Source organism: Wyeomyia smithii, chromosome 3 (genome assembly GCF_029784165.1).
Source record: "Wyeomyia smithii strain HCP4-BCI-WySm-NY-G18 chromosome 3, ASM2978416v1, whole genome shotgun sequence".
Classification (NCBI taxonomy): Eukaryota; Metazoa; Arthropoda; class Insecta; order Diptera; family Culicidae; genus Wyeomyia; species Wyeomyia smithii.
In genome coordinates this window covers 22,291,551-22,822,919 of record NC_073696.1, presented here as the reverse complement: position 1 = coordinate 22,822,919, position 531,369 = coordinate 22,291,551, and the positions used below count along the sequence as shown (strand labels likewise).

Sequence of the window (531,369 nt, the reverse complement as noted above, 5' to 3'; positions counted from 1 at the left end):
GCAATGTCTGCTAAATTTAGAGTTTTCAACTAAAGTAATAAAACTATGAATGTTGGCCAAACACTTACTAGTACAGGCTGATGAGTTGCCTGCGTCTCTGCAAATGGTACAGTATGGCAAGAAATTAAAGGGTGTTACTGTCAAGAATTGGTTAACATTAATTTGTGGGTATAATATCCTGCCTTATGTTGAATTTCGATATTTGCGCTTCAGTTGTGAAAATGGCATCGAAGCAAGAGAAGTAATGCATCAAAATTTTGCTCGTGCATCGTGAAAATTGGAACTACTCGCAGGCCAAGTTAACATAATAGTTGAATGTGGCAAAATCAACCGTCACCAACGTAATAAAAAATTTTCGAGGACGTTTATCGACCAGGAATAAAGAATCGGGGGGAAATCGAACGACGAAAATAATGGCCATCAGTTTTATTCGGAATCCCAAACTTTTCGTCTGAGATGTCGCAAGTGAGCTGGGAGCTTCGTCTACAACTGTTAGTTAAAAAACGAGCCGGACTTCATTCAACTTACAAACAGGTGAGGACTCCAAATCGTGACGATAAGCAAATTGGCCAACTTAACTTAACGATCGCGTAAGCAGTAAGTGAAGATGCTGACGAAGTTTGATTGTGTGGTACCGGAAGATGAAACTTACGTCAAGGCAGACTTTAAACAGCTTCTTGCTATTAAGTTGGTTCCGGCCAGACTTCGGAAAAAGACTGTGCTACGACACTTTACTGACGACACTTTTCTCTTTTTACCCTAACAGCCTAAAACCCTATTCATGGGGAATGAGCTATTCACGAGGGCTCACATACAGTGCTGCACACGACAGCTCATTCTTGCGTATTTTGTTTGTTCGGACATGACAGACTAGTTTATTCATTTTGAGGATGTCCTTTTGAGGCTTGACTTGCGTTGTTGATCTGCAGTGGCTGTCATCGACTCACACTCCTTATTTTCTCCTTTTTTTTAGGCTGGTGCCATAGTGAATATGAAGCAAACCGTTTCATATGTGTTTCCATTGTTGATGTTATTCCCCACGTAAAAAAAAACGTGTTTCGCACCATTTCGCTTTCATTCTAGCATCAGCCTTACTTTCGAGAATCATAATCACCTGACATCCCGCTTGGATTCGTGCCGAAGGAGGTCGGGAATTAAAGGCTGTCATAAGCGACAGTTTGGAAGAACCAACAGACATAAGATGAAATAATAGCCCGTATGGCATTGCATGTGTGTGCTGTCGTCAGTAGCTATCGGGTTATGTACTGAGCGTCCGGGAGTAGGGATAGCTGTGCAATACATTGAGAGCAGAATGTTTTTAAAATTTGCTTTCACTGCCTTACAGTCATTTTCAGAAGCCAAAAATACAATAAAATTCTTTGCTGGGTAGGTCATCGGGATCTGAGGTTGATTTCCAGTCTCTGGATATCTTCACAGTTCAGTGAATACCCATATTGGATAGTAGTTGGCCCCTTTGGATTTTTCCAAGAACCAGAAATTGCCAGCGTGATTTTCAAAATTTCGTTTGGGGTTAATTTTTGGTCTGTGAGCATTATCCTGCTCAGCTGGTCTCGAGGTACGATGCTGGCCTAACAAGCTAGGATCGTAGTAGGATCGAAACGAATGACACCAGAAGTTTGATGTTATTTTCAACTATGCAGAAGTATTGTTGCAATTGAGAGATTTTATTACAACAATGGATTTTGGGGTTGAGTTAACAATGAGAAAGTTATAAATTTCAACTATAAAAATGTTTGTTTCAATCACTATCTTTTTCTATCCGTGTAGCCCCGAAATTGTCCTGTACACTTAACGGTTGGCTGCGAAGTCTGTGTATAGTAAACAGAAGGTCAAGTTCCGAATCGGAATGTAGCACCAAGGCTTTGCTTTGCTTTGCTTTGAGCATTATCCTGCTTACGGAAATATTAATATTGATTGTTTTCCAGAAACCGGGAGTCATCTTGCATTTGCGAATATCGTTTTGTGCATATTTACAGTCCTAAGGTGAAACTGGACGGTGGCTTTTTTCCATACATTTTTATGGTTAGGTTTCTCTCCACTTACAGGGTTGTTACAGAAACCTTAATTTTGAATCCGCAAAATCCGCGCCACGGGTTTTTGGATCCGCGCCGTGAAAACTAAATCCGCGCCGAAAAAAAAACTAATAAAAACTTATGATTCAACATGGTAAAATTAATACCATCTTTAAAATGTCACGCTGATATGTATAACTTGTTTGTATTTAGCTTCAAACGCAGGACAGTTGACTTACTGCGGCCATGTTTAGAAATGATGCTGACCAAAAATGTCGTTTGGAAATTCGTATATACAAAAGTAAAATGCCCGTAGCACTGATTTTTTCTCGCGATTTTCTCTCGTTGAAAAGAGTATGATTATGACGAGTGAAATTCCTGTGAGACATAAGTTAGACATAAAAAGTGAGAATTGAATGACGAAATTTAGAAAGTGATGGATACCATTTAAACCCGTATATTGTCGGAACATTCAACAAGTAATTAATAATCTTCGTGAGCTGCAAACGATAGCAAGTTTTACTAAAATTTGCAAAAAATCTTGTCGAAAATAATTCAAAAGGACGAGATAGGTTTCAGCTAGAAAAAAGGTTATTAATACATCGATCGTTTAAATTATAGCTTAGAAGTTTTGTCTTCTCATGCAAAATTTGTTCTCAAGCGAACATCGATCGGGAAGAAAAGCGTCAAAGTGACCAATGAAAAAATTCACATGGAACTGTTGAAATTATTTTTATGGTAAATGTGTTGGAAATTCATAAAACGTTGAGATCTGTCATCTCGAAACATTTTTTTTAAAGTTTCGATCTTCGGACCAATTAAATGTTTGAGAAATTCTCTAAAATCCGTAAAATAAATTCAACCGACACTCTGAATAAGCAATTTGAAAAGAATATTATTTGAAACAATCGGTGTAAAACGCGACTTTTCCTGGAAATCCGCATTATAAACCACGGAAATTCCGAAATTCGCATTAAAAAAAACGTGAAGAACCAAACCAAAAACTGTGTAAAAAGTAATTTTTTACATTTCTAAACGAAAGCTTGACAGTTTTTCAGGAATTCGAAAAATTTAAGCTCCTTTTTTAAAACAGTATATAACACATCCTAACGAAATCGTCTTAAAAATTCTAAGATATATCAAAAAATTGTATTGCCAAAATAGTTTTTCAATGACATTGAATTTAGATCGTTATAATTTGGAAAAAAAAGAATGATAATTAAAAAATAAATCATTTTCTTTTTTAATCCAATGTACCTATATGTTTTCCAGATCTAGGAGTTAGTTTGCTACAACTCGTTCATTGGCAACATTAGTAGAAGACATGCAGGAGGGTCATTTTCCTGATGTGAAGCCTAATTTCCCGCTTTTCCCGTCTTTTTCCGGTGATTTGAAATTCCCGTCTTTTTCCCGGTAGAGTGGCCACCCTGATTATTAATGTGCGTAAACATTTTTGTCGTATGAAGTCTGTGTATAATAAACAGAAGGTCAAGTTCCGAATCGGATTGTAGCACCAAGGCTTTGCTTTGCTTTGCGTTGGTAGCTTTGTTTACTTTTGTACCTAAACAGTTTGAAATTAAGAAAAAATAAAACATCAACAATATTGGATATTTGCATTTTGAACAAATTTGAGATTTTCAAATGGAGAAGTTTTTGTTAGAAAAACTTTTTTTTTCTTAAGAGTGACCATTAGGGGGGACAAAAAAAAATGTTAGCTCTCATGCACTTTTCGTGTTCTTTATGGGTCCCATAACAGCTGTGTAACTTTTCAGATCGATCGGCCCGATTTGCGCCCGATTTTTAAAGTTTCCATACGATTTTATATGGGAAAATCCACTTTTTCAATACTTATTCTCTCGAGATGTCAAGTTGGCTCTTAGAAAAATATCAATACATGATATTAGTAGGAAATTTTTCTGGGAAAAACTCTTCTGAAGACCGTAGGGCGCTACGATGCTTGTAGAAACAGCTATTCACCCCAAACTGATTGAATGTCTGACGGACGGCTCACCATTGAAATTTTCCAGCAACACTGCTACAGCATGCTGCTATTCCAAACTTGCCTAAGTATGAGAAATAATTTCGCGTGGAATTAATTTTTAAAGTGTGATTTTTGCTCATAGTATCTTCGGGGAAGCCTCCAAAATAAATTTAAGCGATATCATTTCTCATCACATGGTTGAATTTGGAACAGCAGCATGCTGCAGCAGTATTGCTAGTAAAATTGAATGGTGAGCCCTTCGTCAGATATTCAATCTGGGGTGAATATCTTTTTTCACAAGCAAGGTAGCGCCTTGCGGTCTTCAGAAGAGTTTTTCCCAGGAAAATTTCCTATTAATGTCATGTATTGATATATTTTTAAAAGCCAACTGGACATCTCTATAGAAAAAGTTTTGAAAAAGTGGTTTTTCCCATATAAAATCGTATGGAAGCTTTAAAAATCGGGCGTTTCACCGATCGATCTGAAAAGTTACACAGTTGTTATAGGACCCATAAGGAACACGAAAAGTGCATGGGAGCGAGAAAAAAACACCATTTCTTTTTTCCCATATAACCGTGTCCCAGTCTAGTGACCATGTTGAAATGTTCAGAAGAGTTACAATGAATAATCAATAAATTTCAGAGGGTTCTCTATACGCCAGCCCTTGACAACTTTTCTCTAATTCTAGTCATTACTGCTGACGATGAGACGCATGTGATTTCAGAACTTGTTAACAAGTAATATATACGGTTATGGGTATTTCCGAAATCAGGATGACCTGAAATCGACCCTAGACGTCGTTTTGAAATCCAAGGTGGCAACTTCCGGTTCATGAAAATCAGCCAAAAATGGCCAAATACCACACAATATGAATATTTTCGGAGCCGGGATGACATTCATAGGCCGCAAATCGACCACAGTTGCCATTTTGAATCTCTTTTTTTTTTTCTATTACTTTATTAGGGTGGCTTTCAGCCACAGGCTGGTTCGCCACCACCAATCTATTCAGAACTACCACATAACATCCAAAGAGTTTTGTTATTAGTGAAGCCCCAGTAAAATCTTTTCGTGAAGGATCATTTTAGGGGCACGTAAGGGTGTTTTATTGTCGAGCACATAACGGTTACGATAAAATTTTGTTATGGTAGTATCTCAGTTATTTATTTTTCTCAATATTTTTAAATGGAAATTCAGACATCGTTCTCAAAGTCATTCTTTGACGACTTTTTTCTCTTGTCATTATTCAGATATATCGATTTACAAAAAAAACTTCAGTCCTCTTTGAATGTAAGTCTAGATAATTTAAAAAAAATAGTATTAAAAAATAGGATGCCAACCAAAATGGTAATTTTAAGAAACCATATACAAAATTTTCATCTGCCCGAAAAAACACCTAGTGAAAAATCGGAACCCAAGAGGGGTTGGCTGCATGAAATTTCGGTTTTCGAAAAATTTTTGGTGTCAGATAGCTTATAAATGCATGAAACGTCGAGATCTGGTATTATCTGAAAATAATCATGTTTTTTATGATTTTTCGGATTTCTCAAGGTCTAACTTCGTTTTGCGCCACCCCATTTTGAATCCAACTGACCTGAAATTTCGCACAGGGTGTTTTTCGGGCAGGTAAACATTTTGTATAGGGTTTTTTGCCTAAATTTTTTGATTTTTTTTTTCTCCTACAAGTGATTGGCACCCTACTACACACCCACCATATTTCATAGAACTTTGAAAGGGTGCTGCCAGCCCATCAGTCGATATCCTGATTTTTAGGTAATTGAAAGCAAGGTTGCAAGGCTTTCCGCAAAATCCGCGCCATGAAGTAGTAAAAACGCGCCAAATCCGCAAATAACGCAAAAAACGCGAAATCCGCGCCGACTGTAACAACCCTGCACTTAACATAAAAATCTAAGCTTCCACCTAATAAACAGCGCTCAAACTGCTACTCAATGCATACGCTAGCGGTGCAAACAATCGATCAATGTTTCACACACGTAATTTAAATGGTTTTCGAAAAAAATATCTCGTAAAATTCAGGCTAACTTCAAGCATGGAGTTTCACCTTAAAGAAATAACTCACAAATCTCACTAAACAAGTAAAGAGTGTTAAAAGGCCAACATGTTAATGTAAAAAATCAATAAAACAACCCGTTTTTTGTATACTTACTGCGACCAGAAACATTGATCTTTATCTATCTTTTGCTTGGATGTCTGCTGTATTCCGCACTTCAATCATTAGCATTACCACTACCACATGATGGATAACAATAACCGATATGTTCTTGGGTAGATAAAATGTTGAACAATCTTGTAATACGCTAGTTATAATTATATTTCCAATGGAAAGCGGTAAAAATCGATAAAAAGTATCAAGTACAAATTTACGCGAACAATAAACCAATCACATGCGAGCATTCCTAGTACAGACGACATGAATAGATATCAACCATTCCCTGTGATATTCTCTGTATCAATATCCAGAAAAAAATTGACAGAGTCTCCCCGTCCCAATAGGTCAATTTAGGTTTGCTTTCATGAACCTAGACTAATTTAATGTCTCGAAGTTGAAGGTTTATCGAAAAGTTTGAAACAACCCCTTTTCTTGGACAATTTCTTAACCTGCTGTTAGAGCGTAATAGAAACTGATGTCTTGAAAAAAAAAACATGCTGGTAAAAGCAACTGTATCTTAGAGTATATGTGTAGCAGAGCGCCGATAGTTTCTCGTCGTCTATCATTGCAGCGGGTACGACTTCTACTCGCGTGCAATCAAAACTGCTGCTACTGATGGTGGTTTATCTGATGAATATGATTACGATAAAACCAAAAATTATTCAACAAAAATTGAACATATTTGTAACGGTAATAAGTTATTTTTATTTATTTTTTATCTTCGATATTCACTAATCGTAACCGACATAATATCAAAAGAGTAAATTCCTAAAAATAATAATTTATAGAAGAGTAAGTGCCGGCGAGTGCTTGTAAATTTTTTGTCAATTTACTAAGATCTATTCAGAATCTTTTTTTACATTTCAACATAGTTCGACATTTTTTATTTTTAACTTTACAAATAAAATATCATGCTTATATAGGCTGTCTTCGTAATACAGTGAATGTAATTGATTGTTGGCAAATGAAACAAACTTTTGAAGCAAAAAACAAAAATGAATGTTTTTAAACTTTAACTACGTTGTAATTGTTAAAAATGGTTTGCACAAAAAAAAAAAACACTGTAGGCACAACATCACCAATTGTAAATGAAGTTCTTTCGAGCGTAAATAAATATATTTCTGAAAAAAGGAATGGGATGCTGAGAATTAAAATACGCAATCACTGAACAAACGAATTTATTGTGTCTGTAATTACAGTGTTTAGTCCCACGTCACCATTCCATTCACCCCTAGGGTTGTATAATTGCAGTATTTTTTTCCTGTGTGGACTCATCACTGCGACCTGAGATTAGATTTATTGTGATATTGCCCAGGTGTTTTCTGTACTCCGCACTTTTTATTATTGGCAGTATCACTATTGCAGTAAGCGATACGCTTATCACTATTCCGTTTCAAAGCTTACTACTCTACTATACCGAGCCTCTGTTCATCCTAAATATATCGCCTAATTACAATTCTCTGGAGAGAACTTTCATACGTAACTCACATCAATTTTATTATAATAGGGACTTATTTTTGTTAGAAGGAGAGTCAACAGAGGTACTGTAGAATTCAAGGGTTGAGGGAAGGGTACGTGGTGGGAAGCTTGAGAATAAACCCATGCTAAAAGTCGTTTGGTCTGATTCTTCTAAGATTCGAACCCACGATTTGTAATTCCCTCGGGAAGTTTTAACTGAACGCAGTTTTATTGTAAGAGCTACTGTTTTTTCAAGAACTAGAGATAGAATTCAGCGTAAAGAAAGGACTAGTGGAAATCCCAAAGATAAAACCATGCTTAAGTACGTTGATATTGAATAGCCTAATTCTGTTAAAATTCGCTCGGTTCAGTAATTTTGCAACTGCGAAGCTCGCACCCAAAAATCAAATCCAGTTTTATTGTATGAATAATAACTTTCAAAAATATTTTTCAAACAAAAAAATTTTAAGTGTAAAAGAAAGTCAATCATCCTGTTGAAAAAAACGAAAAGTCTTGATTTGTTTACGCTTAGCACCTTTTGTTTTTTATCATGTTTAAATAGAAATAGATAACTGTCAAATTCTGCGAGGCGTGGAAAAAGTGAGAGCATCAGTTACAAATGACTTTACTAGGAAGTAATAGTTGAGTTTTATTCAAAGCCTTGAGATAACGTGCATGAAGGACTACGTGCGTGTTAGCATGACTTCCAATCTCAAATTTCGCTAGAGGATCTAAATTGATCTTCAAATTATTGTCAAAATTTATCGAAGTCTATCTTTAACTGACCGAGATTGGAGTTAGGCGACCGTAAGAAAACGCTCAAGTTTTGATAGTAACTGGTAATTTTTATTAGCAACAATCGCGCCTTTTCTATGTATAATATATTTTCGTAATAGGGCCTTAAATTTACAAGTACAGTGACTGCTTTATCTAGTGGTATTTTTTTTCTGTTCCTCCAAGTTTTTTAAAGTTTGATATAGAGTCGGTTCTAAAAATATAATAATAAGACGCTGACGCCGTTTCCATTTTCCAGTTCGTTCCGGAAAAATCAACAGGGAAAACGTAATCAAGTCTAAGCAAAAAGGCAAAGTATTGCAATCTGTCTCCGCTGAGACAGAGAATGGGTGAGTGAAAACAGAATGCTTCAACTAAACGTAACGAAGAGGTAAAAGCTTTGACTGGTTGATTCAAATTGTATTCTGTATCGCGAAAAAATTGAGTCTTAGACGAACTGACCCAGCGTGTGAATATCCAGGCCCATGTTCTTCGTCACGTTGACCTGAGCAATAGCGGCATCCTTCAGCGAGTACAGATGAACGAGCTCCATCTCAGTTTTGGCTAGATTGATCGCACACTCGAAAAGCCGGATCGCTTCCGTTAGATGTCCCCGTTGAACCTGGATTGTACCCAGCGTTTCATAGGCGAATTCACATTTATCGTCGATTTTAATTGCCTCCTCGATCAACTTGACAGCCGCCGTAAGATCCGCCTTCCACTGAAGCTGTAATAGAGCTTTATGAACCAGGATCTGTGCATTTTCTGGTTCGATTTTGGTAGCCTTTTCGAAAAAGTTATCCGCTTCCTGGAACTCTTGCTGATCGCAGAGTACCTGTGCCATCAAGCTGTAACACTCCACGCAATCGGGAAAACGATCGATTGCATCGCGGAAGCCTTCCATCACCTTACGCAGCGCATATTCATCCTTGTTGATCATTGCTTGCCGGTAGTTGGCGTAACATTTGTGAATTGCGATCATTCCCGAGTTCGGACAAAGGGAGCAGGCTTTCTCAAAGTCACTGATTGCCTCGGACAGTCGCTCGATCAGGATGTACACCTGGCCACGGTGATGATAGATGTCACTGTTGGATGGATCAAGTTCTTCGGCTTTACTGAAATATTTGAAACATTCCTCCGGTAGGTTGGGTTGTGTTTGCATGGCAAGCGAGGCGCGTTTGATTAGGGCATTAGCGCGTAGTTTTTTATCGGCCAGTTCTGTGCCGATAACAGTGTCCAAATCGACAGTTGCTTCGGCATAACGTGCCGTCAGCAAATAGAATGTGGCTCTCAACAGAATAGCTTCTACTTTGTGCTCCGATTCCGCTTCACTGGATTCGATTTCTTCCGTACAGGCTGCCACAATTCCTTCGTACTCTCCTTGATCTAGCAGTTGCTTGGCTTTGACGAATCCTTTCGGTTCACTGCTAACGATGACCATTTTTCTGACCGGATCATCCGCGAAAGAGGCGAAATAATTTTTTACGAAGAATTTGGATGGTTGAACATCGTGTTTATCTTTCAGAGCTTCCTTGGCATGCTGTTGGCCTAGTTCCTTCAGCACACGATCTGCCAATACGAGTGTATGTTTGTTCTGGAAACCTTCCAGAATACATGCTGCCGTAATGTCCTCCAGGGATTTTGCCAGCTCTTTCAGCTGTTCGTAGGCCTTCGCTCTTCGCTTCAACGCTTTCAGGTACTTGGGATTACACTCGAGCGCTTTAATGCAATCGTCTATTACAGAGTTCCACTTCTGTAGGTGTTCATAGGCCGCGGCTCTGTTCTGGTAGAACGTTGAAAGGTCGTTTATTTCTGACGCCGGACATTTCTCGATAGCTAAGTCATACTCTTTTATAGCTTGATCGTATTTTGCCTCCCTGAAAGATATGATTTGCTTATTCTATGAAACCTAAAAGATAAGTAAATGTAGGTACCTGAAATGCACATTTCCTTCGTTTTTATGTTTTTGTGCTTCTTCCAGTGGGGTCAATGTCTTCCGCTTTGCCACAGTATCATGCGAGCTTTCCCCATCTAGGGAAATAGTTTTCTCCTTAATCTCGCCCAGCTTCTTCTTCGTCAGCTTATCGTCCGGTTCTTCTGCTTCCGTGGACTTTTTCCAGTACAGATAGCCAATACCGAGGGCAACCGGAGCGCCGATCAGTATCGCCAATTGCCACTTGGGAAAGGTAGATCCAGTGCTTCCTGTAGTCATCCTTGCTATTATCTAAAAGCTGCTACTTGCAGCCTTTACTTTATTATCTACAAAGTGACGAAAGCGGAAGATTAGCATAGAGCGAAAATGTCACGTTAGTGATAAAAAAAATCAGATTACGAAACACCGGCGGCGGTCATGTTTGCTTAGATCAAATTACATACGGAAATGTTCTTCCGCTGCTTTTCTACATTTCCACTGTTTTGTATGAACACTGTCAACACAATCAACACCAAAAACAAACACGAAACTAAACGTGGCCAGCTTACCAGAGATAGTAGAACAGAACAGAAATCTGAACAAATTAATTAACTCAAAAAAATCTCGTCTCCACGGCACAACATAAGCACACACAAGCGCACAGAATTATATAATCCGGTGGTCCAACTATAATCAGTTTCGGCAACCTTCCCCCTGTGGATTCTCCAATCGACCCCGGCACTATTCACCTCGTCTCCGTCGTGGTACTGGCCGATTCTTGCCAAACTCGCAATCAATGCGAGAGAGACGATGACAGATCAATGGGTTTTTGCTTTTTCTGCCTGTACCTCCTGTCCGGTTCTGATAGGAAAACGTGCGTGTGGTTCGAAACTGTACCTACTGGCGTGAACCATCGAGAGGGTAAACAATGCATTCCTGAAGGGGTCTCGCGGTGCTTGATCGAGAGTTGAGTTTGAGCTTGGGCACGCATAAATTAAGGATTTTTTGAGTTTCTGTAGCATTAGACACTAGATCTTTATAAATATGAACATTCAGAGATAATCATATTGAAAATCGGTGACAATTATCACATTTCGTATACAATAAGTTATATCCTATTTGTAAAGAACTCGCCATGAAGATCATCAGCGACAAAAAAAATGCTACCCTTTCGAACGACATCAATGTGAGTATTTCTGGTATTTCTCGCTATTTCAAATAGATTGTTTTTTGTACCTAAAATATTGCTTGCAACTGACAAAAATTGGCTTCCGCAAGTTATCTAAATCAAGTTGAATTAGGTAATCTTTTTGCTACCTTCCATAAAAAATAAGCTAACAATGTCGACATATGTTTTTATAACGTATGCGCCAGCGAGTAGAATACGAAGCTTTTTCTAAAAACGTTTGTGTAATAAGCATTAGGACGAATTTTAACAATTAGATCTGTGTATAGAAGCCCTGTTTAGAGATTTAAGCGAAGTGAAAATCTTATACAAAATGTTCAGTTGTCCACCACTTTGGTGCTTACGTCAATCTGCGAGATTACGGTAGTGCTGCTGCTAGCATCTTGAAACCTGGGATTGAAACTTATTCAGTTAACCTTCATCGCATCATAAAAAAACTCACGTTGTTTACCCTGGTGTGTAACCAACGAACGCATCTAGCACCAAAAGGACTCAAATCAGTCAAACCGCTGAAAAACAAGTTAGTTTATTAGTTCCCATATAAACTGATCACATTTTGTTGCGTCATTTTTGAATGAACCTTCGGATCAAAACGATATTTACCATCAACTAACTAGACTTTAAGCTCTTTCAAACGCGACTAAGAACAATCGAATCGGTTCAGCCGATGCTGAGAAAATCGAGATATATTGGTCGTAAGAATGAAAATAAACACACATACACATACTTCCGCACACATACACACCTTATTCGATTTCCGAAACAGGATTAATAGAGCAACATGTCAAAAGGATCTATCTGCTTTGATCGATTTTTTGATCGATCGGTTTCTTTCAACCGCCACGCCTTATTAAACACGTTTCATGATATGTCCTTTACACCATTTGATAGCGGAGAATCTAATCTAGCTTTTTAAATAAAAACCACGTTGGGAATAGTTACTTTAGCTGAGCTATTAAACAAATGAAAAGTCAATCAAGAAAATCGATGAAAGTAGATAGACCCTTTTGACATGTTGCTCTACAATTGGTACCTATAGCTTCAGGTTTGAAAGAGCAATTCTCGCTGAAACCGTCCCACTGGTGACATGAGGTCTTTCAAAAAGGATATTTTTATGTCTAAGTGATTGAAAGTAACGAAAAAATGAGAAAACCACTTCATATTAAGTGACCCCTCGGGCACAAACCGGTTAAACGGTTTTTACAAAAATTGATTTTTGAGCAATTCTTGACCTTTTTATTGATTTATTTCTCTTGAATTTGTCATTGAACCCCCTGCAACCAACACATCGTTTTCAAGAGGAATGATAGAGCTTTCATTTGAAGTAGAAAAAAATTGGCCGCCATGTTGGATCTCGCCGCCATCTTGGATTTCATCAGAAAAACGTGTTTTTGAGCAAGTTCGTAACCACCGATTTTGAATATGACACCACCATTGGAAAGCTGAGAAAAAATGCTTTAAGATACATTCAAAATATTAGGTGAGCATTGAGGTTACCTTGTCATTCTGGTCACTTTTCAAAATCGAGCTTCAAACAGTTCAACGCATGACTCGCGTCCAATATCAAATCAACGCGATATACTGAGCCTGTGGTGTGCTCATGATGTGGACAGTCAGTATTCCTAATTCACAGGTAGTAAGTGCACCCACGCACCGTAATTTTTGAATAGCCTTTAATCAATTAGCTGAATTTCGTTACCCTTTCTTTCGTACCCTTTTCGTCGATAAGAATTTGCTACGGATCAAAAAAGTGATGATTCTACTCTTGCTTTATTTACGCTGGCACTTACAAATCTTTTCCAGATTACTCGGGATATACTTGATTCATACTGTACCTTGGTATACCATACCTAAGTTTGTTGATAGTAGTTTAATGCATGAAAACAACAGTACATAACAGTAGCGAAAACAACATCTAACATTAATTTGTTTAATTACTAAACACGCGTAAACTGTCCTTCGTACAGGGAACCAAACTTTGGTCTAGCAGAAAAACGTAGAGAAGCTTAATCACAAATTACGTTATACTCAAGGAGGAGCGAGGGAGTGAAGAAGTAAACAATGTGAATGCAGTGAAAAGGGATCAAAGATACGATTTTTTGCTTTACGTAACTTGTGAACAGACCCAAAGTCACACAGACATTGGGCCATCCACATTCCACGAGGACAACTTTGGGGAGGGGGTTCTGTGTGATGTCCACGGTCCATACAAAATTTTGAGAGTTTATATGAGAAGTTGTGGGGGAGGGGAAGGGGGGAGGTAACAAAATCCTTAAAAATCTGTCCACGTGGGACATGGATGGCCCTAATATACACTACAGACACACATCACAGGCTCAGCATGATTTGATATTGGCCGCACGTCATGCGTTGTACTGTTTGGAGGTCGACAAGATAAATTCAATGCTCACCTAATGTTTTGGATGTATCTTAAAGCATTTTTTCTCAGCTTTCCAATGCTGATTTCAAATTCAAAATCGGTGGTTGCAAACTTGCTCAAAAACACGTTTTTCTGATGAAATCCAAGATGGCGGCGAGATCCAAGATGGTGGCCGATTTTTTTCTACTTCAAATGAAAGCTCTATCATTCCTCTTGAAAACGATGTGTTGGTTGCAGGGGGTTCAATGACAAATTCAAGAGAAATAAATCAATAAAAAGGTCAAGAATTGCTCAAAAATCAATTTTTGTAAAAACCGTTTGACCGATTAGTGCCCGAGGGGTCACTCAATATGAACTAACCAAAGTGGTTTACTCATTTTTTCGCTACTTTCAATCATTTAGACATAAAAATATCTTTTTTGAAAGACCTCATGTCACTAGTGGGACGGTTTCAGCGAGAATTGCTCAAAGCACTTAATGAAAATAATATGTTTAGGGCAAAATTAAGTTATTTCTCGTTCAAAATAAATTCGAAAGTTGTATGTGTGGAAATCCACACACCAGGGTAAACAACGTAAGTTTTTAAATATCTCATCAACCAAAAATATTTTCCCTTGGAAAATATATATTTTGTGTAAGATTGATGGCTTAGGAATTGTCAAGAAATTTCGTCAAAATCGATCGAGAAGTTTTCGAAAAAAAATCGAAACAAAATTCATTTTTCTGGTTTCCCACACAAGGGTTGAAGGTTGAAGAGAAAAAAAAATCACAAGAAGGTTGTAATACAACCTTCTTGTGATTTTTTTAGTGTCGATGATCTTGTGATTTAGGGTTGTCGATATTAAAAATAGAATATCGATATTTGCTTTATCGATATTAAAAGCGGCATCGATATTGAAATCGATAATGCGCGCCGATATCGATACTTTATCGATATTTTCTCCTATGCACTAAGGTCGTTTTTTACGCGGCTTTTTACGCGTTTTTTTTACGCGGATTCCGGAATTTACGCGATATTTTTTTTGCGCGGATTTCGGTTTCCCTTCACTCGGAATGCAGGATTAACGCTGGTTTTTTTACGCGGATTCCGGAATTTACGCGGTTTTTACGCGGATCCCGGAGTTTACGCGGTTTTTCACGCGGCACGTAACCCCCGCGTAAAAAGCGACTTTAGTGTATATTTTTTGTTCGGTTTTCAGCAACCCGGTGGCATCGGCCTTGTTTCCTGAAGCTGCCGTGAAAGACAGTGGCGCTAGTCTCATTTATGTTTTTGAAGGTTTGTTCACACAGCAGTGTGAGCGCAACGAGCGGAGCATAATATATGTTGCACAGAGTTATGCGCTTGAATCAATTTAATTATTTAAAAAAAAAATTAACTTAGCTTTGTAAATGTTTAAAAGTGGCGCTGATATGCTATCTCATTTACACGTACGTTGAAATGTTATTCCTTAAATCATCGCGCGATGTCAGCTGCCTGCAAGAAACACCGCCGTTCGCAATCGGCAAGAATAAACGTTGTTTACAGTCTAAAATAATGCAATGCATTTTTTTTTTGTTTCATCCAGCAAAGCACTCGACGTTTCGTGCAATAAATACATCACCCGAAAACAATACAAAAGCACACTGCCACTGAACACCGATACTGTATGCACGTATGAACACTGCTTTTTTTCGTGTTTCGATGAATCAGCTGTCAAATTACATGTAAAACTGATCCAGTGATCCAGCTAATGCTGGCTTCACCAGAGGGCTCATTTTCCATCTACCACTCATTGATTCTGGTACCAGCATTTCTGGTACCCACTTTTCGGTTGGTTTGCCCTAAAACAAGTGTAATAGAGTAAACGTCCCATTTTGTCGGTAGACTTATTCTCGAGTAAATGTCGTTCTAGATGGACAAAAAACAAGAGCTCAACATTTGTTTTCAGTACAATGTGCACTCTTAATGAATAAGATAAGTTTTGTAAGCATTTGAAATGAAATATTACCGCCGTGATGAATTTATGATTGGTAGGCAAAATGTTGACGTTTATAGGCCCCTGGGCTTCACTCATGTTGAACGTAAACGTCTGTGATGCCACCGGGTTGGCTTTCTGTTAGGCCTGAAACAAGCTGAGCGCCAACGTGAGCGATCGGGCGAGATTCTTGCCGAAGGTTAATAAACAGCCGTGAGTAGAGTTGTTCATTAACCTACGGCAAGAATCTCACCCGATCGGTCGCGTTGGCGTTCAGCATGTTTCATGCCTTAGTATTGAATATTCCGGTGAAGTGTTTGCTATTTCATCTCGTCCGTTACGACAGCGGGCCGATTGCTGATCGCTTTACGCAAGGTGCATTTTCTAATCAGATTAAACCGACGTTTCGTGAGCCGCGTCTCCTAATCGTCACTGATCCATTGACTAATCACCAGTCAGTTACTGAAGCATCCTACCTGAACATTCATGTTATCGCTTTTGTAACACCGATTGTTTACTGAAATTCATCGATTCTGCCATCCCAATGCAACACCAAGGCATCGCATTTGATCGGTTTAATGTGGTGGTTATTGCCCCGAGAAGTTCCACACCCAAATTTCTGGAAATTCGCTCTAAGCATGCTGTCAATAAAAATAGAGATATGGCAACCATATTTCTGTCGAACTGCTTACATTTTCCATCTATCACTTAGGAACCATTCAAATATTACATAACGCGGAATTTGGCAATTTTCAATACCCACCCACCCCCATGTAACGCAATTTTACATGTTTGCCACATGCAATATAACGCTCCGCTAAATACCCCCTCACCCCCGAGAGCGTTATGTATTATTTGAATAATCCCTTATTGATTCTAGTACCAACAATTCTGGTACCTATACTTTTTAGTTGATTTGCCTTAAAATAGCTGAAATAGAGTAAACGTCCTTTAATTGCTTTTGAACTATTTTCGAATAAATATATTTATCAATGGAGAAACCAAGCCTTAACGTTTGTTTTCAGTATAATGTGCTCTTTCAATGAATATCTTATATTGCGTGTAAGCATTTTAAATTAATTCTGATGCCATGATGAATTTATGATTGGTAGGCAAAATTTCGACGGCAGCACTCCCCTGATGGCAACCGAGAATATCGGACAGCAATATCGAGTCGCAATATCGGAATATCGATAATATCAAATGCGCCAATATCGTTCGAAAATTTCGATATTGCGAGGAGCAAATATCGATGATATCAAATATCGATAAAATATCAGCAACCCTAGGTTGTATGCAAAGCCACGACCGCAAGGTTGAAGTAGAATACTTTTACAAGAAAGATAACCTGGCTGCTTGCGTGTCAGTCATTTTTTCTAGTAAATAAACGTTGACCGTTCATTGGCAGTATTGTAATTTCTTTTTGTCTGATATTTTGAATGAAGTTCATTGGATATTTTTAAATTTTGTGCAAATGAGAAGTTGAAGTGCTGCCGTATTGTAATATGCACATTTAATACGACATCATTAAACGGGAACGGAACAAAGGCTACGGTTATGCAGAACGCGAATGCCGGCGCGATGCGATTCGCCTTACCGTGGTGAAATGTACAGCTCTTTTTAAGGCGAAGTAGAGCTATACATTTCAACAGATTTCGTCTTGCCGAATCGCATCGCGCCGTTATTTGCGTTCTGCATGACCGTAGCCAAACACTAAGCGACGCAAACACGTAATAATAATCAGAGTATGCATGTAGATGAAGATAATTAACTTTGGATTATAGCGCAAAACGAGAAAATATTAACTCTTCAAATAATCATTTGTGTTCTTCAAATTTCAGTTGTTCAATTTAATATCCGATGAAATGTTTGTTTATTATCTGATGAGGCTCTTATATAGGCCAAATGATGCATTCCCAATTTACTAGGTCCATAACTCTGCCGACCGTGCTTGGGAAAGCGCGGTATAACGACCAATCAGAGGTCGAATTTTGTGTTTTGACAAGGCTTAAGAGTTTTCAATAGTACAATAGTTTGAATGATAAAATTGGAATTTCATGCATTTGGTAGGAATCTTAGAAGATTTTCTAATCGATTGCTGCAAAAACGAAGGGAATCCATCGAAAACTAACCGATTTATTAGCATTTGAAATTTTTCTCACTTTTTTCAGTTTTAGATTTTCATTTTACATCCCTATGTAGCCGAACTTCCTGAGAGAAGTATTCTAATTCAAAATTGAATCTTCATTAATTCATTTGTTGTCCTTATAAGGACAATTGTTCAATTTATCATTGATAGTGAGGACTAAGGCGCACGGTCAACACAATGAGAAAGGTGTTTTCACATTGAAAACTAGGCACGGCTTTACTGGAGGAAGTGTTGGCAAATGCATCTACCGCTAATACCACCGCTATAATACGAAAGCGCGTCGTTCCATGTGGGGAATATCAACAACGAAAAATGACGCGCGTCTAAGCATAACCCGAACTGTTTCGCCGTGCTGCTCCCATTTACCTTTACATCGGCCTCAGGGAAGTACCGGCTGCATCTGCATCTACCGCTGAGGCTGTCACTATACTGCTATTCGTACCAAAAGCTATTAACTCTTCAAATAAGTGTGTTATTTGTTCTCAAAAGAACAATTGTTCAATTCAAAATCGGATTTACGCAATCGCATCTCTGTAATATTACCGACAATAATATTCTTCTGAACAAACTGATACAACTTTCCCATTAGGCCTCTGCCATAATAGACGCGAAAAGCGACGCGAACCGATTCGCTCAGCTGTAGGTTAATGTACAGCCATCAGTAGAGCTGCCATTGGTATCCGCTGTACCTGCATCTGCTGGCCCTGCTGCTATCGATGGTGAGATCCGCTGAAACTGCTACGCTTATTCGCAGCCATGCCACAGTTGTGGCCGCTATCCGCTATCGATGGTACCCACTGCTCGCTCCCGCTGCTGCTAAGGGAGGACTGCTGTCGTCGCTGTTCAGAACTATTATGAGCGGCTTCGACTAAAACAGGCTCTTATATAGGGATGAAAATAGGAATGAATTATTTTTCGTACGTGGTGGAATGATATAACTTGAAAAATATGTGTGACTTCATTCTGGTTCAGAGCGATCATTTGATAAGCTCCACCTCTTTTTTCAGTTTCTAAAGTTTTTCCTCAGTTTCGTAGCACGGATGCACAAAAATGATTTCTTGTGAACATTCTGTCGAGCCGGACCGATAGCACTCTCATTGAAGCAACAAAATAACATGTTTTGTGTCGTGTTGTGCAGCTTGGTTGAAGAAAATGTTCCCGTCCCCATGTCGCATGTAAGCAGATTATTGCGTTCAGTAGACAGTAGATAGTGTATCCAGCGAATAAACACCGATGGTGCTCTCACACACGCAACGGTTTTAACCCGTATCTTAATGCGGTTTGTAACATCAAGCGATTTCGTTTGCTCGCTGTTGCGTGTTGCATCATGTTGCAACTTGGCAGCTGGGAGACGACGAAATTCTGTTTATGCTGATTGATTGAATCGACTTCATATTAGCTCTGCATAGTCGAACTAACTGCTTTTGTGAATGCGTACTAACAGGGCAGTTTATTATTCAATGTCGGTTATGCTGATCGCAGCCTTTGCGCTACCCCTACAGTGGGGGGTTTACTAAATAAAGTGAAAATTAGACAACTACAACAGAATTTGATTGCATCCCGCACAAAATGTCTGCTTGTGTTGATGCCAGAAAATTATTAACCTTCAATTATTTTTTTATTTGCCTTGAAAAAAGCATTTTGCGGTTCAAAACCGGTTGCTAATTACAACCTTTGAGCTGCCCTAACATTGGGGGAATTAAGATACACGGACAACATGCACTGTGGAAGCTATTTCACATTCAGTAAAATAGACGGGTGCGACAAATTTAAATTGCTAGGATGCAACACAGAATGCTTGCTTGCGTTGACAAAAATGATTAACTTTCAATGACTTGTTTATTTGCCTTCAAAAAGGCATTTTGATTTCCAAAATTGGATTTCCTGATGGCAATCTTCATGCTGCCCCTACACGGGGGGAATAATGGCTGTTTGGCGACACACGCTGAGAAAAACCGCGCTGCTCCTGAGACGTGGTGACCAACCACAGGGCTAGTGCTGCTGCTAAGGAAGGACGACTGCTGTTGTCGCTGTACACACGCTGAGAAAAACCGCGCTGCTCCTGAGACGTGGTGACCAACCACAGAGCTAGTGCTGTTGCTAAGGAAGGACGACTGCTGTTGTCGCTGTCTAGAACTATTATGAGCGGCTCCGGCTGAAACAGGCTCTTATATAGTCCAAATAGCATGTTTTCAATTGCAAGGTATATGATCCTGTCGACCGTGCTTGGGAAGCAAGCATATAACGACCAATCAGAGGTCGAATTTTTCGTTTTGACAAGGCTTGACTATTTTCAATAGTACAATAGTGTGAATAATAAAATTACAATTATCTTATTTTGGGAAGAATCTTAGAAGATTTTCCAATCTTTTGCTGCAAGAACGAAGGAAATCCATCAAATACTAACCGATTTATTAGCATTTGAAATTGGACATATTTTTCACTTTTTTCGGTTTTAGATTTTCATTTCACATCCCTATGTAGCCGAACTTCCTGAGAGAAGTATTCTACTTCAAAAGACGATTCACATCTGGATCAACAAACGTTTTATAGATTGTTTGCTAAATATTCCAGTGTTCTGGTTAATATAGCCCAAAATTCGAACGAAATAGTTAAAAAACGAGGGTGGCAATGATTGAGTAAATATGTATTGAAAAATTTCCTTCAATGCGCTGTTTTCAATAGAAATGGAACTTTTTTAAGAATTGTTACCCATAAACCATTCAATGTAGGTAAGGAACGGCTCAAGCAGATGCGCCTATTTTAACCAGTCGAAGAAAACGGTCCTCAAACTCTTGAATTTTTAATGACTAGAACGAACACTCTGATTACCTAGCTGTCTTATGAATACGTAAAAAACTCTTCAACACAGAAAAATCTTTGAATAAACATCAATCGAAAAAATCAACCAAAATTACAGCCATTCAGACGCCATTCGGGCTCTGGAATAAATCGTCAGCAAAACAGATGCAATCTGCTTAAAATAGGTTCGGGGTGATTGGAATAGTATCCCTCGATCGAAAAATTCAATTGATTATTGTTTACGTATGGTGGTCCCCGTGATTCTGTGGTTAGCGATGTCGGTCGGCTAGCTCTCCCACACGGTTGTGATATCGGGTTCGATTCCCGATCAGGTCGAAAAAATTTTCAAGTTGGAAATTTTCTCGACTCAGCACTGGGGCACGGTGTATCGTTGTACTTATCCTACAACATGCAAAATGTGCCGAAAACAATATCGATAACGAATTCTCTCAACTAATCTAGTTGATCGAGACCGGATTAGCCCCTAGGCTAGCGTGCGATATTGTTTTTATTGTTGACGTATGGTAAACCGCTTTTACAATCTGAAAATAAGTGCTGACAGTGAAAAAGGTAGTGAACAAATTAATATACTTATGTTTGTATTTCACCTTACATATTTCGAATATTTCGTTTCAATACACAGACGGCTTCTTAAGCTGCTTGAAATATGTTCCCTACCCTATCACCCATCGAGTTTGAGGTTATCCACGAATCAAGATATTTTTCAATGTCTGCATATGGAAGAATTGCTGACCAACCAGACAATGTGCCATCGAACGGAACAAATAATAATCGGACGACGCAATATCAGGGGAATATGGTGGGTGAGGTAAAATTTTCCATTTGAGCGCTTCAACGAAGTTTTAACGACTTTGACAGTTTAAGGCCGGGCGTTGTCCTGCATAAAAATCACTTTTATGCCTCGACGATGTACAAGCATGACCGCACAGCCATTATGACTTTTTGTCTAGCTTCTTGCTGTAATGAATCCATTTTTTATTCCCCGTCACGATGCGATGAAGAAAACCCTTCCTTTTTTGCTGCTGCAGCAGTTGTTCACAACTGAAGGAGCGACGCTCAACGTCCCTTAGTTTTCAATCATAAGGAACGCAAATTCCTTGTTTTTGGATCATTTCCGAAGCATGCAATCTACTTGGAAATAGCTTGGCGGGTAACTCCCATTACCGAAGCAAGCTGTTCCTACGTTTGGCATAGGTCCTCATCGAGCAATTCTTCAATTAGACGTCTTCAAAGGTTTCTGGTCATCATTACGGACAGTCGTCAACATCAAAATCGCCGTCTATAAAGCGACGAAATCGATTACGGCACGATGTTTCATTTTTTAACTCTCGATGCGCTTCAGCCACCGGGTTTTTTCTTTGAATGAAATGTGAAAAGAACACTTCCTGCAAATGACGATCATCTGGCACAAAATTAAATATTTTCAGAAAGCTACAAGCATATGACGCCACAATAAAATCCCAAACAAAGCGTTAGCCTTTATTCTAGAAGCTACAATTGAGAAAAAACATGATTGACAAAAAGCGGAGATTATTGTTTTAATCAATATATCATAAGTTCATTCATTCATTTAAATTCTATATTTTTTACTTGATCATATATTTTGTTTTCTTTCAATTTTGTCATAATATGGCTGTCAATCAAGGATTATGATATCTCAGTTTCTGAATTTTTTAATCACTTTGAAATTAATTTGGTTAGATCCAATAAATTAACAAATGATTATACCAATCAACCAAAATTCGTGACAATAATATAGGCATCAGAAGTTGAGCTCCTATCCACCGAGGGGGTTGCGTCATCTATGCGATTAACAGCGAATCGGCTAACTGCGCAGTTCATTCGATTCGTGTCATGCGATAATTTCACAACCAGCGCGCCGTGACGCGCACAAACCAGCTAGAAAGGGGCTTGGCCCACGCATACATCTATATGGGAGCGAATTCATCCGATAGAATAGAAAACCATATCTGGCATCAGACGGACGGATGTACGTCTACGTGAAGATAAGTACAGTTCGCGCTTGCGCGAATGATCATTCCTAATGCGCTCATTGTCCCACACGCAATCCAAGCAAACACATTTAAAAAAAATGTTACTTGTAATGATTGATGGTTTGTACTAAAAACAGTTTGCTATTCGGAAGAGCCTACTGTGTGGCACATTTTGCACGTTAACAAGCACGTTTTTCTGCGATAAGATAAAACCGTCATTTGATTAAAGCCAGCAAAATCAGTTACGTAGAATGGCCCCGATCGTTTCTTGGTAATCGAAAAAACAAAAAAAATGTGGATTCAGATAATTTGCGGGTTAGATTGTGCTTGCTTAGATAATTTAGTAGACTTCAGAACGCAAGCACAAACATCGAAAAATCACTTAGCCTAACTCGACTGTCTCTATGTGCCAAGATTCGCTTCTTCATCCATTTACACCAATTAGCTGCGAGACGTTCGATGGATTGTCTTAATTGATACGACAATCGTGCTTCGCTAGTCCCAACCATGCTTTCCTTCGCGACGAGATGTTGCTCAGCTGCACAATTTAGAACTTTATGATCCTATTGAGGCTACGCAAAACAATTACCAAGCCGTCTCTCGATTTGAAGTGTGGAGTAAGGAATCTTTATTTAGGCATTGTGATAGCGAGTACATACTAGAATTTTCCAGCCAGTAAAATTTATCGAAAGTACACTGAATGAATGAAAATTGGTTCGGTTCGAGCCAGTTCGAACTGCTGGATGATTGAATGATTTTTCGTTGTCAAATAAAGAAGAAGGAAGAAATGATTCAATGGTTTAACAATCTTCTATACCTATAAAAATGCAGTCCGGTCTGTCTGTCTGTCTGTCTGTCTGATCCATATAGGCTCGGAAACTACCGAACCGATCGACGTGAAAATTTGTATGTAGGTGTTTTAGGGGCCGAGAAAGGTTCCTATGATGGTTTGAGACCCCTCCCTCTTCTGGAAGGGAGAGGTCCCATACAAATGAAACACAAATTTCTGCACATCTCAAAAACTAACCAAGCAAATAGAACCAAATTTGGCATGTGGATGTTTTTAGGAGTAACAAATATGTCCATAGGGATTGTCCCCTTTTCTGGAAGTGAGGGGTTCCATACAAATGAAACACAAATTTCTGCACATCTGGAGAACTAACCAAGTAAATAGAACTAAATTTGGTAGGTAGATGTTTCTAGAGGTAACAAATATATCCATAATGATTTGACACCCCTCCCTCTTGTATAAGGGAGGGGTCCCATACAAATGAAACTCCAATTTCGCACAACTCGAGAACCAATCGAGCAAATATATACAAATTTGACAAGTGAATGTTTTTAGGTGTAACAAACATGTCCATAATGTTTCGACACCCTTCCTTCTTCTGGTATGTCTCCAAATACCATTTCGAAATCTAAGATGGCGACTTCCGGTTTCTGAAAAACAGCGGCAAATGACCAAATACCACCAAACATGGGTATTTCCGAATTTTTTATGATGCACTGAAGCCAGAAATCGACCTCAGATAACATTTTGAATTGTAAGATGGCGACTTCCGGTGTCTGTAAAACAGCCGAAAATGACCAAATAACACCCAATATGGGTGTTTCTTAAACCAGAATGACGCACAGGGGCCAGAAGTTGTCTCCAAATGCCATGTTGAAATCCAAGATGGCGACTTCCGGTTTCCGAATAACAGCGGCAAATGACCAGAAACCACCCAATATGCGTATTTCCGGAATTGTTATGATGAATGACCAAATATCACTCGGCACACGGAGACCAAAAATTGCTCCCAAATTCCATTTCTAAATCCAAGATGGCGACTTCCGGTTTCCGAAAAACAGCGGCAAATGACCAGATACCACCCAATATGCGTATTTCCGGAATTGTTATGATGCACTGAAGCCACAAATCGACCTATCAACCTCAGACAACATTTTGAATTGTAAGATGGCGACTTCCGGTGTCTGGAAAACAGCCGAGAAAGACCAAATAGGGGAAAGGGTGATAAAATGGACACCTTAAGCAATTTCCCAATTTCCTCCACAGGTTACCACTACAACTATGAGTCAATAGCGCACATTAACTGAGCCACTAATGGTTAATACAAAAAATAAGAAGAAGTACTCAAATATAGGATTTTTCGTAGTTTTCATGAACATTTTCGAAAGCAGTTTTTGGGGGGTTAAATGAACACGTGTGGGTAAAATGAACATATGGAGGTGGTAATATGAACACCTTGGGCGTGAACATTAATTATCCCTTCACAGATAGTAAAATGTTGTTCCATAGCACGTGATACACTTATGCATTCACCAACAGTTCAATTTTCACCGTTTGTCGTAGAATTAATAACAATACGTGACCATATCCGCAAGAAACTGAGAAATGGCGGAAGCTTTTTTCACGGACATTCCGCATTCAACGGTACGTTCAGCCGCGGTCATCTGTTCATCGGTCCGAGTTTACCTTTGCGTTTTTCCGATATAAACACGAAGCATCTAGATTTTTCAATGGAAATTAACACATTTTTTCCCATCACCATGGGCTGTCCATTTTACCCGCACATACATATTATTGAAAATACCGAAATATATCGAGAAAATCATTTAAACAATTACTAACCTTTGATGATTTCTGCTGGTTAGTAGTCTGAGTATAGATATTTGCAGAAAAATCGTTATAAAATACTGTTTTACACTAGAAATAACCTTATTTTTGTAGGCCAAAAATAACATCACCGCCACGAATGTACACGTGTTTTTTGCTTTTGTTTATTATTTTGACTGTTTGACTATATCATGTCGCATACTTTGTCTCAAATAACTTCTAGTGCCTCTGAGATAAGATGCCAAAGAAGTTTGTACTATTTTTCAACGTAATAGTCGAGATTTAAATGGGTGTCCATTTTACCACCCCTGTTCATTTTACCCACAATTCCCCTACCACGTAATTTGAGTGTTTCTTTAACCTGATTGACGCCCAGAGGCCAGAAATTGTTTCCAAATGCCATTTTGAAATCCAAGATGGCGACTTCCGGTTTCTGAAAAACAGCGGCAAATGAACTAATACCACCCAATATGGGTATTTTCGGGATTGTTATGATGCACTGAAGTATGGCTTCATCGACCTCAGACAACATTTTGAATTGTAAGATGGCGACTTCCGGTGTCTGGAAAACAGCAAAAAATGACAAAATACCACCTAATATAAGTGTTTCTTAAACCAGAATGACGCTCAGGGGCCAGAAATTGTCTCCAAATGCCATTTTAAAATCCAAGATGGCGACTTACGGTTTCTGAAAAATAGCCTGAAGTGACCAAATACCACCCAATATGAGTATCACCGGAACCAGAATGATGCAAGGAGCTAAAAATTGACCTCAGACACCAGTTTGAATTGTAAAATGGCAACTTCTGGGAAACAGCCGAAAATAACCGAATACCACTACATCTGGATATTTCCGTAATCGAAATGATGTATAGAAGCCAAGCATTGACTCTGGACACCTGGACAAATAACTGAAATGCACCCAATATATTTCCGGAATAGAGGTGATGTACAAAAGCCATGTTCTTGTCATTCCGATAAAACCAATCATTTCAAACGATATAAACAAATAGCAAGGAATCAATGAATTTTAAATGTTTAAAATTATTAAATTAAACACTAAAATAGGCGGGACGAAGTTTGCCGGGTCAGCTAGTATGTATATAATTCTGGTTAGTGACGATGAAATAATCTGACATTTTCTTGATTCTTTGCGAATGAATTTCAATATTTTTAAACTGTAAAAGCACAATTAATTTCTGTTGACTCTAATATTGACGTTGACTAACGTCTATATCGAAGTTAGGCCCCTGAATTTGAAAATCTAGTAATTCAACCAGGGAAAACCAGAGAAAAGTGGTCAGGTTTTGAGCGCTTATTTTGCAGTCATCTATAATCAGGTTTTCGAGGTTTTGGCATCAATCGATCAGAAATTCTTTTACGGTTAAATTTATGTAACAAAAACAAACTATTTTTTGAGATTCACTATTGAAAAATTGGTAACCAATGTCGATTGTCTAAATCATACCGCGCAGCCAATCACTACCTCTCTTCCCAAGCACAGTCGACCCAACGGATACAATCGATCTGACTTTGTTGTTATTGTTGTTGTCACTTTCTGTTTCCGATGTTTATGCTGCTGCTAGCGGAGAAAACCTTGCAAATATGCATCTCTTTGTTGGTGTTAATTTTAGGACAGCGGCCGGCGCCCCATCATTTTAATTCCAAAACCGCACCAGTGACATGCGGACGCTAGGTGATAGCAGCTGAAAGGAGGAAAGACAAACGAGTACCGGTCATCTCGTGCCGGTTTCACCGTAATGCTGGTGGCTTTTAGTAGTAAATGGCTACTGCAAAACACTTAAATGGCTGGAAATCTGGACGGACTAACCAGAAAACAACAATATAATCGGCAACTGGTACCTTTTGGTGCCTCGAAATTTTGTTACAGAAGCGGCTAATTGAATTTTGTGTTTTACCAAATGCTGCTGCTAGCGGAAAAATCCTTGCAAAAATGCATGTTTGTGTTGGTGTTAATATTACGACAGCGGCCGGCGCAGCTTTCAAGAAACATTTGTCTCTACCATTTCATCATCTATGTAGCCCCTCCTTCTTTCTAATTATCTGACGAAGCCTTGATATAAAACGAATCGTTCGAACATTTCACCCCATCAGTTTAATTACTAAACCGTACCGGTTACATACGGACGCTATCTTGAAAGAATTCTGGACGGACTAACCAGAAAACAAGGATATATTCGGCAACTGGCACCTTTTGGTGCCTCGAAATTGTGTAATAGAAGCGGCTTTTGAATTTTCTGTTTTACAAAATGCTGCTGCTGGCGGATAAAACCTTGCAAATATGCATCTTTTTGTTGGTGTTAATTTTACGACAGCGGCCGGCGCCCCATCATTTTGATTCCGAAACCGCACCAGTGACATGTGGACGCTAGATGTTAGCAGCTGAAAGGAGGAAAGACAAAAGAGTACCGGTCATCTCGTGCCGGTTTCACCCGCTGTTAGTAATAAATGGCACTGCAAAATACTAAAATGGCTGGAATTCTGGACGGACTACCAGTAAACGAGAATAATCGGCAACTGGTACCTTTTGGTGCCTCGAAATTTTGTTACAGAAGCGGCTAATTGAATTTTGTGTTTTACCAAATGCTGCTGCTAGCGGAAAAAAACCTTGCAAAAATGCATGTTTGTGTTGGTGTTAATATTACGACAGCGGCCGGCGCAGCTTTCAAGAAACATTTGTCTCTACCATTTCATCATCTATGTAGCCCCTCCTTCTTTCTAATTATCTGACGAAGCCTTGGTATGAAACGTATCGTTCAAACATTTCACCCCATCAGTTTCATTACTAAACCGTACCGGTTACATACGGACGCTATCTTGAAAGAATTCTGGACGGACTAACCAAAAACAAGGATATATTCGGCAACTGGCCCCTTTTGGTGCCTCAAAATTGTGTAATAGAAGCGGCTAATTGAATTTTCTGTCTTACAAAATGCTGCTGCTGGCGGATAAAACCTTGCAAAAATGCATGTTTGTGTTGGTGTTAATATTACTACAGCGGCCGGCGCAGCTTTCAAGAAACATTTGTCTCTACCATTTCATCATCTATGTAGCCCCTCCTTCTTTCTAATTATCTAACGAAGCCTTGGTATAAAAGGTATCGTTCGAACATTTCACCCCATCAGTTCCATTACTAAACCGTACCGGTTACATACGGACGCTAGGTGTTAGCAGCTGAAAGGAAGAAAAACAAAATTGTACCGGTCATCTCGTGCCGGTTTCACCCGTTATGCTGGTGGCTACTGCAAAATACTAAAATGGCTGGAATTCTGGACGGACTAACCAGTAAACGAGAATAATCGGCAACTGGCACCTTTTGGTGCCTCGAAGTTTTATAATAGAAGCGGTTAATTGAATTTTCTGTTTTACAAAATGCTGCTGCTAGCGGAAAAAAACCTTGCAAAAATGCATGTTTGTGTTGGTGTTAATTTTACGACAGCGCTAGGTGTTAGCAGCTGAAAGGGGGAAAAACAAAATAGTACCGGTCATCTCGTGCCAATTTCACCCGTAATGCTGGTGGCTGTTAGTAATACATGGCTACTGCAAACTATTAAAATGACTGGAATTCAGGACGGAATAACCAGTAAACAAGAATAATCGGCAACTGGCACCTTTTGGTGCCTTGAAGTTTTGTAAAAAAAGCGTTGCATTTCCCTCCACTATTTGTTTTAATGGAATATAAGAATACGGTAGTCAACGTCATGCGGTCGTGTCTTGAATACCACCCTCCTACTATTCTTTTTTGTTCGACTCTAGTAAATATTAAAAATGTTCCGAGGTTCCCGAATTGTAGATTTACGAAAAACTACTGTCCATTTCCATGCAATTTGTATTGTAACTGTTCTGATATGTGTTGTCATATTCAGATGTCTCCGATGATCCAAATTATACTTTCTGTGTGTTTCAACCAATCAAAAATTTTGATAAGAGTTATCTAATTAGGTTAATTTTTTTTATCAAGGCACTGTTAAGTAAAGCTAGATAATTTTTAGCGTCTTGATAATTTGATCAAATTTTCGATAGAACTAATGCTGTGTTAATTTAATTTCAATCTTTAAGCTTGGTCGTATTTTTTTTATATTCTGTATTTCTGCCAATCTTGCCACTTTCCTTCGATTTTTCATATTTCAAATAGTTTTTGAAGTAGAATACTTCTCTCAGGAAGTTCGGCTACATAAGGATGTGAAATGAAAATCTAAAACCGAAAAAAGTGAAAAATATGTCCAATTTCAAATGCTAATAAATCGGTTAGTATTCGATGGATTTCCTTCGTTCTTGCAGCAATAGATTGGAAAATCTTCTAAGATTCTTTCCAAATGAAGATAATTGTAATTTTATTATTCAAACTATTGTACTATTGAAAATAGCCGAGCCTTGTTAAAACGAAAAATTCGACCTCTGATTGGTCGTTGTATGATTGCTTCCCAAGCACGGTCGATAGAATCATATACCTTTGCAATTTAAAATATGCTATTTGGCCTATATAAGAGCCTGTTTCAGCCGAAGCCGCTCATAATAGTTCTAGACAGCGACAACAGCAGTCATCCCTTAGCAGCAGCAATAGCAGTGCAGTGGGTACCAGCGATAGCGGATAGCGGCCACAGTTGCAGCGGATCTCAGCATCGATAGCAGCTGGACCAGCTGATGCAGGAGCAGCGTTACCAATGGCAGCGTATAGCGGCCACAATTGTGGCATGGCTACGTAGCAGTTGCAGCGAGTATATCTGACCATGAAGCATTTATGCAATAATTGAATGAAAATTCTAATTGCAGCAATCGGCCTTTTTCGAGACTACTAAATGTTTTTGGAAGAGCATAATGAATGGTTATCAATAAACTGCAACTGAGGTTAGATGCTACTGCACATGCAGAGCAGTGTGATGTTTATTACGATTTGTTGATACTGTGCATAACAAGCGGTATAAACGAAACAAATCCGATTTTAAACAGAAAAGTTCGGCACGTTCTGCTCACTATGCTAAGTATGTTTTAGAAAACTCACAACACTTCATTAACAAGGATGTAACGCCTTGAAGAAGACGGTTTTGGTTAGACATCATAGCAGAATTTCGACCTTCATACTCATGTCTATCATCAGCAGTATCAAACACGCAACAGTCTGCTTCCATGCGACACGTACGTTTTTTTCGTACATTAGTATTACGACATACGGAATAAAAATTTTCGAACGTTGTAGAATGGTATAACTGGAAATAATTTAACAAACGGTATATCAGAAACAAATCCGATTTCAAAATGACTAAAACGCAAGCAGCCGGGTTATCTTTCTTGTAAAAGTATTCTACTTCAACCTTGCGGTCGTGGCTTTGCACACAACCCTCCTGTGATTTTTTTTAATCATCTATGTGTCGTTAGATGGATCAAATATAGAACAATTTTGCTTAATCCAATTTGACGTCCTGAAGTTTTGTTAGTAGAGATTAATCCAGTCTCATCGACATTTTCCAATCAGTTTGATGATTTACTGTAAGAATTTACTTAAAACTGATGACTTGAGATAAACTGATAACAAACGGCTACATGTCATCATGCTTACAGCGCCCCACTGAGTCGCGTGTTCATCCCCAGCAAAAGGTTAATTTCATCGGATGCCTCCGCACCGCATTGCAGTTTGAATGATTCTCGCCGTTGCTGTACATACAGGAAGGCGTCGTCGCGCGTTCACGTTCACGTCGAACGAATGTGAAATGAAAATTGTTCCACACCAATACTCACGCGCACGGATGAATTTAGCCGCGGCTGACACGTGAACCGAGCGGAACGGAATGAATGACGGCATACAGGGCCGCATACCGATTGATAATAACCTCAAAGAAGCTATACGAAACAAAGCGGCTTGCGGAGAAGAATGAAGAACAACCAAAACGAATACGACCACGCTCGACGTCGAACTCGCGCGAGACATAGCAACGGCGTTGTTGTATCAGTAGTAGCAGCAGCACCAGCGATCACCGCGCCCGACTCCGCGCTTGCTTCGCGGTAGCGTACATATTCTGGTTCGCATTGGGTTGGGTGGTTCATCAGCATCGCCTACTGAGTTGGCTGAGACTGGCGATTGATCGAAAACGACGGTTCAGTTTGCTACTCGCATTCGGCTCGAGAGGACGTGAATTTCGAGAAAACTGAAGTGTGCAGAGTTTCGAGTGAAAAAAAGGTGGTGAGCAAAAAAGTGAAAAGTGTTGCCCATCGTTCGAGGTCGTGTACAGTTTAGTATTATTAGTTGTACTCTTACCCCATCCACACGTAGTCCAGTGTTGTGTCTTAGTGAACCAGTGACTAAGCGGCCGAATTCCAGAGCCAGCGCAGAAGAGCAAAAAGTGGGTTTAATTCAATTTTTTGTCATCATTTCTGTCCAAACCGGTAGCAATTGCACGAGACTCATGCCGATCGTTGGATTCACCTTTTTTTCTGCAATAAGGTTCGCGAGTACGGGTGTTTGAATATTTATAGAAATGTTAATATACTGACGGTTTTCGAAGTATTTATTTGATGTAAACAATTCGCGTTGGCCGCGACGCTTACCACAGTCGCGAAGTCATTTTGATTCGGTGTGCCTTCAGACACTAAATGGGATTGTGTCGAAATTTATCAGCAATGAAGCGTGAAAAGGCGACCTCCGCGCGGTTATTTATAATGTTATATTTTGTGTACTCCGCATTCGCCTACCATAAAATTTTGAGCTTCACAAACACGTGCTTATTTTCAACGTATCTAATCTTCGCATGTGACTCCACAGCCGGCATGATACCCAAAAAACCGCCAAATTTCCCCGCTCGTTTCGATTTGCACACGCAGAGAAGGCAGCACTAGCGTAGAAGCAAATAGAACGGAACATGAATTGCATAATTTTAAATCCAACACAGACGACGATGAGTGTGTGTGCAGCAGTGCACTTCTGCCTGCAAAAATAATAATTGCCGGTCTCATATTGCACCGGTTTCTCGACCTTTCCTTTCGTGTGTATGATTCCGTGGTGCTACCAACTTAGTGCCGTTTCTTTCTCACTACTCTCATTCAGCAGTGTAGTGTTCCCTTCGTAGAAAGCCGGCTGGCTGGCCGGCCGGCTGTTTCAATGGCAGCGTTGTAGAGCCACAGACGAGCCTCCTTTTCGAGGTGCTGTTGTTGTTATTGTTGCTGCATGTTTGCTTCGTTCATAAAAAATATGTGCCGGGCGCACAACCCTGACCTTACCTACCGAAGATGAAACATGGCGGATTTGTTTTACGGGATGGATAAATTTTCGTTTAAAATTAAACATAAGCTTAAATTAACCTTTCTTACGACTAAGAAAATAGATTACAGAGGGATTCATAATACAAATAATCAATAAGAAAGCCGCTAGCTTTATCGTCTTGAAAAGTGTGAAGGGGGATATTATTGCACAAACGCACGCAGTAGGAATCAGTTAATGAAAGCTACAATTTTATAGACCATTGTTCATTGCCAAAATTGTAAGTTATTCGAGGAGCGTGTCATCATAGAGACAGTAATTTGTCTTCAAAATTAAAAGCAGTACTCGGCACTAGCGAACGCAGATTAACAATTAAAAAGTACCAAGTTAATTTTGAAGTTTTTTCCTGCACTTGAAAATAGCCAGAACAGGCTCCTGGATTAAATACATCAAGACTAAAACCTGCATCGTTTGCCATGAAATTGAAGTCCCGGAAGTAAGCGCTATGTTTCATTCTACAGCACTTGCTTTTGGAACTTTAGTTTTGTACTATATGGTATAAATTCAACTAAGAGAAAAAAACCTATGCAGAAGCGCCAAGACATTACAAAATCATTTCAATTGTAATCCCAAATATCAAAGCTTATTAAAAAAGATGATTGACATATGATATAAGATACTCTACGTCAGTTCCAGCATTTAATTTTCGTTGATTGTTCAATCAGCTTTAGTGAATCATTGTTCGACAAAACACCGCTAATGTCACATCTTTAGATAAGCTCGTATCAATCAAATGGTGTAAAAGTCAATTGTGAGTCATTGAAATGAAATTTTCTCGTCAGTTACTTTCAAGGAAACTTTTCTCGAGTTGGATTTTTAACTTTCTAGGCTAACTATCAGTATACATCTTCTGACTGACGATGTTACTTTGTTTTGAGAGAAAGTTTATAATGGAAATAAGCTAACCTATGTTACTAAAGTCGTTAAACATTCATTAGCTCTACGAATCAGCTTGAATGTTAGTCTGATTACTTTTTGATACATTATTTAACGCAATACAGACATGAAGTCTACATTGCGGTAGTCTTCTCATGTCTGATATTCACAGGTCCACAGACAGCTGATGAAAATGGTCATAATGCGGTCGCTTTGTGCAGTGTAGCGTACAGCATGTAATTGCAATTATGTAGCGAACATTTAACAGCTGAAAAACTTCACGTACTTGATGACAACGTGTGTCTCAAGTGGCATTGACCCATATCGTGTGACAGCATCACTGAATTATATGATAAAACATGGCTTATCTTTATGATTTGTTTTATCGCTTATGCGCTCTTCATATTCTTTTTAAAATTGTTTGAGATAAATTTTTTTTAACTAGGTTATGAACTCACGAGTTTAACTGCGCTTCATTTGATTAATAGTTACGATTAATTGATCAAACATGCGATCAAGCAATACGAATGAACGAGTACTTTCGACGGCGAGTCGGCGAGTCGGCGCCTAGTTCGAACTGCTGTCAGCAACTTGGATGTGCTTCGTTTTTTATTCTCAGCCTATTACTTTTCCAGAACAGACAGGAACCGAAACTATACGCACCTCGCGTTATTCGACGTTCCAAACTATCGATTGAGCTTTGAGATCCTTTGCATTTCGCCTATTTACCCGTGTTTAAAGAATAATAATAATTCAGCTAAGTCTCGAGAGGATTTTTAGTGCGAGTGCGCAAAATCGGCCGCATTACGCCATTTAACAAACAAATGTCAACCAAATTCAGTTCAGCTAAAAAGAAGAATCGTGTTCAATGTTTCATTACGGAGATGCATAGTAAGTTAATGCGCAGATGTATCATGCACTGCTCCGTAGCGAGAAGATAATACATCTACAATTAATCATCCAATCGTGTAACTGTTTTTTCATATCGCTTCCGGATGTATCTAAGGTCGGATAGCATCATTTATTTCGCCATTGGCAATGTGACCACCAGCGAAGCGGAAAGCTCCCCACACAGCACGCTGCAGGCTGAATATTGGCGCTTACTATGTATAACATATCACAATACCAACCTGATTCAGGTGGGCATTCCATTCGGTAAAAATTTTCAATAATTGCACAAAAAAACAAATTTCAATATCCAAATGACACACTTCAATTTAACGTCATCAAACACCCGATGACTTCGGCTCGTTGTTTACAGCAACACTAGCTTAGCAACGCACATGTGTATGACACTTTTCGGTTACCGGGTACCAAACGGAGCATGATGATTCACGCATCAAATTCCACCGCCTGCTATCCTATTCTCCGAGCCGGTCTGCTAGCGGGTATGAATAATTCATGATTTATTAGCACGTTTCTGACCCGCTTTTGGCTACATGCGCGTCAATAACCAAAACCGGGGGCGCCACGTCTCGTGACTCGAAGTTTATTGCGTAAATGCGAAATTTCTTCTCCTTTTTATTTTGGAATGAATGATCCGGCGGGGATTTTTTCCGCAAGTTTTATGACCTTTCGATCAGATCTTGTTCGCCTTTCCGGCTCCCGCCTCCTCTCGCTCGGTCACATGATGTACTGTCGGTTGATGGTGAGCACGCAGTGTACACAGCTCTTGGGTAACCTGGTCGAGCCCGCGGCCAATGGTAAGAAGCAGTGGAAAGAAGACTTGGAACTTCCAAGAGTCCGCGCATGATAAATGCAGCCAATTCGTACAGCTTTTAAATGTGAAGGTTATTATTTTGCGCGGAAACAAAGTTGTTTTGCACAGTGGAACTGAGTTTTAATGAGGAATTACCGCGAATCGATAAAAATTTAGGCTCACAGCCAGTGAAGAGTGATACCTTGTGTTGCCTTCCATCCAGAATGGCGCGTTTGGTCGACTTCGAAGGCGATCTTGCAGGGGATGCTATGTCATCCTGTAGCCCTGGTCGCTCGACCCGAAGACGGTAGATCCATTCGAGATTCACTTGGAAAGCGGATTCCTTCACGATCATACACGCGTTAACGACTTGTTAGCTACTCGGGCGAAGCTAAAAAAAACCCACGGAACGATAAATCAGGTTTAATCGTGCCGCACCGCAGGTTGGGCGTGCCGAGCGCTGCTTCGGTTGTTGTTACCTCGGGAACACGAAGAACTCGATGGTAGGAAGGTTTTTCCCCCTTCGACCCTGAGGGGGAAGGCAATCTGGTTGGGGTTAGGGGCGACAGACAGAAGCAACCTGTTGTTTGGAATGCGAGGCACGTGAGGTGAGACAGTGACTACGGGGTTTCGAACTAGACCTGTGCGCCGATCATATCACCGACTAACTGATTAACAGTATTAGAATACCACAAAATCTTTTCTTGCTACATTTTAATTTTATCAAATTTGCATTATTTTGGCCTTTTCTAACTTGTAGATTTTGAGATAAATTTGAAATCATTTTCTGTTTTGGTCCTTGAACGCACTTTTAAACTATTTTTAACCAAATTCAAGATTACTATAAACATTGACAGAGACGAGAAAAACCAGCCTTAACAATCGTCATCGCGGTTCAAAAACAGCGCACAAATCATAAAGAGTATTGAACTCCCGAAAAGGTTGAAAAATAGTATAATTTCGCTAGTGAACAAAATGTTGGTGAGACACAAATTGGATTAGTCTGCCAGCAAAAAAATTGCGTTCGCAATTTGCGTTGGACAAGATAAGCATGTCTCGAGTATACTTATAGTAGGTACTTGCCATCCCACTCGCAATCTCGGTTCTGGCACGTGTTTGTTTTGGGCAAATGATATGTTTGCGCCTCACGTTTTTAGTTTATTACGTTGTTATTGAAGGCTTCTCATCCAATAGTGCTGCCAGAGCTGCCAGGCTAGAGAAGCATTGTAGAAAAAAAAATTGTTTATTCATTCCGTTCCGTGTTTTTTCTCTCTCCTGAACCTAAAACCTGTTGGAAAAGATCAGCGAACTGTTTTTCCCCCGTGCAACAGCAATGCCATCGATGTTGATGGAGTAGAGGCTAAACAGACTCCAACTTTCAGGGGTGGGCATGCATTCGGATGTCCCGTATGAAGAGGGGGAGGGGGAATCTGCTTCGAAGCGGTTCATTATTAAGCGCTACATCTACGGGTAGCGACCGCGTGTCGTAAATCGTTGGCGCACGGCTCTTTTGTACTGCGTCACTGTGTGCCTATGGGGGAGGTTCCGATTTTTAACCTCAACTCAACTGTAGACAGTGAATTGCTACAAGGTGTTTAGCCCTAGAAGTGTCCAATATCATCCTAATCGATATTTTTGTCTATTTCTATCCGCTTCAGGTGTGTACCTCGGAGAAGAAGCTTCAGTACAACAGCAAGCTCAGCGTGTGGTGCAGCAGTAGACAGAAGACAGGGGGTGTATTTGTTGTTTAGAGAATGACTACAGGCGATAAAGGTGAGCAGACTATTTATTTTATTCACGACACTAATCACTCCGTACATTATTTCGAGCCTATTGGCCAGGAAGAAAAACTAATCAAGATTACCGAAAATAATCAAGATAGCACTGCTAGTTGTCTCATTTGGTGCGGCCACCTTTGATGGATTGCATTGCGCACGGATGACATTGACTGAGTGACTGGCGGTCGTCTGTGTTTATCGATTGGATTATCAACGTCAGTCGGGCCGGGACGGTACTGCTTGATGGCGGTACCGTGAGAGTAGAAGAACATGATGGTAATACTCGTTGGTGGTTAACTGACAGAAAATGCAATCTAACTGCCGGTAAACGAGACTTCACTTGTTACCCCCGTCATTACACGCTGAGTTTCATGAAGAAATTGCATTCTGTGCTTTGGGCTAGGGAATTCAAAGTTTTATTGCGGCTCTAAATAATGGCCTACTTATTGGTGGGTTTTATCGCTCTAGTTGATGTCACCACAACCGGTAATTATACGTACGCTTGTTGAAAATTGACACTACACAGATTTTATTGGTGACTTGAAAATCATATTAATTTAATTAAGGTATCAAAACACTGCTCAGTGGTTTATAGCACCATTGCGCTAATTCACTAATAAAGGACGCTAATTTTAAATTGGTGCATTATTCATCTTGTCACTTTTTGAGTTGGTTTGCGAAACTGCCATCGTCGCTGAAAATTGGACCTTGGAAATGCTAAAAGCTAATGCAATTCTATAGCGAAGCAAACATTTTGATATTAGATCAATTAGCATTAGACCAGACACTGATAGACGGCACACGATTATCCAAGTAAGTAGAAGCCTAGAGGCACACTACTGACGGCCTGATAGAGAATTATGACTGAAAAAAAAAACGCTTTCCGCGAATTCTTGAAAAGCATCAACGCCAGTGCTGCAAATTTTCGACACTGCTCAGTGGTTTATAGCACCATTGCGCTAATTCACTAATAAAGGACGCTAATTTTAAATTGGTGCATTATTCATCTTGTCACTTTTTGAGTTGGTTTGCGAAACTGCCATCGTCGCTGAAAATTGGACCTTGGAAATGCTAAAAGCTAATGCAATTCTATAGCGAAGCAAACATTTTGATATTAGATCAATTAGCATTAGACCAGACACTGATAGACGGCACACGATTATCCAAGTAAGTAGAAGCCTAGAGGCACACTACTGACGGCCTGATAGAGAATTATGACTGAAAAAAAAAAACGCTTTCCGCGAATTCTTGAAAAGCATCAACGCCAGTGCTGCAAATTTTCGACCTTGCAAAAGAAAGTGACAAAAACCGCATTTTCACTGTCTCAAGTTGAAACGACCTTCAGCGTCAGCGGCGTCAATTTTCAATGAAAGTCCGGTCATTGAAAGAAAAGAGATGTCTGATTTAATATCGAAATTATTTGATTTGAGCCAATTCATTGCATGAAGTTGATGAACTATAGAAGCATCTACATTCTCAACCGCAAAAACATCGCTAAAGCATCATTGGCACTCAGTGACGACTTCGAAAAGTTAAGTTGCTCGCTGTGAAAAAATTCGTTTGCATTAATCGTTGTGTCCCGGAACCGAAAATTTATTGTGCATATTATTGTTACCCTGCAGAATTGATCTCAAGAAAATCAGGACATTACAAATAATCAGGACGCCCTACTCGGATCAAGACATGCCCTGCTAATTCAGGACAGTATCCCTATCAACAGTGTCCCGAAAAATAAAGCGAAATATAGAGAAGAAACGAAATCAGAAAGGTTTCCAAAATTTGTAACAATTTCGGAAAAGTTTTAAGTCGTGATTAGCCTAGAGAATGAAAATCTAAAAAACACTCGAATTGTGGAAAGTCTCAAAAATGTCTTGAAAGGGTTTCGAAGTAGTTTATTGATGTTTTAAAATAAGGCTGATACAAATTTCGAATTCTTTTTAGGTCCAAGGTTATCAAACTTAGCGAAGGGGGTGGCAAAAAATAAATAACACCGAGACGAAAAAAAAAGAAATATCTTTGATAAAAGTTTGTGTGCAAGTTATGACGTTTGTAACTTGCACTCAAATAAATGTAGAAAAATAACACTTTATTATTATTATCTATTTCGCTTGCCTTTTGGCGACACTCTCTATGTCATTGGACTTGTTCATTGCTAAATTAAGCATTAATGCTGTCGGAAAACAAAAAAAATGAATAAAACGGTATGAGCTTTTTTCCTTCCCCCGCCAATATTCAAGATTTTTGAAGGGGGGGGGGGGAGGGGTGACATAAAATGAAAATTACATTTGTAACGACCTAATATAAAGATTCAAGGATGATCAAAAGAAAAACGTTCTCAAAAAATCTAGAAAACATTGAATAGAGAGTTCACACGCAAAAGTTGAATGGTGCGAAATTGGCACAACTGATGATTAAGATTGAAACTTGTACAATGAATGTGTGTTGGACATGACACATTTAATCTTAAGCATAGCCTTTGCATTATGAAAATATGAGTAATTATATTAGCTTAGGCGTCGTACACGAATTACGTAACGCCAAAAATCTAGATTTCAGACCCCCTCCCCCCTATGTAGCAATAAGTAAAGTTCAATATGACTTCCATCCCCCAATATTACGTAACGCTGAACAATCTGAACCCTTCTTCAAATTTTCAATTTTGAGCAAACATCACAGTTACGTAACTGTCTCAACTCTGCACCCCTCTCCTTATGTCAGAATAGGTAACGCAGACACAACCTACCTCCCCCCCCTTCATGCGTTACGCAATTTGTGAACGACGCTTTACTCGCAAAAATTTCTGCGCCCTTCCGGCAGTTAAACGGAACATTCGACATGGCGTACAGAAACATGCGTGTAAACATTTTTTTGAGTTCTTTCTTCATTTTATTTATCAATTCCTTCTCAGTTTTTGCAACACAATTGATGGAGTAGATCTTGCGCTTCAGGTTTGCCCATAAATTCTCGATGGATCGCAGCTGGGGGACTTTAAGCGAGTTCGCTGACTTGAATAACACATCGCTATTCAGCCCCTCCATCTCCCCCAACGATCGCTTCGAGTAGTGGGCCGACGCAATTTCCGGTAGGCACTTCGTACTATAAATTTCCCCATTCACGGCCAGGCCGGAGCGAAAGAAAAGCGGCTGATTGTCAACCACAGGAGCTTTTTATAGAACTTGGTGTGTGAAATGAACTTCGCCCCCGATCTCCTTCGTGGGAGAAGTAGAATACGATGTGCCCTACCAGTTGTTGCAATCCAGATTGAGATGGGTTTCGTCGTCCAAACCAGTACGTCGCGATTCGCCGGAAAAATCGACTGGACCATCTCATTCAGCCGCTACCACTGCGTCATTGCCTGCAGCTTCGAAACCAGTGGACGTGATTGCCGCTTCCTGACAGTTAACCAGTCCATGTTCGTCAGGTACTTTTTCACTATTTGGCCGGTTGCACCGATCTCCCGGCCTAGCGCACGCAGCCACTTTTCTCTCGGTCTTCCTTTTCAGCATCCTTTGGAGCTTCTTGTCGCTCAGGGTCGTCACATCGGCCGTCCGGAACCGGGCTTGATTTCGATGCTTTGATTGTTGTGCAATAGTGTCAAGGTGTTGTAGAACGGGCGTATCCGGCTTCCACAGAGTGCCGCAGGACGTCCATTTTCAACGCGGCGGGATATCGTTCCTTGAACGCGCACACTTTTGAACGGAGTAGCTTAATTGTTTTTGCTATTACGGTTAGAGTTTGACTGACATAGCTGTCAAGCTTTTTCTGCTGACTCATGGGCTACTATGATTGATGCTGTATGAGTAGTTCCGTCAGTGCGTGTGATAGTAAACCTATGGAAAATCGGCATTTTTTGTTCATTTTTTAATGCAAATATTACAGTCATCCCAGTATTATTGGCCAACCAGTATTATGGGTCAGTCTACACTTTGTATTGGTTTCTAACATATTTCAATAACTTTCAATAGTCAAATTTAAGTTGAGTGAACGTGAACAACGTTCACCAAACTTAAATTGTACTATTCGGGACCAATGCGGAGAGGAGGGGAGGGGTTATTCGAATGCTACGTTTTTTTCAAGGGGGGTTTAGGTTTTGTGACCAAATGCTACGAGGGGGGAGGGGGGGCTTAAAAATCATGAAAAAAATGCTACGTCATTTAAGTATGTTCCCTTACATGTTATTGACATACGTTAGAAACCAATACAAAATCCATTGGCCCATAATACTGGGATGGCTGTTGCTCCAAACTACTGCACTTATACAGTATCAACTGGTGTTCAGCAGCATCGTTGAAGCAGTGTAGCCAGCAATCACTGAATGAATAAAATATTAACTGATCGATGCAATGGATAATTGACACTTAAAAAGACATTAGATTTGTTCAAAACATTTTCCATTTAACTATGCCTCTGGTTTTATTCATACGCATTCGGTTCTACGTTACTGGCACCAAAATCAGTTAATTATGTGGAAAAAAATTATCACTAATTGCTGTATTGTCTGCAGACCGTATTTTTGGGGATGGCCCATCTTTCATAAGTAGCCGGCTTACTAAACTGATCGTTAGCCTGGAACCGAAGTTACCGAATCATCGCGACTTTTGTGTTTATGATACATATTCTGATTTCGATCTCTGTCAATGTATTCTTTGTACTACTCTTGCGTTATGCATTTCACACACTTTTGTGCACAGTTAGAGCAATTATTGTGCGTTAAGAGAGGACACATTTGTTGATTCCGACTTGAGCTTTTACGTGTAGATAGAGAGTTTTCAATAATCTAGTAAAAAGTTTTGAATGAATTTTAAAGTGTCCTATAACACAAAAATAGAATCAAAATTAACTAGAAGATGTCTACAATGTACTCCAAACTGATTTTGACAGAGCCTAGAAAGTGTTTAAATACTTTGATAGAGAAGAAAGAGTATAGAAAATAGATATTGTAGAAAGTTCGAAGTCTTGGATGAGTCAAAAAAAAGCTAGAAAAAGTCTTAATAATAGCAGTAATAAATTTCTTAAAAATATAAAAAAGGTTTGAGGAACCTACCAAAATAAAAAATGCATTTAAAAGAAAGTTTCAAAGAAATAAAAATGGCCCAGAAATGTCAGAAGGGTTGGTTTGGTTTGCACACAAGCCATGATCGCAGGGTTTTTTTTGTTCACACATTTATTTGACATGGCACAATACAAATTAATATTTTACGGAGCTAATTATATCTAATGCCTTATGGTCTAAAATATCTTATAAGTTAAAGGCAAAATTTTTATCCTCGCTACCGACTACGAGCTAAATGATCGCAGGGTTGACGTAGAACTACAAAGCTGTTTGTTAATTTACTTGAATCCTTGCATTCGATTGAAGCAGATAGTAGAAGATGTAACATTCTCAGCAACGCAACAGTTTATTATGCTGTTGCGTGTTGCATGTTGTACCTGTGCGGCTGGGGAACAAAATTATGTTCGTATCGGATGGAAAAAGATAGCAGAAGGTGCTACACTCTCAGCCACGCAAAGCTGTTGCATGTTGCATATTGATACTTGCGACGATATTTGTTTGAGCCAAAAGCAGACTCCTATATAGCCTAGAGAGTGCATTTCTGGATGATCTGGTATATTATTCTGTCGGCCGCGCTAGAGTGAGCAGTTCAGCTCTGATTAGAAATCTGCGTATCAACAAGGCTTGAAACTTTTTGATAGTAAAATAGTTCGTACAATCAAATAACAGTATAAGTATTTGGGCAAATGCGTAGCTAATTTTCCAATCGATTGCTGCATGAACGATGGAAGTCCGTTGAAAACTAACCGAGTGGTAAGCACTTGAAAACGAAAAAAAATCATTCGTTTTTAGATTTTTATTTTATACACCTGTAGCGATCTTCAGATCAGATTTGAAAGAGTGAAAGTGTATCTGTAGTTTGAATAGGGAAGCACAAGGGACCAAGCAGAATTTTGTGATAGATTTGTGCAAAAGTGAGCTGAGTTGCAAGTCTAGGAAGAATCTAGAAAGTTTTTCTAATAGTATTAAAACGATAAAGAAAAATTAATGAAAACCCCAGTTGAGTATTGGAGAACTCCGCTTCGAATAAGTCGTGCAGGGCACGGACAAGAATTTAGACTTAGATTACAGCTTTTGTTAATCCTGTTTCGTCATTTATCGTTGCCACCCAGTTGTACTACGAACGGTTAGCCAAGCAAAGGCTGATGCAATAACGTTGGTTATTTGTTCATCCGAGATCTTAGCACACACATTGTAGTCCAGAGCCCTATCTGGAATAGTGGTTCCTGTTTTTGTTTTGTTAACAAACGCAGTACAGGAATGTGCTGCATATATATGAATGCACGATTTTTTCCCGTGATTTCTTCCTCACCGTTTAATAATTCATTAGTTTAATGGCATAATCGGAGTCAGAACGCAAATTTTTAAATCTAACGGAGGAAAGGTAGCTTTTGAACTTTTTTTTATCTCTTTCTGTTTTGACTTAACGTCATTCTTGCTTGTTTGTAAACTACTTAATTTAGCAATAAGATTTCATTCAAAAGCGAAGTAAATTTAAGAAAATGAGTGCTGACTTTAATGTAAATCGAAGAAAATTTTTACAAATGTGTTTAAACATCGCTCGATTGTACTTCACTCTTTAGTGTGAATCACAAACTTTAGGGCGCTGAACAGTAAAGTCTACAACCACAATGTTTACCTTGTTTGACTTGTAATTATCAGTGAGAAGCGCAACAAGCGTAGTTCGGATGAGCTGTAAGCAAAATATGTCAAGTCACTTCGAACGCATTCCGGTAGCTATTCGACGTCAGACTTTGTGAAACGGATGAAACTGTCGAAAATAAACCTTCTTTGAGCTGGTTCCGTCGGTTGTTGTGAAAAAAACGTGTGTTTATTAATAAAACTCACTCAAATGTTTTTTTTCCATCATGCGTCAGCAGGACCAGCCCACTGCGTAGCAGCTGTTGCCGTTTAGTGTAGCGGATTTTCTTGAAAGAACGATAAATATGGCATCTTGAAAATGCAATTACATTCACAGCCAAAAGACGTCAGACCGTCGTCGGCTCGAAGTCGACTGATTACAGCGCGGAAGATAGTCCAACCTGCCGATTAGGAGGTTACAACTGTAAAATACAGATGTACTTAGCTCCGAAGTGGTGGTGTGGTGCGGGACCGGAATCAACAACACGTCAATCACGCTGAACTGAACGCTGCAGGCCAGGCCATGGTTCAAAAGCGTGCGCAGAATATGGCCCCGAGATCTTCAAGGCAGTGTACAATACACGATACTTGCTCATTCACTTATTCTGAAATCCATATTTCTACTACGCACATTGTGTGAGAGAGTAGTGGTAAATTGTAACAATAATTATCACTATGAACTCAGAGTTCAGAATGTTGCCAAAAAAACAATGTATGTTCACCAACATCACTGAAGGAAGTCGGGCCTAATTTTTACGAGTTTCTAAGGATGATAACGATGATTACACTCTTGGCAACAATAAATTATTTACTAGAATAACAGCAATAACAGTAACCACTTATTCGCAGGGTTCAGGTAAAGTGAATTCGAGCGAGGGCAAAGGGGTGTTCGAATCAAGCGATAAGAACGTGACACTAATGCGCATAAATCAGGACACTGGCTAATACACAACGAAAATAAATAAAAACCGAAATGATGTACTTTCATTATTCATAGAGTGAAAATTTTTCACCAAAAATCATTTGATTTTTACCATTTATTTGCGTCTGTAGTCATGTGAAGTTTATACTGAAGACAACAGCCAATAACAAAGATGCTCACACTCACGTGGAATGCCTCGTGCTGACAATCGAGACATTACTCACGAGACACGTGTCCAGTTTGCATTGTTATCGCTAGTGACAGATTCACAAATCGAAAGGTCAAACTCCGTTCGCGGAAACTGTTCAGCTTGCTGTTCGCAGATTATGCAGTGTGACAGCACACTAGGCCGCGTCTTGGGGGCCGGTCCGTACAGAGTAGTGACGTATTGGACGGATTGCCTCTCTATATATGATCGAGAATTATTACCGTATCTGTTTTTTTCCCGGCGTGCGCGATTCGAAGGAAGTCGTGCACTGGAGGGTGACAAACAGGGTGGAACAAAGTTCAATTCTTTCGAAGACGGATGTCGCGCCGATGGGCGAGATTAGCTTGCCACAGGTTGCTACGATCGACGCCAAATGCTATGTCTAATCTACTCCAGGTTGGAACCAAAGGGGGGGTGGGGGAGGGAGGTTGAAAGAGATTTCCCGTACATTGGAATATCAATCAAGTTTGTTTAAAAAAATGAACAAACTCTTCGTTGTTTACGAAAAACAAGCTCGGCAATGTAATCAACCCTCGGTTGGCTTGTTGATCGCTACGCTAACGAATTTAATTGTTGTTTATTTTTTCTCGTTTGATTCGTGTGTGTGATTGCCGCGAGCTAAGAAGACGGTTCAATTGAATCTAATTCGCAATAAATTACAAACGTTTCGCATTGTTAGTGTGGTGAGATGACGTATGTCAGCCTGCTGTCTCTCGCGATGCAATCTGTTTACCATTCTACAACGTTAATTGCAATTGTAACAGGTATTCAAATGCATCTATTGTATTGGATTTATTGAAAGTACGTAAGGTTTCGTGTTTGTTAGAACATTCGTTTTTCCTTCGAACTATGAAACGATTTTATAAAGGGGGCCCTTGTTATCTGTCATCGGTGTTTTATTTTAAATAATTCGCTTGGTCCTATAATCATTAAATCGTTTGGAAATTTCCTTTCACTTTGCTCGAGCAAAGTGCATTCACCCTCAAACGACACACATTCACACAGCGGCCTCGAAAAGATTTGTTGTCCAAATTGGCCTACTGCACTTGCTTCGTCTGATAACCTTGGACACACGAGGCTTGTTCAAACAAAATTATATTTCGACTGCTAGCCAGCCACTCCTTGACGACCGTTATTGTTGCACAGCTGCGCTTATCACACACCATTTTTACATTTCACATGAATCATCCGACACTCGTGCGATAGAAGGTAACAGCTGTCAAAGGTCGGCTGATTATTGTCTAGATAAAATTCGGAGGCGAGCCCCTGCATTTTTAGCTCTCGCCAGCTAAAAGAAGACCCCATAGTTACGCATAAATTATTTTCAACCAGAGTTCACAAAGTCACTCGCTACACTCCCTATTAAACTAACGAACGCCGACGTCAATTTTTGTGTCACTCCTCCATCAGAAAGCGGGTCAGTAGACAGTAGGCAGGCCATGTACAGTGGAAATGATTGACCCACATCTTCAGAACATTCTTCACTGCGTGCGTCTAGGCATCAGAGCAGAGAAATTCCATATGCCCATATGGTCACCATGGCGACGCAGGATTGTGCTGGCAGTCAACAACGCGGCGAAGGTCAGAGAACAGAGTTTAATTCAAGCTCATATTAATTGACTCCTGGTGACCAGCAGGAAATTTGTCTTCATTGGGAATGAAGTTCCGCAGAAGGAGGATTACGGACGGCCAAACAAAGGATTGAGCTCTTTTTTCAGGGTATAGTTGCGTATCGTCAAACTTTCTGACCTTGGAATAAGGATTTCCGTTGGTGACAGTTTGGTTACCATGGTTTATAGTTTTGATCTTCATTTTCTTCAAGCGTGAAGTGATCAAAGCGTCATTATCACCTGGAACGCATGGTATTAACACCGACGTTGTTATTGTTTTTATCACGACTTTTTTGTCGCTGGATTGGAAGAGGCCAATCGAAAGCGTTCCTGTTTCTAACATTATTTTTTGGTTGGTTTGTTGTTGTCAATAGCCGGCCAATAGAGTAGTAAACAGAAGAGTGTGAATTATAGAAAAATAATTGAATTTGAGAGCGAAAACTATTCTTCACTCGAGTTGTGATGATAATTGGATTTTGAGACTAAAGCTAACAGGTTTAACCAAACATTCCAATAGCTCGTGTCTTTTAAATTACATTTTATCGAAGCTTTCATTAAAAATTCAGACTGGCGCTAGCATGACGATGGAATGATAAGTTTTAAACGCAAGTAGCTTATAATACAGTTGTATTTCAAATTTAAACTGTGCGTACAAATTGATTCCTGGGCGCAAAAAGAGTCCTTAAGGCACACTATGTTTTGATGGACAGCCTCTATTATTAGTTTTTAAATTACTTGTTTGGTTGTTATAGAAACTATTTTGTTATTATACATGGGATAAATTTGGAAAAACAAGCGAAATTTTGTATTGTTTGTTGCTTTAAAATTTATCGGTCAAATTAACACTTAGAATTAGTTTTAGAAAAGCTATCTCAGAATAAAATCCAAAAAAACCGTCTTCTGATCCTCTCGGAGGTGCTTCATGCCCATTACGGTCTAGATGAGGTAAAATACATTAGAGATGATTTCCTCTTTGATAAAGCATCTTTTTCACGGCGAAACTCCGCGCTCGAGTTTAATTGTATGGAAAAAAGCCGCCGTTCAGTTTCACCTTAACCCTTTATAAGGCAGTGGCAACTATATTGTTACCAACAACTTTCGTTTTTTTCTGCTTGATAATTATGAGCTATGATCAGTGATCAGAACTATACAATAAAATTTAATGACATTTTTTTTGCCTCACATTCGACATTGAGATATGGGGAGTTGACTGTATCTAGAAATTAAGTTAATGTGAGCAATTTAACCCTCTAGTGCCCTTATACACACTTAGATTTTATCACCGAGTACGGTAAAAAAAATAACCGAAATTTCAACAGCTGAGATCTCGGTAAAAATCTCGGTAATACCTCAAAACACCGAGATTCTGTAAAAGCAATAATCAAAAACCTGACAACTTTAACGAGATTCTCGGTAATGTTCAACTGTCAAAGTATTACGAGAACTTCGGTAAAATTTCCAGAGGTACGTATTTTGCAATACTTGTTCGTCAGATAACCCAGACATTAATTACTAAATCAACTGATCAACTAAACATAGCTTTGGTAAAAATTGGAGTGTTCCCAACAAACAATTTTGTTGGATAACGGCTTGTTAAGCTATAGTTGAGCCGAAACCCATTGAATAATAGCTTATTAGGCTGTTAATGAACAAAATTGTCTGTTGGTTGTATTGATTCCAGGAAATGAACTTCCATCCTGCGAGCGAGTTGGTAATCTACAAAATTGATTGGAGAAAGAACTAATCGTTTTCTTCAAATATTCTTTGCAGCAAAAAAAACGAGGTCTGAGAAAAAATAGTGTATACTAGCTCAATATTTTAGTTAATCTGAACTTTGCAGATTTCTCCATAATAATAATCAGCCGCAAAACCTGTTGTTTTTCTTTCTACACCGAAACACAAAAAAAAACGCTAGTGAAGCACTCGTTATTTTGACAGTTAAGTTTTTCGAAATCTCGGTGAGAGTTTTTTTTGTTCGACGAAATCTCGGTAAAATGATGTCAGGTTTCCGAGATTCGGTATTTTAGTTTACTGAACTCGGAAATTTTTGGTTTTATGGATTTTTTTTGTAGAAAAAAATTTACGGTATTCCGGTAATCACTTACGGTTTCCTCAGTAAATTTCTTACTGAACAATGGTAAACTAAAATGTTTTCAGGTAGTTCGGTATTTTACTTTACTGAGCGAACATTACGCAGTTAAGTGTGTACATGTAAGAATATGAATTAAAAACCATTGAGTTTATAATAAAGAAAAACTGAATATCAGTTAACACAACGTAAATGTAAACACTTTAGATGAAGAAAAAAAAAGTAAATGTAAAATAAAAATGATAGCTTTTACTCACTTACTTACTTAAATGGCCGTGCGTCTTAAGACATGGCCTGCATAACGTAGTTGGTTCATGGCTGCGTGTCTCCAATTAGGTTGTTTAGCTATTTCAGTTTTTTATATCATCTGAAAGATCTGCATTTTTAAAGTAAAAAGTGATTTAAAAAAATTTCTATCGTTGTCCTTCGCTTTTTAAATCACGATTTAAAACTGCTGGAAATCTGCCCATATACCAACTGTCATTGTAGCGATTTAGAGCGAATTTTCATTCTTCATTTAAAAATCGAAGGATAATTTATTTATTTATTTATTTATTTATTTCACAATTATGGCTAGTTTGGCGTTTTGTTGCAAATTTGAGACTACGTTTTGGCAAGTACGTGTACCTGCAGTTTACAAATTATAAGGGCTTTGGATGCATCGAGCTTTGCCAATTTTTGTATTTGATAGATGACTCTTGCGTAGACAAACAAAAGAGAATCGACGTGAAACGCCGCGTCCCTACGCGTCCACATCGGTAGGAAGGAATAGAGCGGTCGTGCATGATGCTTCGGTTCTGCCTTAAAGTCAGGAAATCGCTTTTTTAGAACAGACGAATGTCGTTAGTCGACCTGTTAAGCAAAAAGCCAGATCTCCGGGTGACCGAATATCTAGAGACTTCGCGTCGATACCTTTCATGAGGTCGCATTTTCTACAGATTGGTTATAACCGTGTTATAATTTTCGGTATAAAGAGGGTCCTTCACGAAGAAACGATAGGAGTGGCGAGGCGTTAACGTGGACTCAACTCCAGTAGCTTTCGTGAAATCGTGTAGTCAGCTGAGATAAATCAATGGGAGATTCGTTTCGGTAGTTGCATAATGACTTCATAAACAGATGTCCGAATATCCCGTCGATACCTTTCATGAGTTCGTGTTTTTCTACAGATAGGTTATCAACGCGCGTTAACGTGGACAGAACTTCCGTAGCTCTCGTAACATTGCGTAATCAGCTGAGATACATCAATGGAAGACTCTCTTCGGTATTTTCGCGGCACGATATTTGTTATTATGAACCCGGTACTCGAACTCAGCGCATCGTTTACCAAAACGAAACCTGCTGCAAACCCTACCCATTTCTCCAACATCCCAGTGATTTCTCGTGGAAGTGCAGAGGTGTTCTCGGCTTCCAATGAAGCGAGTATCACGTCAACATATTCCTATACACACTCCTTCTTTGACCTGCATTCGGATGCGGCCGGCGCTGGTATTGCCTACCAAAAAAATAAGATCACCAATTTCTACACATTGAGGATGAATGTTAGTCCCAAGCATCATCCATTGGTTCTTTGTGTAATTACAGCTGATCTGGCAATAACGGAGTAGCAACCGCGGGCGGTCAATCATGCTCATGCTCATGCTCTTATTTATTTATTTATTTCACAATCTATATTCATCTGACAATGATGAGTCTTAATGAATTATCAAATTAAAAATATCGTCAGGTTGTTCGTAAAAAATCAATAATTCGAAAAGCGTTGATCGGCATATTGAAGTCAAATAACTCATAAAACTCATTAAAGCGGCGAGATATGGCGCGAATCGGATCGTGGGAACCATTAAGTCGACTGCGCGGCTCCAAATAAAGAAAATTTCTGTGACGCAGCGGTCTTTCAGGAGCGTATAAATTGGACTGGGTCAAAATACTTGGGCAGTCGATGTGGCCAGTCAATATTTTTGCGGCAAAGACGGCTTGTGCGATTTGTCGTCGATGTTCTGATGGTTGAATACCAAGAAGTTGGCAGCGGTTTTCGTGTGGTGGTAGATTCTGTGGATCCCACCAAGGGAGAAAGCGAAGAGCGTAACGGATGAGTTTTTTCTGCACCATTTCCATTCTATGTGACCAATGGAAAGGACTCCATACCACAGAACTGGTCTCAAGAATCGATCTCACGAGGGAACAGTACAATGATTTGAAGCATAATGGATCACGAAATTCATCAGCAATCTTGAATATAAACCCAAGTTGTCGGTTTGCCTTAGCGATAATGCTGTTATAATGGGTTTTAAATGTCAGTTCGTGGTCCAAAATTACTCCGAGATCTTTTACACACTCCACACGAAGAAGATGCTGATTTTCTATAGTATATGTAAATTCGATTTGCGTACGCTTCCTGTTAAAAGAGATTGTGTTGCATTTATCTATGCTTAGCGTTAAACAGTTCGTTCCACACCAACTCACAAACGTGTCCAGGTAGTTCAGTAGCTCCATGCAATCACGCAAACACTTAATTTTTTTAAACAGTTTTGTGTCGTCAGCATAAAACAGCCGGCAGCCTGGAGGCAACAGAAAAGCCGCATCGTTGATAAAGATAGAGAAGAGTAGCGGACCCAGGTTACACACTTAGTCCAAAAAAGTCGTTCGGTAATTTTTTTTACAATAATCCATCGGTAAAGTGTAATAATACCGGTGCAAAAAAGCATCAAATTAACGACTGTTCTGTAAGATCTGTAAGTTTTACCAAAATTCTGTTAACTGTTACCGAAATATTTGCTTAGTTTTACATTCACCGAAATTTGTATAACTTTTTACCGAACAACCTGTAAAAATGCCAAATTGCGAATGTGGTGGCCATTTTTCTCATACGTGCAACCGTGCAAGACGCGAATATTTTCTACTGGTGCTGCTGATTTGTTTTAATTGTTGTTGTGTGTAAACATAGGATATTTATAATTTGGAAAGTGTTAATGAATGTACGAGTCGCTAACATTTTTCGTAAGTGATCTGGTTGATTTAGTTTGATTTTAGGCGGTACCGGCAGGCTCATTTATAACCGACTTTTCTGCCACCGGTATTTTTTACAGGTGCGTTCGGTATTTTTGTTCATTTTTAAAGTTTATTTCGGTAAATTTTACTGGCTGCTCGGTTTGAAACATTACCAAAAAGCTGCGAAAATTTTCGACCACTCGGTTGGTGGTTTCACAAACTGTTCGGTAATTTTCGGAAACACCGAAGATTTTACCGAACGTTCAGCTGTTGAGATTCCGGTGAAATTTTACCGAATTCGGTGTTTTATTTTAAGTGTGTACTACCTTGAGGAACTCCTGACATATTGGAAAAGCGGTCAGAAGTGATAATGATATAAAGTTTTAAAAAATCACGTTTTGCTCAGAAAATTACACTCTTTCAGATGAAATATAAAAATCGGAAATCCGTGAATAGCTAAACAACCCAATCCCGTGGGCATTCGATGCTCTGCAGATCCTGCTCCATCTGGTCTACCCATCTCGCTCTTTGCGCCCCTCGTCTGCTTGTTCCTACCGGATTTGAAACGAAAACCAATTTTGCAGGGAAGCTATCCGGCATTCTAGCTACATGCCCTGCTAAGCGTATCTTTCCAGCTTTATCCACTTTCTGAATACTGGGTTCGCCGAAGAGTCCATCCTACACCTCCAGACTCCGTTCCTCTGCACATTACCAGAGATGGTTCTTAGCACTCGACGTTCAAAAACTCCAAGCGCTCACAAGTCCTCCTCAAGCATTGTCCACGTCTCATGCCCGTTTAAGAATTCAAAATCATTATATATTACGCGATTGTTGTCCATATCTTCAAGCGTCTGCTCCACCTAGTCAGCCTATACACCAGAGAGGCTCCAAGACACTCACCGTTAAGGCAACTGTCAACATCAAAACGGGCGATCTGTATAATTTTGCATTGCCGTTATCCGTTTTGATGTTGACAGTTGCCTTAACGGTGAGTGTCTTGTCATTTCTCATATCTATAGGTTCACTAGCTCCACCAGAGCAAAAAAAAGGCAAAGATTGAGCTAATATTGCATTTCGGAGGTTTCCTCGAATCGAAGTGCGATCTCTTATAAATGAGTCGTATGAACTGGACTGCTAGGGTTTTGTCGACTCAAACCTTCCAGCCAAAAAGCTCTTGAAAAACCGCAGAAGTTCTTGCTACAGGACACCTGAAAATCAGATTCGAAAGTAAATTGATTCTTGATTCGTAAATCCGAGTTACTTGTATTCCATCAGTTCACAGGTCGGACTAACAAGAGTAAGTACGCCCAGTGAATTTAATCAATCAAGCTTATTTCCCTTTTTTTTTAATTTTTTCTTTCCTTGTCTTCTGATTGTGACAAACTCTACAAAAACAAACCTACCATGCGAGCAGCTCCTGAACGTCATGTCAAAACTATCGGAGTGTAATAATATATCATTTCCATGACATACTTTCTGGAATGCAGTTTTTCTCGGTATCTTTCGAACCGCAGGTTCAGTTTTTTTCTGTAAGTTATCATCATCCATGCCGGGAATTATACATCTTTCTGTGAATGCACTACGGCAAATAAACAAATTTGCCTTACCGCTCACTTCACTGCCTTCGCCAAGGAAAAAGTGTGAAGTTGATGACCGTCCGCGCGCGTGCACATGTAATTTTCAGTTGGTACTTATGTCACGCTTTTCCACACTGCTGCAGCTACTAAGATTGTCCGTCGTGACCTTTAATCAGTGGCCAGTAAGGGATCATATTTTTGCCCCCCGTCTTCAACTCCTCCTCCGGTTGAGAGATGAACTAGGGAAGAGAAAGCTGCTTAAAATAGCAAAAAACTGTTTGTTTTTTCTCTTCTTGAGTGAGTGAGTGATAAGGCCACCGCAAAGATAGGTAATTTGCGTTTGTAACGTTTTTTACGTGATGCACAGTGAGTGTTACGTACTTGCTTTGTTTGGTACGCGTCAGCCGATTAGGGATGAGAAACCTATCGATAATTATCGATAGTATCGATAGTTGCCGGCTATCAATAGAATCGTTAAGCTTTCCGCGTTATCGATAGTTATTGATATTTTCCTCGCATTGGCATTTATACTCCACAATGATGCCAGAACTGAAGAAATATATTGGCCTAGACTTTGTTTAAAGAGATTTCGATGATTGTTTGCTTTCACATGAAATCCTCTTTAAAATTGTTAGAAAATTGAGGGATACTCATTTTCGCTCACTCTACCTTATACGGACAACGACAAGATTTCGCCTAAGTGCGAATAATTTTTTAAATATTGTTCCTGTCCACAACGGGAGCAACATTTTGTTGTTTTGACGTTGACTAACGTCTATATCGAAGTTAGGCCCCTGAATTTGAAAATCTAGTAATTCAACCAGGGAAAACCAGAGAAAAGTGGTCAGGTTTTGAGCGCTTATTTTGCAGTCATCTATAATCAGGTTTTCGAGGTTTTGGCATCAATCGATCAGAAATTCTTTTACGGTTAAATTTATGTAACAAAAACAAACTATTGTTTGAGATACACTATTGAAAAATTGGTAATTAATATCGATTGTCTAAATCATACCGCGCAGCAAATCACTACCTCTCTTCCCAAGCACAGTCGACACTAACGGATACAATCGATCTGACTTTGTTGTTATTGTTGTTGTCACTTTCTGTTTCCGATGTTTATGCTGCTGCTAGCGGAAAAAACCTTGCAAATATGCATCTTTTTGTTGGTGTTGATTTTACGACAGCGGCCGGCGCCCAATCATTCTGATTCCAAAACCGCACCAGTGACATGCGGACGCTAGGTGATAGCAGCTGAAAGGAGGAAATACAAAATAGTACCGGTCATCTCGTGCCGGTTTCACCCGTAATGCTGGTGGCTTTAGTAGTAAATGGCTACTGCAAAACACTTAAATGGCTGGAATTCTGGACGGACTAACCAGGAAACTATAATCGGCAACTGGCACCCTTTGGTGCCTCGAAATTTTGGTACAGAAACGGCTTATTGAATTTTCTGTTTTACCAAATGCTGCTGCTAGCGGAAAAAACCTTGCAAAAATGCATGTTTGTGTTGGTGTTAATATTACGACAGCGGCCGGCGCAGCTTTCAAGAAACATCTGTCTCTACCATTCCATCATCTATGTAGCCCCTCCTTCTTTCTAATTATCTGACGAAGCATTGGTATAAAACGTATCGTTCGAACATTTGACCCCATCAGTTTCATTATTAAACCGTACCGGATACATACGGACGCTCGGTGTTAGCAGCTAAAAGGAGGAAAAACAAAATAGTACCGGTCATCTCGTGCCGGTTTGACCCGTGATGCTGGTGGCTACTGCAAAATACTAAAATGGCTGGAATTCTGGACGAAAACCAGTAAACAAGAAATCGCCAACTGGCACCTTTTGGTGCCTCGCAGTTTTATAATAGAAGCGGTTAGTTGAATTTTATGTTTTACAATTGCTGTTGCTAGCGGAAAAAAAACCTTGCAAAAATGCATGTTTATGTTGATGTTAATTTCACGACAGCGCTAGGTGTTAGCAGCTGAAAGGAGGAAAGACAAAATAGTACCGGTCATCTCGTGCCGGTTTCACCCGTTATGCTGGTGGCTTTTAGTAGATTAACCAGAAAACAACAATGTAATCGGCAACTGGCACCTTTTGGTGCCTCGAAATTTTATTACAGAAGCGGCAAATTGTATTTTCTGTTTTACCAAATGCTGCTGCTAGCGGAAAAAACCAGGGGGAATCTATCTGTCAAATATCGTGTAACCGTGACCAGCATATTTGGCAACAAGGCGTCCGGTTGTTTTGGTTTTTGTCGTTTTGATTGGAGTAAAATTCAGTAGAATTGTAACGTTCTTTTTTACCAAAACTCTAGAAATCGCGGAAAACTTTTATTCATACTGCGTTGCGTAGTGAAATTTGGTGGCAGCAGCCTGCAATTAGCTGAAAATCATGAACTTTCCTCGCCACACAGGAAATCTTTTAAACGTCATGGACCAACAAACTTCATGGACCAGAGTTGTTCTGCGATAACGCACACATATATGAATTTTGACAGCAGTAATTCCCCCCTGGAAAAAACCTTGCAAAAATGCATGTTTGTGTTGGTGTTAATATTATGACAGCGGCCGGCGCAGCTTTCAAGAAACATCTGTCTCTACCATTCCATCATCTATGTAGCCCCTCCTTCTTTCTAATTATCTGACGAAGCCTTGGTATAAAAAATATCGTTCGAACATTTCACCCCATCAGTTTTATTATTAAACCGTACCGGATACATACGGACGCTCGGTGTTAGCAGCTAAAAGGAGGAAAAACAAAATAGTACCGGTCATCTCGTGCCGGTTTGACCCGTGATGCTGGTGGCTACTGCAAAATACTAAAATGGCTGGAATTCTGGACGGAAACCAGTAAACAAGAAATCGGCAACTGGCACCTTTTGGTGCCTCGCAGTTTTATAATAGAAGCGGTTAGTTAAATTTTATGTTTTACAATTGCTGTTGCTAGCGGAAAAAAACCTTGCAAAAATGCATGTTTATGTTGATGTTAATTTCACGACAGCGCTAGGTGTTAGCAGCTGAAAGGAGGAAAGACAAAATAGTACCGGTCATCTCGTGCCGGTTTCACCCGTTATGCTGGTGGCTGTTAGTAATAAATGGCTACTGCAAAATACTAAAATGGCTGGAATTCTGGACGAGAATAATCGGAAACTGGTACCTTTTGGAGCCTCGAAATTTTGTTACAGAAGTTTTGTAAAAGAAGCGTTACAATTCCCTCTACCATTTGCTTCAATGGAATATTTTTTTTTTTTTAAGAATACGGTAGTCAACGTCATGCGGTCGTGTCTTGAATACCACCCTCCTACTTTTTCTTCATCTGGTTCTAGCTGTCAAACTATCGATAATTATCGATAGTTATCGATGGTATTAGGGAATTTATCGATAATTATCGATAGCCATTTTAGTCGATATTTCCCATCCCTACAGCCGATTTGACTAGTGATGGGAAACTTATCGATACTTATCGATAATATCGATAAGTGCTTGACATCGATATTATCGTTAATTCTTTGACGTTAACGATAATTATAGATATTATAAGGGTGAGCACAAGTCAGTGCGGCTGGTTACTGGAGGAGACCCAAAAGAAGGAGACCTCACCTACCCTTCCCCAGGAGTTGCTTTTGCCGCTGGGTATTTGTTGCTATTCGACAAGATTTAGCATTGTTGGGGATGTGTAAAGGTTCCCCCCGGATGTCACTGAGTTTCTGAGAAATAATGGTAACTAAAAAGGTATTTATGGTTTTTAGTTTCCTATGAACAGATGAATTCGACAACTCAGTAATGGAGAACTTTAAAAAAATATCCAAACTGTTCGCACCATCTCATAAAAAGCAATGACACGAAATTGTAATAAAATGCATTTTCTTTGGCTTGCCAACTCTTATAATATGATGGACATGCATAGCGGCAGTCTATTGGTAATTCTCTGGTAATTGTTTAGTTTAACTTGGAACTGTTAAAGTTTAAAGCATCTGTTACCCAACAAACAATTTTTAGTTCAACTAAAAATCCAAATCAACGAAATTGTTGCGCCAAAAAAAGTATCCTGATTTATACAGGGGGTGGAAAAAATAATTGAGATAAAAAAAATTCTCTCGAATTTTAAATGGCCAGAACTTTACGAAAAATGAATCAATTTTGATAACCAGTTTCATTCCACTGGCAAACAGTATTATATTAGTATTACTTGGGAACTTGGTGTGACCATCCTACACCGAAAATGTTTCGGATTTCAAGAGTGTGTGTCGCAGTGTACATTTTTGCAACGCATAGAACGTTTTAGGCAACTAAATTGTCTATCTAAAATACTTCATTTAAAAAAAATCTGAGATCACCGATATTTTCTAAAATCAGTTTTTGTTTTTAAAATTATATTATTTTCAGAGTAGGATCTTAAACTCATTTTTTTATATTTTTGAAGTAGGCTGACCAGATTTTCTCGGGATAAAAACGGGACAAACGGATTCGAAAAACGGTACACATGTTAACATTTATTCTTGAAATTTTTTTCCAACCAAAGCATGCAAACAATTGGTACTGCTTCGATGAACTTACCCCATCCTGAAGAGTGCAATTTTCAGCAATGAGTTCCTGAAATTCGTCACATGATGATCTAAATTTTGACTAACAATTATCATGGTCTCAACTTTCAATCTGACTTTTTTAAATGTTAATTCAGATAAATTTTCAAACGCAAGTTTGCAAAGTTGCTTGGTTTAATAAGACCTACACACCCACAATGTTCGATTGAATTCTGCTAGAGTGCTGCAAGCTCAAAGAAAATTAGTACCCGACAGGGAAAAAACCGCCAAAATCAACATCCATACTTAATAAATTCATACCTCGATGATTCCTTGGCGAATTTTCAATCTTTGGCTACCAATGAACCTGAAATAAATTCTGATTTATTGACAACATATAAACCTATGTGAAACAGAATGTCAGAAAAAGTTCTACGCGTTGCAAAAAAGTACACTTTGGCACACACTCCGGAAATCTGAAACATTTCCAGTGACCCTTGGTCACGTCCAGTTCTCAAGTTATACTAGGAATCTAGGACAGTTTTCCAGTAAAATGAAACCTGTTTAGTCTGAATTGATTCATTTTTCGTGAAGTTTTGGCCATTTAAAAATTGACAGAATTTTGCCTGCTTCAATTATTTCCCTTATTACACAACCTTCAAAATGAACTTCGGCTTGAAACTACTCCGTAGAAAGCACTCCCGGCGTAAAACTCAAAGACTTTCCAAAACAAACTGTTTAACTCGTCCGGTAGTTTAAATTATCATTCGCAGTATCGTAAGATTTGTCATTCAAGGCCTTAACACAATGGATACGTTGCGGCTTCGTTTGCGGCAATTTGACAGTTAGCCCATACATTTACTGTCAAATTAACGTCAATGCAACGCAAACGTATCCATCCTGGTGGGCCATCATTGTCTCTGTTTTTAACAGATTTACATATCAAAATTGCATTTGTCGAATAACATTTGCGATGAAAAATGGACAAAAATTGCCGCTTTTTCATGAATTTACCATTAATCGCACTGACGAAACTACTCATGCATCATCAATCATAGTAACCCATGACTTACCAAAAAAAATTGACAGATCTATCAGTCAAACTCGTTTTTTGCCATGCTGTAAACCATCGTTGACACTTTATATAATAAGTGGTACGAAATAGCAAAATGACTAACGCAGCTAAAGGCCTGCGGGTTGTAAAAGATGTCGAAAGGGTGAATTCATTAGACAGCGTCGGTGCTGTTCAGCCGTGGGAGTGTAATTGGTGTTAATTGGTGAGGAATGGATATCATGCATACGACCGCTTCGGACGAACGCGGTGTGAAATATGGCACCAAAAAACAATTATTCAGTCAAGCGGTCATAAATCAAATGTGGGCTGAGTCTAACCTTGAGTAGTGGTTTTGAGGCAGCTTTTCGAGAGCTTCGAATCGTTGATATTCTTGGAAGAAAATTCATTTTGTGTTTTCGGTTTCTCTCTCTTACAGGCTGGTTAACATGTCGCCAAGTACTGAATATTATGGTCATCTTCGGGTTCATGCTGAACTACGCCCTGCGGGTGAACTTCACCATCGCCATCGTGGTGATGTGCAAAACGCTGAAGAACCTGGCAACGAACGGGACGGCGCTCGGTGACGATGGGTTGGCTTTCGGGAATGAAACATCGGCGGCGGCGGCACTGGCCAGTGTGAGCACAACGACGGAACAGAGCGTGATCACCGAGGAGGATAAATTTGAGTGGGATGCCTACCAGCAGAATATGATGCTTGGTAGTTTCTTCTGGGGCTACGTGCTAACGGAGCTGCCCGGTGGTCGTTTGGCCGAGGTTATTGGTGGACGTCGTGTCTTCGGATACAGCATGCTGTTTGCTAGTGTGTTGACCCTGTTTCTTCCCATCGCTGCTTATACCCATTACGTTGCGGTTGTTATACTGCGAGCTGTTTTGGGTTTCTTTCTGGGAGCTTCCTGGCCGGCAATCCATCCGCTTACGGCCGTTTGGATTCCACCAATGGACCGGTCCAAGTTCATATCTAACATGATGGCTTCCTCGCTGGGTGCGGCTATTACGATGCCAATTTGTGGTTTCCTGATCGCGACTCTCGGCTGGCAGTCCGTGTTCTACTTCACCGGTGGAATCAGTTTGCTGTGGTCCATCATTTGGTTCCTGGTGGTGTTTGAAACACCAGCTCAACATCCTCGCATCACGGCGGAAGAGCGAAATGAAATCGAGACTGCGATCGGTGCTTCGGGCAAAACGAAAAAGCCAACATACGTGCCGTGGAAATCCATTCTGACTTCCCCTCCTGTCTGGGCCATCATCTTGACTCACGGTGCTTCTGTGTTCGGATTCTTCACCGTCGTTAATCAGCTGCCAACGTACATGAAGTATATCCTGAACTTCAACATCAAAGAGGTACTGATTTGAAATGGGTCCATTTTGTAGTTGAAATTATTTGCTGGATTTGTTATTTCAGAATGGTCTCCTATCCTCGCTGCCATACTTCGGTAAATATGCGATGGCTGTCATGTCCTCTCATCTGGCTGATCACCTTCGGAAGACTGGTGCTCTATCTACGACTGCCGCTCGTAAGATATTCACTGCTTTCGGTGAGTATTCTACTAGCGAACATCACTTCAATTCACCACTAATAAAATCCATCTTAATTCCAGCCGTCATGACTCCGGGCTTCCTGATGATCGTCCAAGTGTACATGGGTGAAAGCCGCAGCTGGGCAGTGGCCATATTCACGCTTGCCCTCTTCCTGAACGGTGCTGTTACGGCCGGATACCTCGGCAATGGGCTCGATATTGCGCCCAACTTCTCCGGTACGATTTTCGGTATGGCGAACACGCTGTCTTCGTTCGGTGGATTTGTGTCCGCTTATATGGTTGGCGTTCTGACCAATGAAAACGTAAGTCCATTTCTAAGCAGGTTCAACTAAAGACTCTAATTCTAATAACTTTGTTTCAACAGCAAACCTACGGTCAGTGGCAGATTGTGTTCTGGATTCTCGCGGTCGTCTACATCGTGGGATCATCGGCCTATGTGATCATGGGCACGGGCGAGCTGCAAGCCTGGAACAATCCACCGGAGCGGGGCGTTGCCAACAATCACGAGGCCGAGGAAGGCGTACCGCTTAATCAGCAAAACCAAAACAACAAACCAATCTCATCGTAAAGTGTGTTATTAACGCTTGAACAATAGAAAAACAATCCACATCAATCGATCGGGGATCGTCTCGATTAAGTGAATCGTGCCTATATATTTTTACAAGTGTAGGGACCTAGGATACAATGGACGGTAGCTGTGTAGAATTAATTCTCTGACTTTACACTTAATCGTAGCCTACGGCGACACTTAGATACTTACTTTTGTTCCACAAGAATCACAATTATGCTGTGTCGGTTCGGGTGCCGAGTAGCTGAAAGTTTTATTCGTTTTTTTTTTCTTAGGTGAGATTTTATAGTAAGGCTTTTGACGAAACTGTAGCGAAATAGATTTCAGAGAAGGTAAGGTTTCTTAGAATTCGCAAAAAGCATTTATTCGGGTGTTGAAGCAAATCTAAGCTCTGGTGTCTCGAGCGCCATTTGTTGTCTACATTTCTAATAGTTCGAAGCAGAAACAAATCAGATGAATTCCATCAAGGTTTTGACTGCTTAGATTTTCATGTTTTAGTGGAAACGAGCAAAAAAGGTTAGCGGTAAACAATCGTATACTATTTTCCTAAGAAATTTTCAAACAAAATAAAATAGACTCTACCTGTACATCGACACTCAGGTTGGAAAAACTAAATGCTTCGTGTGTCCATTGGTAACATATTTCATATAGGTATGTTGAATTTTGACTTTCATCTGATGCATGATCCAGCTGCGCTGGTCATTGAAGAGCCACTATATAAAAATTAAAACGTAAATTTCAATTTTCTTTTTCATCTTTATAATAGTATTCAATATTCTGAAACGTAAAATTACTACAGATAACAAATGTCATAAACCAGCGAAGCGTAACAGTTTGCCAACAGTTGTTTGAAAGGATGTGTAACTTTTATTTACAATAAGTAAGTGCTCTTGCAAACCAAAATAAATCAACAAAATAGAGAAACATGTACAACACATTTTTGAACTCTACTCAATAACGAAATAAATAGTGAAATAAAACTAGCAGTGCACGCAAGAAATCGCTAGCAGTTCGTAGCAATATCACGAACCTCGAATTCTCGGCAGATTAACTAGACGGACAGTAGCGTCCCCGGGTAAACCTTTGGTGTTAAAAATAAGAACTGCAAGAATGTTGAATTTTTTTGACGTTTCACAAATGGTGAGTATTAAAACCCGCCTCCTAGCAGCACTGCAGAATATTATTCACTAATAAATTTATGGCAACATTGTCTTTTTTGACATTTACAATACTGTTAAAGTGGAGGAAAGTGATGTAAAAAAAGAAACTCGATAAGCTTCATGCGGGAGAAGAAAATTTTGATCTGCGTAAGACAGTAAGTATCGAACAACGTAAAGCTGGACAAACAATGTGGATCGAAGAACACGGCTCATTTTTAAAGTGTAAGATCACGTTCAATTCTCACCTTTATTTATTTTACTGAAAGGAATCCTCCACTCATGGGGTAAAATATACGTTTTCGAGTATTTAAAAAAAAATTTCATGGGAATTAGTTTTGAAAATAATAAAGAATAATAGACAACGTTTGGACGAATAATTTTTCTAACAAAAACTTCTATTGCTGTATCGCAATTTGAAGCAACTATTATCAATAAAAATGTTTAACTTTCACCGTCAAAATGTCTATATCACCAAGATCCGGAGATTTTTCATCGGCACAGCTTACATTGCTGAGTAATCTTAGTCTGAAATTATGCATTTATGCAGGTTTACGCTAAAAGTAAATTAATTCTTGTTCCTAATTTTCGATTAAAGTCTGCTCAACGTTCTGAGCGAAGTTCTTTGTTCAAAAAAAGTCACAGGAGGGTTGTGTACAAAGCTCCACGACCGCATGGTTGAAGTAGAAGTAGATACTTTTACAAGAAAGATAACCCGAAGAAAGATAATGAGCTTATCAGTCATTTTTTCTAGTAAATGAACGTTGACTTATCAGATCAATCGAATTTCGCACTTCAACAAGGATTGACCATTTTCAACAATATATTAAGTTGTTTATGGCTTGACAATTTTTAAATTTTGGTTATGCGAAATATTAATTTCATGCATATAATGAAAGTTTTCCGGAATTCAGTACGTTCTGAGACACGGAGAAAAAGTAAAATTTATAACATTTACAAATTTTAAAATGTTAATTAACTCAAGAGAAAATCATCAATCATCAGGTTTTTATTTCATCCTGTAAATGACAATTTGATGTTTAATTCAATATCGAATAAGATACCGCACGGTGTTCTCACAGACCGTTATTATAAAATAAAATGCACCAAAGAATCTGAGTACACCATTCGATTCAAAATCATCGTACGTTACATTTTTGAGTAATGCCCTTTTGAAGGTCGTAAAGTACAAAAAGTGATATAAAAACGACGAAATACTTATTGAAAAGCACGTTTTCAACCACTATTTCATGAAATAACTTGCAAAATAGTTTCTACACATTCCGAGGGTTATATTGCAAGACATTAACAATTGGTGAAAAGACTAACAGTTAGATAAAAAAAAAATGTGGATCGAAGAACACGGCTCATTTTCTTAAGTATGAGAGGACGTTCAATTCTCATATCTATTTTACTGGAAGAAATCCTCCACTTATGCGGTAAAATATACGTTTTCAAGTATTTAAAGGAAAAAATATTTCATGGGAATCAGTTTTAAAAATTAATAAAAAATAATAGACATCATTTTGACGAATAATTTTCTTACAAAAAACTTTTAGTGCTGTATCGCCAATGGAAGCAACTACAGTCGTCGTTCGATAACTGCAACATGTTTACATTGCAGTTATCGAATGCCGTTCGATAACTGCAACACTTGACACATGCCAAAATTTAGAGGGGGGTCCGTCACTTCCATCGTTGCTTTCAATGATGTCGAAATGTATTTTTCAATGGAATAGTTGCAAAGAACAGCAGAAAACTTAAAAAGACAAAGTTTTCGATTAATCAATCTGATATTCATATTTCCTCATCATAATTTATTGCGTTTTAGTAACTACTTTACATAACCAATATGTAGGCGAAGATAAAGTTCATCACTACAATAGACGTTCGGAATCGAAAAAAGAAATCGAGAGAAATGGAAGAGTCGTTTTGAAATGTTTCTAGAGATTCAACAATTTTTATTTTCGAATGCATTTAGGATCACCCGCGAGATCTGTCACTTTATTGTCAACTAATGACTTTCACATCAGATTTGACGGATTGCGGTCCGATAACTACAAAGTTGTTGTAGCTATCGCTCTTGCAGTTAAAAAGCGTTGCAGTTAAAAACCTGCAGTTATCGAATGGCGACTGTATTTTCAATAAAAATGTTTAACTTTTACCGTCAAAACCAAGGTCCGGAGATTTTTCAAAGCTTAGATTGCTTAGTAATCTTAGTCTAAAATTACGCAGTTATGCAGGTTCACACTAAAAGTAAATTAATTATTGTTCTTAATTTTCGATTAAAGTCTGCTCAACGTTCTGAGCGAATTCCTTTGTTAAAAAAAATTACCCTTAACTTTTGCCCTTCAGAAAAGTCTCCCGCCCAGCAGCATTCATTCATTTTCCACACCGTCCGTTCCCTAGTTGCGCGCTCGCAAACCCAACTGACAGCGCCTCGAAAATGCGAGACGCAACTGTCAAACGTCAAAGCGAAAAGAAAATACGCGAAAGAGGTAAAAGAGGAGTGCGCTTTCATCTTTTTTGTCCGCTCTCTGCTCCGCTGTCTAATGGTTGGTGTATTATAGTTGTCGCGCATCCGCTTATTATTGGCAGAATTTTTCGGCCTTCCCCGAGAAGAAAAAAGGCAAGGAAAACGGTGTTTGCGAGTGCGATCGAAAAGTGTGTGCCGTCCGGATAGTGGTTGTGCCGCCCATTGCATGAGGAGCACTGCCCAGCCCGACCGAGCCTGGGAGCAGCAGCAAGTGTCGCATCACCACCGCCGGTAGCTTTCGGAGTCACTTCCGATGGCGTAACCCAACTGGGAGTGATCACTGCATATTAAGTATCACCACCCGTCTAGGGAGCCTTCAGCCCGCGGTGTCCGCAGCTTTTCACGGAGTTTAAAGTCCGGAGTCAATTACGGTAAGTGAGTATAATTCCTCTGGGGGGTGAAGAAGTGAGGCTGAGGTCGGTTCGTTCAGGTTGGAATGTGGAACACATTATTTTTGCATATTGCATTTTGCCGTGTATGAATGACGACACCCAGTAGCACCGCCCGCAAGTAGGGTGGGAAGCTGGGAAGAAAACAAACAATAATTTAGAGGCGCTTTATGCGGCTGTCCATCCAATCCAGCAGCAGCACCATCAGCACGGCCAATAATGCGATGGTGGCTGTAGACTAGAGATTTTCATCAAAACAGCTTGTTGGCAGAGGGACAAGCTAAATAGTTTGTTTTTAACTTGGCATTACGGTTTGAATAAGGTGGAAAACGGTGTGGAATGGTTGGAAAAGTCGAAAATACCGTCTTGTGAATGGTGTTTAGACTGAACGGTTGTTTGCCATATTTGACTGTGATTTTCGACGGAGTTTTCGTGAATAACAGAACAACAGAAATGCTACAAATTGATTGAATTTTATCGATAACTTCCCCTAGAAGTTATTCAATTTTTTCTCAGTAATGGGAAAGTGACGTCGTTTGTCTAGCTAATGTCAAATTTGGTACAATGAGTAATTTGGGCGAGTTACTTTTTTGTACTGTAACTGGGGGTGGATTTGGGACTGTATGTGGAGAATTTACCAAAACCATTGATTGAATATATAAAGGTGAATTTGTTATGTTCCTATTATTTCAAGAAGTGTGTTATAAGAATATTTACGTAATTATTATAAGCGTTTTAACCGATATCTTCATGGAAATTTAAAGCAGATTTATGGTGTTCTTTGGATACTTTGTACCTAGAACAAGTATCTACGATTTATTAAATTGTAAAGCACATTTGAGTACTCTTAGTAGATTTCAATCGTCGTCAAAAAGCGAAACCTGAATCATTGAAACTCCCATTTTCCGCTAATTTAGTTTCATTTGCAAATATGTTTTCACAATAAGATGCTGAAATTATCCGATCCGACGATAATTAATTTGATCGTATGGTTTATTCGGTTTATTATTATTTTTATCATACAACTGATTTCATATTTTTAGCTGAAAGAAGCAAACGTTGAGAAGTCAACTTTGGCTTCCAAAGAGGGTTTCCATGCCCATCGTTGGAGTGACTCAGATTTCTTAGCAAACTGAGTATTTTCGGGGGTTAGGGTATTTATGTCTACTAAAAAATAATTTGCTAAAAGAGCCTGTGCTGTTGCGGTCTCTAACATAAGAAAGACCTTATTTCTAGCGTATTCTTCGAAGGTTAGAGCAATTCTATCTAAAGAAAACTGTGCTGTTGACCACCATGATATTTCATAGGCTTCTAGGATACTTTTCTTTGAGTGGTTGCTGACTTATATGATTGCTATTGAACATCTACCTCTCGAAAAAAAACTTATGATGTTAGCAACAGTTACGAACGGGTTGATTGAAAACGGGCTACGGATAGGATGCCTAGGATGTTGGTTCGGTAGGGTGCAGTACTTCAAGCGGTTGTTGAGTTCCTTCAAAATCAGGATCAGCAATTTCATCAGAGTATGGGGCACACAAATTCTGCCTACCAAACTTCTCAAGTAGCTTGGTCCATGGTAAACTTGACTCAGTGACAGTGACAGTGACTAGAAGATTCCAGATGGTGCTGTCGTAGGTAATTCATCGATAATCCTGCCATGGACTCAGTAGTATTGATTGGGAAAGTAACCAGCTTTTCTCCTTCTTGTAACTTCATGAGTTCTCTTTTTTGAGGCTCAGCCTATTCTTTAAGCTGTGGATGGTAAGGCGCAATCGTTGAGTGGGTGATTCTAGTCCCGTCATAGAATTGCTTTAATCGGGCGCTAACAAATTGCGATTTATTATTCGAGATTATATTTTAAGAATTGCTGGATAGGTATGTATAAATAAATATGTGTCGATTACCAGAAAGTAGTAATGTCCATTATTTGGGCCAGCATAATCGATATGGACTCGTTCCCACGGCTTCGATGGAAAGGACCACGACTTCAGGCCCGTCTTGTGAGGTGATTCAGTAGCTTCAGTACAACGTCTACAACATCATATATAATCTTCAACGGCATCATCGATGTTAGGCCAATACACAAAACTCCTAGGCCAATACACAAAACTCCTTGCTTTCACTGATTTATACGGGAAGTAATGTATGATAACAGCACCCAAACCGTCTTTGAGTGCATCAGCTGCTACAATGATTTCCTTGGATCGAAATGCGTCAGCCACATATACGCCTTGATTTATTCCAGAACCTCATGAAGGCTTCGATCGTGTACTTCTTTTGTCCTACCGGCAATCATGACGTTAGTTTAATTTCAGCGAACATAATCCACCGGGAGCGGACTTGATTTCAGATTAGCAAAAATATCATCTACGTGCGAAAACGGCTAGGCATCTATTTCCAGTGCGTTGTTAAACCCGGTAACCCAAGTGAAGGACAGAATCGTTGCCATTGATCCCAACGGTAACGTAGTTCCTCTTTCTTTGGAAATCGATGCGAAGCCAGCAGGCACGAGTTAGACTGGCTTCGGTCTCGATCTCGCGGGTCTATAAGAATTATCGGCGACAGCTGACTCTTCTGTGTGTGATGAGACATTTCTTTCAGTCGCAAAAAAAACACCAGCACAGCAGTGTGTGTAGTTGATAGGGGTGAGCAATAGAATAGTCGGCAGTGGAATGTGATACGAATATAGATTCAGGAACAGTACAACCGGCCCAGTAGTTTATTTTGCAGGAGATGCAGGTTCAAGTCCCGTCAGTTCGCTTATTCTTCGCTTCCCCAGGTGCACACATTGTCTGCCTTTAATGAACTGGTATTTTGGGAAATACCCGCATGTTTATTGAGGGTCCGTAAGTTTGACATTGTAGCGCTGCAACATGTATGCTGGAAGAGAGTATCGGTATATGCGTACAGAGATGGTAACACCATCTACCAGAACTGCGGCAACACACACGAGCTGGAAACAGTCTTCATTGTGATGGGCAAAATGCAGAAGCGCGTGATTGGGTGGTGGCCAATCGACAACAGAATGTGCAACTTGAGGATCAGAGGCCGTTTCTTTAACGTTAGCATCGCTAACGTGCACAACCCTCGCCTAGGAAGTAAGGATGACGATAAGGACGCCTGGAGCGTGCATACGAAAGCTGCTCATAACATGACATCGAAATCTTTCTAGGAGGTCTTAATGCTCAGGTTGGCCAGGAGAAGGAATTCAGACCGGTTATTGAAAAGCTCAGCGCACACCGGTGCACGAGCGAATATGGCCTTCGACTTATTGACTTCGCCGCCTCCAAGAACATGGTTATACGTAGTACCTACTTCCAGCATACCTTCCCATATTGGATCTGGGGATCACCACAACAGATTGAAACACAAATCGATCACGTTTTGACTGACACTTCCCGGATATTATCGACGCCTAAACTTAGCGTAGCGCAAACGTCGACTCTCGGTTGTCAACAACATCCGCTACCGTCGTCCACCACGATATGATCTGGAACGACAAACTTCCTGAAGTCGCTACTGAGTACACGCAAAGCCTTGAGGCAGCGTTGCCGGATGAGGGAGAGTTTTCCGAAGCCCCTCTGGAGGACTGCTGGAGTCCCGTGGAAGCAGCCATCAACAACGCAGCTGATGGGGCTGTTGGATTCGCCGAGAGCAATCGACGTAATGGCTAGTTTCTAGACGAGGAGAATGCAGTGGGGGTGTTGATGCTGCAGCAAAGGACCCGTCATAACGTGAGTCGATACAAACAGAAACGAAGGCAGCAGATCCATCTTTTTCGGGACAAAAAGCGCCACCTGGAAGAGTTGGAGTTGTGGGGAAATGGAGAAACATCCCGCGCAGGCCTTGTGCCGCGAGCTGAAATGTGTCGGGATAAAGATGGAGGAATTTTAACGGATGAACGTGAGGTGATCGATAGGTGGAAAAAAGTCAATGAACAACTGAATGGCGCAGAGACAGAGAACCATGACGATAGGAGGAACCGCTTCGTCTGCACATCCCGCCCTCAGGATAAATGAAGTTAAGGATGCTATCGAACAGCTCAAGAACAACACATCAGCTGGAAAGGACAGAATCGCAGCGGAGCTTGTGAAGCTGGACCCGGATAGATTGGCATCTTGTCTGCATTAGCTAATAGTCAGGATTTGGGATACAGAACAGCTACCGGAGAATTGGAAGGAGGGGAGTAATATGCCCAATATACAAAGTGCTCACCCAGATCATCTTTCGCCGTCTCTCACCGCTAGCACAAAGGTTTGCGGGAAGTTATCAAACCGGTTTTGTGAATGGGCGATCGACAACGGACCAAATCTTCACGTTGCGGCAGATCCTATAAAAGTGTCGCGAATACCAAGTCCCACTATCAGCCGTGTAGAGCTATGGAAAGTTTTGGGCGAAAGTGGTTTCCCGGCGAAACTAACAAGATTATTTAAGCCCACGATGGATGGCGTAAAGTGCTGTGTGAAGATTTTGGGTGCGGTATCGAGCCCGTTTGAAACGCGCAAGGGACTTCGACAAGGCGACGGTCGTTCCTGCCTCCTGTCCAACATTGCGCTTGAAGGTGTTATGAAACGTGAATACGTCCAAGATCATATATCTGTACCCCCAGAGCGCGATAGGGCAGTAGCGTAATGATCGAGGTGGCTGTCGAAATTGTTTGCCTCGGATCATTGGCAACGTCAGACAACAAGGGCAGCAGAGGAATCCGCAAATGTATTGTAGTTCAATGTCGTGCCTACTACTGGACTCCACAAGACGTTGAGGTCTGACAAACTTCGCCCCTGTACCAAGTGCACCATGTATACGCTCATAAGACCGGTAGTCCTCTACGGGCACAGGTCATGGACAATACTCGAGGAGGACTTCCAAGTACTAGCTGTTTTCGAACGACGTGTGACGGGTATCTTCGGCGGAGTATGTGAGGATGGCGTTTGGAGGCGAAGCATGAACCACGAGCAGGCGCAACTCTACGGCGAGCCCAGTATCCAGAATGTCGCTAAAGCTGGAAGGGTACAATGGGCGGGACATGTTGTAAGAATCCCGCACAACAATCCCGCAAAAATGGTGTTCGGCTCGAATTCGGCCGGGACAAGACGTAGAGGCACGCAACGAGCTAGGTGGTTGGACCAAATGGAGCAAGATCTCGGAAATGTAGGACGTTCAAGAAACTGGAGACAGGGGATTAGGGAGAGTTATCAATCGGCTAGACCTGCTAAAAAGAAACTTCACCGGAAACTGCGAGCACTGCAAACCACCTCTTGTGGAAGCGGAGGAATGCTTCTCCAGCACAACACGAGAAGTTCATTTAATAACGGTATAAGGACCCAGACTATGCCAATCACTGTAATGATAAAATTGATAAAATGATAAAATTGATAATATTGCAAAATAATACAACATTTGCAATGACGATCTTTTCGAGAGACAAAAAAATAAAATCTGGATTATTGATGAAAAGTCTGGAAAATTGGTCACCAAATCTGGCTATCCTGATACATGTTCAAAAATATGGATAATCCAGATAAACAAAGGATAAAGGATACCTGGCAACATTGATCATGATACCGAATGTAATTCCAGACCCGTTCGAGACATTAGAGGTCTGGAGTAAGAATAAGGGCTCCTAAATCTGTCAATTAATATGAGTATGGCAGGTGTAGTACAGAGTGCAGGCGTGCAAAAAAGCATTACTATTATCCCAAAGTCATACATACTTCAGACATATGTTTGCAGTTGGAGTTTCATTTTCACTTGGGCTTGAATATGGATTTGAACTTGAAGATTCGAGCTTGAAAATGTCAGTGGAGTGGACTTTATTCTTGAATTTTGTTGAGCCTGAACTTTGACTTGCATTCGAAAATGGGCTTAAATGTACACTTTTTAATTTTTTGGATGGTGGGAAGTTATCTAAATCTACCCTATCTACTTTACATGCTCATTTATTCTAGTTTTTCTGTACCCTTATAAGACGTAGACCTGTGTCAAAAAATAAAGTCAAGTAAAAAGTTGAATATTTCAATTGGGTTGTTTAGCTATATCAGTTTTTTATATCATCTGAAAGATCTGCATTTTCTAAGTAAAACATGATTCAAAAAAATTTTCTACCGTTGTCCTTCGCTTTTAAATCACGATTTAAAACTGCTCGAAATCGCTACAATGACAGTTCGCCCATATACCAACTGTCATTGTAGCGATTTAGAGCGAGTTTTTATTCTTCATTTAAAAATCGAAGGATAGTGATATAAAGTTTAAAAAAATCATGTTTTGCCCAGAAAATAACACTCTTTCAGATGATATATAAAAATCGGAAATCTGTGAATAGCTAAACAACCCAATTGTCTAAAACTGAAACTGGAAGGAAACAACTAATGATAATAATCTCCCCACTTTTGGAAAATGCCTTACGGGTGCTACCATCTCTCACTCGCAGTTCAAAGCAGCCCCCAAACACGGTATAGATGAGGTAGGGAACTAGAGTGATTAGAGGTCATCCTCGCACTCACGTATGGTTTATGGCAGTGGCATAGCATATAGACTAGGCATAAGTAAATGATGAACGTAACCATCACATCCCACTGCATACACACACACACTCGATTGGGTTGGCGGGCGAGGGAGTATGGAAAGCGACCGGAGCGAAATATGCGACGTTGCAGTTTGTGCACTTTTATCAGAGACCGAACGCTTTTCCACACACAAGTAGGTACTTTCCGAGAGGTGGTTGCTATATGGGAAAAGCGTGACTTTTGTGTAGATGAATCTCGTGTGTGATGCTAAACGACGACGACGGCGATGATGTCAGGGACGCGGTCGTGGGTAATGCCTTAATTAAGATGCCTCCTTCTTGCAGCAGGAACAGGCCAGAAAGTTTAATAGCAAACTGTGACGCACATAGAGCGCAGAGTTCAAACACCTGCCGCTGCTATACCAAAACTGACGGATTTCCTTTCGCTTTTAGGTATCACGTGCAGCTTACCGTTAAGGAAGCGTCAGCTTCTCGAGAGCGAAAAACCACTTCAAATTATTTCTAGTGTCGGCGCTTTTGTACGGTAAGTACCTATTCTTAAAACGGTTGATGTTTAAAGTTACTTGTACAGTTTTGTCTTCCGTAGAGCATCCTACAATCAGGAGAAAAAGAGTTCTGCGATGTCATCCTTCGATGTGTACGATCGTGCCTCCTGGTACTTCGGCCGTATGTCCCGTCAGGATGCCACCGATTTGCTGCTTAGCGAGCGGGAAAGTGGCGTGTTTCTGGTCCGTGACAGTACGACCATCTCGGGCGATTTTGTGCTCTGCGTGCGGGAAGACTGCAAAGTCAGTCATTACATCATTAACAAAATCCTCGCAGCGGACGACTCGTGTATGTTCCGAATCGGCGACCAAACCTTCACCGACCTGCCCGATTTGTTAAATTTCTACAAGTTGCATTATCTCGACACGACCCCGTTGCGAAGGCCGGCCATTCGGCGCTGTGAGAAAGTGATAGGCAAGTTCGATTTTGATGGGAGCGATCCGGATGATTTGCCTTTCAAGAAGGGTGAAATTCTCGAGATCATAAGCAAGGACGAAGAGCAATGGTGGACGGCACGAAACAGCCGAGGGTTGACGGGTCAGATTCCGGTGCCCTATGTAACGAGGTATGAGGATAACATTAGCGAACGGCCACCGAACTCCGTTGGAGGCGGTTCGAACGCACACCACGGTCCTCCACCGGTGGTTGGGCTGCATCATTCGGAAAATTCGAACATCTTCAAGTCGAACCTGAACCGGCAGCTACCGGCTTTGGCACGTGTGAAGCAGGAACGGGTACCGAACGCGTACGATGAAACGGCACTGAAGTTGAATATTGGCGATGTCATTAAGGTCATCAAAACCAACATCAACGGCCAGTGGGAGGGTGAGCTGCGCGGCAAGGTAGGTCACTTCCCGTTCACTCATGTGGAGTTTATAGACGACGATGTCCAGCACTGGAGTGGACAGTAAAAAAAAGAGAACCCCTTTTCGGGTAGAGTCGTTTTATTCTATGTTTATTTTGCTTCCAATCAGAGGGATTTATTTAATTGTACAGATTAGTTTATGTTTAGGATGTACGCAACAGATGAGTCATTTATGTTTTATGTTTGTTACGATAATCGCAGGTGGTTTAGTGGATAGGGTATAAATCTAGGCCGTAGATGTATAGAAAGTGACAAGAGCGCAAAACGAGAAACCATTCTAAAGTGACAAGATTGTGAAACAACCAATTTATATAGATTTATTACCGATAGATAGGCTTGAGGGGGGCACAATAAATTCGACCCTCTGCCAAGCGTAAATGTGAACCAGTATCCAATAATATATGCATAATAACCGCCAGATTAAGTCTAACTTACTACTCTACTGTTTATGAAAACAAAAAACTTCATTGCAAGAAAAAGGTTCAACAGAAGACAAACAAAACAGAGAATTTTCCTTCATCCCATCGTTTAAAACAGGAAAAACAACGTAACAATAAATACAATGATAGCCGGAGAAGCACATTTGTAGCAACGGACTTTTAGTAGATATCGATATTTAAGCATAAAATGTATGCAAAACTGCTAGGTAACAAGTTATAGATCGGAACGGAGGATTTCGCTGTGTTGGGGATTTGCCCTTTTTTTGCTTGGACTTAGACTAGGCACCCTATGTAAATCGTAGTTGAAGCATGTTGCATTCAACAGTGCGAAGTGAGATACCTCTGTCATACATACTTTGACGAAGAGAAATCGTGAAATCGTCGTCTGTGCTACTGCACTGGAAAAAATCTTTTCATGCAGATGTCATAATTATTGTGACGAAACTAAAGCATATGCATTTCCACAGTTTTGTTAATATTATCACTTTCTTTCTGTATTAGTGGATCAAACAGTAACGTATGAATTTGTTTTTTTTGTTGTTTTTTGTTTCTCGAAAAAATCTATTTTCTGACGATTTTGGAAACTGAAACGAACTTCGGTACGAACCCTAGCACAGCGTCTCGAATGTACATCATTCCATCAATAGATAGAGTGAAAAGGAACTAGAATGGCAAAGTAAAGTGCAAATTGAATGAAACCAAAAATAACCAATCAATCAGCCAACCAATCAAGAAGTAAAATTAACAACGATCCCATCATAATCAATAAACGTGTTATTTAGCATAGTATTATCTAGCTATCATAGCACCGGAAACAAATGAAACTATTGCAAAAGTAAATCGAGCGAAAGTTTTCGTTAACAACATTAAATATTAAAGCTTATCAGGTATTGAATGTAACTCACTTTTGATAAAACAGTTCGAACTTTGTGATGTAATTCATTTTGAAAAGCACATACCTTTGTCAAAAGGAAACAAAAAAACCATGTAACTACAGAGTTGATTAGGGAGAACAAACTGCACATACCGACTTAACTCAATGCCAAATAGATCACTAACAAACAAATGGAACAAATCATACTACAAAACGAACCAAAACAGGGGCCATAGTGAATACCAACTCCGTCGTCTAGCTGTGTAGCCATTTACTCCGGACTCCGGTGAAGAGCAGGCAGATTTTGCTAGGTTTCCTCTCCTTGTGCGTGGCAGTAGTAATTAGTGAGAACCGTTCATGGTCGCCAATACGTCAACCGTATTGGTTATTTAGTAGAGTTCTAGAATACATGAAAGTAGAAAACAGAAACGGCATCTAAATGAAGAAAGGCAGCCACTCTTCTTCACTAAACTGTGAAACTGTAGGTATTCCAAATCTTCTGCACCTTCAAACAAACAACGTTTTGTGATGCCTACTGTTTTTGTATGACTAGTTTGCATACGCTAACATCGAATCGTGTGCGTAACTTTTTGTTGTATAGATAGATATGGAAACCATATAAAGAGTGTATTTAATCTGAAAAAAAAAAAGAATGAGAAGACAGGTATATATATTTTTGGAAAAAAAAATCGTTTTTGCATAGTTCGCGCAAGCAAATATTCCTCCATACAGAGAATCACTTCTACGCATAGAAAGTGTTTCCTCTTTGTAGATGAGTGAGAAACATAGAACTGACATAAGTTGGAAAATGGGCTAGATTTTCACTTCAATTATCCCTCCCACACCCCCACGCAATGGTTTGTAAAGTCGATAACACAAGTACTAAGCTAATCTGAATGTGCAATAAATTGTAACACCCCCATTTAACAAACTGAACCGATACAGGCGCGTCAAGCGTGACCGAGTCATCAAACAATCGTTTAGTGTGTAAGTGTTTTAAGAAGGCTGATTCGATCTTCAAATTTCACCCCAATAATCCGTATTCAAAAGGAAGCAACCAAATATATACTAAAAACACACACTAAAACAGTTATTTCCGTATTATATGATTGTAAAGTAGAACATTGATAGAAATATTTTCTTAAACAAGAACTAACAGGATACATATTCTAACGCAGTAACAGTAATCTAGTGGAAAAAATGGTAAATATTTGAAGAACAAAAAAAGCAACACAAATACAACAGAAAACCGACATATTTGTAGCTTATAGAGTTTAGTTATTGCTTCATGTATGAAATTATTGCACTTTACATATATTTAAAAGAAGTTTATTTAAGAAAAAAGGCATGCAAATATATAAAACCGGTAGTGAGTAGGCTATCGAAACAGAATGGTTGAATTAATCGATCTAATTAGTTCATGTACAATAGAAAAGCAAGCAGAGCTATAAATAGAAAGACAAAAATTCTTATTATCTAACGCGTGAACAAAAAAATCCGTCAAAAACTGTTCTTCAGAATCATTCTACCGATAGTCCAGAGGCATTGTTTCGAACACACTGTCATCACTGGTGGCCATCCGGAGGGTACTAGCGAAAAATAAAGTTCTCAGTCAAATTGCTTGAAAGTAATACATAGTAAAATGTCTTGCTCGGAATTATATTGTGGAAAGAACAAGTGCCAACATTTAGACCCATTGAAATCTAGTTTCATTCAAATTTTATAATCAGCGCAATAAGACTCTTGATGTGGGATATTTTTTTCAGTGCAATTTGGTATAACCGCGGTTTGCACCCCTAGCACAGATCGAAGTAAGCGCTGCAGAGAGTTCGTGTCAGTCTTTGCCTGTGAATGTGGTTAATGTAATTACATTTTTTTTGGAAAATTTACACGTGTCTCGATATAATTTGAGGAAGATTGTGATAAGTGTTGCATAGAACGGATTAAGCATGATTTCGGATTTAAGAGAAATTAAATTGATGCAGTTGCAGTCCGTGCAAGGAGGGTGTACACGGCAGCAGTAATAAGGAAGCGGGAATCGTTGAACTTCCTGATTAGTTTCAATGGTTTTCCTAGAACGTGGAGGAGTGCTAACGGGTACGTATTACTTAAACAATATCGCACGCTTAGCCTAGGGGCTAATAGCGGTCTCGATCAACTAGATTAGTTGAGAGAATTCGTTATCGATATTGTTTTTTGGCACATTTTGCATGTGTAGGATAAGTACAACGATACACCGTGCCCCAGTGCTGAGTCGAGAAAACTTCCAGCTCGAAAAGATCCTCGACTCGATCGGGAATCGAACCCGATATCACAACCGTGTGGGAGAGCTAGCCGACCGACATCGCTAACCACAGAGCCACGGGGACCACTATAACGTACGTATTACTTATTTAAAAGTTTACCTTTAAACATTCAAAAACTACGATAAAGGAGTGAAAAAGCAAGCTTCGGCAGAACTTAACAAAAGTGTTACGAGTTTTTTCTTACATTTTAATTATCACCTTCTGTGATATGGAATTGCCATGGTAACGAGTAAATTTTCCTAGATTAAGCATAGTTTACAGTTCCAAGCGAAGTGAAAAATTGGACAATTGAAAAAGCGTAAATTTTCGCTTGCGAAATCTGTCGTGAAAACCCGTTTATGGAACACGCAGGTATTTCACCAGCCTGCAGTTTACAGTTCAAGTGAAGCGAAATTCACGAGTTTACACTCCGAGCGAAGCGAAAATTGGCTGTAACTGACGCACGCAAGTTTTCGCTTGCTACTGCTTTTTTCACTAGCGTTTGCATGCGTGAAATAAATCAACCCAAGTGAAAAAGATGATATCCACAACCTTCGATTTCGCTGGATCGAATTTGTTTACAGTTCCAAGCGAAGTGAAATTTTTGCAGGTTGCATTTTTCACGAGCGTGAAAAAAATGAACATTTTGTATGAGATTTTAATTTCGCTTGGAACTCTAAATAGGGCTTTATGGTCTAATCAACATTGTAGCAAGTCTATCACTTCGTGATTTTCAACTGGTTTCTATTTACCCTCGATCATTAAAAGAATACTATACAACGTGTGGTTGAACTTCTCGTCACTAGTGTTGCAAATACAAACCGTATCCACATCCAATTGCGATTTTGTGGCCGTAATTTTGCTTCAACTCAGTTTTAAAATCACTGTGTGATGTACTTACCCTTATCATTGCAGCAAATGGTGTAACGAAAAGCAAAAAATTTGGTATGCATAAAAGTGAGGATCTTCACAGGTATGACAACTAGTTTTAAATATAACTATTTTATTTCGTTTCATTTGCTTGCTGGTTACAGTTAAAATAAATTTTCATTTTGATGTCTTCGTACTATAACTACTCTTGATAGAAAAAGATCGCATGGTGCAAACCTTGTTAATTGTCGAACGTGCTCCGGATTATTTTCAATTAGCATATCGTCCCAAATTCCCAAAAAAAATCCAGAGTAATGAGTAAAAGTGCCTTTGCTGCACAAACCGAAATTTCTCATAAAGTTAGTAAAAATAAGGTTTAAACTTGTAAAACGTGCTCATAATATGTGCATAATAGATCTTTGATCAACAGAGTTTCATTCAGTTCAGCAATTTCTCGCCAAACATGCGAAAAGTGCTCAAGTGCCAAAATATACACATAGTCATTTTTAAAAGGAAAATTTCATCAATGAAATAAGTCCTATTCAATAATTAACTGAACAAACGTTTTTTAGTTGAATAACAAATTCAAAGCTGTTCTATACGAAAAAATAAACTTTGAAACGGAGATTGGCTGACCAAAATTAGAATAAATTGGACTACTAGTCTAGGACATCATAGCAATTAGCTTTATATTAAGTGCATTCGATCTAATTTTTCTTAGAATGGCCTTCCATAACGAGCAGACATTCTCGTTTTAACTTAATTATCATATCAACGGATGTTCTACCTATTAGGTTGAGGCTGTCGATTTCAGTGTACTTCTCGGAACACTGTTTAATCGATGTGTTGCCTCTTTCCAAAACCGCTATCTCTCCTTGTTTTTCGTACTGCAATAACTGAATTGACTTCAATCGATTTGGAAACGATAAAAACATTTTCCTTACTTATCGATAGTCATAATTGTACTTGGTCATATCTATCTAGAGTAGAAAAACTATTTTAAGCAGCTTTTGGAGCCTCCTGATACTGCCGACGTTGATCAAAAATCGGGAGTTTGAAACCCGTTTCCTTCGACTGACTGAGTACTAGTGCGGTTATTAGGTTCACCTTGCGTCAAAATCTTGACAAGTTCAGAGAAGTAAACTAGCAGACTCATCATGTGTTCATAGAATTCAATATGACGTACGGTTCAGTTATACGCAAAAAGTTGTGGTAAATTACGCTTGCACACGGTTTCCCAACAAAACTGATTTAAAAGAGGAATTCGTATCTCTGGATAGGAAAGCAGCGAGAATTGGACTGATCATCAACTCTATGAAAAATATACAGGCTGATTGGTAACGTTTGCTTTGAAAAAATGGACAAAAATTACCGATTTTTCATGGGTTTACCTCCACACGCATTGACGGAACTGCCCGTGTAGCATCAATCATAGTAACTCATGAGTCAGCAGAAAAAAATTTACAGCTCTATCTGTCGAACTCTAACCGTGATGATGAAAACAACTGCTCCGTTCAGAAGTTCAAAGAACTTTGTGCGACACTTTGTGGACCGCGAATACGCCTGTTCCGGCCTCTACAACATCTTAGCATCGTTAGACAACAATCAGAGCAAGTCCAGTTTCGAACGGCCAACGACACTGAGCAACAAGAAGCTCCTAAGGATGCGGAAGAGGAATACCGAGGAAAAAAGTAGCTAAATCGCTGCGTGCTCTTGACCGGGAGGTCGGTACAACTGGCCAAACAGTGAAAAAGTACCTGACGAACATGGGCATACATGTCAGGAAGCAGCAGTCCCGTCCACTGGTCTCGGAGCTGCAGACAATGACGCAGTCGATTTTGGACGACGAGACTTATTTCACTTTGGATGGCAATGACTGGCAGGGCACTTCGTATTTTACTTCCCCACGAAGGAAGTGAGCTCCGAGGTGAAGTTCATCTTACACACCCAGTTCCCCAGGAATGTGCTGCTGTGGCTGATAATCAGAGAGCAGGGGGTGTCAAAGCCGCTTTTCTTTCGCTACGGGCTGGCCGTAAACGAAGAAATTTATAGTACAAAGTGCCGCCGTTCTCTAAGAAACATCATAAGGGTGAAAACGCGGTGTTCTGGCTGGATCTGGCGTCGGTCTACTACTCGAAGCGATCGTTGGAGGAGATGGAGTGGTTGAATATCGCTGTGATACCCAAGTTGACGAAACCGCACAATGTCCTCTTCCTGCGTCCCATCGAGAATTTCTGGGCAAACATGGAGCGTAAGATCTACTTCAACAATTTCATCGCGAAAACTGAGGCGGAATTGATAAATAAAACGAAGAGAGAACTCATGTTTTCGTCCGCCATGGTGAATGTTCCGGTTAGTTGTCCGAAGGCCGCTCGCAAAGGCGTAGTACTTTTTGGCAGGTATGCCAGTGTAAATATCTTCTATGGGAAATTTATCGAACTCAACCATCTGTCTTAGTTTTTTTTATCACCATCCGAAAAAAAAAAATTTAACGCAAACGTTAGACATTGTGGAGCAAGCTTTTACGTTTCGGGTAACCAGTGGAAATCTCGCAACCGGCATGTTCGCATAAAATCGTTTGTCTAAGCTACTATAGGAAAAGATATTCTTCTCTGCTGGGTATCAGCACACTACCTTTTTCCAGCATCCATCCAGCATGATCGGCACTGCTCGGACATCACTGACGTCAGTACCTAGAACCTAGCGCTAACATCAATGCGAAAAACTACCTAGTGCGAAGATGTGCCCAAAACTTGCCGTTGTGAACAATACTTGCTGCTGGTGCCCATCATGGTTTAATCTTGCGCGAATGAAGCAATCCTACGTCGCCGAACACTACGCGCACTCGTTCGAAAAGTTCCTTGACTCGATCGGGAATCGAACCCGATATCACAACCGTGTGGGAGAGCTAGCCGACCGACATCGCTAACCACAGAGCCACGGGGACCACTCCACGGGGACGACTCCGGAAAAAGACCGGTAGTAAAATAAAGGCCCATTTCGACCTTTTACTTATTCTATTATTTAAACAGTTAACAATAATGGCTTCTTCGCATTTTCAAGCTATACAATTTCGTACTATTAGTTTTGAACACATTCACCTTTGCACATGTAGGCTCAAGTTTTAAATTATTTATTCAACTTACGAGTCGGCGCGCACTTCTACTATCTGTGACGTTTCTGACAGATCGAAAGGTTCATCGTAGTGCGCTGAGCTTTTCATGCGGCTAACGGCAGAAGTTGTCAGACGAGGCAACGGAAATCGGCTGGCAAAAATTAACCCGGACAAGTTGGCCGAGTTCCAACATCCACTGATTGTCAAAAATTAGGATACCGAACAGCTGCCGGAGGAGTGGAAGGATGGGGTTATCTGTCCTATCTACAAAAACCTAAATTAATCCACCTAGCGGTGAGACCCAGCCTTTCTCCTTCGAACTTATAATTTGTTAAAATAGATTTACTCCAACACTTAAAAAATACACCTTGATTATTTCTGCTGGATTTGTTATTCATTTTAAACAACAAATTTTTGGTAGCCAACAGCACAACTATACCGAACATTTAAATTTAACATATCATCGGCTTTGTGCAAGACTGGCACAACTTAAAATTTTGCATTTTTGAGTTTTTGATGGCAAACGATGCGAAATACTGTTAAGTTTCATCACACGATATCCCATTTCGAAAATCACAAAAATTCCAGAGTTTTGAGTAGAAGTGCCTTTGCTGCACAAATCGAAATTTCTTCATAAAGTTAGTAAAAATAAGGTTTTAACTTGGACAAAGTGAGCACGTAATATGTGCATAATAGACCCAAAGGTGTTTAATAAAGATTGGTAATCTTAAACTTCAAAGTTTTCTTGAAAATCGAAAAATAAATTTTTGACGCAAATTTTTCAAACGCGTTTTTCTAGAAACTATGTTTTTTGATTTTAGTAAAACGGGCAATGTATGTAGTTTCGCGGGAATGGGAAGATGAACGGGAATAGAAGGTGTGACCGCGAAACTACATACATTGCCCGCTTTACTAAACTTAAAATGTAAGTCAATATGACAAAAAATGAAATTAGTTCGTAAAGTAAAATTAGCACAACGGAGCTCTTCCGTGATACGCCTTTAATGGGAGTTGGCCACCAACTGACGTGTCTTATCGCTTGCGCCGCTGTAGATATAATAAGTCATTATACATCCAGCGTTGTTAAACTCGCTCGCAAAAAGCATGCGATACTCCAAGTGGCGTTCTCGCCGCTACCGAAATCTCACACTAGAGATACTCCTGTCGTACTGTTTCTCATTCTCTTTTCCTTTTTTCATTTCACACTACCGAGCGTTGATGCTTGCGAGTTTTCTCATAGGCCGACACGCACTCTCGCTCGCGTACTTTCCCACTCGCGTGTACCTCCCTTTCTCGCGAGCACAACCGTCAAGACGCATTATGACGATACGGAGTGACAAGGTACGACAAAGCGGAGTGGCGAAAAAAATATTTCGATGGGTAGGCAGGGATGCCACATATACAGATTTTTCAGTACTTATACAGATTTTTGCGTATTTTTTATACAGATATCTGTATATACAGATTACAGATTTTCTGGAAATAGTACAGAACTATACAGATTTTTTTTTTTTTTTTGATTTTCGTGGATCGCGAAACAAACTTTTCGATATAGTTGAAAATCGAAAAAGAACTCAAATGCTATTGAGCGTATTGGAGGTTACATTATATTTATATGTTACGCATAAACGTGTGCATAATTGTGTTTTTATTTCGAGGGATATGTACAGTACATATGCAGATATTTATACAGATTGAAATACCACCAAGGTGATTTTCTGAGATTCGAAATACAGTTGAAATTGTGGCATCACTGCGAGTAGGTGGTCGAATATCATACAAGTTCAAGCATGCGATTCTATATAGATTTATCACCCCACTTTCGCTCGTCGGTGCACGATGCAAAACTGCTTGGCATCAGTTTAGCGATGGACAAGCCGCATGCGTGAGTCGGTGAACGAAGCATTTTCGTTTTCGGGCACATTTTTTCAAGCACTCCTAGTCAAGTACTCTTATTCGAGTACTCGCGTATTTGGCGTGAGTAAAAAAGCAAAAGAGAATTCGCGAGCGGCTGTATGCTGGCTGCTGCTCTGGCAAATGCATGGATAATAAAGAGTTTCTCGAAAGTGTGTGTGCGAACGACTGGAGAAGCGTAGCACACATCTTAGTCTCGAGCAGAAAGGAGTGGATATGTTTTGCTTCTCGCTCGTTTAGCAACGCTGGTGTGCGTAAAGAGACCACTCTCTCAGTTGACAGAAATAAACTTCCACAGGGCAGTGTGTGCAGTTTCGTCGCGGCGTGCTGAGATGCGGGAACACAATAGTAGAGGGTGATTCGACATTGGTCTTAGGAAGAGTTACCCTTACCCAGTAGTTTAATTGGCCAAAACACCTTGCCGGAGACAACGGAGATTGCGGGTTCGTGTCCCGTGTGGACGAGGGAATTTTTTTCTAATTCTAGTCACACCTTCTATTCCCGTTCATCTTCCCATTCCCGCGAAACTACATACATTGCCCGCTTTACTAAACTTAAAATGTAAGTCAATATGACAAAAAATTAAATTAGTTCGTAAAGTATGTTTTGCCTTTCTCCTAGAAAGGTATAGCAATCACTGGAAAAACCAAAGGTATAAAAGTGGTCCCAGTGGCCGAGTGTCATATACCACTCGACCCCTTTCGACGAACTGAGCATTTTCTGTATGTATGTATGTATGTGTGTATGTGCGTGAGTGTGTGTGTATGTATGTGCAACTTTTTTTTCTCACTCACTTTTCTCAGAGATGGCTGGACCGATTTTCATAAAATTAATTGCAAATGAAAGGTCTAGTTGCGCCATAGGTTGCTATTGAATCTCATTGTAATCGGATTTTTTAGTTTAGAGGTTATGTATCAAAATGTAAAAATTACGAAACATCAATATCTCAGAAACCAAACAACCGATTTTAATAAAATTGGTTTCAAATGATCGGGATCGGTCTTCAGAACCCTTAACTTTTGAATTTCGTAATGATTGAACATATGGTTCAAAAGTTATGTAAAGAAAAGTTATCCTAAGGTTGTTTAAACTCACTAATTTTTCTCAAAGATGGCTGAACCGATTTTCACAAAATTAGTGTCAAATGAAAGGTCTAGTTGCCCCTTAGGTTGCTATTGAATTTCATTGCAATCGGATTGTAACTTTGTCCGTTGTTTAGAAAATGTGAAATCACATAATGAAAGTAAACATATTGACTTCCTCCTAACGATCACTGGCTAATTAAAAGGTAGAAAACTGATCTAAATGGTCGAATGACATATACTACTCGACTCAGTTAGACGAATCGAGCATTTTCTGCATATAAGAATGTATAGGTGTATATGTTTGTGTGTGGGTGTGTACGTGTGTATGTGCACCTTTTTTCGCACTCACTATTCTCAGAGATGGTCTGACCGAATAGATTTCAATGAAATTAATGCCCTATAAGACCCTACTGAATTTTATTGTAATCTGATTTCTAGTTTAGAGGTTATGTATCAAAGTGTAAAAATCACGAAACATCAATATCTCAGAAACCACTCATCTGATTTGATTGAAATTAGTTTCAAATGAACGGGCTACCTTAAAAACCCTTAACTTTTGAATTTTTTGAAGATTGAACATGTGGTTCAGAAGTTATGGAAAGAAACGTGTTCTGGAGACTATTTAATCTCACTCATGTTTCTCAGAGATGGCTGGCCCGATTTTTATAAAATTAGTGTCATATGAAAGGTCTTGTTGCCCCATAAGACCCTAATGATTTTTTTTACAAACGGATTATTACTTTGCCTGTTATGTTTAAAAATGTGAAATCCAGCTATGAAAAGAAACTTATTCCAAGACAACTTACTTGGACTCACTCATATTTCTCAGAGATGGTTGACCCGATTTCCACAGAATTAGTATCAAATAAAAGGTCTACCTACCTCATAAAACCCTATTGAATTTTGCAGTAATCGGACTGTAACTTCGTCTGTAATGTATCGAAATGTGAAAATCACGAAACTTCATTATCTTAGAAACTACACAACCGCTTCGAACAATATTGATATCAGATGAACGGGCTAGTTAAGGGTTAACTGATGAATTATGATTGAACACGTGGTTTCAAAGTTTGGCTGCCCCATACGTTACCTTTTCATTTGATTGTAATCAAACTTAAGCAAGCGTTATGTTTTAATTTGTAAAACAACGAAAGTCTATTATCTCAAGTATTACACGACTTATTTGAACATAACTAGTGTCATACAAATGAGTCATCTCTCAAACTTACAAATAACAAACTTCATAACAATTTGATATGCTGTTTAAAAGTTTTAGAAAGAAAAGAAATTCAAAGACTATTCAACACTTTACCTGCTTCGATCAATATATATGGCCTCAACATGATTTAAATGTGGTATCGTACTATCTGAACGTTCCCGGCATCGCTCGTGATTGAATTGTTCGAAATTAAGAGTCATTGCTTTTATTTCGCTATTTCTTAAGTACTAACATTACGTCAAATTTCATATTTTATACTTTAATTACAACATCAATATTTAAGAACCCAAAGAGTGGATAAACATTTATTGGATTTAAGCATTCATGTAAATCTATTTTTACAAATAATAAGTTTGAATGAGAAAGGCTGAGTCTGACCGCTAGGTGGATTAATTTAGGTTTTTGAGTTGTGCCAGTGTTGCACGATACCGACGATATAAATATAAATTAACACATATACATATACATTCTTTCAACTATATGATGCGATTTTGTTTTTGATTGTGGTATAATCGATCTGTACTCATATACTGCCTTTAAATATTCAAATTCTTTAAGTCAACGTTAGTCAGTAGATTTCAAATAATGTATAATTAAATGTTGTTCCTTATACATTAATTTGAATGATCTTATCAGTGAAATTGAAATTCTTTAACGAAGTTGATATTACTGATCGTTTCTGAGAGGCATCTAATGAATGGCCAAATACCAAACAATATGGGTTCCTGTTCTTGAAACCTGGAGCTTCCGGCTTCTACCAGTCCTGGAGCTTCCGGGTTCTACCAGTCTAAAAGGGACAAACATTACCCAATGTGAGTTATCCAGTACCCGGGATGATGCTCAGAGACCAGGAATCAACCTCATACTTCATTTTGAAATCCGAATTTGCGACACCTGTTTTCTTTAAACAAGTCGTGTAACCTTTAAAAGAAGAGATTTTCAATATTTTTACAATTCAACACATAATGGATAAAATAAAAGTCCGATTACACTGGTCAACACAAATGTTGCCCCGAAGGTCAAACTAAGAAAAAATGAAAAATTATAGCTTATTATAGAATTTATAGATTAATTATAGATAATTTTAGAATTTTTTACATTCTAGGGCAACTATTATGAGCTTTAGAGCAGCATTTTTTCGATTTTGTCAATTTGTCATAAAACAACTAAACCTTAAATTTAAAACTAAGATTGTATAAATCAGTGATGCCATCTTTGGCAAAACGAGTGAATTTGATAAAGTTTTCTGAACACCTTTCTTTTCATAACCTTCAAACTACATGTTCAATCATCATAAAATTCGTTATTCAAGGGTTTCATTTGATACCTATTTTGTTCAAATCGGTTGTGTAGTTTCTGAGATAATGGAGTTTCATAACTTTTACATTTTGATACATAACAGACAAAGTTACAAACCGATTATAATAAAATTCAATAGGGTTTTATCAAGCAACTCGACCTTTCTATTGCAACTTATTTTGTGAAAATCGGTCAATCCATCTCTGAGAAAAGTGGGTGAGTTCAAACAGTCTTAGAAACATGTTTCTTGTCATAGCCTGATTTCACATTATTATACATAACGGACAAAGTTAAAGTCCAATAACAATAAAATTCAATAGGGTCTTATGGGGCAATAAGACCTTCCATATGACACTAATTTTGTGAAAATCGGTCCAGCCATCTCTGAGAAAAGTGAGTGAGTTTAAACAGTGTTTGAAACACGTTTCTTTGCATAAGTTTTGAACTACATGTCCAATCATTATAAAATTATTTCACAAATTGTTCAAAAAACAAGCCCGTTCTTTTGATACCAATTTTGTTCAAATCGGTTGTGTAGTTTCTGAGATAATGAAGTTTTGTGATTTTCACATTTTGATACATAACCTCGGAACTAAAAATCCGATTACAATAAAATTCATTAGGGTCTTATGGGACAACTAGACCTGTCATTTGCAATAAGTTTCATGAAAATCGGTCCATCCATCTCTGAGAAAATCGAGTGAGATTGGGAGACCGTTACATACATACACGGGAAGTTTTCAAGCTGGCATGGTAGAAGGCCGGTCAACAACTGACCAGATCTTCAATTGCGGCAAATTTTCAAACGTGCTGTGAGTACAGGGGCTCCATGCACCAACTATTCATCAATTTCAAAGCCGCATATGATACAAAAAACGGAAAGTGCTATAAAAGATCATAGACGAGAACGGCTTTTCCGAAGGTAAGGATTTTGGTTGGATTATCCGGATCATTCGAATCATTTGATCATTGCACTAAAAGATGCTGTGTGATGAAAGGTGTTTAACATGCAGGGCACGACTTTTAACCGATCCAGCCAATTTATTTGCTTAACGCCGATAACGTAGATCGAGAACGTAAAAATTGGCCCCAATTACAGAAGACGTGGCGAGCGGTGAGTTACACGGCGGACCGATTGTGGTATTGAAGATGGTGAGTTGACTGGATTTTGGACGAGTAGCTCGTTTGTCACTCAGCTGTCACCAGCCAAGTTTCACTCGCATTCCCAATACAACATTTTGCTCGCTAAGTCGGTCCCTGCGGGCGAGGCTAGTTACTCGACGACCTTGGCAGGTTTTGTTTTTGGTTATATTTTACAGCAAATAAAGTTTGACTGTGTATCCTCGGTAAAGAATTTCTAAGTCCTTTCTACATAAGGAAAAAAATCCCTCTCAAATATAAAACTTCATTAAAAGAGTAAATAAAAATTGGACATCAAGCAGGACAGCCAGTTTCAAACAGAAAGTGGTTTCATGGAAATCTAAAAGTAATAAATTAGTGTCTTTCAAAACAAATAACATCTTATAAGCCAGTTCGCGAAGACCGCAACTAGGTCTTGTTTCGAGGTTCTCCGATTGGACTGAAACTTTCAGGGTTTGTTTATCTATGTAATAGTACAATGTTTTGCATAATATCAGATTTTTTGAAGAGGGGTAAATGGGGTAAAAAATCACGTCAAAAATTGATGTCCAAAAACTGCTAAAAACGTAAAATTGTTATAACTTTGTGTAAACTGAATCGATTTTCATGAAAATTGGCAGGTTTATTCTATTCTATAAAGGAAACAAAAATGAAAATGATTGGAAGTTGCTATCGAGAATACATGATGAAATATTCGCATTTTTTCTAAAAAATGCAGGTGATTTTCACAGCAGTTTTTCTCTTGCCAACAGATCTAGGATAAAAATCCAAATAATATGTTTTGTAGTGCAATTCAAGAGCTTTCATTTGATATAATAAAAAAACGCGCCGTTATAAAGATGCGTGAGAAAATCCAATTTTTCTATAACATGTTTTTGACCATCATTCCGAACCCATTGTGCGAGAAACGAAACTCCGTTTTGTGTCAACGTTCTCTTATATTTATTTATTTATTTATTTATTTCGTCAATCATAGTAGACTACATCTTAAAAACTATTGCCAACATCACAAATATAGTTATGTAATTCTAGTGTTCAATATTTTTCTAAGAGCATTTCGTGACATCGTTAAATCAATAACTTCACAATATTTATTGTAAAGACTCATCCTACTATTAACTGGCCCGGCCATGGCATATTCTGTTCTATAAGAATTTAATACGAAAATTTTTCGCGTTCTTAATGAGCGTGTAGGAGCATAAAAGTTGAGTTTTCCAAGCAGATTTTCCGAACTTATGCGTTGTGAAACTAAATCGTTGACAAGAGTTACCGAAGCAATTTCTCTTCTTTTTTCAAGCGTTTCTATATTAATAAGCATGCAACGCGATTCATAACAAGGGAGAGGAAACGAATTCCAACCTAGCTTTCTTAGTGCATATAACAAAAACTGTTTTTGTACGGATTCGATTCTATTGGAATGGACGTCTTGATAAGGCGACCAAACAACACTACAGTATTCTAAGATAGATCTAACATATGTAACAAAGAGAGTTTTTATAGTGTACGGGTCTACGAAATGATAACTAAACCTTTTTATAAAACTTAGCATACTGTTGGCTCTATTGATGATCGTATTGTAGTGATCAATGAATGTTAACTTAGAATCCATAATTACTCCTAAATCTCTAATTTGATAACACCTTTCTACAACTTGATGTGCAAGAGTGCAACTGGCATGTTCAGGATTCTTTTCCTTGTGTAGGATATAATATTACATTTTTTTACGTTGAGATCAAGAAGACTTTTTTTACACCAAATGTAGAAAATGTCAACCTCTTGTTGGAATTGTTGGATGTCTGATTTGTGTTTTATTTCCATGTACAGTTTCATGTCATCGGCATATATCAATACTTTGAGACGATTCAACACAAGGGTAACGTCATTAACAAATAAAATGAAGAGCAAAGGGCCTAAATGGGAGCCTTGTGGAACTCCAGATGTCACTTTTACTGGTACAGAAAGGTGTCCCTTAAACCTAACCGTTTGTGTCCTGTTCGTCAAATAAGATTCAATCCATTTAAGTAGGCCTGACTCAAATCCCAGTTTCTTTAATTTGAACATAAGCATGGAAATATCTACTCTGTCAAAAGCTTTACTAAAATCCGTGTATAGAGTTTCCACGAAGTTGCCTCTGTCCATAGACGCAAGAGAGAAATCAACAAATTCAAGTAAGTTGGTAGCCGTAGACCTCCCTTTGTAAAAACCATGTTGGTTACACGTTATGCGATTCTTTACCTGATTAAATATTTTTTGGTTTACGATAGCTTCAAAAAGTTTAGGAATACATGATATTATTGCAATGCCACGATAATTTTTGATGTCAGATCTTGAAAATCGGTATAAGAAAAGATTTTTTCCAGACTGATGGAAACTGTCCGGACGTAAGGGATAAGTTGAAAAGCCAAAACAAGGGTTTTACGAAGGCAGGAGCAAGGTTTTTCATGAGTGAGGATGGAATTCCATCTGGACCTGGACCTTTTGAAGCGTCCAGTTCTTTTAGTGTTGCGAGGATTTCTTGAACAGTTATTTGCTTAATAGATACGTTATTTATTTGTTCATGCAAGTGCGAGAAATACTCAAAGTCCATGACTTCGTCGCTATTTTTATAAACGGTTTGAAAAAAAAAACTCGCAAACTTGTTGCAGATTTGCTTTGAGTCAGTACTGGCAAAGTCTTCATATTGCATGCGAGATGGGAAGTTATTAGACTTCATTTTATCGTTTGCAAATTTAAAAAACTGTTTTGGGTCTGATTTAATGTTATTTTCCACCCTTGTGTTGTAGTTCTCATACGCAATAGATATTTTAGTATTCAGTTCATCACAAATGTTCAAATATTTGTCAAAATTTCTTTGGTCTTTAAGTTTTTTGTGAGTTTTATGAGCTTTTTGTTTCCTATTCTTTAAATTTTTGATTTCTCTGGTGAACCAAATGGGATCTTTTGAGCTAACCGTTTTCTTTTTTGATTTTGATACAGTTGAGTCTAAAACACTATACAGTGATGATAAAAAATTATCAACCGCTTTGTTCATATCTATTTCATTTTTTAGAAGTGATTGCCAGTCGATGTCCTTTAATTTACGATTGATTAGTTCAAAGTTTGCTTTAGTGAAGTCATATTTATATTCAGGCTCATGATCAGAGGGTCGTGATCTCTCGGTATCAATCATTAGCGAGTACTCAATTGCAGTATGAAATTTTTCATTTTTCCATAGGGGATATTCTGCTTTGTCAACACTAAAATCTTCCGTGAAATTGGTGAATAAAAAGTCTAAAAAACAGTTTTGCTCATACCGGATTGAGTTTACCTGATTTAATCCAAGTTGACTAAAACCGTCAAAAATAAATTGCAGAGTTTCGTTTTCTCCTACTACAGGAAGTAAAAGCGATTCATTATCATCGTTTACAATAAAATCAGCATCATTTTGATTGAAATCTCCATATATATGAATTTTTGAGTTAGTGTGGGACTCATCATTCACTAATTCTACCGTCCTTAAAAATTTTTCATATGATTGCTTTTTGGCAAAGTGGGGTGGAAAGTAAACAGATACGAAAATATGGATTTCACCCTTCAAAAGAACTTTAACCTAGACATCTTCAAATTCGGCATGTTTCTGGGTTATGATTTGCTCAGAATCATGCTGAACCCCAACAGCTACAAGCACTCCTCCACCTGATTTCTTATCAGATAGTGATAAATCACGATCGCTCCTGAACACATTGAAGGAACTGTTGAAAACTTCTTCACTTTTAATATCTTCGTTCCAGTTCGTTTCCGTTGCTAAGATGATTGAGTATGAACATCCACTTGGAGTCTTTCGCGCAGACTTCGCAAATTTGATTCATTTTTACCGACACAAAAACACAACAAGCAAAATGAAAACTAAGCGAAAAACAATAATTTGATTTAAATTCGCGCGTGGATAGGAGCTAACAACAAACACGTCCAACTTGGTTGACGACTGACTATGTTCTTTATGCACTAATGCAATAGTTTGCAGAATTTGAGGTTTTTGGAAAAGGGGTTAGTGGGGTAAACAGGCTCATCAAAATCTTGTATTTAGAAACTGATCAAACCGTAGAATAATTACTTTCGGTTTATTCCCAAAGTTACACGATGAAATGAGAGGTTATTTTTGGAGCTACCAGTAGTAGAGTGAATGCTAACAAAGCCATGCGATACTTTTTGTTGAGATTTTTTTTAAATATGTCCTTTGAATAATTTAATAACCAAGCGGTCGGTTGCGGTTTAAAACCAAATAAACTTTATATTTCACCATCTTTGTTTTAATTCTGAATTATTCCTGCATTCTTTCCTGTTGCTCTGGTATCAGCAAAAAAAAACCTTATGAAAATCATTGTTTGAGAATTGATTGATTTATTATTACCAACTAACATTCATGATGTTCTTGTACATTCACCAATGCTTCATCTTTACTAACTTGTATTAACTCAAGCTTATATTGTCTATATAACGTAGAAAAGCGGGCGAATAACGATTATTTGTTCTACTGATTAATACATTTTTGGTTTGAATTACTTAATCCCTGTAGAAAGGTGTGCCTTTAACCTCATTCCTTTATGAGCATCTTCCAGTAAAACTTTTTCCCCGGTTTTATTAAGCATAATTCAGGAAAAAATATAGATGATGAAATACAAAGTTTATTTGGTTTCAAAAACATTCGAATCTCTGTTAATTTAATTCTTTAAAGAACACATTAAAATAAAGGCTCAACAAAAAGTATCGCGTGGCTTTATTATATTAATTCATTCATTCTCTTGTTGGCTCCAAAAATAATCTCTAATTATTTTACGATTTGAGCAGTTTCTAAATACAAGATTTTGAAGCACCTGTTACCCCACTAACCCATTTTCCAAAAACCTAAAATTCTGCAAACTATTGCATTAATGCATAAACAAACATAACCTGAAAATTATAGCCCACTTGAAGAACAACAACACAAAACGGAGAAAATTGGATTGTCTCACGAATCTTTATAGCGGCGCGTTTTTTGAATATATCAAATGAAAGCTCTTGAGTTGCACTACAAAACGTATTATTTGGATTTTTATCCTAGATCTGAATATCTCATCATGTATTCTAGATAGCAACTTCCAATAACACTCATTTTGTTCCTTTATAGAGTAGAAAAACATACCAATTTTCATGAAAATCGATTCAGTTTACACAAAGTTATAACAATTTTACGTTTTTAGCCGTTTTTGGACATCAATTTTTGACGTGCTTTTTTACCCCACTTACTCCTTTTCAAAAAATCAGATATTATGCAAAATATTGTACTATTATATAGATGAACAAACCCTGAAAGTTTCGGTCCGATCGGAGAACCTCGATACAACCTCCCTTGTAAAGGTGGTTGCGGTTCTCGCGACTGGCTCTTAATCAGGCTACTGTTTGATGTGTCAAGGGATTCGTCTTCAACTTCCTGCAGTTCAGTAACAACACCAATTTCAATTGTAAATCAATATTTATTACTCATATTCATCTAGGTTTTTTGTTTATTTATAGCTGATTTCTGTTCTGTTTGTTTTCCCATTTTTCGTCACTTATGTACACCACTGAATTGATTTAGTTTATAATATCGCGCGAATCATACACAATACAAAAATATAATATTTGCGTAGACAGAAAATTGTTTCTTTTTTTTCTTACTGCTTCTTTCTTAGCGCTGGTTGATTGTTTTCCAATCAAAGAGAGAGAGAAAGTGAGAGAAAACAAAAAACAAACTGAGTAAACTAACAATTTACCGCGGCGGCGCGCTACCACTGATGGTGCCGCAGCGGTTGCTCATTTTTTAAATAGGAACTTCGATCCGTTCTGAACTCTACTATAGCCTACACTATCGATAGTGAATAATCAGTAATCAATGTAATTGTTCTGTGTCTTGTTGTATGTGTGTACGTGTGAGTTTACTATTTTTTCCTCTTTACGGATGTCTCGCTACTATTGGCTGGAAGACTGGGGGAGCTTCAAGTGCTGAGGAGCGTAACACCTCTCCGCTCACGTTTGTCCGTGTTGTAGGGTTCTGATGGCTTCTATTGTTTTTTTGTTGTTGTAGTTTTATTTTACTTTACCAGGATTGATGTGAGAAAAGTGAAGAGAAGCAAGGGTCTGCAGTGATTACCAAGCCTCTCTCAGTTACCTTAGATTTCGTATGTCTTTTTTTTAACAATTTTGCGAACATTAGAGTACTCTTTCCTTAAAGAAATACTAGTAGGGTTGTTCAGTGTCTTTGGATATATGATTAAGTCTTACTTTAAATTTCGTTTTTTTTTTACAGAATGTGATTTTTTTTTGATCACCTATTTATCTCCGGAAAAAGATAGGAGTGTTATATTTCACTACACATTGGTTTGTTTCGTTCGTCTAAATGTGATTTTGCTTACTGCTTGATTTTACATTTCTCATCTAAAGTAGTACAATAGTGTTTTTTTAGTATACATCTTCGTTACCTAACTTTTGTTGATTTTCTTTTCGTTTGAATGTATGTGATGTGCATGTGCTTGTAAATGTTAGTGGGTGAACATGCCAAAGTAAATCGAGAAAAAAACGTGCTTCGTGATTGAACTAAATCTTTCGTTAAAACTAAAACTACTAACTTCCTATTCAGCACAATGTTGTCCGAAGAAGAACACCGGTATGCAAATTGCACAAAAGTTCGATCAGGTCGTGTTGGGTTGAGGGAATGTTGAAAATACTACCACAGGGCAAAGGGAGAAAATAGCTACAACAAATGTTTTACATTTAGTTTACGGTCACAGATTACAATTTATGTACACAGTTTCTGTTCGTGGAAAGTCGATTTCGTTGCCTGAAGTTGAAGCAAGAAACGATGGTCGTTTGAAAGTTTCGTAGACAACGGTGGAATGAAAGGAGAAAACTTTCAAAAGAGCACTCGCGTGTCTTCATCTTAGGCAAGGAAGTTCGTCTTTCCTCGTGAGAGGGGGGGCGGGAAATCAGAAATTATCATAATGCTTAAAGCTTCTTTTGGAATGATATTTTGCTTCTTTTTGCGCTGTTTATTTCACACACGACACGACGATCAGGACGACGACGCCAACAACGTGTACGACACCTATTAGGTTATTAATTTAATTAAAGTTTATCTCTTCCGACGTCGCTTGATTTGCTTGCTTGCTGCTAGTTTTACGGAACACATTGATGTTTTTGAAGGAAAAATAAATTAAGAATGTATTGCGTGGAGTGTCGGGTCTATGGGCTCAGGTGAAGTAAGGGTTCAACTTCTCAGAAGTTGACTCTCCGGGAATTGTCATTTGATATGTGCTCGGAGAGCAAACAGGGACTGTGTGGGAGATCAAGGGACGGAAGTCGTCTCTGCGTGCCACTGGATTCACATCAGAAACGGGGGGCAGCCACCGGGAGGTTCGTCATCGAAGGACAGTACCGGCCCGCTGGAACCGATCCCGTTTCTTAGTCATTCTTGTTTGATCACCGGTCCGGCGGAGTGATTGCTACCGGTGGCTAGGGCCAGATAGTGAGGATTTGCTAGACTTCCACCGGCGGCTGAACCGACCGGCGTAGAAGTCGACGACGAGCCGGACATCGCGGGCAGCTGGAACATTTCGCTACTACCGGATGAGTGGGTCGGACTTTCCATTCCGTTCGGGGGATTTATCCGCTTCTCCTTTTGGCGCCGATTGCAGAACCATACTCGCACGACTTCCTTCTCCATGCAGAGGTTATCGGCGAGGTTGGTGATCTCCTCGCTGGTCGGTTTGCTGTTGACGAGGAAGGCCTTCTCCAGTGCCACCCGGACGGATGTTTCGATCGAGGTGCGCTTCTTGCGTCGCCGGCCGACAATCTCCGGGGTGGTGGTCGTGTTGGTCAGTGTGCTTGGACTGAACATTCGCCTAGAACGGAAAAGCAGAGAATTGTTGACTTGTGTGCTGAACGCAGAACAAAAAAATAATACTTACCCGCCCGGGTTGGAGATACTGCTGTCAGCATCCTCGAGCCACTTCTGGAGTAGTGGTTTCAGCTTGCACATGTTCTTGAAGCTTAGGTTGAGCGCCTCGAAGCGGGAGATCGTCGTCTGGGAGAAATCATTGCCGTACAGTTTGCCCATCGCCAGCCCGACGTCGCCCTGGGTGAAACCGAGCTTTATTCGACGCTGCTTGAAGGTTTTCGCGAATTGCTCTAGCTCTTCCAGGTCTGTGGTTTCCTCGGGTGAAGGTTCCAGGGCACGTGGAGCGGCCACGTGATGTTTCTGCATCTGCGGTGTGGACAGTGTGCCTGAACCAGGCGTCGAAGGAGTCAGAATACCGCCCACATTGAGCTGGTTGCTATTCGGAGGCGTGGTCTGGCTTGATCCGAGTAGACTGGTGTGCGACGAAGAATGATGATGATGGTGTAGGCCGGGACTACCGGCGGGGCTATGCAAGGGCGAGCTGCCGGACAGGTTAGTTGGAGTTGGAGTGGAGCTCGTTTTCAACTGCTGTTGCTTTTGTTGAAGAGCCTGCAGCTGGGCGACCGCCTGTTGGACCTGCGGGAATAAAGTCAAAGGACTTGTGTTTAGCAACGGTTACTTCGGCGAATATTCTATTAGAAAAGAGAAGCTCCAACCTGCAGCGATCGGGATCCGTCGTGCGATAGTATAAGGTTAGTAGTAGAAGTGTTAGTAGAACTGGTAGTGATAGCGGGAGGTTGCGAGTTGTTAGTGTTTACACTAGTAACGACACATGAGTTGTTAGCAATGGACGGTGACGGAAGGGGGAAGCTTGAATTTAACTACAGTCGCAAGTGGCCATAAAACGAGAAAGAGAAAAAGGGGAGGAAAAAGAACGTTCGATTGGTGCGGTTGTCAGTCACGATCGCAATTAGCACACAAATATATTCCAAGTTAGCCTTACCTGATTTTGCATCAGAAATTGAGCAGCCGCGTGGGCTGTAGCCTGGGCGGCGGCGTTTCCAGTTCCTCCGGCAGTGTTCTGAGCCTGCAGGAGCATGTAGTTTTGCAGTTGCTGCTGAAACGAGGCCTGCTGTGCCTGTAATGCTTGCTGGAGCACATTCAGCTCCTGGCTGGACAACCCCCCGAGAGTTCCCAGTCCCAGTTGGTTTTGCAGGTACAGAGATCCAAGCGGGAGTTGATTTTGAAGGGCCGCCAAAGCAACGCCGATACTGTTGCTGCTGGGCCCAACGCTGCCAGGTGTTTGCGGCTGCGTCGGGGAAGGAGTTCTCCGTGAGGCGTCAGTAATCTGTGAAGGAGTTTGAGGTTTAGTTTACAACGAAATCATTGAGAGATTGAGTCTGCTTACCAGGTTTAGAGGAGTAACGCGTTCTGATCGTTCCGTCGGAAGCGGGCTGATAGCTTGCTCGCGATCACTCCCATCGTCTCGATCACTGTAGACATCATCTAGATAAATAGGAGAAGAAAATAAATCTGTTAGAAACAACTTTCTTCGACATTATTGAAAAAAGGGGTGCGTCACATTAGCCACGTGCTGTGCTTTTCTTTTCGTCGCTTGTCAATGACCTAGTTAAGAAAATCTCCGCGGAACAAAAGATGAAGAAATTCTCCTGTGTGACTTTCTTCCGACAGTCGAGAAGTCAAATGTGAGAACATAAAACCATTCTTCCGCCCAGAGGTGCATTCACCCATTTTTTCCCGTTTTAAAATGAAGGGTTGCAATGTTCTAAAGTAACGATTTGCGCCACTTGGGAAGGGAACAAAAAATAAGCTCAACAATACCGTAGGGGAAAACAAACGAACGACCGGTTTTAAAATCAAAACATGCATTTAACCAATCAAACGCGGATTTCGATGTCGTGGCGGTCGTTTGTGTGTGCGTGCGTGTGTTGTACGCGAGGGACCCAATTTGCGTCGACAGATCGCAGCAGGCGTAACGAATTCGAACGAATTTGTTTAACGACACGGCCGAGGGTTGATGCAATTTTCGTCTGTGCAGCAGTGCGCGCCTCGTGCGCTTTTTTACCCTTCTCTACGCGAGTAGGGGTTTGCTGCTCGAGATGAGAGTTAAAAAAAACCCTTCTCGACTCGAGTGAGCGCTCTGGTATGAAGAATGACGGCTGTTCGTCCGGATGGCTATGATGATGATGATGGTGACGTCGTCGCCGGTCTCGATTGGGGTGAATTGCAAGCTGGTGCTGAAATTGCGACTGTAACAGAAATTTGTGTCTTGGACCTAGGGCAATGTTTTTCTTTTTCTGCAATACGACTTTGGAGTTTGGTCATGTATGTAAGTAGCCGGAATGAAGTTTTTTTCTCCTTTGAAAGTGTTTATTAAATTTACCAAATTATTACTTTAGCTGGTATGGTCAAAATTATCTCCCACTCTAATCTATGGTCGATCCGTAAAACAATTCGTGCTACAGTCAGCAGCCGAATACAAATCAAAGCAAGCGCTGGGAATGTCTGTCATTTTCTTCGCGTGTATTTCCGGAACAATTTGCAAACTGCCTCAGTTTCATTTGCATTTCAGATTCGCAATAGTTAGTGATAAAGGTGACATCACTAATGAAATTAAATTGCTGGAAAAAGAGTAGTCACAGTTAAATTAATGTTAAATAATGTAGCAGTGTCGGACAGCAGAGAGCTTGCAGGTATGTGGATATGATGTTTATATTATTAATATTATATTTTCTATGAAAAATGAATTTTGAGATATTGGGAGAGAACTTCAAGATATCTCTATTCCAGTTATAGAAAATAATATCATATATATTCTAAATTATTTAAAGCAAAGCAAAGCCTTGGTGCTACATTCCGATTCTGAACTTGACCCTCTGTTTATTTATTCGGGGCTAGCACTACGATCCTACTAACACTAATTTTGCGGTTGAAAATCTAGTTTGCAAGAAACAGTCACAAAATATTCAATGGAAATTAAGTTATGAATACCTGGCTCATTTTCGAAAGATTTTAAGGTTTGTCCCTTTGGCTAACGCATAATCGCAACTTTCAATACATATTCCAAAATGAGCATATATGGTCTCATAGTTTTTGACTAACTCTTTATATTTTTGATTTGTGAAAACTGTTCAAGCTAAAGTAATTCTGAGCAGTTGTCGTTTATGGTGGTAAATTTTACATGAATTTGTCGTTCACATAAAATCATACCAATGTTTTTCCGATGTGCCTCATATTTTGTACTGTAAATAAAATTTAGGTTTTCAACTCGCAACTAGCTTTTATTTAAAACATTGTTCATATTCATATTTCAGTTCATTCATAGTGCATGATGTTCCGCAACATTTTTTCTTTTGTGACAAATGTTATTTGCACTGTCCTCACACTACTCTCTTCAATGACATTACTGATGAGATGAAGTTTAACTATCGTAAAGCTAATTTTGCTGCACTTGGTAACGCCATCGCGAACCTCCACTGGTCCCAAATTTTAGGAAGCGATATCGACAAATCCGTTGAAATCTACACTGCCCAGCTTTCACAATTTTTACGCCAAAACGTTCCTCTGCCCCGCTTTAGGAGGAATCCACCTTGGTCAAATGGTCAACTTCACGAACTGAACACGACCAGCTGCTTTAAGAATTTATACCAACTCTCGCAACCTTTTGGAGAAGCGGGAGTACAACATTGTTAGCAACAACTCGGATTTTGAATGCGAGCAGATCTACAGCAGATATGTCCAATCCCAAATGGTTTTGGAACTTTATGAATGGAAAATGTAAAAACGTAAAACGAACAGACGCTCGTCAACTGTTTTCTGGGTTAGAGCCTTCTTGTTTACCGTTGAAGAGGTTCGCACAGCAATTCGTAATCTAAAATCGTCTGTTACAGCTTGGTCTGATGGCATACCATCAATTGTATTGAAGCGCTGAGTCTAGTGCGACTTCACTGACCTTGAAACGTCACTCGTCGTCGAAATTTCCGGGGATGTGGAAACAATCATGTATGTTCCATATTCACGAAGGGATCCAGACTTTTTGAGATTCTACAGTAAATTTTTTTTTACACGGTTTTATTTTACACGGTTCTTTTTTACAACGTTTTTCTAAATAACGCGGTTTTTTTACGACGTTTATCCAATAACACGGTTTTTTTTGCACGGTTCGTAAAATCGTGTAAAGAAGAACTTTACTGTAGTTGAAGATGTTCTATTTACTTTATCAGATCATATAATTCATCTGCTCAACATGTTTTTTTCAAAGGAAGATCAATTGACACTAACCTTGTTGACTTCTCTTCGCTCTGCATCAAGGCTACGGAGAACGGAAATCAAAAGGACACAATCTATACGGAGGCTACCTTCGATAGCGTTGATCATAAATTGATACTAGCTAAAAGTGCGCTCAATTGGGCGCCTGTCTTCATTTTGTTGGGTGGTTTGAATCCTATTTAGTCAACTGTAAGTTGAACATAAAACTTGAATCGACTCTCTCCCACAGCTTTACAAACAGTTTCGGAGTGCTTCAGGGAAGCAACTTGGGACCTTTACTGACCTTGGTGTTTGATTATATAGAAAGTTTCGTTTCTTCGTGATCTTTACTGCCTGCAATTAGAAACCACTCAATCATTTAGATCTCCTACACAAACTGTTGGACCATTAGAATCGAAGCAATTCAATCGCTTGGAGTAACCCAACAGACTTGCCACCCTAAGAAGATCCATGCAATGTCTACTTGATATGGAAACTCACCAGTGTCGGCGGAACTCAGCGCTGTTTGCCGTCAAATTGCTACTTGCTAACATTGACTCTCCCAACCTTCTGGAGCAAATCAACCTAAATGTACCGGTAATATTCTTAAGATCTAGGGATCGTTTACGACTCACTTTAGGCGAACTTTTCACGAGAAATACGAACTTGTCTTCGCGGTTCGTGAAAAAGTAAAAAAAATTTACTAATTATTCGATTCTCAATTATTTATTATATTATTATTCCCAAACTTGTGAAACTTTTAAAAACCCTTGAAAACTTCTGAACTCTTCCGCTTGAAATGTATAATACAATCTATAAATGTATTAATCGAATGTATTGATAAGTAATTAAAAAAAAACCCATCCATGCTCCAAATATATTATTCAAGTAACACACGTTGTTATAGAATAGTTAACGTTACCTATTCCATGACATTCCTATCACCAGAAAAGCGCAATAATTGAAGGCTACTAGAACAAGTACCGATGCTATATGTAGTATCACAAAACTGCACGAAAATAAGCTATCTTGAGTATTAAAACGGCAATGCGCAAATCTGTTGCTATGACAACTATTGACCAGCGCAGCGCACGCGCATATGTTCTATGCGCAGTGCAACTAGATCAACAATCGTTTTTATCAGTGGCAGTTTTAATTAAGTATAAATTGCTGATAAAAAATGATATTTAACTTTTCAAAATGAGTTGTTTGTTTCGCTTTAATATTAGAATTGTTTTCGCATAGTTTCAGCGTTATCTGGACATAAATTCTAACAAAACTAGAAAACGTTGTTAGATATACGATAACTAAAATTGCAGTGGTATTGGTTACACTGCAAGCGTTTTGTTTATCTTCTTATGTCGCATTTTGACTCGCTTCGAATAAATAAACCCGCTTCAAATAATTGAAATATTTTTTTGATAAGGTAATTTTACGTTGGCTGCTGAATACTACGACCTTTGCCCTAAGGAAAAGCCTTTACAGGTACGTAGTGTTGTCATTAGATGGTGTAATGTCTTACGAAAAGAAATAGTGATGATATTGTTTTCGTTGAACTCAAACATCTCCAACACCAGAAAAAACGAGCTTGTTTTCGAGATGTGGTTGTATAACTGATGAAAAACAACTTCAAACATAGTATAACAACACAAGTTTTGCGCTTGTAGTACACTTATATGAAAACTTTTATTGTAACTTATTTTCTAACATTTTTTGTGTTACTTCAGTAGGGTGCCAATCATTTTACAAGTTTTACTAAAGATTTTTCCATTTTTGCAAAATTTTACAAAAATGCCTTACCTTACCAAACAGTCCCAAGTCGTGGTGTGGCCTTTGCTGTACGTAAGAGTCGTCTCCATTCCACTCGGTCCATGCCTGCAGTTCGCCAGCTCTGCAGTCTGCGTAGGGTCCGCAGATCGTCTTCCACCTGATCGATCCACCTAGCCCGCTGTGCACCTCTCCGTCTCCCCCAGCTCACCGCAACCTGCCTATCTTAGCGGTGTGGACGATAGATGGCTTCCCAAGCAGCTCCTGCAGTTCATGGTTCATTCGCCTTCTCCACACTCCGTTTTCCATCTGCAGTCCACCGAAGATGGTACGCAACACATTCCGCTCGAAGACCGCAAGGGCGCGTTGGTCCTCCACAAGCATAGTCCATGTCTCATGCCCGTAGAGAACTACCGGTCTGATCAGCGTCTTGTAGATGGTTAACTTTGTGCGGCGACGAATTCTACTCGATCGGAGCGTCCTCCGGAGACCAAAGTATGCACGATTTCCTGCCATAATGCGCCGTTGAATTTCTCTGCTGGTATCGTTGTCGGCAGTTACCAGTGAGCCCAGATACACGAACTCATCAACCACCTCGATTTCATCACCACCAATTTGAACTCGAGGTGGGAGGTTAGCACTGTCCTCTCGTGAACCCCTCCCTTTCATGTACTTCGTCTTCGATGCATTGATGACCAGTCCAATCCGTTTAGCTTCAGCCTTTAGTCCGATGTATGTATCCGCCATCTTCACAAAGGTCCTAGCCACAATGTCAATATCGTCGGCGAAACCAAACAGTTGAACCGACTTTTGGAATATCGTGCCACTCGTGTTAATCCCCGCTCTCCTAATGGCACCTTCCAGGGCAATGTTAAACAGTAGGCACGAGAGACCATCACCTTGTCTTAGACCTCTTCGGGTTTCGATGGGGCTCGAGAGTGCCACCGAAACTCGAACTACGCACATCACTCGATCCATCGTCGCTTTGACCAACCGCGTCAGTTTGTCCGGAAATCCGTAGTCGTGCATAATTTGCCATAGCTTGTCCCGATCGATTGTGTCGTACGCCGATTTAAAATCGATGAACAAATGATGTGTGGGCACGTTATATTCGCGGCATTTCTGCGAACCTGCCGAACCGCGAATATCTGATCCGTGGTGGCGCGGGCACCCATAAATCCCGCCTGGTAGTGCCCCACGAACTGCTTCGCAAATGGTGATAGTCGACGGCAAAGTATTTGGGAGAGTACCTTTTAGGCGGCGTTCAACAGTGTGATTGCCCGGTAATTGCAGCACTCCAGTTTGTCGCCGTTTTTGTAGATTTTGTTGACACACAATACCCTCCATCCACTCCTCCGGTACTCGTTCTTCCTCCCAAACCTTGACAATGACCCAGTGCACGGCTCTAGCCAGTGTTTCTCCACCGTATTTCAAAAGCTCGCTGGGAAGTTAGTCCACTCCAGCAGCTTTATTGTTTTTCAGCCGACCAATCTCCTCCTCCACCTCCAGAAGATGTCTTCTGCTCGTGCACCAAGATCAATTGCCATACCGTCCTCGCGCTCTACTGTATCGCCGTTTAGATGCTCGTCGAAGTGCTGCCTCCACCTTTCGATTACCTCACACTCGTCTGTTAGGAGGTTGCCGTCCAAGCTCCTGCACATATCGGCTTGCTTTGTGCCTTTGCGGGAGCTGTTCAGCTTTTCGTAGAACTTCCGAGTGTCGTTAGCTTGGTACAGCTCTTCCATCGCTACGCGGTCTCGGTCCTCGAGCTGGCGCTTCTTCCTTCGGAGGACTGAGTTTTGGCTGTTCCGTGCCTGTCGGTATCGTTCCACGTTCGCTCTCGTACGGTGTTGCAGCATTCTCGCCCGTGCTGCATTCTTCTCCTCGACTAAACGTTTGCATTCGCCGTCAAACCAGTCATTTCTATGATTCGGGGCCCTTGTACCTAGTAGCGCTACTGCAGTGTTACCTATGGCATCTCGGATGCTTTTTCAGCCATCTTCAAGGGTAGCTGCGTCAAGCTGCTCTTCCAAAAATGCCTATTACTTCTTTTTAAAGCAAAATGACTAACATACTTTTTATGGTAATTAGACATTAGTATAGTCTTTCAAAATCTACAACAGAAATTCATTTTGAATGTGTTTTACAAACATAATGAAAATAAGAAAAGAAGATAAAGTCTCCCCAGTACCCCCAAATGTTACTCAACTTGATATTATTTGATGTTATTCCAGCCATGCGTCTGTCGTTGCTTCGCATTTCCATTTTTTACTCTTTTTTCTTCATATTTGCTTCATTTTTGTATTTTGTTTTCATATTTTCTACAAATTTTGGATCTACTCTGTGACATTGTTATGTTATATTGGTCGTTTTGCGCCTTTTCTATCACTATGCATAATGGTATTAGGTGCGTTACTAAGTGTTCGTTATTTGTCAATAGATGTTACCAGCTGTAAATACTGGTCGAGTTTGACATATCGAAACCGTAATGAGTCAAGCTAAAACATGTGGTAAACAACCCGCTTTGTCACGTTAGTTATTCTATTGTGGCCAGAGACAAGAAGTTTGCGGGTTCAAGTTCGGTCAGGACGCAGTATCTATTTCCAAGTCTGTATCATATTTTTCAGTTTGCTTATTTTTCGCTTCCAGCTGAACACGCTTTCTTAATAAACTAGTAAATGACACTTTTAGTTGTGTGAAAATATCTGATTTTGTGCAGAATAATCGTCATTTGCAGGAAGTGTTACTTTTCTCATTTCATTCAACAAAAACGGCGGCTAAAGCGCATCGAGAGTTAAAAAAAGTTCACAGAAATACTGCTGGACAAAGTGTCGTAATTGGTTCCGTCGCTCCAAAGAGGGTAATTTCGATGTTGACAGTTGTCCGTGAGAAGGAAGGCCAAAAATCATCGGAGACGGTTAATTGAAGGAACAGCTTGCTTTGGTATTATGAGTTAGCCGTCAAGCCATTTTCAAGCGATTGCATGTCATGGTAATGAATCAGAAATAAGGAATTTGGGTTCTTTATAGTTTGAAGCCAAGGGTGCGTCGTTTTTTCGCCAACTGCTTCAGCGGCAAAAAAAGACTGGTTTCCTTCATCGCATCATGACATGTAATGAAAAATGGATTTTTTTATAACTACCCAAAGAAAAGAAAGTCGATTATGCTACTACGACATTGGCTTGACAGGATTGCACGCTGCAAAGATTTCAATTGATTCGATTAAGCCGAGCACTGCGTGAAAAACAGTCTCAATACAAGCAGCGGCACGAAAAAGTGGTTCTACTGTATGACAACGCTCGGTCCATACTGCCAAAGTCGTTAAAATTTACATAGAGACGTTGAAGTCGGAAGTGCTAGTCTCCCTATCGGGACTCTCGAGAAATTCAAATACTTTGAATAGTATTAGCGTTTTTAGGGATCCGTAATTTGAATGATGCATAGGCTGTTTTTTTAAAATATAGTTGCATTTTAGTTAAAAAAAACAGCGCAAACTTAGTTTCTATTTTTTTTATATAATATAGCGAATATTTATTTCATGTGAGTTCTAGTTTTCATTTTTGAATAGTATTTTATAATGTAATTTTTATGTAAACCCCTTTTATGTCATTCATTTGAACTAAATTGTCATCATTTTGATGATATTCCATGTGTTTATGAGAACTATTCTTCAATATTCTTTATTATTTCCCTCAATTGCTTCGACATTCTTGTACTGCTCTCTTGCAATCTGCAAGTTTTAAAGTATGATACGCCACGTTGTCAAGTTCACGTGACATTTTTATGTCCTTTAAAAATCATTTTTATTTTTAATTAATTGACATTTGGCTGTCATTCTTATCATTTCCATGCCAGACCCATTTCATTTCTTTTTATGGCTTTTTATGGTCTCTTTTCGTACAATGAATAAGTTTTAATTTTTTTACGAACGCTTAGTAAAATGTGCCCATATAATTCACAATTTAAAAAATCGTTTTATGAATAAATTACTGACAGAAATAAGAAATGGGATAATAAAAGTTTGGCACAACAATGCTTCAAGCGAGTGGAAAAGCAAACCCTTAACAAAAGCCGCTTCTATTTGAATTACGTACTAAAAAACTGATTCGATTCTAATTAGATCAGCATTAAAAATGCGTAATACGCATTCATCGGTAAGATTCATTGTAAATCGATTACCAGGAAAAAACAGAAGTCAAAATGCGTTCATTCGAAAGTCCGAACAGGAAACACACCTGATAAACGAAAAATGGCCAGTCTCATTTTGCTCAATTCAATTCGTCTCCAAGGCGGTAGTTAATAACATCCTCCAGCTTTCCACCAAAAGCTGAACCCGCCTGAACGGTGGCCCTTCCAGAAAAGGGTCGCTATTAAACGATGTTTAATGATCAATTGTCCCCGTCGAATTGCCTTCATTTGAATTTTCATTTCATTTTTTATAGTGGTTTTATCACGAGCGCAACCGAAGGTAGCGGTTGAGAAGGACGACGACGATCGTCTCTTCGGGGCGTCATTTTCGTAAAGCCTGTAAAATAAACGATTTGCGCTCCGGTAGACCTGTCGCCAACCCTCTCGGCTAGGTGTGGTGGTTGTCTAGCGTTTGATTTGGTTTTAATTTACTCTGTGCAAGCGTAAAATTGAAATAATTTCAAGGTGAGGTGAATTCATCACCTTTATCTAACAACCTGTAGGCTAGCAATTCACGGTTGCTTGATAATGATAGCTTCTACGAAGCCTTCGAGCTTTTTGTGTGAGTAAAAAAATAGCAGTAAATCATTGCAAAAGCCACATAGAATATTAACGAATGTTTCCAATTATCGTATATCTAATGTCGGCAAAGAAGCGTTGGATATGATAAACGTTTTTTAGGCCACTTACTGAAAAACTTAATCACAAGCGAATCTTGAATTCTATTTTATTTCTTCCCAGGAAAACAAATCAAACAATTTGAACGAATCACCAATCAGCATAGAGCCGGTATTTCTTATGGTCCCAACCCGAACGGAATGAACTCTACACACAGTCTTTCCCGGGCTTATAAAGGTCTGTGGTTTTCTGAGGCAAATTCCGGTTCGCATTGTACGATCCATCCTTAGAAGTGATCCGGTGCTATAAAGTTGGCTTCATTAAAATTCTTCCCATGGCTGAACCCTCGAAGAACAAACTCCCTATCCCAGCAGCGGATGGACCACGGGAGACCTACCGAGAAAACCCGCAGGATTTCCACGATTTCGCTAATTTGTGCGCGCATCTCATTTTTTTCTCCTTTCCTGGTCTCTGTATCTAAGAAAGCGCACAAGTTTTTATTCACAAATCGTGATTTCCATTTCAATTAAACCGTTTTATTGCTATTAAATTACAAACTGTGCATCGCAGCAACCCGCCCGGGGCTAACCAGTAACCGGGCTGGAGAGCGCCACCGAATCAAAATGGTAGGCGCTCGCTCAGCATCCAGAGCGACGTCAGTCGCCGGGACAAGAACCCCGCCACCGCGCAGTTACATCATCGCCGCCGCCGTCGTATCGCATTTCAACCGAGGCCACACCACGCTTTAAATTTTTAACATGGAAAACACGAAATCTCGCTGCATACGCACACATTCATTTCATCCGTCTTTCTCGCTCCCTCTCTCGCACTCGCGCAGTAGTCCGCGGACGACGCGCGTGATTGGCTGCTGCTCGAGATGTGATCGAAATAGCGTGCGGTGCGGAGAAGAAACGCCAAACCACATCAAATTCAAATTGGCCCGCGCCGTTTTGGATGAGAATCGTAAAAAAACAACTCCCTTAATTTATGCGCGGTGTCTGATTGTGTTCTCCCCCTCCCCCATTTCTCCTTCCATTTCTTTCGACCGCGAATGCATCTAATTATCTTTTATCCTCTGACTAGCGCTTGGTCCACGGTGGCGGGAGGCTGGACAAAAATGAAGAACATTGATGTTCGAGCTTCTGATATGTAGAACAATATTTTAATTTTTTTTATGATCATTTAATGATAATTGAATTTCGAAGAACATGTTGGGTTACGAAAAAACATATCTTATTCAATTCAAACAAATTCGAAAAATATCATCTTGTTTAATTGTAGCTTTCAAGTTGAACACTAGTAGTTCTTTGTAGGAGTCAAACAATCACTAGCTATTTTGAATGTAGATGTAGAACATAAGATTATTGAATGCACTCTAGTGGGAGTACATTTTGGATTTTGTCCGACTTATGTTCGAAAAGCCATCACCATCACCGTTCTTTCCGCGAGAGGTCAGCAGAGAAGAACAAGAACGCGCTGTAACGAAGCGAAGATTACACTAATAAATGAAGCCCAGCACCTTCGCCATCGTCAACATCATCATCATCATTGAATCAAGTAGGTTTGGCGGTGGGACTTTCCATAAAAAAGGGGTTGATTTAAATATTTAAACAGGGTTGCTTCGATGCGAGTGCGCCCGGAAAAGAAGGGTTGCCGTGCTAGATACAAACAAAGGGAATATTCAAATACACTCTTGATGCAGCCGGAGAACCCCTTTCACCACCGGAATAAATGCATATTTAATCAAATCGGGGGTCGGTAGCGGAAAACCTTTTCCAGCTTTTTTTTCCTCTCGCTCTTTTCGATGATGTCAGTTGCAGGTTTATGGGCAGGATGAATAGTATTACACATAATGAAGAGGTAACAAAAAACGACATTACCTTGCGGTTTCGAGTGCAGGAAACAATAACAACGGTACGGGTGAGTGGAGCGAACAAAAAGGTGTGACATGTAGTAAATTAACTCTTAAACGGCGATTAAGCTATCTCACCCAGATCAGCGAGCGATAATGATGTTGATCGTCTCGAATTGGACAATAAATTGACACACTTTACAGTTGAAAGAGGGACGGTTGTAATGCGATACGGATCACTGGGACGGCGGCTGGCGGCTGGGACAGAGCGAGGCGATGGGTTAAAGTGCGGTGTGATGATATGGGAAAGGAAGGGGTTTCCGGAGGCATCCGGCTTTATCGCAAGGACACAGCGATAATTGTGTACACTTGTTGATACTTTTGTTTGCTTATTATACAGCGGGGCTCTGGAATGCGTGAAGCAAATTGGGACAATTTTAGTAAATGCATTTCTTACTATCGTAAATAATAACCGATTGTTGTTTTGATTGTTTTGTAGTTTTTTTTTTGGTCAATTTAGGAAAAGATCTTACAAAACGCTTCTTTTTTTACAGGAAAAATAAACATCAGCAGTGACAACTGTGAAATAATGAAATGAATTATACAACGATCAGAACAAGGAGTTTTGATGTAAATGGGATATTACAGTGGCACAGGTTAGTGATATTTTGCATGTGAACTTATTAGAGCATGAAGAAGCAAACCTTTTCCCCACAATCTGTGATCAAAAAATAATGTTAATTAAAATTTCGCAATCATCCTCCGAGTTCTAAGAGAAGAGGTACTATATTTTATTCAATCTGAATGGATTTTTTAAACGACCCTAAATCTGCGGCGATACGAACCGCTCAAAACTATGTTTTGTAACTATTCAATTCTATTAGAAAATCTGTGACCCATGAATTATGTTTCAAAAATTCAAATTGGTTTTGTGGTCTTCAACAAGAAGTACTTTGGTGGTCAAGAGCTTTTGGTTGACGGACAGTATAGTTTGAAATACAGCCCAATGCACCTTCAAAATACTTGAAACTATATGCTATGTGTGCATTAGGGTGGGGGTTAGGGTGACCGATTTTCCAGAACCAAGTTTTTTTGGTTTATTTTGGGGCCCCAAACAACCCTGAACTTATCGGAAGTTAATTGGTTTAGTCTCCGCTTGGCGCATTGCATTTCAATTTTGTATGAAAATTTATATGGGAAAACCTACTTTTTTGCATTTACCTTTCTAGAGAGCTCAATAATGATCTAATAGTGCACTACATTATGTAAAAGTATAGTATTTTAGATGCCCAACAACTTTGCAGAAGGCACTGAAGATCTAGGATGACCCCAAGAAGAGCTATAGCTGTTCAAAATTAGGTATGTCGATTTAAATGCAGAAAATCTTGTTTCCTGCCAACATTATCAATGACCCGGGGCCAGTAGCATTCCCATCAGAATTAACCTGTCGTAACGAGTTTATACGCTCAGCTGGATCAAACAAACAAATTCAGGTCAATATTCTAGGCGTAGGTAGAATCTACAACGTGTTTCAGAGGTTACTTCTGATGGAAATCTGACTAACGCCGTTACACTGGCAGTGTTGGCAGAAAAAATGATTTGCAACATAAATTTCGACATACTCAACTTCGAACAGTTCCAGTATTATTTTTGAGAAACCCTAGCTTTTTGATGTCTTCGGCCAAGTTGTTTTTCATCAAAAAACTTACCATTTGAAGTCATGAAACCTATGGTTTGAGCCACTTTGAGCTCTTTAGAATGGAAAATGCAAAAACGTTGGTTTTTCCATACAAATTTCCATATAAATTTGAAATGCAATGCGCCAAGCGGAGACTAAACCGATCGACTTCCGATAAATTAAGGATTGTTTGGGGCTCCAAATAGAATAAAAAAAACTTGGTTCTGGCTTTCTGCTATTAAGTTTCATTTTTTCCATATAAAGATTCCCCACCCTAGTGTGCATATAGTTTTGAGTGTTTGAAACAAATCCCGTGAATCTGACCATTTTGAAAGTTGCCGTCTTCAGCAACCATTGTTTAGGAGGTCAAAAGTTTTTGTTTGGTACACATTTTGTTTCCAGACTCAAGAGTGTATATAGTTTTGAGTTTTTTTTTGTGTTTTGAGTATTTTGAAAAAAAAAAAATCTTGAATTCAACCACTTAAAAACCTGCGGTCTTCACGGAAGTTGTTCAGGTTTTTGGTTAGTGTGCATAAAATTTTCAGTATTTTCCAATTATTTTATTTCTTAAATTCAACCGATTAGAAAATTGCGGTCTTCAATAATGTCGGTCAGGAGATTAGGGACTCTTGGTTTATGGAAAATTTGGTTGAGAATAAGACCACTATAGCACCACAGCAATCGTTTAGTTTTAAGTGTCAAACTAAATCTATCTCGAGCATCTAACTAATTTGAAAACTGATTGCGTAGGGCTCAAGTTTTTGGTTGTAAAGATACAATCGAGTTCTTTCAGAACTTTGAAAAACTGGAAACAATTACGGTCGACGCGCGATACTTATTCTGCTAACGTTGCCTTCCAACTGCACCTGTTTTTAATTTGCGATAAATCGGCTTCGAGACACTGCTTGATATTTGTTCAACTCCGATTGGAGCACAATACTAATCTCGAGTGACACACGCAAAAGTTCAAGCTTTAATCATCCAATGTGTCCTTTCAATTCGCACAGAATTTGCTCTGACTTCGCACAACCAATGCGTGATACGCATAACGCAAAAGTTGTACAAGGAATACATTGACAGAGATCAAAATCAGATTATGTATCATATACACAAAAATCGTAATGTCTCGGTAAACTTCAGCTTCGGGCGAACGATCAGTTTCAAGGCGCTCAAAAAACCGTTCTTTACTTTCGCGAGACGGTGCGTATCAACGGCTCGTACATCCCTAAAAACCGTCAGCAACCGAAACAGCCAATGGCGAGCCTTGTTGCCGCGGAAGTTATTGACGCTGGTACCAGTAACGCAGAACCGAATGCATGTGAATGAAACCAGAGTCATAATTAAATGCAAAATGTTTTGGACTAATCTCATGTTTTTGTTTATTGTTAATAATTGAATGATGTTTTCAAATGACCTGATTCATGAAAGTGAATCTATCAGACAATAATTTCTTCAATGGAGTCAGTACCCAACTTATCAGTATTGATTGCTGGTTGCACTGTTTCAACGATGCCTACCTTCTGAACATCGGCTAATGCTTTATAAGTGTAGTGGTTTGGAGCTGCGCAATATATTCAAAATACGCTAGAGCATCAAATGCGTTATGCCCAACGCACATGCGTTGTACTGGTTCCAATTTTAATCAGTAAATGCGCTAATTTCGCTCATAAATGATCTGGTTACGCACACTCCAACTTTTGCGTGCATGGACGATATGGCAGATGCTTGTACAAATAGTACTTGTTAAGAGTTCAATTAGGAATTACAATAGACGAGGTGAGCGGTTACTCGTCTGACCAATTTTGGTATTACAGGCTGGATTTTGGATGAGTAGTTCGTCTGCGAAACTGCTCGACTCGTCCATGACTAAGCTGCCATCTGCCAAGTTTCGTCAGTCGTACTCGTCAGTGACTAGAGGTGAGGCGAGTTGCTCGTCTCGTTTTCTGTAATAGGGACCTAACTTTTAAGCGTATTCCTGAACCCTTCTGGAATTTTGTCAATTTAAAAAAGAAAACTCGACAATTCCATCGACTACATTTCTTGACGTTAGAAAATCGAGTTTGGATGCAGATACATGTGAACAGTTTACAAAATTCTTCGTTTCTCCATTTGCACCGAACATCGCTTTTGTTGATGTTGCTGCTGATATTGTTAATGTAGACACTAGGGTGGGGCAAAGTGATAGATTCTCAAGAACCAATTTTTTTTTGGTTCTTTCTGGGGCCCCAAACAACCCCAAACTTACCGGAAGTCGATTGGTTTTGTCTCCGCTTGTCGCATTACATTTCAAATTTGTATGAAAATTTATATGGGAAAATCTACTTTTTTGCATTTACCTTTCTAGAGAGCTCAATAATACTCTAATAATGCACTTCATTGTGTTAAAGTATAGTATTTTAGATGCCTAACAACTTTGCAGAGACACTGAGAAGCTAGGATGTCTCTAAGAAAAGCTATAGCTGTTCAAAGTTGAGTATGTCGATTCAAATGCCGAAAATCTTGTTTTCTACCAACATTAGCAATGTACCAGCGTCAGTAGGATTCCCATCAGAAGTAACCTGTCATAACGAGTTTATACACTCTGCTGGACAACGTGGTTCAGGGGTTATTTCTGATGGAAATCTGACTAACGCCGGTACACTGGCAGTGTTGGCAGAAAACATGGTTTGCAACATAAATTTCGAATTAATCAACTTTGAACAGCTCTAGTATTTTTCAGGGACACCCTAGTGTCTTCGGCCAAGTTGTTAGGCATGAAAAAAACCTACCATTTTAAGTCATGAAACCTATGGTTTGAGCCATTTTGAGTTCTTTAGAAGAGAAAATGCAAAAAAGTTGGTTTTTCCATACAAATCTTCACATAAATTTAAAATGCAATGCGCCAAGCGGAGACAAAACCAATCGACTTCCGATAAATTCAGGATTGCTTGAGGCCCCAAATAGAACAAAAAAAACTTGGTTCTAGCTTTCTGCTTCCCCACGGACACGTTCGAGATCACGCAACCGGTGGTTTCTGCTGCGGCCAATAAGCTCAAAAATTCTTTTTTTCCTGGACTTGATTGGAATTCCTGCCGTTGTGTTCCATCGATGTATTGCTGTATCGAAGCCTCCTCAATGGAATGAAGTCTTACATTTCTACAGATCAGCATAATTTTAAGTCTGGACGTACAGTTACCACAAATTTGTTGGAATTCATGCATACTCGTTTTACACAACTGGGAGCCAAGTGGACGTGGTTTATACGGATTTGAAGGCCGCTTTCGACAGAATTGATCATTATTATTTATTATTTATTGGATCAAATCCCTCCTACCAGAGATCTTAATGAATAAGTACATATATCTGGGCTGAGAAAAGTCACCTTAAAAGACACTGGAGGACGACTATCAAGGTGGTATAAAAACCCTTTTGAAAGGAAAAAACATATACAGAGATATTACAATAGTTAGATACAGAAAAGATAAATGAAGTCAAAACAAACAATACACATTAAATAAGGCTGATACAAATTTTAAGAAGTTTTTATGTCCACGGTTATCAAAGTTAGCTAAGGGGAGGGCAAAAAATAAATAACACTGAGAAGAAAAAAAAAGGAATAGCTTTCATACAAAATTGTGTGCAGGTTACGACGTTTGTAACTTGTATGCAAAAGTGTGTTGAAAAATACCACATTATTATCATTATTAATCATTTGGCTTGTCTTTTGATGACACTTTCACTGTAACTGGACTTGTTTGATGCTAAATTAAGCATATACGCTGTCGAAAAGTCAATAATATTAACAAAACGGTATGAACTTTTTTTTATTCCCCTTCAAATTGTCAACATTTTTAAAGGGGGTGGGGGGGGGGGGTTGACATAAAATGAAAATGATATTTGTATCGGCCTAACTGTTATAGAAATTGGAATTATCGTTGAGTCGATTTCAAACTAGTTCGTGCGGTGTGAACGAAGAAGCTGAAGCATTGTCAAGATAGCAGGGAAATCAAAGCAACCTGTGAGGATTTTATGAACTGTCCTGGCCAGGTTGTACTTACGACGCTCTTCAAGGGGTTTTATCCCAACCAGCAAGCAAAGGCTTGCATAGGGCGGCAAATTATCAGGTTTCCTCCATGGCAATCTGCGACAAACCCTGTATCCAAAAATCGTAATACGGATATCAAACAACGCAGGCGGTTTCTAAAACTGTGCGTACCAGAGAGTAGTAGAGTGTGCGCCAAGGGTAGAACTTTAGTAAATCGTTAATGTACAAAACAGCAGCTGCCCAAGAATACTGCACAGAGAAACGTTAGAAGAAACCAGGCTGAGGAACACCACACACTAGAGAAACCAGGCGGATTGCAACGTTCTCAACTTAACAGCGATCTTTCGATTGCGTAGAAATTGCCTGCGAAGAACTGATCCATTTTACCAATCCAGTTGAAATTCCTAGCCTGTCGCATTTGGCACAAAGTTATCCATGATCAACGCGATCTAAAGCAGCTTTTAGTTCCGTGTAGACAGCATCACAGCACAGTTGCGTGGCTTAGTTGATACCTGTGTGATCGATCACTTCGTGTGAAATCAGTAGCGTGTATCTCAACCCCGTTTATTAACTTGAGCGGTGTACCTCAAGGAAGCAACTTGGAGCCGTTGCTATTTACAATATTTTTTGAAGATGACGGTATTTTGCTTAGTGATAGATGTAAACTTAAAACTATATATCGTCGTGAAGTCCATAGAAGATTCTCATCATTTGTAGCAGTCGTTGAATATGTTTGTAGAAATGCCCACGTAATAAACTGAAAAAAGGCAAAAGAAAATCGCTTGAATTCTGAAATCCGCGTAAAAACTGCGTGGATTCCGAAATCGAGAATGAATATCAAGGAAAAATCTAAAAAAACTAGGCCAAATCAGTGAATATTCAGTAATTGGATTGAGTAACTTCATCGGACACTCTAATTAAGCGATTTGAACACGAAAAACCAATAAAAGCATACTGCGTAAAAAGCGACTTTCCTGAAATATCCGCGTAAAATAAAAACCACGTAAATTCCGAAATCCGCATAAAAACCGCGTGAATTTCAAAATCCGCCTAAATTTTGAAATCCGCGTAAAAAAGCGTAAGAAATACCGTGCAGAAAAAAACCGCGTAAAAAGACCTTAAAGTATTCCTAAATGCTTTGTAATGACGTTTCATCGGAACTTCCAGCCTACAAGGTTTAACTATTATTTCGATATAGTCGTGCTGAACAGGGTTGAAAATGTAAATAACTTAGAAGTGATACTGATTTTAAAGCTCTCCCTTGCCAGCCTAACAGTCAGTTGGGGTTTATAACCAAAATAGCCAAGGGTTTCAATGACCCGTATTGCTTGAAATTTTCTATTGCTCGTTGGTGCGGCACATTTTAGAGAATGCTTCGCTTGTTTGGCTTCCACATCAACTGACCTGGAGTCTACGAATCGAAAGAGTTCAAAAACTGTTTGTCTGGATTGCTTGAAAAAACTTGCTATGGCGTGACCCACAGAATTTGCACCCATACGGTGATCGATCACCCTAGCTCGACGAAGAAAACTTCAGCAGGCAACATTTGTCGCTACGCTTCTGAACAATGAAGTTGACTGCTCCAGACTACAGTCGTTACTGCATATTCGTGTCCCATAGCGTTCTCTAAGGACTTTTACTTTTCTCCAAACATGGTTTCTTCTTTTGGACTTAATGAACCTATATCATCGATGATACATGCCTTTACTTCAGCTGAGGATTTCTTCGAATTTGGCGAACGTTCCAGTTGTTTCTCAAGTAGAGTGGCAATATTCATTAGAACTTTAGGTTAGATGGATATAATAAACTTATAATAATCACAGAAAAAATGTTCTTCTGCCACTGGCAGGAGACCTCATCTTTTTAAGAAGAAAGAATCGCGGGATAAGTTAGGGTCAAAATACGAAAAATTATGTGCATAAGAGCGCTACGTAGCACTTGATCTTCTGAACAACTTTGGTGAAGATCACGACTTTCAGGTCGAAATCGTGAAATAAATTAAGGACAACATATGACGAATTTCATGCTCAATTGTGTCACATAACGGCAGAATTTTGCATTAAGCTGCTCATCAATCAAAAGCCCTTCTGCACCTTCTGCACAACTTTGATGAAGATCACAACTTTTTTGGAGGTCGTGAGATAAGTTAAGATCAAAATACGACAAATTTCATGCTCACTAGCGCCACAAAGAGAAAGAATGTTGCATTAAGCTGCTCATCAACCAAGATCTCTTGACCTACTCAACAACATTTTTTGGGAGGTCGAAATCACGAGATAAGTCAAGATAAAAAAAACGACGATTTTAATGATCTCTAGCGCTACATAGAGGGAGAATTTTACGTTAAGCTGTTCATCAACCAGAAGCTCTTGACCTTCTGAACAACTTTGATGAAGATCCCATTTTTTTGGGGTCGGAATCGTGAGATAAGTTAATATCAAGTAATGACGGATGAAATGCTCACTAGTGTCACATAGTGGCGGAATTTTGAATTGAACTGTTATATCAACCAAAAGTTCTTGACCTTTTGAAAAACTTTGCTGAAGATCGCATCTTTCTTGGAGGTCGGAATCGTGAGTTAACGTCAAAATAGCAGCCAAAGCCCCTTTTCCTTCTGAACAAGTTTTATGAAGACTGCAACTCTGTAAGTCGTTGAAAACAAGAGATTTCGACCTATTCCAGGAGATGCTAAACTTTTTATGGAGTGTGGCCATATTCAGTGAAGCGGTTCCAAATTCATAACGGGTAGTGTATATATTTTAGTATACGCTCCGCACCTTTTGTTCCATACAGAAACTGTCTGAGGAGGAGTTGTAGGAAACTAATAAAAAAATCGTATTTTTTTTAAGAAAAAGCGCATTTTTCCGAAATAAATCAATTTTTTCAGTTTAAATTCAAAACAACTCAAAAACGGAAGGATTTTAGTAAGTTGCCATGATTGTAAAATGTCGATTGAAATCATTTCATATAAATGAAATACATTTTTTTGTTATAGTGATTCTTGGAAACATGATTCAAAACTTTAAACGCTCATAAACGATTTGTTTCAGGTTTCTCTTCTTTCCTATTTTTCATCTAACGAAGTTGCTGTTAAAACTAGATTATTATACAAATCACGCATAATATTTTACTGAGCGAGTGATTAAATTTTGGTTTTAGCTTATAATTGCTTAGAAAACTACATAGAAACGCGAATCTATTGTTACTCAGTCTATTGATTGACATTGAACTGGTCGAGGTCCAATTGCTGGTATTTTCCAAAATTACAAACTAGCAGTTGATGGCCATTGAAATTTCGAAATCTTTATGCCTTTCAATTTTCATCCAAAAGGAACTGAAACGGAACACGAATCTAAATATTTTAATAGCGTGTGATTCAAATTTTTGTTTGCTAACATTCTCATACAATAGGAGTTGATCATTTGCGTAGGTGTAGTACAATTTTTTTTAATTTTTGTTGTTTTCATTATCTTAGCTCAAAGTATTGAAAACACACTTTTAGCCATATTCAACACACACATGAACATCATGCGCGTATTCTAAGCTCGCACAGCCTGCTAGGATTTGTATAACAAAAAACCTAAACTCCCTTCGCACGTTTCTTCACTAGCGTCGATAAGGTGTCGTATTCCTAACCAATATTGACTTTATCTGTCAGCAAATAATGGATGACTTCATTCAAAAGCTGTTGTACAAAATTTTATTAACTTCCTTACTACGCGCACGCGCGCACTCTTCAGACGATGTTTTTCCCAATCTATCATTTTCTATTGTATACAAACTAGGAAGACAAGAAAAAAAAGCAAACCCTTTACCGTATCAGACACCTCTTTGCTCTTCAATTTATTTACTTAAGTCTAACCTTCGAACCGAAAGAAGCGGGGTCCCTCGAGGCCACATATTCACACACACGGCAACAAACAAGCAGCACTAGGGGAGAGCGGGACCTTGACTTTTCCTCTGTCTGGTTCCCTTTTTTTCTGCTTCTTCTACTCTGCTCTGCTACCTTGACGCAACATCTCCAGCAAATGATGCGTGTAAATTCGCGGCCGGAATTCGATTCCTCGGTAAGAAGCAGGGTTCACAATTTATTGCTGCTTGCTTCTGATTCAGGACCCACACTTCTTTGTCTGTTTTTCAGTCATTTTAACCTAATAGTTTTCAATGTTGTCCTTTCTTTCTTCGAATCAAACCGAAGGTTACGTTAATCCTTTCGGTTCGAATGGGAGTCACGGGAGAGGGTCCTCAGTGGTAAAATGAGTAAAGCTCGGCCACGTGTCGAACAATCGAAGGGTGAAGATTCGTTCCACCTGCGCTGCCGTTGCCGCTTAATCTTTAACGCGTGTGTGTCGTCATCTCAAGCAGCTGCTGCTCCAGCAGGACCTTAAATTTACATTTTTGATTAGGTTATGAGAGCGCTCATCTGATCATCAAAGCGGTAACGAGGCGATTCCAAGTCGGTTCGGGTTTGGATTCAAATTTTCCACACGTACTGCTCTAGTCATGCTCGAACGAGAGAGGCATAGAGAGAGAAAAACCAGATGGCGGCAAGCGAGATTCGCCAGTAGAAAAACCGAAGATTACCATGTTCATTTCTGATTCAGCGGATGATCCGGAATGGAAAACCCATATGGTGGTCAATTTTAAATAAAAATTAATGGGATTCTGTCGAGTTTAACCCCTGGCAGGGCTCGCTCCATTGCAATCGCCATTTGATATTCCGAAAACAGAATAGCGAACCCTTGTTCGACTGTTTCCCGATTCCTGCATCTTATCAGCCGATCCAATACGGTGAGGGTGGATCCGGTTAGCATCTGGTCTGGCCAGCTAGCCAGGCTGCTACGTTTTGATGCGAATCGTTTCTCGGTTCTCCATCTTTATGTTTGCATATCGTTTTCGGTCAACGTGAAAATCCTTTTTACGAGCTGCCATTTCCATGCAGCAAAGTCTGGTTCGAATTTAAATCCACCTCTCCCGACTGTCGGACGGAGATCAACTGACCAGGGGCCATTGCTGTACGCCAATATTCACATAATACAATTTAACGCTTGGTTGAATCTTTTGTGGAGTCAGGAGTTTATCTTTGCTTCACCCGACAGTGTTGGACTTGTCTCGTACTGCTGAGATTGAGGGATAACGAAGTGTGGCCACACCACCGAGCATCGAGCAGCAGCAGTCAGTGAGGAATATTCAAAATTTATATGCAAAAGACCGGCAAAGTTCGGTGCAAAATCACTGCCCGAACTAGCGATGAATATAAATCAGCTTCTACGCTGTGGCAGTTTCATGCTGATTTGGCAGCTTTGGGGCAATAAAAATTCATATCTCGAACATCAAATATTCATCATCACTACGGTTTGCATATACCTCGGACCGACTGACCGCCGGCTGATAAGGAGCTCCAGTCTGGTTCTGGAAATGTTTAAAATCCACTCCTCAGGATGACGACAGGAGAAGCATAATCTGCTTGCGCGATAAGCCGGAATGTGCAGTCGAGTGAAATATTGGATGGATGTACGTAACGTACGACGATGCTGGGCCGATGAGGATGGCAATGCAGTGGTCAATATGGTTACTTGGATGATAAAAAATCCAAACGTCCAAACGTAGAGGCCGTGGCTGCCAGCGAGGCAAAAAGGTCGCCCCCCGAAGAAAGGAGGAAAACTCGAGAGAAGCAGAAATCATCCGCTCGGAAAAGGGCCGGAGATGGCCGTTAGATTTGTGTGTTTGATTTGAAATTAGCTTTATTTTGAATTGGAAATTCATTTAAAGTAAAAAAAACGACGAGGGAAAATAACTAACGGTAGCACAAAAGATGATGTATGGTGATAGAGATAAAAGCAGCGAGAGCAGTATGCAACAAATATGGTAACCCTTCTTTTTGCTCCCTCGTTGGCTCGATTTTCCAGCCGGTTCATGCATATTGAACCGTTACAGCATATTGCCACATGATATGCGTGGCGTGCGTGCGTCTGCGGATTGGCTGCAAGCCTAATCGGCTGCAGCAGTAGCAATGATCGAGAGTTATAGCAGGAAAAAATCAATCATCTCTGTATAACAAATTTCGTGTAATTTGCTAGCTATACATAAATACGCTAACCCAACAACAGAAAAAAAGCCATCTGCATTAAACCCCTTCACTCAGATTTCCCCTTCCAAACAGCGACGGCAGGACCAATTGGAAATTCGAAAAGGCCGGGCACATAATGGCGAAAATTATGACTATCACTGTTGGCGATAAATATCGTTAAGATACATTTTAAAGCACGTCATGACCTCTATTAGCATGACGCATGGCTTGCGCAACATGTTGCATCCACCCTATTACGACGCCTACCACGGCAATCGGTTAACCGGGGGAGAAAGTGGCGATCGTAGCAGGCTGCTACGCGATGATAGGGGCCATATCAATCATCGCGCATTTATGCGCCTTTCGACTTTTGGAACGTCCTTTCGCCTACTTGGTGATACAAATTGATACAATAGACCCCTGACGCACAGCGGCGTAACCCGTTAATCCGAGTGCGATCAATTACGAAATCGGTTGGAAAACTGTATCGCACGACAGAGAGAGACACACACATACGGTCGAAGTTCGCTATGTAGGCTCATAATTCATCAACACGCTTTTTAATGTCAAACCCTTTCCTCGCCCCCTAGTATTGCACCACCGTCTGAAAACGAGCATTTTGAAATTGTTAATTTCAATTTTCACCCGAGACGAAACCAGCAGCAGCAGCAGAAGCTAGCAATAATGTTTTAAACATTTATGAAGTTCGTTAAAAAAATTGTGTTCAACTTTCCGTCCCCGTCGTGGTCGTGGCGCCCATTCACCACCACCAGCCTCGCTCGATGCTTGGCTTTTTGTAATTGACAACACAATGGCGCTGATTGGGCTGCTGCTGATGCTGATTGTAGATTTTTCTCGTCCCCGGGTCCACGCGGTTTGTTGTTCTGTTTCAAATCCTAGCAGGCCTAGTTCTATTGCACCACGGAAACACGGTCTGTGTTCTATGTGTTTGTTGTTTTGACATTAGTCTAGAGGCAGTAGTTTGGCGTACAATTTATCCTCTTCGCGGTCGTGGTCGTAAATCAATCGTTTAGTAAACTAGAAAATCTCGTTCACGGTTCCAAGTGGGTGAGGGTAGATTGTGCAGTGATTGTCAGATTGGATCACGAGGATCTCCGAACGGTGCTGTATTTAAGTATTCGGTTAGTACATGCAACACTGTTTCAAATGCATATGTCATGTCAGTTGCTAAGTTTAAACTATCGACCTCCTTTAGTAAGCGGTCGAATTTCATATATCAATTTTCGTACCCTCCATCTTTTTATTTTAATTGAGAAATGGTGAGAAAAGTCAAACAGAGCTTCTAAATTTAGTTGTAGAAGTTCACTTTTGCAGTTCTCATTTGCGTTTTGGGCATTATTAGCAAAAAGAGAAAGAAAGCTTGAAAATCTATACTTGTTTCGTCTACTTTTTCTTTGAGTAAAAGTGGGATTCTTGACGCTATCAGTTCCACGAGCTCCAAAGCAAATTAAATTAGTAATATCCTTTCTGTAGGTGTGTAAGATGCGCCTTCGTACCCGTTGCTCTCAGTTGCTTCCTCTAATTTGAAGGTGAACAAATTTCTAAAAAAAATTGTAATCATATATCGCTAGCATCGAACATGTATTTTTTGAATATTCTCTTCGGCAGTATGAAATACAGTCAGGTTTTTTTTGTGCGGGGGTCAAGTACCTCGTAAAAAACGCGTAAAAACCGGGTTAATTCGAAAATCCGCCTAAAAAATCGCATTAATTCAAACATTCGCATAAAAAACGCGGCCAACAAATCTGCGCAAAGTAAACCTACGATGCTCTACGACCAGTATTTGAAATTGTTCTCTTTCAAGGTTATTCCCGATCCTTTGAAGAGCGAAGGCTTTTGTTGATTAAGCCTTTTACTCAATAAACACTTATTGTATATTTTCCTATTAACAGAACGGTTAGAATCCTTTTGGTGCACAGTTCTGCATCAAAATTATGTTTTTGATTGGGAGCTGCGTAGCCGCAAGGTTACAGAGTTTGCTTTGTCAAACGGATGGTCGTAGGTTCGAAACTTAGTAGAGCCAGGTCATTCGATGTCAAAAGGAGTTGAGCATATGGGTTTATTTTCAGACTCCCCACCAGTTCCCATTCTTTTACGTTGAAATCTACAATACCTTTGCATGACTTCCTTTCAACAAAAAATAAATCGCTCTTATCAATAAAACTGGCCAGAAGGACACACGACGAAACTTCTCCAGGGATTTATAATTGGTGATATTTGGCAGGAGGAACGAGGCTCCGTACAGTAGAACCACGGGGATGGCATCGCTGTCTGCTACCATACATTCGACGCGTTACCAACATTACTAGCACTGGCACCCGAAAAATGGTCAGTTTACCCTTATCTTCGGGCAAACCGGTTAAATGTTGACTGCAATTATTGAAATAGAAAAAATACAGAAATAGATGTTCGTAACGCTTGAAGGCTACCATACCATTCCCTTGAGTGGAACAGTAGGCGTGTAAAAGGAAGAGTAACATCACAAGGCTCAAGCATGCCACTTCTCAATAGCGGTATTGCTAATAATAAAAGTCAGGATACAGCAGACACTCGGGCATATCTCACCATAGATCAACGATTCTAGTCGCAGTGAGGAAGTCCATACAGGAAAAAAGTGTTTTTAATCCTTTTAAGATCAATCTTTTTCAAATTATAATAACCCTCTAGTGCCCAAGACCGCCATTTGGCGGGCTTCAGTTAAACCTCTAAAAAGCTTCAATAAATACTTAAAAACTGTTTATAATGATTCATATTGATTTACCGAAGCCCGTATAGAAATTAACTTGGGCACTAGAGCGATAAGTTCCTTATTAGAAACATTTCGTGTTTCAATCTACATCTAGCTTTCAGTGAGTGGTATTGAGCCCAAAAGTGAACCTTGAGGAACATCTGCTCTAATAGGCAATTAATTAGAATTTCAACGCTGCATTAGGGTGCCAATGAAGTGCATTGGAAAATTTTGACTATCGCATTTAGTTAAGTAAAAGCTAAGCTTTTAAAAAAAAGTCCCCATACCAAATGTGAGCTCATTCGGACATCGACAAGAGGAACCTCAGAGCGGCTAGAGTTTCACTTTTTCGACCGATAAAACTGACTGTGTGAACATGTCTAGTTTTGTGGCAAATAATCGTCTTTTGCGGGAAGTGTTACTTTCCATTTTATTCAAAGAAAACGGCGGCTGAAGCGCATCGAGATATAAAAAAAGTTTGAGCTAACGTCACTGTAAGTGAAACAGCGTGCCCTGGTCGGTTCTGTCGCTTCATTGACGGTAATTTCGATATTGACGACTGTCTCCGCGTGAATGAAAGCCAAAAAACTTCGGAGACGCTGAATTGGAAGAATTGCTGATGAGAATCCATGCCAAACGCAGAAACTGTTTCAGGAGTTACTCTTTAAGCCATTTCCAAACGGTTGCATGATGAAAAAACAAGAATGATTTGAAGCCAAAGAACGTTAGGTGCCGATTTTTCTCCTGTGAACAACTGTACCAGCGGCAAAAAACGAAGGGGTTTCTTCATCGCATCGTGACGGGTGATGAAAAATTGATTCAGTACAGCAGCTTAAAGAAAAACACTACGACATCAGCTCAGCCGAATATGAGCACTGCGAAGGTTATGCTGTGTATTTGGTCGGTGTTATTTATTATGAGATGTTGAAGCCGAACGAAATCCTTGCTAGAGAAAGATATCGTTAGATGCGATTAAGCCGAGTACTGAGCGAAAAACGGTCACAATACGAGCAGAGGTACGAAAAAGTGATTCTACTGCATGACAATGCTCGGCCTCAAACTGTCAGAGTTGTTAAAACTAACTATTTTTGGAACTATTTTTTTCAAAATGCATTGCCCTAAAAAAGTGAGAACTTAGTTGCGCACCTAATAAATATTTGATACTAGCCGGCAAACTTCGTCCTGCCCTTTTTTTTATTTAAATAATTTCCAACATTCTAAATTGATTCCAAACACATCCAAAGAATGACTTCTGATTTGATTGATTTGTTTATAGTCTGCAAATGCATAACGAATCGGACATTGAATACGATTAAACTTAAACAAACGAATCGTTTGAAATGATTGTCTTTATCGGAATGCGAACATCCTTGCCCTTCAGCTTTTCTACATCGTCTCAATTCTGGAAATACTCATATTGGATAGTATTCGGTCAGTTTCAGCAAATTTCCAAATACAGGAAGTCGTCCACTTTGATTTTAAAATGGCATGTGGAGACAATTTCTGGCATCAATCTGATACCGGATAATACTCATATTGAGTGGGTGTAAAAATGACTGACATTTTTGGCTGTTTTCCAGAAACCGAAAGTCACCATCCTAGAATCCAAGATGGCGTCTGAGGTAGATTTTTAGTGTCCGTGCATCATCACGAATACGGAAATGAGTGATGATTTTTTTGTTCACTTTCGGCTGTTTTCCTGACCCTCCCCCCGCCCCTTCCTTCCAAAGTATAGAGGGTAGTCAAACCATCAACCAGTCTCAACATACCAAATTTGGTTTCATTTTCTCGAGTTGTGTAGAAATTTGAATTAAATTTGAATTTTGAATGCAAGTATTTCTGACCCCAAAAACTTTCACATGCCAGATTTAGTTACATTTGCTTGATTAGTTCTCGAGTTGTGCAGAAATTTGTGTTTCATTTGAATGGAACCCCTTCTTCTAGAAGCGGGAGAGGTGTCAACTCACCGTGCAAGTATTTCTTGCCTTCAAAAACCTTCACAAGCCAATTTAGTTCCATTTGCTTGATTGATTCTTAAGTTGTGGAGAAATTTGTGCCTTATTTGAATGGGTCCCCTCCCTTACAAAAGAGGGAGGAGTTTCGAACTATCCTAGTCACCTTTTTCGTCCCCTAAAACCCCTACATACAAATTTTGACGCCGATCGGTTCAGTAGTTGCCAAGACCAACAATTCCTTAATTTTCATGACATTTTTGAGAATTTATCAGAATCTTAACATTTTTAACATTGTCGACGATTCTGACATTTTTGATCGTTTTTTTTAAAGTTTGACGTTTTTTTCTTATATTCTTTAATATCTTGGCATTTTTTCTAATGATAAATATAATTTTTGTTGATGTTGAAATTTGAACATGTATCCTCTCTGACTATTTTTTTGTTTTATCTTGATTCTTGGCCTGTCTAACATTTTTGTCACATATTTACGGGCTCGTCGTTTCTACTCAGATAAACGCTAGCGTGTATGAGACAAACATTCACTGCGGAAATATCTGCTCTCATGCTAATGAGCAAATCGACGCACGTGCTTGATGTGCAGTGCACACTGTGGTGTGCTTCTGTGTATTCTCACTAGAGTGATTCACCACTCTTGCTTCGCTCGGTTGTGGTGTAAGCAGCGAGTGAGATAATTGTTCCTGCGAGCGGCAGAAGCACATCGCAAAGCAGAAGAAGGAAGTGTGGCACAAAAAAATGCATGCATCACTCATACCAGAGTGCGCGGTGAAATAAACTGCGCTCTTTTCGCATATTGAGGGGAGTAACAAGCCTGCAAGCTTTTGTCAATTTCAACATTTGTCACGGTAAAAATCTTCATTGTGAATTAATATAAGTTGAATTCATTGTCGTTTGTTGAGTCCAGCTTTTTTAAAAAAAAACACACAAACGATGGTCCTTGAATATATACTTGAAACTATGGTATATTTCCGAAATTTATTCTCCTTCCGGTGGGTTCGTACCATACAAGCATAAACATAACCTCGCAACATGGCTGACAAGAAATTGCCCGCTTCCAATATTTTTTGCAAAAATAACAATCTTCAGCTCAAATTCAATAAAACTGCTGGCCAGATATAAGAAAGGAATAGTTTTTTGATAGAGTTATCTACTTACCGAAATTAGTGGCTAGCAAAAACAGCGATTCTGGAACACAAGTTTCGAGAGTTATAGTTTACTTCTACGCCCATTAAAGCTTAATCGCGTTCTAACAAGCACGAACGAGTAATTTTTAAAAAACAGCTCATGCAAAATATTTTGTAAGTATTTTAACAACATGTAGAAAATAATGTACAAGTCCCTGAATATCAAAAGAAGCTCCGCGTAACGGTATTCACCGACTAATAACCAATAATAAGCAAAAGCTTGAATATCCAGGTGATCATTTTTCTTGGAATGCTAAAATGGCATTGGTGCAACGGTTCCGTTAAAAAAAATCCTAGTAAAAAACGCGCTACATAGGTTTTCTTTAGTTTTTCATAAACTCTAGAAGTGTCGAGCAATAAAACAACATCTATGCTAAAAAAATGCACGATAACTATAATGTCAATTAGAAATTTTATGAACAGTACCAAAGATGTGAGTATAATTGTTTTCTTATTGCATTTTTTTTTCTCGGTAGAGTGACTGAAATTGCAACGTATTGCAGAAGATGGTTGGTGTGTATTCTAATTAACGTAGGCATATCATTGTCGAGCAATTGCAGTCATTTCAATTCGCCTATGTAAACACATTATTTTGTATAATGAACTTAGGGAGACTGTGGAAAGATGCTGTTCGCATAGACAAATCCAGTGATCAAGGAATTGTGTGAACACATATTTTTTATAAATTTATTCATTTGCACCATTTTTATAGTGTTACGTTTTGTCTCGTGATTTTTATTGGTCTTTATATATGCCATAATAGCCACCACAAAGTAAAACGTGTGAGACTAATTGTTGGTGGTAAGCTTCTAACACCATCTTGGATCGGTAGAGGCATTGTAGATTCTGCTAAAAAGTAATAACTTTCTTGTTTGTTTGTATACGTTTGTCAACTAAAAATAACCACTCACATCCGTCGTTAATATTACAGTCGATACTCTTTACATTCCAGCGGTACTTTATGCATGTTAGCATCATTCATCGAAGTAGTCAATAAGATACCTCTTTTCACAGACATTAAAACTTGTGAATAAGGGTTTTCACGCAAAATCGTCTCTGGGCAAAAATTTAATTGCATTTCATTTTCATTTTCATTTCGAAATTGAATTGCATTTCACTCAAGAAGATATTTTTTTCAAAATTCTTGATATGGTGCTGAAACAATTGTATTTTCTCTAACTATCGATGTCAGCAAACTCCCAAAATTGCACTGCAATCTGAGAGGGGGCTAGTGAATTGATGTGAAATTCCTCAAATGCGTCAATCGGTTACTAAACGGACAACGTTGGTGCCTTCAATAAGACCCGGTAATTATAACTCCAATCGCTCGATCGGACGGGTTCGGATGACATCGGTAGGTTTAGTGAAATCGCTAAGAAAAAAACTAGAGGGGAAAATATGCAGACCGGAACAAGGAAATATATAAAGATCGGGCGACTTAATTTTTGGCACGTGGCGAAAGGGTTCCCAAAAGCAACCGAAAAAAAAGTGTTGAATATCAATTTGGTGGGTATTATCATTTTTTGGGTAATCGATTACACTTACCATGCGATGGAGGCGGGGACGGCGATTTCGACAGGCGGCTAATGTCTGTAATGATACAGGGAAAAAAAAAACTATAAAATATGTGATCAAATGGGTCACGTTAGCAGATTGACAGTTGTTGCGGTATGGGCGGCAGAAAAAAAGGGTAGAAAGCAGTCAAGGCCTACTTGCTCGCACATTTAGACGAAGACAAATTATGCTGACATATTGGAAAATCAGCTTTGCATGCCTTTCTATACGGGCGGATAGAAACCAGAGTGAGAAAGCACGAAGAAGGAACGGTCAGGAATGATCTGCATCTGCAAGTGTGCACCTTGTTTCCGTTCCTTTTGTGCCCCTGGCCACTGTGGTGCGGCCGACGACGGACGAAAAGGAATGCAGCTTCTGCATTTGGTAAATGCTCATTTTACGCTAGAAACCTGTACGAAACGCGAATGTCGAAGCGAAGCAGCAGCAAAAAAGAGCATAAAATCATATGCCTATTTGCATAGACAAAAGGAAAACCGCCCGGGAGAAAGGTTCCTGAACACGCAGATGGCCGTTCCTACACGGGGAATGTGAGACAAATACCTAGTTTCTTCATTTGTTTGTTAAGATACTCGATACCTTTTAATCGAATTTGCATTTCATATGCAGCTTCTCAAAGTAGGCTTTGGAAAAGAACGATCAAGGTGAGCTCAGCACTCCATCCGGGTTCCTCTTCACAGCTTGCTCGGTTTCGGAAAAAAGCACACATAAATTACACACCATTTGAAATAACAATGATGAAAGCAGCAAATTGCAGTTTTCTTTCCCTACGTACCAGCTCTCTGCTTGATGTTTCGAGCGTACACAAAAAAAATCTTTTTCTCAAAAATGGTGAAACGAGATTGCTAATAATAATAAAAAAAAACTAGCTTTTTCATTCTACCCCAGGACCCCGCACGGAAAGCAGGGAAAAAATATGCATACTCATTTTCGGGTAGGGAAGCGAGATTTTTGTCCTTTAGAACTTGACAGTCTGACTGTAATTTACGCATGACTTTGCATAAAACGTCTGCTTTTACCTTCAGTTGGTCATCGTTTTTTGTCGTTATTTTTTTTTTTCTTTTCGTTCTTCCCTCTCTCTCCCCAAATTACACACTAATTTATGACCAAACATTTAGCATAAAATTGCTTTCAATTGAAAACAATTAATTAATCAGATAAGAATCGATCGATGCAAATGACTTTCGATGGTGTCGCATTATGCGTAGGAACCAGCAGAACGACAGAAGGTCAACCGTTTATCGACCCTTCCCGTTCCGGGTTTTGTCACGCGTGTTGTCATCTACATTTGCTCTGCTCCCTAGCAGGACTGTCCCTTCAATTGCGGGCTGTGATCGATTTGCATAAAAATATTTGGACTTGTTTGTCCCCCTCCTCTGTTCAGCCAGGAGCGCGGTCAATGCTTATTTGTTCGTACACCCGTCCGCACAAGCAAGTAGTCAAAGATCCCTCGCGAAGGGCCGTAGTGACCGGGCATAATTTACGAACTGTCCCGGCAAACGATGCGTATGGGTATAAATTTTAAAACCCTCTGGGAACAATAATCACACCGAGCGAAGACCCATAAGTAACTCGTAAAATATGGATGCGAAATGCGAGCCTTTTTCGAGCGACAAACAGAAATATACACACCGACAGAGAGAGATACAGCAGGACACAGGAAACGGATGCTGGTCACCCGGCCGTCGGAATGCTGTAAATAATAGGTATAATGTGCTCTTAATAATGTCCTGGACAGTGGCTGGTGTGTGGCTCGTGACCTTTTCGCCGAAAGGGGCAGATGGTCTTTGCAACAACGTCCGCAGCAGAATCCTTTTCATTCGTGTCCCTGCGCGCGCCTGTGTATGTGTGCATGTCGACGAACTCTTCTTCATTTGGATATAAAAGGTTCCATTTTTATTACACCTCCCCCGTAAAAATGTACACTTCTTCTTCAGTCGCTGCATTACGGTCCTGTTTCCTGTGGCTGGGGACACAAGAACACGAGAAATGAAAATATATTGACATGTGTAGGACGGGGTCGGATCTGGTTTGGATCTCTCGTTAGCAAGTAAATCCACCCCAGATCCCAGATCGCAAAAGGACAGAACCAGTGTCATTTAATTTGCTTTTACACCCGAGAGTACCGTCCGCAGCATCGCAGGGGGAACAACAGCTGCAGATGCAGATTTGCCAGGGGTTGTTGTGGTCATCTCCGTCATCGCCCGATCTGGCGCGTGCTGCCAGCCAACCAATAGGTGTAGTAGAGGTTCGAATTTTTAATCAGTTTCGTTCCAGGCGCAAGTTGCAAATGGACGGGGTGCGAGTGTGACAACAGGAGTACAATCGTTCAACTCGTTGACCCTGACGAATTGGCCGGACTTCTCTGATCGATGGTCAATTAGTTGAAGCATGTTTCGGGTTGCTGCTGTTGTGATGGTGATGGTGTTTGTAGATGTCCGTGCGAAACGTTTAATTCATAGAGCCCTCATCACAGTATGCGACCACTTCGTAAGGTTTCTCACTTTTTTTGCGAAATGCAGACAAAAGAAACGGATTGAATTAATTCAATGAGAAGTTCCATTTTTATGCTGGTAACTAATTCGTAGACTATAACTCGTCCGCTATGTTTTGTGGGATAACACATTTAAGGAAACGGTTGATATGAATGATTAAGAAACTCCGAAAGCCTCGTTCGATTTAAAATCGCTTTTACCTTTACGAAACAGTCGAAATAATAATACCAGGTGCGACTCGTGGCTGTTGAACCTACCTGTTCAACTAGAAATTCTGCAAATCAGTTTGGGGAAGTAACTACAGTTTTATCTGCGAATAAAAGCAAGTAATTTCCTTTGTTACTATTTAAAAATAAAACTAAAAAATAAGAAAATAAGAGCATGAATTTGGATTTTAGATTCTTTTTTTGCCTGACGTCCCCATGTGCATTGCACAGGTTGCACCTATGGACGAGTCGCCCCTGAATAATACACAAGAAGGGTAAATAATAATTATTGCAGTAGAACGTTTTATACCTTAAAAGTTTGCAAATTTCAATTTTGAACCATTACTTAAACAGCAATTTCAACACGGAAATACATTCGTACTCATATTCATATTTATACTCATACTCATTCTCATGCTTATACTCATGCTTATACTCATACTCATTCTCACACTCATACTCATACACATACTCATACTCCTACTCGTACTCATGCTCATACTCTTACTCATGCTCATACAGGCTAAAGTGTGGGAGAACATTTTCAATGCGAAAACAATTGCTAGAGCAAATCAACGCACATGTGAGAAGAGAACGACATACCATGTGTATCTGGCGAGCTTGCAAAAAAACCACCGTGGTGGAATCTGGAATCTCTCTCTTGGAAGACAATGAACTATGGTGCACTTTCTCACACGTGTGAACATTACGCACAATAACTACACAGCGGAGCTATCCGCGGTGCTTTTTAGAGTTTGTTTCTTGAGCATGGCAGAAGAGGTGAAGAGATTGGATAGTAGTGGAAGAAAAAAAATAGACTGCGTTACTCGTGCCGGTCAAATTTTTTCTCCGCTTTTTCCACATACTGAGGAGAATGACAAGCATGTGCTCATACTCATACTAATAGTTATGCACATCCTCATACTCATACTCATACTTATAGCCCTGTTCATGCTGTTACTCATACTCATACTCATACTCACTCTCATACCCATGCACCTACTCCTACTCATGCTTATACTCATACTCATACCCATAGTCATGGTCGTGCTTATACTCATACTCGTACTCATACTCATATTAATAATCATGCTCATACTCATACTCATTCTAATATTCATAATCATACTTTTTCTCATACTCATACTTATACTCATACTTATACTCATACTCATTCTCGTATTTATACCCTTAGTCATACTCATACTCATATTCAAACTCGTACATATTCATACTACTAGTCATGCTAATGATCATACTCATACTCTTACTCACGCTTATACTCATACTCATTCTTAAACTCATACTTATACTCATACTCCTACTCATACGCATGCTCATTCTCATGCTCATACTCATACCAATAGTCATACGCATACTTATAGCCATGTTTATGCTCTTATTCATGCTCTCACTCATACACTTATACTCATACACTCATACTCATGCACCTACTCCTACTTATGCTTATACTGATACTAATTTTCATACTCATACTAATAGTCAGGTTCATACTCATTCTCATACTCATATTCATACTCACACTTCTTCTCATACTCATACTTATCCATATACTCATACTCATTCTCATATTCTTACTCTTAGTCACACTCATACTCACATTCATACTCGTACTCATGCACATATTCATACTCCTAGTCATGCTCATGCTCATACTCATACTCGTACTCGTACCCATAGTCATACTCATACTGGTTCTCATACTCGTAGTCATGCTCATACTCATAGTCTCATACTCATACCTATACCCATAACTGTTCTGATAACAAATGTGAATTTTGAGAATGTTGAAGAGATTGTAACCTATATCAATGACTATCCTGTTGCAAAACGGGATTAGAAAATTAGTGGTTTAACGCGCTCACAATACTTACTCTCAATACGAGTTGTGGTGTAGTACAGATATGAATGCGGGAATATTGAAGAGAGAACAATGTAAAAGACGAAATGTTTTCTCGCTATCTTAAGCGATACCGCTTACTGTGCAACGCGCGTGCTGCCAACAAACGTAGTTGCGTAGTTTAGTCAATGGTCAATTCGAGACAACATAGGGTGTACAATAGGGTGCCAATGGAAATCGAGTTTTCGAATTTCGTTCAGCGGTAGAGATCAAAAGTTACTTTCTCGAAAAAATCATTAATGAAACTTCCAACTGTATCATACAACATACTTCTTTCAAGTCTTTGACAAAGGATTAATATAGCCTTTGTAATCGAGCTTCCAGAAGTCGTGTCTTAGAAATGTAGAAATTGTCAAGATCTAGTGCTGCCTCTAAAAAATTTCCATTCAAGAATCGTCTTTTAGGAGTCAGAAAACTTTTGAGCTGGAAGTCTTATCCAGAAAGTTCATTTTTTTGAAGATTTTTTTTTGGAAAACCTTAAACTTCAATAAAAAATTTGTCTTCTATTTCTCCATCCTGGATTTTTTATCAAAAGTTTTGTTATAATTTGAAGGTTCTCTAGAAAAAAAACTAAGAAAACATCAACTTTTTTTAAAGTTTAGTATTTATTTAGAAATTTTTTTCTAAAAGGGTACCAATATTTTTTTCGAAAAGGTGTGTTTCTCAATCGATTTTTCTATACAGAAAAAAAGATTTCTGAACTACAATGCTTTGAATAAAATCTATGCATACGCCTTCTTCAAAATTTAATCTTGAGTTTGAAAAATTCTTCCACTCGCGTATAAAAACCAGTTTTCTAAATCAAATATGTTTGCAAAGTTCCATTCAAATAAAAAATGGCCGATAAAGGACGATAGGTAATATGACATATTTTACTCCATGGTTACAGCTTTTCCACGCATCCTACGTTGTGTTATCTTCACATACGCTTATAACCGCCCCCTGAGTTTGTAATTATTCAATAAACATAACAAAAATTGTGCTTACTATTTTTTCGACGTTTCAACCAATGAATAACGACTTTTCCGAGATATGAATTTCTCTTTCTTTATTTTAAAAGCATTTTTTCCCTTTTTTTATGATTTAGACAAAATTGTTTCGATCATTTGTGGTAAAATTTTACTTCTGTTCAACATCTAACTGGGTATCCTTTGAACACTGAAGTGATTGATTTTTCGACATGTTTAATTATAGATTTCAATATACTCTGATGTTTTATCAAGTGACTAAAATAAATGTACCGTTTAAAAATCCGAAGGCCTTTTTCTGAAGGGCAAGTAAGTTCTGCTTTGTCTCTATAGGCAATCAGTTTGAATCGACTTATTTCGTAAATGTAATAAATAGTCCTTAAACCGCAGTTTCCAAAAATTTGTATTATTTTAGATCTTAAACCTCAAAAAATAAAATCTGTTGACTCGCATTGCACTACACAAGCATGCAGATAATGACGATGATGAAGATGAGGATAACGCTAATGTCAATGAGCGTCTCACGCAGTGCATCGCACACCTGACATAATAAATTATCTAGGCAGTTTGGTGTCCGATTTTCTCAAGCACAACAATGGCTGACGACCGGGGGGAGTACGAAGCAGGCAAATCAGATCATCAAATATAATCGATTTCGATTTTGTACCCCTGTAGACCTTTACTTTTTCGAAAAAAAAAACTATAACAAATCTTCACAGAGTGAAGAATGGATGCAGGAAAAAAAATCGTGAATAATGATTGCCAAAAGAAAAGGAAGACGAGCCGACATTGGATTGGTGGTTGTCTGCTGGGTTGACGGGAGGAAAGGAATAAAATGCATTCAAAAAATAACCGCTGCTGGGCGAACTGGAAAGGAAAACTATCGGTGACATATGCGTAACTTTTTCCCATGAATTTCATTTCGAGTCCTTTTACCGATCATCGTAGCACACCTTTACATCTCACTGCACAGGAATGATCGAAGCAAACATTGGTAACCCATGCAAGCAGAGGAAAAATCATTCTTTCAATGTGTGTGTGAGAGTGAATGCTGATCGGTGCATCGCACCGTTGTTGATTTTTTTTGCGCCTACTATTTTGTGCAACGCAGGTAGATTCTTACCGCTCACAGCGATCCTGGCTGAAATTAGAAAGCGAAATTTTTTCCTTCCGTTCCTTTCTGTTTCGATCTACGCTGTGCTTGGTGTGGGAACCGTCAGCCTCGGGTTCGGTTCACCGTCTGCTATCTAGGATCTGGTTCCTTTCATTTTTTTTTCGATTCTTTCGATCAAAAAATTAGATTAATATTTCAAGCCGCCTTCCGCCGCACAGCGGACGGACGACGAACCGTTGTCTAATCCTTCTCGTAGAGTGATAATTATGCATTTCCTGCTTCGAGATTCTTTCGGAGAAGACGGATACCCTTCAATCCTACCCCTGCAACAACACAGTCATCAGAGTAGACCGAGCAGTGGCAATGGTTCAGCTTAAATTACTAATCGTTTTGCATTCAGAGCATAAATTTCGCTGCAAGCTCGCGCGAAAAGCAAATTAGCTCCGCATCATGGAATCTGCCGACTGACTCTCTCGTAGTGGCCCCCGCGCTCGCTTTTCCGCCTACGCCTGCACGGCCTAAACTGAAACCATCATTATCGCCTTTGGTGTGCCGGGCAGGGCAGCGTGCGAAGCGAAATCTCATTAATTAATTATTATTCACTTTATTTTAATTATAATAATTAGGTCCAATAGTGTGAGCCTCTTCGCTGCCGCGGCACCTTGCGAGTGTATAGTTTGGCGCGCTTCTTATGAATGGACGGGATCCACGGGTTGAAGGTATCATCGAATTAGCAGAGTTAGTCAAGCGCGTAATTACGATCCAGAAGTATCGATTCGGTACGCATTCGAATTTGCGTGCGGTAAAAATTATCCTTCAAACTTGCAGCAACTTGGAGTTGATCGACTGGTGGCTGAAATCTAGCCTACTTGCAAGCGAAAAGCAAGGTGCAGCAAGCACAAAAAACACGGCCAACTGTAACATGCCGCCGTGAATGCAGAAGCGCAGTGCGATTATATTGGGCTTAGCCTTACATGCCTGTACAACTGTGCATGCATAAAAAATATGCCGTAATGAACGGCCATTTTTTGAAAAATAAAACATTTTTTTCACTCACGGCTCCGCTTGTTTACCTAAAGGGTCTACTGAGCAAACGCAATGGGTTTTAGCATTTTTTTTTCTACAAGAACATTATGTAAATGATCCAATCGATACGGAAGCGCAACGTCTGTGGTGATCTGTGTGTGTGTTTGAGTACCGACGAAATTATGGATGATGTCGGCACGAAAGATAAGATTAATTGGACGCTTATCGCGTTACGTTTGCGAAGACGATCATCGCTGCAGTAGCGCGGAGCATTTCGCAAGAAAGTGACAATTTGCACGTAGGTACCGTGTACCACAGTTCCTCAACGGACACCACGCCGGCAGCACTGAAGCAAAGCGGTTGTAATAGGCAGCAATTGCAATTAATCCTGTGCCATCCGCCGTAGCCGCACAGCAGCGGAAAGAAAGGTGAAGTGCACAAACACAAACACTCCAAATGCCAATAGAAATGCAATTTCGTAGTCGACTCGCTACTGGATGGTTTTGTACTCAGTGTTACCATTAAAACAGTATAAATCACGCTGATAAATGAAGAGGTTGGCATACGCAAAACGCAGTGTGCTGTGCGGTGCACTGTTTGATATGATTGAAGATTACACACACCCAAAGGCACGCACATTTGCACTTCCTAGCCAAAGCCAAAGCTGGCTTTGCGTTTTCTGCTCTGTGTTACGCAACTGTCGAACATACACGAAAATTGAAATTACCAGCGAGCGAACGAACGAAGATGTGTGGTTTGAGCCAACGCCTGCTCCGCTTTATGAACGATGTCTACTAATTAGCTGGACGAACGACGTCTCGATACCAACAACGACGACGACTACGAAGTTGACGGTGAGAGGCTAATGAGTTTTACGAGCTTCCGCGGATTCCAAGCCTTTATGAACTGTGACCGCGTCTTGCGTCTTTGCGCAGCCAGCGAAGCCTCGTTACGTGCGAAGAGGGGTTTGGCTTGACCGTGTCAAGAAAAATTTGAATAACGGATAACCGAAGGTGAGCGGCAGAAGCAGAAGGCCTTCCAACTTACACTAACACCTCAAATTAATTAGGTAACCGGAGGCAAATCGTAGCATTTGATGAACCAGCAGGCGATAATATCTTTTGCAATTTGATGTTTTTTTTTGTTCAGCTTGATAATATTTGGTAAGGATGTTTTGCACCGTTGAAACAAATTTAATGCAGAAAAAGAGAAAGATAAAATTTAAAACCAGCCAAGTGTTTAATCTAAACTGGGGCTCGCGTGTCTCACGGACACCGACCTCCGTCATCAAATTCCTATCGGTGGTGGACATCGTAGCAGGCATCGCAGTGCAGAAAGTGAATGACAAACTGTTTACCACTTGGGTGCTTGTTTTTTTTTCTGATGGAACGTTTATGTAAGAGATTAAACTTTGATATATGTGTCAAATCGAACGGATTTTGCACTAATCGAAACGTGTGTGATACAAGATTTTTATGATGCCATGAATTGAAGGAAAAAAAGCGCTTAAATCTAAGCTTAAAAAAATGTCTTGCATTCAAAAGAGTCGCTACTCTTTGTTTAGGTGAAAATTCATTGTTTATTTTAATTTCTTTTCTGTTGAGGAAATTTTTTTTTCAGTGTTTTTTAAGAGCATTGTTATTTTCTTCAGCTATTATATTAGACAGTCTTTCTACACTCAAAGGTTTCTGAGTTAAATTGTTTTTAATAAAGTGTGCGCTTAAATATCAGGTATACGAATTGAAAACCGCCGTATTTTTACTAATTCGAGGCTTTATTGCGAAAAAAAAAGTTACAATCTTATTTATGAGAATATTGTCAATTGCAAGACACATTTTATGCCACTCTTTCTGATAGCATATGAATTCTGTGTCGGAAAACCTGAATAGGTGTGAATGGCACACCTGATATATACAGGGGGTAGACAAAATGATTGAGACAGGCAAAATTTTGTCAATTTTTAAATAGTCAGAACTTCACGAAAAATGATTCAATTTTGATGAAACCGGTCTCATTTTACTGGAAAACTATTCTAGTTTCCAAAAATTATTAGGGAATTTGACGGGATTTTAGGAGTGTGTGTCAAAATGTGCATTCTTGCAACGCGTAGAACTTTTTCTGACATCTTGTTTCTTTTAGGTTTATATGTTTCCAATAAACTTGAATTCATTCCAAGTTCATTGGTACCCAAAGGTATCCAAATATTTCGTAAATGCATGACGAATCTGATATTGGAAACGTTCAAACTCAAGTCAAATCGTTTGAAATTTATTATGTTTTATCGGAATAAGAATATCTATGCATTGTGCTTACAGTATCGTTACATGTAATACATTGGTTTTTGGATGCTTTACGTCCAATCTTGTCTCATTCCATAATTTTGGTTGGTTCATGTTTCTAAGTATTATCTGCTGGATGGTTGGTTCGTGACTATTTTTGCAATCTACTAATGATAAATCAGTACAATATGTTGATTTGCACAAATTTCGCTTTAAAAGATAGAATACAAATCGTCAGCAGCTTCGTTTGGTATTCAGTCATTTTAGGCTGTTTCTAGGAAACCAGAAATCGTCATCTTGAATTTAAAGTGACATGTGGAGTCAATTTCTGGTCTCTGTAAATCATTATGGTTCCGGAATTACCCATATTGTGTTATGATCGGCCATTTTGGGCTGTTTTCTAGAAATCGGAAATCGTCTTAGGATTCAAAATGGTGTCTGGGGTCGTTTGCAGGTTTCTGTGCATGATTGGCTGAAATGTGTTTCATTTGTGTGGAACTTTCCAGAGTAGGGAGGGATGTCAAATCATCATAGAAAAATTTCTTGAACTCTAAAATCCTCACATTCCAAGTTTAGTTCCATTTGCCTGATTGGTTTTAAAGTGGTGTAGACATTTGTGGTTTATTTGTATATGAGTCCTCCCTTTCTGATGAGGAAGGGATATCAAACCACGATTTTGGTTCCATTTACTTGTAAGTTCTCGAGTTATATAGAGATTTGTGTTTCCTTCGCAGGAACCCCTCCATTTCAGAGTAGGAAGGGGTGTCCACCATAACATATTTCCTTCTACCAAAAACTTGTACGTGTCAAATTTGGTTCCTTTTGGAACCGAGGTATGCAGAAATTTGTGTTTAGTTTGAATGGGACCCCTCCCTTCCAGAGAAGAAAAGGATGTCAAACCTTCATAAAACTGTTTTCTTTTGCTTCCAAAAACCTTCACATCCCAAATTTGGTCCCATTAGCTTGATTAGTTATTGAGTTATGCAGAAATTTGTGTTTCATTTGTATGGAAGCCCTCCCTTCCTGAGGAGGAAGGGGTCTCAAACCAGCATAACAACTTTCCTTCGTCCCAGAAACCTTACAAACAAATTTGTACGCCGATTCGCTGAACCGTTCTTTAGTTAAATTGTGATTTACGGACTTCAACTTATTTTTATTTCATAGATGATCTCAAATTTACATTCTCAATATTTTGAAATGAAATTTCAGAAAATTACCTAAAAGTTATCCCATGGTAACTGTACTCCATCTCTTTTTATTATTCAGATATATCGATTTATTAAAAAAAAAACAGCCCTTTTCAAATGTTAGTACAGGTCGGACTCGATTATCCGGAATTTTAGACTCGATTATCCGGAATTTTATTTTTTTGGTGTCCGTTTTCAATTTTTATTCCGAAATTTTATCTTTACCATCCCTTCTGGCATACTTGTTACCATTTAAGTCACTTCCGGCATGTTTCGGACATGTTCGAATTAAGTGAAAATAATCAATGTCTAATTTATTTTTTTGCTTTTCAAGATTTTACCCCTTTTTTGCCACAGAAATAACTTCTGGTTACACCACTGCAGCATACAAGTAAATAAAGGAACAGAAATATTTATTTTATGTTCGTTAACTGCAAAATTTCAGCATTTTTTGTGTGATTCGATTATCCGAAATGAAATTTTTTTTTGATGTTCCGGATAATCGAGTCAGAGCTGTACAGACAAATTTTTGGAAAAAAAAATATACAAAGTTGCTCAGGGTAGTGAGACATACACACCAACAAAGTTTCATTAAATTCTAAGAGGGTGCTGCTAACATCAGGTCGATTTGCCGCGGAATCCGTCAATTATTTCAATTAATTTAAAATTGATGTCTTGAAGGAAAACGCAGGCACATGAATACATACATGTGGGAAAAGAGAATGCCTGTAGGTATCCGCGCAAATGCTGGATTCCAAGTCCAATTTTATCAAAGCGAACCTAGGGAAGGGGGTATATGATGGCAAAAATAAATAACACCGAGAAGAAAAAAAGATTATATCTAATAAAAACTTGTATACAAGTTACTACGTTTGTTACTTGTATGCAAATGAGTTTTGAAAAATAACACATTATTTTATTATTACAGGTCGGACTCGATTATCTGGAGTTTTGAAAAACATTTCGCTCCAGATAATCGAATCCTCCGGATAATCGAGCCATTTTTTCTTTCAAATTTTTAATATCTCTCTTCTAAAACAGTGAGTTTTCTATGATACACAATAAATGTGCCGACGAAAAAAATTGTCTTTAGACTGTTTGTCGACGTTTGTTATACATATATAGGTAATAATAAATTATGTTATATTGATTATCTCGAAGATGTAAAAACGAACTAAAATCCACCATAAATTTAATAAACAATGTCAACTATAATGAGATGAATAGACCATTAGAAAGACAGTTTTTGCTATGAGATATTATGAATTGAGGTGTTTCATATACAGACCCTGTTCGATTTTGACAACACTTATGATTTTTTTCTATTTCTTGAGTGACCTATAACGACCTAGACGCTCGATATGGTCACTAATGAGCTACTTTGCGGATTTCAAGTCGTTATTGATTTCGCTTGATGAGTCTTGGTTCAATAATCTGGGAGTATCCGGAATAAAACGGGAAAATGCCTGCTTGTGGTTCTAAGTACTGCATTGATCATGTGGTTCTAAGTACTGCATTGATCATTATATTACAGGAATATGCGGCCATAAATCCGAAACCGGTTGACCAATAGCGCTTGTCCTCATTGGCAACAAAAAAAAAACATAATACCTTGCTTTTGGAGATTGTTGAGTAAGAATTGGTTGAAGAAACGACAAGAAAACTGCCAAAAACGAACCGCTTTAAAAACCTCCCAATGACCCGGAAGACAAAAGTACGTTATAGAAATACAGAAAAAAATATTCCGGATAATCGAACCATTTTCTCCGGATAATCGAGCCCCGAATAATCGAGTCTCCGGATCATCGAGTCCGACCTGTATTATGATTTTCGACTATTTGGTTTTTTAATGACACTCTCAGTGTCACTGGACTTGTTTGTTGCTGAATTGAGTGTACATATATGCTTAAAAAACGGATTGATATTTTTTCTTCCTCTTCCCATTTTCAATATTTCTGATAGGAGGTAAATTAAAAATAAAATTTCTAACGGTCTAATTAGAATAACAGAATTCATCGGTCACTTTAAATGAACGATTGAAAAATGAAAATCCATCGAAAATTTGTCGCGTAAAACCAGGGGCGACTCGTCCATAGGTGCAACCTGTGCAATGCACATGGGGACGTCAGGCAAAAAATAAATCTAAAATCCAAATTCATGCTCTTATTTACTTATTTTTTAGTTTTATTTTTAAATAGTTACAAAGGGAATTACTTGCTTTTATTCGCAGATAAAATTGTAGTTACTTCCCCAAACTGATTTTCAGAATTTCTAGTTGAACAGGTAGGTTCAACAGCCACGAGTCGCACCTGCGTAAAACACGACTTTTCTGGGAAATTTGTTATTATACCGATATCCGCGTCAAAATGAGCCCGCGTAAAAAGCGACTTCAGTGTATTAGAAGAGTACGACGATTTTTTCGTAACCACTATTTGTTTCTACAACCTTTCAAATTATTCTCCAAACGAAATTATTTCAAGCTAGATTAAGCAAAAAAAAAAAAATGCAGCTGCGATTGCAAATCCCAAAAAAAGATCTGAGTAATGATGATGCTGCCTTCAGGCTGGTATTGACTTCTGATAAGATTTGACACTCCCTGTTTGATTGGATATCAATAGACCCGTTACCTAGTCGCTACTAGATTCATGGTATAATAACAAGCATTTGTTGCAACAAATGATAACTTATCAGTTCACCGAGTTGAAGTGCAAAAAGATTTTTAAAAGATGACTCAGTTTTGTTGCCTACAAATAAACGATTGATTCACATGGACAGCAAACAATGAAAAAATAATAGAAAATATATTGGAAAATGACGACACTTGTTTACGTGAGTTGCCTACGCGAAATGTGAGATAGGAATTCTCAGTTCTGCTTAATTTAGTGTGGAAAGAAGGTCGTTTTTGGGTAGTTCAGACAGCTGCAAAATCACAAAAACTGTATATTCTGGTGCAAATAATCACAAATTTGCACAAATATGAAAATCTTTACGGAAATTCAAACTTTTTGCGCCATTGATTCGAGTGCGGCACAATACTACAGGGGGTAATTCAAAAATATTAACACAATACAAATTACGAAATCGTTTTGGTTTTCTTATTTTCCATTGGATGCACGCTCGGTAACAAACACTGCAGCACAAAGCATAGAACTCGTTTCTGCGTACTAAAATGCAGGTAATATACGCATAAAAACAAGCCGGAATACGACATTAAATTTGCAATATTTATCAACTCCTCTATAAAAACTGTGGTGCCGCCATCTGCGATGATTCCGAACGCTCTCCGATATATAGCATCTTATCTAAACAAACAGGGAAATAAAATTGCTCATTTTCATCTCCGTTAATAAGAGGGCTCCAATTGGTAATCAGTGGCCGCAATGCATGGTAATTACGATTTGATGGGCACTACCGTTCGGACCGATCTTGTGGTCCACCTGTCCGCGCCCCGGTCGGTCGGGATGGAAGTTAGCAAACAAGTAAATGGCAAAAACCAATAAATCCAAGTTCATCAAATTTTCAACTTTACTAAACGAATATATGTAACTTTTTACGATGAATTGGCCTTTCCCATTTCCGTAATGGCTCAGGTTCCAGGGACGACTGTAACTTTAGCAAATCTCAACTGGCTCTTAAAGTATCCGATCGATTCATTATTCAAGCCATAACTAGTGGGTAATACTGCGCACATTTGTGCTCAGAATTATGCACCTGCGCGATTGCCATTCTAGATACTTTTGAGTCTAGTCTAACCTTGGCGTTTGGTAGAATATGATAAACTGCTGCTGTCAGATTTATTTTTTTGCAGTTAAACTAACGCTCATTAGTTAAATTTTGCACTGCGATGGAACCATCACCGATATCGGGCTCGTTTAAGCAGCTAACACTCGCGAAAAAAAAACTTATGAATTTTTATCCAATAATAAATCTACACACCGTGATGCACGGCAGTTTTTGGTACAAGATAGGAGTCCTAACTACAACAGTTAAGAGATTGCACGTTTCGGAAGTTTGAAAAACAGACACGCTTTGAAGAGCGTCTCTTTTTGATTAATTGGGTACTGATTAGAAACATCCGCTATTTGTTTTTGCTTAGTTCCAAATCGAAAAGTATGAAAAAAGTGAGGTGTTAATTTGGTTTCACTATAATATAAAAAATTATCATCCAAAGTAAATGGGACTGAATCATTGCGTAATGAAATTGCACACTTGCAGTGATTGCATCAGTTAGAAAATCAGAAACGGTCGAATCCACGCACTTATAGTTTTTAATTACATTTTTAAATTGCATTTTAATTTGAGCTTACGGAGTTAGTGAATTAGATTTTCCAAGAGACTTTTGTGAAATTAGTGTTCTTATATGTTTGTTAATAATATGTGTGAAATATACTGACAATTCGAAATATATGAAACGGTAATTAAATTTTTACATTTTCAGAGTTTTAAACTTGTTTCATGAGCAATAACAAAACTTTGATTTTTGTCTAGCAAAACCTTGTTCCAATGGATAATTTTTCCTCGATGAAAAACATCACACTCATTCATAACACTGGTCAACACAGGTGTGGCTCCAAAACAGAAACTTTAAACTTGTTTCATGAGCAATAACAAAACTTTGATTTTTGTCTAGCAAAACCTTGTTCCAATGGATAATTTTTCCTCGATGAAAAACATCACACTCATTCATAACACTGGTCAACACAGGTGTGGCTCCAAAACAGAAACTAAAAAAAAAATAAAGATAATAGGTTTCTAGCCATTCCTGTGAATTTTGGTGCCCCCAGCCACTAACATTTTTTCAAAGACTTAAATGAGTTTTCTCTTAAACACAACGTTGAAGCGACGAACCCTAATTACTAAGGCATGTATCAAAAAGTCATCTTAAACATTTAACATGTTATTTATTTAACATTTAATACACAAACGGGTGAACTTTCTTTTGTCGTCTAATAGAGCACGCTTTGTTTATAGTCATAGAGTCATTTAGTCACGGTCATAAAGTTGTTTTCGAAATGTCGCGGATTGATTTGCAAAATTTAAAAAAATCTACACAATTCGTGCACCGAAAAGGGTTCATATCACAAAATAACAAAAAAAAATCAAAAATTGTCTAGAAAGTGCTAAACGAACCGTCGCAACGTTCGGTAATGGGTATTCTTTCGAGGATTTCAGTAGAAGTGGACGAAAACCCGGATCAAGTAATCCCAAAGTGAACTGAAAAATATAACGAGTTTGCATCTATTCGTGATTCGGCCATGAAGTTCAAAACCAGTGCAAGATCACGCTAAAACACGAGCTCGAAAGCTTTATGAGTGTATTTCGAACAATCCCAACAAGTGCATTTCTCATGGATGACGAAACATACGTCAAAAAAGATTCCAGAACACTGCCGGGGCCTCAATTTCATACCAAATCAATTGGAGAGAGTGTTTCCTTTTCGGATACGACTATTGCGATGGACACATTCGGCTAAAAAGTGCTTATTTGGCAAGCCATTTGCACGTATGGCATGCGATCATCAACCTTTTTCACAAAAAAGGACTATAAATTCTCAAATTTATGTGGAAGAATGCTGGAAGAAGAGATTGCATGAGGTTCCTCCTCTATTCCGGCCTGATTTGGCATCGGCATCATGTTCGTCGAAAAAGACCTTAACCCACCTAACCCCTAGCTATGACCAATCGAACGTTACTGGATAATTGTCAAGGCCAAGTTCAAGAAGGAAGGTACAGTGCTTAAAAATATGTCAGAGCTCAAAAAAAAATTGGTCTGCAGCGTCCAGAAAGTGCACTAAAAATACTGTGCAGAATTTGAAGATTGGAGTTAAATCTAAGGTTCGATCATTTTTTAGAAATCCACAATGAGCTTGATTTTTTCATTTCATTGCTATGTAACTTAACATTGTTTAATAAAATTCACTTTTCTAAAAACTTCCTGAACGTTTTCAAATTCAATTTGATGTTTGAAATTTTAATACTACTTTTTAATACACTCCTTATGCGAACTCTCACGTAAGTTGACGCGTTTTGGTAACGGATAGGGGCACCAAAATTCACAGGAATGGTTGAGAAGCTATAATCTTTTAGGGCAGCTATTTCGAGCTTTAGGGTAGCACTTTTTTTCGCTTTTGTCGGTCAGTGTAATTCTAATTTGATTTAGATGTTTTTAACGCAAAACTAAATTCATTCTTTTCATATATTTCATGAATGTTATGGAAGCATTTTCAATGAAATTCGTAATTTCTATGCGAATTCAGGAATTAAATCTTCAAATTACGAATAAGATGGCGACCGTGACTTTGTTATATTTTTTCAAAAATTTCCAAAGTACTTAACAGCTTAGACGCATCAAAAGAGCCCCGTATTCTTAACTCTTTTTTAATGCCTTATTATTATGTCTTTGTAACATTGAAAATTCCCCGTAATTTGGAAGTGTTCTTATTCAGTGCCTATTTTCCAATCAGACGCCTACCTCGGCCGCTAATTTGACTTTACTTCACTACCGGTAAACGCAAGTCAGTCCCATCTGTAAAAATACGAAATTAAGAAAACAGCTTCGAAAGATATGAGATGAATTATTTTGACAATATTCATTCTATAACATATTTTGCATACTAGCCTGCACAAATTACGCTGTATAAACCACTGAAACAATTGATTTCATAGTGAAAACCTTGAGTGGGACTGACTTCCCGTTACATACTACACCAAAGAGAAAAGTAACCGCAAGTCAGTCACTTTGCCATGATGATGCTATTGCGCGTGTTGTTATTCGTTGCCGTGAAAAGCCGTAAACCCTTTCCAGTTGGGAAGCATATGTCCATAAAAATAGTTTGAAAAATTCGGCGTTGAAAATTCTCATGATGTACCGAACCGATGGAAGCTCTGCAGTTACTGCAGTTGGTTCATCCGACAAAAATGTCAAGATGATCAAAATCCGTTCGAGGCTCGAGCATCACCTTCGCAGATATCTTGGAATGATTCCCTGGATTCTGATGGAAGTTTTTTCGATACTGAAGATTTAAGCGAATCAAGAAAAAAATCCAAAAACAGGACTCTGCAAAGAGGAGGTGCGAGTCACATTCCATAAAGGCAATCAACTGCAATAAATGTCGACTAAAGTGCGTGAACTAGATCGGGAAGGAAAACAGGATTCAGATCCACGATCGATTCTGAAACTTAGACGCTTCTGATCAAACTGCGTTTTTCCGAGAAACAGTGAAGTTAGCTCCATTTACTCGGCGTGTCAAAGATCAATTGTTTTTAGAGGAACATAAAAGTGGAAGAAGCACAGATTGCACTTGATGGCCAATAAAATCGAATCTTTAGAGGTATGCCGGAAGTTCTATGAACAGTCACATCTAACTTCTCTTCTACACTCCCCTTCTATTTTATTGTATTACGCATGTTTATTTTTAATTGGGACTAACTTTCAATTGTTTTTCTTAGGGTCCTGACTTGCGGTTACTTTTCATAATGGGACAATTTGACTTGGTACTGATTTCCACTTCTGTTAAACAAACCACTATTTTTTATCGGTACATCTGAGTCAAAGATAGGCTAAAAGCCGATACTAACTCAAAATTGACAACAGATGGGACTGACTTGCGATCACCGGCAGTTCATGCGATACAAAAATTTTTGAATCACTTGTGAATGACGCAATTTTTCAGCAAGAAACAAGTAATCACTAGCAAAAAGCATGGCTTTTTTAAGGGCGCTCAACAACCTTAAATCTTGTGGAATTAAATTTTTTTTTTAATTGACCGACTTGACATACCACCAGAAATGCGAATGGGGGTCGACCTTTAGGTTGGTTTCAGTCATAATTAACGCCGGAAGGTTGGCATTAGGGTCTACTTCTTTCTATGTTGTATGTAAAATATATTTTTTATATACTCAAAAAAATAAATTAAAGTACTGATTTACGCAGAAATTTTTCACCTGAATCAGCCATTTATATGACTTACACACTACGAAGCTATTGAATGTAAGACCTATAGTAGTATATTGCATTCTTATATGCAATTCTTTGGCTGCCGCAATCAAAATACGTATGAAATTTGTCCAAAAACAATTCGTTTTGCAGACACAACATAACTTGGACTGCATATTCTCTTTTATCCTTTGAACCACGCTTATTAATCTACAAACATCTAAGTAACGCTGCAAATCTGCTATGGTATTCTTCATCAATGACGATTTCGAATCGCATAACAAGAAAACTTTTTCCAGAGAAACAATGCAGAGAGAAATGGCTCCATTAAATGCCAATGCGCCAATAATCTGCGTCAACCGAAATAAATCTTGGTAAAAAGTCGCGTAAATTTTAGAAATGTTAAGCCTTTACTTAATTACCTTTTTACTAAAGATTACAAATTTAAAAAGTTCAGCATTGAAATGTTATTACAAAAAAAGGTTGCAGGTCGTAATCGAATTAGGTCCTGTAAAAGAATAGATATTTGTATTTGTGAGTCACTGTCAATTGAAACCTTTTATATACTTTTTGCACTTTGATTGTATGTTTTCAATTTGCCCCTCAAAAGTAAGATTGTTATCATAAATTAGCCCTCTTTATTTAATTTGATAACATCAATTGAAGATCGCACCATTCATCTTAACAGCGTAATTATTGGTGGGTTTGAGAAACGAAGCTTTCAGTTTATGAGGAAAAATAATTAATTTTGTTTTTGATACATTAGAAAAAAATCTTCTTTTTGCAAATATCAAGAAAATATATCTAGACTTTTTCAAAGCCGACTGCATATAACACGAAAGCCTTTTAGATCTACGGAGGTGCTTGTATTGCCACAATACGAGAGTTTCTCACATTCTTGGTGATAAATCAGGAAGATCAGAAGTATATAAGATTGAGTCCAAGATACTTCTTTGAGGTACATCAGCTCTAATAGGTAATCCTCAATCAGATTTACAATTTAGATTGTAAACCTAAATAGTGCGTTCAGTCAAGTAACTGTATATCATTTTCATGATGTACAGAGGAAAGCTAAAATTTTATGCCAAACACTTTCGAATGTGTTTTCTGTATCTAGAAGGGCACATCCAGCGGAATAGTGTACAGATTTATTAGTTGGAATCATATCAGTTACTCTAAGTAACTGATGAGTGATTTATTTGATTGCTTCTAATTTTATTTTTGGATTGCGATGAAGTTTTTTTTTGCAAAATTTCATAACCTCTCCCGAACACCGCGTAGTAGGCCGAAGTAAAGAAACGAAAGTCGAAACTCCGGCACTTGCAAAATGCAATAATACTCCTCAATTTCGCCTACTAAGATGTCTCCCTTTAAGCAACTGAATTTCTCATTAATGTATGACAAAATCCCGTAAAAGCTTGTGAAAAATACATCGAATAACAAGCAGTTGGGATACCATCTACGAATCTAACATTTATATTACGAAACTTTGCAGATGTTCCAAAATAGCATTAGCCAAAAAAGAAACTCTCGCAATCTACAAAACCAACTTCCTTCTAGTGCAAAAATCGAACAGAAGGTCATCGATTCCTCCCATTAATTATTCAATAAAACCATAATTCGAAAGCGATAAAAGTGCCCCTTCATATCGCAGCTAGAGAGAGAGAGAAAAAGACGGTGACGTCCAAAAACAAACACCCCTCGTGAAGAAAAGGGAAATTGGACCTGTACCCGGGCAGGTTGGCGAGAATGAAATAGTCAGTCATCAAAACAATTTTCGCAAAAGCAAACAAAAAAAAAGTCCGTCGGCTCTCAACACTGACTGAATGCATATTGAAGCAAAGTGCATTCGCACAGTACTGTATCTTCTCATTGATAAGAGGGAGGAAAAAACTTGGCTTACATCGTTGTCCAGTTGACGGCGGTGGCGTTCGCAGCAGTTCCCGTTTCACGGACATGGCCGTGTTGTTGTTGTCCTCCCGATGATGATGGTGCAGATGATGATGGTGATGCTCGCCTCGACTGGAGGCCCACGAGCGCACTTTCGACAGCACCATGTTGGAGGAAGGTTCACTGAGTGGCGTCGTGTTCGTTGGTAACAATAACATATCACAATGTACGAAACTACTAAGTTAGCTTAACTATACAGTATGAAGGTAATAGTAGATCGAACAGAAGTTTAAAAATAATCACTAGAAATTGGGTCGCTGCTGTTGCTGTCATTCAACACAAAACATGTTCCAAAAGTTACTGCTATTGGTTCGGAAATCACATCGTTCGGTTGGCACTAAGTCATTTCAACGAATTAAATTTTGATGTTTTTTTTTCGACTTAAAACACTTCTCGCACGCACAGTAGGCGATAACCCGCGAGGACGATTGGGCTTATGACACTGTTTTTCGCCTTCTCTCGAAACCGATTGAAACGCAAGAATAAAAAAGGCTAACATATGATTCACCTTCAAGGTTCGTCACGCAATTAATCGCTTTTGATGATAAACACTCGCGAAATCTTTGATCCAATTTTTTTGCTTGCTGCTCGGTGTTGCGTGTATGTTTCTCCTTCGACGGCGACCGACAGTGATAGTAAACGACAAAAAAAAAAACAGAAGCGAAAAAACAACAACCACGGAACTGACACTGACTGACTGGGTTGGCGAATGGATGGACCCGCGCGCGCTCTGGGCTCTGGTGTCACTACCTTGGACCACCACACATCGGAAAACCGTTGTTCACACACGGGGGACGGTGGCTCTCTATTCACGTTCGCGGGTTGTGTATAGGTGGGCTGGCTACCGAGCGGCCAAGTTGCAGATTTTTGCTTTTAATTTTGTGTTTGGTTGCGTGTGTCGTCTCTTGGGCCGAACAACGACGACTTTGTGTGTTTTGTTACGTGTGTTGTTGCAGACGTCTTCAATCGTTCAGCAGTATAAACGAACTGACGAGAGCTGATTTCCATTGAACGAGAATAACTCAAAAGTGTATGTTTATGCATGCCTCTGCGATTGGGCTTATTTGCACACAAGCAACGACGCACAGACAAACACACACAAACAAAACAAGAAGCAAAACTTAACGAAAATTTATGCTTCTTCTGTTGACCGCATACAGAGAGAGAGCGAGAATTGGGTGATATTTTGGTAACCCCCCATCATTGGTTCGACTGCAGTAAGAAAGCTTTCGAGAGAGCGTGAGATAGTCACGTGTACACGACTGCTCTTTCCAAAAGCTTGCCGTTTCTCTGCTTTGCTTCGATGGTAACGGTTACCAACGGGTTGTCGGCTAGTTTGTGTTGGTATTGTGCAATTTTCGTTCGCTCTGCTAAGCTCTCCTCTCTCGTTGTTCGGTTCGACTGTCGTAAGGTTGCGGAACGGTGTGTGGTAAAAACGCGCGGCTCACTTGCAACAACAGCCAGCGCTCGGAGTGGGGATATAAAAAACGGACAAACCGAGAGACTGTATAATGTATTCACAGAAACGGAGGGGTACAGTCTAAAATAGGCGGAGACTATTTTAAATGATTTTTTATTTCATTTTTTACAATTTTATGATATGAAAATGATTTTTATGCGAGAGAGCGCGCGTTTGCGCGCGTTCGTGTATGTGAGCCGAGGTGCTGCCGGATTGAGTCGACAGCGGCCTGTGGAGAAAAATTTTTTATACGCGGGCCTTCGTTAAGTTTTTTTTTTCTTTCTTTCCTTCCTTCATTGTTGTGTCTTTACGATGGAGATTTAGCGATCTCTTGCCCTCGCTGATGGAGTATGCATGTGGAGTTACTGAAGGGGGGATGGGGGTGGTGGGGTTACCAGTTACGGGAAAATTGCTGCGCGAAAAGAAACGTTGAAAATTGAATTTGCTTCCCTGTGCAGCGGGCCGCTTGTTTCGATTGCTGCTAGCGGCGGCGACTGACAGTACTTATTGGGAAGATAGGGCTTTAAGGTACGTCTTTGTGACGTCACCGTTGTGATTGTTCTTGTCAAATTGGTTTTTTTTTCGATTTGAAAAGAGGGTGAATTTGGCAACTGATGGATTTTGAAATCGGTATTTGGTTAGGTGTTGTTAAGTGTTCTAATCTTTTGATGTGGCTTGCGAGAGGGTTTTTTGACGGTTGAAAATTCCAGGAGTAACGGTATTTAACGGATTTTTGGATGTTTACAGCAATGTGTGCGGTTTTTGTTTACGATGAATGGGTTGAAAATATATGAGATTTGTTATGTATCGAATGTTGGCGAAAGAATGCTTACGGAAAACCACCAATCGTTGCTTGAACTCAATCTACTGTCGCGTGCATTGAACACGTTGATTGATTTCAATAGAAGTACAGAAAATTACAATTGTTTAGGTTATTATTGACAAGTTTAAAAAAAAAAACAGTATTTTTCTTTCCATATTTGATATCTTTCATATCAAAAAAGCAATAAAAACTTTAACGTTCAAAATTAGAACTCCACTCGGAAACCTATTTTGGAGAAGCAGAGAAATATTTTTCAAAGAAAATTATCCATTATATTGGCAATATATAAGCAACATAATTATTTGAGCTTAAGCTTGAGCTTCACGATTGCACATTTCGTAGTTGCCCCTCTGTGATCGATCTCAGCTAGTGAAGCTGCACAAGGAACCACCTACGTGGAATTAGTTTGCCATCTTCAGTGTACAACAATTCAGTAGTTACCGCTTGAATGGATCGATAACGGCGCCGGCCACGTCATTACGATCGTTGGAAGGAAGGATGTTGTAAGGAAGCAGGTATAACAGCCGTTATTGTCGAAGACCGAAAATAAAATAAACACAACTATTTAACGACTTTCATACCAGTCACCCGCAACAATTCTTCATATATCGTTTATTTTCACTGTTCATTTTTTACTTTTGATCCACCACCTCAATACCTGGCGCATCCATCCTCAGGACTTTTTAATTTGCTAGTATGCTGAGCAGAATTTTCTAATATTTATTAAATCTATCAAATCAAACGCTTTGGAACGAGCTTGTAATATATGTTAAATTTAGATTAGATGTTTGATAAAATTTTATCATGATGAGCCAAAAAAATCAATTCTAGGACATTATCCAAAGGCAAAAAGGCACTTGAATACTGTTACACCATGTCGAATTACAAACTCAGAAGAGGAAAAGAGAGTTATCATAAATTTGAGAATCCATTCAATTGGAAGGATTAGATACTGAAATAACAATTCATTCTTCAATGGAAAAATCAGTTGATTTTTTTCCATATTTTTGTGCTTGTATAAGCACAATGTTCATCATATATAAAAAAGGATTTTGATCTCCATTGGAGTGTAGTTCAAAAATCTACTATTTTAGTAGTCTATGTTGATAGTGCGCTTGAGTAGAACTGTTGAACTCCTTGGAATGGAAGTGTTAGTTTTCTAATTATTATTATAATTCATTGTATAGCGCTCTCTGGCGGTCAAAGTTATACAGTGCTAACCAGCCATTGTATACAGAAGATGCGATCAAACTCTTCCAGTGCTCAGTCAGTGGGGAGTTCCTCATCTGTCGGAGGTAGTTTTTTTGAGGCGAGAAAAGCGGAATAGAGAAATAATCCTTTATATTTATATGAAACATAAAAAAAACATAAAATACAAAACAACATGGCGAAATTATCACGTGCTGCACTGGTGTGCACGATTATCGAAAAAATACTTAAGGTTTTTATTAAAAACGACATTCGTTATACGAATAATTGAAATATGCAACTCCCGGCACAATTGAATAATTCTTTTCAATTTTTCAACGCTTTTGTTCTAAAAAAAACTCGTAAAAATAGAGCATTTTTGAACAAATATTTTTTTCGGACGGATTTTGGCATAAGTGCATGATTATTATGTAAAGGAGTGTTTCGAACATGAAAATAATTTTGTTGTGTGTTATAGATGAAAAGAAAGGTTCGAATCGTGTACGCCGCACTCTGGGGCCAAATCGAAAAATGGACGGCAAAATTAGTTTTTCAAATCCTATGGTATCCTTTTCTTTTAAAAAGTTGCCTCGTTTACTGCTGTCCTTCATATGCTTTAATGACATTAATTACAATTTTCACCGTATAGAGGGCGCTACACCCAATTTTTTAACGTCCAGAGCAGCTAGACAAATAGTTTCTGCTGTAAAATTGTGTAGAATTGTATTACAAAGCTGTTTGCTGAGTACCTCGAATAACTAGAAATTGAGAATACAAATATACAAGATTTTTTATAAAAAGACTTTTTAAGAGCAGTTGTTGTTGTTTTCATACATATACTCCTGTCTAAAAAACGGTCTTTTGAAATTTAGAATAACGCGGTAAATCATTTCTCTATGATCGGACCGGTTGCATTGTTTAGGTAATCTTTTGTAAGTTTTATTAAAAAAATTAGACTTATAAAAAAATGAGCTTTTTTAGATAATTAATTTATTTTTTTTAACTTGAAAAAAAGACTTATTATCTACAACTTTGTCGAAGACGTCACACCGATCAAACAAACCGTTTCGGCCCCAAAAATATTTGCAATCATCAATACCTTCCCAAAATAGCATTTTTCAATAGCTTCCATGAAGCCATCCTATAGAGTACATTTCTGACTTACTTTTATACAGCCATGTTTTAGGTATTAGGGTTGAATATATGAATGAAAAACTGTTCTAAAACGCCTTTTAAATAAAAAGTCTCGTATCTCTGAATTCACAATTTCCCGATATATGTGGTATTCAGCAAACAGTTTTGTAATAAAATTTTACACAATTTTGCAGAAAAAAATATTTGTTTAGTTGCTCTGGACGTTCTAAAGTTAGGTGTGGCGCCCTCTATACGGTGAAAATTGCAACTAATTCCGTTAAAGCAAATAAAGGACAGCAGTAAACGAAACGCAGTGGTCCCCGTGGTTCTGTGGTTAGCGATGTCGGTCGGCTAGCTCTCTCACACGGTTGTGATATCGGGTTCGATTCCCGATCAGGTCGAGGATCTTTTCGAGCTGGAAATTTTCTCGATTCAGCACTGGGGCACGGTGTATCGTTGTACTTATCCTACAACATGCAAAATGTGCCAAAAACAATATCGATAACGAATTCTCTCAACTAATTTAGTTGATCGAGACCGCATTAGCCCCCCAGGCTAGCGTGCGATATTGTTAGTAAACGCAACAACTTTCTAGAAGATATTGTGGTGTCTTTTTGTTAAACATAGAAAAGCAAACGTATTGTACGTGCCGGCGTTTGTGCTATAAAAAGTGCACAAATGCATTTAAAAAATAAAAACTTCAGTTGGCCATATCTTCGACGCCACAAATAACTTATGGATATTGTTTAAAATAACACATATGTCACTAGAAATTGTTTATTATGATTTAACGCGTTTTTCTAAATTTTGGGTAGCCATGTTTTAGGCATTAGAGTTGATTAGATGAATGAGAAACCGTTTTTAAAAAGTCTTTTTAGGAATAGTCTTGTAGCTCTGAAATTTCAATTTATAGAGGTTTGAGGTAACCTGCAAACAGTTTTGTTATAAAATTCTACACAACTTTGCAGAAGAAATAATTTGTCTAAAAAGTCACGTTCAAAAGTTAAGTGTGGGTGAGAATTGTAACTAAAAACACATTCTAGAACCGTAGTGTTTCCAGTAAAATCTTCCCATTAATTATTCACTGTTTCATAGAAGTTGAAATTTTGTGATTAATTCAACTAAATGTGATAAACAAATTAAATTTTGCTCATTCTTGCGAATAAAAATCCATTTTTCTTCGGTAGAGCTGTAGCACCTTTTATGAGATACAACTTTGCTGAAGACACCGTACTTAAATCTGCCTATTTGAATGTAGTTTTTTGGTGTTTTCTATACAATGCCTCTTAAAATCACTTTTTTCAATATAACTTATCATTTAGATTGTATACATTTTTTTAATGTTTCACAATGTTGTTTGCTATAACAAAACACACCATTTCACCGAGGAATTTTCATTTTTATCTTTCATATTTCTCTAGTTATTGAAGATTGATATCTTTGATAAAGTTGTATCTCACGAAATGTGCCACAACTTTGCCGCACAGAAGGGATTTTTTTACGCAAAAATGAGAAAATAGAAATTCATTTCTCGCTCTCAGGTGGATTAATTACAAAATTTAAACTTCTAGAAAATTGACAAAAATTAATTGAACAACTTTATTAAAGACGCTCCGGCTCTAAAATATTTTTTTTTTGGGATAAAATAATTTCGATCGCGTTTTTGCAGCTTTGGAAACAAAGTGCGGCATGCGAGATTGTTAATAAGTCCGCCATTTCGGTTTGCCCAAATTTACCTTCAAATAAACGCAAAAGATTATTTCTTAGTGTCCCTTTTCTCACCTCGATAAAAAAGAAACAACTCGTTTTGAAGCAAATGATTATACAGTAGTAGAATGTTGAAATAAAGTCTCTAGCAAAAATACGAAACCTGATGTAATGATTTACAAAGTCCTGCCACGAATTTGCATAAAACACTATCAAACTTTAATGCTGCATAACTTTTTCAAGTGAAATACGATATCTAGTATTAAATGCAGAAAATATCAAACCAAAGCTTGTGAGAACCAATTTTATGACTTTATTGTAGGATTTGATGGATTTAAACACAAATTCGAATTGTGAATAGAACTATCAAAAGGATCGTAACCGAAACGTGTAACGAACTTTTTCACTGCGGGCAGGTAGATTTATTTCCATTCTCATCAGCAAAAAAAAAATTTAATCCACCCTTAAACACCCCTTCGAAAAAAAAATGCATTTTCCAACTCCATTACCAGCAACGCAAACCGAGTTCGATCATACCCTCTATGCACCCTTTTACCGACAGTTGAAAAAGCAAAAAAAAAAATTCCCAAAATCAGTTCATCAATTTTATTTGTACGTCAAGAAAAAAAAAAACGAAAATTGCAAAATTTCGGAAAACGACCCTTCTTTGCGCGCACTGAGATCGCACAATAAATCCAAATCAGGCGGCTCAGAAAGCGTGAAAAAAAACAGAATCATTCAAACGTCGGTGTGTGTATGCGTACACTTCCTTCTCATCGAAGCAGTCGCGCGCAATCTAAGCAACCCAAAAAATTGCGTAAGATAATGCGTTTTTACCTGTGAGCCCTGTTGGAAGAAGAAATTTGAAAAATTGTGCGTACATTTTTTGGCTTTTTTTTTGTCTGTTCCCTGCTACTAGGGGTCGTAAAATTCCTTCTGCGCATCCACAGCATCCTGCGCTGGGTTACACGATTTTTTTGTTTTCATTCTGCCCTTGCTGACAGAAGGGTCGTCGTCCTGGCGCGTTTTTTTCGAGTCCCTTTTTTCTCTCCCGATACACCTTCTTCATCGTTCGGTTACTGTCGGGATTTAGGAAAAAAACTAAGAGGAGAAATAGATGAGAGAAAAAAACTTCTAGCGAAGGTAAATCGAAGAAGTGGCAGTTAGAAAATTTTGCATCTTGCACCCCTCGCCTGCATTGAATGCAATAGCAGTAAAAAATGCGTTTCGGGAAAAGTAGTTTTTCGAAATTTTGCCAAAAAATTCATTCTTCGGCGACAGTTTCTCACGGTGTGCAGCTCGCTGTGTGTCGGATTGCGAACAGTGCGTTTCGGTTACGTGCAATCATCCGCCTAAGCCGGCACTGGATGGAAATTGTCGAATTATTTATTTAGATGATTTGGACTTGGTAACAAAAAAGAGGGATGTTTAGTTATGGATTGAGGTAATTTGATTTATTGTTCGAGCTGGATTTTTTTTTCGAAACGAGTAGAAAAAAACCTTAAAAAGTAATCACAATCGATTGTCACAATCTTTGACAGGGTATTTAAATTTGCAATTTGATCGGTAAAAGATTGCCTGTTCCCATTGCTGGAAGGGGACGACGACGTAGATAGTGGAAGGCTTGCGATGAAGACAGCAGCCGTTTTTTTGGAAAAAGCGCGAAAATTTTGTAACGATTTTTTTGCGACTTGACTGAAGGGTGTTGCCGCTGGATCGCAGGGATTTTAAGAAAGAAAAAGCCGTTAAAAACCGTTAACTGTTTGCACTGGGAAGATGTAAACCTCAAAAGATTCTTCACAGAAGCGCGAAAAAGATTGGGTTTGATTGAACGGAAAGCTAAACTGGAAAAATTAAAACTGTTACCTTTTTCGACAACAACCTGGTGTAATTTAGCGTGCTAACTCTAATCAGGTTGGGTTTCGGATCTTCCAAGAAGCTTATCCAAGGTCCTTCAAGGTCCATTCAAAGACTGTTGTTGTTTTTTTCGGTAGCCGTAAAAAGTCAAAAGGCAATTCCTTACGTTTTATCCCTTTCCAACCTGCTAACTGTCATAAAATTTTCAGGTTAGGTTAGGCTTAGGTTAGTGCTGCACAGAAAAAAGTGCAAAGTCAACTCGCCGTTCTACCGAAAGCCAATCCAGCTGGAGGGTTGAATGTTGATTTTTTTTGTGACGGGGTCATTAGAAGTAAAAAGTGCTTCCTGGAATTACGTTTTACGACCAGGTATCGGAGTGTAAATCGGTGGCTACTTTCAGTGTGCGCAGTATGGTAAAAGCATACGTACCTTCGAGTGTCAAGGTTAGATGCAAATTACGCCATGTGGTGCAGGGATGAAAAGGATATTGGCTTGCGTTTTTTTACGACTGGTCACGGTCATTTAATTTACACACTTTTATTCGCTGTTGGAACTCAAAAGGAGCAACCCGGTCCCTGGTGGGAACTGACTGTGGTTGCCTGGGGGATGATGGATGGTGGTGGCAGTGATTGCTTGGATGGCCGGAGAGGGAGGTCAAGCCGTAATCCCAACTGCATTTAAATCCAATAAAATTCCACTTGTTGAGAACATTTTCTTACCCAGCAAGCGGCAAGTCACATCGCATACATTGCCAGTGAAGCGGGAAAAATTTGCTGCGAGAAAATATTTTGAACGAATCACAAGAGGGAAGTGTTTTTAAAATCCCCTATTCATAGGGATTTCAGCTGGGTCAGAAGCTGTTACACCCTCCCGGTTCGATGGATTGTCTGATGACCAGTGATGTAGGCAGGAGATTAGGGGATGTTTAGAAGCCGGTAGCAGGACTGAAAATGCTCAAGTGTCAGGGTTCTGAATTCTTGAAATTGCTTCCGACACACGGTAGAGACTATTCAAATGTTACGAAAACAAACCGAATATTCACTAGCAACCTGAGCTAGAGAAAAAGTGCCACTTGTCACTTGTTCCTTCCACTGGACCGCAGCAAAAGGCGTGTGCGTTCATGCATACTAAAACTTTCTTACCCGAAAGTGGGTACGCTTTTATACCCGTTCTCCTTCCAGCGGAGACCGTTTCCCACAATAACCATTCTTTTTCTATTGATCGTCGTCGGTAGAAAACGAAAAAAAAAAGTTTGCCATAAATACACAAATTCTGCATTAAATTGGATCCTTCCAAGCATTTCCCCTGGCCACTTTCACCCACAACCGGTCACTTCGATTGGGCCAGAAATCAATTTATTATTTTATTCAACCAATCTACAGTCCCGTGCAGGAGCGAGAAGCGGCTTTCATCCTCCTGTGTTCACGGTGAGCCCAATGTGTCTCAATTTACATAAAATTGGCATGTGTTTACGTCTATTTAGATAAAATTTTCCCTTCGTTTTGTGTTCTATTTGATCAGGGAAACTTTTTTTCGTTCGCCACATCGGCCGAGCGGTCGGTCGCCTGCTTTGATGATTTCAATTCAATTTCGTCTGCACTTCTCTTTCGTCAGTAGCCGGAGTGAACTTCGATCCAATTTCGACAAAGCAAGGCTACTTGGGATCCACTTGTTATCAACCGGCGACGGTATGAGGGCTGAAGGATGTTCTCGATTTTACACTTCCTTGCACAGACGGCCACGACGACGACATGGACGAGGATATTTGTTTGTCTTTACAAATGAACATGGGTGTGTGTGCATGGGAGGTCTCGTTACGAAACGAGCAATCGGTGCGTTCTGCTGTGTGACCATGATTGCTATTTACTTTTCATTTGAATTTAAAGCACGACTTGCGTTTGGTCATGACTAGGAAAGTGCAATTTCTCATGAATTTCAAATATTTTCAATTTCCATTGAAATGCGCTTGTTGTTGTGCTTGATAGAATTGAATCGGGGCTAACATTTCGTCAACAGTCTTGAGCTGACGTGCAAGACAGACAAAACCATAAAACCGACGCTGGTCCGCTTTTGGGATCGTTGCGAGGATTTATTTCCGAATCGCGTGTGCCCTAAAACTTGCTCGGACAGCTGCAAACCGAGCAACCCTAAACCGCGGTTCGTCGGTTGCAACTTTGGTCCACGCGCTGGCAATCGATTAATGAGTAGCATAGGTAGTGAAGTAAGTAAGTGAGGGTGGACATGGACCGCACTCTCTCACCTTTTCTCGGTCTGTGTTGGCTAGTTTATTTTTATTATCACTTTTCAGTTTCATTATCGTCACTATTGAGCTGCTGAATGAAGTAGTCATGGTTTCCTTTGTTTCGGGTGGAGTGTAATTTTAGCCATTCAGTTGGTATCCTTATGACGAAAATCGATTGTCCGATTCCCATTGTTCGTTCACCGCCTGCTTCGCTTTTGGACCGGTTTAATTTCGCAGTGCACTAGGATTGTATGTTCGGGGAGTGTGGGTGGGTGATGTATGCGACTATCGCAAAGAGCAGCAGCGGTGAAAAGAAACAAAAAGGATCTGTGTCGGGCGGACGTCGAATGTGGAAAAGTTTTTCGTTGGCAAACCCCTGCTTTGCCTAGAAACGAGGACAGTACGATGCATATTAAAACGGATGTGCAGCTGTTGTTTTTCTCGATGTTCAATAAATAAATACGCTTGACCCCTGTCCACCAATCTGGTTTCGGAATGTGTGTGTGAGTGTGTGAATGGCACTCGTAGCGAATCGATTGCACTCGGGCACGAGTTGAGCCACTCCACTAAATCGCATCAACCATCGGAGCTGTAGGATGAATAAAATTCACACTCACTTACTAGAATGACTTTATCTGAAAAATGAAAAAAAAAAAAATTGCTACGGCAAGAGTAAGCAGTCCGGGCGCATTGTCCTACTTCTGTCCCGCAAAGACTCATCTTCCCGGCGTCGATGACAAAGCACCGTTGTGTGTGATTATATTCATGGCTCTTTTAAGATCTTGCTTAAAATATGGCTCCATTGTGCTGACGGGCGATTTGGCCAGCCAATCGCAGCAAGCACTGGTGGAACGCTGCTGGTCACATGCATGCAGTATGTAAACCATCAAACCGTTGGGAGTGTGGCAGGCAAACCGGCAAAGCAAAGGACGTAAAAGCAAGAAAAATCGATATAATTTATCACCTCCTTGGAACGTGCCCGATGCCACACAAACAAGAGAAATGCGTTTGATTAAGGGAAACATCCTGAATCGGACAAAGAAAAACAGGAACTCTCAAGCAGAATGAGAAGAACAGCTCATGGGGCGAATGAACATGAAATTTTCGAGGAATTATCAACACCTCACGCTGCTGCTCTTCTGGCATTGTCCCGTTTCACCAGCAGGCACGAGCCTTAACCCAGAGGGATAGCGCGAAAGTGTCATCCCTGTCACATCCCGAATGGCTTGCAGTTATGTGCGAATAAATTGGGTTCGGCTTCATTGGGATGCTGGCTCGTTTGGAAGCGCTTAAACTTGTTTGAAATTCATGACCAATTGTAAATCTGCTAGTCACACTTTTGAGATGAAAAACAAATTCGATGGACGAATTTGAACTTCGTTTCAAAAACACGTTGTTTTTGCATTTTCGAACGATATGAGCATACAGTGCAAGGTCCGTTGGATTACTCTTGGTAATTCGTTAAGCTCTTTATTGTTTGGATTTATTTACAGTTATTTCATATTGGTACAGTCATACCCAGATATAAGGCAACCTCGATATAAGGCAACCTCGATATAACGTAACTCGATATAACATAACTTTTACCTCGATATAACGTAACTTTGAAAATGTATTGAAATTGAAAATAAATGATACAGCAACTGTTTTTTGGGTATAAATTGCTTCAAAAAATGTTTGTAGTAAGTTTTAAAATTAATGAAACTAATACGAAAATTGTCCTAAATGGGCATAAGAAAGGTTTAAAAATACTAATAGGTGATGGAAAATAGGTTTTCACGAATCCTTCAGAAACAATTCACAGTCTTGCATCAATTAGCAAAAAAATTTTTTTTTTGCTTGTTGAAATTTTCTCTAAATGGGCATAAGAAAGGTTAAAAAATACTGATAGGTGATGAGAAACAGGTTTTCGCGCATCTTTGAGTAACCGTCAACAGTCTTGCATCAATTAAAAAAGTTTTTTTTGCTTGTTGAAAATTGTCCTAAATGGACATGATAATAGTTTAAAATTACTGATAGGTGATGGGAAATAGGTTTCCACGCATCTTTGAGTAACCTGTGTATCAATTGGAAAAATAATTTTTTTGCTTCTGAAAATATTTCTAAATGGGCATAAGAAAGGTTTAAAAATACTGATAGGTGATGGAAATTGTGTTTTTGCGCATATTTGAGTAACCATTAACATTCTTCCATAAATTAAAAAAAAATTTTTTTTGCTTCGATATAACGTAACTCGATATAACGTAACGAAAATAAAAATAAAGTTGCCTTATATCGAGGTATGACTGTATTTACAATCGTAAACTTTGCAGAGATGGTGTTTTAAAATTACTCTAGTATCAAATTAGGTCGAGAAAAAATGGATTTAGAAAACTAACATTAAAACCTTTCACTCCATTTAAATTTAAAGTTCCTAACTAATGCCTTACTGATAAGCAAGGCATCTAACTTTGAGTAATAATTTTATTCTCAGATTACTTTAATTCGCGTTAGCAATATCATGCTCAGATAATTAAAAGTTAGAGAATACGAACTCTAAAGATCAATTATTAATTTCAAAAGTAAACAACTTCAGCTATTTGGCTCATAAGTTAAATGGAGGCTTCAAAATTTAATGTATTCTAAAGGCTCAATTTTTAATTTTCATTTAGGGTTGGACATAAGTTAAGCAACTGGATGGTCAGTCAACTTTTATTATTGGTTAAAATATAATTACTCCTGTAAGTATTTATTCATTCCAGACAATGGCGCTAACAACAAGCAATTACATGCCAATTGAAAGATTCACGTTGCGGAAAGTTTCTTGGCAGCACTGTTTGACAATATTAGTGAATGAGTAAGCCCCTGTGACATAAATTAAGCATCTGTCAATGAGAGTTCGCGTGAGTGCAAACAGTCTTTAAAATCTTTAATAACTTTGATTTAAAATACAGAATCTATCCAACTATGACGTACCCAAAAAGAATGAATTATTTGATATTCACATGGATGATTAAAACGGCTGTTCGTCCAGGTTGTCCAAAAAAAACTACTCCACAGATGGACCGCGTTATTAAACGTTACTCTGAAAATGAATGTTTCGTATCTGAATTAGAAATAAGAACCAATTTGGGCTAAGATGTAAGCGTACAAACCATTCAGTGACGAATGCGAAAACCGGTCTAATTCAGTTGGAGACCTGCAAAAAAGCCATTCATTAACAACAAACAGCGAGAGATGAGGATTCCCTTTGCTGGACCAAATTTAATTTGATCGGTACACATTTTGGAAATCATCGTCCTGCTTGTCATTTTTATGATATTATATTTTTGTAATCATTGTTGACTTATTTAATTTTTTTTTTATTTTGTTTTTGCCTATTTGACACCTTCAACAATTTCAACATATATGACTCATCAGAATTAAATCCTATTGAGAATCTGTGGCAGAACGTGAAGTAGTCGATTTATACGGAAAATTCCGCAAACAACAAAAATTATGGAAAAGCATCCAAGCGGTCTGGTGTTCAAACTTGTCTAAAGCTGGCTGATACTATGCAGAAAAGGGTGCGGGAAATCATCCGAAGTTTGAATATCTCGAGAAGATCTGGTAACTGTGAGTTGTGACATTTGTTGATTTATCAAAACTTCACCATCAGGTATTTTGCAGAACAATGAGTACAAAAATGGAAGTTATGGATCTCATCATAAAATGGTTACCTATTATTACATGAATTATTTCCACTATGTGTTGACATAAGACTTATTTCGAATCATTATTACTCATAAATATGTGTCTATTAGCTTCAGCGCGTTTATGACGCTTTCAATGAAAAAAAAAATTATTTTACTACTTTATTAGCTGTTCTCTGACCACATTTAAAACATAATAAGAAAAAGTGCTCAATTTCAAATGGCTAATATTGTTTATTAAAATTAGCAGCTGAACAACGATTCAACCGTACCAACAAGTGCAGCGAAAGCGTTACCCAGCAAAACGCTTACGTTAATCAAATAATTTTCTAATAAATTAACTCACCATCAATGGGAAGATTTATGATCTTTTCAGTTTGATAATGCCACTCCATTTCTCTTCCATTGAACTATACTGAAGCGGAGCGGAGGCCATTGGTGCTTTGCATTGTTGCTACACTCGAGTCTCCCGGACAACCATTGTTTGTTTACTGGAGACCCGCACTGGCAGTAGTAGAAATACTAGAGTAGTAGCATGCCATGATGAAATAAGAGCAAAGTTAGGAGAATACCCGTATTTACGAACTGATTTTCGACCGGGAGAAACAAATGATTTCGTCAGGGGTGCGCCGCCCTTATGCATCCTTCATTTGACCGACAGGCAATCTTGGGAATAAAAGAATTGTAGAATTGTACGCATGCACCTTCATTTCCAGCAATGACGACGAGGGTTTTGTCGGTGGGTGGGGGTGGGGGCTTGTCTCAGGCGAATCATGCCTGTACATACACGAACTGTGCCCCGATAAATGCAGATCCATTTCTTCCTTCAGCCAAGTTTTTGCTGACGGCAGCCCAGCCCGGCGGTCATAAAGATGAAAGGGAGCTGTTTGGTTTTTATCGCTCAAATCACACTTTATTCTTTCTCTCGATTTTTTTTTTCTTCCTTTACGTCCACTTTCTATTATTATGCTCGTTTGATCCTGCTTGGGCCGTTTGTCCAACCCCGAGAGTGGACTTGGGTGTGTGTGATTTGATTCCATTTTCATTTCTAGTGGCATTTTCCGAACAGATAAGGTAATGGCACTTTGTATAGAGAAGATGATGAAATGGTTCTAATTTTCTAAACTGAAGCTTTTCTCTACACCATCGAGTATCGTAGTGTGCTGTGACTTTCTTCATCACTCCGTGGAAAGGCTACAATTAGAAACGTTTCCCATGCAGAGCCCCTGCTTTACCAAGAGCTTTACCAAGAGTTTCAGCCAGCGGTTCTGCCAACAAGAAGAATCCTGAAGACAATGAATCAGCTCAATAATCACAATATGTATTCGTCGACACTGTCGCAACGATTGCAATCAGAGCCCTGTTGCCACCTCTATCGCCACAAGAGACAAACCCATGGAGTAACGGCCTGAGAGCGACTCGGGGATTGCCATAAATCGCTTAATGCTCGCGTCGTTAGCAAAAGGGGGTGGAATTAATTAAATTCCTTACTCCGAACCCCAGCTGCTCGCTTGGCCTGGTAGAGCCAGCGTGTCCCCATTTACCGAAGTTAGCAAACTATATAACCTTACTTTCTTGCATACAATTACAGGCTGCTCTCGTTTTTGTTCTTTTATCGATTTTTATGGCCTTTGAGTTGGTCGACTAATGGTGCGGATTTTTAGCAAAACCTTTTGTTCGATATCAAGACACAAATCATAATTTGCTCACAGTGATAAACTCTACTCCACAATTGTATCATTGGGAAACACCACCATCGTAAATGAAAACAAACCGTATCTCCTGATCCAGACCGGGAATAGCCTCCGGAAAGAAACTGATCCGGGATATGCGATGAAAACGGAATCGATTTTCTTCACGAACAAAACTAAACCATGTGATGCTGATCGGTTCCTCCGATATTCGGTCGAGGTTAAGCATTAATGCTTAATAGTCCCAGCCGGGCAGCCAGCAGAGGATGCGCATGTAACGATACGATTAGAATAATCAGCGAAATGCTGCCCGGAGGACATTCCGGATCGGATTCTCCTCCTCCAGTCGAGCGAACAGCCTATATGACCTATTCGGCTGGCTCTTCGTTGATTGTCACTTCTCGGAAGCATTGATTAGCATATGGATGTGGCGGCAGTGCGATTCCTTGTTTGCGAAATGTATGTATTCTTCGCCCTATACGCTGAGAACATTCCACAAAGACAAGCTATAACGAAAAAAAAAAACCGGAGGACACGTTTCCTTCGCTACACGAAAATAGGGATTAACATTTGATTATATATTATTTATATGCAAAAAAGTACCCATTCCGGTGTACATTTATGAGCCCATCAATTAATTTTAATGATATTCTTGCCGACTTTCGTTTCTCGGTGCCGTGTTTGCGTTGGCGAACCATTCGTGGTCCAGCGGAACCGTTTCACAATTTCATCGTCATCATCGTCATTAGCATCATCATCATCATCATCATTCTCCAGCGGAATCGAATGGAACCAAATATATGTGAATAAAATATGCCAACTGCTTATCCCCCCAATTCCCTAAGCCTTCCGAGGGTAGAAATAAAAACCAAAATTGAATACGGAACCGTTCGTCCGTAAAACGGACAATGTACGGAGAGGTACGCACTCACATACCTTCGTGGGGTACCTCTTTTTCCAATTTCCGCCTGTTCCGATAAATACATACATAATGGAAACTTTTTAGGATCTAATAAATATGATTCAGCCCATGTTGTCCGTCAGCAGCACGTTGGCAAATACACAAACAAAACCTGGAGTGTGGTGACCGCTACAGAGTAGAGCGTCAAGTGAAAACCCCTTTATCGCCACCGGGCACATGGCCGGTTGTTTGAAGAAGGGCAATTTCTTGATGGCCTGCGGAATAAAGTTGTTGCCGCTCTCGGAGGGTGCTGCGCGGAGTAATAAAAATCTATTCAAATTCAAATTTGGGACAGGAATCATTCGAAACGGGGTAACTGTGTTGATTTGAATTGCGAATTACTGCTTAGGTATTCTAAAAAATCTAGTTTGAAAAATGTTTTTTTATAGCGGTAGAATTGATTTTTATTTCTGGGACTTCAAGCCAAAATTTACAATTAGTAAAACTTTAATGGAAAACCCGTAGAAAGTTTTATATCTTAAATCAACTATCCTTAATAATCGAAAAGTCAAATCAGAGTCGAAACCAACAAAAGCGGGTGATTGCGAATAAAACTAAAGGTTCGAAAATATATAATTCGAATTATAAGATAAAAAATTATAAAACTGAAGTGAGAGCTCAAAAATTAAGTATCATTGAAAATTGGAAGCCGTAAATAGAAACAAAAAAATTTTAAGGGCTTTGTGCAAAAGCGCGATCGCCTGATTGACGTAGAACTACATAAGGCTGTTAGTTACATTACTTGCATTAGTGCAGTTGAGGGTGATCGCAAGCAAACTTCTCCTTTTCAATAGTTATTTGAATGACAGACGCTAATGTCAATAACTTTTATCCAACACTAATAAAAGAACTCTTAGGAAATGATGGCCACATTGGTGGCCCTGAAAAGAATGAAAATGGCATCTGGGATCGATTGAGGCCTGTGAATATAATCCTGGTTCCGAAAATACGTATATTGGGTATTATGGCGTCTGAGGTTGATTTTCGGCCCTCGGGTATCAGTTTGCTTTCAGAAATTAATTTCGAAAACCATATTGCCATATTCGATTTCAAGATGGTGTCTGGAGTTTATTTTCGGTCTCTATGCAGCATCTAAATTTCGAAATGATCATTTTTTGTTGTTTTCCAGGAACCGGAAATGACCTTTTCTGCTTTCAAAATGGTGTCTGTGTCGATTTTCGTCCTATGTGAATCATCCCGATAACGGAAATACCCATATTGGATGGTAGTTGGTAATTTCCGGTCAGCGGGAATCGCCATCTTGGATTTCAAAATGGCGTATGAGTTGTTTTTCGGTGTTTGGGCATACTTTCGGTTCTGGAAATTCATTGAAATTTGGGCATTTTTTACTTTTTTCCGGAAACTAGAAATCGCCATTTCGATTTCAAAATGGCATCTGCAGTTAATTTGCTGTGTCAGGGTATCGGTTGTATTGGGGAAAATGGAAGGTATTCTGGATTTCTCTCTCCAATGCACTTTTCGTGTTTCTTATGGGTCTTTTAACAACTGTGTTAATTTTCGGTTTGATCGGTAGAACTCTATTTTTGCGCCAGATTTTTTAAGTTTCCATAGAATTTTAGATGGGATCAACTTTTTCAAGACTTGTTCTCCTTCCTGCCTCTTAAAAATACATTGATACATGACATTTGTAGGAAACATCCCTGGAAAAAACTCTCTTGAGAACCATAGTTAATAGTTGAAGTTGATTGAATATCGAAAGGCTCAACGTTAAAGTATTCTAGCAACACTGCAGCAGCTGCATCATGCCGTTCAACCGTTGCCGTTAGGAAGCAAAAATCAGGAATTATCGCTTGAAATTAGATATCTGATAACTGAAAACAGAACTCCGAATCAGGATTGGATTTAAATTAAATTTTAGATGTGATTTTGTATTTAATATTTTAAGACCTACAAAATCAGAAATTTTAAATATCAGGAATCAGATTTCCTAAGCCTTCATTATATATCAGAAAACAGCACTAACGAAGCAGATTTTTAATAATTCTGAATTAGAAGTAAAAAATTAAGAAAATAGGAAACAAAAATGAAGAATCAGAATTCTAAAATTCAAAACCAGAAACCTTAAATCAGAAAACGGATCAGATTCAGAAAGTATCTATAATAGACAGCAGAAAACAAAAGTCGAAAAAATTTAGAAATTCTAAATTTGAATCCGGAAACCTAAAAGCATGCTTTTTTGATCACTTTTCTCTGATTAAATCCAGAATAAGATTTTTTTTTTTCGAATCTGAATTCAAAATCGAAAAATAGAAGGCAGGAGTCGAAAGTTAGAAGCAAGAATTTGGGAAATTTCTAACTCTGCTTCATGATATAGATAGCAAAAATCAAAAACTCTAAGTCGAAAATCTGAAACCAAAATTCTAAAAAGTTAAATTTGCATTCTGAAACCTGGGATCTGGTATCATCAGAACTCAAAAATTACAAAATCAGAAAACGAAACTCAGAAATTCGAAATCCAAAACTAAACATCAGGACTTTTTCTTATCTATTTTGTCTAGTTCTGAATGGGAATGCTGAACCTAAATTTTAACGAAGAGCAGGATTAGGAATCGTACATCTGGAGTTAAAATTGAAAATCAAAATTAGAAATCTGAAATCTAAAATTTGCTGTTTGAAATCTGAAATTTAAAACCTAAAATTTTAAAATCTGAAACCTGATTAAGAAATTAGTCACCTTTAGGTGGGGTGAAATGAGCACACCTTGTCACATAAACTTACCTGAAATTCATCTTAGTAGACTTGTGAGTTTGTCTGTTTCCATAGTCAGTGTTTGTTTACAGTGATGGTGCGAGCATATTTTAGAAACTCTTTGAGACCGAATCGGTCAGAAAAAAGGACTGCAGGCAGAATTGGCCACCATAAGGCGCGACGGGACATTCACGAAACAAGCCGCCAAGTATCACGGCATCCCGCGACAAACGTTGGCCCATTAGTTGTACTTCTACACAGTTTCAAGATATGTTCTATAAGAGTGCTCATTATACCTCGTGGGTGCTCATTAATAATGTTTCGATTCCAATATCCGCACTCATATATATCATATAAACTCGCATTTGATGCACAAAAACAGCATATACGTACTATTTTGGAGGCGATATACGTACTGAGGAATAATGGTATGCAATTTATTAATATACGTATTTCTATACGATAATCTCCGATTGAATGTGATTTGTTTCACCCTTTAGTAGAATTCTAAGCCTACAATCGTAAATCGGTTAGACTCCAGCATGATATACAATCAAAACTGAATTTCTGCGCATGATAATAAGCGTGGTATACAGTTTCGACTTCGTCAAGATATATTTGCGATAATTTTCATACATTGATATACGATTTGTGGTTGACTGGGTTGTGCCCCACACATCGACTGATTGCTGGTTTTTGATGCATGAATCTAATTTGTGTTTTTCACCATTATACGATAAACTTTTCAATTTGTGAATAGTGTACCTTTAATTATAGATAGTTAATACAAGTTTTGCACTTGAGACAGCTTAAAATTTTTGTCGTTTTCCATGCTTAAATCAGCAACCAAGTTAGGGTGCTCATTATGCCCCTATTCCCCCTAATTAATATTTTCAAATCAAAACTCACTAATACTAAATCAGAAGCTTTAGACCTGAAATCTTAAATCTGAAATCAGAAATTACTGTTTTGACGTGGAACTACGTTTTTCTTTAACCTAGCATATGGGGATGTAAATTAAAATCTATTGACGGAAAGAGGATGAAATTTGTCCCCTTTTAAATGCTTAAAAACTGGTTTGTTTTCAACCGATTTTCTTCATTCTTGCATCGATTGAAAAATTATACACGCATTCGCCCAAATGTAGATAATGTTGTTTGATTATGCGAACTATTGTACCATTGAAAATTGTCAAGCGTTGTTAAAACGAAAATTACGTCCTCTGATTGGTCGCTTGCTGGCGACAGAACAGTATACCTAGTTAGCCTTAGCGTAGCGAATTGCGGCAGTAGCAATAGCGGGTTGTGCCAGTATCAGCTGGCTTTCCGAATTTGCTTTCGGCTTAAACAAATCACTTGCCGGTTGGTCACATAGCTCAGCAGCAGTGTGGAAGAAGCAAACGTTTCGGTTTGCCGATTGAAGGCTTTGGCTTCACCGCGATGAAACCTTGCCCTATGTAGGCAACACAAGCGAGTATTCTGTACTCAATAAAAATCTGCCGCATACTGTACTAATCCGAAAACAGCTTTTTCAGTATGTGTTGTCTGAGTGCCCTGTTGTCGGGGCGGCACAAAGGTCGCAATCAGCATGTCCGATTTTGAACAGGAAATTTTCTCGAGGCAATTGAACGAATAATTAAAGATTTATATATTTTCGAAAGGTCTCGAGCGCTAGACTTCGGAAGTATATGCTTTCTTATTTTGTTCAGTCAATGATATAATAATTTTAAAGTGCGGGTTAAAAGCCGATAGCACTCCAATAGAACGTGAGAAGCACGGGTATTGATGCCATCGTGACAATTTGGGATTTGTATTGCTTAGTTGAGAAAGGTTGAAAGACAGCCGTATATGTCGTACTCCAGAACGGCACAAAATGTGCAAAGTGTTGTATTATTCTCATACAGTAGACTCCCAGCGTTTATTAAATGAAGAGTTTCTTGATTTGAGCAAACATTAGTTAACCCTATAGTGCCCAAATTAATTTTTAGACGGACTTCAGTAAAATCACTATGAATTTTTATAAACATTTTTCAAATATTTATTGAAGCTTTTCAGAGGTTTGTCTGAAGCCCGTCTAAAGGCGGCACTGGGCACTAGGGGGTTTAATTGTGGTTCAATAATGAAATAGTCTAAACAATGCATTTGTTAATAGTGTGCGTAGTTCTACGTCAGTTGTGCGGTTGTATCCTATTTTTTTCTGACTCTGAACATTATTCAGAAACTAGAAATATTCAATCATCAACAGGAAATCAGAAATTAGAAATTACACGCGTTGCTTTCGTAGAAGCGCGTCGCACATCAGAGTTGGTCTCGCACAGTGATTATTCTAATAGCTGTGCGATGTATTCTTTTCGAAGGATCGCGCCTGCTCTTTCGAAGGTTTTCGTAATTTGTAATGGACGAAAAATTTGACATCTGTATGCTTCTGGTGGTGCACAACAATGACTGTGACACCTTCTTCTTTACAATCTCATGCCTTACCCTAACAACCATTAAAAAGTAGCCGGCGCCGTTATCGATCTATACAAAGCGAAGACCATCTGAACTAGTCCCAAGAAGCTATCTATGTGGTTCTCTGTGCATTTCACCACCTCGGATCCAGCAACTACAAAATGAGTGATCGTCAAGCTCAAATAACAGGAGGGTTTTGTGCAAAGCCACGACCGCAAGGTTGAAGTAGAATACTTTTACAAGAAAGATAATCCGGTTGCTTGCATGTCAGTCATTTTTACTAGTAAATAAACGATGACTAATCAGATCAATCGAATTTTGCGCTTCAACAAGGATTGACCATTTTCAATAACATAGTAAGTTGCTTGTCATGGTCGGGGCTTGACAATTTTTAAATTTTGAGATGAAATTTTTTCGGATGTCAGAGACACGGAGATGAAGTAAAATTTATAACTTTTACAAATTTAAAAATGTGAATTAACTTATTAGAAAATATTAACTCTTCAATTAAGTTTTTATTTCATCCTGAAAATGACAATTTGTTGTTCATTTTAGTATCAGATAAGATGCCGATCATATCTTTGCGTTATCACTGACAGGGCGAATAAAGTATTCCTTGTGATAAAGTAAACAATGAAATGCTGTTATAACACTCAAAACTAGACGGCTCACGTGTTGTCAACATGAGTCAACTTTTCATTTAATGCATTTACTAGTGCCCACTATCCCACAGAGACTGCAATTCACTAAAGTGCCTCACTGCATCAGCCGCTATCGATGCTGAGATCCGCTGCAACTATTCGCTATCCATAACCATGCCACAGTTGTGGCCGTTATACGCTACCATTGGTATCCACTATCCCTGAATCAGCTGGCCCAGCTGCTATCGATGCTGGAATCCGCTGCAACTAGTGTGCTATCAATTGCTACGCCACAGCTGTGGCCGCTTTCCGCCATCGCCGGTATCCACTGCACTGCTAGTGCTGCTGCTAAGGGAGGACGATTGCTGTTGTCGCTGTATAGAACTATTATGAGCGGATTCGGCTGAAACAGGCTCTTATATAGCCCAAATAGCATGTTTTAAATTGCAAGGTATATGATTCTGTCGACCGTGCTTGGGAAGCAATCATATAGCGACCAATCAGAGGTCGAATTTTTCGTTTTGACAAGGCTTGACTATTTTCAATAGTACAATAGTGAGAATAATAAAATTACAATTATCTTCTTTTGGGAAGAATCTTAGAAAATTTTCCAATCTATTGCTGCAAGAACGAAGGAAATCCATCGAATACTAACCGATTTATTAGCATTTGAAATTGGACACATTTTTCACTTTTTTCGGTTTTAGATTTTCATTTTACATCCCTATGTAGCCGAACTTCCTGAGAGAAGTATTCTACTTCAAAAAAACCAAAAGTCAAAAATCAACATCCAATAACATAAAAGGTGAAGGAAAAATTGATCGCAGTCATGAATTAGCCGCTTGTTCCGAATCATATCCTGCTATGCGTCGCTCCATATGGGAGAACAGATGCCTGCAGAACCCTTTCCAGTTAAGGGACGTTCTTGGTAGAGGTGATAGGTCGTAGTGGGGCCTATAAAAATTTGCTAATTTGTTAATGTAAATTTTATGTTGAAAATTGCAAATTAAATGTAAAATAATCGACAAGAAACAATTAGCGGAAAATCAACAGAGATGAGACAAAAAAATGGAAAATCAAGAATCTGTTTGGGTATCTTTAATAGTATGCAAAAGAAAGCCATTATTGGATTTTGACGATAGCAAATGAAATAATTTAAAAATTATTCTCAATTGAAAATCAAAAATTGGAGATTTAAATTAAACTTAGAGAATTTTCAAATTATGTACCGGAAGTAAAAAATTGCAAATGCTGTAAAAACGGAAACTTTTAAAAACTTTTTTCTGGATTTAGATTTTCATTTTACAGCCCTATTTAAATGAGCTTCTAGTTCTACGTCAAAAAAAAAAGTCAAAAGTCATCAGTCAATAATGGAAAAGTAAAAATCGATCGCAGTCGTGGACTGAGTATCGCAAATCGATTATTACAAAAGTTCACATCAATGGACAACGTAATTCTAATTCCCTAACAAAAAAAAAATTGAAAATCAAATGATGAATATTCAACTCCAGAGTTTTAAGGGAATATATTGATCTTTTTTTACTTAACAAAAAAAAGGTAAATTAAAGCTGTATCTTAAAATACAATTTTTTGCGGACATTTTTCAAAATTTTCATAGAGATTTGCAGCAATAGAAGCGCAATAAGTAGAAAGTTTTAGTGTCTTAAACTGTGCCTTGTGATACTCACATGAACTAAACTTGAAACTTTAAACTCGATTATCTTAGAACTAACGATTACTTATAGAAAACTACAGCTTTAATGTGATGAAAAATCACTTGAATCTTGGAAAATCTAAACTGTCCTCATCTTTTTCGAGTAAAAAAGCATACCTACAATCTGTTGAGGTGGAGTTAAGGTGAATCGGGACGTGGTCGCGATCAACTCGAATTTTGCAATCTAATTTTTTCTTGATTTATGAAGACTACGTACATGAAACTTTGATCAATTGTTTTCACAACTGTTGCATGCCTGAAGTAGCAATTTGAGTGCTGTTTATTTAGTGGAAGCCGAATTTTTTACGCTCAAATTACAAAAGTAAAAAGAACTCTAACCTCAAAATTGTATAGGAAAAGGCCACAATCCCGTTTCACCTTTAAGTTGAAAATTGCAAATCAAATTCCGAATAATTGACAATCGGCAGGCAAGCCAAGAGCGATCTGACAAAAAACTGAGAAGCAAATACTACAGATTAAATGATCCGATATCGAAACTCGATAGTAAAAATTGATAATCGATTGAGAACCAAAAATTGAAACTCTACGATCGAGACATAATTGTTTAAAGACTGATATTAGACCTAAATGAGTTTTCTCGTAAACAAAACTATTAAGCGACGAACCCGGCGAGCAATTACTATGTGATACGTTGACGCATTTCTGCATTTCTACACTGGCCAGAGGCACCAAATTTCACAGAAATAGGTAAAAAGCTATAATCTTTCTAGGGCAGCTATTTCGAGCTTTAGAGAAGCATTTTTTTTTTGCTTTTGTCGATCAGTGTTGAAAGTTGAAAAAATAAAAGCTATAATATTTGAAGAAATTTGGAGTCGAAGTCACTCATACATTAATTTCCCTGTATTCAAACTCACATTTTCCGATTCTCCGATTTGCCTGATTACAAATTTGTTTCCACTCATCCGTGTATTGGTCACTTTTCTAATATTGGAAATCGAATCTTTTAATTGTTAGGATATCTCAACATTCTGCGTCTCTGGCTTCCGAATTCTCTATTTTGTTAGAAACTTATTGCACGCAAACTTTATGTACGTAAGTTGTTTTGTATGCACTGAGACTTATTACTGTATTTATTATATAGTTTTTTATTTATTCTCGGGCTTTGATCACCGTGTAATTCATTAAGTCAGATTTAAATTGACTCGCGATGTGTTTTTATTCATTGTTTAAAACGTTTAAAATTTGTTTGACGTTTCGAATTTGTTTGACGTTTCGATCTATTTTTTCCTGTTTTGATCATGCTCTAAACAGGAAAAAAGTAGACCGGAAATTCAAAAAATTGTTTTGAATAGTGAATATATACTCACCGAGTCAATTTGAATCAGACATGATATTGCCTTTCTCCTAGAAAGGTATAGCAATCACTGGAAAAACCAAAGGTATAAAAGTGCTCCAAAGGGTCGAAGCTCGTATATCAATCGACTTACTTTGACGAGCTGAGCATTTTCTGTATGTGTGTGTGTATGTGTGTGTATGTGTATGTGTGTGTGTATGTAACGCTCTCCCAATCTCACTCGATTTTCTCAGAGATGGCTGGACCGATCTTCATGAAATTAATTGCAAATGAGAGGTCTAGTTGCCCCATAAGACCCAATTGAATTTCATTGTAATCGGTTTTTTAGGTTAGAGGTTATGTTTAAAAATGTGAAAATCACGAAACATCATTATCTCAGAAACTACTCAACCGATTTAAACAAAATTGGTGTTAAATGAACGAGCTACTCAAAAAACACTTAACTTTTGAGTTTCATGAAGATTGAACGTGTGGTTCAGAAGTTATTTAAAGAAACGTGTTCTGGAGAGTGTTTAATCTCACTCATGTTTCTCAGAAATGGCTGGACCGATTTCCACAAAATCAGTGTCATTTGGAAGGTCTAATTACCCCATAAGACCCTATTGATTTGTTTTGCAATCGGACTATGACTTTGCCTGTTATGTTTAAAAATGTGAAATCTAGCTATGAAAAGAAACATATTCCGAAGAAAACATAAACTCACTCACTTTTCTCAGAGATGGCTGACCCGATTTTCACGAAATTAGTGTCAAATGAAAGGTCTAGCTGACTCATAACACCCTATTGAATTTTACTGTAATCGAACTGTAACTTCGTCTGTAATGTAGTGAATTGTGAAAATCACGAAACTTCATTATCTCAGAAACGATGAACGGGCTAATTAAGGGTTAACTGATGAATTATGATTTAACACGTGGTTTCAAAGTTTGGCTGCCCCATACGTTCCCATTTCAGAACTGTTTGTCGTTTTGTTATTGACTCATTGTAACGTAAAATTTTATGTATATTTATCAAAAGATGATGGGGTTTTCATGCCTACATGAGGACGGCCTCAAATAGGCTTTTCCCCATCCACTAACTTTCATGGAGACCTATAAGGTCATATGGAAATAGAATAATAAATAAATTTCATTTAATTATAATCGAACTAAGCAACCGTTATGTATTAAATTGTTAATAAAACAACGAAAGTCTACTATCTCAAAGATTACACGACTTATTTGAACATAACTAGTGTCATACGAACGAGTCATCTCTCAAACTTACAAATAACAAACTTCATAACAATTTGATATGTGGTTCGAAAGTTATGAAAAGAAGAGAAATTCAAAGGCTATTCAAAACTATACCTGCTATGATCAATATTTGTGGCCTCAATATAATTTAAATGTGGTATCGTACCATTTGAATGTTTCCGATATCGCTCGTGATTGAATTGTTTGAAATTGAGAGTCATTTCTTTAATTTCGCTATTCCTTGAGCATTTACATTACGTCAAATTTCATATTTTATACTTCAATTACAACATCATTATTTTAGAACCCAAAAAGTGAATACACATATACTGCCCATAATCGCATATTTGTAACATTTGCAAAATTGGTTGTTCGAGCAATTCGCACTTTTATATTTTGACCTTAAATGCATTGTTACTAATATATTCTCGCAAATAGACACTTTAACTAAACTTAGTATCATGAAGAAAGCACTACTTTACACTATGTATACATTGAATATTACTTTTGAAGTCAAATTGGTTGAAATTTTTGCAATGATACATTTATGCCGTCACTTTCAAGCTACTTTTGGAATATATCACATGGAAAAAGAAGTTTTTCATGTATTCAACAAGCATGAGCTGAACATCAGAAACGGATCACCGGTGGTTGGTTACCGGACCAGAATAATATATATATATATAGAATAAGATGTGGATTTGGATGGAAACTTTTTCGACAAAAAAGTTGAAAAAGTTAAGTAGTGTGACAATTATGCTGTTATTTACGCTATGTGACAAAACAACTTGGTATTTTTTACGTCTTTTTCACACAAACATAAGCATATTTTTCCAGATGTAAAAAGTACATACTATTCTAAGCGTTTCCCAATAAAAAGCACGAAATCCATAAAATGTCGAATGTTACAATTATGCGATCACAGGCAGTATATTGGATTGAAGCGTTCATGTAAATCTATTTTTACAAATAATAAGTTTGAATGAGAAAGGCTGGGTCTGACCGCTAGGTGGATTAATTTAGGTTTTTATTGTAATTTTGAGATATTTAGTACGTTCTACGAATTGTAACTGTTTAAAAAGCCTTATTAATTTGGGACACCGAGTTCAGGTTCTACCAGTATTTGACGCATAAAAAGGAGTATTTTGTTGGTAAAATGGGTTTCTCTTCGCACAAAATGAGTCTATTAGAATCGATTTCCCTTGGTTGGCCGTATTATAAAAACCTAAATTAATCCACCTACCGGTGAGACCCAGCCTTTCTCCTTCGAACTTATAATTTGTTAAATTAGATTTACTCCAACATTTAAAAAATACACCTTGATTATTTCTGCTGGATTTGTTATTCATTCTGAACAACAAATTTTTGGTAGCCAACAGCACAACTATACCGAACATTTAAAATTTAACATATCATCGGTTTCGTGCAACACTGGCACAACTCAAAATTTTGTATTTTTGAGTTTTTGATGGCAAACGATGCCAAATACTGTTAAGTTTCATCACACGAAATCCCATTTTGAAAATCACAAAAATTCCAGAGTTATGAGTAGAAGTGCTTTTGTTGCACAAATCGAAATTTCTCCATAAAGTTAGTAAAAATAAGGTTTTAACTTGGACAACGTGAGCACGTAATATGTGCATAATAGACAGCGTTGCCAGGTATCCAGATTTATCTGGATTATCCAGATTTTTGAACGTGTATCCAGGTAGACAGCGTTGACGTCCAATTATCCAGATTTTTCATGGATGATCCAGATTTTATCCAGATTTTTTTTCTCTGTTCCGCAAAAAGGTCATCACTTCAAATTTGGCGCGAAATTTTGCAATTTTGTCCCCTCAAATTTTGCGTACCCCAAGACTTTTATTCGAAAAATTTACCTTGCGCCCCACGAAATGATTGCCAGATTTTTACCAGATTTTTTTTTTGCCTTTTCCAGATTTTTAAAAAAATGACCTGGCAACGCTGATAATAGACTCAAAGGTGTTTAATAAGAATTGGTAATCTTAAACTTCAAAGTTTTCTTGAAAATCGAAAAATAAATATTTGACGCAAATTTTCAAACGCGTTTTTTTTCGAAACTATGTGTTTTGAGTTGTGCCAGTGTTGCACGAAACCGACGATATGAATATAAATATATAAACACATATACATGCATATAACATTAAATTCTTTCAACTACATGATGCGATATTGTTTTTGATTGTGGTTTAATCGATTTGTACTCATATACTGCCTATAAATATTTAGATTCTTTAAGTCAACGTTAGTCAGTAGATTTAAAATAATGTTTAATTAAATGTTGTTTATTATACATTAATTTGAATGATCTTATCAGTGAAATTGAAATTCTATTACGCAGTTGATATTACTGATCGTTTCTGAGAGGCATCCAACAAAAATATAGGTTCTTGAAACCTGGATTATACTCAGTGGCCAGAATCCGACCTAAAACTCAATTTTCAATCCAGACGACCACTTCTGGTTGCCTGATAGTCATAAAATCATGAAATCCATCATAAAATTGCCGAACTGCCTAATCTGGGTATTTCTATGGCGAAGATGGCGACAGTTTCCGATCAACAGCCTAAAGTGACAAATATCATCCAATACGATTCAGGGAAGCGGTATGATACCCTGAGGCCAGAAATCATCTTAAGACGCCATTTTAAATTTCTAGACAGTAGCTTCCGGTTTCTACCAGTCTAAAAGGGACCAACATTACCCAATGTGAGTTTTTTAGTACCAGGGATGATGCTCAGAGACCAGGAATCAACTTCATACTTCATTTTGAAATCCGAATTTGCGACACCTGTTTTCTTTAAATAAGTCGTGTAACCTTTGAAAGAAGAGATTTTCAATATTTTTACAATTTAACAAATAATGGATAAAATAAAAGTCCGATTACACTGGTCAACACAAGTGTTGCCCCGAAGGTCAAACTAAGAAAAAATGAAAAATTATAGCTTTTCCGGTGAGTTTTTTTCTTTCTCTAGCAACTATTATGAGCTTGTGAGCAGCATTTTTTTTCGATTTTGTCAACCAGTGTTATAATCAAATTAAATGGGTAGCAATAAAGCAACTAAACCTTCAACTTAAAACTAAGATTGTTGAAATCAGTGATGCCATCTTTGGCAAAACGAGTGAATTTGATAAAGTTTTCTGAACACGTTTCTTTCCATAACATTCGAACTACATGTTTAATCATCATAAAATTCGTTATTGAGGGGGTTTAAAGACAGCCCGTTCATTTGATACCTATTTTGTTCAAATCGGTTGTGTAGTTTCTGAGATAATGGAGTTAACTTTTACATTTTGATACATAACAGACAAAGTAACAGTCCGATTATAATAAAATTCAATAGGGTTTTATCAGGCAACTAGACCTTTCTATTGCAACTTATTTTGTGAAAATCGGTCCATCCATCTCTGAGAAAAGTGGGTGAGTTCAAACAGTCTTAGAAACATGTTTCTTGTTATAGGCTGATTTCGCATTATTATACATAACGGACAAAGTTAAAGTCCAATAACAATAAAATTCAATAGGGTCTTTTGGGGCAACAAGACCTTCCATATGACACTAATTTTGTGAAAATCGGTCCAGCCATCTCTGAGGAATGTGAGTGAGTTTAAACAATGTTTGAAACACGTTTCTTTGCATAACTTTTGAACTACATGTCCAATCATTATAAAATTATTTCACAAATGGTTCAAAAAACAAGCCCGTTCTTTTCATACCAATTTTGTTCAAATCGGTTTAGTAGTTTCTGAGATAATGAAGTTTTGTGATTTTCACATTTTGATACATAACCTCGAAACTAAAAATCCGATTACAATAAAATTCAATAGGGTCTTATGGGGCAACTAGACCTTTTATTTGCAATTAGTTTCATGAAAATCGGGAGACCGTTACATACACACATACACACACACATACACACACACATACACACACACATACAGAAAATGCTCAGCTCGTCGAACTAAGTCGATTGATATACGAGATTCGACCCTTTGGAGCACTTTTATACCTTTGGTTTTTTCAGTGATTGCTATACCTTTCTAGGAGAAAGGCAAAAAGATTATAACCTACTTTGATGGAGTGCTCAGAAGAAGGAGAGGTCATTTTTGCTTCCGAAGAATTATAGTCCCAAAGGGGGCGATCCAGTGACACCGTCATTGACGTAATAAATAGTCTAACCCCTTGACGGCATTGTCTAGACAAAGATTGGAAAGAAGGCAGAAGAAACGAGGCCCGTGTGCAACCCCTTCTTTTCCAATCCAATTCTGGTGCAGCAGCAGCAGCAACACCCAAACAGCAGGTTGTTTTTTGTTTGGCGATTGCAATACACAGTGGAATGAAAAGTATAAAAGAACAACCGACAGAGTGGGTTGGGAGTATTTTGGGTAATGTTTACACACCCGGAAACTAAGCTCCTAGAAGGGTTATGGGCACGAGCCGATCCCATCTTGAGAGCCCGAACGGCGCAGCGGAAGATGAAGGGTCAGTCGAGTGTGTGTTCTTTTACAACGTGTTTATAGTTTATCAATTTATCCGTTCATTAAATGCCGTAATGGAATTATAATTCTTGATCATTGGAATAAAGGAGGGTTGCGTCAGAAGGTTATCGATTGGAAGAAAATAGACGATTTATGTGTGAGGGTCAATTTTTGTTCTTCGAACTTCACTTCAAAATCGCTATCAAATTCCAACGCAAAAAAGGTAATTTTTTCGTTCGACAAAACAAAAGAAAAGTGCTCTACAATAAAGTTATATAGCAGAATACCAGCACAGCTTCAAGTTCTTCGTTGTTATTACCACATCAACACCATATGTTACCAGTCGAAACACAGGTAGCTACATTTATGAACATGTTTAAACACAATCGTTGCTTTTCTTTCCCCCTGAGGGAAGAAGTTCCAAAGCCACAAATCCATTAGTTGACAGAGGAGAGCAAAATTCCCAGCCTGGGACAAGGGGTTGTGTCACTTCAATCTGTTGTCACAATTTATTCCACTTTAAATCATCTCGTGCCCGGAAAAGCTGTGCGTACCAACCAAGCAACAAACCAGTCCGCCAGTGTCCATCTCGGGCCAAGTCGTGCAGAGCGGAGGATAATTTCCTTTTAAAAAATTGAGACATTTCCCTTTTCTGTGCAGGCAGATTTTCGCTTTCATCATGTTTATTGCATGCGATTTATATGCTCAGCCCGAAATGTTATCGCAGGCTGTCCCATCTAAAAAATGTCGTCCAATGGCGAGAGGCAGGGGGTTGTTGATGAAATTTCAAATCAATCACGGCACAAATCAACCCTTCAGATTCGATTATAGAGCATGCCTGCCGCAGAGAAAACATAGCAAACAATGGCGCCACTAGACAAAGTGGAAAAACTTTGCGGATTTGAATTTAAATCGTCCGACCGACATACCGGTCTGTCAATGGCAGTCGAAGCAGGGTTCGGCCATAATACAGGAACTGGTGGTAGCAGTTTAAAAAATAGAACAACAGGGATGCCAAAAATTCAGATTTTTGTTGTTGTTGCTGTACAGATTTTCTGTTTTCAGATAACCGGGAAGTCTCAGAAGTAAGTTGATCTGATCATAATACAAAATAGCCGTTCGCATTCCACCAATAGTTTCAACTTTAAAGAATATATTTCGCACAAGTGGTGTATCTACACGAATTGTAAATGTTATAGAAGCATTTTACTAAAAAATAAACAAGAATTTTTGAATATTTGATTTCATTATTAGTGTTCGAACACTAAGCATGATAGCAATCTTAAGAGCGACTTGTGCTAGAAAATTGATAATTTTCCTGAAGTGTTTAAATAACAGTACAACTTAAAAAAAATGTTAGTCAAACTTTATGAACATCACCAGGAAAACTTGTTTGATGATGATGTTAAAAATTTCAAATAATTTTTCGTTGAATAGTAAAGATGATCCGAAATTTCATACAAACGCCTCCCAAACACACCAATAAATTATCTGGCATCTCTGGAAGGATTACGCAGATCAGGGCTGCCAACTATACAGATTTTTCTGTATTTTACAGATTTTCTGACCACGATACAGAAATGATACAGAAAACAGAATTCATACAGAATTTTGATTTTTAATACAGATTTGTACAGAATTTTAGCAATCGATTTTTTTTTATTCTTGCTTATTTTCCGTCGATCTGGCTCCGCCACTGGTGGAGGCGACTCCAGCCAGGACCCTAACTTACGACCCGTTGTTCAACGGACCGGCGCCAACGGCTTTACTTCCTAATGCGATGGAATGCGTGATCCCAGAGATTTTTCGCCTCAGAAAATCTCCCGGTGTCGGCTAGGACTAAATCTCGACCAGTTGGGTTGGTTGTGGGTGAATCACGCCACCCCACAACCATCGACACCTATGTCGGCGTTGGGATTCTAACCCAGGCGTCGAGCGTGGTTGTTCGAGTTCTGCTGGGCATCTGGCATTTACTAAGCGGGAAATTCCTTTTGTTTGATTTCTTCTGGACATTCGACATTTGGCTAAGCGTGGAAGCTTTGAAACAAAAATACCGGATTCTATTGCCTCTCTAGCAAAAAAACACGGTTATTGACCTGACCCAACCTTTTTACGGTTCCAGCCGAAGTTTAAGGATGGATGCCAAACCCAGTTACCCCAAACCAGAGCACTTGTAGGCACACGAACAAAATATAGAAAAATACAGATTTTTTTTACGAGTGCATACAGATTTTTCAAAATAAAATCTGGCAGCTCTGACGCAGATAAATCGGAGGAATGACAGCTTCAAAATCGAACGGATGCGTGCGTGCTTCTTTTAACTGCGATGATAAAGGTCCGCTGGGAAACGAACAATTGGCGCGAAGGGTTGTTGTTGCTGATCTTATGTGGAATTAGCATAACATTAAATGGTCTCCCCGGGTTGAAAAAAAAATGGAAGTATGTACCCACTTTCCTTACCAGGTGATGAAGACTTGCGCCGGCTCAGGTTAAGCAAACCAACCTTCCGGCTGCTGTCGGGTGGCGATTGTCGGCCGCCTGCTGCAGCCGTCGGCTTTACGTCAAACTCCACATCATCGACCGGCTGATCCAAGTCGTTACCTTGGCCACTCGTGCCAGCACCGGTTTCTTCTTCATCTTCCACTCTGTTGTTATCATCGTCCTCGTCGTCGTCGTCCTCGCCGTCATCATTGATAGGTGGATCATCATCATCGTCGGTGTTGTTGTTGTTGTTTTTGCTGTTGTTGCTTCCGCCACCGCTGCCATCCTGGATGGACGTTCGATCCGGTGACATCGGCTGCTGACGGTAATGATGATGGGTTGGAAGCTGACCGAACTGTGATTGATGATGGTGGTGGTGCTGCTGCTGTTGGTGGTGGTGGTGGAGATGTTGCTGGTGGAGCGCATTCGAATGGGTCTCAAGTTCATCGGGTTGTTCGATTTTGAACTGATGAAAACTACCGCTGTTATTGCTGGTGTTATTGGTAGTATTCGTTGCAACCGTCGTCGTTACCACTGATGACACTTGAGAATGCATCGCTTGCTGTGATGATGACGGCGGCGGTGGTGGCGGCAATGCATAGAAATTCAATTCACGTTCTTCGGAGTCTCTTTGATGTCTTTGATGTTGTTGCTGGTGGGATGACACTGTTGCTACTGCCGCCATTGCTGATGCTGATGGGCTACTGGTGGCAGGCAGTGGCAGCATCGTGGTAGGCGAGGAGCGATGATGATGATGATGATGCAGGGCAAGTGGTAAGTGAGGAGGTTGATGGTGATGGGGATGAAGATGCTGCTGGTTGTGATTCTCATGATGCTGATGATGGTGAGGAGGAAGAGGATGATGATGGTGATGATGATGAATCGAATGATGTGTGAAATGAGGTGGCAGTGATCGAGCGGTCTGATTCTGTCTTGCACTTTGTTCGTGTAGGTTTATCTCGCCGCCGTCGAATTCATCCTTTTCCTTCTTGATCGAATGCATCAGTGGCCCGAGGTTGGACGAAGGAGATGATGTGGAAATTGGCGGACTCGTGGTCTGCGGCAAACCCATCGTGTTCGCTCCTAGGGGGTAGGTCGACATACTTTCCAGCATGCTTCTTTTGAGCAGTAAATTACTCTCGTTCAGCAGCCCAAGACTGGGATTTTGAAGCATAATTTCCCGGAAGGTCAGCAGGCTGTTCGGAATCGCGTGCTGCGGAATCGACGCAGTAGGCGACGTAGGATTCAGCTGTGGCATACCCAATCCGCCTGGCATCATTCCAGGTGGAAGCAAGGGCTGTGTGGGTTGACCAGAGGAAACGCCTGGCAATTGTACGGAGTGATGCCATTGGGCTTCACTGCTTAGCCAAATTTTACCTGAAAAAAAGAAAAAGAAAAACGAATTAGGTTATTTTCACCCCAAAAACAACTCTTGTACATTTCAACAAGTATCGATTGACTGGAGAGCATCAACCTTGAACAGAAATCACGTCATTGACAGTGTATCATAGCAGGCGACGGAAACGATCAGTTTTACTCTGACGTACTTCACCACCCCGCGACCGACTGGGTGGCGTTTTCCCGTCTTATCAGTCTGCGACGTCCTCGGCAGACACATTTCCCTTTCTCCCTAACGCGAAGACGGACGTAGTTTTGTTAATTCCTGGTTTCTTCTACTTCTTGTGATGACTTCCATTCATTTATTCGTTCATTCATTTACTCGCTCTGCTCACTTACGACGCTTGGGGCGCGTATGCTGCGGTAGTACTACTATACACGGCACATACACCTACACACATGGATGGTATTCTCACCCTCTTACGGGAAGGAAGGAGTGGTGGAATGCAGTCTGGTCACGGTGTGTCAGATCCGGATCGATATCCTTCAAGCAACGACGGCCGGTAGTTGATTGCCTCTGCGGTGTTTCTGTTGCGAAAATAGGAACAACGCGCGTTGTTTGCGGTGGACGCAATCGACATTAAAGTTAGCCTTGGATTTGCACACATACACGAATTTGGCATCCGAGAAAGTAAGATCGATACGGACAAAACGACAGATTTACAGAGAAAGGGAAATGGTTAAACACAGAAGCGGTGATGGCAGCACATTACTTACCTACGGAAAGGTTTAGTAGGCGAGGTTCCGTTCTAATGAGTTTCTTGAGCTTTCTTAAAGAGATGTTGCACAACAGAATCATCTTCGAATTCTTTTGCTCACAATTGGTTCGGCTTTAATATCACATATATGCTTGCATGTTGCGGAGAAAGTGAACAACCCTTAAACCTTTTTGAGTTGAGGTTAACTTCGAGAATTATTCTAGTCTTGACTAAATCATAGAGTGACTTTACCTCTTAAAAATCTTGTCCACACACTTTAAATAGTTGATTTCAAAAGTAGGGTAAACAGGTATAATACGCCCCCCTAAGGAACATCGTCAATATTGCAGCTATGTTTATCACAAACAACAAATATTTCATGCAGTTGGATACACTATTTAGTTGGTAATGCACTCAAATTTAGAAAATCTATACCGAGCGTCTTGATTTCTTGGTAATGCACTGCTAATACTTTGTTTTGTAATTACTGTTACACAAAAACGCCATAATTTTATTAAAGCATTCAACTAAATTGCAAGCTTTCCAATCTACCGGGGCAAAACGCCCAAGATGCAGTATAATATGCCCCATGCAGTAGCTTCATATGCCAGCTCAGCATGCGAAGTGAAACAGTGCTTGAAGTCTCAGAAGCAAACGCGTTTTATACATATTTACCCTATAACTTATCCGGAAGTGTAAAAAAAACTTTTCTTACAAACTGCATCAAGAGGTTCGACGGGAAAATTAGCAACATAAACTAATTGGACACTTGGACACTTTTTCAAAGCCAACGTTGAAACTAGAAATAAATCGGTATTGAAAGTAGGAGATTTTCTTTGCGCCATATAAAGATTGTATAAAAGTTTTTATATTAAAAAAAGCCGTGGTGCTACAATCCGATTCGGATATCGATTAGAAATTGGACAATTTTTGTGACGCTCTCGGTGTTTTCAGTTTTTCAATTTGCACCCCTATCGTTAGAATCTGCATGAATGAAATCGTTTTTCATTTGCTGAAGGGTATTACGGTAAAAAATTACGGATATTACGGTCAACTTTAATTTACCGTATTATTTTAATCGTGTAAGAAAAAAAAACCTGAACACCCGTTATTTTAAAGAGGTGTGTGTATAGTATCCATGCTTTGTTTTGATTTTTACTTTCGCTCTTCAGTTGTGAAAACGGGGCGTCGAGGCAAGAGAAGGGGAGCATCAAAATTTTGTTCACGCGTCGCTAAAAACCGAACTACTCGCACGCCAAGTTGACAAAATTGTTGAATGTGACCAAATCAACCGGCACCAACGTAATAAAAGTGTTTGGAGAGCATTTGTCGACTGCTAGGAAGACAGGATCGGCGAGAAATCGAAATCCGAAGGCTGCAAAAACGACAAAGCCAGCAGTTTCAAGAGGAATGCCAACCTTTTCGTACGAGATGTCGCAAACAAGCTGGGAGCTAAAAAACGAGCCGGAGCTAAAAAACTGCGGCAAAAAGAAGGCTGTACCAAATTTAATGGAAGGAGTCAAGAGAAAGGTCCGGTAGTTCGCATTCGCTAAAAATATTGACTCAAATATTTTTCCATTATTTTGTACGAATTGAACTTAACAAAGAAACATGATTTAGATTTGTAATAAACCAATTTTATTCCGATTTAATAAACGATTTATATAAATTTTCGTTCGACCAATTTATGACCGTAACACCCTTTACACTTGGGTTGGATTGAGATTTTGGTTTCTTCATAGATTGGATTCGGATTGGATTGGAGTTATTTGGTTGAATTATTATTGGATTTGAATCGGATACAAACCGGTTTTAGATTGAATTAGGAGTGGATTTAGATTGCTTTTGGATTAGGTTTGGATTGCATTTCGATTGAATTTGATCTAGATTTACCTTGAATTTAAATTGTCTTTAAAGTAGATTAAGATTAGATTTAGATTGTATTAAGGATTGGATTTCGATTTGATATGGGTGGATATGAATTGAATTTAGATTGGATTTGGATAGAGTTTGGATTGGATTTTGACTGGATAACGATTGAATTCAGATTGGGTTTGGATTGGAATTGTATCTGGATTGGATTTGGACTGGATTACGATTGAATTTGGATTGGATTTAGATTAAATTTGGATTGGATTGGATTGGGTTTGGATTGGATTTGGATTGGATTTGGATTGGATTTGGATTGGATTTGGATTAGATTTGGATTGGATTTGGATTGGATTTGGATTGGATTTGGATTGGATTTGGATTGGATTCGGATTGGATTTGGATTTGGATTGGATATGGATTGGATATGGATTGGATTTGGATTGGATTTGGATTGGATTTGGATTAGATTTGGATTGGATTTGGATTGGATTTGGATTGGATTTGGATTGGATTTGGATTGGATTTGGATTGGATTTGGATTGGATTTTGATTGGATTTGGATTGGATTTGGATTGGAGTTGGATTGGATTTGGATTGGATTTGGATTGGATTAGATTTGGATTGGATTTGGATTGGATTCTGATTGGATTTGGATTGGATTTGGATTGGATTTGGATTGGATTAGATTTGGATTGGATTTGGATTGGATTTGAGTTGGATTTGGATTAGATTCGAAGTGGTTTTAGATTTTTGATGATTTGGATTGACAGAAATTCAATTTCATCAGAAAGAAGTAGGAAAAGGAAGGAGTTTTTTAGAACTATGAGGAAATTTTACTTTTCAAATAGAGTTTGATCCGGAGAATTTAAATTTACTTTTGTGCTATCGCATATTTTACATTCTTTGAAATTTATCCTTAAATTTTGTCTTGTTGTTGTTCTGAAGACATTACCTAGTTATTGATCGGTTAATCATATGGAAAAATGATTCGATTACCCAGAAAATTCAGCAAAAAACTCTCCCTAAAACTCTTGGCACAAGCAAAGCCATTTATTCAGGGCACAGATAAAAATACTTGAAATGAATTCAATAAGGATTGAAATAAAACTTTCTCAAAGAAAAACTGGCTAAATTTGTGAAATTTAGACAGCAAAACCTTGACAAAAAGAAAAACAATACAAACTAAGCAACATCAAAAATAATTATACTGAATGATAAAATATATAAAGTTACAGCGTCCACCAAAATGTGTAAAATTGTGATGTGATATTATTATGCTAGCTAATGTACAACAAGGCCTTCTTCCCCAGCCGATTTGTTGTTGTTGTTGTTTTAATCGCTCTAGTCCACAAAAAAACGCCAACCGGAAGTTTAACTTTCAGTAGTCACGTATAAAGCTAGCATGCAGGAATTAAGTGTTTATAGTATAACCGATTACTGCAGCAAGAGGACGGTTGACTTATACTGGAAACTCGCTCGACCTTCAGCCGGCAAAGTAGCAGCTGATTTTAGCGCATCAAAGCTGTTTGGGAAGGTGACTGTTTGAGAAGGTGAGTTAGGATGTAGGCAAATATTCCCGGTTTATATAAAATTTACAGAATTTATATTCAGGGAGTGTTGAATTACTATTAGTGGTCAAGCTCTTTGTGGATTTGTATTTTTTCAATATTCAATGGAATACATATCATGAAAAATATACATCAAGTGGCGAATAAGCGGTGCTCTTAGAACTATGCAATCCGTCGCTGCTGTCTTTACCGGTGATCCACTTTTGGAAGCCTTTATTGCCTGTTTTAACTGCTAAATAATTCATAACTGCTGGTTACTCTTGCGGGTGTATTTTTCGATATCTGTAGTACACGATAGTAAAAACTCTGGGAAAATCCGTTTGTCCGTCTCACCTGACCCGGCTGCAAATTTTCAAACGATCGTAACTCTTTATCGGCACATTAAAAATTCGCAGGATTAGTAGCATAAAATTGATGACACACGGGAACAAATGGAAACGTAGAAGTTTTTCACTATTTTCGTGGAATAATGATATGAAAAAGCGCGTTCACGTAAAAATATCTTGTTTTGTTACCGAATTTTACAGTTTGCTCGCTGAAAATCAACAATGCATCTCAAAAGTATTGACCCACTACAAAAAAGATGTTCGCATCACTATACTATCATAAAACATTATAGTCTGTGAACTATTGAAAGTGTCCGTCTTACCCGCAGAGTCCAATTTTTGGCCAGGACCGGTCAAAACATAAAAATCTCGCTTCAGCTATGAGACGGAATCATCGCGTCTTCGATAAAGTCAAATGCGACCCCCTCCCCGCAAAATGGCGAGGATCATGCAATGCCAAATTGTTATTGTATCTTTGAGTATCGCTTACCCTCTTGATATTAGATTAAACATATTTTAAATAAGTTAATTTAACGTCGAGATAAACCTAATTTAGTATTGTAGGGGAATTGGGGCAAAATCGACATGTTGCTGACATTTTACGTAGATCAGACACCTACCAACCGATTTCTGAGACTTTTTTACTTAATAAAAGATATAATTTGACTACCACTTTTAGATATTAGCGCATTATCATTAATGCAAATACATATTCGATATTATTTTGCTCTGTGAAATATACTAAAACCATGCCAAAACCGGTTTCGTAGAATCACCGTTTTGAGCTCAGTTTCCGTCCGATTTAAGATCTGTTTTTTTTTTTAAGATGGGTAAGAAGATGCTAATATGTGAACAAACTCATGGAATTTTGATATTTGGTCTTAAAACAAAATGACGTGGAAAAAACATCAAAATTTACCGGTTTTTCAAAAATTCAAAATGGCGCCATTGTTGCCCCTTAAGTTGAAATATGTTCAAACTCCGAGAAATTTATTTTCGCATCAAACTTCATCAAAAAATCATACATAGAAGCCAAAGCAAAAAAAATGTTGCACTGTGTTATATTTGGAGCTTAGTTTTGTTAGATTTGGTCTGGATTCAAATTGGAAATGACTTATGTTTGGATTGGAGTTGGATTGATAAGATTTGGTTTGAATTTTTGATTAGACTTCAAATTCGACTTGACTTTTGTAATTTGATAGAATTTGAATTTGAATTCGATTCGGATAGGATTTGGTTTGGATCTGTATTAAATTTGAATTGGGTTCTATAAAATTTGGATTGGATATAACTTATATTTGGATTGGGTTAGATTAGGGTAAGGCTTAAATTCAATTTTGATTTTAGTTTAACTTGGATTGTATTCGTTTTTTTCCGATTCTAATCGAAATAGAATTGGGTTTGGAGATTTTTTGTTGAACTTAGCTGGAATGGATTTGTATTGGATTTTGTTTAAATTTAGAATTTTATTGGATTGGACTTGATTTCTTTTCGATTTGGAGATAAATTTTGATAAGGATTGTTCTTGACTTCGAATTGAATTTTAGTTTATTTTAAAATTCTAACAAGTTTAAATTACATTAGAATTGGATTGGAATCTATAACTAAACATGACACAATTGAATTTTCCGGTAAATCTTCAATCCCAAATAAATAAAGCAAGCAAGAAACATTCACGATCAGAATGCTAACTCTAAGCTGTTAAATTACTTTGAGATGACAGTAAGCCGCCCCCTGTTAAACTTTACCATCAGCCATCATCCAGAGTTGCTTCTAACCGATTCCGACGATGGTTAATTACACGCATCAGGGCCAACTGAAGAAGGGTTTTGCTGTCACCAAAATCCCATCTAAAGTACCTACCAGTCAGAGCTGTGCACCCTTTCCGGAAGGTGAGGGATAATTTACCCATCTTCTTCAGCTTCGTTGGTCGCTCGCTCGCCCTGGAGTGGTGTCACACCAACGAACGGCAAACAAATTCCTCAAGTGTTCCAATTCTCGGCACACGACACGCACAGCAACCCCCCGTGCGTGCGATGGTGTGTGCTCTTTGGCTCTGGCCCAAAGCAACCGGGAATCGATTCGACGGTTCGGCGGGGGTCAATCGAAGCAGCGAACAGAGAGCAAAATTGAAGCTGATGAGCTGCCGGCCGCAAAGGAAATTAAAGTTTCGCTGGGCTTGAAGTAAACGAACAAGTGTGTACGGAAAAGCAAAGAAAACTCAGAGGGTTGTGGAAAACGTTGTGTTTATGTGTACACAATAGTTTCGTTGGCGGAAAAGAACGGACATCCGACGGCGTTGGTCACGTGTGGTGTGTACTGTACGACCGTGTGTGTATGTATGTGTGTAAGAGAGTAATCGAATGAAATCACTGCGAGTGCAACCAGTATTATGATTTTTTCGCGTTATCCTGCTGGTGAGTTTATTTCCAAGGTGTTTAATTGTTGGCATCCCTGACAATGTCGGGGTGAAATTAGTCTAGAGCTATGGAAAAACTACGATGAGGTCGATGACTGTGAAAGATTCTGTCGCCTCCGGGAAACGGGAAATCCCTCGATGTGTGGCCGTATCAGGGGAGGAATGGGGGCCCTCGTTTCTACGTCTGGACTGAACTCTCGAGAAGAGTCTTTGTCTTCTAGTCCAGTTTTTCGAGCTGCTGCCGACTTCCAGAGAGCCATATTTCTTCGGTTGATGATTACGCTTGCATGCTCGCACGCAGCAGACTCATTAATACAACAAAGGTAAAGTGTCGATTTCTGCCCGTTCCGGCCGTTTTTCCGTTGTCGCAGAACTCTTATCCTTCGAACCTATTGTATTCACCGGTCACTGGAATCTTCGGTAGAATCGTGTACACACGTACGATTCGACGGATGCGACTGCGCTGCATTCCCGCGTATCGAAGACACGTCAGAACGGAACGGCGATGTAATTTGGTGCGGATAACCAATATCCCACAGTGTCTTTGTCATTGTCGGCGTGGAACCGTGGCGTGCCATGCAACAAAGAGTGTATCGATGGCGATGGGTTGATGACGGTGGCGAGCGACGCGGCACGGGACTGCGGGAAAGCGGCGGCTTTTCCCCCTTTCTCCTCCGCCGCGCCATGGTGATCTGCTGCGAGAAGCTGCCAGTGACTGCCATCACTCGCTCGCTCCGTTTCGGAGAACATTTGGCCCTGGTGATTGTTCGGCAACGATAGCATTTAATTTAACGAGACGTAAACATGCAAAGAGATTTACTGTAATTGATTTTCAATGAATGCAACTGCGTCTTTCTCGGGCTGGGAAGGGAAATAGATGGCGAATGTGAGCGATTCATACGTCATCTCTGGTGTGTGACGCTCAACTTTTTTTTCGTTTTTGAATCTTCATTCTTTACATAGCGTAAATCCAACAAAAACTATTATCTATTTCAATGGTACATTAAGACTATTCTACAGCTATTACTTGGGATATACTTCTACATTTCTTTTGAACGCTGATGGAAAATCCAAAGCCTTACGCCACTCGTTTACCGAGCTTTCGAATAGAATGTATAATTCTGCGGGAGTTTCGACTCCCCTATCCATGCATTCCTTCAGTGAGCCTTCATATATTATAACGAGATGCCCACCGTTTTTTGAGTTTTCCTCTTCGCACGGCGACGACGACGCATGAGAAGGGTGGCAAAGGGTGGCAGCATTGTGACATGCGCGCACCCCATCGCTCTCTCTCGCAGTTTTCCGCGCTCTCTTTCTCCCGCACGAAACATTGTCGTCCCGTCCTGTCACTGTTTCCACGTTTCACTCGGATCGCAGTAAACTCAGCATTTCGATCGATAAAATATACATGCCAGCGGAGGCGCGCGATTCAAAAGCGTCGCCTTCTTGTGTACAATATTATACCTGGTTCTCTTTCTCACCGTCGCCGTTCTGCATTATAGTGCTCACTCTGTTTCGCTCATCCGGACAATGCTCACCGTTCCCAGCGTACATTTGAATGTTAAAGCATAACAATAATAAAAAGAAATCATTGCTTGTGTTGGTTAGTCGAAATAGCGCGTTATATACCAGCACATTTGAATATAAAGAACCCTTTCCACCGTGGCGCAGAAAAAAACACCCCTCTGGGTGCTGTATTTGATTTGAATTTTCCACCTTTCCCGACCAACGCTTCGGGTGGCAGCGCGCATCCTTCATTTTTCTTTCCCTTTTTTAGAATTTAAATTAGAACCCTGCGAGCGGCGGAGAGACAGAGCGCATCCAATCCGATCGCAGCAATCCGGCCACACTGCCGAGGTGTTGGTGCCGAACGAATCACGGAGCTGCTCGTGTTAGTCAACAGCGAAAAAGGGGTTGCGAGGATACGTTTTTTATGTAAATCAGCAGCAGCGCCTACTGCTTTATGATTCCAACCCGAGGTTCTATTGAATCGACTGAAAGACAGAAAGGGAAAGGTTTAGAGCGAACGAAAAAGGGCGAATAGAGCGATGAAATTGGAGCGATTTTTCAACGATGGTCCAACTTCACTATTCAAATTTCAGCACAATGGAAAAATGAAAGAAACCTCCTCACCGTTACTCATCGCGCCTTGCTGCTGCAAATTCGTATTGGTTGAGGCTGGGTTAGGAGAAAAGCAGGGGTCACGGCAGGGAGGAAAATTTCAGCCAATCAGAATGGGCTCCCCCGTGAGGAGCATCATCCGGAAGGCTGTGTCCCGAGTGAAACAGACGACAGCAAACGACTGCAGCAGGACACAGAAGGCGGAAAACGGTATATTTATGATAAAATATGAAATTTTATATTCTATGCTTGTCCCCCCCGCAACGGTCGGGCGCTCCAATCCGATCCTCGTCGGCAAGGACTTCCGAACGGTTCACATAGGGAGTAGGTGTTTTTTCGCTTTCTTTTTGTTATAAGCCAAGACAAGCACATGCACATGGAATCGTTCGACTGTCGTGATGTGCTCCTGTTTGGTACTAACGAACACTAAGGGAGATAGAAGGGGGGGGAGGCTGGTTTGGTGGAAAATCCGGGGGTAGGGGGTCTTCAAGTGGAAGAGAAGATTATTTTTTATTATTATTTTATACATTATGTAGACCCGCATACATAAAAGAGTGGAAAATGGAAAATTTTCCCATTTTCTTTCCGAAGGGATCTTTTCAAAGTTTTCTACTTATTTCCAACACCGTACCCGCGTTTGCTTACTTCGGGCTTTCCTCGCTCCGAAGTGCCAGTCGTTTCCTTAACGAGCTTTATTTGTGTTTTCCATTTTATTTTCAGGAAAGTCAAAGTCGGTGGCTTTCCTAAGGCTGATACGGAACCACGGACACCGGGCGTCGCTCACGGGTTTGGGTAAAGGTCATCACATTTTCATCACTGTCGAGCGAAAAGAGCGCCCGGCCTACTGCCAGTTGTTAGTGAAGATTCGGAGCCTTTGCCGTAAAACTAGTTTGTTTTTTTTTTTTTTTTCGTTTGAAGCCCGGGATGATTGGCTGTCTTAACTAAGCTATTTTATAGAGAAGGTGAGAAGGAAAGGAATTCACTGGTCTGAGTAATATGGGTCTGCAAATTTGACATTCGATTCTGAGGCCTTGTTTTTGGATAACAATTTACCAAGGTCGAATTTTCCTACAATCAAGTTGTTTCTTAACAAATTGAATAGGCAACTTGGCTTTACAGAGAAAGGTTCTAGTTTTTTGAAAACTAAAAAATTATCTTATTTTGGTAAATGAAGTTTTTCAACCGTGTTCAATATAGTTCGCCTAAAAATCTGAAGGGAATTGATCCAGTTTTATAAAGCTTTTTCTAGGAGATTCGGCAAGTGCCTAGAGAAAGTAACAAGGAGAGGTTCCCTTGCATATCCGTAGTTTTATTTATAGGGTTTTAGAATGCCCTTGCAGCCCGTCATGAAATTAAAAATTATCCATTTGGGCAGTTTGGATATTTAAAATATGCTAAATCTGTTGAATAGAAATATTTATTTTGGGGAGCAAAACAGTGTTCACTTCCCACTGTTCATAGTGCCAGATTATAGTTTCCAACGCAATTACGTGATCCACGATCCACACGCCACTAGCATTCGCATTAATCAAGAAATAAAACGCTTTGTACCGGACACCCCTCGGGTTTATTTTTGTTTTCTGTGTTTTTTTTTTGTTTCAAGTTCACCTGTCGCTTCCTTTCCCAGTATGAATAATCTCTTAATTAAACAAGCCACTAATTTGCATCTAGTCTAGTGGCTTACCCACACTAATCTACTGTCTGGCGAGCACTGGAGGAGAGAAGCACTTGTTGGTGGTAGCACCGAAGGTGAAAAAAGAAGAAACCGAAATGTAAATAAAAACAACCAAATTGTAGACCCCCAACCGGCCGCACCTGACGTAAGCCGGAATTTATAACCACATGGAACAATCCGCATGGTGGCACACAATTTACGAGGTGTCCGCACACCATCGGCCCCGAAAATAGAGCTGATAGACCGAAATGTATCATCTTCATATCATTTACATGTTTCCCCGGCCTAGAATGAAACCGGGCGGCAGCCGCGGCACGGCGGAAGTAGGTAATCTGTGATAGTGTTCCGCACAGAAGCGAAGCGGCACAGTTTTGTTCGCCTTTTAAAGCTTATCGTGCGTAGCCGTTTTTGATAAGACTATTATTCGATCTACATGCATAGCTACAAGTAGTTACTGGCCTAGGCTGACCCGGTCTGGCTGTCATCCCCGGTGATGAAAGGTACGCGAAAGTGATTAATTTTCCTCTCACTAGCAAAGCGCAGAGACGCCTTTCGGGCCAGAGCCGTTGGTAACTGTTTCGAGTAATAAAGCTTATGCTAAATGAGCTGATAAGTGAGCTCTGGCTGGCTGGCGATGCGCGATCTCGTAACATCCACTGCACTCGCAACGGATGAGATGCTTGCTTGCTGGCCCGCTGCCACTTGAGCCTAAGTAGAAAATGTAAATTTAATCGCATTAAAAATAGCATGCTGTTTTTCGGCGGTCAGATTTGGTTTGCGATTACTACGAAACAAAGCTGTGCTGCGAGTCCGAATCCGTGCAAAATTTTGCGTTTATTTTTCTCGATGAAAAATGCATTAACTTTCAATTTGCCGCGTGTGTGGGGAGGCAAATTTTCGCTCGCTAGTGTTTACATGCATTCCGTTGGTAACAAGGTTTTAATATAATTCCTATGCTTTCTTGCGAATGCGATTACACAATCGATTTTAAAAGCGAAAACGAAAACAAATGTCAAAACACGGATTATGTGCTGCTCTATGAATATGGGTTGGAGCATATTAAACTGTCTCCTCGCACGCACGCACACACTTGATCGACGCAATTCTTCACAGTCGTTCCTGGGCGATGAACGATCGTAGTAGGTTTCGCGCGCACGTGGCCACCCGCGCTCTGATTCGTTCTGCGAGTGGCGCCTGCCTGCTTTTCGCTGACGTATGCAATGCACCTCAGGAGGTGGCAGGGGGGTGCTAATGGGGTGCGTATTGCGTCGCGTCCCGTCGTTAGTGCGAACAAAACAATTCATAACTCCAACAAGCGAGCGCGGGAGGTGTGATTAATAACAGCAACCTGGTAAGACATGTTCGGATGCCATCGCAGCCAGGTCCCGGCCAGGTGGAAACAGGAGCGGCGGTAAGAGCGGTAGGTGTGCCACAATCCATCGCATCAGCTCCAGCTACTACGACGAGAGCCGCGGTGAAGTGCCTCCTGACGCACCCCATGGTGCCGCGTATGGCGGAGGTGTCTTTGCGCTGCCGCTTTTGCGGTTGCAGTAGGCGGCTGCTAAATGATTTTAAAGTGTGAAAAATGTAATTGCATGTTGTCGGGTGCGTAATGATTATAAACTCTTTTTTTTTCTAACAAGAGGATAACAAGCGGAAGTAACTTTGTTGCTGCGTTTGAAATAGACGAAAGTAGATGAATGGTCTGAAGAAAAGAAGTTGATTAATTTTGTCTCCGTTTGGCACATTGCATATCAAATTTGTATGTGAAATCTCCCATTTTGCATTTCCCTTTCTATAGAGCTCAGAACCATACGTTTCATGACTTCAAAATGTAGGTTTTTGATGTTTGACCATGTCAGAACCACTACAGAGCTAGGATGTCCCTAAAAATGTTATAGCTGTTCGAATTTGCTTATGTCGAATTAAATGCTGAAAATCATTTTCCTGTCAACACTACTGCCTGTAATCGCATAATTGTAACATTCGACATTTTATGGATTTCGTGCTTTTTATTGGGAAATACTTAAAATAGTATGTACTTTTTACATCTGAAAAAATATTCTTATGTTTGTTTGAAAAAAGTCATAAAAAATACCAAGTTGTTTTATCACATAGCGTAATAAACTGCATAATTGTCACACTACTTGAGTACACATCTACATCCTTTGAAACTCGGAAGTTATTCTGGTCCGGTAACCAACCACCGGTGATCCGTTTCTCATGCTTGTTGAATACAAGAAAAACTTCATTTCCACTGTTATGTATTCCAAAAGTAGCTTAAAAGTGACAGCATAAAATTATCATTGCAAAATTTCATCAAATTTGACCTCAAAAGTAATGTTCAATGTATAAATAGTGGAAATTAGGGCTTTCATCATGATACTAAGTTTAGTTGAACTTTCTATTTGTAAGAATATCTTGGGAACAATGCATTTAAGGTCAAACTATAAGTGTCGTTTGCTCGAACAACCAATTTGCAAATGTTACAATTATGCGGTTGTGGGCAGACTACCAGTGGCAAATGTGTAGCATTTGACGTAACAAAAAGCCTTTTTTGCAACAGCCGTACCCGTATAACTGTCCCATACTGATTTTGGTCACTTTTGAGTTATCATCGGGAATCGACTTAATTGTTATCATATTTTCTGTAAAAAAATTTAAATTGATACTTTTGTATGGAAAAACATGGAAAAAATGCCAAGTTGTTTTTGTCCCATATTGAAAGTACCTGCATTACAGTCCCACTGCATAGTGGTACATACTGCAAACATGTAATTTTGCTCCAGATTAGTGTATATCGGATTATTTTAGGCATATAGAAGTATGTCTTTTAATTAACTAGACTAATGTTGTTTTTCTGTAGTACAATCTACGTTGCCAACGATACTGCCGGTTGCTGGTTGAATTTATATGTGATGGGACAAAATATGCGAGTACTTTCGAAATGTACCCGCATATTTTGTCCCATTCTGTCTTTTTTTTCAAGTTATATAACGTAAAACCAATTCCATCCATGGTTTTTTCTCTCAACGATAAACTTGTGGTGCCATGAAACTGTTATGATCATTGATTCGGGATGTAATTGCTGGAATTCCGAAAATAATATTATTAAATAATATTAAATCGCCGTTTTCTCAACATGTTGTTTTTCATTATGGGACAGTTATCCGGGTACCGGCAGTGTTCCTGTTGTTGCCCGTATCTGATCGTATCACCATTTATAGTGATTCCTGACCGGACGTTTACGGACATTTTACGGACATTTTACCCAGTAATATGCTCTTGTTTTGTGATTTTCCTACCTTTGGACAAATGTTGATGCACAATAAACAATTTTTATTTAATCATATTGAAACTCTGTCGGTCGGCGTGACAGTAGACCATGACAACTGAGGCATCGTAGATGGTGTGTGGGGAAGGTATTCGGGATTTTGCGTCTCATTCGCTTAGGACCGCAGTGTTTGAATCGTTAGATCGTTTTTGTACTGAGCTAGCGGTGCACGCAACATCGCTCGCTTCCGTCAATAACCACGGAGACAAGATAACAAAAACGCCGCAGTCGTAGAGATTTAGCCGGAGATTGCTTATTTTTTACTTCGCCCTTTGCCTTCGTAATAAGCTAACTCCGCGGGCAACTTTGTTCGATTCGTCACTTACCACCAGGGCTCTACATTTTCGAAACAAAACAATGAAACTGATATACTCGCGGTTTCATTTCGATTCGAACAGTTTCATTTTCACTTGATTCCTTTCGGCTACTGTCAACGAATCACTTCTTTCTCTCTTTCCCTCTTTCTTCTTTCGGGTCATTTCAAATGAAACTAATGACTATTTCAATCGACGAAGAGAGTGACAGAGAGAAAGACTCTTTCCTTTCCTTCAGCGTCTCAATTGAAATTAGCACCGCATCGCGTCATTTGATGGTAGTTTTCTAATACCGCAAGCCGTAGTAAGAACGGCAATGGCATCCAAAAAATACGTTACGCAAGTTCCGATCAATATTTCCTCCCTCTTTTCTATACATATGCGTGAAGTACTGTATGGAAGCCTTCTGTCTCCGTCAGCGCTCATTGTCATTTTCAGATGAGAATCGCCATGGAGAGTGATGGTGATTATCTCCGCTTTCAATTGAAAAGCGTTTGCATCAATTTCAAGCCCTTCAGTTGTCAGAATCACAGCAAGAGCTTTCAGCTGGGATTCACGTGACTCACAAAGTGTTTGAAAATGACACAAAAGCTTTTCAATTGAAAGCGACGGGTCATAGCGTCACTATAACCTGATAATTGTCAATTGTAAATGACTTTGTCAGCCTCTGCTTACCACGGTGACCAAACCCTACCTTTCTGTCGCAGTTGTGGAGATGCAGAGGTAAAATCGGTCTCCGACAACAACCTTTCTTCTTTACTCTAACGATCGTGTAAATTCATAGATTTTCCGGATTTCTACGGATTTGTAGAAAAAGGTAAAATTTCGAATAAAAGATTAAAAACGAAGGACATAATTTCATGACCTTATTTTTCAAATGGGATCTAATCGTGGGAGAAATTTCCTTAAGTTTATCCGGGGATAGTAAACTTAAAAAATCTGGTAATTTCCGAGGTTATTTTCGGATATCCGCAGATTTTGTTTACGGTTTACGGAGAAGTGGAACAAATCCGTAGATCTGCAAAGAAATTCGTCAATTTTGCCAACCTGCTCCTCAGAGACACACGATTCGCTGTTCTCTTCAAGTAAGTGCGTCGCTTTGCTCACCAGTGTGAATGCAGTTGTTTTCGCAGTGTTTGTAACCGGTTTGTAGCGCGCTTAGTAAGATAATCTCTGAGCGGAAACCACAAGCCTGCTGTTTGATTACAGAAACGAAAAATAATCGTCATTGATATGATAACTACAGAAGAATCCCTGTCGACAATTTTCGTTTTCTGAAAACGGAAATTCTCTCACCGATTTTTTGAGTTCAATAATCTTATGCAGGGCCGGATTTAGACGGTGGGGGGGCCGGGGCAAATTTGTTTGTGAGGCCCTCTTTTCTCAAAACATTAAGAGGTAACGTTCTGGGAGGTGACGAGCAAAAAAAAAGGTCGGCCTCGGACTCGGGGGGCCCCTTGAATTGGCAGGCCCGGGGCATCTGCCCCCTTTACCCCCCCCCCCTCAAATCCGGGCCTGATCTTATGCAATGATATTCAACATTTAATCGACGATATTTTTTTTTACACAACATTTATTTGACACGGCACAATACAAATTAATGTTTTACGGAGCCAATTAAATCTAATGCCTTATGGTCTAAAATATCTTATAATCTAAAAGCAAATTTTTTATCCTCGCTGCCGACTACGAGCTGAAACTAAATCTATTACTTAAACTAACAATGATCGACGATATGATACGATGCACATGACAAGTTTTTGACATTTCTATAGTTTCTGCTTGTGTTGATTTTTTTTTGTATAAAACGATTTTTTTTTGCTTAACGAACTAATTTCATTTTTTGTCATATTGACTTACATTTTAAGTTTAGTAAAGCGGGCAATGTATGTAGTTTCGCGGGAATGCGAAGATAAACGGGAATAGAAGGTGTGACTAGAATTAGAAAAAAATTTCCCGGACGGAAATTTTTTTCTAATTCTAGTCACACCTTCTATTCCCGTTCATCTTCGCATTCCCGCGAAACTACATACATTGCCCGCTTTACTAAACTTAAGATTTTTTTTTGATCCGCCACAGCTTCTCAACGGGTTTAGAGTATAGTGGCTAGGCTGGCCACCCCATGACGTGGATTTAGAGATCAGCAAAGCATTCCTTCACAGTTTGGGGTCGTTCTCTTGCATGAATTGCAAGTTCAACTTAGGCCAACGTCTTCTAATATCTGAGTGTAAAGGTACTGGTTCATTATCTTGTCTTATCTTGTGAAAGGACCAACTCCGTACCAGGAGAAGCACCCCAGGAGTGTTTAACGTTTTTGTCGTGTACTGTGTCAAGTTAACCTCTCGTCAGATCACAGTACATTTCTTCCTTTCGTGCTATTTTTGGGCCTACCCCGAACAGAAGAGCATAACTAAAAAATGCAAAAGACTATCGACACAAGATACAAATAACGTATTTTGATACGATTTTATATTTTTCCATATGATTTTGATTACAAAATTGAATCTGAATGAGTTATAATCACGAATTCTAAAATTAAGTAGCTCTGAAACAAAAGTAACACATTTTTCGTCTATATTAAAACCTGTTATTTCTAACAATGTTTGTATACTGTTCTATATACTTATTTATTAGAAATCTGATACATTAGTAACAAAGTTTGATATGAGCTTGATACAAGTAGAATCATTTCTGTTATAATTTCTGTTATTTTAACACCTAACGGGATCAAATTGAAAACTCAACCTGAAACAAATTTTCCCATAACAAACTAACAGCTTCTGTTACATTTTTGTTTTGTCTTTCTGATCGGGTCCAAATCGAAATGGTTTTTGGCGACCTTCAACTTCTTTAGAAGATGCATCTGTGTGAGCATAGGAACGTTTCTGGGGCTTTTACCTCCGGGTCCATGCTCCACAAGCCGTCTCTGGATTGTTCGGGGACTCATAGTTTAGTTCAGCTAGTCCCTGATTTCCTTGGCAGGTTTGAACGTATCTTTGTTAGAAACATGTTTGAGATGAGCATGATCCCAGGCTGTTTTCCGGGGGCGTCCAGTCGACTCCTGTTTTTTCAATCACGAAGCGCATTTAAAACAAATGTTTTCGATCGACGATTTTTGCTTTGTTTTACCATTTTTTCACCAAAAACATTGAATTTAAACCACCCGACTTATATTTTGCCGTAACTGTTTTCGGATTTCCTCAGGAATCAGAACATCTTGCTATAACAGTGTAATTCTGCTGCGTCAAACATGGTGTGACATGTTGTCATTTTACTAGTGCAAGTGCTCGCCACAGGATATCGCGTATATTTGAACAATATATCGAGTATTTATTCGCATCTAAATATTTCATAAATTCTATACCATATTTTTTCATTAATTGCTTTTTGTAATGGGCAATTCTCGCTGGCCACTAGTGACACGAGGTCTTTGAAAATTGTTTTTTTTTATTTTAGTTCCATTAAACGCAGTGAAAAATTATTAACTGCACATAAATTTGTTCCATTTGGTGGACCCCTTGTTCGCCAAGGGGTGAACAAAGTTCTAGAAAAGTGAAAATCGAATATTTTTATCGAATTATATTTCAAATATTTGTCCCAAAACCCTCTACAAACAGCATTTCATTATACAGAAAACATCTAGGGCTTTCATGTGGAGTATTCAAAAGTTTGACCGCCATCTTGGATTCGCCGCCATTTTGAATTTTATCATTAAAACGCGTTTTTGAACAGGTTGGCAACCACCGATTTCAATTTTGAGACAACCATTGGAAAGCTGAGAAAAAATCCTACAAGATACATTTGAAAAACCAGGTGTGTCGCGAAAGAAACATGGCCGTCGAGCCAATTTTCTATACCTAGTTTTAACATTTCCAACGCGCGCCGCGCGATCGATACAGCAGCAAGCGCTGCTTGCCACGCAGCGCACACTGAACGCACAGCGTTTAGTGTGCGCGAAGTACATGTTTTGAATAGGTCTTTATAAACAACTTATTTGGATAGGGTAGAACTGCCATAGATGGACTACTTTCTTAAGTGGACAAGATACAAGTGAAATAATGAAAACACGAAGAAAATACTCAATTGTTACCAATACATTTATCAACGTCTCAAACTTTGCATTTGAGGTTTTTGACTTCACTCTCAGAACTATTGGAATATTGTTTAGCAAACAAATTATATTGTTCTTGAGGTAAAAAATAGTGATAATTCTGCGTTCCTTTGATAGTTTTGACATTTTCCATCCGATGTTGAAGTTTAGTTTGAACCGCTTCGTAATCCGCTTGCTCGACGTAAGCGAATGCTATAGTTTTGCTTTGGTTTTCCACAGACCATTCGTAGAACGATACCGCATCTGTAATCAGCCTGTCTCTGTTGGGAGATAAGCTATATTTACAGGGTTCCACCAACTCCGTCACATGGGCATTTCCCGTGCGAGCTTGCGTGAAAATTCCACTCCGCGTCCATTTGGAAATCATCTTCCATAAACGTAATGTTTGTAAAATTATACTTTTTTTTGTATTGACTTTCAGCGCCGTCAGAGAAAATATGCGTTTTTGATAGTGTGGCAGATTTCTCTTCATGTAACTAAACAATTCATTGAAGCAACAGGTGTTATTTTGATTAAACTTTTTTGCTCTAACCTAACCTTTTTCAAGTAGTAAATTACAAATGGGTGAATGGTCACCATTTGTCTGGCGAAGTATCTTGTCCACTAATAAAAGTAGTCCATCTATGGCAGTTCTTCCCTATCCAAATAAGTTGTTTATAAAGACCTATTCAAAACATGTACTGCGTGCATACTAAACGATGTGCGTTCAGTGTGCGCTGCGTGGCAAGCAGCGTTTGCTGCTATATCGATCGCGCGGCGCGCGTTAGAAATGTTAAAACTCGGTATAGAAAATTGGCTCGACGGCCACGTTTCTTTCGCGACACACCTGATTTTTTAAATGTATCTTGTAGGATTTTTTCTCAGCTTTCCAATGGTTGTCTCAGAATTAAAATCGGTGGTTGCCCAGCTGTTCAAAAACGCGTTTTCATGATAAAATTCAAAATGGCGGCGAATCCAAGATGGCGGTCAAACTTTGGAATGCTCCACATGAAAGCCCTAGATGTTTTCTGTATAGTGAAATGCTGTTTGTAGAGGGTTTTGGGACAAATATTTGAAATATAGCTCGATAAAAATATTCGATTTTCACTTTTCTGAAAATTTGTTCACCCCTTGGCGAACAAGGGGTCCACTAAATGGAACAAATTTATGTGCAGTTATCAATTTTTTACTGCGTTTAATCAAACTAAAATAAAAAAATCAATTTTCAGAGACCTCGTGTCACTAGTGGCCTGGTTTCAGCGAGAATTGTCCAATATTGTTTCTTGTCTGATTTTGTTAGATTGAGATAAAGCATATAGACTGGAAATAAGTTTTTGTTTTGTTCTGAATAAATTCAAAATAAATGGCGAATAAATTAGGTAGGTCTGTTGCATGGTTCATTATAGAATTAAAATTTATTTTTGACGCCGTATTGCAATTCAAGGTTATCTTAGGTTGAATATTACCAATACTGAATTTCTAAACAAATATTTCCAATATTTTAACAAATATTTTCATTATTTTAATTATATTCGTACTAGGATCAAAGCCATTGCGTATATCTTCTCCTAAAATTCCATCTTTTAATCTAATTGCGTGAAGGACGGAACCGTTTGAACATCTGCGCCTCATAAATGGTACCCCGCAAGTCCTTTCGAACGAAAAATTTATCAATTTAACCGATGCGATCGATATTTCCTTCTATGCCTAAAAACGACCTCCATACCGCAGACACCCGCAACCCGAGCACAAGTTTAATAGGCAACGCTGGGTTCTAAATTTCTGCTCTAGCGCTTGCATGCTAGAGACGAAAAAAAGGAACGAAAATGGGACATAAATTACCGTGTTCACCTTTTATCTATGATATTTCTTGTGTAGCTTTTTGCTTTCAACCTATATTGAAATGTTACCTTTTGCCCTTTGGCAGGCTCCGTTCCGTGCCGGGATGCCGCACCATGTGGCAGTATTTTTGATACTTCAACACCCAGAAGTTTTTTTTTCTGTTGAACTTCAACTTGTTACGTCAGCTTTTTTTCTTCACTTTCAACGTTACGATTTCATTTGACCCACGCGGAACAACGTAAACACAGTTTTGTTTTTCAGCCTGCTTCGATTGTCAAACAATCGAATCCGTCGTCATCCAAGTGTGGCAGCTTTTGGGCAATGTCACGCTGTAAAATGTTGAAATGGATAAAATAATACACAAATTATTTATGCATCGAGAAGGCCGCCGTGAACTGGCGGCAACGATGCACGAAAGTTAAACGTTATTAGGAGAGGAAAACATTCAGCAAGATGTGGTCATTAGCAGAAAAAACCACTCTTTTCTCTCCCAAGAGGAGGAGGAGGAGTGGAGTCATACTTAATTTAATTGAGATTAGTTTCTAACGCGCAGCAGAATACGGCTGATAATTAGTAACCGTACCCGAAGTTTTGCAGTGACCGGTTTTTCTTCAAAATTTTGAATAATTCATAGTGCTTAATTGCAGGTCTTAGCGGGTTTCATCTAATACCCTTCTTTTGATTTTATTAATTGCCACAATACATGACAATCCGTTTATTTCTTTAAAAAACCTTGGCGCGGGGTTTCTGTTTTACAGCACCGAAAATTTCCGAAACTAGAGCGCAATCGTTACATCCAGCCCCGTTCGATCGTTTGGCGGTGGATCGCCAATTAAACAAGTGCTCTTGATTTTTCACACTGTTGCATCGAAATAATGCATTCAAATTTATTTCAACCCAGAAAAACCTGTAAATACAACTAATTTTATTTGAACTTAGATTTAAATGAACTGTTGCATACGTGTCTGGTTCCCATGTCTGAGTATTTTACATGATTGGAGAAATTTTTTAGACTTAGCTAATACGAATGTACACCGAGAAAAATTGAAAAACTAAACAAAAGTCGTGTGACGTGGAAATGCTACTCAAAAGTCGCGTATAATGAGCGATAAAACGCTTATCATCTATCTACGTAGGCGTGTTGTTTTTCGCCTCCTTCAGCGAGTGAAAACATTTGGCAACCGCGTCGAAAAAACAACAGTAGTAGAACTTGTCAAAGTAACGGAACCTTCTTAATTCCATGGATTCCGGTGCTATTGGGTTTGCTATAAATTCAATTGATTTACGATTTCTAGCCAACAGTTGACTACAAGCAATAAAGAATTGAAAAACACAACTCCTCACATTGCGAAAAGGGTTAAATCGCGCGCGCACACGCTTGCTCAAACCATCAAGCTGGCCGTGATGCGGAACTTCCAGCGATCATATGGCGCAAGGGGGCGCTTCTTGTTTGCTTGCCTACTCGATCCCGATAGGTCGATCGAACGAAGCGTCACGTGCTCAGCACGGTCCCAGTTCACGTCCCAAAATCCATTCCGTTTTGGGCAGCGGATGATACCGTAAACGATATGATGTATGTCGCCCGCCAGAACTGAAAAACCGACCGGTGCTAGCTGCTGCTGGTTTGGGCTTCACGGTAATGCGTTCCAGTGCGAACCGATCAAAGGTAAACACAGGCTGCAATAAAAAAAAAAACTTAGGGGATGTGGCACACTATTACCGTTGGATGCGGGATGCTTCGGGGCGAATCAACCCGTGCCGTTTTGCGGAATGTGCGTGAGGTTGACGGTTTAACCTTTTTATTATTTTTTTTTTCTTTCTACCGTCTGGCCCACCTCCTCCTTCTCATCTTTTGAAGGTGCCTACTTTGTCCGGAGGTGTCACGCTCGAGCTCAAAAGGGTTGCGTCGTTAAACTTTGGATCGCTGCAAAAGAAGGTGGATCGTGGCGGGAAGAAAAGTGAAATCCATTTCCTTTTGTTTGGTTCACTTTTCAAAAAACTAAGAAAAAAATGCATTCGACAAAAAATAGTTGCAGACTGTGCCATCGGCTGCTCTGCAGCTTAACGAAAGAGATATTATGTTAAAGATTTTAATTCAACCCATGACAGCTCGGCTAGCCCGAGAAGAAAAAATCAAATCAAAGAACACTTTCCTTAGGAGATGCAGCCTGCTTTGTTTGCGTTTGCTTGCGCGTTTTCGGGTTGTAGGAAAAAGGGATGCCAATATCGGATCGGATTGAGATCCAAACGAAAACGAATTCAATTTTCCTTTCAGATTTGCTTAGCCTGTGGTATTGTTGCGCTGCATTAGAATCAAAGGGGGTGGAAAGGGATTTTGAAAAATAAAACCATTGGGAAGGAAGTGCAAGATGTTTCACTCAACTCTCCGTTTGGAAACTAAATCCGATTTTTTTTCTTCATTTGTTTGATTGGCAGCGAAGCAAAAATTAATTAAAGAAGCTAAGCTTTATGCAGGGGGTAGCAAAGAAATTCAACCAGCTGAGCATAATTGCTGCTAGATGTGATTGCACTGTTCGAGGTTATGTTACCGAATTTTATTTTTTATTATCGGTTGCTTGCTGGGGAAGAAAATTTTCCATTCGCAAAAGGTGAATTGTTCAAATATTGAAATTGGAAAACCAAATATTGATACTTTTTGTTCCGGGGGAAAAATGGAATAAAGAAATTCACCGGAAAAAATGGGACCGAGCTGGCTGGGTTTATTGACTTTTCCTTAGTCATTTCTAGTGTATGCGTGGGGTTGGAGTAAAACACCGGAAAGTATCCTGCCGGACTGGACTTCGAGTGGTCATCATTTATAAATAAAAGATGTTGAACTGTTCTTGTCGCGCGTGGGGTTCCGTCGCAAACAGTTGTATAATGATTTATAAATGGAATTACATATCGTCAGGTTGCCATTTTTTGCTAAACAATATTGAATTTTACTAAGAAATATTCCACGTTTTAAATTGAAACTCAAATTCAGATCGAAGTTCAGGTTCAAGGTAAGATTCAAGTTCAATTCAAATTTTCGAAATTCAAGTTCCAGATCGAGTCGAAGTCCATATCCTGGTTAGGATTTATTTATAGGATTAAACTAAAATTCAATTTTGGATCTATTATCAGTCGCCAGTTCAGTATCAACTTTAGATCTGAGTTCGGGACGAAACTCGGGTATATGCATCAATCCGAAAAAAAGATCCAGGAGTTAAAATCCAACCTCAGATCCAAGTCCAGCTGTATTTACAGGCTTAAATTCGTATAACATTTCAAACTAATATTCTATTTCATGGTCGCTTCACAGTGTACGATAAAATTCAAATCAAGATTCAATGCCAGCTCCAAATTAAACTAGATCCAAATGCGAATTCAAGTTTCGGTTCAAGGTCTAGCTTCAAATGAAAGTCCAAGTTAAAATTCAAATACCGGTCCAAGATCAAATCTACCTTTAAGCCAATTGGATTTCGATTTGAAGTTTCTGTCTGTTTAGATCACACTGCAACCAATACTTAAAGCTGAGCTCATTGACGGCCATGTAATCGAAAGAGTGGATCATTTAAATGACCTCACTGTTTTGTTCGGCGCTAAACTCAATTTTAATCAACCGAACGCTCATCTATCATTTCACAGGCAACTCGACAGCTCATTGGTTTCAATACTGTTTAAAGGCGCTGTTCACTTGTAAGACCATTATTGAACAACGCGTGTTTGATACGGTCTCCTTATCAATATACTTAGACACTAAGGATTGAACGAGTGCAAAAAAAGATTTATCCGTTTAGCAATAAGAAATCTCCCCTGACGTGATCCTGCCAATCTACCTCCGTATTTGAACGGTGTCACCTATGTTAATCTTCGAGTTAACCTGGTGGTTAACCTGTTGAATCTAAGACAGATAGTTGAGTTTGATAAATTTTCCATGGAAGGTAATTATATTAGCTCACTTCGGGACCGTTCCTAAACCACGTGGTCATATTTTGATCACTTTTTATACCCCCCGTACCTCCCCCCCTGGTCTTTCGTGGTCTTTTGGCCAACCCCCCCCCCCCCCTACTTGCGACTTTAACCACGTGGCCTTTTCATTTGTCAAGTGCCAACAATTCGCTTAAATTTTTACATTTTTGTTATTAAACTTTCAGTAAATTATATATTTCTAAAACGCAAAAGCTTCATTCTTGACTTGGTGGCCACAATAAATTATAAGGTAGGAAAAAAGACCACGTGGTTATTTCGTTAACCCCCCCACCCCCGTGCGTGGTCTTTCGTGGTCTTTTGACAAACCCCCCCTCCCCCTCTTTGTGACCACGTGGTTTAGGAACGGCCCCTTCCAAAAAAATTGTACACCCTTGCGAGCGGCCTTCCGGCAGTTAACCGTATATATAGGCAACATATGACACAGTGGCGTAGCGTGACCGGGTGACACCCGTGGCAGAAAATTTGGGTGTCACCTCTTTTCTCTTGGGTGTCACCCCCACCAGGTTACAGCGAAATTATTTTGTTATCAAATATTGTGAGAGTTAGAAGATTCGTTTCCAATTGCACTAAATCTACTCATTTTTGAAAAATTGGTTGAGATTATACTCTTAGGAGCAAATTTATATAATTTTCGAGGGTGGGGGTTTCACCGCGACCACCACCTACCTAATTGATATTTAATCTCACGGATATCACTCTGTTGAAGGTGACACGTATGAAAATTTTCCTCATGGGTGTCACCCCCTAGAGGGTGACACCCGGGGCGGACCGCCCCCGCCGCCCCCACCACGCTACGCCAGTGATCTGACATATGTATTGGCATGTTTTTGAATTCTTTCTTCGTTCTATTCAACAATTTCCCCTCAGTTTCGCGACAAAATTGTTGGAGAAGATCTTACGCTTCAGGTTTGCCCAGAAATTCTCGATGAGAGGCAGCTGAGGGACGTTGAGCAGGTAACGCACTGAGTATTCTTGGGTACCACATTGATATTCAGCCGCTCCATCTCCTTCAACGATCGCGAGAAAAGTAATGGGTCGACGCAAGATCCATCCAGAACATCGCGTCTTCGCCTTTATGGTATTTCTTGATGAACGACGCAACTTCCTGTAGGCACTTCGTACCATAAATTTCGCCGTTCACGGTCAGTTCGGAGCGAAAGAAAATTTTTTTCATTGATGCAAAATTATTGATGGTTACTCAAAGGTGCACAAATACTTATTTCCCTTCACCTAGCAGTATATTTTAACTTGTCTTATCCCGTTTTAAGACAATTTTCGTAGACAAACAGAATCAGTCACAAGACATTGAAAAAAAATCAATTCTACTCCATTTTACGGTACCCGGACGAACACATACGATTCGCATAGATTCTCTAGGATTCCTCACATTGGATTCGTGAGCGTCCTTGAAAAGGATTCCTGAAAAAAGAATCCTCAGGAATGCCCTGTATATGGCTCTAGGATTCTTGAATAAGAATCCTGAGTGGGAATCCTCCGGATCGTGTTTGCGATTCCTTTTACGGTTCCGTCACCGAGTTAAAGGTATGCTGGGGATTCTCACTCAGGATTCTCTGCGTGTTAGCAAGGGTACTTATTGGTTTCAAAACATTTATGCGGGACATTATAGACCCCAAAAATAATTGTTGTCAATTTAATTTTGAGATATTTAAAAAAATACGTTATATCGAGGTAAAAGTTACATTATATCGAGGTTGCCTTATATCAAGGTATGACTGTATAACCAATCGAGTTTTTGGCCACATCAAAAATTCTGTATTCCATGTTGACAACCCAGCGGCGATTTATTAGTGGGAATTTGGGTTCCGTTTATCCCAGTGTGCGTTGGATGGAAATAGTTGAAGTTTTAAGCAGAGATTATTTAGCGTGCACTTTTGACACTATGTGACTTGGTTTCATCAGGAGCGCAATAATCAGCAAAATGTCTTCGAGAAACAGCTCGTTCACGAAGAAATTCTGCACGAGTACTTCGAGAATAAGAATCTGTCGCATCCTAACGTCGAAAAAAATTTCGGAATCACGAAGTTCACGGTTTCTGGTATCAAAAAACGGTCTGGAGAACGTCTGACTACCGATCATAAGTTATAATCCGAAAAAAAGTCGCTCGTTTAGTGACAGGAATTACAATCGCGTAGACTTTCGTACATGGTGCCAAAACTCGAGCTGGATTACGTATGTTTAAGGTTCGAAGGGCTTCAAGCCGTTACGCGAACCAGAATACAGTCACAAAAAGCCGCCAATGAAACCATACTGGTGCGTAATGAGTTTCCGAGAACCTTTAGTTCACTGCCACAGATAAGTTTGATGTTTCAAAGAACATTCGAGCACAGAAGTTCAAGTTCGCCAAGATTTGTTCCCGCGAAAGGCGAAGTACACCTTTCGTTAGATTAAGCACCATGACTGGACATGGACAGGTGTATTAGGAATTGTCTCCAAAAGTGGATTAGTCCTATCCTGAAGGCTCACAACGGTCCAAAGATTCTCTGGCCGAATTGGAAATATACTACACGAAGGACGCGCTGGAGTGGTATAACGAATAATGTCGATTTTGTGCCGAAAGTTCTTAAGCCCCAAAATACAGCGATGCTGCGCACAATCAAGAAATGCTTGGCTATTATAAAAGAGTATCTTTTGAAGTGCCCTGAAGTAGTGAAGACAGTTTGCGAGCATTTGTAAAATAACCGCGAAAAAATAAATAAATTAATGATGGCCAAACTAACTTTTATTGTTTCGCTTTACCTACACCCTAAAAAATTTATGACAATCGGATAAAATCCATAACTTTGGGAATTTACTTTTTGTGTGTGCAGTTTTTAAGCCGTTTAAGCTTAAATTCAGTCAAAGTTACAGTTAAGAATTAGGATTCTGCTGGGTTTGCATTGAGTTGGGTTTGAATCAAATTTGGATTGGATAGGACTTAAATGTAATTTAATTCAAACTTGCATTGGATTTGTATTGAATTTAAATTGGCTTTGAATAGGATTTTAATTTAAATAAACTATCCAAACTTAGAAAAAGGATTTCAATTGGATTTGCATTTGGATTGGATTGGATTTGGGTTGCATTTAGATTTTTGTTGGATTTAAATTAGATTTGAATTACATTGAAAAAGATAGGAGTTATACACGCTTTTTTGCCTGTATGGACTCACTGCGACCAGAAACGTTGATTTATTGTGATATTGCCCGAGTGTCTACTGTACCGTTCGGACCCGAAATCCATGCACTTAAGCACTCAAGAATATTGATTGATCAATATAAAATCATGTATTCACACTATCTTTTTCATGATAGCTTTTGGTGACGCTTTGTTCTCTATTTCATCGATATTTATAATCACACAATTGTCAAACTAATTCTAATTGTGTTTAAATGATGTTAATAATTTCCATCTCTTGATTTGAAATCCGTACAGTTTTGAATCAAAATCCGCACAGCAATGTGATAGCTACAAATACCTGCAGCCGTGAATGGAAGAACACCTACAAAATGAGGCAGATTCATCAAAGCATGCATTGCTTCGATGATCTGTATCATAATGTACAAAACAAATTAGCTTACGATGAAACTTTGCGCTGTAGCGTGTGATTTTTGCAACTATGGTCGTGAAATTTGGAGATGAAATTTTGCCTAACAATTATCATTGCTCTCATGGTCTCAACTTGCAGTCTATTCAGTCCACATACTGTTTAGAATGAAGAATGTCCTTTTCGGTTGGCACGGTTTTTCCAGGAAAGCCAAAAGATACTCAGTAACTTGACAACTTCCTGGCAGTTTAGAAACTGATCTTCTATTCAGTATATTATTGGAATCCCAGCAGTTCGCAACTGTTATTTGTCTGTGTTCATTAGAGCTTTATTCAGAGATTTTCCAACGAGCATCCAAAAATGGCAAAAACAAAAACCTGACTGTAAAAATTGACCATAAACGGTACGTCTGATCAGTTTACTAAAGGGGGATGGCAGTTTTAAACAAACATGATAACTGACATAGACTGACTAGTATTGATAAATAACCCTATGTGTACGGATTCAAAATCGTCCCACAAATCGGGCTCTAAATTCGTACAGTATGAACTATGATGAATATATACCATTTATATGATTTATTCCTCATAATCAGCACGTAAAACACTGAATACTTGCCTCTCAGATCGATTTGCAACCACAGTGAATGCACTTCAAAACTAGTTTTTCTTTGGAACAGATTTCTCCGCGAATTACTGACACCAAACAAAAACAATTCGTTCGACGAACACGCGAACATGTTTTTATTTTTAATATTTTTGTTTCCAAGCTTATCAATTTATTTTCAACGCAGATATCATGGCAATATTAAGTTTATTATAACTCAATGATTATGAGTAATTGCATAAAACCTACAGAGTGTACGGATTTCGGTCCCGCACGGTATTCCGCATTTTTATTATTACCAATATCAGTACAGTAAGTAAATTACATACTACTTACTTATCCGTATGACATATTAGTATGCTTTTACCCTGCCTCGCTCACTACTCTACTATACCGAGTCTCTTCCACCTCCCTGGCATGTATCACCAATTAGGATTCCCTGGAGAGGTTTCTAGTACGTGTCCCTCTAGCCAGTATTTTTTATAATTGGGAAATATTTTGTCGAGGGAAGTCATTGAGATATTGTAGAATTGAGCGTGTAGGAAGTGAGGAACCTTAGAATAAGCCCCTGCCCCTGGCCTTATTATACTGAGATTTGAACCTGTAACTACCTGCTTGATGAAGCGGTTTTTGTAAACATGCAAAAATCATTCTACACCGCTAATTTAGGCAACTTTGGGAAAACTGTTTTTTGTGTGTGTGTTTGTGTGTGTTTTCACAATTCGTCTCCACTGGCCGGCTGTGCTTTTATGGAAAAAACCTATCTGCATCTATTTCTATTAAAGCTGATTTATTTTTTTATTGATCTTTTAATATATTACATAATACAAAGATGCAAATATTTTTAGCCCTGGAGATGAAAGGTGACAGCTCTAGTGTTCATCCAACGACCCATTTCAAGAATGCCTGGTAATACACGTACATTCCGAGATCGTTTTAATAAACACTAAGCCCCGCATGAATACGTTGTTATATCTATTGGACCATAACATTGTATTCACACTTCCAGACTAATTTACATTAGTGGCTCGTATTTAATATTACTTGATAATACAGTTACAGTTCAGAACGATCTTACCAACGTCTTCTTAAAAAAGTTCTTTAATTCGAATCTGCCCACGTTTTCCATGGCAGCTAATTCGTTTACCCACCACCGAACGGCGGTGGCGCTGCGAGCGTATCAAATTTTACTTCTTGGTCGATGAGTTTTGTGGCTGGTTCAAGTGCTCCTCAAAAACGAAACACTTCGAAAATGTAGCGATACTTATCCTGCCCAGAGCGGTCCGTTGATGCTCTTCTTCACTTTTCTAGATATCAGAGGAACCGGAACTTCGCGAGTTCACCAATTACTCCATTTTTATTCCGCGGGAAACTGCCTTTATCACTAAAATTTTACGTTGAGGTAGAACGCGCACAACACTCAGTTGGCCTTGTTGCCAGTCTTCCTTTGGAAAACTGTTTTTTTTTGTGACTTTAAAAATAACCGACTCAAATTGATAGAACACCTAATTTTCATATCAAAACTTTCTCCAAACGACTTATTGAGCTTTTTAAGACAAATATTTTGCAATGCTAAATTCGTAAATATCTCAATCTTATGCAAAGTTATTGAAGTTTGTTTCATCACATGCCTTTTTAATTTATTAGTAAAAAAACCGTTTTTCCTGGCCACCCTATTTCGGAACTGTTTTCTCAAAGTGCTTTTATTGGGTTCAAAGTTGAGTGATTGATTTTTGTCGAAAATAATAAAACTCATGTTTTACATTGGTTTATTAGCTCCGAGATAGGATGACAAGAAAAAATATTTTTTTATATATTATTTTCTAAAAATTCATCACCTTTTAACGAGGATTTTCAATATGTTTGGATCCAATAAATTATATTTTAAAATTGTTGTAATATTTATCACGTTTTAAAATTGATTTTGCCCGAATTTACTCGACACATTAAAAAAAAAAATATCCATATGTAGAGTCAAATGTACCCTTCGAAATCAAATCAAGATATATTTTTCATGCTCACCCCAAAAAATCAACAAACAAACGAAAAGAAGCGTATTTTTTATGAAAAACATCCATAACATTGAGTTATTTAATAAACATCAAACTAAAATTTTAGACTGCATTGAATAGGATTGAATTTATATTGTATTTGGATTGGGATCAAATTTAAAGTGGATTTACACCGGTCGGTTAAAAAGGTAATTTTTCCACTGTTAGAACCATAAGTGTTGTGTCTTGTCGTATATATTAGATTTGCGTAGATTTTTATTTGAAACGGATTTGAAATGAATTTGGATTGGGTTATGTTTAAATTCGATTTGGGTTGATTTTTGGTTGGATTCAGATGGAATTTGGATTAGATTTGAATAGGATTTAACGTGGGTTTAGATCGATTAAATTTAAATTGGATTGAATAGAATTTTAAACAAATTTAAACAATACTTATGTAGATTTTTATTTGGATTGGATTTGAAATAAATTTGGATTGATATTTGGGTTGAATTGGATTAGATTCAGGTCGGATTTGGATCAAACTTGGATTAGGCAGATTTTGATAGGATTTGGCATGAATTTGCAGTGGCTATGGATTGTATTTTTATTGCATATGGGGTAAATTTCATTTAACATAACTATTTGTGTTTAATGCGGCAGACCTAATGAAAATTAGCATAATAATAAACGTTGAGAAATTCATACAAACTGTAAAATTTCACAACCTGTAACTGATTCAAAATTATGACAGTTCTTACTGATTACTCTGACAAATTGACTCGCTTTCCTTTTTTTTCACCGTTCCATTAGATCAATATGACGTCACATTACGCAATCTCTTTCCCGCGTCTCTGCTCGAATTCATCACACGCTAGGCGTCTGCGGTCTCATCACAGAGCAAAAGCCAAGCACGCCAGAGCAGGTGCCGCCGCCCGGTTTGGAAGTAGGCAGTAATCTATTTACTAACCAGCTCCGCGTGTCGTGTGATAAGCAAAAATATGCAAATTAAACCACGCAAAAGATCGAGCTTCCGAGATATATGCTTATGAAACCTCGCTCTCACCTCGGCGCAGGTCCCAGGGTCATTACACCTGTGGCCACGTTGTAATATTCCCCCAGAGGTCGTCATAACCAAAAAAATTGATAAAACAAAAAAAAAACAAATAGACGAGAATATCAAATGAAGTCATTTATGAACTAGCACTTATAAATCATACCGCTTATAAATCATACCGCTTTACGGCGCAGGTTTTGGTGCAGAACGATGGCTTTTACAGCACGTCACTAACTAAGAGCGCCGCGGTGAGGAAGATGATGATGATGACGGTGATACACTCGGAACGCAAATTGCGTTGGAATTTAAATGCTGCACAGATAAATGTCTCTCGCATGGACGGCAGTTGATTCCGCCGACGAATGTGAATGCGGCCACTAAAGTGCGAGCAGCTTTGTCCGGCAACCGAAAATAACTAGCAATAAATATATGAATAATTTCACCACCGCGCGCCTCGTGGACAAAACTGAAAACTTGTATATCAGTGACCTCGATCGTTGGTGAATGGATAGTGAGCGGGACAGGAGGACCATAAACGGTAGATTTGAAGGTGCTGATAGAGGCTGCTGCTGCTACTGCTGCTTTGTGGCGGTATTAAGGTGGGAACAAATACCCTACACTCGTAATTTACACCGAACCCAACAGCGCAGAAAGGAGTTTGCATCTATTCGCTCGGGTTGCAACCGCGCGTGTCTGGCAGATCGACCATCATTCACTGACCGGTCGAATGAATCTGAAGTCCCAGCATGACGTGTCGGACTTAATTTCTGGCCAACTCATTTCATTTTGCAAACGGCACTATGAGCGGCACATTCTTATTGAATTAAATTTAGCACATAAACGATCGGAAGTTTCCCTTGATCACGAGGTTCTAACTTTTGGCTGGCTGTGGAGTTAAGTCATCATCGCACGCAAACGACTACGCGGTGTAGTTCGATCGTAGCAACCACAGCAGGGGCGGGGGAGGGGGGGAGCTGTTCCTGATTGATACACACGGCCCTGCTAATCGACGGAAGTGCGTCTACTACGATCGATGGGCCGGCCGCAGAACCTCAGGTAGAAACGACATTTTAATTAGGGGGCTCGTTTCTAATAGCTTACTTGAACTAATATTAATGTGCTAATTGCACCCGCTAGTCCGTATGTCTGTATCTGATCTTGTTTAGAGTGCTTGCGGGGTGTATTTGGCGTAACTCTTAGCTCAGCTAGGGTAGGCGGAGACATTCAAATGGGTGATTATTTACGGAAGCGGTAATTAAACCCATGCTTGCAGTGTTTTACATGATGATACAAATGATACGTCGTTTTTTATTCGATCATATTGTAGTATAAGATGCGCGATTAGACTGTTATTCAAACGAGGATACAACGACTCACTTTATCGCACTGAAAATATTTTTTCGTTATTCTCTGCACGCACATTTCGTAAACATGAAATTCGTAGATTGTACAGCACTTTTGCTGGATGTATAGAACATTCGTACTGCAAGTTATCGAATAGAATTACAACTTTACGCATAGTTTGTACAATTCACGAATATACTTTCATACGAACGTGGATAACAACGAACAAAAAAAAAAACGGAAGCACGAGTATTTATTTGAACGAAATTTTTGTGTTCTGTTATTTCTGATTTCGTATAATGTACATGTTATTGCGTAAGCTTACTAATTTTTCGTACTATTTACATTATGCAGCGTTTGTTTGTACGATTGATTGCGTTCATTTCTTAAACCTTTCGTTACGTATACGAATAGAGATCTGCAACCATTTTGACAGTTCTGACGAAAGTTATTCCACTCACGCACATTTCGTAAACATGGATTTTGTAAAGTGTACAGCTCTTTTATTGATTTTATAGAACATTCGTATTGCAAGTTATCGAATAGAACTACAACTTACGCATAATTTGTCCAATTCACGAATGTACTTTCGTATGAACGTGGATAACAACGAGTAATTACTTGAAGGTGTTCTGGTAGCCATATGGTTACAGAGTCCGCTTTGATAAGCAGATGGTCGTGAGTTCCACTCCTTCACTTGGTCCGAATCCGTTGCTTTCCCACGATGAGGTAGATAACATTTGTACGCTGCTGGAACAACATCACTTTCGCATCGATAGAACCACCGCGATACATATACATATACACCCTTCGCTAAGGTTTCGTATTGAAATAACTTTCGTGAACATTTGTACGTCTCTGGGATTGAGTTGGATGGAAGGTGCGCGTTGTCGCTCTCTCGCAATCGATAGAACTAGAATCGCGTTGTGGCAAACCGGTGATGATCAATCCAGCTCTCAAGCTCCTTTTATTTTTGATTTCGTATAATGTATACACCCAACGCAAACGGGGAACATTTTATTACTTTAGGGCAATTTTTTATTACTTATTGTGTCTTATGACTGCGCATTATACACAAATAGTAATAACCGAAAAGTAACAAAAATTATGACGGGCACACGCTTGTATGTGTTTCTGCAGGAGAACATACAGCCAAGCACCGCAGTGCATGTGTTAGCAAGACTTCACTCGCTGCATTTGTATTGATGCAACGATCAGATTCATTTTTGCTATCTTCATCCACACATAATGAGAATCTCACCCGTCAACCTCAAATGTCTAATTAGAAACACTTTCGTTTCGTCCCCCAGTGTTTACTTGAAATGAAAATATGTTATACTGTCTGAACAGAGTTGCCGAAGTTGCGAATATTGTTCTGGATGGGCACGAGTTTTGTATTTTCAAACAGGTGCAAATGAGTTTCCATGAACCAATGAGTATGTGTTTTGGATAGCTTGCAAGAAAGCGAATGTTTTTGTTTTTCTCTAACACAGTTCACAGATCGTGATGTCATTTAAAGACGCATTTCAAGTCTTTGAAATCATCAACGTTTGCATACTTTATGACGGGGAAAATGCTGCTTGGCAGCTCTTGTCATATTCTTCCTCTACTCCGTATACATACAACGAGCGAACTAATACACGCTCACCGGATGAATTGGAGATTGAAGAAACTTGTAACATGTGCAACATATGCGACGGTGTGTGATTTTTTTTTTACTTAAGATGGAAAGGGAGCAGTTATTGCATGTGGTTGCATGTGGTTGAAACGACCATTATTAGATAGTCGTACTCCCGTACCACGTGCTAAATATATGACAGTATGTGTTGTTACTTGACTGGGGAAGAATTTTATTGCCTTTTTAGTAATAGGTTTGTTACCTTTAAGGCAATTTTGCGCTATTGCTTCTAAGGTAATAAGGAAAAGTTTTGCGTGTACATTATTGCGTAAGCTTACTAATTTTTCGTTCTATTTACATAATGCGGCGTTCTTTGTACGAATTACTTGCGTGAGCTTACTAATTTTTCGTGCTATTTACATTATGCAGCGTACTTTGTATTTTATTTTTAAAACCTTTCGTTACGTATACAAATATAAATCTGTAACAGTTTTGACAGTTCTGACGAAAGTACCTTCATATTTATCACGCATTGATTTCGTTGCAGAAAACAACAAAAGGTTTTGTATATAAAACATACGTTTTCGTGGAATAAACTAAAATATATTTTCAGTGCGTTTTCATCAAGGGAAAAAGGGAATTTCGATTCTGGGAATCAATTTACAAAGTTAGATTCTACCACTGGTCTTTACCTAGCAACGGTAAAGCAAGTTGGGAAAATAGGAAACCAACAAAAAAAAAAGACAAGATGCAAAAAAAACGTAAACCGATACCCATTACCTTCTTGACCAGCCGCTGGACACGGCAGAGACACAAAAAGGACAATTAGGATTGATCTCCGTCCTCTATCTATTCCACGAAACGGATTGGTGGCCAGCTTGGTTCGCATCGTAATTTTTAGATATTTATGATTGTTGTTTTTTTTTCTGGTTACTTCTTTTTTCTGCTTTTTGCTGTTGTAAAGTATGGAAACGACGACAGCTTACAACTGTCGAGCAGTTGGTTGAAAAGTTGGAATGACTTTGAAATAGCAAATCATGGCAGGCTGGCCAGATTAGGATATTGATTTTTGAGGTTGAAAATCTTTGTCTTCTAAGTGAAGCTTGACAGTTTGTTTATCACCAACTAAAAAGTTTTAGAATAGATCAAGTTCTACACAAAATCCAAAGGAATCTAAAATCGAGACAAAAGATTTTTTTTGTGTATTGATAGTTTTTAGTCATTTCGTTTTTATTCCTAAAGTTCCTAAACCATTATTTCGACGACAAATTAAAGATGATTTGTTGCAACTGTACAAATAATCTTTTACAAAGTTTTGTCTCAGCTACAATTATTCTCAAGCTATAATAAATAATAAAACCTAATATTATTATGCTACAAATCATGAAATACTCACTCATATTAAATGATCTGTGATTGTATTGTTTCAAAAAATTTACTGTTTAGGTATTCAAAAAATTCCCGTGCTCTTTCAGAATCTTGTTCTAAGCTACTTTTTTACACAACCGGTGCGTACTAACTTCTTAGACAACCTGCTAAGAGCGATAAAAAGAACCCACAATTTTCGGTTCACCGGTTAACCCATCATCGTCTGGTTCGTTCGTTCGTTTGTCTGGTGCAGTGCAAGTTCGAAAGAACAAAAAAAAACACACCAGTAAAAGAAACTAATTAAAAGTTTTGTTCTTGCATTCTTGCAGCAGCGCAACTGAAAAAAATAATAAATATGCGAACCATCCCCCCCCCTTCCTCTTCTAAGGAACGGATACGATATTGTGTGTAATATGCATTCGCCGGGTTCTCGCCTCGGCGCAATGCAAGTAGGCTTGGACCAGCCAGGCTGGGGCAATTCTTCATTATTTTCGCCAGCCCCTCGTTTCTCTGCTGAATAGTCTGGCCTACTATGATGCGATCTTGCCGTCGCAGGGCCGAGCGCAATGATATTTATGTGAACATCACGCACGCACACCAGACAGGAGGGGCTCCGGTCCAAAGCCCAAATGGTTACTTTAAGCTGTGAGTTTAAAAATGCAAGCTAAAAATGAGTAATTACCGGGTATGCAAAGTGTGTATAACTCACTTGGATGTCCGTTGCGGTGAGGTTCGCGTGTGAAACTTTACATATAGAAGGCGGAAAAATCCACAGCTTGATGGCTTTACACATGAGATAATTACCAGCCGAGTTCTAACTTAAGTCGAAATCTGTATGGAAGATAGTAGGAAACACGAAGCTCCGAAACTGTAACCACGCAAACGGCTTATCCATCCGTCGTCCTCATGAATGATGAGCCCCCCTCTGAACGGAAGCCAAACAGTCAGTCGTGAATGATATTCATAGCTACACTACCACCGCCACTACTTCTCAACCCCCCACCATGCAGAGCGATCAAATTTTAATATTCTCAACTAAATGTGAGCCTTTGCATAGACAGATAAAATCATAACAGCTCTCGGTAACAATTCTCCCCGCCGCACCACTTTTGACAGACGAAACGGCGGAAATACGTACCAAACGAAACGCAGCAAGCGCGCGCTGACCAGCCTGACGCGATTTTGCTCTATTTTACGCGTACAAGGCGAGTGTTTTACGCCAAGCGGTATTTGGCCGTACAGACAGGCGGCAGCGGCGCATCCATACGCAACCCGCAACCGAAGTGGATTTTATTGTCTTGTAGTCGGTGGCAAAGTGGTGCGGTAGTGGCTTGCTTATCTGCATAACCAATGGGTAACCATCCGCCGCTCGCTACCAAGTGGCGGCGCCCTGACAACCTATAAAAATGAAAAACTCGCATCGCTCATCTAATAAGCATACGGCGGGCGGCGGCGGCTTGGACGTGCAGCGAAGCGAAGGACATGCTATCAAACATTTTCTGGACACGGCGCCACTCACGGCTCACCCCTTCCACCCGCTGTGACTACCAGTAACCAACAAACTGCTATGTTGATGAAGTTATGAGAGCAACACACACGAACTGACAGACGGACTTTTCTCTCTACCCATTTTTAGCCGGTGCGCAAGGCCTACTTTGAATATGACGCGGCAGTCAGTTACAGAAAATAAGCTTTCTTTCGGCTTCGCACTATTTTTGTGTGCTGCCCGTGTGTATATGTGAAACGGTAGGTAATTAAATTATTTTTAAACCATGAATTTCGAGCATTCAATTAGCAGGCTGGAGCTGGTGTGAGCAAAAATTTAAATAAACAAACGAGGTACGGTTGTTTTATGAAGTTGCGAATTCGTTGTATCCGTTGTGTGTGCGTGTGTGTGTGTATTTCCGTAGTCAAAAAACAAGCAACAGGAAAAGCCGAATCACACCGCTAGGAATGCAGGTAAAAATAATTGCTGTGTTGTAGGTAGATTGAAAAGTGCGATAGTGCTCAGCTTGTTTGTCATAGAAGTTAGTTTAGGTTTCCAAATGATAATCATGATCATCGCTTCTGCTCAGCCAGCGCGGAATATTGCTAAACATATGCAACTGGCTGGAAATGAATAGCCCCAAAGGAGAGTAGAGTAAAGAGAGCAAAAAACGCGTAAACAACATGCAATTTTCGAATTCATCTACAAGACAGAACGTATGGAAACGCAGCTCAGCTCAACAGCAATATGATAACGTTTTTTTCCTGCGGTTGGTGGTACCGTTTACAGACGATAAATTTTCTGCCATCAGGAGAATGTTGGTTGGATCAGATTTTCCTACATGAGTTCCATTCTAATTTACGCACTGTACAGTAGATATTAGCATAGGAAAAATAAATTACATCTCGAGTCGAAAAAACCAAGAATGCCTTGTATAACACTGGTCGACAAAAGCGAATAAAATCATTCTGTGCCGAACACGCATCAGTATCGGACGTGTTTGGTGATCGCTCCGATAGAATATAAAACAAAAGACGTGTGAACAAGTGTTGGCATTGTTTGCCTGGTCGAGTGAAATAAATCCGGGTTCAAGGTCGCGCCTTTGTGCAACTGTTTCGCATCGTGACTGCCAGCTGGTGCGTAACCCGATTTGGCTGCTGGCTGAATTGTGATACAGCAGTGGACGAGACACAGAAGAGGAAAAAGAAGAAGCCATCAGTTGACAGTTGAGTTGTATCGCTGTGTGGAGTGATCTCACACCTGGCTCGCTGCTGGTGGCTGTTTGGTGCTGCTGTATTGGTGCTGCTGGCTGTAGCGGCTGCAACTTCGAACGATCGGACAACCAACCTTACTGGAAGGGAGAAGTAAAAAGGTACGTGCTCTTGTCGGCGCTAGTGCGCTAGATTTAGCGGGATGGATGTAGATCCCTCGCCTCCCGCGCCACCATCCCCGAACCCCTCTGACCCTGACCCTTCTGTTACCCCCTCCCCTGTTCATTCTTCAGTCCCCCCTCGCCCCAAGCTTTACCCAGACGGAGCCCAGGGCAGTTATACTGTCTATTTTCGGCCAAAGACGGGACCGAAATCGAAACAGTTGAACCTCTTGCAGATTTCTAAAGACCTGACGAAGGAGTACAAGGGCGTGACCGAAATTTCCAAGGTCCGGCCTAACAAGCTCCGTGTCGTGGTCAGTAACCTGAAAGAGGCCAACGATATAGCTTGCTCTGAGCTCTTCACACGCGAGTATCGCGTTTACATACCCGCACGAGACGTGGAGATCGACGGTGTCATAACCGATTCGAGTCTGTCCGTCGAGTGTATTCTGGCAAGTGCCAAAGGGTGCTTTAAAAACAAAACCTGTCCCGATGTAAAGGTGCTCGACTGCAAGCAATTGCGGTCAGCATCGATCATCGGTGGCAAAACAGTATACACCCCGTCAGACTCGTTTCGAGTTAAGTTCGCCGGGCCACACCGCCGCCTACTGCTGCAATAAGGCACGTTGTGGCAAGTGTGGGGAGATATTTGCGGATGATTCCTGCAGTAAAAATGCTGAAAAATGCATTCACTGTGGGGAGAGTCAGCATGAGCTCTCGACATGTGCGGTGTACATGCAGCGCAGGGATAAAATAAAGAGGTCTCTCAAAGAGCGTTCGAAGCGTTCTTACGCTGAGATGCTGGAGAAGACCGTTACCACTTCTCCCATTAAATCAAACCTTTTTGATCTGTTGTCCTCTGATGGAACCGATTCTGACGATTCACCAGCGGGAACATCTTACGCCAATCCTGGGGAGTCTAGAAAGAGGAAAAATATTTCCTCTCCTAAACTTCCCAGAAAAGGTCCTAAGATTTCTCAAAGTGAAATGAAAGTTACAAACAAACCAAACAGTGCTGCGGAAAAACCGAAGCAAACTCCTCCTGGGCTTGCAAATTTAAAGTTCCAGAAGGAGTTCCCAGCACTGCCAGGAACATCTAAAACCCCAGTTGTTCCTATTGCACTCCCAGTTGATGAAACAAACTCTGGATTGATTTAATAGAACTTCTTCCCTCGCCACGTTTGATTTTGGGAGACTTCAACTCTCATGGCGTGGCTTGGGGTTCCCCTTACAATGATAACCGCTCCTCTTTAATCTATAACCTTTGCGATGACTTCGACATGACTAATTTAAACAACGGCGAATGACACGTATCCCGAAACCTCCAGCGCGCCCAAGCGCTTTGGATCTATCCTTATGTTCGACGTCGCTACGGTTGGATTGCACATGGAAGGTAATCCTCGATCCTCACGGTAGCGACCATTTGCCTATTCTTATTTCAATTAATAACGGGTCAACTCGCATGCGACCAGTTGACATTCCGTATGACCTCACACGGAATGTCGATTGGAAGTTATACGAGGAAATGATTTCAAAAGCGGTCGATTCGATTCAACTTCATCCACCACTTGAAGAATACAACCTCCTCGCGGGCTTGATTCTCGACGCCGCGTTGCAAGCTCAAACGAAGAAATATCCCGGCGTAACGATTAAAGAACGGCCTCCCACTCCGTGGTGGGACCAAGAGTGCTCCGATGTCTACACGCCAAGATCCGACGCGTATCTGACCTTCCGGGATACAGACGATGCCGACGACTCTAAACGTTATTCGGAGCTTGATACCAAGTTTAAAAGCTTGACTAAGGCAAAGAAACGCGGATATTGGCGTCGGTTCGTAAACGAGACGTCGAGGGAGACATCAATGAGCACTCTTTGGAACACAGCCCGAAGAATGCAGAATCGCGTAACGGTCAACGAAAGCGAGGAGTCTTCAAGTCGGTGGATATTTGATTTTGCCAGGAAAGTATGCCCGGACTCTGTTCCTGAGCAAAACATTGTTCGCGATGCGTCTCCGGGCCACGACGCGATAGAATCACCTTTTACGATGGCAGAATTTTCAGTTGCCCTCCTGTCCTGTAACAATAACGCGCCTGGGTTAGATAGAATCAAATTCAACTTGTTGAAGAATCTACCCGGCAATGCCAAGAGGCGCTTGTTGAACTTGTTCAATAAGTTCCTGGAGCAAAACATTGTACCGCAGGATTGGAGGCAAGTGAAGGTGATCGCCATCCAAAAACCAGGGAAACCAGCTTCTGATCACAACTCTTATAGGCCGATTGCAATGCTATCCTGTATCCGGAAATTGATGGAAAAAATGATACTCTGTCGTTTAGACCATTGGGTCGAATCAAATGGCCTACTATCGGATACTCAATTTGGCTTCCGCCGTGCCAAAGGGACGAATGATTGTCTTGCGCTGCTTTCAACAGATATTCAGCTGGCGTATGCTCGCAAAGAACAAATGGCGTCTGCGTTCTTGGACATTAAGGGGGCTTTTGATTCCGTTTCTATTGACATTCTTTCGGGCAAACTTCACCGACAAGGATTTTCTCCAATTTTAAACAATTTTTTGCACAATTTGTTGTCCGAAAAGCACATGCATTTTACGCCCGGCGATTTGGCAACTTTTCGCATTAGCTACATGGGTCTTCCCCAGGGCTCATGTTTAAGCCCCCTTCTTTACAACTTTTATGCAAATGACATCGACGAATGTCTGGCAAATTAATGCACGATAAGACAACTTGCAGACGACAGTGTAATCTCTGTTACAGGAGCCAAAGCTGCCGATTTGCAAGGACCATTGCAAGATACCTTGGACAATTTGTCTGCTTGGGCTTTACAGCTAGGTATCGAATTCTCTCCGGAGAAGACTGAGATAGTAGTTTTTTCTAGGAAGCATGAACCTGCTCAGCTTCAAACACAATTAATGGGTAAAACGATTTCTCAGGTTTTGGTACACAAATATCTTGGTGTCTGGTTCGACTCTAAAGGCACCTGGGGTTGTCACGTGAGGTATCTGATGAAAAAATGTCAACAAAGAGTGAATTTTCTTCGTACAATAACCGGACAATGGTGGGGAGCCCATCCAAGAGACCTTATAAGGCTTTACCAAACAACGATATTGTCTGTTATTGAATACGGGTGTTTCTGCTTCCGCTCCGCAGCAAACACACATCTGATCAAACTGGAGCGAATACAATATCGTTGTTTGCGTATCGCCTTAGGTTGCATGCAGTCGACCCATACGATGAGTTTGGAGGTCTTAGCTGGAGTACTACCATTGAAAAACCGCTTCTGGAGCCTGTCTTCTCGCATTCTTATCAAATGTGAGGTCTTGAACCGTCCTGTGATTGAAAATTTTGAAAGGTTAATCGAACTTAATTCTCAAACCTGTTTTATGACATTGTATTTCCATCACATGTCCCAAAATATTAACCCTTCTTCGAATATTCCAAATCGTGTCGACTTATCAAATAAAAATGTTTTTCGATACATCCATGATGAAGAAACTCGTGGAATCCCGGACCATTTACGCGTGCAGCAGATCCCCAAAATTTTTTCCAATAAATATCGAAACATCAACTGCAACAATATGTTCTACACTGACGGATCACTTCTTGATGGGTCCACTGGCTTCGGTATTTTCAATAACAATTTAACCGTCTCCCATAAACTCGATAATCCTGCTTCTGTTTACGTCGCAGAATTAGCTGCAATTCAGTACACCCTAGGGATTATCGAAAAAATGCCTAAGGACCATTATTTCATCTTTACGGACAGTCTCATTTCCATTGAGGCTCTCCGATCGATGAAAGATGTTAAGCACTCTCCGTATTTCCTGGGGAAAATACGGGAACATCTGAGTGCTTTATCCGAAAAATCGTTCCAGATTACCTTAGCGTGGGTCCCTTCTCACTGCTCGATACCGGGCAATGAGAAAGCGGACTCTTTGGCAAAGGTGGGCGCAACAAACGGTGATATTTATGAAAGACCAATTGCCTTTAATGAATTTTTCTCATTTGTACGTCAGAATACGATCATCAGTTGGCAAAATTCTTGGACCAGAGGGGAACTGGGAAGGTGGTTACATTCCATAATCCCCAAGGTGTCGACGAACCCGTGGTTCAAGGGGTTGGATGTAGGTCGGGTTTTCATTTGCGTGATGTCCCGGCTTATGTCCAATCACTATAGATTTGACGCGCATCTCCGTCGTGTTGGGCTCGGGGAAAGTGGTATCTGTGCCTGTGGTGAGGGTTATCACGACATAGAGCATGTGGTTTGGTCATGGCCTGTACACCGTGACGCCAGGTCTAAATTAATAGCTTCCCTGCAGGCCGAAGGTAGGCAGCCGGCTGTTCCTGTTCGTGATGTCTTGGCGAGCCGTGACCTATCCTACATGTCCCTTATATACGTTTTCCTGAAATCCATCCACGCCCCAGTTTAATCCTATTCCCTTCCGCCTACATCCAACCAAACGACAAGAACACGTTAAGACCCCGGATCCGGAAACAGCAACTAGACCCGCACGATACTCTCAGGTCCCGAGGGAGACAACCCAATATGCCAGTCCGTAATATCTTGGCCCAGCAGCGGAACATATTCAATATGCTGCTTACCTATGGCGATGGAAAACCATCAAACAACAAATCAGTGCTTTTAATGCAAAACCTTCTAGCCTTAAGTTAGATTTAGTTTCAGCTCGTAGTCGGCAGCGAGGATAAAAAATTTGCTTTTAGTTATTAAGATACTTCAGAAAGTAAGCTACCAGATATAATTGGCGCTGTTAAACATTATATTGTATTTGTGCCGTGTCGAATAAATTATAGTTGAAGAAAAAAAAAGCGAATAAAATGCTGCCCTAGAGATAAAATAGTTGCCCTGGCTTTTTAACCGTTCCTGTGAAATTTGATGCCTCTTGCCATTGTCAAAACGCGTTAACTTACGTCAAAGTGTCGTATTGTAATTGCTCGCCAGGTTCGTCGCTTCTCTATTACATTTACAAGAAAGAGCGTGCTGAGACTTGGAGATGGAATCAAGTTTACAACAATCTTTATGGAGGCGTTCCAGCCTCTTGAATGAAGATTTTGATTGCCAGCATCACAAAACGTTTGTGTGTTGTCAAAATATGGCAGCTTTTCTTTGGAGAAAGTGCCCGTCGATATACCTATACCTGCTGATATTGCCGCTACCGCACAAAGATAGCTTTTTACTAAAGGAAGTACCACAGCGTTCTCAGATGGTATCGAGGTACGATGCTAGCCTAACAAGCCAGTCGTTGTCGGTTCGAGTCTCGGCTCGGGAGAGACTGTTAGTGTCAGTAGGATCATACACGCAAAAGTTCAAGTCTTGTACAATCATTGTACTTCCCGATTCGCACAAATTTTGCACTAAAATCGCACAATAAATGTGTGAAAAGGATAACGCAACAGTTGTACTGCGAATACATTGACACAGATTGAAATCAGAATATGTATCATATATCGGTATTTTATTTCTCACATCGACTGTATTAGTGACTGCTACTCATGGAGCAGTGCAAGCAGTGAACAACAACTTGCGAACTCAATAGATTTATATAGCCATAATACTCGATCGATTTATCTCGATGGATTTGGTCATTTAAAAGTACCATTGAATGATTTGCAAAAACTAACGAAACAAAATTATGTTAACAACATTTTGTGATCAACGCTAGCTTTACCGAAAACCCTCCATGCCACAAAGCCACAAAAGCGTTGCTGATTTTTTATGGCAACACTTGTAAATTGTGAATAATTATTATTTGTCATTCTGTGCACGCGCTTTTTTCTCAAGCGACGGGAGAAATTTCTCTCTCGCTCGTAGAATTTCCTTGTACGTGCGACAAGACTATTCACGTTACATACAATTTGCAGGTTGCTGTTTCGCTTCTCTTTCGGTTCGGATTGCGACACGTAAGACGATATCTCGTTGCTTCACGAAATGAGCGAGACACCCGTGCTATACATACTTGGTACCAGTGTTGTTAGTCTCACCCATACTGTCGATGCGTGCTTGCTGCTATTCAGAGGAATGCATGAAGAAGAAAAAGTATCTCGGAAGCGTGTGTGCAAAAGACTTGAAAAGCGTAGCATATGTCTTGTCCTCAAGCAGAAAGGAGGAGAAAGGTTTTGCTTCTCGCTCGCTTTGCAATGCTGCTTGATACCAGTTGAAACTGTTTAGGTGTAGTAGTTTGGAGCTGCCAAATACATTGAAGAAACGCTAGAGCATTAATTGTGTTATGCCCAACACGCAATCATTGTACTGGTTCCGAATCACATCAACAATTGCGCTAAAAACGCACAATTTTGTACTGGTTTCGCACCATCCAACTTTTGCGTGTAGCGCTAGCCCCGCAATTGACCTGTACACTAAATAGTCGGCTGTGAAATCGTTGTATAAATAAACAGAAGGTCAAGTTCCGAATCGGACTGTAGCACCTAGGCTTTGCTAAGTACCGCTGCACCTACTGCTGAACCGCTACTGGTAGCCGCTGCCGCTACTGAGATTGGACCATCTTAGTCGCCATTAACTAGTGAAATGATAGATTTGGGCAGAGACAGACAGATATAACCCGAAAAGTGCATTTTCGATTTACTAAGTTGTAATCGTTGGCTACAACTCTTAGTTTTTTTTTGTACATAATTATTTGTTTGCATGTTTCGAGCCTTCACGATTCTCTCCAATACAGAACATAAGCACATTAGTCAGGGACGAATGCCGCTGCAACAATATAAATCGCTGTTTGGTCGATGAGGCGGGACTCAGCACTGCTTCAAAAATGAAGATTAAAATTAAGCGCAAAACTATTGGAGGGAACTGGCGGACTTTCTGAGACTATAAAAGGAAGTGGTCTTGCAGACTCGGGAGCTTTTTAATACAACAGGCGTCCGTGTGTTCAGCAGTGAGTTAGACCAACGATTGGACCCCCCTCCTTGGGGCTATCGGTAGTGCGTTTGCAGATTGGCCCGCAGCTACAGGAGAACTGCGCAGCACACGGTTCGGCCCGCGAACTTGGAAAGGTTCCGCGCCTAACCCGTAAAGGAGCATCGACACCCTCGGACAATATGTCCTAATCGTTAAGGAGGGTCCCCTCTCGGTGCTGGCCATTGCGGTCAGCCGCGGTCAGGCCGATTGTGTCAAAGAGGGAAGACGCCTGCAACATTGGAGATCAACGTTCGAGATCATTGGGTTCCGGCTATCCGCCATCCGCTTGCCGCCTCGTACCGGTTCGGAATTGGGTTGCGCAGTCGAGAGGACTCCTGCGCAGCCTAAGCAGCGAAAACTAGTGAGTAGACCTTACACGCCACACCATCATTTGTGATTACACACCCACACGCCACAATTACCCGAAATAAAATAAGTAAAGTGAAGGTTCTTGGTTTTTGTACTTTATCCGCGTAATCCTTGGTTACCCGCTAGCTAGCCGATCCTGCGATACCAGCAATAGGGCCTGCTCTGCCGCAACCTTTGCCAGCCGTATGTGTTGGGAAGTCAGTCGGTTTCAAAGTACACGAAGATTTTTTTTTACGCGAATTTCGGGATGTCCGCGTTTTTCTATGGGAATTTAGGAATTTACGCAAGTAGTTTGTTATGCGGTATATTTTTATTGAGTTTTAATTGCAATTCGTGTATTTAGAGTGTCAGATTAGTTTACTCAATCCAATTACACTGTTCGTTTGCTAACTGGGCTGAGGGCCTAGCCCAGTTAACGAATGTCGCTCGCTAACTGGGCTGACATTTCAAATGTCGTCAAATATCGAGGGGGATTTCGATGTAATGGCGCTAGGCAAAACTCTCAGCGAAAATTGGAAAATGTTTTAAACAAATACACTAAAAATCCTGATTGCTGAACGTATAATGAGAAAAAATTAATTGTTAGCCTTGCGTGTGCTTTATTTGCACTAACTGATGCCTGGAAACATGTTCTTTTCATAAAACATTTATTTCACCTGGAAACGAATAGATGAATATCTAGTGGATTGCATGTGTGATGACAACCAAAATCCTTTAAACTGAAAAAATCAATCTCAATTTACTATTCATGTGCCCCTATCTCGTTTTGACAGCAACATGCCAAACGCTGATTTTTGACGTCAATCTGCTTTTTAACTGGGCTACAGCCCAGTTAGCGAACGCCCAGTTAAAAAGCAGCCCAGTTTAACAGCACCCAGTTAGCGAACAGTTACTGTACTGAATTTTCACTGATTTTGTCTAACCTTTTTATATTTTTCCTTGATTTTCTGCTCGATTCGTATATGGAAATGCTATTGATTCTTTTCTAAAAACAAGACTTTAGTGTTTATAATTCTGTCGACCGTGATAGGGAAAGCAAGTATTTAGCGACCAATCAGAAGTCGGAATCTGCGTTGTTGGAAAACAGCCAAATTGACCAAACACCACCTTATTTCAGTACTTTCGGAATCGGGATGATGTCCAGAGACCCTAGCGGTCACTTTGAATACTAAAATGGCGACTTTCGGTTTATGGAAAAAATAAAATTAATTTTACAAGCTATTTTGAATTTCAAATGGTGACTTCCGGTTCGTCTGGTGTCGTTTTGGGATCTGTGAGTAGTATCGCGATTCCGGATATACCCATCTTGGGTGGTATTTGGCCATTTTTTCTAATCTGCTCCAGAATTCGGAAGTCACCCTTTTGATATTAGCCGCTAGGATTGTTCTCAGGTCTCTGAACATGATTTTGATTTCGAAAGTACTCATATAAGGTGGTATTTAATCAATTTTGGCTGGTATCCAAAAACCGGAAGTAGCCATTTCGAATTTCCAAAACGTGTCTACAGTTGATTTCCGGTCTCTGGGTATCATTCCGATTCCGATAATATTCATAATCGATGGTATTCGGTCAATTTTGGTTCTTTCCGAGATACCGAAAGTCGCCATTTTACAATCCAAAATGGCATCGTCGGGCGTTTGCAGGTCTTTGGACATCGTCCCGATTCTGAAAGAACTCATATGATTTTTGGTCAATTTTCGCTATTTTCCGGAAATCGGAAGTTACTATCTCGAATTAGCAAATGGTGTCTGGAGTTGATTTTCGGTCTCTGGGCATTATTCGATGGTACATGTTTGGTTAATTTTGGTTCTTTTCGAGATACCGGAAGTCGTCATTTTGGAATCCAAAATGGCGTCGGGGGTCATTTTATCTAAATATCATTTATTCGTTTTTCCTTTTTATCTAGTCGTTTTAATCTAGATATCATCCCGGACTGAAAATACCCATATTGGATGGTATATCACTATAACCCTCAAAACCATAAAAATGGCCCATGAAAGTAATTTTATGAACTTTTGACCAATCGTTGTGAGATTCTGTTCCAATATTCATGAATTTTTTCAGTTTCGGATATCCCAGAAAAACCGGACTTCCAGCAATAAGAAAAACCTTTCGAGGCACCGTTTACACAGATTTCAAAGTAAAGAAATTACTGAATCGTTTCGTGCTATAAAAGTATCGAAATCGGATAAAAATTTTAAAAGTTACAAGAATTACAGTTTGAGGGTACCCGGGTACCCCGTTGGGCATTTAAGGGATACAAAATTTCCCTCATTGACCCCCCCGCCTTTATTACTATATTAGCAATTCTCGCTGAAACCGTCCCACTAGTGACAAGAGGTCTTCAAAAAAGATTTTTTTTGTGTCTGAATGATTGAAAATAGTGAAAAAATGAGAAAACCACTTTGGTTAGTTCATATTGATGGACCTCTCGGGTACAAATCGGTTAAACGGTTTTTATAAAAATTGATTTTTGAGCAATTCTCGATCTTTTTACTGACCCATTTCTCTTGAATTTATCTTTGAACCCCCTGCAACCAACACATCGTTTTAATGAGGAATGATAGAGCATTCATTTCAAGTAGAAAAAAATTGGCCGCCATTTTGGATTTTATCTGAAACGTGTTTTTGAGCAAGTTCGCAACCACCGATTCTTAATTTGACATCACCAGCTGAGAAAAATGCTTTAAGATACATTCAAAAAATTAGCTGAGCATTGAGTTTAGCTTGCCATTGAGATCACTTTTCGAAATCGAGCTCCAAACAGTTCAACGCATGACGCGGCCAATATCAAATTAACGCAATATGCTGAGCCTGCGGTGTGCGTATGATGTGGACAGTCAGTATTCCTAGTTCACAGGTAGTATGAGCACACACGCACCGCAATTTTTGAATAGCCTTTAATCAATTGGCTGAATTTCGTTAGGTAACAAACCTACCCTTTTCGTCGATTAGAATTAGCTAGGGATCAAAAAAGTGATGATTCTACTTTTACTTTACTATACTTTAAGGAGTTATATACCTTTTTAGTTTCCAAAAAATGTATTGCATTATCTTCGAATACAACATCTTGAGAATATTTTCACAAATTTTCATAAAGTTCTGAGCAATAGGAAGAAAGTTAAAGCGATTTGCAGCGCGCCTCGCCGCGGCCGCATAAGCTAAACTAGAAATTTTACACGCGATTATCTCGGAATAGTGTTTTCCGAAAAATGACCTTGCCGTGATCCTGATTGCGGGAAAACTACTGAACCGATTTCCTTCATCTTTTTTTTAAATTTTTGTTATTAAATTCGCCGGTCCTTGAACGATCGCTTTTTGCAACATACAGTTACATTTTGCCGCAAAAAAAAATTAAATACAATTTTTAGCGCTCAAAACGTGCATTTTTTGGGAAAAACGTTCCCGTTTGCACTGAAAACAAAATACTCATAAAAACGATCGTTCAAGGACCCGGCACACTTTTGAACTAATGAAATAATATGAGTTTTTTAATTTCGGTAGACCCGCTGAGTCTCTATCAGGATCAACGCAAGCCTCTGCAAAAAAATAGCGTTTCGGGGAAACGGCCATTACTCCAGTAATAATTGGTATATCTCAAAATCAAACGTATTTTTTTGTTGTTGATAAACTGTACTTTCAGAAAAATACCACTTTGAAGCAATGAAAATGGTGCTATGCACTTAAAAATAAATTCAAACTTTCCTCATTTTTCTCGACCAAAAAGGTATATAACCCCTTAAGCAAATCTTCACCAGATTACTCGGGATATACTTGATTCCTACCATACATTGGTATACAATACCTAAGTTTGTAGATAGTAGTTTAATGAATGAAAACAACAGTAGCAAAAACAACATCTCCTCCGTACAAGGAATCAAAGTTTGTTCTAGCAATGCCCCTAGTATACACTACACACAGACACACACCACAGGCTCAGCATATTGCGTTTATTTGATATTGGCCGCGCGTCATGCGTTGGTTTGAGGCTCGATTTCGAAAAGTAACCAGAATGACAAGGTAAACTCAATGCTCACCTAATTTTTTGAATCTATTTTAAAGCATTTTTTCACAGTTTTACAATGGTGATGTCAAATTCAAAATCAGTGGTTGCAAACTTGCTCAAAAATACGTTTTTTGGTGAAATCCAAGATGGCGGCGAGAATAAAAATTTTTTACATCAAATGAAAGCTCTATCATTCCTCTTTAAAACGATGTGTTGGTTACAGGGGGTTCAATGATAAATTCAAGAGAAATGGGTCAATGAAAAGATCAAGAATTGCTCAAAAATGAATAAAAATTTTTTACTTCAAATGAAAGCTCTATCATTCCTCTTTAAAACGATGTGTTGGTCACAGGGGGTTCAATGATAAATTCAAGAGAAATGGGTCAATGAAAAGATCAAGAATTGCTCAAAAATCAAATTTTGTAAAAACGGTTCAACCGATTTGTACCCGAGGGGTCCATCAATATGAACTAACCAAGTGTGTTTCTCATTTTTTTCACTATTTTCAATCGTTTAGACACAAAAAAAAATCCTTCTTTGAAGACCTCATGTCACCAGTGGAACGGTTTCAGCGAGAATTGCTCATATAAAAACTAATGTTATCAAAAGTTGCTGTGGGATAAGATTAGCAGAAACAAAGATGTCTAATGATTCATCATGTCGTGAGCGGGAAGACGCTGAAAAAGGAGGCAAGTGTGGGTATGGTTCGAGGATCAACTAACTACGGACAGGTTGGAAGGACTCATATGCCCTATCTACAAGAATGGACATAGACTCGACTGTAGTAATAATCCAGGCATAAACCTTCTCAATTCTCCTTATGAAATTCTCTCCCGTATCCTGTTCCAACGACTGAAGCCGTTGCAGGAAGTCTTTGTTGGAGAATTCCAATGCGGTTTTCGAGTGGGACGACCTACAACAGACCAGATGTTTACCTTGAGACAGATCCTCGACAAGTTTCGAGAACACAACTTGCAGACACATCATCTGTTCATTAACTTCAAGGTGGCGTACGATACAGTGAAACGCAACGAGCTGCAGCAAATATTGCTTGCGACGCTTGACGGTTTCACATCGTGCGTCAGGATAGCGGGCGAATTTTCGGACGCATTTATGAAGTTAGATGGTTAACTTAGAACATCCTGTTCAACATAGCTTTAGAAGTCGCAATACGAAGGGCAGGTTTGCAAAGGAGCACCATCATCTCGAAGTCCCACATGCTTCTAGGCTTCACGGATGACATTGATATAATTGGTGTTAACCGTAGAGCAGTTGAGGAGGCCTTTACGGCTCTCAAAAGGAAAGCTGCGAGAATTGGACTCACCATAAACACTGCCAAAACGAAGTACATGGTGGCTGGAAGAGAGCGTGGTAGTTCTGCGGTAATTGGTGCTGCGGTGGAGATAAACGGGGTTACTTTCAAAGTGGTCGACGAATTGGTTTATTTTGGTAATACGCGGCGAGCCGCGAGGTGAAGAGACGGATTGCGGCAATGAATAGGGCTTATTACGGATTGCGTTGCCAGCTTAGAGTCCATAGCCTACAGATCCGTAAGAAATTTGCGCTCTCTAGGATTGGTGGCGCTCTACGGACATGAATCGTGAACGTGGAATAAGGCCGATCGACGAGCGCTTGGGGTCTTCGAGCGTAGAACCCTGCGATCAACTCGGCGGCAAACTAGAAAGTGGGGTGCGGCGCAGGCGCGTGAATCACGAGTTGTACGAAGTATAAATACGCTGATATTGTCAAGCTGATGAAACACGGCAAGTTACAGTGGGCTGACCACGTAGCACGGATGGCCGGTGAGCGACCGGCAATGATAATATTTAGCAGAGAACCGGATAGAGGCCGACTACTTCGAGGCAGACCCGCATGCGATGGATGTGTGCTATCGACGAGGATACCAGAGCAGCGGGTGTAAGGGAGACTGAAGAGAGAAGCAGCCCAAGACCGAGTTTTGTGGAAATGTATTGTGAATTCGGCATAAAATCTCAACGATCTGTCGCCATAAAAATAAAAGAAAAGTAACTAAGGTTGTTTCGTATGTTGTTTTGTTTTTATTATTTCCAATTTAGTTTTACCGTTGAATAGAACAAGCCATAACTTTTAATTGAAATATTTAAATTTTGGGAATCAATTTGAAGAAGAAAAAAACTAGCAATACTGCTGTACATAAGGAAAGGTGGTCGAATTCTTCAATAACCACAAAAATGTTAAAGTTTTTTGCTTTGAAAAGCTAACAGACATTTTCAAATTAATATGACTAATGATGAAAGTTGAAAATTTTGAAACTGTTGTTGTAAAAGTGTTTTATCTCTGGAAAGACTCATTACATCTCAGAGTTATGGGTGTTTTTGACGTGTAATTTTTCGAGGATAGCGAAGGAATTATCATAAATAAAATGAAATTGACTGCATTTCCCGAAAAATTCCACTTTGGTTTTAAAATGCAGAAAAAAAATGGCACCAAGTTTGGCCGAAAGTGATGTTTTTTAGGTTCCGTGGCTGTTTCTCTACAAAAATCGTGTATCTTTTTATTTGTGAATGTAACAGCTTAATCCATTGACTAAATAAAATAAGAGTTTTTGACTCAAAACCCTCGATTAGAGAGCTGAAAGAACGGTAATGCTGCTGGGAAGGACGGTATCTAGACCGAACTTCTGAAAGCAGGAGGCGTGCAGCTGCCAAATCCTTTCCATATCTAGAGAAAGGCCATCGGCTATTAAATTTTAAGTACAAAGTACTCTTCCGTATATTGTTATTGATATTGATATTGAGTTGGCGTAGCCTTTTGTCGGTGAATACTAGGCTGGTTTTCGAGGGAAATGTTCCACGATGGATCAAAACTTCACTCTGCGACAGTTTCCAGGTAGTTTCGGAAATACAACCTGCAGATTCGCTAGCTGTGGCAGATAATGCTAGAAACGTTTCTCTGACGAAATTGATTAAGCTGGTTCGAAAGACTTGTGACGTGACGTTGGATGGACTACTAAAGCATGGAGTCGCACTTTTAAACCTTCTGTTCAACATCGCCTTGGAAGGTGCAGCACGAAGAGTAAAAGTGGAATGAAATGGCACTACCATTACTAAAATCTCACATGCTTCTTAGTTTTCACGATGACACCGATATAAACGGGATTGAACGTAGATTTGTGGATGAGGCCTTCAGGCTGCTTTAGAGATCGCTGATCCTCCCGGTTGCCATTTACGAACGTGAACAATGGACGCGTAAGGAAGCTGACTGGCGAGTGCTCGGTGTTTTTGGGCGGTGCATTCATACTTGGTAGTAAGTAGAATGACGTAAGATGGAGTGTGACGTAGACGCATAAATCACGTTCCGAACCAGTGTCTGAATATGCTGACATGGTAAAAAGCAAAGCCTTGGTGCTACATTCCGTATCGGAATTCGACCTTCTGTTTTACTATACCAGACTTCGCAGCCGACTGTTAAGTGTACAGGACAATTGCGGGGTTAGCGCTACGATCCTTCTGACACTAACAGTCTCTCCCGAGCCGGGACTCGAACATACGACGACTGGCTTGTTAGGCCAGCATCGTACCTCGTGACCAGCTGGGAGATGGAGATGGGGATGCTGACATGGTAAAGGTGTCAAAATGTGGCAGTTTGCAGTGGACCGGGCATGTAGCCAGGATGCCTGTCGTGAGAGCCGCCAAAACTATACTCAGCAGAGAACCAGGCGCCGACTTCACATACTTACGATGCAACTTACGATTTCATTAACTGCGATAGCTAATAACATTCAATAATATAGAAAAAGCGTACAAATATATATGTCACCATTTGTGGCAGAACACACAATATTAATTCTGAATTGATATTTTAGTACCTAAATAAATCATTACAAACTCCCCCCCCCCCCCATTTTAAAAAAAAATGCAACTTTTCGTTGCACAGTCTGAAATGGTACATTTTCCCAACATTCCTTCGCCGAAATAGAGTGCTGGTACTAGACAGCTTATTTCCCGTGGAAAAACAACGGCCGAATTCTTGCAAAATAAGTAGACAATGAAACAAAAGCGATAAAGTTTTTCTTTCTTGTAACTATAGGTCACAGCGACAACGGCAGGAATTAAAAGCTAGGAAAGAGCAGAGAGAAAAATCGGGTAAAAGAATTGTTCCTCTCCAGGGTTTCAGTAGGGTAGGTTTAGGTAGAATTTGGTCAGTAAAATCCATTTAGCAACAGACTTGATTCCGAGCGGTCATTTTTTTCTGACTTACGGGGATTTACAACTCTAAAAAAAATGTTTTTTTTAATGTACTTTCGAGGGTTTAGAAAGTTTTCAAGCTGGAAAGCTCTCCCAGAAAGTCGATTTTTTTTCAATTTTTTTAGACAATAAAAGATTTCGAAATTTTACGCTCTTTTCAGTTCAAGTTTCAATTTAAATTTGTGTTGAACCTACGGTTAAGATTGAATTTCAGTTTGAATTTCAACTTATGACTAAGTTAGTATTCAGGTTTGCGTCTGAATTTGATGGAATTTGAGAAGATTCTCTTTTTGGATATTTTCTAGCCCCTAGAAACCTAATTTGCCATTCTAAGTCAAACTATTTTTTCTTTTTTTAAACCTACGCAAACGGCGCGAATATAATCGGTTAGCAAACTGTCTAGTTCCGATCTTACTCTGAACTTACCTGTTGCAACGGATTAAAAAGCGAAAGGCCAAAACCGTGGTTTCGTAAGCATTTCAAACCGTACGATTAATCAAAAATTATGCAAAACTTCTTATGATGCCGACCGTGCCGCCGCTATGGAAGCAAAAAAGATGAATAATTAGTGCGTATCATATTTTGAACTAACACGTCATACTTGACAGTGGAGCGCGCCCTGCCCGGGGTAAGCCTGTCATGTAGAATTAAGCTGCAACGCTAAGCCCTCTCGGCTGGTCGGTCGGTCGGTGATGAGCCCGGGATCAGCGCCAGCGTCCGTAATTAGGGCTGTCGCTTTTATCGCCTCTCGCACGGTCGCTGGTTTTCTTCAGTTATTACACCCCGAAGGTGAGCGAGAGAAAGAGTGAGAGAGGAAAAACACCTTCCCATCACTATCGAGTCACTATCGGAGAGGATCGCAGCAGTTCACCTTGCTGTTTTTTTTAATTTATTTTGAATTTCCAGTGCCTTTGGCCACCCATCCGAGTTGGCCTTTTTCACGCCCAGCGGCTGACCGAACTGCCGAGCCGTCCGATGCGCATCCAACCGTGGCTTATGTAAATACGCAAATGTTTACGTAATTAATATTTTGCACTCCACTTTATTGGGCTGCAGCGTGAATTGAGTCGATAATGTTAGTATGCCATCCATCACGAATCACCTGTTGGATGTGTGGTTTTTTTTTTCTCTTTCTCCTGTACAACTTTTACGCGTATGCAAATCCGTCAAGACTTCAACGCAACGCAGCGTTTTTTTTTTCATTCGGTATGAACCGTGCCTGGTTGATTGCGATCTGAATGACGCGGATCATACTGCACAATGGGACTGATGCGGACAAACTGGGCTCCATTCTACACTCTTTACTCTACATCGATTCAGTCCACCAGCAATCCACAGTGCAAAAACTATGAATGAACAACGCGGCCAGTTTAATTTTGTTTATTTCGCCGCTCATCCAAGCGCATCAAATCAAGCACATGCAAGCGGTACTAATATGTGTCTGTCTAACCTTCCCCTCGCCCTCCTTCCCTTTACTGACTTGCCAAACTGACCATAAACAAGCAACCAGACTGCAATGCACCGGTATGCTAATAAATAGAACATGTTTAACACATCTTTTAATTTGAATATTTCATTGTTGAGTATTTCGAACGCAGCACGCAAACTTCGAATCACTGCACAACGAACGCCGCCAGGAGTGAAAAATTGCCGATAGATTGCATTAATAGTTTGCCCTGTGCGCCTTGCTTTCATTAAAACAAATTGAGAAATTAAAACCAATTTTCGAGGAAAATATTATTAGCCGCTATCTTTGTAATCTAGACCCCAATCAAAGTAGTCCACAGCTCGTAATATTTAGTGCTGCCCCGTTGCTGCCTGGATAGCAAATCTTGAAGAGCGAAAGGGCAGGAAAAGCATGGCCTACCGTTTGGCGTCGTTTCCATAGCCGTGCGCAGGATTTTTGTTTGGGTTGCCCCTCATGGGCGCACAGCTCTGGTCGATCGTTTTACATTACTTTCAAACCATCTAAATAATTTAAATTGAAAGGGCAAATCAGGAATCCGCTGATCCCAGCGATTTTGTTTCCGCAAGTCCACGCGGCGAAGGCAGCGAGAAAGCAAACCGAACCGGACAAAAGCAGGCACACTGGTCTGGTGCGCATACATTATTCACAAAAAGTAGCAATATTTACGAGTCTAATTGAACCGGCCAGATTTCCTGGGTCTGTGCGCGGGCTGGATCAGAACCGGTACTGCTGCCGCTGACGCGGTCGCGAATGCTTTCAAATAAAAGGAAGGCTCCTCCTGCGATGGATGCACGGTGCGGCGGCTTCTGGTGGGATGCTTGCTGATGAATATGCGCCGCAGCCACAGCCGCCGCCGCCGCGAAAGGTTTGGTTATTAATGAATGAATAAGCCATGCGGTCGGCAAAACAACAAACAACAGAAAACAAAACCGCTCTTCCGACGGTTTCCTGGCCCTTGCCAGGAAAGGGAAGAACTGAAGAATGGGCACAATCATCTTAATATTAAAATGAAAACAAATTAATTAATCATAGTACTTTTTTCAGCAAAGTCACGATTCAATTTAGTATGAAAAGGGAGATTATCGCGGCGGGCCATAAAAGTGGTCAAGCTTAGCTTTTACTCGCGCGAGCGCGCAAACACACAGGAGACCGGTCAGTCAAAGGCATCATGGGAAATTTGCATCCGGGGACCGGTTTTTCGCCGATTCTTGAAATCGTCATTATTTAGAAAGTTGTGCGCGGGTGAATCCCTACCTGCTTGTAAAGAGACCTGTTCGGAAAGGTTTCATATAAATTGGAGAATGAAAATCGAGAAAAAAAACTGAGTGCGCGGCCTCACGGAAGCATGTTTGTCTTTCGTTGTTTTTTTTTTGTTTTTGCTTTTAGGGTACAGCAGCCAAAAGAGAGCAGGTGAAACAAATCGAATGCCAAATCCAGGTACAAATTAGAATATTGGCGCCTTCGGTGTTCGGGGTTTCGGTCACGCTTTGGTCAGCCAGCAGCGATGACGAAGACGGTCCGAAGGCGTTCTTGCCATTCTCCTTTGTTCTATCTGCTGTTGTCCTTGGGTGCTGATTGACTTTTTGTGTGTTCCTTTGTCCCTTTGGGATGAATTTACAGTTTTTTCTTTGTTTTTTATCCGCAGGCAGATTCTCGGCAGGCATACCTGCTGGAAAAGTGACCGGCAAAGGAAGTTTTTTTTTTTGTGGTTTTCAAAAAATATGGGTTAATTTTTGTTGCAATCTGCACTCTAGATGCAGTAGATTTTCCATTTTAATTCATTGTTCAATGGAGATAACGACTCTTTGAAAATTTGGATGTGGACTGGAATCCAGCTATAGATTCGATCCTGGAATATGACTTGATTTTCGGCTCTGGCTCGTATAGATTTTGGATAGGATTTTATTTTCATTTGAACTTGGATTTGACGTGGATTTGGATTTCAAATCGAAACCTAAATCAAGATTTAATAGAGTATTTGATCAGTTTCCGTCAGTTAAGCAGTTGTTATGTTTATAATTGCCATCGTCCTTTTAGTAAGTAGCCGAAATTCATGATAATGATTTTTATAATACTCTCTTACTCTCAATATTTTCAATATTATTACGAAAAGTCGAACAGAGCTTTTAAATTCAACTGTAAAAATTCATTTTCACAGTTCCATTCCTGTCACTCCATTCACGTTTTCGTCGATATTTAATTATCTTCGTCAATTGAAAAGACAGAAAGAAAGCTTGTGAAACTATACTCGTTTCATCGACTTTTATTGTTATCAATTGAAAGTAAACGTACTTTATTGCACCGCCGGTCGAAGTACATGTGGAATTTCTACGTCATAAGTTTCACCTTCTCCAATAGATTTATATGTTTGCTGGAGACGGTGAGCAAACTACTTGAGAGGATTATCTTAAACAGACTGGTGCAGTACACAGAGAGTCTAAACGGTTTGGCAAGTAACCAGTTTGACTTCCGGTAGGGTAGGTCCGTTCTGTCCATCACAAGACGGCGGAGGTAGCATTCCAGCGCAAGAGAAGAGGCATTTGCTTTTGCACAATCGTTACGTTAGACGTGAGGGATGCACTGGCTTGGACTCCAAAGCGAACACTCTAAGGAGCATCAACGTTCTGGTGTCACTATAGAGATTCTGAAAAATTACTTCCATGATCGAGTACTACCTTATCACACGGAGAAAGGTTAGGAGTGCGTCGCAATCCCCGTAGAAGAAACGCAAAGTTCCATCCTAGGGATTGTGATTGTCGGTTTGGCGGACGACAAAACACTAAAGGTAGCCGTAGAGCTCAGTTGAAGAGGTCGAGTTGACCACCCTTCAGTCTATCCGCAATGCCGAGGGATTGATACAATCCAGGAAGACGGAGGTCATTGCACCATTACCTCAAAGTGATCTTTGAGGTTCCTGGGGGTTATGGTTGACGACTAGCTTACGTTTAAGAACCACGTCAACTATACTTGTGCCTGAGGCAGGCTTGCAAGATCTACGGCTCGAAACAGTGTCTGTTCTCTATGTTAGGAGCGGCTGAACTACCGTCTTTTTAGTGCAGCCAGGACTTTAAACACCAAAGCAAAAAGTCCTGGTGGTATTCAGGACTTAAAACAGCGGTAACAAATTGGTCTTCCAGCGTTGGTTGCGGGCCTTGCGAGCCTGCACCAGGAAAAACAATTCAGCAACGAACGAGGAACAAAACAATTCGAAACGAAATATTCGGCATAGAGACCCAGGCGACGAAAACGAACTATCGTTTGAAAACTCGGAGCATGGGATTGCCTCTCAATTTCATTTGAAGCACTCGAGTTCTTTCCGATAAATTAAAGAGCCGCAAGTTCGACATCGTAGCGCTGCAGGAGGTGTACTGGAAAGAATATCATCTACCAGAGCTATACATGCGCTGAGCGAGATGAAGAAGCGGGTGATTGGGTGGTGGCCGATCACTCCCCGAATGTACCGGTTGAGGATCATAGGCCGGTTCTTCAATATCCGCATCATCATAGTGCACAGCCCTCACTTCTGAAGCATCGATGATGATAAGGGTGAATTCTACGCGCAGCTGGAGCGCGAATACAACCGCTGCCCAACACATGATATCAAGATCATCATCGGGGATTACAACGTTCAGGTCGGCCAGGAGGATGAGTTTAAACTGGTAATTGGAAAATTCAGCGGTCACCAGCTGACCAACGCAAACGCCCAGGACTCATCGACTTCGCCGCCTCTAAGAATATGGCCGTACGTAGTACTCTCTTCCAGCAGAACCTCTCACATCGGTACACTTGGAGGTCCCCAAAGCCGACTGAATCGCCCATCGACCACGTACTGATTGATGGTCGACACTTCTCGGACCGACGTCAAAATCCACCAGGGCGCCAATTCGGATTCAGACAACCACTACCTAGTGATGGTGAAGATGGGTTCAAAACTCCTGGGTTATGTGAAATCAAACCGACGGAATGAGTGGTTCGATGAGTGTTGGAAGGTGTTGGACAAGAAGAACGCTGCCTGGGTACTAATGTTGCGTCGAGCTACCCGTCAGAACGTGGAGCGATATAGACAGAAGAGAAGACAGCAAAAGCAACTATTCCTGGAGAAAAAGCGCCGCCAGGAAGAAAAGGAGCTCGGGTTACTAGAACAGCTGAGCCAGTCTCATGAGACGCGAAAGTTTTACCAGAAACTTAATGCATCTCCTGCAGGCTTTGTGCCGCGAGCCACAATGTGCCGCAATAAAAAAGAGACTATTCCTGTGGACGATCGTGAGGTGACTGAAAGATGGAAGCAGCACTTCGATGAACACTTTAACAGTGTACAGCAACGGGACTGAGACGGCGATGGAGTTGACATCGCCGACGAAGCAGATGACGGAGACGTGCCACTCCGAACGATAGGCAAAGTTAAGGATGTCATCAAGCGGCTGAAGAACAACAAATCATCCAGCAAAAATTATGTCGGAGCGGAGCTTATCAAAATAGCCCCGGATAAGTTGGCTGAGTGCCTGCATCGACTGATTGTCAATCCAGCCAAATTATCTGCTTTGCCGGTGACGTAGACATTGTCGGCAGAACATTTAAAGCGGTACAAGCGCACCACACCAGGCTGAAACGCGAAGCAGAAAAGGTTGAGCTGAAGGTTGATAAGTCCAAAACGAAGTACATGTTGACTGGCGGAACCGAGCACGCCAGAGCCCGCTCAGACAGTACTGTGACGATTGACGGCGATGACCTCGAGGTAGTTGAGGAGCTCACTGGTAACTTAGGACAACGAAACCAACCATGAGATCCGGAGGCGTATTATCTACGGAAGTCGTGCCTCCTATGGGCTTCACAAGCATCAGCGGTCGAACAGACTCAGCCCTCGCACAAAGTGTAAATTGTAGAAAACGCTTATAAGACCAGTTGTTCTCTACGGACACGAGACGTGGACACTGCTCGAGAAGGACTTGCGAGCACTCGGAGTTTTCGAACGTCGGGTGCTAAGAACCATCTTCGGCAGCGTGCAGGAGAACGGTGTGTGGTGGTGGTCAGCCGTACGGCGCAAGTTGGTAGATATGCTCTCACAAGAGCGCCGAACGGCAGTGACATCAATATTCCGGATGTAATTCTGGATCCTCGTGATCAGCTACTTGGTTTCCGTGGTCCGCCAATTATTCTTGTACACCAGGTTACTGAGGGAACCCGTGCTTCTCCAAGAACGGAACCAAAATCTTCTTCAGGCACTCCTTTTGGTATCGCAAACTCGTGCCGTCCTTGTTGTCGAACAGCTTTTTCAGCGGTTCTTTCTTTGTTTTCGTCATGATCTTTATCAGACGGCCGCTACCGGTCCTCCGCTCGAAGTTTCGAGATGCCAGGAACCGGTAAATAGTGTTCACAGGCACATTTTCGACCCGAAAAAGGTGTACTGTATACTTTTTACCTTGACTTTTGAGAACCATCGTGGAGTGCTTGTTGTTTCGTCGCCATCTTTGATCAAACAGACAGCATCCGAGCTTGAAGAAATTAGCGACCCGTGTCTAGGAAGCCTAGAGAACAGGTCTCACGGCGAGAAAAAAATTTACGCTCTTAATATTTTTACAGAAAAAAACTCGAAACCAGTCTTTTTTTTTATTAAACACCCGTTATAAATTTGAACCTGGTTGAATTTGAATCAGGATAATGTAGAGTTGGATGTGGATTTGGTATTAAATTCTAAGCTTGAACATGGATTCAGATTGGGAATTAGTCTTAGTTTATTTCAAGTTGGATTTAATGTAAATTTGAACTTGAAATTGCATTCAGTTCTGAATTCGTAATTGCGCTTAATTCTGATATTGATTCTGATTCGAGTTCTTGATCTTGTTTTTAGTCTTATTTCTGTTTCACAGAAGGGAGAAATGCGCAAATTTCCGGTATTTCTTTCAATTTCATTTTCAACCACTTCTAGCAATATCTCGTGTGAAGTTATCTTTACTGCCGCTCATAGCAAGTCCGTCCCATTTGCGTTTTGGTGCTGATGAGAAAACGGCAATTAAAAATCGTAACACTTTAGGTGAAATTTTGCACTCAAATGCTTTTTCAATCAATACCACCAACAGAATTTAGTATAGAAATGACAATCTAACACTTTTGCATCATAAAACTTGCATACACACCGAAATTTGATTAAAACTTGTTGAAAATCATAAGCTGGGACTCCCATGCGATTACTTTTAGGGTACGTAGCCAGAATGATAGCAAGTCAGTCCCATAGCCAGCTACGACGGCGGTGCTATAGCTTGCGTTTGGAATGAAACCATCGCTGGTCAATTCATAAATGACCTTCCCTCGTGCTTCATTAAACAAGTTTTTTGTGAGAAGCATAACACATTATACCAACTGCGCCGCTCAAAATAAAATTAGATTTTGTTTTACATTTTATACTACTGATAAATTCGAAATAAGTTTAGGTGTAGGAACTTGTTCTAAATTTTCCTGAGAGCCGTCACACATTCGTGATGGCGGACAGCTTCCACGTAGCAGTGGAAGCAAATATGAAAGAACACCTATAGCTAAGGAAAATGTTTGCTCTGGTAAATCACAGCTCAGTAGCGTACCGGAGTATTTGATATGCCTGACAAAATCTTCAAAACGAAATTCACGACAATAATTGAACAATTCTTGCCCACGTCTTTACATAAAATACGGATAAAATACGAAAAGTAAATACTAAATAAACTAATTAAATACTAAAGAATGCTTTAACTAACAATATAGTGACAAACCTAAAGCGTTCACCGTCAACAAACAACAGCTGAAAGAAGCTACTGGTGGAAACTTTGTCTTGAAGAAAACATTGTACTATCAGCTAGAGCCACACGATGTAGACCGCGTAAAATTCAATCAAACCTCCTATCAAATATCACTTGGTTCATCCAATTCTAATCCTGAAGACCATAAGTTGTGATAAATATCACATTTTTCATAATCATTATTGGCTGTGGGGTTAAATTGCGAGGATTTTTGCAATGGGACCGACTTGCGATCACTTTTGCTGTGGGACAAACCGGCTTGCAATTTTTTTCATAGTTTCTCAAAACGAAGTATTCAAAAATATTTGTATTATCAAAAGTAGATATATAATGGAATTGATTCCATAAATAAACTCAAAATTGACAAAAATGCAATTGAGACGGACTTGCCATGAGCGGCAGTTTAGTGGTCCCTTGCAAACAAATTTATGCTCCATTTTTATTAATGTCATTTTAAGGACGACACCAAAGCTAGAACAAGCCTTTCAAATGTAGTCCTCCGGCATCGATTGTCATGTGCGCGCTATAACAGACTCCAGAGTCCTCACTAGTGCTGGGACTATCCGGATTGAAATATCCGGATATCCTACCTCGGATATCGGACGAATATCCAAAATCCGGATCAATCGGATATCCGGATATTATCCGACAGGATATCCGGATTTTCGGATAGTCGGATATCCGGATATCCGGATATTGTATCCGAACACAGTTTAATGAGAATTATGTAAATAAAAACTTACGAGGGGATGGGGAATTGTGGAAAAAGCCAATTTTCGCGTTACATTTCATTCGAACGGGCCTAAAAGCTAGAAAAAAAAATCCGGATATCCGGATAGTATATCCGGATATCCGACTATTCGATTATCCGTATCCGGATATCCGGACATCCGAATAGTATTCGTTTACACGTCCGTGATCCGAGCTTCGGATAACCGGATCACGAATATATCCGGTTAAAAGTCCCAGCACTAGTCCTCTAACTAGGGTGAGATGTTTTGCAGACTTGTACTTCAGCATACGCCCAAAACGAATAATCGAACATGTTAAGAACCGAACTGTTCGGGTGCCACAAATTTGTGTGACATGGCGCTCTATCGCTTTGTAGGACAAACGTACTGGCCTTCGCCCAAGAATGCATTCGGTCCCCAAAAATACCAATATACACATTGAAACTGATTTTAAACCCAGTATCAAGAAAAACAAGGCGACACATTCAAACAGTTTGGACGCCACCAAACCAAATATGTCATAGTGCCCTTAAACTTGTTTTTGATTCAGATTTCAGATGATGTTGACTGGAATTCAGTCCTTGATTCGAACCTAAACTTCGGCTTTGAATTGAATTCAAATTAACCTGAATTCAGAATTAAATCAGGTGTGGACTTGGACCAGGAATTGTAGGATTCGAAATTGGCCGTGGAAACTTGGATTTTGAGTAAAAAGTGTGGACTGTTTTGTGTCTGGAGTGGGACTTCAGCTATGTCTTGCTGGATATGAACTTGGACTTGTAGTTATGTTTTGCGATGAAGTTGTATTTGGAATTTAAACCAGAAACTGGGCCAGGTTTGGACTAGACTTTGAAAGTGGATTCGTATGGAAACCTAGAATTTAATTTGGCTTTGGGCAAGGTTTTGGCCTTGCCTCAATTTGGAATTGAATACAGATTTAGACTTTTACTAGCATTTCAACCCAATCCTGGACCCCGATTCCAGTATCATTTTTCTTTTCTGTGGTCAAGACAAAGATCTTTACCATGTTTATTTCATATTTGAGCGATTTGATTTTTTTACTGAGAAGATGCGACAGCGATATGAAATAACAAAGTCAATGCGCAAAACCAGGACAAGTTCTCAGCAAAACTCTATTCTCTATTAACTTGCTATCGAAACATGACACGTGAACAACTTGAAACCGTTAGATAAATCCTCAACCCGACTCTACAAAACTAGGACCCCTTTCTGCCATCTATCTTTCTCCATCTAACAGAAGAACACTGGCTCGTGACTTCCGCCCGGGTCCCAGATGGTAGTGGCTTTAGAACAGTTATCATTCAGATAAAATCATTTTCTGTTAATAAAAAGAAACAAGGAGAGCAGAAAAAAAAACGAAAAATAACGAGCGAGAGTTGTAAAGCCAATCAAACCCTATGCTAGAAAAGAGAACAGGCAGATTGTTGACGCTTTTTTTAGCCCGGCTCATCAGACGCTTCTGAATCGAAATCGAAAGGCGTGTAAATAACTCTCGCTGGTGGCGCGGTTTTGGTCCTTTCGCTCGATCCTGATCCTTGCCTCTACGTGTGCTACTAATAGAGACTGACTCGCTGTGTGGTGGATGGAAAATAGAGACGCGTGGCAGATGCCGTTACGACACGCATATGGCTGACTCATCCCGCTTCCGCCGTTATTTCCATCCTGTCTCTGTGTACGATTGGAAAATGTATGAATGAATCAATCGAAGGAGGCCTTCGATTTTATTCGAAAACAAAACGACGAAACACCTTTTGTTTTGTTACCCTGGGGACTGTCACTTTGCTTTGAGTTACTCACACATGTGCAGTGCGGCCAACATTCTAGAAAAAAAAAAACATTTTGCGGTAAAATTATTACCACAGCTCGTTAATAAAGTTTACATCGTCCGGGAGTTCGTTTTTCAAAGCGCGCTTTTCGATTCTTCTTACATGCGAATAAATTATGTTAAACACGCACGTTGCCGCCGTTTCTAAACACTTTCGAATACCAGAGCGGTATTTAAAATAAGAAAAAAAAAAACAAAAAAACAAAAGACGTTACGCAAGGTGCAACAATTTTGGCTGAGGTGAAAATTATGAAGCCACCTTCCGGCACGGCACGCTCGATAGAGAAGGGAATGGTTTATGAATCTTGTGAATAAATTAAGTAATCAGCTAAACGGATAAGTCAGTTCGTGTTAGGTTCCCGGGTACTGGAAAAATCAATTTTTCAATTTCAGCTACAGCAGATAAGGGGAAACACACAGTAGAGTAGTAGTAAAGCGATAAGTTTTGAGCTGTCCAATTTTTATATGTTTTAGGGATTACAATCGAGCTGTTAAAAAAAATCGATGACGATAATTAAACATCAGAAGTAAGAATGCAATATAACAAAGCTTGAAACGACGCAATAATGAAATTAAAATGCAATCGCCTACTGCGGTCTATTTTTTTACCCTGTAAAGAAATTCTTTCCCACGAAGATCCAACCGACAATTATCGAATTGTACAATTCTACCTGGCCTCATCACAATTATGAATGCTATTCAGGGCTGTTGCTGCTTGTTTGCATGCACCATTTAGGATCCAGAAAGGAAAACGATTTACGTAGAAATCACAATTTTGAAAGGAAGACGATTGGAAGCGAAACAAGAAAAAACAAACTTCAATCGATTAGATGAGAAGCAAATTACTAGAAGAAGAAACTATGAGGGAAAACGAGAAAAAAGTGCAGAATCGATTTTTCTACCTGTCAGAGGATGCACTTTTTTGCTGGACAAACTACCACACCACCAGACTATGACGACCCTCGTCCGAATCGGCATACCGAAAGAATCATTAGAACATGTGCCGACCTGGCATATTTGTCAAAGATGGCGTCGCTAAACAATCTCGAAACCCCGCTCAAAATCAGCATCCCAACCGAAATTCCCATGTTTTCTTCCGAAAATGTTTTTTTTTTCGAAAGGTTTCACCCCTAGCTTCATCCTTTCGAAGGTTGCATGATTACAATAGCGGAAAAGTAACTCAAAGTTGCATTTCCATTTTTTTTCAAAAAAAAAAAAACGAACATTAAAATGAGAGGGTAACAGGAAATCTTCCCTTTTATTTAACAGCATCCCCTTTCACCCGATCCGATGAGTATCGAATTCAGAAGGGGTCCAATCATTATGCATCTGCGTTGGATTTTTTTGCGCAGTCATTTTTTATTTTCGAAAAAAAAAGAGCGGGAAATCATCTAACGGAAAGTTAAACTCACCGCTTTCGCTGCGTACCTTGGAAACTAGATTAACTTTCCATAAATTAAACAATTGGCAGCCCCAGGCGTAGATACCCGTGTACCCAACACCTCAATTTAGTCTGAGATATGATAGTGGAGTTTAATTAAAAGGAAGTTAACGATCGGTCTCATTTTGTCCGATAAGGAAAAGGCCTTCCTTTGTTTCCGGCCCAAGTGCTAAGATATGTAAACACAGACCGAAAATAAAGAAAAACTGCGGTCATACACTCGTAAAAGCTTTTCGCAATTAACATGGCAACAAATTATTTGAATAAAAAAATTATTAAAATGATATAAAGCGAAAACGAGCGGCACTTCGACACGGGATCACTCCGAGTAGGCGCTGGTTTTTCGCTGTCGATAAACTCTACCCTAATGAATTTAATGTCTTAATCGTGAAAAAACAACTCGTCTTCTTAGAGACGCATCCCACTCATACCCCGCCAGTGGTCGCGTGAAATTTTATGCAATGACCCTAGCAACCTTAACCCTCTTTAAATGGTGCGCGGGATAAGTCGCAGCCTGCTGCTGCTACTGCTGCTGATGCGCAAATGAAAACCGTCTGAAAAACACGATAATTTTGAATAAAAGGTCCCCATTCCCGTGCTCTCGGTGTTTTGTTTTTACGATTGACGGTATTTAAATTTTCCCAACCTAAAGTGCTCGGTTTTCGGCGGTTTTATTTCCTCTCGCCTCATATATTTCTACACGGAAGGAAGTTGCGTTGCGTTGTGAGAGAGAGGATGAGCGCCGGATTACAAACAGTTCAAACATGGCACATAAACCCGGACCGCGCCAGGGGTATTAAGCGAAAATTAAAGAGTCGTAAATGTTAAGCAAAACAGTCAGCTCACTGGCGAAGTGAATCCCAATAAAACTGAAAAAAAAACGATGGGCCTAACAAACGGTGGAAAAGATCCGGTCGTTTACACCTTCTCTGACGAATGACCGGCGGCGCCCTTGTTTTGGGGTTTTGGGTTTAATAGTCGTCGGAAATGGTTGAATTTTAACAAATTTTGTTGATTACCGACCAGGGTTTTTGATAGATGGCTTACGATCTAGTGCAGGTGGATATTGCATTCGGCTACAAGTAGTCCTTAGAAAGGGTTCTTAAAATAGTATTTTTATTATTAGATTCGTTGTTCGAATGAGCTAATAAACAACTACATAATTTCAGATAACAACAAATGTAGGAGCAATTATTATTTTAGGTGTGTTCAGCAATGCATAAAGAAAACTGGTAGAAGCATCTACATTCCTAAAGTTTCGAAACTTTATACTTATTAAAATATTTCAAAAAACAGACGCATGAGAGCAGAGTTAATCAGCAAGAGCTTCATAATTTGAAATCACTATTGGAATCATAATACGTTATTGGAACTCGATTATTCTCAAAAATCTTTAGAAGCATAACTTTCAAATACAAATTTGTTCTACATTTTTACATAGTAAATTTTTTTCAAAAAGTTCAGAAATAATGTCATGTTTCAACAAAAAAAAAATGTATTTTTTCTTATACCTAATCTTCAACAGCATAGCAAATGGGGCGAGGTTTAAGATTCCCTTCCTTTTCGAGCTTTTTAAATGTGTACTTTCTCCCCGTCAGGAAGGAAAACTTTATCACTACCCTTTTTTGTTGCCTACTAAATTTGACTACCATGCAGCCGTCGTTATTTTTCTTACGGGAAACAAGGTGTCTAGCATCAGAAATTTATTCCAACGTAGGAGTGTTTGAATGAGGCTTACGCAACGGTTTATTTGAACAGCATGTGCGTTGCAAAATAAGCGGTATCACTAATGTTATCAGGAAAACTTTTCATCTTTCCTCTCCCGCATTCATATCCTTACTACAACGCAATCTGTATTGAGAGTAAGTGATCTGAGCGCATCAAACTACTGTTTTTTCTAATCTCGTTTTCAAGCACGGATATGAGGGGGGGGGGGGGCTTTCGACTCAAGGGGCCCCCCTAGCCCTAAGCTACAGACATGCAATCACCACCAAAAGCATAACAGACGGGAAGACGAAGTGATGATCTTTTTTTTGCTTGTCACCTTCCAGCGAAGCGTGGAGTCATTGCGCAATTTGCAATAATCTTTCTTCTAAATGCTTAAGCAAAAGGGCCCTACGGAAATATCTGCCCCGGGCCCCCAACACCCGAATCCTACCCTGCTCGATTGGCTACATGAGTCATTGATTTAGGTTATTCTCTCTTCAACATTTTTAACAGACTCATTTTTTTTTATCAAACCCCTCCTCCAGAAAAAAACACCACACCAATCTTCAATAAAAAAATTATCTTTTATTCTTCCATCTTAAACTTTTTACCAGAAGTTTTGTTACTGAAGCATTCCATATAAAATCAATAAAAATAAAGGTTTTGTCATTTCCGATTTTGCTAAAAACTTTTCACAGCTGTTCCTTTCTCATAAAGAGGTCATTTTATGATATCATTTGTTCCTGGTGACTCACGACTGCTGTTTCAAAAAAGCCTATCCAAGAATGTGACTGGTGAATTCAATATCCTATACAGAAGTTTGGCACACATTTGGCAAAAATGTTTACAAATAGTGAAGACACTATTTCAATCAAACAAGCCGTTTTTCTGATATGAAATATTTTATTCATCAATCACATTTTTCGATGGGCCCTTTTGAAACAGCAGTCGTGAGTCTACATGAGAAACTGGTATTATAAAATGACCTCTTTATTAAAAAGTAACAACTGTGTAATGTTTCAGCGAAGTCGGAAATGATCGACCAGGATCTACTTGCTAGTAGCGAAGGACTGACTCCTACGACTTCCAGTTTTTTTGAAAAGAAAAAAATACAACTCTTTTTATTTAATTAAAATTTAGTGTTTATTTATAATTTTTATTGGTCAACACAAAAATGTTTACGGTGTATATTCTTCATTGTAAGACTCTATTAGCTCTCAACCTTCATTCTCAGACAAATTTTACGTACAAGTAAAGATTTCTAAGCTACAATGCTTAGAACAAAACCGATGCTTACGCCCTTCAGTTAATGCAAATTTTAATTAAAAATTCAGCAGCTATGCGGTGGTAGCGTGCATCTAGTTTTAAGGAATACGAAATTAAACTTTTACGTGTCCCTTGTGTGCGTATAGTTTTGAATATTTTGAATTAAATTTCTAAATAACTTAAAAAGCTGCGGTCTTCAAGAAAGTTTATCATGAGGCTAGTTTATTGTCCGGAGCTCTGCTACAACATGGTGCTAGTGTGCAAAAAGTTTTAATTATTTTATTCTCATTTTATTTCGTTAATTCAACCGCTTAGAAGAGGGGATTTTGACTGGTGCTTGGAAATAAGACCACTACATGGCGCTAGTATGCGTTTAGTTTCGAGTGTTATGAATTTAATTTAACTCGCATACTTCAAGTATTCAAAATATTTTATTCAGCAAATACAATTTTTCAAAAGAAATTAAAGCAATAATTTTTTTTCGTTGAATGGATTGGATAGGACTCGTGACCACAGGTTTTGTCTGTAAAAATACATTTAAGTTTTTTTAAACATTGGAAAACTTGAATTTCTCGACAAGAAATGTCCATCAACCAAAAGCCCTTTACCTTCTGAACAACTTTGCCAAGCAATGCAGCTTTCTTGTAGGTGGAAATCGTGAGATAAGTTGAGCTAAGGATAAGAATACGAAGCATTGTGTCCACACTTGTGCCACATATCGGTAGAATTCTGCACTATACTGTCCATCAACTAAAAGTTCTTTACCTTTTTAACAAGTTTGATAAAGATCGCAGCTTTCCAAGAAGTCGGAATCACAAGATAAGTTAAGGTCAAATTACGAAGAATTGTGTACTCAATTCATGACACATTTTGTCACGCGTTAGAGGGAGACAAACAACTGTGTGTGTGTTTCTGTTGGCGTTGTAAACGTTTACTTTGTTATGTTAAATAACGGTGATTCATTATTGTAAAACCAAACCAACTATACGTGTTATTTTTATCAGGCTATCCAGCTTTTTACGCACCATTACGACGGACGCTTTAAGGAAAAAATCGTAATATGTTATCTACCCTTTTGACAACTCTGCTTACGTCAGGGGTGACATTGCGCATTTCGTTTCGAGCAACTCGAACAAAACTAAATGATCGCTGGGGGGGTGTTTTGTTTCGTTTTTCGTATTTTTTCGACTTTGCGGGTTAGATGAGCCGCAGTACAAATGACAACGACAGCTTATAGCATAACTGGCAGTATGTGACCTACTCGAAAATAGCGAAAATCGCTCAAATCAAGCTGCGCAATGCCGCCCTAGTTCTGACTCTTCCTGTATTTCACCAGGAAAACAATCAATCTGGCATTATTAGTGTTGCCAAAGCTTCAGAAATCACGGACCTGACGTAAGCAGACGAACACGCATTATAGCATCCGCTATCATGGTCTAGTCTAGTCTAGTCTACACTAACACAGCAAGTACTTGAAAGGATCCTAGAAAATGATATCCATCATTTAAAAAAAAAATTATTTCCATACATTTTTCTTGTCAATGGCCAGGCCTACTGTGTAGCGCAATATGATACAGTATAATCTAAGAACGGAGACAATCCGTACTAACTGATCCGTATGTAATAAGTAATATAATTCGTTGGGAGTGACAAAACTAAGAGAGTACACTCCTTTGTTGACCAATTTCCTGGGATGGAAGATGGGTATTTCCCCCTCTTGTTCGGGTTTTGAAACCATGGATATAGCGCCTTTACTCGCTTCAACTGTTACGGTTGGAACTTGAGTACCAACTCTAGTCCTAGCATTTTAGCCTATGGTTATAGCGCCATTACTCGCTCTCTGAAAGGAATATGAATTAGGGAATACATTTTAGTTCCATATATACTAAGAATTGGTCTATATCTCCTGTTTCTTGAGCAAAATTAATGGGGGAGCCACTTCGCGTGCACTAACATGAGTCAACCCTCGCTTGTGAACGATCACATGGAACGGACTCACCATCCAGGATTCCGTTCTTGTCGACGTTCGGTCTTGTCTGACCCAAACTGCCACTAAAATCGACACCAAAAATGTTTTGACTTTGAACGCCCGCAGCGACAGCGATGAAATGATGGATCCTTTTTTATTTCTAAATTTTTCACTGATGTCACTGTCAATTTTTCCGTTGCGGCTTTTGTTCGAAAACAGCTCGACTCCGATCCAGAAATACTACCAAACGCTAGTGGGGCTCGGATTACAGCAACCGCTATTATGGTGTGCAAAATGCTGGATAGGCCGTGACAAGCTCCATAGTTACGAAGTAACAAAGTGAAATTTTTTTTCGGTTCGAGCAAAAATTTTCAAGATTATTCCTATTCAAGAATAGAAGCAGTGAACATCAATTACGATTATCGAAAATGCCCTTGATCCGGAGACGTATAGTTTGTTCCTATCCTAGAAGAAGGTCAAGAACCAATGCGAAATTCCACGGAGCAGCAGGATGTCCGAAGGACCTCGAGTAGAGGGAACAACTTAAGAACACCTAGACAAGGCTCTGCTGAAAGGGCGGATCAACCCCAGGAGCAACTTCTAAGCCATGATGACTATCATGAGATTAAGGAAGGTACTTGGACAGTAGTCAAACCTTCGGAGGGCGCGCAAGTCAGTAAAGAGCTGTCACAGCGTGCATTGGCCACCATTAGCCTAAGCATGAAGCGGTACAACTATAATAGTCTCGTTCAGAATGCTCGTACAGCAAAGGAAACCTGGGAAAGCTTTCAAATGGCATTCCAGGATAGCGAAAACTATCGGAAGATTAGTCTGCTTCGGAAGCTGGTGCGGATGGAGTTGGAGGATTGTTTGTCCGTCGAGGAATATGTGGCCGAAATCCTTACGATCGGTCAGAAATTGCAGGATATCAGATTTCCGATGGAAGACTAGTGGCTGGTCCTCATGACGGGTCTGCCCAAGAATTACGAGCCAATCATTATGGACATGGACGCATCCGCTTTAAAGTGGGGGGCCTATTGGGTGAAACCAAAAATCCTTCAGTACGTGACAATCGATGCTCGAGGTCCCGGTCGTTCAAGCGGTACATTATCAACACGACCAAACTACATGGAGCCTACGAAGAAGGGAAAATTTGAAATCCAGTATTCCAGGAACATATGCAGGCAGGAGCGCAATTTGATCAATGCAGAGCAAATGTCGAAAATTCATCTATGTGGCGGACCGGATCCATGTTGGCGGTTGTAGCCGTGCGCAACGTAGAAGTGGATGCTAATGTGAGCAATGAGTGCTCTACATTAGCCATATCCAACGTCTTGTGCGTTTCAGACCTCGCAGTGAACTCTGTAAGTCGTCATTCCCACGGGACGAGAGACGAACGGTCCCTACAAGCTGAATCAATTTGGTCATTCCAGCGCATGTGTGGCGCTCCAGGCCACTGATCTGGAGCTATGGCATAGACGGTTAGGCCATGTGAATGTAGACAGCGTCAAGCGACTACCCAGCATGGAGATGGAAATAGACTTCCTGGCATGCACAATGTCGCCATGTGTTTCCTGTCTAGAAGGCAAACACAGTGACCTTTGACCGTTCAAGTCCAGAGGTGTGCGAACCGATGGAGTGTCGATTGGTAGCAAGTATTTTGTCACTTTCTTCGACGATGTTAGCAGGATGGTATTCGCCTACTTCCTGAGGACCAAGAGTCAAAGCGTACACGGAGAGGCAAACAGGGAAAAAATTGAAGTGCCTTCGAACCGATAACGGCAAGGAATTCGTTGGTGAGCAGTTTGAAGATTACCACAAAGTCCACGGAATTCGTCACGAGACAACAGTACCCTACAACCCGAAGCAGAATGATTTGGCGGAGCGTATGAACCGTACTATTGAAAAACGTACCAGGTGTCTGATTTTCGAACGTCAATTGGGCAAGTTATTTTGGGCAGAAGCATCTTCAACCGCGGTGTATTTCTTCAAACAGCCTCCGACGAAAGGCGGCATTATTCCCTATAAGAAATTTACGAATAAGAAGCCCGATCTATCGTATCTGCGTCTGTTTGGGTCAAAAGCAATAGCCCATGTACCCAAGGTAAAGCGCAAAGTGGGACGCTTAGTCGATGAAGCGTGGATTCTTGTCAACCTGCCAAAAGGGAGGAAGGCTTTGAAAAACAAGTGGGTTTTGAAGCGCAAAACGAACACCGATGGGACTATCAACCGCTACGTGAGGCTTGTGATTAAAGGCTACTCGCAAGCCAGAGGCATCAGGTTTTCGGATTGAAAAAAGCCTTGTGTGGTCTGAATCAGGTAAGCAAGGCATAGAATAAAAAGCTGAACCAAAAGTTCCGTTGCATAGGATTGATCCGTTTCAACTACGACCCGTGTGTGCACTACCATGTCATCAATGCAAGTTGATTACACAGTGCAACCAAAATTTCACTCTCTTTTCTGCCTTGGCTTCTACATATGTATGATTTTTTTATGTATTTTGCACAAAAACAAATTCCCTCGAGTTTGAACACATTCCAGCTTGAGGGGCAACAGTGGCGCCATTTTGAATTTTTGAGAAATCGGAAATTTTCGATGTTTGACCACCACTTTTAGATATTAGCGCATTACCATTAATGCTCATACATACACGATATTATTTCGCTTTGTGAAATATACTAAAACCATGCAAAAACCGTTTTCGTAGAATCACCGTTTTGAGCTCAGTTTCTGTCCGATTCAAGATCTCTTTTTTTTTCAAAAGATGGGTAAGAAAAGCTAATATGTGGACAAACTCTTAGAATGTTGATATTTGGCTTCAAAACAAAAAGGCGTCAAAAAAACATCGAAAATTTCCGATTTCTCAAAAATTCAAAATGGCGCCTCTGTTGCACCTTGAGGTGAAATGTGTTCAAACTCGAGGGAATTTGTTTTTGCGTCGAAATACACGAAAAAATCATACGGAGAAGTCGAGGCAAAAGAAATTGTTGCACTGTGTTATCGTCGCTGTGTACGTGGATGACTTCCTTATTATTTCAAACGACAAACGGTTCAAGATGTGCCCTAAAAATGAAGATAAAAAGGGAAGGATACCAGGCAGATACCATTTCTCGAGCTTATAAGACGCCTTCAGTTTATCTGGTAATGCACGAGTTGAAATATCAGCCATGCTGTCGGCGGGATCACTAGTTTCTTCAACAATGCCGGATTTGCTCATTGGACGGCGGCAATATGAATTCTTCGCTATCTTTGAGGCACCAAGGACCGGAATGACAGCGACTCCAAATTTTCAGGATACAGTGCCGCAGATTGGTATGACGATCCTGGGACGAGGCGCCCATTCAGTGGTTACGTGTTCATCCTAAGCGGTGGTGTAATATCCTGGAGTTCTCGGAAGCAAACCACAGTTACTTCAACGCCAACGGAGGTGTCGATCGGCTAGCTCTCCCATACGGTTGTGATACCGGGTTCGATTCCCGATCAGGTTCGGGTTGGAAATTTTCTTGACTCAGCACTGGGCACGGTGTATCGTTGTACTTATCCTATACATGCAAAATGTGCCAAAAACAATATCGATAACGAATTCTCTCAACTTATCTAGTAGATAGAGACCGCTATTAGCCCCACAGGCTAGCGTGCGCTATTTTTGTTGTAGTTGGCCGAGTAAACGGCGCTTTCATCACTCACTCAGAAAGCAATCTGGTGGTAAGGAATTTCGACCGAGCTTCGTGGTACGCAAGAAAGTTCCGCTTCAGGGAGATTCTCTATTGTAAAATCACATTAACTAGACGTGTTCTTTTAATCAGTTTCTGTTCTCCTATTCTGTTTGTTTTCGTTTGTTTGCGATAAAAATCGCAAACAAAGTCTCCGCCGGTAGTGCGACTTTCATATGCTTGGATACCAGAATTTTGACACGTAGCTGAGCACAGTGTTCAGAATCCTAAATGCGTAGGGCGTGAAACGTTACAAGCGAGCATCCAGACCAAAATACACCAAGAAGCATATATATAAAATCTCAAGGAGGTGTTGCTTCGCCGTACGTAAAAAAGACAATAATGAAGACACTATGTAAAGAAAACTATCTTCCAAACGTACCCCAGGCGTCATTCTGTTCCAGTCAGAGAACAACTCAAATCCCGTATCATCAGATGTGCCAAAAAAGTGGACCTTGAGGTGGCCCAGACCACAATGGTGGCGTTCTGGAAATCTTGAGAACGATTGGAAATGAAGAACCGCCATCAGTCTAATTCTTTCATACCTCAAAGGCACATTGTATGGACTTGTGAATTTTATGAATCAGCATTTATGAATCACCCATGTAACTGTCCTCTATCTAGAATCTGTAGGTCGTCGGAAACACAAGATATCTGTCTATTCCTGGCGATGCTGAACTTTTCTTGGGGGTACTACAAAATCAAATTAGATGTTGTATTACTCAGTGGAGCGATTCCAAACGTATGGGTAGTGTACATGATGAAATTCTAAATTGTAAAAAACGTTCTATTTGTCTTTTACGTTTTTGAGGGTGCTTCGGACTTCTTCAACATTCGGCATCGCAATAATATCCTTTTATAATTTAAAATCAACACCCAGGGGAATAATATAAAGGTTTTATGAAATCTATATTCAGTAATTTGTCGTCTCATATTCATCCAATGAACTTTCAAAAAATATCTATGCGGAAAAACTGTCTACCAGTAGTAGCTCTGCATAATCTCAAATAACTCACCGCGGTTGTCAATCGAAAGTTTTGCTACCACAAAACCGTCTAGACACCGTCGGTCGACAAAGTTTCTTTTCTTCACCGACTGCCATTTGTCTACTTGCAAACACCTGAAGCTGTGCTAAATTTTCTCACCAATTACACTGTCCTCTTATCCGCGTCTTTTCACCTTCAGTGCGAAGCTAAGTAGGCGGTGCGACAAGAAAACACATCAAACCCAAGTTCCGCACCCATCATCAGGGACAGAGCCTTCCCAGTCCAATATGCCTACTTGGCTCTCCCCTTCGCTACAATTGCAGCGCGCATAATAAAAGCGAAAATTTCCAACTCTTGCGACCACAGCCCGCCCTTATCACTATCGTCAGCGGCGATCAGTGCGAAAAAGGCACTGATTAGCGACACGAAACGGGCAATATTATCATCACCGGGCAGACATCACCATCTTTCACTCACCACTGTTGGCAGAAATGTCCCCCGCTAAAGCCTAGATGCCCATAAAGAAGCATGGAACCGCCGAAGATAAAGCCATAAAATTTAACGTAAAGAACTGTCAAAATATTTATTACTTCTTCATTCACTATCTGCTGCCCTTTCTCTTGTGTGTTGTGTCATATTTTCATTATGTTGGGCCCTTTATCTTTCCGCGTCCGCGTGCTGTTGCTGCTGCTGCTGATCGCCTACTAGGATTTCGTCTGGGAGTGTTAGTGGGGCAGCGGGGGTCTTAGGTAGCAAGTACCTGTGCGGTGGGTTAGCAAATATAAATCATAATTTAAGTTAAGTGACTTTTTATTATCATTATCTCACGTCAGCCTGTGCAGGCACCCCGGACGGACCATAATCCGGCAGATTTTCCACCCGTCCGGCAGGGACATATCTTCCCCCTGCGGTGTCCCCAGGCTAGCATAGGTTAAGGCCACCACGGCAGCGGCTCTGCGAAAGGGCCGGACAGATTATACAAATTGCTCGCTTCAAATTAAATAATAAATGAATTCATCAAACTGTGATAGCGCGTCGCGGCCCCAGACCGCTTCGCCATCTTCTGGACCGGGGACGGATTTTGCAACTTTTATTCAGAAATTTGGCCTTAATGTGGTTTCAAGTTGCCCGCTAAGCGCTGTCGATGAAAACAAAGTCAGTTTTTTTGCGATGTGCAATTGGTTTTGTTGGTTGTTTTTTTTTCTTGCTCTGTTCCGTTTGTTTGCTTCTCTCATTTTGATGTTGTAATGTTGATATAAACTGTGAGAACTAATAGCAGCAGGAAAGTTAATAATTACGCCGCAAATCAAGGCCGGGTGAGGCTTAATCTGTAGGTTGCATTCATTCGATTCGAGCATTATGAACATCCGTCCTGTGGGCTTTGTTCTGTATGAAAAGCGTAAAATTAGACTGAAATTACTTTGTTTTTGTGGACCGTTTGTACAGCGATGTTTGTGGTGAAGTCTGCTTGCAGTTTATGTCTTGCCAGAGTTTAATGTACTTTAACTTTAACTTAGCGACTGTTCATGTCTTGATTATTTTTTGCAATTTTCATGAAACACTTTGAAGTTAACATATAAATGTTGTGTGTTTATGCTTGGTATAAGGAGGTTGGCAGGCTGGCGATCAATACGGACTTCTTTGAATCTCATATAACTTTGCGTTTTGTAAATTCTGAAATGCGCCATTTTTGTCAAGGCAGAAAATCACATTTCTTGTCATAACCGGCTTATAACTTATAGTTTCTTATTGTTATCCGCAGCTTTTACAATTCTACCTGTCTACTTTTTTATTGTACCTTTCGTTTCCGTCCTACCTATTTAATATTCTCCTTTATGTGTCCGGCCATGGAATTCTATTTTTCTGCCTTTGCGGTTCCGCTCTCTTACGATGGGTGTTAAAAGTGACAAGTAAACAAGTTTCAATGTTGCTAGTTATTGATGAAAGTAAACAAATATGGCGATACAAGATCGTTGATCCGATTGCAAATTCTCTTTATAAACTGGGGAACAATTTTGCTAGGGCGTTGCGGCACTCAGAGCGAACTAATTTCGGTGGCGATAAGTGACGAACCCCAGGCCAGTGTGAAAGCAATCTCGAAGTTTTTTCTCAGGGCCAACTGTTGCACTGTCAGACGCTGCCTTCCCAGCAACCTCACTCACAAATCACTCGACGCTCTGGTTTGTTACCATGGACATAGTCGCGCATCGCTCCTCGTATCGTTCAGATTAATCTTGTATTCTTATTTAATTTTATGATTATAATTTTGCATAAAACACGTCTTGCGTTTTCATTATATTACAACACAAAAATACGGTTCTGCAAGCTAGCTGCGCACAGTTCGCAAACGCTACCATGGCAACCTGCACCGAGGGCCCACTAAACATGCGGCAATGGTGAATGGACCGATTTTTGCGCTTGCCAGCTAGCGCGCGAAGAGCCGAGATAAAATTGATGATGATGGAATTACGAATCCGCACGGCAATCATCTGCCTGCCGCAGCCGACCTGGGAAAGTACACACCGGTCGTCTCTGATCCCAGTGCCAGAACGGAACAGAATCCATCCGAACCAAACCCGCGCAGCCAATATGCAATTCGTATTAATCTTTCGCACTGTGGTGAATGCATCTCTTCAGGAGGTTCGGGGGGAAGCAAGCACAACCACAAACCATCTATTGTGGGCAAAAATATGATTGCAAATTACACCGATAGCCGGACCTGGCAAGGAGCCCAGTTTTGGCCTCGACCGGTGGAAGAACAGCAGGCGGGGTAGTATGCAAAGTACGAAATGAATCGTGGTTCAACCCTCTTCGTCCGTTCCGGTGAGTGTCCGTGAGAATCGCCCGAAGGAGGCTGGTTGAGAAGCAAAACGCGAACGGCTGATGGCTGGAAGCAATTTGCCTGGCCTGAGGATCGGGAGTAAAACCCTGGGGCCGGTATTTTCCGATAGGTTCAGCCGCGTCCGCCCGTCCGTTGGAGTACGGTTGGAGTGAAAGAGACGAAATTAAATTACTAAAAATTATATCTTGAGCCATATCTGCATATTAGTGCGCGCGGCATTGTGCGAAATGGAAGCGATAGACAGAGAAACGAGAAGAAGCGCAGGAGAGAGGCTACATGGCTGGAAGAGGTGGACCAGTTGTTAAGGCTTCATTGCTTCGAATAGGATTAATGGGAAGAGGGCAGCGAAATCTTTATTTCATAAGTACAGCGTGGAAAGAAGATGACTGCAAGCGAAGTGTGCATGAATAATAACGAAATTGGCAGTAGCTCTGAGGATTCCTATGAAATTCAGTTCAGCGGCATCTTTTATAGTCGAAGGTAGCTGACATTTTCTTCTGGAAGAGGAGTTAATCAGAATACTTTAGAAAAAAAAATAAGACATTGAAAGAAATGAATTTACAAAATACAAAATCCTAATATTTGACCCTCAAAATCCGGAATTCTCTAGTGTAAACGTTTTTAATTCTTATATCTTAGAAAACTAAAATCCTTACATCCCAAAACCCCGGAATAATCGTAGAACCAATACCTATATTCCAATTTCCCAAACATTTAGATCTTGCTTATCTTTCAATCTCAAAATTATAAAACTATTCGTTTAATTCTGAAGAAGCGGTTCTCAACCTGGGGTATGCGAAAGAAAAAATCGGTTATGTGTGATAAAGCTGTTTTCTACAAAAAATAATCTGTCTGTCTAGTTTACAGAAACAATGATAATTTAAAGTTAATTAGAAGTGGATTTATTCAAATATATCGTTTTATTTGATCAAAGAATTTGTATCATGATCGGAACAAAAAATGTATCATAATCGGGCCAGTCATTTCATTTCTGATCCATTTAGATTCGAGTATTTTAGGTAAATAACTCTTTCCCATGAATCGTATCTACGTGAAATCCATATCATATATCGAACACAGGCAAAGTGAAGCGGTGAAATCTCAGAAGTAAACTATTTTTATGATCATGATTCTATGCTGTACCGATCATGATACCAAAAAGGCCTTTGCATTCAATCAATAATTCAACAAATATTTCGCACAAGAAGTATCTTTTCCAAATATTTAACTCCATTATCACTGTTTGAAAACCAGGCGTGATAGCAATCGTAAGGGCAAATTGTGCTCAAAAATGAACTATTTCATAAAACCGTTTTACTAATAGTACTATAAATAACTTTTTGTTATTTACCGATCATGGTACATTTTCGGACTTTTCCAATTACGATACAACACCCTAACATCGATCAAAATTAAACTATTTTTACAAATCACTGTGGTTATGAAAAATCATGCGAATCCCCCAGCGCCACCGGAAGGATCATGTGTTTTGTGGAGCGCAACTTTCGTGCGAATTTGAAGGCTGCGGGAAACCATCCCAGTTGAGGCACGATACTGGTCTAACAAACAAGTTGTCGTATATTCGAATTCCGATTTGGGAGAAAGATTGTTAGTATCAATTGAGTCGTAGCGCTAGCCTCCGCTATTGTCCTATACACTAAAAGGATTGTCTACGGAGTCTGTGTCGAACAAACTGGAGGTCAAATTTCGAAACAGAAAGTAGTACCTCAGCTTTGCTTCCTTTGAAGTCTGCGGAACCCAAACTGGCTGTGCAATCCGGAATGAGTCCTGTTCGAAACTTCACCCCCCTTCAGAAACAGGCAAGATCAAACCACTGCGACCATTATTTTGATCTTTTGTGGTATAATCGCTCCATAGAAGCTCCTCGTGTCGTGCCTAATAAAGCCCTGAACCTTGTAATCTATAAATACTAAATTTTCAAAGTCTTAAATTCCACATCTCGCAAGAAGTTCTAGAATTCTTAAATCTCTAATGGCTTGAAAATCCAGACGCTCAAGTTCCCATTATATTAGAATCTATTATAAAAATCAAACAATCCATAAATCTAAGAATATTGGATTGCTGAAATCTACCTTCCCCCCCTCGGACCCCTTGAATACTTAACTGTAGATATTCTAGAATCGAACATTTTAAAAATTCTTAGACCTTAATATTCCCAACTCCCCTATTCTCTGGAAAAATGAAATCCTGAATCCATAGAAGCTGAAAATCCATTGACTACAAAATATTAAAGAGCTTATTTTTTCTTTTACAAAAAGAGTAGTTTGGTAACTTTACATCAACAACAGAACATTTTAAAAAGAATGACTCACAAAATACAGTTCAACAAAATCCATAATTCCTGTAATTCTTTTTTTTTCCTGTTGGATACATTTTCCACTGCGACCAGAGATTTGATCTTTTGTGGCGGGCCCCTATTTGATGTAAGCCTTATCAGGGTGTCGTACCACTATTAGGTTGAATGGTTTCCACTTGCTGAATATAGGCATCGTCCCAATAAGGTATTATTGAACGAATAAAGTTCACTGCCTTATTGGGAGAAGTCATCCAGATATCTAATGGTTGTATTAAGTGTTTATCAAAGAATTGCTTCCTCTTTTGAGAGAGTGCTTCACAGTCACATAATAAATGTTCCGAGGTTTCTTTATCTAGGTTACAAAAGCGACAGGCATCATTTTGCAATTTACCTGTAATTCTTAAATCCGGAAATATAAAATTCTAAAATCATCCATCCTAAGCGGAACAAAGCTGGTGCTACATTCCGCAATCGAAACTTGCGCTTCAGTGGCCACGAACAATCTCTCCCGAGCGGGAAATCGAGCATACAACGACTGGCTTGTCAGAACGACAGCGGACCTCAAGATGTGCTGAAATTCTGAACCGCTTTCTTGTATTTTAGGAGATTAAAACCTGAAATTCTAAATTCACTAGAATTCTGAAACTCTTTAATCCCAGAATCTAAAACATTCCAATTTCTTGAAAGCTTTAAATATTATTCTATAAGTCCGAAAAGCGCTCAAGTTGACACAGTGTACACCGATCTTAGGGCTGCTTTTGACCTCATTGACCACCACATTTTGTTATGACAGCTAAGCCTCTGAGTAAAGATTGGCTCAGCTAAATCTCATATATTCTGCAATCAGTCTGGAGTCCCACAGGGAAAAAAAAATCAGGGCCGCTGCTTTTCCTACTTTTTTAACTATATTTCCTTGTATTTCCAATTGCATTTAAATTCCTACATGCTGACAATTTAAAATATATCTTGCTGTACGGTGTTTAGTAGACTGCAAGCAATTGCAGAATCTCATCGACCAGTTTTCAGAATGGTGCCGCATGAATAACCTCACGATAAGCGTTGCCAAATGATCTATTATTAGCTTCATTCGACGTAAAACTCCATTCTTGTTCAATCATAAAAACGAAGGTGCCCCTCTTGAAAGAGTTGGCGTGGTTGAAGATCTGGGAGTGGAACTGGATTCAAAGCTTACCTTCCAGAACCACTACTCTAGCATTACATGGAAAGCAACCCGTAACTTAGGGTTCATTATTCACATGGCAAAGGACGCTGTGACCCGTACTGCTTGCGAGCTTTCTACTTCGTTAATACGCTCCGTTCATGACACGGCCTCTGTTGTATAAAGCCCTCATTTATAAATTTTGAAATCCAGAGTAGAAGCTGTACAACCTAGATTCATCAGATACGCCCTAAGACATCCACCCTGGTCTTACCCAGTTAACCTACAGATGACAGGTTGCATCGAACAGAAGGAGAAACGTTCCAAGAGCTGTATTCGTCGCTAAACTACTGCTAAGCTACTTGCTACTTTTTATTACTGTTGACTGATTTTTTGTACGTGATCTGTAATCATGAACTCTGTAACACCGTACCTAAAAATGGGTTTTCATGGCGATTTGAGAATGGCTATGGTGTTGCCATAAAGCTCAATTTAAAAATAGTAGGAGGGTGGTATTCAAGACACGACCGCATGACGTTGACTACCGTATTCTTATATTCCATTAAAACAAATAGTAAAGGAAATTGCAACGCTTCTTTTACAAAATTTCGAGGCACGAAAAGGTGCCAGTGGCCGATTATTCTTGTTTACTGGTTAGTCCGTCCAGAATTTCAGCCATTTTAGTATTTTGAGTAGCCATGTTCTACTAACAGCCACCAGCATCACGGGTGAAACCGGCATGAAATGACCGGTACTATTTTGTCTTTCCTCCTTTCAGCTGCTAACACCTAGCGTCCGTATGTAACCGGTACGATTTAGTAATGAAACTGATGGGGTGAAATGCTCGAACGGTACCTTTTATATCGAGGCTTCGTCAGTTAGTTAGAAAGAAGGAGGCGTTAAGTAGAGAATGGAATGACAAGAAACGTAAATAAGCATCGGAAACAGAAAGTGACAACAACAATAACAACAAAGTCAGATCGATTGTATCCGTTAGTGTCGACTGTGCATGGGAAGAGAGGTAGTGATTGGCTGCGCGGTATGATTTAGACAATCGATATCAATAACCAATTTTTCAATAGTGTATCTCAAACAATAGTTTGTTTTTGTTACATAAATTTAACTTTTAGTTTAAGGAGTAAATGTAGTAATGAAGATAGAAAATTAAACTAACTGAAAATATGATTGTAGAAACTACGAAAAATATAGTTCAGCAGGTGAGACTCCAACCCACAACTTCCAATCTCCGGTCAGATGTGTTTCCGTTACACCACCGCAGAACGTTGAAGACGTAGTTCTTTTTTTTTTTTTTTTTTTTTAAAGGTGGCGGGGAAATCTGCAAACAGACACCTGAGAAGAGAACTCAGGGTGTGGGGATGAGACTAGGGGAGAGATGCTGGGGTAGTTACACTCCCCCAGACACCTACTTATCCCTGTCCCGACCCACTAAAACCCCTCCAGTCTCCAGCCCTGGTCTTCCCGGAACGACGGTTAAGTATTACGTCGGGAAGTGGCTTTTGTGCGTGATGCACCCTCTTTACTCTTATAACCTCCTAGCTAACTACCTGGAGACTGGTAATTAGCTACCACTGGCGTGTTGGTGGTTGACCCGCCACACACGTTGCAGCTCCAGAACAATCTGAGAGGCGGCCACACAGACCGCGTTCTAGATGTCCGGGTCGTCGCACATCCTCCGGACTAGATTGTCCGGAGTAGTGCCAGGCCCGCTCACAGCCATCATGTTGCTCCTCGCTCTTACGAAACGGGGGCATACGAAGAAGACGTGCTCAGCAGTCTCCTCCTCCTCCACGCACTCGGGACACATGGGGGACACCGCGTGTCCGAACCTGTGCAGATATTGCCTGAAACAACCATGGCCTGACAGGATTTGTGTCAGGTGGAAGTTCACTTCGCCATGTCGTCTCCCGACCCAGCCGGATATCTCCGGTATGAGTCGGTGCGTCCATCTGCCCTTTGTGGAATTAGACCATTCCCTCTGCCAACGGAGCATCGAGAATGACCTTCTGGTACCTCGTATGCCCCTTGTGTCACGTTGGTCGAAACACTCTCTGTCCTCCTTGATGGCGATGCTGATAGGCATCATGCCGGACAAGACACATATTGCATCGTATGACACCGTACGATACGCACTCGCAACTCTCAGGCACATGAGCCTGTAGGTACTTTCCAGTTTGCCACGGTAACTGTTAGTACCTAGCGCTCTGGACCACACTGGCCCACCATACCTAAGTATGGACGAAACCACGCTGGCAAGAAGTCTTCGCTTGCTGCCATAAACCGCTGAGCTATTGGACATCATACGAGATAGTGCTGCAATAGCCGATGAGGCCCTCTTACAGGCATAGTCGACGTGACTCCCGAACGTGAGCTTGTCGTCCACCATAACCCCCAAGAGCTTCAGGGATCGCTTCGAGGTGATGGTGCAGTCTCCGACTCTGACCACCGCCTGTTGCTCCGATTTACGGTTGTTCACAACCATGACCTCCGTCTTATGATGCGCGAGCTCCAGTTTCCTGGAGCGCATCCAGTCCTCGACCTTGCGTATACAGTGCGCGGCCGTCAACTCGACCTCCTCGATAGACTCGCCGTAAACCTCCAGCGTTATGTCGTCTGCAAAGCCGACGATCACAACCCCTACAGGGAACTTGAGTTTTAACACTCCGTCATACATGACATTCCACAACACCGGGCCCAGGATAGAACCTTGCGGAACTCCTGCGGTAATTGGGACGCACTTCTGACCCTCCTCTGTGTCGTAAACAAGTACTCGATTCTGGAAATAATTTTCCAGAATCTTGTACAGCGACACCGGTACATGGATGCTCCTGAGCGCGAGCGCTATGGAGTCCCAACTGGCACTATTGAACGCATTCTTCACGTCGAGCGTGACGATTGCGCAGTAGCGTATTCCCCTTCTCTTGCGCTGGATTGCTACCTCCGCCGTCTTGATGACGGAAGAGATTGCGTCCAGCGTGGACCTGCCCTTCCGGAAGCCGAACTGGTTACTTGCCAGACCGTGTACACCCTCCGTGTACCTCACCAGTCTGTTGAGGATGATCCTCTCAAGCACCTTGCCCGCGGTGTCCAGCAGGCAGATAGGCCTATATGCCGATGGGTCCCCTGGCGGTTTCCCAGCCTTCGGCAATAAGACCAGTCTCTGCCGCTTCCACCTGTCCGGAAAGAGACAGTCATCCAGGCACCTCTGCATGACTGCCCTGAACAGCCCGGGGGCCGTTTTTATCGCCAGCCTGATCGCCAGGTTAGGGATACCATCCGGTCCCGGTGCCTTGCTCACCTTTAGGGATTTGGCGATCACGATGAGTTCCTCATTCGTAACCCTTGCCTCCTCCCCTGCCTCGACACGGCTGTCGTCGCTCACGGATTGGATGCTCGGCAGGTTGGCCGACCATCTCTGGTCTATGTCTGAGATACTGGAACGTCGGACGTGAGACTCGACCGCCGGAGGCCAAGGACTTGGCTCGTGGCGTGGAAAGAGTCCCTCGATGATACGCTCCAGCATCGCTGGTGATCGCTCTGCAGGCGCCAGCGTGCCTTTAGTCTTGGCCATTACGATCCTGTAGGCGTCACCCCACGGATTTGTATTGGCACTCGCACATAGCCTATCGAAGCAGGCCCTCTTGCTGGCCTTTATCGCACTCTTTAGCATCGATCTTGCCGAACTGAATGCTGCGCGGCGCTCTGTCCTCTCTTCTTCGTTTCGCGCACGCTGCATCCTCCGTCTTGCACGGAGGCACGCACTGCGAAGGTCGGCTATCGCGTCCGTCCACCAGTAAACCGGTGGCTTTCCATTCCTAGGTTGGCGAGTCCTAGGCATGGTGGCGTCGCACGCCCGCGATAGCATAGCAACTAGTTGGTCAGCAGTCGGGCGAAGCCAACTGCCCCCCTCGCGCTCCCTTCTCATTGCCTCTTCGAATACCTCGGCATCAAAGTGCGATGTCTTCCACCCGCGAACGGTCGGAGTGTTGGCTCTACCCGTCGCTTGCCCCCTCTCGTTGTTGTCTACACTAAAACAGACCGCCTGGTGGTCGCTATTAGTGTAGCCATCGTCTACCCTCCAGTTCTTGATCAGTCCTGGGCTGGAGAACGTCACGTCGATGATCGACTCCGCACCATTTCTGCTAAATGTACTTTTGTTCCCAACGTTGGCCAGATCTAGGTTGAGCTTTGCAAAAGCCTCCAACAGGATCTGGCCCCTCTGGTTCGTGAAGCAACTTCCCCACTCAACAGCCCAAGCGTTGAAGTCGCCCGCCACCACCAACGGCGTTAGGCCCGTTAGCTCCATGGATAGGAGGTCGACCATCTGGATGAACCTTTCGGTAGACCAACGTGGCGGAGCATAGCAACTGCAGTAGAACACTCCGTTCACCTTAGCAACTACGTACCCTTCTTCTGAGGTTGAGACAACCTCCTGAACCGGGAACTTGCTCGTCGTACATATGGCCGCCAAACTGGACTTATCCGCAACCCAGTTACCGTTTCCGGGAGGGATGCGGTAGGGGTCCGATATGACGGCGATGTCCGACAACGACTCAGTGGCTGCTTGGTGTAGCAGCTGCTGAGCCGCGAAGCAATGGTTCAGGTTCAGTTGCGTCACCCTTACGCCCGTGGTTTCGCAGCCGGCTTACCGGCTGGGCACCTGGGGCCTCCCATAAAGTGTTTGGCGTCCCGTTTCCCGGAACATACCATGCACTTGGGAGACTCCCCACAGTCCTTTGCTTTATGGCCTGCACCTCCACATCGCCTGCACAGCTGGCTCCTATCGGGCCCCTTGCAGGTCCAGGACTTATGTCCGCCCTCGAAGCACCGGAAGCAAATGTCTGGTTGCTGTAGTATGCCCAGAGGACATACCGACCAGCCGACCTTCAACTTGCCCTCTTTCAGGGCCAGGTTAGCGTCCGCCGACGGTAGTCGGAAGGTAGCTACCTGGGTCCCCGCCGGACCTTTGCGGAGGCGGATTGACTCCTTAGCCACCTCCACCCCGCACTTCGCTTTAAGGGCTTGTGCAATGTCGCACCCCTCAGTGATTTCGTCCAGGTTTTTAAGCTGGAGAGTCACTTCTGAGGTGAGTGCCCGCACTTGCACCTCCTTCCCTAGGACCTTTTCGGCTACCGTTTTGTAGGTAGCCCCGTTGTTCTTGGCGTCCTTCCGGAGCTCAAGTATCATCTCGCCAGTGCGAGATCGGCGGATACTCCGCACATCCGCCCCCAGATCCTTGAGCTGGGTTTCCCCCCTCATCTTCTTCAAGACTTCTGAGTACTTCGACCCATCCGTCTTGAGTATGAGGGCATCACCCCTACTCCGCGCCTTTTTGACCTTTTTTGGTCCTCTGGCTGCTCCGCCATCATGACGCGTCGCACCTTCCCGACGCTTCCTACCCTCTACGGTAGTCCAAGGATTGCCCGTAGCCTCCACCTGTGCCTTTTCCGCGGTGGACCTTGAACCGGTTGGCGTGTGTTCCCGTGGGAGTAGCACGACCAATCGTTTCTTGGTGTTCCCGGGGGCCGTTTCCCCCGGGGACTGCCTCGTTCGCTTAGCGACCTGCCCCGTGGAGCAGACCGACGCGAACGAGGGGGCGTCTGTCTGCACCTCTTTAGATGCAGTCGCCCTCCCGGTCCTGGCCGCTTTCTCGGCCGCCTTCACCCGAGCTACGAGTTCTTCGTGCTCCTTTCTGGCTTCATCAATGGTGCTCCGAAGCAGGAGGAGGCTCTGCTTCAGGTCGCCAGCGATGTTTCGCCTGTTCGCCGAGAACTCGATTATGGCATCGAGTTGTTCAGACAGCGCCGCCACTCTTGGCCGCGTGTCCATGCACCTTTCGACGGCCTTGACTAGCAAGGGACCGTCCACCGAGATGTCTGGTGTGGACACCGACGGATTCGCCGTTTTTCCACCTCCAGACTTCGCCGCATCCGTCTCCGCCTTCTTCTGCGGAGACCGCTGGATGCCACCTCGTGCGAAGGGATTTGGTAACCCCTCCGCACCCGTCTCTTTTTGGTTCTTCGAGCTCATTTTTGTTAATTGGGTCCCCCTTCCAGCCGCTATCCTTGTCCATAGATGAGAAGTCGCTTGTATGGTCCCATGGTAATCTATGCCGAAGCAGTGAGGCCATGGGTAAGGGGGGTCGCCATAGTACCTTATGAGCACTATGACGCCCCCGCCCGCGTAAGTCAGGAAAGGGGCATCTTGTCCTAGGACTAGTTCCCCCCCATCTGATCCTTCTCTGCCTGATTCCCACCAGGCAATGGACGCGGAACGTACTGGAAGGCCTGCCAGGTTTTACGGGACGGAGACCCCTGCACCGGGTACCATCTCGCCGTTTCAAGCCGCTGTCACGCGACTTTACTAAGGGAGCTCGATGCAGGTGCCAGCCCTTGGTCGTGGTTCCTTAGCGTATCCGACTCGAATCCGTTTCGTTCGCTGCCAGTTGCCATAATTGGGACCTTACTGGTGTCGGCCCCAATGGACGGGGGAGTGCATTTGGTTGATGGGAGCGGCACTACTCGCTCCGTCAGAGATGCTTCCGGGTAGTTGTGGCATTTACGAGGAGTCGACGGCCCAGTGTCCGACCCTCACCACCCCTAAGCAATCTCCCGCTGCTGGTCCAGGGCTGTTAGGTACTGTCAGCGGTCGCCCTCATATAACGTGACCTCGGCGGTCGCCACGCGCCGACCCGTGGTGGCATGCAGCTCTGCCAAGACGTAGTTCTAGACAGGCCCGTAGGTACCGGGGGGGCTAGGGGCCCCCCCACGCGTTTGTATTGCCCCACCACGCAATTTTCTCATGTATGTGATTGATACTAGATGAAAAAATCCAAAAGAAAAATCTGAAATTCTAGCAATAAGCATTATTGAATAGTCACCAGTTTTTTTTAATGTTAACGGTATCAGTCAATTTTTTGGTCGAGCAAATATGCCAAAAAGGATAAGTTCTCCAATTTTTTGGTGAGCCAGTATCCTAATTTCCTGCAATATGATCTTGTGATTCATGTTCATGTTCAGTTCAATATATTTTGGCCAGACTTTTCCACATCTCGGAAGCATAACCCAGACCGTTACCTGGCCCGAACAACTCTGTTCCGGTTCGGTCCGAAATAAAATCAGACTATAAAAATTGTAGTCTAACCGGACTTTGAACTAGGCATTCCACACTCTACCTGGTCTGATGGTAAACACTGATCAAACAAAGCCTATCGTAAAATTTAAAATTTGGGCTGACGGTTGAAGCGCTCCATTTTCTCAGTATTTCTTCGCGAATAGATTCTCTCAGTATCATTGGTTGACATCGGTTGGCGACTCTCGGAGCTGGATTTATTTGAATTTCGTTTAACGATAGGACTCAAAAGTTTCGTCTTCTCGAAAAAAATCATCCAAAAAATTTTCCGATAAGGTACACTAAATCTCGACGTTTCATGCTTCTTTTAGTCATTTGGCATAAAAAGTAGGAGGCTGGTATCCAAGACACGACCGCAAAGTTGACGTAGGACTACAATAGTTTTATATTTTCTTTTGAGGCTCTGTTGATTTGAGCCCGTTTTACTTTTGGCACGGTTAGATTGCGACACACATTACCGAAAACGAGCTATTATGTTTAATCATATTTTTAAGTTTTTGAAGTAAAATACTTCTCTCAGGAAGTTCGGCTACATAGGGATGTGAAATGAAAATCTAAATCCGAAAAAAGTGAAAAATATGTCCAATTTCAAATGCTAATTAATCGGTTAGTATCCGATGGATTTCCTTCGTTCTTGCAGCAATTGATTGGAAAATCTTCAAAGATTCTTCCCAAAATAAGATAATTGTAATTTTATTATTCACACTATTATACTATTGAAAATAGTCAAGCCTTGTCAAAACGAAAAATTCGACCTCTGATTGGTCATTATATGATTGCTTCCTAAGCACGGTCGACAGAATCATATACCTTGCAATTGAAAACATGCTATTTAGCCTATATAAGAGCCTGTTTCAGCCGAAGCCGCTCATAATAATTCTAGACAGCGACAACCGCAGTCGTCCTTCCTTAGCAGCAGCACTAGCCCTGTGGTTGGTCACCACGTCTCAGGAGCAGCGCGGTTTTTCTCAGCGTGTGTCGCCAGACTGCCATTATTCCCCCCGTGTTGGGGCAGCATGAAGATTGCCATCAGGAAATCCAATTTTGGAAATCAAAATGCCTTTTTCAAGGCAAATAAACAAGTCATTGAAAGTTAATAGTTTTTGACAACGCAAGCTAGATTCTGTGTTGGATCCTAGCAATTCAAATTTGTCGCACCCGTCTAATTTACTGAATGTGAAATAGCTTCCACAGTGCATGTTGTCCGTGTATCTTAATTCCTCCACTGTTAGGGCAGCTCAAAGTTTGTGATCAGCAACCGATTTTGAACCGCAAAATGCCTTTTTCAAGGCAAATAAACAAATAATTGAAGGTTAATAACTTTCTGGAATCGACACAAGCAGACATTCTGTGCGGGGTGCAATCAAATTCTGTTGTAGTTGTCTAATTTTTACTTTATTTAGTTGAGCCCCCACTGTAGGGGCAGCGCAAAGGCTGTGATCAGCATAACCGACTTTGAATAACAAACTGCCCTGTTAGAACGCATTCACAAAGACAGTTAGTTCGACTATGCAAAGCTAATATGAAGTCGATTCAATCAATCAGCATTAACAGAATTTCGTCGTCTCCCAGCTGCCAAGTTGCAACATGATGCAACACGCAACAGCGAGCAAACGAAATCGCTTGATGTTACAAACCGCAATAACATACGGGTTAAAACCGTTGCGTGTGTGAGAGCACCATCGGTGTTTATTCGCTGGATACAAAAATCAAATGCGAATTGTGGAATGATTCCTCTAAAGAACATTAGGAAATGGTAAAACTGAACAGAAAGGCGTGGCCTATTTCGTAGCGTTCTTCAGCTATAAAAGAGTGTTTCTGAGAAAACTAGCTACATTCATTAGTCGGAAGGTGAGCTAGATGGACCGTCCACAACGTTGACAGCAGTAGCAGCAGATATCAGCACTCAGCAGTAACAGACTATAGCAGCGTAGACAATGTGAAAACACCTTTCTATTCTGTTGGCCGTGCGCATTGAGCCTCTGCCAGGCTAAACGCGAAAAGCGGCGCGAACAGTTTCGCCCGGCCGTAGGTTAATCGGCTATCGGCGTAACACAGAGATGCAATCAGCGTCGTATCTGATTTTAAATTCAACAACAAACTGTCCTTTTTAGGACAACCAAACAAATGAAATGAAGATTTAATATTTTCTTGTTCTGAGATTTTGGTTAAAGTTAATTATCTTAATTTGAATTCACATGTAAATATACTCTGACTGTTGAAACATGTTTGCGCCGCAAAGAGATTGTACTTTTCCTGTTCAGTGAGGTCGTATAAATATGTGCAAACTGAAATTGAGTAGTACTTCAACTTCATTTGCACAGAATTTTCAATACTGCCAATGAGCGGTCAACATTTATTTGCTAGGAAGAATGACTGACACGCAAGCAGCCGGGTTATCTCTCTTGTAAAAGTATTCTACTTCAACCTTGCGGTCGTGGCTTTGCGCACAACCCTCCTGTGATTTTTTTTAACCAATTTAGGCACCAAAAAAAAGGTATTTTGGTTCGTTTTATTGCTGATGCGGATGACCGGAATCGGTGTTGTTTACAAAAACTTAAAGTTTGATATGTCGCAGGCAATGTTTCGCTACCGTCTTCTATCTAGCCTGTGTCTCTGGAAGGGAACCCCACGGTTCCCCTCAATAAAACCCGAATAATCATATTGAATGACATTACTGCTACTATACGAAACAAGAAGAAGAAGAAGAAGAAGAAGACAATTGCCGTTTAGGCAATTCGATTGTGTTCCAGCGGTCGCAACACGATAGGTACTTAACGCGTTAATCCAACACGCCCCACTGTGCGTCGACAGCGACAATGAAATCTCTACTTAACTTGGCTGCACACAAATGAATATCGAGTTCTACTGCACAGATAGACGACGAGTGACCAGCGCTCTATTCATACATTGCTCGGTGCAGTACTGTAGTCTGTTCCAGCATGTTTTCTTTCGAGACATCAGTTTTGATAACATTCTAACAGCAGAACGTGAAACTGTCTGATAGTAGAGGTAGTTACAAACTTTCCAAAAAAGCTTTACCTTCAAGACATCAAAATAGTCAAGGCTCATAGAAGCAAACGTTAGTTGACCTATTGGGACGGGGAGGTTCTGTCAAATTGTTTTTGCCACTGCTATTTAGGATATCACAGCAGGCAGTTGGTGTCTACTCATGAAGTCTGTGCCTGGCGTGCTCGTATGTGATTGGTATACTGTTCGTGAAAATTCGACCTTGAAACTTTTATGAAATTTTCACTGTTTAACAATGAAATGATAATGATAGCTGAAGAATCACAAAATTGTCCATCATTTTATCAATCCAACGACATATTGACTATTGTGATCCATCATGTGGTTCCATCAGTATAACCGTTTGAAATCTTTCATTCCGACGTTACACCTTGGTTTTAGTTTCCGCAGAATGTATCTCGATATAGTGCGGTTAGACGTAGTCCTACGTCAAAAAATAACTTTTACCTATGCATTTCATCAGTAAGAAAGTTGAAAAATTGATCGCTTTGAGGGACGTGTTCCCCAAGGCCGATTTAGCTTAAATTTTGCATGGGGACTTTTGAACCCTACCGCTGAACGATATTCGAATGACCTTTTTTCATACATCTTACTGGCGCCCTACTGTATATCTTCCTTTACTCGTCAATTGAGGTGAGTATATTTACGGCTGGGTATTTGAATACAAGCTCGATATGAATATAAAGTAAATGTACGAAGCTCTTACTCAGTTAGAGTAAAACTAGCTGAACCTGCGTAAAAAATTGGTCCCCTGAAACACAATTACACAATGTAAACCTGCTCATTTAAGTTAGTAATTTGAAGATTTTTTTTTCTTTAATAAGGAGGTTTTCAACCACAAGCTGGCTCGCCACTTTAAGACAGAAATGATAAAGTTTATATCCCTGCTTTATTTCCGGGAATATAAACCCGGAAAACCAGATTTTCGGGAATAAGAAAATTTTTACGGGACACCCCTAATTTGGAAATAAATGAGCTTCTGAATCTTTAGGTGCTAAAACAATCGAAATGGGACGAAAACTGCAAACGATATAAGAATTTTAGTTTGTGAGTACCCGAGAACTCCGTTGGACGCGTAAAGATCCTTTTTTTTCGAGCACATAACGGTTTTAAACTGCTCAATCCACAAAAAAAACGTTTTATTAAATAAAAAATCTCTGCCCCCCACGCGAAACGGAGTAGCTACGGCTCTGGTTCTAGAATCGAGTTTTGTATCGCTTATCCAATAATCGCACTTCGTACATTTAACTACTCATTAGAGACTATTATTTATAGCTGGCTATTGTTTCAACACCCTCAGTGGAATTGGAATGACTTCTCAGTGTGAGAGATAGAAACGTGCCAGTGAGTTGCCATCTCTACCAGCAGCAACATCGACTTGCGTCACAAACATTTTTACTTTTCTTTATTCGATTCTAAGCAAAGTCATGCTTTTTTTAATTTTAGTTTAGGGAGTAAATGTAGTAATGAAGATAGAAAATTAAACTAACTGAAAACATGATTGTAGAAACTACGAAAAATATAGTTCAGCAGGTAGGACTCGAACCCACAACTTCGCACTTCGTACATTTACGAGAATTGGATAAGCGATACAAAACTCGATTCTAGAACTACGTCTTTAACGTTCTGCAGTGGTGTAACGGAAACACATCTGACCGGAGATTGGAAGTGGTGGGTTCGAGTCCCACCTGCTGAACTATATTTTTTGTAGTTTCTACAATCATATTTTCAGTTAGTTTAATTTTCTATCTTCATAACTACGTTTACTACTCAAACCAGTCTTGGCATACTCATCGTGTGTAACAAAGAGGCTCATAAAATTTGCACAGAACACAGAAGCATGTTGGAAAAAACTGATGAGTATTTTTTTACTGATTTTTACTGATGATTATTTTTTTCGTGCGCTGGAAGCAAATGCACACTGTGTAAAGAAAGCCAAATACGCAACATCAGAAAGCTTGTATTGTGAAGAGCAAGCGCATAAAGCTCTCGCAGAGAGGCTTTCTCGATAACAACTGATAAAATACAGATAGCGCACATGTATTGCTCATTGATAAGGGCACTATGATGAAAATTTTAGCTGGTTGAAAACTTTTCTGGCTGTTTCCTTAATAACCTGTTCTGTAGCGTCTACATAAGACTCTGCGCTATGCTCACTGTGTTATGCTCACTGAGTTTTTTTACTATCACGGTGCAGGTCTATGATGAATTTAGCCCAGACACAGTTAATTTACTCAACAACACGCAGCTTTGGCTCGCCTACTCATATGTGTAGTTATATTCCACACTCTCTACGCGCAAAGGCACCGCTCAAGAAGGTTGTGTTTTTTTATTTGCTCATCACAATGCCTACTAACAAACTGATGTGAAGTAATTTATGTGTTGAAAAATGCACAAAGATGAGTAAGTGGACAAGACTGCCTTAAACTAAAATTAAAAATAGCATGACTTTGCTAAGAGTCGAATAAAGAAAAGCATAAATTTAATCGTAAAAGAATTTTTGATCGATTGATGCCAAAACCTCGAAAACCTGATTATAAATGACTGAAAAATAAGCGCTCAAAACCTGACCACTTTTCCCTGGTTTTCCCTGGTTAAATTACTAGATTTTCAAATTCAGGCGCCTAACTTCGATATAGGGGAATTGCGGGTAAAATGAACAGTGGTGGTAAAATGGACACCCGTTTAAATCTCGACTATTACGTTGAAAAATAGTACAAACTTTTTTGGCACCTTATCTTAGAGGCACTAGAAGCTATTTGAGACAAAGTATGCGACATGAAACAGTCAAATAGTCAAAATGATAAACAAAAACAAAAAACACGTGTACATTCGTGGTGGTGATGTTATTTTTGGCGTTCAAAAAATAAGGTTTTTTTTAGTGTAAAACAGTATTTTGTTACGATTTTTCTGCAAATATCTGTACTCAGACTACTAACCAGCAGAAATCATCAAAAGTTAGTAATTGTTTAAATGATTTTCTCGATATATTTAGGTATTTTCAATATGTAGTATGAATGTGCGGGTAAAATGGACAGCCCATGGTGATGGTGAAAAAATGTGTTAATTTCCATTAAAAAATCTATATGCTTCGTGTTTATATCAGAAAAACGCAAAGGTAACCTCGGACCGATGAACAGATGACCGCGGCTGAACGTACCGTTGAATGCGGAATGTCCGTAAAAAAGCTTCCACCATTTCTCAGTTTCTTGCGGATAAGGTCATATATTATTATTAATTCTACGACAAACGGTGAAAATTGAACTGTTGGTGAATGCATAAGTGTGTCACGTGCTATGGAACAACATTTTACTATCTGTAAAGGGATAATCAATATTCACGCCCAAGGTGTTCATATTATCACCTCCCTATGTTCATTTTACCCACACGTGTCCATTTTACCCCAAAAAAACTGCTTTCGAAATGCTCATGAAAACTACGAAAAATACTATATTTGAGTACTTCTTCTTATTTTTTGTATCAACCATTAGTGGCTCAGTTGACGTGCGCTATCGACTCATAGTTGTAGTGTTAAACTGTGAAGGAAATCGGGAAATGGCTTAGGGTGTCCATTTTATCACCCCTTCCCCTAGACGTTAGTCAACGTCAAAAAATGAAAGATTACTGTGAGTTTTAGTGCCCCAAGCCACTAGCATTTTTTGAGAGACTTAAATGAGTTTTCTCGTAAACGTTAAAGCGACGAACTTGGCGAGCAATTACTATGCGACACTCTCACGTAAATTGACACGTTTTGGTAATGGATAGGGGCACCAAAATTCACAGGAATGGTTAGAAAGCTGTAATCTCTCTGCGACGGCTATTTCTAGCTCTAGGGCAGCATTTTTTACGCTTTTGACGACCAGTGTAATCATAAGATCTTTTAATTGAAGAGTCATGTAGTCACGATATCTTGATATACATATTGTTTAAGGGATTTAGATTTCGGCTTGCAGTCTAATGAATTGCCTTGATTTCTATCTGCTAATCACCAACGTTTCGGTCCTTCTATGGGACCATCATCAGGGCCTAAAATATATTTCACATTTTACGTACAAATTGATGTACATTAGGACAAAATTACACCTTCGACATTGAAAAAACTACACACTCGAAACAGTAACCAACAAGTTTAAAAGTTTGTGCAAAACATAAAAAGGAATTTTCACACTCGAACTGTCGGACTCTAGCCCAAACACCAATACTGGGAAGGAAGAAATATTCTGTGCAGACAAGTCTATGAGCTTTGGTTAGTGTTGAAATCTAATGCTTCGTTGGTGTCGCTCTGGTGCTGACGGGCTGCCTTTTGGTCACTTCGCTCTCAGGTTCGCTACAGTTGTGAGCACTGATGCCATCGCACAGTGGTCCAATGAGGCAAAAAGTGGAACATATTCCATAAACTTTTTTCCAACTTAATAAAGTCTTCGGAACAATTGTTTGTATGAATAACCCGCATGATCGTAAATTATCAAAAAGTATGAAAAGTTTTCTATACTAAAAATAAAAAAAAAATAACTTTTTTGTGTTAAGAGATAAGAAGTATAGTTAAGAAGTATAGCAAAGTTGTAGAAGATTCAAAAATATGAAACTTTTTTGAACAAATGAAAGCCTTATCTTTTTTGGTGCAAAGTTATAAAGTATATAACATGGAACTTACTTAAAAGTTAGTTTTTTGTACTTAACTTTTGTTAGCTGCATTTTACTCGAAAGTATTGTTCAAAGGAATTGTTAGGGCACACAAAACACACATTTTTGCTAAAGGTCATATATCTCCAGGACTTTTCCTTACAAAGTTATAGTTACCGAAAAAATATGCTGAAATGTGCTATAACTTTGTAAGAAAAAGGCCTGGAGATGTGTGGTCTTCAACAAAAACGTGTGTTTTGTATGCCCAAATGCTTTTTTAGAACAACGTTTTCTTGTAGAATGTAACTAACGAAAGTTAAGTACAAAAAACTAACTTTTAAGTAACCTTCATAAAATATACGCTGTAACACTGTACCCATTGGAGATAGCAATTTTATTTATTCAGCAAAGTTTCATATATTTGCACGTTATAAAACTTTGCCGAATAAACTATTCCTCTAGTCTAGTCTAGTCTACACTAACACAGCCAGTACTTGAAAGGATCCTGGAAAAGATATCCATCATTTAAAAAAATGATTTCCATACATTTTTCTTGTCAACGGCCAGGCCTACTGTGTAGCGCAAAATAATACAATATAATCTAAGATCGGGGACAATATAAAGTAATATAATTCGTTGGGAGTGATAAAGCTAAGAAAGTACACTCATTTGTTGACCATTCTCCTGGGATGGAACATGGGTATTTCCTCCTTATGTTCGGGTTTCAAAACCAAGGATATAGCGCCTTTACTCGCTTCTTTGCCGAATAAACCATTCCTCTATCTCTTAACTCAAAAAAGTTAGTATTTTGGATATATGAACACCTACTGTAACATATGCTCGCCGTACTCTAATATGGGTGGATTGGGACAAATGGATCCTTAAGGAGTTTATAGTACTTTAGCTTAACATCAAGGAAAAGCATTGACATCATGATTCCACTTGCCCCTTTTTAACCTAAGGAAAAGTCCTGGAGATATATGACCTTTGGCAAAAATGTGTGTTTTGTGTGCCCTAACAATTCCTCCGAACAATACTTTCGTGTAAAATACCACTAACAAAAGTTAAGCACAAAAAAAAACTAACTTTTAAGTAAGTTCCATATAATATACTTTATAACTTTGTACCGAAAGAAGATAGGATTTTCATTTGTTCAACAAAGTTACATATTTTTGAATCTTCTTCAACTTTGCTGAATAAACTATTCTTCTATCTTTTAACACAATTCTATTTTTAGTAAAGTAAACTTTTCACACTTTTCGATAATTTACGATTATGCGAATCATTCATACAAACAATTGTTGAAAATCGGTCCAGAAATGACTGAGTTAGAAAAAGTTGTATGCACTGAGGTCCAAAAAACCGTATTTTAACCATAACTTCAGATTTTGGGGGTGTTTGGAAAATTTCTAGTATGAGCGAATGTTTCACTCAACAAGACCTACAACCTACACTAGGTCCCATAAGAAGTTTTAAATCGCTGTAGCATAGTGTAATACATCAATACCAGTCGAAAAACTTTAGTCACGATATCTTGAATTCCTAGATATTTTTATATCCTGAACTTGGCAACCTTAAAATCTTCAAACAATTTGGTAAAATTTAAAGCTTATAAAATATGAGGAATCTAAGGAAGATTCCTCATATCTCAAAACACCTAAGGTCCCTGAATCAAAATTCTAGAGGGCTTATATCGTAATATCACCAATCCAAAAAAAAAAAATGAAATTATTGAATGTTTCGTGATAATAGATTTATTTTCGTAAAAGTGATCAATAATTGCAGCTACCCACAATTATGGAGGGACTGTATTAACATTTCAAAGCTTTCCCCCAAAAATCTGCACCACATCCCGCAAACCGCAAGGAAATGAATAGCATAATTCGTTGCATATGAGCAAAAACAACAAATATCTCAGCCGTGGATGGCGATGATGACGAAGTGGCAAGAGGAAGGTCGAGTAGCTCATCTTCTCGGCTGGTTTGCGTCTCCCTGCAGCTCTATATGCACATCGATCGATCGAAATACACACTGTTTTGAATGAACGATTTGTGCTTGGCTGGGATGGATGCACTGCACTCTTGCTCGGGTTGCTGTGATGCATCTGGTAAGGTGCATGCAAAACGACCTCGCCCCAGCTCCTCAACTTGCGCATCGCACAGCAACAGTTGCAGATGCAGTAGAGTAAAAAAGAGAGACTGAGAAACAGTGGGCGAGAGGGTGAAGCGTACAATGAGCATAATATGATTATAGTTTTTAGCGTTCCCGCAGGGCGGAGCTCCCGAATTGTGGATCGCATTAAAAGATATGAACTTTATGCCCGAGCCGAGGCGATTGCTGTTGGCGTCGAGCTGTTCGTTCCGAGCTCTGGATCGGATGGCTCGGCTGCCGGTCTCACCGCAGTACATATTGGCACGGTAAAACAATACCGGGTAAGACCCGCGAAATGCTCATGCATCATTTTGCATCATCATCATCGTCGTCGTCGTCTTCCCGGCAGTTGGAAAAGCACTAGTGTTGCCAGTTGTTTCTATGCTTACTTCGAGTGATTGATATTCGGATGCAGTTTTAGACATTCAACCTGATCAGTTGCATACAGATACGTATGTCAGTTTAAACCTATTGGTGTTGAAATGGACTTAGAATGTTTATTTTCGATTCTACAAACCAATCTTCCATCACTGCTAACAGATGAGAGGACGTCCGCGGGCTGCACTGCAAACGAGGAGCGAAAGTGCGGCTGGTTTCGCCTACTTATGGGAATCGCGTCGCACCGTGGCTGCAACAGGGACCGAGAAAAAGGATCCAGTCTCCCCCTCCCCCTCTTCCGGAAAGCGAAAAAAGGGTGCAAAGAACCCGAGATATATAGATTACAGGTCAGTTTCTGCTGCTGCCGCTGCTCTTGCTGCTGTTGTTTGCCAATGTCTGCAACCCGGGATGCACTCCTCATATAGATGAATATTCATCATTTTTAATGGCGTTTGGGAGCTAGACCACGGCCGGCGGTGCAAAAAACAACTCATTTCTGAATGCCAGTTGCGCCGTGTTACACTTAATAAACTGCAAGTACTCTTCGGTTGTAGGCTTAGCGCGCTCGGTCCGGAGCCTCAGGAAGGAGTCCATTTCATGTCGGTAAGCCGAGAACACTAATTAAGCACTTTGTTATGTTTTTCTTTCAGTAAATTAAATTTTCACGATCGCATTTCTGCTACAGCTTTATCCATCAGCCAGGAGAGACCAATATAGAAGTCTGGTTATGTTTTTTCGATTTTCGTTCTTTAACCCTGCTGCGCAACGTTCGATTAGGTGGAAATTATAGTTTGCCAAGCGGCGAGTAAGACTTTTCTGAAATTTTGATAGCATTACAGTTCTTCTTTTTATTAAATGGCGAGAAATGCGAAATTCATGTTTCAAAGCCGAATGTAATAATAATTAAATACCAGCTGACCCGGCAAACTCCGTACTGCCACAAATTGAAATGAATGTTGTATTCTAAATCCCGGTGAACAGTTACTCCATAGAGTAAGCAGTATGCCCAAAACATGTTATAGCTTTAGTTTATTTTCATTTTGTTCCACATAATAATTACGGAACACATCTTGGATATTGAATTGCATAATCCAAACGTTATCAAATAATTTTGTTTTATTACAAAATATCAACGAATATCCTTTTGAAGTTTCTTACAATACCTTAATTATTATTTACTAATCCATATTTCTTTTAGAGAGCGAGTAATGGCGCTATTACCATAAGCTAAACATGTTAGGACTAGTGTTAGTACTCAAGTTCCAACCGTAACAGCTGAAGCGAGTAAAGGCGCTTTGTCCTTGGTTTCGAAACCCAAACATAAGAAGGAAATACCTATATTCCATCCCAGGAGATTGGTCAACAAATGAGTGTACTTTCTTTGCTTTATCACTCCCAATGAATTATATTACTTCTTACATACGGATCCCCGTGGTTCTGTGGTTAGCGATGTCGGTCGGCTAGCTCTCCCACACGGTTGTGACATCGGGTTCGATTCCCGATCAGGTCGAGGATCTTTTCGAGCTGGAAATTTTCTCGACTCAGCACTGGGGCGCGGTGTATCGTTGTACTTATCCTACACATGCAAAATGTGCCAAAAAACAATATCGATAACGAATTCTCTCAACTAATCTAGTTGATCGAGACCGCATAAGCCCCCCAGGCTTGCGTGCGATATTGTTTGTTACATACGGATCGGTTGGTACGGATTGTCCCCGATCTCAGATTATATTGTATTATAATGCGCTACACAGTAGGCCTGGCCGTTGATGGTTGGAAATGATTTTTCTAAATGGTGGACATCATCTTCCAGGATCCTTTCAAGTACTGGCTTTGTTAGTGTAGACTAGACTAAACAAATATTCTTTTGAAGCTTTTTAAGATCATTCTCACTTAACCTATTAAAATTTTCAAAAGTTGACTTCATCCATCATGAGTACACTTCTCACTGAATCAGATTTTAGGTCATTTTTATGGGAGTATCCAGAGCATATCACTGAGTAGTTAATGATTAATTTTCATTAGCGCTCTTAGTGACCCGTTTTATTTCCAGCAATTTTTAGAATTGCGTGATGGGGTAAGCTCCATTTTTCAATTTTCTTGTATTTTTTATTTGAACGATTTTAAATTTTTTTTTCATAGTGTCAAATTCAAATCCTGACAAAAATAGCAACCATCACTTATTCCTTGACTAAACTCGATGTTAAAACTGGATAATGGTTAACTTACCGCTATCTTTTCAACTAAGTGTATATCAAAACCACAACAGTATCTGCTAAAAATTTATCAGTTGTAAAGCGAAAACCTGATAGCTTAAACCTGTCTCAGCTTGGAAACTTGAACAACTTTCCTATCAATCAACAACATCCATTACAAATCGAGAACAAAAATGCGATCGACTGGTTTCCATTAATCATAATTAAAATCTCCAGAACACAACGCGCATTCAAATGTGGGCCCGAAAATCTAGGATGCACTTCCTGTCGCTCCTCGGCGGTTGACTAGTGGTGGATCGAAATTTTAATTAATCTTCTACTCTGAGCAGATCAGATTTTCGGTGCCGTCCGCACTGCCGTTGCTCTAGCCCTGTAATTATTCCTATCGAAGCGCCTCGAGCAGAATATTTTTAAAGCAAAACCGTCGAGACGTGCAATGACGTGCTTCGAGTCCGTAGCTGACGAGTTTTTGGAAATTAGTTCCTCCGCCTCACACACGATTCACCTTGCCGCTTTTTTTTCTTTCATTCATAACTTCACCACCCGAAAACCCACCGAACCCAGTTTTGAGTCGTTGTAGTTACAAACTGTACGATCAAGCCGCATGTTATGAATGAAGGGAAATCCCATATTCATTGAGTAATTATCTTCCGGAATCGTGGCGCTGCCACGAAACGTGTTTCTACCGTGGCCCAAATCCCTTCGGGGGATCACTGCGAATTGCTCGATCTTGTACCGAAGTGACAATTGTCGACGGCCATTGTTCGCTAAATAGTTTTGCCTCACCTCATTCAGCAGCCCCTGCCAGGTAGATAATCTCCATAATAGTTTATCACAATGTTGCTGCTGATGGGAATCGTCGTTTCGCGCCAGATTTCATCGCCGAGAGTTTAGAAAATGACTTTTGCATCCAATTAGCTAACTAACCCCCGTAGCAGCAGGCGTTGACGGGTTTGGAAAATTCCGCTAATTATTCAAAGCGCTCTCCACCTGGCCCCCGGCGTAGCTTCGCCTCTAAACGCTCTCTAATCTCACAGTTTCAACGTTCTCACACGAAACTGCCGAGTTTAATAAGTAAGAAGAAGTTGGTCCACCAATTTTGGTTTTATCATAATTATTGTTTCATTTCGCTGCCGAACAATTGTTCGGACTTGGTTGTCTTCATTTTCATAATATTTGAGATTATTCCAATTATGAGCCGGTCGTGGTAGAGGAAACGCGTGTGTTTCTGTCGTAGCAGAAACAACAACAACAACAAAAGTGTCCCGCTCTCACGCAGTGGAGAACACCGAGTGAAAAAACAACAACAACAACAACAACTACAAAGCAAATGGAAATGACGCCAGATTATAAACGATCATCATTACGCCCGGTTCGTGGCCGGCGGGTAATGATAATTACCACCCATAAGGCTGTAATAATGATACGAATTCCCATTCAAATCAAATTTGACCGCTCCAAACTCCAGTCAGCGGAGATGAAAACATGATTTGAATAATCAAATGAGACTGACAGCAGTACGGCATCAAAGTATGCTGGCCGTGAGGAGCGGGACTTAATGGAAATGGTCCTCTAGATGTAAATTGTACTTTTTATGAAATAATGCTTTGTTTGTTTGCTTAAGTAAGCCACCAAGCTTCCACAAATAGTCTGCTGATGGCATATTTTATCATCGAATTAGAAGTAGATTATTGATGTTTTTTACACTCAGCTTTAGCACACAAGACAAAAACGTCTATTTTCAATCCAAATTGAACACCTGCCTGGCTGTCAGTACCGTGCTAATCGAGGACGGCCTGTTTGAAGGTCTAATGTGTTTATAATTGCAGTCATCGGCCCGTCATGTCGGCACAGATCTTCTGGCCAGCCAAGATCGAAATCACGGGCGGCGCCTACTTGTACCAATGGCGATTGTCATTTCGTTTGCGCAGGATCAAAACGACAGTCGTCGTTTTCAGTAGATTTTTTCTTGCTTGCCAAAGGATTTTGACGTTTGTGATGCTAAGGAACGTTTAAAGTTCACATTGAATTCTTTTTGCCTTTCTCCTAGAAAGGTATAGCAATCACGGGAAAAACCGAAGGTATAAAAGTGTTCCCAATGGCCGAACGTCATATACCACTCGACTTCCTTCGACGAGCTGAGCATTTTCTGTATGTATGTATTTATGTGTGTATGTGTGTGTGTGTGTGTATGTGCAACTTTTTTTTCTCATTCACTTTTCTCAGAGATGGTTGGACCGATTTTCATAAAATTAATTGCAAATGAAAGGTTTAGTTGCGCCATAGGTTGCTATTGAATTTCATTGTAATCGGATTTTTAGTTTAGAGGTTATGTATCAAAATGTAAAAATCACGAAACATCAATATCTCAGAAACCATACAACCGATTTCAATAAAACTGGTTTCAAATGATTGGGCTGTCCCCAGAACCCTTAACTTTTGAATTTCGTTATGATTGAACATATGGTTCAAAAGTTATATAAAGAAAAGTTATCCTGAGGTTGTTAAAACTCACTCATTTTGCTCAGTGATGGCTGAACCGATTTTCACAAAATTAGTGTCAAATGAAAGGTCTAGTTGCCCCATAGGTTGCTATTGAATTTCATTGCAATCGGATTGTAACTGTGTCTGTTGTTAATAAAAATGTGAAATCACATAATAAAAGTAAACATATTGACATTCTCCTAACGATCAATGGCTAACTAAAAGGTAGAAAAATGATTGAAATGGCCGAATGTTTGTGTGTGGGTGTGCACTGTGTATGTGCACCTTTCTTTCGCACTCACTTTTCTCAGAGATGGTCTGACCGATTCATTCTATCTTGGTGTCAAATGAAGGGTCTATTTGCCGCTTAGGTTGCTATTGAATTTCATTGTAATCAAACTTTTAGTTTTGGCGCTGCGTCAGAATGTGAAAAACGCTCTTATATCTCAGAAGCTATGAACATAGTTGAATTCAAATAAATGGGCTTTCAAACCCTTAAACAATGAATTTCATAATGTTCAAACATGTGGTTTGAAAGTTATAGAAAGAAACGAAACCCGCAGACTGTTTAAAACTATAGCTACGATCAAAATATGTGGCCTCAACATCATTTAAATTTGATATTGTACTATTTCAATGTTTGCGGCCTTGCTCGGGATTGAAGTTTAATTTAAAAGTCATTTCTATCATTTCACTTTTTGCCTTTCTCCTAGAAAGGTATAGCAATCACTGCAAAAACTAAAGGTATAAAAAAGCTCAAAAGGGCCGAATGTCGTATACCACTCGACTCAGTTCGACGAGGTGAGCATTTTCTGCATGTGTGTGTGTGTAACGCGCTCCCAATCTCACTCGATTTTCTCAGAGATGGCAGATTCGATTTCAATGAAATCAATTGCAAATGAAAGGTCTAGTTGCCCTATAAGACCCTATTGAATTTTATTGTAATCTGATTTCTAGTTTAGAGGTTATGTATCAAAATGTAAAAATCACGAAACATCAATATCTCAGAAACTACACAACCGATTTGAACAAAATTGGTTTCAAATGAACGGGCTACCTAAAACCTCAACTTTTGAATTTTATGAAGATTGAACATATGGTTCAGAAGTTACAGAAAGAAGCGTGTTCTGGAGACTGTTTAATCTCACTCATGTTTCTTAGGGATGGCTGGACCGATTTTCATAAAATCAGTGTCAGATGGAAAGTCTTGTTACCCCATAAGACCCTAATGATTTTTTTTTGCGAACGGATTATTACTTTTCCTGTTATGTTTAAAAATGTGAAATCCAGCTATGAAAAGAAACATATTCTGATGACTACTTGGGCTCACTCACTTTTCTCAGAGATGGTTGACCCGATTTCCACAGAATTAGTATCAAATGAAAGGTCTAGCTGCCTCACAACACCCTATTGAATTTTGCTGTAATCGGAATGTAACTTCGTCTGTAATGTATCGAAATGTAAAAATCACTAAACTTTATTATCTTAGAAACTACACAGCAGATTTGAACAATATTGATATCGAATGAACGGGCTAGTTAAGGGTTAACTGATCAATTATGATTGAACACGTGGTTTCAAAGTTTGGCTCCCCCATACGTTTCCTTTTCATTTGACTGTAATCAAACTTAAGCAACCGTTATGTTTTAATTTGTAAAACAACGAAAGTCTATTATCTCAAGTATTACACGACTTATTTGAACATAACTAGTGTCATACAAACGAGTCATCTCTCAAACTTACAAATAACAAACTTTATGAAAATTTGATATACTGTTCAAAAGTTTTGTGAAGAAAAGAAATTCAAAGACTATTCAACACTATAGCTGCTTTGATCAATATACATGGCCTCAACATGATTTAAATGTGGTATCGTACTATTTGAACGTTCACGGTATCGCTCGTGATTAAATTGTTCGAAATTAAGAGTCATTTTTTATATTTCGCTATTTCTGAAGCACTAACATTATGACAAATTTCATATTTTATACTTTAATTACAACATCAATATTTTAGGACCCAAAGAGTGAATATACCTTTTTGGATTTAAGCATTCATGTAAATCTATTTTTACAAATAATAAGTTTGAATGAGAAAGGCTGAGTCTGACCGCAAGGTGGATTAATTTAGGTTTTTATTTTCAGTTTGGATTAAGGTAATGTCATTATCCCTTCAGAAGAATTTAAAAACCCATAAAAAAATAAATACACCAGAGATCGCCTATCTTCCTTGTTTTTGTTATTTTAAAGCATGAGCATGAGCATTGACTATCTTTTTAATAAAAAGAAATATCAAGCGGTGACATACAGTAAACAAACCATTTTGACATAAATGACAATAAAATCACTAATTATTGCGGTTTCTTATGCTAGTAGTTACACAACTACTATGAGTCTATGATTTTGTGCCAAATAATCGCAATTTTCGGGAAGTGTTGCTTTCTCATTTCATTCAAAGGAAGCGGTGGCTGAAGCGTATCGAGAGTTGAAAAAAATATGCTGCTCTAATCTCAACCAAAGTGCCGTGTTTTGTTCCGTCGATTTAAAGGTGGTAATTTCGATATAGATGACAGTCCGCGTGAAGGAAGACGAAAAATTTTCGACGAGGATCCATGCAAAATGCAGGAATAGCTTGCTTTAATAATCCGCCCGGTTATTTCCCAGCGATTGCATGCATTGGAAATATTTAAAAAACAAGAAAGTTAGGTTCCTTATGGTTTACAACCTAGGAACGTTGAACGTCAGTGTTTTGCCTGTGAACATCACCGATATATTGGCATAAAAGGCAGGGTTTTCTTCATCGCATCGTATCGAGTGATGAAAAATGAATTCAGTACAGCAACCTGAAGGACAGAATGTCATAGGTACTACCTGGTCATGCTTGCATGCCGTCGGCCCGATCGAATATACACTGGGAGCAGGTCGGTGCAGGGTAGGGAAATGTACTGGTACGCTACAGTATTCACACGACAGTAGGAAGATTTTTGTAATTACCACCGTGGAATGAAACACTACGCGACAGTAGCCGCTACCGAAGTTTCATACGATCTGCTTTATCTCTTGCTTTTTGTCACGAATTCAATATGAACAACAATTCTCTCGCTTACTTCTCTTCATATTGTTGTCATCGTATAGACAATCTCTGGCTTGTGTGTCAATAACTGTAGCTGTCTGTGCTATTTATTGCATTTATTACAAATTGAAGTGGAATCAATTTACTTAGCATCGATTTTTATTTGGGTGACCATAAAAAACGGCTATATTCGATGTATTTTATTTAAAAAAATTCATAACTTTTGAACCAGTTGATCGATTTTCGATCTTTTTGGGTCAAATTAAAGGTGATTACGTCTAGTTATAAGAAAAAATACCAAAAAATAAATCTGGGTGCTTTTATATGCATAATGTATAAAATTATTGAAATTTTCGTCTTGTTTTTAAATTGAATTTACTCAAATTAAAAAAAATAACATATCTCTGAAAGTTCCTCCATTTATAGAGTCAAGTATGCCCTTCAAAATGAGACCAAGAGATATTTTTTATGTTTGCCCCAAAATGAAAAACGCATATATTTTTAAGAAAAATATTAATAACTTTGAGTAAAATTGAGATATTTGCGATGTCAGCATTGCAAATTGTTTCTCTTAAAAAGCTCTAAAAGTCGTTCAAAGGCAGTTTTGAGATGAAACTTGAAATAAAAAAGTTAGAGCGTAAAATATGTTTATAAATCATCGAAAATATATAATAAATCATCGATACATCATCAAAATATTGCTTCAAGAAGAAAGATTCAATTGCGGTAAAAATGATAAGCAATAATACAAAAATAAATAAATTGAGAAAAATTACATGATATAGGATCATGTGAATGAGACAAGATAATTGTTGAAAAAAAGCAAACTGTTGCAACAAAAATAATGAGAAATAATCTGAGAATAATCAACAAAATCGATCAAAATACGTATACGGATTTCACGACAAGTTCTTGAAAAAGTCTTTCGGGCAGGGCTCTCGATTCTGGTGACAGCGGTGGGATTAAAAGACAAAAAAATGCTATTGACCGAAACATCATTATTAGTTTAGTTTCCTCAATTGTCACTAGGAAATAATCAACTATTTGGCATAAAAGAAAAAAACTAAACATAAAATAATCAAAAATTAGAGAGCTGTGTATGGTGTCACGAGCGCAAGCAGTCGGATTGCAAGCTTGCTGATTTCAAAACCAGTAGAGGAAAACACTGCACTTGCTGGAGTAAAAAGCCAATTTTCACGTGTTGTACCGTGCCGAAGTACGAACATATGTCTGTGATAGAGAACCTTCACGTAGTTGTGAAAAATTCCTAATCTATTACCAACCTATTTCAATCAAGCAATATCTCAAGTGGTCACGATGGTACGGAAAGGATCCATTCAGCAACAAAAAAAAGAATACTGGACCCAAGAAATGATTGCGAAACAACTACCCACCAATGCCAACCCTGCAAAAATAAGGAGAGATTGAATTATTGCCTAGCTTCCAAACTACCTAAAAGCAAAGAATTAGAACTCTTTCGGTGCAAAAAAAAATCAGAAAATCAGATACGTTATTCGAAAATTGCTGTTATGACCGTCCGTCACACCGTCCGCTTGTGAAATGATTTGTTTGAGACAAAGCAGACTCTCAAAGAGCCTAAAGAGTGCATTCACGGATAATTGTTGCTATTAATGCAGCCCAGCTGTGATTGGTCACAATCTGCAATAGTCATTTGCATTTGGGTGGATGCGCAGCTAGTTTTCACATCCATTGGAGCAAAAAAACTAACGCGAGATAAGCATTTGAAAAAGGACAGATTCGTTCTCTGTTCCGTTTTCAATTTTCCTCTCTGCGACGTAGCGAACATTCTTAGATACGTAGTCCTACATCAAAACAGATACTGTCAACTGTCAAAACTCATTGGGAAATCTATAAATCTGTTGAAAATAACTTAGAACATTTAGAAATGCTTTTTAATTAGATGATCTAATAGAAACATCATAATAAAATAAGGAAATTTATAACAAATCTCGAGAGATCTACCGGAAAATCGTCATAAAGTCTGCAAAACATCAACAGAATACTTACCATATCATAATCAGAATGATTAACCTTTCCTGTGGATTTTGGTGCACTTAGTAAAAATAACTTTTTCAGAGACCAAAATGAATTTGTTTGTAAGCAAACGTAGAGGCGACGAACCCGATTAGCAATTACTCTGCGGTCTTCTAAAGGCAACTTCTTTTCTATCATAATCGCTTCTTTGAACAAATCACAAATACGTTTAAACTTCATATGACGCGAGATCGTGTGAAAAAGGTATGGCAGAAATGAACCCCTAGATTTGAGAGATGGAATGACTATTTTGACATTCAACTACTGAAATAGTTTCCTCCGTTTTTTTTTCCAATCTTGAAATTCTTCAAAATACATGTATGAAAAGTTAAATCACATTGTAGCATGAATTGAAATCGAAAGTTTGTTTCGAATCGATGCCCTCTAGCCAATATTCACAAACGCACAGGAAGTCAAACGAAAACAGAGCTGATTTTGAATATCGTTATTTAAATATTATAATTACAGAGCTCAGTTGTGGTATTCCGCTGCGGGGCAGCATCCAGTCCATCCAGTGTCGAAGAAAAAAAAACTGTCAATCCCCGAACGGAAGGCAATCATTAAAGAAGGGGGGCCATCATGCAAGCGATATTTACATACGAACATCGCAGCCTTGAAAGATCGCTTCGTAGAAGGTGAGAATAATTACCGAACCTTGCTCGGGAAGTTGCGGCAAGCGAGATGAATCTATTTTCCATACACTCGTTTTTTTTTCGCATCCGCCGGCGGTGGCATCATTCGCCGCTTGCTTGGTGGATCACATAATTCATGCATGATTTGGTCCTTTGTATTCCAAAAGCGGTCGGCTCAAATTTACGCTTGGATGATCACATACAGTCACAGGAGGCGGTGATTTTGTTTTTGTCCCGTTTCCATCCTCGACTGCCCGGCTGAGGCCTGCTTTGATGATGGCTCGAGAACGCGAATACATTGACGAGAGTTTGATTTGTTTTTAATTTTGTTTTATCTGTTTACGCGGATGCATTTTTTAGCTTTGATCTGTGGCAGCTTGCCCGATCGAAGCGACGCCGATTGACGACAGCGGGCTTTGTGGTTCCTTTTTCGGTAGCCGGATTGGAATGCGCTCCTGTCGGGAGCAGGATGGATAAACATCAAAGTCGCGCAGTCGGTTAGCGCTGGAAATATTTTACTTATTGTTGAAAGATGGCATTTTCGGGCGAAAAAAATGACCCGGATAAATTATAGCCTATTCTAACTAGGGCGCAGCAAACGAGGCATAATAGGAAAAAAATTGATTTGATTATGCTGAGGATCTCTTGCTGGTGGATTAAAAATTGATTATTTTTAATTCGCTTGCTTACCATTTGAAATAAGCGGTTTTCCATTTGACTACCCAATAATGAGACGCTTATCTCAAGGTTGCCTCACGCATGACTCACAGACCGTTCCGTCGGAGCGTTCTGTGATGTATAACTTGTGTTTTCATGGAAAAACAACTCCTATTTATTTCCCATTATGCCGTGGCCAATAATTAAAATCAATTTCAATTTATATTCACCGGTCGGCTTCCCGCTGAAAGGCGGTGGTCTTCAATTAGTCAGCCGGTATGCGGCGTAGTAAACATTAACAGAGTACGCTGATTTGCCAGTGAACGTCAAATGCTGCATCATCTTTACCTCTACGGCGAGAATTTAAACCTCTAGCAGGTAACCAGTTAAACTGTTTTGATTATTACTTAGGTTAGAAATCAATTTTTCTGTAACTATTACAGGGAAAAAATGAAACACGAAGTTGCTTTGTCACTCGAACACAACAAAATTGATATAAAAACTGCGGTGAAACGAGGCAGTCGGCAAGCACTCTATTAGATTTTTATTAATAAATTTTCCCTTTTTTCTCGAAAATATTATAAAATCATGCAGTTTTTCTAATAGATCTGTTTAAAACCTGTAGTTTTTATTAAAAAAATGTTAAATAAAAGTCTGTCCGTTTTCTGGAAGATACCTAGTTTTGGTTCCTTTCATCTGCTTATTAACCCTCCATATGCTTATGATTTGAAACAAAAGTCGAAGGCCCGCGCACAGCGGATTCTTCCCTCTTATTGGCAGCAATTTTCCCATATTTTCCCGGCAACAATCGATCGCGACATCGCGATTAAAAATAATATACACTCATTCTCTTTTTATCTGCTCTGGCCCATTCCCCGATTAAAAGCCACAGATTCCTTTGTTTTATCCCAAACATGTTCCGTGTGCGCTCATATCCGGATAATGTTCGTCGATCGGTTTATTATATTATTAAATGTAAGCCTCTTTGCGCGAAACGACGATGACGACGACCATGGGAAGCGCAGGAATCTGGCCATCGTCACCGACAGGCCGCGATCGTTACCCGGTTTTTATCACGCGGCCATGCAGAACCGGAGCAGATATGCAGATTATTATTATTTTTTGATCATTATTCAGGAAACTTGCCTTCCCCTTCAGCACTCGGCCGAGCACGACCTTTCCCGGGCAACCTTCGCCGCGAAAAGTCATGCTTTAAATTAACTCTTATATTTTTTGTCAGCAAATTTAACTTCCATTCTCCTCATCATCGAGCCAGCAGCGAGACGCAGGGAGAGGCAACTTTCAAGATTATCATGTTTTCTACTCCTCTACCTGTCCCGGCTCCTATCGAAAGTCTACCCGAAAGATCGATTAACGCCCAGCCAGATCCTTCGGCTTGGGCTTGTTGTGCTGTGGATGGAGCACACACAGGCATTGTTCTCTCTCCTCATGTTCACGCGCTCGCCTGCTTCGATTCATTCAAGATCGCGCAACTCCATTGTCAAAATTTAAATTTTCCCACCGCGTGTGTGCGCGAGCGAGTGTTTGCTTGCCCTGCGACGTCACAACAAAACACGATCATCATTAGCAAGTTCGGGTCGCGAATAAGCTCGAGCAGCTTGGAAGATTAAAAAAATAGCAGTCAACTTACCATAAGGTTTATCTCGAATTTCACTATCGCTGTTATCTGAAATTAAAACGAAAAGAGAGAGAGAAAATGTGAGGTAAGGTAATTGAGATAATTGCAAGCACTGCTGCAGTCCAGCCGGGATCCGGGATCCCTACAAACTATGCTAACGAGTGCTCTGTTACAATAATAAATGAAGGCTAATCTGAAGACCCCGTCTCGAATTTGGAGTAATTTTCTGTTGTGCTGCTCGAATTATGTATGAATCAATCTAATCGACAGTCGATCGTCTTGAAACGAATGGTAAAGTGGAATCGGAAGCGAATTTGAATTCGGTCTTTCACACCTTTGCGCTGTGGGCAAAGAAGATCCATCATCAGTCAGCAGGAGAGCTGATGGACGGCTACTGGCGTAGAAAAAGAATTAATATTAACGGATCGAATATGATGACTCAAATCGGCTTCCATCAATCAGTCGATTTGAGGCATTGATTGTAGAGCGTTTTGGTTGACTTAACATATGCACGTTAAGGAAAGAGCCGAGTCCAGAGAGCACTACACTATAGGGAATTCTTAGTGGACAAAAATATTTTCTTTATTTTGTCAACGCATTCTGGAGGTCTAAAAATAACACAATACGGTAGTATAGATTTGTACATGATTCAGCCACAATCCTCTCCAAAACCCTTCTGACAAAATAAAATAAAAATATTTAAAATTATTTCGAATAAAGAGTGCTCCACATCAAATTTCAACACGGAAAAACGCTGTAAAAAATTACCTAGTTGACCGATTCTTTTTAAACTTTTATTCAATAAAATATAACCCTTTACTAGGCTTTTGGCATATTTATTTTATTCAACTTCAATGCCATAACCGTACGCTCGCACCTTACGCTTAACTCCACTCATTAGGTTTTTACATCTGGGTGCAGTTTTTTGTGTACGAAAACCCATTTTTCTTTTCGGATTTGACCTTTCAGGGATGCTTTCGTAGGGCCCAGTATTTTTCGATTGGCCTTAGTTTCAGTGCGTTGGGGTGGATTATGTTATGGGTAAGGAGGTGACTCCTGGATATGATTTGAACAGTGGCACGAAGCTAGATCCTGCCAAAAGATCATGGGTCGTTTTGCTTCAACAGAGGAAGCAGACGCTTATGTAGATACTCCTTGCAAAGATTGGACTGTGCGAAACCACATCAATATTGTATCAATTTAGAGCATCTTTTGTACTGCAGTCCCTCCCGGTCATTGGCTCTCTAGACGAACGCTATCACAACACACCTGTGGTCCTGATAACTAACAGAACATCCATTCTGCTCAGAGTTTTGTAGTAACGTTTAATCACACGACTCACCATTGACTGCGCGGCTCCGCGTTATTTTTCGATGTCCCGATGACAGTGTTGATAATTTTCCAGGTTCGGGTAACGGCATATTTTCCAATTTTCCGAAAACTCACAGCAAAATACAGTGTAAACAATAAAAATCCTCCAACAGTCCAACCAAAATTTTCCAAATCTTAAAAAAGTACTCATAAAACTGGAAAACTTTCTGAAAGACATTAAAATGCTAGAACCATCCGTTTCGTCACTAACACGAATGTCCAACTTTTTTTATTTCGTCCCACTGCTCACACCACCACTCAAGAAAATTCAGCCGCATCGTGAACTTTGAAGACGTTTTCAAGAGGCTTCTGCCAACATCCGATCCCATCATTTCGCTAAACAACCGACGTACTGCCCAATGCGAAAGTTTGTCACATCTACCAACAGAAGCACGAAAATTGATTAAACATTAAAACTTTCTTTTCAAAATAACGAACATTAAATTTTGCCAATTATGCATAAACGGAAGAGAAAAGTATTTTTTTGCATTGCTTACAGCAATTTCATCGTTTTGTAACTGCCGAAAGTTATTTTAAAGATTGTGTCGTATATAAATTTAAATATTTTGAAATTTTTTTAATTGAAGATACGTATACAAATTTTATTGAAATTCAAATGAGACGTAATTCTACGTAAAAAGTTTCGGAAATTAGCTTATCTTCAATTTTACCGAAAAATATGTACATCAGTTTTATCAAATAAAAAAACTAGGCTGTAAAAACCTTACTTTTTCGACTGATAATGATCAGATTCAAACTTATTTCATTCGATTTTAAGAAATAACTTATCTCCAATTTTTTTTTATGATAAAGTACAAAAGTTACTCTCTCAAATGAAACCAGAAGATATTTTTTTCATCTGCCCCATTCAGAGATATCAACAGTTGAAAAGGGCGTATTTTAAAAATTAAAAGCATAATAGCTTTTCACCCATAAAAGATATCGTTAAAGTATAGCCACCAAAAGTTGCGACTTTTAAAGTTCTAAAAGTCGTCTGAACATAATTTTACTGAGAAAACTGAATCAAACAAAGTAGAGCGAAAAAACCGTTTTCTAAGAGCCACCCTAGGCAAAATTGCTCTAATTCAGTCAATTTAGGAGCTACAAGAAAGTAGTCTCCAACAAAGCTGCTTAAAATCGAGTGATCTACAACTTAACTGAAAATAAATTTTATTTTTCCACAAATAAAAATTTTAGTTGGTTTATTCCGTTGGTTCTAGGACCACCCTAATTTTCACCTCAGTTTATATGTAGACCAAATTATAATAAGCAACTTCGCCATATAAAGTATGGCTCTAAAATCACAAAAATGTATCGAAAACTTCATTTCCGCCTAAATTGTCGTTCTGTACCACTGTGCACTGTGCGGTATACTTAAGGTCGGAATCAGATCATTTTGGTTTAACTATATATCCGTTAGATGATTAAGAAAAGAAATAAACTTATGACTGTGGTCATGCAATTTTTTTGAAGAAAATAGTAGAAGTTTATATCTAAGACACGACCGCATAACTGATGTAGAATACGCACACTTCAAAACAAACAATTTAGTGGATTTATTTTCTTTCGGATCGAGCGGATTTCGGCTGAATTACAGCTTCATAAAAGGTGAAACGACCAGAAAGTGCTAAGACAAACTAACGTTTGAAGTATGTTTATTCTTAATTTAAAAATTCATGTTTTCTTTCTTTTTGAAGTTCATACATTACATCATTCAAAAAAATTTGGTAGTTCTTATGCGGCGAAAAAAAAGGAATGCTCTGGCCTTCCTTTTTACATGCTGCATCAGATTTGTGCAATCGATTCCTCGACCTTCTCAGCTGCTACACGCCAGTTCGCCTTGAATTGCTGTTCGCTCCCGACGACTTTTTTGTCTGCCGTAAGTTCCGCTTTACGATGATCTGGGGTCTTGGGCGGGGCTTCATTCTTAGGTACAAATTGAACATTGTTGGCCGTATATCACTCCAGGGCTTTTTTGCCGTAGTAGCATAAGGCCAAATCCGGCCAAAACAGCACGGAACCCGTGTACTGCTGCAGGAACGGCAGGAGTCGTTTTTGGAGGCACTCGTTGACCTAAACTTTCTGGTTGATGGTGCCCGGATCGATAAGTTGCGAAGATTTGATGCTGCGAAGATTTGATCTGAAACCTTCAATCAAAATCAATTGACTGTTCATCGTAAAAATGTGTACACAGTAGCTCTTATGTACAAGGCGTGATTCTGTAAAATCAATTTTCTCTGTCGCAAAAAGGAGTCAGAATTTAATCCGGTACAATAAACTTTGCTCTATCTCGGTGGTGTTGTTCAGAGAGAAATAAGCGAGAGATGAGTGTGTTTTTGTAGCTTTAACATTTATCAGCTTCGTTGCCCTATTTCATGTCATGTCACATCATGTCTCGTCATATCATGTCACGTAACGTCAAAAAATTTAAGGAAAAAATATGAATGATGACACTTCAACTGCAAATTGACAACGTGATTGAAACATACGTATTGATGAGAGAATCCAATAACAGCTACCACATATGCTTCGATAAGTGAAAATCTGTCTCTTTGCATGTAAGCTCTCAATAGACTCAAAAACCACTAAACCGTAGAAACTTGCACGCAGCGATTTTCGTGTACGGGGAATGTTTTCTTTTAGTATTGTATTTAGAAAGTTTTATCTTTTTTCTCATTTCTTCATGATCAGGCAGCCATGTATGTTCAACTAATATTTTGAAGTTTCATGAAAAAATGTTTCAAAAATAAGCTTTTCGAGACAATTAATTTTTAACTTTAGGTTGAGTGTGAGTGATCTTGTGGGTCACCTGACTATACTGAACTTTTTTAAAAGAGGACCAGTGATGAGTATGAATGGAAACTGGATGGCACCTCAGGACAATCATGATATTCCCTACAAGGTATGCGAAACGTCGCGTACAGACTGGGAAGTCGGAGTTCCTTATGTCTGCCCCGGTTCAACGATATTTTTCACAGCTGGCTCAAAAATAGGTACAAAAACTGGTACAGGAATCTTCGGGGACAACCGTGTTTCAAGCAGAGATTTCTGCAATCTTTGAATGTGCGAATGTGTGTCTGACTAGAAATAACAAGCATGCAAATATTTGTATTTTCTCTGACAGTCAAGCAGCGCTGAAAGCACTTGGTGCTTATAAATGTACATCCAAGATTGTCTGGAAATGTATTCTCACATTGCGACAGCTATGTCAAACAAACTCAGTTAATTTGTATTGGGTTCCAGTACATTGTGGCATTGGTGGGAATGAAAAGGCAAACGAACTTGCAAAACAAGGATCTAACTCACAGTTTATCGGCCCAGAACCTTTCTGCGGTATATCAAACTGTGCAGTGAAAATGGAGCTTAAACGCTGGGAGGAACAAAAGGTGATAACCAATTGGTTGGATGTCAAAAAGTGTTCCCATTCCCAATCTAAAAGATTTATCTAGCGGTGTTTTGACCAATCGGTAATTCGGTTCAATGATGGCAATTTTGGTCACGGGTTGCTTTCAAACAAGTTTATTTTTTGTCTAAGCCAACGTTTCGAAGATATATTTCCTCGTCATCAGGGCAACTACGGTTTACAGTGTACAGATCACAATAATTAGTTACATAAATTATTTAGGTATTTAAACACTTACAAACAATTACAACAGGTTTTCGTCAAGTGGTGGGAGATAAATTTTGTCACAAATATATACTGAACTACATTGTGGATGTGCAAATAGCAAGTTGTTAGTTTAGACTTTTAAAAATTTGAATCAACGGATGAGCCTCAAAGCTTACACAATATCTTCCAACACACATCACACACGATTAAAGCCGTCGGAGCAATGTTGCGTCAAAACGGGAGAAAGTGTTGCAATACAGAGGTAGAGTGTGCCAGAGACAGTGGTAGTCACTCACCTGTTCAGCGTGTGAGAGACCGTAGCATGCCGGAGTAAACAATGCTTAAATTATACGTGTCCATTCTATAGTTTACTGCGGATCTCTCACATGCGATGTGGCACATCTCTATTACTTGTAGTGCTTGAGTCCTGTCGTCTGAAGTTAGTATTTTGGTATTGACTATGTCAAAACTATGATTTTCTTCTATTGCATGCTTCATTAACGCGGTCTTTTTAAACTCGTCATCTCTCACGTCCATTGAGCGATTTATAACACCAAACGAGAATCATTCGAAAAAGCTCCTAGAGCTCAACAAAAGAGCTCTTTGTTCATACGTCGGCCTAGTAACGGGGCACTGTCTGAGTAGATATCATTTAAAGAACATTGGCCGGGTTCAGGATGATATCTGTCACTTTTGCAATATGGAAAGCGAGACATCGGAACATTTGCTGTGCAGTTGTGGTGCATTATTTAAACGCAGATCAAGGTTTCTTGGCAGTGGCTGTCTACAGCCCAAAGAGATCTGGTCTTTGAATCCTGGGAAGGTGATTGGCTTCATAAACCATATTTCACCTGACTGGGAGCGTGTCGGTGCAGGTACCTGATCACTCAACAATAGTGGTCATTGTATTTTGCAAGGGGACACGTATAGCAATTGACTGAGATATATTACAAAAGTTCACATCAATGGACAACGTAATTCTAATTCCCTAACAAAAAAAACTTTGGATTTTTTTTTCTTTGAAAAAAAAAAACTATTTTCACGGTTTCATTTTTTTTTTCAAAAAGACAAAATTATTATCTACAGCTTTGTCGGAGACGTCACTCACTCCTATCAAACAAACTGTTTCGGCTCTAAATATAGTTATTATCATGAATGCCATTTTTACATACACCCTTCTTTAAAATTAGCCGCGATTCAAAAACAGAAAATGGCATAAAATGACATCTATAACCCATAGAAACATCTGTGCAAATTTTAGGCCAGATCAAATGGTCAGAGTAAATAGTTGCCAATTTACATTTGTGCGTAGCCCCAACAGCATTTCATGGCATGGTATATTGGTTTAAATATTGACTTGTGCGGCTTGTGCGTGGCCCCAAAAGTATTTTTATTACCTGTTGGTCTAAACTGGCATAAAATATAAATAAATGAATTGTGCCTTTCTAACCAATCGACTGCATTGAGAATAAACCGGAATACCACAAAAGACGGGAAGAAACTATATGAATGATTACATCACTTAGGGGGCAATCCTGGTTCAACGTACCCTTCCCTACTAACAAAAGTCTCCTTCCTGTGACCTTTGTGGAGATTAACACGGTCTCCAAATAGTCACGCTAACATCTTTTCCCACTTCTCACATGATTGCAAAGTCGTGACCAATGCTGTTATTTATTCTTCAAAGAATCGAGTCACTAAAACTTATACAAATAAAATAGTCAAAAAAAAATTTTTTTTTTGAAATTTGTCCATTTAACGCAGAAAATGATTCAAAATTGAGCTCAGAATCACTGACATACGCTAAAGATGCCTTCAGGACTGTGTCTCGAATCAAGCCTAGAATCGCTGGAAAAAGCATATGGAAATGAACATAAAAGCGTCAAAATCACTTATGATACGATTCTAAGGACCATACAAAATGATAAAAAAATATGCTTAGGATGCTGGAAAAACCTAAAATGGACGAGAATATGACTTAGCTGGTCGATTATAGAGCTCAGTATATAACTTCTTACAATTGAATTGAAAACCTCGATTCAATTTTTTGTACCATTCGTCAATTAAAACATCAAGATATACAATAGAAATTACTATGAAAATGAATATATGATTATCAACCAATTAATTAGAGAAGGAAGGCAATTTGAAATATACCAGCTGCCTTTGACTACCGAGAACTGATAAAATATCCTAATTACAAATGAAAATGACGAAAAATTCCTACATACAACTTTCACACGTCCGTTGGCATGGCCCTGATCATGTTGTTAAATCTCCTCAGGTTTGTGCAAATCACTTTTTTGGGTACAATGTAAACCTGCTTATTTCATATGAAAAATTATCATGATTTGCGGCCTAAGCCGTTGATATTTACCTGCCCCCCCCCCCCCCCTCCCTTCCCTTGTATCTTTTGATTGGGCCTGACACGGGAGAAAAAGCGTTCAGCCGTTTTGCATGCTTATCCGGGGTTTTCCGTTTTGCTTCGGGCATAATTAAAATATCGTTAGACTCTCTTCAAGATGAGCAGGTCAGAAGCGCGCCGATGCAGGAAGTCGAGATAAAACAAAACTCCCCATCGCCCGCCAGAAGTTATTCTATGTTTTTTTTCTGCCGTTTCGCTTTCAATGCCTGCCCTCTTTAACACCCGCGTTGGGTACATTTTTTAAATGCTCACCTAGCTCGTCAAAATCTGCTGTTTAGCCGTAGCAAAAACGTATGAACATGAAGCCGTCATGCAAAATCATGCTAATTAGCTCTCATTACATTTTAAAAATATTTTCGCTGCAAGAAAACGCACACACAGTCATCTCAACAGAGAGCTCCTGCTTTGGCACGGAATGTTACCGACGGTAATCAGCCTGGTTAGGCATTCATCGCTCAGTGGCAAGCACCAGACCGCACCGCTTCAGTGTCAGTGAATCAATTTAAATAAATACTCGAATAAAAAGTTGTTTATTTGAAGTTTCCTCACTCAAACAGGGCAGTGGACCCCTCATAACTTATCTGCTATCATTCCTAGTAGGCAGTGAGTCGTCACCGCTGCAGGCAAATCATACCGCGCATAGCGTTTTGTATTGCCAGCAGCCAGAGTCAGCCTACTGCGGTAGAAGATAAGACACCGAACGAACGAAGCCAATTACAGCAATCCACTGCTCGTTGCGCAGAACCGATTGGTAACAATTTGCATGACATTACTTAGAACTGTCTGTTCTACTCTAGGATGATTGTTCGTCCGTCTGGGAAGAGCGATTAACGTGCGTCACTTTGCATGCACCATTATGCGAAGCCGAACCGTCGTCGTCGGGGGAATAATTATAGCTCTGAAAAGTTTGAGGTTCCCCATCAGGGTGCTGATAATGATCTCGTGATGTCGCATAATTACCACCCAAGACTGCGCGAGGGTTTTTTTTTATACTTTACCCTCTTGATTGAGAAAGAAAAAAAAGCGCGCAAACAAGAAAAAAAACAATACGTGAAAGATCGTGTCTTTTGATCGTGCACAGGAAATTCAAATGAGAAGTGAAAAAACAGGGATGGGCTCTCCTGGAGGAGAAAGGAGACGAGCTAAAAACCCTCCAATTAACACCAATCGGTCATTTGCTTGTGGAGGGCCCTGTAATTAACAAGGTGGTAATCAGAGTGACATTTTCGGACGTGAACTTATGATGCGAGAAACGCATCCCAGTGGGCAAGAACGCGTGAAACTGAACAGAGTTGTTCGACAATTGGCTCGCAAACAGGGGAGGAGGTAACTTGCAAAATGGTTAAACAAATATAATAAACTCACAGTTCGAAATTGCACCCATTAATTATCAACCGCTTAATTTCAACCCATTTGGTCTTAGGGAGAGAGACAGCGTGTGAGAATGAGAAAACCAGAGTAGAAAAACATAAAGCAAAAGTGTCTACGGAAGCGGAGCAAACTGAAGCCAAGATAAACAACTGTGACGCATAAAAAATAATTGCTTGTACTATTTGACAATTTTCATTCCTATTTTCTCACTTCCAGCGCGTTTATCATTGTCGTTTTTAAAAACACATAAAATTTGTCACAGCCGAGCTACGGTTTTGCCTCCGCCGCCGAGTGGCCCCCTGGAATGGTTGAGAGCAACAAAAATGGCAAGAGCACGACGCACAGCACAGCGCAGCAGACCATTCGTCGTCGTCGTTGTTCGTGGGGTCGGCATTCGGACATTTCTCATTAGATCAAAAGTTGACGATAATGCCTTGATGGTTTCGTTGGCTAACCGAGTAACTCCTCCTGCTATAGTAGGAAGTGGTTTCCGCGATTGCCGTTTGCAGCAGGCGGTGAAAAACAGCGATTCACCTTGATGACGAAATGTGAAAAATTCTTGTCGAACGCTTTTTCGACCTTTGAAGGCGTAATGAATACTACAGAAAATTAAAAGTTTGACTCTATGAATTGTTCTACAAAGTCAACTTCGAAATAAGTTCTGTGATAATAATTACTTATGGTTGCAATAATCAACCAAGATTTACAACGTTCCTCAACCCCGCTCTTTCAGTTTGATGTGAAAGAGGCCACCTGTCGGCACCCAAGCGACAATCTTTCGTCAAGGTAGCCGTGCTCGAGGCACCACACTGAGCAAATTCACTTGTGTTTTTTTGTGTATCTGATAAAACTCGTATTGTTCCTGCAGCTTTTAAATCAGATGCAGTAGAATTATTTTTATTTATTAAGTATTATTAAAATGGATGTAAATAATTGTAACATGGAGTTAAAAAATAACACTGCTCTTCAATTTACAGTTGTACAGAAAGACTGAGTTGTAAAGACTTTTGGAAAAATATACGTATTTTTCTGATAAACTACATTTTAGATGGAGTACCTAAATATAACGATAAAGCGTGATAGACGTGATTCGCAAAACGTTCAAAACTTTTTTCCACATGCTAATTTAAATTAAAAGAACTTATAACATTTTTTTTTTCATTATAATAAAATAACTTTTTTACAATTTCTGCAAAAAAAACGGCGAAACGATGGTCGTTACGTAAATCAGTAATTATTCTCAGTGCATGTTGCGTTTCAGGCCTACTTTTCTAGTGGGCAGAAAAAACTTTGAACCCACACACGTATGTACATTCGTACCACCGTCATATTTTAGGGAAAAAACTTATTACCTGCAAACAGGTGAAGTAGCCAAAAGGAAACCACGATAGAATCGTCATACACTTATACATATTGTTAATTTGAATAGCTTCTTCTTCGCGCAGCCGGAAGGGTTTCGCGGTCGTTCCGAGGCACGAAATTGAATATGAAGATTCATATCAGCATAAAAGCAACTGTCATGTCAAAACTGAAATGCAGCTTATTTGCCCACAAAAAAAAATAACTTTCGGACTGTGACCCACCACGGCAAGCAAACTAGTTGCACAGTGGGGCGAGATTTTTCCGTTTTTTTTTTCACCTCACCTAATTGGTAGTTTACTAATTAGTATGAGTATGGGTATTCAGATTGGAATCGCGTTTTTTTGTTGCTGTTTTTTAAACATTTGCTTTTATTTTGCTCTAACGAACTTGAGTTATTCATATGCCGTCTAATTGTAACCTGGACTTAAACTGTGGGGCTATATTCATGAGTGTCCCGTTATACGTTTAGCACTAGCGTGATGGATATATGAAACATTTCTGTTTTGACAGCTCGGAGTTAGCCTTTTCCGTTGCATTCGCGGACCTGTCCGTTGATTGCCATCGAGCGTAGCCTCAATTTCTACTCCAGTTTTAAATGGAGAGATAATTCGTTTGCAAATTCAAATTTTCGGTCCAATCCCGGCCCGTAATCATTATCATCATCATCATCAACCTCTCGCGAGGTGTACATCAATCAGCCAGATTGGATGAAAATTACCTTCACTATTTCCATCCGAGCTTACCGAGAGCTGGCGGAACAAAAGCCGGCCGCAATCTAGTGAGCGGAACTACGCTGGACTACTTGGACTTGAGCGCTACGAAAATTGCCAATTTTCTCTCCCAAATCCGATTATTTGAATATAGGGAAACGACGAACTCATCATCATCTAAGCAAGCGGGCAACCTTGTCGCTTTCAAGGTTACTTTGTGGCAACATCACTTTTACTTCACTCTTCTCGTCTGCGCCGAACGATGCGATCGAGGAACACTGTGGAAGACAGGGAGGAGGCAGCTAGCGAGAGAGAGAAAAACGGTGTTAACGTCCATTGTTGGCGGTAATTATGGATAATTTTTAACTTCCTGGCTTGCACGGTTAAACCGATACTGTAGCTGTTGTCCGTCTGATTAGCTGATCTGCCGAATAGGCGAGGGAACATCAATGCGATTGACTTGGGAGCAGCGAAAGAAAAAAAGAACACCCGAAATACGACGATTGTGGAAGCAACCTGTGTGACAAGGAACAGTAGATAAGTGTGAGAAAATTTGGAACAAACAGTTTTTTATTTTAATAACTGAGGATCGCACAGTTGTGAAACGAATTCTAGTACAATTGATTTCTTGCCGATTCATGCAGCCGTTGGTGGCAGCTTCTTAAAGTTTCCCTATTTTTTCCAAAATTTTTCAAAATTTTCTAAGAGTTTCAGGCTTGGCATAATTTTTATATAGTTAAGAAAATACTTCTTTATCTTGAAAAATTTTGCTAAAAAACAATTTTCCTTTTAATTTTGTATGTAGTTCATACATGTTGTATCCTAAAAAAATCCATAAATAAAGAAAGATCTACGTAACAACTGTTCTATTGCTAGGGGAAACAATAAATATTATATTCGACGAAAATTGAGATAACATTATAAAACTGTCTTTTTTAATTGTTTGATAAATATTTATAGATCTTCAGAATCACCTTCTTGTTATGATTTCGAAAATTTCGAAAAAAGTCCCTATGTAATTTGTGTATGACGCCTCAAAGTGATATAAGTGAAGTGATAGAAAAGTGATGTGACTCTGTACAAATTATCCTGAACAATATATTGAACATTTGACGAAACTTTCTTATGATGCCGGAACAATGCATCTCTTGATTCTACCAATCAACAGTTTACAGTTCGTTGATCTCCAGTTCTTTTTGCACCGAAGGAACTCAGAATTCCAAACAAATCTTCGATTTGACGACACTGGGGTAAATTTGATGGGTTGCGTATTTGGGGTACAAATGGTGCCGAGTGGTTGCTTAGGAACGTTTGTGTTCTTTTTTTTTTTGGCGTAATGTGATGATATTTCATCTGGTCAAAACACATACTTTTCATCGGAATCATAATTCTGTTCGAATCGAACATTCATTATGGTATACATTTTAGTTGATAATCAAGCCACTAGGCTTAAACCACGATTTAGACAACAAGGAAAAAGTCCTTTTCTGTCCACTACTCTGGCCGGTGTTTCACCACGTTCCTGGCGGATTATTTCTGAGGTTTGTAGGACACAATACAAACCGTTGAAACTGGAAGTTTTTTGCTTTTAGGGCATCTTCAGCGGTGGTCTATTTTTGATACAACTTTATACTAGATTTACACCAGCGAAATCTGAATAGAACCAGCTTATATAGACCAACTTTTCGTTCTCCGCACCGGTGTTGTATATCTTCTAGTTTTAAACCGCTGACATCTGTCACACTGTCAACAATTTAATACCCCATGCTATCAGTTTATGAGACTTGTTATAATAAAAAGCATTTAATACACAAAAGTCGCTTATTACGCGGGGGATACATGCCGCGTAAAAAAACCGAGTAAATTCCGGAATCCGCGTAAAAAAAAGGCGTAAATTCCGGAATCCGCGTGAAAAAAGCCGCGTAAAACAAAACCGCATAAAAAAACGCGTAAAAAGCGACCTTAGTGTATTTAACAAACGGAATTTCGATAAGTTTCACGCACACTTAACGATTACTTTGGAAATACACTTTAAATCCACAAGACTTTATAAATTTGACGGTTCGACCCGAGCGTCAGTGACATTTTTCAGGATGGATTGGTATGATCTAAAAATTTCTGCTACAAACAGGGCTTCGGAGGATAGCGAAGCGAAAAATGTTTGGTCGCGTAGATGTTCATCTTCCGTTTTCATGTCATCAATCTTTCAGAATCTTGCAGTTCTTTAAACTTGGGTTCGGTGTTGAGGGTATTGAAACAAACCTGTTTCGAGTAACTCGAACAAAACTAAATGATCGCTGATGGGCGTTATGTTTCGTTTTCCGTATTTTTTTTTTCGACTTTGCGGGTTAGATGAGTTGAATAACAAATGACATTGACAGCTCCTTTCGAGCTTAGAACAAAACTGGCAGTATGTGACGTGCTCGAAAATAGCGAAAATCGTTCGATTCGAGCTGCACAATACCACTCCTGCATTTTGAACGTTTTCAGTTCAGTGTCTTCGAAGAACATTTTTCTTGCCTCTTGAGGCCTCCTCTAGTCCCACTACAATTAGGGCGATCAACGAATAGCCAACATATTTGGCTTCCTGGTGGCTGATGGTTGCAAACCAAGTATTTGAACCTACGGTTATGGTCTTCCAGAATTCTCCCTTTCGCTAGTCAGTTTCCTTGAAGTCAAGAACGACAAACATGTTCATTTTCTTTTTCAGAAAAACCACAAAAATGAATTGTGAATAATCATGAAAAATATTTGTTTTATTTATCCCCAACTCAGGCAAAATGCTTATATGTAAATAGCTAAAAATAAGGTATTCAATTAAAATATGACATTTTACCCACCTATTGGTAGCGTACAAAGGGTTTTAGAACGATCTATTTCTTGTTCCAAAAAGTGACAAAAATAGATCAAAACGTATACCAGTTTCATTTTTTTTTTTTCAATTTAGATCTGGCATAAAACAAAATTTACACCACCGGTGCAGCAATGAATTTGAGTTTGTTCCAAAAAAATAGAACAAAACAACGATTTGGACCACCGCTCAAGATGCTCTTAGAATGATTTACCGCGAACTTTTTGCGCTTGCGGAATGCTTCCTGTTTTGACGCTATTTTGAACAGAACTGGGCATGCATAAACAAAACAAAAATACTGGCATAAGGAGAAAAGAAAGAGAAGAGAGTGAGCTTTCATATAAATACTCTCATTTTTCTCAGAGTGTTATGAAGTAAGAGAGCCTCAAAAAAATTTACATATTTTTAGTTGTCACCCGTTATTCCTAATCAACTGCATAAAGTTTTGAGTAACTAAATATAATATCGAAAACTACAATTTTTCTTGAAATTACACTGAAAATTCAACTTTTGTAGCTATCTCTAGACCTGGGTTAAAAGTAAAATGCTTTGAGTAATTCGTTTGAAAATCGTAAGATTCTGCTATCATAATTTGCGAATACTCGTCAAAAAACAATATGCAAAAAAATCTCCAATACTAGAACTCCAAACAGTTGAAAACCAGTGTTGCAAAATTTCAAAGTTGAATTTAATAATTTTTCGGATTGTTCTGAAAATAGTAGAAATTAAAAAATTTAGAGCTTAAAAACAAAACTTTCGACAGCTCAATGCAATCCAATCCATTCAATTCAGCACCATAAAAAAATCTCATGGGATTTTAGTTTACTTCTAAAAATAATTGTTACATATTTTATTCTATTTACAAAACTACTTTTGCTTGGTATTTAAGAACTATTTTATTCAACATCATGCCAAATACATTTTTTTTTCTACCTTTTAAAAAACTTTTGGAGTTTCCGTTCAAGTTGACTATGTTTCAGAAGCTATTTGATTATCTTTAGCAAGTAGAAAAGGTTCAAGAGTTCGGTGATAAAAAATTTAGTGTCTATAAAAGGACTCAAAATGATATCTAGGGGTCGATTTCAGGGCTGTGAATATCATCCCGATTTCGAGAATAATCATTTCGAGTGTTATTCGACCATTTAAGGCTGTTTTCCCAAACCCGGAAATCACCATCTTGGATTTCAAAATGGCATCTGTGTGCATCTATGTGCGTCATTCCGATTACGAAAATAGTCGTAAATCCATTTTATGTTGTCTCCGATATAGCTTCCAACTGGTCTCGATTTTGCTAGCCCCGCAATTGTCCTGTACATTAATAGTTGGTCCACCCGAAGACGGTATTAATAAACAATGGAAGTCCTTCGCCAATGCCCTGAATTTGCACCTGACCACTACTCAAGAATAAAGCAAAGCCTTGGTGCTACATTCCGACTCGGAATTTGACCTTCTGTTTTATACACAGACTTCGCAGCCGACTGTTTAGTGTACAGGACAATTACGGGGCTAGCGCTACGATCCTACTGACACTAACAGTCTCTCCCAGACCGAGACTCGAACCTACGACGACTGGCTTGTTAGGCCAGCATCGTACCTTGAGACCATCTGGGAGACTCAAGAATAACAAGTCGTAAAATTATTACAACCCAGGAGAAGATCAATATCGTTGCTCGCTTGTGGAACTCCATGTCAGAAGGAATTGTTGTTGACGGTTGATCATTTGTAACCATCTTGATCACCAGAAAGTCCATCGGTACCAAATAATCCGTAATTCAAGAACCGATCGTGGCAGTCACGGAACCGTTTATCTGAACTGCGCACGCTGCGTAGATTGTGGCCACCGAGCTTTGAAGAGAATGCCGTGAAGTTCTGTCGTAGGATCTGTCGTAGTCGTAGAGGAAATGGATTTACCTGCTTGACTTTGGTCAGAGAACTGAGCAGCCTCACAAACAGAACCGAATGCTGATGGTCCAGGATGAAGTAGAGTGTGGTACTTGGAGTTGCAGTCTGGACAGCAGTAAACACGCCGTAGACACAGTTTTTCCGATTTCACGAACTGGAACCGCTTTTCCAGTGGCATCTTAACGAACTCTGGGTAATTACTCAAGTAATCCACCGCTGCAAGAGACAACCCGAGCCGAAATGGCGAATAACTTTCGGACGTTGCGTGGGATGACAACTTCGATGCTGGCTTTTTTGAACGGAGTGGACATATGGGACGGTGAAGAACGCTAGCTTTCGGAGGACTGGTCGTCCGCAATCGCATGGAGAATCCGGGTTTGCCCTTCCAAGAACTCCATTACGTATAGATAGGCAGGCTCTTCCCTCTTCACGGCAAACTCCCTCCATTCCTTCTGCGTGGCGTCGTCCAGCTACGACACTAGTAGCAGCGTCAGCATCGCGCTCCAATCGGTTGTTGTTTCTCCTAACAGATCCAAAATCTTCAAATGTCGATCAAAGCAATCGAGTCATCTCCTTTAACTTTGGATTCTTCACAGCGGTACTCAACCTTTTTTAGTTCACGTACCCTTTGGCGATATTTTCCAAATCAATTGTGGCTTGGTTTGCTCTCGCAGAGTGGGAGTAAGTAGTGGTAGATCATTTTGCAGTAGAGTTCAGATTTCACATTGAACTTTGGTTTATTTGATTCATACAGTCATGTTTTGAGAGTAACATTGAAGAACAAATGGAATATTATAAAGAAAAACTGTTTTGTCAGTCATTACTGATTTTTTTTCAAGTACCCCCTGGAAGCTTTTGCGTACTCCTAGGGGTAAGCGTACCCTAAGTTGAGAACCGCAGCTGTAGCAGAGCGTTTACGTGTCACTTCTACAAGTACACATTCCAGTAACGTTTGGTTAATGCAGACCAGGCAACCCCATAACTCGCTTCGCTCATTGGGAATGCATCAATGACCTTTAACGCCTCACCATTTTGAGACGCTCGTTGAAATGAAATGGCAACCGTTCGTCAAATTCCCTTTTAAAATGGCAGTTTTATTTTATGCAATGTGTTCCTCAATCTCCTCTAGAAAGCACGCGCATCCGGTAAGAAGAGTACATTAAATAATACCTTTTAGGTTCTAGTATCGCTAGAAATTCTTCCTCAAATTCGTCACTCTAATGATCGTCAGTCGGTTTGTTCCACCTACACTTGTTGTGAACGTCCTGGCCAACACGAAATGCAATCGCCGACCAGCAGAAACTTCAGTTCGTGTGAGCAGGCTAAACAGGCCTTGTATTGCATCCGTGTGTATAAACAGGATCTCAGGTAAAATACATAACTTTTGTTGGCAGGAACATGCCTCGCATCAAAACTAAATTTCGAGATGTTATGTTTTTGCCTTTCTCTTAGAAAGGTATAGCAATCACTGCAAAAACTAAAGGTATAAAAGTGCTCAAAAGGGCCGAATGTCGTAAATCATTCGACTCAGTTCGACGAGCTGAGCATTTTCTGTATGTGCGTGTGTGTAACGCTCTCCCAATCACACTCGATTTTCTCAGAGATGGCTGAACCGATTTCAATGAAATTAATTAAAATGAAAGGTCTACTTGCCTCATACGACCCTATTGAATTTTACTGTAATCGGATTTTCAGTTTAGAGGTTATGTATCAAAATGTAAGAATCACGAAACATCAATATCTCAGAAACTACACAACCGATATGAACAAAATTAATTTCAAATGAACGGGCTACCTAAAAAATCCTTAACTTTTCAATTTTATGATGATTGAACTTGTGGTTCAGAAGTTATGGAGAGAAACGTGTTCTGGAGCTATTTAATCTCACTCATGTTTCTCAGAGATGGCTGGACCGATTTTCATAAAATTAGTGTCATATGGAAGGTCTTGTTGCCTGTTATGTTTAAAAATGTGAAATCCAGCTATGGAAAGAAACATATTCCGAAGACTACATAAACTTACTCACTTTTCTCAGAGATGGTTGAACCGATCTGTTCATAGACTTCAGGGCAGCGTACGATTCAGTCAAGAGAAATGAGTTATGGCAGATTATGATTGAACATGGCTTCCCAACAAAGTGATTAGGCTGATTCGTGCCATTCTTGTGGGGTCCTACATCAAGCGTCAGGATAGCCGGTGAGATATCGGACTCGTTCGTGACGTTGAATGGTTTGAAGCAGGGTGACGGGCTGTCGAACTTATTGTTCAACATCGCATTGGAAGGTGCAATACGGAGGGCTGGTGTGCAGAGAAGCGGCACCATCATTACGAAGTCGCACATGCTTCTCGGTTTTTCGGACGATATCGACATCATTGGTATCAACCGTAGAGCTGTGGAAGAGGCCTTCGGACCTCTCAGGAGGGAAGCTGCGAGATTAGAGCTCGTCATAAACTCTGTCAAAACGAAATACATGGTGGCTGGTAGAGTGCGTGGTAGTCCGTCGGAGGTTCGTGCTGCGGTGGTGCTAGATGGGGAAACATTTGAAGTAGTCGACGAATTTATTTACCTGGGAACATTAGTGACATGTGACAACGAGGTTAGCCGTGAGATAAAGAGGCGGATAGCAGCCGCAAACAGGGCCTTTTACGGACTACGTAACCAGCTAAGGTCCCGCAGTCTGCGAATCCGTACTAAACTTGCACTCTATAAAACACTGATTCTTCCGGTGGCTCTCTACGGCCATGAATCATGGACGCTGAAAGAGGCTGATCGGCGAGCTCTTGGTGTTTTTGAGCGTAGAATTTTGCGTTCAATCCTTGGCGGCAAACTTGAAAATGGTGTTTGGCGCAGACGCATGAACCATGAAGTGTACCAGGCATACAAATCGGCGGATATAGTAAAGCGGATAAAACACGGCAGGCTTCAGTGGGCTGGGCATGTAGCGAGAATGCCGGATGAGCGTCAAGCGAAGGCTATATTCAGCAGGAATCCCGATAGAGGTCGTCGACTTCGAGGTAGACCCCGCACTCGGTGGATGTGTGCTGTCGACGAGGATGTACGCGAAATAGGTGTTAGGGGCGATCGGAGGATAGCAGCCCAAGACCGAGGGACATGGCGACGTATTCTGGATTCGGCACTGGATCGATAATCGGTCTGTCGCCTTGAAAGTAAAGTAAGTAAGGTTGAACCGATTTCCACAAAATTAGTGTCAAATGAAAGGTCTAGCTGCCTTATAACACCCTATTAAATTTTGCTGTAATCGGACTGTAACTTCGTCTGTAATGTATCGAAATGTGAAAATCATGAAACCTCATTATCTTAGAAACTACACAACAGATTTGACAATATTGATATCAGATGAACGGGCTAGTTAAGGGTTAACTGATGAATTATGATTGAACACGTGGTTTCAAAGTTTGGCTGCTCTATACGTTCCCTTTTCATTTGATTGTTATCAAACTTAAGCAACCGTTATGTATTAAATTGTGATTTTGTACTATTTGGTATCGTACTATTAAATTGTTCGGAATTAAGAGTCATTTCTTTCATTTCGCTATTTCTTATTTCGCTATATACCTTTTTAGTTTTCAAAAAATCGAAATTTTTTTAATTACATTATCTTGAACTACAACATCTTGAAAACATTTTCACAGATTTTCATAAAGATCTGAGCAATAGGGCGAAAGTTAGAGCGATTTACAACACGCCTCGCTACGGCCGCATAAGCTAAATTTGAAACTTTAAACGCGATTATCTCGGTGTTTTTCGAAAACTGACTTTGCCGTGATCCTGATTGCGGGAAAGCTACTGAACCGATTTCCTTCATCTTTTTTTTTAATTTTCGTTATTAAATTCGCCGGTCCTTGAACGATCGCTTTTTGAAGCATACAATTACATTTTCCTGCACAAAAAAAAAAAAAAAACAAAATACTCAAAAATGCGATCGTTCAAGGACACGGGACACTTCTAAACTAATGAAATAATATGAGTTTTTTGAATTCAGTTGACCCGCTGAGTCTCTATCAGGAACACCGCAAGCCTCTGCGAAAAAAAAGCGTTTCGGGGAAACGGCCATTACTCCAGTCAAATCTAGAAAATCTATAACGAGCGTCTTAGCAGAGTGATTGAGATCAATCAAAGAAATAGTTATCGGTTTCCGTTATACTCTACTAAATTTTTTGGAAATAAATATTGAAATTCAGTCCGCAAATATATATTTTGACTGTGACGTACAGTCTTCCTCAGTGCTTATGTGGACCAGTCCACATAAGCACTGAGGAAGACTGTACGTCACAGTCGAAATATATATTTGCGGACTGAATTTCAATATTTATTTCCAAAAAATTTAGTAGAGTATATCGGAAACCGATAACTATTTCTTTGATTGATTACTCCAGTAATAATTGGTATATCTCAAAAGCAAACGTATTTTGTTGTTGTTGATAAACTGTACTTTCAGAAAAATACCACTTTGATGCAATTAAAATGGTGCTATGCTCTTTAAAATAGATTCAAACTTCCCTCATTTTTCTCGACCAAAAAGGTATATAACCCCTTAAGCACTAACATTCTTTCGAATTTCATATTTTATACTTCAATTATAACATCAATATTTTAAAACCCAAAGAGTGAATATACCTTTATTGGATTTAAGCATTCATGTAAATCTATTTTTACAAATAATAAGTTTGAATGAGAAAGGCTGAGTCTGACCGCTAGGTGGATTTATTTAGGTTTTAAAATAACAGTAAATTTTAGTACTGCCTGATACGAAGCAGACTCATTGTTGATCAATTTTCCTCTTGTAATAAAATTCAGAAAAGTTGTCAATATTTTTCGAAGCGCTTCAAAACCACCATTTGACCTAAAAAATACTTTTCGTGATTATCATCCAGTTAGTTCATAGAAATCCTCACGAGTAACGAGTAAATAATAATCCTCTAAACATATTAGAGCTTTATATTAAAATTAATTTGCGGATTTTTGAGGGTAGAGATTTAACACACTAAAAAGTATAAAACTTCAGGAAAAACGTGGAACAGAAAGTTGCTGTTAAGAAGACCTGTTTCCTATGATTGTGTCCATTTTACACTACACATAGGGCCGACATTCCAGGATGTTATATATTCAAAGACGAATATCCCATATTTCATTTTTTAATCATAATTTTGTAGATACTTTAGCTTTGGAGCAAAAAATCGAAAATCAAAATTTAAAAAGCCGATCAACTTTTTTTTTAATTGGGTTGAGGTGATGAGATGTCTCACGATACCTTATTATGGAAGAGAAGAGTCGAAAATTAACGAAAAAAAAATCTCGAGGTAGTTACGTAATTTGCGATGACGCCTATGTAAACAATTTTAAATTACCGATATCATCAGATTCATAACGTTTCACTAAAACCTGAGGGTAAGTGTGTTCTATAGACAAGTTTGCGCTAAGAAAAATATGGAGTCATGTTTATGAATAAAATTCTGGTCTCACAAAAAATCTCTCCAATTTCAGACTCAACATACCTGATTCCATAATAAAGAAACTAACCCCTTCCTAAGTAACTCCACGATCATCAAAAGCATATTCCCAGAGTATTGAAATAACAATAATCACCGCATAATATATGCACCCTTTTCAAAGCCCCACAAATTTTCACAATTCCGGTAGACTTTCGTCGACTCCCTCCCTTCGGATTGTTGATCTTGTCAACGACTGCCACCACCTTTAAAAGAATCATCTTCATCGCAGTAACCGTCCCGTCAGCCTGCTGCGATTCACCCAAAACCCCACCTTAACATCGCACGCAAAACCATTTCAAACGCATCGTGAAAAAAAATGATTACCCCGATACAATTTAATAAAATAAACGATTTCCTTTCTCCCGGCATGCGACATGTGAGGTGAAGTCAGTTCACAAGTTTGTCGTCTTTACACACTTGAGCTGTGAGTTGATTGAAAACACCAGCCGGCGAAGCCGACTCCGGAATTTGCTAAATAAATCATAGACTTTACCCCTTCACTTTTTTTCGTCTTAGTTTTTTACCCTTCCCTCGAGTGGTATGAGAAGGTAAAACAACCCTTAGCGTGTTTTCCATCTCCCTTCCTCTCAATCTCTTCTAGTGTGTGACACACACACGTCATGGCCCACTGTGACGAGAACCGCCGCACGCGACTCGACTGAGAGAGCGTACATGGGAAATTCGAAACTTGGAATGTCAGAATCCGAAAGGGTTGCCCCTTGAGCGAAACAAATCTGTTCGAGGTCCCCCTCCCTTTTAGGCCAGCCCTCTTTATGGACGGTGTCGTCAAGAGGGAAACGATTTTAGAACGATTATTTGATTGACCTAATGATGATTTATAAGGAGTTTATGGTTCCTTCTTTTGACTGTTCGGTCTTTACCGAGAAAGACTTCCGATTAAGATCAGTGCTCTTCACGACCAATCGAAACCAGTCGAAAAGGGACTTGTTTTGACAGGCCGCATAGGTTTATACTCCTGGATTCGTAGCAAATTGACTATCTGGCTGATGACAACATTTACCTTGTTCCTCCGACTTGTCATAGGGCGGTGATTCGTCCGGCGCCGAGTTGCTTCCTCCGCCACTGCCGTAAAATTGCCGATACAGTGGATGCCGCGTAGCGGAGTTGGCTTTGAATTTGGACATTGTGAAATCCAGCGCTTGCTGAGTCGCGATCACAGCCGGTATTGATGCGGCCGATGGCGATTTGCGTCGCGGTCGTGGTTCGATTTCGGTAAATTGGACACGAACTGTCGTCGTTGTCGGCAGCAGTGGCTTCTGCGAGTTCGCGGATTGTGGTTGTTGTTTTTGCTGTTGATAGGGGGGTTGCTGATAGAAGCACTGATTAAACTGGTGGTCTAATGCCACTGCATGCGCACTTCGCCGGGCAACCAAAAGCGGCATAATCAACCGTATTGATGCGGTTGGGCGGAAGTCGGCCGTCCGTCCGTCCCGGGGCTGGTGAGTTAACTCAGCGATTCTCGGTGATTAGGATTACACTTGAGTCATGTTTTAGCTCAAGCTTTTGGCAGCGGAAACGTCGGCGTGTTGTTTATGGGTTTGTTATTTTCTGAAAATCGTAAGAGAAAAGTAACATAAACAATCTAGTTGAAAGATAGTGATATTCTAATTACAGTCGTTGTGTAAGTTCTTTCGATTTTATTCTTTCATCTCTATTCATGATGCGTTTTTTTAATCTGGATCAGTTTCTCAATTTCTATTTCACTTCTTTTATTTGGACATCTTGAACATTTTATTCATTATATTATTCAAGCTTCAACTTGACATTTTGTCTGTTTCATCTGTTGAATATCTGTGTTCTTGTTAACCGACTCTTTTTTCCGTCGCCTTGAACCAACATTTTAAAAAAGTCGTCAGTAACTTTGCTTGCCTCTGAAAATTGTTGGCCTGCTTTCCCATTTATCGCCATCGATACGAAAATTAATGGCTACTTTGGGTGATTAACGGCCATAAACAAAACAAAAAAAAAAAAACAGAACGCAAAGCAAAAGCCAATCGAAGGAATATGTGAAGCGAAGTAGGCTGCGTTCCGCCCTCGACTTGCTCTGCATATGCTACTGGGTATGTGAGTGTGGAATTAATTTAATTAACACCGGACTCAGCGCACTTGACCCGAACCAAACCAAGGGAGAAATTCATCCCGGAACTAAGCCGCAAACAAGAAACAAAAGGATAAATAAATAGGCAATAAACGCATTAAAATTGTGGTTTGCTGTGCGTAAGATGGCCTCTCCTCACCTGCCAGCGCGGGTCAAAAAGCGATTCATTTCAACGTTAAGATGAAAAGCGCAAGCTCATGAATATTGTTTTCAGTTTCAATTTCCTAATAAATTCATATTTTAATGAGTTGTTTCTTTAATTTTTTTCGGAAATGCTCGAAACGCCGACTAGAGACGCGGTTAAAGCACAGTAACATACATTCACTGTTCACAACAACTTTCCGAGAGCGTTATAAATTAAAAAATTACCATCAATTACCGCACAAAAGAACGCCCGTTGATGGGAACGAAAACTTCATCAGGAATCGAAGGTGTAAGGTGCAATAATAACAAGAGAAAAAAAGCGAAAGACTCTCAGAATTGAAGCCGCGCACTGTCCGCCGCAGCCCAACTGATTGGAGAAGAGAAAATTGGGCTAAACACTGTAATGAGAGACGGGGGAAATATTTAATTTTATCATAATGATAGTCAAAAAATTATTTGGCTTACGCTACGAGCGACGCTTGGCCAATTGACTGACACGGAACACATCATCGCGTAGTGTGCCTTGCGTTTTTTTTCACACCCGTTCCCGCCGCCCTGCGCTGCGCTGTTTATGAATGAACGAAGCCAAGATAGGAACTACCGTTACTACGATGCGGGGTATGCTACCCTTTTCTTCAAACCATAGACACTTCCGGAACCGGATCTACAACCAATTTTCATTCATTTGGAGAGTAGCGCTCGAAGAAAGAAAAAAGTTCATGCGCGGAACCGATCTGTTTTGACATGCTCAATTAGAGATATCATCAATTACAGTACTTTTTTGGAGGTCTAAGTTCGAGAATAAAAGTTCTTTCAAACTTGAATTTATTTATTCATTTCATTAACCTGCATATGTAGCAAAAATACTCTGATATTTTTTCGAGAGAAATGTCCCAAAATACAAAAAAAAAAAACATTTCAATTTTCAACATTTTAAGCCTTTGTTGTTTAATGGTGCTTGAATATTTTTGAAGTATCTTCTTCCTGGTTGCACAGCAGGCAGCTTGTCCAGATGGAAACTGAGTATTCGTTTGTGAATCAACAGTTTATGCTGGAGACAAAGCCTAGAATTCTTGTTGATAACAGGTTGCAGAGGTGTTTTTGCTAGCATGGTCATTGAGGCAAACACGTGCATTTCACCCGCTAATTGGTAAAGCAATTGTTGCGTTTAAATGAAACCGCAATTGGAAGTAAACGGTAATGTTTACGAGCGTATTACAATCCACACCACGCAAGCACCGGTTAAGCCATTGTGGAAATTGCACTTCGATTTCGATTGCGAAAGCCTCCGGCTTCATTATCGTTTAAAATGTTTACCCGCGCTGATAAACGCGACGATATTCCCCGAGAGCGAACTTTTCTGGCATTGCTCAAGTGTGTTGACGCTATCGAGCTGCGTCTATTCAAATTTAATCACTATACAAATGAGAATTCCGACCGCGCGAAGCGGTCTTAAGTCGGTGCGCGTCCACCCGGGCGCTATAATAAAGGCTGCTATTTACTTACGTGTACTGATTAGAGAAAGAAACTTTTCGCTGTCTTATTTCTGTCAGCGTCAATCAATCGAATCGAGGCAGGCCGTGCCCAGCGGCCGTCATCGCCCGCCATCATTAGCATTATCAGCCGGCCGGAGGACAAGCATGCGAGCAAGCATGGCTCACTGCGCCCCGCGTGAAATCGAACAACGATTGACGTGCAAATGACATCGGTACAAATATCGATTAGTCAGGTGCAATCAAGAAAAAAGCAGTTGTCCAGTGCCGACTCGGTGTTACTTGGTTTATTTCGCTGAACTGGAAATTTCGAAACTGATTATCATATCAATTGGGCACCAGTTTCTTAATCCAAACCAGCTCGGTTAGGAAATGAATCATTTCCTGCCGATTCGATTTCTGAGATTTTTATTTAATGTGGAAATATTTTACACCTGTCAGCGTCGTCGACGAAGCAATCGAAAGTCAAGTTGAAAATCCAAACTAGGACAGCCGTGTTATCAGTTTTCATAGTTTAGTTTACAGTTTTTTTTTTCGTTGGATGACGAGCAACAACACTTAAATTATACCGCATGTCATTCAATATGTAAACGTCTGAGCGTCGTTCTGAATTTATTATTCATTGATAGCACTTATCGGAATAACACAGCTCTTATCAAAATTTCGAGAAAAAAAAATCACCGTCTTACCTGCTACGTAGACCAGCGGCATGACACTGCCGCGTGCCAATGCTGGTAAATTTTAATTCATGCTTACGATTATCACAAGCGACTTATTAACTTTGAACCGGTCTCTATTCAATTTATCTGTCGTCATATTTTTTTCAGCCTCTGTTTCGATCCGTATCATAAAACTCAGGTTCAAATTTCGACCATCGTAATGATAACAAACGCCAGAAAAAAATGTGTTGTCAGAATCTCTGTCCCAAATCAGCCTAGTCTCGGTTCATCGAAAAAAAAGAGTGTTTTGCGCAATCATTGATAAGTTTGCGCCGATAACTCGATGCTTACATGTTTTCATAATTGAATGACAAAACAGAGTATCACCATCGTTCAAAAAACGGGAGAAAATAACCATCGGGGGACCGGCATTCAAATGTTAATAGCGAGGGAAGCAAACGCACCGCGCGGTGCGCCGCAAAAGTTACAAGTCAAACAAACCGTGACAGCTAACAAGCCGATGCGCGGTCACCAGCAAAGTACAATCGGAGCAGACCATGACCGAAAAGGGTTTGTGGTGCTGTCTGTATGAGCGGGGGTAAACACAAATACAACGATGATTATTACCAAACCTTCGAAACCGTACAATTCTGCCACTGCACAGCATAGCCTGCTTCGCCAGGTGCAAATTACCGATAGCAGCAGCAACAGTAAGACCAAGAAACGCAGACCACGGAGAACGTATTTGCTTCCGAAGCACTTGACGTTTTCTTTTAGCTCATATGTGTCTGTATGCAAGTGTACATGTAACAAATTGCATATATGAGGTATGAACACTGAACAGTGACCAACAGAACTTTGAAAACACACTCTGGGTGCTTAGAACAACTGACGTCTCTTTATAACGCAATCAAGCCAAAAAAACACATCTATTGTGTATTCTTAATTGTACTGAACGATTGAGTACAATCCTATTCTAGTTTGATTCAACATCAAAGCTTAAAATAATAATCACCATTACGACAAGGAGTGTTTTAGTATTTTGACATTAAATATTAGAAAACATTTTCATTTAATGATAAGTTTACTGCCGTTCTACGCATATTCGTCCCATGTTCCGAATCATGCAAACAAGAAAAGGATGTTAAAGTTTTACAATACTTGTACGCATTGCGTTAATGTGATAAATGCAATTATGGCCTTCTAACCAGTTTTACCTTGCAATAGACTGTTTTGAATAAATCTAGTTGTATGTTTTGCGATTTAACATTCTTTTCCATAAAAATACCCACTGGGACAATAATGCCGAGGAATTTGCCTTCAAATTGGTAATTTCTACGCATATAAGTCTCACCACGTGCATTCGATGTTTACCAATACACAATTCGTACTGGAGATACAAGGCTGTTTAATTCTTCACGAAAATGATCACGCTAATCGTGTTGTCTTTATACGCAAGTGATGATTGTCCAGATGAAAGTTGAATAAGTATCAGATGACTTACAATTACAAAGTGGAATTGTTTTTTCTAGATTACCCATTCCAATCATATTTGAACGTTACTAGGCTTTCACCAAAAAAACGTTCTTACAACTTTCAATTAGTATGAATCTCATGCGTTTATCTTCTTATGCTCGAAAAGGAACGGCATTTATATTGCAAACTAGCACACAAGGTTTAGGTATTCCTAACAAAGGTATGAACGTACCGCATTTAAATAATCGAGCAAAGATTTTCGGTACCGAATTCTTGAAACCCGTAATGTAGCCAAGCGTTGTAAGAAGAAGTTTTTAGTGCTCTGTAGCACTTCCCAAGCGGTAAATATGGGAATTAATAGTTAGTGGGATGGATTAGAATTGAAAAAATCTAGTGGGACAAATATGTGTAGAAAATCATCGGTGGGACAAACAGACTCGGTATGGTTTTTCAAGATGTTCGGAACAAACAATGTTTTTTTTCAAAAGTTTTCCAAAAATATATATGAAAATAGACTCATTGGTGATAATAAACGAAAATCGACCAAAAGTAACATGGGACAACTATGCGTAGAACGGCAGTTTATTTGTTGTGGTTGTTTTTTGATCGTTTTTTATTCTAAGTAAATAACTTTCTCTACTTTTCCATGCATCTGTGATGATTGTCTACGTCTAATGTTTGCGTATTTGTTTCTTTTAACTGAAAGGATGTATTATGAATGAAAAAATTCCAAACAGAGTAAAATTTAAGATCAGAGCTTATCAACCATTACTTTGAATTCTATTAGCCAAGTCGAAAGTGCGTAAAGTCTTCAGAGACTTAAATGAAATCATCCCGTAAGCAAACGTAGAAGCGATCAACCCGACTCTGGGTTTTTTGAAGTAATTCCGAATTTGTTAGAGGCACTAAAATTCAGAGAAACGGTTAAAAAGCTATAACCTTTCATATTTTTCCAGTTTGAGCTTGAGGCCCATTTTTTCCCTCTTGTTAACCAGTGTTATAGATGATATAGATAATGTTTTTCTATTATCCATTAGGTATTTATTGAATCATTGATCTTTGCTTTGCAATGTATAAGTATTCAATCAACCGTTAAAAAGGCTTATTCAGCTTTGATCTTCGTAGTTTCTATGCTGCCGCTCATGGCAAGTCCGTCCCAATTACATTTTTGTCAATTTTGACTTTATTTATGGAATCAATTCCTTTTTATATCTACTTTCGAAAAAACAAATATTTTTGAATACTTCGTTCTGAGGAACTATGAAAAGAATAGCAAGTCGGTTTGTCCCATAGCAAAAGTGATCGCAAGTCGGTCCCATTGCAAAAGTCTTCGCAATTTAACCCCACAGCCAATAATGATTATGAAAAATGTGATATTTACCACAACTTATGGTCTTCAGGATTAGAATTGGATGTACCAAGTGATATTTGATAGGAGGTTTGATTGAATTTTACGCGGTCTACATCGTGTGGCTCTAGCTGATAGTACAATGTTTTCTTCAAGACAAAGTTTCCACCAGTAGCTTCTTCTAGCTGTTGTTTGTTAACAGTGAACGCTTTAGGTGTGTCACTGTATTGTTAGTTAAAGCATTCTTTAGTAAATACTACTTTTCGTATTTTATCCGTATTTTATGTAAAGACGTGAACAAGAATCGTTCAATCATTGTCGTGAATTTCGTTTTGAAGAATTTGCCAGTCCTTACTTCGGTACGCTACTTAGCTCTTTTTAAAGGAGCAAACATTTTCCTAAGCTACAGGTGTTCTTCCATATTTGCTTCCTCTGCTACGTGGAAGCTGTCCGCCGTCACGAACGTGTGACCGCTCTCAGGAAAATTTGGAACAAGTTCCTACACCTTAACTGATTTCGAATTTATCAATAGTATCAAATGTAAAAACAAAATCTAATTTTATTTTGAGCGGCGCAGTTGGTACATTGTGTTATGCTTCTCACAAAAAACTTGTTTAATGAAGCACGAGAGAAGGTCATTTATGAATTGACCTGCGATGGATTCATTCCAAACGCAAGCTATAGCACCGCCATCGATTTGCAGTAGTTTGCTTTTCATCACCGGTCGTAGCTGGCTATGGGACTGACTTGCTATCATTCTGGCTACGTACCCTAAATGTAATCGCATGTGAGTCCCACCTTATGATTTTCAACAAATTTCAATCAAATTTCGGTGTGTATGCAAGTTTTATGATGCAAAAGTGTTAGATTGTCATTGCAGTACCAAATTCTGTTGATGGTCTTGATTGAAAAAGCATTTGAGTGAAAAATTTCACCTAAATTGTTACGATTTTTGATTGCTGTTTTCTCATCAGCTTCAAAACGCAAATGGGACGGACTTGCTATGAGCGGCAGTATGGTCACTATAATTTTTATTGGAATATTAAAAATTGTACTGGAAAAAGGAAACGCTTTCTTTTGTGAGTAACAATTTAGGAAATGATGGGTAGAATTAGTTTAATGTAATGTGTAGCTATTCAACCATTCCTGTGAATTTTGGTTTCCCTAGCCATAACCATTTTTTTTTTCTGAGACTCATTAAACGTTAAAGCGACGAACCCGGCGAGCAATTCCTATACGACACTCTAACGTAAGTTGACGCGTTTTGGTTATGGCTAGGGGCACCAAAATACGTAGGAAGGTTTGAATAGCTATAGCAGTGGTTCCCAACCCAAAGCTCCGCGGACCCGTTTGCGAGGCACAGAGAGCTTCGCGGCCCCCCAAAAGAATTTCAGATACGAGTTTTGCGATAATAGGCTGCATTTTTCAGTCTTATATCGTCTTACAAGTCTAATTTGTTTCACGTCTTGATCCTAATACGCAGAAGAGTTGGAAATCCGCTTTCCTGAGATATCTAGGAAGAAATTTTAATCACTTGTCAAATTTACCAAGAGCTTCGCGACCCCTCTCGATGAGCCTCACGGCCCCCTTGTTGGCCGCGGACCCCCGTTCGGGATCCACTGAGCTTTAGTATTTAATTTTTTCCCGGTTTGAGCTTTTCGGATACACTTTTTTCATTTTGTCGACCAGTGTAATAAAGCTTCGTGTCTCCAGGGAAGAGAAGGTACCAAACCGAACCGATAAACAGTAAATAAAGTTGCTGATAGTAATTTTGTCCTTTTATAAAAAACACGGTGGCCAAATGACCCGTCAGGAAGCTGTATTGCGACTGGTTGGTACAGCCGGAATGGATCATAATCGGCGATGAGACGCACATTAAATCGGACACCCCGATTATATATTCAGAGGATTTCAAGTCGACTGTATTTACTCAGATATGAGCAAGGCACTTGACGCGGTTTAAACGGAAAGTATTCTTCAATCTGGTTGCAAACATTCTTGGTAGGAAGAGTGCAGTATGTGGAAATAAAGGATCACGTCTCTGTCTCGTTCACTGTAAATTCCGTTGTACCTCAAGGAGGCCACTTAGGACCGCTGTTATTCGCACTCGTCATAGTTTTTGAAAGAAAAACAACACCAACTCGAAACTTTCAGGAAACTTTCGAAATTATGTCAATAACTTGAAAACCTACTCAAATTCAATAAAAATTGGAGAATGAAGTTCTCGGGGAGAGAAAATAGACATCGCGATTTTGTGTGACCCGTTTCACGAATTCTGAACCAATAGATTAAGTTTATATTTGAGATGACAACTTCGTGATTGTCAAATGATCGTATTTTCAATTTTAATTGATTCTATTTTGACATTGAGCGTAGATAACGGGCCTTCAGCCAGTGGATGAAAATGTGTAAAAAAGATGGCGCAGGTGTTTTACAGGATTTGATGGATGAGTTTAAGTCCAACTTGCGTGCATTCATCTTAATAGGGGAAGTTGAATAAAACAACATTGTGTTAGTTTATTTCCTGAGAATTTTAAAAATATAATATATTTTTGGTGATCATTTTGTGAGCATAAGATTCCACAAACGTACAAATAATAACACAGATGCAATGTTATTATTTGTACGTTTGTGGAATCTTATGTTCAACTCAACCGTTGTTCAGCAACTTCGTGAACGCATGTAAGATGCCGACAAGTTTATGGTCTTTGGAGATTACAATCTTCCTCAGCTGAGATGGGGTAATGACGAAGGCGTTAATGTTTAGCTACCATGGAACGCTTTTTCCGAACAACAAATCGTAGTAGTTGAATCGATGGTTGATTTGGGACTTTATGCCGATCACCGAGGCATCTCCCAGCTGGTCTCGAGGTACGATGCTGGCCTAACAAGCCAGTCGTCGTAGGTTAGAGTCTCGGCTCGGGAGAGACTGTTAGTGTCAGTAGGATCGTAGCGCTAGCCCCGCAATTGTCCTGTACACTGCGAAGTATGTGTATAGTAAACAGAAGGTCGAGTTTCGATACGGAATTAGCATCAAGGCTTTGCTTTGCTTTGCCGATCACCGAGGACCAGAACCAAACTGACGATTTTGGCTTTAGATGCTATAACTTCCTGAAGGGCTATGTACATTTGATAACACTTGGTACGGAATCCTAAACGCATACGTTCCGCGTAAATGAGGTAGATGCACTTCTACAAGAATCCATGGTGGATACCGGAGCTGCAACATCTTCGTTATGTGATTCGAGAGTTCTGAAAGCTTCATTTCCGTGCATGAACAGCCGAAAACCGTGAAAATTTTCGTTCTATTGAGTCCCATTATAGAGAAAACAAACAATGGCATTTTGTAGTAACTTTGCTCGTTTGAAGACGACTGCCAAGCAAGATTCCTCTTAGTTTTGGGCATTTACATGAAATAGCAAACGCTTAAATCGATTTCCTGCCGAGATGACAAATAACGGCACAACTGCAAATTCACCTGTTGGTTTAGTAAATCTATTTGCCGACTTTTTTGAATCTGTGCGTAGCACATGACATTCTCAAAAACTGCCCAGTATTCAACACGAATCTCTCACTTATTAAAATATCCTAACACTTGAGAAATTGACAATCTTTCGCTGGATCTCTGAAAATTCAATTATTTCTAATAGCTCTCTTCGTTCAAGTGCATTCTCTAGTTTTTTCAAAACCGCTTCAATCTTTGACAAAGTGCCATTCAATATTGCTATAGCTGAACTAAATTAATTAGGATTCCTTCCGGATTACGGATTGACTGCGCTTTCATCTGGCAGAACGAAATGCTTGCATTTCCCCATCGCATCCAGTGTTCCGCAAGGTAGTGTCCTAGGTCCCCTCATATTTATATTTTCTATCAACGACCTATGCTTTCGCTTGAAAAATTAATCGCAGTTTCACGTCGGTTGCTACGCACTATAGACGGATATAGATGGGCTACAACGTTGGTGACATGAAAACAGGATGGAATTGATCATCGGGAAATGGAAATACATTGCATTTCCTCGTCGGAGAACTGAAATTTGATTCGATTATTTCATTGGAGCAAAATCTTTTGCAACGCATTTTCCGAGATCTTCGTCATAGTTGGATCGTTGAAACTTTAGTTTCATGAGTACTTCTTCATGAGCCGAAGCATTCGCAGCTGAAATATTTATTCGGCGTACCACTTCAATGACATTTACGCTTGCTGGTGCGGAGAATCTTGCAGTACGCGGTATACGTGTGGTCGTCTTACAACGCGTTCATACAACGCAAATCGTTCGATTGGAGGGGGTATTCACAGTGTAGCTTTATCGGTTGTGCTCTTGCCCAATTGCTTTGGTTAGAATCAGCTAACCGACCAAACTATGAAAGGCGTTGTTACCTTGGAAAAGTAACCAATAGCTGACACACAATTGTGGAGGGTCTGTATAACCGAATCAGAGAAATCAGAAATTATTTTTCAGAAATGTTGTTTTTTTTTTTTATTAAATAAGAAGTATTTGTTTTTTACTAACCCTCTCAGAGAACACATTTCTTACAAAAAAAAATATCTTCCAGTTATTTTTGACGTAATTACAGTCAATCCGAATTAAAAAAATTGCTGTATTTATGTTGGTTATTAATCCTAGAAAATTGTTATCCCATTTGCTAGCGATAGCATTCATCATTGTCTCTTGTCAGACAATCATTCCCTCCCAATAATAATATGATACAGTTACTTACTTTTGAACCTCGTTTCGATAAAAAACGAATCTTTAACACATGATATAGAGGCATTCCATGGAAAATAGGTAATAAAAAATATTTTTTTCTGGCATGTCATTTCCAAAACTTTTCACAGTTGTTCCTTTTTGATAAGGTCATTTCATGATATCCGACACAAACGCAATTTCCTCAATAAGTAGCATGAAAATTATATCCGGTAATTCAATTATTATTTTATTGTAGATAAAAAACCTTATCCATGTCCTAAAATTAAACTTGTTCAAAATATTGAATTTTGTGGTGCCCGTGGCTCTGTGGTTAGCGATGTCGGTCAGCTAGCTCTCTCACACGGTTGTGATATCGGGTTCGATTCCCGATCGAGTCGAGGATCTTTTCGAGCTGAAAATTTTCTCGACTCAGCACTGGGGCACGGTGTATCGTTGTACTTATCCTACACATACAAAATGTGCCAAAAACAATATCGATAACGAACTCTCTCAACTAGTCTAGTTGATCGAGACCGCTAATAGCCCCAAGGCTAAGCGTGCGATATTGTTTTCTTGTAAAAATATTGAATAAATGCAATCGCAAACAAGACGGCGTTGACCGTAGTTTTGTGCCGGTCATTGTACATATTGACAGTCAAAGAAGACTATTTGTGCCAACTAGGAATAACACTATAGTTACTAGTGTTTTCTTACCAAAATATCGCATCCCCAGCCGAGCTTAATTTGAAACCATTCACGCCCCCCAATCCTGGCAGACGGACGCTCATACCACAATTGCAAGTGCATCTTACCGCTACGGGCCGCTACTGCCGTTCGCCTACCAAAAGTGATGTATGTAAATTCGATTAGTGATAATAGAGTTCACTCTTTACGAGTGTGGTGAGACTTTCAACTCCGATAGCCGATAATGAAGTTCGAAAATCACTCCCAAAGCCAATTGCGCGCGATGAGGGAGCAAACACCGAAAATCGAGGTGTACTACATACTACGAACGTACCGCGTACGACGACCGAAAGCTCCGGCGGCTATTTACACGGGAGCGGAACTCAAGACTCCCGGACCCGATCCGACCACCGCACCGCGCGCGCCCCGTGGCTTCCTGCTTGCAGTGCAGTTTCTGCTCTATACGACCAACAACTCTTGAACGAGGTGATAGGATACGCGCGGACTTCTTGTACACCGCCAGCAGGGAAGTTCAGGGATGCTGCGATGATGATGTTTCTTCCGCTGGCTGGCTGGCTGGCTGGCTGCTCAATGTGCCGGCGGCTTGCGGCCGGTACTAATGTGGCGCTTTTATTTTTGGATAGTGTGTGATGTGTCTCGGGTTTTACTTTACTTCTTTTTCATTTTCTTGTTTGCCTGACTCTGCTGCATGCTTGTTGTCCAGCATCCCTCCCCCTCCCACACTGTTGTGGCCAGCGAGGATCATCATCATAGTTGGCGGTGGCAGCGGCGGCGGTGGTGGCGCGCGTTCTGTGTCCGGCGTCATTCACCGCTGCTGGCCGCATCCGCGCGCATACACGTGTGTGATGTGTTGATTTCGGCGGTCGACGCTCGAACATAGTTTTGTTAGGTTTCGTGAAATGTATAGCTGGGAGGCGCACAACTCGTGACGTAATCAATGACGTTTAGGGGGATGTCTAGATGGAGGCAAAAAATGCTAGAGGGGTGTGAGAAAAACAGTCGAAGAAAAGGAAGTAGGTCATGATTTTGGTGAACGGATCGATTGATTAATCTTCTGGTGTGTTGGGTGAACAGCTGACCGGAAGCGTATTGTGGTGCGTGAAACTTTCCTTGATTGCAGTGTTGACAGAATAAGAAAAACTTATTGGATAATAGATTGTCACGCAAAAGTGGTAATCCAAAAGCATTCAATCAAAAATTTTGTAAAATATTCAAGTAGCAGGACACATATAACAAAAATGTTTAAAACCTATAACCAAATTTCATCTCTCCAGCACTCTGAAAATAATTAAACAAGAACTGGTTTCAGAGTAAACAATTTTTTCCGATTGGAATTTATTGCATTTGAAAGTAACATTTTACCGATTTTCAATCAGAATCGAACCAATTTAGACGTTTTTCAAGGTACAAAGATTTTCATATCACATTTTCACCATTAATTTTATCATTGAATCGCATAAACAAATACGTTTTCAAAACAATTTATTTACCAAACTAACAAAAATTAAAATTAAATATATCAAACCAAATGTGTTTTTTTTTTAAATACAAATATCGTTTTTTTCTGATCCTTACTAGTAGTAACCTCGCATATGAAAAATTGGTCCGATCATGGTATGTTTTCGGATGATTCTTATCATGCTCGCCCTGTTTTAAAAATATAAAAATTTACCATATTATTATTCGTCATTTGGCAGTGTAAATGTGCTATTAGACCTGATCGGCGTAAAACATGTGGAAAATTACATAATTTTCCTGCTGATTTGAAACAAATCTGTAGTGTACAAGTAATTGAAGCTTGACAATAAACTTAGAAGAACGCTCTCGCCATCTAGAATTCGATTCAGATCCTATTCATTCAATCCTCATTGTATGTCCCTAATCGATCACACTCATCTGTCGAGTATCACTCAGCTTGTATAAAGTTGAAGAAACAATTCGTATGACATTCGTTAGCTCCTGTTGTGAAAACTTCTCCTCCTTGTTAACTTCCTAAGTTTCAAAAGGCATCATTTTAGTCCGCTTGATCTTCTTGCACCGACCTGTATTTTGACTAATATCGGCTGTTTCTTCAAATACGGAAGGCAATGTTGGCAGATTTCGGCAAAAAATAACTTCTACATACTAAACCAATGCAGATGGCATTAAAAATATTTAGCGAGAAAAAATGCGCGTTCCTAAATAAAGCTTGACAATTAAATTGAAAAACAAAAATAAAACAATAACTCAAAATATGGATTTTTCTTCTGTCAGCTTTTCAGATCATTTGCTGAGCGAAACACTTTTCTAAATCAAATCTTTTTGCAAAGCACCTATATTCTTGAATTAATGAGAGAAACAATTTTGCAGGTGCTCCGCCCAATATTTGGCTCAAAAAAGTGCTCTACCAAGTAAAATATCTGGGAACCCCTGTACTAGCGTATCAGTGGATTTTAGTTATTCGTGCTAACAAACTGCTGCAAGGTTGTTTGAAAAATTGCGGTCAAATGAAGCCATCACCTCCGAGATTTTGATCTTAAGTAATTGTTGTGTAAGTAAACCAAAAGAGCACGTAGCCTCAAGGTTACAGAGTTCGCTTTGACAAGTGAGAGGTCACGAGCTCGAATCCTAGTAGAATCTCAAACCGTTCGGGGTCAGAGAGACTCTTACGCACTGGTTTATTCTCAGGCTCCTTCCGTCCTTTTACTTCGACCTTTCGCTTACGTTGAATTCCAGAAAAAAAGAATCACACAATTGAATAAATCCCTCTCCAGGTAGTTTTAATTGCCCATACTAAGGCAAGGTAACTAACAAGGCTCGGTAAAAAAGAGTAGTAGAGTTAATGTACAAGCGAGGGACAGGTAAAAGTATGAAAATCGGTGACAAAGTAACCTTCCTTTCCGTCATAGTCGTTAGAGATGCAGAGTTACCTCGGTCGGTCTCTGGCAACAATATTCTATTACATATTTCATTCTTCCCTGACCTGCCGAAAGGATCTAACCGACGCTCATTACGCTTTGTGTAACATCACTAGCTCAGATCCGACATGTGCGGTCGTTCAGCTTGAGCACAACTCTGAAACATTTTTAAAGTCATTACTGGGTTTTTTTTAAGCCTATAAATTATAGACTTCTCACCTAATCAATAAAGCTTCAAAGAGAGTGAAAATGTCCTCGGTCTTTAGATTCAAAACCACTGGTGATACCTTTTGCGGCCAGAAAAAATGATGAATGAAGACCAACAAAATTTGTTAAAATTGTTGTAAATGAAACATAAAGTATTTAGATCGAAAGTTTCATCCACAACACACTTTTTCTGCAGTATTTTTTTTTTATTTTGCTAGGTTTTTGAGTCCTGGACCTTAATTTAGTTGCCAGTTGGTTTTTATTCATAATATGCGCCAATGTTAACTGACAAATCATGGTTAAGGTGGCAAATCTCCTGAATAATGACCTAAATATAGAATTTTACTAGGTTGAATTAAATTGAACGGCTAAAGGCTAAACTTTAGGCTAAAGAGCATTAAATTTTAAAAGAGAGAGAGTGAGAGAGAGAGAGATATATATTCAACTTATTGGGGAATAGATACGCTATGAATCAGAAGAAATGACCAAAATTGGAAAGATTCTTAAAAAATATACAGTGGTGGAAAAAATAATAGGTGCTTTGCTTATAAAGTCATCTGCATTTTACCCTATCATGTTCAAGGCATATTTGAACGCAATACCTGTGTGAGGTTGCTTTCATTATGGGTAATGAATAGAAAAATGCTATCTGTCGAAATTCGTGGTATTTTGTCCGTCAGCGAAAAAACACTTTCATTGACCAACATTTTAAGTGGAAAAAATAATAGGTGCAAAGTAAACTATACATCGTCACGTGTATGTTAATACAACTTGCTTATTAAAATATATTGATTTACGATTTTTTGTGGGTGGAAACAGATAGTCTGTACTGGTAAATTAGTATTTCATAAGTTGGGTTTATAATTTTACTTTAAAAAATCGGTTAAACATCAAAAGAAATCAGAAACACGAGGGTGGAAAGAAAAACTAGTTATAGGAATGTCCGTCGAGTACTGAAATTCGTAAAAAAGGTTCATTCCTCACATCTATAGCCATCAAAACGGAACTTGAATAGAAGGTGACGTTAAGAACCATCCGGAACCATCTGATTGATTGTAAATACCGTGCTCGTACTATCAGAAAAACTCTTTCCCAGACGAGGAAAAATTTTGTGTATCGCATTAATTGATATTTTTCGGTGAACAATTACAAAACATCTATTACGTTTCGGCCTACTGTTGCGTTTCAGCCATCTTCTGACGCAATTCGATCGCCGTAGGTTTTCGTCACCTCTTCCAGCGTCGCACGATCAGGTATCACTCCACACCACCAACAAATAGAGGAAAAATTTTGCAAAAAATATGGTGTATTTGTAAATATCATCTGGAGAATCTAGAACTATTTTTCGCTGATTCTTACACCTATTATTTTTTCCACTTAAATATTGATCAATGAAAGTTGTCTTCCGCTCACGGACAAAATACCATGACTTTCGACAGATAGCATTTATCTATTCATTGCCCATAATGTAAGCAATCACAAATAGATATTGCGATCAAATATACATGATAGGCTCAAATTCAGATGAATTTAAAACCAATGCTCACACCTATTATTTTTTCCACCACTGTACATACAGTCAGGTTTTATTTTACACAGGAGATACATACCTAGTATAAATACCGCGTTAATTCGAAAATCCACGTAAAGTAAACCATCAGCTTCGAGTAAGCTTCGTAGCCGCAAGGTAACAGAGTCCGCTTTGACAAGCGAATGGTGATAGGTTCGAATCTTAGTTGGACCAAACCATTCGTTCGCAAAAAGGACTTTAAGTATGGGTTTATTCTCAGACTCTTCCACACAAAATCTTCTCTCCAGATTTAATAACCTCTCGTCTAAAGCTTCGATAATATCATAGTCTATAGCACGTTATATGCTTTTAGAGTGGTAGCCTGCAGGAGGATATGATAAGGTCGATAAGGAAGGAAGTAGGTTACTAAGTCTGAAGGAGAAGACAAAAAGTACTATAACACGGAGCAGGTTACTTCTCAAAAAGTAGCACTGCAAAATGGTAAAAAAAAACAGAAATGTGCAAACAGCAAAAACGTCCGGACAATGCCACAATAGATCAAACAACCACTGGTCGCAGTGGGGTACACACACAAAAAAAACTTCAAAATAGCTTCAGAGAAAACCTGAAACGCTCTTCAACCAGTATTTAAAATTCTTCAACGATAATTCCAGATCTTTCGGAGGGTGGAGGGTTTTTTAACTAAATCGCGTTAATTCGAAAATCCACGTGAAAATGTTCGAATCAGCACTGTAACGCGTGAAAACTCGTGTTAATTCAAATATCCGCGTGAAAAACCTAACTGTACTTCATCCCATAACACCAAACACCAATTTACAATCAACTTTCTAAACATATGTAACAGTCTGAAAGAACGGAAAGAGAAAGGAAATGTGTCCAAATTAGAACGTAAATCACCGTAAAATGTTTTCCTAGACCAAAAAAAGAAAAAAAAACATTTAAGAACAAGATTTTTAAGTCAAGAATTACTAGCAAAATCGTAATAATGGTCTTCACGTCGAGCTCGTATACAAATACCCAGCCGTAAACTGTGTATCTTCCATTACTCTTCAATAGAAGTGAATATTTTTACAATTGGGTATTTTTGTACGAGCTTGATATGAATACCCATAGTAAAATATCCAAACATAAGACTATAGACACACTTTTTCAAACGGCTTGAAAAACTAGAAATAAATATGGGCAATATTCATGATTTAACCTTATAATTTCTGGAAAACCAGTTGAAAAATCAGAAGAGATGAATGAAATGGCTTTCAATCTGCTTGATTTTTTGATCAAAACAAGAGAAGCAACAACAGAAAAAAACCAATTAAACCAAAACTTCGTCAGCAAGAATCAAGAAAGATCTCCAACCTTGGGAAGGTCACGAAATACCAGAATAGATTGGAAGTTTTCGATTCAAAATTGACTTCCTTGTGATCTCAAGTTGAAAGTTGAAATCAGTCAAAAATCAATCTCAAAAATCACAAAGGCTGTGAAATAGATGGAAAATGCTATTTGTTTTCACACATTGGCACAAAACAACGAAGAACACCTTCAAAGCTCTTAAATAAATATGTAAACGCTTTCCCAGTTACGTCTAAAAATTGTCATTTTCACAGATCTCTTGATAAGTCAATGAAGAAATATATGATGCTAATGTAGACATGCTAAAATCAGACATAAATATGGGCAAACTTCATGATTTAACCATAAATTCAAATCCATTTCAAGAACAGAATGAATTGAAGAGTGAAGATCTCGTACTGAACACAATAAATATAACATTGAATATCATAAAAACCTTACAATATTTGCAGTAAAGCCTAAAACTGTAGAAGGACCATTAAAATAGCAGAAACTAGTAAAAAACATATTTGGCCTGTAATTGCTGGAACAGTCTTTTAAGAACAAAACATATCAAAACAAGCAAAACACGTATCGTATCGTGTCGAATCAATCAAAGTTTTCGCTAACAAAAATAATCGAATTAAAACAAAGCCTAAATCTGCTAAAAAATATTTTTTCTCGAATATTAAACACAGAAATGTATGTCAAAAAACAGTTAAAACTACCCATTTTCAAAGAGTCTTATGTCATTAGACTAAATCGAACGCTGCATATTAACTATTCGAGCATTGATATTCTTTAGTTGTTCTTGTGAATAAATGCAAATGTTCTCTTAATATTTTTAAATAATTACAAGTGAATTTTATCAACAAACAAAATCTCCCAAATCGATAGTCTAGTTAGGGGCAAACGAAGGAAATATTTCTACTTTGTCCTGATTTCCCGGTGCTAATAAAATGATGATTTCCCTGAGTTTTTTGTTCCGATCTTCAAACAAGAGTTCAAACCAACAAAACACAGTACGATGCCGTTGTATTGCAATATCTACGGTTCTTTAAAAAAAAATTTAAGCAACAATAGATTAAAATCTGCATTTAATACATAACTATTCATCGGAAGTGAGTGAAAGTTTGTATCATTCTATATCGGTATCCAACAGTTTTCAATCGTTTGAAATAATAATTATGATTTAAAATGTTAATATTCACATTTATCACTATTCCAAAACTAAAATAAAACAATGCACAGTTTTTTTTTCTAGAAGTACTAGATACAGTAAATTAATCTTTCCAGCAATCTGTTTTATACGTAAATCTGGAAATGTATTTTCGGTTTGAAAAAACTGGAAAATAATTTGAGTTACTGAACAATACACCAGTTTTTTACATAACTTACGTTTTTAAAATGAAACATAAGAAAAGGACTGTCTGGGAAAAGCATTTAAAGTGACGAGTGAAAATCAAACCACAGAGTTCAAAATGGCTGTAGAAACAATAGCTTGAAACAACTTTTGCTTATTTTTTCACTTTGCCAATAGACAGTTTTGTTAGGTTATCGCTTTTCCAAATAGACAGCATTTTTCAATCCAAGTACTACCCATTGACCCATTAGTCATTTGAAATTTAAATATTCATCTATCATTAAGCTACTCACCAAACATGACAACATTCTTTGTTTTTATCCGAAATTCAAAACTGTCACAAATGTCAATTACAACTACAAGCCTTCAATGGGCAACTCTATTCAACGATCCAAGTAACCACCTTCTTCAAGCTGGCGAAAATGCCGACGGCAAATCCGAACTTCCCTCCGTTTCCTTTCTCACAGCACACTGCCTTGCTAATGCTACAGTAAACAGATTCAAGATGTTTTTTTTGTGTATCTCTTCTTTTAATTTTTGCCACGAATTAATTCGCGCTAATCAAAACACGTTTGTCACCAACTCTTTCGTCGAAGCATAAAAATGATCGCACCCGCACTGTCCCAACTTGTCAGCGATGGAAAACACAATTTTTCTCCTGGTATATTTTTCCCGGCTGTGGGCGCGTACACTGAACCGAAACCAAAAAAAAAACACAACAACAACAACGGCAACTACGACGACGGTAAGATAATCTTTACACATCGACAAACACTTCCTTGACTGGCTAATTGATTGTCGGTAACCTATAAAGAAAGTATCGCCTATATTCGAGGCCGGTCCGTATCACTGAGGAGGCATCACGCCATATCACACATTTCCTATCGCGCGTCCGGAACCCGTCGCGGATTGATTCTCAGCGCGTTCGGGACCCGCTGCCTTCCTTTCGTCGATAAACACGCAACAGTGTGGTGAGGTGCGGTACGGTACGTACCGGGCGGGAAGAGATGGGGGTTTCTCTCATTAACGCGAACCACCCGGCCTAGAGGGCGAAGAACCGTATCGGGGTGTGATTCCGTTCCCGGCTAAGACGACGGATGATTTTTGCACACGCGGTCACCACCACAACCGGCCTACTATACTATACTGATGATCGCAAAAGCACAGCTGCCGCCGCAGTTCAGAGGAGACCACCAATCGGACGGATACCGGCATCGCCTACTGAGCTCCTCCGCTTGGCGATAAACACACCAAATGGTGGTGGCGCTGTTGCTCGTACAAAGCTTCCTGGGAAGTCTGCTGAGAGTTGCTACTTTGTCAATCTATCATCGTTCGACGCGAACAACACTAATTAATAAAGTTATAAAAATCAAATAGATAGCAGCCGGAATTGTTTGTTGTCGCTCCTTCGGTCAAGAGTGCGGAGAGAGGCGAGCTTGGTATGATTTTTTTTTCTCCGCTGGGTAGTCCCCAAAAAAGGTGTCCTCCCGGTTGGGGTTCCTCTTAGGTGAAGAAGCGGGTGGCCGGCCGACGGAGGTTGTTTTTTCTTCAAACTTCACAGGGGGGGAAACATCATGCGAGCTCTCTTTTTCTCTTGTCAAACGTCAAATGCTGTGATGCTGTTTTCCTCTAGCAGCCCATCGCGCAGCAGGCCCTTGTTGTGGGTCCGCACAGCGAGCAACGAAGGAGGAAGCAGTAGAAGAAGAAGCACACGTCAAACGGTGACGGTGACGCTGGCCCGATATCTATCGCAGGAGCCGTCGCCATCAAACGGTGGTTTGTTGTAACGCTGACAACGACGAAAAGGAGCAGCAGCACCCACAGCAGCACGAACCGCGAGTCTAACCGACGAGCGAAGGAGCGAGCGAGCGAGCGCAACAACAAACAACGAAAACGAAAAGGGTAAGCAGAATCGACGATAAAAAAAGCACATGCGTTTACACCGAAACGTCAATTGGGACTAAGAAAATGTGCCGATTCGTATTGGAATCGCTTTCAATATACTACCACGACGGGCGAAAGCTACCGGGTTGCCGGGATGTGTGAAGGAGGGTGGTGGGTGGAGCAGCCCGGTTGGGGTAGTGGAGGAAAACAATAAGATCAGTGGCCACCCGCGATTTCCCTGTGCACAGAGTTGCTTCCTCTCCAATGCTGCTGCTGTTTTGCTTTGGGGCTGTCAAACCAGAAGAACCCATCGCCACACATACATATTCGCACTGTAAGCAAGTGCGAGAGAAGATCATTAGTTCGACGGGGCCTTATCTTGTCTGCAACCGCCAAACTGCGATGTGCTTGCCAGCCAGTAGCATACCGGCATGCAAGGGGGTTTCGTTAAGTTTTTGTTTGCGCTCCCAATTCGCTCCAACATCGCGAGAAACGAGAGCGAGCTTTTGGAGCGCGCTACCACGCGTCTGGATGTATGTGTACGCGCGATGCGCTCCCCCTTTCTGGTTTGATAAAAAAGTGCTCAAGCGCCGGTTTTTAGATTTTAAACTGTGTGTGAGGGTGTCTTTCGTTGGGTTTTTTTTTCTCTCTCCCCTTCTCTTCTCGGCTTGCCTTTGTATAGGGTTGTTATATTGGTGGTTGGCCGTGCGGACAAAAGGGGGAGCCGAGATTTTTTTAAATGTATTGTAAAGTGCCGAACGAGGAGCGAACGAGAGATATGGAAATGCAAAGTGTAAAAAAGCCCCGGATTCCGTACAATACACGCGTGGTTGGTCTCCGTCGGACTGTCGGTCGGTCGGTTCCATACACAAAGCGACGTGTGGAAAACGAGCGAATCGAAGAAAAAAAGGGTGGGAGAAATCATATTCATATTATTATTCTCCAATCAGAGGTGCGCTCGCGCCTAATGCGCGATATTGTATGCGCATTTTTATGCTAACTAGATGATAATGAAGCAAAACGGGTGATATGGTATAGCGAGCGAAAATGGGGGGAAGCGCTGTCCTGCTCTCGCTATCGCCTGTCGTGTGCTGCACTATCGCTATCGCACTGAACCGTGTGTGGAGCTCACAGCCCGGTCGTATTCGTTACATACGGAGATTTCCATGTACAGCCCGTCGTTTGGTTTTACATAGAAACGAGCAAAGAGGTGAATAGTGCTCAAAAAAAATTTACAATGACCGTTTGAAGGAGCTATCCATAATGCATGCACTTTTTTTCATTTTCTTCAGTCATCCGTAATAGGATGTTCTGATTAAGGATATATCAAACTTTTGAAAGCTTACCTCATAATCGAGAATGAATTCGTTTCTTTTTTATTATAAAACTGACAGTTGATTTGTGTTTGAACGACTTTAATATTTGTCAGAAGAGGAAGGTTTTGACAGTCACACCTGATTGTGGAATTGGGATTAGTAATAATTTGGTTAGCGTACGTTTATCGGTAATTTGATCCTTTGAAATCCTGCGAAGTGAAATGATATACCTATTAATATCATTGCATCTTAAATCATAAAAGCATTATAATGTAGAACAAATATATGTGAAAGGGATGAATTGTCATTTTGAATATCATCGCCATTTTTTTCGAAAATTAAAAACAAATATGAGTTGATAAAGGAAAAATTATAGCATAAGTTTGCCTTTAATGACTATTCGAATTTCGTTATATTATATTTATCATCTCATTAATTTTATTACCAAAAGTTACAAAATGCTCAACCGAAATTCTAAACATTATTTTAAAAAGTTACCGCCCTAGTTCTATTAGGTAGCATTTTCATTTTTATTCTTGGTAATACGTGGTCTTCTTTGGGAAAGAAAGAAACGGAAGTTGGAATGCATTTTTGGATAAAAAATAATATTATCATTATTATGAGTATTTTTCTCGAATAATTGCATTATATCTTAAGGTTTCAAATTATGATTCGCTTTCTATATTTTTATCATTTTTGAAATTTTTGTGGATAGTTATTACACTTTTAGTTCTTTCTCAATTTCATGAAAATTTGCTTAAAACAATCCAATATTTTATAGTGAGTTAGGAAAAATTTGTCTTCGAAATATAGGCTTCAAAACATTTGTTAATTCTTTACAATCCAAATGCCGATTACAATGAAACTACAAACTAGGGATAACGTAGCTTCCAATTACTTTTTTTTTATGCACCCAAATAGCGTGAGTGATTTTGCTTGAAATGGAGGTATTAAGCAAAAAAAAAAATTGTTTACAAATATTCAAACATCAAAAACATTTTGGAGTTGACAGTAAAATTAAATTGATCTTTGTCTGATTATTTAATATTTAGCTAAATTTGGAAGAACTGTAAAAAAAATGAAAAATGCATTGTTTATGAGTTTTTTTATTCAATCATCAATCGGAACAAGTAAAAATCAAACGGCGCAATATTTAAAGAATATGGCGGGTGAGGTAGAAATTCCCATCTCAGGGTTTCTATGTAAATTCTAACGGCTTTGGAAGAATGAGGCCGAGCGTTGTCATGCAGTTAAATCACATTTTTGTGCCTCTGCTCTTTGAAATGTACATAATTTCAAACAAATATTAACATTACCATGTTATATCTATGGTGGTCCCCGTGGTTCTGTGGTTAGCGATGTCGGTCGGCTAGCACTCTCACACGGTTGTGATATCGGGTTCGATTCCCGATCAGGTCGAGGATCTTTTCGAGCTGGAAATTTTTCGACTCAGCACTGGGGCACGGTGTATCGTTGTACTTATCCTACAACATGCAAGATGTGCCAAAAACAATATCGATAACGAATTCTCTCAACTAATCTAGTTGATCGAGCCCGCATTAGCCCCCCAGGCTAGCGTGCGATATTGTTTTTTATGTTACATCTATGAGGCTGTATGTATTCTGCCCACCGTCATCTATCTGGAAAGTTTCCATTTATTTCAAAACTCTAACAAATACACAGTAAAAGTGATAGAAACTTGGCAGAAAGTTCTTATTTTGGTCATGAATAGCTAATGTTCCAGCTATTCTAGTCTACAATCAAAAAACACGTGCAAACATAAACGTGAACAAATTGAAGATTTTTTTCACAAAACATTTATTCGATACGGCACAATACAAGCTGATGTTTCACGGAGCCATTTATATCAAATGCTGCTGCCTTATTGTCAATATCTTATGAACTTATATTTTTTATCCTCTCTGCCGACTACGAGTTTTTTTGATAGGGGGGATGTTTTGTAATAAAATAATTATTTACTAATATTTTTTCAGAATTTTCAGTGTGTGTTCTGCCACAAACGGTGACATATCAACACTATTACATATATTTTAAGCTTTATTTCATTAAAAGAGTGTAATTGCTTCCGCAGTTAAGTGAATATAATTGTAGGAAAATTGTAAACCTACTTGTCAAGACTACGAGCTTAATACAAAGTTATTTGAGAAGTGTCTGTGTTTCCCTAATAAAAAGAGTTATCATATCATTCTATTGGCAGATTTAATAGTATTAGCAGTTGATATAATACTAATAACAAAAAAAAAAACACTCTGAAATTTGTTCACATTCATCTTTTCATGATGAAAAACATTGGCTATTTATTGGATCTCAATGCAGGCGTAGTCTTTCACGAAGTAAAGTTGAGAAAGAGAGCTTAAAAGCAAAGCCTTGGTGCTACATTCCGATTCGGAACTCGACCTTCTGTTTTATTTATACACAGACTTCGCAACCAACTGTTTGGTGAACAGGACAATTGCGGGGCTAGCGCTACGATCCTACTAACACTAACAGTCTTCCCCGAGTCGAGACTCGAACCTACGACATCTGGTTTGTTAGGCCAGAATCGTACCTCGAGACCGTTTGGGAGAAAGAAAACTAAGAGTATAAAATTTCTCGAAGGAATCTAATCGTGAGCATTTCTTTTGTTTTAATGTTCAGTGAATGTGTTTAAACTATCTGGTAATAATTTGACGATTTTTAATTCTATACTTAAAACAACCGAGTATGAGTTCAACTCCCCCCCCCCCTCTCTCTCTCTCTCTCTCTCTCTCTCTGACGACGCTTATGAGATATAACAAATATGATGTGAGCTAAAAATTTCCTGTACTCGAAAATCCCTGTAGTTTTTGATTCTATTGGGAACTTACACAGACATTAACTAATAGAAGTACTTGTGGTAACTGTAGTTGGATTTCTGTTTTCACCAATACGTATATTTCGGTCATATTGTGTATTGATAATTGAGGTATTATAATTTTTTTCAAGATTGACATGATATGACAAAACATGTTATAAAATGAGGTTACAAATTTGATATGATGAAAACTAGAGTGTACCAGGGATGACTACCACAACGTACTTCGTGGAATACGAAGGTTAAGTTGAGAAGTAACTGAGGGCAGTTCACTTCAGGGCTTAGAAGCTTCGCTACGAATTTCTGCCGATACAGTTTCTATCTGTTTTCCAACGTGTTTAAGGTCAACAGCATGCATCACTGTGGATAGGACGGCAAATTTAATGATTTACGCGACGGAAGGTTACGCTATTTTAACAAAACATATTTTAAACAAACTTTCCGATGTTTCCAAATACTACCAGACGACAGACGACAGAAGCATGTTCTAGGATAGGTCTCACTAGTGAGCAATACAGGGCTTTCAGACATTGTTAAATCGCGAGCTTGTAATACTATCGTGGAGTAGTAAAGACTGATGTCCAGCTTTATGTCAAGCAGAACACCAAGGTCAGTCACATGAACTACTCTGCGTAGCGTAACATTTTCAATAGAGTAATTGTATAGAGTTGGGTTTGAAGAGCGGTGGAACGTCATTACCGCACACTTTGGAACACTAATGAGTTTGTTATGATGGCACCAGTCAACGACAGTATTCAGCAAAGACTAAAGACAGCGGCAATTCTCGGTTGAGTAAGCTGTAACGTATCTGCATACATGAGTTTGCATAACACTCCCAACAGCGCTGCCATATCGATGAAGAATAACGTGAACAGAAGTAGGCTCAGGTTGCTCCCTTGCGATACCTCGGAAGTACTGATGAATGCTGAAGAGACACACGAGTTCAACCGTGTTATAAAGTGCTCGGATGATGCTAGTTGTGAAACCTTGCTTGACAGAATTTGATGGTCGATCTTATCAAATGCTGCCTTGTATATATAAGGTCTACTTGTGCTCTCTTCCCAAGCACGTCGATGCATGTACTAGTAAAATTAAGAAGGTTAGTAGTAACCAATCATCCGGGAATAAGGGAGTAGTATCATGCTAGTTTTTTGTGTTCCACTCGTCCTCAGCTTTGAAGACAGAAAACATAAATAACTTATCTTGCTCAAAAGACGCATTGAAAATGGTTGATATAGGCAACTACCCGAAAAAAATTACACCAGAGAAACCTTGAAGGCTGCTGTTATTGTACATAGTTTTATCATAAATTGACTATGTTTTTCATTTAAATACATTAATTATACATTAAATATCATTGTCCAGAACAATAAAAAACATTGTGTTTGCCATTTTTACCATGACAAAGAAGGGTGTTAGGCAACTTAACAGTAATTTTAAGGCACTTTTCCCATTCATTTACTACTGGTATCCGCAGGTCAGTCCCATCTGTGAAAATACAAAATTGAAAAAACAGTTTCGAAAGATATTTCATTCACGCTCAGTTTTCACTTTTTAAAGATGAATTATTTTAACAATATTCATGCTATGATATAGTTTGCATACTAGCCTGTACAAATTACGTTGTATAAACCACTGAAATCGTTGATTTCATGATAAAAACATTGAGTGGGACTGACTTGTCATAACATTCTACACTGAAGAGAAAAGTAACCGCAAGTCAGTCACATTGCCATGGTGATGCTATATTTTAATTTAAGGAGTAGGGGAAGGGGTGATAAAATGGACACCCAAAACCATTTCCCAATTTCCTCCACAGTTTAACACTACAACTATGAGTCGATAACGCACATTAACTGAGTCCCTAATGGTTGATACAAAAAATAAGAAGAGATACTCAAATATAGTATTTTTCGTAATTTTCATGAGCATTTTCGAAAGCAGTTTTTTGAAGGAAAAAATGGACACGCGTGGGTAAAATGAACATTTGGAGGTGGTAATATGAACACCTTGGGCGTGAACATTAATTATCCTTTTACAGATAGTAAAATGTTGTTCCATAGCACGTGACACACTTATGCATTACCAACAGTTCAATTTTCACCGTTTGTCGTAGAATTAAACTGAGAAATGGCGGAAGTTTTTTTACGGACATTCCGCATTCAACGGTACGTTTAGCCGCGGTCATCTGTTCATCGGTCCGAGTTTACCTTTGCGTTTTTCTGATATAAACACAAAGCATCTAGATTTTTCAATAGAAATTAACACAATTTTTTCACCATTACCATGGGCTGTCCATTTTACCCGCACATATATATTATTGAAAATACCTCAATATATCGAGAAAATCCTTTAAACAGATACTAACCTTTTATGATTTCTTCTGGTTAGTGGTCTGGGTACAGATATTTGCAGAAAAATTGTCATAGAATACTGTTTTACACTAGAAAAAACCTTATTTTTTGTAGGCCAAAAATAACATCACCACCACGAATGTACGCGTGTTTTTGTTTTTGTTTGTTATTTTGACTGTTTGAATGTTTCATGTCGCATACTTTGTCTCAAATAGCTTCTAGTGCCTCTAAGATAAGGTGCCAAAGAAGTTTGTACTATTTTTCAACGTAATAGTCGAGATTTAAACGGGTGTCCATTTTACCACCCCTGTTCATTTTACCCACAATTCCCCTAAATATAGCAATGAAGATAGAAAATTAAACTAACTGAAAATATGATTGTAGAAACTACGAAAAATATAGTTCAGCAGGTGGGACTCGAACCCACAACTTCCTTGATGCTATAGTGCCGTCGTTGCCGTGAAAAGCCTTCAACCCTTCCCCCTTCGGAAGTATAGGCCCATAAGAACAATTTAAAAAAATCAACGTTGGAAAGTCTCATGATGTACGGAACCGATAGAAGCGTATCCGGTGAGGATTCGGATGAAAAAACTAACGCCGGCAGTTGGTTCATCCGACGACAAATGTCAAGATGATCAAGATCCGTTCGAGGCTCAACCATCAATTCGCAGTTATCTTGGAACGATTCCCTGGATTCTAATGGATCTTTATTGATCTGCAGATTTTCCGGATAGATCCACAGAGCAGCGAACCAAGAAAAAAAATCCAAAAAGAGAACCCTGCAAAGAGGAGGCGCAAGTCACATGTCATAAAGGCAATCAACTGTAATAAATGTTGACTAGAGTGCGTGAGCTAGAACGGGAAGGATGACAGGATTCAGATCCACGATCGATTCTAGAACTTAGACGCTTCTGGTCAAGCCGCATTTTTCCGAGAAATAGTAAAGTTAGCTCAATCTACTCGGCGTGTCGAAGATTAATTTATTTTAGAGGAACCTAAGAAGCGAAGGCAGCACTGATTTCACTTAATGGCCAATAATCTCGAATCAAACTTCTCGAAACAGTCATATCAAACTTCTTTTCTCCACTCCCCATCCATTCTATTGTTTTATGCAAATTTTAATTATTTTTCCTCTGGAACTGACTTGCAGTTACTTTTCATAATGGGACAATTTGACTTGGTGTTGATTTTCACTTTTGTTGAAAATCACAATTTTTTTCGGTTCGTCTGAAAATACACTCGAAGATAGACTAGAATCCAATACTAACTCAAAATTGGCAAAATTACAGACGGGACTGACTTGCGGTAACCGGCAGTTTAAAAGTCACTGACAATGTTTTTCATGAAAGAACTATTATCGATGGTAGATTCAACAACAAAAACCTAAATTAATCCACCTAGCGGTCAGACCCAGCCTTTCTCATTCAATTTTTTATTTGTAAAAACAGATTTACTTGAACGCTTCAATCCAATAAATGTATATTCACTCTTTAGGTACTAAAATATTGATGTTGTAATCTGAACATATAAAAATGCAGTCCGGTCTGTCTGTCTGATCCATATAGGCTCCAAAATTACCAAACCGATCGACGTGAAAATTTGTATGTAGGGGTTTTTGGTGCCGATAAAGGTCCCTATGATAGTTTGAGACCCCTCCCTCTTCTGGAAGGGAGGGGTCCCATACAAATGAAACATAAATTTCTGCACAACTCAAGAACAAACCAAGCAAATGAAACCGAATTTGGCATGTGGATGTTTTAAGGGGTAACTAATATGTCCATAATATCCATAATCAACCAAATGGAACAAAATTTGGCAGGTAAATGTTTTTAGTGGTAACAAATATGTACATGATGGTTTGACACCCGAATCCCTCTTATATAAGGGAGGGGTTCCAGAAAAATGGAACACAATTTTCGCACAATTCAAGAACCAATCAAGAAAATACAACCAAATTTGGTATGTGAATGTTTTTAGAGGTAACAAATTTGTCCATAATGGTTCACCGCCCCTCCCTCTTCTGGAAGTACATGTTTCTTCACAAATTTCTGCACATCTCGCGAACTCATCAACTAAATGGGACCATATTGGCAGGTGAACGTTTTTAGCGGTAACAAATATGTTCCATAATCGACCTCAGACAACATTTTGGATTGTAAGATGGCAACTTCCGGTTTCTGGAAAACAGCCAAAAATGGCCGATTTCCACCCAAAATAAAAATATCCGGATCTAGAATAATACACAGGAGCTAAAATCGACCACAGATAGCATTTTAAATTCTAAGATGGCGACTTCCGGTTCCTGAAAACAGCTGAAAATGACCAAATACCACCCAATATGAGTTTTTCTTTAACCAGTATGCCGTTCAAAATCCAGAAATTGTCTCCAAATGCCATTATGAAATCCAAAATGGCGACTTCCGGTGGCGCAAACGACCAAATTCCACCCAATATGGGTATTTCCGGAACCGTAATGATGCACTGAAGCCACAAATCGACTTCAGACAACATTTTGAATTGCAAGATGGCAACTTCCGATTTTTGGAAAACAGCCTGAAATGGACGATTCCCATTAAACATGAGTATTTCTGGAACCAGAAAGATGCACAGAAGCTAAAATATGATCACAGACACAGTCTTGAATTTAAAGATGGTGACTTCCGGTGTCTGGCAAACAGCCGGAAATGACCAAATACAATTCAATATGAATGTTTTCGGAACCAGAATTACGCCCAGATGACAGAAATTAATTTCACAGGCAATTTTAAAGTCCAAAATGACGACTTTCGGCTTCTGAAAAACAGTCCAAAGTGACCAAATATCACCCAATATGAGTTTTTCTTTTACCAGTATCCTAAATACCAATTTGAAATACAAGATGGCGACTATCGTTTGTGAAAAACAGCCTTTAAATACTATCCAATATGAGTATCTCTGAAACCAGAATGATGCAAGGAGCTAACAATTGTCCTCAGGCACCATTTTGAATTGCTGAATGGCAACTTCTAGGCAACAGTGGGAAATGACCCAATAATACTCAATATGGATATTTCCGTAAACGTGATGATGCATAGAAACCAAACATTGACCCTGGACACTATTTTGAATTTGAAGACGACCACTTTTAGTATCTGGAAAACAACAAAAAATACCTCCCAATATGGGTATTTCCGGTGTCAGATTGATGCCAGAAAATCTGCTGAAAATGACTGAATACCACTCAATATAAATATACTTAGAGTTAAAGCGATGTACACAAGCCAACAGTCGAGGATGTTGTCATTTCGATTAAAACCAATCAATCAATAGGGTCTTATGGGGCAATTAGACCTTCCATTTGGCACAGATTTTATGAAAATCGGTACAGCCATCTCTGAGAAACATGAGTGAGATTAAACAGTCTTCAGAACACGTTTCTTTTCATAACTTTTGAACAACATGTTCAATCTTTATAAAATTCAAAAGTTAAGGGTTTTTCAGCTAGCCCGTTCGTTTGAGACCAATTTTGTTCAAATCGGTTGTGCAGTTTTCGAGATAATGATGTTTTATGATTTTTGCTATTTGATACATAACCTCTAAACCAAAAATCCGATTACAATGAAATTGAATAGGGTCTTATGGGACCGATTTGAACAAAATTGGTCTCAAAAAAACGGGCTACCTAGAAAACCCTTAATTTTTGAATTTCATAAAGATTGAACTTGTGGTTCAAAAGTTATGAAAAGAAACGTGTTCTGAAGACTGTTTAATCTCCCTCATGTTTCTCAGAGATGGCTGTACCGATTTTCATAAAATCTGTGCCAAATGGAAGGTCTAATTGCCCCATAAGACCCTATTGATTTGTTTTGCAGTCGGACTATTACTTTGCCTGTTATGTTTAAAAATGTGAAATCCAGCTATGCAAAGGAACATATTCCGAAGACTACTTGGACTCACTCACTTTTCTCAGAGATGACCGACCCGATTTCCACAAAATTAGTGTCAAATGAATGGTCTAGCTGCCTCAGAAGACCCTATTGAATTTTACTGTAATCGAACTGTAACTTCATTTGTAATGTGCCGACTTGTGAAAAACACGAAACTTCATTATCTCAAAAACTACACAACCGATTTGATCAATATTGATATCAGATGAGCGGGCTAGTTAAGGGTTAACTGATGAATTATGATTGAACACGTGGTTTCAAAGTTTGGCTGCCCTACACGTTCCCATTTCATTTGATTATAATCGAACTTAAGCAACCGTTATGTATTAAATTGTTAATAAAACAACGAAAGTCTATTATCTCAAAGATTACATGACTTATTTGAACTGTACTAGTGTCATACGAACGAGCCATCTCTCAAACTTACAAATAACAAACTTCATAACAATTTGATATGTGGCTCAAAAGTTATGGAAAGAAGAGAAATTCAAAGATTATTTAAAACTATACCTGCTTTGATCGATATATGTGGCCTTAACATAATTTAAATGTGGTGTCGTACTATTTGAACGTTCCAAGTTCATTGTTTCCTTGCGGTTTGTTCGAAGTCTGCAAATGCACGACGAATCGGCCATAGGATATGATCAAAGTCAAATAACAAATCGTTTGAAATGATTGGTTTTATCGAAATGACAACACCCTCGTCTTTTGGCCTCTGTACATCGCCTTAATTCTGAATATATTCATATTGGGTGGTATTTTGTTATTATCAGCAGACTTTCTGGCATCAATCTGACAACGGAAATACCCACATTGGGAGGTATTTTTGGTTGTTTTCCAGATACTAAAAGTGGTCGTCTTCAAATTCAAAATAGTGTCCAGGGTCAATGTTTGGTTTCTATGCATCATCACGTTTACGGAAATATCCATATTGAGTATTATTCGGCCATTTCCGACTGTTGCCTATAAGTTGCCATTTAGCAATTCAAAAAGGTGCCTGAGGTCAATTGTAAGCTCCTTGCATCATTCTGGTTCCAGAGATACTCATATTGGATAGTATTTGTTTATTTTAGGCTGTTTTTCACAAACCGGTAGTCGCCATATTGGATTTCAAAATGGTATTTAGGATACTGGTTAAAGAAAAACTCATATTGGGTGATATTTGGTCACTTTGGACTGTTTTTCAGAAGCCGAAAGTCGTCATTTTGGACTTTAAAATTGCCTGTGAAATCAATTTCTGTCATCTGGGCGTAATTCTGGTTCCGAAAACATTCATATTGAATGGTATTTGGTTATTTCCGGCTGTTTGCAAGACACCGGAAGTTACCATCTTACAATTCAAAATGTTGTCTGAAGTCGATTTGTGGCTCCAGTGCATCATTACGGTTCCGGAAATACCCATATTGGGTGGTATTTGATCATTTGCCGCTGTTTTTCCGACACCGGAAGTCGCCATTTTGGATTTCATAATGGCATTAGGAGACAATTTCTGGATTTTGAAAGGCATACTGGTTAAAGAAAAACTCATATTGGGTGGTATTTGGTCATTTTCTGCTGTTTTCAGGAACCGGAAGTCGCCATCTTAGAATTTTAAATGGTATTTGTGGTCGATTTTAGCTCCTGTGTATTATCCTAGATCCGGATATTATTATTTTGGATGGAAATCGGCCATTTTCGGCTATTTTCCAGAAACCAGAAGTTGCCATCTTACAATCCAAAATGTTGTCTGAGGTCGATTATGGAACATATTTGTTACCGCTAAAAACGTTCACCTGCCAATATGGTCCCATTTAGTTGATGAGTTCACGAGATGTGCAGAAATTTGTGAAGAAACATCTACTTCCAGAAGAGGGAGGGGCGGTGAACCATTATGGACATATTTGTATATACATACCTCTAGAAACATTTACATACCAAATTTGGTTGTATTTTCTTGATTGGTTCTTAAGCTGTGCGAAGTTTGTGTTTCATTTTCATGGGATCCCTCCCTTATTAAAGAGGGAATCGGGTTTCAAACCATACATATTTGTTACCACTAAAAACATTTACCTGCCAAATTTTGTTCCATTTGGTTGATTAGTTCTCGAAATGTGCAGAAATTTGTGTTTCATCCAACTATTATGGACATATTAGTTACCCCTTAAAACATCCACATGCCAAATTCGGTTTCATTTGCTTGGTTTGTTCTTGAGTTGTGCAGAAATTTATGTTTCATTTGTATGGGACCCCTCCCTTCCAGAAGAGGGAGGGGTCTCAAACTATCATAGGAACCTTTATCGGCACCAAAAACCCCTACATAATAATTTTCACGTCGATCGGTTCGGTAGTTTTCGTGCCTATATGGATCAGACAGACAGACAGACTTGACTGCATTTTTATATGTAAAGATTACAATACCAATATTTTAGAACCTAAAGAGTGAATATACATTTATTGGATTGAAGCGTTCATCCAAATCTTTTTTTTACAAATAAAAAATTGAATGAGAAAGGCTGGGTCTGACCGCTAGGTGGATTAATTCAGGTTTTACATTACACTTTAAATCTACCTCACTTTTTAATTCTTTCATTCATCACTAATCACTTGCAAATACGTACTTCAGCGCTTACTTAGCGCCTCATCAGTACTTAGATGGACTGCCGAGAGAATAGCAAACCCATCAAATTTTTACGTATTTGCAAGTGATAAGTGAAATGTGATAGAATTAAAGAGTGAAGTTGATTTAAAGTGTAATGTAAAAGTGTACAGATTCTATCAACAGCTCGAAGAAAAATTAATGAATTCAGGTCATGTTTGTTCGAAATCCTATGTTGAAAAAGTAGAGAAACTGCACTTAACTGGAAATTAATACTTCGTCAATTTCTTGCGTCAAAACATTGTTCACCATTGCTCCATCTCATGGATTTCCTCTCTTTTGCAAACATCAAACCTATTTCTATGTTTGTGAAAAAAGGCCCCATCTTTTCCTTTTCCAATGATATGTTGCTTTAAGTGATTCTATGAAGAAATCCAAGAGATAGAGCAACTTTGATAAGTTAAGTTTTGACGAAAAACGAAGGCTCTAAAGTATTATCTTCCAGTTAACGAGGGGTTTATCAATTTGATTAACCAACTGCAATTTATTTACTTATTTAACATAACGTATGCGTTGAAAAAATGGACTTTTTTCGGATGGTGGTAAAAATATAACTAAGACAGATAATTGAGTTTAATAAATTTTACATAAAAGGTAATTATGTTAGCTTACTCTCAAAAAAATTATTCGGCCTTTTGGCAGTTATCCGAAACATGCTGTATGAAAACATGCTTGTAGGCATGTTTTTGAGTTCTTTTTTCGTTTTATTTATCAATTTCTCCTCAGATTTCGCGACAAAATTGTTGGAATAGATTTTACACTCCAGGTTTACTCAGAAATCCTCGATGAGGGGCAACTTTTGGACGTTGAGCGGGTTCGCCAGCTTGGATACCACATCGATATTCAGCCGCTCTATCTCCTCCAACGCTCGCTTCGAGTATTGGGATTTGGCCGGAACACCGCTTCTTTGCCCTTATGGTATTTCTTTGCTTTGACATCTCCTTCTCGCTGATTGTCAGCCACAGAAGCTCTTTCTTGGGGAACTTGTTCTCATTATTTTGGATTCTACCTTATTTTAATCCTATAAGGATAAAATTAAAGGTGAACTGAGCGCAACCGGAAATTGAAAGTCGAATTAGAAACTCTAGAGGATCTTGAGAAAAAATTAGGAACATGAGAGTAGATCAGCAAGAATATATAAGTTTTGAAACATAATTTGTCAAATAAGTTTAATCAAATAATTTTTTCATTTCAGTCATATTCTTCCAGTTTAGTACTATCTTTTGGTTCAGAAAAAATTGCATTCTAACATGAAGTTTAAAATTTGAGGTTGTTATTTTCTGTCATTTTGATAAATTTCTCATTTCGGTTTTTTCATAATTTAGACTTACGTTTGTCCTAGTTTGAAATTGTAAATTTGATTAGTTCAATTTAAATTTCACCTCGGTTTAATAAAAACTTTGTTTGTGTTTTGGATTTCGTTAAATTGTTAGATTTTTTTAATTAATTGAACTACATTGAAAGAAATGTTTGCTAAAGTGGATCATTATTGTTTGTTAAAGTGGATCATTATTATGTTGGATATTTACCATCCGTCTGGTTAAAAAATGAATTCAATAATTTATTGTAAAGCAGTTAACGATTGTACCATTCCAGTTTTCTCGATTCATAATTGAATTTATCATAATGATTCATGGATTATTCTTCACGTCGAATATAATCCAAAAATTTATTTTTCTACAAGTATAATTAGATTTTAATTTATCATATTTGCCTGTTATAGATGTTCTGAAATATAAATACAACAAGAAAAATCTTGATAGTTAAAACAAGGAAAAAGTTGACAAAATTGGTCCCCAAGCGACAGTTGAAACATAATGAAAAAAATGAATTGTAAGCATTTCTTGCACTGACGGAGTTTTAAGGTTCAAAGATACAAGCAGCAACTAAAGTTGCAACGCTGCTTCATAAAACTTTACACCAACAACGAAATTCGTGATGATGGCTTTGTTGTTCAAACGTGTAAACGGCATTGGAAAACTAGACCTTCACTGTATAGATCTAGTGGGCGGAGCATTTAAGTTGCCAACGTGATGCTTGCAAAATACACAAAACAAACAAACAAAAATACTTCTAAAGGTTGCAACTTTTGCGCGGTCGTTCGCCTCATATTTGTTTTTGAGATGAGATTATACACTGCGTTGTATCTTCTGTTGAGGTTCATGCTGATGTCCGTTTTTTTTACGTCACAAGGCAATCAATTCATATACGGAAGTATTGCTGTGATGATAAATCTATATATCGCTTATATGTGCGTAGCTATGTTTTTAATTATTCTCGAGAAATCTTTCTTTATTATTATTACCTTCTGTTAACCACAACTTAAAGCAATTACTTTTTCGCCCAAGCGGCTGTTACGATGCATCTACGTTGTTGAATTTATGTTTATCATGTTGTTATCAAATTTCATACATAAGTTTATACACATTGTTGTTACATTCTTGAAACTTGTGTTGAAACAACGAAAATGTTGCAATTGGCTCCACCTTCTGCGCTTTATTTAATTCTGTATGATATATTGAAATGTTGATCAAAACGAATTTTGCTGCTTGGGTCACACTCGAGACAGAATAAACTTGGAAGTAATATACTTGAATGAGATTCGTGGAAACGAATTATTCAATGAGCTATGCGAATTACTATCTCTGATATGCATGTTAAGAACTAAATCCAATAGATTTCGTGTATAGAAACAAATAGGATCATACCAGATGTGCAGATTCTGTTCGTCAGATCAGTCGTCTACTTTTCGGAGGTTTAGAAATGAATATTTTCTACTAAAACAAGGTGTTAGTCAGCTTTCAAATTTTTTGAAAGTTATTCAAATTGATTCAGTATTCCTTTAAAGTGCATAGTACGGTTTTAAAGTATTTTGTATGACGAAAGATGCTGAAGTAAGTGATAGATTCATACCTGAATTTCATTTCCTTTTCATATGTAGGTTTTTGAAGCTTTCAAAGTGCATGAACAAATATTGCAAGTGAGCGCATCTAGATTTCCCTCTTTTACTCAAAAAATATGTTTTATACTAAAAAAGAGTAAGTGTTAACGTATTAAAAGTTCTTTTCGCTGGTGTGATAACATGCCCAAGTTTAGCCTTTGTATTGATTCAGAGTAGAAAAAGACTTTGTACATTTTTGAAATCTTCTTCTTGCACCGCGCACAAGGTCAGTCACAGTAAACTGTGCCGAATCAATTAATAACGACTGATATTTATTGGTTATTTCTTCGATTTCGATTGGAAACATATTAATCACAGTGTAGATTTAATTCAAGTTCGTTTGATTGTTCGCTACTTTTCATAGCGGTAAGTACAAATATGTGCTGCAATAAGGCCATTGCTTTCATTTTTGTGATACAAGTTCACATGCGCAATGTGTTTACCAACCTCAAGTGTTACCAATAACTTTTTTTTAGAACAGCTTGGGATAGGATTTCAAAATCATCTTTATTCAAAGCCACGTTCTTTCTCTTTTGCTGTCCATAATGACGTTACTATTATGAATTATAAATACCACTCCCGTTTCGTAATCTTCTGGTACGAAAAAAGTTCAAAAAAAAGTACAAAACTTCTGGATAAGTGTCTTCCGAAGAAGAATGGCTGCAAAACTACTTGCACTGTATTTACCAGTAACCATACTTCTGCCTCGCTATATATCAAAACTAAAATAGTTTTCTTGAAAACCACAAACCAACCCAAAGATCGACGACGTCTTGCTTCGAAACATGTTCAGTTTCAATAGCCCACCATTCAAAAATAGTCTTCTCGTTTGACCCATTCCCCTCGACCACGTGATGCAATTTAAACCGGCATTTACGACGCAAATCAACATTGCAAACAAATGCCAATCCAAACTGACCGACCGTAGCAAGCCATGCATCAGGCATAAAAGAACGATAAACATAGAAAATATGAACGACAACGACAGCGATGACGACGACGACGATGGCGGAAGTTTGCTTGCCCACCACCCTCACTCCAAAATGAGGGTGGTTCGTTAATAAATTACGACAAGTGAGTGGGTGGTTGGGTTTTCATACAGGGTGGGCCATCGTCAGCGTCAGTGTGAGCCGAGATAGGTGCGGAAGGAAAGGGAGTGAGGGACGTCACAGGGAAAATAAAACTGTATACCGTGCGGAATAACAAGCATCCGGTTCCGGCCCGGTGCCTGCCGGTGTCGGGGGCCAAATGGAACCCGGGCTCGCGCGAGATGATGCCCGGCAAGCAGGCAAAGTGAAATGAAAGTAATTTTTCATAAAAATTTTAGCTCGAAATGGGAAATTTAATATTTATTAAATTTATTATTCCTTGTATGTGCACTCTTGTATACTCACAACCTTCGCCGGCAGAATGAAGGCAAAGTGTGCTTTGCCTGCCATCATGGCATGCTGCCCGCTACCAGGAAAGAGCCAACTGCGAAGGCTGAACTTATTCCGGTGTTTGTTCTGCTGCTGCTGCTATCGGTTGTTATGTTTTCTTACATTACTGTTTCCGCTCTGCCTGTCCGTGTACGGTGGAAAATGGCCCGTTCGCTCCAGTTGCTGCCACTAGTTTGCAGCCATGTGCTTCCGCCTACTTCGGCACCGGACGCCGGTATTTGCTCTGGGAATTAATATTTCACATCCTTCACATAATTCGAAAGTTTAAATAAATTGAATTTTAAAAGCGATTCTTCTTCGCTGACAGCCCTCTTGAAGGTAAAATATGATGACTGAATGACACGGCATGGAGACGCACGGTACTGAGTGTCTTTTTTACCGCAAAGCACCAACACAGCGCATACTTTGACCAAGCTCAAAGGGTTCGCTATTTAAAGCTCATTCTTAAAGTGAAACCTTCAGCTAAACCAAGCGTACGGGATCGATTTACGACGCCATTGACCCAATGGAATTCCCTCGTGATGCAGCAGCAGCATCCGACAGAGGAGCTAAATGAAAGGATTTTATTACTTTTATAAGGTTCTTGACGCTGTGCAGAGACTTGAGTTGGCCTCAGCGACCTGCGGCACCCTCGTGCGCTTCCTACGGACTCACTGCACGGCACGCCCTAGCCCAGAGCGAAAAAAAGTGTACGCTGCAGTTCCTTTCGCTTTCGAGATTTATTTATTGCTAGTGCGCTGATACGGAATCGAGTGTAAATTCGTACCCCGAAAACCCCGAGGAAGACAGACAGAGTCTTCTGGTTTTCGGTTGATTGTGAACTGGTACGAGCATTTTACTGTGAAAATTATTACATATTTGCAAATGCCGTTAATACTACGACTTATGAGCTTACGAGTTAACTTAGTTTTACAAGTTTACACAAACTGTCAAACTTTGTACTGCACTTAATTTATAAAAAACACCTGAATATCTTCGATTCTCACGACAAACGTAAACATCTTTAAACGTCACAAATGTCTAAGATTACAAATATTTCAAAAAATTTTGGTCATTTTTCAAAAAATTATGGAATTGTTCAAAAATCAAATAGTCACTGGCAACACTACCCTGCCAAGTAAACAAACCGCGTTTTTATTCGCTCTCCAAAATCCGATTTTTCTTTATACAACCGACGTTTTGAATCGCGATTCGTCATCCTGGAACGAATTAAAAATTCCGGGAATCCGGACGTGCAAAATGCGGCCTTCAAACCGCAGCCGGGTCTTCGTAAAAACATCAAACACCGGCTCGAGGAAGAACATAACCTTCGAGATGGTTCCTCTCGCGCAAAAAGTCCATACCAAACTCGTTCCCGCGAGAATTTGTCTGACGTGGCCAAAACGAAAGCAATGTCATCACCGAGTCTACTGGTTGAGAACGGACCTTCCAGCAGTGACACATCTTCTACGCAAGTTGCTGCTAATATCCCCGTGAGAAATGATTTCGAAATGCTGAGTGATGATGATTGTGACAATGACAATCACAGTGAATTACCTAAGCTAACCTCGATTCCACAGACAACGGCGTCTTCCAAAGAGAAGAAAGTGCGCACTCCTCCGATCTCCATCGTCAATCAAACCACCAAGCAGGTACTCATGACCAAAATTAATATAGGACAGGAGAAATACCATATGAAGGCTGTTAAGAACGGTGTCAACGATTTGGGCACGGGATGCGAAATTGTAATCTTACCCCACTGTGTGTCAAATGTGGCGAGAAGCACCTATCGACGTCATGTTCACTCCCTAAAAAAAACCAACTTACTAAAGGAAGAGCTAGAGACAACACGCAAATTAATTCGCTGTGCAAACTGCAGTGGTCAGCATACCGCCAATTATCGTGGCTGTCCAACCCGTAGAAATAATTTTGAGAAGTTAGAAACACTTAAGGCCAAAACACAACGTCCACCATCAACAACACAACCGCAAATTCTACAAACTGCTCCTTCAACTCGCTATAGGACCCGTCAAACAACCTCGGATCATCCAACGTCAGGATCATACGCTCACATTCTCAGCAGCCAAGTGAGTAACAACTCAGACTTATTCACTATGGCCGAGTTTCTTGCCTCGGCTCGTGAATTGTTTAACCGTCTTTCGAACTGTCGAAGCAAACAACAACAATGTTTAGCCATATCAGAGCCAATGATCAAGTATGTCTATAATGCCTAGTTTAGTCAGCTTGAGCGTGATTAACTGGAACGGAAGATCCGTTTACAATGAAAAACTAGAATTTTTTGACTTTTTAGAGCGACACGACGTGGACGTAGCAATCGTAACAGAAACTTGGCTACAGAACAAACATGCATTCTTTCACCCTAAATTTTGCTGTGTTCGTTACGATAGGGCTTCAAATGAGGCTGAGCGATGTGGGGGAGTTCTAATCGCTGTCCGTAAGAGGCTAAAATTTACTGAGCTGTCCATAAACACCAAGACGATAGAATCTTTAGGCATTTCGATTAGCACTGCGAATGGGGAGGTGCACTTGATTGCAGCCTATTTTCCTGGGGCGAGGAGACGCTCTACCTGGACTCATTTCCGTCGAGATATTTCAACTCTTACCAGAAGGACTGTACCCTTTTTCATAGTGGGAGATTTTAATGCACGGCATCGATACTGGAATTGCTCTAGGGCCAACAAAACCGGGACAATACTTTACCAAGAAGCAGCTAGCCGTAATTTTTTCATCCATTTCCCGGATACCTTCACGTTTTGTTCCTACGGCCGAGGACGCCCTTCAACTTTAGATTTAACTCTATCAAACAATTTATTGGATATGACGAAACCAGTTACTCTGAACGATTTATCATCCGATCATGTTCCAGTAGCATTTAACATCACCTTAACAGCGCCGCTCGAACAAACAGTACCTAAATATCGCTGTTACGCTCGTGCTGATTGGATTCGCTTTCAACAAGAAATAAATTTGAAACTGGACCTTCTAAATCCGACTATAGCGACTTTGGATAACGAGAGTAAAATTGATTACGCAATCGACCTACTGACAACCACAATACTAGAGGCAGAAGCTGTTTCGGTTCCTGAAATAATGCAACGCACCTATCAAACTGAATCTATTTCCGATCACACTCGACAACTAATAGCACTGCGCAACAAACGTCGGCGACAATGGTACAGAAGAAGAGACCCTATCTATCGAGATATAGTATCATCACTAAACTGCAGGATTCGGAGTGAATGCGCCCAGGCACGCTTCAAAAAATTCGAGAAAACACTACGGACACTCGAAAGTGACCATGACACACTTTGGAGAATATCCAAGGCTTTGCGAAAATCGACCAAATATAGTCCTCCTTTGTGTCAAGGCGATTTTATAGTGGCATCTTCATCCGGTAAGGCACAACTGCTAGCAAACAGTTTTGCTCAGGCTCATATCAACCAAATGGTAGACGACGCCGAAACTGTCGCTGCGGTGAACGACTCGATCAATCACATCGATCTAACCAACCTGTCCGATGCACATTCGTGGCTGATCCGTCCCAAAGAAATAGTACAGCTTATCAAGAAGCTAAAATCCAAAAAGTCGCCCGGCCAAGACCAAATCCGAAACTGTGTGCTAAAGAGATTACCACGAAAAGCACATATACTTTTAGCCAAAATCTTTGCCGCATGTATTCGAATTGGATATTTTCCCTCGAATTGGAAGCATGCGATAGTCATTGCTATTCCAAAACCAAACAAGGACCCAACGAACGCTTCGAACTACAGGCCCATTAGCTTACTTCCTACCCTCAGTAAACTTTTTGAACGAACCATACTAAATCGGATTAATCAACACCTTGAAAACACACGGCTTATACCCGACGTTCAATTCGGATTTAAAAGAGGTCACTCGACCAACCATCAGCTTCTAAGGCTTGTGAAAGAAGTTAGAACCAACTTCGCACTCGGAAAATTTTCGGGCCTAGTACTTCTGGATGTCGAAAAAGCGTACGATTCTGTTTGGCAAGAAGCAATTTTGCACAAAATGCTTCAAGGAAATTTCCCATTGTACATACTAAAAATCATTCGTTCGTTCCTAGTAAATCGTTCGTTTAGGGTTGTTGTCAACGGGCAATCATCTGACCAGAAAAGAGTACCCTATGGAGTCCCCCAAGGAGCAGTTCTCAGTCCTACGCTGTACAACATATTTGAAGCTGACCTCGTAATGGTAGACGGTGTCCAGTACTTTCTTTTTGCGGACGACACCGGATTCACCACTTCTAACTCGGATCCAACGAAAGTTGTCAATACACTGCAGGCTGCACAAAATGCTATTGAAAACTACCAGAAACGATGAAAGATCAAAATCAATGCTAGCAAATCGCAAGCAATCTTCTTCACACGAAAACGAAGCCCGCGAAATTTTCCCCGCAGTCAGATTACCGTGTGTGGGGAATTAGTCCCATGGTCAGACGATGTAAAATATCTAGGCCTGACATTAGATCGAAAACTGAACTTTGCAGCACATATTAAAAACACCTTAACTAAATGCGATAAACTCACAAGAGCACTCTATCCGCTGATTAAACGGCGATCACACCTTGACAAAAAATCAAAGCTGCTGCTGTACAAAACGGTGTTCAAACCATCAATAACATATGGTTTTCCTGCTTGGTATGATTGCGCTGCGTGCCACAGAAAAAAGCTACAAGTGAAGCAGAACCGGCTACTAAAAATGATTTTAGATTTGGACCCACTTCACCCAACAGAAGATGTTCACCTAGCTGCAAACATGGAAGAACTCAACGAGTGGTTTCAACGAATGCTTCCAAAGTTTTGGAACGGATGTGCTAATTCAGCAAACCCTAGCTGGAGCGCCTAGCCGCATAAAACTGTGATATTAGAATAGTTGAACTCACCTTTCCTTTAACTATCCCTTATACTATTTGCAATGACCGAGGGTTTTTTTTCAATTTTTTCCTTCATTTGACTAAAAAGCTAGTGTTCTGAAATTAATTAATTGCCTTCGAATAATCCAGTTGTTGAAAGTTTATCCATATCTCAGCTTATGTACTCTATTAACACATAATATGTAATGCCAAATTAAAGAAAAATAAATTAAATTAAATTAACTAAATTAAATTAAAATCAAATAGTGATGTCATTTGATGCGATTAATCTTTATCCGAAAGTATATGATCAGCAAATATGTCCACTATATTATATTATATATTAATCAAATAAAATAAATTACCAATTCTCGTCAGTCTATGTCGATTGTAATGTTTTAAACTGTCATCCTTCTTTAGTAAGCTGCCTAATTTCATCTATTATTTTTCTATCATACTTTCCTACTTTTTATCTTATTGGAAAAATTAAGAAAAGCCACAAAAAGTTCAACAGAGCTTCTAAATTTAATTGTAAAAAAGCTACTCTTACAGTTCCTTTTTGGTCAAGCCATTTCTATTGTAGTTAGCATTTGGCTTAGTTCGTCAGTGGCAGAAAGAGAAAGAAAGCTTGTAAAACTATACTCGTTTCTACTAGTTTCAGTGCTATGAGTTGCAAATAAACGTTCTTCGTTTTTCCGCCATTCAAAGTATAAGTAGAATTCTGATGCCATAAGTTGTACGAGCAAATTAATACTAGTAATGTCATATTTGTATTTTTGTATATGTATTTGCTGCGCTTCTGTACACACGATTGTCGAGAGATTGATACAGGTTATCGTTTACTGTGTGAGAACAAAAGGAATCGAGAAATTTGCGCAGTGCGCAGCGTGTGCAGTGGTTCCAGATTTACCGCGAAATATGTTTGTAATTTAAATCATGATGAGAAGAACATGGTGCAACGGTTCGGCCAAAAAGTAGGCGCGGGGTGAGGAAGAGTTTTGAAGTAGAATACTTCTCTCAGGAAGTTCGGCTACATAGGGATGTGAAATGAAAATCTAAAACCGAAAAAAGTGAAAAATATGTCCAATTTCAAATGCTAATACATCGGTTAGTATTCGATGGATTTCCTTCGTTCTTGTAGCAATAGATTGGAAAATCTTCCAAGATTCTCCCCAAAAGAAGATAATTGAAATTTTATTATTCGCACTATTGTACCATTGAAAATAGTCAAGCCCTGTCAAAACGAAAAATTCGACCTCTGATTGGTCGTTATATGATTGCTTCCCAAGCACGGTCGACAGAATCATATACCTTGCAATTGAAAACATGCTATTTGGCCTATATAAGAGCCTGTTTCAGCCGAAGCAGCTCATAATAGTTCTAGACAGCGACAACAGCGGTCGTCCTTCCTTAGCAGCAGCACTAGCCCTGTGGTTGGTCACCACGTCTCAGGCCTCTGCCAGGCTGAACGCGAGCGATCGGGCGAGATTTTTGCCGTATATCAGCCGGCACTTCCTCTAATGGAAAAGTTGGATAATTTTGTTCAGAAGAATATTACTGTCGGTAATATTACAGAGCTGCGATTGCATTATACCCGATATGGAATTGAACAATTGTTCTTTTGAGGACAAATAAAACACTTACTTTGAAGAGTTAATAGCTTTGGGTACCAGTAGCAGTATGGTAGCAGCCTCAGCGGTAAGTGCAGCCGGTGCTTCCCTGAGGCCGATGTTATAAGGAAGTAAATGGAAGCGGCACGGCGAAACAGTTCGGGTGTGCTTAGACGCGCGTCATTTTTCATTGTTGATATTATTCCCCACATGAAACGACGCACTTTCGTACGATAGCGGCGGTATTAGCGGTAGATGCATTTGCCAACACTTACTCCAGTAAAGCCGTGTCTAATTTTCAATGTGAAAACACCTTTCTATTGTGTAAACGCGAAAAGCGGCGCGAACCGATTCGCCCGGCCGTAGGTTAATGTACAGCCGTAAGTAGAGCTGTGTAAAAGTATTCTACTTCTACCTTGCGGTCGTGACTTTGAACACAACCCTCCTGTGATTTTTTTTCATTTTGGAGGGTTGGAGACGAAGCATCACTATGCAACTGCAAATAACTTTTTTTTGTTTGTATATATATTCTTACTAACTAGGCAATTGAATACCGCAAATTTAGGTGTTTTAAGTTGCAAATTGTTTCTTAAATAATGAATATTGGTAGCAAGGTAGCTTTGCCATATTTATTACTTAAATGCATCCAAATGATATATTATGAGATGCGATAAGTCATATGCCCTAGTTGTTTATAAACAAACCAATTTTTTTCCCATTATGGCCGATTCTGCTTTTGACGGTATGTACGGTATATACATCATGATTTAAATCGGAAACGTATTGTACGCGCCGGCCTTTGTGCTATAAAGAGCGCTCAAATGCATGTAAAAATCGGTAACTTCAGTTGGCCATATATTCGAAACTACAAATAACCCAGTGCCTTTTCGAAATTCAACTCAAATAAAAAAAGCCTCTAAAAACACTTTTTTCCAGTTTTTATACATGAATACTGTGTATAATAACCAATAATTCACTTTAAATTGTTCGTCTTGATTTATCGCGTCACTGTCAATTTTATACAGTCATGTTTTAGGCCTTAGAGTTGAACATATGAATGAAAAACTGCTTTTAGAAAGCCTTTTAAGAAAACGTCTTGTAGCTCTGAAATCTTTATTTCTAGAGGTTTGAGGTATTCAGCAAACAGTTTTGTAATAAAATTTTACACAACTTTTTAAAAGAAACTATTCGTCTAGCAAGTCACGTTCAAAAGTTAGGTATGGCGCCCGCTATACGGCGAAATTTGTAACTAATTCCATTAAAGCATATGAAGGACAGGTCTAAACGAAGCAACTTTCTAGAAGATATGGATAACACAGGACTTGAAAGAATAGTTTTGCCGTCCGTTTCTCGATTTGAACACACTGTGCGTCAGTTACCCTATGTTAAACTATACTAAATGACTAAAAGTTACACCGGATATCTGGCCTTGCTTTCAGCTCTACTTGGTTGAAATACACGTTTAACAAGGCTCTAAATTTAGTATAGTACAATAGTTAGTCACAAAATCACAGTTTTTCGCATCGGTGAACGCACAGCCAATTTTTCAATCGATAGTTGTTTTGTGTAATACTACATCAAAAAAATAAAAAAGCAGTCAAAGTAATTCAATGGTGAAAATTTCAAATAAATTACATACATTTGAAAACAGAAATCGAATATCAATTGTCAAAACGTTGAAAGAGTGATGTACAAAATTATAAATTTTGTGAATTCTCACATTTCGAAAGCCAAAAATCGATCGATTTTTAATTTCGAATTCGAATTTAATATTTATAGTACGTCGAACATGGAAAGTAATAAATGAAGGAACGGAGGCTAAAAGCAAAAATTAATGTCAAATTGATATAAGTCAAGTACAACAATGAATGAAAATAAAAGTGAAACCTTATGAGTCGTGAATTGAAAGCTAATATTCGATGTTTGGTAGCTAAAAATTGCAGGATAACAAACCAATAGTGTAAAACGTAAAGGTCGTAACCGAAATCAAACTGAATATAAATGGTGTGAAATGAATTTTCAAAATAGTAAATTTAAGGCCTTAGGTGTAAAACATTGAACTCAAAAAAATGTTAAAAGTACAAAATTATAAAAAATAAAATTCGAAGACAAAAAACCGAAAATCGAGGGTCGAACAAAATTGAAAGTAAACATTTTAAGCCACCAGAAGTGCAGCTGTCGCTTCGATGCATTTTAGACGAGTTTTCAAATGTCACACAAACGATTATTCATGGATCTTTTTTTAAATAAAACATCCACGCGCCAAGCGGTTCAGGAGAACCGATCCGTGCGGGTTATTTCACGAGCCATATTTTCACTTATCCGTTGTCCAACACATTTCATTATCGAACAAGTTGACATCGTATGACACCCACATAAGACCACCTCCCACGTACGCTTGCAGCGAAAGCGGGTGGTCGACCCCTCGTCTTGCCCGTCATATACTTAACGAATTTTAATCAGCCATCGGAATCGATTTCAATTGCCCCGTAAGCAGCCGCGACCGTTGAAGCGAAACACCCCGAACTGCTGACATGCGTCTCGCGACGCGACCGCAGATTATTCGAGTTTGTGTTTTTCGGTAATGGAATGACAAATTATCGGCGGGTGAAATGGGAAAATTTTATCACTTTTCGCGTTCGTGAGGCTCCGGGCAGTGATGGGTTTTAATGAAAATTTATACGATTGAATCGATTACGTTCTTCGGACACACACCGGATGATGATGGTGGTAATGATGGGGTGAAGGTGGAGGTGAAAGTTCCACTAGACAGACGACGATCGGATCGAAGTACATTTTAACGAAAATTAAGCGCACCCCCCGCAAATGACTGCGCAGATAAAACGTTTATTTTATACACGCTAATTGGATCGCTCGCTGTGTGGGTAATCAGGAGTTTTACAACCGAACTTTTGGTGTGTTTCCGAGCCTGAAGATGAATCTATATGTGAGCAATTGAAATTGTGAAATCTATTTCCTATTACCGGAAAGCACTAACTTTTCAAATGCTGCCAAGCCTTGCGTAACCAAGTAGTAGGCACTTGCAAAGAGCGATGACGGATCGAACTTGGGCACAGTTTGATAACGCTTTCTCGTGAAAAAAAAATATTAATTTCTGTATAACTACTGTTAGAAGTGTGTGAATAATTCAAAGCTGAATCGAAAGTCGGAAGCAATAACGTGAGTGTAAGTAGACATTTTTATCCTGAACAGAATGCCATGAAAGTCTCTACTTTTCAAATTCAATGCACAGTAGAATATAATCGGTATTGAACAAAATGTTGACCGTGGAGCGGAAAAATTTAATGACTTTTTGATATGTTTAATGCATCAAACTGTACCTGTAAAATTGAAAAACTGAGCAATACGAGCCCAAACGCATTTGCCAAGAACTCAACTCGGCCGTATAAAATATATATGAAAATGCAATCGGAGAATCGAAAATGATGTCGATTCATGCTTTAGAAAATTAACTATTTGGAAACTCAATCGAAAATTAATGGCTCTCTATTCCAGATGGAACTTGACCGACTATCTTTTCTGACGCAGAACTACGTAAAATAAAAATCTAAAATCGTAACATGTAATGAAATAAATCTAACTTCAAATGCTTATAACTGGGTTAGTTTTTAATGGATTTCCTCGATTGGAAAATGTGGGAAATCGTGAATTCACGGTGTTAACTATTGAAAAATGTCGAGCCTTGTTGAACGCAGACTTCGACCCATCAGAATGTATGGCATAACACCATGCAGTATATGCAGAGGCCAAAAGTCTACCCCTGACGCCATTTTGAATTCCAAGATGGCTATTTCCGGCTTTCAAAGATTGCCAAATACCACCTAATATGGGTAATTCCGAAACTAGAATGATGCTTAGAGGCCAAGATGGTGACTCCCATTTTCTAGAAAAACAGTCAAAAATAACCAAATACCACCTAATATGAGTTCAGACTTCAGACTTCATGGGCAATTTCGAATTTCAAGATGGTGGCTTCCGGTTACCGAAAAACAGCCTAAATGACCAAATACCATTTAATATTAGAACTTCCAGAGTCGGAATATTGCTTAAAAGGCTCAAATCATGAAAAAAAGTTTTAGTTCGAAACTCAACCCCTAGTGGCGCTGCAAAACCTAACTTTTCAGTCTAACATTTTAGAGAATTGGTTTCTTCAGCAAAGTTATAGATAAAGTTCTTACAAAAAACTTTGCCGAAGACACTTTTCTTCTAACTTTTATTGTTTTGGATATATAACGTTTCATATTAGACTTGTCTTTAAAATTAGTTTTTGTTTTCATATATACGAAAAACTGTAACATTTAGAAGGTAATAATGTTAGGCATATATTTGTATATTATTGAATCACACAACTTTGTAGAAAACACAAAAAAATAGCTTCCACACGAACCGAGTTATTGACAAAAAAATGTTAAAAAAGCACCATTTTTTGTACACACCAAAAACACAAAAAAGCAAAAACGAGCAGACGAAACCTGCATAGAATGATGACTCTACGAAACCTATTTGAACGTTCGTCCCTTTCAGTATCTTCATTGCCTGATATGAAATTCAAAAAGACAGTTCAAAGTGCAATTGCAGGGCGAATATGTCATAAACTTCAACTAGTTATAGCATTGGACAAAATCACGCAAAGAATCGATCTCACTGTATCGATCATTTTTTAGTACTATAAATCTAGTAGGCGTTTCCTAGTCCCGATTGAACAGCTATTAGTGGAGGCACAGGAAAGCCGGAACAAAGACATCAAGAGGTATGATGAACTTGCTGAAATATTTGAAAACGAAAAATAATTTTTACCTTCATAGATACAGATTAGACCGCACCAGAAAGTTCTCTGGAACAGTTGTAAATGTTGATTTACTGCACCGTTTACTGAAATCAACAGATCCAGTTATCAGTAGTTTGCGAGACAAGCCACCTAATGAGCTCTGCGGTGATGCAAAATACAGGCTAGCTATTAATGAGCAGGATGATACTAATTCTGATAGGGATGATTTTTCAACTTTTTATTTTTTATACATTTATTTTAGCAAAATTAATATATGGAAATATAATTTAACTATTAGAACAATGCAACAGATGATACAACATCTTTTATTTGGAAAAGGTATGCAGTGATCAGTAATCTTGCCAACGCACAGTGCTCTAAACTCGAAAAATCGTGATCGTTTTAGATTTGACTGTGAAATATTGATTTTATGTACCCAGTGTCTTCAACAAGTTTGTTCCATATAACAAGGCCTTTCTTTTGGCGTTTGCGGTTTTTGATCAATCTTCCTAGTAGTTGGATAAAAAATTAATTTTTCTAATTTTCAAAATACTCGATTGCTTTCTTCAGCAAAGTTGTAGGAAAATCTATAAGAAAAAGAATTGCTGAACACTGTAATCTTCTATCTGTACGTCTGATATGACGAAATAGAGTTTTACGAGGAACAGTCCTCAAAATTAGTTTTTTGTCCATAACTTTTTCTGTAATAGTCGTAACAGTTCAAGATGTTCTAAGATTTCGTTCATTCTGCTAAACCTCGCATTTTCGTAGAATATATTGGTTTGATATTTTCATTTGTTCTAAAGATATTTCTAGTTTTTTGCTGAAAATAGCCATATTTTGAGTCCATATTTCTCCGAAGTTTGCAGATAGTAGCGAACCAGACTATATGCATTTGAAAGTTTGTCAAAAGAACTGCATTACTTATAAGAGTTCAACTTATAACTTGGCTGCACCTGGTCAGGGGTACTGGCTGTGACGTTGGCAACCTTTGGGCTGGCTGTACTTCTTCTTCGGCGTTTACCACCCATATGTGGTAGTTATGTAATTGCGCGAAACACGGACGAGCGATATGATACTATACTACACTAATGAACCGATTTAAAAATATACACACCCGAACTGCTCAAAAGACAGTGAATGAATGTATGTTTGTTTATTATCTGATGAAGCTCTTATATAGGCCAAATGATGCATTCCCAATTTACTAGGTCCATAACTCTGCCGACCGTGCTTGGGAAAGCGCGGTATAACGACCAATCAGAGGTCGAATTTTGTGTTTTGACAAGGCTTAAGAGTTTTCAATAGTACAATAGTTCGAATGATAAAATTGCAATTTCATGCATTTGGTAGGAATCTTAGAAGATTTTCTAATCGATTGCTGCAAAAACGAAGGAAATCCATCGAAAACTAACCGATTTATTAGCATTTGAAATTTTTCTCACTTATTTTAGTTTTAGATTTTCATTTCACATCCCTATGTAGCCGAACTTCCTGAGAGAAGTATTCTAATTCAAAATTAAATCTTCATTAATTCATTTGTTGTCCTTATAAGGACAATTGTTCAATTTATCATAGGATGTAGTGTTTATCTTATATCTCTGTGTTACCTTGATAGTGAGGACTAAGGCGCACGGTCAACACAATAAGAAAGGTGTTTTCACATTGAAAACTAAATACGGCTTTACTGGAGGAAGTGTTGGCAAATGCATCTACCGCTAATACCACCGCTATCATACGAAAGCGCGTCGTTTCATGTGGGGAATATCAACAACGAAAAATGACGCGCGTCTAAGCATAACCCGAACTGTTTCGCCGTGCTGCTCCCATTTACCTTACATCGGCCTCAGGGAACTACCGGCTGCATCTGCATCTACCGCTGAGGCTGTCACTATACTGCTATTGGTACCAAAAGCTATTAACTCTTCAAATAAGCTTTTTATTTGTTCTCAAAAGAACAATTGTTCAATTCAAAATCGGATTTACGCAACCGCATCTCTGTAATATTACCGACAATAATATTCTTCTGAACAAACTGATACAACTTTCCCATTAGGCCTCTGCCATAATAGACGCGAAAAGCGACGCGAACCGATTCGCTCAGCTGTAGGTTAATGTACAGCCATCAGTAGAGCTGTACATCAACCTACGGCCGAGCGAATCGGTTCGCGCCGCTTTTCGCGTCTACTATGGCAGAGGCCTTAGAGAAAGTTGCTGGCTAATGTATTCACTTCATGCAAGCTTGCTGCTGATGCTTCCCGCTACCACACTGAAACAGCATTTTAGTGAAGGGCGTGTCGTTGCATCAGCTGACCCTGCTACTATCGATGCTGATATACCCGCTGCAACAGCTACGCTATGCATAGCCATGCCACAGTTGTGGCCGCTATACGCTAGCCCAACTGCTGAGCAACTGCAACGCTATCCGTAGCCATGCCACAGTTGTGGCCGCCATTGGTATCCGCTGTACCTGCATCTGCTGGCCCTGCTGCTATCGATGGTGAGATCCGCTGAAACTGCTACGCTTATCCGCAGCCATGCCACAGTTGTGGCCGCTATCCGCTATCGATGGTACCCACTGCTCGCTCCCGCTGCTGCTAAGGGAGGACTGCTGTCGTCGCTGTTCAGAACTATTATGAGCGGCTTCGACTAAAACAGGCTCTTATATAGGGATGAAAATAGGAATGAATTATTTTTCGTACGTGGTGGAATGACATAACTTGAAAAATATGTGTGACTTCATTCTGGCTCAGAGCGATCATTTGATAAGCTTCACCTCTTTTTTCAGTTTCTAAAGTTTTTCCTCAGTTTCGTAGCACGGATGCACAAAAATGATTTCTTGTGAACATTCTGTCGAGCCGGACCGATAGCTTTCTCATTGAAGCAACAAAATAACATGTTTTGTGTCGTGTTGTGCAGCTTGGTTGAAGAAAATGTTCCCGTCCCCGTGTCGCATGTAAATGTGTTCACATTCAGTAAATTAGACGGGTGCGACAAATTTAAATTGCTAGGATGCAACACAGAATGCTTGCTTGCGCTGACAAAAATTATTAACTTTCAATGACTTGTTTATTTGCCTTGTAAAAGGCATTTTGATTTCCGAAATTGGATTTCCTGATGGCAATCTTCATGCTGCCCCAACACGGGGGAATAATGGCTGTCTGGCGACACACACTGAGAAAAACCGCGCTGCTCCTGAGACGTGGTGACCAATCACAGGGCTAGTGCTGCTGTTAAGGAAGGACGACTGCTGTTGTCGCTGTCTAGAACTATTATGAGCAGCTCCGGCTGAAACAGGCTCTTATATAGGCCAAATAGCATGTTTTCAATTGCAAGGTATATGATCCTGTCGACCGTGCTTGGGAAGCAATCATATAACGACCAATCAGAGTTCGGATTTTTCGTTTTGACAAGGCTTGACTATTTTCAATAGTACAATAGTGTGAATAATAAAATTGCAATTATTTTATTTTGGGAAGAATCTTAGAAGATTTTCCAATCTATTGCTGCAAGAACGAAGGAAATCCATCGAATACTAACCGATTTATTAGCATTTGGAATTGGACATATTTTTCACTTTTTTCGGTTTTAGATTTTCATTTCACATCCCTATGTAGCCGAACTTCCTGAGAGAAGTATTCTACTTCAAAAAACCATGCTAGTTTTAGTAATATATTCAGTTCCAGCTCGTAGTCGGCAGCGAGGATAAAAAATTTGCCTTTAGCTTATAGGATATTTTAGACCATAAGGCATTAGACTAAATTGGCTCCGTAAAACATTGATTTGTATTGTGCCGTGTCAAATAAATGTTGTGTGAACAAAAAAAAAAAAAAAACAACGACATCAGAATTGTATATCAAATTGAAAGTCAATTTAAATCATTCAATCTTAGGTTGGTTCAAAATGTATTCTTAGCCTTAACTGTTCGATTCCTAAACTCCGCAAATCTAAATAAAAACTCTGCAAAAATTTTGCATAGCTTGGTACAAGAGGCTGTAATGGCTATGGTGTTCTTTATACACCATAAGATTGCATCAGTTGTAGTCAAGGTTGCTGATTCATGCACTGATTTTTCACTCGCTCTATGAGAATTTAGACGAATAGGTATTTTGAAAAAAAAAAAAAACACCGGGAGATCTGTGTATAATAAGCAGAAGGTCAAATTCTGTCAGTGATATGATTATGTTTTAAAATGACTTCAGCAAGTGTTCGAAATTCATTTCATTAGGTTTTATCATATTTTTCTACTCTCCATCTATTGATTTCAAATGGAAAAGTTGCGGAAAGTTAAACCTTGATTTCAAGTTTATTTGTGCAAATTCATTTTCTCATTACCTTTCAAGCCAACCTATTTACGTTTTCGGCATCATTTTTCTTTTCATTCAGTTTCACTGCTACAAATTGCAAATAAACGTTTTCTATTACACCGCCGTTCAAAGCATAGGTGGAATTCAGCTTTCCACGAGCGGTAATGGCGGATGGATTTGATATTCGATGTAGGTGATCAAACTGCTAGTTCATTGAATATTTCCTTTGAACTGAAACTAGTTAGATGAATTTGACATATCATGAAGGTTGTCATACTACTAGTTCAATAGATTTTTCTATTGAACTAGTATTATTCTATGTGAAATCCATCAATTTAGTACTAGTTCAATGGAAATATCCAATAAACTATAGTTTGACAACCTACATTAAATGTCAAATCCATCCGCTATTAAAGGGTGTCCACGATGAAATTGCCACGCACAAAATTAATTCGCAAAATTCGAGTTTTCATCCGATTGTCATCAAATTTTGAGGGATTGAAAAATAACTATCAAAATTCATTTTACCATTTTACTCGTATTATATTTACAGTCCATACGCAAATGCCCGCACCTTGGCCTTAACCCCGGCCATAAGATTGTGCACAACCTGTGAATCAACCGTTTTTTGCATGTAAACCCATACTTTCTTCAGTTCCTCGACTGTCTTCACTACCTTAAGTTGTTTAAGAAGGTGCTGCTTCATAATCGCCCAGTACTTTTCGATGGGGCGGAGCACCGGAGCGTTGGGAGGGTTGAGCATTTTCGGCACGAAATTGACCTTATTGTCCACATACCAGTTCAGCATGTCCTTGGAGTAGTGGCATGAGGCCAAATCCGGCCAGAAGATTCTTGGGACGTTGTGGGCCTCCAGGAGAGGAAGCAGCCGCTTCTGGAGGCACTCTTTCATGTACACCTGTCCGTTCATCGTGTCCTGAGTCACGAAAGGTGCACTCCGCTTCCCGCACGTGCAGATGGCTTGCCAAACCAGGAATTTCTCCGCAAATTTGGACATCTTCTGAGTGCGGACATGCTCCGGAACGCTGAACTTATCCTTGGCCGTGAAAAACAGGTTGCCGGGGATCTGTTTGAAGTCGGCCTTCACATATGTTTCGTCGTCCATGATGCAGCATTCAACTTTCGTCAGCATATTAAGATAAAATTTCCTGGCACGGGTTTTGGCGGACTTGTTCTGCTTCTCGTCGCGATTAGGGGCCTTTTGTACCTTGAACGTTCGAAGCCCAGCCGTAGTTTTGGCCTTCTGAACAAAACTTCGGCTTAGGTGCAGCTTCTTAGCCACATCCCGAACGGAGGCGTCCGGGTTTCGATTGAAGGCCCCAACTACGCGGTTGTGATTTTTGGTGTTGTACGGAATACTTTTTCCTTCACTTCTGGGCTTCCAAACGGTGTTCAATCGTTCCTCGAACCGCTTAATCACTCGCGACACCGTGGAATTCGCGATTCCCAACGTTTTAGCGATGGAACGATGCGAGAGATTTCCGCGAGTTTTGATCACAGAACTTTGAAACTTGCAGGATGTAAATAATGCACTATGAACTAAATCCACCCAAATTTTCATTAAATTCTAACCAACGGTTAAAAAGTTAGAGTAATTTCATGGTGTGGCAATTCCATCGTGGACACCCTATACCGCTCGTGGAAAGCTGGATTTCTGACACCATCAGTTCCGCGTGCTCCAAAGCAAATAGTGTTGCAACAGCGCAGAGTTTACAGGGATGTAAAAAAATATGAGTAAGAAAAAAAATCGATAACGGAGATTGTGTAGAGTTAGAAAGTGAAGATAACTTTGCCGTTACGATTGCTAAGAAAGTGTATTGGAAAAAATGAAATTTACTAAAAAATCAAGTTACTGCTATTGAATTGAAAAGGGTTTTATTAACAGGTTTCATAGAAACTGCGCCTGTACCTTGTCTAGTCCAGTCTAGTCTAGTCTACACCAACACAGCCAGTACTTGAAAGGATCCTGGAAAATGATATCCACCATTTTAAAAATGGTTTTCATATATTTTTCTTGTCACCGGCCAGGGCTACTGTGTAGCGCAATATAATACAATATAATCCAAGAACGGGGAAAATCCGTACCAATCGATCCGTATATAAGAAGTAATATAATTCGTTGGGAATGACAAAGCTAAGAAGGTACACACCTTTGTAATCCAATTTCCTGGGATCGAACATAGGTATTTCCTCCTTATGTTCGGGTTTCGAAACCAGGGATATAGCGCCTTTACTCACTTCAACTGTCACGGCTGGAACTTGAGTACTAACTCTAGTCCTAGCATTTTAATTTATGCCTATGGTTATAGCGCCATTACTCGCTCTCTGAAAGGATAATGGATTAGTAAATAATAATTAAGGTAATGCTAAACGTCATTTTTATCTTAGTTTCAAAACTTTACTAATTCTTGCAAAATAACAGTTTGAAGTACTGACAGTCTTCATATCCTGTTGAAAAGAATCTGGATAATGATTCTGTAAGAGAAATATAACAATGCAAGTCCTACAAACTTAGGGGGCAGGCTTGCCTCCAGTACCCCTAACATATTTACCCGTCCAGACTAATTTTGATTAGTTTGACGCGTATTTAGTATTGTTGAATTCATGATTATGATCAAAATCTAGTAAAATTTTGGAACGATCCTATCTCCTAATCCAGATCAGCGAGAATTGCTTCAAGTACATCAAAATGGCTAGTGAACACGCGCTTGCTCTGAAAAACACAAGAGAAGTGTTCAACCCATAAGAATCTGAATCGCGGCTTTACGTTATATGCAAAGTGGGGAAAATCTACTTGGTCAAAAAAGCACTAAACTTTTGCAAATCTTCGGCAATCAAACCAGGATAATATAAACTTAAAATATAGAAACGCTGGTCACTAAAAGCTTCAGTTTAGTTCCTTCAAGCTTCGAAATCGCTCGATATCGTATGCTGGTGAACAAATAACGAGATTCTTTCGATCGAGCCGCCTTCACAATTCAACAATTCTCCTTCTCCAAACTTCAATTCTGATTTTTTTTCGGGTAGGGTAACGGGGGTATTTTGGCCAGCTTTGGAAAGTGTTCGCACAGTTCAATAAAAACAAACACAATTTTTCAACATAAATACCTACTCTATTATACCATTGTTAAAAGCTAAGTGTCTATTTTAATATACACCGTTCAACAATGCAATATATTGAAAAGTATCTTAGAAATATCAAAGTTTCTACGAAGTACTGAAAACATATTTTGGTCCACCAAATTTTTACTTTGGCCCACCTTTATATCTACAGACGTGTATGGAAATAGTTCGGACTAATTATATTTAAGATCATCGGTATTATTAGAGCAAATAAGTGGGTTTGAGGAGTACATTCTTTTGCTGTGAATTTTTGTAAATTTTAGGCATCTAAAAATGAAATGATTTGGCTTATAGCGGTTTGACAGGCTTCCTCATCTAATTTCATATCGATAAATTTGATAAATTAAGAAGTAATTACCTGTAAATTGTCACAAGCTGCTTTTTTTGTTCACGTGCAACGGCCGAACGGTTATCAAAGAGATGTCAAAACTTGGCATGGCCAAAATATGTTTGCTTCAGAAAGAGGCAAACATATTACGGCCATGCGTTGAACCACTTTTTTAACTTTTTCTAACATGTTAGAGTATACAAACTGTTTCTATGACATTTTATTGATGTTACTACAACAACGAATTGTTTCATAAGCATACATATTTGTTACAATAGCTTCCGGACGTTGACTTGTATATTACCACTTCCTCTTGACTTTGGCATGACTCAACCATGACTTTGAATATGTATGAACTAATTCCAAAATAACACCACCTAGAGCCAGTTTTTCGCCGAAAATTATAGTGTAGTATGATTCTTAGGTGTGTTATTCAATGTTGCATGCATAGTTTTCTATACAATTCGAAACCGCGAGTTAGCTAATAGGAAGCAAACTGGGAGAACTGTTCTCCAATGCCGTTGCTTTTTTTTTCTGTCAGTCACTTCTTCACTAAACAATTAGCACAAAAACACTTATTCACTTCGCGATAATACTTATAACTTACAAGCTCTGCCATATTATACAAATTTTCATCGAGCGAAAATTTTGACGTCCGCTTCTGGCCATGGCATGCTTTTTTTTTTTTCTAAAAACTGCTCCTGTATCTTGTAGATTTTAATGGACTGAAGTAGGGGAATGCGCTCTTTAATACACTGTTCAACATGGCCCTTGAAGGTGCAGTACGAAGAACAAATGTGCAAAGAAACGGTACGATCATGCTCCTTGGTTTTGCGGACGACATTGATATCATCGATATAGACCGTAGAGACGTGGAGGAGGCCTTCGTGCCTTTTAAGAGGAAAGCAGCGAGATTGTCATTAACTCTACCAAAACAGAGTACATGGTAGCTGGTAGGGAGCGTGGGAGTTTCCGTGGTGTAGGTGCTGAGGTGGAGATAGATGAGAAACGATTTGAAGTGGTTGATGAATTCGTTTATCTTGGCACGCTTGTGACATGTGACGATGATATTAGCCGTGAAGTGAAACGACGAGTTGCTGCTGAGAACAGGCCCGTCTACGGACTACGTAACCAGCTAAGGTCCCGTAGTTTGCAAACTCGCACAAAACTAGCGCTGTATAGGACGCTGAAACTCCCGGTGGCCCTCTACGGACATGAAGCATGGACGCTGAAGGAAGCTGATTGACAAATGCTTGGAGCTCTTGAGCGTAAAATTCTGCGGTCGATACTTAGCGGTAAATTGGGAGATAGAGTGTAGCGCAGACGCATGAATCACGAGTGTTGTACTGGGTATACAAACTTGCTGATATAGTGAGGGTAATACAGGGCAGGCTTCTGTGGGCTGGACATGAAGCCAGAATGCCTGACGAGAGAGCCGCCAAAACTATCTTCAGTAGAGAATCAGGAAGAGTCCGTCGACTCCGTGGTAGGCCTCGCACGCGGTGGATGTGCGCGGCCGATCGAGCATCTTGATCTGCTGCCGTACGAGGAGACTGAAGAATGGCTGCCCAAGACAGAAGAAACTAGAAACAAAATTGGTAACCTAGCTAACCAATGCAGTGTTGTCGTTTTATGTCAATTATGTCGGAATAATTCATCATTTTCAGTATGAATTTTTCGTAGTAACAGAAACTGATTTGGCAACTTTTAATTTTCTTCAACGGAAAGGATTTTTAAAAATTCATCTCATATATTTCTGCTAATTCAAGCTTTTATTTGGAAATTTGAGGTGAACAATTCAAAGATTTAAGTATTCTGTGTGTGGTGAGTGATTTTGTATTGTGATTAAAATAAAAAGTGCTCCGCTAGTGATAAAAAAAACTTTGGTTGGCTGCTGAACGAGTCTTTTAAGGATACTACTTCATCAAGGATACTACTTCATCAGAAATCTAAAGTGAACTAAGAAGAATCGATTCCATGGATAAGAAGTTTGGTTTAATTAGAAAAATTGCCGTTTCGTCCTGTTTTTAATTGTGGTTGCATGTTGTATAAGATGAATAATGGAAAAGCTCCCCTACTTTATTTGAACTTTTTTATTCTATCATATGGTTTGAACTTTTACTTCTTGTTTAGTAATTCGATGCCCCTTCCAAAACGGTGATATACACTAGAAAATGCCCCAAAATTATATTTTATGCAATTGGCAATTAAAACTCTGCTAATAATTACAACTCATTTCTGTGGTCTGTAGCCAAACTCTCAGCCAATAAAACTATCACCGACAGTGCTCTCATCGCCTTTCACAGTGCCTATCTGTCGGACGGAAGGAAAGTAACCTTCGCAACGTCACCGCCTACCGGTTTTTTTTTCATCATTCACGTGGGTGGATTAGCTAAACACTTCACTTGCAAAGTGCGCAAAACACAGTGCACATGCGAATTGGCGTTTGGAGGTTTCTTTCGCACGAGATAAAAGGTCTAAAGAATAAGTCGACTTCTGTTACAAAACGATCCGTCCGAGAGCGCGGTTCCTTTCTCTTGCACACACCCGTGGGGGTGATGATAATAACGGATAATTTCCCCGACCGGCGAAGAGCTAAACTTGCACCGTGCGGAGGACTTGGTCGGATGCGTGTACGAAGTGACGAAGGAGGACGAAAGTGGCAGTGAACTTTTGCGCTAAGGACGTCTTTAATGACAACATAAATCTAATTAATTTTTCACGTCTGATAAAAACGAAGCTCGCTGTATGGGCACGATATAGAATCAGTGTGGCATGTCGGGTTAGCAAAAAGTAAAAGTTTTTATTGCCTCCCATTATGACAGTTGGACCGCATTGTTCGCGTATAATTAGAATCCTAGCGAAATACGCGTACAGCGTATGTTGCACCCAGGATGGGGATGAATATCAACCGCTAATTGGGTTTCTTATGGCCGAAACCTGATGGGAATGATAATTTTGCCGATCATCGGTTAAATTTTTACCCTAAATGCTAATGGACGAAAACAATTACGCTTTCTACTATCATAGCGGGGCCTGCCCGAGAATATTGAATTGAATGCGATTAGCTAATATTTATTTACGTCGTGCATGCCATCTTGCTCCAATTTTCCCCCATCTGAACGCCACTAACAAAGCAACTACGGTGCAACCAAACGCAGCAAGCGATGAATTTGCATGTATAGCAGCACTTTTTCCACACATTTGCTTAATTTTGCTGATAATTCCATGGTTCATACTTCTCAGTTTTTTTCTTGCTCTTAATACTTTCGACACAGAAGTAATTATGCAAATTCTCCGTGCACTCGATGCTTATTTTGCACCATAAGCATCATCCACGTCGTTATCGTTCTCATAAAGTTTTTAGCTCAGGCGCTTCCGTTTATACAAACCCACCTCAGCTGCCGTTTATTCAACATTCCAGTTTATCGGAGCAAAACTTGTGGCGTTTGTGTGCGACCGAAGCCATTCACGACTTATCGCAAGTTTTTCTCCATTCCGCCCAGGATTACAACTGTAACCGATAAATCCAAGCACGCAGCCGCCTGCGTCTCTCACGGTTATGATATTTTCATTACATTCGTCACCTGTTGTTAGCGGAGAAACGCGCCTACTTTAACTGCGTTCAGCCCCCGGATTCATGACCGATCGTGTGACAAAATCGCAGTAAACTAGTTCCCAACGCGCCTTAATTAGCCTCAATGTAATTAAATCCAAACGATTTCTTCACATAAATTCATTATGATAACATTCTCTGTATAATACTTAACTGAGGTTCTCATTAAAATAAAATATAAATAATTACGTTTAAACATATTTCTCCGCCATCACACCGGCGTCATTGCTTGCCCCGCTTTCGTCGCCTGCAAGTGGACCCATTGCAGACGTGATCTTGTGACGACTTCGCGTCGCAGAAACGCGAATCGGTCAATACATAGTAAGCGGGGTGGCGGTGGTGGAGGAAGAGAAATACCTGAAGGGACATCACATTCTCGCTCTGCATTGACAATACTCTGAAAATAATTAACAATTCAACAAGTTTTTCTCGCTATCAAGTGAGCGGTGTGGTCACAGTAGCCGTCTCCACCACCGAGACACTGCCATCGAGAGGCCCTTGCTGTCAGACATTATGAGAAAACCGCACTGCGACTCGGCTGCGATCCAACTTTTGTGCGTTTCGACATTCATCCTTCATATTGGCATGTGGTGGCCTTTTTTCTCCTCTCCCCGTCCTGGTTTGCTGTGTTCATATGCATTTTTTCCTTCACTGCCGAGGGGTTTCTCCCGCCGTCCGTCCTGTGCTGTTATCGGTTTGTATGAGCTAGAGTTACTCAGGGCAGTGGAGTCAATATGTAGAACGCGACGAATGAGGTGAAGAACCGCGTTCTCAGGTAATTAAAGATGCTCGTGATGTCATTTGATGCGATTATTGAAATCTTCATCCGAATGTTTATGATCATGCATACATGTACCCAGTAATTATAGCATCATGCAATCCCCAAATTTAGAAATCCCAAGTTTCCAAAATTCTTAAATCCTTGGTCAGTTATCTAATCTAATAAATAAAATATTAAAATTTCTAAAATTGCCTAAATTGCTTAAGTCTTAAATCCATAAAATGTTAAATGTTGAAATAATAAAATTTTAAAAACTATGGCCGCTAATCGATATCCTCATTTATTACATTCTCAATGCTTCACTTTTTTTCCACAAGAAATCTATTGATTGCAAATTTAATTTACTTTTCGGGATTCGATTATCGGGAGGATTCAATTTTTCAGAGTGAAATCTTGTGTCCTAAAATTCTCGAATACTAGAATCTTACTTTGAATCCTGGAATCCAGAAGTTCGAAAAGTCCATCACATTAAGATCTGGTGAGTTTGGAGGCCACTCATGTTTATTGATGACACTGAGAATTTTGGACATGCACATATCTTTGTGTGAGCCGACTTTGCATTTTTGTTGCAATAATTATGACGCACCCTGTACATCCGAAAATCCTGATTCTTGAATTCTTAAGTCTTTCTTAATGTCAAAATCCCCCAAATCTTGTAATACCGAGCATTTTAAAGTCTCGTAGCCTTCAATTATAAAATCTTGAGATCGTTTCCTACGATTTTTCCCGATTCGCCTCCTCCCACGTCCACGATTCATGTCCATAGAGCGCCGCAGGGAGGATCAGCGCTCTGTAGAGAGTAAATTTTGTGCGAATCTGTAGTTATCATACGTTACGAAACCAAGATACTAATAAACTTCAAATGTACCCCCATCTATCACCGCCACAGCACTAACGCCCGTAGAACTATTCCGCTCTCTACCAGTCATGTACTACGGTTTGACAGTGTTTGTGTGTGTGTGAAACCTTTCTAAATCCCACTGCACTGTCTGGCAGTGATATAGTGAAAAAAAGACAGTTGCAATTATCTTTCACTCCTGCAACTATCTTAGTTTCGGGTTCTCAAAGGTGTTAGTTCTACCGACCTTCCAAAGACCCTTTACGGAATGACTAAGTACTTGCAGTACATTGCGGAGTAATTTTCCAATCGGTAAGCCCCGCCTCAAAATAATATTAGAATCTTACAGATTTTATTATTATTTTCAGACTTTCAATTCGTGTGATACATTTATATCAAAAAAATTGACCCGTATTTAATAGCATGTTATATTTATTGACAAGAGGAGTGCCAAATAGTAAAATGAATAAATCTTACCATATAGGTATACGTACCAAAATATAACCTATGTATGTACCAAAATATTACCTGAAACCTGATGACAAATTGCTAAACTTGTAATAAATAATGTGTTAATCGGTCGCCTACGCAATGGCAACACTAAGAAAATTAAACTTAAAACAATAATGATAAATTAAAAAATATAAGCAAAAAAAAAACATTTATTTGCAATGCATTTGCTCCATTTACGGTGGAAACAGCAGCACTGTCCGTCCACTCGGACCTGCACACAAGCTACCATGCAAGCCTTAATGTGGAAAGCAAGCGACGCTCCTTTCAATTGTCACTTTCTATGCATGAACAATTTTGAAAGTAACAAATCTATTACTTTTAAACTACCTCCCGCATGTTCACTGTACTTATCTTTAGCAGCATCGTTTTAATGTTCACTTCCTCTATCACACGGGATTCCGTAGTCCCAATCGCACCACTAAAATTAGTTTTTTTTACGAGCCGATACAGGATTGACTCTCATTTTGAAATATTTTTTTTGAAATTGTCTCTCACTGATCTGATGACCTTCGGTGTGCGAGCGGACCATGGACGGCTACTTCCCGGGTTCCGTGGACGTGGTCCATCAAGGAGTGAACGTTGGATACGATGAACGGTAGCCAGGTGGCATTCCCCAATCGTTGCAATTTGTTTTACGGGCTCTTGGGCGAGCAGCAAACTAGGCACAACCTCCTTTACGAACTTTTTTCTAAACTTTGTTATTCGCGAACCACTGTTTTGTTTACATCGTCTCAGAGTATACAGTCAGATGATTACACATACGGACAGTTCCGGACAGTTTAAAGTCACAGTTCCTCTATTAGCGAATTTCTTTATTCCACCAGCTCACCTCGTTTTCATCTTTTCACTGATCGCGTCGTTTGTTTAAAACACTTTTAGTGAACACACTCACTGTTCACTTTTTCCATCGAATTCCATCATTTTTTCAGTAAAACGCGGACGCGGAAAAAAGACGTCTTTTCGCGAAGCATGGATTGCTTCGATTCACTACGGTTTGGCAGTGTTTGTAGTCCAATTCTCGCTGTTTTCCTTCTGAGATCAACACCTCTACGAATATTTCTGATGATGTCGATATCGTTCGCGAAGCATGTGAGACATCGTGATGATGGTGCCGCTCATCTGCACACCTGCCTATCGTATAGCACCTTCCAAGATTATGTTGAACAGCAAGTTCCAGTGCCCGTCCTTTTGCTTCCTTTTACTTTTTGCTTCAGACCATCCAACTTCACAAACGCAACCAAGCGGTCCTGAGGCTTGACGTTAAACCGTCAAATGTCGCATGTATCAGGATAATCAATTTTAATGGGAGCCAATGTTCAACTATAATCTACCGTTGCATTTCACTGAATCGTACGCCGCCTTGAAGTCTTCAAACAGATGAACAGGATCTGTCTCAAGTTTAACACCTGGTCCGTCGATCTGGAAGCAGGCCTTTCTATTGGGGAGCCTTCAGATGTTTTTCCGAATTTTCAGACGTACAAAATGAGTACATACTACAGCTGGCTGTTCCCCTGGACGTGCGAATTTCACTAGCCTCAAGCCTAGGGTGGTCGGTATTACCGACTTTTCGAAAAACTGGTATTTCGGTATTCATAAAAATAAAAACCGGTAAAAAACCGGTTTTTTTATTTTTTTCGGATTAATACAAACCAGGGGTGACTGGTGGTCTTTAAACCTACTTTTTCAACTACAAAATTCTTAAAATCATAGTTTGGGGAAGAAATGATGATTGTCCGCGAAAAAAAGCGAGTCAATGTACTATTTAAAAATAAAACTGAAAAATTATTGAAGGGTTTCGAACGTCTCCGCTAGTGTTTTACTTCGGCAGGTTTTCTGCCGCAGTCTTATGCAAAAACCTGCCGAAGTAAGCCTCTGCCGAAGATATTAGCTACATAAATTTGGATTTGAAATTAATTTTTTTGGTTAGCGTGTCAGGTTGCATCTATGTATGGACGTGTCGCTGCACGATTATGTTTTTGCGTTTATGAGTATCTATGCTTCATTACGATCCATATTTTTTTTTGTAAGATTAAAACCTCTGCGACCATTGTTTTGATCTCTTGTGGTATATGATCCAGATACAACACTGGATAACAGTGTTTGAAAAACTCCAATGAATGAATCTAGTGATCTGATTACTAAGAACGTAATTTCAAAACTCGTGTAATAACAAAAAACCTAAATTAATCCACCTAGCGGTCAGACTCAGCCTTTCTCATACAAACTTATATCAAATTGTTATGAAGTTTGTTATTTGTAAGCTTGAGAGATGACTCGTTCGTAGGACACTATTTATGTTCAAATAAGTCGTGTAATCTTTGAGATAATAGAATTTCGTTGTTTTATTAACAATTTAATACATAACGGTTACTTAAGTTTGATAACAATCAAATGAAATGGAAACGTATAGGGCAGCCAAACTTTGAAACCACGTGTTCAATCATAATTCATCAGTTAACCCTTAACTAGCACGTTCATCTGATAATACTATTGATCAAATCGGTTGTGTACTTTCTGAGATAATGAAGTTTCGTGATTTTCACAATTCGGTACATTACAGAAGAAGTTACAATTCGATTACAGTAAAATTCACTAGGGTGTCATGAGTCAGCTAGACCTTTCATTTGACACTGATTTCGTGAAAATCGGTTCACTCATCTCTGAGAAAAGTGAGTGAGTTTATGTTTCTGTTCATAGCTAGATTTTACATTTCTAAACATAACAGGCGAAGTAATGGTACGGTTGCAAAAAAATCAATAGGGTCTTACAACACTGATTTTGAGGAAATTGGTCCAGCCATCTCTGTGAAACATGAGTGAAATTAAACAGTCTTCAAAAGACGTTTCTTTTTATAACTTTTGAACCACATATTCAATCTATATAAAATTCAAAAGTTAAGGGTTTTTTGATATATGCTATTCGGCCCTTTGGAGCACTTTCATATCTTCGGTTTTGCAAGTGATAGCTATACCTTTCTAGGAGAAAGGCAAAAAGTTAAAAAAAATATTAATTAGGAGTAAAATATTCATGCTGAAGAAATAGCGAAATAAAAGAAATGACTTTGAATTTCGTACACTTCAATCACGAGGAATACCGGGAACGTACGAATAGCACAATACCAAATTTGAATTTTGTTGAGGCCATATGTTTTGATCAAAATAGTTACAGTTTTAAATAGTCTTTGAATTTCGTTTCTTTTCATAACTTTTGAACCACATATCATAATGCTATGGAATTTCTTACTTGTGAGTTTGAGAGACAACCCGTTCAAATGACACTAGATATGTTCGAATAAGTCGTGTGATCTTTGAGATAATAGCTTTTCGTTGTTTTTATAATTTAATACATAACGGTTGGAATAAAAATACGATTATAGTCAAATAAAATGGGAACCTATAGGAAAACCAAACTTTTCATTTGACACTAAGATTGTTGAATTTAGTCCAGCCATTTTTGGGAAAACGAGTGAATTTGAAAAGTCACCGGAACATGTTTCTTTTCACAATTTTTGAACCACGTGTTTAATAACTATAGAATTCATCAATTAACCTTTAACTAGCCCGTTCATTTGATACCAATATTGTTCAAATCGGTTGTGTACTTTCTGAGATAATGAAGTTTCGTGATTTTCATATTTTGATACATTACAGACAAAGTAACAGACTGATTACATTGAAATTCAATAGGGTGTTATGAGGCAGCTAGACCTTTCATTTGACACTAATTTCGGGGAAATCGGTTCAGCCATCTCTGAGAAAAGTTAGTGAGTTTAGGTAGTCTTCGGAATATGTTTCTTTTAAAAGCTGGATTTCACATTTTTAAACATAACAGGCAAAGTAATAGTCCAATTGCAAAATAAATCAATAGGGTCTTTAGGGGTAATTAGACCTTTCAAATGACACTGATTTTGTGGAAATCGGTTCAGCCATCTCTGAGAAACATGAGTGAGATTACACACTCTCCAGAACACGTTTCTTTGAATAACTTCTGAACCACACGTTCAATCTTCATGAAACTCAAAAGTAAAGGGTTTTTCAAGTATTTCGTTCATTTTAAACCAATTTTGTTAAAATCGGTTGAGTAATTTCTATATTTCTATATTCTATAAATAGGGTTTGATTAAAATTTTCTTTCACATCGCAAAGCTTAGTTTCAAATTAGTGAATAACTTTAAAATTCGTAGAAAAACAATATTTGAAACTGTTGAGAAGAGTATATGAATGAAGTGGAAAAAAAAGGAAATCACGATCAGACTAGACCTTACTTTTTATGAATCCGGATGAATCGACGGTAAATATTTCTTTATCCTGTTCGATGCTTTTTAAACAGTTCGTCCAAATTATTTATTATTAAAATTATTTTATTAATTTTAGCTCCTAATGGAGAAACGAAAAATGTGACATATGAACAAGTTTGTAACTGAAATAGAAACTAATATTTGAAATGAGAGGTTGGTCAAAAATATATAAAAATATATAAAATGATAGAAGAAGCAGAAACTTTTACACGAGTGAGGCCGGGTACATTCAGCTAGTGGCTAATAAAAGCCCGCTGCGGTACGGGCGACGAAGCTTTGGCCATGCTACAACTATTTAAATTTTACTTTTTCAAGGAGCAATAACTTTTAGGATGAAATTCTTTATTAGTTGATAATTTCATCCTGTAAACACTTTGTATCAACAAAAAATAAATTCCTAATCCGAATTTATATTTAATAATTATTTATTTAGTTTTTCTTTTAAATAGCACAAAATGAATAATGACTTGCGTATTTTCGGTGACATGATTGTGACTAAATTGCCTCAAACTATGATTTTCATAATTTTGTAGTTGAACTGGTAGGTCCAAAAGCAACGCGTTGCCTCTGTGAGTATAAGTGTGTGAAGAGATTAGCTGTTCTACTTAAATAATAAATGTTTTGCTTTACTGATATGAAGTTTTTTAACATATTATCGATACACACAAACACATCGTCTGAATCCGAGCAGATTGTTAGAAAATAACAAAAATTGATACATATAAATAGGTAAGGGTGAATTAATATTTAATGTTGCTTCTGTCTAAATGTATTCATTATACAGGGTGTTAGGAAGCTCACATAAAATCCTTCAAGAGGCGATAGAAGACCATGTTTGATGAAAAAAAAACTACTGCAGAGTTATTCACTATTTTTAGTTTTCGGTCCTGTTTGCCTTTAACGAGCAGAAAATTGTGAATTTTTGAGACACTATTGATTACGAAATTTTCTCAGCTCTTCAAGAGAACAAACAGAACTGAGCTAGCTATCATACTTCTTGTGATAAACCTCGTTGAAGGTGAACACAACCGAAAACTAGAAGAAAAGAATAACTCTTGAGTAGTTAAATTTTGACCATATGCGCAGAAAGATTTTTTTCATCAAATAGGGTCCTCTCTCACCCCTTAAAGGATTTGGTTAAAAGTAAGCTTCCTAACACCCTGTATACATCGTCATGTGATTTGTAACGTCTACCTAAGTGAGTAGCATGCATTAGCCTAACAATGATTTATGAATATTGTGACAAGTTTTTTTGACGTGGGACTACGTCTTTGTTTACTATACTGGGATGCATTCTCTAAAATTGGAAATGAAACTGGCAAATGTTGCGTCAGATTTCAAACTTTAATAACAGCATAACCACATGATGGATAACAATAACCAATATGCAATATGCTAGTTATCACTCTTATTTCATTGCTAAGCGGTAAAATTGATAAAAAGTTTCATTAACGAATTTGAACCAATTACATGTGGGCATTCCTAGCACAGACGACGTGAATGGACACCATCCGTTCCCTGTGATGTTCTATGTATCAATATCGAAATAAAAATTGACAGAGTTTCCCCGTCCCAATAGGTCAATTTATTTTTGCTTCCATGAGCTTAGACTAATATGATGTCTCGAAAGTAAAAGTTTTCCTAAAAGTTTGAAACAATACCCATCCTTGAACAATTTCTAAACCTGCGTGTTAGGTTCTGAAGAACCTAATAAAAACTGATGTCTTGGAAGAAAACATGCCGGTAAAAGCAACAGTACCAGTGGAGTGAAGAACCGCAGGTCTCTCGTCGTCTATGATCGCAATGGTACTCTTCTATTCGTACATTTCAGCGGTACACTTCTATTCGTACTGCAGCGGTACTATTCGTATTGCGGTGGTACACTTTTGTTCGTACATTTCTATTCGTGTACAGTAAAGTTCTTTTTTACACGATTTTACGTACCGTGCAAAAAGAAACCGTGTAAAAAAAACCGCGTTATTTGGAAAAACGTCGTAAAAAAAACCGCGTTATTTGGAAAAACGTCGTAAAAAAGAACCGTGTAAAATAAAACCGTGTAAAAATGAAACTGTGTAAAAACAGCCTACTATAGCCTGTTACCGTTACTGTTACTAACTGTAACAATTTTACGCGAAGACGAAAAATCGTGCAAAAAAAAACGTGTAAAATAAAACCGCGTTATTTGAGAAAACGACGTAAAAAAAATCGCGTTATTTGGAAAATCGTCGTAAAAAAGAATCGTGTAAAATAAAACCGTGTAAAAAAAACCGTGTAAAAAAAGACTTTACTGTACAATTGAGGAAAAACTGCAATGCTGCTGTTGATGGTGATTGAAAGTTTATCTTATAAATATGATTACCATAAATTACTCAACAAGAATTGTAGTTTTTGCAACGGATATTTATTTAATTTTATCTTCGATATTCACTAAATAATATCGAAATAATAATAGTATCGAAAGAGTGAATTCCTAAATATATACATTTACAGAAGAGGAAGAGCCTGCGAACGCTTGTGATTATTTTGTTTATTTACTAGGATTCATACAAAATCTCTTTTTACATTTCAAAATTGTTGGATGATATATTATTATTCTAAGGTTTACCATAATAAACTATATTACCTGTCTTCGTAATAGAGGGAATGTAGTCGTAGACAAATGAAAAAAATTGTCAAGCAAAAAATAAAAATGTAATTGTGTATTGCTACGATTTTTTGCTGGAACTTGTTAATAATTTTGTTTGAAATATCTTCTTATGTTTGACAATTAATGAACCTTTCTAAGGGCTTCCATATTATTTTGAAAGTAAGATCCATATTATAGATTTGATTTAATTAGAGTTAAATAAGACAAACCCATTTATTATGATAACGTAAGTATTATTGGGTTTGGTTTTTGAGGATAAAGAGTTAACGCTGACTCTAACGCATTATGAGAAATTCTTGGTGCTTTTTCAACAAGCACGATATGCTTATGCCTTGTCAAATACATGTTGTTTGCACAAAAAAATACTACTGGCAAAATATCGTAAGATATAAACGATATTCTTTCGAGTGTTGTTGAATATATATCGAAAATTGATGTCCAGGTGAGGCTGAAAATAAAAATACGTACAGTCGCTGAGCAAACACTTTGATTCTGTCTGCAGACTCTGTATATTTTGTAACAAAAAATCCCCTAAAAACAGTGTTTAGTCCCACGTCACCATTTCATACAACCCTAGGGCTGTATACCTTGTAGTATTTCAATTTAAAGAAAAAAACCGAAAATACCGGTTTTTTCGCCTCTCCAATACCGGTATTTCGGTATTGAAAAAAATATCGGTTTTATCGGTTTTACCGGTTTTTGTTTTACCGGTAAACCACCCTACTCAAGCCATTGTCGTGAAGACTTTTCCTGTCAATGAAGGGGCGAAAGAAATCCTCTCGTCTGACTTGCGGCTTTGCTTTGCTTTACGTTCATTAAACATTCGAAAACCGTTTTGTCATGGAGTAAGCGTTCGGCTTGGTTATACTTAGTAATACTTCACAATATCAAGATTTCAGATTGAATCGAACTGTCTTGTTGTCCGTTCTGCTGATCTTTACCTTAGCGGACGCAAAAAAAATGCCATTGAACAAAGCAAAGCGCTTAAGGAAGCGTAAACTCTCGTAACATACACCTCATTTAGCCGAACTTCAACACCGATTAGCGATGGCCTGGCGCATGGAAGAAAAGGAAAAAGACTGCCCCTAATATTTCACCAGCTAACATCCGATAATTACGAGACATGTAACCGACCGAGAGACAAACCGCGCCCGAGTGTTACATATTGTTTTATTATTGAAAACAGTTTCACGTATTTTTTGGTTGCAGTGAAACAAGGGCATGGAAGGAGGGTGTGCTCATGTATTATTTTTGAGCAGATTATAAAAACATTAATATTAATTATAATAACAGAAATGGCAATCTGTGATTCCACCAAGAGGCCAGCAAACGTTCGTTATGTAAAGTGAAGAAAGCACCATTTATCGTTAATGAATGTAGCAGAGAATACGGAATCGAACTCTCACAGCTGCGATATTCGGTTGGGAAAAGCACAAGAAAACCTTCATTATGTGGTGTATGTTCATGTTTTGATATGGGTACACGATAAAATCCGATTGAACGCGACCTGTCTTACAATTCCAAGTGTAAAATCGTAAATCAGTCAGCTGCCAACTCGATATAAGATTGAAAATCAACTTCTTCACATTATTATAAATTTTGAATACGATTTCGACTTCGTTATATTTCCATGCATTTGTGGTTTACCACAATTCTGTTCGTCAAAAAATTCGATCGAAGCACTCGGCGATATAAAGCATTGTCTTGCCAGCACCTATGTTGAACGAGGGCACCTTCGGTAGTATTTTAATTACAGCACCCAGCCCTCGTGAGAGACTTCAGCGAACGGTGCGGTATCGAACAAGCCGGTCGGAGTGTTAAAGGCAAGATTCTTCGTTGGCACCTTTTTTTTGCTGGCTTCCAACAACGCCCAGCTCGGCTTGCTTCTGTGTCGTCCGTGCAACTGCGATTATGCGGAAAAATGGTGACCGACAGCCAAAATCAAAATCAAAATCAACAACAACGAAAGAAGGGCGGAAATGAATGGGTGAGCATTTCGCGCTCGGAATGTGCGGAATGTTGTCTGAACATTCCTGGCACAGAGTACGTACCGTTTGGCCGAAAATAGGTGCTAATTGCTGCGGAGATCTGCGGCGTGGACCGATGTGGGATCGGCGCGATAAGATCGCGGAATCGCTGAACTTAGAGAGAAAGAATATTTTTGGTTTGAAAAAGGAAGGGAAGCCTTAATAGGAAACGTACGTGACGCCGTTGGACAAAAAAATAAAAAGATTTTCTGTAATGGTAATTTGTACTATTTGTATAATTACGAGGTTTTTCGATTCCTGTCGATATGAGTAATTAATCAAAACCAACCCATTAGTGTAGTGAGAAGCACCAACCAGTCTTTGAGTAATCGCACCAACATAACAGTTATTTCCCTGGATCGAAAGGTCTTTAAGCTCAATTACGTACAGTGAGTTTCCTCGTTTTCTTTCGCGCTCCCTGCTCGATCGAGCGGCATTCGATGTATTTGGCAATCGGAATTTCGCTCTGTGTTGTACGATTGTGGCAGAGTGCTGGAAGCTAACAATCGACCAACAGCGAAGACGCGTTGGAATCAGCCGGACAAATTATCCCTTCTTCGGAGCTTAAGTCAGTATGCAAAGTATTTCCGTGCGCACATACGAAGAGCTGCGTTACAATGGCCTACTGACATCGCTAGAGATCGATCGATCGAAGCAATCCGTACCTAAAGCATCCGGTAGCAACCTTTGCTATTGACCACCGACCAGGACGCGCACTTCTTCGAATTGTTGTGGCTGCGGTTCCTCGCAAACCATCATCAAGTTAGCAAGCAAATTGGCCAATTTAACGATCGAGAGTAACAACAGCCGGCGCGGGACAGTTTACAGTTAATAAAAGGCGACATTTTTTCTCCCGCGTGCCTCATTGTCTATGCGGATGAATCAGACCCCATGCTGGTGCTGAGGCTACGGGCGGGCGGTCAGTTCAAAAGAGGAAATACAAAGTCGGTGGTATGGATTTGAATATCTGTGATGGGAAGCGCAAATCGTGCGCCGCCAAGTCTGGCACTAATTGTGTGAAGACTGACCGCCATATGGAATGCAGTGCGAACCGGCAACGGCGGCAGAGGCCATTGCATGTCGATTTCAATTATCGCGAAAATGATATGCACAACATTTGAATACTGGCTGATGTGATGATTACATCAGCCGCGTGGGTATTTATCGCGTTGATGAGATGCTGGTTAGTATATTTTCTAAGACTTGGGTCTTCTTGTTGTGAGCCAATTGGGATATTTCACATCACAGGAACGAAGAAACGCAAAGATGCAGCAGACGATATGGGTTTTGATGATTTTGAAACCTCTCTCATTCAGATATCCACATCCAACAAATGTTCACACATTTATTCATTGAAAAAAGTGTCAGTAAATTGAAACTTTCCGTTTTACGTAACAACGCAGTCTATTTTCAACAAATATCGAGACTTAAGTTCTAGACAGATATGGCTTAGAAACAAAATCCCAATTTTTCCATCAGGTATTATTAACATTTTTGGAACGCTTTATAAAATATCGCAAATTATTGGACTAACCTACAACTATTTATTACCAAACTGCTACTACAGCACCTCATATTATCAAATTACACTTTTGAATGTAATACAATACCGTCAAAACTCTGATAAATCGTTCGTTAACTTTCATGTCACTGTTTAATTCCTTCAGGTGTTGTTTACAGTTTTCCGCTTGTGACTACTAAAATATTTTCACTAGCTGACCCGGCAAACTTCGTCCCGCTCATTTTTGTGTTTAATTCAATAGTTTCAAACATTCCAAACTTATTGATTCCTTGCGATTTGTTGTTAGTCCGCAAGTACACGACGAATCGGCCATAGGATTTGATCGAAGTCAAAAGACAAATCGTTTGAAATGATTGGTTTTATCAAAATGACAACATCCTCGACTTTTGGCTCTTGAACATCACCTCTATTCTGAAAATATCCATATTGGGTGGTATTCGGTCATTTTCAACTGTTTTTCTGGCATGAATCGGATTCCGAAGATACCCATATTGGGTGGTATTCAGTTATTTTCGTTGTTTTCCAGAAACTAACAGTGGTCATCTTTGAATTCAAAATGGTGTCCAGGGTCAATGCTTGGCTTCTATGCATCATTTCGATTACGGAATCAGAACGCATATCCATATGCAGTGGTATTCGGTTTGTTTCAGCTGTTTCCCAGAAGTTACTGTCTTACAATTCAAAATGGTGCCTGACGTCAATTTTTAGCTCTTTGCATCATTCTGGTTCCGGAGATACACATTTTGGGTGGCATTTGGTCATTTTCCAGAAACTGGAAGTCACCATCTTAGAATTCAAAATGGTGTCTGTGGCCGATTCTAGCTCCTGTGTATCATTCTGGTTCTGAAGATACTCATATTGGATGGAAATCAGCCATTTTTGGCTGTTTTTCAGAAACTGGAAGTTGCCATTTTACAATTCATAATGGCGCCAGAGATCAATATTTATCTCCTTGCATCATTCTGGTTCCGGTGATTTTTTTTCCGTGTTGGGTATTTTCGTATTTGCGACCAATTTTTTGATATTTTGTGACATATTTTGGCTGCTGTACATCGACCCGATCATTTTTAGGCTGTTTTTCGGAAAACCTGGTTGAAATATCTGTTTAGTTTGCATGGGAGAACTTTCTTCCTTTCCGGGGGAGTGTAAAACCACCATAGGAATTTGTGTTTGATTTGTATAAGAGCCCTCCCATATAGAAGTGGGAGGGGTGTCGAATCGCCATGAATATTTTTCTTGCTCTCAAAAACCTCAATATATGAATATTTCTCGAGATGTGCAGAAATTTGTGTTTCATTTGTGTAGAACCCCTCCCTTTCAGAAAAAGGAGGGGTGAGGAAACATTATGGACATATTTGTTACCCATAAAAACATTCACCTGCCAAATTTGGTTCCATTTATTTCGTTAGTTCTCGTGATGTGCAGAAATTTGTGTTTCATTTGTTGGGAACCCCTTCCTTACAGAAGGGAGAGGATTGCCGAACCATTATGTACTTATTTGTTACTCTTAATAACATTGACAGGCCAAATTTGGTTGATTGGTTCTCGAGTTATACGAAACTTTGTGTTTCATTTGTATGGGACCCCTCCCTTACAGAAAAGGGAGGGGTGTCAAACCATTATGGACAACATACTTACCTTACCTTACCAAACAGTCCCAAGCCTTTGCTGTACGTAAGAGTCGTCTCCATTCCACTCGGTCCATGGCTGCAGTTCGCCAGCTCTGCAGTCTGCGTAGGGTCCACAGGTCGTCTTCCACCTGATCGATCCACCCTGCCCGCTGTGCACCTCTCCGTCTCGTCCCTGACGGATTGGTTTCTAGAACCATCTTTACCGGGCTGTTGTCTGACATCCTTACAACATGCCCAGCTCACCGCAACCTGCCTATCTTAGCGGTGTGGACGATAGATGGCTCCCCAAGCAGCTCCTGCAGTTCGTGGTTCATTCGCCTTCTCCACACTCCGTTTTCCATCTGCATTCCACCGAAGATGGTACGCAACACCTTCCGCTCGAAGACCGCAAGCATAGTTCATGTCTCATGCCCGTAGAGGACTACCGGTCTGATCAGCGTCTTGTAGATGGTTAACTTGGTGCGGCGACGAATTCTACTCGATCGGAGCGTCCTCCGGAGACCAAAGTATCGTTGTCGGCAGTTACCAGTGAGCCCAGATACACGAACTCATCAACCACCTCGATTTCATCACCACCAATTTGAACTCGAGGTGGGAGGTTAGCACTGTCCTCTCGTGAACCCCTTCCTTTCATGTACTTCGTCTTCGATGCATTGATGACCAGTCAAATCCGTTTGGCTTCAGCCTTTAGTCCGATGTACGTATCCGCCATCTTCACAAAGGTCCGAGCCACAATGTCAATATCGTCGGCGAAACCAAACAGTTGAACCGACTTTTGGAAAATCGTGCCACTTGTGTTAATCCCCGCTCTTCTAATGACACCTTCCAGGGCAATGTTGAACAGTAGGCACGAGAGACCATCACCTTGCCTCAGCCCTCTTCGGGTTTTGAAGGGGCTCGAGAGTGCACATCACTCGATCCATCGTCGCTTTGACCAACCACGTCAGTTTGTCCGGAAAACCGTAGTCGTGCATAATTTGCCATAGCTTGTCCCGATCGATTGTGTCGTACGCCGATTTGAAATCGATGAACAAATGATGTGTGGGCACGTTATATTCGCGGCATTTCTGCATAACCTGCCGAACCGCGAATATCTGATCCGTGGTGGCGCGGGCACCCATAAATCCCGCCTGGTAATGCCCCACGAACTGCTTCGCAAATGGCGATAGTCGGCGGCAAAGTATTTGGGAGAGTACCTTGTAGGCGGTGTTCAACAGAGTGATTGCCCGGTAATTGCAGCACTCCAGTTTATCGCCCTTTTTGTAGATGGAACACACAATACCCTCCATCCACTCCTCCGGTACTCGTTCTTCCTCCCAAACCTTGACAATGACCCAGTGCACGGCTCTAGCCAGTGTTTCTCCACCGTATTTCAATAGCTCGCTGGGAAGTTGGTCCACTCCAGCAGCTTTGTTGTTTTTCAGCCGACCAATCTCCTCCTCCACCTCCAGAAGATCGGGGGCTGGAATTCTGATGTCTTCTGCTCGTGCACCAAGATCAGTTGCCATACCGTCCTCGCGCTCTACTGCATCGCCGTTTAGATGCTCGTCGAAGTGCTGCCTCCACCTTTCGATCATCTCACACTCGTCAGTAAGGAGGTTGCCGTCCAAGCTCCTGCACATATCGGCTTGCGGCACGAAGCCTTTACGGGAGCTGTTCAGCTTCTCGTAGAACTTCCGAGTGTCGTCAGCTTGGTACAGCTCTTCCATCGCTACGCGATCTCGGTCCTCGAGCTGGCGCTTCTTCCTTCGGAGGACTGAGTTTTGGCTGTTCCGTGCCTGTCGGTATCGTTCCACGGTCGCTCTCGTGCGGTGTTGCAGTATTCTCGCCCGTACTGCATTCTTCTCCTCGACTAACCGTTTGCATTCGCCGTCAAACCAGTCATTTCTATGATTCGGGGCCCTTGTACCTAGTAGCGCTACTGCAGTGCTACCTATGGCGGATCGGATACTTTTTCAGCCATCTTCAAGGGTAGCTGCGCCAAGCTGCTCTTCCGTAGGTAGCACTGCCTCCAGCTGCTGCGCGTATTCCTGTGCAGCCTCGGCGTCCCGCAGTTGCTCAATACTTGGTCGCGGCGTTCGACTTCGGCGGGTGCACCGTCGATAGTTTTGATCGCATGCACACAGCTACTAGGTAGTGGTCCGAATCTATATTCGCACTGCGGTAGGTGCGAACGTAGATGATGTCGGATAAAAACCTGCCGTCGATTAAAACGTGGTCGATTTGGTTCTCTGTCTGTTGGTCGGGTGATCTCCAGGTGGATTTGTGGATACCTTTGCGGGGGAAGAAGGTACTTCGGACTACCATACCACGGGAGACCGCAAAGTTTACGCACCGATGGCCGTTATCATTAGACACGGCATGCAGGCTAACTGGTCCGATTACCGGTCTGTACATTGCCTCCCGTCCTACCTTAGCATTCAAGTCCCCAATAACGATCTTCACGTCGCGTCGTGGGCAGCTATCGTAGACCTGCTCCAGCTGCGCGTAGAACGCTTCCTTCTCGTCGTCGGGTCTTCCTTCATGTGGGCAGTGCACGTTGATGATACTGTAGTTGAAGAACCGGCCCTTTATCCTCAACTTGCACATCCTTGCGTTGATCGGCTGCCACCCTATCACGCGTTGGCGCATCTTACCCAGTACTATGAAGCCGGTTCCCAGCTCGCTGGTTGTGCCACAGCTCTGGTAGAAAGTAGCCGCCCGTCGCCCGCTTTTCCATACCTTCTGTCCTGTCCAACAAAGTTCCTGCAGCGCTACGACTTCGAAGTTGCGTGGCTCGTCATATATTATCCTGTCGCATCCTGGAAAGCAGAGCGATTTGCAGATCCATGTCCCAAGTTTCCAATCGTAGTCCTTATTTCATTGCCTAGGTCCATGACGATTGTTCCAATCCGTATTATCTTATACGTTGTTTGTAACATGTTGCTGTTTTCCGGGGCGGCTCGTTGGGCCTTCCTCAACCCCCTGTCTCGCCGAGGGACCATCGTGTCAGCTCTGTTTAGAGTCCCACGCTGCCACCAGGACGTTGATCAGCCGCTCCTAACATGGAGATCAGACGCTGTTTTGAGCCGCACCATCTTGGTGAACAGACGCTCTGGTTGGCGAAGCATTTCCTCTACCGCCGGAATATGGTTAACGCGCCAATGATCGCGTCGCACCTTCTCACTTAGCTATTGTCGGATGACAACATTGCCCAGGCAACACCAACCAGTTGTATCCATGTTTCAACCGGCAGTCTAGTGTAATCATATGACTCGTGGAGGTGTGAGATAGGAACTTGTAAGGGCCGAAGCTATGTTTGACGCTCATGTTTGTTACATATTTGTTACCCCTAAAAACATCCACATGCCCAATTTGGTCTCATTTGCTTGGTTAGTTTTTGAGATTTGCGTCATTCTGGTTCCGAAGATTCTCATATTGGATGAAAATCGGCCATTTTAGGCTGTTTTTCAGAAACCGGAAGTTGCCATCTTACAATTCATAATGGAGTCTGAGGGCAGTTTTCAGCTCCTGACTCTTCTTGGATTTCAAAATGGCATTTAATATCAATTTCTGACCTCTGGGTGTCATTCTAGCTGCGGAAACATCCATATTTAATGGTATTTGGTCATTTTCGGCTGTTTGCCAGACACCGGAAGTGGCCATCTTGGAATTCAAAACGGTGTCTGTGATTCTAGTTCCTGTATATCATTCTGGTTCCGGGGAAACTCATATTGGATGGAAATCGACCATTTTTGGCTGTTTCCCAGACACCGGAAGTCGCCATCTTAAAATTCAAAATGTTGTCTGAGGTCGATTTGTGGCTTCAGTGCATCATTACGATTCCTGAAATACCCATATTGGGTGGTATTTGGTTATTTTCCGCTGTTTTTCAGAAACCGGAAGTCGCCATCTTGGATTTCAAAATGGCGTTTGGAGACTATTTCTGTCCTCTGAGCGTCTTTATGGTTAATGAAAACACCCATATTGGGTGATATTTGGTCATTTTCCGCTGTTTTCCAGAAACCGGAAGTCGCCATCTTACATTTCAAAACAGACTTCCTGAAATCTCGCTCGTACAAAAAAGAGACAATGAGCTTTGCGCCCCAAGTCTCGTTTCTCATTCAGTCGTTTTGTGCTGTGCGCTACATGCGAGCGAGAGAACTTGCAATACGTACGAGCCATGTCTCGTCGCATAGATTTTCCTTCGCGACGTACACGAAGATATCTCGTCTCTCAACGGTACGAGCGCGGTGCATGGGTGTTGCGTTTTGCGTACACGAGACAGCTTGCGCGCTAATTCTCGTGAGCTCGTCTCGCGAGCTAGTCTCACATATTGCTTTGCGCTGATGGCGCAAGAATGAAATTGATTTTGCCCAGATGGGTGAAGGCAGGAGATTTTATGTGATTTATTTTTTACGGTGTTATAGGAGCTTGCGTCAGAGCACCGTTTGAATAATGAATGGTGTGTAAACTAATTCATTTACTTATCAATTCATATGTTGATTGATCCGACTTTTCTTTACAATAATGAAGAACGTTATGTTACCATATTTATATATTATTATTTTCTTTGCGAATGGTATAAAAATGCATAATATTTTTTTTACTGAAACAAATATATTAGATTCAGAGTGTTTTGTTGGTTAACGTGGAGATGCTGTGAGTTTCTGTCGTCGTTTAAGATGTCATTGACTATTATATGATAGAAACCATTCCAAAGAAAATCATATTCAGTTTTGTAGTTATAAGATTAGATGCGATTTTAAATTCGAATACAAGCCTTTCGGGAGTTAAAAATAACAGAACCACTAAACCAATATAACCAATTTCATATTTTTCAATACATGTTGGTGGTAAAGGTGTTAGATAGAATTTTCAAATAAGGTATAGATATTGCAAATCAGATATATGATTCTAAGCCACATTAACTCTAATGCGACTATATATACTCGTATTTATAGTAATCTAATCTTTTTTTGCCCTTAGGGGAATATTACCTTGTGCAACGATGTGAACATTTGTAATAATCATAGTAATATAGTTTTATGAAATTTTCCAACTAATGCACCTCCAGAATACACAATGTTTGAGTAACTGTGGGAGACGAGTTGCTCGAATCATGTCGCTGATACATGGTGCTTTCGATACCGCAGACGAAAATGCAATGCAATGCTAGTAAATATATGTTTTATAATGCACAACATGGGATTTATGAATGAATTTCATCCATTTCAACACTCGATTCGTTAAATGCGGAGTGTTAATCCTAGAAAGATAGTCTGCGTCAATTTGAGTCCTGAGCGTTATCATGCCAAATGACCTATCATCATTGAATATCTACCGTTTTTGATTTGGCTGAATCTCAGCACACGTACCGTGGAATGGGGTGAAATTGATCAGTGGGGTGAAATTGATCACCTGAAAATTCGTGATAAAAAATACTAATCAAAAGATATTGCTCTTACAACACTAGGCAATGTTAACGTGTTCTTAAACGCAACTTTTGCAAGATTCACATACCCATCAAAGTTAACCCTCGCATGCCGGTGCAATTTTTCATATTTTCGAAAAATTCTTCTAACTCAGTCAAAACTCAATCAAATTTGATCAAACAAGTTTCCAAATAACAAAAAAAGTATTGAATTTACTCAAAGTAATCTTAGTTGAGGGTTAATTACGTTAAATTTGAAGCAGTAAGTAAAGTTTGATAAAAGCTCAAAAAATGTAATTTTCAACAATGATCATTCCATACCATTGAAGAAATACTGGTGAATTCGCAGAAAACCATAAAGATTTCAAATTCAGAACTAGTTTTTGAGCTTTCGTAACAAACCGAATTGAAATCGGTCTAACGACGATCAAATAAGAGCAAATTTAGCAACAAGCAGCTCGTGAACCAAAATAAACAAATTTTAACCTGAAATATCGTTATTTTCGTTTCCAAACTAGCTGTAAATGATATTTTTCAGTACAGAAATCATCATTTATCTTTGGCATATCGAAAAGGACATTGCCAAAAGAATGTATGGATTTCAATGGTAATCAACTACACCCCAATTTACCTCATAGTATCGAATTAATTTCATGAAGTAGACGATAGAAATTTCACCAATAGTCATAGAGGTTTACTGGAGCACATACCAGTACTTGTTTGAAATTATACTATTTCGGGAAAAATGTACACGAAGCTAGTTAATTGGAAATTGTTATAAAAATTGATCAATTTCCCCCCCCCCCCCCCGTTCCATGGTACCTGACTTAACAAACTGAGTATTTTTCCCGGGCGGGCAAATTTTTTCAGACACAAAAGAATTTTTTCAAAAGAACATAGGTATTTTGGTAGCCCAGAAACCTTCAGTTGTACAACCTGAACTGAACTAAACTGTCTGAGAATAAATTGCAGGGAACTAATAATGCTTACAAAAAAAAATACACCACGAAAAAACCTTTTTTGGTCAAAACAAATTATAAACTAACACCTTATCTTAATTGACAAACAAAAATTAAGAGTTAATTTTTTTTCTCATTTTCTTTTCGAAGAAATCCGAAGTTATAACAAAATTTTTGGTTCAAATTTCAGGATGGTGGAATGAAATGTTAATTTTTTTATTAAAGGTTTGCAAAACATTCATGCTCTAATGATTTTGGGTGGAGGCGGACAATCTATCTGAATAACTTATTTTGAGAAAAAAGAACTGAGAAATCCGATTTTGTAACCCTTTCCAGTTCACATGATTTGAAAATACTTTACGGGTTAATTTAAGCAAAATACTTTGTAGACCAATTAAAGTTAGTGTAAAATATTGAATTTTGAAGAAAAAAGTTGAATTTGTTAATGGTGCCTCAGAGCACCTTTAAGCACAACAGGGACTTTTTCATTCAAGACACAAAATTTTATGCTTAATATTTAACTATTTGAAGTATTTATTAAAAATTATTTAAAAACGGAAGAAAACCAGGTGTAATTTCCAAGAAAAAATTAAAGTTCATGATTATAAGAGGTTTAAGTAAACATTTTCAATCAAAAAGTTCATAACGACTAGCTTCCTCAAAGCATTTGTTTATAAGTTATTTCGGATTCAAGTTTAAAAAATTAGAAACTTAACAGTAAATTTTATATGAATGCACAAAAAGTATTGAATTTCCCTTGATGTTTTCTCAAGATTTGATACTATTTGAAAACTCACGACGAAATGTTTATTTCATTCCTCAAACCTGAACTTCTCACCATAAGCCTTGAAATAACGTCAGGTTGCTTTGAAAAAAATTTACTGTTTAACTTTATTTTTTGCCAACCAAAATCTAGTGTTCATTAACAATTCACTCTGGCCCAAAAAGTTTGAAAAAATACTCAGTTTGCCAAGTCTAACACGAGCGCAAAGTTCCATTCAAATCGAATAAAATTGACTTTCCCTAACAGCACAAAATATTACTTTGAGCCTGGTACACGAGAAGGTCTCACGAGCTCTGGCGCACGAGCTGTATCAAGTATGTACAGTACGGGCGTCTCGCTCAATTCGTATACGACGAAACATCGCTTGCGCATCGCAATCCGAACCGAAAGAGAAGCGAAAGAGCAACCTGTTAATAGCATGTGACATGTCTCGTCTCGTCGCACGTTCATGGAAATTCTACGAGCGAGAGAAAGATTTCTCTCGTCGCTTGAGAAAAAAAGCGCATGCACAGGAAGTCTGTTTCAAAATGTTGTCGATTAGAATTACGATTCCGGAAATACCCATATTGGGTGGTGTTTAGTCATTTTCGCTGTTTTTCAGAAACCGGAAGTCGCCATCTTGGATTTCAAAATGGTATTTGGAGACATTTTTCGGATAAAAACCGGAAGTTTCCATCTTAAATTTTAAAATGGCGTCTGGAGTCGAGTTTTGGTTCCTGTAAATCGACCCGATCATTTTAGGCTGTTTTTCCGGAAAACCTGGTTGAAATATCTGTTTAGTTTGTACGGGAGACCTCCCTTCCCTTCCGGAGGAGTGTCAAACCACCATAGGAATTTGTGTTTGATTTGAATTCTTCCTGCTCTCAAAAACCTCAACATATGATTATTTCTCGAGAAGGGGAGAAATTTGTGTTTCATTTGTTGGGAACCCTTCCTGAAGAGGAAGGGGTGTCAAACCATTATGAACAACATATTTGTATGGGACCCCTTTCCATCCAGAATAGGGAGGGGTCTCGAACTATCTTAGTCACCTTTATCGGCCCCTAAAACCCCAATATACAAAATTTCACGCCGATTGGTTCAGTACTTTTCAAGCCTATAGGGATCAGACAGACAGAGCTGCATTTTTATATGTTTAGATGAATTCAACTACTTACGAATCACGTTACAACTCAAAATCTGTATACTTTTCGTTTTTCACTGATAAACATCGCGATTGTGGCTAGTTTCCGCGAGAAGTCAGTCGAAACGGGTCAAAACTTGGCTTAAAAGTATAATGCGTCGTCGTAAAATCGCAGTTTTTGTTATTTTCTAGGTTCAGCATTTTCAGCAAGCCGAGAAAAACGCGTTTTTATATGATTTTATAACATTGCTTCTTACGAGATGGGACAATATGATTGGATGTTTTCCAGCAGTTTTTCAGAACAAAGTTGTTGAGCTCATCCATTGTTACGAAACTATACATTGTTAGCTACCATTTACGCGTAATAACTCAATTCTACTGAAAATGCAAATGGGACTGACTTGCTATGCGCGGCAGTACAGTGAAATACAAACAGACAGTTAGTTAATCATAGTTTTCGTTTCCGTCATTGATATTATCGACGTTGGTCAAAAATTGAAAGTTTAAGGCCTGTTTCCTATGACGGAATTAAATAGGTGCCTCTGATTAAGCCGTTCTGAGATTTCAAGCATTTGGATTTCAATACATATAGAAGAATTTTTAGAACTGAAAGATTCGAAAGTTATTTTGTGTTATAAGATAGTAGCCAGTAGGACATGAAACTTCGTGAATTTCGGATTGGATTCCAGAAATTCAAAATTTAAGTAAAACCAGATTTCAAGAATTAGGGATTTTATGTTTTGAGAATTTTAGGAATTTAAAAATTTAAAACGTAAGGATTTTGAGATTGAGGAGGATTATAAGGATTTTATTTTAGGATTTTAAGATTTCGGAATTCTAGAAGGTATTCGGATTTTTTCTCAAGAGTACCAACAAACATATTTGCTGCAAAGTGTTTAGCTTGGGTGGGATGCACAAAATCTACCACAAAGCTCCCTTTATTATTATTTTTTCCCATCTGATCTTTCGTGAATAATAATTTTATGGTCAACTTTTCATAGCTGTATAAAGAGCTTGAAGAGTCTTGCATAACTTTAGTTATATTGTTGCTGTGTTTTTAAATTTCTCTTCAAAATATCTTTTCAATTGATATTCAACAAACTTCCGAAAAAAACCATATATACTACTAATTCCTAAATCATACAGCTCGTGTGTTTGTTTTTTCACTCTCAAGATGCTTTTTGCATGCAAATGAACGCAACCTTTTTTTTATCCGATTCGAACAGCGATGGAGAGAGAGTTTGATTTTTATGAAGCTTCTAACAGGTCGTTTTTGAAGTTCCCTCGCGTACGTGATCGCTTGCAGTGTGTGTAAAGAGCGTGGGCAGGAGCATGATCGGCTTTATGTGTTATGTTCGATGTTTAATTTTCTTGCGTTGCATCTTGTGTGCGCAGTGGACTGACGTCGATACTTTAAACTGCGCTGATAGTTAGCCGTTTCAAAGTTTATCGTTCGTATTCTGACCGGACGATTACGGACGTTTTGTCCAGTTTTAAGCCCTTGTGTCATGATTTTTGCAGCTTTTGAACAAATGTTGAAACACATAGACAATATTTATTTAATTATGTTTAAATCTCGTCAGCCGACATGACAACTAAATTTTGATGGCGATTGTTTTGGCATTTTGTATCACAACTCAGAACTCTGTCTTGTTCGATATGCATATTTGCATTTTCATGAATTTTGAGCTATGAATGCATGAAACTTTGCCAGTTTTTATACTCAGTAGGTATCTTAGTTTAATTATTCGAGAAACAAAAAATGATCGCCGTTGAAAACCGTGCGTATGCGTCGGTAAGAGGAAATAGAGCGGTCGCGCATAATGCCCCGGTGCAAACGCGTTTTCGGCCTAGGTGAGCTCTGCTCATCTAAGGGTTTTCGGTGTGTTGTGTTGTGACTTCCGAGGTGTTCCAAATCATTTATTTGAAGACTGCCCGTCCGTTGGTTCTATTCCAACACGTTGCGATTCAGAGTAGGTTTCGTTCGTTCGATAAATATCGTAATAAAATAATTATTCGTGACAAAAATAAACAAAAAATAAAAGAATATAAAACAATCGCGACAAAATATCGTAATTATCCGCAATTAATATCGGGATTATATTGTTTGGTGTGATACAAATTGTTACGATTTGTAGGTTGCCGAACATAAATAGAAACTTCGATTCTCCTGTATGCAGCGATCGTGGCGCGGTTTCATTTATATCGTCTCCTGGTGGCCGATTGCCCAGAGACCGAGAAGACCATGTCAGGCGCGAAAAAAAAAGGCGCGTGTAGAAAAGATCGCACCATCAACCTCGATGGATCCAGATCAATTCCTTTCCACTAACACTAATTGCTTCCTTTGATACTTGTGGATGATGCAGAGGATTCCTCGGTCTCTAGTAGCAACAAGTATTGAACTAACACTCCCGATATCCCTTCCTCTATCGATCTGCATTGGGCGTGGCCAGCTACGTTATTGACCAGTGAAAAGAAAGATCATCAGGAATTGTACAATGAAAATGGCTTGCTACTCCTAGGCACCATTTTGACGGTTCTTTGTGCAATTTCAGCAGATTCTGGTCAATCACGGGCAACAAACGGGCGATCAAATATGCTATGCTATGCTTTAAGATTTCGGAATTCCAGAAGCTTAGAACTTTATTTTAAATTTAAGGAACTGTTACATCTGGGGATGTTTGAACGTAGAACTTTCATGATTTTGTGATTCTAAGCAGGCTTGTTATACTCATCAATATGTGGAAAGAGCAGAGTGAATATTCACCGCTCATTTCCAACCCACCCTGAGCGCTGAGCGAAGCAATCACTTTAGTGAGAATCCACAGAAGTACACCGCAATGCACACTGCTGAGCTAAATTCAATAACATTTGAAAAGCGAACATACTTGACGGGCGGCTTGTTTTTTTTTTTAATTTCGAGATGCAAAGCAAACAACACAATTCACTTTCCAACCTAGATGCTCTCCTCATTGGATATATGCTTAAGAGACGCACAATAAATGCACTGGAGTAATCTCTGTTGTGTAGTTATTGAGCGTAATGCCCTTTCGTGTGAAAAGCTCACACAGATATTTCAGCTCCCACCGCGGTGAGATCAGCAAGCAAACGCGTCGCTTTGCTCATTAGTGTGAGAGCAGTTGTTTTTGCAGTGAATGATATTCTCCCACACGCTAGTGATTCTCTAGTCTAGTCTAGTCTAGTCTACACTAACACAGCCAGTACTTGAAAGGATCCTGGAAAATGATATCAACCATTTTAAAACAACGGTTTCTATACATTTTTCTTCTCTTTGCCGTTTATTTTTGTGAGAAACTTACCACAAATATACTATAATTTTGGAAGTATATTCAATTCCGAATCAATTGAAAGCAGTTTTGTGAAAATCGGTTGATATTTGGCTAAGTTATATTTTTTTTAAGAAAACCAGAATTTTTGGCTTTTATCGCGCAAGTATTTCACGGAGCTACAAATGTTGAAAAAATGCAAGATTTTTTGATGTGACTTAGTGTAGCTTTAGTCAAATGCTACTTGCGCATTTACTTGAAGTTTTTCAAATACCCCAAAAATTATTAGTTATGCTCAAAACCTTGTTTTTTACCTTAGCTCACATTTTTATGTTCAATTCGGCTATTTTGGCTGTTTTGGAGCATGAGCATGAGCATGAGCATGATTGACCGCCCGCGGTTGCTACTCCGTTATTGCCAGATCAGCTGTAATTACACAGAGAACCAATGGATGATGCTTGGGATTAACATTCATCCTCAATGTGTAAAAACTGGTGACCCTAATCTTTATATTAGGCAATACCAGCGCCGGCCGCATCCGAATGCAGGTCAAAGAAGGAGTGTGTATAGGAATATGTTGACGTGATACTCGCTTTATTGGAAGCCGAGAACACCTCTGCACTTCCACGAGAAATCACTGGGATGTTGGAGAAAAGGGTAAGGTTTGCAGCAGATTTCGTTTTGGTAAACGATGCGCTGAGTTCTAATACCGGGTTCATAATACCAAATATCGCGCGTACGAGTTCATTATATCTTTTACGGAAATCATAACGCGAACCGAACTCATTCCGGTTGATGATGTAACACCGCAAAAATAAAGCGCACGCAAGGATACCGAACCTATAACCTAATCAAGACAGACTCAAATATTCGAAAATCTGTTTATGAAGTCATTATGCAACTACCGAAACGTATCTCTCATTGATTTATCTCAGCTGACTACACAATGTTACGAAGCAACCAGATATGCATTAACCAAAAACAAGAAAAAAGTAAATATATAGGCTCTCAACACATACTGCAAGCGGTCAGCAAGAGAACTTCAAAAACGGCCTATTTGCTTGGCCATTGCCGTTTGAAACGAACGAAAAAAGAAAGAAAAAGAAAAAAAGGATGTGTGCGTTGACAGACGAGTCGCGTATAATCCTGATATTAATTGCAAATAATTGCGATATTTGGTGGCGATTAATTACGATGTTTTGTCGCGATTAATTATTTACGATATTTATCGAACGAACGGAACCTACTCCGAATAACTGCGTGCTGGAATAGAACCTACGGGTGGACAGTCTGCGAATAAATGGTTTGGTACACCTCGGAAGTCACAAAACACCGAAAATTCATAGTTGAGCAAAGCTCACCTGGGCCGAAAACACGTTTACCCCGGAAAGTTGCGCGACCGCTCTATTCCCTCTTACCGACGCATACGCGGGGACACGGTATTTCGCGTTGATTACCACTTACTTCTTGAATAATGAAGCGAAGATACCTACTGAGTATGAAAAACTGGCAAAGTTTCATGCATTCATAGCTAGAATTTTTTACAAAATGCAAATATGCATATCTAACAAGACCGAGTACTAATTAGATTCAAGAAAATGCCAAAACAATCGCAATCAAAATTTATTTGCCATGCTAACCGACAAGATTTCTACTTAATTAAATTAAAAACTGTCTATGTGTTTCAGTATTTACTCAAAAGCTAGAAAAATCATAAAACAAGGGCATAAAACTGCTCAAAATGAAAGCAGAGAAAAAAAAAACATTGGTTCCCTTTTGCCATGCAAATCAAACAAAAGACACAGGCAAAACGTCACCAACACTAATACTTATCCTTTAATTCCCGCGTCCTCTCTGAACTATCATGCTAGTGCGAGAACGTGTCGCACGCAAGAGCAACGGTCATCCTGCACTCGCACTTCTCTCGCTTTTCCTTGTTCACATTGCACTTACTCACACACACTTATGACAAGGCAAGGGCTAGCGGGAAACGTGCTCCGCCACCGAAAACGAAATGCAGCTCTCACAAATTAGCCACAAAATTGCACGAATCTTTCACGGATTTCAACATTGACGTCACTCTCACCGATAATACGAAACCGCCACATTTCGTATTACCTTTTACTCCACCCTTTGCACTTAAAATATAACGATTACGCGACGGGAAGGCTAAATAAAATACGTCGACATTATTGCACTATCTCCAACCGTACTCGACAACCCTCGGAACACTTCATCGCGATTCAAATCAAACACTCGGAATTCACACCGAAACAACAGCGGCCTTCATTCAATAAACGTAGACACATCACTTTTCCAGATAGAAAATATATAACTTATAAAAACTTGAAAAAACGATGAAAAATTCCGACGAGAAACATTTTCACGTCCGTTCTTGATCACAGCTTGCTTCGATCCCTCGGCTATTTTGGCTGTTTTGGAAAGGCGAAAAATAGAACTCTTGAAACATATAAATATGTCTAAAGAGTTTACCTATATGTGATAAATAGTTGAACTTAAAACTATCTTACTGACTATAAAGTGAGCTAATCGTAGCTCATGGTTATAGCGCCTTTACTCTCTCGCTCTCTCTCTCTCTCTCTCTCTCTCTCTCTCTTTCTCTAATATGAATTAGGAAATAAATTTGAGTTCCATAATATACTAATAATTAGTCTATATCTCCTGTTTCTTGAGGAAAATGAATGGCTCCCGTCTGCGTTCGGCCTTGCCGGACCCAAACTGCCACTGAAATCGAAACCAAAAATGTTTTAACCTTGAACGCCCGCAGTGACAGCGGCGAAATGATGGTGGTCATCCTTTTGATTTCTAAATTTTTCACTGCTGTCACTCGACTCTGATCCAGAAATACTACCAAACGTTAGTGGGGCTCGAATGCTACCACGAACGCCTGTTTCTACTATTCCGCTGAAGGTTTGAAGGGCATTATGCCGGATGGGATGGCTTTTTTTCTACTCCTGAATCACTTTAATGACAACACCTTAAGCACGTGAAAATAAAACATTATTAAACTACTGGTAATTTAGAAAATGTACCACAAGGACCATAAGTTTCGAACTTTTCTAGTGAAATTAAAACCACGTCAAAAATTTATGTCTATTTGCGCACTTGGCTTGCTGCGATCCTCTCCTACACGCTAGTGATACTCTGAGGAGAAACGACGAGCCTGAAGCATTTTAGGTATTTCAGACATAAATCAGAGTTCGTGAAACGGATCACTAAAAATCGCGATGTCTAATTTTTTCCAACAAGTATTAAAAACTTCAAGAGTTTCATTGGAGAAGTTAATTTTCCAATTTTCATTGTATTTGAGTAAGTTTTGAAGTTGTTATTGTCATTTGAAACTTACACACTTAGTTTCTTTTACCGAACTCAACAATCTTTTTAACGAGTTCTCAACAGCTGAGCCATCAGCAATCTGTTCAGCAATTTATTTTCTTGACGAGTGCTCGGTAATTTTTCATTCTCGCTGAAACGTCAAACATAGAAGATAGCTCAGTAAAAATTTACGAAGCGTTCATGAAAAACTGCTGCATGTGTCGGTATTTACAAAGCTGACGATTCGTCACAAACTACCGAGCGTTCTGTAAACTTACAAAGCTGACGATTCGTCACAAATTACCGAGCGTTATGTAAACGTACAGTTTTTTCATGGTTACGAGAGAAATATGAACCATTGTGAAAGTTGCTATTACAACTGTTGAATAATTTTATAGAGGTATTTCGGATTGTTTAGATCGATTATACTGGTGTTCCCAGCACATTCGAGTAAAAACTTGATACGTTTAATTTTATGATGAATACAGGCTTGTTATTGCAGGCTTCTAGTAAACTGCTCTCTTGTGGTGGAAAAATTTCCATATGCTGACTGAATAGATCGTGTACCTCCAAGTCGTTTTCTTGTAGATTTGAAAGTAAAATATACATTTAAGTTTATTTTTGAAAATCACACGCGAAACACTTTAAAAACTCAGCTTCAAAACTCTTTGAATATTTGAAAATGGCGAACATTTGATGTTTCGTTTTGACAGATGCAGAAAAATTGCCGAACAGTATAGTAAAAAACAACAAGAGTTCAGTTAAACAATCGAAGAGTTTTCAGCAACACCTAGGCAGATGCTGACAGATCGTCAAATATTTACTGAACTTTATGAAAGTGCAGAACATACTTTAGTTTACAGAAAAGGTCAGTAATGTTTTTTGCTGAGCTCGTCAAGTGCCTTTTGTATACCGATACTTCGGTAAAAACTTCAACCGACATCAGTTATTTTTGAGAAAATTACAAAATGATCAGTATTTTCTCAAATTTACTGAACATGACCGTAATAAAAATTACTGAACAATTAAAACGAGAATAGGTGTGTAGGTCAATATTCTTTTTAAATAGACGTATCTTTAAAACTATTGTATCGAATTTGATGAAATTTTCACAGCAGATGCATGCTAAGTTGTAGTTTATGAAAATATATTTTTGAGAAAAATAATATTTTTCAAAAGTAGCTATTTAAAACAATGTGTTGAAAAATTATGTTCTGGAGCACTGGAAAATCTGAAAAAAAAAATTTGACAAAATTTCGAAACAATCCTGAAAATTTCGAGTTGGTGTTAATTTTAGTTCAAAAGATATGGGCTTTCAAAGTTAGTGCCGCAACGCATTTTCGAGTTGCGCTCAAGAAATTCACCTTTTCCGGGTTTTAAGGTTTTGATATCCAAAATGATCAGGATTTTGATTTGTAGCTTGCAAAACGTTTAAGATATAAAACTTATTTATTATAGTCTTTTTTGGAGTTTGTAATTGCGGGATGATAGGATTTTATGGTTTTGGTGTTTTGGAATATCCATTTCCTAGTTTAGCAGGATTTCGAAAGTTTAATTTTCAAGGTTCAGGATTTTGACATAAAATATATTTCCAGGATTTTGGGATTTAAATTTTACAATCGTTAAATTTTACAATCGTGACACCTGGATTGTCATCAGCGCGGGTGCAACTTACTTTCCCAGTATTATTGCCTCTAAACCCAACTCGACAAAACGACACTACTGCTGTCAACCGCAAATTGCAAGCCACTGCGAGTTTAAAAGCACAACACACAACACCGCAAGTGTCCATAATCATGCCGGTTATTACTTTACTGCCGAGTGTCGTTATTTACCTGCAGCACCGAAAGCACTGCCTAAAGCGCACCACAAACTGCGGTAGCTGGCAATAGTAGGCGGTGTCCACCTGTCGTCACCAGAAGAAATACGGTTACAAATTGAAAACAAAAAAAAATCAATTGCATGTCACCCCCACGCTATTTGTCAGTGCCTACCCAGCTGAGGGCGAATTTTTCCTGTCCGCTTTTATGATTGAACGATTGATTTTCCATTCCGGCCGTTTGGTTTATTTGTGTCTTCGATTAGAATTAATGATGGCTTTTGTGGTTTGTTTCGGAAACTTACTCGAACACACCAGTTGTGGTTCGCTGTCTGGATATTTATTCGGGCTTTAACATTAACGGAAGCAAAAAGTGTGTGGGAATTTTTCAGAACCCGAAGTGTGGATTTAATTTAAAATATGTTTTCCTAGGGGGGAACCGAGCAGTACCGTATGAAATTACCCAATTAAAAATCGATTATCCAATTAAATTGAGAAACGTTCATAATTCACAGCCAACCGGCAGTTGACTAAACTGGAGTCATTCATCACATCTCGCCGCGGATGCACTTTGAGTTCCATACTCAAAAGCGGTTTCCATATAGGCAAAAAGCAAGAGCATACAGCCTTTAAAGGGCCTAACGGAGAGTAAGTGTTTCCCACCATCAGCAGCTGAGTAGGCTTAGTTTTTTTTCCAGTGCCTTAGTAACCATGGGAATTGGCCTTGCACTTCCGTTCGCACTCGCTTATTGTTACATCGAAACGGCGCCTAATAAACATCTCATCGCTAAATATCAAATTAAAGACATAATTTAATTGCATCGCATCTTTCAACCGTCTGCGACCGCCAGCAGCAAGGATCGCAGGGCAGGATAATGCTCAGCTGCGTTCGCTGTCAAACGGACAAGCTGTAATCGATTGGAGCGCCCAGCCGGGACTCGGTGGCTGATGTTTCAATAAAATATTGCCACTTTTTTATTAATCTAATTAAGCTGCTACGGTCAGCGTTGCTCCGTCATAAATCAACAGAACGAAACGCGTACTGGATAAACGATGACGAGGCAATGTGCCGACGATGTGATGAAGATAAATTCGTTGTTTGAAATTTCTGGATTATTGGTTTTACGTACGAAAAATACTTTTAATCAGATATTTGGAGTAGTCCTAGCAACCAAAACTCCTATTGTCTATCCATAATTATCTCATACGGTGCAGAACAAGCTGCACCGAAAGACCGCAGAGCGCGAAATAACCGATTTCCGCCAGTCAGTGACTACTTGATGTCCCCTTTCTCGCTGTTTTTATCGCCCCGAATGTCGCGCCTGCCAGCTGAAATCGAATTAAAACAAATTAGATCGAATTAAGCAAATTTGTCGGCGTTCCGGTGCGGTTTTCGTGCTACCAGCAGCAATTTTGGCGAAAGTGCCATATGGTGCCGGCTTCGGTGCGGCCAGTGGATATTTAAAATTTTATTTATTTTCAATGAATTTATAACTGTATCGCTGACGCTGCAATTATCGGTCGAATTGTCCACTTGATGGTTGCTTATTTGTTCGCCTTTTTGTCCGGTCCCCCCCCATAAAAGCCCCACAAAGTGCAGTGCGACTGTCGGAATTCCAGTTCTTCCCCTGCAACCCGTTTTATGTTCGCAGATTCGCGTTCGATGGGTCGAAGTTAAGCGAAAGCAATAAAATACGAAAGTATGGCGACAGTCGAATCAATCGATTCGAATCGAGTTTCGCGTTCCGTGTTTCGGAGCGCTGCCGATGGCTTAACGTGCGGCAGAGGCGGCCAGCCGCTGTCCTCGGATATCAATTCAATTGCAAATGATGGCGGTTGCTGCTGGGGACGGTATAATAATCATAATTTAATAATTATTGTCCTAATTGACTCGGTTGCACTTTCCGGACAAATTGTTTGTCATACATTCTGACAAGCGGACTATTCGAGAGAAAAAAAGCTGTTTTTTGCGTTTTTATATCCTAAATTTCCTATTTAATTGTTCATCGTATAATTCTCATTTCATGTTTATTATTTCTATTTTTCCATTATCAAAATCCATTTTCTACTCGATTTATTTGTTATTAATTATGTCATAAGACTTTTATTTAATTTTTATTGCTTATATATATTTTTGTATATTTTTTTATGCATTTAACTTTTTGTGTGTATTCCTGATAAAAGCATCGCATTGTTATCTTTATTCGGTTATGTTCTTTTCAGTTTCTGCTGAAACACTTTTTTAATTTCTTTTTCTAACACTCTTGTCAGTTTTAATTTTTTTTTTTTTTTTCAATTGATTCTACATTTCACCGAATCAATTCAGTATGGGTCATTCCATATGAAGTGTACATGCCACTTGGACACGACCATCACAGATTTTGCTCAAAGTTGGGGGAATTATTCATCTACTGTCTCTTTGGAAAAATCCCAATTTTGGTATCGATTGGAATACCACCCGCTCTCTAGGACCCCCCTCTTTATTACAAAGTCACGCAATTTTTTTCAAAAATCTCTTTTTTCTTTTTCTTACAATTCATAGACGTAAAATGTCCGAAACATACTGTTAGATGATTTCTGAAGAAAATAAACTAAGGAATCCAGAAAAAATATGAGTTTTGACCGGAAGTGTTGCCAGATAAATTATTTTTGTATTTGAAAACTAAATTTACATTTTTCGGCAAATGCAGCCATTTTTATTTTTAATTTGATAATTTCATCGTGTTCCTTGGAAAATTTCACATAAGAAACAACTATCACCCTGAGGTAATATGAGCCAATCTCGAGATATAACATTTTTACGAAAAAAGTTGTAAACTTCGTAATTGTTTTATTCTATAATTTATAGACGTAAGACACGCGAAAAATAGTGATAGGTGAATTTTGAAGAAAATAAACCAAGGAATCCAGAAAAAGTATTGTTTTTGACCAGAAGTGTTGCCAGGTAGATTATTTTTGTATTTTAAAACTAAATTTGCATTTTTCGGCCAATTTTATTTTAAATTTGACGGTTTCATCGTATTTCACGTAAGAAGCACTTACCAGCCCGTGGTAATATGAGCCAATCTTGAGATATAACATTTTTACGAAAAATTGATTACAAAATTCAGAACCATTTTCGTAAAAATACTATATCTCGAGATTGGTTCATATTACCTCGAGATGATAGTTGTTTCTTATGTGAAATTTTCCAAGGAAAACGATGAAATTATCAAATTCTAAATAAAAATGGCCGCATTTGCCAAAAAATGTAAACTTAGTTTTAAAATACAAAAATAATTCATCTGGCAACACTTCCGGTAAAAAATAACATTTTTTCTGGATTCCTTGGTTTATTTTCTTCAAAATTTATCCATCACTATTTTTCGGGTGTCTTACATTTATGAATTGTAAAAAAAATTAATTACGAAGTTTACAACTTTTTTCGTAAAAGTATTATATCTCGGGATTGGCTCATATTACCTCAGGATGATAGAGGTTCTTATGAGATATTTTCCAAGGAACACGATGAAATTATCAAATTTAAAATCAAAATGGCTGCATTTGCCGAAAAATGTAAATTTAGTTTTCAAATACAAAAATAATTTATCTGGCAACACTTCCAGTCAAAACTTATATTTTTTCTGGATTCCTTGATTTATTTTCTTTAAAAATTATCTATCAGTATTTTTCGGACATCTTACGTCCATGAATTGTAAGAAAAAGAAAAAAGAGATTTTGAACAAAAATTGCGTGACTTTGCAATAAACAGGGGGGTCCAATCGACACCAAATTTGGGATTTTTCCAAAGTGACAGTAGATGAATAATTCCCCCAACTTTGAGCAAAATCTGTGATGGTCGTGTCCAAGTTTGGAGTATATTACGTCTGTGTTTTGTTCTTCTCTGTTTTTTTAAGTGAAGGATCATTCTGTACCACACTATTTTCTGTCATTGCTTTATTTCCCTTTGAGTGTCTTTTTCTGTAGTTTATTCCTTCCCTAAGACATTACAACTCTTCTCTTTTTAATATATTTTTATTGTTTCATGCTCTCGCAATATGTTTATTTGAATATTTTACTTTCCTCTCTGTACTTTGCCATATTCTTTCCATTTTGTCAGTTTAAATAGATTCTTTTCTTCTGTTTTAGTTCATTCACAGTTTTTTTTGTCATTTATTGTTTCCTTTTTACTTAATTTCTAGTTATTCTGTATATATTTTATAATTTCCATTTTTCCTTTATTTTGTTATTTAAATTGTTACCCTAGTTCATTTACGCAATAAAATTTTTTTCTCTCTCTCGCATCTAATACAAGTAAAACCTACAATACCACCGAACATAATTCACTTAACACCACTAGTTTTTTGTGTGAATAAACTCCAGAGCAGTCAATGACCAAACGCTATTCCTAATTTCAAATGTCAGTGGATGGGTATTTGCTTCAAAAATCACCCTTCCACCGGTTCTGGATGCGGTTGACGTACGATCTGACAGAGCGATAGCATTACCAGAAAAATTATAACCGATTTTACAATATTCGCTCTTATTAGCCTCCCACAAACCACCTCCTCCTCTGTCTCTCTCTGTCTCTCACACTTTCCTTCGGCCAGAGAAAGAAACAGCAAAAAAATGCATTAATTATTAAAACTGCTCTGATTATATATCTGCGGAAACCGCGGCCTCAGTTATATGTATATCAGTTTGGTGGTTTCGAAATAACAACCTCCCCACCAGTGCGCTCCCCCTATCATCCGAGTTGGCCATGGCCGAACATTTATAAATTAATTCATAATCGCAATAAAGTCGGTGAAATTTTTTAAATTCAGTTTCATTCTTCTTTTCGCTTCTGCATGGCATGCTTGCTCCTATCGTCATGTGTTTTTTTTTCGGTTTTCGGTTTCTATCCGAGTTTTGATCAATTCCTCCCAAATAAAACGCTAAAAAGCTAATAAAAATACGAACATTTGGCCCGAGCATCTGTAACACAATAAGTCCAATCCATATTAATACTAATTACCGACGCCATTAAACCTTCCTAAAGCAGTGTGCCTTAGAAAATGTTGCTAGTGTATATGAAAAAACATTCAATTAAATGAAATTACAGATTTATAGACAGCGTCTAGGAGCGTAGCGGGGTGCAGACGCTACCGAAGATTGGCGCATTCGAAGTTCATTTTTTTTTTGTTACTCAAAACCCGGTATTAATCTCGGACGACTAAACTTACTTTTTCCCCGTTGGCTGGTCGCAGCACCGCGACCAATTGGCCGAAAATCCAAATGCAATAAATCACAGCAAATAAAGTATAATTAAGGTGACTATAAAACAAAATGAAAATATCCTGCTCGGGTTTAATTATACGCCCCGGCCATCATCGCCGCTGTTCCGTTTGCAATGAGCGCGAATTTTAATTCTGACTGAGTTTTGTGTGCTGCTTTTCCGCGCGCGCACTTGAAAAAAAAATAAACCTTTTCCGCTTTGCAGTTATATTTCATTAGCATCGGACGGGACGTCCGCGGACTCCGGCGGGAAAAACATTCAGCGAGCGCGCATTGAAATTAATTTCGTATTCTTATTAATGATTTGTTGATTTTTCTACCTTTAATGAAAGGATGATAACCACTTATGCGAAATTTCGCAGTGAAATCGAGCCCATAGAGGATGGCTCTGGCCTGCGGGTGCAACCGTGTGTAGTAGGCCACGTAAATTGATGGCACACGCAGGCAACCCGCAATCGCCTGCTCGTCCAGCCAGGGCAGGACATTTCCCCCACCGCTTCGGACTGGCTAGCGATTGTGAGCGATCAGCGATGCAGTGCAATGCAACATCAAAATAAACAAAAGCCATGGCGACCAAACTGACCAAGGGTCCAAGATTCGCCGTTGTTGCAGTCATCACCAGAGCCTGCTGGGAATATTTTGTCATTTGAATTTTAAATTTCGTGCAGATCGCGCAGAGCAGCAGTTTTTTTTTCTTCGGTCGCGGTTTTACATTTGGGCCTCTCTGACGCCAGGCCACATTGCTGCTTTTGATCGTAAAAATTACATTTATTTGCTTATTCCAAATGGCGCTGTTTTTGTCGGTCTGCTGGAATAATTAACAATAACGAATAACGAATTGGTTGTGAGTTTGAGCTCGAGGAATCGCCCAGCTGCAGCTGGTTGCTAAATGGTTCCGCAGATTGTTTTTTGAATAAAATTATTTACAAAGTCAAAAAATCAAATCAATCAAATCAGATTTAGCAAAGCAGTGTTTTGCGCTGTATCATACACATATAAAACTTCGAATTTCTTATCGTCTACATCGGATCAATTGTAGGATTGCATTTTCTCACGGTTCATATTTGCCCAGAACAAGTTTGAGTGGTTCGCTACAGTACATATACGTGCAAGTGCTTAGCATCGAAATTGCTTTACTCTCTATGCGTCCAGTGCGACACTCAGTGCTGTAACATCAAAGAAGGTGCTGAGATGACAACAACTGTGTCACCATGGCTACTAGCGGTTTCGATCGCTAGTTCCAGATAGCGCAAATGAAGCAGCCTTGCGAAAGCTTACACTGCGTACATAGATTTATATAATCCGAGCAGACATGATTTGTTCGAACGGATTTGCAACAAATTGCTCAAACATTATCTATTGGTGATTATTAAAAACCCTCACTGACCAGTCCTGAGTAACTTCGGACCATAACAACTAGAGTCAAAATTCCGACTAAGATCGGGTACTAAGCTAGTATAATAGAAAACTCCTGAATTTGAATGGCCCATATCTAAACTAATAAATGCCCTATATCATGTTCCCATTTTTTGATATTTCAAATCCAGAAATGTCGAATTTCTCGAAATCCTACATGCTCTCAAACATTCCTTACGTACCAAATCATATTTTTGGGATCATTCCATAAACCCTAAATCATCTAGTGTGAAGTTCAATAGAGGGAAATTCATACGTTACCATTAATTTTGTGTGCCACAGAAAGTGCGGGGTTGCTTCATAAACAGACTGAAATAACTTCGCAAGCAATAGTAAGAATTTGCGTCGTTCTATCCGAAGAGCCCGTGGTAGAAACGCGATTGCACGTTCTCTGTGACCTCAAAAATTTTCAGAGCATTGAAGGGTTCTACTTGAGGTTTCTCTCAACAATATTTTTGAAGCTGGTTGCGAGCGGTTGTACTGACTTTTGATTGAACGAAGAGTGCTACGACTGTCTTCGGATTCAGAGTTGAAGTTTTTCTTGCGGGCCTTGCGGAGCTTATTGCGTAGAGTACGAAGTTCAACGTTCCACCTAAGCTTTCTCACAGTGCCGCTGAAGGAAGATCGGCGAAGAGGGACGTGGCCACCAAAGATTTCATCAAGTTCATCATAGAATCTATTAGTGATGACATCCACTGTATCACCGTTCATAAGGCGTCGTACACAAATTACGTAACGCTAAAAATCTAGATTTTAGAACCCCCCCCCCTTATGTAACGATAAGTAACGTTAAATGAGACTCCTCCCTCTAAAATTATGTAACGCTAAACCCCCCGAAAATTTCGAATTTGAAGGAAAATCACAGTTACGTTACTGTTTCAACTACCACCCCCCCCCCCCCACCCCCCAAATATATAACAATAAGTAACACAAACTCATCCCCCTCCCTCTTCATACGATACGTAATTTGTGTACAACGCCTAATCACTGCGTACCGTGCTGAGAATTATTTTCCTGGTGAAACCTCTCCCAGGATTTCACCTGCGTCACGATGTTACGTCATCGCACTTGAGCGGCCCACACTTCCAAGATCTCTATCCACTTGGTCCAACTACCTAACTCGCTGCGCGCCTCTAAGCCTTGTACCAGCTGGACTCGAGACGAACACTATTTTTGCGCGATTGTTGTCCGGCATTTCTACAACATGTCCCGCCCATTGTACCTTTTCATCTTTAGCGACTTTCTGAATACTGGGCTCACCGTAGAGTTGTGCCAGCAAGACGCCTTCCTCAAATACTCCTCCGACCATCTACAGCAAACGACGTTCGAAAATGGGCAGCGCTTGCAAGTACTCCTCGAGCATTTTCCATGTCTTGTGCTCGTAGAGGACTACCGGTCTTACAAGAGTCTTGATTATCTTGAGGGTCGGTATGTTTCCCTGTTCCGCTGTGCTCACGAAATCACTCTTCCTATCGTCTTGATCCTCTGCGTTTCTAGAAAACAACACAACTGCTCCACTTCCTCACACTCCTTCTCTTCCAGGTGGTACTTTTCGCCCGAAAAAGACGAGTCTGCTGTCTTCGTTTGTAATTATGTCGCATCTACGCATCTACACAAGGGTCCTTTGCTGTAGCATCAATATCCGCGCTACCTCGTTTAAAATCGTCTGACACTCATTATTGGGTCAGCCGTTATGTCGATGGCTGCTTCGACATTACCGCAGCAGCCCTTCAAAGGGGATTTCGATCAACTTTTGCTCATCTGGCAACGCTACCTCAAGGCGTCGCATATACTCAGTGACGACTTCGTGGAGTTTGAGTTGCTCCAGATCATACCGTGACAGGCGACGGTACTGGCTGTTGGTGACAACCGAAAGCCTTTACCGTATTTTGACTATAAGGCGACAGTGGTCAGAATCAACGTTTGCGCCACGATAAGTTCGGACGTAGCTGAATAATATTCGAGAAGTGACTTCAGTCTATCAATACGTGATAGATTTGTGATACGGTCTGTTATGGTAATCTCGATGTAACAATTTGGTGGGCTATACTAGAAGTAGGTGCTAGGTATGGCTAAGAATATGGCGCAGGCCGTTTTCGTTCGTGATCCTGATAAGCAATCTGAACTCCTCCTCCTGGCCGACCTGAGCGTCGAGATCTCCGATAACGATTTAGGCGTCATTGGACAGCTATCGTAACGCTCCAGCTGCGCGTAAAAGGCGTCCTTATTATCATCGTGACCTTCTTAGGTGAGGGCTGTGCACTTGAGCGCCAATCACTGTACCTTTTTTTGTTTTGTTTTTTTAATTGCAGGAGGCGGAATTCGAAAATTTTTGACATTCGCGCGTAACATTTCAAAAGGACCTAAGAAGCAACGAGAGATTCTCTCCCCTCTCACTCTGTTCCGTTAATTACAGCGTCATTATAAAACTTTTTTCAACGAATCGAAAGATAGCCATAGTATTTGCTATGCGAAGAGTATCACGAAAAATATGAAAACAGCTTAGTTATTAATCAAAGAGAGTCTCGCAATGTTACTTAGGTCCAGTTGAAAAGTTACGCAAGAATTGAACCGTTGAGGAACAGAGTGGTCTATGTGCCATCGAGCAAATTTTTCGGGAGGAGCAATTTTCGAAAAATCTCTGAATAAAATTCTGATAGTAGTATAGTTATATGATAGTATTACACTGATTTATGTACATAGACCACACGGTTCCGAAGAAAAATGGCCATTCTGTTTCGGACGAAATGCGAACACGGTATAAATCAGCTTTAAACTTCGATTTTTCGAAAGTTTCTTAATTTCACAACTTCAGCTAAATGCGATTTATGCAAAAACTCATTTTCGAAAAAAATGGTCTTTAGACCACTCTGTTCCGCAACGGCTCAATTGTCTTCTGAAATTGATAGCCGGTGTTTTCAAATAATTTGTAGAGTTGTATACACCATGAAAGCACCAAACGTTATATTTCATTAGAGTGGTTCATTTATTCGACATAGGGTGGTTCATGAATTTGGAAAAATGCAAATATTTTAAATAAAAAGATCATTTTTTTACTAATACTATTAAAAAAAATGCTGTTTGATTTTATTAATATTTGCAACATTCACCGTTTTATTTTACTGTAGAAACGTCTATTTTGATTCAATATTTTGCGTTATATGCTGCGTTGTCAACTCATTGATGCATAGAGAGAAGTGGCGCGATCGATAAGGTTCATCTTATTATGATTAAAATTTCAATATTTTCTTGTTCACCGTACCCATCGTTTGGACGGGTTGCTTCTCATAAATCTTGGTCGCTTTCTCTAATCCAACCGCAACGCTTAAATAGTCATCAATTGGTTTAAAGGATTTAAAAGTACCTGCACCTTTCAAATGAAATCTGTTGCATATAAATACATCCAGGCATCTACGAGGTGAATACAGACGTTTTCTTATTAATTACTCCGAGATAAATACAGCCGTTTTAATATTAATTACCTTGTATGACAATCATCTAGATACAGTTACCATTTTCAAAGTTTTATGTCGGCTCGTTTAACATGCACTATAATTTTTATTAGCAAACTAGCTGTTCATGACAAGCTAGAATAGAAAAAATGAGTATAAATAAACGGCTCGATTATTCGGACAGTTCCGTTATCCGGAGTGAGATATGTTTAAAAACTCCGGTCAGTTTAGTCGATCTGTATTACATTATCAGCAATTTTTTCTAATAGTATAAAAGTCAAAAAGTGATCTTTTCATTTTATTTCCTTTTTTTTAGAATTTCGAAAAAATGATCCACCAATATAATTTATTTGATGCTATTTATGGTGCATACAATTTTTCAAGTTATTGTCTTCAATAGCGATCAATTCTCGAATTTCCCCTCCCGCAATTGAAAAATCATAAAAAACAACAACAATTGAAAAATCATAAAAAGCAGAGTCGATTTATTGCATATTTGAACCATCTGGCATGGAAAAATAATTCGAAAACCGAAATATCGGATGGTGTAAGAAGAAGTTATAGACCTGCATTACAAAAATCAATTTTTTCTGTTTCTAATTTGCTTGGATTTCTCATCAAATTCAAATTAATTCAAATTAATTTTCAATTATTTTACTTCTCAAAATAAACAATATTGACTTTTTCATTTCAAAAAGTAAAACAAAAACCAGAAACAAAATTTCTAAAATAAACAATTCAATTCAAAACACAATCAGACTTGGAGTTTTGACTTGAGATTTTTGGTATTTGTAAATTACGGCTTTTGGGTTGGGTCTCCTGACCAAATTAAGGAGAAGATGATTTCAAACTGCCGAGAAGCTTAACTGGAAACCCAAATGTAGGGCAAGGAAAGACTTAAGCAGTGGCGCCTATTTTAAGCAGTCGAGTTTAAATTTTTGCCATTGCAGAACATTTTTTGGAGATTATATTCTACTTTTGCAGTTTAAAACATACATAAGTAGTACTTGAAAAGTCAAACGACACAAAACAAAAAAAGTAAAATTTGAAGTTTGCAATCTGAACTCCAAAAAAACAAAGTTGGAAGAATAAAATTGATATTCAAAAGTCCATAGTTTAGGCATTCATTAACTGGTGGCAGTTCTTAGTTCAAAGTTTCAATTTCAAATGAAAAAATCATAAATTTCCTCTTTTGCAACGTTTTTCTGCAGGATTCGAGATCTTTTATGTTGCGGTGACATCTGCGACATTTTAGCAGGATAAACTGTTTTAAATATATCACAGTTGATTTTTGTTTGTTTTTTTTTTGTAGTCTCTTATACCTAAGCGTTTTTCGATTAGTTCAAGATTATTTTCTAAGAATTATTTACTTAGTGTTTATTTTATAGTTTTATGAATGTTTTATTATGATTAGGTGCTCAATCATGCATAGTGTTAATTATTCAACCAAGTTATCATCGGAACTCGATTTTGAACCGATTCGAATATGTATATCTTGTCTTTTCTAGCCTGTGATTTTTTTGGGAACAAAGATTGTGATATGTTAATTATCTTTCCTTTTTTCTACAATGAATGTTTAAGATTTAAGGGACAAAAACTGTTCTCTTCATATGGCCTTTAGAAAAGACCATAAATAATAAAATATCCGAAAGCGGAGAACTTCTGTAGAAAATTTCAAATACAAAAATTATGAAGCGAAAGTCAATAGTAAAAAATCTCAAGATGAAGAAAAGAAAGTCTTAAAAAACCTTTTGGCTCCGATGGTGTTGAATGTAATTGAGAACATTGACTCCACGAGCAACTTTACACTACGATCCTTCTGACTTTAGCATTCTCTCCTGAGCCGGGAGTGAACCGAACGACGACTGGCTCGTTAGATTAGTACCGTACCTCGAGACCATCTGGGATCCATTGCGCTCCGTTGAGTTGCATATTTTGGGTACAAATGGGGTCGAGTGGTTGTTCAAGAACGTTTGTATCTTTTGGCGCAAAACACATATCTTCCATCGGCATAGTGTTTTTGACGAAATGGAATCAATGTTCAAACTTAGCTTAAGGTTAATTAAGTGAGGTAGAAGGAAACTGATCACGATATTCAACAGTAAATATTTTCTATTCGCAATTTTCACCCTGAACACCACATCCAAACAACTTTTCCCAGTCAGTCATCATCACCAAGGTTCCATCGATGGTTGCTGCGATCAATGACGCAGCAGCAGCAGCATCTACAATACATAATTTCGTTGCCGTTGACAGCAGCGGCGAAGACTTTCGTGGCCATCGTGGCTGGAGCTTGGTCGTGTCGTTTTATTTGCGATTGATCGATTGCATACAAATCAATCTAATTTGCAATTTTATTTTAGTATATAAAAGCACACAGGGAAGCTGCACAAAAAAGAAGTCAGCCCGAACTCATATTGCGTTTCTCCGGTAACCAGCAGGCAAGCAATCACATTTATACATGATATTAACGGCATATTGGCCGTCGTTGTCGTCGTCATTGCTGCCGTCGCCGCCGTTGTCGTACAGATGCAAGCAGGGACGGCATCCCTGAATTCAAATGAGAGTGCGTCTGTCGTGTCCTCGTGGCTGTCGGAGTCGCAGCCGCCATCACAGCCAGAGAGTGGGACAGCGAGTGTTCAAGGCGAAAAAAACCGATAGCGAGAATTGAAATATACATAAATTATTGGCGGGAATGACCGACTGATGGGAAATGTAAGCTAATTATGTATTTATTTCTAGTCATTTTCCATTTGCAGCGATATTTAGTATTCAAGCTGCTGTTCGATGTGAAGAGATGAACATAGATACTGCCCGGTGCGGGGATTGTGGAAACAGTTAAAACCCGTTTTGGTGAGAGACACTTTTCCCTCTGACTGCAGCCACGGCGCAATATCTGGTGCATATGAGAAAAATTATCATAAGAAATAATGCTGAAGTCAGTTTATTTCGCTAGGGTATCATGCCCAGCAATTGTCACTTATGTCAAAGCACAAGCGGTTCCCATAACCAGGCTTCGAAATGGTCACGGTAGAACCACTTTTCACTGCGATAATCGTCTTCTTCTTCCTCTGACGCTACCAACGCTCGCTGTCTGAATACATTCTTAAACAAACATGTCAAATGAGTATCGCCATCACGACGTTATTTTTCTCAAACGTATATTGACATTTTTTCTAGAAATGAGAACTACGCACGTTGAGTGCGTGTATTTTGGAAATTATTTATATCATTGATCTTGTAATAATGTTTCTCAACATAAATGAACGAAGTAGACATAAATAGACCGAAATAACATCGCTAAACGATTGACAGTGTGCATCTCTTTGATACGCGAGTGTCGTTTGACTATCCTTTTCTTTCTGTGAGCTGAGCGGCGATGGTTTGGTTGTTTTACATTTACGAGCGAAAGCCGACTGTGACGCACGCTAAGGAAGCGAGATCAAATGAAAATGGTGACCGTTTACAAGCCTGCTCATAACACAGGTGCAGCTGGAAACCGTGTGTGTGAGCCTGTAGCAATGGATATTGTCGCAGCGCAGTCTTAGAGCCACACCTTGGGACGATCGGGAAAAACATGTCCAGCAGAGCAGCGAACGAACATTGAATGCACTCAAAGTGCATAAAATTTACTCTATAAATCAATTATAAAACAACCGATGCCGACAAACCGGCATCGCCTGCTCCGAGTGTCCGTCCGGCCCGTAACATAAATGCACCATTTTATCACCACCCAGTTGACCACTACCCACTTGTCCCCCCTCCCACCTTAAAACAAAATGTGATCGTCGCTTGGATCAACGCCGTCGTTGTCGCACCGTTCGTTACACGTACCAGCTAAAATGTACACACCAAGCGAGAACGAGAGTCCAAATTAGGACTGAAAATAGTGTCTAATCTATTGATCTAATGGTTTAGTACAACACTGCATCGACCCCCCCTCCTCCTCTTACTCTCCTACCTAACTATTTCTGGCTTCGCGCGCTAATCGGCCACTCATTTGCTATCGTAAATGTTCCAGACACGGCAAATGTTCAACACAGTCGGTTGACACCAGCGCGATGACTAGATCGAAAGCAAAAGATAGGTTCACTCCTGACTGGCACAAGCAGCGGTGACTATGCTCCAGCTCGAATGTAAACATTACTTACAATTGTCAGTTTACCCCAAGTCTCACTACAAAACTATGTATTTGTGCAAAACAAAGGCCAAAAAACCATACCAAAAATATTTTATGTACAAATCACATCAAATTAGAGAAGAGCTGTAACACTGAAAATAAATCACACGCTAATCCCTAATGCTCTTTACATATGAATGTCAATAAAGAAACCTAATCATTCTATTATGTCGATCCATATCGATTTTTATTGGCATCCACGGTATTTTAACGTGTTTTGGCACTTGACGTGGATAAGCGTTAAAATCTGAGTGTAAAATGATTGATTCTGGTATGCATGACATGGCAAACCAAAGTGTAAGACACTTGATTTTGTGCTGTGAACTGAAACGCAAGTCAACGTAGATAGGAAATGTTTCATCTATTAGCACAGAAGTAAGTGGAATCCACTTGGCTGTAGCGTGTCGATTTTTTACAGTGTAAAGAGTCTAAAATTTAAGTGTTTGCAAGATCTGTTTATGGCGGTTAATTGTTGCAGTTTCGTCTCTAATTTTCACGTTTTTTTTTTTGCACGTTTTACTTGTGTGGACGTCGAATTAAAAATGTTTTCTCCTTGGTACAAGAGAGAGTTCTGTGATCGTCCGAAAAGTACATTCGGTGTTCTGGCATCTTTCGCGTTTCTAGTGTTGTATTTATGAAAATCACTTCCTCTATCGATTCGGTCACAGAAATATCAAAAATTTTATAGAAAAACACCATTGTCAAAAATATACTCTTTTCTTCACAGAAAGCCATCGCAATGCGTCCACATAAAACCTGAGAAAGTGTATCTATCAGTTTAATATTTGTCGCATGATTCTATTCTATAAACGTTGCAATCTCAATAGTTGCGTATTGTTTGCAAGAAATAAGACGGATGTGCAGAAATCGCTATGTGGTGAAATGATCGACTTATTCAGCTGAATTTTACAATTAACGGTCAACGGTCAAACGGTCAGACACCGTATTTTTTGGCCATTTTTTGTGACATTATCAATGTGAGACTCAAAAGTTAATTTGTCATAAATAATTACTCCAAGATACTTTAATTAATTTACGCGATCAATCGTCTCATCATGAACTGCAATATTTATATCTAGTCTAGAGTTGGCTGAAGTAGTAGCTTGAGTTTTTAATCTGAAACATGGTTCAGAAGTGTAACATCAAGCGGGTGCATAGCTGCAATAAATGTGTCACCAGCGAATAAATCAATATCACAGAACCGTGAAACTTGCTTTATGTTATTACTGTGAATAATAATAAATAAAATGGGCCCCAGAACACTTCCTTGCGGTACACCAAGTGTATTAGCTATGGAATCCGAATCAAAATCATTTAAAGGAGTTTTCTGAGTTCTAACTCACCAATAGCTTCTTAACCATTTGTGTTATGTCTGCCAATACTTTGTCAATTTCTCAAATATACTTTAACTCATATCGTGGTTTATTATAATTGTTTCAATTTGAATATTTTTTGTCGAGCTTGTATGAACTTTGTTCTAAATCTAAACATTCAATTTTTTATTTCAATCAAATGACAGTCTCAATGGCGGTTTAATTTGAATGTTATTCAAAAATTGCTTCAACTATGTTTTAGTATCATTTCCCAAAACATATACTTTATTATTTGAATTCCTAAGTTAGTCGAATTATAAAAATGATGTAATTCGATCAATCCATTTTTGCCTTTATTAGAATTTATTATATACTTCGGTCGCCATGTAGTATGTTTTTATTTATTGTTTTTTACTTCTCGGGTTTCAACTCAATGTCAATTTCGTATGAAAATTTAACTATGTATCGCAAGTGTTTTTGTTAGTTTATGTTGTTTTCGTTTTTGCTGTGTAGCTACCCCGCGGACTACATTTTGTCCTATTGCTGTTTTTTTTTTTTCATTTTCCTGACTATCCCGGACTACCCTTTTTCTGTCCCGGACAGTCCGCGAAAGAAACAGAGTGCAGTTTTGAAGACACCAACACATTCACACATATGTGTCAAAATAAAAAAAAAATGTGTCAAAATCGGTTTGCTTTGATAATCGTTCTCCGCGTGTCAAACATCAGGTTGGCTTTTATTTATTTTATTGTGTTATTTTGTCATTTTCAGTAAATTGGCAAATTTTTCGTACAGTAGCACAAACGCGACAAAAAGACAATGGCGATAATGACCAAAACAAAAGTGATTGCTACCTCTGGTATTACGCACACTATTGCAACTGCTCGGAAAGTGTTTTTTTTTCAGCTGCAAATTTTAGTCCGGGACGGTATAGTCCTGCCGTAAAAACGAATTCGACATTAGTAACACCTTGAATCAAAAGTGAGATCAAAGTAGGCCATGGCCAGAATCGGACCACAAAATTTTCGCTCACGTGGTATTTTGGATGAAAATGAGTTTGATGTTTTCGAAATTCACAAGTGTTTTTTAGAAAGTTTGCAAATACAGTCATCAATATAAGGTAACTTTATTTCTATTTTCGTTACGTTATATCGAGTCACGTTATATCGAAGCAAAAAAAAAATTATTTATGCAAGAATGTTAATGGTTACTCAAAAATGCGCGAAAACCTGTTTTTCGTCATCTATCAGTTTTTTTAACCTCTCTTATGCCCATTTAGATATATTTTCAGAAGTAAAAAAAAAAATATTTTTTTCAATTGATACAAATGGTTACTCACAGATGCGCGAAAACCTGTTTCCCATCACCTATCAGTATTTTTAAACCTCTCTTATGCCCATTCAGAGAAAATTTCAACAAGCAGAAAACTATTTTTTTTAATTGTTGCAAGACTGTGAATTGTTACTGAAGGATGCGTAAAAACCTATTTCCCATCACCTATTAGTATTTTTAAACCTTCCTAATGCACATTTTTGACAATTTTCGCATTGGTGCCATTGGTTTCAAAACTTACTACAAATATTTTTTTGAAGCAATTTATAGCCCAAAAACAGTTGCTGTATCATTTATTTTCAATTTCAATACATTTTAAAAAGTTACGTTATATCGAGGTAAAAGTTACGTTATATCGAGCTACGTTATATCGAGGTTGCCTTATATCGAGGTATGACTGTAATGATAATCATTATTGTGATAATGTTGGTAACACCATTTACACGGTAATATATCTTAATGTTAAAACTGCACTGTGGTTCTTCAGCTTCCCGATCTCACAAAGAACTTGGTGGTGCGGGTCCTAGGTCAGTTCCTGCTCCGCTTCTGTTTACTGTATCGCCTTTCAGGTGTCAACCGAAGTAAAGAAGGTACTTCGGACTGTTAATCCTCGGGAAGCTGCGAAATTGACGCATCACTGGTCGTTGTCGTTCGTTACGATGTAAAGGCTGGGCTTTCACCGACCGTTCACCGACTTTGTCCTGAATTTAAGTAATAAATTTTGAATTTAGTTTATAGCATAGCGTTTTTGTAAATAAGATTTTGATCTATTGTTACTCAGAGTGCATATGTTCTTCACGTGTAGACCCCCAGAAGGCTTTAAATCAAGATTCAATCTTATATCTTTTTGCGCTGATTTCAATTTGAATTTTTGTTCAAATGTCATTAAAATTTTTCTGGGTATCACGATCGATTTATGTAAAAAAAATTTCATCTTTTTGCTTGCAGTTGCACTTGCAGTTTGTCAATTTGTTTTCTGTACTTGTATTAACGTTATCAGTTTTAAAAAACTTTTATTTTAAGACAGGTAAACTAAACCTTTTTAATTGTTCATTTCATTGTATGGACTCATCACTACGGCAAGAAATATTGATCATTTGTTATATCGCCTGGGTGTTTGCTGTATCCCGCAGTTCTATTATTAATTATTGAGAGTAACTGCCATAACTATTATAACTCGTGCTTGTGTGTATGCCTTTCCTTTTTACGCTTACTACTCGGAGCCTCGCTGCCTCCGGCCAATATTATCGCCAATTACAATTTCCTGGAGAGGTTTCAACTGAATGGCCCTTTGACCAGTTTCCAGGATTTGTGGCATAATAATTTCGAGCGACACTACTGAACACTGCAACATTGTATGCACGTTTAGCTTAGTGTCAGATTGCGGCGATGTTTACATAAACATCTGTCCGCCACCCAAAAACGCATCGCCAGCATAATAGCATGGACACTCTCGATGGGCCTCCCTAGAACGAATTCAATAAATCATTCAATGTTAGAACTTCTAACCGAGTAGACTCTTTTATCTACAAGTGAACCTTGCCTTCTCCAAAGACAGAAATAAGACCATTTTTATTACAGACTAGCTGTCCCGGCAAACTTCGTCCCGCCCATTTTTTTTTTTATGTAGCATTCAAAATGATATCTGGGGCCAATTGAAGGTTTCTGTGCATCATCACGATTACGGAAATATTCATATTTATTGGGTTGTATTTGGTCACATTAGACTATTTCCCAGAAACCGAATCTTGGACTTCAAAATGGCATGTGAAGTTATGGTTATGGTTCCGGAAATATTTGAAATATGAATATGTTGAATGGTATTTGTTCATTTTCGGCTGATTTCCAGACACCGGAAGTCACCATCTTAAAATTCAAAATGGTGCCTAAGGTCGATTTGTGGCTTCAGTGCATCATTACGATTCAGAAAATTCCCATGTTGGGTAGTTTTTAAATCTCCCCTTCCAGAATATGGAGAAATGCCAAACCACTATAGAAGTTAATGTACTATTTGTATAAGAACCCTTCCTTTAAAAAGAGGGAGGTGTGTCGAACCACCACTAAAATAAACCCTCGCATGCCATATTTGATTCCATTTACTTTAATAGTTCTGGAATTTAAGAAATATGCGTTTCACTTGTATGGGAGCCCTCTCTTTCAGAAAAGGGAGGGCTGTTGAACCAGCATGAACATATTTGTTACCCCTAAAAATATTCACATGCCAAATTTGGTTGTATTTGCTTGATTGGTTCTCGAGTTGTGCGAAATTTGTGTTTCATTTGTATGGAACCCCTCAATTCCAGAAGCGGGAGGGGTCTCAAACCGTCATGGAAATATTTTTTGGGTCTAAAAACTTTTATATGTTCCATTTATTTGAAGAGTTCCCGAGAAGCAGAACCTTGTGTTTCATTTGTATGGGACCCCTCCCTCAAGGAAGAGGAAGGGGTGTCGAGCCACTTTGGACATATTTGTTAGCTTTAAGAACTTTTACATGCCAAATTTGGTTCTATTTACTTGATTAGTTCTCGAGATGTGCAGAAATTTGTGTTCCATTTGTATGGGACCCCTCCCTTCTAGAAAAGAGAGGGGTCTCGAACTATCTTAGTAATCTCTCTCGGCCCCAAAACCCCTATATACAAAATTTCACAGTGATTCGTGCAGTAGTTTCCGAGCCTATATGGATCAGACAGACAGACAGGACTGCATTTTCATATGTTTAGTTTTTTTGTTAAAAGGTATTAAAGGTCGTGGTTTTGCAGAATTCAACGTGAAGGAAGGGTTAATGGGAAGTCTGCGAATAAACCCATGCCTAAATCCGTTAACTTCGGATGACCCTGATTCTACTAAGATTCGAACCCTCGCCCACCCGCTTTTTAAAGCGGACTCTGTGATTTTGCGGCTACGAGGCTTCCTTCTGATTTCTTACTCTAACCTAATTTATTCTACCTATATCTAAGTTTTAACCTTTTCTTTCTTTTTCATTTTAATACGGTTTTATTTTTACTCTAATTCCGACTACATCGCTTATATATTGTAAAAGCTTTTACTCAAATTAATTGTGATTTATCTGTTTGTGTGCAAAATTTTATTGTGTCTGTCAATAATCTCACATCTCCGCCTTTCACATTTCAAACGCATACTTACTTACTTACTTTTTTGGCTAACGGACCGTTCACCGGTCCAGGGCCGAACGAATTAGAGATGTCCATCTTCTTCTGTCTTGAGCAGCCGTTCTCCAGTCTCCCCGTACACCAGCAGATCGTGCATCTTCTTCCACCGCGCACATCCACCGCGTGCGAGGCCTACCACGGAGTCGACGGCCTCTTCCAGGTTTTCTACTGAAGATAGTTTTGGCGGCTCTCTCGTCAGGGATCCTGGCTACATGTCCAGCCCACTGCAGCCTGCCCCGCTGTATTACCTTCACTATATCAGCATGTTTGTATACCTGGTACAACTCGTGATTCATGCGTCTGCGCCACACTCCGTCTTCCAGTTTACCGCCAAGTATCGATCGCAGAATTTTACGCTCAAAAACTCCGAGCACTCGTCGATCAGCTTCCTTCAGCGTCCATGCTTCATGTCCGTAAAGGGCCACCGGGAGTATCAGCGTCCTATACAGCGCTAGTTTTGTGCGAGTTTGCAAACTACGGGACCGTAGCTGGCTACGCAGTCCGTAGAAAGCCCTGTTCGCAGCTGCAACTCGTTGTTTCACTTCACGGCTCATATCGTTGTCACATGTCACAAGCGTACCAAGATAAACGAATTCGTCAACCACTTCAAATCGTTCCCCATCTATCTCCACCTCAGCACCAACACCACGGGGACTCCCACGCTCTCTGCCAGCTACCATGTACTTCGTTTTGGCAGAGTTAATGACAAGTCCCAATCTCGCTGCTTCTCTCTTAAAAGGAACGAAGGCCTCCTCCACGGCCTTACGGTTGATACCGATGATATCGACGTCGTCCGCAAAGCCAAGAAGCATGTGAGATTTTGTGATGATCGTACCGTTTCTTTCGACGTTTGCTCTTCGTACTGCACCCTCAAGAGCGATGTTAAACAGTAGGTTGGAGAGCGCATCCCCCTGCTTCAGTCCATCCAACGTTACGAACGCGGCTGCTGTCTCGCCAGCTATCCGCACGCACGATTTTGATCCCTCCAGTGTCATTCGACTCAGCTTTATTAGTTTCGCAGGGAAACCGTGTTCCAGCATGATCTGCCACAGCTCGTTTCTTTTCACTGAGTCGTATGCCGCCCTGAAGTCCACAAAAAGATGGTGAGTCGATAAGTTGTACTCCCGGAACTTATCGAGGATCTGTTGCAGGGTGAAAATTTGATCCGTCGTGGAACGCCCTTGTCGGAAACCAGCCTGGTATTCGCCAACAAAAGGTTCCGCTAGCGGTCTCAATCTGAAAAACAGGATACGGGAGAGCACTTGATATGCGGAGTTGAGCAACGTTATCCCTCGATAGTTGCCACAATCCAATCGATTGCCCTTTTTATAGATAGGGCATATGAGGCCTTCCAACCAGTCGTTCGGCATTTGTTCGTCCACCCAGATTCTTAGTATTATCTGGTGGACCGCATAGTACAGCCGCTCGCTTCCCGCTTTTAGAAGTTCGGCCGGGATACCGTCCTTACCAGCGGCCTTGCCGTTTTTCAGCTCATTAATCGCCTTTTTCACCTCCTCCTGTGTTGGTGGCTCCACAGCTTGTTCGTCACTCATAATCGTCATCCTGTTCCTGCTCTGCTCATCCGGTACCTCACCGTTCAATAGCGCCTGAAAATGTTCCTTCCACCTGGCTGCAACCGTCGGTTTATCAGTAGGCAGGTTGCCGTCCTTGTCATTACACATGACCGGCACCGGGAAATTCCTGCTTCTGACTCTGTTGACAGTTCTATAGAATCTCCGCACGTCGTTTTGAGCATAGCTGTCCTCTGCGCTGGCGAGCACCTGCTCCTCGTACTCGCGCTTCTTCCGACGGTGGGTTCTATTTTCAGCAGCTCTTGCCACCCTGTACCTCTCTCTGTTCTGACGCGTAGCCGCAGTGACCATGCGGCTCCTGGCACGGTTCTTCTCATCTGTCGCTCTCTGGCACTCGGCATCGAACCAGCCGTTAGGCTGCCTTCCACGCGTCGTACCTACCACCTCTCTCGCAGTCGTTTCGATGGCGCCGTGAATACTGCTCCACAGCCGATTTATGTCTTCCACTCCTTCCTCCTGCTGTTCTGCGATCCGTTGATCCAGCTCTCTGGCGTATTCTGCTGCCACGCCATCAGCTTTCAACCGCTGAATGTTGAAACGCGTCGTCCTCTCTGTGCGAGATTTCAGCACGTTCGACAACCGTGCGCGGATCTTACAAACGACGAGATAATGGTCAGAGTCAATGTTTGGTCCCCGAAAAGACCTAACATCAGTAACATCCGAAAAGTGCCGACCGTCAATCAGTACGTGATCGATCTGGGAGCAGGCTTCTCCATTTGGATGCCTCCAGGTGTGTTTCCGAATATTCAAACGTGGAAAATAGGAGCTACATATGGCCATTCCTCTGGCCGCGGCAAAGTTTAGCAGCCTCAGGCCGTTTTCATTGGTTGACGAGTGGAGGCTATGCCTTCCAATGACCGGACGGAAGAATTCCTCCCTCCCAACCTGTGCGTTTGCGTCTCCGATGACGACTTTTACGTCGTGTTTTGGGCACTCGTCATAGATTCGCTCAAGCTTGTCATAGAACTCATCTTTGACTTCATCGGATTTGTCGTTTGTCGGTGCGTAGGTGTTGATTAAACTGTAGTTGAAGAATTTGCCCTTAATCCTCAACACGCATATACGGTCATCTACGGGCCTCCACCGGATGACTCTTGTATTCTGATTTCCCATCACTACGAAACCGACGCCCCGTTCCGCTGCTTTGCCGCCACTGTAGTAGATGTGGTACTTGAAAGAAGTGCGTGCAATAGGGTCTACTGCACGGAATTCCCTTTCTCCGGTATTTGGCCACCGAACCTCCTGAATCGCTGCGATTTCGACTCCCTGCCGCTGTAGTTCTCGAGCAAGCAAGCCAGCCCGCGCCGGTTCATTGAGAGATCGGACGTTCCAAGTACCCAATTTCCAATCGTTTACCTTAATCTTTTTCCGTGTTCGTAGCCTAGGTCTTTGCCGATTGATCCATTCCGTATTTCTAAAATCGTTGTTCGTGGTTGATGAAAGGTTTCGGTATGCTACCTTACCAGGGTCGCGATATCTACATCCTGCTGATGGGGCTGCCATCTTAGGTGTAGCTGGCGGGATACAGCATTCCATAATTCAGCCGCCCGCTCCGGGTCAGACGCTGTTGTACGTCGCCCCTATGGGGATACAGCCGCGTACGACCCCCTTCCCAGTCAGCATACGACCATAGTTTCCACCGGGGTTGGTTACCCGATCTCCGCTAAGGTTACTCGTATTCCGGTCGGCACCACGTGGAGGTTGGGATAGGAGTTGCTGGACAGAGGTGAATGGCCACATTAGGGTCTCAAGTTACACGTGTCCAGCCATTTGCCAGCATACTTGTACTTAAACTATCTTATCAACTTTGTCCTAAAATTTAAATTTTTACTATAAAATAGAGTCAGATTTGATCGAGGTTTTGTTTTATATGTAGTCCAATTATTCCCCGCAAATGTGTCCCAATGACTCACGGTTTAAGGCGGCATCCATAAATTACGTAACGCTCATAGGGGGGAGCGTTACGATTTGTTACATAAGGGAGGGGGGGAGGTAAGATCAGCGTTACGTAACAAAAAATCTCTGAAGATATTCTACAAAAACGAGCATTTTTGTTGGGCAAATTCTTCTACAGCGTTACGTATTTTTTTATAGCGGGTTGGTGCTGGCGTTACGTTTCGTTACATATGGGGGGTGGGGATCCGAACATTGGGTTTTTTGCGTTACATAATTAATGGATGTCGCCTAACCGTTTTTGATTTATTATTAATTCAAACGCCATTTTTCCCATTGTTGGACTCCCAAAGGTATACAAGTAGAACCCTTTCATCTGAACTTTTTAAGTAAGATAGAAACATCTTTTTTCTTCGATGTCTTAATTCGATGTCAATTTTTGTTGGAATCTTGTCTTATCGTTACATTAATTATGTCGAACTTTTACCTTAAATTTCTCAATATTAATAGTCGTCGAGGTCATTGATTCATTTGGCATTCACATAGATTCAAATTCTAATGATTCTAATGAGATTTTGATTTAGATATTTCAAATACAGCTTAATCCTAACTTAATAATTTATTTATTCATTTATTTATTTATTGATTCAATATAGAGAATGTTTGGTAGAAAACAACTTGTAGAGTAGACTTCAATGTTTAATTTGGTTAACAACAAAACCCATGTTTATCATACATTTCAGAGCGAAAATTGCATTTCAGTTTTCAGAAAACATTCGATTTTACATTTGTTCCTTTCTAAGTGCTTCTTTTTTCGTTTTTAAGACACTACTGATTACGAAATTTTCTCAGCATCCCAAAGTAGCCAAAAGAATTGAGCTTGCTAATATACTTCTTGTGCTAGATCTCGTTAAGGCAAACATAATCGAAAACTGGAAAGAGTGAATAACTCTGCAGTAGTTGAATTTTGACCATATGCGTAGAAGTATTTTTCCGATCAAATAGGGTTCTCTATCACCCCTTAAAGTATTTGAGGTCAGCTACTTAACACCCTGTATAGGCTTACACTGTGTTGTAAGCTTATATCAAATTTGTCGCAATAAAACGTATCAATTCAACATTAGTTTTTTTTTGCAACTCTATCAAACTTTAGAATAATTTATCTCGACTGCTGTCGCAGTAATCAATATCGTATCAACATTAACTCAATTATGTTTATATGAAAAAAAAATCAGTGTCGTAATATTTTATCGATTTTACCTCGATCTTGGCTTAGTTTCATCTATATTTAGTTGTAAAATTGTTTCAATTTAGTAACCTTTTCGCGATAAGAGGAGCTCCGTAGCCGCAAGGTTACAGAGTCCGCTTTGGTAAGCGGGTGGTCGTGGGTTCGAATCTTAGTAGAATCAGGCCATTTGGTTGTCAAAAGAGTTTAATCATGGGTTTATTCTCAGGCTCCCCACCACGTACCCTTCCTTCAATCTGAATTCTACAGTACCTCTGTTGACTCTCCTTCTACCAAAAATAAGTCCCTATTATAATAAAACTGATGTGAGTAACATATGAAAGTTCTCTCCAGGGAATTGTAACTAGGCGATATTGTTAGGATGGACAGGGGCTCGGTATAGTAGAGCAGTAAGCTTGAAACGGAAAGGTAATTACACACAAGCACTGATATGAATATGAATGATAAGCGTATCACTTACTTCAACAGTGTTACTGATAATAATATGAAGTGCGGAGTACAGAAAACACCTGGGCAATATCACAATAAATCTAAGCTCTGGTCGCAGTGATGAGTCCACACAGAAAAAAAACCTGTTCATGATAGTTTTGTTTGCAGTTTAATTAAACATACTGTGAATTTGTCCAAATTTTGCTCACGAATACAAAAATCTTACATACGTTTTATTCCAATACACTGTCTCAAGTTCGATTTGTTCATTATTAATTTTCATAATTGTCATCTCTGTAATTTCTATTTCTAAATTTTAAAACTTTGTCAACTGTTCATTTCTTCGGTGTGGTCGTAATGAATTGTAAGAAATAAGACTAATCGCAATTAAAGCTTTATTGATGAACATTTGCCAGGGTTGAAAGTGCCGATAATTATCGACTTAATACAACCGAACGTCAATTTTTCATTTTTCATCGCAGCAGCTCCATAGTAGGCGGCTAATCTGTTGCCATAGAAGTCTGCGACTCCACAAGATACTGTCGATACGAACGCTCTAAAACATCTCATCAAACATACATATCTCGCACAAATTCGTTCCATTTTAGGTAAGCTGACGGCTGAGAGTTCCCTCGCTTCTCACCCCCTTTTTTGTTGATCGTTTCGATGTTTCCCAGCCACGCCGCTGCCGTTGGTGAGGTGCTGAGGAAAGACACCCCCACCAGCGGAGAAACGCAACAAGATTACCGACAATTTAGTTAAGGTGTACTCTGATTTTTCTTCCGAGTTAGATTTATATACTGTCCGCTGTCTTTAACCAGTAAAATCCCTTCGGTCGATCACTCGCGCTTGCTTGCTTCGCACAGTTCGCTAACAGCAGTCAGCGGCGTTGTCATGGTGACAGCGTGACAGTTTGACTAAATTGGGAAAACCCAGCGCCACAATCACGCCAGTGTTGCCTTCATAGTCTTTACCCACCGATCGTCAGATCAAAGGCACCGACCAGCTGCCATCGGACGTGACGTGTCGCGTAAAGTAAGAACTAAGAACTAGCAGAATGCTCAGAAAGCTCGGCAACTTTTCTTGTTCAAGTGATAAAGGTTACATCTGCATCTCCATCAGACTAATTCTTCTGCCACTGCTGTTGTGGTGATTGACTTGATCCGTCCGGGGGGGATCACTGCGGCATCGTCGGCATTTACGCATGATCAGCCTCATGTAATTGGTATAATTTTCCAAGGATACTTCGCACTCTCAGACGCGTACCTACTGGACAAAAACATCTCCCACTTACCACTCTGTACTCTGCCTTTTTTCCGTTGATTTATAATGCACATAATAATTAAATTACATGCGGTTGCTTTGATCGCTTTACACACGCCTTCATAGGGATTTTCTGTTCCAGTTGTAGCAGCAGCAGGGCTCGATCATAAATCACGTATAGATACGGAAGAGGTTGTCTAACGATTCATTTTTGTACGTTTCAATGTTGTCAACAAATACAGTTCCATCATGTTGGGAATGATTATATCTGGTTGTTGGAAAATAAAGTTTAATAAACATGGTAGTTTTTCACAAAGAAGAGAGAAAAAAACTTACTGAAAGTTGGGGTAAAATTGCTTTAATTGCTTTTAAAAGGGGTTTTGGTAATTTTCAGCCCAATTTGGGAATATTTTCTTACTGAACTTCTTGAACCTTTAAAAACGATTTCGCTGCTCCCACTTAATTTGAACTCATATTCTTTCTGACGATTTAGACGGGAGCATTTCTTTACCATTCTGACCTCAATTTGGGGTTATATTTTTTTAGCCTTTTCTGGCTTTTAAAAGGACTTTCACGCTTGGTTTGGGAGCATTTACCTTTTCGACTTTTTTGACCATTGAACTCTATCTGGTATGTTATGCATTCTTGAATATGTTAAATCTTTCAATTGATTGTTTTTCGAATTTTTTCGAAATTGCTTTAAAATGTTGTAAAATTGATTCAAAAATTGTCGTAAAAATCAAAACTTAAGCTAGGTTTCAAATCAAATTTTAATGCTCTTTTCAACAATTGACTAATAATGACCACGTGGTTTACGCCCCCTATGAAAAATGCAAAGCGCGAAAACTCATCAGGTTCTTCGAATTTACACACGTAAATTAAACTAATTACACACTACTCGGAGCAAGCAGTTTTGTGGTAAAATGAGACAAAAAAACACTCTCTCATCGCAATGTCAAAGGCAAGACATTCGAGAATTTTAATTTAATATCCCAGCAAAAAAACGGGTCACCGAACGAACGAAACGAAAACCAAACTAATCGGCAAGCGCACATTCCAGACCGTTGGAATGTCAAGGACTACTGCGAGCTTGTCCTACCAGCTACCGCACGGTAGAAACATTCCATTCAAATTTATTCTAAACAGAAGCTCGGCTTCGCGCCATCAAAGGGCGTAGGAGCCGCACCGCCCGCACGGTTCGATCGGAATCGAGAGCGCAGAAAAAACGCCACAGCCGAAATACCGCCGCCACCGCGAATGATTCGTCTTCGTCAAAAGTGGTCCGCGCATTTCTTTTTTGCCGGCACACTCGGGTTGATTTTCATGTTCCGAAAATCCACAACCCGCCGCAGGATCCCGCCAGCCAGCCAGCGGGAGTAAAAAAGCAAACCGATCATCAGCGCTGATCGATTCCACATCCGTCGCGCACGGCCTGTCTGTCGTCCACACCCGCTGCCGCCGCCGCTGGCCGGCACAAGGGCAATCAAATTATTCATCCTTTCCAACGAGCGCAGGAGGAAAATTTCAATTTCAAACGACATAAACAATTGGAACCGGCTTTTGTCGCTTTTATATGCTTGTCCTGTTATGCTCAGCCAACTTTGTTTTTTACAGCTCTTTTTTTTACTCAGCCGCAAAACGCGAATGCGGCGGCAATCTGAATGCTCCTTTTTAGAGTTCAACGTGGCGTGGCCCGGGCTTATTTACGTTTAAAATTTTTAGCCCTTTGAAACGCCGGTAAAATAAGAAAGTTTAACTAACAAGGAAAAAGCGACCGATAATTGCATGATCTTTTGTGTTTCGCATATCAAATTTTTCGAATTTTTGAAATGGAGATGAACGGTTTGCCCTTGGCAGCCGATGTCTGCTGAACGCGGTGGAACCCCGCATCTAGGAAAGTATAATATTTTCTTCACAACGATTTCGTCACATCGTAAAATTAGAGCCCTCTCCGGTTGCGAAGCGACCAACGGAGGAAGAAATGGGAACGGACATATCACAGGTGCATTAGTTACGGTTGCATCACCTGACCACGGCACGGCAGTAGGCGATGATAAATTACAAAACAAACGAAAACAAGCAGTTTGCTGTATCTTTCCCATTTTGGGCGGAATAATTCAAGAACTCATCTAGCAGTTATTGTCGTATTATAATAATATAATCAATTATTTTTTCCCAAACTACTGTAAATTGCTGCGGATAGCCAGGCGGAGGAGCGGGTTTTCTGGCCTAATTAACGACTTTTTTCCTTAATTTGTCGGGCTTCCTGGCGGGAGTGGTAAATTTCTGATCACCTCGGCGTTATTAAATTTGCCAACCACGGCCATAAATAAGGTTTGAATGGGTGGAAAGATGCCCCGATAAGCGTAAGATTGTTAAGGCATTTTTCTCTACCAATAACAAGGTAACAAACAAATGTGACAAGTATTTGAAGCAAACTCATTCCGTTTTACGGTAAACTGGAATGGAAAACAAAACCTGCTGTTATTTATTCAACTCGAAAATAAAAATCGTGCGAGTGTAATTTCGGCCGCAATTTTACTGGTGGAAATTTTATTTAATCAAATTAAATTGCCGAAATCACTTAGTGCTTGCTTGTGCGGGGTAAAAGAAAGAGAGCGAGAGAGAGAGACAGAATGGCCCACGTGTAATGATCCACGGAAGTGAAGGTACAATTTACTTAAGTAAGCCAGGCTACAACTTTGCTCCGGAATCCTCATTAGCTTAACCATTAAACCTGCGAGGCGTGACGTGACGTTTCTTCGGCATGGATGATGTACACATGAGCTGGCCGGGTGAAAATTTTCCATAATAACAATTAAACATTTAATAACATGTAAAAAGTAAATGAACCCGTCGATAGCCCACACAAATTTTTCGGCGTTTCCACCGCACCGGACCAGACCGGACGATGACGGACGGTTTGATTTATTCATCTGCAACTTCACATTATATGAGTCTGGGTGTTAAAGCTGAACACGGCAGAAGAGGTCGTTGGCAACATTCCCGAAATGGACGGCAGGATTCGCTACGGCTCTGCCACGCCGTTGACCTGCAAAAGGTAATAAATTCGCTATCAGAAATGTTGCGCTGCTGGTTGGCTGGAGGCGAATAAACAGGACAGTAAAACGGTCCGTCAGTATTTACATTTCCGCAAAGCGGAAACATGGAAAAGCTAAACTAACAAAAATTTGAGGTTTTGAGCTGTGTTGGCTTGTTTTGAGCTAGCAAAAATTGATAAATATATTTTCTAAATTTATCAAACAAACCTGTCAGGTGCATAGCAATATTCTGTCAACAAACTCGGTCGTGAAGCGGACAAAAATCTAAACAACCAGTGTAAAATCTAACATTTCAAATCACAAACTTCAAAGAATTCATGCTTCTATTGGGCGAATATTAAATTGCTGCGCCAATAATGCAAAATATAACACTTGTTAACACAAGTTTTTCCTAAAGCTCAAACTGAAAAAAAAAATAAAAAATTATAGCTTTTAAACTATTCCTGTGAATCATGGTGCTCCTAGATGAGCACATGAACTTAAATTCTTAAAAGAAAAAAGAAAATACCGTACTGATAATCTCTACGCCTTTTTGTTTTGCTTGTAATAAATATTTTCGACTACCTACAGCGCAATTGCATAAAAAATCGGTGTTCCGTAACGCAGTTTGTTTTATTGATATTGTTTCGTGCCTGAGGCATATTTGACTATAGATTAGCAAAATACCGCCATTATGAGAATCTTTGGAACCGAGATGATGCCCAAGAACTGGATATCAACATTAGACGCCATTTTGAATTTCAAAGTGGCATCTTTCGGTTTCTTGAAACTAACCTAAAATGAACAAACCCCTTCCAAAATCGGTATTGCCGAGATGCCATTTTGGAATTCCAGATTGTCGCAAACAGCGTGTTATTGTCAAAACCATACCTTTGTAGTATGAATGTTTTTAGAGCGATGTTCGAAGTTGGGAAATTACCCCCAGATGCCATTCCATAATCTTATAATCCAAGATGGCGACTTGGATGGGGGTTTCTAAAAGATAACCTTAAATGACCAAATACCACCCAATATGGATATTTCCGCTCTGCGCGTTCTAAGAGTGGTGTTTAATGGTGGTGGTGTTTAATTTGTTGTGAAACTTTGATTACACTGGCTAACATAGGTTTTGACCAGTGTAATCAAAGAACTGGTTAGAAACACTATAGTTTTTTAACCATCCCTGTGAATTTGGGTGCCTCTAGTAAGCTGATAAGTGCTTTAAATGCCGCAGAGAAATTGCTCGGCGTGTTCGTCGCTTCTACGTTTGCTTATAAGAAAAGTTCATTTAAGTCTCTGAAGACTTTTTTTTTTTCCGTGTTGGGTATTTTCGTCACTGCGACCAATTTTTTGATATCTTGTGACATATTCCCCCTTTTTAATTTTGCTTAGTCAGGATAACGTATCACTATTGGAAGTGGTCGTTATAGTCTGGCCAATAGCATTAGTCCAGTCCGGTATTATACTTCGTATGAAGCGCACAACCGTACTGGGATTTGTTCTCCAGATTTCAGAGGGTTCCAGAAGACCTCTCTCGAAGAACTTATATCTTGTGATAAAAATTGCCGGACATCGGCATAACAGATGTTCCGAGTCTTCTTTTTCCATGCCACATACTCGACATGTATCATCTTGAAGTTTTTTCATAACCTTCAAATGATAACGGCTCGGACAATGCCCTGTTATTAAACCAGTATACGTGCTTAGATCTTTTTTTGAAAGATCCAGTATTTTACGAGTCATAGAAACGTTCGGAGTGATGAACCGTTTCGACTGCCTACCGATGAAGGTGTTTGTCCAGTTGGATTCCACTTTCAGAGTTTCCCATGCTTTTAGTTCCATTCTAAGGGAACAAGCGGATAGACCACAGAAGGGTTCTGGTCCTATGAACTGATGAGACGATCCAAGTCTTGCCAATTCATCGGCTCTTTCGTTCCCATCTATTCCACAGTGACCAGGAACCCAGTATAAGTCTACTTGATTATTACAACCCAGTGTTTGGAGTGATTGAACACACTCCCAAACTAGTTTTGATGTGCATGTCGCAGACTTCAAAGACTGAAGACTTTACGCACTTCTGAGCTTGTTGTTGCATTTTCATGTTTTTCTACATTGAAATGTTTATTTGCCGTGTGAGATAGTAATATAAATTCAACTAAAGTCATTTTTTTACTTGAAAGTAAAAAAGTACCAATAAGCAAGGTCATATAACAAAATAATAAAATGAACAATATCAATTTTAGTAAGGGGTATGTAATTTTTCGAGGATGCGAAAAATGAACAGGGACGAAAAATGTGACTCAAACATAGATTTTTTTCTAATCCAGAGGGGAACCTGCAATCTCCGATATCTTCGGCATGGTGTTTTGATCAATTAAGGTGTAATATCTACCAAATTTTTTTTGTCATTTTTTTATTGGTTCAAATCATGCTAAAACTAACCTAGAACCAAAATCTACATCGCCCAAGTTCTAATCTAAACTCAAAATTCGTTTAAATCAATTTATATCGAACAACTTTTATGCTACAAAATCACATTTTTCGATTATTTTGGCGATGCTCGTTTTTCGAGGCTTTGAAAACTAGCAGAAGCTACCTCTGATCGTTATCGTGTTTCAAATTTGAAGTATAAAGATCGCTGCATCAAGTTTGTTTGAGTTTTTATATACTTTTCAACTGTGAGTTATATTCAAAAGTACTTAAATATGAGTGACAAGTTTGAGTTTTGCGTGGGATCGGACGCCAACCGCGTCAAAGTCGCTGAGCATCGCAGGTCTGATATCGCGAAAGAGGTTAGGCGCAGCCTAACATCGGATAACAAAAGGAAGAAGAGGAAAATAAAGCCCAGGAAGGACAACTTTACGGCGCAGGGATAACTGACTGAAGGAAAAAAAATATTATATTTCTTATTGCGCTTCTAAAGATTTATAGCATATTGAAACTTCGAACGCGTTTTTCTCAAAACCATGTTTTCAAAATCGACGGACGACGAGCAGTAGAACTGAAAAAGTTCACATCCGATTGACTTGAAATTTAAACTGTAGCTTCTTTATTAGATTATCCAGTGAAGTACTTACGATTTTGATGACTGATTGACAACAACAAAAGTTATAAACAATATTCTTATCAACAATAATAATAGAAGGCCGAGACGCAGAAAGCATAAAGGGGCCGTAAATTCTGTTGGAGTAGAGAAAAGCCTGCTTTAGTAGAATCTATTTGATTATTCCTCCTCAAATAAGCATTGAAACCCTCTCATCTTTTCAAACAAATAAATACAATTATAGATATATAAAAATCAAAATATAAAACTAGGATATATAATTGATCTTGAAGAATTCTTTATAATTTTTGCAGTTTCTACAGTCCGAGAAAAATTCTGGTGCGTCTTAATGTTTATTTCAGTATATATACACAATCTGAAAAAAAAAACAAAAAATGTACTAAATAGGCACATCAATGGATTTAAGAAAGGAATACAGGAAATACATGTAGGGAAAATCAAAATTAGCTAAGATATCACGTACTGGAACATTTAGTTGTTTATTCCGAGCTTCAAGAGAATTTTCAAAAATTAATCTAGCTTCGCTATACCTATATATAAGGGGCATGACCAAACAACATGTTCACTATCATGGTAACCCTCACCACAGGCGCAAAGGTTATCCTCTGTGAGCCCTATACGACGAAGGTGAGCATTGAACCAATAATGATTGTTATAAACAATAAAAGTCGATTTTTTTTGTCTAAAAATATTTTTCGAAAAAGAATTCTAAAAATATAATCATGTGTACTTCACTAGCGACACTTATGTAGATAATGGAAAAATTTTTGTTTTGGTTATAGGTGGCGCTGGGCACGACTTCTACTGCTCGCCGCGGAAGAACTTTTATAAAAAACGTTTCACGGCAATCGCTGCACATCCGCCATTTTGTAAAAAAATAGCAATATTTTTATTTTCTATTCTCCAAGAGTTGCTCAATCCAATGATATATTATTTATATACCTTACATCTCAAATGTCCTTTGAAAAAAATCATGAAAAAAGCCTTGTTTTTTGAGCATTTGGTAGATATTACCCCCTGACGGGTCTGCAGTCTGCACTTATGGTATCTTCCGAAGCTTAATGTTAGTCTGGCATTTTAAGATTTAAAAACGTTTTGGATGACTCGAAGAGGAAGTGAAAACGACATTTCAAGAGTGATAAAATTTTCGTCTGTAAAACACTTAGGTAGTAGATCACGTCACGGAGAAGTCACTACAATTTTTTCGGTATTATGCGGCTCGATAGCAAGATTTTTAAACTAGGAAGATCCCAAGGCCTGGATAGATAGAATTTATTATCAGTTATCAATGACTCTGCAGAACATGCCGTTGGAGTAGCAGGAGATTATAACAAATAAGGTTGTAGCAGAAAACCGCAAGAACCAACACAATTCAGCAAAGGCTTGATTTGTTCTGTCCATTCTCATAGATCATTTCAAGAAATTCTAATATTTGCTTATGTGAAATTGTGGTACCACTAAATTTTATTATTTTTAAATCGACGTTCTATGAACACCACACTGTCGGGTAATTTGAATTTTAAATTTAACTTCTTTCTCAACTGCTCGAATAAATAATACGTTAGTTTTGCTCCAAAGTCAATTAAATACGCGATTCCTTTTTTATTTTTCACGATTTATTCATTCTTGGTTGGTTGCTGACTGGACCAAAGGCGCAGAACAGTCCCCACTAGTGATCCTCAGCCTTTCAGCTACCGAACCCTACCTTCTTGCTGTGCCAACTAATGTAAGAGTAACTAGTGAAATGATCGAGTAACTAGCCCCGGTGCTGGTAGTACCCGCTTCAAGCAATGGCACCACGATGGTCCTTTTGCGACATAGAGGGATGGGTGGCTGGCGTTACAAGCCCGCATCATTTAAAAAAAAAGCAAAGAACGCAAAAACGTTAATAACGAACCGGAACATTCGGCTGGGACCTAGTTAACGAAAACGGATCAAACGATTGGGTACTTGGAACATGAAACTGCCGCACGGTGCTCCCACAGACCGTTATTATAAAAAAAATGCACCAAAGAATCTGAGTACACCATTCGATTCGTTATGACATCCAAAATGTCTGGTCAAAATTTCAAAATCATCGTACGGTACATTTTTGAGTAATGCCCTTTTGAAGGTCGTAAAGTACAAAAAAAATGATATAAAGACGACGAAATACTTATTGTACAGCACGTTTTTCAACCACCATTTTATGAAATAACTTCCAAAATAGTTTCAACACATTCCAAGGGTTATATTTCAAGACATTAACGATTGGTGGAAAAATTTATTTGAAAATCCTACAGTGCACAACTTGTGGAAAATTTCAAAAGAAAAACAACTGCTGAATAATGCGATGTCCTATCTACTACGTTGAACACGACAAAATAGAGTTTTTGGTGGAACACCCCTCCTCAAAGTCAGTTTTTTGTCTATAATTTTATCTGTAATGGTCAAAACAATGCAAAATGTTCTAAGATTTTATTCATTCAACTAAGATTCTCTCAAGATTTTATAAAATTTATTGTTTTGACAATCATAGAAAAAGTTATAGACAAAAAACTAATTTTAAGGAGGGGTGTTTCACAAAAAAAATTTTTTTTGTCGTGTCCAACGTACAGATTCAACAATTGTTTTTCTTTTGAAATTTTCCACAACTTTGCTGAAGGAAGCAAACTGGTATATTGAAAACTAGAAAAAATATTTTTTTTCATCTAACTGTTAGGTGAATTGATTGAAAAACTAAAAACGCCAAAAGTAAGGCCTTGTTCTATGGAACAATTTTGCTGAAGACATTGAGTACATAAAATCCATTTTTCACAGTCAAATCTAGGACGATCACGATTTTTCGAGTTTAGGCCCTTGTGCACTGTGGGATTTTCAAATAAATCTTTCCACCAATTGTTAATGTCTTGAAATATAACCCTTGGAATGTGTAGAAACAATTTTGGAAGTTATTTCATAAAATGGTGGTTGAAAAACGTGCTTTACAATAAGTATTTCGTCGTTTTTTATCACTTTTTTGTACTGTACGACCTTCAAAAGGGCATTACTCAAAAATGTACCGTACGATGATTTTGAAATTTTGACCAGACAGGAAATAACAAATCGAATGGTGTACTCAGATTCTTTGGTGCATTTTTTTTATAATAACGGTCTGTGGGAGCACCGTGGCCGATCTCTTAACTTCCTAGGAAATATCCGCGTGCTTCCCGAATTGAAGCCCCGAAAGTTTAACATCGTATCGATGCAGGAGGTATGCTGGAAAAGGATTTTTTTGATGAAGGGGGGGGGTTGTTAGTAGTGTATGTATTTATAATAAATATTAGTAAATATTAGGTATGTGTGTCCAATCACAAATGGTGACTTCTCAACACTGTTATAAAAATTATAATTTTAATTGTTAGGACTTGTTTGCTTTCGCAATTAGGACTTATCATTAGTAGGTATTTAAACCTACTTGTCAAGAAAGGGAAGTAAACTTACAAATAACTTGTATGCTAACTTATTGGCTATAAAGAGAGCTTATCGTAGCAATTGAGGATTGCAACGATTTTTGTCGAAAATTGGTAATAATTTTATTTGACATAGCTTCTAATGGTTCAACACCAGTAAGTCTATGTGATTCGAGTTTACCAAACCAAGGAGGACGCTTCAAAATCATTTTCAGAATTTTATTCTGAATCCTTTGAAGCGTTTTCTTCCTTGTTAAACAGCAACTTCATCAGATCGGTACAGCATAAAGCATTGCTGGTCTAAAAATTTGTTTGTAAATCAAAAGTTTATTCTTTAAATAAAGTTTGAAATTTCTATTAATAAGAGGATATAAACATCTCGTATATTTGATACACTTTGCTTGTATACTTTCAATGTGCTCTTTGAAAATAAGTTTTTGCTGGAAAAGGATGATGGTGCATATGTACAGGGATGGTTATGATGCCATCTACCAGAGTTGTGGAAGCTCACATGAGCTGGAAACAGCCTCTATAGTTATTGGGGAGATGCAGAAGCGGGTGATTGGGTGGTAGCCGATCAGTTCTAGAATGTACAGGTTGAGGATTAAAGGACGTTTCTTCAACATTATCAACTCAGTATTATTAACGTGCGAAGCCCACACCTCCAGAAGTACACCAGAAGTACCGATGACGACAAAGACAAATTTTCCGCGCGGTTGGAGAGTGACCGCTGCCCAAAACATGATGTGAATCATCGTGATAACAACGCTCAGACAAATCGACTTTGCCACCTCCAAGAAAACAGTGGAATGACTCCTTTGTTAAAACCTCAATAATATTAATAATTAACCTCCAAGAACATGGTCATACGTTATACTTTCTTCCAGCAGATCACCAAATGGAACAGAAACACAAATCAACTACGTTTTATTAGATGGTCGGCTCTTCTCGGACAATATCGACGTCATAGCGCATCGAGGCGAAAACATCGACTCGGACCACTACCTAGTTTAGAGACGCCAAAAACTATCCTTTGTGAATAATATACGGTACCGTCGCCCGCCACGTTTTAATCTCGAGCGACTGAAACAACACGACGTCGCAGCACAGTACGTATAATCGCTCGAAGCTGCGCTGCCAGAACAGGGTAAGCCGGAAGAAGCTCCTCTAGAAGAACGCTTGAATGCCGTTAAAACAGCGCAGCAGGGCTGCGAAAAAAATCCTGCGACACGTGCAACCGAATCGACGTAACGAGTGGTTTGACGAAGAATACCGGCAGATCTTGGACTTGTCGTACCCAGCGCGAGCAAAAGCCACCCGGCAGAATGTGGAGCGATATAGACTGAAACGGAGCAGCATGTCCAACCCTTCAAGGAAAAAAGTGCCACCATGAAGAGGAAAGATGCGAACAACTCGAGCAGCTGACACCGCACACACGAAATACGAAAGTTCTGTGGACGCATCCAGCAGAGGCTTTGTCCCACGAGCCGAAATGAGTAGGGATAAGAAGAGAGGCATTTCGACAGATGATCGAGAGATGATCAAATGGTCAAAGTAGCACTACGATGAACACCTGAATGGCGTGTAAAAGGAGACTACAACAAGAGCCGAGAAAAGGTGGTCGAAACAACGAACGACAAAGATGTGCCACCCTCAACAAAAACTAAATTAAGAATGCGATCTGGTAGCTCAAGAACAACAAATCGACCGGAAAATACGAGTTCGAAGCGAAACTTATAAAAATGAGCCCGACAAATTAGCCAGATCGTTGTATCGACTGGTCGTCGAAATCTGGGAGACAGAACAGCTACCGGAGGAGTGAAAAGAAGGGGTTACCCGATCAGAACACAAAAATGTAACAGAAGTTGTTAGTTTGTTACGGGAAAAACCTTACAAACTGTGTTTTCAATTTGGTCCCGTCAGGTGTTAAAATAACAGAAATTATAACAGAAATGATTCTACTAGTATCAAACACATATCAAAATTTGTTACTAATATATCAGCTTTCTAACAAAATAAGATAGTATATAGAACAATATAATAACAAACATTGTTAGAAACAACAGGTTATGATAAAAACGAAAAATTAGTTAGAAACAATCAGAACTACTTCATTTCAGGTTGTGTTATTATAACAAATTCAGATTCAATTTTGTTATTAAAATTATACAGAAAAATACAAAATTGTATCAAAATATGTTATTTGTATCTCACGTTGACGGCATTCCCGCCGAACTCTTCAAAGTCGGGAGCGAACAGCTGTGGTCTGATGAAGAATTGCCCACGGACTGGTTGGAGGGTCTCATATGCCCGTTCTACAAAAAAGGTCATCGCCTGGACTGTAGCAATTATCGGGGCATAACTCTTCTCAATACCGTGTACAAAATTCTCTCCCGCATCCTGTTCCACAGACAGAGGCCGTTGCAGGAGACCTTTGTTGGCGAGTACCAAAGCGGTTTTCGAGGGGGACGCTCCACGACGGACCAAATGTTTACCTTGCGACAAATCCTCGATAAATTTCGAGAATACAACTTGCAGACGCGCCATCTGTTCATAGACTTCAGGGCAGCGTACGATTCAGTCAAGAGAAATGAGTTATGGCAGATTATGATTGAACATGGCTTCCCAACAAAGCTGATTAGGCTGATACGTGCCACCCTTGGAGGTTCTACATCAAGCGTCAGGATAGCCGGTGAGATATCGGATTCGTTCGTGACGTTAGATGGTTTGAAGCAGGGTGACGGGCTGTCGAACTTGTTGTTCAACATCGCATTGGAAGGTGCAATACGGAGGGCTGGTGTGCAGAGAAGCGGCACCATCATTACGAAGTCGCACATGCTTCTCGGTTTTTCGGACGATATCGACATCATTGGTATCAACCGTAGAGCTGTGGAAGAGGCCTTCGGACCTCTCAGGAGGGAAGCTGCGAGATTAGGGCTTGTCATAAACTCTGTCAAAACGAAATACATGGTGACTGGCAGAGTGCGTGGTAGTCCGTCGGAGGTTGGTGCTGCGGTGGTGCTAGATGGGGAAACATTTGAAGTAGTCGACGAATTTATTTACCTGGGAACATTAGTGACATGTGACTACGAGGTTAGCCGTGAGATAAAGAGGCGGATAGCAGCCGCAAACAGGGCCTTTTACGGACTACGTAACCAGCTAAGGTCCCGTAGTCTGCAAATCCGTACTAAACTTGCACTCTATAAAACACTGATTCTTCCGGTGGCTCTCTACGGCCATGAATCATAGCGCTGAAAGAGGCTGATCGGCGAGCTCTTGGTGTTTTTGAACGTAGGATTTTGCGTTCAATCCTTGGCGGCAAACTAGAAAACGGTGTTTGGCGCAGACGCATGAACCGTGAAGTGTACCAGGCATACAAATCGGCGGATATAGTCAAGCGGATAAAACACGGCAGGCTTCAGTGGGCTGGGCATGTAGCGAGAATGCCGGATAAGCGTCAAGCGAAGGCTATATTTAACAGGAATCCCGATAGAGGTCGTCGACTTCGGGGTAGACCCCGCACTCGTTGGATGTGTGCTGTCGACGAGGATGCACGCGAAATAGGTGTTAGGGGCGATTGGAGGATAGCAGCCCAAGACCGAGGGACATGGCGACGTATTTTGGATTCGGCCCTGGAACGATAATCGGTCTGTCGCCTTAAAAGTAAAGTAAAGTAAGTATCTCACGTTGATAGAATTTTGTAATTTTTTAGTTATGCTCTTCTGATCGGGTACCTGCTACAACCAAGTCGACGAGTTTGTGTACCTCGGCTCTCTTGTAACAGAGAATTATGATACCAGCCGGAAGATTAGAAGGCGTGTTATCAGAGGAAGTTGGACCTACTATGGGCTCCATAAAAAACTACGGTCGCAAAACCTGTCTCCCCACACCAGGTGTATTTGTAGAAACCGTGATGAGACTGGTCGTTTCTTACGGGCAGGAGACATGGAAAATGCTCGAGGAGGACTTGCGAGCGCTAGGAGGTTTTGAACGTTAGGTGCTAAGAACCATCTTCGGCGGTGTGCAGGAGAATGAAGTCTAAAGGAGTAGGATGAACCACGAGCTTGCGCGCCTCTTCGGCGAACCCAGTATTCAGAAAGTGGCTTAAGCTGGAAGAATACTGTTAGGAACAAAAAGACGAGGCGCGCAAAGAGCGAGATGGGTGGACCAGATGGAGCACGATCTGCAGAACACCGGGTGCCCGCGGAATTGGAGTCAGGCAGCCATTCACCGAGCAAATTTGCAGGCCATGTCTTAGGACTTAGGCCATTCTAATAAGTAAGTAACTGAGCACTTTATACAACTGAAACTATATTGTTCTTGATTTAGAGATATTTCAAGAAACATGGTAAAATTGAAATAGAATGCGTGGAAAAACCGAACGCGAACATATCGAGTAGCGATAAAAACAATTGATGATAAAATCGAAAAGCACTGTACCCCGGAATTGGGGTGAAATTGATCGCTTTTTGCAATATTTTTAAAATAATTTGGTTCATGTTGACTTTTCCTGAAACAATATTTATTCAAAATGAGTACAGGATGTGCCCAAGAAAACCGCTAGAGTTATTGGTGAAAATTCTGTTGTTTATTTATGAATCTTATAGGTCCCCTTGGTTCTGTGGTTAGCGTTGTCGGTCGGCTAGCTCTCCCACACGGTTGTGATATTGGGTTCGATTCCCGATCAGGTCGAGGATATTTCCGAGCTCGAAATTTTCTCGACTCTGCACTGGGGCACGGTGTATCGTTGTACTCATCCTACAACATGCAAAATGTGCCAGAAACAATATCGATAACGAATTCTCTCAATTAATCTAGTTGATCGAGACCGCTAATAGCCCCCCAGGCTAGCGTGCGATATTGTTTTATCTCTCAGTTGGTCTCGAGGTACAATGCTGGCCCAACAAGCCAGTTGTCGTAGGTTCGAGTCTTGACTGGGAAGAGACTGTTAGTATCAGTAGGATCGTAGCACTAACTCCGCAATTGTCCTGTGCACTAAACAGTTGGCTGCGAAGTCTGTGTATAATAAACAGAAGGTTAAGTTCCAAATCAGAATGTAGCACCAAGGCTTTGCTTTGATTGCTTTATTTATTAAATAAATTCGAGAATTCTTTGAGGTCCCATGAGATAAATTGAGGCGAAATTGATAACCCATGAAATCCATGCTGCCAGAGCAGCGGGTGTAAGGGAAGACTAAGAAGGATTTTTTTTATATTTTTTTTATTTTTTTATAATAAATTAAAAATATCAACCACTGCTACTTTGGAAACGAAAATAAGAATATTTTAAGCAGAGTTTACAGTTTCAAGCGAAGTGAAAAATTTGACAAGTGAAAAAGCGTTAATTTTCGCTTGCGAAATCTGTCGTGAAAACCCGTTTGTGGAACACGCAGGTATTTCACCAGCCTGCAGTTTACAGTTTAAGTGAAGCGAAATTCACGAATTTACTTTACGAGCGAAGTGAAAATTGGCTGCAACTGACAGAATATAAACGCACGCAAGTTTTCGCTTGCTGCTGCTTTTTTCACTAGCGTTTCCATGCGTGAAAAAAGTAAGCCCAAGTGAAAAATATGAGATCCATAACCTTCGATTTCGCTGGATCGAATTTGTTTACAGTTCCAAGGGAAGTGAAATTTTTGCAAGTTGCATTTTTCACGAGTGGAAAAAATGAACATTTTGTATGAGATTTTCACTTCGCTTGGAACTCTAAATAGGGTTTTAGGTAAAAAAACTTATTATTATAGCTCACGAGGTGAAATTGACTAATTTTGCTCTTATTAAATCATTGTTCAACCGATTTCAATTCAAAGAGAAAAATTAACTCTGGAATAACTCTTTTGTAATTTCTTCGTAAATCATCAGTTGCGCATTAACGGCATGGTACAATAATTGTTGGAAATAATATTTTATGAGCTTTAATCAAACTTTACTCGGTTTTCTAAGTTTAACGATTCAGTTCATGTAAATTTCACAAATTTCAGGCATGTTGTAACTTGTTCAATCAAACTTGATTAAGTTGTGACGAAGTTAGAGAAATTTCACGAAAATCTTTAAAATTGCAACACACATTTAAAGGTTAACTTTAACAGGTAAATGAATCTGGTGAAAGTTGTATTCTTCGACACGTAAACATTATTCTCATAAGTAAATCTACATTTAACCCTCTCCCGCTCACAAGGTTTATCATTAAAATTTATGCCTTCTCGAGAAAATTCAAGCTGAACACTTTGTAGACTAACTAAAATTACTGTCAACTGCAGTATTTTGAAGAAAATGCCCAGTGATGCTCTGAGGCAGCATATAAAAGTTTATGGAACAATCGTAAGCACAACAAACTATTTTATATCAAGATAAGATGATTATAATTCTTGGTGTTCTAGAGTCACCATGAGCGGGAAAGGGTTAGATTGAAGTGGTCCTGAAATCAGTAAAATTAAACAACTTAAATTTTCGTTGAACAAAAAATGTAATATTATTTTCGACGGTGGTGTAGATCACGTTATTTTAGGTTATATTTTTAAAGCTCTTGAACCACAAGAAAAAAAACGAAAACTCAACTTCCACCTAAATACTCGTTCTGTACCACTGTGCACGGTACTTTTGATAATCAGAGTCGCCACAAGGAAAAAACGAAATCTGACGAAAACAAACAAAAAGTCTAGCAATGATCTAGCAATCGTTCAGAGTGACAAATGGTTATTTTTCGAATAAAACTCTTGAGGAATGCAAGATTCCACGTAACGAAATTGACCAATTTGACGTGATGACCGTAAACAGACAACGTAAAAGATATCTGGCAAAAACACTTGCTCATTGTTGAATATCTGTAAGATTTTAAAATTTTTCTTTATGACCAAACCCATATTCATCCGCAATTGGTAATGTAAAGGAATATGAGTGAGAGCATTTTCATGGTTAAAGAGCACTTGTTTCTTCGCATTTTTCGCTTTTGTCGACCAGTTATCAACACGGGTTTGTCCTAGAGCTGAAACTAAAAAAATATAGCTTTTTACCCACTCATGAAAATTATGATACCTTCAGCCAGCTCGGATGCATAAAGTCTTTATAGATTGAATAAAGTTTTCCCGAAAGCCAACGTAAAAGCGACGGACCATATTTTTCCAGTTTGAGCTCTAGAGCAAAACCTCTGTTGACTAGTGTAATTGAGAAAACGTAAGGTTAAATACTTCAATGTTAAAATCGCTATTTAAACATTTTGAAATTAGTCTACAAAATTTTGCTTATTCAATACTTATGAAAAGAACTTATTTATAATGAATTAAATCGTGTTAATCTAAAACATCTCTTTGTTTTTTAGTTATATTCCAGCACAAATTTGTCAAATTAGGCATATTTTTCAAATTTCTCCTACTTTTTTTGCATTTTTGAAATGGAGTTGAACACCGATGTTTGGTTTCTAAATATCATCCCGATTCCCATATTAGACCCTGAAATTAAAAATCGCCATCTAAGAAAACCAACTTCGAATATCGACACTTGGTTTTTGAACATCCTTTCAATTGCGAAAATATCCACATTGCAGGATATATGATCGGTTCTCGCAAATTTCCAGAAACCAGAAGTCGCTACCTTGAATTTCATAATTTCTTCGTATACCGATTTACTGATTTTAAACGTAATCTTGGTTCCGAAAATAAGAACACTAGTATTGTTGGGTTTTGAACGTTCTCCACAGTTTTATATTGTTTCGCAGAAGCCGGAACTCGCCATTTTGGAATTAAAAATTTTCTCCCGTACTGCGGAAAACGCCTTCCGGCCACATGACCGAGGGCCCAATAATACCAATATGCATTGATTTCATTTAAAACTTTTCTATAATGCACGAAAAAGCTGGACTTTCTTATCAATAAGAACCCCCTATCTTTACATGAGGTTCCCCATTCAATACATCTATGATCACACTCTTGGTGAAAGAACTCGAATCGAAATAAATTAATAGATATGATCGAACAAATTTGCATACCTAACATTTGGAGAACAAAAAATGCTTCTTTGCTATGGGATTTAGTTAGTGGCAGGTATTTATTAAAGTGCACAGTGGTCGGAAAAGGCAATTTGACGAGCTTAATTCTTTCGTGCTTAAACGGTTGATGTTAGCCAAAGACAATGTTCATAATAATTGTTCACAAAAATATAACGGAAATGTTGATAAAAAAATTTTTTGATCATGGCCTACTATCATAAAAATGAAAAATCTAACTTTTGATACAGCGAAGATACATGAATAGTTTTTTTAGCAAAGTTATAGAACTTTTCAAAATATGAAACTTTGCAGAAGATATTAAATTTCTATGACGTCTATTTATTGAAATACAAAGCATTTTCGCTGTCAACCCCCTCAAATTTAATTTTTCTAGCATAACTTTTTAAATATTGTTTTTTCAAGAACATAATGTTCTAGACAAATATGACCAACATTAAAACACAGGTTTCTTTCGAAGACAGCATGTTGCTACAATCGTTCTATACTGAGCTAGAGCGTTTTTTCATTGAATTATTTCCCAGATTTAAATGCGTATAGGGGAGAAAGAGGGAAACCCGTGCACATCATCAAATACTTTTTTTAAAGCTTAGACCTTGTACTATAAGCTTATTAAACTTTGATACTTGACAATTCATAAATGAATGAGGAGAGTGATGTTTTAGGTATGTATGTTTCTGAGGTTTTCTATACAAAAATGCACAAACTACCTGATTCATGAACGATGATTTGTGAATTTATGAAACATTATCTCGCAAAACTTTCAAAATTAGTGAGAACACTTTTTACGTATGGGCGGGGGCGTGGTTGGTAACGTCTCCGCCAACCACGTTCGACGCCTGGGTTCGAATCCCAACGCCGACATAGGTGTCGATGGTTGTGGGATTGCGTGATCTACTCACAACCAACCCAACTGGTCTAGATTCAATTCTAGCCGACACCGGGAGATTTTCTGAGGCGAAAAATCTCTGGGATCACGCCTTCCATCGCATGAGGAAGTAAAGCCGTTGGCGCCGGTCCGTTAATTAACGGATCGTGAGTTAGGGTCCTGGGTGGAGTCGCCTTCCTGGGCGTCGGTTGTTGGCACAACAACAGTGGCGAAACTAGACTGACGGAAAATAAGCGAGAATAAAAAAAAAAACACTTTTTAGGTATATTTAGTTGTTGATAGGTGCATCCATGATGGATCCATCAGTCATTCGACGTGATTAAAATAAACACATAACATATGGACTGTAGTAGCTGGCAAGTGAACCAAGGATAAATGGAAACCAACAAATGATCTACATGCAATTCAACGTCGCGCTACAATACTACAGGTCATTTCATCTGGCCGGGAAATTAACGCATCAAAATTCAAACACTATTGTTTGGAAACTGCTCGTTTGTTGGTGTCCATATATCCTTGGTTTTACTTGCTATAAAATATTATTTCACGGTTCACGGACATTATTAACCATTTCAATATCCCATCAGGCCAATTATCTGAAGAAGCGCAAGAGTCACTGAACAAAGTGATAAAAAGGTTCAGGCTAGATCACACGCGAAAAATTTCATGAACTGTTACTAACAGTGATCTTATACGTCGTCTATTGGTTCCTTAAGATCCAGTAATTGCCGGCTAGCGGGTCAAACCGCAAAAGAGGCATCAAGAATTTTCAAAAGATGCTAGCTTATATTAGTTTTCACAGAGAGTGAAAACGTGACAGATGAAGATGAAATAAATAATTAACAATAAACATTGCTGTTATGTGTTCATTTTACTCACGTTGAATGACTGATGGATGCACCAATCAACAACTAAATATACCTAAGAAGTGTTCTCACTAATTTTGAAAGTATTGTAAGTTATCTGTTTCATAAATTCACAAATCATCGTTCATTAATCAGGTATTTTGTGCATTTTTGTATAGAAAACCCCAGAAACATACACACCTAAAACATCACTCTACTCATTAATTTATGAATTGTGAAGTATCAAAGTTTAACTAGCTTTCGGTTTGCCTCTTTCTCCCCTATACGCATTTAAATCTGGGAAATAATTTAATGAAAAAACGCTCTAGCTCAGTATAGAACGATTGTAGCAACATGCTGTCTTTGAAAGAAACCTATGTTTTTATATTGGTCATATTTGTCTAGAACATAAATGTTCTTGAAAAAAACAATATTTAAAAAGTTATGCTAAATTTGAGGGGGTTGACAGCGAAAATGCTTCGTATTTCAGTAAATAGACGCCATAGAAATTTAATATCTTCTGCAAAGTTTCATATTTTGAAAAGTTCTATAACTTTGCTAAAGAAACTATTCATGTATCTTCGCTGTATCAAAAGTTAGATTTTTCATTTTTATGATAGTAGGCCATGATCAAAAAATTTTCTTATCAACATTTCCGTTATATTTTTGTGAACAATTATTATGAACATTGTCTTTGGCTAACATCAACCGTTCAGGCACAAAAGAATTAAGTTCGTCAAATTGCCTTTTCCGACCACTGTGTAGTGGCGTCAGATCGGTCTCGTGTTTTATGCTAGTAGTTTTACCATATTTATATTGCATAGAGACGAACAAATATAGACATTTCAAAAAAGCGGGAAAACGTGCTGTAACAATTTCCACCAAAAGGTCGGTTTTTTGCTGAAATGTTTCTTAGTATAAAAAGAGCTACTTATTACATCATATGCATTGTTACCAAAGATGCTTCTGGCGTCTGAATTCACAAATAAATTTTTAACAGATACCCGGTAAAAATCATATTTCATACGTACTATAACACATTTTTACCCACCGCTAAGCCGGTAGTGCTAATTCAATCACTTCGTCCGTACCCATCGGTTTAATCAAATAATGATACGCTTGTAAATGTCGCAAGAGGCCTTCATATCAATTATCTAATTGGCCCGGCCTGTGGGGCATGGCTTTTGCATTAGCACGTCATTAGCGCATGTAAATGTTTACTTCGGAATTTCTAAGCCTACTGCAAATGTTCGTTACAATTGCGCATATCAATCGACGGTGTGTTTTTCCTCTATGATTGCACAATCTGACGATAAAATACAAGCTAGTGGATAGGTTAGAGTAGCTTCGGGGCAGTACCACGGGTTGTAAATTACGTTCAGAGCAACGCTACGATAGTACGAGTCTGATGTATTCAATAATAGCGATAATTAAGCTCGGTGAGTTGCGCCACAGAAAACGTTATCAGGTGATGAATATTTATTCACTCGATCGACGCTAAGCACCATGCATGCGGTGTTTGTACATGCTTAAGCCACTTGTGGTGATACTATTCCGATGAAATCAATATTATTACGCAGTAATTACTACGATTATTCATTTAATCGCAGTCGGCATCTAGCGAACCGGGACAAATCAAGTGTGCCACGACCGCTATGCAGCACTCAGGTGCACTTCAAGCACGTACTTATGCGACAAGAACCGGCTCGGCAGGTAGTGTGACGAACAGGATGTTATTTTTTTAATTACTCTCCATCGCAGTAAGCTACGGCTCATTATGTTGACCGATTTAGGTTACCATAGTGACGCGCAGATTAAGCAGCGACTCAAATCCTCGCCACTATTATATCGCGGTGAACTACGTGTGCGCTTTCGACACAGCCTACTATTTTGCGTTCCAGCGGTAGAGGACAAGCTAAACCTGCTCTAGAGAGACGGTGGTATGTATAATGAATGCACGAGAGAAGCTGTGCCAGCAGCACCGACACCTTATAAATATGCATCAAGGAGGCGGCGTCTAATCATAAATTCGAAGCTTACTGCGCGCCAATGGCTGCCACCGCAACCAATGGCAATCCAGCAGCAACGAGCGCTTGCATTATAATGCCACCAATAGACCAAATGCTTTAATAAGTATTCGGTCGACGAAAGCTAAATTAGAAGCTTAACTTACCGCTCCCAGTCCGCCCGGTCTGTGGACTTCAACGAGGCCAGCTAAATTTAATTACATCTTATTAAATGACTATCAAACTGAAACTGATCATTAGCCGGTGGCGGTGGTTGCCATCTTTAGCTAATCGAATTAGTTTTCAAAGTTACACATAGTATGTTTCTACAGTTTTGTGTTCTTTTTTTTTTCGTTTCAGAATATTTAAAAGTCAGTCGGATAGCTCATTACGTGGGGCAATAATTGACCAACGAGCGAGAAATATTAGTTCGAGATGGCTTCACTCTCCGGTCCGGCAAGCCCGCAAGTCGACGCCGTCGACGCAATAACCCTAGCAGACAGAGGTGGGTAAAATGTATTCAAAACGTAGTTTCACCCTAACCCGATACACTTGTAGCATGTACGTTTTATATGGGTAATTAATTTATTGCCCACAAATATAATTTTTAGTTTATTAACTTCACGTAATAGATAGGGTCGATACTTTTAATTTTTACAACTTGAACTACGCTATTGCGGTACGATTCACACTAGACGGCAGGTTTGCGGTGAATGGGTTGTAATTTACCTCACCTCACTATCAGCTCACTGCTACACAACATCTTTTGGCAATTTCCCATGCCAAATGTCCCGATCCTGATTGCTGGGCGCTTTGTGAATGCATGTGTGTACATGTGACTTCCGTTTAGCTAGTTTGGAGCCGATCCAGGAACCCCCTAAAAATAGGAACTATTTTTAGCGAACACGAACTCACGTTGGATGTTGGGTACGGTTAGATATAAGTTTCGTTCGAACTGGACGTTTAGTTTTCCCCGCCGCTGCCTCCGCCTGCTGCGACAATACATCTGTCAGACACAGCCACAAGCGACGGATCGTCGATAAAGCGATTGTAGTTTTCGCCGTGTTTCTTCGCATATAGTCGACATCCAAGCATCTGTCACCTGTGGAAGAAATAGAGACACCCAATTTAGCCAGGATGGTTGTTCAACTTTTAGTTCGATACAAGCATGGTTGTACACATTTTAATGCCAGACACTGCTGCCTTCTTTATGTTGTGAGCTTTCGGAAAAATATTAAAAGTAAAGGTGAAGTTTCGGTTAAATCTCTCGATAATTGTTTATTTTATCGAGATTTATAGGTAAAAAATTCAAAATTTCGTGAAACCAAATTATCCCTATCTATCTGAAAAGTAAGATTTATACTTGCTTAGTCCTTTTTCATCTATGTGATTGAAAATGGAATCCTCATACATTTACGAGATTTTTTTTTTTTTGACTTAGATTAAACCTAAATTGCACCTGAACCTAAAATTTAGACTTTGAACCGGCAATGTGGACCTAAACTCTAGATCTCGTCTCAACTCTCGACTCGAACTTTGATGGTGATGCTAGAGTCCAGATGTAGACTTAAGATTAGGACTCTGCGGCTGCTATTTGACTTTGTACCTTGAATATGCAATTTTTCTGGGAGCTCAAACCTAAATTCTAATCGTATTAAAAAACTGAAGTTTTGACTTTGAATCTCAACTCCGGACCTGGACTTCAAACATCAAACTCTGACCCTGAACTTTCGACTTAGATTTAAACTCTGAAACTCAAGATCTACACCAAAACTGTTAGTTAGAAATTTGAATCTGTACTCTGGTGGACTTAAACGCAAACTAAACTTATTTTTTTTTTTAATTCTAAACCTTACCTTGGTTGGGTGCATCAGCCGTGCTGAATAAAAGATTTGTCAAATAGAATATCGACGAAGGTTGAGAGAGCTTCGTGGCCACAAGTTAACGGAGTCCGCTTTGACAAGCGGGTGGTCGTGATCGTGGTCGTTGGTGGAATCTGGCCTTTCGATATCAACAGTCTTACTTACTTTACTTTGTAGGCCGACGAACCGTTTACCGGTCTAAGGCCGAACGAATTAGAAATGTCCAGCTTCTTCTGTCTTGGGCAGCCGTTCACCAATCACCAATATAGTTTTGGCGGCTCTCTCGTCAGGCATTCTGGCTACATGTCCAGTCCCCAGAAGCCTGCCCCGCTGTATTACCTGTATTATTCACTATATCAGCATGTTTGTATACCTGGTACAACTCGTAATTCTGCGTACAACTCGTCTGTGCCACACTTTATCTTTCAATTTACCGCTAAGTATCGATCGCAGAACTTTACGCTCAAATACTCAGAGCACTTGTTGATCAGCTTCTATCAACGTCCATGCTTCATGTCCGTAAAGGGCAACCGGGAGGATCAGCGTCCTATATAGCGATAGTTTACTGCGAGTTTGCAACTACGGGATCTTTGCTGGTTACGTAGTCCGTAGAAGGCCCTGTTTGTTCAAATGGTTCCCCATCAATCTCCACCTTAGCACCAACACCACCGGAATTTCCACGCTTCCTGCCAGCTACCATGTACTTTGTCTTCTCAAACGGCCTGAACGCCTTCTCCATGGCCCTACGGTCGTTATCGATGATATCAATGTCATCCGCAAAACCAAGAAGCATGTCAGTTTCGTGATGATCGTACCGTTTCTTTGCACGTTTGCTCTTCGTACCTTCAAGGGCGATGTTGAACAGTAAGTTGGAGAACGCATCCCTCTGCTTCAGTCCATCTAACGTTACGAAAACGACTGAGAGCTCACTATCTATCCGCACGCACGATTCCGATCCCTCCAGTGTCATACGCCTCAGTTTCATTAGTTTCATCGGGAAACTGTGTTTTTTTTTTTTTTATTTATTGTTTTTGATAAATATTAGTAAATAATGAGTATGTGTGTCCAATCACAAATGGTGACTTCTCAACACTGTTAGAAATTTGTAATTTTAATTGTTAGGATTTGTTTGCTTTCGCAATTAGGACTTATCATTCGTAGGGATTTAAACCTACTTGTCAGAAAACGGGAAGTAAACTTACAACTAACTTAATTGCTAACTTATTGGCTATAAAGAGAGCTTATCGTAGCAATTGAGGATTGCAACGATTTTTGTCGAAAATTGTTAATAATTTTATTTGACATAGCTTCTAATGGTTCAACACCAGTGAGTCTATGTAATTCGAGTGTACCAAACCAAGGAGGACGCTTCAAAATCATTTTCAGAATTTTATTCTGAATCCTTTGAAGCGTTTTCTTCCTTGTTAAACAGCAACTTCATCAGATCGGTACAGCATAAAGCATTGCTGGTCTAAAAATTTGTTTGTAAATTAAAAGTTTGTTCTTTAAACAAAGTTTAGAATTCCTGTTAATGAGAGGATATAAACATCTCGTATATTTGATGCACTTGGCTTGTATACTCTCAATGTGCTCTTTGAAAATAAGTTTTTTATCATAAATTAGTCCCAAGTACTTAACCTTGTCGGACCAACTTAAAATAACCCCATTCATCTTGACAACGTGATTATTGTTTGGCTTGAGGAAAGAAGCCCTAGGCTTATGCGGAAAAATTATCATTTGAGTTTTAGAAGCATTGGGAGAGATTTTCCACTTTTGCAAGTAGGAAGAAAAAATATCTAAACTTTTCTGCAATCGACTGCATATGACACGAAGACTTTTTCCTTTTACGGAAATGCTTGTGTCATCGCAGAACAATGACTTTGTGCATCCTGGAGGCAAATCAGGAAGATCTGAAGTGAATATGTTGTACAGGACTGGACCCAAGACTGAACCTTGAGGTACACCTGCTCTGACAGGAAATCTATCAGATTTTGAATTCTGATAGACAACCTGCAGAGTTCGATCAGTGAGATAATTTTTTAAAATTTTGATTAGGAAAATTGGAAAATTAAAAGTTTACAATTTCGCAATCAAACCTTTATGCCAAACACTGTCGAATGCTTTTTCTATGTCTAAAAGAGCAGCTCCAGTGGAATAACCTTCAGATTTGTTAGCTCGTATCATATTAGTAACTCTGAGCAATTGATGAGTTGTGGAATGCCCATGGCGAAATCCAGCTGTTCATTTGCAAAAATTGAATTTTCGTTGATGTGTGACATCATTCTGTTAAGAATATTTATTTATTTATTGAAGAAAAGGAAACTGTGTTCATTTCTTTTCACTGAGTCGTATGCCGCCATAAAATCTACAAACAGTGTCTGCAAGTTATACTTCCGGAACTTATCGAAGATCTGTTGCAGGGTGGAATTTTGATCCGTCGTGGAACGCCCCTGTCGAAACCAGCCTGTTATTTGCCGTTGAAGGATTCCGTTAACGGTCTCAATCTGAAGAACAGGATACGGGAGAGCACTTTGTATGCGGAGTTGAGCAACGTAATGCTTCGATAGTTGCAACAATCTAGTCGATGGCCTTTCTTGTAAATAGGCATGTGAAGCCTTCCAGCGGTCTTACCGCTTTTCAGTGCACAAAGCGCCTTTTTAACCTCCTTCTGTGTTAGCTCTACAGTTTACTCGTCGCCGAACCACCGGAGACAGGAATCTTGTATAATACTAGCTTAATCAGCAATTAAATGAAAATATCAATATCAGTAATCAGTATTCTGACACCAAACCCCTAAAATGTACGGAAAAGTGAGAAGAAACTTTTGACGGCCTTTTTTAACAACGGCCCCACTGCACAGTGTTTTATTTTGCTGATTTCGTGCTCAAAATTAATAGCGTCCTCAAATTTTATTTTAGTGAAATACTTTATTTGTGGAAGTTTTTTTGTATGTTATTGCGCTTCTTTTAGAATGGACGATTTAGTGATAAACTCACCTAGAAGTGATATGGAAAATTTATTTTTTCAGGATAGTGAGATAGACACCCAGTGTCTTCGCAAAAGTTGTGGCAAATATTTCTGCTAGCAACTAATACACACAGCAACAACACTCAAATCATAATTTTTAATATAACTTTTTTCCTGAATTTTCTACATATTTTATGTCTTCTACAAAATTATTAGCCAGACAGAAATACATATTTTTGCTGAACATTGGATCTAGCTATAATTCAAAATGAAAAGTTATTCAACCATTAACGGTTTTTCAAGGGTTAGTTTAACTTTAAATTACTCATTCGTACGCAAAAATACGCAGATAACTATTTAATATTCTGAAAGCACGTCTATTTTACTTCCGAAAGAATATAAAATCATTTGTCTAATGGAGCCTTTTCGATTGTTTCAAAGAAAAAAATTCTTTGGCATGAAAATTCGTACTTTTTCAAAAAACTTTGTTATTTCTAAATATAGCGTTTTACAATCTTCTGCAAAAATACAACCCCATAAAAATTGCACAATTTTGTTGAAGGTCATAGAACTAAAGGAGATCATGGGAAAGAGTTATGAAGAAAAATATGAATTTGTAGTCACAGTTTCACACATGACGTCACCTGAAGTGTCAACTTTGTTGTTTTCTTCCAATGTTGTTTCAAATTTTCTCATAAAGCTTCTAGAATTCCTATGAGCGGCTGCTGCAATGGAAATATGAATAAACTGTTGATAATTTTGAAATATTTTCTCAGTTAAGTCGCCGGAGGAATAAAAGGAACACAGTTTCTTCGGATCCAATGGTAACGGAGGCTGGCCAAAACTTAACAGGAAAGAATTGACTGAGGATGCCAAAACTTTTCTTATTCGATCTGAACTAGACAGTGAAGAAGACAGCGAAAATTAAGCTCGAAAAATTGATGATTGATTCACTTCATATGACGCCATGTGTGAAACTGTGACTAAAAATTCATATTTTTCTTTATACCGTCTGCCGGGGTGAGATTAAGCCACGGGGGTGAGATTAAGCCAAAACGGGAAATGTTTGTATGTTAAATTACTTGAGATTTCCAGAACCTAATGTCTCAAACTCAATACTATATGAAACATGACATATTTATTCACAACTTGAAATATAATATAGTTAATATTAGTGAACTGTTTCACTTAAATAATGTTCCAAAGAACAGGGTAAAAAACACGCGCAAATAACGTTACCAAAAAATATCCCATGCAAACCAACCCGATCATGAAATTACATCAACTTACTGCTCAGATGGTACGTTAGGATGTCGTCTCCAATGTGTTGAGGAAATATTATGCATTGAACCTGTGATGGCACAGAAAAAAAAATTTTTACAAACTGTACACTTTTCGAGCCCTTTTGGGGTAAGATTATGCCAAGCTATAATGAACGGTACAGTGTGCGGAATTCACATTCACGACAAAATTATATCAGTATACACCAAAACGCTTGCATTGTTTACAAAGGGTATGTTGTCTAGCTATTGTATTATTTGAAATAATGACTAAATGCTTGAGAACAGTAAGCTAACAACTGTTAGATGGAAATTTACAATGACTGAAATTACTTATGGAATGTAACAAAATTTCGTACACCTATCCTATATAAACTGATGACTTTTAAAGCAAGGAAGGAGGGTTGTGGGTACGTTTCCAGCAGTTTTGAGATCTCCAATGGAATATACAGTGGTCAATGACACATAAGAATTAAAACGAAAAGTCTTCTCAGGCATTATGTTCTAACGTTTTCCCTTTCTAAGCTACCTGGAGACGCCACTATGTGTTTAGAGACTGTCCATGAGGCACGTTCTCATAACTGGTTACTCAAGATATTGATTTGATCCAGTCATACATTTTTCTATAATTCATATGAAACGTAGTTTCTGGTCAACCCCCTACAGCCCCTTGAATAGTCCACGTTGTTTATGGTCGTCTCTATACTTACTGTTTTATTATGTTATTCATGTGAATTATTCGTAGATATGCTACTGTTCATTAAACAAGTATTAAATTCAACTTATTGTTTCTGGCACAATCTCACCCCATAGAAGGGGTGAGATTAGGCCAAAGTTCATTTAATTTTAGCAAAATTATAGTTTATCGTAACTTAACCATATTTGCGGCAGTCGTTAACTTATTATTTAAGTGTGCATTGACGTGATTTGGATCAAACTCATTGCCTAAATGTGTGCATTATAAGCTAAGGAACAAAAACGTGTCCTTTTTTGGCACGATCTCACCCCGACAGACGGAAACTCTTTTCCATGATTTTCTATATTTTTATAACCTTCTACAAAATTGTGCGATTTGTATGGGTTTATATTATTGCAAAGGATTGTAAAACGCTATATTCAGAAACATAAAATTTATTTGAAAGAGTACGAATTTTCATTTCAAAGAATTTATTCATTAAAACAATCGAAAAGGCTCTATTAGACGATTGATTTTATATTTTTTTGAAAGTAGAATAAACGTCTTTTACAGAAAATTAAATAGTTATCTGCCTATTTTTGCGTACGAATGAGTAAATTAATGTTGAATTAGCACTTCGAAACCCGTTAATGGTTGAATAACATTTGTATTTCCAACTGTAACTAGATCCAATGTTCAGCAAAAATATGTATTTCTGTTTGACTAATAATTTTGTAGAAGACATAGAATATGTAGAAAATTCAGGAAAAAAGTTATATTAAAAATTATGATTTAAGTGAACTTTGTATATAAAACTTTTTATATCTTTTTTAACATAAGCGATAGAAATTCAACATCTTCGACAAAGTTGCAAGCAGAAATATTTGCCACAACTTCCTCGAAGACCAGTCTTGGCATACTCATCGTGTGTAACAAAGAGGCTCATATAATTTGCACAGAACACCGGAGCATGTTGGAAAAAACGGATGAGTTGATTATTTTTTTCGCACGCTGGAAGCAAATGCACACTGTGTAAAGAAAACAAAATACGCAACATCAGAAAGCTCGTATTGTGAAGAGTAAGCGCATAAAGCTCTCACAGATTGCAACTGTTAGAATATAGATAGCGCACATTGACTGCTCATTGATTAGGGCACAATGATGAAAATTCTCGGAAACAGTCAGAAAAACTTTTCTGGCTGTTTCCGTAAAAAAGTATTCTGTAGTGGCTATGTAGGGCCCTGCGCTATGCTCACTGTGTAACGCTCACTGAGTTTTTTTATTATCACGGTGTAGGTCTATGATAAGTTTAACCCAGACACAGTTAATTTACTCAACAGCAAGCAGCTTTGGCTCGCCTACTCATATGTGTAGTTATATCCCACGCTCCCAACTGATGTGATGCAATTTATGTGTTGATAAATGCACAAAGATGAATGACTGGACAAGACTGTCGAAGACACTGGGTATCTATCTCACTGTCCAGAAAAAAAAGTTTTTTCGTATCACTTCTAGGTGAATTAATCACTAAATCGTTCATTCTGAATAAAGCGCAATAACATACAAAGAAACTTTTCCAAATAAAGTATATCACTAAAATCAAATTTGAGGACGCTATTAATTTTGAGCACGAAATCAGCAAAATAAAACTCTGTGCACTGCACAGGGGTTCGCTCATAGGCCAAAAATACAAAAAAAGTTCTTTGTTTTCTGGTTATTATTGATTCAATGGATCGGTTATGAACCTGAGAATGAGGGCAAGCTGTTTTGGTTGGCCTATTTTATGAACAGTTTACTTTTGAGCACGAGATAAGTGAAGGTGTTCGACAATTGCACAATCAGTTTGAGCAATTTCTAATTTTGTTGTTCGTGGTTAGAAGAGGTTTCGGTATACCTTATCAGGGTCACGATACCTGCATTACCAGTTTAGGTGTAGCTGGCGGGATACAGCATTTAATAATTCAGCCGCCCCGCTCTGGGTCAGACGCCGTTGTGCGCCGCCCCTAACATGCGGAAACAGACGCGTACGGCCCCCTTCCCAGTAAGCAAACGACTAAAGTTTCCACGGGGGATTTACTTGGGATAGGAGTTGGTGGACACGGGTGAGTGACCTGATTAGGGTCTCAAGTTACACGTGTTCTGCCGTGTTACTTGGTGTTGCACATAATATTCCTGGTTGACGAAACCGCGATCAAAATGTTGCTCTTCAACCACAAAAAACAGATGGCCTACCACACGAGATATTTTTTTGCCAACAACGACAGCTTAATGTGTTTGAAAATCCCTGCCACCTTTCCTCTTCCAGTTACCGTATGATATTCCTGTCCAGGAAGATGTTTAAAGTCTGCCTTGACGTAAGATTCATCATCCTGTACCACGCAATTAAACTTCGTCAGCATCTTCACGTACAGCTTTCGCGAACGTAGCCTGACCGATTTGTTCTGCTTGTCGTTACGATTTAGAGTCACAACCTTTTCGTAAGTCGCCAGTCCGGCTCGCTTCTAGCTCGATTCACAGTGTTACAGAAAACACTTGCTTCCTTACTTGCATGCGACATGTTGGACGGAACTGTTTGGATTGCTCTTGAAACTGCTGGCCCCTCTTTTCATCGTTTTCGCGACCTTCGAATTTCAATATCCCCTCGATCATATCTTCCTGGCAGCCGTAAAACGTTCTCCAAACGCTTCTTTCGCGGTAATGATGGTTGATTTGGCCACATTCAACAATTTTGCCAACTTGGCGTGCGAGTAGTTTGGATTTTTGAGATGCGCGAGCAAAATTTGAATGCATAGCTTCTCTCTCCCAGCTGGTCTCGATGCTGGCCTATCAAGCCAGTCGTCGTATGTTCGAGTCCCGGCTCGGGAAGAGACTGTTAGTGTCAGTAGGATCGTAGCGCTAGCCCCGCAATTGTCCTGTACACTTAACAGTCGGCTGCGAAGTCTGTGTATAGTAAAACAGAAGGTCGAATTCCGATACGGAATGTAGCACCAAGGCTTTGCTTTTTTTTAGCTTCTCTTGCTTTGACGTCTGTGAAAACATTCTGTCTTTAAGACACCTAGCTATTAGAAACGAAGTAACTCTATACCGAGTGCCTGGCCATCGGGGTATTCAAGGAAAACTGATAAGAGATCATATTTTTTGGTCCGAAACTATTATGTAAAGTCTCGGAGTATGCCCAGATCGCTGAAAAGAATTTGAGGAATGTCCATGGTAGAATCGAACTGAAAGCCTAGACCTTACTAAATCTAGGGACAAATGATCTTTGGGTAACTATAGGCCTGCTGACTGATCATTGCCCGAGTAAGCATGGGAAAAAATTTTTCAACTGAATACCTCAAACTGTTGAACATTTACTCTGCAGATGTGAAGCACTATCCAATCAAAGAATCTTTGTTTGGGAAGGGATTACAAAAGCCTTCAGCAATTTGGCAAAGTGATCTTGGTAAAGCATTAGACTTTATAAAAACGAGTAGAACTGGGATCGGGTGCAATGTCAAATAGTCACCATTACACCCTAATTGTGACAGGATATTTGACCAGCATAGAAATAAAATACAGGTCATACAATGATAATCCCAATCCATAGATGCAATTGTATACCAAAGGGGGAAAACTTAACCTATTTCAGATTGAACATGAATCCACCCATAATTAACGTAGAATTACGAAGGCCTGTCTCATGTCAATTTATTCTTTGCATGTTTTCGTTCTCATGTTTTGGGAACACACTCTACTCGGGTTATTCAATTTAATGGTGTAGAGCGGTAAATTTCAGTAATTACCCTCTTTCAGCTCTCGTTTTTATCAACTTATTAGAAACCTTAAAGAGAAGCGTTGATTTTGGATTGCCATTTACCGATGACACGGGATGATTTTAGTTTTCTTGTTATTCACCGCACCGCACACACTGCACGCGAGCAACTCAGACATAACGATCATACACACCCGCTACTGGCAACGCGACAGATTCGAACAAAATTACTAACGTGTCCGGACATATTCAGCAATGCTGTGCAGTGCTGCGGCCCGCAGCACCAGTCTGTTTTGGTCTGTCTGCTGTGGGACGCTGCGATCGAATGAGTCGCCTGCTCAGCCTTGCTGCACTGAAATGACATTAGCATGCTTTTATACATGACTGCTTAGAGTTAAACTTCCGGTAGGCATGTTTTTGTGGACTAGAGCAAACAAAACAACAAAACCAATGATAACAAATTGGTTGAAAATTTAAATTATTTGTATACTTTATCGCCGGCAACCATGGACGAGATAGCAAGCTTGTCTGAATCAAAACAAATGAAAAGGAGCGCATATTATGCACAAAAATATATCAGCTGATATGGGACAGAATTACCTACCAAAGCAAACATGAACGATAAATGCGAAAAGAAACCTTGGGCACCTCTAACAAACCAACCTCCGTAAGAATTCGTACCGAAATTCTGGCTTCCAATGTGATATGAAATTAAAATCAAACCCCGGTCAACATTCCGCATCCAATTACCGTAAATCAGCTAGAAATCCTTTTCCCCCGGCGAATGGCATGTCCATTTTCGTTCGATTCAGCAGCCACCCGACTGCAGAAAGCAATCGTAAAAAACGAATATAAACATAACAATAATATTTGATATTATAATACGAATGGCAAGCCGCAGTTTTCGATCCCCTTCGTGTTCTTTTTTTTTTTTTGCGTATCAAAATCTATCGTTTTTTACCAGTTTCCACCCTTACAACCACTTTTAAGAGGGTGCGCTTCCTGCGATCGCCTACTGCGCGACCAACCAGCAGAAGGAAGATGCTGCTGCCGGCCGGGGCCGGGCAGGACTTCCCGTCGTCGGTCCGGGAGATGGTGCTGCAGATAGAACTGTTCTGCGGTCATGCCGCTTGAATGATAACTGTTTCGAGAGATTATTTGATTGCTGGTACTCTGTGTTGTGTTGTGCGTTGGCATCATACTGGTGGTCCCCAGCACCCGGGATTCGATAGTTATTACAGTTATCATTATAACGATGGGTCCCCAGCCGGCGGGCAGAGCGGTTACGACAAGGGGCTCTGTGTGATGGGTGCGTTATGAATATGTCGGTTGGTTGGTCCCTTTTCGGCGAGCGAACGAAAAAGGGAAGATAAAAAAACTGTCGCTGATGGGGTAATCAATTTCTTTAAATGCGCGGCATTACGAGCACGTGACTTGGCGCATACCGATCTGGGTTGCTGTGCATTTCTATTTCGTTCTTGTGTTTTTTTTTTTCTTTTTGGGTAGTAATGATAGCACATTAGCGATAATTGGCTACGCAGTGGATTGCTGCGTTTGGAGAAGCAGTTTGGTAATCGATGGGATTTAGAGTGACATTTGTTCGGAGGCTTTTCTAGTGTTTCACAATTTTAATTTAGTTATCATTGATGCAACAGTTTAAGATTTTTCTTTGATGCTTATTTCCAATCGGATTAGTTATATACGGTGACAAAAAAGTCCGGTCACACTTTTTTGAGGTCGCCTGTAGGCTACACGTTGCATCTCTTTGGTGCCATCTATATGTCAAATGAAAGGGTTAACTTTGCTGCCCAAAGTGGCAGAGTTTCGTTTGTGTGCAGTTTGTTTACATTGAGTTGTGAGCCATGGCAGAGTTAAGAGCAGGAGTAATCGCTGAATATGTGAAAGGGTACAAACCCGGACCCATATTCAAACACCTGAAACCGCTCGGAATCAACCGGAAATTCGTGTACCGGACCATAAATCGGACCGGAAGCACCGAGGACAAGGCACGATCTGGACGACCAAGGTCTGTGAGAACTCCAAGGCTGAAAAAGATTATACGAGACCGGATTCGCCGGAGTCCCGCCCAATCTGCACGGAAGCTGCCCTCCTAAAATGAACCGAGAATCAATCCGCCTGCTTCTGCGCAAGGATTTAAAACTTACACCGTACAAAAACAGGTGGTTCATGGGGTTACCAAAGCTACAAAGGACAAGAGGTACCAACGGTCGCGGGAGTTGCCCTGTTGGCGCGCAGATGACGAGTTTTTTCGGACAAGAAGCTGTTCTTTTTTAAGCAAACAGTCAATCGCCAAAATGATCGAGTTTGGAGTGTGAGCCTCCAGCATGCGCCTGCGGACAAGCTGAACGTTTCCCGGTTCCAAAATAAGACGTCAGTGATGGTTTGGGAAGCCATTTGCAAGAGAGGTAAACTGCCTCTTATTTTTATCGATAAAGGGGTCAAAATCAACGCAGCGTACCACCTGGACACGGTTTTGAATAAAAATGTTCTGCCTCAAGCTGAACTATTGTTTGAAGACGATTACTACTGCTTCCAGCAAGATGGCGCCTCATCCCACACCGTAAAAGGTTGTTCAAACGTGGTGTGAGGAAAACTTGACCGATTTCATTTCGAAGAATAAATGGCCTCCGTCGTCTCCGGATCAGAATCCACTGGATTATTTCGTGTGGGGATACATGATGTCGAAGCTGAACGACTATAAAATAACATATTTGGAGCAATTCAAGCGAGTTATCACGAAAATCTGGGATGAGATGCCGATGAAGCACGTGCGCGCCGCTTGCGACGACTTTCCGAGACGTCTGAAGCTGGTTCGATCAGAGAAAGGTAGTGTAATTTCGAGATATCGTCTGTGAAGTATCTTATGAGGTACTGAATGAAGCTATGAAAGCCAGATTCAGATTTTCTTCTTTTTCTTTGAAATATTGAGATTTTCCTGTGTGACCGGACTTTTTTGTCACCCTGTAGATCTTGTGAATGCGATCTAATCTTTGCAAAGTACTTTTATAAGCAAACAACAAGATTGCATTATTTCTATTACTGTTTTCTTTATTTGTCTGCCTCGTAAGCATTTTTTTTTTAAATTGTAATACACACCAGACAACCGATGTTGGATACCAACACACTTAATAATAGAACGATAATCTTTTCTGTAAGTAAACAAACACGAACCAGTAACGAAAGAATAAAACTACACACGTTGTACATTTTAAGACTCCTTGAAAAAGGTAAAATAAAATCACCGAAACTGTCGGAATAAGAAAAAAACAAATCGTTTTTGCTTGTATACACGAATTAATTAAGCCGATAAACCGTCGAACAGAATTTAAATTGTTTTTCAACATCTTGAAATGTCGTCTAGTCAAACAATTGATTGGAGCAGTTCTTCTCGAACCTCTAATAACTTGTATGTAGCCGCTCCTGTCGTCACATAGCCGTTGGCCGTGCGATGTGCAAAAAAATGTAATTGATTTTGAGACCTTTTTGACAGCTTTTGGAATCTCTCATAAATTTATTAATTGTAATGAAGTTTAAATTTTGAATAAAAGAACCATTATTACGATAAATAACAGTCACACAAAAAAAATTGTATGTGCTAACATGTTCATTGTTCTACATCGAGGAAAAATAATCCAAAATCATTAGCTTTGCCACTGCTTCATATAATTATAGTCTATCTCTCCTCCCTCGCCACAGTAAAATTTCCGTCGCAAAATTTTCCAACAGCCCCAGCCTCAACATCTGGCAAACGACCGTCGCACATAGGAGTATTTGACCCAAAAAGTTGGCCAAAAGTCCGACATACAAAATACACGATTTCCATTATTTTTAATTGATTTCAGTTGAAACATACCCTCATGCTATCCAAGAACCCATTTGTGTCTTATCACATAAAACAAACTGTTATTTTTCCAAGCTATTCCACAGTAATTTGGTCAGTTTAAAAAATACGTGCTATACTGCTCGGGTGGCGTAAAAAATTGAAAAAAAAATGTCAAAAAGTTTTTCTCTCTCACAGGACATAATCTACAAGATAAGTAAAATGTTTTGCAATATTTAAAACGTTGAATGCATAAAATAATCATGGATTGTTTACGAAATAAGTTTACGAAATAAGTGAACCGACCGCGAAAAGTCCATAATATTGTGAAATTAATTATATGATTTAGTAACCTTCCGCGCAAGTCCCGTCGAAGCTTTATTCATTGACAGAAAGGTCAAAGCCTTCTGAAAATATACAAAAAGAAAAATCTTCCTCCTGGTTCCTCTTTTTTATTTTATTCCCATTTTATTAAATGAAGATTTATATGGAAATTTTTAAATCTTTGTTTCAAATAATGTGTAAAAAGACACCACAAAAATGGAGTAAGCGAATTTAAAGTAATATTTTATATATTGGGTGACATTTTAAATGAATGTCACCTTTTTTGTGTTGACTATACGAAAATAACACGTTTTTCATATAAATATATCCAATTACTACCAAAAAAGAGCGACTTGGACTTTTGGCCAGCTTTTTGGCTCAAATACTCCTATGTGCGTCGGTACGTCGTTCTCAGTCGAGAGGGTTGATTAGCCAGACGGTTTCCAAACTACCAATCGGACCCCTTCTTTCTCACCAAGCCCCCTCAGCTCCCCTGTGATCTTGTCGCCAGCTACTACACCCATTAACACACCGAGCGAGACACAAACCAGTAAACCGTAATGTTCTCGAGTATTCGCAAAAACAGACACAAAACGTGCTTTCCATTGCATAGTGAAGCGCCTGCTTTGATAGCGCCATAGTCAAAGTCCTGAAACACATTCTGCGACCCAAACACGTCCCTATTTGGATGATGTATGGCGCAAGGGGTGTTGTGTCTCAATTACGCTGCCTGGCGCGGCACTTTTATCCTGTATTGGGGATCCTGGATGCCGCGGGGGTATCGATGGTGAAGTAGATAATTTCACGCTCTGCTAACTACCGCCTGTCGGACTGTGGAGCTTACCGGCGCGAAGGATGCGTTCCTCTGATTCATAAGATGGGTCATTAGAATGATTTAATAAGGTAGTCTGACTAGCAGAGAGAGAGAGAGAGTTCCTCGCAACCTCGTAACTATCCAAGCAACCCCGTCCGCTCTGGTTTCGTAATTGCGCGGGTAACCATGGCAGCAAGGATGAAAGAATTTAAATACCGAATGTCGAGTTAGTGTGTATGTTTTTTCCTACATCTGCAAACGTATCAGCAGATTTTGGCTGCCAAGGCAGGAATGAGTGAAAGCAGGAGAGTAATAAATTAAATATTCAGAAGGACACGCACACGAGCGTTTAATTAAACCAGGGAATACATGTAGATAATGAAGGGCGAAACATTCTCCCTCCTAACGAGCTCAGATGCTCAGATCCGGCGAGCCCGATAGCGCAAGGAAGAATGGCGGAAAGTAAACTTTTTTCCTCCTCTGCGCCTAAGCCTGCCTGACTAAGTAAGCAATGTTGAATTGACAGTCGTAAGGATTCGAATTCTAATGAACCGCCAGACTCATGCTAGCTGATTCGAAGATTAGAATAATTGCATTTGCTTATCGATTGGAAACAGACGTGACTGTATGGTGCTGACAGAGGAATAGAATGGCACTTTCCCCCATTATTTTTCTGCTAGCTTGCCATTTCTGGCACTCTCGGTTCAATCGAAGTAATCTAAAAATAGAGTGAAATGTATTTTGCTACGCAGATTACCGTAGAACACTTTTTATTTATAGGTGCTAAAAAATCATCAATCTCACAGCCTACTACTGCCAGGAAACATATTTCCGTGACATCTACTCTCAACAGAACAATTTCCGGATGATTATAATTTATCTCTTCAGTTTATCGTCAAATTGTCACGAGCTTTAGCGTAATCTTTATCAAGGGTCAACCTGGTCTATTGTAATCGTATGCGTGAGCAGTCGACAGTCAGCTCGTATAATCCGATCATTTTTCATTCGCATGGCATTGTTTTGACCTGTGGACTCTGCTGCTGCTGCCACAGGCTCTACTTCTCAGGATCTGTGATAATTCACTTTTTATGACGCCCAATTTTCTTTCCTCTTCCGCCCCTCATTCGCCTTTGAACGCAAAATGATTGATTGATTGATCAATTGGCCGCCGGTCACAAGCGGGAAGAAAAGTGCACTCGAGAGGTTCTCTCCATTCGGACACAGCCCCTCTCGAGTCGTGCTCTAATTTAATTTCGTCAAATTTCCCTACCCGCGCTTGCAGCGATCCATCAACGAAGCAATAAAAACGAAATTGTTCCCTAAAACGGTAACGTTAGAAATTTATTTCACCACATCTGGCCAGCCAAAAATTTTCATTGGATTCTCTTTTATTTTCCTGCGAAAGAACTTCGCATTTTCCGCAATCAAGGCCCCATCCTGGAAGGGCAGCAATAATTCATACAGAAGTGGAAAGTTTTTTCCTCCTCATCCAGCCCTTCTTACCGCACTAGGACGGCGGACCAATTGCGGCAAAAAAGTAGGAAAAATCGTGTATGCCAGGAAAAACTTTCCCCGACTTTCGTAAAAACAATTCCCAAAATATAAATATAATAGTAGTACTGCTGCGGCTGCTGGGCGGGGGAAGTTTGCGTGTGCATTAAATGTTTCCTTTTACCAAGGGATGATGCTTCTCCGGCAGACAAAAGTCTAGTCCTGGAATAATCGGCTTCGAAGCCGGCCCGCCAAGCGTTATCTGAGTAGGAACAGCTTGCGTTCGTTCTTAAAGTGTAACTCGAACTCGAACTAAAAATCTGTAATCACTAGATAACACAAACTTTCTGTTGTATACTGAAACTCCTTTAGCAGAAATGTCACAGAAATTACAGATAGAACAGACAGAAATTGCTTTTTTATATGAAAGGGTGATGAAGCATAAGTGGACCGTCGTTAAATCATAAGTGTCCCAATTTACTTCCGAGACTTCACTGCTTCACTTCGTTGTTATCGGGTCTTAAACACATACATTGTAAATTTTGTCTTCAATATACAGAGTGCCAAACATAGTTTGTTACGGAGGGCGTACACAACCGTACGTTCTTGGACGTCACATTGAACGTACCAGAAAAAATGAATCTTCTTTTGTTTCTACTGCTCCAGTCGTTTTTTTCCTGGTCGCAAAGTAACCGTTGATCTTTTCGAAGGTAAACTTACATATTCGGTTTGTATAATATGCCAATCATCTTGTTACGAGTTCGGGGAGCATTTAAATTATCGTTTAAGACGTTGGCATTCGAAGTTCGTTTAGAGATAGTGAGGTTACTTGGATTTTATTATAACGCTTTTTCGTTACACTTTTCACAGCATGCCTCCCTATGAAGGACGTGATCCTACGTCAAAAATATTGAAGAATCTATAAAATTTAGGTTACACAATATTATATTCATATTGCACATATTTTACAGCTAAATTTCCATGACCAGTGAAAATGTAGCATGAAAATCGATACACCTTAAGAAATAGCGTAAATTGGTTCACTCATGGCAGGTCAGCCTCTCTACAATCCAGCCTTCCCGAGCTAACGCAACAGATTCTGCTCACGCGGCATAACATCAAAGCAAAAATGCTAATTTCTTCGTCGGTAACCGACTTTGATTCCTTTGATATGTTTGTTTTGCTCCCGCCTCGGATCAGCTTCTGTATAATAGCCGATCATCCTTCGAGGCCGCGGGTCAGACGATCGATCGCAGCAAACCAGGCGTGCATTGCTCTTCTGTTTGTTCTGTTTTGTGTGTGACTTTTTTTCGCTCTCTCTCTATCTCTCACTTGATAACACGAGCGCAAAAATAATTCCACCCCACACTGCCTTCCCGTGCGCGAGGGGCCAATTTCCTCACCCGCTTTGATAATCACAAGAAGCTTGTGAAAAACGACAAAAAGTGCAAGCTTTTCGAAGCGCGCGATGTAAACTCAGTCGCTTGGGAGTGGAAGTCAAATCGAACAAACAACAACAACAAAAAACTCTGACTTACTGCTTGACTGACTGATGGATGCCTGTCAGCAAGAAATTTGCTGGAAATGCAGCTATAGTAACGGCATGGCTGCTCACATCAACAACAAAAAAACGGAAAAAGGTTCTAGGCCGAACGGGACTGTCCAAACAAAATCTAATTTCGCTATTGTCTTTGATTCGAAAATAAAACTGTTTTCGGACTATTAAAGTTTAGCAAAAATTTTATCACCATTCCTACCTAAATTGATTGACAGTCGTTATTTGGGGCCCCTAGCCTACTAAGCCTCAATCTTCTGTTCTGCACACGGAGGCCAAACGCGTAAAAAAGTTCTGCTGACGCTGTAAAGTTTATCACTAGGCACGCAGACTCCACGCTGTTTTTTTTATTTTTCTCAATTTCCACTGAATATACCTCTTCCCGCCCCCGGTACCTCTTAGGAGAAGATTTCTTTTTCATCCACCCCTCCCAAGCTAGTATCACGGAGAAAATTGCCATCCTACGCAAAAGTCCCCCATGTCAGAGCGCGCGGCCTTTATTGTCAGTTCATCGAGGGCAGTCGGAGCTACAGAGCGATCCGTTCTTTTTTTTATTTATTTATCACAGCGGGGATTTTAATTCCTATGCGTCGTCGTCGTCCTGTACTCGGTTTATCATCATTGTCGCAAAGCCATCTTCGCGGTAAAGTCGGCGTCGCTATTCAACTTTTTTTTTGTATTTCCCCTGTCCCCTGTCATCGTGGCACTCGTTGGAGTTTGCAAATAAACAGGGGTATAAATTATGACTTTTTGCCATTGGATTTTAAATTTAAATGGGGCGTGGCATGCTGTGTGCGGTTGCTGGTCCGGTAGCCAGATAATGGCGAGTGCCGAAATCCGAACCGATTTACAGATTTTATTGGTATTTCAATGAGATTCTACTAAATTTTTTAAATTCAATTGATACAATAAAAGGATATTTTATAGTTAGATTATTTTTTTGTGAATTTTATAAATACTTTAGGTAAAGTATCGATACAAAGTATAGTAAAATTAAACTCTGAATCGTGCATTTATGTTTTTTGAATTCAAAACACAGCTCTGAAGTATTTTAGGCTCACGTTTTTGACTTTTGAATACTACTTTTTTGTGCTAGGTTTTACGTTCTTTGAATTCTAAATTTTGAATTCATAGCCATTTTTGAGGCGTTTTTTTGTTATCATCCCTTTCATTTCCAGAAGTCACTTTTCTGTATTTATTATCTTTTGATTATGTTTTTCAATTAAAAAAGTTTCTTAGTCTGATTTTGAAAAAGTTGCAGATTTCAGATTTCCAACTCCGAGTTCCAATTTCAATTTTGAATTTTCAATTTTCCCACTACCCGAAGTGTAATTTCTGATTTCTAATTTTTGGTACCTAGTTTCTGATTTCTGATTTTTTAATTCCCGAATTATGATTTTGGGCTATTATGAAGAAGCATCTTTAAAACATCCTAAAATAGTAAAGGCGGTTGAAAAAATAAACAACGTATGGGTAAATAAGCAAGAAAACTGTCGCTTCCGAGATCGTGCAACACCTGATGGCCGGGATTAAGGCCAAAGTGCGAGCATTTGGCAATTAATGGCGAAAAAACATAAATCAATGATGACAAAACTTACTTTAATTATTTCTGCTCACACCCAGAAAAATTGATGCCAATCGGATAAAAACCTGAGCTTTGAGAATTACATAATTAGTACGGATACTAACCCGTACACTCTTGAAAATAAGAGATTTGACGTTTCTGATTTTAAAGTAAATTTTAGATGACAGGTTTTAGGTGGCTGAGACGAAATATTCGAAATGTGCTGGGTGGAATTCAAACAGAAGTATATCAATCTGTTCTCTATCTTTTTCTCTGTTAGAACTTGTTTTCAGATTGTTAAACTAAGTTAGCAAACTTTACCAATAATCAATTAAGGTTTCCAATCGAGGGACTCTATTCCAATCACCCCGAACCAATTTTAAGCAGTTTCCATATGTTTTGCAGGCGTTTTTTTCTTCAGCACCCGAAATGGCTCCTGAATTGCTGCAATATAGGTCGATTCGTTTCAATTGATGATTGTTCACAGATTTCTTTGTGATTAACGGTATTTCTTATATTTGTAAGACAGCTAGACAATCAAAGTTCTGGTTTCCATCATCGATATTAATCAAAATTCAAAAGTTTAAGACCTGTTTTCTTCGACTGATTAAAATAGGTGCTACTACTTAAGCCGTTCCTTACCCTATATTCTGCTTTTTAATCTCTAAGTTCCAAACTTTCAGATGTATTGATTTCTGATTCTGATTTCTAATTTTCAGATAACTGATTCTTTCTTTGTTGGGACAGTTGATGGAGTTCTTCCAGCAGTATATAAAACTCTATAATTTCGAGTTTTTTGCAGCTTAAAACTATAAAATTATTTATTACAATGATAGCAAGGTTATAGCAGAAATGTTCAATTCTACTCACAATTCAGTCTCCTTTTTAATATTTTTCCCTGATCCACAACAGAATTTTATTTAATTCAATGATAATGCCTATAAATATATCGGCCCAACTTATTTAGTAACAGAAAATATATTTTAACTTAAATTTGCTATATTCTCACCGTCTCTTTAAGTTTCGATATCAATTTCTTCTCCTTATCTTATCTGTCCTCCTCTATTCTATTTGCCATTATCGCCAGTCATCCAGTTTGACACATGACTTCTCTCAGTTCAGTGGATGAGTATAGCAGGTCGCGTTAGCAACCGTTAGTGGAACTATACGAGGGGCTGTTGCGGCGAACATCCTCCCCCGCGTGTCGCCCTAGCTACAGGCTTGGCGTCACCTGAACCTGTCACGTCCAGCACAGCTAATTTAGTAGCAGGTCTCTTCAGAATACCAACGGGGGTCCTCACCTCCGCTTGACGCACAACTCCATCTTTTCCTGGAACTGTTTGAATGACTCGTCCACGTATCCACCGATTTCTTATGTTTTCATCCACCACAAGCACAAGATCTCCTACCTCAATCGGTTTTACGTCTCTAAACCATTTCGTTCGTCTAATAATAGTTGGTAAATATTCCACCACCCAACGTCGCCAAAAATTGTCTAATGTATGTTTTACCATATTCCAGCTGTTTTTCAACGCTTTACTGGTATCCACCGGAAGTTTCTCTGGTTCTCGTACACCATTTGAACTGAGCAGCAGAAAATGATTCGGTGTCAGTGATTCACAATTCTCCGTCTCTAGTGGTATGAACGTTAAAGGTCTAGAATTGACCATGCTTTCCGCTTCTGCCAGTACCGTAGCAAACGATTCGTCGTCTAACTTCCGAACTATTGGAACGCTTCCCAGTGCTGACTTTACAGCCCGGACCATCCTTTCCCAACAGCCACCCATGTGAGGTGCAGCAGGAGGGTTGAATCGCCACTGGGTTTGAGCATTCGTGAAGGTGCTACCTAGTTCAGTCTGGATTTTCTTTATTTCATCACGCAGCTCATGACTCGCTCCGATGAAATTTGTGCCGTTATCGGAGTATATTACCTGAGGAGAACCCCTACGAGCGATGAAACGTCTGATTGCTTTTTTGCATGCATCGGTGCTCAAGCTGGCAACCACCTCCAGATGAACAGCTCTGATCGTAAGGCATGTGAAAAGGCAAACCCAACGTTTTGTAGCACTACGTCCAACTTTCACCAAATACGGGCCAAACAAGTCTACACCCACGTAAGTGAACGGGCGCACGTGCGGTTCCAACCGTACTGCAGGGAGCGGCCCCATTTTAGGATTGACCGGTTTAGATTTATAAACGCGACACCACATACAGCGTTTTCTGCACAAACGAACTTCGACTCTCAATCGTGGAATGCAAAATTTTTGGCGCAGTTCATTAACAATGGTTTCATCATTGCCATGCCCGTATTTACGATGGTAGAAATCCAACAGCAACTCGGTAATACGGTGTTTTCTAGGCAATATTATTGAAAACTTTGCATCGTAGGATAGCACCAGTGCATCGGTTGCTCTACTACCAACTCGTAACACTCCGTACTGGTCGGCAAATGGCGTCTGCTTCAAAAGACTGCTAGACGCTGCTATTTGCTTCCGACGTGCCTCTCTTTGATTTAAACCTTGTTTCAGAATCGCCACTTCATCCGGAAATGCTTCCGATTGCGCAATCAACCACAATGTTCTCTCTGCCTTTTGAATTTCTTCGCTGGTTACCCCTACAGTACTAGCAGGATTTTCACTCTTCCGAGCACGTATGTTACTTACAAAATGATGAACATATGCTACCGAACGTAGCATTCTTTCGAACCTCGAAAATCTTCCAGGATTTATTATAGATTGCCTGATTAAATGGCTACATACGTACGCCTCTCGCAGCTCTTTATCACTTTCGTCCGTGTGTTCTTCTGGAACCATTAACCAATCTGCTTCTCCTTTATAATAAAGAAACTCGGGTCCCTGAAACCAACGACTGTCCAAGTTACAAGAAGGGCCTTTTCCCCACTTGGTAGCCTCGTCTGCCACATTCACCTTTGTTGAAATCCACCGCCATTCATCGATGCTCGAAAGATCCAATATTTCATCGACTCTGAAGGCGACGAACTGTCGATATCGCCGTGTATCCGACTTTATCCATGAACAGACCGTAGACGAATCACTCCAAAAGAAAGTTTTTGCTATTTTCAGTGAATGATTCTCTTTTATAGTCCTATGTAGGCGAGCCCCCAGTAGAGCTGCCATCAGTTCTAATCTGGGTATTGAAAGACCTTTTAGTGGAGCTACCTTCGTTTTTGATGAAACTAGCGCAACCCTGATCCGTTTTCGATCTACAATACGGAAATATGCCACTGCTGCAAAGGCCTGGGCGCTAGCATCCACAAAGACATGTAGCTCGAGACTTTTGAAGCTTTCAGGATCATATCCTGGAAAATAACATCGAGGAATGCGCAATTTGCCTATCTTCTTCAGCATCGCTAACCATTCCATCCATCGTGTGGCAATTTCCACCGGAATCTTGTTGTCCCAATCCGTGTCAGTCCGCCACACTTCTTGAATGAGAATTTTTCCATGAATAACGAATGACGCCACTAACCCCAAGGGATCATAAATGCTCATCACCAGCCTTAGCATTTCTCTTTTCGTTGGAACCGTGGTGCCATCCATTAAGGCACACACCTTATCGCAAAACTGCAATGAGAAGGCGAATGCATCCTCCTCCTGATTCCACGCCATTCCCAACACTCGTTCAAATCTTATCTCTTTCTCTGGAAACATAGCTTTTGACGGTTTTCGATTAACCTCACCTAGCTTCTTCAACACGTCCCTGTCACTTGACATCCAATTGCGGATATGAAATCCTGCTCGCCTGTGTATCTCGATCACTTCTTTCGCCACTTCGAGTGCTTCCTCCGCTGTGTCGAAGCTATCTACGTAATCATCAACATAGTGCCTTTTCTTCACTGCTGTGGATCCTCGTGGAAACTCCGCTTCCTGCTCCGTGGCGTTTAAATCCTTTATATATTGAGAGTGTGCTGGGGAGCATGCTGCTCCGAATATTGCCACATCAGATACCATTATACTCATCGCAAGCTCTGGGGAATCTCTATATGGAAACAACAAAGCACTTCGATCTTGTTCACGGATATGTATTTGCAAGAACATTTCTTTGATGTCAGCTGATACTGCTACTTGACGCTCTCGATATGGAAACATAACGGACAGCAATGGGGTCAGAAGATCCGGACCTTTCAGTAGCATAGAATTTAGGGATATTCCATCAACCTTCGCCGCTGCGTCCCATATTATTCGGACCTTTCCTGGCTTCTTTTCATTGACGACGACTCCAATCGGTAAATACCACGTGTGTCGTAAATCGAATCCTTCTAATTCTTCTAGCGTCGCTTCATGTATGTAACCCTGAGCCTTGAAATTCGCTATTTGGCTGCGAACGCTTTCGTAAAGCTCTGTATTTTTCGATAGTCGCTTCTCGAGACACCTGAAACGTCGTTCCGCCATCGGTCGGCTATCCGGAAACTCAACATAATCATGCTTCCAAAGCAGTCCTGTTTCAAACTTGTCGCCCTTTGTCCGCCGGGTAGTTGCTTCCAAAATATCGTACGCTCGTTGTTCTTCGACACCTCTAACAGAGGGTACAACAGCAACACCTAAACTTTCAATGTTAAAAAAGCGCCGGACATAGTCATGGAGGTTATCAATACTCGGCTCGACATGCGTGTGTAATTGCCCGTGAACAGCGTTTGATGTTTTCCGCAGGCTGCCGCATACTGTCCACCCGACTCTGGTCTTGGTTGCAATCGGCTCATTCAATCTTCCTTCTCGTAATTTCAAGGTAGCTAATAAGTGACAATTACTCTGCCCAATAAGGATACCCGGTACAGCGGACCTAAAACTTTTTACCGGAAGCTTACCTAGATGCGCAAATCGTGAAGCGAGCTCTGCATAATCCATAGTCTGTCGTGGTAATCTCAGATTGTCGACTGTATATACTTCGGATAACTTATACCGTTTATTTCCACCAGTTTCCGATATCTCCAACGTTACAACTTCTGATCCAGCAATAGTCTTGTTTATACCGCCAGTCCATTCGATGTGTAATGTCTGTGGCTCTCCACTGACGCCAAGTTTATCTGCGATCGACTGTTCTAAGAGTGTTACTGACGAACCGTCATCCAGAAAGGCGTAAGTATTAAATTGGCCTTGTTTACCAAACAATGTTACTGGGAGGATACGGAAAAGTGTGCTTGAGGATAAGTCACGATGTACTGTGACTAAAGCACCCTTTGACGTCGCTGGTGGCTCGAAATGAAGTAAACGGTGGTGTCTCTTAGGGCAGTCGTTGATTCCACAAACTTCCCCTTTGCATGGCCACCGCGCGTGTGAGGTGAGACAGCGCGCACAAAGTTTATTCATTTTCACCGCTTTCCACCTTCCTTCCAAATTTAACCCTTTGAAAAATCCACAGTTTTCGATTTGGTGACTATCAATATTGCAGACTGAACATATTTTCTTACTAGGCACACCAGAAATGTTTTCTTTCTGTCTTCCACCATTGACGGTCAATTTGTGCTCCTCTTCTCGCCGATTTACATTCGGTTGATCGGCACCCACGTGCGTGCTCACGAAGGATTTCTCTTTTTGTCGATTTCGCTCATCTTTCATGCCTTTCAAAGGAACACTAGCAAGCTGCGTTACACTGCTCGCGGCTGATGATATTTTTGCCATGTATGTGCAGAACACATTCAAATCGACTACGGGAACTTGTTCCTGATAAAGTGCCCAACTAAACTTCACTGTTGCTGGCAACTTTTCAACCAGTTCCTGTAGTAGAATCGGATTGGCCAAATGCCTTTCTAAACCAACGGCTTTCAAGTGCCCACAAAGGTTTTGAACTACCAATCCAAAGCCTACCAGTGTCTCCAATCGGTCTGCTTTTGGGGGTGGGGTTGCCCGTACCTTTGCGATCATATTGTTTACAATTTGTTCTGGGCGTCCGTACAACTGTTGTAAAGTGGATAATACTTGAGACACTGTCGATGGGTGTAGTAAAAAGCTACTGACAGAGTCCTTTGCGTTTCCTTTTAAACTCCGTTGCAGTCGCAGAAGGTTTTCAGCATTAGTGTAACCACAAGCTTCAGTTGAATGCTGATAACTGCTTATGAACAATGGCCAATCGACTGGATCCCCTGAGAAAATAGGCAGATCTTTAGTAACAACCTGTCTGGCGGCTAATTGACGGGGAGATGGTCCAAAATGAGCATTTGTATAAGACGGAATCAAATCTTGTGAATAAAACTGTGAATTGGCGTTAGACGTGGAAGGAATTGAAGTAGACATATTTATCGTTTGTCTACCAGCCAATCCGGGCAAGCCAGCATTGGGAAAGCCAACTAGAGGAGGAGGAGGAAGGGGAGCATTGAAGTCGTTGTATTGGACATTATCTTTGCCGTTTGCATTTGTTGGTTCAAACCATGACGCCGGCGGAGGGGGTAACGAAGGGGAGCAACCACCCACTGCCAACTGATCTTGGTTTCGATTTATAATTAGTTGTACTTCATCGTGTAAATCCCAATATTCTTTCTCTGCTTCTTTTTGCAGACGAACGGCTTGTTGTTCGCTCTGACGACTCATTGCTATCTGAGATTGCAACTGCTGTTCTGTATCACGCAGACCCTGAATTTCGCACTCCAGTTCTGCTTTCTGAAGTTGAATTGCTTCACATTTCCGGTTTTGTCGGTCAAATCTATCCTGCCAATCGGCTTCCGAAACGCTTATTCGTTCCATCTCTTTCGAAAGTTTAATGTTTAAGCTTTCAATCGTGGTTCTTAAAGCAACTTGCTCACGGTCACTGACTTTGAGTTGATTTCGTAAAATCGCTTCCGAAGCGCGGGCACGTTCCAGTGCATCAGTATGCTGTGTTTGTAAATGTTGTATCTGGTTCATCAATTCTGCCTCTCGTTTTCGCATGGCATCGATGTGCAACTGGTTTTTTTCTACTAGCTCCTGCATGTTTCGGTATTCTACCTCCTTCTGCTGCTGCCAAGCATTTTGCTTCCGCAGTTCACTCGTTTCGACACTCCAACGCTTATAGCCGTGAGGACCAATACGATTTACTTTCGTTAATGCACCAATTGGGGCTACTGTTTCACCTTTCAACAGGTCTTCGTAAGGTTGAAGATCGACGAAGGATAAAACGGACTGATTAACTTTATCCGTATCCACTTTGGTGGCAACTTCAACACCCTTTCCAGTTTCTTTCCTAGTCGGATTGTTACCGAAATTCCCTGGGACTGACGTCGTATGCGGCACGGATGGAATCATCTTCAAAGGCGTAGAAGCAAATCGTACTCCCTGCGGCTTTCCCGAGCTTATATCTTCTGGTCGATCAGTACTCTCAGTCGCAGCCGGTACGACGAATTCATCGGCAGCTAATTCGCTTTGCCTAACCCAATCTTCCGTACGTTTCGCACTGCTCTGACTACTCCGCATGCTGCGTACACTTTTCTCTTCTACATTATCCAACTGGTTTAATAACTCGTGCTTCCGAGCGATGAACTGTTTTTCGCGTTCCATTTTTTCCTGGAGCTCTCGTTCATTTAATATTCGATCCCTTTCGATTCTCTCGCGACTAAGGGTTTCTAAAAGCTGTTTCTCTTCATCGATACGCTGTAGCTCACGAGCTACTTTAACGGCACGGGCGCTGGACGTGCAAGAATTTTCAGTACTGTGACTTAGTGCCGGTTCCAAATCACCAGAAATCGCACATATCGAACAGTTTATACATAAAAAGCATGATGAACGTACCGTGTCCGTGTTAACATTCGCACATGAAAAGTGGTACCAGTGAGTACACTTCTGACATTGTACCATATAGCGTTCAGAGTTGTTTGGTCGGTTGCATCCAGCGCAATCGTGTAACTCACCTCTGTCGCTATCTATCGTAGAAGGAATGAATGAATCTTCCGATGACCGACTCGATATTTTATCGTCATCTCCCGAAGTGAGGTTAGCATTCGCCTGCTGAGCCCTCGTTCGCGACCGTGTTTGTCTCACATTCGGTTGCGCGCTCATTCTAACCGGGTTGAATTTTTTAAGAATCTGTTGGGACAGTTGATGGAGTTCTTCCAGCAGTATATAAAACTCTATAATTTCGAGTTTTTTGCAGCTTAAAACTATAAAATTATTTATTACAATGATAGCAAGGTTATAGCAGAAATGTTCAATTCTACTCACAATTCAGTCTCCTTTTTAATATTTTTCCCTGATCCACAACAGAATTTTATTTAATTCAATGATAATGCCTATAAATATATCGGCCCAACTTATTTAGTAACAGAAAATATATTTTAACTTAAATTTGCTATATTCTCACCGTCTCTTTAAGTTTCGATATCAATTTCTTCTCCTTATCTTATCTGTCCTCCTCTATTCTATTTGCCATTATCGCCAGTCATCCAGTTTGACACATGACTTCTCTCAGTTCAGTGGATGAGTATAGCAGGTCGCGTTAGCAACCGTTAGTGGAACTATACGAGGGGCTGTTGCGGCGAACATTCTTTTTGATTTCTACTGTTTAAATTTTTAATTCAGAACTGGAGAAAATGGGATTAAAATTTTCAGATTTTTGATATCGGAATTCTATTTTGTTTTCGGATAATAACAGAAATTCTGTAATATTTCTTTCTTCGTTTTATTCATCAATTCCTTGTCAGTTTTCGTAACAGAATTGTTGGAGTAAATCTAACGCTTCAAATTTGGCCAAAAATTTTCGATGAGACGCAGCTGGGAAACATTGGGCGGGTTCACCGACTTGGGTACCACATCGATATTGAGTCACTCCATCTCTTTCAACGATCGCTTCGAGTAGTGGGCCTACGCCAGTTCCGGCCAGAACACCGCGTCTTCACCCTTATGGTATTTCTTGATGAACATTGCAACTTCTGGCCGGCGTTTGTACTATAAATTTCCCCGTTCACGACCAACCCGCAGCGAAAGAAGAGCGACTTTGACATCCCCTTCTCGCTGATTGTCAGCAACAGCAGCACCAAGCATGAACTTCACCTCGGAGCTCACTGCCTTCGTGGGGGAAGTAAAATATGAAGTGCCCTGCCTGTCGTTGCCGATGACACCCCGTTAAGCATACAGACGCGAGGCATACGGACGCGAGGCATAGTACGCTAAGCATAATGGACGGCAGGCATACGGACACGAGGCATATGGACGCGAGGCCGAATGGACGCGAGGCCGAATGGACACGAGGCCGAATGGACGCAAGGCCGAATGGACGCGAGGCCGAATGGACGCGAGGCCGAATGGATACAAGGCCGAAAGGACACAAGGCCAAGGGGAAGTGATGCGAAATGTTATTATCGTCATCATCATCACAGCCTCCTTTCAATAACATGTATTTCGCTTCAAAGTGTCATTTGGAAAGCAATACACTCGCGCCCTTCGGCCGACTCGCTGTTCAAGCGAATGCTGTCCTTACTCGCTACCGCTCGTTCGGACTTAACTAAGGGGAGAAAACTCTGTTTGAGTAGACCTAGCAAACCAGTAGATCAGTCGTTTGGGTGCGAGAGGCCGCCGCTTCCGACGGCGGGTCGGCGGCCGGCTCGGACTGCGGAAACCACGGCGGCTTAGTGCCGCCTCGTTTCCTTGCCCTCGATTCCATTCGGCCTCGCGTCCATTCGGCCTTGTGTCCATTCGGCCTCGCGTCCGTTATGCCTTTTGGCAGTATGCCTCGTATCCATTATGTCTCACATCCATCATGCCTCGCGTCTGTATGCCTAGCATACTATGCCTAACATCCATATGCCTAGCATCCATATGCCTCGTGTCCCGTCCCCGTCGTTGCCATCCAGAGTGAGATAGGTCTCGTCGTCCATCACCACCACCACGTTGCGATTCGCCGGGAAAATTGGCTTGCCCATCTTATTCATCTGCTGCCGCTGGGTCATTACTTGCATCTCCGAGAGCAGTGGGCGAGACTGCCACTTCCCGACATGTATATATTCCCCAGGTACTTTTCCATTGTTTAGCCGATTGCACCGACCTCCTGGTCAAGCGCACGCAGCGAAGTAACCACTTTTCCCTCGATTTTCCTCTTCAGCATCCCTTGCAGTTTCTTGTCGCTCGAGGTTGTCGGCCGCCCGGAACCGGGTTTTCTTTCGATGCTCTCAACAGTCCAACAGTGCCAAGTAGTTGTAGATGCCAGAATGGATGTATCCGGTGCCGTACGGTGTTCGTTTTGGACGCGGTGGAGTACCGTTCTTGAAACGCGCACACTGCTGAACGAAGTAGCCTCATTGTTTATCACGGTTAAAGTTCGACTGATGGAGCTGTCTATTTTTTCTGCTGACTCTTGCGGGTAGTTTCGTTAGTGCGTTTTCAAGCAAACCTATGAAAATCGGCTATTCCGGTCATCTTTTTCAATTAAAACCTTGTAAGAAAGAGATCAAAAATGTTGAATACTGATTTCTAATTGGGTATCGGCTCTATCATTGTTAGGTTAGGTTTTCGGAAGAAACAGCAGCAGCGCGGTTCGATATACAGCGACAGCTTAAAGCTGAAAAGGAATTTTAATAATGACAAACTATATTGTATCAAGTATATCAATATAATATTAATAGTATCGCTTACATTTGTCTTTCTTTCGTGGGAAAATCGTTGCTAATCTAGCCTTCTGAATTCAGCACCTTATCTCAACCTGTTTGTAAATCGAAGTATTTAATAAAGCAAAAACATAATTTCATTACTTATGTACTCACTGACTGAAGTATAGTTTAAACAGAAATTATGGAAAGTAGTAACTATTTATCAAAGCTTCATCGGAATATTAATTACCAGGAAAGGGACACGTTTTTTCTACTCTAGTGTCTATCCACTTCAATCAAAGTTTTCTGACAGCTCGTTTGCGATCAGTCGTGTATTTACACTGAAAATAAATCGCACGCTAATCCCTAATGCTCTTTAACCCAATAAACGAACCTAACCATTCTATAGAGTTCTCCAAGCAAGATTTCACGAACATTAGCAGCATTGCAATCTAAGATAGTGTGCGTAGAATTCATCTCTGTCTATTTATTTTTTGTTCGAGATTCTTACAGGTGACAAAAAATTCTTACAGCTAACAAAGAAAACTATCTCACTAATCCTAATGCATCACACCAATACAGAACCAAATGGAGAACTCTATTATGTCGATCTATATTGATTTCTATTGGAATCCACGGTATTTTTCCGTGTTTTGGCACTTGACGTGTATAAGCGTTGAAATCTGAGTGTAAAATGATTGATTTCGGTATGCATGACATGACAAAGCGAAGTATAAGACACTTGATTTTGTGCTGTGAACTGAAACGCAAATGTATTCCACGTAGATATGAAATGTTTCATCTATTAGCACAGAAGTAAGTGGAATCCACTTGGCTGTAGCGTGTCGATTTTTCACAGTTTATGACAGCGCAGGTTCTACCGTGCTGCCAGAACAATCAGTATCAAGTTTTACCTATTATCGTCAGGGTGGTAAATGATGTTGTAGAGCGTTAGTTTCTAGCATGATGGTTCTTCATAATGCAGAGCATCTTCCTACTAAAGATTAGTTCTCTATTACTTCATTGAGGCCCCGGACGGTAATTGGACAAACCTATCGATAATAGTGCCGATACCCTATCTGATGTCTGACTTTTGATTTTCAACTCCTCCTTTTGATTTTTAAAATTTGGGTTCATAATCAGGAAAATCTGGAATTTCTGGTTACTGTTAGGTGCGCAACTAAGTTTCCAAGCTAGTATGGTAAACAAACCACTTTGACGCGTTAGTGATTTAATTGTGTGAAAATGTCTGATTTTATGACAAATAATCGTCATTTGCGGGGAGTGTTATTTTTCTCATTTCATTCAAAGAAAACGGCAGCTGAAGCGGATCGAGAGTTTGAAAAAGCTAACGAAAATGCTGTCCTATGTGAAACAACATGCCGTGATTGGTTCTGTCGCTGTCGGTAAATTCAATGTCAAAGTGAAAAACGACAAGTCCGCCAAAAACGACTGAAAAAGCTGAATTGTATGAATTGCTTAATAAGAATCCATGCCAAACACAGGAATAGCTTTCATTCGTATTATTGCAGGCTTTGAGTATGATTCAAAAACAAGAAACTCAGATTGGGTCATGATTTGAAGTCAAAGGACGTTGATTGTCTTTTCTTCGCCTGAAAAGAATTTTCTTCATCGCATAGTGACGGGTGATGAAAACTGGATATATTACAGCAAACCAAAGAAAATAAAGTCATGCTTCTGTTATTAGCTACGAGTCTATAACGAACCCATCACGGAACGATATTGACTCCAATTGATGCAATTAAGCTGAACATTGCGCGAAAAACAGCCACAAAACGAGCAGAGGTTGGTAAACGCCCTGTACTGCCCGTACTAGTTGACATAAAGTAGACCCCAGTGTGGTCCAGAGCATACTACCCAGCAACTCCTATCCCTGCCTCCAAGTGGCACCGAGTGGGATACGAGCAACCAAGGGAAGATCGGTGAACCGGTGGGAACTTAGTCGTATGCTGACAGGGAAGGGTAGCTGTTCTCCTCTCGGAGGGCAGCTAGTCCGAGCGTCTGTTCCCCATACCAGGAGCGGCTTAAACAGCTTCGGATCGAGCGGACGGCTAAATCATGAAATGCTGTGGCTCGCTAGCTACACCAGGCCCTAGTAAGGCAGTATGCCGAAAGTACCCCACTACGAACAATCCAGAAAGTAATACGAATCGGAACAATCGGTATCGATCTCAGCGAACGAAAAGGAACAATGATTGGAAACTCGATACTCGGAACGTCAGAGCTATACTCGAACCGGCACGCATGGGCATCTTAGCCAGGAAACCGCGAAAAGTGAATGTTGAAGTCGCAGCCATGCAAGAAGTGGCCGAAGACGGGTGACGACACAAGTGAACGAGGCGTCGGGTTCGTTATACAAGGAGTGCGTCATCAAGGACGCAAGAGTAGTTACAATCGAACCAGGAATCGGACTGAAGAGGATATAGTCGTCGACAGAAGCAGGATAAAAATTAATGAGGATGGATAAGCTGTGGATCCGCCAAGGAAAGCTGGCATACAAAGAACCAACACTATTATCTCGAATTCTCAAATGCTCCTTGACTTTGCAGATGATGTGGATATCGTTGGTATTGACCGCTGAACACTGGAAGAGGCATTCGTGCCTTTCAAGAGGGAAACAGCGACAACTGGACTTACCATCAACTTTACCAAAGCAAAGTACGGTGGCTGGTAAAAAGCGTGGAAGTTCGTCGAGTCTTGGTACTGATATTGTGATAAATGGGGGTTTCTATGAAGTAGTCGACAAATTTGTGTACCTTGGTTCTTTCGTAACATATGACAACGACATTAGCCGCCAAGTGAAGCGACGGATAGTAGCCGCAAAGAGAACCTTTTACAGTTTACGTAGCCAACTGAGATCCCGCAGCATGCTTGTCCGCACAAAATTTGCGCTACAGAACGCTGATTTTCTCGGTGGTCTACGGACATGAGTGTTGGTCGCTGAAGGCGGCCGATCGGCGAGCAATTGGAGTCTTCGCGCGTAGAATCCTGCGTTCAATACTTGGCGGAAAACTGGAGAATGGAGTGTGGCGCAGGTGCAGAAACCACAAGGTGCACCAGGTCGGTACGAATGTCGGAGGAGCGACCAGCGAACATAATATTCAGCAAAATGCCCGACACAGGTCGGAGACTCCGTGGTAGACCACGTACTCGTTGGATGTGTAGTGTGAATGAGGCCGCCAGAACGGCGGGTGTTGGAAAAGAGTAGCCCAAGATCGAGTGATGTGGAGACATATTCTGCACTCGGCAGCGAGTCGTTAACGACCTGTCGCCGTAAAAATAAAGTGAGTACGAGTAGAGGCACGAAAAAATGATTCTACTGCATGACAACGCCCGGTTCCATACTGCCGAAGTCGTTAATACTTACATAGAAACGCTCAAATGGGAAGTCCTACCACACCCGCCATATTCCCTAGACATTGCGTCGTCTGATTGTTATGTTTTTGTGTTCGATGGCACATCAAAAACTTCTGATCTGTGGATTCGTGATTTCTAAACCATAAATTGTTGGTTTTTGAGTTTTGATTTCTGATTTCCGTTTTCTGATTTGAGTTTCCAGATGTTTGAAAGCACATTTTAGATTTATGAGTTTTTCTTTTGGAATCAGAATTAAATATTTTTGCTCTCTAATTTCCAATTCAGAATAATAAAAACGGTAAGAAATAACTGATTCCTCCCTCCCAATTATCGACTTTTGATTCAGAATCACTAATATCTGACTCGAGAATTTAAGTTTTTAACGATTTGATATTTATGATTATGATTTTTGCTTTGTCATTGTAACTTAGATTTAGGCCTTCATAAATCTAAGCTGAATTTCTTCTCAGTTTCAAATCGAAAAAAGTAACACTGTCCTCATACTCGAAAGTTTAGCAGATCATGTGAGCTAACGTGCTCACACTTTTAGAAAACTCTTCCATTAAATAGACCCGAAAACCCTTGTTTAACCTTCATCATGCGGGACGTTCACGTCATCTCTCACCCCTATCAGAGAAATAACATTTGTGCTAGGAACTTTTTCGCTAAAGTAAAGTGCCTCAGGCATTTTAAATATTTATGACCTTCGTCAAAAGCTCATCAGCAAATGCCCCATCGGAAGCAGTTTGATTGATTTCACAACCACTCTGGAGCTCTGATCATCTTCTTTCTCAAAATTGTACTAGCGCTACAAAAGTTCAACTGCATTTATGTTCCAAAGTTAATCACTTTTGACTTTGAAACGCATACCATTTCTGTTTTGAACTCTCGCAGCTCCCTCAGTGAGATTCCATATCCTCCGAACCCCTTTTTCGAAACGTTGCCCGTGCCACCTGCCGGCAACGGGAAAAAGTTGCGCATGCGTCAGTTCAAATTTAATGTATGAAATAAAATATAATATATGGAAAATGTATGCGCTGAATATATAATGCTGCACACAAAGCAGGCGAGCCGAGCATAGAAAACCGAAGCCACTGGTGAATCTCCCCCTGCTCTCCTGATGACGTGATGCCCGGCTCGGCACAGAGATGCTGCAGTCGCCGTCGTTGGCCTCAGGGAGGTGGGAAATGGATGGTGGGAGGAAATGGCGCGGACGAGGTATAAAAAAGGATCATAAAATAAATTACACATGAGCATTTCGCGCTGCTGCTGCTGCTGCTGCTTTTGCTAGATGATTGTGTATGCGGTCTAGTGGGTGATGTATGTGTGATAAAGCAAAAGACGCCTGGTTCTGGTCCTGGTTTACAAGCGAGTAGTTCGGGGCACACACGGGAATAAGGCGACGGCAACGGTGGCGGGCTCAACAGGGAATGATTCCGTCATATCGCAGCAATCCTTGCGACAGGCCAACAGGCAGGAGGCAGTGTGAATGATAAAAACATATATCTACACATACACACATACATACTTCGCTTCGCTTCGCCTCGGTTGCCTTGGTACGTGGCTACTATGATAACCCGCTCTAGTTTGAATGATGTGAATACGAGGCAAAAAATAATAGAAATGTTTTGCTTACTTATGCTTGCAACGTACGCTCGGCAAACGGTGTGGGAGATGAGGTGACGATGCTTTGAATCTGAGTAAAGATTGTTTTTCTAACCTGAATTGACAATGACGGAACAGTAACCTTCCATCCTTTATCGCTCGTTCTATGTGAGGATAAAGACACCACTCTTAGTGCGGAATCAAAGTCCTTCGAGGGCTGCAGTTGCTTAGTAACGTACGCTTTGTGCTGCAAAAATTGCTGAAATACAATATTTTGGCTTATATTCATGTTACTTATTCGAGAGTTTTCAGAGTTCGGAATCCGGAAACATAAACCCATTGGTAATATTGATCTAGGAGAAAAAAATCAGCAAAGATCTTGGATAAAAAAATCAGCAAAATTTTCACGGTGAAATGTAGCATAATTAACCATTGTGCCTAACTGAACACATGATGAGTCTGCATGTAGACTTCTCTTCTACACTTAATTTTTTCCCCAAAACCGATGATGTTCAAGGAAAACCTGTATTCTCAAACTCAAAGTCAATCGTTCAGAGACTTCAAAGGCCGTTTCAATTTTCGAACTGACGGATTCAACTTTCGGATCTATCCTCGAAACGTTTTTGAGAGCGATGGAAAACATAAACATTGTACTACCATCGACGCAAAAAGAAAAAAGAATATTCTGTCATCTACAATTCATCGAAAATAATCCGGAAGTGGTCTTGAAATTTATGATTGTTATACGAGAAGGGAATATTCGGCGAAACTCATAAAAGCAAAGAAAAGCTCGGTTGGCGCTGAGCGTCTTCCTGCCTCTTGTTCTGCGCTTCCAATTCGTCTTTGTTATGCCGGAACCGGAGCGCACATGCTTCTTGGTTCGTGGTAATGGGGAAGCAATCATTCCACCTTTACGCGTCCCGTACCCTGAAGGGAGATGATGCTGCTGATGCTGGGCGTGTTAATGATATGACCAAATATAGGAAACTATATTTATTCGGTACACACGTGTCAGCGAAATTTGTATGTAAGCCGTTTTCTGTGTTCACTCTGCGCGCTGATTATGACGGTAACGGACTGTGATGACTGACTAACGGGAAAACAGTTGGCATAGCAGGCGCTTTGTGCTCATTAGAGCTACCGTAACGGCAGGCCAACCGATCTCATTAGGATATAACCTGTCGACGATTGCTTTGATGTGACGTCCGTAAGCCTCGTAACGAGAAACGAATGAATCATTCACCGTGTTTGCTATACGAAGCGAAGCTCCTAGCGAACCGAAAGGAAGTGGAAAAAATTAAATCCGAAAATATAAATCAAATTCCGCCAAACGACTCACACTTCAAACCGGGATTGCACGACGACGTTCATAACTGAGATTTATGGTTCTGTCTTTTTGGCCACTTGACTGCGCAATCCTTGCTGATAGCGCTTCCGAAATCCCATTACATATCCGAGAATTTTCCGAACCGTAAGCGCTTTAGAAAAAATTTTTTGCCCTCTCGTGGTCGTGCATTGTATGCACACACACCCCTCTTTGGGGTGGTAACGGGGGAAAGCTGGGGATACCCGGTTAACGAAGGCTACATCCAGCATGATGACTTGACATGCTTTCCCTGGCACACGACGTGTCTGATAAAAACACTCTTATACATCAACATAATCTCATTACGCTATCCGTTTCGTTCAGCCACGGCGCGGCGGGGGAATGTGTTAAGTTCTGTAAATGGATTCCGGCTTATGAAAGACGCTCAAAAGCAAAAAGTGGAATGATAGATTATTCATCCCTAAACATAATTTTGCACTAAAACGTAACCCTTTCACCGCACTTTTACCGCACAGCAACTTTTGTGCAACAGCATCAGGCAGGGCTTGCTTTGTTTGATTACTTTGCTTTACGTTCGAACAGTGTCTGTGTTTACTGTGGGGAACTTCCAGCGGGGGTGGTTCGAAAAGTGCACAATGATGACGGTGGAAAATGAATGAGAATTAGACAGCATTATTCATCATAACAAGGCAAAGGGCGGATAGGATGAGGACGATGACAACAGCCACAGCCACAGAAAGGTCGAAATATGATGATTAATAATCAGCAAATATTGCACACGAACGGTGTGGATTTGCGGCGATGATTACAAAACCGATATTCGGGACTCCACTGTCTGACAAAGAAACTAGAAGAGCGTGCAGTGGAAGCAACAAAAGAGTTGAATCCTTTGTTTCGGTGTATCGTGTGCCACAATATGGATATTGATGATAGTTTATGACTTCTGCACGCTGCGCTGTCACTTTCCCCGATTTTTCTATTCCGCACTTCTTTTTGGGGGTACCTTTGCGGTGAAAGTAAGGATTTGCTTTGATTTGTTGTACAATTTGAGGCCCAATCTGGATTTATCTTGAACGTTTGTTTCTTATAAGAAACTTATGTCTGGTGCAGATCACAAGATTACTGCGACTAAAGAATACAGCGTAACATGAAACAGTAAACACATGAGACATTCAGCTACTAGTTGCCCAAAAAAATGTCTACTTCTGAACATGTACCCCAAAAAAAATAATTGAAGAATTATTATTTTTTTTTGTAATGCGGCTGATTTAATATCAAAACGTACGTGGATTTGAAACACTTTTAATGAAATGCGACATATTACTATTGACGGGCACTTGATGGAACGAGAAAATTTCATGGGGTAACGAATATTCGAAACCAAACAATTAAATTCCGTGAAAAATCTGCAAAGATCGTCAAATATTGAAAAAAAAAACTATCTAAGAAGTGCCAATAAATTATTTAAAATTGAAATCTAATCCAGTCTGTCATCCGGAAATACTCTTAAAATTGTTAGAATTCATCAGAAAATCAATCGTTGTGAAATCAACAGAAGCACATCAGCACATAATTATCAAGAACAATCAACTGCAACATATTGAAAAGGATAGAGTCGATGAAAAGTTGATAGAAAACTATCAAAATATAAACATCATCAGAAAATCTGATATTCAGCAGAATTTGAATAAAATCGCCAAAAAAAACTACAAAAAAAGTAGAATATTATCTAAAAGTCATGTAAAATTGACTGAAAATCATACACGTAAAGTTTTTACTTGTTAACTTGAAAGTAATAACAAAAAATGCTCCCTTTTGTTACAGAGCATAGTGGCATGATGCCAAATCAGCATTAAAGGGAGAATTTTTCGTTATTACTTTCAAAGTAACAAGTAACACCCAGACGTTTAAGAAACCACATTGCCTCGTTATGGATGACGAGCCATTGGTAAAAGCAGACTTCCGGACTTCCAATTTGCACCGCATTCTCGTTAATAGGCAGGTAAACTTGAAGAATGCCTCCAAACGCGTCGTTTTGCGCACTAACTTTTTTATTCCAAGTTTCACCTTGAAACTGTCTTTGAACGACTTTCAGAGCTTTTTAAGATAAACAATTATCAATACTGATATCGTAAATATCTCAATTCTACTCAAAGTTATTAATGTTTTTCATAAAAAATATGCGTTTTTCATTTGTTTGTCATTCTTTTTGGGGCAAACTTAAACAATATCTCTTAGTCTCGTTTTGAAGGGCATACTTGATTCTGTAGATGGAGGAATTTTTAAAAATATGTTATTTTTTTAATTTGAGTAAATTCAATTTAAAATCACGACAAAAATTCCAATATTTTTATATATTAGCTCGAAAAAGCACGCAGATATATTTTGTTGGTATTTTTTCTTATAAGTAGAAGTAATTACCTTCAATTTCATCCAAAAAGATCGAAAATCGATCAACTGGTTCAAAAGTTATGAATTTTTTGAAATCAAATAGCCGTTTTTTATGGTCATTGGTTTGATGGTAAATATATCTGCGTGCTTTTTCGAGCTAATATATAAAAATATTGGAATTTTTGTCGTGATTTATGAATTTTATAATTTTGAATTTTATAAAAAAAAATTTATGATGCAATTTGATTCCGTACACTCTTCACTGGTTTGACATGTTTGTTCAAGAATGTTTGTAGACAGCGAACCTTGCCACCGCCAGAAGAAAAAAAGACAATTAGCGCAGTAAAACGTTCCACCGTGACCATTTACAACCCTGGTCAGAGTGATCAAAGCGTTCACTTTCTCTTCTGAGGTCACACAATGGTCCTAGTCTCGTTTCATTACACGAAAGATGTTCTAGTGTGGTACGAGACTTACTTACTTTGTTGGCTAACGGACTGTTCACCGGTCTAGGGCAGAACGAATTAGAGATGTCACGCTGCTTCTGTCTTAGGCAGCCGTTCTCCAGTCTCCTCGTACACCAGCAGGTCGTGCATCTTCTTCCACCGCGCACATCCACCGCGTGCGAGGCCTACCACGGAGTCGACGGCCTCTTCCTGTTCCTCTATTGAAGACAGTTTTGGCGGCTCTCTCGTCAGGCAGTCTGGCTGCATGTCCAGCCCACTGAAGCCTGCTCCGCTGTATTACCTTCACTATATCAGCATGCGTCTGCGCCACACTCCATCTTCTACGACTAAGAGGAGACTAAGGAAGTCAATTTCGTACCGAAGCATCTCAATCCCCCGAACGCACCAGAGCTGCGGCCAGTTGAGAAGTACTGGGCCAACATAAAGCAGGCACTTCGGAAATATCCTAAGGAAGTAAAATCGAAGGAGGATACGAAGAGAAAATGAATTTCCACACACAAAAACAGTGGGTCCTAACGTTGTACAAGACCTTATGGGTAGTGCTAAGAGTAGTGTTCGAGCATGGATATGGGGATGAAATTGAATAAAATTAACCGTGAAAAAACTAAATAACATGTTCTATTTTACTATCTGAAAGTTAGAGGGCCATTGCGCAATGGTCCAGAAACCAAATTTAGGGGGAAATTTGGGTTTAGAGCTCTTTAGCAATGTTTTAGAGAAAAACTTTCTTCTACAAAGTTGTTACATGTGATAAAGCTAGGCTGACCAGATTTTATCGGGATAAAAACAGTACAAATGGGTTCAAAAAACGGGACACATGATAAGATTGATTTTTGAAAATTTTTTCTAATCAAAGCATGCAAACAATAATTCAATGCTTTGGTGTACCTACCCAATTCTGTACGACACTTAGCGTTTGAAAAAAAAAATAGTGTAAAAGAGTGTGAATTTTAACGTCATAAAATTTGTCACATGGATGTCGAGATTTTGACTAACAATTATCATGGTCTCAAGCTTCAATCGCGACTTTTTCGTCAGTTTACACTAGGAGATGTAAGTTCCAGTGGTGCGATGCACAGTAATCAGTAGTGTACTCAGTAATATTTAGTGTACTCAGTAATATTTAAACAATCCTGGCTGCTTGGAAACTTATTTTCCATTTAGGAAAATTTTAATGCAAAGCTTTATTTAACAATTTTTCATGGAGTTCCGAAAACGGTACAAAATGGCAAAAAGACGGGACGGTTAAAAATATTCGAAAAAACGGAACTGTCTCGTTCAAAACGGTACGTTTGGTCAGCCTAGATAAAGCGCTTATTGAAAAATTATCAAAAATTAGGGTGACCAAAATCTTCAATGCAATCAAGTATCTAGCTTTTTTATCTTTGTAGATAGAAGAAAAACTTGTTCTACAATGATATAGCTCCATTAATTTTAAGTAACTTTGTAGAAAAAAAAGTTTTTCTCTATCTTTGAAACAACCGATTTATATTGAAAAAATGTATTTTGCGCACTAACTTTTTTATTCCAAGTTTCACCTTGAAACTGTCTTTGAACGACTTTCAGAGCTTTTTAAGATAAACAATTATCAATACTGATATCGTTAATATCTCAATTCTACTCAAAGTTATTAATGTTTTTCATAAAAAATATGCGTTTTTCATTTGTTTGTCATTCTTTTTGGGGCAAACTTAAACAATATCTCTTAGTCTCGTTTTGAAGGGCATACTTGATTCTGTAGATGGAGGAATTTTTAAAAATATGTTATTTTTTTAATTTGAGTAAATTTAATTTAAAATCACGACAAAAATTCCAATATTTTTATATATTAGCTCGAAAAAGCACGCAGATATATTTTGTTGGTATTTTTTCTTATAACTAGAAGTCATTACCTTAAATTTCATCCAAAAAGATCGAAAGTCGGTCAACTGGTTCAAAAGTTATGAATTTTTTGAAATCAAATAGCCGTTTTTTATGGTCATTGGTTTGATGGTAATTACTTCTAGTTATAAGAAAAAATACCTTAAAAATATATCTGCGTGCTTTTTCGAGCTAATATATAAAAATATTGGAATTTTTGTCGTGATTTATGAATTTTATAATTTTGAATTTTCTAAAAAAAAATTTATGATGCAATTTAATTCCATACACCCTTCACTGGTTTGACATGTTTGTTCAAGAATGTTTGTAGAGAGCGAACCTTGCCACCGCCAGAAGAAAATAAGACAATTAGCGCAGTAAAACGTTCCACCGTGACAATTTACAACCCTGGTCAGAGTTATCAAAAATTGTAATTCGTAAGAAAATTGTCAAAAAATCATCGAAAAGCCATTAAAAACCTTCAGAGTTTTAATGCTCTTGGTTTTGAACATATTTGAAAAATATTTTTCAAAAATTCACAACAAATATTCAGAGCAAAGTCAGAAACCTGTCACAAATTTTACCTAAAATTACCCAGAGCCACTACTAAAGGCTGTTTGATACATTCGAGAATAATTGCAAAGGTTGAGCTCGAAACAAAGTTCTCATTTTCAATAATTCTTCAAATGATAGATGCTAAGCTTATTATAAACTCTCCAGAAGTCGTAAATTGCCACTGCGGATTTTCAAATCGTGTCTGCGGTTGATTTTTAACCTCTGTGTATCATCCCGGTTTTTGGTTATTTTTGAACAACGTGAGACGCCATCATGGATTTCAAAATGGAGTCTAGAGTTGACTTCTTTTTATGTCCAAAGTTATACTATTTAGCCAAAGGCGGGGGTGGGGTTGGTTGGGGGCGTACAATAAATAACACCAAGACAAAAAAAAAAGAATATCCTTGATAAAAGTTTGTATGTAAGCTACGACGTTTGTAACTTCCACTCAAATAAATGTTGAAAACTAACGCTTTATTATTATTATTTATCATTTTGCTTGCCTTTTTGATATTTGCTCTTCAGTTGTGAAAATGGTGTCGAAGCATAAAAAACTTGCTCGCGCATAGCGAAAATCCTAACTAAGGAATGTTCTTTTCATAAAACGGGCATTTTGAATAGACGATAGAAACTAAACGTTAAACCCAAATTTGATGAATCTTCCTTTATCGTGTAGTTGAGTTTGTTGACATTGTGCCGGTGTTGTGGCTTTGGTGTCAGAACGGTTAAGTTTCGGAAAATGGCACGAATCGATCAAGATACTCGTTTTTTGATTATTCAAAAGTACTGTTCCGAGGGACTATCCTGTAGAAATATTGCAAAACTTGTGAAAAGGTCTAAGTCTGCTGTGTACCAGATCATCAGAAAGTTTGGAGAACACCATACTCTTGAAGATTTGCCAAGATCCAGAACCAGAAAAGGTGCGGCTAATCCACAAATCGAGCAGAAATGTGTGAAGCTTTTACTGTCCGATAAATGTGACTCTGTGCGAAAAATTGCTCAAAAACTCAGAGTTAGCATAGGAACGGTTCAAAATATCAAACGGAGGAATAACATCAGAACCTACAAAAAACAGAAGACACCGAAACGGACTAAGGAACAGCATGAACGGGCAAAGGAACGATGTCAAAGGTTGGATAGGATACTGAAAAAGCAAAAAAAATGTTGCATTTTAATGGATGACGAAACTTACTGTAAACTGGACACAACAACACTTCCGGGGCCACAACTTTTCAATTCTATTGTAGGCAGGGAAGTACCAGATGTAAAACGATCGATTAGAATGGACAAGTTTGGCAAGAAAGTGCTGGTATGACAAGCTATTTGTTCTTGCGGAAAAAAAAAGTTTGCCCTATTTCACAATAGGAACCATAAACGCTGAGAATTATCGGAAGGAGTGCATTCAAAAACATCTTGTTGCGTTGTATCGTCAACACAAGACCCCACCAATGTTCTGGCCAGACCTTGCATCCGCCCACTACGCTGCTGCCACTCTTGAAATGCTAAAGAAATATACGATTAAATTCGTCGAAATGGAGAATAATCCACCAAATTGTCCAGGGCTACGTCCGGTTGAACGCTATTGGGCAATTATCAAGCGGTATCTTCGAAAGGATGGTAGAGAAGCACAGTCAATTGATGAGTTCAAGAAAATGTGGTCATCTGCAAGCCGAAAACTTAAGCCAGAAACTGTAAAGAGCCTTATGAGTGGAGTTCGAGGAAAAGTTCACCAGTTTTATAGTTAGATGAACTTAGTTAAGTTTTACATTTTATACTTTTTGTTGAAAAATAAACCTTCATTTTGCAAAAAACCGTCTAGAAATTGCTTGAAAAATAATAAAGATATCACCAAAACAAAGTGTCCGTTTGATAAAATGAACAGTCCTTACTCGCACGCCAAGTTGGCAAAATTGTTGAATGTGGCCAAATCAACCGTCACCAATGTTTGAAGAACGTTTGGGGAAAACGAAATCCGAAGGCTACAAGAAAAACGAATAGAGTGGCCAGCAGTTTCAAGCCGAATCCCAACCATTCCGTCCGAGATGTCGCAACCAAGCTGAGAGTGTCGTCTACAACTGTGAACCGAACTAAAAAACAAGCCTGACTGTCGACCTACGAAAAGGTGGTGACTCCAAATCGTGACGATAAGCAAAACAAGTCGGACAGACAATTGCGGAAGCTGTACGTAAAGATACTGTCGAAGTTTGATTACGTGGTACAGAATGATGAAACTTGCATCGAGGCAAACATTAAACAGCTTCCTGGACAGGAATATTATACGGCAACTGGAATAGGAAAGGTGGCAGAGATTCTTAAACCCATTGAACTGTCAAAGTTTGAAAAAGAAATATCTCGTGTGTCAGGTTCCTGTACTTTGATGAGCAACATTTCCATCGCGAAAGATAGTTGTCAACGAGATGCAGTTCAAGGCTAACTGGCGTTCTGCGGTGAACAAAGTGACCAAGAAGGCTGTATAAAACTTGATGGAAGAAGTCAAGAGAAAGGTCCGGCAGTTCGCATTCACTGAAATTCCAGCTCTGATTAGTCGAAATCTGTATTCAAAACATGGCTCGACATTTTTAAATAGTACAATAGTTTACGTTATAAAATTATATTCGTGGACGCGTAGCTGATTTCCCAATCGATTGCTGTAAAATTATGGAAACCCGATATTTTTTTTCATCTAAGAGGTTCACTTAAAAACGTATTTGTTCCGAAATTGAATGATTAATTATAAAAAAGTAGGATTATAGAAAGAGTTATAGGCATTTAAAATTGGACAAAAATTGTTACATGTTTCGATTTCATATTTTTACATAGAAGCTTGCCGAAAGACGTAGTTCTAGGACAAAATCGGTAAAAATTGACAGATAACAACGTAGCAGAAATATACATAAAATCATCTTGATAAACTAAGGTATTCTCAATTTCACTCATATCTGAAATTTGCAAGAAACTATTATATTAATAGATTTAAAAATTGTCAATAAAATTCCTAAGCCCTCATCTGAATTTCTAGCTAAAAAGACAATCATTGAATTCGACAAAAACCGAAACGAAATTCGCATGTTATCAATAGAACATAATAAAAATAATCATTATTATCTCAAAATTCTAATAGTATCTGATAAAACTTTCTAATAATTTCTATCAGGAAAACGGAAAAAATAATTTCAAAATCAGAAACTATTAGAATAATTATTGGCTTATACCAACCGTCCATAAACCTTTAAAAATCATCAAAACATCGTCAAACTCGTTAGAAAATCATCAGAAAATCCTATGCAAATCGTAATAATAATCGCAAATAGACCACCAGAACATCATCAGTAAATTATTTGAAAATCGTTAGACAAGATAAAAGATAAGAAATGGAGAACGCTACTATGTTAAAAGCATCTTCGGAGTCATTAGAAAAATATATATAGAAAATTGGAATGAAGGAAATGACAACAACACTTAACAGAAAAGTGATCACAAAATCTTAGGGAAGATCTTAAGAAGCGAAAATTTTAGGAAAAAAACCATCGAAAATTCGTCAAAAAACCTTACTATCAAAACTGCCAACAAAATTGTAAATTTGGCGAAAACGGGACTCTTAAATTAGGTATAATTTTCGCTAACTGATGGTATGACTGCTAATTTAAATTGGCTCCGTTAAACATTAATTTGTGTGTGTCAAATAAATGTTGTGAAAAAAATGTGATTGCTGATAATTATTGTGAAGATATTTTTATATTTCAGAAAATTGTCGCAAAGTTATCCGAAATAGTCTTATTTCTTTGAGTTGTTTTTCAATTTATTTGAAAAAAATAGAAGAATAGTCTCCAAAATTCAACGAAGCAACACAACACAGAAAAACAACTTTCTGGTCCGATTTATTTTCCGAGTCAAATTCACTCTCCCCCAGGATAAACTGTCCAGTTCATAACCTCACTCGAAGATGCAGAGACATGTGCATAATTTAGAGGACATGTTTGCTAATGCTCGAGCAAAAAAAAAAGAATACATTTCGATAAACCCCTCGCACGCGTAGATAGTGTCGTACGTGGACACGCCACCCCTCGACTAGCATTTTAGAGTTTCATTTTCCCTCTTCTGTAAAGAAGAAAAACCTGTTCCACGGCAACAACAACGGTCCGAAATGGAAGAATAATATTGATCCCACGCAACATTTCCTATGAATTTGATTCCGGATACGAATTTTTTTGTATCATTTTTTACACATTCAAAAGCCTCATTTTGCACGCCTGTCCCATTCTACTGGATTATGTTTTCAAATTTAGGCTATTGTCAGGAAAAGTTGACAAGTTTTCCCTTCCACGTGTTTTTTTTTTCATTCGTGAATTTCTGTGGATTATAAATAGCCCTCAGTGGACTTTTCGCACACAATGAATAGGTTAACCCCCGAAGTTTATGATAATAAATCCCATTTTCATGGCCTGGCGAGGAAACATTAGGAAAAGAATTCGAAATCGAATGCGGCGTAATTCGAGCGTGGCAATTTAATTCCAATGTCCAGTCGTTGCCTTATGCGAACTATTATCCTCACCGTCATCCACTGCTCAATGGATGGATGTTTATTCGTTTTTTTTTTGTACTTTCCACTGGTCCATCAAGCAGTCCAATCAAATTGGGATAGGTTTTTCACTTTCATACCGGACCCCCAAAATCCAATAGCAAATGACGAATGAAAAACGAGGAAATTCATTAAGGACTTCCCGAGAGAAGAAGAAACAAAAATCACGATAAGAGTCAGCAAATAAACGTACCTCGTCGCTCCGCACTTCCACTTGAAGGAATTTGCTGCCTGCTTTGAGTTGAGAAATTGGAATAATGGTCGAGATCCTGTGCTGTGCACGGTAAGAATCGGTTTGATAGATGGTAAAATTACGGAATATAAACGTTCTTACTGGTTTGAATCACATTAAATGTTACACTTCTAATAAGATTATTCAATAAAATAACAAATAAGTATTTTTTGAGAAAAAAAATACGCAAAGGAAGTATGAAAATCCACTATCCAAAGTGCCATTCCGGTCTTTCCGGTCATCATTTCCTCCGAGTCCCATGCACCTAAATCAGCATTAAATTTACTATTCCACCAAACACACAATAAATCAAGTAGAACCGTCTAAAAGTCAGCACCAGAATCGTCGTCCCCGGTCCAAATCCAATATAGCGCGCAGTTTCCCCGAAGCCAGAAGCCGGTGGCCCCAAACCTCCTCCAATCAGGACTTAGAAATAAAGTGGAAAGAGGGGCGGAGGGTCAGCATTGTACTTTTTATTCTCCTCTTGCGTGGAACGGAATAGGGACTAGGGCAGCGAAAGGTACGGAATGGATGGAAATCTTTCAATTTGATTTGAAGAGTTTTTCATTTGACCGTTTCCATTTTCGGAACCAATTTCAGCTTATTCTTATCCTGATGGCGGCAGCGGCGGATGACGACGACGACGACAACGAAGAGAGATCTTTTGTGCGCCCACATTCAATCCCTCGTCATCCGCACAGGATCCAATTCCGGTCGGCTTCCTTATCACAGACATCGTTATTCCAATTTCAATTTCACATTTAACTTTTAGCACACTCCAACAACTTGGCCCTCGGAGGATGTGTGTATGATGGGCACTAGTAGGGGCAGTCGCTTCACATGTCGTATACCGAACCTTTTCTCAACTCGAGAGTAGCAACGAGGTGTGTGGGTGGGTGTCCTTTCAGATATCCAACACAGCAGAAAAAAACAGCACACAACACAAAAAAGCTAAATGAATTTAACTAACATGGATTCCTTTTTGACATTTTCCTTCTTATTAGAAATTCCACTCGAACACGAAAATGGCGCTCCTTGCTTTTCGTTGTACGATTGGCAAATGTTCTCCTCAGCACTTTTACCCTCGCCCCTCACTTGGTTCGTTACCGGGATCACATTTCTAATTTTCTAATTACGCCCGGCTCTGATTCTTTGATTTCGATTTTGTTTTTTATCAATGGCCACTTGAGATTTTTTTTTCTTTTCTCTCACTCTGCAATCGCAAACTGACACACGGCACACACTTCACATCCGGATTTTCCAGCCTACTGCTGCCTAGACGGATTCCTTTGTGATATCCAATTTGAACTGCACGCATTCCGATTCTGCTGCTAGGGCTTTATCTTACAGGTTTCTGAATTTCCAAGCTGTCAATCACTTCACTGAAGGGAATCAAGGGCCTTGTCGAATTGAAATCCAGTACTTTTTACTGCTAATCACGGAAATTTCGAAGAAAATTATACTGTGGCGGGAGAGAAAAATCCTGCTAGCAGTAATGAGAATTTACGGATAAGCTCCGTTGAAAACTTTGATAATTCGAAATAACAGTGAAATTTAAACTATTAAATGATGCATAATATTAGTAAGGGCTTATTTGTATTAAAGAGATTTGTAACCTTCTTTTGGAAAATTCTTAAATAATGCTTCGTTATTCCTAGGTCTCCTTTCCCATAAATAATATAAATAAGATTTTTTTAAATTAACTGATAATGTTACCGATAATGTTGTTATATGTATTTAAAAAAATGAAAAAAAGTTTCTTTTTTACCTATAACTCTCACTTATACTCGAATCCTTTCGACTGTTACTTCTCCAGTGCCACATTCCGAACTGAACTGCGATCCCGTACTCCAACAGTAGAACCATCGGTGAGCTATTTTGCATACCACCCATGCCTCGATTTAAATACGAAACATGCGCAATTTGAACTTTAAACTTTCCGATTCTAGCAGCAAATTTCCAACCGAGGCCTGCGATTTGTTCATCACTCCAACAGGAACTGATGAAAGGAGTCATTTTTTAGTGCTTCTAACCCCTTCAAAAAGTTAGATAACAAAGTCCGATCAACCGCGTAACCCTTCCCGCTTTGTCGGCTGTTGCCATGGTTATAGGCCATCTCAGTCCGGCTGCCAGGGAAAATTTACATTCCCGAACCAGGGGTGCCAACTGTCGGCAGTTAAAAAAGGGGTAATCGGTACGAAAAAAGTCACCCCTTCCTGATTTATATCACGGAAGTTTTTTAACATAAACATGCGCGCACGCACCAAGGAAGGGTTGCTTTTTTAGAACAACCTTTGGAAAAGGGTTATCCCGGTTCGAACTTTCACGTGACTCGTTCTTTAATGGTCGAAAATCAACCCCGTTGAATTATCTCAATTCTTGGTTTAGTATTAGGAAGATTTATACAGCAAGCCTGGGAAATCAGAGCTCAGGAATCGGATTTCACAGAAGAATGTTGGATTGATACATAAATTATACTCGAAGGCTCTGAAATTCGGGGTTGTGAGAAAAGAGCGAAATATGAAACAATCACGAATTAAACTTGAAATGATCTTGATTGTCAGAAAAGAGGGATCGTAAATAAGAAAGTCCCAAAACATTTTTTTTAAAGTTTTTCGATGATGCCACTTTGCATCGATTTGAAACAAACTAAACTTCTTTTTGCTTTCCTTGTATGCATTCCTAGCCACAATATTGCACCAAACTACGGATTTTTTACGTTGTTATCCATTGTAGTAAATGTTAAAAATGTTCAATGAAATAATGATTGTTATCTATCATGTTATTCCACGAATTGCTGTTGAAATTTTCAAGAATTTTTATTTCGGTTACCTCTTCAATCTAGTGTGGGCCGACTGTACACTATTTGATCGCAAAAATGATGACTTTCTCGGATTCAACCTTATTTGCAACAGTGGCGTAGTAAGAAATTTTTTCTGGAAGGATTTGATAAACAATGTAAATTTCCAAAATGTTGAGGAGATAGTAAGCTTAATTAATGACTATTGTTCTGAAATAGCGGAGTTATGTGAGGAACCGACGGAGAATATGGTCGAGCGAACACTTCTTGGTCAGAAAATGGCGGCAAGGTTAAATCTTGACGAAGATGTCCATCTGTCCTCTCCACGATCCTCGATACCCCAAAGGAGACAGACGCAGACGCCTGCTGCTCGTAAAAAGATAGAATCTTTGTTTATAGTTTCGTATTCTAAGTTGCCCAATTTTCGTTAGATTGGAACTCACCAATGCAATTTCATCTTCCAAACTTTCTCCAGTTATTTTTCATCTGATCAAGCAACAAATAAAGTTTACTTTTCTGCGCTACTTATTAATTTAAGAATCACTGAAAATCGCTTATGAAGGCTAGTACCAGGGTTGTTACAGTCAGCGCGGATTTATCGTTTTTGAGGATTTCGCGTTTCTCGCGGATTTGGCGCGTTTCTAGTACTCCATGGCGCGGATTTTGCGGAAAGCCACCTTGCTTTCAGCAACATAGAATTTAATATTTTTTTTTTTTTTTCTTCACATAACATTTATTTGACACGGCACAAATACAATTTAATGTTTAACGGCGCCAATTATATCTGATGACTTAAAAACTAAAGCAAATTTTTTTATCCTCGCTGCCGACTACGAGCTGATAGAATTTAATATTGAACGAATTCGCACCAGTTTGACTGAGTAGTCGGCTGCACTTTCTTAGAATACAATGAAACTTTGTGGGTGCAAGGCAATTAAGCAATTTTGCATACTTCCTTCATTTTTTCAAAACATTATCTGGACTAGCACTTAAAAACGACTGAAAAAAAAAATAACTTGAAAAGTACTATTGAAAAAATACTTTAGAAACAAAAAAATATTTATAAAACAGTCATCTTTGATTTTTACCAAATTAGGTTCTTAGATAGTCAATTACACTGTCTAAAACCCTTCGGAGCATTTCAAAAAGAGCACTCTTAGCACTAAGCACTAAGCTTATCCAAAAAAGCTTATTTGTTCGCTTAATATTTTGCTGAAGATGTTTTTTTTTTCAATTTTATTAAATTAATCAATTTTGCAAATGGAGATTATATACCACAGATATGACAAGGCGCCAATCACTTAACTCTCTAGTGCCCAGTGCCGCCTTAAGACGGCCTTTAGTTAAACCTCTGAAAAGCTTCAATCAATACTTTTTTTTTATTCTCGCTTATTTTCCGTCGGTCTAGTTCCGCCACTTTTGTTGTGCCAATCACCGACGCCCAGGGAGGCGACTCCACCCAGGACCCTAACTCACGACCCGTTGATTAACAGACCGGCGCCAACGGCTTTACTTCCTCATGCGATGGAAGGCGTGATCCCAGAGATTTTTCGCCTCAGAAAATCTCCCGGTGTCGGCTAGAATTGAATCTAGACCATTTGGGTTGGATGTGAGTAGATCACGCCACCCCACAACCATCGACACCTATGTCGGCGGTGGGATTTGAACCCAGGCGTCGAGCGTGGTTGGCGGAGACGTTAGCAACCACGCTAGGCCCCCGCCTTTCAATCAATACTTAAAAAATGTTTATGAAAATTCATAGTGATTTTTTCGAAGTCCGTCTGAAAATTAACTTGGGCACTAGAGGGTTAATATGTAGGAGCCGTTCCTAAACCGTTCGTTTGTCAAAAGACTACGAAAGACCACGCACGGGGGTGGGGGGATTAACGAAATGATCACGTGGTCTTTTTTCCTGACTTATAGTTTATTGTTGCCACCAAGTCAAGAATGAAGTTTTTGCATTTTAGAAATATAGAATGTACTGAAAGTTTGATAGTAAAAATGTAAAAAATTTAAGCGAATTTTTGGCACTTGACAAATGAAAAAATCACATGGTTAATGTCGAAAGGGAGAGGGGTTGGCCAAAAGACCACGAGAAACCACGGGGGCTATAAAAAGTGATCGAAATATGACCACGTGGTACGGACCCGTATTCTCGGTTCAGGTCACATTCAAAAATATTTAAAAATCTCACGCCTAAGTCAGCCCTATTCGAATACAGATTTTACAAAATTTCAAATAGTTGCTTTGTCCATTACTGGCTGTAAGAATCTAGTTTAAATTGGAACATTGGCATCTCTACTAACATTTTTTTAGAATATTGTATGGAGTGGTGCGTCTGTTTGTATGTGGCACCACTATCTTTCCAAAAGTGAGGTTGAGAGATTCGGTATGATGTTCTATTCGCCGCGACTATTTTGCAACCCACGCAAACTTCAAACTGTCGTTTGAAGCTTTGTTTACAAAAGTTAATACGTACATAAAAAACTCTCATTCCATGTTTTTTTCAGGTAAATTAAATGTTAGACATGGGTCATTCCATTTCAAGTGATCAGGCAAATGCAACGACCCTCTCCGATTTACTTCAAAATGAATAAAATGACTTGTTTTAGGTCGAAACTGAAAAATCCAGCGTTTCGGGTCAATCGGACAACCCACCTCCAATTGCGGGGCCCTCATTTTTTGTATTTTTTGACAAAAAATCATTTTCCATGTTTTGGAATAACATCATATCTCAGAGATCGTAGGAGCTACAAACAATATTGGACACTCTTTTTTATGGTTATTAAATTAACAATCGAATGGCATCTTCAGATTTTGTAAACAGTGTTGCCAATATTGATATTTTTACGTTTGAAAACTAAAACTTCGTTTATCTCAAAACAACCCCATTTTTTTTAAATCTGATGTCACCAATGTGTTCAGCGGAAAATTTTACATAAGAATCACCTATCCAGAAAATGCAATATGCGCCGTTGCGGAGATATTCAACTTTTAAGATAACGAGTTCGTTAAATTCCAACAATACGCCTACAAATTCGATAAGCCTTATTAAAACGCATCCCAAACTAAATCATCGCTTCAAATCTCAAAAACTGGTTTCTCACATTCTACTTGAAGATACCTGAATTTACAGCCATTAAAGTACAACGTGCGTCTCATAAATTATATTTATTTAACATGTTTGTCAGAAATTAACGTTTGATTTTTGTTTAACTTTTGGAGTTAAATTGAAATAAATACCCGATCAGAGCTTGACAATGTCTTCATTAGAATGGTAGCGTCCGCTTGAGGTGTCGCCGAATGCAGTCCTCGGATTCCTGGAACAAATTTAACTAAATCGAACCTGGCAACACTGACAACTGGCGGATTCTATCGCTCGTTTTATTAATAAATGAAATTTTTCTTTCAGTTGCCGAACCATTTCCTCTCCAGCACTTTCTAGACCTTCATTTTGCTGACTAGAAACAGCCTCAAGAAATTTTTTTAAAGCTTTTGATGCCTTGAGCAGTTTTTGCCTTTCTCCTAGAAAGGTACAGCAATCACTTGCAAAGCCGAAAGTATAAAAGTGCTCCAAAGGGCCGAATGGCATATATCACTCGACTCAGCTCGACGAGCTGAGCATTTTCTGTATGTGTGTGTGTGTATGTGCAGATTTTTATTCTCACTCACTTTTCTCAGAGATGGATGGACCGATTTTCATGAAATTAATTGCAAATGAAAGGTCTCTTAGTCCTATAAGACCCTATTAAATTTCATTGTAATCGGATTTTTAGTTTAGAGGTTATGTTTCAAAAGATAAAAACCATGAAACATCATTATCTCAAAAACTACACAACCGATTTGAACAAAATTGATTTCAAATGAACGGGCTACCTGAAAAACCCTTAACTTTTGAATTTCCTAAAGATTGAACTTGTTGTTCAAAAGTTATGACAAGGAACGTGTTTTGAAGACTACTTAATCTCACTCATGTTTCTCAGAGATGGCTGAACCGATTTTCATAAAATCAGTGTCAAATGGAAGGTCTAGTTGCCCCATAAGACCCAATTGATTTGTTTTGCAATCGGACTATTACTTTGCCTGTTATGTTTAAATATGAAATCCAGCTATGAAAAGAAATATATTCCAAAGACTACTAGAACTCACTCACTTTTCTCAGAGATGGCTGACCCGATTTTCACAAAATTAGTGTCAATTAATAAGTCTAGCTGCCTCGTAGCACCCTATTGAATTTTACTGTAATCGGACTGTAACTTCGTCTGTTAAGTACCAAAATGTGAAAATCACGAAACTTCATTATCTCAAAAACTACACAACCGATTTGATCAATATTATTATCAGATGAGCGGGCTAGTTGAGGGTTAACTGATGAATTATGATTGAACACGTGGTTTCAAAGTTTGGCTGCCCTATACGTTCCCATTTCATTTGATTATAATTGAACTTAAGCCACCGTTATGTATTAAATTGTTAATAAAACAATGAAAGTTTATTATTTCAAATGACTTATTCAAACATAACTAGTGTCATACGAACGAGTCATCTCTCAAACTTACAAATAACAAACTTCATAACAATTTGATATGTGGCTCAAAAGTTATGGAAAGAAAAGAAATTCAAAGACTATTTAAAACTATACCTGCTTTGATTGATATATTTATGTGGCCTCAACATAATTTAAATGTGGTTTTGTACTATTTGAACGTTCCAAAGTCATTGATTCCTTGCGATGTGTTCAAAGTCTGCAAATGCACGACGAATCGGCCACAGGATATGATCAAAGTCAAAAGACAAATCGTTTGGTTTATCGGTTTTATTGTTTTTATCGAAATGAAAACATCCCCGACTTTGGCTTCTGTACATCGCCCTAATTCTGAATATATTCATATTGGGTGGGTTTCGGTAATTTAAAGCAGATTTTCTGGCATCAATCTGACACCGGAAATACCCATATTGGGAGGTATTTAGTTATTTTGGTTGTTTTCCAGAAACTAACAGTGATCGTCTTTAAATTCAAAATGGTGTCAAGGGTCAATGTTTGGTTTCTATGCATCATCTCGATTACGGAAATATCCATGTTGAGTATTATTTGGTCATTTTCGACTGTTTCCTATAAGTTGCGATTTAGCGATTCAAAATGGTGCCTGAGGTCAATTGTTAGCTCATTGCATTCTGGTTCCAGAGATACTCATATTGGATGGTATTTGGTTATTTCAGGCTGTTTTTCACGAACCGGAAGTCGCCATCTTGGATTTTAAAATGGTATTTAATATAATTTCTGGCCTCTGAGCGTCATTCTGGTTGTAAAAACACCCATATTGGGTGTAATTTGATCATTTTCGATTTCAGCTGCTGTGTATCATTCTAGATCCGGAGATACTCATGTTAGACGGAAATCGGCCATTTTTGGCTGTTTTCCAGAAACCACAAGTTGCCATCCTACAATTCATAATGGTGTCTGAAGTCGATTTGTGGCTCCAGTGCATCATTCAATTCCGAAAATACCCATATTGGGTGGTATTTGGTCGTTTGCCGCTGGTTTTGCGTAGCCGGAAGTTGCCATATTAGAATTCAAAATGGTATCTGTGGTCGAATTCAGCCCCTGTGTATCTTTCTTGTGGTCCCCGTGGCTCTGTGGTTAGCGATGTCGAGGATCTTTTTGAGCTGGAAATTTTCTCGACTCAGCACTGGGGCACGGTGTATCGTTGTACTTATCCTACACATGCAAAATGTGCCAAAAACAATATCCAAAATGTTGCCTGAGGTCGATTATGGAACATATTTGTTACCACTAAAAACATTCACCTGCCAAATATGGTTCCATTTAGTTGATTAGTTCGCGAGATGTGCAGAAATTTGTGCAGAAACATGTGCTTCCATAAGAGGGAGGGGCGTCGAACCATTATGGACATATTAATTACCCTTCAAAACATCCACATGCCAAATTCGGTTTCATTTGCTTGGTTTGTTCTTGAGTTGTGCAGAAATGTATGTTTCATTTGTATTGGACCCCTCCTTTCCAGAAGAGGGAGGGGTCTCAAACTATCATAGAAACCTTTATCGGCACCAAAAACCTCTACATACAAATTTTCACGTCGATCGGTTCGGTAGTTTTCGAGCCTATATGGATCAGACAGACAGACCAGACTGCATTTTTATATGTATAGATAACAACATCAATATTTTAGAACCTAAAGAGTGAATATACATTTATTGGATTGAAGCGTTCATGTAAATCTATTTTTACAAATAAAAGTTTGAATGAGAAAGGCTGGGTCTGACCGCTAGGTGGATTAATTTAGGATTTTCTACTGTATTTATTCGATCGTTTGACCTTCGACTCACTAACGGGCGATTGACCAAGAGATTGCAAAACCGTGTTACGGCAAACCAGCTGTGTCTTTACTATACAAGTAAACAATTAAAATAGGTTCAAAACAATTTCAAATAAAACAAAACAATAATGACATCGTAGAAGTGAGCTAATAATTCCAATTCTGATATTTTCATGTTGTAAAGATTATAGTGTGAAAAATCCTTTTACTCAGCTCATGCGGAGTTTCCAATTCTTCAGCTAAATGATCCAACTCACCAGTATCTATAACAAGGAAATAATAAATGTTAACTATAATGCTTGTAACATTACTTGTGCGAGGTATACTATTTTTACCGATTGCTACACCTGTTTCCTGACCCATCATTCTATCTCGCGAATTTATCCTTACAACCTCCGTTCTCAGTGCTGCATCACATTGATTGCATGTCTTTCTACCTTTTACTATTTCCTGATTGTACTCATGAAACCTGCCATGAAAACATGACGAAATGATTTTTAAATTTTTCTTACGAGCACCGCCATGGCAATTCAGCGGATTGCAGCATTGTTTTTGTCTAGCTGCGAAATATTACCCAAACTGATTTTCATGGCTTCCGCATATAAGTTGCAAACATTGAACAGCAGACCGAAGTTTGAACAAAACCCATTCTCGCGATGTTAAGTGCGATCGATTGTGATTTTCAGCTGTACACTTACTTTTTAAACTCCAACCTATTGAACACACCATTTTTTTACTGTCGTGAAAACTCAAATCAACCTGCGAATGTTTTGACAGAAACCACTTTATGTAAACAAAGAAATAAACCATCAAAAGGCCATGAGAAACCCACACTTAAGATGTGAAATAGTGCTTTTGTTTCGAGTGAGTTTCAACATTTGGTCACATTTGTTGTGTGAATTTAACGAACTCGTTATCTTAAAAGTTGAATATCTCCACAACGGCGTATATTGCATTTTGTGGATAGGTGATTTTTATGTAAATTTTTCCGCTGAACACATCGGTGACATCAGATTTGAAATAAACGAAGTTTTCGTTTTTAAACGTAAAAATATCAATATTGGCAACACTGTTTACAAAATCTGATGATGCCATTCGACTGTAAATTTAATTACCTTTAAAAAAAGAGCCTAATATTGCCTGTAGCTTTTACGGTCTCCGAGATATGATGTTTTTCACAAACATGGAAAATGATTTTTTGTCAAAAAATACAAAAATGGAGGGCCCCGCAATTGGAGGTGGGTTGTCCGATTGACCCAAAACTCTGGATTTTTTCGTTTCGACCTAAAACAAGTCGTTTTATTCATTTTGAAGCGAATCGGAGAGGGTCGTTGCATTTGCCTGATCACTTGACATGGAATGACCCACATGAACTTGAACTAAGTGATTTTCATGTACATATTTTTCATCAAATCAAAACATTTTTATAAGTAAGCTTCAATTATGAAGAAAAAAAAAAAGTAAGCTTCATTTTTACAAACGCTACCTACGATGCTTGTAGAAACCATGCTTGAATTAATAACTTTTAATAGTTTTTTTCGGCTCGGATTTACTTTTCACGGCGCAAAAAACGCCTCAAAAGGTCAGAAGTAGCCGAAAACAATCCCCAGTTGAGTTCAGAATTTTGAAGGTCTTTTATTATTTATTATTATTAATTTATTTTGCAGCTGTAAAACTTCTACGTATTCAATAACGTATTCAATTTTCGGACATTTTTGTTGAAGAACTGATAACCAAATGAACGCAATACTCACTCAACAGATGCATACTTCAGTCGAATAAAGTTCTAATTCGAACAGATATCCAAACAGTATAACAGCATCGAAAAGTCACACAATGATACTCAGTAGTTATAACACAGTCGTAGAATGGTTAGTCAAAAATCTAAACCATTTGCTGGATCGAAACCCGTACAAAATCGAAATCCGTACATCGTGATGTTTTTCTTCAGTTTTAAGCATTATAAAAATGAAAATTCATATGATGATTACATGTACAATGTACATGTAACTGTCATATGAATTTTCATTTTTACAATGCTTAAAACTGAAAAAACATCAAGGTGTACGGATTTCGATACTGTATGGGTTTCGATCCAGCACGGTACTCTAAACGCGATAACTGTGCCAAGAAAAAAAAACCCCAACCAGCAGCAGCTCAACTCATCCTAAACACTTTCCCACGCCGGAACGGAAACTTTCAATTAGTGCGCTAATTGACCGTTCTCATGCTAATGAGGTGAGACCGATTACAACCGCGTCAATGCGACAAAAGGTGTGCGCGACAACGCCAGCGAGAACAAAGCGAACGAGCCGGAAATGCAAACAGGTAGAGCACGCGGCCACCATTCATTTGCTATGCGTGAAATTTGATACCCTTTCCCTGTTCGTACCCATTACTTATACCCATTTTGTTTACCTTTCTAGGCACGCTGGGGAAATACGCGACATGACGCCACGCGATATGGTGCCCGTTTCCACACACCCATCGCAGTAGGCAGCGAAAATGGTGCTGGTTTTCAAAGCAAATTTATTCACCGGTAGCGCACGACCTGCCGGAAGTGTTGATGCATATCTTTGGCTGATGAATAGCGCATTTGACGCCTTCTGCGATTACGTTCGACAATTTCGCTCTGAGCGAGAAAGAGCAAGGGGTGCGCGCGCCCTAATTGCAACTACTAGATGGGTCTGCTTAAAATCGGTTCCCTTCAGCCACTCAAAGCTCATCAAAGTTCAACATAGCGTTTCTTCTGTACGAACATTTCAAAATTAAAATAAACCATTAAAATAGTTCAGCGTTTTTACAGCATTTTAATTTCCATCCATCATTCACAAATCATCCATCATTCATTTTATGAAGTGTTTCTACTTTCGCAATTACCATTTGAAACTGTTTTGCTTTTCAACGCACGCAGCTCCCCAGCAACAACAATAAACGGTCCTAGGGTCGTAAAATTTTGAATGGAAGAACTGAACGAAATTTACGAGCCTCTAGAATGAAACGTACGATGATGGAATTCAGGGGCATATAATTTTACTTATCAATTAATTTATGCAAGTGGGCTTTCAAGCGGCTTCGCTGCGTAACGCGGCTACATTTTTTTAATTTTTTTTACCTAATAAAACCAAAATAATCGTTCGTCCTCGGGCGGCCAAGAGCCTAGACGCAACTGCACGCAGAGCCGGTATGTATCTGAATTGCAAACTCTAGGTGTAGGACTTACCTTGCGGGGGGAAGGGGCGGTGGTATTTTTCGGCACTGAAGGTGAAGGTGTGAGCATAGCAAAATTTATGATTCTACTTAACCGCCGAAACGACACTTAACTTTGGTTTCGGTTGTAAAAATATGAATTTTAATAATTTTATTCCGTTCCAATGTATAATCGTTGTTAGCTCGTTAATTAGAGTGCAACATTTCCTAAGGAAAAATAATAGCCAACCCTCTTATAATTACTTTAAATATTGGTGAGAAACGCTGTCAATTTAGATGAGGTGGTGAGGTAATTTTATTTGACAGCTTCTCACTACAATACATAGTAGGTTACGATCAACCCAGTGGAAAGTAAAGATCCGACCAAAACAAACATTCTACGACCTTATTAATTGACGGAAATAGAGATAACACTGATAACTTTACTCCAAAATACCTTCTTGAAAAAGTCTTTTCTGACTAACTTTCTACGAATTATGAATTTTTTACCGGAAAGTGTATAAAAAGCTAAAGCAGTGTAAAAAATAAATATTATCACAACTATCAGTACAGCACTACAAGTAAGACAAAAATTATAAAAGTAGCTATGTTGAAAAAATGTTTCCAAGAAAAGGCAGCCAAGTTTTTAAAACCATTGTAATTCGAAGTCAACCTTCAAATCAGTTTTCTTCTCGCCAGCATTCCTGAATCGATTTCATTTGAATAAGATATTTAGGTACCTACGGTAAATATTTTCCACCGAAATGCAATCATTTTTGTTCATCATTCAAATTCGAATCCCCCGTCATTAGGCTAATTCCAGGAGTAATCAATCAATTTTGGCAACCCGTTATTTGCCATCCACTTGCCCAGTTGCAGGCATGTTCTAGTCTCGAGTGCATATTTCCACTTAGCTTCGAGTCCACGGGCTGAGGTTTATATTCAAATTTGTTTTAATCCAGAAGACAGGCCAATATGCAGTTTGCAAGTTGAGTGCGTGTGTGTTTTTTTCTGCCACGTAACGCCGACTTCCCATGCCTCCATTAGGCTAATTAAATAGTTGCCAACTGCAGTCTGAGTAGACAGATAGTTGTGATATCGGAGTCACAATCCAATTGCACTTTTCCCACTTAATGAATACCGCCGTAGCAGAAAAGGGCATCCTCTCTCACTCTCCTTCGGTGTGTGCCAGTAAAGTGGGCTGAGAGCGAAAATAAATTAAAAAATCCAACATTCGAAATTGCCACCACTTTGCTCTGCTTGCCATAAGATCGATATGCGAATCTAGATTAAACGCCAGTCGGACTTCTCCGAGCTGGGCTGTGGAAATGCATAATAATTATAGCGTTCGCGCGCATGTTCATTAGAAGACGGGGCGCATACATAAAAGTTTCGCGCGATCTTTGTTTTAAACTTCTTCTTCTTCTTTTTTGCTCTCGTTATTGTTCGAGGTCGAAGATTTTGTTCAGTTCTCACCGGTCGAAAGCATGAGACAGCACTCTTCGGGGCAGTTTTCATTTTGTTCTTATTAGGCTGAGGGAAAAGTGCATGAAATTTCATGCAAAAAAAAAACAAACACACACACCGCCAATAAAGGGCAAGGTAAAGTAGGCGCAGAGAATGATTTTTATGTGAACTTTTATAATTAGCGCCCAATAAAGATCCCGGCCGGCAGATAGATGATGTACGACTTCCGAAAAGTCGCTTCGGGTAGATTAGCTTCTGATTAGTCGGCTTCCAGTCGATGTTGCAGCAGCAGCAGCCTGGTTTCTGGAATGGAAATTTTCTGTTTCTCGACTATGAGAAGGGGTCGTTCCTAAACCACGTGACTTTCCAACTCGACCATTGACTCTAAGGCTAGTTCTCATATGGGTGCCAATCGGGACTATTTTTAAGAGCTGAAGTAGCCGAATGTGAATGCATCACCGTGCGAGCTGATGAGAAGAAGTTGGCTGTATACAGAATTGGGTTGTGCTATTTCCATTGCTTTGGACCGAACCGAACAAACGATAGTGTTTTTTGACTTTCGTCAACGTTAGCGTGCGACGTTCTCAACAATATGGAGTCGAAAAACGAAACAATAGATCCCGGGTCGAAATGAGCAACTATAAAACATTCTAAGACGTTGAGCAATCGAGAAGACAATGTTTGAAATCTGGATTGGAACCTAGTCGATATGGTTATTATGAATGTGTTTGGGGAAAAGAAGTTCAAGATTACGTGTAGAGAGAGCGAGAGAGAGATGTAGGAAACATGCCGGTTAAACGATAGTTGGCTATTCAAGATAACGCCGAGTTCCTTTAACATGGTCAACACGTTATATTTCGGTACCACAGAGCTTAAAGCACGGATCACGGACAAAAAACTGATTTTCAGGAGGGGTGTTCCATAAAAAACTCTATTTTGTCGTGTCCAACGTACAGATAAAACATTGCAGTATTCAGCAATCGTTTTTCTTCTAAATCTTTTCACAACTTTGCGGAAGAAAGCAATCTGGTAAATTGGAAATTAGAAAAAAAAATTTTTTTTTATCTAACTGTTAGGTGGATTGATCGAAAAACCGAAAACGCCAACAGTAAGGCCTTGTTCTATGAAACAATTTTACTGAAAACATTGAGTACATAAAACCAATATTCCACATTCAATTCTTAAAAGATTACGATTTTTCGAATTTAGACCACTGTGCACTGTGGAATTTTCAAATAAATCTTTGCACCAATTGTAATATATTTAGGTAATGTAATACTTGAAATGTGTAAAAAATATTTTGGAAGTTATTTCATAAAATGGTAGTTGAAAAACGTGCTTTAAAATAATATATTTCATTGTTTATATAACTTTGTTGTACCTTATGACCTTCAAAAGGGCATTACTCAAAAATGTACCGTGCGACGATTTTGAAATTTTGACCCGAGATTAAGGACGTCATAACGAATTGAATGGTGTACTCAGATCTTTTGCTTTTTTTATAATAACGGTCTGTGGGAGCACCGTGAAAGACGGGATGGATAACGAATACGAGCGAAGAAAATTACGAAGCATTTCTCGGGATTAACAGGCAGTTAAGGTTGTGCCAATCCATGAAGGCGTCAAACTCTCGCCGGAGGCAGATTGCATACGCCATGAAACTGAATTCCATGTAAATCTTTGAATCGTCAGCGAAGGATAAGCGAAGGCATTTAAGTATGTAGTTAACTTCATTTAAGTACAACAAGAAGATTAACGGCCCCAAGTGGCTGTCTTGAGGCAAAAAAAGTATTCGCTTGAAAATCATAGATTGTCACAATCAGTTTCCGACCGACAAGGTAGGAATGGCATCAACGTAATACACAGCCGCCCGAGTCTTTCGAGTTTGGCAATTGTAATAGCGTGATTGATTTTGTGTAACGCCGCAGACAAATCGGTAGTTATTTATACCTGTTTGAGCGCAATCTACCATACACATAATGACGATATTCCTTGGTAGTTGTTCACATCCTTTCGGTCTCCTATTTTGTGGACGGGAAACATGTATGCAGTTTTTCATGCAGACGGGAATATCTCGCTTGAAAGGGACAGACAAAACACAAACTGAAGAGCAGATTCTCAATATGCTTATTCTAAAACCTCAGACGGAATTCCATTGGGGCCCAATTTGGTCGATGATTTCAAAAATATTGAGGCGGCTCTAGAGAACATTGCTTCTTCAACGCTGAGTCTGCTAAGATTACTCCTAACTATAAGTGAGACGTTGTGAGCAACCTGGATTACTTGATCAGCCAGGATCACTTCATTGCAAAAAGTTCGCGCGATTTTTTCAGCAAAGACTTGGCAGACCTTCTCCGGCTCGGAGGTAACCTTGTCGTTGAGGGTCATAGTTGAAGGTAGACTCGATTCGTTGAACGTTAACGTGTCTCCAAAATGTTTTTGCTTTAGCCTTCAAACTACGCTGAATACTTTGCAAGTGTCGTCTAAAACAACTCCGACCAGGGTTGATATTTGTTGACACTCTTGAGTGAAAGTGAAAAAAAGCATCCACGTTATTTTTTTACAATCCTTTCGGAGTTCTCCTTTCCCGCTTTTTGCATGGAAGTGAACTGTCAATACACCTCATTATATTTCATGCGATCAAAGCAACCCGATCAGAAAGACAAAACAAAAATGTAACAGAGGCTGTTAGTTTGTTATGTGAAAAACCTTTCAGATTGTGTTTTAATTTTGATCCCGTTAGGTGTTAAAATAACAGAAATCATAACAAAAAATATTCTATTAATATCAAACCCATATCAAACTTTGTTACTAACGTATCAGCTTTCTAACAAAATTAGATAGCACACAGAACAGTATAATAACAACCATTGTTATGAACAACAGGTTTTGATAGCGACGAAATAAATGTTAGATTTGTTTCAGGACAACTCCATTTCATGATTTGTTATTATAACTCATTCAGATCTAATTTTGTTATCAAAGGCAAATGGTAAAATACGAAATCGTATCAAAATATGTTATTTGTATCTCCCGTTGATAGAATTTTGTAATTTTTTAGTTATGCTCTTCTGATCGGGAAAACAACAAAATCAGTTTATCAGTCAACGAAGGTTGTCAAGGCATCGGTCAGTGTCAGTGAAAAAGTGTTTCAGTGAGGTTTATTTTGGTTGAGTGGACTGTTTGTTTTTCTTTTTCGCTTTGAAGTGAAGATCGTTTGGTTGGATTTGTCGTCAAATTTTTTTCCGTAACCGTAAACGATGCGCGCGGTCTATTTCATCTGAGTATAACAGCACGTTACTAGGACGAAAATCTAGTGTATCTGAAAGAGTGCTGCGATCATTGAAAGAAAAAATTGGAAATGATTGGCTGTTATTTTCGAAGAATTTTGCTGGGGAAAATGACTTTTATCAGCACTGACTCCGACTGGTCCAAACCTGGGGTAGATCCTGAGCGCTGTTTTTTTTTTGGTCTTCTACCAGTATGTCCGCGGTCTACGTACTAAAATCGACGAGTTCTATCTGGCAACCAACGACTGCAATTTCGACGTGATCGTGTTGACTGAAACTGAACTAGATGACCGCATCAACTCGCAGCAACTGTTCGGCGACTCATTTACCTAATGTTCTCCGGTGTGATAGAAGCGTTAATAACAGTAGCAAACGTTCTTTTGGTGGAGTTTTGATCGCCGTTAATAAACGGTATCTCGGCCTTCAAAAACATCGAACCAGTCGATAGAGGCAAAAAATTCGGTGATCGGCCCTTCGGAAGCTGCCTGAGACAGGTGTGACGGTTTACGTAAGTTTTTCCAATAATTCTTGGGGGCGAGGAATAATGGAGTGTGGTACCAGTCCACATAAGCACTGAGGAAGACTGTATGTCACAGTCGAAATATATATTTGCGCGGACTGAATATTAATATTTATTTCCAAAAAATTTTCTAGTAGAGTATAACGGAAACCGATAACTATTTCTTTGATTTCTCAATCACTCTGCTAAGACGCTCGGTATAGATTTTCTAAAAGTGTGGTACCTTACTTGCTTGACCAAAGGTGATTAAGCCAAACACAACCAGGGCAACGTACCCACACCTGCTCGATGCTATCCAACAGATCTTCCTTTATTTCTTCAGCCTTTAATCATCGCGTCACCGTGACAAGTACTCCACCGCCACAAAGTTTCCGACTATTTACGGGCCCACGATTGCAACGGAAAGCTTGGAATTCAGGACCAAACACCTGATGAGAGAGCGTACGCGAGTCCAGCCAAGTTTCGGTTAACCTGATGACATCGTAGCAGTCCTCGGAAGCAGCCAGAAGGTAGTCATTCACATCGCAGTTCATGCCTTCAACGTTTTGGTAGTATATGCGCACATCGTGGTCGGCGAGAAGGCACTCAATGCATGGCTTTTACTGCGAGTTGTATGGACTGAAAAATGATTCATCAGGTACCGAGGGTTCGTCACATAAATTACTGGGGTTTGCTCGACTGGGTTAGAACGGTCGGGAACTTCCATAATACTTCCTCCAGTGCGGCCCGGTTACAGAACTGGCTGGACAGAAGATTCACTGCCATCCGAATTGACTGGCGGTTTGTCGCAATAGTTTGTTGGCGGAACAGGGATGACATCAGAAAATCTGTTGCAATCGGGACTCACTGATTGTTCATTGTAGTGATTTGTAGATTGGAACTGACTGAAACTATTCAGAAAATCACCAATGAACGCCCTTTATTACACGCATACTTGCCTCAAATAGTGCAAATAGGCTGGAAGACTCCTTCTAAACCACCGTTGTCAGGGCCAGGACGACTCTGATAGCAGCGAGCAGATAAAGGTGCGTGGCGCATAAAGTTGACAAAAGACAGGTTACGGGGTTTAAAGCAGTTTTAGCAGCTGGCTCTGAGGAACTAGCTTGACCACTTTAGGTTTGACGTTGGCTGCTAATTCCAGACAGTACGTAACCAGAGAAGCTACTTGCCTTTCTGTGGTATTGGGATGGAAGGCAGATTACTTACTTTACTTTGTTGGCTAACGAACTGTTCACCGGTCTAGGGCCGAACGAATTAGAGATGTCCAGCTTCTTCTGTTTTGGGCAGCCGTTCTCCAGTATCCTAGTACACCAGCAGATCGTGCATCTTCTTCCACCGCGCACATCCACCGCGTGCGAGGCCTACCACAGAGTCGACAGCCTCTTCCTGGTTCTCTACTGAAGATAGTTTTGCGGGTCTCTCGTCAGGCATTCTGGCCACATGTTCAGCCCACTGAAGCCTGCCCCGCTGTATTACCTTCACTATATCAGCATGTTTGTATACCTGGTACAGCTCGTGGTTCATGCGTCTACGCCACACTCCATCTTCTAGTTTACCATCAAGTATCGATCGCAGAACTTTACGCTCAAAAACTCCGAGCACTCGTCGATCAGCTTCCTTCAGCGTCCATGCTTCATGTCCGTAAAGGGCCACCGGGAGTATCAGAGCGTCCTATACAGCGCTAGTTTTATGCGAATTTGCAAACTACGGGACCTTAGCTGGTTACGTAGCTCGTAGAAGGCCCTGTTCGCAGCTGCACTAGTCGTTTCACTTCACGGCTCAAATCGTTGTCACACGTCACAAGCGTATCAAGATAAACGAATTCGTCAACCACTTCAAATCGAACCGTTTCTTTCCACGTTTGCTCTTCGTACTGCACCTTCAAGAGCGATGTTGAACAGTAAGTTGGAGAGCGCATCCTCCTGCTTCAGTCCATTGAACGTTACGAACACGGCTGAGGTCTCGCCAGCCATCCGCACGCACGATCTCGATCCCTCCAGCGTCATACGACTCGGCTTAATTAGTTTCGTAGGAAAACCGTGTTTCAGCATGATCTGCCACAGCTCGTTTCTTTTCACTGAGTCGTAAGCCGCCCTGAAATCCACAAACAGATGGTGAGTCGGTAAGTTGTACTCCCGGAACTTATCGAGGATCTGTCGCTGGGTGAAGATGTGATCCGTCGTGAAACGCCCCTGTCGAAAACCAGCCTGGTATTCGCCAACAAAGGACCGTTAACGGTCTCAATTTGTAGAACAGGATACGGGAGAGCACTTTATATGCGGAGTTGAGCAACGTTATGCCTCGATAGTTGCCACAATCCAATCGATGACCCTTCTTATAGATGGGGCATATGAGGCATTTGTTCATCCGCCCAGATCCTTAGTATTATCTGGTGGATTGCATAATACAGCCGCTCGCTTCCCGCTTCTAGAAGTTCGGCCGGGATACCGTCCTTCCCAGTGGCCTTGCCGTTTTTCAGCTCCTTAATCGCCTTTTTCACCTTCTCCTGTGTTAGTGGCTCCACAGCTCGTTCGTTACTTATAATCGTCGTCCTGTTCCTGCTCTGCTCCTCCAGCTCCTCACCTGTCAATAGCGCCTGAAAATGCTCCTTCCACCTGGTTGCAACCGTCGGTTTATCAGTAAGCAGGTTGCCGTCCTTGTCATAACACATGACCCGCACAGGGAAATTCCTGCTTCTGACTCTATGGACAGTTCTATAGAATCTCCGCACGTCGTTTTGAGCATAGCAGTCCTCTGCGCTGGCGAGTACCTGCTCCTCGTACTCGCGCTTCTTCCGACGGTGGGTTCTATTTTCGGCAGCTCTTGCCCATCTTGTATCTCTCTCTGTTCTGACGCGTAGCCGCAGTGACCATGCGACTCCTGGCACGGTTCTTCTCATCTGTCGCTCTCTGGCACTCGGCATCGAACCAGCCATTAGGCTGTCTTCCACGCGTCGTACCTACCACCCCTCTCGCAGTCGTTTCGATGGCGCAGTGGATACTGCTCCACAGCCCATTTATGTCTTCCACTCCTTCCTCCTGCTGTTCTGCGATCCGTTGATCCAGCTCTTTGGCGTATTCTGCTGCCTCGCCATCAGCTTTCAACCACAGAATGTTGAAACGCGGAAGGAAGATTAATAGATCCAAATTAGGTTATCTTTCGAACGAGGATCGAGGCAAACGGAATGGATTGCACTGGCCGCTTTTGTACCCATTTTAATGGAATCAACTGCTACGTTGACGAAGACGTTTGGCGATTTGTACAGTGCATAGCAAGCCAGAGGTTTGGTGAGGAGAATTACGTAGGTGTGATGAAGATTCCGTCAACTTTGGCATAAAGAGTTTTCAAGTTGCTATTGAGCTTTTTAATTTCACCCTGCATAGATTGCACCGCATCTGGCAGAGCAAAAGTTATATAGGGTAGGGAACGGTTTAAGCAGTAGCGCCTATTCTAATCAGTCGAAGAAAACAGGCCTCAAACTCCTGCATTTTGATCAATATCGACAATTTCAATGATGGAAACTAAAACTTTGATTGTCTAGCTGTCTTACGAATATAAGAAATACCGTTGATCACAAAAAAACTGCGAATAATTGCAATTGAAACAAATCGACCTACATTGCAGCCATTCAGGAGCCACTTCGGGTGCTGAAAAAAACGCCTGCAAAACAGACGGAAACTGCTTAAAATAGGTTCGGGGTGATTGGAATAGTGTCCCTCGATTGGTAACTTTGATTGATGATTTTTAAAGTTTGCTAACTTAGTTTTACAATCTGAAAACAAGAGAAACGAGAGAGAAAACGATAGAGAACAGATTGATATACTACTGTTTGAGTTTCACCCAACACATTTCGAGTATTTCGTCTGAATACACAGGCGGTTCCTAAAGCTGCTTAAAATATGTTCCCTACCTGAGTTGAAAAATTTCGAAAAAACATAAAAATAACATCAGCGCTTCTCAAATGTTAGTCTTGTTATTTTTCAAAAATTTCTCTAAAGTTTATGATCCCATTAACTTTCATGGCAATCTGAGAACGTGATTGAGGTGATCTTAAACACTTGAACATTGTTTTAGGCGATGAAACACCTATATCCAATGCAATGATATTTGCTTGCAATAGTGGAACGAAAAAATAAAAAAAGAGACAGCAACGTGGTTTAAGACCGACCCCCGAGCCCGAGAGGAAACCACCTGCAGAATCATCGCACGATGAGACGGTAAAATAATTTGAATGTGGATCATCGGCGGCCTTCGTCGCGGTAGACCAGCTTTTGATGGGCTTTCAGAATGAATTAAAGGGGCCGCGAAAAAGTCGATTATGAGTATTTCATTTTTTTTGCCCTGCTCAAACAGCAACCAAACGAAGCTGGCTGTGAGATTTCAACTCTTACCGCGAACTATACACATGATAGAGGATGACTAGTCGAAAATGAGACTTCGCTGCCACTGTAAACAGCGAGTAAACAGCTTCTACGGTGGCGCCAAATTTGACGGTGCAGGTAGAAATACTCGTGACGAATCGTAATCATAATTTTTGCTACAATGTTGCAGAATTGTTGCACAGGTCTTTCGTGATCGCGCGCAAAAACCGTCACAGCAACAAACTGCCAAAATTGTGTTTGCCCTACAGCTAGCGTGCGCAACGGTTATGTCTGCAGAATTTCTTACATGCAACGATCCTTATCCTAACTGACGCATAAATGAGCCCAAATGAGTTCATAAATTTCTTGAACCGCAATTTCCCGACCTCAATCTGCCCTAACTGTGTTTTCTTTTTCCTCCAGCAGGCAGCCACTTGGTGAAATATTCATTCATGGGAACCTCGGTCAGTTACGCTAGGTATGTGTAATCGCAACCAAATTACCGCATTTTTTGTGTCAGATTGCGCGTCGCTATGTGCGTACGTAAGATACACCTTAAACGTAACTTCCGATCGTCTGAGATAACCGCGCATCCACGGCTTGCTACGATGCTAGGCGCTAGAGTCTCTTCATTCATGAATCACGCAGAAATAAACTGACCAATCATAGGTGATAATGGGTTAAATGGTGTTCGAGCAAAAAAAAAAAGTTACCCCCTCTCTCACTTCCTGGCGATGATCCAGGCCCAGGTGAGAACTCGCTCGTAGCCGCCTGCCGGCTCCCGGATGGCTCGTGGGAAACGGGAAGAACGGATTAGAAACGTTTCATTATCCGTTATTATTTTCGGCTTTTTTTTTCTCGTGCCCCACACCTGAGCTGCGGCTGCAGCTGCTGAAATAACCAAAAATTTTGCATGTATAATTTATAATTGCGCAATTTTTTCGACCCACTCAAGGTGCTTGGAATCGAGGTGAAATTTTAGATTTGAAGAACACAAATCGATGACGGATTGTTTGCTTTCTCAGTATGCTTTGATTGAATTATTGCGCCGCCAAGATCGTTGAACCTTGTACAAGTTGTAGTTCCACGTTGTTGCTGAACTTTTCTGCTGATTACCTTAACAACTCCACAGCAATTGAAAATGTCACCTATCATTACCATGGCAGACGGAACAATTAGTGCTGCAGTGCAGCAGGAAAACAAAAACTCACATTTAAATTTTTCGATATTCTTCAGCCGTTTTCTGCTCAGAAAGTTCTCATTATATGATTGAGATATAGGTCTGGCAAGGTAATCATAGCTTCCAGCAATCGTAAGCATGCAATTTTGCATGCATCAGCTGCATCCGTGCTGCTCATTATGCTCGGATGGTCTACCGTGTAGAGCCGTTTGTAGGTGGTGCACGCAGCAAAACTCGAAACAACAACAGCAATCGCTTTTGCGTTCCGTATGGTGTCAGACAGAAGGACGCAGTGGTCCGAAAACCACAAAGCCAGGCGCCTGACAGTGCGTCTGTTGTGGTCAATCGATCTAAGAGCATAGGGAAACGCAGTGTCTCCCGTGCGCTGTTGACGGGTTAAGCAACGTTCCGCACAAGGGAGGGGCAGCATACTTGGATGGAATGGTTCGTCGCACAGCAGCAGCACCATCGTCATCGTCGTTGTCGCTGATATGCTGATGAGCACGAGAAGCAGGCTGGGGGTAGTAAGATGGGTAACGCGATAAGCTACTACAAGGTGCTTAAAATGTTTCGAAATCGTTTTGCTTCTAGCCTCTGTGGAGGTAAACTTTGTTGTTAAAAGGGGGAAATATGGGTATGCAAATACTCAACCTAGTAATCAAGCCAACGTAGATTGTGTGAATGTTGTTAATCAAGTTGGCTGGTCGGAAGTCGCAATGATGGTAACTGGAGCGGAAAATCATCAGGCGGTTGTAGTTTTTTTTTTGCGAAATTAATTAGAGCTTTATCGCGGTTGTCAGTAGCTAGTGCTTTGGTGTTTTTATATGGTGAATTGAATATAACTATTGTGCGTCTAGCTTTGCATTTCATTCAGATCTCGGGCATAACAAAAACGTATAAAATTTTAACAGATAACATTCATTAGGGAATAGTACCATTACGTCAACTTAATTTTTAGCATATTTACCTACTGTTGATTAGTTCCCTCATAGAATGGTCTATTGCTTTGGGCTCCTCCCTAAAATAAAATAAAAAAACACAACAAAGTTTAAAAACTATACATTTTCGTTCTACTTTCATCACTACTGATGTGTAAATTAGGGGAGCATGAGTCTAATCATTTTGTACTCCAGCTATGAGAAAACACGTCGTATTTCGGTATTTTTCTAATTTGCTAATATAAAATAGACTTTTTCGACGTAGGAAATAATACGCAATCATGGAAAAAGTTGTCAGGTTTTAAGCGCATACAGCCAAATCTCATCAAATTCACGAATATCGATCATAAATCGATCACAACTTCTTCTTCCGGGTATTACCAACCAGTGATTAGAAACCCGTACAGTTTGGAGCCAGGGGCTGATTAACGCGTAGGCGAAGCAGGCGGTCGCCTGCTCGTCAATCATCGAGGGGCGGCAAACAGACGGCTAATGCGTGTGCTTATTTTTTAAGCGACGAGGAAATTTTTTCTCTCTCTAGCAGGATTTCCATTCACCCGAACATCCACATTTTCATGTACTAACGTTGTACTAACACTCCACATGCCACAGTCTTCTTGCAAAATTTCAGCTCAGTCGGACTTCGAAAAGTGGTGCCTCGAAGTGGTCAAAGTTTCACTTTCGGCCGATAAAAAATGCACAGGTAATTGGTAAAATGTTCGATATTGAAAAAAATGGCCTTAGAAATGCATGAAACGTCGAGATCTGTCATAATCTCTTAAACTAATTATCTTTAACTTTTTTTGTAAAAATCAATCCGTTCCATGCAGCAACCATTCTCTCAATCTTGTTGTTAGCGATGGTGCAAAGTCATGTTTTGATGCAGTAGGCTTTTTCAGTGTCGTGCAAGAAATTTTCAACTTCTTTTCTGCTTCAACTCATCGTTCAAAAACCACATTACTTCTCTTACGGTAAAGCCTCTGAGTGGAACGCGTTGGGAAAGTCGAATTGATGCTGTCACTCCCTTGAGGTTTAATATAGGAGAAATTTATTATGCCCTATATGAAGCAATCGAGGATCTGAAGCAAGATGCGTTTGCAAGAAATACTGCAAAAAGCCTAGCAAAAAAAAAATTAAAAAAATCAAATTCTTATGCAGTTTAGTACCTTGGCATTCAATTTTGTTCAAAATCAATTTAGTGAGTGAGTGCCTTCAAAAAATAAATAGCAGTCTCGAAAACACTATAGACTTGATAGGCAGCGTTTAAAACTTTTTGAAAAATATGAGAAATGAAGTAAATGAAGTAAATCCGGAGTTTCAAACAGAAACACGAATTCGGCCGAGAATGATAAAGAAACAGTTTGCATACGAACAGTCAGATGAACCAATTACATCGAAAAAATTCTCTTTCAAAGTGAATTTCTTCTATTCTGTATTGGATGTAGCTATTGCATCGTTCGATGATCGATTCTAGTTAATGAAAAATCACAGTGACAATTTCAGCTTCTTGTATGATATTCACAGTTTAATGGGTTGTAGTACAGATCAGTTAGAGAAAAGTTGTCTACATTTACAGAAAATCCTCACATACAAGAAAGAGTGTGGCATCGATGGACATGAAATGCACCAAGAACCTGTTATTTTATCACCTATGTTGCCAGCTGAGACGACTCCAATGAATGCGTTAAACTACATCACAAAAAATCAACTGATTGATACTTTTTCAAATGTTTTTGTATCTTTGAGAATTTTACTCACTTTACCCATTACTGTAACAAGTGGTATTCTTTGAGCTCCTGGAAAAGACATACAATGAAAGCGCAGGAGACACATCCACAGTTCGATCAGCACTACAGCGCGAGAAGTGTTGGGTACAACTGCGGTAGCTGCGTCCAATAAGTGGTTTGACGCTGAGTGCCAGCGAGTGACGGAGGAGAAGGACCGCGCCAGGGGTCACATGTTGGCCACGGCTGTGACTCGTCAGAGCGTGGATAGATATCGAGATGCTAGAACCGCTGAAAAGAGACTCCATCGCCGGAAGAAACGACAGCATTTGCAGCGTCTTCTTGCGGAGGCGGGAGGTTGCTTCTCCAGGCACGATGCGAGGAGCTTCTACAAGAAGGTCAACGGAATTAGGAATCGAAACGTGTCAGCTCCTGTCATGTGCAACGATAGGGAGGGGAACTTGATAACCGATAAAACAGAGGTGGCCAGGAGTTGGAAGGAACACTTCAGTGTGCTGTTGAACGGTGAGGGAAACAGTGGAGCCGAAAGGAGCAGGATGACTATTGAGAATGATGGTCAAGCTGTGGATCCACCATCCATGAACGAGGTGAAGAAAGCAGTGAAAGAGCTAAGAAACTGCAAGGCAGCTGGGAAGGACGGCATTCCCGCCGAACTCTTCAAAGTCGGGAGCGAACAGCTGTATCGTGCCATCCATCGGATCATGCTGAGAGTGTGGTCTGATGAAGAATTGCCCTCGGACTGGTTGGAGGGTCTCATTAGCCCGATCTACAAAAAAGGTCATCGCCTGGACTGTAGCAATTATCGGGGCATAACTCTTCTCAATACCGTGTACAAAATTCTCTCCCGCATCCTGTTCCACAGACTGAGGCCGTTGCAGGAGACCTTTGTTGGCGAGTACCAATGCGGTTTTCGAGGGAGACGCTTCACGACGGACCAAATGTTTACCTTGCGACAAATCCTCGA

The 531,369-nt window shown here is 39.6% G+C and overlaps 4 protein-coding genes across 8 annotated transcripts; 2 read left to right on the top strand and 2 right to left on the bottom strand.

Annotated features, from left to right (window-relative positions):
* Positions 1–8,463: 8,463 nt before the first annotated feature.
* On the bottom strand, positions 8,464–11,207 carry LOC129726449 (mitochondrial import receptor subunit TOM70). 3 transcript variants are annotated; one of them, XM_055683153.1, is made up of 3 exons: positions 10,790–11,207; positions 10,348–10,672; positions 8,464–10,290 (listed from the first exon to the last, which is right to left on the bottom strand). In XM_055683153.1, exons 2-3 carry the CDS (start codon positions 10,623–10,625, stop codon positions 8,862–8,864), a joined length of 1,707 nt encoding a protein of 568 aa, XP_055539128.1. In that variant the 5' UTR covers positions 10,626–10,672; positions 10,790–11,207; the 3' UTR covers positions 8,464–8,861. The 3 variants fall into 3 exon arrangements, with proteins under 3 accessions (XP_055539128.1, XP_055539127.1, XP_055539129.1); XM_055683152.1 differs by having other exon boundaries at positions 10,895–11,207; XM_055683154.1 differs by having other exon boundaries at positions 11,075–11,204.
* Positions 11,208–31,455: 20,248 nt separating this feature from the next.
* On the top strand, positions 31,456–61,837 carry LOC129726451 (sialin). Its single transcript, XM_055683157.1, has 6 exons — positions 31,456–31,787; positions 36,936–37,050; positions 59,156–60,081; positions 60,143–60,275; positions 60,339–60,580; positions 60,643–61,837. The coding sequence occupies exons 2-6, from the start codon at positions 37,032–37,034 to the stop codon at positions 60,844–60,846; spliced, it is 1,524 nt and encodes a 507-aa protein (XP_055539132.1). The 5' UTR covers positions 31,456–31,787; positions 36,936–37,031; the 3' UTR covers positions 60,847–61,837.
* A 2,635-nt stretch (positions 61,838–64,472) lies between these two features.
* On the top strand, positions 64,473–75,822 carry LOC129726457 (adapter molecule Crk). Its single transcript, XM_055683168.1, has 3 exons — positions 64,473–64,910; positions 71,887–71,977; positions 72,041–75,822. The coding sequence occupies exon 3, from the start codon at positions 72,075–72,077 to the stop codon at positions 72,909–72,911; it is 837 nt and encodes a 278-aa protein (XP_055539143.1). The 5' UTR covers positions 64,473–64,910; positions 71,887–71,977; positions 72,041–72,074; the 3' UTR covers positions 72,912–75,822.
* Positions 75,823–92,578: 16,756 nt separating this feature from the next.
* Positions 92,579–338,685, bottom strand: LOC129726446 (transcription factor mef2A-like). Of its 3 annotated transcripts, none has more exons than XM_055683145.1 (9): positions 337,036–338,685; positions 295,677–295,712; positions 181,779–183,176; positions 126,914–126,958; positions 96,406–96,503; positions 96,001–96,345; positions 95,714–95,878; positions 95,068–95,633; positions 92,579–95,001 (listed from the first exon to the last, which is right to left on the bottom strand). In XM_055683145.1, the coding sequence occupies exons 1-9, from the start codon at positions 337,040–337,042 to the stop codon at positions 94,566–94,568; spliced, it is 3,096 nt and encodes a 1,031-aa protein (XP_055539120.1). In that variant the 5' UTR covers positions 337,043–338,685; the 3' UTR covers positions 92,579–94,565. The 3 variants fall into 3 exon arrangements, with proteins under 3 accessions (XP_055539120.1, XP_055539118.1, XP_055539119.1); XM_055683143.1 differs by lacking the exon at positions 337,036–338,685 and adding an exon at positions 317,802–318,344; XM_055683144.1 differs by lacking the exons at positions 95,714–95,878; positions 337,036–338,685 and adding an exon at positions 317,802–318,344.
* Positions 338,686–531,369: the final 192,684 nt, after the last annotated feature.

Bases quoted from the DNA above. Each gene is read 5' to 3' on its own strand.
- LOC129726457 (XM_055683168.1), top strand. From the start codon at position 72,075: ATGTCATCCTTCGATGTGTACGATCGTGCCTCCTGGTACTTCGGCCGT.
- LOC129726449 (XM_055683153.1), bottom strand. From the start codon at position 10,625: ATGACTACAGGAAGCACTGGATCTACCTTTCCCAAGTGGCAATTGGCG. The intron at 10,291-10,347 runs GTACCTACATTT...CATATCTTTCAG, and splicing joins GAAGGAAATGTGCATTTCAG to GGAGGCAAAATACGATCAAG.
- LOC129726446 (XM_055683143.1), bottom strand. From the start codon at position 318,183: ATGCCGCTTTTGGTTGCCCGGCGAAGTGCGCATGCAGTGGCATTAGAC. The intron at 96,504-126,913 runs GTAAGTGTAATC...CTATTTATCTAG, and splicing joins GTCCCCGCCTCCATCGCATG to ATGATGTCTACAGTGATCGA. The intron at 95,002-95,067 runs GTAAGTATTATT...TTTCCGTTCTAG, and splicing joins AGTATCTCCAACCCGGGCGG to GCGAATGTTCAGTCCAAGCA.
- LOC129726451 (XM_055683157.1), top strand. The intron at 60,082-60,142 runs GTACTGATTTGA...TTGTTATTTCAG, and splicing joins TGAACTTCAACATCAAAGAG to AATGGTCTCCTATCCTCGCT. The intron at 60,276-60,338 runs GTGAGTATTCTA...TCTTAATTCCAG, and splicing joins TAAGATATTCACTGCTTTCG to CCGTCATGACTCCGGGCTTC.